Source organism: Onychomys torridus, chromosome 6 (genome assembly GCF_903995425.1).
Source record: "Onychomys torridus chromosome 6, mOncTor1.1, whole genome shotgun sequence".
Lineage (NCBI taxonomy): Eukaryota > Metazoa > Chordata > Mammalia > Rodentia > Cricetidae > Onychomys > Onychomys torridus.
The window spans coordinates 130,306,688-130,757,091 of NC_050448.1; the positions used below are offsets into that span (position 1 = coordinate 130,306,688).

Genomic DNA, 450,404 nt, shown 5'->3' on the forward strand with positions numbered 1-450,404 from the left:
TCCAGGAACTGTTAGAGACTCCTCCCAGAAGTACCACATTTAGTTTTCACTCAGATTGCACTAGTTATAAAAAGTCACATGCTGGGCCTAACTGCATCAATGGTATGGACACAGGAGAGCCTGCCCTATGTAGTGCCCAATGTAGTGCCACCTTCACAGCAATACAGCTGGGATTTTTGTTTGCATAGAAACCAAGCAGAGGAGACAGAACCTCTGACCGCTGCTTAAGTTGGTTCTGTGTAGTGAGACCCCTTGGCTACAACTAAGAAACATTTTCATGAATTACAATGTCCCATATATGTAACTACTCAAGTCTAAGTGTGAAGTCATGCTACCAAGCAAGCTGGAGGAGAAGGGGCCTTCTGAGGTCTGTACTGTCCACGTTGAATCCACCTTTCCTCCCGTTTGGGTTTCTCTTCTGTGTCATTCATCTATTCTTTTTAGATCAGGCAAGTTCCATAGTCCCCACTGTACTTTCTTTCTCTGCTGACCAACACTTCTTCACATTGCACACACAGGAGCACAAACCACTTGGCCTTTGCCCTTTGGCTCACAGCTCAGAAAACAGCCTCCATTGCTGACTGTAGAACACAGCAGAGGACAAGCACCATCAAGTCCCACACTTCCCTTCCCAGTGCTGGGAGCCTGCCTCATCAGAGCCTTTCTTGCCTGCAGCTCTGTCTGACTCTTTGGCTCATGGCTGAGAGCTTTCTGCAGCTCTGCAGCGACTGCTCCACACAGGTGCAGTGAATAAGCCGTGGAACAGCATCCCAAGCCCCGAATCTCACAGTCTGGTCTTGGATCACCTGCAATGCTGTACACAGACTTGTCCGACTCAAGGAGTCTCAGCTTTTGCTTTTGGGTGAGTGGTAGAGCTTCGGCAGATGGTATTTAGCTGTTGATTGATTTTATATTATCACCACCCTGCCCTGGGTTTCCTGCAGCTGACTTGGAGCTAGCAGAGCTGTCCTTCATTCTTGATATCTCTCAAAGCCACATTGCTTGGCTGTGTTTGGAGTTGATGGAACCCTTAATATGTGGTGTCTGGTAGGAAGACTTGGGGTGACTCAGCCCTTGCCTTCAAAGGAGACAGTAGAAGCCTTCCCTTTCTCTTCTCTTCTTTCAGTTTCTTGCTGTGGAATGAGCAGTTCTTTCCCACCACATACTCCAGAAGATGATGTGTGGCTCACACAGGCCACCTGCCCATGCCCAGATCCAGAACAAATCTACTGCAAACATTGTCTCCCCACATGCCTGGATCTCAGTGCTTGCTTTAGTGACCTGAAGCTCAGAGACAGGGACTCAGTGACAGGGTTGTCTTCACCTCCCAATCCAGAAGTGTGTTTCCCCTTTTCAGTTTCTTTGATGCCTGTTTAATAATGTCCCCTGATTTGCCTTTTGTCACCAGAGAATGTTATTAACTAAGATTTTGTGATTACTCCAATAGTGACAACATTTTCCTTACCCTTCATGCCCTCGGGGTAATAGTGTTGGCCAAGCAGTTTCTAGGCAAAACATGCTTCTTTGGAGAATATTTAAGTCTGTGAAAACATCTTAAGCTCTTTTAGGGTCACTTTTTCATAAGAAATGATGTAATAATGGGGTTGGGGATTTAACTCAGTGGTAGAGCACTTGCAAGGCCCTGGGTTCAATCCTCAGCTTCAAAAAAAAAAAAAAAAAAAGATGTGATAAATGCCTATCGTTATTATTCAGTATGTAACCTCAAAGACTCTATGGTTTAGACTTAGTGCAATCTTAATCTAGTTTGAGGGGTGATATTAATGTGAAAGTGACCAAGCTGCATTTTTATTTATTTATTTCTGAAAATTACAGTGAAGGTGTCTGTCATGTCCCTCCAGGTAACAATCCCACCAATCTTCCTCCAGGATCATGGGGCTTGTTCTAAGTTAGAGAGGTTCTCTCAACTGCCACACTGTGCAATGCCAAGAAATACTTAGCTATGAATCTGGTCTGATCACCGTCTTCATTTCTTTCCTCTGGTTGAAGCATAGAGGGTAATAGGGACCACACTCCTGCCAGACTGGTTCTGGGGTGGGAGACGAGGCAGGTGCATGGGCAGTTGGTACAAACATTGATGTTAGTGATACAGGCGGCATGAACTGGCAGAGGGGAGTGAGCCTGCGGCCACTGTGTGACACTTGAACCCTGTGAGTCAGGCTTCCTTGCTGGATTTATCATCTCTTGTCTCTCCTTTGCCTCTGATGTCTTCTACTCCAAAAAAGAACCCATTCATGTTTGGTATATAGAAGGCAGCACAGGGGCCAGAGAGGGTCACTGGGCAGACTTGACTCTTACCTGCACGCCCCATCCTCAGCCACCTCTGCACACCCTTTGAGGCTCATCTGAGCTTCTCCTTCACCTTTGAGTCCTTCTCCAGAAGTGGATGATAGTACAAATTTTGGAGGTTGTCAAACTGTTAAGAAACAGAACCTACCTGAAAGCAGCAGTCCTTCCTCTCTTAAACTCCAGGCCAAGAATGTGGTCACAGCATGAGAGAAGTAGCATGCGGGTGGGGAGTGGGCTTGTTTAAGAGACCCACAAGGAGTCTCAGTATCCTTTCCGACTTCTCCTGTCTGCTCGCATAGCCAGCATCTCCATCTACTGGTATAGAATCCTGGGAAAAGATCTTTAGAATGAACCAGGAAGTCAAAGTCCTTGGTGTATGTTTATTCATGTTCTGTTGTTAGAACCTAACCCCTGAGGCTAGTGCTGTATTTATAAAGGGAGGACATTTGTGTAGTAATGGAATTGACTAGCAGAATCATGGAATTTGGGAAGTCCTACAACCAGCCATGTATAGGTTCAAGAAGCAGCTGGCTTGGTAACACGGCTTAATTCAAGCTCAGAGCCTCAGAATGAGAGAAGCTGAATTACCTCCCCAGTCTAAGCTCAAAGACTTGACAGCTGCTGGAGAGGGGGCATACTACTGCCATCCACAAGCCAAGGAACCTGGGGTTCTGGTGACCAAGGTCAGAAGTGGAGGGATGTCCCACTCCAGGAGAGAAAGGTCGTGAGTCCTCTTCATGTGCTTTCCCATTTCCATCTAAACCCCAAGGCGACAATATGGTCTCAATCAATGCTTGTGTCATTCTCTCTGGGAACACAGACATGTCCGGAAAGAGTCTCTCACCTGTCATCTAGAAGTCTATCTAGTGCAGCTGACACCTAAGATTGACCATTACACAAGGGTAGAGAAAAGAGTGTAGTTGGGAAGTAGCAGCATTGCATGCAGAGGGTGTGCAGCTGGACTTCCTTTGTACTGCCAGCTCCCGGTAGACTTCTTATTAAATGTGAAAACTTGGCCTTAGCTTAGGCTTGTTCCCAACTAGCTCTATTACCTTAATTTAACCCATTTATATTAATCTCCATTCTGCCATGTGGCTCATAAGTTCTCCTCCATATTATCGTCACTTCCTCTGTCACTTACTGGTGAATCCCTCCACCACCACCTCGCACACTTCAGATTCATCCTAGAATTCCTATCTCTGCCTGGAAGTCCCTCTCCTGCCTAGTCATTGGCTGTTCAGCTCTTTATTAAACCAATCAGAAGGTGCCTTGGCAGAGACACATCTTCACAGTGTACAAAAAGACTATCCCACAACAAGGGTGTGTGGCTGGGGGTGATGGGTGTGGGTATGGCAGGAATGTCAGAAAGTACATCAGTATGGCACTTTATAGCATTTACCTTCTCTCTCTCTCTCTCTCTCTCTCTCTCTCTCTCTCTCTCTCTGTACTTGTGTGGCTGAGTGTGCACTTGCACATGTGTGTGGAGGCCAGCGACTGGCATCATGTCTTCCTGGATTGCTTTTCACTTTATCTTTTGAGACAGGGTCTCTCATGGAACCTGGTGCTCACCCATGGGCTGCACTGGATGGCCAGCAAGTTCTTCTGTCCCTTCTGTCTGTTTTCACTTCCTTGTCATGCCCCGGAGTTGCAGATGCAGACAGCTGTGCCCAGCTTTTTTGTGTATGCTGGCCAACAAACTTGGGTACTTATGCTTGTGTGGCAGACACTTTACCACCTCTTCAGCCAGCCTTCTGCTGTTATTCTTTGCCTGCCCAACTTTAGCCAGCAGACTTCAGGTTTGAAGACAGAAGGGAATTCTGTTCATTGCTGAAGTCTCAGGCCTGGTGAATGCCATTGATTTCCCAAGGTCACTACATAAATCCATCGACTGTCGCCATCTCTAGCTAGTCTATTTGTAGATTTGATCCAGTTCAGAAGCAGGGACAGCAGGAACAGAAGGCTGTAAAGACACTTTCTCTATCCATGTTACTCAGAAGTCTAACTTGGAGATGGCCCTACGAGTGTGCTACGCTACCTACTTATGCGCCCCCCCCCCCCCCAAGGCTGTGTTACATCTAATAACTCACATTTATTCTCTGGCTCAGTGGAGCCCACTCATCACAGAATGTGGTGTCTTAGTCTGGTGTTGCCATTAAAAAAACAAAACAAAACTGGATAATCTATAAACAAATAAGCTATTTATCACTGTTCTAGAACTGAGGAAGTCTAAGGTTTATGCACACACACACAGTCTTAATATCTTAAGGTGGATGGCTTCTAAGGTAGTGCACAGTTGCTGCATCCTCTGGGGGAGTGTCTTCATGTGGTAGAAAGGGCAAGGAGTGGGGGTGAAGCTCCTCTGTGAAGCCCTTTTATGAGGATCTTATCATTCTCATCCCATCCAGGAGGCTTTGCCCTCATACCTTAATCAATTCCTAATGACCCCATCTCTTAATCCTATCATATAAGTGACTAAGGATCAGCAGATCCATTTTAAGGGACATTCAGTCCGTAGCCATCATGAAACAATTTCATGGCAGTGCACTCCTGTCTTCGATGTTTTGGTGCTCAGTCTTGATGCATTGGCCCTCTATCTTCTGGTCCTTGATTTTATGGGCTTTGAGCAACTCAGACAATTTAGGGGGCTGTAAGGAATTAGGAAGCTGTCTTGTACATCTAGCCACCTGCAAAACTGGGTATGTCCTGATGAAATGCTGACACTTCCCACCTCCCACTGTGGCTTTGTAGGGTTGCAAGGAAGGTGGCCCTGGGAGCCATTAAATAATTGTCTCTCAAGATCCTGGCTTGTTAGGCTTATGTTGATAGTAGCAGTGTCCTCGAACTTCTGCCAACCACCACTGGGTTGTATCTTGATGAAAGTCTTGGCTGTTCAAGACAGAATCATATAGAAAGACATTTCCTTAATCTTTCTTCAATCCATTCATTCTTTCATTAACCTTTTTCTTTTTTTATATTTGGTGTGTGTGTGTGTGTGTGCGTGCGTGCGTCTGTGTAGGTGTTTATGCATGTGTATGTTAATGTGTGTGGAAGCCAGGGGACAACTTGGGTGTCATCTTCAACAATGTCATCCATCTTTTTTGAGAAATAGTATCTAACTGACCAGGCATTCACCAGTTAAGGTGAGACTAACGGGCCAGTGAGCTCCAGCAATCTTCCTGTCTCCTTCTCCTCAGTGCTGGGATTGCAAATGTGCACCACTGTGCCCAGCATTTTTTAATGTGGATTCTGTGAGCCCAGTTCAGGTCTGCTGCCTGAAAAGCAAGCACATCACTGGCTTAAGCATCCCCCTAGATGCTTCATTTGCTTCTTCAGAGCCTACTAAGGGAGGGAATCTGTGATGGGTGCTGGGAAGGAAAACAAAACAGGGAAAAATGTATCCTCTCTCAAGGCCCTTGAATAAGTTATCCTTTTGATTGTAAAGTTGATATAGGCCAGAGGCAACTTTCTTAAAAACATTCTGTGTAAATAAACAGCAAATATTTCAGGTTTTGTGCAGCATGGGCTACTGTGGGAGTGACTCCACTCTGCCCTCAGGCTCTGGTAGCCCTAAGGGGATGCTTGTGAAATGGGTATGGTTCCCTTCAGGAGAACTTCCCAGACACTATAAATTTCAAGTATCTTATATGATTATTAAGATGTCCCCAACCATTAACAAATGTAGAATCATTTTTATTTGAGGGCTGGACAAAGTCAGTCAGCCTATGGGCTAGAGTCAGCTAGAAAGTCACAGACTCTCAGTCCTCTTCTAGGAGGCCACTGAGGGGCTAGATGGGTGAGTCACCACTGAATGGAGGGGTGACTCACCGCTGTGGTGTGCTCTGCCTTCGCACTTCCCTCCTTTGTGACCCCAACTGCTAGCCCACAAATCTTCCCACAAAGCAGAAATGTCCGCATGATTCTCTGAGGTTACTGGGCACATCTGGGGGCTTGTTTTCCTGCAAGAAAATGAAAATGACTCCTGTGACTATTTGGTCTTGAAATGGTTTAATTTACTTTTTTTTTTTTTTTTTTTTTTTTTCCCTTACCCTTTCTCCACAACAGAAATTAACATAAAAATTCCTTCTGGCTAAATTCCCAATGCATTTTTCACAGTGAGCATTTTCTGAAGTGAAAATTAGGGGCTTCCTTGCAGTTTCCATCAGGAATGTGAAATGGTGCAGCTCACAGGGGTAGAGAACTCAAGCCCATTTATGAATTAATTCATGCTGGTAAGGAGGCCTCTCTGCAGCCTGCCAGAGGATCCTTTCTACAGAATTTCAAGCATCTGGGAATGTGTTTTATTTTCCTTTCTTAGTCTGTCGCTGAGATAGTATCATTCACACTGGAAGACATTAATTGGCACTAGAACCTGTAGAAGACTGCACTGTCTGGGTGATCTCTAGACTCACTAGAACCTGGGGTACAAAGTAAGGTCCTTTTCTACCCCTCCACTTCTTCATCTCCAGCCTCACTGCCCCCCCACCTTTTTATCTAGTGGAATCTAGAATCTAATGATGATGAACACTATTGGCAACCTCATAAAAACACAGCAGTCTAGTGTGGTAGGGAAGACACTAGGGAAGGAGTGGACTCCTGCCTGTCTCTAGTTCTAACCATCTGTTTCTCAAAGCAGCCTTGGGTCTTTCAGGCTGATGCTCTAAGCTGGATCTAGATAAGTCCATTTGTCTTTATTTTCCATCCATCTATCTATCTATCTATCTATCTATCTATCTATCTATCTATCTGCCATCTTGTCATCTATTATCTTAATTAGGGAAACACCATGACCAAAAGCATCTTGGAGAGGAAAAGGTTTATTTTGTTCACAGTTCCATACAACAGTTCATTATCAAAAGCAGTAAGCTCAAGAACCTGAAAGCAGGAGCTGATGCAGAGGTCATGGAGGAGTATTGCTTACTGGCTTGCTTCTCATAGCTTGCTCAGCCTGCTTTCTTTCTTTCTTTCTTTCTTTCTTTCTTTCTTTCTTTCTTTCTTTCTTTCTTTCTTTCTTCCTTCCTTCCTTCCTTCCTTCCTTCCTTCCTTCCTTCCTTCCTTCCTTCCTTCCTGCCTTTCTTTCTTTCCTTTTGCAAGTTAAAAGATTTATTGCCAGCCTAGGCTTCCAGAACCTGGGCTGTCCCAGGCTCAGGAATTTGTCATGGTGAAGCCTGACGTAGGATCCACTCTCTTCAGGGGATCCCTGTTCTGTATGGTGGCTTCTGGAAGGCCCACTCCAGTTTGAGCCCCTGGACCCTGATGGTGATGTACTCTGAGGTTGGCACAGTTCTGAGCTCTCAGAGGCCACCTAGACCTGGTACAGGCTGAGCCCTCCTTGAGGCCAGGCACCATGGACTTGACCCTGAAGAAGGAAAGAGGTGGTGCCAGGTAACTTGAGACTGAGAAAACAGCCACCTGTGAGCCAGAAATCCCCCAGACAAGTCCATGTGGCCCCTTTGGCCTGTACAGTATTAAAAAAAAAAAAAAATTGTTACCAATAGTTAAAAATTCTAAGATTTCAGCTGGGCGGTGGTGGCGCACACCTTTAATCCCAGCACTCAGGAGGCAGAGACAGGCGGATCTTTGTGAGTTCAGGTCAGCCTGGACTATCAAGTGAGTTCCAGGAAAGGCGCAAAGCTACACAGAGAAACTCTGTCTCGAAAAACCAAAAAAAAAAAAAAATAAAAATAAAAAAAAAATAAAAAATAAAAAAAATTCTAAGATTTCATATAAAAGTCTGGGTTTGGGGCCTAAGTGAGAAAAACATTGTGACTATCTGGCAACATTCTTACATGGCACTTACTGGTAACATTAGACCGCACCTCCCAGGACTAGATGCGCCATTCCAGACCCTGGCCACCTGGCACCAGAGCACATGTACTATTGGGTTTGGGGTTTTATTTCTTGTCTAGTATAAGGAATGCCATCCCATTCCTTGTATGTGTACCATGCCAAAAAAATATAGGAGCAGAAACCAAGGCACCTGACTGTGGCTTTTTCCTGCTCTCCTGCCTGCAGACACCACCCAGTCAGGGACCTAGCAGGAAGAAGCTGGGCCAGAAAGGTGTGTGTGTGTGTGTGTGTGTGTGTGTGTGTGTGTGTGTGTGTGTGTGTGTGTGTGTATGTTTTCAGGGTTCAGATGCCTGGGGAACGGTAATCCCAGAGCAACCAAGCTGGGGACGGCCGGATCTCCTCCCATATCCTTCTATATCACGGCCCAGCGAGCGGGGTGGGAGCTGGTTTCTTTTCTAGCTTGTCCAGGTTTGGTTCCAGCAGCCCAGCTGCTTCTCCGGGCCCTGGGTGTTTTCTTCTCCCTTAGCAACCGGGAGTCTGTGGACGCTACCAAGCAGCTACTGGGAGGCTGCAGGGAACCTGGGCAAGGAAGGGAGGAGCCCAGCCCAGGGGCTCCGAGTCCCACGCTGCAGCGCAAAGCCACCATTAGCTGCGTCTGCACCTGCAGCGGGGTCCAAAAGGGATTCAGCAAAAATGAGCCATTCTCACCCCGCTGGGTAAGTGACAACTGGAGCTTTGCCTTACTGAGGCAGGTGGCGGCTCCAGCCAGCGGCCCTCCTCCTCCCTCCTGCTGCGGAGCTCAGGGGCGACACAGGGAGGGAGGGTGGGCCGGGGGAGGCGGAAAACACAGATTCTAGGTTTCAAGAGGATGGCAGAAATCCCAGGCGTCCTATCTCCTCCCTGCCCCCTGCCCATCCTCGCTTCTTCGTAATGTTCGCCTCTCTTGAATTTTTCAGCCTGGGAAGACGGGAAAATGGATGTGAAAATCGCATACAATAAGCAGGGATAGATGTCAGATAGGATGAAGATCCCTCAATGTGGAACACAAGTGTTTAAATGCTGAAGTAGAAGTTACGAGAATACGCATTTGTGGGGAGATTTGAGGCAGAGATAAATTTTCTCCATGGCCTGTCTGTGGCTTGCAAACAAAGGAGAGGTTGTTTTTATGAGGGTCTCCCTGTAGGAGGGAGAGCACCTTTTGTCAGAAATATATCTTCCTAGTCACAGAAGCACCATGAGGGTTCTTTAGAACCACCTGGGCCCAGGAAAGTGGTGTGATACGGGAAAGCAAAAGATCAAGGCGTGAGGCACCCAGGCGCCCACACATGGTCTCCTGTGGGTAGAACAACTCTTCAGAGGGCCTATTAGCAACATTCAATACATCACAGACAGTGAACAGTCTTTGTTGGTTATTACACAAACAAGGTCTCCATTCTTTGTGAAAGGGAGAGTATCCAATTGCCTTCTGAATTAAGTGTGCAATACATACTACATCAATTTTTATTATCACATTTCTACTAAGTGGATCACTCCCTTCTCCTCTTTGGTTTTGCAACTAATTTGATGCTTTTCAGTTGCATTTATCACACATGTTGAAGAGCAGTGGGCTGGCAGAAGACACCCTATTTAGGATCACTTGGAGATGGTGGCGTCTAAGAGAAAGAACATAGTTATTATTGCTCTTGGATCTACAATCACACTTGAAGATTTCACTTTTTAATAAGTTCTCTGGATGAAAGGACAAGAGTCAGTAATGTTTGAATAATCCAAATCCCTGTAAGGTGTTCTGTTGGAAGTTAGTTCCAGAACATTCTGGAGAGTAGGGGCGCTGTGATAAATTGAATTTCAGAGCTTTAATGTTTTGTTGCTGAGTTCCTGAGCAAGTGTTGTTAGCCACGGTCCCGTGGGACAGGAATAATATGTTTTCTGCAGATGCAGTTGGCACTTTGTCCCAATTCAGAAAATGAATGTGTCAGTCATGGTCTCTTCCTATGTTTGTCCAGTTCTTGGCTAGGTTAGATTCTGATTAGTCCATTTACCCATTTATGTGAAAATATAGGCAAACCTGTAGCTGCTTATTAAATTCTGCCAAGATTAAGATTGCAGATACCGAACTCAAAATTTTCTGAAGCTCCAGTGGTTCTGAGCACATGGAGAAAGGGGACCTAAGGGAAGTGTGTGTTTTGTGGGACCGTTCAAGGATTACGTAGAGATGCAACACACACACACACACACACACACACACACACACACACACACACACCGGGGATGCAGCACATACTGCACTAAAATGCAAAGGTTCTTGAAATATTAGCTCCATGCTTTATATTCTTTTTCTCTCTATATCTGTTCAGGGTTAGGTGAAGCTCAACAATTGCTGGTTGGAGGAATGAGACTGGCTGATGGGCATGTAGTCACAAAAGAAAGCCATTTTAGGGCAGATATTCAGGACTTTCAGGAACCAGAGTCCTTTCTGAGGTAATGAACTATCTCTCATGACCGCCATTTCCACAGACAAGGCAGCTTACGACTGAGAAATTTCTAAGGGTGGTATGGGGTGGAAGGGTCAGGGCTGAAACATGAGGCCAGCATCTCCAGTCAGCTTGAGTCCTTCATCATCCCATTCAATGATCTAATGTGCATGACCACTAATGTATAGAAATTCCACTCAAATCAGATCAACATCTGATGGATCCCAGCCATAGTGATCAAGTATTTTGATATATGATGACAATACTTTTGTAGTAGTGCATAGTGCTTTTACATATATGTCTTGTTTAGTTCATAAAAATAAATGGATGCTGGGTGCAGGGCATACACTTTGAAATCCCAGTACTTGGAAAACAAAGGTAGGCAGATCTCTGTGATTTCAAGACCATCCTGGTCTACATTGTGAGCTCTAGGCCAGCCATAGCTACACAGTGAGGCCCTGAAACCCTGTTTCAAGACAAGGTAATAAATTAAATAAATAAATAAATAAATAAATAAATAAGCAAATAAATGGAAACAATGAGCAGAAACATATTTAGTCTACATGCCTTAAAATTCACCCAATAACAAAAGCATTTCAAATTACTAAAGTCTCCCCCTCAAATAAAGAGAGTAATTATTTCTCTCGCCTATGTTACCATTTGGAAATAATAAAAGTTTGAGTAGCAAATAAAAGTCTTCATCAACATTGAGAAGCCTTCTCCATCATTACTGAGGCACTTTGTACTTACTACATTTTGAAGATAAAATGGTAATAAAGTTAAGTTCTACAATAAAGCAGATATTGTAAGTCTGAAATTTTCTCAGTCAGTTAGCAGTGTTGATGGCTCTTTTTCACTCTGAGTTGCTTGCCTACTTAACTATACCATGAAACACTGGATATAAAAACCGTACGGGCCCAACACTGGCTTTGTTCAGATGGAGAATGGGAGTAATTAAAAATGGTCCTAAAAAGTCTTTCAAAGATAACACAGACTTTGCTAAGCTTGAGGCTCCCTACGGGACCCTGGATGGTGAGAGGCACCTTCCTTTCAGTGGAGTAGAAGGTGTTTATAATTTATAGTGGGACAAGCATGAGGGAAGGAATGAGTATGACTAGAAGACATTTTCCAGAAGGTCTGTTTTAAGGACTCAGAGGGGAAAATTGAGGAGTAGAGCAGGTTTCTATTGGAATAGCCTTCCAAAGTGTCTTCAGGAAAGTCTTCTGTGGTACCCTATGAGGGTGTGTATCCAAGTTTGGAAACTGGTTTAGAGAACAGTGCCACCATAAGGTCCAGTGGTGTCTTCTGCTCCTGTCACTTCTCCAAACCTCTGCAGGGTGTGGTGATATTATGTTCCCCAAAATATTGTGCACCCTAATAAACTTATCTGGGGTCAAAGAACAGAACAGCCACTAGATACAGAGGCTAGAAAATGGTGGCACTCACACCTTTAATCCTAGCATTCTAGAGGCAGAGATCCCTCTGGATTTCTGTGAGTTCAAGGCCACATTGGAAACAGCTAGGCAAGGTGACACACACCTTTAATCCCAAGAAGTGAGCCTTTAATCCCAGGGAGTGATGGCAGAAAGTAGAAAGATATATAAGGCGTGAAGACCAGAAACTAGAAGAATTTGGCTGGTTAAGCTTTAAGGCTTTGGAGCAGCACAGTTCAGCTGAGATCCATTTGGATGATGACACAGAGGCTTCCAGTCTGAGGAAAACAGGATCAGCTGAGGAACTGGCGAGGTGAGGAAGCTGTGGCTTGTTCTGCTTCTCTGATCTTTCAGCATTCACCCCAATACCTGGCTCCAGGATTGATTTTATTAATAAGACCTTTGAGATTCCTGCTACAGCAGGGAAAAGACAGTGTTCTCCAGGTTATTTGGCTAAGAGCAAAGTTGGAAAGTGCAGCTTCTCTGACTGGATTTTTAACTCCTAAAACAGCACCAAATAATCTAAGCCTGAGGGGATGTGGACTTTTGAGCCTTCAGATTTCCAGTAGTATTATTTCTAGTGAAAATCTCAAATTCTCTATTTAGTAGTGAGCCTTCTGTGGTTCACTTCAATGTTGACCAAGCTATGTAGTAAGTGGGGGAGAACTGTAGCTCTTCCCTTCCATAATTTCCCCCCTTCCCTACAAAGATAGTCATCATATGGTGATCTCCTAAATACCAAGTTTACAGTGGAACACTCACATTCCAGTGGCACCAAAATCAGCACAAAGGAGCAGAGTGTGCGCTCCAACATTCACACTCTTCTGTGAGTGTCTTCGTCATTTTTCTCAGATTATAAATCCCCGAATGGTATGGCTATGCACAATTTTCTAAAAATGACACAACAGTTGACTCATTGGAGTAAAACTCTTAACTAGAAAAGAGGTATGGTGAGCAGACATGTATTTGTAATTTCTGTTCAAATACATGATTTAAAGCAAATATATTTGAATATTCACTCCTTTTTTTCTTCATAAGTGACTAATTTTCCTAACTGCATTGAATAAGAAGTTTGTGTAGTGTCCCCAGGCTTGAGTCAGTCAATGCATTTTTTTTTTTTTTTGCTTTCTTCCTTCCCTTGGCTTAATCTTTTTTATTGCCCAAGCGGTGCACATGCAGAGCTACTAACTAGCTACATGTGTGTAGAACCTCATGTTGTGTTTTACAGGTTAAACAATTGTCAAGAGTCTGGACCTTCACCCAACAGTGAATCTGAGTATTCCAGCTTCCCACAGGGTATTGGCTCTTTCACTCTCTTCTTTTTTGAGTCTAGAAAGGAGACACAGCCTTCCCTAGACTATCATCAGTGCCCATAATCAGATCAAAAAATATACTTGGACCAAAGTAATTCAACAGAGAGCTTGCCTTTTTGCATTAATGTGTGTTCTGTAGAAAAGTAGGAGATGTGACAAGATGAACAGCATAGAATGAATGAATGATTGTGCTTTACTATGATTCTGTTGGTATTAGGATTTTAGGTTTGTGGAAAACTGTTGTTGAATCATTGCTTGTATGCTGAGCCACAAGGAATAAACATTAACAGTGAACAACACTGGAAAGCACACACACACACACACACACACACACACACACACACACACACTTTCCATTCTCTTATGACTCCTCTCTGGTTCTTGCTCTTCCCTCTATCTTCTTCTAACACATGGTCTGTGGGAGGTCATTATGATGTGGAATTTCATCTGCTCAAAGTCGCATGGCTTCCTTGTCATCTTCTCTTGGAGAACAGATGTGGTAAGGTCCAGAGGGTTTCTGTGCTCTTCCTAGTGGGTCATTAATGGTCACATTCTGTTTGCAAGCATAGAGAATCCAGAATCAAGCTTTCTAGGCACTCAGGAAAGACATTTTTAATTTCTGTGCATTAAGTCCATGTCGCCTACACAAACTGGTCATTATTCTGGTTATTCCACTGTTGTGGCCTGAGTCCTCCACATCTCACAGTGTGACTGTATTTAGAGACAGATCTTTAAATAAGTAATAAGGTTAAGTGATATCAAAGCAGTGGGTCCTAATCTGACCTGCCTTATGCCGTTACAACAGACAGACAGCAAGACACAGACATGAATGCACAGAGAGGGGCTAGGAACATTACAATAAGATGTTCATCTATGAACCAACGAGAGAAGCTGGCACTGATTTTTCCTGCACAGCCTTTGGGAGCAACCAACTCTGTAGACAGCTGCCTGACGTTATAGCTTTTAGCTTCCAGAACTACTAGAAGATAAATGTCTGTTGTGTAAACCACCTGCCTGTGCTGTGATATGATTTTATGGCAGTCTTAGAGGTAACCAACCTGTTTGTAGCAGCTGATAGCTTTTATTGCCTGGTCCCACAAAGCTGAAATAAGTCTTTATAAGAAATGCAGAGTCACAGAAAACAAATGATTGATTGATTGCTGGCAGTGTGGTAGTAATGGGTGTCTTAGTGCATCTAAGTAATAAAAAACAATCCCACAGACGGAGTGGCTTGAAATAACTCACATGTGTCTCACACGGTTCTGCAGGTAGGGAGTTTGGGATGGTAGGCTAAGTGAAGAAGGTGTGCTTCTTACCCACAGATGGCTGCCTCTGTCTGCCTATCAGGACTCTTCAGGCAGCCCTTTCCCTTTCCTTTGTTCATTTTATTTTATTGTTTTGGTTCTATTCTCATTTGTGAGGGCCTAACTCTCTTCTAAAACTCTTCCATAAATCTTCACATTGGAGATTAGGATTCGATTCATAAATGTGTGTTGTGGTGTGTGTGGGGGGGTGTAAGTCCATCACATGATATACAGATATCGGAAACCAAAAGTTCAAATGGGAGATAGGATCCAAACCTAGCCAACACAGGAGGAAAATCCCAGTGAGAAGAGGTTTTAGAACAACAGACCAGTAACCTCTGCTGGGATGTGTAAGTCAGTTTAGGACTCAAGTTACTCCTACCCATCAGTGCCTGGCACTGATTGGGATATAAAATCGATCATTTTAAACTGGTGATCCATTTTTCTGTGACTGTTACTATTTTTCTGCTACAGCTATAAACATTTATAAATTAATGAAAATACTTAGGGCAAAATACTGAAGCAAAGGAAGGAGCAGCAGGGAACTAAACAGGCAAAATAAATTGTACAAAGTAGTTATGAAATAGCATTACAAACTACGGTTTTCAAATTGAATCAAATCATGGTGTTTTATAGTTGCTGTTAATTTGGCATTCTCTCTATGCGATAGGCTATAATATTTCATATTTGTGGCTATTATGTGGCTTTCGTATCGAGCAGTTTCTTCTGCACATCACTTGCTTGCAGATATTTACAGGAATATTATCTCTATTGTTTAGGATCCAATAAAAAGAATCTGTGGTAAATTAGAAGAGTAGAATTGGAAAGAACTTCAAATTGCTGGATACGAGGAATACAAGTGGTTTTTAATTTTCCTCTCTCCACTTCTCAGTATTTTGAAATTTTTTTGCCCTGAGATGACAAGTGCCAGGAAGAGCCAAGCTTCTCTAAAATCCTTGCTCATAAGTGATCGCATGCATCATGGTTTTATTATTTCTACTCCATGTCCCTACGATTTACCCGTTTTGACAAAACCACACTATTTGAAAACTTGTTTCTCAATTGCTTTAAAATTATACCAGCATAGCATCTGAGAAGCCTTTCCATCCGCCGTGTGAAAGCAAGGCCTTGTGGTAAGAGTCCACATCTCTCCAGGTCTCTTGTTCAACCCTATTGCTGGTACTGTGTTTTAAACTTAGTCCAATGGTTGCTGAAAGCTGTTGTTAGTTTCTTTCTGCATTGCTGGGACAAAAGCAACCTAAGGGTTGGGGGAGAATGTATTCCGAATCACAGTTTAATGCTACAGTCCATCACGAGGGAGAAGTCATGGCTGCAGAAACAGGAAGCAGCTGGTCGCATAGCATCTTTGACAGGAAGCAGAGATCTGTGCATGCTGGTGTTCAGACGGCTTCCCCTTCTATGCAGTTCAGCACCTAGCCCCTGCTGCTGCCTACGTTTGAAGTAGAACTTCTCATCCTTGACTAACTGAATCTCAAACTCCCTCAGACATATCCTGAAGTTTGTTTCCATGGTGAGTCTAAGTCCCTTCAAGTTAGCAGTCAAGATCAACCCATTGCACAAATCAGCATTTGTTTTGGTTCCAAGAACATATTCATTCATTTAGTTATGGTCCCCAGAGTGTTTTCTATGTGGTAATGCCACATTCAGGAATTGCTGTGGTCTAGAAACAGTTTACAAGATTCATCTGAAATCCTAAAAAGGTCTAAACAAGTTTTGAACATGATTTTCAAAGCCAGTGACCCTCCCTGCCCCTTTCTATCCTCAGGCAACATAGTAATCTTGTGTTAAGAATGTCTTTGGAAACAAACAAACAAACAAACAAAAACCAACAAAGGGTTGGGGATTTAGCTCAGTGGTAGAGCGTTTGCCTAGTAAGTGCAAGGCCCTGGGTTCAATCCTCAGCTCAAAAAATAAAAAAATAAAAAAGAATGTCTTTGGCTGCAAATAAGAAAAAATAAGGCAAGCAGAGGCCCAGGCCACGACAATATCTATGACTCATTTTATCAACGGTATACATACATGATTAAATGTTTTTTATTACTAGCAAGACTTGGAGTTTTTATAAGTCCTTATCTCTGCAATTTTCTTATTTTTTATATGGTAGCAGGAATTAAAAATTAGATCCAGGCATTGTATTTTTATAAGACCACCACAAGTAGGAAGGAAACGATGGTCATGGGCTCCTTCCAGCATTCTTTTGGTCTATCTCACAGCCACGGCTGCATCAATAGACAGGCCCAGATACAAGGCAGAGCAAGGAGGAGTGTGTGTGGTATTCTACAGTCTACTGGGGAAGGCAGACAGGGAGAAAGGACAGAGAATGGCTTTTGCTAGACATGCTCACTAGGGTGCTAGCTGAGACTGGACTTAGATGTTCTGAGTTCTGGATTTTCAACCTTGCCACATAGGAATCATACGACCCTAAACAAGCTTTGTGATTGCTCTGGCTCCTGCCTGTGGGAGGTATATCTTTTTTTGCAGGTTGATTTGAGGACCAATAGCTATACATTTAGCACAGTGCCTGGATTATTGTAAATATTAATCATTGGTGCTTTGTATAACCTCAGTGCACAAGCAGACACAGGTTTCTACAGAATGTCTAGATTTATTTTCTGATCTGGACATAGCATTAAGATAATTTTAAGAACCCATCTTGAAGAAGGGTTTTGGATATGGGTGAGATGTAAGTAATATGTCTGAGAACCTTTAACAGTAGTGGACCTCTAGAGTCATGATGTTATAATTACAGCTATCAACACAGCAAACCATTGCGGCTGGGGAGTGTGAGGACAGTAACATTACTCGTTGATCTCAGTGTCCTGTTCTCCGGAGCCAGGGTGTTGTAAGCTCGTGTTACACAAGCTGACCCGTGCTGAGAAGTCAAGACTTCATCCTGTCTTAAGTTTCCAGCCACTGTCTCTTCCTCATATTTGGGAGCTTCAGTGGAAAACATTAGGGCTTTCCTTTCTTCACTAACACTTGTTTAAAACTTTAAGTCAAAACTTAAATTATGATTCCTGATCATGTTGTTAGTGTAAAAATCGGTCGTTTTCCTTTTCTTGAAATCTAATTTGGAATTTCTGTTAACTGCAGAAAATGTCAACTCCACCACAATTCTGAGATGATGTCTTTATAAAAATGTCTCTATGAATTCTTCTTTCCTGTAAGTCAAGTTTGGGTCCTCAGTCTTTGACTCAGGCCGGAACCTTCTAGAAAAAAGACAAGTTGAGGATGATGCTGGTCTCAGGCTGCTGTATGAGAAGAGGGGTCCTGAGATTTCAGGTATGGGGCAAAAGTAAATGAGAGCTCCGAAGTTTCTGGGCTCAATTTGAGAGCATGAAGCAGCAGCTGAATTCCAGAGCCCTGTGCCGGGAAGGACAGCTCCGGGAAGGACAGCTCCGGCAGGGTGTAGAGACAGTGCTCTCAGAACTCTCAAGAGGCTGGAAAATGGGTGGGAAGCTCGGACAGGCAGCCAGATCCTTCCCAGGAGGCAGAATAACGGTTCCAACTATCTGAAAGTTTTCTTTTTCTATTTGTTTTCCTTTCTTTAAATTAAAGCTTCTAAGATCTCTCTTTCTCTCTCTCTCTGCGTGTGTGTGTGTGTGTGTGTGTGTGTGTGTGTGTGTGTGTGTGTGTGATTTTTGTGTCACTGTGACAAAAATACTTGAAAGAACATCTTATGGAAGGAAAGATTTCAATAAGAAATGTGAAAAGGTGTGTGTATAGAAGGGAGCCAGGACAAGATACAGCCCCGAAAGACACATGTACTTCATGGCCTACTTCCTACAGCACTCTCCTTAATTTCATCATCTCTCTAGAAAGTCATCACAGGACAATCCCTCAGGGGACCGATCCATTGACTTGCTCAGACCTCTTGGGATCTGATTGTCTCTGGAAACATCATTACAAACACAACCAGAAGTAGACTACTAGTCTCCTAGTCTTGTATATGTCTCATGATCCAGTCAAGCTGACAATAAAAATGAACCATTGTTATATACCTGTGCACGCGTGCGCACGCACACACACACACACACACACACACACACACACACACACACAGTGAAGGAGAGGGAGAGAGAGGCAAATATTCTGTAGGATTAGTGGTTTTTTTTTTTTTTTTTTTTTTTTTTTAATCAGAAAGATGTCAGCTTGATTTCCTATTATGCCTTTTGTGAACATGGGAAAGTTCACTTTTCTGAACCCCATTTACGCTTATTTCCAGACATGGGGCTGATAAATGCCTCTCCTGAAGATGTATTGGCACGTAATTGGAATTTGATGAATGGCAGCTACAGTGTTGTTCTCTTGTTTTTTGTGGGAAGTATATATTGCTTGGGTCTTTAGATTTTAATTCTTAAAGTATGTCAACTAAAAATAAACTAAATATACTGCTCAAAACAGGAGGAGGCACAGCCTAAGTGACAGGGAAATGGTTGGGGAGGAGTTCACAGTCCACACATCATCTTTAGCAATTGGACTAAATCCTTTTCTTTATGTTCCTGTGTGTGTGTGTGTGTGTGTGTGTGTGTGTGTGTGTGTGTGTGTGTATGCACATATACATTCAAGCATCTGGGCATTTAAAAAAAAAAATGAATGTATTTTGTTTGTGTGTGGAATGTCTGCCTATGTACCATGTGTGCTAAGTTCCTGCAGAGAACAGAAGGTATCAGATACCCCAGGACTGGGGCTACAAATGGTTGTGAGCTAGCATGTGGGTGCTGGGAATTGGATGCAAGTCCTCTAGCAGAGCACCCAGTGCTCTCAATTCCTGAGCCATCTTTACAGCCCAGCCTTTGGGCTTCTTATAACCAAAAGACGACAATTTAAAAACTCCAAGCAGAGTGTTAATTTCTAAATAAATAAATCTATTTTCTAATGTGAAGTGCAAATTTCCAAACCAAGGCAACAGAGTAAGGAATATTTGACCTATTTTAACTTCCTTGATTGACAATTCATTCATACTTCAAAATTTGTCTGCTTTTATTACACTGATTGTACTGTGAAGCGCTGGTAACTCAGAATCATTGTCTCTGGTAGCTAGAGTGTTATGCTCCTCATATGGGCCCAGACAGTTTCTCTACCCCTCTTGTCCTTCACCCAAATCTTGTTTCTTCCTTTAACCCTTGATTTTCCACCTAGGACCTAGTTCAGATTTCACTTACTGAGGACTCTGAGATATTGACCAGACACAGGGTATTTTGAACATCACAAGAGACACAGACACAATAAGCACTTGATGTTGTGACTATAGTTTACCTGATCATGCCAGCATCATTTCTTTGGCTGGATTATCATTCTCTGAAGAGCAAGTGCTATGCTCACATGGTTGTGAAACCTCAAGACAACACTCCACACCAGACACTCCAGGGGCAGGCTGAATTGGTTGTGCCAGTCTCTTCCATATCTGTTAGCAGGCATACTGATGAGTGGCCACTCAGTGGTCTTTTAAACACTTATGGTGGCATGGTGGTCTCCTCAGTGATTTGATCAGGGGACTCTGGAATGGTGCTGTGCATGTACAGCAGGCAAGTCAGGAGAAAGAGGGACTATGTCAGGAGAGTTTCTGGCAAGAGGGTGGGAAGGGGATCCCACAGTACTCTCTCATCCCTAGCATTTGGATAATCATTCTCCTCCCCAAGACAAGCTTCACATGTCCCCTTCATCCCTTCACATGGCCTAGCACTTACCCCATTTCCTTTTCCTGGCTCATGTCTTGTTTAATTCCAGGTTTTAAACCATACCTTCCTCCTAAGCATCGTTGATGTACCTGACACCTGGATGATAACTATGCTGTACTTACTCCTCTCAGAGCACAGGCAGACATTTAGCTGCTTCATAAGGTTAAACTATAGCTAATGGCACCACTACCACAATGATGCCTCTGGCTGAACTGGGCTATTTGCTCATGATATAATATTTAATCCTCACTAGAAGCTCCGTGACCACAAGATAGAATTACTTACACTTCAGATGACAAAACAGAGAATAGCAATCAAACAACTTGTTGAAAGTCAAAGTGTAGAGATGGAAATAGAAGACCTAAACTAGATCTTTCTGTTTCCAAGGGGTGAAGAAACCTGAGTAATACATGTATAACCTTGTCTCCAAAAAGGTTGGAAATCCCTGACTTTAAAAGAACTCTGTCTTAAGCAGGCCATGGTGGAGCACGCCTTCATTCTAAGCACTTCCCAGCACTCAGGATGCAGCAGCAGATGGATCTCTGAACTCCAGGACAGCCTGGTCTACACAGTGAGTTCCAAGACACCTAGTGCTGTGTAGAGAGATGCTCTCAAACAACAAACAAACAAACAAACAAACAAACAAACAAAAAGAACCAGACCTGGGGAAAGAAATGCAACTTTGTTGGAAACAACAACAACAGGTGCTAGACTGAAACTTTTAGGGCAATCTTCGTTTCTCTCCTCTGACATGCTTCAAAACATGCTTAGAAACACAGCCTGCATGGCATGGTTTCTGTGGAGCACCCAGTTGCTGTAGGATCTCCCATTTGACAGTTGCTTCCGACAGGCTAAGAGCTGTGCACTAGTCTTAGGATTGTCCTGAGGCCAGAGAGGCTCAGTATTGACTGGGAACTGACTTGAAGAATGACAGCTCTCTAGAAGTATAGAAAATCAAAGTTAAAAATTATTTAATTAAATCTCTATTTTGTTTGGAAGTCAACTAATTGAGTTACCAAGGAAAAATTAAGATTGTATTATAAAAATGAAATAAAGGAAAAGGAAAGAGTTACTGTAGCTAGCTGTGACATCTGAGGACTACTTTGTGCTACTTGGTGATGCTTTCCATCTTAGCTTGGAGTGATAATGATATATGGAGGCAATCAAGTTTTTGGTGAGATGTTGTCAACTCTATAGGTGGATTTTAGAAAGTGTCTCCTGATCGCAAAAGTGACCTTTCTTATTTGGCTTCCTGATTACTAGTATTTCATCATGCTCTCCAGACTGAAGACTTTGATCATGTCTAAGTGCAACAGGGATCTTACAGCCATCATCAACACCGAAGTCACCCGAGCCTCCTTTATGGAAGCTCATGTTGCCCATTTGTCAGTTTTTATTATCTGCAGGGTCTACCTCGGCTCAAGAATAACACCTCATCCAAATTCATGTCCCTCTTGAGCAGTCCTCACTAGAGCTGAGCATGGGTGGGAGTCAGCGCCTGGTCATTTCATCCAGAGGACTTGTGGAATTGGTCAAACCTTGGCTTGGTCAATGCACAGCGTGACTTCTCTCTCTCTCTCTCTCTGCCCTTTTTTCTTTTAAACTGTTGATACCTAAGAGAGATTTTGTATCTTAAGATGCATTTCAGTGTAACATGAATCTTAAAAGGTCTTATTAATAAAAACAAACCCAGAGCCAGGTATTGGGGTGAACACTGAAAGATCAGAGAAACAGAACAAGCCACAGTTGACTTCACCTCACCTCAGTTGATACTGTTTCCTTAGACTGGAAGCCTCTGAGTCTTCATCTGAATGGATTTCAGCTGAACTGCTGCTCAAAAGCCTAAAAACTTAACAGACTCTAGTTCCTGATTTTCTTGCCTTATATTCCTTTCTGCTTCCTGCCATCACTTCCTGGGATTAAAGGCGTGTGTCACCATGCCTGGCTATTCCAGTGTGGCTTTGAACTCACAAAGATCTGGCTGGATCTCTGCCTCCTGAATGCTAGGATTAAAGGTGTGTGCTACCACTGCCTAACTTCTATGTTTAATATAGTGGCTGTTCTGTTCTCTGACCACCAGGTAAGTTTATTGGGGCGCACACTATTTCAACCACATTTCAGTATGCATTCTGCACAATTCTGAGAATATCTTTCTTGAGGATAGATAAAAATAGAAGAGAAGCAGTAGGCAGTATCACAGAAGAGAAAGAAGATGCTGGCATGCTAAGTGATCAAGAAGACTAGCATTTCGGAGAGAGAAAGAAAATGGAAAAGTACAGTTGAATGTGTGCAAGGCAAGCTTTGCCTAACTCCAGGCTAGACATCAGAACACAGAAGCAGAATAATGTGGAGGTTTTCAGGATCTCTTCGGAAGATAGAGGTCTTCCATCATGTTCTGTCAGAAAGATGTTGACAACTAGAAATAATTTGAGGTTCTACAAAGGGAACAATGTCTGGTTGCCCATCACAAAGAACTGGGCGTGTTCTTGTGTGCCTGGAACACTAGTCACTAGCGAATGAGACCAAGCCAATGCTCTCACAGAGTTCTAGAGAAAACATAACAGGGAACCTGGCTCTCTAAGCACCAGGAAACTGCATTTCATACCAGGCACCCTTACTAATGGTGTGGTGCCAAACTATCCACTCTTTGAAGGAGGAATAGGAAGAGACAGGTTTGAGGTGTAGCTTCTTCCAGGGAAGACTTTTACTGTGAATGTTGAAAGTTACACGTGGGAATTGGAGTGGGGTCCTGAGGAGGAACTTCCTTGTCAGGATGGTGTTTCCTGTCTGGATGTTAGCTTTACCTGAGCTTATCAGTGAGGGTGTGTGTTCTCACTGAGCTCCTCCAACAGCCATTGAGCATTCACCTCCTTCTGAATGTTGCTGGGTTCTGCATACACAGTCACACATTTGACACTCTGACTTTTCAAGGAAGCCAATTTTTATGGTCCTTTTCAGAGAAGGATATGAAGTATGGGGGAAGGAAGAAGCTAGTTTCTGGCCACCAACCTACTAAACAGGTAGGGTAAGATTAAACCCAGAGGTCATGCTCTGCTTCTAAGACTCAAGCAGGGGGATTTTGATTGCAAAGTGATAATAATCTGCCCATGCATTTCCTCTTTGGAACCTCTGTGCAGCTGCTACAGAAGCCCCTGGTCCCGAGAAAATGGGCCACATTATCTTATAGGGCATCGTTTAATTTTAATTCAAATTTTTTTCTTTGAGAAAATCTTTCGAGATTTATTTTTATTTTACATGTTCATACATAATTTTTTGCCTGCATGTACGTCTGTGCACCACATGCATGCAGTGCCCTCAGAGGCTAGCAAAGGCTATCAGATGACCTGGAATTGGAGTTACATATGGTTACAATCCGCTACATAGGTGCTGGCACTGAATCCTGGTCCTCTGGAAGAGCAGCCAGTTCCCTTAACCACTGAGCCATCTCTCCAGCCCTCTTGTCTGTTGTTAAATAACTTTCTTTTTATTAAGTCAATGTACCACTCCAATATTCATTGTTTTTTATGATTGTGCCTTTGCAGACTCTCTGCAGGTTAGTCACTCATTGAACTGACTTTGCAGGGTCCCTTCTCCAGACAGACCTTTACAGAACACACTTCACTTCAGTGGTTAAAGCAGAAGGGTCCTCAGTCATGGGCTGGCCATTTCAGCACATGTGGGCTGAGGACACGCTATGTGATCTTTTAGGAGAAGAAAGACAACAGTGATTTGTAGTTAGTTGTGAGAATTAAGTCATAGGATGCAAATTATCTACAGTGTTTACTGTATATGCTACAGAATTTTCAGTTCCCCATAAAGCTCCTGATAAACATGATTGCTTCCTAGAATTTCCCTTCCTTTTGTCTTTCCATTAACTGCTTCATTATCTCCTCTAACTGTGAGTTTTTTCTTTCTGTTAATGCATATTTTTCAGGGTTTGCTTTTTTTTTTTTTTTTTTTTTTAAAGATCTGGAAAATTTAAAAGCAAAGACCTCAGAGCCGAATAGCACGTCTTACTAGGAGCAAGTGTGTCCCAGGCACCTTGCCATACAAATCTTCCTGTTGCCTCATCTCTGAGCTCTGTACAACACCCTTGCTAGACTCCAGCACGGTTGGAGACCTAGTTGTTAACTAGTCATTTCAAACCACTTATTAAGGCTATAAATAAAATAATATTATGGCTCTCTTCTGGATGCATTGTTAGAATGAGCTGGGAGAACTGTAAATCAATATTTAGCATAATTGCTGAGACCTGGCAGGTTTGGATACAAATAAAAGAGAATGAGTTGGAATGTCATCAGTTCAATCACCCCACAAAGTAACAGGTTGCAGAGTTTGCCCTGATGTTATTCAGCAAAGAGTTTTCTTTCAAAAGGCTGAAAAATAATTGACCTTCGTGTCTATTGTTCTGCATTTGATCTTTCTTCAACTTTCCTCAGAAGGAAGTATTCCCCCACCCCCACTTCAGGAAGCTTTGTTTTCCAAGTGGTTGTGTATGCTTTGTAAAGGCAGTCACTTAACACTGTCACCAGGATGACCCACCTGAGCACTCTGCATGCTAATAAAACCAGAGCATAGGCATCATGACTTCAAACCTTTTTCCTTCTGCCATGATGCTGTCAGTTATTGCTCTGAAATAAAAAGCCAGGCAGTGGTGGTGCATGCCTTTAATCCCAGCACTTGGGAGGCAGAGGCAGGCAGATCTCTGTGAGTTTGAGGCCAGCCTGGTCTCCAAAGTGAATTCCAGGAAAGGTGCAAAGCTACACAGAGAAACCCTGTCTCGAAAAACCAAAAAAAAAAAAAAAAAAGGAAGACTGTGACCTTCACTTGTTGCTTTTTATAAAGGGGATGAATATGCATCTAAGCATTACACAATGTATTTTGTTGTCATTAAATAATTAACTGATTTGCTGGCTAAGAATTTACTGAGTGGTGCCAGACTTCACATAAGACAATGTGGAAAGGCTCTAGGAAGGAGACCATAGAAATCCAGTCATTGAGTATATGTGTGTCCCATACTCTGGTAGAGTAAGTCAACAAGTATTGTTCTGTGGTTACTCCTGGGACAGTCTAGCTTGTTTTATAACCCTTTGTTTTGTGTCTATCAATGGACCACACTCACTTTTAGAACTTCAGTATCCTGAATAAAATGACTGGACTAGTCAGATCCTAGGTGGCCATTTATGTATGCAAATTTTATATGCAAAACGGCATCCCAATACCTCCAAGTAAATATAACTTCAGACCTGAAGACAAATTTTCCATGGCAGGAAGTATGTATCCAGAAGCTTTTTTGTATCCCTCCCACCAGTTCCCAATCCCACAGCTGCTTGTAAATAATCATTCAGAGGCTTAAAATTAATTACACACTGGTTTATGGCTCAGTCTTCTTGCTAGCTAGCCCTTTCATCTCAAATTAACCCATTTCTATTAATCTATATATTGCCACATGGCCATGACATTACTGGTCTATTGGCATCTTGTTTCCCCTTGGGCAGCTGAATGTGTCTCCCTGACTCTGCCTTTCTCCTTCCTGTCTCTTTCTTGGATTTCCTGCCTGGCTATAGCCCAATTTGTCATAGGCCAGAGCAGCTTCTTTATTACCAATGATAACAACACATAGTCACAGCAGACAGAAGGACTATCCCATAGCAAAAGTAGGCATTGATGAGTGTCAGGGGAAGAAGACTGGCTTCCTCAGAGTCATGGGGTGAATGTGTGTGTGTGTGTGGGGGGAGTGGGATTAGAACTATGTCTCTGGTTCTTAGTCTGTATTTCATCAAATTTTGCATTAAGAAGGAAGCAATATGGATTTCTCTGCTGTAAATAATGGCAGAAAAGTTATTGTACCCCTTTGAGGTGATGTCTGGTTTCACGTTTTCTAAATTTTCTAACATTTACATCATAGTCATTAGGTTTTCAAGGCTAGAAAGCTAAATTTTCTAGAGTCGAGTTACACTTTTTCTGCTTTCTGAGGCCACTCTCAGCTATTTTGTTTGGAGATAGTGTTTCAGTTTAGATACATCTAGATACTTCTTTGTGAGGAGTCTTGATGAGATTCAAACTTTAGACTTGTCTGATTAAGAGAAACATGACATGTTTGTTCATGGATCTGGAATTCCATGTGATCTTGCAAAATTTTGAGTAGATAATGGGTGAAGAATTTGGGTCAAGAAACAGAGCCTGGGCCTGGAGAGATGGCTCAGAGGTTAAGAGCACTTCACTGCTCTTCCAGAGGTCTTGAGTTCAATTCCCAGCACCCACATGGTGGCTCACAACCATCTGTAATGAGATTTGGCACCCTCTTCTGTGTACATAATAAATAAATAAATCTTTTTTTTTTTTTTTTTTTTTTTTTTTTTTTTTAAAGAAAGAAACACAGCCTTTCTGTCATTAGCTACAAGGTGATGGACAGGCAGACAAGCCAGTATTGTCTGAGCTTTGCTGAACAAGCCTTCTTGATACAAGCACTTGATTTTTGAACTGCAGACACTTTTCACAAGCCTGACTTAGAAGCCTGTGTGGGCAACAGAGGTTTGCCACAGACCCTTCTTGAACACTGTCAAATTCTACAAATTGCAAATTTAGTGTCATCTGAAATGCAAATCACCTCTCAACCAGTTTTCATCTTTCATAATAAAACTGTGCTTATTCTCTTAAGTCTCACTTGATTCTATTCTGCTCAGCACAAAATACTGTAATCTGTTTTTCCCAGGCTGGTAGGCAGGTGAAGCTTGCCTTTTATGGTAATATAAAGAAATATCTTGCATAATATTTCTTAATGGAAATGCAGCTGAAAATGGCTCTGTACTTGGCAGAATCCTTATATTCTTGTGTGAGAGGTAGGGAACCGAAGAGATAAATGAGCCATTTGGTCAAATATTGCATGTGAAATGTCAGGCAGAGTTCCACATACAACACGTGTCATGAGTTATATGGTCATATTCTCTTGGGTGTATCTTATCACGTTTTTTTTTTCTGTTTGAACTTCTCATTTGCTGGTAATCTGGATTTTTAGGAAATAAAAAGAGCTTTGATTTATGATATTTGTCGGTTTCTGTGGTAGAAATCCACCCACAAGAGTCAGGCCACCAATATCTTGAAAAATTCTAGAACAGTCAACTTATATCTCAAGTATCATTGAAATACAACATACTCTAGGAAACTGATGTTACTAGTTTTTAAATATACTTTTTATCTTTTATAGTTGTTTTATGAATAAATGGCCTTTTAAAATTCATCAAACAAAAATTGCCTTGGTTAAGCTAATGATTCTCAGAACTCATTATTTAACCCTTAACCAAAATCAATGTTTTAAAAGTAACAATAATAGGTTGGGGATTTAGCTCAGTGGTAGAGTGTTTGCCTAGCAAGCGCAAAGCCCTGGGTTCGATCCTCAGCTCAAAAAAAAAAAAAAAAAAAAAAAGTAACAAGAACAAGTAAAGTGGGGAATGAAGTATCTAAGATAATGCCGCCCTGTCTTGACTCCATTTTTGTGTTTGTTTAGACAGTTCTCAGCCCTCTAACCTCCCACCCTCCCAACAGTCATGTCTGCCTTGGTAACACATTGGAGATCTCCATGATCTGGACTGTGGTCCAGATGTATTAACCAAAATAACTGACAAGTTATAGCTAAAATAACTACTAAACTCTGCCAGGAATGTTTCAAGGTTACTCTGACACTCATCTAACTTTGATATATCTTTGTAGTTTTGCCTTTAAAAAACTTTGTAGCCCTGTGTAGCTAGCAGTTTTCCTGTGTCCGACCCAGCTGTGCGGTCTCTCAGCTGTTTATAAAATAATCATTCAGAGTTTTATATTAATCATAACTGCTCGGCCATTAGCTCAGACCTATTACTAATTAGCTCTTACACTTAAACAACCCATAATTCTTACTTATGTTTAGCCACGTGGCTTAGTACCTTTTCTCAGTTCTGCCTTCACATCTTGCTTCCTCTGTGTCTGGCTGGTGACTCCTGACTCAGGCCTTCCTCTTCCCAGAATTCTTCTAGTCTGCTTATCCCGCCTATACTTTCTGCCTGAATACTGGCCAATCAGCATTTTATTTATCAACCAATCAGAGTAACACACATTCACAGCATACAGAACAACGTCACCCATCACCCTTGGGCTGGGTGACCAAGAGACTCTTCAGAGGCACAAGCCTGCTTTTGGTCTGGCCATCAATCAAAAGCACTCAAAACTCATAATTGGGTTAGTTGTCATTAACTGTCTTGTGTAGATCTAATGATGGTCTCCATCTAATTATGGATACACAGTTTTCTGAGAAGAATTTGTTAAGGAGGGTGTTTTTTACTCCAAAAAATGATTTTGACACATTTGTGGAATATCAGGTGTATCTGCATGGACTTGACTAGTCCCTCTGTTCTGTTCACTGATGTTTGATTTGCATCTGCTTTTGAGCCAATACCATGTGTTTTTGTTATCTTAGCTTTATAGTATTGCTTGAGATAATTTTTCTTATACACTGGGAATAGTTGTGCTTCCCACATGGTTCTTACTATCCATTTTTCAATTTCTGTGGGAAATGTAACTGGAATTCTAATGAGAATTACATAGAATCTGTTGATTATATTGAGTAATGTGGCCATTGCCACCACATTGATTCTGCCAGTCTATGACCATGGGAGGTATTTGCAGCTTCTAGTGTCTCCTCTGATTTCTTTCTTACTAAATTTAAGACACTAGTCCTAAAATTGTCATTGTAGGGGTCTTTTACTTCCTTCATCAGGTTTTTTTCTAGGTATTTTTTTGAGCTGTTGTGAATGAGATTTCAGTGACTTTTTTCATGTCAAGGTTTGTTATTGGTATATAGAAAGCTACTAGTTTTTGAACGTTGATTTTGTATCCTGCTACGTTGCTCAAAGTGATATCATTTCTAAGATTTTTCTGGTAGTATGTATGAGGTTGAATATGGATAGAATTTTATTATCTGCAAATAGGAGTAACTTGATTTCTTAATTCCCTATTTGCATTCCTTTTATTTATTTATTTTTCTTATTGCGCTAGCTAATTCTTAAAGGACTATACTAAATAAGAATGAAGAAAATGGGCCAGGTAGTGGTGGCGCACGCTTGTAATCTCAGCACTCGGGAGGCAGAGCCAGGTGGATCTCTGTGAGTTCGAGGCCAGCCTGGTCTACAGAGCTAGTCCAGGACAGGCTCCAAAGCTACAGAGAAACCCTGCCTCGAAAAACAAAACAAAACAAAATAAAACAAAAAAAAAAAATGAAGAAAATGGACATCCTTATTTTTGTCCTTGATTTTAGCAGAAATGTTTTGAGGTTTTCCCCACTTAGCATAATTTTGGTTATTGGCTTGTTGTATAGAGTATTTATTATTTTGAGTCATGTTTCTTCTAATTCTGTTCTCCACAGTGCTTTGAAGGAGTTTTAAAGTTTCTCAGGTCCCTTTTGTGCACATATTGAGATGGTTATGTGATTTCTATCCTTAACTCTATTAATGCTCTATATTGAATTTATTGATTTGCTCATGTTGTACCATCTCTGCATCCCTGGAATGATGCTCACATGGTCACTTGAATGATCTTTTTTATATGTACTTAAATTCAGTTTGGAAATATTTTGGTGAGAATTGTTATATCCATGTTCATCAGGGAAATCAGTATATAATTTATGTTTTGTTGTGCTCACATACAGTTTTACTGTTGGTAACACTGGTTTCATAAAATGAGCTTGGGGGCATTCCTTACGTTTTCATTTAAACATTAAATATTTATTTGTTTGTTTGTTTGTTTGTTTGTTGGTGTGTGCATGCCATGGTACACATGTGAAGGACAGATGCTAAATCTAGGATGTCTGTTCTCTCCTCCCACCATATGGACCTACAGCTCCGACTCAGGTGTAAGGGTCGCTGGGAGGTGTCTTTACTCACTGAGTTATCTCATGGACCTTCCCTTATATCTTATGGAATAGTCTGGGGAACACTGTTTTTACTTCTTTAAATGTCAGCAGTAAGACTATCCAGCCTTAGGTTATTTATTTATTTTATAATTAAGAGACTTCTTATTACTGCTTTAGTTACATTGATTGTTATACATCTACTTAAGTTTAAATTTTAATTTTACAATTTTTAACATTTATTTTAAATTTGGCAGGCCATCTATGTCTATGAATTTGTAAATTTCATCTAAATTTTCCAATTGATTTGCATATGGTTTGCAGAACACGCCCCAATAATCTTCTGAATTTCACTGATGTCCATTGTTGTATCTCATTTTTCATTTCTAATTGTGTTATTTTGAATCTCCTCTTTCTGGCTAGTTTGGATAAGGGTTTGTTGATCATAATTAGATTTTTGAAGAACCAGCTCATTGTTTCATATATTCTTCACGTAGATTTCCGTTTCATTAATCTCTGCCCTGACTTTTATTATTTTTTTCTAGTTATTGTTTTTATGTTCAGTTCTTGATTTCTAAGACCTCAAAATAAATTCATTGAGTTACTTATTTGAGAATTCCCTGATTTTTTTTGTTTTAGCATTTGTGAATTTTGAAAATTCATCTACCTTTCTTCAAGTTCTAACCACCTTAGAACCACTTTTATCCCACAGTAGCAGCTCTGACATGTTAATTTTCATTTTTGTTCAAAATGGGAATTCTGGAAGCTTCTCTCTGATTCTTCAATGATCTATTGTCATTCAAGAGTATCACTTTACCTCCACCAGTTTGTGAAATGTCCCAGTTTCTTTCTGTTGACTTCTAATTATAGATAATTAAATGGAATAAGATGGAAATCAATAAATTATTTTAATTGTTTTATTTTTGTTAAATCTTGCTTAGTATCTTAAAATATGTTCTGTTTCATAGAGCATAGCATAAGCCACAGAGAAGAATACATATTTTGTAGAGCTGAGGCCAAGAGGAAAGCGCTCAGTGCAGTTGATCTATAATGTCATGGGATACTGTTTCTTTTCTATTTGTCTGGATGACCTGTCTGTAGGTGATAGTGGACTGTTGAAATCACCCCTATTATTGTGTTGGGGTCAATCTGTGCCTTTATATTCAGCAGTGTTTGTGAAATTGAATGTCAATGTTTGGTACAAATATGTTTAGAAATGTAACGTTCTGTAGATGGATCAGCCCCCTTATCAATATGAGGCAACCTTCTTGATCTCATCAGATTAATTTTGGTTTGAACTTCTTCCTCTATGGCCATAAAACTTGATTTTTCTAATGAGTCCTATACTGCTTGCATGCTTTGTTCATATTTTATTACTGTTTTGTTTTTGTCATCTGAATTTTTAAAAATTCATCTACCTTTCTTCAAGTTCTGGTAGTCTTTCTTCCATTTGATCCTTTCTATTGGTAAGGCTGAATCACACCCCCACATTCCCCCTGCTTACTGAACTTTTCACTTACAGAATTTCACTTTTTTTCCCCCCAGGTTTTCTATCTCTTTACTAAATTCCTTGCTCATACTCTGTGTTTACTTTCTTCTTTCATTCAGGTGTTTGTGTTCTGAGTTCATTGATTTTCATGATCACTTTTATGTTGCTGAACATTCTCTAATCATCTTTTTGAATTCTTTGTCTGGAACATCACAAAACTTGCTCTCATTGGAGTCTATTTTTGTGAAATTGGTATGTTTTGAAGAAGTCATATTTCCTTGATTCTTGTTTTTCTTTTATTTCTCAAATGAGATCTCTGAATCTGGGATGAGGTCAAGATTGGAACTTTAAAATTGCCCCGTGTTCTCTCAGCAGAAGTTCTGCAGTATCTGAGCAGAACTCAGTTCTAGTAGAGTTGAGATTTTCTTCTTCCTGATGCTCACCTCTCACTCTCCAGACTCCAGGACAAATGCCACAGCCACAGCTGATGGATGAGACCACTAGGAAAATACCGACAGTAACTTCCTGGACTCCAACAACATTTGGGGAGTAAAGGAACAAGGACAGCTGACGTACAGTGAGGTGGCTGGTACCCGGTGATGGAAGGAGAAAGGCAGAGCAAGGCTTAGTCTGTGTAAGAGCATTGAAAGAACAGGGGAAGAAGAGACAGGAGATGTGAGAGGGAAGGATAGGAGACAGGACCAGTAGACGGAAAAGAAATGCAGCCAGGAAACCTAGAAAAGTCCCACCACTCAGGAGCCCGAGGTAGGCGTGACAAGAGCCTCTGAGTCCAGATCAGCCTACGTTCTTTGAAAAAGTGACCAAACAAATGCACAGGGGAGAACTGGACAGGTGTGCACAGCTGTGCAGTCCCTCACACAGGCATGGGTGCTTATGGCATCCACTCCAGGCCATGGTTGAGAACTGATTGTCACCTCGTGCAAACTCAACACTGAACACTGCTGGGTTCAGACTCAAAGTTTCCCCCTCTAACCAGATCATCTAGTGCTCCTTGGACCATGCATGTTACTACCACTTAAGTAGGTCTCTTTTTCGCATCCAAAGCTTCTACTCCCTGACATTTTGAATAAGGAGAATCTCCTTGGCAAAGAAAACATGACTGTTAAAGGTACCAGGGTCTTGATTCTCAAAGTAACTGAGTATTGCCCTTTTACATTGTGGCAGGGGGAATGCAGGTAGATTAGTAGATGCTGACCAGCTGGCATTTCTCTCCTAGATTTGTCTTGTGGGCTTTGTGGGAACAACAAAGCCCTCAACTGTGGAAAAGGAGACAAGAGAACAAGCATGGCAGATGGCATCTTCAGGAAGATTAGGTTATATATTGCTGATCTTGACAATGTAAGAAAAAAGAAAAGAAAAACTAGTCTCTCTCAGAGTCTGTGGAAGGAATACAGCTGTGTGGACATATTGGTTTTAGTCCAGTGAGATCCATTTTTGCACTTTTCATCTCCAGGAAGCATGAAACAATGACTGTGCTGTGTAAGCTACTAGCCTTTGGCATGTTGTTACAGTAGCAACAAGACATGAATACTAATGGCCTTAGTTCAGATGGGTTAATTATCACATTTGGTTAAAATAAAACTGCACTGGTTGTGTCAAAATCTCTTTCTCTCTGAGGAGATTGCTCTTATAGCTCTAGCTCACCTTGAACTTATCATCCTGCATTAGCCTCCTGACTGCTGGGATTACATATGTATACTGTGCCTCAGAAAAAAGAAAATTATTTTTTCCAGCCTCTTCAGACAAGTCTTCTTAAAACAGACTGAAGAAACATATGTTAAAGATATTGGCTATTTTAAAGGTTTTAACACAATGTTTTGGTGCTAAAGACATGACTGATTATAAATGAAAGTCATTTATTTCTCAATGTAATTTATATGAATTTTCATGTCGGGCTAAGAACATGGTTCAGTCCCTAAAGCATGGACCTGACTTCCATCCTCAGAATTCAGGTAAACAGCTGTGTGTGGTGGTGTGTGCAACAGTGGGGAGCCAGAGACAGGGGCTCCCCAGGGCCTGCTAACCAGTCAGTCTTGCCAAAGCAATGAGCTGCAGGATCAGTGACATACCCTGTCTCAACAAATAAGGTGGAGAGCAATAAAGATGTCAGACAATGACCTCTGTGCATTCTCTCTCTCTCTCTCTCTCTCTCTCTCTCTCTCTCTCTCTCTCTCTCTCACTCACACACACACACACACACACACACACACACACATATTGGCGAAATTATTAAGGCCACTCCACGTAGTTAAAAGGGAGGTTTATTTTGTGGGGTAACTCACAAATGAAGGGGTAGGTTGCAGGGTGTGGCAAAGGTATAGGGCGGTCCGGCGGGTCTACCTCCAGCATCCAGCGTCCCGGAACCAAGCGAGCGATCTCATCCTCATCCTCCATCTTCCGCTCCCTCCTCTGCCCCGCCTTGTGGGCGTGATCATTACTGAAGCCTCAATGGGGGTTGGAACTTCCAGGCCAATGCTGGGATGGCTGTCCACTACATCTCCCCCTTTTGTCTAAATAAGAAAGTTCTAACCTAATACAAGACTATACATAAAGAGATGGTTATCAAATATTGTCCAGGAGTAATGAGGGATAATGACTTAGATAAGTTGGAATTACAATAAGTGCAAACAATATCAAGCAAAAAACACATAGTAAAATCCAGGGAAGTCTAGAGCGTGGGTAGGTGGCATGTTACAAAGATCATTCCAAAAGGTGTCCTATCCTAAAGAACCTGAGTCTAATACATAATATATTCTATCTAAGATATTATATATGTATATATACTAAGTTGTAACTATAACTGCTAATCTCCAACCTCATCAAAGACCTGAGAAGGAATATAATAATACCTGAGAAATGGGAGAAGGACACAAGCAACTTTCGGGAGTCTTGCAAGAGTAGACAGAGACAGCTAGCAGCCTGCACAATCACCTAATGTTTCTCAGCATCGTTGGTGCATTCACATTGGCTACAGGCCTAGAGTATCTGACAGACCATTTTCAGAAGCAGGAATTCTGAAAGACCATCTTACCCTGTCTTGGCAAAGTATGGTGGTCACTTTCATTGTGTCCCGCTTGTCCAGAAAGGACAGCATTTGTACTGTCAGCAGTTGAGGCAAGGGCAGTTCTTTGCCCAGTAGGCCATTTTGTGCCAAGAAGACAAACTTCCAAATGGAAATGTCTTAGAAGCCCAACATTCTCTCGGGATCAAATTGGTGCTGCCAGGAGCAATTGTGTCTCACGTCAAAAGAATTCTAAATTATTTAAATGCCATGTTCTCTATGTCCATGAAGTGTTTGAAGATTACCTGTCCATCTGACCTATGTATTTATAAATCTGGATAACCTAACTAACATAATTATAGAGGTGACAAGCATAGGTGACAATAACTTGTAAGTCTCATCTACCTAAACAACCTAAGGACTAAGGCTTCCTATAAATAAGGCAAACAGACTGTAAGCAATTGTACAGTAAAAGGACAATGACTTCAAATTGTGACAATACACAAAATATCTTTAACAGAGGTAGGAATGTATAGTGCAATATGCAATATGATAATAATCCTAAATATATATCAGTATACAGAATATCTTAAACAGAAGTAGAACATACATACAGTATGACGGACATAAATTCACATTTGTATCAATATACAAATATTTCAAATAAGAGTAAAAATATGTGTATAATATAACAAACATAGTTCTGTATTTGTATCAATATACAAATTATCTTAAATGGGAATATAAAAAGTTTATATTTGTATCAACATATAAGAATTCATAACAGTGCAAAGGCTGCTATATTACTAAATTTGTTTACTAATGTATGTGATAGTCTACCATAATATCTTATACATATCCATTCCATTTCTTCTTTCCCCCCCCTTTTTTTTTTGAGACATATTTTCTTTCCTTAAGGAGAGTACTGAGTTTGACCATTTCTCCTACCCCCAACCCTAGAACCATTATCCATAACCCTGAGAAATATGAAACCTAAGGGATAAGGGGCATCGTTTTCTTAGATTTGCTTCCTGATGTTTAGGGGGCAATGGTATCTCTGTTGGGTATTGTGAGAAAGCTCAGATAGTTAAATCTCAGTTAGACTAACCGTAGATTCTGCAGCAACTCTTAGAGTAATGGGTAAGATTGTCTGAAATTCTGGCAAGAAGTGTAGTATGATGATGATTACCATGGCATCATTCTGGATTGGGTAGAGTTATTGTTGTTGTTGGGGCCCCATCTTCCTTCTGGAGACTTCAGAGATTGCTATTGGAAAAAAACTTATTTTTTATCAGAATGGAAGGTTTGGATTTAAAGATGTTATGACATGTAAGAAAGGATTCCAAGAAATCAAGAATAAGCATGGAGAGAATTAGAATCTTGAAGATAATGGTCCCTTATAATTGGTTTCCTTCTGTCTCACACCAGAGGGCTCTTCTGATATGGGACTGAAGAATCTCTCAACCTTTTTTTTTTTTATCAATATGCTTGGGTTTAGAGAAGGAGTGAGCCAGTTCCATCTCCAAAGCCAGCTTGGTGTAGAATTAAATTGGAACCACAACTATTCTAGATTGATAGAGATATAGATGTTAGAAAGTGATATCTTACCCTGTGTAGATTGGTACCAATAGATTCTTTCTTTCTGTTGTAAACATCCGGATATGCAAGGCCTTATGATTTCTGGAAGATGGGTATTTCCATTATCCTGGAAAGACAAAAACAGAACCCTACCCCAACCTTTGATTGTTAAATTTTTCTTACAACCTGAGGAGATGTCACATTGGTGGATGATCTTTTATTTCTCCTCATCAAGGGGTTTCTCCTGTTCGAATCGAATTTTTATTAATTTTGTTGGTATCCATAGCTTTTCTTCTCCTGTGGAAACAAAAGCAAAACCCCTTCCCCAACGTAGGACATATCCAGATTTCCATTCTGAGGTCAACACATCTTTGAAATAAACCGGTTGGTTTAGCTCAGGAGTTTTGTCTGTCGTCCAATGTCTCTCCGCAGCTGTTGTTCCTTTCTCATCAGCATTGAGAAAATTCAAGGTTAATAAAGCACTATGCAATCTATTTCTAGGAGTCATTGTTACATGTTGCTGTTTATTTAGCATATCCTTTAAAGTTCGATTGGATCTTTCTATGACTGCTTGGCCTGTGGGATTGTGTGGTATACCTGTAACATGCTTTATATTGTAATAATCAAAGAACTGTCTCATTTTATTGGAGACATATGCTGGGGCATTATCTATCTTGATTTGTGCAGGTATTCCCATGATGGCCATAACTTCTAATAGGTGTGTAATCACAGAATCAGCCTTTTCAGAACTCATAGGAGTTGCCCACTGAAATCCTGAATAGGTGTCAATGGTATGGTGTACATAACTTAATCTTCCAAATTCTGCAAAATGAAACACATGCATCTGCCAAATTTTATTTCTTTGTATACCTTTTGGATTGCTCCCTGCAGGTAATGGAGTTTGGTTATAGAGGGAACAAGTAGGACATTTTTTCACAGTATCCTTAGCTTGTTGCCAAGTAATGGAGAAATCCTTCTTCAAACCTTTGCTATTTACATGGTGTTTCTTATGAAATTCTGAGGCTTCTAGCACATTACCTATTAGTAACTGATCAATCTCATCATTACCTTGTGCTAGAGGTCCTGGCAGACCTGTATGGGATCTGATATATGTTATATATATAGGATGTTCCCTTTTTCTGATGATTTCCTGCAGTTGTATGAATAATGAAGTTAATTCTGTATTATCAGGAATAAATTCAGCAGTTTCAATGTGTAAAACAACTCTCTCTGCATATTGAGAGTCAGTGACTATATTGAGAGGTTCTGTGAAGTCCATCAGTACCATAAGAATGGCATACAGTTCTGCCTTTTGTACAGAGCTATATGGACTTTGTACCACTTTACTTAAGTCTCCTGATTTGTATCCTGATTTCCCTGATTTATTTGCATCAGTATAGAATGTGAGGACTCCAGAAATTGGCTTATGTCGTACAATGTGAGGAAGGACCCATTCAGTCTTCTTTATGAATTCTATCCTCTTGCTTTTGGGATAATGGTTGTTAATCTCTCCCAAAAAGTTACTGCAGGCTCTCTGCCAGTATTCATTATCTTTCCATAGTGATGAAATTTCCTCATTAGTTAAAGGTACTACAATTTCTGCTGGGTCCATTCCTGTCAACTGACGAAGTCTTAATTTACCTTTTTGAATCAAATCAGAGATCTTTTCTATATAAGTCTTTAATTTCTTATTTGGTTTACGTGGTAGGAATATCTATTCCAATATAATATCTTCCCTCTGCATCAAAATACCTGTGGGAGAGTGTCTGGAGGGGGATATGACAAGAATGCATTTAAGTTCTAGATCCACATGATCCACATGTGCTTCTCGAATTGCTTTTCTACTAGAGCCAATTCCTTCTCAGCTTCGGCTGATAATTCTCTAGGACTATTTAATTCTTTGTCCCCTTCTAGATTATTAGCCAAATTTTGTAGTCCATCTTTGGGTATTCCCATGATACCCAATAAGTTGGAAATGCTTCCTAACAACTTTTGAAAATCACTAAGAGTCTTTAATCGATCTCTCCTCAGTTGTACCTTTTGGGGTCTAATTTTTTGTAACTCTATCTTATATCCTAAGTAATTAATAGAATCTCCTCTTTGTATTTTTTCAGGAGCAATTTGCAATCCCCAGGGAGGCAAAACTTTTTTTACTTCTTCAAACATGCTTTCTAATGTGTCTAACTTTGGATCAGCTAATAGGATATCATCCATATAGTGATAAATTATGGATTGTGGAAACTTTACACGAATTATCTCCAATGGTTTTTGCACAAAGTATTGGCATAAGGTAGGGCTGTTTACCATTCCCTGTGGGAGGACCTTCCATTGATATCTCTTGACTGGCTGAGAATTGTTATAATTAGGAACTGTGAAGGCAAATTTTTCTCTATCATTTTCTTGTAATGGTATGGTAAAGAAACAGTCTTTTAAGTCAATAACTATTATAGGCCATTCTTTGGGTAGCAGAGAGGGCAAGGGCATCCCAGTCTGTAGGGAGCCCATTGGCTGAATTACTTTATTAATAGCTCTCAGATCTGTCAGCATTCTCCAATTACCAGACTTTTTTTTTAAAATAACAAACACAGGAGAATTCCAAGGGCTGGTAGATTCTTCAATGTGTTGAGCATTTAACTGCTCTTGAACCAGCTGTTCTAAAGCTTGTAGCTTCTCTTTTGTCAAAGGCCACTGTCCAACCCAGCCAGGTTTGTTAGTTAGCCATTTTAAAGGTAAGGCAGTTGGTACTTTTGAGAGTTCAACAGCAGTTGTGCTCTGTTTGTGTACAGCCTGAATGGTTGGTGACTGGTTTTTATAGCATGTTATGATATTATTCCTAGAAACATGCATTGGCCTGTATTCTTTTTCTGAGAGTGTAGGAATTTTAATTGGGTATTCCACTGTTGTAACAGATCATGGCCCCATAGATTTACTGCTACATTCGCTACATATGGCTTCAGGCTTCCTCTCTGTCCTTCTGGCCCTATGCATTCAACCCATCTCGAACTCTGTTTTATCTGAGATAGGGTGCCAATTCCTAAAAGCTGGACATCTACCTCTTGAAGAGGCCAATTTGGATGCCATGATTTTGGTGTAATTATTGTCACATCTGCACCTGAGTCTACCAGGCCCTCCAGAACCAAGCCATTAATTCGAATTCTAAGCTTTGGTCTTTGTTCATTTATGGAAGTCTGCCAAAATATTTGTTTTATTGTGTTCTTTGTAAACTGTGATTCATCTATCAGAGCTGTTTTATCATCCATTGCAGTATTGGTTTTTACATTAGGCATTGGTTTATTCAGTTGTCCTGGAGAGGAATGTCTTCCACAGTGGCCGGAAATGTTCTTACCACATTTGATTTGGGGGCCTACAAGAGGCCCCCTGAGGCGTTTCCCACCAGTAAAGGGTTGCCTCGTATATCTGTTTTTGATCTGCACTCACTGGTCCAGTGTCGGCCTTGGCCACATCTTCTACATAATCCAGGAGGTGGTTGGGGTCTCCTGTTTAGGCTATTCCTAGAAGGAGTATTACTTCTAGGATTACCCCATGTACAGTTTTTACTTATATGACCTGGTGTACCACATTTAAAACATTTGGTACCACGGGGCCTTCTTTCACCTCTGGGATTTGTCTCTCCTATCCAAGCCTCATTACTGTAGTTAAAAGATTCAACACCATTAGTATACTGATTCCATTCTTCCAAAGGAGCTGATCTGATCTTTAATGGTGTAAGTATTCTTTTGCATTCTGCATTAGCATTGTCAAATGCCAAGGACTCAGTTAATACTTTTCTTAATTCTTTATCTGATACAGCTTTTGTTATAGCTGTGTTCAGCCTTTGTAAAAAATCAGTGAAGGGTTCGTGCGGTCCCTGAAATATCTTTGTGTATACCTCAGTTGCTTTTCCAGGTTCTGGAATTTTTTCCCAAGCATTTAGAGCTGCTGTATGGCATAGGGATATTGTATGCTCATCATAAATGGCTTGTACATTCCTGTCAGCGAAACATCCCTCACCAAGTATTTGATCTTGGGAGATCTCAAAACCTCTGAGTTTACCTTGTTGTTCTAAATTTGTTGCCTCTTCTCTCAACCAGCTTTTCCACTGTAACTGCTGGCTATATTCTAGAACAGCTGAAATTAACTGATGCCAGTCATCTGGAATGATTCTATGTGAGGTAGACCACAAATTTAACATCTGTTTTACATATGTGGAGTGTATCCCATATGTAACTACTGCTTCCTTTATATTTTTAAAGTCCCTTGTTGAAATTGGTTGTAATGTATATGTCGTATATGGTTCGGGGTGTGTGTCATCTGCTGGCTTCTCATGGATGATAACAGGATAAGCCATTGTATGAGAGCTATTTGGAGATGTTACAACCTGTATGGTCTTGCCCTTCTGCTTATTAGGTCCCTTGTCATGTTTATTGAGAGTTTCCTCCAGGGCTTGTAAATGAGCTCCTAGGGTCTGTTCCAGGGAGTAAACCTCCTCTCTTGTAAGGGATTCCAGATTTTTCATGGAATCATGGAAGTTTTTATGTTCTTCTGAAACACATGATTCCATGGACCTTATCTTATCAAGTAATGATAATTTTTCTTCCTTATATTGTGTCTGAGTAGCTACAACTTCACTCTGGAGAGTTAGTGTTCTATCCATTAAATACTCATATTTATTATCAATAAAAGCAATTTTGGGTACAAGCTTGTTTTGTAAATTCTGGTTAGCAAATTCCAGAGAGAGAATCTTTTTCTGTAAGCCTTCATTGCTATCTTTTAAAGCCTGTATCAGTCCCAATAATGACTCATCTTTGTTCTTACTATTAAACCAGTGTTTGAACACTGTGTGAATTATTACAATGAATGTCAAAATGGTACAGGCCAGATATGTCTTAGGGAGGTCGTATATTTCCAGGAAAATGTTATTCATCATACAGGCAAAAAGGTTTTTAAATTCTTGTGAGGTAATGTTGTCAGCCATATCACAAGAATTACTCCAAATTTGTTAGTCAGTTTTAAGTTGTAAAATTATCAAGTACTTTTACTTGAAAGAAGCTTACCTTTCTGTGGTTTTGGGGGGTGCAGTAGCACTTTTCAGCCAGCAGGAGGCGTTGGTATAGCTCCAAAGCAAGGCCTGCTAGCGACCTTGGCTGGCGGCAGCTGAAGGCAGGAGCCAAGGTAGCAGGGAGCCGGCACTCAGGGAGGAGTGGGAACGCCTCACTCACAGCGGTTTTTGCTGGTCTAGGGGCTAAGCTAGGGAACTGAGACCGGACTGGCTGTTCCCTTTTTCGGGAATGGGACTGTGTAGGCGTCCCCTGGTTAAATGGAACTTTGCAGGCGGGTTTAGGTGCCCGCCAGCCGGGAGGAGGCTGAGGGAGGGAGCCGCCTAGGCCTTTGGAATTTGCCCCACATTGGGCGCCAGATATTGGCGAAATTATTAAGGCCACTCCACGTAGTTAAAAGGGAGGTTTATTTTGTGGGGTAACTTACAAATGAAGGGGTAGGTTGCAGGGTGTGGCAAAGGTATAGGGCAGTCCGGCGGTGTTCTCTGGAGAACTCTGCTCAGTCTATCTCCAGCGTCCAGCATCCTGGAACCAAGTGAGCGACCTCCTCCTCATCCTCCGTCTTCCGCTCCCTCCTCTGCCCCGCCTTGTGGGCGTGATCATTACTGAAGCCTCAATGGGGGTTGGAACTTCCAGGCCAATGCTGGGATGGCTATCCACTACACACACACACACACACACACACACACACACACACACACACACACATCAGTGGCACCTGCACATATGTGCCCACACACATTAACATGAATACACACAGTAGTTTTCTATCTTTGTTTTTGGAGAATTGGGGAAACTGCATTTCCATGTATCTTTCACAATTAACTTTTTTTCTGGATTATGCTCAGCAGCCTCCAGTCACCACCTTAGCAAGACCTGGCAAGAGGTGCTCATGCTTATTTGATGAGCATCAGAGAACAAGGCTCCTGAAGCTTATGTGGCCAGTGACATAAGCTAATGCTTGTTTCTTCACCTGTAAAATGTGATGATTGTACCTTATATTATGGGCTGAATTTGAGTTTCTCACAAGTCATGCTGAGTTTCCAATATCAAATGTGAATGGTGGTATCTAAAGTGGGCTTTGGGGAAGGAACTAAATCGTGGGTGATTATTGTCTTTATGTGACCTGAAAGCTAGGCTTTGTCAGTCCTCTGCTGTTTGAGGGCACACTGAGCAAACAGCCCCTCACCAGCATTGCCACTACACATTAGCTGGACCTCAGATTTTCAACATCCAAAGCTCTGGAGAAGTGAGAAATACATATCTGTCCTTTGAGTCTCTTAGGTTGTGGTATCCTGTGATAGCAGCCCAAGAGTATTAAAAACTGGTACAGAAAATAAGGTGTAGTTGGCATAAGTGCCTGCAGGTGCTGAGCTGCAAAGCCGGCAGAGTTGGAAGCATTTGGAGGTGTGTACTAGGTGTGTGTATTGATTACTATTATTAGTGTTGTTACAGACCAATGGGCAAAAGTGCTGTGGGTAACGTTTTTGGGTAACAGTGTAAGAGTGCAGTCCATCATGGAAGGCTGTGGGTCACATGGCATCCCCAGTCTGGAAATAGATGAATGTTGGTTCTCAGCTTGCTTCATGCTTCCACTTGATCCCACAGAATGGTGTCCACTCAGATTTAGGACAGGCTTCCCATATTACTTAATACAACCTAGAAACTCTCTTACAGACAAGCCCAGAGGTTTGTTTCTGTGGTGACCCTAGATCCCACTAGGTTGACTTCAGGATGAACACACAGAGGAAAAGCCAATATTTCATGAAAGCTGGTCGGGAAAAGGTTTCCCTCTTCTAGTGAACATGTGCTTAGATACAGAGTGCTCCAACATCACAAAGCATTTAAGCCATTCCATGCAGCCTCAAGTGAAAATGAGGAAACAGTTTGAAACTGGAGGTAAAACATTCTTTGTTACCTGGCAGAGCTCTTGGCTGAGCTGCATTTCTTCACTAGTTTTGTAGAAGCAGAAGGACTGAGGTGGAGGCAGCCAGGTTACCTGATTCTGGGACAGGGCTGGTATTGGTGGAGGTGGACCTAACTGCAGCTGGACTCTTAACAGCTATCCACCCTTCCCAAAGGGTGAGTGTGTGGGGGTGGGGGTTGTGCTGAAAAGGTGCTGCAACCTGGAGAAAGGAGCTCATTAGTATGGCTCAGGAAAGGTGTTCTTGACTTTGGAAGGAGTTCTTAGTTCTGACTGCCATTGAGTAGTCATCTTGTTAGGGAGGTTTCAATTTTAGAATTCAGAATAGCTGGCATGTTACTTGTTGCTCATCTCTCAGGTCCCTAAATGTGCTTTATAATTAATGTGTGTGTGTGTGTGTGTGTGTGTGTGTGTGTGTGTGTGTGTGTAAACAAGCCAACTGTACTGTTATGCCCAGATAGCAGGGACCCCCAAAAGACCTCCACAGAGACCGAATCCCGCATATAAAAGCAAAGAGCATTTATTTCAAGCTCCAGAGCTTGGTCCCTCTGTCTGTCTAACAAAGCAGTGAGAGCAGAGAGCCCTGAGCTCAGGTGGGGCAGTTTTTATCATAGCAGAGGTTGGGGCTATCCGTAAAACCAAAACAGATGTGTGCTAGACTCAGGGACCTCTGGCTACATTATATAATGGTTGGAATGTTTGGGATGTCAGGTACTTCCTCACCCCTGGGTGGATCCCTGGCTGGTATCAGCTTAAGGCTTTTCCTGAATCTAGGTGTTACCTGTCACAGAAGCTATGTCTAGGCCCCTAAGCCTGTCATGGCTGCTGTGTGGTCAAGCTATATGGGGACCCCTTCACAGTACATGCCATGGCACACATGTGGAGGTCAGAGGATGACTCTCAGGTGTTCTCTTCTGTCACCTCTTAAGATCTTGAATTCAGGGCTGGAGAGATGGCTCAGAGGTTAAGAACACTGGCTGTTCTTCTAGAGGTCCTGAGTTCAATTCCCAGCACCCACATAGTGGCTCACAATCATCTGTAATGAGATCTGGCAACCTCTTCTGGCCTGCAGAAATACATGCAAACAGAACATTGCATACATAATAATTAATAAATGAATCTTAAAAAAAAAATCTTGAATTCAAACTTGGTTGCCAAGCCTGTGTGTAAGCAGCGGTATCCACCAGACCACAAAGGCATTCCACAGTGCTCTTGAGTGAATTAGACTAGGATGGAGGCAGAGACCAGATGTGAGTTCACAAAAGCACATATGGTTTCTGTGTGTGTTCATCTCTAGCTGGCTTGGGACTCTTGAATACAATGTCTGTGACATCTCAGCACCACCCTCACAGAATGATCTAAAAATATCAGGAATCTCAGTAAATTTGGTGACTAATGATGATTACTGTGCCTTTCCTTTGCCTGAGATTTTTATGGGGCATACTCGCTGTTTGGGGCCAAATGGAGAAACTGTAAGGAATGGCTGAGTTTTGTTTCTGCAGATCCCAGTTTGTATATCCTGTCTGGTGGGTGGTGAGGGTTCCAGGATGTGTGCTGAAAAGCTGGAGCTGCAAAGAAAGCAGGGCTCCAGTCACTCAGCATTGGCTCTGAAGGAAGAGAGTGAGCATAGAAGGGGGAACAGGAACCAGCACAAACACAAGCAAGCTTTGTCCCCTGTAGATGTAACCGGCTTGTTAAATAAGAAACACAGAACCAATTGCAGAGTTAAAAACCACGAGGTCAGAGCAAGAGCGGAAAACCTTACCCTTCACTGCTTCTGCTGTCTTTCCTCTCCTCAAGAGAGCTACCTCTGTGCGTCCTGTCTATTGATAGACTTTCTGTTCTGTTTTCTCATTGGTTGTAAACCCAGCCATATGACCTCCTCATCATTGCCTGTTTGTACAGACCTCCAGGTCTTCTATGGTTGTTATTGAGATTAAAGGTGTGTGTCTGCCATGCTGGCTATGTCCTTGAACACACAGAGATCTACCTAGCTCTGCCTCCCAAGTGCTGGGATTAAAGGCGTGTACCACTACCGCCCAGCTTCTGCTCTGGCTTGCTCTGACCTCAAGGCAACTTTATTAACATACAAATAAAATCGCCTTTCAATACAAATAAAGTATCACTATAGTTTCCCCCCCGCCCCCCCCCCCCCCCCCAGGTACTCTTGAGGTACTGGAGGCTGGAGAGTGGACCTTCTCCACCAACCTAGGGGTTGTCCATCATATAAAAAAAATCAAGGCAGCTAGACTGGTCTGGACAGTGATTGGTTGGCTCTGTGTGAGCTGTACATAGTGGGACCAAAAGACCACAGTCTCAGCTGTGCACAGCGGGACCATCTCCCTAGAAAAGGAGGCTCGATGGTCAGGATGAGGCTGACATTTTTAACTATTGAAAACTGACCATTGCACTAGATGCACATCATTTACTTGATAAAATTTCTTCTTATCAACTAATTTATTAATTTATGGTTCTGGCTTAAATACAAACATATTCAATCATTGTCTGAAAAAAACCAATCACTGGTGTTTGGTGAACTTGGTAGATGTGATGTGTCTGTCAAGTTATCACAACTGTTTGTGTGTGATGTGATACCAGTTGTGGAAGGAGTTATTTTACACATAAAATCCCAACCAGGGACCCACATTTTCCTTTAAATCAGAATAAAGAGAAAGCAGATGAGTATAAAAGTTTCTGGCTTGCTCTCCTTCAGCCTCAGTGGGACTGCTGAGGGAAAGCATCATGCATAAGCGCTCTTCTAGCATCAGTGGTCTGGGGCAGGATATCCTGCACACATACTCCTCTGTCTTGTGGGGCACGTGATGGGGAATCCTGCACACATTCCTCTGGAAGGAGCAAGGAGAACAGAGGAGGATTATAATTGGGTGGTACAAAAGTTGACTGGGCATTGCTATTAGGACCTAAATATTTAACAAGTTACAGAGCCTGAATTAAAAGAAGGGCTGTTTTGTTCACTAATAGTAAGGCTGAGGCTCTTGTCTTCCCGATTTTTAACCTCACTTCATTTAATCAGGGTTTCAACACTCCTAGCTATTCCAAATGTATTGATTTTTTTTTTTAAGCTTGGATCTGCAAGACAGACAAAAGACTGTATATGATATTCCTGTAATGATTTATCTTAAGGATCTGTGAACTGTGCAATCGTGATTGTTAGGCCGGAGAGGCACCTGCTCACCTTTGGAAATGAAGAGCTGAAAAGAGATTCTGAGATTCAGAAAGGGTAAGGGATAGAAGGCTGACCTTTTGGAGATAGGAAACCTTTGATGAACTGTAGGACACCAAGACAATTCATTTAAAAGAAGTCTTCAAAGCAGCATCTGGGGCTGGTTTTGTGTGTGCCTCCATGAGACTCTTGGGTTGTCTTTTTACATAAACCCAGGAAAATACTAGTTTCTGCCTTTGCTCATGTCTGCAGCCTCACGTGGTGCCTTGGCTTCGTGGCTTTGTTACCGCTTTCCAGTCTTTTTTGTGGACAAAATTAAACTTTCCTGACCATTTGGCAGCATGGAACTTTCCTGCGATGGGTTGTTAAGAAGAAAAGAGACAGGAAAAGGGCACCAATTTAATCTCCACATAATTAAGGTCTTGCAAACAGCAAAATAAAATTGCTGCTAGCATTCTTTACAGACTATAAGATGAGTCCTTACTCTAGTCTGCGAAGAAGTTAAAAGTCAGCTGTTGTTATCAAGAGTTCAGGGTGCAAATCTTTTTTGTATAAAATTTTTTAGGTCTGGGCTGTGGTGAGGCTTGCTTGCTGTGTATATACATATATAAGTGTCTGCATGTATATATATATGCACATTTTCTAAGGTGCATAATAAGAAGGTTAAAAGAGCATTTTCCTGGAGGAGGAGTGGATTGGGAGTGGGAACTGGGAGGGGAAGGAGGAGGATTGGGATAAAAGGAGGGAGGGCAAACTGCAGCCAGGATATATATATATAAAAAAAGACTAGTTTCCAGTTTCCAACCCTAAATCATAGACTGAACTTAAGCATGTATTAAGGTATAATATGTAGCCCGAAATTGAGTGTTCTAAGTTGAGAGAGTCTTTTGTACAGGCCAGGCTGGTGTATAACTGCAATCCTCCTGCTTCTGTGTATCAGGTGGAGTGCTGGGATTTCAGATGTATGCCGTTACATCTTGTTTCCTTTAAGTCTTAACATAAAACATCCTAAAAATCTAAGATAATTTATGCATTAAAGTTTTGTATTAGAGATGAATGAAATTTCAAGATAAGTCAACAAGTCAAAATGGTCGGCTAAAAGCCAGGATTTTAAATCAATTGGAAATAATGTCCTAATTTTCTCAGCACATTACTGCTTGGGCTCACAACAGACATCAGGCAAGGTGTTGAGAATCACAGGGTGTGCTGGGACTCCAGAGCCAATGCTGGAGGAGGAGAACCGGGGAATAATGGAATGAGAAATGCAACCTGGGACTTCCCCGCTGTGAAGTGGGGGTCACATGGATGCACCAGGCACACCAGGGAATGCTTTCTGAGGAGGTACTGTGTGTCAGCAGTCCCCTGCTCCCTGACAGATGGAAGCATCCCGTGGGAGGTGTCTGAATTTAGGGTGCACAGGAGAGGTGTGCTGAAGAGGTTGTTGCTTCCCTGTCAGCCTCCACTCTAAGTCCTCTCTGAGGTGGCTTCGTCTCCTAAGATTGGAGGCACGTTTCTGTCTTTGGGCCTTTCACGGACATTGAACTGCTCCTGTATGGCTTTCACCTTTGTCTAACCCAAACCAAGATGTTTTACTGCTTCTTATCATAAGGAACAAACAGACTCTCAGCTGGCTGTTAAACTTGTCTACAAATGTATTGCTGGGTTAGGCTGTGTTGCCAAGAATGGCCTTGGTTATCAAGCAACCCTCATAAGACTTTAATGGCTTCTCTTCTCTGTTTCAGATTACTTGCCACCTATAACAGCCTCACAGATAAACACTTGGCTGGGTATTTTAACAATACTAGGATCAGGCGGCACCTCCTAAGATCGGGGCTGGTAAGAGTTCTTTGAGTTCTGCCCACCTTCTTGTTCAATTAAGTCTGAACATTTCCTACCTTTCTTTAGATTTCCTTTGAGTCTGTGACATGTTTTTCTTCATACTAATTTAGAAAAATTACGTCCTTTTAAACTTCTGATTTATTTATTTGGGGCTCTTTCTAAACAAAGGAAGAGAGGTTACAATGGCTGCTAAGGAAACATGAATTATTGAAGAAAGGTCCCTGTGAGATTTCACCAGTGTGGTTGATTTGCTTATTTATTCATTTATTCAGTACAGTTCTATGAACCAGACACTGTTAAAGAGCAAGGGCAGAGAAGACCTTACTATTCCAGGAAATATACTGTTTTTAATGCTCATAGAATATGGTGTGGTAAACACGAACAGTTTGCTTCCTCTTGTGTGTGTGTGTGTGTGTGTGTGTGTGTGTGTGTGTGTGTGTGTTAACTTTCATTTCCCTGTGATGTGCCTTTTCAGCCTCAAAGCCATTCTTCCCATGCAATTTCTGTTCCTTTAAATGTGAAGAAGGTGGAAAATCTATCTCAAAAAATCCTATGGTTTTACTTTGAAAGGAAAGGGGTGTGGTTCTCATCAGTGTTGGCTGTTTGCTTTCTTAAAGTACAGTGTTGTCTTGGTGTTGAAAAACCATATTGTGTTTCTAATTGTTGTTTGTGCAGTTGTGGGTGGAGCTGGAGAAAGAAATGCCTCTTGGGGCATTATTATCAGAAGGGTCAGCTGAAACCTGTCTCAGCCAGGAACAAGACAATCACTCACACCCCTTGCAGCCCAACTTCCTCAATTGTGAAATGAAGACAATGCCCCCTCAGGATGGCTATTCTGGTTAGGGGCGTTCAGTGAGTCACCCTGTAATCACTGCTGACCATGATACTAGTGGCAGAGTTTACTTAACACCACCTCCAAACACGTAAGGGACATTTGTTAAAAGCCTGGTAACTCAAATAAGGAAGACATGGCCCTTTCTCTAGATTAATGGATCCAGCAACAGCCCTGCAAACTGCAGGTTCACATTACATGGAAATTACTTAGAAATTGTAAGTAGGAAGCCCGAGGCCCCAGGCCTGTGGGATTTGCTGTATCTCAGGGTGATTCATATCCCCACCCCCCCAACTCAAGTGTAAGCACTGTGGTTCTATAGACGCTTCCTGTCTGACATAATCCCAGAGAAGAGGTGACAGAGACATATCCAGCTGCTGCCAGAAAGGGGATAGCGGTCAAGATGGCCTGACATTGGACACTTCCCAGGGACATGAGATCCTTTAGCCAGCACATTCTAGACACGGCAAATGGGTTATCTGGAGTAATATGCTGCAACAATAATATAAAAGTTACAGCTAAAAAATTAAGAAGGAAATTAAGAATATGAATGTGGCACTGGAAAGATAGGTCGATGGTTAAGAGCATGTACCTGAGTTCTACTCCCAGCACTCATATTGAGCAATTCACAACTGCCTGCAACTACAGCTCCAGGATATCAACACCTGTGGCCTCTGCAGGTGCCCACACTCACATGCACATGGGCACACACTGGCATATAATTAAAAATAAAACTTTTAAAGAGAGAGGATGTAAGGGTGGCTTGCATTTAAACGTGAGGGGAACGGGGGGGGGGGGGGGAAACGGGGGGGGGGGGACGGGGTGGGGAAGTAGAAAGCAAACAGCCAGCAGAAAGGGAAGCAGCCTCCTTTACTGGAGAGATAAGAGGACAACAGCAAATACACCCAAAGGACAAGTCAAAGAGTGATGGCAAAATCGGTGCTCCAGGAACACGGTGACTTGGCTGTGACTGTATCAAAAACTGTCTATCCCCACTCCTACATAAACCATAAAATTCTAAATCATTGCATATTAAATTACATTCTGGCCTGGAAAGTGTAGGAAGAAAAAGCAGGGAGCAAACAGAGTAATGAAACCAATTATTTCTCAAGACAAACCAAAGGCTTTCTCTACTGCTTGCCTGCCTTACCCCTGCTGGTGTTTCCAGCAAGCTGCAGTCTGCTCCACTGCTCCTGTGTGCTCCTTCCTGGCAGCACCTCCCTCCCCAGGGTGCTTTCAGAGAATGAAAAGAACACCTGGGTTCCATCACTGGGAAATTGTTACTCTAATGAAAACCTTGTTTTAAACGTCAAGTGTACCACCTGTGTGTGTCTTCACATTGACAGGTACGTGAGACTTTCTTTCTCCTATCTACCTGATGAAATATTCATTAAGAATGGAAGTTCATTAGGGACAATGGTATTCTCCTTTAGGCTTTGAAAAGACCTCTCTCTCGCTCTCTCTTTCTTCCCTTCCCTCTGTCCCTTCTCTTTTTTGGTACCTAACAACACATTAAAACTATTTTGTATTTCTGTGTGTGTTTTATTTACCCATTTGCTATTTTTATTTATTCACCACAGATCACTAGAAGTGGGAGGATACTTTCTGAAAAGGAATACAAAGTAAACACCATGAAGCAGGATCACAAAAAATACATCCGGGAGTGCTTAGCCCAGGCCATCTTCCACAAGGTCCTTGATATGGAGGTGCGGGTGTTTCTTACCCTTTATGATGGTCACTCTTCAATAGTGACTACTGTGGCTGGAGAATTCTTCCTAAACTTCATGCAAAAGGAAGTGGACCAAGAGAACTGGGGAATACTGTCTGACTTCCTAAGTAGCCAGGAGCCCAGAGACTCAAGTTTCCCTCCTTTTTAGTTCAGAAGAAATATGGACATGATTATAAAGTTTGTGATATTTAATTTTCTAAATGTAGAGTCTTTGAATCCACAATGGCTACCCAGCCCTCACCATCTGTACCTTAATTTCCATTCGCTAAAAAAAGTGACATCTGTTTAAATATCAGTAATTCCACTGCCATGAATTCTCTCGGATCTGTTATTCTTTTAAGGCCCCTAGCTCAGCCGTATGTTAAGTTTCACGGAGTAGGCATGGAAACACCTGCCTTCCCTCCTACTTTAGGACACATTGGTCAGCATGATTTACAGTCTCAGCGTCAACAAGTTTTGTGGAATCTGACATTGCACTTTTAGTGGGCTATGTAGCTAACCTGAGAAATTATTGCAGCCTTTGCTCCACAAAATTGTGGTTTCAATTGTCAGGCACCATTTTAGTCTCTGAAAAAGGGTGCCACTCTTGGCTCAACCATACAGCAGTAAATCAGAGAAGCTGGCTTGGAAAGCTCCTGACCAATGGGTGTAGTAACATTTATGAACAAATGTAGAACTATCAGTAAACCAGCAACAAGTTTAGTACCAGTGAAAATATTTATTATATTGAATGTATCATTACATCAATATTCACTTATGATGTTTATTGCACACATACAGTTTCTGCTGACTTAGGAATTTATTTTTCACTTCAGCTCATGTCCAGGAATTACACAGATTCATTGTTGACAGCCCCAAATTTGCTGATTACAAAAGTACTGGTGGGAATGGTACAATTCTGTTAAAAAATAATAGTATGGCATTAAATTAATCCCTACCTAGCTTTAACTTTAGGAGTGCTTTGTCCCATGTCGGCCTAGGTCCTGACAGTGTGGTGGTATTCTGCCCAGATCATGGGGACTCCCAAAAGACCACCACGGAGACTGAATCCTGCATGTAAAAGCAAAGAACCTTTATTTCAAGCTCCAGAGCTTGGTCCCTCTGTCTGTCCAATAAAATGGTGAGAGCAGAGAGCCCTGAGCTCAGGTGGGGCAGTTTTTATCATAGCAGAGGTTGGTCCAGGATCCTGGTTGGCTGACAATTATCTAGGGCTATCTGTAAAACAAAAAATAGGTGTGTGCTAGACTCAGGAACTTCTGGCCACCTTATCTAATGGTTGGAATGTTTGGGATGTCAGGCACTTCCTCACTCCTGTGTGGATCCCTGGCTGGTATCAGCTTAAGGCTTTTCCTGAATCTAGGTGTTGTCTGCCAGTAAGCCTTTCACAAAAGCTATGTCTAGGCCCCTAAGCCTATCATGGCTGCTGTGTGGTCAAGCTGTTTTGGGGCCCTCCACAGTGGCATGACACAGCAGAACTGTATAGATATTGTCCGTCAAGTCTCATGTATTAACCTATAAATTATGTTTAAAACAATATATAATTATAGTATGGAATTCGACCTTCTCTAATTTAAAACACAGGGCTAGGAAGACAGTTCAAAGGGTGAGAACATTTACTATACAGACCTAGTTTAAATCCTCAGCACCTATATAAAAATACCAGGTGTGGTCACACCCATGCCTCTAACTCCATCCCAGAGCAGGAGAGCTTGCTGTGTCTTGCTGGCTGCCAGCCTAGTACCATGTTGAGTGAGAGACCCTGTCCTGAGGGAATAATGTGGAGGATGATAGAGCAGGTCCCTGAGTGTCTTCCTCTGGTCTCTGCATGAACACCTAAGTCATTCAATCCATACACTACATATTCCACACACAAACCTACATGCAGTTAAAAAATCAAGAAATATGAGGTGCTCCAAACTGGAAAATATTGTAAGAATTGTGTTTATGCTTAAACATTTCAGCATTCAGAGGATACTGCTTGTGCAGATTAGGAATGTTTAATCAGTAAAGTGTTGGTTAAATTGCGGTGCTGGCCGCCCATGGTGGCCATGCTGAGGGAGGAGAGTGCTGGAGGAAAGTCATGAGCCATAGTTACCTTTTAGAACTTTGTTGAGAGAGAGAGAGAGAGAGAGAGAGAGAGAGAGAGAGAGAGAGAGAGAGAGAGAACTGGAGAGAGAGAGAGACTGCAGGGAGGGAAGAGAGGGAAAGAGAAAAGGAAGGCACAGAGGGCCTGCCCAGCTTTTTAGGCTGGGACACTGTTGCAGGCTGATGATGTAATTAAGGACATAGTCCTTACATAAAGTCTGCAGATATCTACAAATTTGAGAAACAGTGAAATCAATTCCTTTTCTGTGTTTTGGAAGACTCACCTAGACTGTTAATATACTAGAACTACCAGGATTGTCTCCAAGCTGCCATAGTGCTTCCCATTTAATTGAGACTGCTCCAGTTTTCCCTGATATTATCGTGGGTGTTCATGCATTCACCCATGCAACCTACTATGTGCCAAGATGGGACTCTGTTTTGTGGCTGCAAGACACTGTTTATTGAAATACTATACAGCAAGTGGCCACGTTCACCCTGAAAAGGAGGGGGTACCCTGAGGGCATCAGAGCAAGGTGCTGCTGCTAGGGAACACACCTTGAAGAGAAAGTCAGGAACACAGAGGAGCAATTCCAGAGAGGGAGGACAATCATATGTAGGACACCTCGAATGGAAAGACGCTCAAAGACTGTGCAGGGTCAATTTGGCAGCAGGAGGTGATACTATCTGGTAAGTTGGAGCTTTGTTTCTAGAAGTCTTGAATCCCCAAGGCAGGGTGCAGTGTAGGTGATGAGATCATGAGATGTTTTTTCAGCATGGGAGTGAAATGAATGAGCAGAGCGTTTAGAGATGCTGCTGCTGGAGACGTGGAGGATGGGTTAACGTGCTGGAAAGACTGGAGGTGAGAGGTCAGTTAGGAATCTGTTGTGAAAGGGTGCAGCTAACAGCAGCAGAGTGTGTGGGAGAGGCAGCTGTCCACAGAGACAGGAGAGAACTCTAGAGAAAAGCCACACGGTCTCAGGAGCTGGGGAGATGGAAAGAGCAGGAAGGACTGAATGAGGAGCTCAAGAGAGGAAGGGGCAGGAATGTGGGACTAGAAGCCTATCCCATGTGACAAACAGGCTGCTGGGATGCTGTCCTGGAGGCCAGGGGCTCTCAAGCTGCAGAATGGCCCCAGTGGTGACAAGACCCAGAAAACAAAGGCACTGGAGGCCTTGGGGAGGGAGTGTCAGCCATGGTGAGGAGGAGCCTGGCACCTGATGGAGAGTTGGGGACAAATGGACCTTGGAAACAGGTTGATAGTAAATATAACAAAGTTTGTTGCTGAGTAGATGAAAGATCCGAGCAGGAGGGGGAGGGATGAGAGGTGTCAGGAGATGATTGATGACTCCCAGGACAGAGGGATTGAATCAGCAGGGACCAAGACCAGAGAAAAGGGTTCCCAAAGGAACAGTGAGACAACAGCAACAAAAACCACAGACTGATTTCAAGTCTAACTGGAAGCAGATGATTTTAATAGGAGGTATATTTTTAAATCGCCAACTATTATATTAAGATAATTGGAAAACACAGAGGAAAAATAAAGCAAAATAATTGCATAAAATTTCTTTCAGAGATGACTACTATTAATGTACACTTTTTTTAGTATCTTCTAGTCATATTTACATAACAATAGAATCATGATATGGCCAAGTGTGGTAGCATATGCATGTAATGTCAGGAGGGTTGCCACAATTTTGCAGCCAAAGGGCAGTATAGCAAGTTCCAGGTCCTCCTGAGCAATATTCCAAGTCTCTCTCTCAAAAAACAAATTTCATAAAACACAGTGGGATTTCAGCTATGGCTCAGCAGCAATTAGAGCACTGGCTGTCCTTGAAGAGTACAGTTCAGTTCCCAGCATCTCTTCCAGGCAGTACAGGACTGCTCTAACTCCAGCTCCAAGAGGCCCCCATCTGCATTTCTGCATATGTCCACAGACACATAAATCAAATAAAACTATCTTTTTCAAAAAAAAAGAAAGAAAGAAAGAAAGAAAGAGAGAAAGAAAGAAAAAAAGAAAGAACATCATGATACATTGTGACAGGGACGTGAGTTTGTGGCATTCAAACAGGAAACAGGAAGTGAGACCAAGGCACAAAGCTGTGAATCTGCCTGTGTTTTTGCTATCCCTAGTCTTGGAAATTAGGGATCCATTGGAATCACCTCCTCGCTACAGGGATCCCTCCACAAACTGGCTCTATTGGTTACTAAATTTCTATGCAGTTCTGCACCTTGCTTCTTCCTGTGTTATTTTCATTTTCCATTAATAATAAATCAAAATCTTTAAGAAACTTATTTTAATGATTACATTCTGTTCTAGCACATGGATGTGGCAAACATTTTACCATCTTTTCAAATTTTATATCACTATTGCACTCTTTCTTCAAAGAAGTAAGGGGGTGGGGCCACTTTCAAATCGTGTCTTTTTGTGCAAAACACTTAAAAGTCATTACTCAGTTTTCCTCTTCAGATTAGGAACAAAGTTTCTGGTTAAAGGGCATGGATCCTTTTAGCTAAGATGTGTTTGTGATTGGCTTTCCCAGAGTGGAGGCAGTTGATATGCCCACCTGCACACTTAGGCAGGTGGTTCTTCTCCGTCTAAATAACAAGAGGGGTTATTGAAAATAAAGCTGCCTCCATTGGGATTATATTCCTCTAAGATATTCTTGGCTCTAACTAGGATGGTTCTGTCCTCCACAGCGCGATCACCAGCTGGAAATAAAAAGGAAACTGGATACCTTAGCTAGGAAAGAGCGAACTCAAAGGCTGAAGGTAAACTCCTTTACCTTTTAATAACACTTTATGATTCCAACCCCAGTCCAGAGGCACCTACTTTTGATCAGCACACATAACTGAGGTCAAGTAAATGGTTCTACTGAGCCTGGATCTCAAGGGTCATCAATATAGATGTTGATAACACAAGCCCTGCTCCCGAGAAATTCATTTTAACCACGAAAAAACTTTCCAAGACAAAATTAAAAATAGCCAAATTTGAAATCTGGCTTTTGTGTTTTTTTTTTTTTTTTTTTTTTTTTTGTGGCAGAGGCCAAAGGATATTCATGTATCTTAAGAAATAAAAAGAGATGGTAATGTTCCAGTGTGAAGGAAAATAAAACATTGGAAGAATTATACAGTCACACATTTTCACTCGAATGTCACCCTTGAAAATTATGGTGGGAATGAGCTTCCTTAGTAGAAGAAAGCGCCATCAGATCTAAGACATTCTGTGCTAGGTATTTTTAAACCCTTTGGTTGTTCTCTATTTTTGTTCTTTGCAATGAACTTACAAAATACATCAATTTGAATCAGGAGATGAGAGATTCAATTAGGCATGTTTCAGTTTAGGATGGCAGATTTATTTGATTTCTTGAGCTATTTGAAATCATGAGCTGCTTGTTCTTAAATTTCTGTGGTATTACTTACTAGTGTGGAACCTAAAACAAATTTTACAAACTAATAAGTATTTATAAAAGCATCCATAGGGCAACCTGTCCTGTAAGACTAAAATTTCCCTATCTGGGTTGATGGACTCAAACTTTTTATTAGGGTTAAAAGCTAATCTTGCTACTAATTTTTTTTTTTTTGAGACAGGGTTTCTTTGAGTAGCTTGGGTAGCTTTGTGCCTTTCCTGGAACTTACTCTGTAGCCCAGGCTGGCCTCGGACTCACAGAGATCCGCTTGGCTAAAGTTGTGAATGATAGGACATAGGTCCCTTCTCAGGCATCAGGAGAACTGGGGTGCTCCAGATGCATTCAGCTTGGCTGGCCATGCCTTGAATCATGGACTGTTACAAGTTCTGTAATTTATCTACCAAAATGTGAACACAACAGCTGGAAATACTGAGCTCCAGTGCCTGAGGCAGGGTGGGCTACACAGCTTCCATTCATTTGTTCTGCACAATAGCAGATGAGGGACACCAGGTAGACGACAGGAAGACTGGTCACTGGGAGAATGCTGTGACACTCCAGTTCCTCCCATCTGACGCCTCTATTGGGATTGTCAAAACTCACTGCATATTTGTAATTGGCAAAGACATGGTTTAGGTTCCTTCTATTTCAGAGGCAAACTTTTGCTTCAAGGCATTATTGAATTATTGTTTTTACATAAAAAATTAATCTTTTCTGGTAGTCTCTACTGGTTAGAGTAGTGAAGTACAATGGGCACTTTGTAGTGGCCCAACACGTTATCATTGAGGTAGAGAGTACTCAGAGTGGCTCCTTTGTGTGCAGCTGGAGAAGATTCTGTTTTCTGCAAGTCACTACTACACCCAGCCCCCAGCAGGGCCATAAGAGCCTTGGCTAACTTCCATGCCAGGACACAGAGTAGCATTCTTGGTGGGGAGGGTTTTGATCTCATAGTATGAATGTGTGTCAGGTGCTAAGCTAACCTGATCATGATCATCTATATATCAACTTAATACATTTCTTTTCTCATTATAGGGAGAGCACACAAGACGATTTATTGAAGATAACATGCCCATTCTGACTCCCCATCCTCCAGCTGGTCGAAAGACTAACCGTGGCTGTAGCATTCTGGCTGAGGAAGGACGTTCTAGTCCATTAACACTGGTAAGCCCTATTAAGCACTCTGTCCCAGCTAATTAATTTATGATTTCTCATTAATCTCAGAAAGAAGGCTCTCTGGGAAGCATGTCTGCACAACCCAATAGACCTGAAAACATAGTCAGAGGAACAGTTGGAAACCTCAGTCTTATAACTGCTCAAGTCTCCATTAACAGTACCCCCTCTAGCCAAAACCCCTGTTTGTGCAGCTGCCACATCAGCTTCTTGAGAGGAGATCACTCGTGCTTACATACATACCCAGATCCCTCCCCATTCCTCCACCCCTCTCTATTTTACCCATAGGAAAGAGCAAACTCCACCTTATATCTAAGATCACACATAATGAGTTCAAATGATCTATCCCAGTATTTACCTTTAGCACTCAGCAATGTGGCAGAATTGAGACTGTGGTGTGTCCTACATGTTCTGTGTTTTCTGATGTCTGGGTATTATTCTTGCTATTCTGTTATCTGCACAAATTCAGCAGTGCCATGCTGCATGCTGGTGACATTCTACCATTTCAGTTTATCAAAAGTATACACTTCTACTTTGAGATAATTAAATGTAGTGAAATCCCATCTGAAGACATCACACACTGATATTTTATCCCAGCATGATTTGTCTCTTGCCCAGAGGTGGTGTTTGCTGGAAGGAGGGCACAGTTCTTCAAAACAATACATTCAGGAAAGATTTAAAAAATGTTTGTTGGGTTGTTGGTGGTTGAAGCGGAGCTAAACTCCCCAGGATGTCTTTACTCTTGCTTTTCATGACTAGATGTTTTTCCTTGTAAGGTCTGATCATTTTTATTTGTGTTGCACAATATTTGTGGAGAAATTATAAAGCCTTCACAGACTGTTGAGGAAGTCTGTCCCATAGGGCATTAGGCTTCAACATTCTGCAAAAGGTAAACAAGTCTTGACTTGTCCTGGTTGAACAGCCCAAGTCTTGATAAGCCCCAGTTTTCTCTGGACTGTTTCCTCTCTTCCGGGTCTGATTTGAATGTTGGTGTGCACACACAAATACGTCTTTGTTGGCCAGCAGTTTACTAGCCTCTCCTAAGCTTTCCCCAGAAGAAACTAAGGAATAGTGCTGTTTTCTGTCCTCCACCTGGTTCAGAGAGGAAAACCCTTTAAGGAGATAGTCTGTGGTTCACTGTGGAAGAGTGAGGGTCCTTCAAAAACCGGAGGCTACACTGCACCAGCGGGACTCTTCCGCACTAGGCTGCCCCTTGATCACACTCTGGGGCCCAGTCCTGTGCACCTTACTGGAGAGCAGCGACTCAAGTCTCCCTTTGGTTTGTCCATCCTATCCTGGACATCATATCATATCCCTTCTCAGTGTCAGCCCTGACTACCACAAGCCTAGATGGAGTCAGGAAGCTTTATGGGAAGTCACCATTTTCCTTGAGCTTCCCTGGGTAAGGAAAGCCTTCAGCGTGTGTCCCGAACTCTGTTGCTAATTGCACTAAACTTCCCAACCCCGTGTAAGCATTTAGCTGTGCCATCTCCATTAAACCTGAGGAAAGTCATCTCGGCGACTCTGCACATCTTTGGGAAATTCACCACCTGGGATCCCTTTGAGAATTAGCAGGGCTTGGCTAAGCTGAGTAATTACCAGGTAGCCATTTTCAACTCACAGTTTGGTACAGCTTTGAGTGCGTTGATAGTGCCATATTTATTATAAGAAAATACATTCACACATTGTAAAATGTAGCGAACTTGAGGTAGCCTCTGATATGAGCTCCGAGAGATTGGGGCTCACAACTGTTAGTTAATGGGACAGATTTGTTTTTAGAGACAAATGTGATCAGTTGAGCATTTGGCTGCCACATCCATCTAACTGAAGGATATTCCTATGCAAATGCACAGCAATAACACAAAGAGCACAAGCACCAGTAGATGATGTTCTGGTCTGTAGTAACCTGCTCTCCCAGATTTCTACACAAGACTTTTCATGTTTAGGATTACTGGACAAGAGACCCTAAACAGAGTTAGTTTAGTAGAGTCTCTTATTCAGAAGTGTCTGGTTTAATTTCTGTATGTGGATTTTAAGACCTCACTATAGGTTCATCTCTTGTTTTCTCTGACTTGTCTGTTACTTCAGTTGATCCATGTATGCTTGTTGGGGTTCAGGTTTGTAGAGACTCTGTATTTATTACTTTCCTTCTTACTGAGACAAAATACCTTTGAGGAATGACTGAGGTAGGGGAACCTCGTCTGGGTTATAGCTTAAAGATGTGGAGTCCAACATGATGGAGAAGACTTCCAAGCAGGTGGCACCATGGTGGAGGAGCATACATCTGGGGCTTTTTTCCTCCTCACATCCTGTCAGAACAGGAAGCAGAGAGCAGGCTATGAGCATCAAGGGCATTCTTTGAGCATCAAGACCTGCCCTTTAGAGAGAAGCTTCTTCTGGCCAGCCATACCTACCAAAGTATTCACAAACTCCTGAAAGAGCAACTCCAGTTTTGGATCAAGTATTGAAACAGCTGGTGGGAGGCATTTCACATTCAAACCATGAGGTTCATCCTCACCGCAGCACATACCCATGAGTCTCAGGTGACTCTATGAAGTCATCAAACACCTGGATTCCTTCTGTGTTACTCATCTGCCAGCTTGGGGCACCTGCCTCATCCACACCAGCCAGGGCTGTGTATCATCATGTGGATGCTCCATCCTGAGGGAAGGGGTCAGCGGGAAAGTAAGGACAAGCTCCCCTTCTCTATAAGTGTGAACTGCGAGTGCCATGGGTCTCTTGTTCACATTTTACTGGTCTGAAGTGAGAGGCCCATCTCCGCAGAGTCATAGGGAAGTCTGGGGGACATACTCTCTTTGTGTCAGTCATGTTCCCAAATGAAAATTTTGGTTTTGGAGACATGAGGAAAGCAAATGTTAGGCAATATTCTCCCTGCTGATGTTCTCTGGTCCTGGCTCAGAGCTGGCTCTTACTTGGATTTTTCAGATCACCATCTCCCTCTTGCCTCATCATTTGGATAAAATTTTAGCTGCCTCTGTGAGAACTTAGTTTTCCTTAGCCCTTTTGGTTAACTGTAAATATTCTGAGAACACATCATTCTAAGTCCTGTTCTCTGGCATCAGTGAGCCTGATAGACTCATAGAATCTTTGGATGTTAAATGTTACTTTTTATCTCCTTACTAGGCCTAAGGTGGAGAAGCGATATGTGCCTATTGTTGAAGAATCAGAAGTGTAGCAGTGTGTGCACACATGCTTCTCAAGATGCTGTGAGAGCAAGGGCTTGGCGCTAGTCGCTGGCTGCCCAGTTTCTTAATGTGTTTATTTATACATACTTTTGCAGGATGGAATATTTGTGGCTCATCGTCCTTTAGAGTTACTGTACAAAATTCTGTTTATGAATCATTTATATACTGTCCTTCTCATACCCCTTTGCCCAAACATGCATGTCTTATACTTGGCATGTTTTCTACTGTCTTAGTATAATAAGACAACTGGGCTAAAAGCTTCATTCCTCCATACTTTTGACACGTTGTTAATCTTTATACTAAACTCATAATATTCTGTCGATGCCCCCAAAAGGCACTTACAATGTTCCACGCTGGCACTTTTCGTATTCGCTGCAGTACATTCTTGATTGGAAAGTTTCTCTGTTGGGGGCTCAGCAGGAAACAGATGGCTCATACAAATAGAGTAATTAGGAAGTTGTTTAATAAAGAAACTATTTAGAAAGATACAGCAGGGCAAAGAAAAACCAACTAGGGATGGTAAATCCACTGGGGTCAGCAACACAGGAAACCACATTCCCTAGATTGAAGGGGGCATGGGAGGAGTTAGGCTCTAGAAGCAGTAGGTAGGGCTTATGGGGGAAGAGCTTCTCTGCAGAAGCATAGCACTTAGGTGTCAAGAACCATTTCTACCCTGCAGGGATGATGGGAATAAAGGCCTCCATTTCATCCTCCCATCTTCTCTGATGTAACTCCTCTCTTTGGTAGAATCCAACTTCAGTCCTTAGGCTGGTTGGTAAATTCTTGAAGGAATCACTTCTTGGGCCCAGAACTCCACAGACAGAGAAGGCAGACAGGAGACCTAGAAGAACAAACAGAAAATACTCAGTGTGGAAATGTCCATTTTTTATACAGTGCCTCCCAATGCTGCCAGCTATAATTTTTCATTTTGTTTTCTTACATTTCTAGGAAGCAGCTGAAGACATGTAATTGGTGGTACATTATAGCCAAGCACCTGCCTTTCCTGTTGTCTGCTTTTACTTTGGGTGCCAACCTTGCAGCATAATGAATTCAGAGTAGATTGTATATTGAAAACATTGAAAGTGAAATGAGTCTGTTCCAATAATATCATTTCAGATCTCTAAAGTTGGAACATTATTCAACTTAACATTTAATTGAGCAAAGCCATTCTTTACACAAATTCAGTACTATCAAGAGTTTACAGTATGAGCAAAAATGTGGGACTATAACAGAGGCCATCTCTTTTGTCTAGAGGGCTCCATCCCTGTGATGTGTGGTGATGTAGATGACTTCAACACCATATGTTTTAACAAATACTTTGGGTCAGAAGGGTGTGTATAATGGAAGGATATAATTAAAGTTTAATCTGCTCAGTAAAAAGGCACCATTAATTACTCTGGGCAATTTGTTGGATTATTAATTGGTTCTGGAAACATGTCAAGATACTAATTTAAATGGAACTTTCCCCCTAATTGTCTAGACAGCTCCTCGACCATACACTGCCCCAGGAAATATGCAGCCTCCAATTCGATTGCAGCCTCTTCTCAGTAATCGCTCGACGAGAAATGTTTCAAAGACAACTTCAGGGTCCAAACCCAGAACCTCATTGCTGGAAAGTGAAGCTCCATTTCCTATTGGGGTAAATGCTATGTTCTTTAAGAAATATTTTTTTTAAATTATTGATAAACTCTTGTACTATCAAAGGTTTTAAGATGCCATATTCAGTTCATCCACACAGTGAAACTTATTCTGTACATTCATTAAGCCCTTACTGTGTACTTCTGATGAACTCTGTCTTTCTGTGACTGGAAGGCCTGTTTATGTAATTAAACAGAATCTGTAAGGGATGGGTTTGTGATGATACTGAGCAGTGCTAGCTCACTATGAGAAAGCTAGATGAAAAACAAAGAAATCTTTTTCACAGCCACAAATGACTGTCCTCAGAAGTAACCTCGTGTGGACTCCTTGCAGATTTAAACACAGGAGAAGCAGACAATGGGACTCTGCATGGCTGGTCTGTGTTTGCATTGGGATAAGCTTTCCTATCAGTGTGTGAAGTTAGGAAGGGGAAGTCTATCATTCAAATGTGCTGAACTCATCTTACCCAGGGGATTGCCATTGCATTCCTTTCAAGATTATATCTTGGAAAATCTTTGCCTGTTAGAGTATGAGAAGGCTAGGTGTGGCTACTATGAAACAGGATCTACCTAAATAGGGAGGAGGAATAAGCCAGACCATTCCCACACTGGGGAGAGACAGTTTGTATTTCTAACTTGTAGAAACATTTGCTAGCTTAAGAGTTTGTTGTAGGCGAATTGCTATAGTTTGTGTCACAAACATAATTGCAAATAAATGGATGAATGTGCTTCATTTCTTACTAGGCAAATACCACCCAGGAACCTAAGACACTGTCCCCTCTCATTGACAAATGCCCTTCATTCAGATAAATAGGTGCGTGTATTTCATACTAAATACACACATGCAGCTGTGGCATCCCAATCCATTGAATGTGGTTTTAGTTCATGAGAATGTTTACACACCTTATTCAGTAAATTTACTGGTAGCTTCTTAATGCTAGGAGAAAGTTAATTGGGAAATGGTGTCCTTTTGTTTGTAGAAACTGGAGTGAGGCAAGCTCCTGGGTCTTAGATCTGGGGTCCAATTGAAGGCACATACTTGCTATTTCAACCACTGTCCAGGAGTCGCCAGGTGCTATGAGATCACTTCAGGCTACTTAAAATAACACACAAGTAGGATCCTTTCACTTTATAGTAATCCAAAATAGGAGATTGGCCTGGTCAGGGGCCATTAGTTCATCAAGTATCATCAAATGGCCAAAGCTTGTAGGAGCAATGTTGTCTCCCAGGTTGACAGAGTCACTTGAGAGACAGGATCACAATCAGGAGGTTGCCTGGTGACCAGAGAATCAGAATGGGGCTGTGTCTCAAGGCATTGTTCCTGGATCAGGTTAAGGCTTCCCAGGGCACCCATCTCATCTTAGCAGTGGGCTTGTCAAAAGTACCTGAAAACTCACAGGTCTTTGCCTAAAACTCTGTGTGTCCTCCAGGGTTAGCTTTGCCATTAGGGCTGGACATACTGAAAGCCTGATGGGTAGGACTTCCTTCCTACTAGGCAATCCTCCAATGGGTACTTTCCATGTTTGCCAAGGAGATTACATTCTTCCCAAACTTATATAGTTCCGAGTTCTACTTTGGTAAATTTTCTTCCTAGACTTAAGAACACTGATAGGGAGATGACATATGGTTTTTGGCTTCCAGCAGCTGACTTTTTTTCACTTTCAATGATTTTCCCCCAGATTTACTCTGAGACACTGTATGCAAATAATAACTACATATACACTCATGGTGACATATAACTCAAGTTTTGAGAGTATGGGTTATTGAAGGAAAGGCACTGGGTAGCTCACATGTACCAATAAGATGAAGTTTGATTTTATGTTAGTTCCAGTTGCCTAAATTGGATATTTAAATATTTTGGATGCTTGTGATAGACTCGGTACTGAAGAACAAGTGTTATTGATTATCAAGGAAGAGACCACTAACTTATTGGAGCTCACTATGTAATATGCATAAGCAAATAGACTATGAAAAGAGACATGCTTTTATAAGTGGTATTGATGGTGAAAGTGTTGACCACCAGATGAACTCCTTACGACAGACAGTGGCCTGCATTGCTGTTATGTATGTACTGGGCACTGGGTTGACCCTTCTAGCTTTACTGAAGGAGTGATGGGTATACCGATGTGAGGACTGGAAGTGCCACAGATAAAACCAGGTTGAACTTGTCACAGCAATCAAGGTGAGCGTCTTTAGGAAACAGTGACTCGGTCTACAACAGGTTGGTTTTGATGCCATTAATCACTTGGCAAACACTGCCAATGTTCAGAGGGAGTCTATTCTGCCAGAAGAAATCAGCATACATGTTTTCAAAGCACTGTTTGGAAGATCTACCACTGTTTTAACATGTAGGAATCTACCCACGGACAAGGCACATATATGCAAAGGAAGAGTCAAGATTGCTTTGAACTGTCATATTTACAGTAGTGAACAAGTGGGAAAAGTTTTTCCCATAATAAAGTATAACTTAAGATGCTTAAGTACATAAAATACACTATGATTGTATGTAACAGTTTAGAAAATTGTCCAATATACCATCAGTTAAAAATAGAAAAAGATTAAAAATACTATTAAAATAATTTCCAAAACAAGACAAGCACCTGATATGTTATGCTACTTATTTTTAAAAGCAATTAAAATTATCCAAATTCCCAATGTCCTAGATTAATTAATTTTGATATTTATGTCATGTGCACTTTTATTTTGACATTGTAGGCTCAATGCAATCTATTGCAGAAAGAAATTGGAAACAAAATAAGAATGCTCAATGTAATTTAACATCCAAACAGTAGAATCCACTTACACAAAAGTGCTGGTTTAATTTAAGATTTGAGCTAGATATGCTTTGACTTACTCTGCTTTTGTTTACTTAGTAACGAGTGCCCTTTGGGGAACTTCCTTTTCTAAAAATAAAATTTTATTATTAAGCATTTCAAAATTTAGACTAAACTGGCTGGAAATTAATTAGGAATACTAAAATATAATGTGAATTTATATTGTATAAGGGTAAATAATTTTTTAACAATTTAAAAAAATTAGTGTAAAATGGATAAAAATATCTAAAGATTCCATAAAAATTGGAAATATACTTCAGATACACAAAAATAACCAATTTACAAAAATGTCTAGACTCAGATCTGTCTTGTAAAAATTATTGGTTTTACTTTAAATGATTAAAGTGAGTCATTTTGATTAAATTCTCAAGCAACATAAAGATACATCCCACAAGGATAAATTATGTATGTATGTATGTATGTATGTATGTATGTATGTACACAAATATTTAAATAGCACACACACACACACACACACACACACACACACACACACACACACACATAGGTGCATGCCCAAATGCACATTTACAGTAGAGTAATAGTACTTGTACTTAATATTAATAGTAAATCTGATATAGGATTTATTCCTGTTTGCAGGATTTCTAGGTCAAAGAGTATTCTCTTTGAAACTTGGTGAATCATTTTGTTTGCCCTTCACAAAGTCTGAAGTAATTCAAACTGTGTATAAGCTGGCATCTGACTACAGCCTTGCTTCTCCTGCCTGTTCAAATCTTGGGATGTGTGAAGTCTGAATGTGAGGGCAGTACTTACTATTGCTTAGAGCACTGGCCAGCCCAACTTCAGAGTCCAACCCTGCATACCTCCTGGCATGAAATTAACTAATTTTCCCTTGAGTGCTGTTCCTAAGTCTTCTATTAAATCTACATTTACACAAGGTTAAAAACATGTGCTTATTAAATTTGCAACAGATACAAATGTGGTTTTAATGGATACAAATGTGTATGTTGGGTTGGTCTATTGTTTTCAGCTGGGTTTGTATGCTGTGCCAATTGTCCAGGCTTGCCTTTGATTATGGGTTGCCTTGGAGCCCTGCTTGTGTGTCAATGGCTCTTACATCATGGTGTGTGATTACAGGGCAAGAAAGCAATGATGAAATTCAGGAACTACATGGACAATTCCCAGAGGCCGGATACCTATCAACTTCCAGACATTAACAGTTACCTGACACCTATCCCCCCGACACCCCAACCTCAAGCAGGGAAGATCTCCAGGGAGAATAGGTCCGAGCCTTGGAGGAGGAAGAGGCTGCGTCCCATCACGGCTCCCAATGGCTTAGAGCCCCTCTTCACCAGGGTGACTATGGGTCAAATGCTCTCTCATTACTGTAACACTGATGACTTCACACCAGCTGAGTTCTAGATCTGTAGTAGAAGAATTTTCTAGAATCAAGTACAAAACTGCATTACACAAAGAAATGCATTGTTTTTGTAAGCACAGCTATAAACACGAATAAGTCAAGCAAGACGTCTGAGTAGGTCAGCTGAGAAGCTAATTTATTGTCATTGATGACAGAAGACTCAGGAAGTTTCGTGGCCAGATTTAGTTTGACTGACTCCAGTTTTGTTTCCCTTAATTTTATCATTCAGAGCATCTTAACATTTAATTCATGAAAATTCATAGATTTAAGCATAGCTAGAATGTGTAATAGCTATAATTTAAATTAATTAATTAATTATTTTTTTTTTGAGACAGGGTTTCTCTGTAGCTTTAGAGCCTGTCCTGGACTAGCTCTGTAGACCAGGCTGGCCTCGAACTCCCAGAGATCCACCTGCCTCTGCCTCCTGAGTGCTGGGATTACAGGCGTGTGCCACCACTGCCCAGCTATAATTTTATTTTTGATGGTTTATTGCAAATTTGTGAATATTGGCTACAGTTTTTTTCAGTGTTCTTTGAAAATGCTGTGGTTTTCACACATTTTCCCCAAAGCATTGATACAGCACATGCTTGTAAGCCTAAATGAACCACATAGCAGCTTCAGTCTAGTAGGAGAGCCAAGGACCTCTTTTTCGTTTGGCAAATACACAACCACATTAACGACATGGAACTTCTCTGACTCTTAGCAGATAGTGGAATTGACATTTTCCAGAGTTAACATCAAGTAGGGAAGTATCAAAATGCACACACACTCTACATCCTGCGATTCCAAGTCAGCCTCATCTCCAACACCCTCTCCCAGCCCCTGGTCCGTATCTAGCCCTCAGCAGCTGCCCTCCCTTCGAACCTTTTCAGCCAGGGCTTTCTTTTCCCGCTGTTTCAGATTTCCTTCTTTCCGTTTGATCTCCTCTAGTCTCTCATTGATACTGTCCCTGGCAGAGACTTCACTCCCACTCCTGAAGACTCCTTTGTCCTGAGTGCCCCATCTTTGAGTGACATTGCACTCTGCAGTTTGTGTCTCCAGCCTTCTTGGTACATTTCCTCTGGTTCTTTGCAGAGAGCAGGTTTTACATAGAGTTATCAAATCCTTTCCATGTAGACTGCACCTTGGACCAGTTTTCTCTTTTCATTTACATTAAAAAAACTATTATTTGAAAATTTCACACTTAACAGTTTTTATCTTTTATACTCCCAACTATCTCTCCCCAGCTGCCCCTAAAACCACCGACTGACTCCTGCCTAACTTCATGTCTATTAATGTTATTATTATTAATTAGCTCTCCAATCCATTAGTGCTGATCATTTACAAATGATTGTGGGGCTACCATTGGGGTGTGGGTAACCTATCAGTGTCAACATCCCCAAATGAAAGTGAGTATCCCTCCCTTAACACCACCAACTGCAAAAAGCTTCTAAGTTGGGGGAGGGGCTCAGGAGCTCATCCCAACACCTGCTGAAGCATTGATTGGCTTGATCTTGGGCAGGCAACCACAGCTGTATAAGCTATCTGTGTACCAGCCCAGTCAAGTTCAGAAGTCAGCACTTCACAGCTCCTCTCTGCAACCTCTACCTCTTACACTGTTTCTGATCCCTCTCCCTCAATGTCCCCATGAACATTCCTCAATATCCCATCCCTTGGTGCTAATGCAGAATGACTCATCTTTGCTTCATTGTTTCCTGAATTTCATTGGTATCTGCCATAATGTTTCCCATTTTATTTATAGATCTATTCCCTCCCCTCCTCCCAATCTTACTTTTCTTTTTGAAGAACCAACTTTGTTTCATTGATTCTTTGTGGTTTTTTATTTTTATTTCACTGATTTTGGTTATAACTTCCTATCTACTGTTTATGGATTTGTTTTGTTCTTGTTTTCCAGGGCCTTAAAGCATGCCCATAAACTTTTAATTTGAGATCTCTCAAGCCTTTTGATGTAGGCACTTGGCACTATTGACATTTTAATCAATCAATCAATTAATTAATCAGAGACAGGATTTTTCTGTTTAACAGCACTAGCTTGCTTTGTAGACCAGGCTGGCCTTGAACTCACAAAGATACACCTACCTCTGTCTCCTGAGTGCTGTGATTAAAGGCATGCCCTACCACTCCAGTTGACTTTTTGAAGATTGTCTGACTTGTGTCTGATAGATTTTTGGTATTTTGTACTTTCATTTACTTAACTCTAGACATTTTTTTAAATTTCCTTCTTAATTTCTTCAGTAACCTGATAATCATTCAGTAGTGTGTGTTTAGTCTCTGTGTGTTTGAGTCCTCTATGTACCTTCTGTACTTTTTATTGATGTCTAGCTTTGTTCCACTGTGGCCAAATAGAATATGCTATTTTAATTTTCCTATGTTTGTTGGGACTTTCTGTGTATCCCAGTTTTGGAGAAAGTTTTCGTAGATTGCTAAGAAGAATGTGGATTATTTAGTATTTGAATGGAATGTTCTATAGATGTCTTTTAGATCCATTTGATTTATGATGTCATTTAATTCCGATGTTTCTCTGTTTAGATGACCTGTCTACTGTTGAGAGTGAGGTATTGGAATTATTATCACTGTGTTGGGGTTAATATGTGGTTTTACATCACTGAGTATTATTTTATGAAGTTGGGTATGTCTGTGTTTTGTAAACATATAGTTATAATTATGATATTTTCCCTTGTAGATAGTTCTTTATTGAATATGAAATGCCTTCTTACTGGGGAATTGAGGCAATTAATACCCAGAGTTATTATTGAAATATGTGTATTAATATCTGTCATTTTATTGATTGTATGAACTTTTCTCAGACCTCACTTGATAAACTGTTCTGGTATTATTATTAATTATCTGGGACCCCTTATGTGTGGTTTTACTTGTTTCTAAACCAAACTATTTTGTGTAGGGCTAGCTTAGTGATCATAAATTCTTAGTCTGTTTTTTACCATAAAAATTTTTATTTATCCTTCAAATTTGATAGATAGTTGTGGTGGGTAGAATAGTCTAGATTGACAATTGTGGTATTTCAGATTGTGGAATATTTTCAAGCTTTAAAAGATTGCGCTGAATAATCAGCTACTATTCTAGTTGACTTTGACTTGGCCTTTCTGGGCAGTTTTCAATAGTCAGTCTTTATTCTGTGCTCTTAATATTTTAACTATAACATTTTACGATAGTTTCTTCTCAGAGTCTATTTAGAATTCTTACGGTCTGTACCTGGGTACTCATCTCTTTTTCTCAGTTTGAAAACTTTCTGGAAAGTATTTTTTATATAATTGGTATTAAGATTTATTTTACTGTTCCCACAATCTGAAAATAGACAATTAGTATTTTTTTTCATGGTTTTCCAGATCTCTCCACTGTCCTCTTCATATGTTTGAAAACTTATTTACCATCACTGTCTGATCTAATTTCTCTACCTTGTCCTCCAGCCACGACACTCTGTTTTCTACGCAGCCTATTCTGTTGGTGATGTTTTCCACTGCGGTTTCATGTGCCTTCTTAAGTTTTTCATTTCCAGCATTGCTTCGGTTCGGCTCTCATCATGAGTTGTGTCTCTCGTGGAGTTCTGTTTTCAGGTCTTGTATGGCATCCTCATTTCATTCATCTCTGGTTTTCTTCTCTTGAAGTATACTCATTTTTTCTTTGAGTTGTGTAAATACAGTTATAGCCACACTTTTACACATGTATGCGCACATATATAATCACACACACACACACACACACACACACATGTGCACCTATATTTCTCCTTTTGGGGATTCTCTCTGATAAGGTTAGAACTACTCAACCCATCTTTTACTATTATAATAATCAACATTTCTCCCCTGCTTTCTACTACTTCTTTGTACTAATGATCTTCTTGCTGTGAGAATCTTCATTTTTATTTTCCCCAGAGTCTATTGAGATTTTTGTTCTGATTCCATATTTAAATTCTGAATTCTGATCATGTGCATTCATTAGCCATCCTTTTATAAATACTGTATTTGGTGGGTGGAGAGGTGCCTCAGTGGTTAAGAGTCCTTGTCGCTCTTGTAGAAAACACTAGTTTGATTCCCAGCACTCACAATTATTCATATACTTTTTTTTTTTTTTTACTTTGAGCATTTTGGAGTTTTAGGTATGAGGTCTGGACTTTTATTGCATCAACAAAATAGGAAGGTGATTTGTGTTTAATTCAGTTTGGATATCTGCTCCATTAATGAGTTTAGCCCCATCACACTCCTTATTGTGACATTTCTCTGGTAGCATCCTTCACTCTGTACCTCCCTATTTCCTTAAAGCTCTGCCTTTTCCCTTCAAGACACTCTGCTTGCCAGGCTCATTTCTACCTTTTTTTCTCACTCCCATTTTATTTCATTCTCATCCTTAATCTGGGTATCATCATGGCTTCAGCCTTGATGTTTGCTTCTCTGTTCTGACATCATCATTTCACATAGTTTAACGGTTTGCACATATCTTCACCAGGTCAGTACAGCCTGCGCTGCAAAATCATCATAGTAAGAAGTCAAACTTTCATTCATTGATGAACAAGAGCTCAGTTCTGCCAATCTGCCAGCCCTCTCTTCCACCTCTTCCAAGCCCAGTTGAATTATTACTTCAGCTGGCATTATTTATTTCATGGCATTAACATCTGGAAATATACTTACTTTCAAACTACTTACTGCCTTTTATTCATTAAATTGTCTATTCTTATATATGTGTTCTGTGAACTTTTAACAAAATATGAAAATTTATGTTTAATGGCAATACTAATGACATCTACTATTTAGTGATCCCTTAGAATATAGTATTTAACATACCATGTATACAACAAGCCTAAAAATGGACACACAGTTTCTTAACTTTAGAGATGAAGCAAATTAGGTTAAATAAATGGTCCATGGTCACAGAACTCATTAACATCATCTTAAGTATACAGCACAGCAAGCTGAACTGTTGTTGCTATCATCAAACTCGAAAGTGATTATAATTTATATTCTCTTAATTCTTGGAATTAGCTGTAATTGGCCAGCAGTTTTTCTTCAACAGAGAACCGATTAGACTTCTACGTGAAATCCCAGGCACTTGACATACATGATCACCTACCCTTATGAGGACCCTGGAAGGAATCATTGTATCTGTGCCCCTTTCAGATAGAATGCACCAAGAAAGGGTCTGTTGTCTTTGCTCACTTATAAAGATGAAGTGGTCACTTCAAAACTATCACTGTGTCATGATCAATGTCAATTCAAAACAAAACAACATTAGTATTTATTCAGTTCATTTGTTTGAATTTTTTTTTTTTAAAGTAGCTGGAAGTGTCAAAAATACTTCCTTTCCAGCAGAGAGAGGGAAGAAAGAGAGGAGAACTGAAAGTGGAAAATAACAATTTGCTCATATCCCTATTGTTTATAAAAATCAAAGCCAAAATCTGGATGCTGAAGTCCCTGAGAGGAATTTATTTTGTAATGTTTTTGATTCTTACACATTATGTACAATGACCCTTTATAAATATTTTGTCATGAGGTGCTTGGAGTTATATGTCTGTGTTCTTCATATTATAAAGTCAGGTGGGAACAAGAGGTCTGATGGGAAGACATGTAGTCACTTAGTCCGTATTTTGTTTATCCTAGGATCCGGGAAGGATTTATAAAACAGCACCACATAGCAATGCAGTAATCACAATGGTCTATTTCGGGAAGAATGTGCACCTATCTTACGAAGACACAGACTTTCGAGATGAAATCAAGATTTACCAACAGCACTGTGGGGGAGAGAACCTGTGTGTCTACAAAGGCAAACTACTTGAGAAAGGTACAAATCCATGTGAATTGAAAAAAATGCTCTGGTTGATGTTCCTCCAGATAAGCTGTTGTTGACATAAATCAAAATGACTTCAACCACTTTGAAATTATGCATATCCAGGGAATTATAAACCAGCCTGCCTAGAAGTAAATCTGGTTTCACAGCTCCCCAGTAGAGGCTGAAGCAACAATCACTCCTGCAGACTGTAGACGAAGGACTTTGGAGTTGTTTAACCTGGTAACAGATTCATATTGGGACACACACACACACACACACACACACACACACACACACACACATATATGTGATCATTAAAATGGTCCAGGAATATGCTGTTCCCAAAATTACAAGTTAACTATTTGGTTTGCTATAGTGAATGATATTATAGGTTACCACAATCATGGATTGGCAATTTGTTATTTAGAATATATGGTGACAAAACCCACAAATTAATAGACTCCATGATGAGTCACACCTAAGTAACTTTAAGTAAAAACATTCTAAATGTTCTTTTTAGTGCTTTTTGTTTTCCTTTGATCCTAAGTCCATCCTTGTCAGCATAAGATATTTTTATTAACACACATTCCCACACACTGTGGTCTTTCCTTCAATATTCAGCTTACCAGGGCAGCAGTGAAAGGAGACATGGTTATAAAGCCATGTTCAGTCCTGCTTATGTAGGAAACTCTCTTTACAAAGCACTGTTACTTTTCAAAACTATATGAGAAATCTTGAAACAGACTGAGGAGCTGGGAAAAGGCTGCAGTACATTTGGAATTCGTTTTTGTTTTAACTTTCTTTCACCAATTGAAAAGAGTGGCTCTAAGGAAAACAGTCCAAAACTTTTAAAGCTACAAATATAATGACATATTTGCGAGTTACACAGTTCAAGTTCCCCAAATAAACTAGAAACTAGAGTATTAGTTTTAATTTAAAGGAAAATGAAACATGCTTCTCAGCTTGCTGGGAAGTGTTACCATTTTTACAAACTTGGCAAAAATGTCTAAATTGACTTTGGTGTTTTGCAGTCACATTCCAGAGTTCATTTCCATCACTGTAGATGAGGGAGGAGACAGGCTCTCTGAGCTGGAGTGGCTTTTGAAGGCTATCTGTATAGCTCTGGCCAGGTTGGGTGGGTTCTTAATTCTATGCTACCTCAGTTGTTCCTGGTAGCCAAGCAGCAGCCTTTTTCTAAAGGGAAGGATGCAAATTCCAAGTGAGCGCTGCATAAACTGGAGCAGAATCACACACTCTTATCTTAACCTAACAGCTTAGACACAATTATTTTTTTTAAAGTATGATGTTTGGGTATTAATTTGGAAGAACTCTTGAAATTAGCTATCATCTAAAATTAGAATGTCTGTGTTTAGGTGTCTATGTGTGGTGATATATTGTGTACTCTAATAAAACTTGCCTGAAGATCAGAGAACAGGATAAGCCACTAGATTAAACAGAGGCCAGGCAGTGGTGGCACACACCTTTAATCCTAGCACTCAGGAGGCAGAGATCTGTGTGGATCTCTGTGAGTTCAAAGCCACCCTGGATCACATGAGATTGACTCAGTCTAAGAGAGAAAACAGCCAGGCTGTGGTGGCACACAGCTTTAATCCCAGTACTAGAAATCACACACATCTTTATTTCCAAGAAGTGATGGTTGGACGGAGAAAGGTACATAAGGTATGAGGAGACAGGAACTAAAGACTTTTTGGTAGAAGCCTCCCTTTCAGCTAGAGGCTTTTTTGGCTAGAGCCTTTCAGGTGAAAACTCAGGATTTTAGTCAGAGGATTCATGGAGTTGGCAATGTGAGATGTGGCAGTGGCTTGTTCCTTTGTTTCTCTGATCATCAGGCAAATTTTATTTTATTTTATTTTTTACCATGCATTAGCCAACTTTATTCCCAGCATCAGCCAATTTATACTCTGAGGGCTAAGCAGAGTCACACGAGTAAGGTGTTCAACCACAAGGACAAGCCTCATGTGGCAAAAACATATTTTTCCATCAAGGCACATGAATAACAATAATCGGATAAGTCACTCCTACCTGGGAGTGCTGTATCTGGGCAGCGCACAAGACCACACTCCAAGAACAATTCTGTGTTTTGAAGAGACTGTGGTCACAAGACTCTTATCTTGTTTTCTCGGAGTTTTCTCCCCTCAGAATTCTCCTCACAGGACTCCATTCTTGTGTTCTGACAGAGGAGTACATTAGTACTCAACAAATCCTGAGTTCAGGCAAATTTTATTAGGGTACACAATATATCACTACTTCTATGCTTAAAATGATTTCCTAGGTTCTGTATCACACTTGATTCAACAATATGTATATTAACAGCTATTTGCTGGACAATGTAACTTATACAAATGAAGTATGATCTGGGTGGCCTAGTAAACAATACACATGATGGACCAAGGGTGCAGACCCTGAAGCTGGTAGAGGAGGGTGCTGCTGGGCATGAGTTATCTTGTATATCTACTGATCCTGGGTCTTTGTGTCTTACATAGCAGCATGGAATGGGGACTTAAGTGATTCTATCCAGGCTGTAATCTGGCCTCAGCTTGCACTATCACTAGGAGAGTAATTGTTCAAAACTGAAGAGTTGGTTTGTTAGGAAGCTCTCATGAGGTCAGTAACTGGAGTGATTTAACTGGACTATCAAGAATCTGCCCTTAGTTGTGTGTGATTCTGTGAAATGTGAACAGAATTTTAGGTTTTCGTGGAGAATAAATAAAAGACTTTATTCATACTTTTGGAATTATTCACTCATTAAAATGTGGCATTTGTTAATTTTTCTTGCTTCTTGAAAATTAAGAACCATAATAAAAATAATGGAAGAATGAGGGCTAAGAGCATTTTTCTATTACCAAGTCATTCATTGTGCCTGGGATGTTTTGCTTGGAGGAAACTTCAGTCCTTATGAGTCCTTATGGGAACAAAAACATCCCAGGGACTTCACAGGTGCATAAAGAGCAAGTCACTGTGGCTCAAACTCTATAAACTTGACTCCAACAGGCACAGTCCATAATAACGCTGTCTTAGCAGTCCTGGTGTGGCACTGACAATCCTGGAAAGATGCTGGTCTTCAGTTATGTAGGAATCCTGAAGAAGATGTCTCTAACACCAGTGAAGGGAGGGATGCCTCAGCCACAGGCTAGGTAGACTTGCCTGCGGGAGGAAGGACAAACAGGCAGCAAGCAAAGCTTCCTTCTTCCACACCCTTTTCTCAGGGCTGCCAGCAGAAGGTGCTGTCCAGATTTAGACTAAGTCTTTCTGCTTTAAATAATCTGATGTAAAAAATCCCTCACAGGAGTTCCCAGCTGCTGGAATTTAGCTGATTCCAGATGTTGTCAAGATGCCAATCAAGATGAACCCTTATATCATTTCTCTTCACTAGGTTCCTAGAGTGGTTTTGATTGCCCCTTTCCCTCTGTGTGGGAACAACTTCCTGTTCTGACTTTTCTAGAGTGTGTGTTTTGGAGTCAATGTGAAGTCTCATCCCTAGAATTGTGATGGAGCTAGTGAAGTTTCAAGTTCAAGGCTGGTCTTCCTCCATGACTTGGCAGAGGCTCAGACCCTCTACTAGTTGGTGTATTTGTGCATTAGTGTCCCTGGGCTGAGAACACAGGTGTCTCTTAGTGATGGTGTAAACAACAGAAGTTTATCATCTATGTCTGGAGGCCTGAAATCCAAAATGAAGATGATGCTAGGTTGGGTTTCTTGCAGAACTCTAGGACAGAAACCTTCCTTGATTCTGCTGAACTCTGATTCTCTGTGAAACCCAGTCCTCTGCCGGTGACAACTTTGTCACTGCAGTGTGGCCTCTTGGTATGTGTGCTTCTTTTTCTATGAGAATGTCTGGCATTGGGTGCAGAGAAAGAATGACTTACTCTTATATAGCAGGAATCTTAAAAGATCTTATTAGTAAAAACAAACCCAGAGCCAGGTACTGGGGTGAACGCTGGAAGATCAGAGAAGCAGAACAAGCCACAGCTTCCTCATCTCACCAATTCCTCAGCTGATCCTGTTTCCCCAGACTGGAAGCCTTTCAGTCCTCATCCAGAATGAATCTCAGCTGAACTGCTGCTCAAAAGCCTAAAAGCTTAACTACCTAGTTCTTGGTCTTCATCCCTTTCTGCTTCCTGCCATCACTTCCTGGGATTAAAGGTTCTTGTTACCAAGCCTGTCTGTTTCCAGTATGGCCTTGAACTCACAGAGATCTGGATGGATCTCTGCCTTTGGAATGCTAGGATTAAAGGTGTATGTGCCACCATTTTCTGCCCCCTATATCTAGTGGCTGTTCTGTTCTCTGACCTCAGATAAGTTTATTAGGGTGCACAATATTTTGGGGAACACAATATCACCACACTTTTAAGCCTTCATTAGTACTATCGCTGAGAGTTAAACAGTGCCTGAACATTCACCCACAAGTTCTGAATGAGTCTGATCTCCAGTGAGTCTGGGGAAACATTCCATGCCTGTCCTATTTTCATGCCTGTCCTATTTTCATGCCTCAGCTCTGGTTTCCACAAGGCTTTCTTGTTTGGTCTGTGCCTAGGTGAAGATGCAGGTAGACTGGGATTCATGAAACAGTTGGAGTTCACTCTGACCCAGGTCGCTTCTTGAAACTGCAGGCTGCATAGCAAGCTGTGGAAGGCTGCTGTGACAGCCTCATTGCCAGTGGCTCACCATTAAGGTCTAGCCTATTGCTTTCACTAATTAAGGCTCTAGTCTTTGGGAACCTCTGACCTTCCATGTGAGCTGCACGGAGGTAGCTTCTTATTAGTGGAAATACCATAGGCCAAGAGTTTGTCATCTGCACCAAAATATGTCAGGCTCTATGGACTGAAAGCTTTTGGGTGTTTTGCCGTTCTCTGCCCACTTAGTGCACTGGTGAAAAGGCACCATTTATGGGGAGAGAGAATCCCCAGGCAGAAGCCTGCAGATTCTTCCTGCTTTCTTATGAAATCTGATTTTTACATGAATTAAATGCTGCCCACTTTAAATTGTCAGTCTATTTCCAAAGACATATTTTTAAGGAAAGAGGATTTGATGCCCTTACTTCATAATCCAGTGCATTATTCCTCTGTGGCTTAATTATAGGTTCCTAAAGGAAGAGACCTCTATATGCACAAGAGTCTCTGTCTCTGTGCCTTCTGTCTGTTTATTCATCCATCCATCCATCCTTGGTTTGTCCTTCCTTTAGTACCTCAGTGGTACCCATCGTCAGTGACCAGCAAACAGCTCGGCTTTGCCAACACTAGAACACTCTTTCTAAGATCACATATTATGGCATGGATAGGCTGGGGACCTCTCATCTCTGTCATCCCCAAGTTCATCAGTGAAGGATGGGGACAAGGACTCAAACTCCATGTTCTCTGGCCTGCATTCCTCTGACTACTCCATGAAGAAGCCACCAAGTCAGGGGTGGGGAAAGTCACAATATATAAAATTATAAAACAAACAGAGATAAAGGCAGAGGACACCAAATCCTATTCATTAAGTTTGAAAACCATGAAATAATCAAATCACGAATATCCGGGTGGATGGGGACATGGCAGGGGGCTGTCATGTTTGGCAGTTGATTTCTTGTGTCCTTTCCCTAAATTTTCCCTTAAATATTTGTTTTGTTTTTTATTTTATGTCTCCATGTCTGGGTCTCCATGTGTGTATGTGCATGTGTGTGGAGGTGCTGAGTGAGGTCAGAGGGTGCCGAATACCCTGGAGCTGGAGTCATAGATAGTTGTGACCCACCTGATTGATGTGGAAACTGAACTCTGAAACAGCAGCAAATACTCTTGACAGCTGAGTTATCTTTCCAGCCCTTCCCTGTATTTCCTTGAGTGTACCTTCTCCTGGGTACTTATAGAATTCTAAGGAACCAGCTGAGTACAGGGATTGTGGTACATGGATACAGGTTCAGTCTGTAATGAGGTTAAACTGCCTTCCCAGCCTCTGATCGAGGAATCTGTTTATTGGTAAGACTGGTACACCTTTGAGGCCATTGTGTCTTAGCTTTATCAGGTGCTCACCGTTCCCTTAGTTTAATTTCTTGTCATGAATACTAAGGTGTACAGGATGGGACTTTCTCAGGTCTAATTCTTTAAGACAAGTTGCATTTGATTTAGGAAGTTTCCAGGGCTCACAGTTGCATACTCAGAGACTTTCAATCACTGAGCAGGAAAGAGGTTAAAACAATGACTCACAAATTGATTGTTTGGGGCCTCCTTTGCCATCATGGTAGGATCTGAAGGAACCAAGATGAGTAGTCTAGCATTGCCATCACAGGTTTTACAAATACACTGCCTGGCAGGCATCTACACTGGGGCTCTAGGATGTGAGGCCCAGCAGCAACAGCACCTTGCTAGAAGAACAATTAAAAAAAAAAATCAGAATTTGCTCTCCTGCAACCTTTTTGAGTGATAAACTCTTTGAAAAGGGTTGGCACCTGTCTTTTAATTTCCCCATCCCCAGTGGTTCCACTGCACATTAAAGTTTGAAAGCCTCCAGTGTGGCCGTATTTTAACAGGTTATAGTAAGAGCTGTGATAGGAAATGCATGTGCTGCAGGAAATGCATGTGCTGCAGGAAATGCATGTGCTGCAGGGAGTCGGAACTTGTTGAAGGCCCCTGGAAGTGAATGTGCAGCAGGATACTGGGTTAGTCTGCAGTGCATCTCTTGTTTGGGATTTTATTACACAGAATCGTAAAGATCTGTAGTGATTAAAACTGCATCACAAACATCAGTTCTTAATTTCTTGGTAGGATGCTTAAGAAGGTAGGGAGAAAAAGAATCTCAAAGGCAAATAGAAATAAGTATAGCTTGGAGTCAACATAACTCTCACCAATATATGCATCATGATTAGAATGTTTAATGCCACAGTTAAAATATATACTTGTGTGTAAAGGTCTGTGGTATGTGTTGGGGGTGGGGGGAGGGAACTCATTATTGTGTGAATATGTGTGGAGGCCAGAAAATGCCCTTGGTGCCATCCCTCTGGTGCCATCCACCTTGTTTGCTTTGAGACAGGGTTTCTCACTGCCCTGAACCTCACCAAGGAAGCCAAGCCCTAGGATACACCAGTCTCTGCCTCCCCAGTGCTGAGGTTTTAAGCATGTGCCCCCACCCTTGGCTTTCGTTATTAAACAGTCTCTGGGGATCCAGTTTGGGCTCACCTGCTCACAGGGAAGCGTTTGACCAACTGAGCTTGGCAGCATAATGATGTCCAGCATATGTTACATCCTGGTTTTACCCCCGTACTGAAAAAAATCTCTCAGATAAAAAGTGTGTTCTGTAGCATAATATAGGTTTTGAAAAGAAAACTGACTTATAAAACATCAGCATGGAGCCAGTTGCTCGCTCTCAGGAATGTGTGTTTGACTTGCAGACACCTTTCAGTTTATCTCCAAACGGCACCACGGCTTCCCCTTCAGCCTTACATTCTTTTTGAATGGGATTCAAGTGAACAGGCTCAGCTCCTGCTGCGAGTTCAAGCACCGTAAGAGCTCGAGGCTCGGAGGCAAGAGAGGCTACTTTGGGATTGTGAGTGTGGAGAAGGCGTCTCCTTGCTACAGGTATGGAAGGCAGCATACACCCTTTGCTAGAGTGACCTCTTTGCCGTGTTTTCCTCACTGGTTCTTTTTATATATACAGTTCTAAAGGAAAATGAGTCAGTATATACAGTCTCAACAATCTAAGTCAAAGATTGTCAACTACAGCCATGAATGTTTGATTTTGAAATTATAAGACATAAACCAGATTTACAGAGAAGTTACAGGCTAGTGGCATTTTAAATCCTAGCTTGCTTATCATCTCTTTTTTACCTCACACTACCTTGAATTCCACGTGTGTAGGGAGAGGGGCCGTTTTATTTTCCATGTCTTTCTTGTAATTCTTGCTTATTCTTGGTTAGCCTGAGGCTAATCCCCCATGCCCATGTGGTGTGCCATCATCTGTTTCTGCATGTGGATACTCCAGGCTATGCCTACTGGAAACATGTCCACACTCCTAGATCACCCAATTTTATCTCCTTGTCCTGGTTTTAATATTAACTGTAATGACTGCTATTTTTTATCAACTTCCAAGTAGGGAAGTGTAGTTAGAGTTTTCCTGCCTGGCCCACAGTCAGGTCAAATCTCTCTCAACTGCCTGGCGACTGTCCAGGCTGCCAGCTGTCTCTATCTACCCTGCAAGACTCCCGAAAGTTGCTTGCATCCTTCTCCTGGTTCTCAGGTAATATTATATCCTTCTGAGGTCTTTGATGTGGTTGAAGACTAGATAGTTATAATTTCCTCATTTATGATAAAAGATAAGTTAGATATAAAACCTTAGACTCACAAATATAAGATAAGATATCTTCATTAATAATGTAACTCTAATTCTTGCTTGATAATTGTTTTGTTATATGTAATTTTACTATGTAAAACTTAAAACCTTCCTAAAAAAAAGAAAAGGGGAAGTGCTGTGGATATCGCTCTGTATAAATAAAGTGCTGATTGGCCAGTGGCCAGGCAGGAAGTATAGGTGGGACAAGAGAGAAGAGAATTATGGGAATAGGAAGGCTGAGAGACAGCCACTGCCAGCCACTGCTGTGACAAGATGTAAGATAATGGTAAGCCAGGAGCCACGTGGCAAAGCATAGATGAACAGAAATGGGTTAATTTAAGATAGAAGAAGTAAATAACAAGAAGCCTGCCACGGCCATACAGTTTGTAAACAATGTAAGTTTCTATGTGTTTACTTGGTTGGGTCTGAACATCTATGGGCCTGGCGGTTGAGAGAGATTTGACCTGACTGTGGGCCAGGCAGGAAAACTCTAGCTACAGGGAAGCCTGTCTGAGTCTGGACTCATACTTGGAGGCTTCTTCTTTACTTTGCCTTTTCCTCAAAATAGTGGTGAAGAATTGTCTAAATATCAAGTCAGAACACAAAATATTCATGAAACCATTTCCCAGAGAGAAACAACATACTAATAATCTGATAGAGGTCTAATAAAGATAAGCATGAAGAAAAAAATGAGGCAGGGGATTTATAGAGTGAGCAGGACCAGGTTGAGGGGGAGTGCCATTTAACGTTACATAATCAAGAAAAAAAATCCTGTGACTTCCTTAGGCAGAAACCAAAAAGACCTCTTCCTCCAAATAGCTTTTCAGTTAGAAGACCTATGGGGAGGGCAGAGGCAGCAGTGTTATTGGTGTGTTCAACTTGTATAATCAGAGCAAAGTAATGGATGGAATAATGTTAGAAGGGGTTAGAGAGGCAATGGGGTTGAGTCCTGAGAAATCCAGAAGTCATTCCAAGGCCTTTTACTTTCACTTTCAAGTTGGAGAGTCTCTAAAGTAGGTGTTGAACAATGCTCTGTGATGTTCAGTGACAGCTTCTAAGAGAACACTTCAAAAGATTGAGAAGAAGAGTTGAAGTTGCTTTGGTCCAGAGAGTAGGGAATGGCAGGAAGAACTGAATGGATTTGGTCTGCTGTGTGCTTTGATGGTAGAGTTTATCAGGCTTACTCATGGGTAGACCCGGGCAAAAATTTGAAGAGCAGAGTCAAAGATGACTCAAACATATTTGTTCTAGGGCCTGAAGAGATGGCCCAATGGCTAAGAACACTTACTGTGCAAGCTAGACAACTCAAGTTCAGAACCCCAACACCTACACAAAATTCAAACATGGACATGTATCTGTAATCCCAGTGTTAGGAAGCAGAGACAAGAGTCTGATGGTCAGCTAGCCTCTAAAACAGGCAGCCTGTAGTTCAGTGAGAGACCTTGTCTCAAGAAGGATAGAGGTGGACACACGAAGTCCTGCACTGTTCACACAACCCATACTAACTTGGTTCTGTACCCCTTTCTCACACCGAAACCAAAAAATGAACACAAAAATAAAGAAAACAGGCTACCTGAGCAACAGGAAATATGTGCATTTAGTGTGTATTTAAGATCAGCTGTGGAAGATGCAGTTGGAGAGGTGGAAGAAAGGGGTTTTGGTTTTGGACACATGCAGTTTTAATCTTCTGTGAGGTAATGCAAGTGGCAGTATTGATGATGAGTAGCAGTTGGGTACTGAACCTCAGGTGAGGTGAGGTGTCCAGATTCGAGAATAGTTTTACAGTGGTAATAAAGTCATGGGATGGGATGGGCTCTCTTAAGACCATGAGGACTCCTGACAAGTGAGCTTTGCACCAGGGAGAAGGGGACTGTAGAACAGGAAAGTCAGTTTCTGAAAGTGAAGCCTGAGGGATAATGATCTTGGAGCCAAATGTGCAGCTAGGTTACACACTAGTGCAGTGAAGTTGGATGGGTGTGCTGTGAGGGTGAAGGCCACTCTGGTCAATGAAGCACAGGATGGAGTGTGCAGAGGGACCCACAGTCAGGAAGCAGAGAGGTGAACTACGGGACAGAATCAGACCCTAGCCTGGGATGGTACTGCCTAGTTTCAAGTCTTCCCCACTAAGTTAATTCTCTCTGGAAAAGTCCACACACACACACACACACACACACACACACACACATGCACGCACGCGCACACACACACACACTCACACACTCACTCACACACACACACACTCACACACACACACGCACACGCACGCACACAAAGGTGAGTCTCACTGATATCACAGAAGCTTCTTTATCCCTTCAGGTTGACCATCTGAATTACCCATCCCAACAGGAGCCTGACCATCAACTTGGTGATGCTTATTAGTGACCTTGAGACAAATTATCCAGGCAAGGTGGCAGGGATTAGAGCTTGATCACAGTGGCTTCATATTTTCCAAAGAGGAAAATAATGTTACAGAAAATATTTTGTGAGGAATTTCCCTTTAAAAAATAGTAGTTGTATGGTCCCAGGACTATATAGGGTTTGAAAGATCTTTTTGTTTTCAGGATGGGATATTAATAGCATGAATTTATGTTACTAGATAGTATTGATACATGGAAAAATCACAAAGATACACAGAGGGAAATTGGTAGAGTTTAACCCTTTGGTAGATTTGAGAAACCAGGATTGAGGGTTCAAGTAGAATTTTCAGTCTTGATAAAAGGAGAGACAGCTGTGCAGTGGGTGTTAGGTGGTGGGTATGTTGGCCCCAGCTAGGAAGCTCTGTCCACTCTTGCCATTTTCTAGAATAAGAAATACTTTTCTTGCTGGGTGGTGGTAGCTCACACCTTTAATCCCAGCACTCGGGAGGAAGAGGCGGGTGGATCTCTGTGAGTTTGAGGCCAGCCTGGTCTACATAGGGAGTTACAGGACAGACAGGGCTGTTACACAAAGAAATACCTTTCTTACCTGAAGTTGAGGAGGGGTTGGAGGTTTTAGGGAATAGGCTAGGTGTCAAAACAAAGTCTAGGGACTAGTAGAGTGACAGGTCCAGTGCAGGAGTGTCCAGCTGGGCTTTGCACCCATTGCATTCTGTTTTCAGTTCAGATGCCCTATTTGCGTGCAAATCATTTCAGAGATTTCCACTGAACTCTATGGAAAATGAATGAGTTTATGCTCAGTCATCTGTGCGAAGACAGGGTGTTTGCATGAGAAATGTCCCGTTGGGCATCTGTGTTTGAACACACAGAGTTTGTGCATCTGTGTGGGAAGCAATTTGAACCTTTTGGGAAAGGAGACTTCCTGGAGGAAGTATGACATGGGGGAGGGCATTGAGGTTTTACATCCTGGCTCACTTCCTGTTCTCCCTCTGTGTTTCCTGTATGTGGATGAAATGGGAGGTCTCTGCTTTCTGACTGGCAGTCCTTCCTGGCCATAGGTGAACTCTATTCCTCTTTAATTGTAAGTTAAATGCACCTTCAACCCCTCTGTTGATTCTCATGGGGAGTTTCTATCTCAGTAGCAGAAAAGTAACTAATGCCTGAATAGTCTCCTTGAGTTGTGTAATTGGGAACTGAAATACCAAGCCCTGTGCAGTTTCTTTGGAGGACTAAGAACCAGCATCAACATGTGACTGTTGACATCCACTCTCCTACTCAGTGCTTTCTAGTTCCTTTGCAATTCTGTGTTTTAACATGTGGCCTGTGTATTTATTCTCTTGATCTTTCCAAGACTTTAAAAATAGTTACAAGATTAAAGAGAGAGGCCTTTCACCTTCAAGTGATTTACTTACAGTTCCTAGAGAATAGTTATTTTTTTATTAGCTCCTAAACCACTTCCTTCAGAGACATCAATGAATGCTTGAAGTAGTCTTCTTTGCTGTCTCTCTGTCACAAGTGAGGTAAAGGTCCTCTCATAGTGACAGAAGTGGGCAGGGATAGGTGGACGAGTCTAGAGTCCTGTTTACTTGACTTCTGCTCCACTGGAGATAACTTCAAATATTCTGGTAATTTATTTGAGCTTCAGTAATCAGAATCAACACTGAATTACACTCAGAAACTAAAGAGGTAGTCAGTGATGGGGGAGCCAGATGTTACTCACTTGGTCCAATTCCCTTTGGCAGATGGGCTATAAAGAGTCTGAGCTTGAAACAGGGAGGTTTCAAAGCCTTTACACAGCCACAGCACACATTCAAAGTCATGTGAATCACAGGCTTCAGGCCCTGGGTTTGCTGATGCCACCAATCAAGGAAGAAATGTTTGCACAGAAGGTGAGGCTAATAAGAACATCATGTGAAGATGTGTAGCATCTTTATCCCGAGGAAAGCCACGCACTAAACACATCATAGTGATTGGAAAAGCCCTTATCATGCTTAATTTGGATGAGACACTTGGTTCTCATACCCTCAAGTCTGGCAGCCTGATCTTTAGGTGGAGTGTAAGCACTCTGAGCTTTATCACACAGAGAAATGCTTAAATGTTTGATGGTAGAACTCAGCTCTTACTTTTTGGGGGAAATTGATTAAGAGCAGTTTCCACGCTACTTAAAGACTGAAGATGGCTGAAAATTCAGTAAAATCTTCAGTTTAAGAAATTGCACTTGGGCTTGGAGATACTTCTGTGACTGCCCAAGTATGAAGACCTTTGTACTGAAGGTATACCAAGCTGGATGAGGCTATGTACTTTTTATTTCTCTACAGTGAGATGGAAGTGACAGACTGGTAGCTCCCCAGGGAACCTTGAGGAGCTAACCTGGTGTACAGGGGCTCAGCAGGTGCCAAACCAGATGGAAGGCACAGAGCAACACCTGAGGTTTTCTCTCCACACTCATACACACAGGCCCATATGCACATCATATGCACATGATAAGTAAGAAACTGTCACCAGGTGGTGGTGCACACGCCTTTAATCCTGGCACTTGGGAGGCAGAGGCAGGTGGATCTTTGTGAATTCAAGGCCAGCCTGGACTACCAAGTGAGTTCCAGGAAAGGCACAAAGCTTCACAGAGAAACCCTGTCTCGAAAAACCCTCTACTCCCCCCACCAAAAAAAAAGAAGTTGTCCTTGGATTTGGATCAGGTTGAGGCAGAGTCCAGATTTTGTCATCATTTCTGTTGATTGGACTGGGCTGTGCTCTGACCCCTTCTCACCCATCCACCAGTGATGCAGTCCTGAGATTGTGTGGCATGGGAGAGGCACACTTGTGGTTTTGAGAGGGATAATTATACAGATGAGTGAACACAGAAATGTCTGTCATTATCTAGAATTATCTATAGGCTTTGAAGGACATTTCTCTAGACAACCCTTCCCAGTGAGAATGTGTGAGTAAGTTCTCTAGTGTACCCCACAGAGAGGCATTTGTCTGTCCCTCATCATCACAGGGCCACATGTGGTAGCAGAACTTGTAAAGTAGTGGAGTGGAGTCAGGAGGAGTGGCCACAGACTCCACCACTAACGTGCTAAATGATTTCCAGGAAACCATGGCACTTTTCCCGCCTCATTTTCTCCATTTGTACAGTGGTGATAAGTCATAATTTATTGTGATGTGGGGTACTGAACCCCCTAAGATTTGGGGCACAGTGCTAGAGAAGTGGCTTGGCGGTGTTTAAAAGCACTGCTGCTCTTGCAGAGGACCTGAGTGCTGTTCCCAGCACCACATCAGGAAGCTCATAACTCCCTGTAACTCCATCCAGGGAACCTGATACTTTCTTCTGTGCTCTGTGGACACCTGCACCCATGTGGCACATGTACATACATTTAAGCCACACACATACACACAAGCAACAGAAGAAGTCTTTAAAAATGTATCTTAAATGCACAACAAAGAGCTTGGTCCCAGGGGATTTCAGTTACCTGTTGTCAACATAATCATTTTTGTTGATGTGTTACCAGTATTAGGAGTTTTATGCTGATAACATCTTGAGAGATAGAAAAAGATATATACATATGTGGCAATGTGTTCACACTATTTGTGATATAACAGCTTAAAATCTTCACTGTAACACACTCAAGATGTCTAGGTGGCTCACCAAATTTGACTTGCAATGACTTCTACAAATTGATTCCATTTTTGAAGAACAAAAACTTACCACCAAGATTGCAGAGAAGGGCTTCAAAAGGCATTTTTAAAATCAATAATGGAAATTCTGTTGAAACAAATGCACAGACTCCCACATTACTTAAAGGGAACAACAACAGTAGACTGATTTTGCTTCTTAAAAACTAGTCACAAAACTAGTTTTGAATTGACTGTAAATGCAAGTTGTTAATATGTTCTTAGAATAATGAATTTCAAAGACAGTAACATCTTTTTTCTGATTATTTATATAAGTATTTGTTTAAAAGCTTCATCTTATTTATGTGTACATGCATGTGTATATATGAATTATGGCACATGTGTGTAGGTGCCCTCAGGGGTCAGAAGAGGGCATTGGATTCTTTGGGGTTAGAGTTAGAGATAGTTATGAGGCACCCGACTCATTTTCTGGGAACCAAACTTGTGTCTTCTAGTCCTTCTAGTTCCTCCTGAGAACAGGAGGGACTCTGAACTGCTGAGCCCTCTCTCCATCCACTTGATTATATAATACCTAAGGACAGATGATCTATTTGTCTCTCATCTATCTATCTATCTGTCTGTCTGTCTATCTATCATCTATCTACCAAGTGTATATTATCTATCTATCTGTCTGTCTGTCTGTTTATCTATCATCTATCTGCCATCTGTATATTATCTATTGAATCACTACCTATGTACCTATCTACTTACATATAAAATACTATATATGTAAATCTATAAAATGTTCTCAGAGGCTTTAAGATACAGTTTTTGTAAACATTTGATACTATAGTTCTTGGTTGATGAGAGTTTTAAAATTTTTTATTGTCTTTAAAATTAATAATTTATGTTCATATACAAGATTTTCATATTAAAAGATTATGACTTATTTTAAACTTGTGTATAAGTACACAAGTAGAATATTTCTCATAATTTTATTAGACTATTATACATGTGAGTTCTAAAGTGTGTGACTCTGATAGCGTACTATGAGCTAATAAAGCCTTCATGCTGGTGTTTCTCACAGGTGTATTATTGCCATGGGCCTTGACAGAAAACCATCTCCAACAAAACCTAGGAAGGAAAAGACTGCTGAACAGAAGGAGGAACCACTGAAGAGGAGTCAGGGGAAACTGAGGAAGGAGAGAGAGAATACACCATCGAGAAGGAGCAAGATGGAGGGGAAAGAAACCTTGGTCTCAACCACTTTTTCAGCAGAGGAAATAAAGTCAGGCATCGGAGAAGTGAGAACAGCTATGGAGGAAATGGAATGGAAGGGCGAGTCAGGACGAGATGTTTGGGAAGAGGACCAGGAAAACGCTTTTAAATACGGTAACCCAGAACAGACTTCACTCATTGTTGCTGATCTGTGGACTGTTGCTTAGCTCTAATCTGTAGGCAGCCATGCCATGCTTCTTTTACTGTTTCTTGTGGAGTTCCAAGTTCTTTTTCCAAGAGAGGTTATCTGGCTCAGAAGTGTTGATGTACTTTCCGTGTGTATGAGGATACACAGAAGTTTCTATCTTGCTAGCTAGAGTCAGAACTCATTCCTGTAAAGACCATTCAATCAAACAGAATTTTGTCTATTTCTTTAGTTTTTGACTGTGAATGTAGGAGTAACATTGACTATCACTTCAGGGTTGGTAAGTACAATATACAAGCATTTGGTGCTAGGACATTATACACTAACAGCAGCTTGTATTCATTTTGAAGTCCTAGAGCCTACCTGTCTTGTGTTTCTCTCTCACCTCTCCATCTCCCTCTGCCTCTTCCTCTCCCCCTTTCCCTCTCCCTTCTCTTTCCCCTTCCCTTACTTCTCTCTATCATTCTCCCTCCACAAAAATATGTAAATATACAAACACACAAACACACTCAGATACACACAATCCCACACCCGCACAGTGGAAGTAACAATGATAACATTGCTAGGCTCAGAGCAGTGTGCCAGGTACTTCCTCACTCTCTCCATTGTTCCTACCTCCATTTTACAGCTGGGAAGATGGGTGCCACTCATGCACAGACACCATAACTGAACCAGATCGTACCCAGGTGGATCTACTCTCAAACTATTAAGTCATTCTCTCTGTACCAGTGGTCTCAGGTACTGCATGGCTGCCTGCGATATTCCTAAGGAGTCAGGAAGGGTGACACACAGAACACAAAGGCTATCTTAGAGCAACAGTGGCCACAGGTCAGGGTTTGCTGTGGAGGGTCTGGCCTCTTAGAATCTCCTTTTTTTATGTTGCTGCACAAGGATTTCAGAAATCCTGGGGCAGGAGGCAACAAAAAACAGAGTGTTGAGCCTCATATGTTGATGACATTGATAATGGGGCTATTTGAACTGGGATTTCACTTGTAATGCTGGCACCCTGTTCACTTCTTTCTATAATCCTTCCTACTTCTTACTCTTCCCTGGACTGGGGAATTTGAAGATATCAGAGGTCACTACAGTGGTTACAGAGAGCTTCTTCCCAGTGATTCCTCCCATAAGATAGAGGCTTGAAGAGACTGGGCTGTCAAGAAGAGGCCCCTTTCCATTATTTTCCTCTTTTACAAACATGGCTGTGTTAGGACCATGCCCTTTAGCCTGAGTTCTGTCTTCTGTGTTGGTGAGTTAATGGGTTTTAATTGCCAACTCCATGAGGATTCAGAGAGAACTAGAATTATATCACAGCTCTCTGCCTGGTTGTGGCTCATCATGGAGCTAGAGCCAGGTTAGGAGAAACTGTGCCACACTTGATCACCTGGTGCTCCTCCCTCTAAGGGGGGATTCAAGATAACACTCCAGCTGAGTGCTCTAGAAGAACTTGGGAGGAGGGCAGAAGCTGGTAGAAGAAGGGCGTTCCAGCACACACCACTGTTCCAGCACACACCACTGTTCCAGCACACACCACTGTTCCAGCACACACCACTGTTCCAGCACACACCACTGTTCCAGCACACACCTCCAGCTCATTCCTAGTTAAGGCAGGAGTGGGTGACACAAGGGTGGCCTGACTTGGACTTTTATGAGAACAGAGGGCTGGAGGCTGAGGAGGGCTGAGCTTTCCTAGGGTGAAGAAAGCTGTAGCTCAGAGCTAAGGCAAGGTTCAATTTTAAGTTTTGTGGGAAAACACAGAAGCCTGTCAAAAATAGGCTGTTTCTGTTTTCCCTGAACTTTCCTTCTGTTTGCTGCCCCATTTTAAAGTATGCCTGTAACTGCCCTGACTGAGGCCACTGGACTGCTCTGATCTAAACTGGGTGCCTCCAATAATGTATGTTGCTCCCACATGACCACACTTTCATGTGATTTGTCCTGTTCAATACCAGTCCCTTCACTACACAGTGACAACCAATACCAGTCCCTTCACTACATAGTGACAACTCCCATTACTACTGACCCACACTGTTTCTAATAACCTATGAGCTCACGGACTCAGCCGAGTATCACTGCTTCTAAGAGCACCACAGCTTTGTGCTAAGCATGGTGTGAATGAAGACATTAAAGCTTAAAGATGTTAAATTGCCTGAGGTCACATGACTAGGAATTGTTCTATCTGGGTATAGGACACATGACTGTCTGATGTGCAAAACCTTTTATTTCACTGTTTTTTTTTTTTTTTTGGCTTATCTTGTGACTAGCAGCAAATATCTACAAAATAATAAATGTGTGGGACTGGGGAGATGGTTCAGTGGGTAAGGGAACTTACTACTTAAGCATGAGGATCTGAGTTCAACCTCTCAGAACCCCTGTAAAAGGCTGGGCATAGTCACTTGAACCTGTAACCCCAGCACTATGGGAGGGTGAAGCCAGAAGGATCCCTGGAGGATTGTTTGTTGCCAGCAGTCTAAGTTCAGGTTCAATGAGAGACCCTGTCTCAAAGGAGGAAGATGGAAATTATAAAGGGTGATAGAGCAGGACACCTGACGTCCACATGAAAGAATAGGGTACACACACACACACACACACACACACACACACACACACACACAACCCTAACTATGTGCATGTGTGTATGCTCTGCAGGTAAACTAAACTCTTCTTATGACGTCCTCTACAAACACTGTAAAGTGACTTCTAGGGTTTCTTTGATCTCATTCCTCTTAGATTTGCCCCAGTTTATCTATGGAGGTTTGTCCCAAGATGCTCTACTAATGCCTAAAGCCACAGATAATGCTGAACCCTGTATGTATTTTCATATATACATACATTCCCATAATAAAATGTAGTTCATAGATTAGGCACAAAAGATTAATAGCAATAACTCCTACAATGGAATAATTATGAGAATACATTGCAAGGGTAGACCTGGGGTCTAGCTCAGTGGTACAAAGCTTGCCTAGCACTCACAAGGCCTTGAATTCAGCCTCCAGAGGGTACATGGATTCTCTGGTAAAAATTAATGAAAAATCACACTTTTTAAAATTTCTGGAAATGTCCATGTAATATTTTCTGACTGCATTTGAGCATGTGTGAGTCAAACCACACAAAGTTAAAAACTATGGCTAAAGGGAGGGCTGCCCTCAATTAGTTCTAAGCAAAACCCCACAGAATGAACTCCTCAAGTGTCAGAAGTAACCACTGAGACATCTGTATTAGATGATCATCTTTTTCTTGTGTGCTGAAATCCTGTTTCCTCAGCAGGGCCTGGAGACTCCTCAGTGCAGGAGTTAGCTTACTGCTAGACCTCCTTTTTCTTCAGTTCCATACTCTTCCACATAGAAAACTTTCAGATAAAACTTACTAATGAAATGAATTAATTTATTAAATTAATTACAATTTCAGTTAAAGCTTATGAAATTGCCCCAGTGGCTGGAGTGGTGGCACAGCTTTTAAGAGCTCTTGCTGCTCTTCCAGGGTACCTGGGTTTGGTTCCCATCACCCACAGGCAGTGGCTCACATCCTCTTGACTCCACCTCCAGAAGGTCTAATGCTCTCTTGGCCTCTGTGGGCACTTGCACATATGTGGCGCGCGCGCGCGCGCACACACACACACACACACACACACACACATAAATAAAAATAACATCTTACAAATAATTGCCCTGTAAATTGCTCAGCAATATTTAAATATTAATCTCTTTATTTTCTTTCTATTTGCTCTTTGTGTGTTAAAACATGAACAAATTTCCTCACCCTGTCATTTCATCTACGACTTTGTTTTACAGACACTTACATTCCTTAGGTGTGCAAAATCTCATGTTATCTTGGTGTGCCCACTTTGCTATTATTTCTACCTCACTTTTCTCACAGAATAAACAATTGCTATGCATAGGGTACTTATTTCAGAATTAACTTTAATTGATTAGGGTGGGCAGTTCTCAAGTACATTACCCAGGAGGCCTCCCCCACCAGAAAAGCTAGAATATCTAATAACTGAAACACATAAAAATTGGGAAATCTTTATTTTCTTATATCTTTTAGATTGAAGATAATTTTTTACTTGCTTAATTGGTTCTGCATGAGAGCCTCTTGCTGTCTATCTTTGGCATGCTGTCACTTTGAGATTTTTAGTTTGGGGTGGGGAATAAAGAGCAAACAATTAAATATGAAAGGTGAAAAATTATAACCACGAGAGACAGCTGGAGTTTATGTGATGTGACAATTTGCTTTCCCTGGTACAAATTTGCTTGTTCCTGTAGGGACTGAAGTAAATTTGAGACTGTGACAGTGATGTTTTCTTTTCTAGAGTTTGTATTCTGGAGTTGTAATTATTTTGTGTGTTGTATGGGTGAACACTATACATGGCTCCTGTTGTGGCTTAGCTGTAGAATCATCTTTAAATCTTTTCTCAGTGTTCATTAGTTTCTCAACATGCTATTCTCTCAGGCCCTTTGGATGTGATTAATTGAATTTTTCCACTTCACTATTCATTAGAGTGATATCCAAATATTTTGAACAATCTTCATATGAAATATGACCTCACTAGGTCTCCAGATTAACTTCCATTATTGCAATCCTGTTTTTTTTTCATTTTTAATTTACTTCTCATTTATTCTTTCATATAAAGTCCCCTCTTTCCATTTCGGCCACTGTGGTAGTGGTATCCCTTTGTAAATGAGCCTTTATTAGCTTCCAGCCTTGTCGTTGAGGGTTTCATGTCTCTGTGCTGTTGTGTGTAGCTGATTGCCATCTTTGATCATTTGCTGTTAGTCCTCCCTATCCCCTAACTGTGTGAAGAAGCAAAGAAAGACCCAGGAAAGAGAGGACAATGGAACCGAGTTCTCATTAGAGTGAAAGGGTTGAAGCGCCCAGGGTTCTGTTCTCATTGTCACTGTGCAGTTTTTTCTTTCAGACTACGAAGAAGATTTCGAAGTAGATGAGGAAAAACAAGATGAGAGAGCCGAAGACGAGGGTCAGGCTGAAGATCAGATGAGTGTAACATCCAAGTCACCCACCGAAGGAGAAAAAGATAACTTAAGCCTTGAAAAGGAGGAGGCACCAGATGTCCACAACAGGGACAATTGTGAGGATGATGGGTGCTCGGACAGTGAAGAGGAGGATAGACAAGGCAGGTTGCAGAGTGTCTCACAGTGTGCTTGCAACTTCTCTTTCTGTAATAGTTAATAAGACAGACATTCGTATTGCCTGACCCAAGAGTCCCAGCCAGCCACCCTTAAGTGCATTTCTGAATTGAAGAGCTTTTTCTTAGTCTGTTCACTTTCCTTAGTTTGGGAAATTTTAGCAAGATGTCAGATTAGGCTTGTAGTGACCTGTGCTCTGTCTAGTTAGAAAGTTGTTATATACATTTATCTCAAACTATTTCAACACACACACACACACACACACACACACACACACACACACACACACACAGAGAGAGAGAGAGAGAGAGAGAGAGAGAGAGAGAGAGAGAGAGAGACAGAGACAGAGACAGAGGGAGACAGAGACGGAGAGAGAGACAGAGACATAGAAACAGAGACAGAGAGAGAGACAGAGAGAAACAGAGAGAAGAGAGGGGGTGAGAGAGTGAGTCCAAGTAGCTCCTTTAAGGGTATTCCAGAGGCTTACTGAGGTAGACTGTTCTTTTGGGTAAGGGGTTTATTGAAAACGTTAGAGAAATAGCAGCATGACAGGTGTCTCCATAGTTTCCAAAGGTCTTATGTAGTATTACTGATGAGTAGCCCATGATACCTGCTTGCAGCAAGACTGATGGCAGAAGACACCACAGGAGACATATCCCTTTCCTCATCCCAGAACCAAGAGAGCTCAAACTCTAGTCCGCACCCTTTCCTTCCTGTGTATCTTCTCTATCCAAACTGTTGGCTTCTCTATGGCCAATTATGGTCAGCTAGTCACTGTCTCCACATCCTGAATAAAGGTATAACTTTATTGCTAGTCTCGGGAGTGTGAGAGTGCAATCAAAATATTCCACAACAAATTTAAGCAAACTTGTTCTAATAGTTAATGTACATGAATTTAAGGCAGAATTTTATAGAGTAAAAAAGAAAATGGTTTTGTTTCAAAGCAGAAATGCATCCATGAGTATGTGAACAGCATATTTAGTACTAAACTCCCTGACAGTCAAGGTAAAGAGTGAATGAAACACAATTAGAAAAAGCAGAATGAAGTTGACTTAGAATATTTGCAAACAAGATTGACGTTCATCTATATTACAATGCTCAAACATTTAAGTATTTTAATATGTTGAAATGGATATTTTCTATAGATATTTACATTTATGTTTGTACACTAGATGTGTGTAAAATGTAATGTCTCGTCTCAGTTGAATATACATATGGAGTTTAGGTTATAGTACTATGAGTACTATGACTCAAAGCTAAATAATTCAATAGCAAATGGTGTTATCTTATAGAAAAATGTTTCATCTTAGTCAATATTTTAAAAGAAATCACCCATGTGACTTGTCTGTAGATATATTTAAAATGTGTTTGGCTATATATATAAGCAAGTCAGAACACAAACGCTTGGGTTTCCACTTCCGTTGTAATAATGTGAGATTATTAGAGCACTGTTGTCACAAAAATCTGTGAACTCCTAGACTATCTATTTGTCTGAGCTTTGTATTTTCTGGAGGCCAAACAGATTTTCCTAATACAGTACGTTTTTATGTTCACCAAGAGAAGGGTATGGGCAGGTCTTGTATCTTCTTTGTAGGGACAGCTTTGATTTTTTGTGCCATGATTACTGAATAACTGATAGAAATGGAGAGTTTGGTGCTGGCTAGCTGCTTGTGTGTCTCTGACTGGAAATGCATCCAGTAACTTGCACTGCTGTGGCTCATATGATGATTCCTGTTTATGAAGACCCTACTACATGCTGAGTTCCATATGAACATGTTGGATGAATTATCCCCATTTACCTTAAAAGCAATTACTTTCCACTTTGATCTACATTTTACAATATGAAAACTTACAAGTAGTGAAATGAAACAATTCCAAAGTCACATAGGCAGGAAGTTCTGCAATTCAGTTACAATTATTATAACCAAATTTCAAAACCTGTACTTTGGAGAAAAGATAACATTTTTTGAAATCAGAACATGTCCATCTACCTACAACTAAAGGAACTTTTTAACCCAGTGAAAAGAATTTGTTTCTTGGAGTCTCTATAGTTAAGGGTCTTTTTGATTTCTTTTGCTACCTCTGTTTTCTTGTTTAGCCTGTTTAGTTTCTATGAAGGGGAATTAAAAACAGAGTTTCTAAATTGCACTAGGTTGTCCTTCCTCTCCATGAAGAAGTGTTCCTCTCCATTCCTTGGCCTTGCAAAGTCTCCATTCAGTGGAGCAGTTTGCGCTAAGCCCTTAAACCCTATCCCATGGGAGGTCAGTCAGTTTTCAGACATGCCCCATGTATTAAATTTTGTCTCTCAAATTACACAAATGAATAGCACACAAAACCACACTTAGAAAGCCAGGATGGTGTGTTGTTTTTTGCTGTTTCTCATAAAAACATCACAAGGGATTTTGTAACTATTTTTTAAAAGGCTTACTGACATCATACCTTCTAAGGTCTTTAGCTGCTCTTGTGGTCTCTGCCTAATGTTCATGTTACATGGTTCTTAGGATATTTACTGGGAAAGTGTAGATTTGCACAGAAGCAGGATATATAATGTTTTAAACAGTTGTAGAAGGAGAGCTATCAGAACCGTCACTTCACAAATGCTGGAAAATTTTTGAGACAAAATTGAACTGGCAAGCTATTTTCTCTTGTCATTTCAATAATGGAATTATCAAAGTGTCCATGCAAAGGACCCCTTCAAGTCCTGAGTGTACAAACATTGCCACATTGCCAGTGTTCTGAGACACCATCAGCTCACCGCTTGTCTGCCTGTCCTCCCAAGAGGCCTCCCGTCTTCTGACCCTTTATTTTGATCAAATTCCTTTGTGTTACTCAAAACTGTGCCTCTTAGTATGTGATGTGTGAGAACTAATACGTAACATTTATTAAAAATGACAATATCATGCTGTGGATTTCATGGAAAATACAGCATTTTACCTACAAAAGTGTGAGAGGCATAGCTTGGGCATGGATTCCCAGACACTGGTTCATCCCTCTTATTGACATGATTAAGAATCTTGCTGTTAGTATTTGGATGTGTTTCATTTGAACCTGCCTGCACCTGTTCCCAGGGGCAAACAATTGCCCAGACTGTCACTCTCATGACAAGTCAGCCCTGTTTAAACTGCCAGCTAACACTTGCACTACACACTTTGATGAATACACTGCCGAGTGGCCCATGAGTGATGGAGGAGAGCTGACTGAGAGAGGACCCTGCTCCCGGAATGATGTGTGCAGCTTCCTGCCATTTAAAAGGAATGGCAGCTTCTGATCTCTGCATTTGTGTTTGCAACCCCAAACACTAATTTACCAGCAGAAAATGTTTTGTCAAAGATGAATGCTGTAAGTCTGATGGGGAAAACACTGTGTGAGCAGAAATGTACCTTTCATGGGCAGTTTGGGTAATAATGCCTTGAGACGAAGGGAAAGGACAAATAGTTCCTCATGAGAGAGAAGGGAGAGGCAGTGAACACAGACTAGAGATCAAGAGACAGATGGCGTTGTTTCTCAGAGTACTCAAAAAGCCAGACTTGAAGCATTTATTTGTCTTATAATAGTTCATTGTTGTATTTTTCAGTTTGATAAAGTAGATCTCATAGACCTAAAATCTCAGAGCACAAAACATTCAATTTACTTCACATTAAGATTCTTACCATTTAGGGATTTTATTTATTTAACTTAAATATATTTTTTTGAAGATTTCATATATGTATACAGTATATTTTGGTCATATTTGCTTGACTATCTATGGACTTGAAGAAAAGCATTGTTGACATTGTATTTGGTATGGCACCATGTTCTTGAGTACTGCAGTGCAGTGTGCCCACATCTTGGACAGGGAAAGCCATAAGGAGATTATACACAATGTATAGACAGACTTTATATGTTAATTTTTGCATGACTAGTCATTATTTGTTTATTTTATTTTATATGTATGAGTGTTTGCCTGCATGCGTGCAAGTACATGGTATACCTGCTTGGTACCTGTGGAGGCCATAAAAAGGCTTTGTGTGCCTTGTAACTGGAGTTTTAGATAGGTGTAAATTGCTAAGTGTGTGCTGAGAACAAAACCCAAGTCCTCTGCAAGCACAGGAAGTACTTTTAACTGCCAAGCCATCTCTCCAGCCCCTGTTAGTCAATTCTTGATAACATGGGTTCCTTAACCCATTGTTGACTGCTAAGGTAGGAAGTCACAGATTTAAGAAAGATGCTTAAATCCACCAATGCTGTTTACATGAAATATTTTCAAATGACTTCTTTCGCTATGGTTTGGTCTTTTTGATGCATGATCTCACTATGTGGCTGAGGCTGGCCTTGAACTTGAGATCCTTCTGTCTCAGCCTCCCACATGCTGGGAACAGAAGCATATGCCACCATATTAGGCTTCTCTACACTTCTGAACCCACATGATATGTGTAGTAATGATGTTACTCAGTAAACTAATAAAGGAAGCTTGACTGACTAGATCATTATACAAACACATAAAGATGTAGGCTGCACAGTATGATGTGATTTGTTCTGGTCTCAATACCAGATTCACCATACAGCTTAGCAAGTTTAATCAGTGTAAAGTATAAAGGTGGCTGCATTCTGGAGCCCTTCCTCCTGCCATTGCTCTGTTGTCAGCAGATATGTCCTTATAAGACAATGTATATGTTTAACTCACTGGTGACTTGACATATTTCAGTGAGTGATAATTACCTGTTGGAGGTTGTATGCCTGATCTTACAACAAATGATGAGCTCATATGTCAGTTTAACTTACATTTCTACATTTTAAAACATCTATTCATTCTAGAACAGAGGTTCTCAACTTATGGGTTGTGAATCCTACAGGGGTAGAATATTGGATATCCTGCATATTGGATATTTACATTATGATCCACAACAGTGGCAAAGTTACAGTTATGAAGTAGGAAAAAGATAATTTGTGGTTGGGGGTTACCACAACATGAGGAACTGTACTAAAGAGTAACAACATTAAGAATGTTGAGTTCTACTGTTTTACAATGTTCACTGAGTATCAGTTACTTGTCATTAGATATTGTATGTGAAGATTTTACCTGAACCCCAATACCTGGTATGAGATAGAAATAGTTTACAAACTCATGAATATAAGCAGGAGTCATTAGTAGTATATAAGAACTCATGTGTAAGGCTAAATCTTAAGGAAGTAAGAGTGTCATTTGTGAAGTGAAGATTTTGTTTTGAATTCTTAAACCTTAGTAATAAGAAAGATACTATTGGTAATACAGTTGGAAAGAGTTGTGGCTCCATGGGCTTGATATAAATCACTAGCCAAAATTAACCACTTTAAGCTGTATAATTAAACCAGGGTAGCTGAGGTTCTAGCTTAACAACAACAGCAAAGAAACAGAATAATGTAAAAACAAGGACTTTGAGGAACTAGCAGATGTTAAAGTATGCTGCAAGCTGAAGAGAGAGGGAATGATTAAAGAGCCAGACTTACCCTTGTCACAGACTCACGACAGTGCAGGTGCTCATGGTGAGAAGAGTGTAGTCATCCGTGAAGAGAGCTCTTCATGGCGACTACTGGAAATGAACAAACACTTCAAATAAGCAGTAGAGTTACTTATCTGTTCTGCAAAAGTGAGCAAAGAATTAGTCATTGAAGAGCATGCCATCTCTGTGGAAGCAAAGGCCATGGCTTTCTTTTCTTTGTAGATTATTTCCTGGCACATAGGATCGTCTCAGCATTAAGGGATGGGTTATTTCATGCAGACAATCTATATTGTCAGTGGCAAGAAGAAAGGAGGAAGGGTGGGGATTGAATGATTATTAAGGGGGAAACAGTCATCCTGCTTGGGACAGGAAACAGTGGGAAACAGGCAGCTGGCTCTGGCAGAGCCTCAGACACTGAGGGCAGAGTTTTTCCTGGACAAGGCCATCAACAACAGGCTCTCTCAGCAACAGAACCAGGACTTTGTGGAACAAATGGAATCAAGCAAGAGGCTGTTGCTTTATTATGTGCCTCTAATAGTCTCTCCATTCTAATGACAATTTCATATGTCCTCCAAGTTGCTTTATTTGGAAGCTTTTATATAAATATTTCCTTATTTCTAAGAGAAGAAATGTAATTCACTGTGGAAGTCCTACTGCATGAACCTGAGCATTTCCTCTAAGCCCTGTCTTACCCCAGGGTCTGTAGAAAAATGGAGCAAGAAGTGAGAGTGAGAGTAAACCACACCAGGAGATGAGGGAGGAATCTGAAAATGGAAATGAGTTTGTATTGGAGGTCAGATGCCCTTGCCTCCATGAGGCTGCTCATTTTCCCATCTTTCCTGATTGTACTCAAAATTGAACCAGGATTAGCTGTCAGCCTTTTGAAATAATATAATATACCTAAGAGAAGTCACTAAAAACTATGGAGGGGGTAGCCACTTCTTATTATCCTGTAAACAATTTACAGAGCACAAAGTGGGAATCATCCTGCTGATACTCAGATGGCCCGTGCAGTCCTGGGGTCTCTGAGCAAGCTGAATGTCATGTCCTAGCTAATAGTGCATTGGTTAGGGACATCCATGGAACCACTGAGAAGAGTGAGTTGTTTCTCTTAAAAATTTTTGGGGAACAGAGAATGAATGGCCTAAATAAGGATTCTGTTGAAGCACAGGAGTCACACTGTACTTTCCGAGGTGAAGACGGTTGCTGCTTAAAGAAACCTCTCCTCATTGGTACCTTGGTAGTCTGGGCCTCACTTGTATCTTCTTGGAAGTGTTGGTATGTCTATGTGGCTATAGACTGAGAGGATGTGTCACAGAGAGCTGGCAGAGCCAGAGGGACGGGGGAAGAGGAAGGAAAGGCTGGTATTTTTATTTAGTTAGTTTTCATCTTTAGAGCCACATTAGCTGGCACAGTGACAAAGTCCACTAAGTGAATGTGGAACACAGAGGAAATAAATCTGGAAAACTAGGAGGCACCAAAGAGTCTCATATTCTTTACTAATGTTTGGTCCCTGATACCCCAAAGATATAGTATTTTGTATAAAATAACTTTAAGTTCAGGGCAATTGTTTTATGAAGCAAACACAAACTTATGTTTCTCTTGTTGGAAGCAATATAATAAGGGACTTTGACATTGTACCTCCTCCTTACACAGATTCGACATGGAGGTCTGTTCTTGGATGCTTTCACAGCCTTTGGGGCTCATATGAAAGCCATTTTTGACTACTACATGTGTCTAGTATATATCTGTGGCTCCATCTGGGAGTGTGTCTGAGGCCTCTATTTTTGCTCTGGAGTTTGCCTCCTGGTTTCTCATCCTCGTCTTCTTCTAGGGATTGCCTTAGGTTACTGGAATTTCTTCACCCTTGGGCATAAAATGCCTGGAGAAACCATGGAGTATCTATCCCCCTAGGGTGGCCCATAGCTAATATCTGGTTCTAAGTGAGAAAATGCAGCTCCCTCTTCATTTCATTATATCTTTCTAGGACAACTCCCAACTGATTTGAGCTGATCCCTGAAAAAGCTCATTGACTGGCTGTCTCCCATCCTTGCTTGGCTTCCTAACTCCCCGAAGACGTTCTCTTGGAGCTTACACAGTGATCTTCTTCTCAGGCAGCTTCCTTTTGATATTTTGCTTTCAGGGACTACATACATACATAGCCTAAAAGCATTTACTAATGCCCACTTACTTTGTAAGTGCAAAGATGGTTCCCAGATGCCAGTGTTCTGGAGTGGTAGACTTTACAATAGATAAAAGTAATTGACATTACTGCTGTGGCTAAACAGTAGAAGTAAATATGTGTTCTTATAAAAACAAAGCAGCATTCAAAATTTTCTACTAACAAGATATTTATAGTTTTTCTAAAGTTTCTCTAAGAAAATCCAAACCTGGACTTGGTTTTCTGTTAAATGTGATCTATTAAAAACTTTCATCATTCATAAGCTGGGTTAGGGACACACGCCTGCTATACCAGCAGTTGGGAGGTAGGGTCTAAAACACCTGGAGTGTGAAGGCTGTGTGAGATGTATAGTGAAACTCTGTCTCAAAATAACAAGACAAAATAAAACAACAACAACAACAAAAAATAAAAAATAAATAAAAACCAAGCCAAAACAAAAAATCTTATTAGTTTTTATATCAGTTCTTATTTATCAGGACAATAATATAGAATATACCGAGGGAACAATTTCCCCTAAAGTATATTTATTAAAGATTTAATATTATTTTTTCCCAATATGGTTCCATATCAGCTGATAAATTTAGGATATAACAAAGATGTTATCACTTTTATTTTTGCAGATACTAAGACCCTTTCATCGATCTCATCTAGAAGTCACCTGTATTCTAGTGACAGTGAAGACGAATCTACGGAGCTGTGTGCAGAAGACCACTCTGGAAACAGTACAGGGGGAAGTTCCACAAATTCCTCTTCTCATGACCTACAGGAAAATGATGACCAAAGAAAATTCCACTTTCCAGTCGAAGAGTCCTTGGAAGCTGAGATTGAAGAGCAAGAAATGACAAAAGTAGATGTGGATAGCGGCTCTCCATTGACAGAGGTTAGATATACACATGATACTGAGGAAGAGCCAACAGAGGGAACCCAAGAGATTATAGAAGCCAAGACGTCTAGGCAGTCTGTTTCTCCAGAGGCAAAGGCTAAAAGTCACTTCCAGGTAGGAGGCACAACTGTGGTGGAGGACAGAAAAGCAGGCCTCCCTGGGCTGGAAGAAGAGGGTAAGTACAGCCAGTGAGGTGATGCGCTCACATACCTGTGCATGGAAACTGATTTGGTCATTGCGACTGCCAGAGCTGGGCAATCAGTCTGGATGATTCTGGAAGAATTCTATATTTCCCTTTCTTCTTGTCACAGAATTTCATGTGTATTTTCAGCTTGCTGTTTTCCTTCTCCTACATTTTAAAAATGACTTGATCATTCTTACATAGCCTGTTTCCTATTTTCTGTAAATTCCTTCCTATGGTAATTCTATCTCAAAAGTCAAATAAACACCATGCATGTGTGAAGTCAAAGATATGTCTGGCTTCTTAGAGGTCTATGCTAACATCGCTGTTAATTCTGAGTCATAGATACATTTGTATATGTACAGCTCATGTGGATGGTGCTTAGCATGTCTTATGCATGGTTGTATGTTGGATGTGAACTTACTGCATCATACCACTGCCATCTCATCTCTCCAGGGGAAGCAGCTATTTCTTAAGAAAATTGTGTTGCCAAGGACTGTACATCCAAGGGGCTGTCCCAGAATCGGGTCAGGAGGAGTGGCCCCAGAGTTTCTAGAGACTTCCATTGTCCTCCTGTCACTAAACAGATTTAGATGAAAATGTTGAAATTCCCCAAGATGTTTCAATCTTCACTTTGAACTATCCTCTGACACCAGCTCTCTCATGATGGCTGGGTTTCCAGGGTGTGTCCTGTTTGACAAGAGAAGTTTAGGGTGTGGGACAAGGTGCCCCAGGAGCACAGACATGTGAAAGGTCGGAGGCTTCTGTCACCTTGGAGAAACAGGAACGGACAGAGCTCAGGCTGTGGCTGGTGGATTGTGTTTCCCTGACAGCAGCTTCTCAAAGAGCACCCTGCACTCTGCCAGGCCTCCAGCCCCACCAAACTCTCGTCTGCCTCCCTGGCAGTGCAGCAGGCATTTGGCTGGGCTCCCACTTAACTTTGTTTCACATTTTAATATTATGAATTCCAACTATGTTTAAAAAACTTGGAGTGCTTTTAATCGCTATACGTGTTAGATCTCTAGAAGCTATTTTTAAACTAGTCAGGCCTATATCTAGGACTACAGGATATTGAACAAATACCTGTCTGTTGAACTGTTTATGTAACCTTGTAGTATGTCATGGCAGTATCGTCAAGACGAATGTAATGGAGCTCCTCCCAGAAAGTGTTAGACAGCTTGACAACTGGACTGATGTCACTAATTATATCTAAAATTGCAGAAGGGATGTGATGAGATGGAATTTCAAAGTAAGACAAGTCCCATGTGGCTATGATCACTTTGATATGGCTGCTAAACGTGACCTGAACTAGGATAGTAATAGTAGACAAGCTAATGTGGAGGGAGAAAGCTCTTCAGGCCTCAACCCCAGACAAAGAGCTACAGGGAATTAAGGAATGCTGGGAGTTGGGGAAATAGTTTATCTCAGGGAGGAGCATACCAATTGATTGTCCAACACCAAATGATCAGTCTTGAAGACAAATACAAGTAACATTGTATGCACTGAGCAGGCTGTATTTACATATTTAGTTATATATATATGACACACACACATACACACACACACACACACCAATTAAAAAAAAGAGGCCATAACTTTGAAGGAAAGCAAGGGAAATCCAAGGGAGGTGCTTGGAGAGAGGAAAGGGAAGGAGGGAATGATGTAATTACATTGTATTCTCAAAATTTATTTAAAAAAGAAAGCAAGCTTTCTTGAAGAATATGCTTGATAAAGATTTTAAGGCTGGATGCAAGTCTGAAGGTAGGGACCCAAGACAAAGTGCTCCAGATATTGGGTCTTCAATTTGATTCCATTGGTTCACATGTTGGTTTTTATGCCAGTACCAAGCTGTTTTTTTTATTATGGTAGCTCTATAGTAGAGCTTGAGGTTGGGGATCATGATGCCTCTAGAGGTTGTTTTATTGTACAGGATTCTTTTGGCTATCCTGGGTTTTTTGTTTTTCCATATGAAGTTGAGTATTATTCTTTCCAGGTCTGTGAAGAATTGTGTTGGTGATTTGATGGGGATTGCATTGAATCTGTAGATTGCTTTTGGTAAGATCGCCATTTTTACATTGGGAAACATTGTAGTTGATACCCCCAATTTCATATTTTTATAATATTTTTATTAATATAGGTTTGACACTAGAAGGCAAGGGATAAGACTTTAATCTTTGTCAAGCTTTAATACATGAGATAAGTTTAATTGCTAGGATGTTTATTTTTTCATTAATATCTCTATAAATACATATGGGATAACATCTATAAACTAGAGAAAGGTAGTGTAAAATTACTCATGCATTTATTACATGAAAAATCACTTTCATTTTTTGGTCAGTCTTTCAATGTTCAAACTGACATTTTACAGTTAATTGTAAATTTATAAAGCTTTTGTAAAGCATGATCTGCCTCATACTTTAATATGACCCTATAAGCATTTCTTTGTGGCCTTAAAGAGCATCCTTAATGTCCATGTATTCCATCCTGGGGTTTCCTCGGAAGCTAATCAATTCCCTACTGCTGGATGTTTATATTTTTCCATTTTCATCATGACACATTTTTTATTCTCATTATGATTAGCAGTACTTTAGAGTTTGACTACCTAACTTATTTCAAATTCACAAATTTTCCTCAAGATAGGTTATAAAAGCTATAATTACTTTGTCAAAAGTTACATATTTTTGTGGGCCTTGATAGTTTTTTTTTCTCACTTACAACAATTGGCTCAAAATTTTAATATTACAGGGAAAAGGACCGGGTGCCAGTAAAAGCTTACACTGTTCAGCTTCCTATCTTCCTCATACATGTGACCATGGCTAAACAATCATGATTCTAAACACTTTTTTTTTCTGAGACAGGGTTTCTCTGTGTAGCTTTGTGCCTTTCCTGGAACTCACTTGGTAGCCCAGGCTGGCCTTGAACTCACAGAGATCTGCCTGCCTCTGCCTCCCGAGTGCTGGGATTAAAGGTGTGTGCCATCACCACCCCCCCAGTGGTTCTAGACATTTTATAGAGATATATTTACAGTTTCTGAACATAAAATAATGGAAGAGTAGTGTTTTCTGTTAATTACAATTTAAAAGACATATAGAAGTAATTTCTGGTGTGAGTGTGTGTGTATGAGAGAGAGAGAGAGAGAGAGAGAGAGAGAGAGAGAGAGAGAGAGAGAGAAGAAGAAGAAGAAGAAGAAGAAGAAGAAGAAGAAGAAGAAGAAAGGAGAGGAGAGGAGAGGAGAGGAGAGGAGAGGAGAGGAGAGGAGAGGAGAGGAGAGGAGGAGAGGAGAAGAGAAGAGAAGAGAAAAGAGAAGCTGGGACTGAACCCAGACCTTTGAATCTGCTAGCCAAGTGCTCTACCAATGACGTGTATCTGCAACTTCATTCCATATTTTTATGTGCAATTAAGAATAGTCAATTTAGGTTTAATTTAAACCTAAGTATGGGTATATAACTAAAGTAAAATGTGATTTGTTGTTATGTGCATAGGGTAAAGCAGGTCTGAATGAGAGCAGACAAATCTGAGCTGAGCTGAGGTCTAATTACAAAGTCTGAGTGAATGTGGACTTATTTAGTTGTCTGTTCCAGTAGAGTCCTTCTGCTGCTTTATGTAGAAGTAGTCAGTTGTCTGTTCTAGTAGATTCCTTCTGCTACAGTGCATTCGGCACATGCTTTGTGTCAAACACTGTTCTTTGTGTGAATACATCAAAGTCCTTGACTATACAAAGTTTGTGATAGGGAGGAAATACATTTAACAGATGGATGGGTTACCTGGCATGATAATAAGGGGGCATAAGGATTGTTTAAGGGGTATCTTTGGGGGGCTGGCTTCTGATGGTCCATTTGAGCAGAGACATGGGGAAAGGACAGAGATCAGCCATGCTGTCACCTGCAAGAGATCTAAGGGACAGTTAGGAGCCACAGCCCTGTGCTGGGGAGGAGCTGTGAACAGAGTTTGGGAAGGAGGCTAGTAGAATGGAGTAGGGTGGAAGGGAGGGCACAGAGGAATGAGGAGGGAAACAGGGATAGGGAAAGGGGAGGAGAGGGAAGGGAGGGGAGGCAGATTTACAGACCACTGTCAAGTACTTACTCTGCTATGGGAAGTATTTCCATTGGAAATTTTAGCATGGATAGATGATATGATCTGGAAGTTTGAGAAAGATGACTCACGCTACTTTAGGGAGGAGAGAATTTGTCCTTGAACAGCTGTGGTCCTGAGCTTGTAATTGATTCTAGATTGTGTGGGCCATGCTTCAATGTCACAGGTAACACCCGGACATCTTCACTGTGGAGGCAGATGAGGTTAGCTGTGAATCTGTCATGGTGAGTTGTGGAGAAGAGAATTGATAGTCTACAAAGAATGATCAAGGCACAAAGATACTCTCAAGGTGACTGTGGGCTTAGAATGAACTTGAATATGTCTTTACTCTGTTTTCATGGGTTTTTATGGATTAGAATTTCAGACACAACCCTTGGCATCATTTACCTCTGCCACGGAGCAACTCGGCATTTGTAGCATATTAAGATGGGGTCGGTTCATTTTGTTTCAGCTCTAGCAGAGGAGAAGGGATGAACTGTCTGTCCTTGAGAAAACAGATGAAGAATGTAAAAGATGCCATGGGCTACAAGCTGAGGCACTTGCATTTTGAGTTCTGAAATTGTGGAAAGGAGAAGTAATCATGAGAACTAAAGTTAGTGTGAGATGGACAGGCTGACACTGAAGGTTTGTGGCTTCAACAGTGTTTTTAGTTTGTGTGTGAGGCATCTCACTTCGCACTGCCCAAATTCCTCCTCAGAACCTGTTGGCCACAAAATACTTGTTACTTCACAAAAGAAAACAATCAAAGTCCCTAAAAGCCCCATACTGCACAGTAAGTGGAGGCTCTTGAATGAATCCCTGTTCACTTCCTGTTTCTCTATAGATTTTTCTTTTTATCTGAGCTGGGTGATAATGAATGCAGAAAAATTTATTTTTAAAAAAAATCACAAAAGTAAACATGGCCTCCTGGATTTTTGTGTAGTTGGCAAAATTACATCCTTTATTGCATCATTCTAAATACCTTTCTTAGAATCTAAGTTTATGATAAGGAACTTACTCATTTAAGCCATATGGACAGACAGTGCTTTGAAATGATTGAAACTGTTTTTATTTGTAAGTGTTTATGACCCAGGCATCCAGGTGTGTTCTGTTTGTATACTCCTTGCAAGAGCCTGAGTCTTGGCATCTCACAGTCTGGTTTATTTCCACCAGTGCTCGGCTTTTCGCAGCATGTCCCTAGTTTCTCTGCTGGCTTCGAAGAAGAGGATAATCAGAAAAACTCGGAACACCAGTGCAATTGACGATCTGGGCTTTGGTGCTCTGTGTTTCCTCCCTTGGTCCTGTTTGGAATCAGAAATACCATAAAGGATCACACTTGGAAGGTTTTACAGAGCTGTGGGGAAACCAGAACCCTTCACAACAGCCCTGGGCGAGCAAGCATCTGAGCAAGGTTGGAGCCTGTGGAACAGGCCAGCGCCAGCACATAGGGTGGCCTCTCTGCCAAGAGGGCCAGAGCCTTGTCTCCTCTTCCTTTCCATGTAGCGCTTGGGTCCATGATTTAGAATTGATAACTACTAATCTTAACCTTCTGAGAAGGAGGCAGTTATGCAGTTCCTATGGGAAGTTAAGGGCATCAAGCTTCCACACTCTTTTAAATGAAAACACACAAATAACACACATTTTTGTATAAATAAAACTGTCATTCTTCCCCAGTAGATAATGATGTAAAAGACATCAATATGATTTAGAAGGCTGGCTCACTGAGTGCTTACGTGCCCTTTCCCTAGGAGCACAGAGTACGAGTTTTGGAGTTCAGAGCCTATGATAATGGTGACAGGATAATATGCTCTCATAATGGATAAGAAACTTAAAGGAAGTTATCAAATAGTTCTTGTATCAAAGAAAAATTTCATTCCTTAATTATTGATTATGCTATTAGAACAAGAAAATACTATTTTAAAGATGAAATATTTCAAACTGTAGCCTCACATAATGACTCCACTCAAGCAATAGTGAAAAATTGCTAAGTAATACATAACAAATACGCAAAAAAAAAAATCCTATAACACTACTTCCAGGAGTGTGTGAGAATGGAAAATACAGTGTGTCTTGACTGAATAAAAATTTGGGATAAGTAAGAAATCACTCTAAGGAAGTAAAAATTAAATAAAGGGTGCTGGAAAACTTACCAGTTTACGTCCTCAGCTTTATGTAGTATGCCTCTAAATCGTGGAGATGATAATTTGGAACTCAAAAAATTTATAGGAGCTAGTACCAAGTAATTAGAAATTATTTAGAGTATTAGCAACAGCAATGTATCAGTAATCACTCTAGCAAAGGAAACTGGAGAAAGCTTTGCCTTGTATGTTTAATAGTTGATATTTTTAAGAAGAAAACAGTTCTTTTTTTTCTTTATTATTATGTGTTTTAAATTTTATACATCAGCCATGGGTTCCCCTGTCCTCCCCACTCCCGCCCCCACCTTCCCCCTAGCCCCTCCCCTCCATTCCCATGTCCTCCAGGATCAAGGCACCCCTGGGGATTCATTTAAACCTGGTGGATTCAGTACAGGCAGGTCCTGTCACCTCCTTCCAGGCTGAGCAAAGTGTCCCTGTGTAAGCCCAAGGTTCCAAACAGCCAGCTCATGCACTAAGGACAGGTCCAGGTCCCTGGGTGCCTCCCAAACAGATCAAGCTATTCAATTATCTCACTTATCCAGAGGGCCTGATCCAGCTGGGGGCTCCACAGCCTTTGGTTCATAATTCATGTGCTTCCTTTCGTTTGGCTATTTGTCCCTGTGCTTTTTCCAATCTTGGTCTCAACAATTCATGCTCTTGCAGACCCTTCTCTTTCTCGACAGTTGGATACCTGGAGCTCCACCTGGGGTCTGGCTGAGGATCTCTGCATCCACTTCCATCAGTTATTGGATGAGAGTTCCAGCACGACTGTTAGGGTGTTTAGCCATCTGATCACCAGACTAGGTCAGATCAGGCTTTCTCTCAACCATTGCCAGCAGTCTACAGAGGATGTATCATTGTGGATTTCTGGGGACCTCTCCAGCACTCTGCCTATTCCTGTTCTCATGTGGTCTTCATTTATCATGGTCTGTTATTCCTCGTTCTCCCTTTCTGTTCTTGATCCAGCTGGGATCTCCTGCTCCCCTAAGCTTTCTTTCCCTCAAATCTTGCCCTTCATTACTCCCACTGTCATCCAGGTTGTTCATGTAGATCTTATCCATTTCTCTGTCATTGGGTGATCCTTGGGACTTTCCTAAGGTCCCGTTTTCTAGGTAGCCTCCCTGGAGTTGCATAGCAGTCTAGTCATCTTTGTTTTACATCTAGTATCCTCCTATGAGTGAGTACATACCGTGTTTGTCCTTCTGAGTCTGGGTTACCTCACTCAGGATGATTTTTTCTAGATCCATCCATTTGCCTGCAAACCTTATGATGTCATTGTTTTTCTCTGCTGAGTAGTACTCCATTGTGTATATGTACCATATATATTTTTTTTATCCATTCTTCAGTTGAAGGGCATGTAGATTGTTTCCAGGTTCTGGCTATTACAAACAAAGCTGATATGAACATAGCTGAGCAAATGCCCTTGTGGTATGATTGAGCATTCCTTGGGTATATGCCCAAGACAGAACAGTCCACCCAAACAAAAAAGAATATACCTTCTTCTCAGCACCCCATGGAACCTTCTCTAAAATCGACCACATACTTGGCCACAAAGCAAATCTCAACAGATACAAAACATTTGGAATAACCTCCTGTATTCTGTTGGACCACCATGGTTTAAAGTTAGATTTCAACAACAGAAAAAACTACAGAAATCCTACAATCTCATGGAAACTGAATAATGCTCACCTGAATCACCAATGGGTTAAGGAAGAAATAAGAAAGAAATTAAAGACTTCCTAGAGATCAAGGAAAATGAATACACCACATACCCAAACGTATGGGACACTATGAAAGCAGTGCTAAGAGGCAAATTCATAGCACTGAATGCCCACATAAAGAAGCTGGAGAAATCTCACGCTAGTGACTTGACAGCACACATGAAACCCCTTGCACAGGAAGAAGCAAAGTCTCCCAGGAGGAACAGACGCCAGGAAATTATCAAATTGAGAGCTGAAATCAATAAAATAGAAATAAAGAGAACAATACAAAGGATTAATGAAACAAAGAGTTGGTTCTTTGAGAAGATCAACAAGATAGACAAGTCCTTATCCAAACTAACCAAAAGACAGAGAGAGAGCATCCAAATTAACAAAATCAGAAATGAAAAGGGGGACATAACAACAGACAATGAGGAAATCCAGAGAATCATCAGGTCATATTTCAAAAACCTCTACTCCACAAAACTGGAAAATCTAAAAGAAATGGATAATTTTCTGCATAGGTACCACATACCTAAGTTAAATCAAGACCAGATAAACCATTTAAATAGTCCAATAACCCCTAAGGAAATAGAGTCAGTCATTAAAAGTCTCCCAACCAAAAAAAGCCCTGGACCTGATGGTTTCACTGCAGAATTCTACCAGATCTTCAAAGAAGACTTAATACCAATACTCTTTAAATTGTTCCATACAACAGAAGCAGAAAGAAAACAGTTCTTAACGAAAAAAAAAATTCTAAAAAACCAATATGACAAACCCAGTCACCATGTAGCAGGAAATTCACAATTCATTAAACAATGGTTGTAATTCATTAGCTACATAAATTAGACATTAGTCATATTAATTTTGCATATGTGGTGTGTGTGTGTGTGTGTGTGTGTGTGTGTGTGGTTGTGTGGTGCTGGGGATCTAGCCCTAGTTCTGGAACATGCTAGGCATGCATTCTATCACTGAACTACATTCTCAGCCTGAATCTTTAGTCGAAGCTTCTATATTAGTTGTTCTCAACCTGTGGGTCATGACTCCTTGGTGTTAAATGATCCTTTCAAAGGGTAGAGTATCAGACATCATATATATCAGATATTTCCATTACAATTCATAACAGTAGCAAAATTACAGTTATGAAGTTACAATGAAAATAATTTTATGGGTGGGGGGGGGTCACCACAACATGAGGAACTGTATTAAAGTGCCACAGCGTCAGGAAGGTTGAGAACCACTACTCTATAGGCACTGAAAGACCCTCTTTACCTGTTGAGTGGAGAAAAAGAATATGTTGCCAACTTGACAAAGTGAGATGTGAGAAGGTCCCTAAAATAAACACAAAGTACATGAAGCCTCTCGGGATTCACTGAAATATCAGTTAGTAGTTCAGAGTCCCAGTACTATGGGCGGTGCTTGTTTTTTTCTTACTTTCCTATCTTTTCTAGCTTTAGATGATGGCTTTATACCACTTTTATGTTTAGGGAAGTATGGCAAATGTTACTGGAAAATGCATTTGTTTTAATAATAGAAAACTAACATTGGAACACAGAGTTGTAGTATTTTGAACACTATTATGAGGTTCCCTACATCATTGGGGTGGTTTTCTAAGAAATTCCCTATATGAAACTATTCATTTTTTGTGAATCCTGGGAGAACTGACGATTCCTGTGGCCTTTTGTGTTCGCCTTTACAGAAGGCTAATGGACAGGGTAGAGGGTAGACAGTAGAAACAAGGTGGCCGGCCACATGGGTGACACAGGAGTCCGGGCAGGCACAGCCCTCTTTCACTATGGGTGGAAAACAGTAACAGATAGACCTGGCCGAGTTCTTGCTTTCAACTTTCAGCATCAGAAGGACATCTGAGGAAACTGCCTAGTGAGTCCTTCTCTGGGCAAAGATCTGCTGTGTTCTCAGCACTTTGGCCAGAAGCTCATTCTTGCTGAACTGTGACTGGCCACTCGTGACTCCAGGGACCTCCATCTGCTCCACAGCCACATCCTCCAGGGTGAATCAGCAGATGGGCTGGGTGGTGGCCACAGCCCTGGCTCACTAAAGAAGCCTTGCCATTGATTTGGAGTGAGTCATCATGGTCAGATTGACGCATGGCTGCTTAGGCTAGTGTTTCTTCAGTGGCTACTGTTTAATTATTATTATTATTATTATTGTAAGCCACATTTCTTTAAAATTTTTGGCTAACACTCACTGCAATGATTTAATTATGATAGTCATATCCATAGGTAACACATACTTTTTTCTGGATAACCCACAGCCCTCCATTCCTCTATACTCCCCTCTTCTTACTGGTCCCTTTCTTCCTCACAAAGTCATCCTTCTCTTGTGTCATGCCTCTCCCATGACCCCATCTTTTCAGCCTTTCCCATCCCTTGAGGCCCCTTCCTTCTACCCCAAGTCACCATCCACTTTCCTATCTACACACATATGTGAGTTTGCATCTAGACCCCACACGTGAGAGAAAGAACTTGTGGTATTTATCTGTTGGAGTTCTGCTTGGTTTAGTAAAGGCCTCGTTTCCTTGCAGCGTTTGGCACTTAAGACAAACCCAGATGTCTGCTGGGACTGCAGAAATGTTGCTGAGTCAATCTCTACCCCCCACCCTAACGTCCTGGTGATTGCCATTGCTCAGTCAACCAAACTGTTTTATTCACATCCCAAAACCATTGCTTGTTTAAACTTTAAATATACCACATTATGATGACATTATCATAGTAGACAAAATGATATGTGAGTTCCCTGTCCGATATTCATAAATGTCCTACACTGACTCAGTAACACATCCAACTGTAACAGAGTTGTCATGAGGTGATGTCATCTCCAAACTGTAGTGTTGTAAGTAAATGTTTCAGTTTGTGCATTGGAGGAATGAAGAAACATGATGTCACACAAAAGAATAAACCATGTATCTGAGCTATATGATGGTCCTCTTCATTTCCATGTTTGTCTCAGTATTTACCATTTTCCCCACTGAGATCCACCTGTAGAGAGCACAGTATTTCTTCCCAAACCACTAGTTACCTCTCAGAAGTTTATTAGAGATGGAGTTATAGTGGTTTTTCTCAAAGTATAGTCCTTGGATTAGCTTGGATCATAATGTCAGAAGGTGAGGAAGAAGAGGTGTGGAAGAGGTGTGGAAGCAGAGTGGGAGACAGGAGACTGATACACTGTGTCTTCACTCCTGAAGGCAGATCTCAGGCTCATGTTACTGATGGACCTTCTGTTGACTACAGGGTGATGTGTAGTTGTAGGATTATGAAGTTAGACACAGGCCATCGGATGACCAGCAGTGAGGAAGAAGGAGTTGTCAGATGCAAAGACAAATGTAATTGACTTTACAGTTTACCGCAGCTTGGATGTCAATGACAAACATGTGAAATGCTCATTATCACCCCCACCATGCAGCAGTAGCTATTCCTGTTAAGTTCACAGGCACTTGCTGGTACAGGGAAGCTCTCGTGCTCTGTATACATTACTTCATTTAATCCTCTTGATACATTTGAGTCCTTATCTCTTTTGACAGATATGTAAACTGAGGAAACAGCATGGAAGATAGGACTTGAACCTGGACCTCTGTGCCTCTGAGGTCTTTGGTAGTAGGCAGCATTATACAATAGGAATTTGTGTGAGGATGTATACTGTCAAACTGACAGGAATTCCGTGACAGCTGCTGTGCATGTGGTCACTGAGGTCAAATCATTAAATCTACTAATGGATGAATCACTCAGGGTGAGTTAGCATAAGTAGGTTATGTAAAAGAGCAGTAATGATTGGTGTCATAGAAGGAAGAATACACATTTCTAGAAAGCGAAAGGCAACTCAGCTGCTTCTCCAGTCACGCGTCCATCGCTTGCACACTTGGCAACTGCCATTGCTTCTGGCTTTTGTCTTATTTTAATGGAAATGTTTCTTTGCATGGGTCTCCTCACTTTGTCATTAACTATGGTGAGCTGTGTCTTCCTTTCAAAAATCATAGCTTGGAAGTTGTTTCATCTTTGTGTATTTTTAGAAGAAAGTCACATTTTAATGTGAATTTGTTTAAATTAAATCCACCCCTCCTTACTTGAATGGTGTGAAATGCTGATGTCTCCGTGGCCTGTCTTATGCTTTTTGATGTTTTATGTGCTCTCTAATCAGTTGGACAGGTAACAGGTGAAGCCCAATCACCTGAACACTACCGCTCCCACACAGCAGCTGGACTCAGCACCACAGAGGATGGGGTGACATCCACGAGAAAGCTGGAGGTCAGCCTGGGCAGAGGTAAGGGTGAAGAGGTAAAGTGGAGTCCTCCACCAATGCTGCCCTGTCTCTGTCTTTCATCTTCCAGTCCTTGTTTGATCCTTTAGTCCATTCTTTTTTATTTGATTCTCATGTAATGAATATGGGATATGATGGCAGGAAGTGACCCAGAGGCCTGAAGAGAAGCTTTGAAACCGATATTAGCTATAAATGCTGTTTTTAAATAAAAATACATTGGTGTGACCAAGTAGTGGTGGCGATCACTTTTAATTCCAGCACTAGGGAGGCAGAGGCAGGTAGATCTCTGTGAGCCAGCCTGGTCTACAGAGTAAGTTCCAGGACAGTTTCCAAAGCTCCACAGAAAAACCCTGTCTTGAAAAAAACAAAAGAAAAAATAATAAAAACATTGATGTTTAAGATAAAAAACAAAGCAAAACATACAAATAAAACAACAACAATAACAAAAACCTGGTGCTAATTTTCAGATTGGTCATATTACTTCAAGTTAACTGACCAAGCAGATGAATTTACCTTTGCTGACCAAGTAAGAGACATTAAGAGCCCCAGCACACCATGTTTTACAAGGGCTCATACAAACTCAACCCTTTTCATAGGAAAGAATTTACTGTTGTCAGTGTGTAATGGGACTGGTACCTCATCTTCAAGATTGCTAGCTAAACATCGAGTCAGTGAATATGACTCTCATACATCTGGTCAGTGTCAATATCTGTGATGTGGTCTTCCTCTTATGAATGCTGTTTCAAGATTGTTTTGATTTGAATGTGTGTGTGTGTGTGTGTGTGTGTGTGTGTGAGAGAGAGAGAGAGAGAGAGAGAGAGAGAGAGAGAGAGAGAGAGAGAGAGGAGTACTCATTTTGCTCATCACTTTACCCCATCTCCAGTGTTAAGAGTTATCAAGCACTATCAGAGAGCTTCACGGATGCTGTAGAAGGCACAGGAGAGACTCCTTTCCTCTTTGGGCAGCACGAAGAGGGTCAGGTGACATGTGGAGAAGCAGTGAATAGAGTCACAGCAGAGAAATACTGAACTTTTGTAGTTGACTTTTCTTTAGAGGGATTCTGGTGGACCTCCCAAACACACAATGTAGCCCTAGCTGTTCTTGAGGTCAGACTCCAGTAAGAAAGTCTAGTTCATTGTAAGCAGTGGGACAGGAGTAGAAAGTCAGGGGCTCATAGGTATGTGCAGTCCTGACCATTCACACAGCCACACCATCGATTGCTACAAGAATTCGGCCAGTCAAACATGGCTGCTACCATGTGGATAAAAACATGAAATCTTAGAGGGGTACCCTTTCCTAAATTCATATAACTAACAAACATGAGAGGTACAGGTACACCAGGTCTGTCTGAACCCCCAGGCACGTGCTTATTGCATGCGATGTAGTGGCCTTGTTCATGAATGCTGCACACTTGCTTTAGTAAAACACTTCCCCAAAGCTCATGAGGTTGCCATAAAAAATACACCTTTTACATACTGCTATTTCTGAGAAAGGCTTCAATTACCCATTCTCCCTTGTTTTGGGAATGTTCTGTTTGACTTCTCTGTGCTGTGTTCATATAACAGCTCAGCTGGGTGTCATTAACACATTTTCTCCTAGAATTTAAACATTATATCATTACATGATGACTAGGCAATTTTATTCCCCTGTTTTCGTGAATGCTCTTTAATTAATCCATAAATTTAGAGGCCAGGTTAGAAAAACAGATGTCTTTATTTAAGTGTTTTCCACAACTGACTTCTTAATAACATTTTCATGCAGGAATCTGAACAGCAACAGATAAGAAGAGGGAACTTGACATCCAGTGCTATCTCCTTGTCCCAACATAGCTGTGTTCTAAGTCAGTCACAGTTATTGTGAAGTAGAAATGGGCTACATCTTTTTTCAAGTGAATTTGCTACATGTCATCTGAGCATATAGTTTGGCTCTACATATCCTTTCCAGAGCTCTTAAGTACAATTTTGGAAATTGCTAATTGATGCCCATAAAAAGACCTATAAAAGTCAACCTTAGCCTCACTGCTGGGCCTGGATTATTAAAATTTGACTTCTTGATTGAAGACAACAGAAATCATCTTCTAAATACATGTATTAAGGGGAATGTCATGCCAGCTCTTATCACCTATTGTCCAAATAGTCTGTGGTGCTACTTGGCAGGAGACTGAGATATATACAGCAAAGGGCATGTTTGTAGTAGAGTCCTGGCATTGTAGGGCACAGAGAGCAATGGGAAAGCTAAGAACAGGTTTGGTTCTTTTAGACTGTCACTGACAGTATAAAATAGCTGGCCAAGAGTGCGGGCAAGCCTTCGTCCAGAGGGTAAAGGCTCACATTGCCGAACCTGGAGGCCTGGGTTCCATCCCTGGAGTCCACGCAGCAGAGGGACAGAACTGACTGTGGAAAGATGTCCTCTGATCGCCACGTGTTCACTGTGATAGGCAAATGACCACGCCCCACAATATAATAAATAAACGCAAAAATATTTTGAGAATGCAAGTGAGCAAAGGAAATGAGGAAAATTTATTTGCTTATTGCATAACTTTACATGATAAACTGGTAGAATAATTTGTTACAATTTATAGAGTCTACCAATGTATCCTTTTGTATGAATATATATATGCAAGTCTGTCTTGGTTACTTTTATATTGCTGTGACATGACACCATGGCCAAGTATTAGTCAGGGTTCTCTAAGTAACAGCATTTATAGAAAGCATTTATCTCTATATATAGAAAAGGGATTTATTAGAATGATTTATAGGCTGTGGTCTAGCTAATCCAACATTAGATGCCTATGAACAGAATGTCCAAGAATCCAGCAGTGGTTCAGTCTATAAATCTCAGCTGTTCTTTAGTATATGCCAGAATCCCAAAGAAGTAGGCTCTAATGCCACTGAAGGAATAAACTTGCTAGCAAAGGTGAGAACAAACAAGGAGAGAGAGAGAAAGAGAGAGAGAGAGAGAGAGAGAGAGAGATTCTTTATTTCATGTCCTTGATATAGGCTGCCAGTGGAAGGTATGACCAGACTAAAGGTAGATTTTCTCACCTCAAAAGATCTAGATTAAAGGCTTAACTTCCCACCTCCATGATCCAGATTAGAAGTGGGTCTCCCACTTCAAATGATTCAATTAAGAAAAAAAAAAAGCCCTCACAGGTGTGCCCAGTCATTCGGATTTTAGTTGATAACAGATGTAGTCAAGTTGACAGTCAAGAACAGACATCACACCAAGGAACTTATAAAAGAAAACTGTTTACCTGGGCTTGTGGTTTCAGAGGGTGGAACCCATGGTGGGACAGTTAACAGCAACAGCTAAATGGTCACATCTTGATCCTGAAGGAGGAAGCAGAGAGAGACAGATTGAGAATGATGTAAGTCTTATGAAACCTTGAAGCACATTACTAGTGGCACACCTCCTCCAACAAGGCAAGATTTTTAATCCTTCCAAAACAGTTCCTCCAACTAGAGACCAAGTTTATATAAGCCTAAGGGGGGCATTCTCATTCAAACTACCAAACCCCGCTTCCTACTCCATATCATAAATCAAAATGCATTTATTCCAAATTTTAAAGTACCCATAGTCTTTTACAGTTTCTACAATGTTCAAAAGTCCAAAGTTCAAGTCTCTTCAGAGACTCAAGGCAATCTCTTAATTGTAACCCCCATTAAAAGCAAAACCTAAAATCAATACTTCAAATATACAATGGCACAGAATATGTATTATCATTGCAAAATGGAGGAATGGGGCACAGTGAGGAAATAACAAAACCAAGACCCAAACTCCAAACTCAGCCCTTCCCGCTTTTCTGACCACAACATAGTTCCCCTTCCTACCTTCCTTGGCAGACATCCCATGGCTATGGTATCACCAGCATCATCCAGGCTTCACTTTCACAACTTCCTTCAGTGGTCTCCCCTGCCACATGCTTGAGCTCAGCAGCTCTCCCTAACTGCAGATGAAGATTCTCCAGCCTCTTTACTCTGCACCCTTTATGACTCTACAGCTCGAACCAGGTGGACAACAGTGCCAAGTTCAGGTCCTGTTTGTGATGGAGCCTGGCTTCTTCCTTGAATTCCATTTACATAAGCTTTCCTTTGTGGTTGCTTAGTGGGAGCATAGAATTCCTCAGGTATTTCTTTTTTAAAAATTAAAGGTTTGTTTGGGCAGGTCTTACCCTGATGTACCCTCCCTTTATTTCAGTTTACATCAGGACTCTTCTCTGTTTCAGCACAAGCCTTAGCTACCACACTTCATTACCTAGTCCTCCTTCCCCCCAAACTGAACATTTCTTATTTCTTTTGTCTTGCTTGCTCCTTTTAACTGTAGCTCTTCATAAGAGCAACCAGTGAGGCTGTCTTGAAATCTCCTTTGCCAATTAAACTAGTCCATTGTCTTTCAATTTTGCCTCAGCCACATTTTTAGGGCATGGGCAAAATGTAGCCACAGTTTTTGCTAATATATCACAAGAGTGGTCTCTAGCTCAGCTGCTAATATTGTTCCAACCTAGCCATGGGACCTCTTGAGTTGGGCCTCCCACATTGCTCTTGGCACAAATGTCTTCCATGTTCCTTCTATGCTGGCCTATTGAGTTCCGTTAGAGCATCCAACCACTTTCCTATTCAAAATCCCAAAGTCTTCCACATTTCTCCCGAAACCAGCACGGTTTGTCATAGCAACAGCCTACTCCCTGGTACTTAGTTACCTTTCAATTGCTGTGCAAGAGAAAACATGACCAAGGTGACTTATAAAGGAAAGCATTTACCAAGGCTGTCCTTTCAGATGGTTAGAGTGTATGGTGGCAGAGCACAGGCAGGGTGGCAAGAACAGCTGAGACCTCACATTTTGATCCTCAAGTAAGAGGCAGAGAGTGAACACTGAGATAGTGTGAATCTTTTGAAATCTCCAATCCTGTCCTCCAATGACACACCTCTTTAACAAGCCTACACCTTCTAATCCTTCCCAAGCAATTCCAATAAGTATCAAACCATATGACCACGCATTCAAATATATGAGCTTTTGGGATTCATTCTCATTCAAACTACCATAATGTCCATGTTGGTGAGTGTGGGTGCCTATATGTATGCTTGAGTGTACATGTGCATATGTAGGTCAGGGGTCATCTTTGCTTGTCATTCATAATGCATTTCTCACCCTGTTTTATTTGTTGTTGTTGTTTGTTTTGTTTTGAGACAGGATCTCTTACTGAATCTGGAGCTCACCCAGTAAGCAAGGTTGACTGGCCATCAATTCCCAGGGATTCACCTATCTCCTGATTCCTAGCACTAGTTTACAGGCATGAACTACCACACCTGAGATTTTTTTTTTTTTTTCTTATCATGGAGTCTGGAGATGGAACTCAAGTCCTTGTAGGACACAGCATGCCTCATTGACTAAGCTATATCCCTAGCCCTGACTTTTATTAATGAAAAATACTAGAGTACTTGGGGTGGAGAGATGCCTCAGTGGGTAAAGACAGTTCCTATGCAGAGTCTTGTGACTGGGTTCCACTCCTGGAACCCATGTGTAGGTAGAAGGGGAGAACTGATTCCATAGAGTTGTCCTGTGACCTCCTCAGGTGCTGTTGTGAAATGTATTCACAAGACACAAACACAATCATAAATAAAATAAAAAATATTTAATAAAACATTAAAGTAATAAACACTATTAAGATACTATTTCTGAAGTTCCTACCACTCTGAGTAGAAGCCTTCAGCTGGGAAATCTAAAGAAGTTTTGGGTATTTGTTGTCACATGCTTTCACATATTCTGCATGAATCATTCAGAAGGATGCAGGTCTTGGTAAGTCCTGAGAAGTTCAGTGGCCTTTCAAAGACATAGCGGACCTGACGACCCAGATTTTCCAGAGTCTTGTATCAGAACTTGTGAAATACTTCAGCAGTGTAGTAGGAGTGTTGTTTGTGCTAGACACTATCCCACACCAGAAGGTCCTGTCTTGCTCTGTGATCCTGTTTTGCCAAAGGCAATCAGTTTCTGAGCATAGATGGCATGCAAGCTGACATGGAATACAAATTGCTATCTTTAGTGAAGAATACCACACCTCAGCAATAAATACTTTTGATGACTGAATCTAATCAGAGTAACTTTCGTGTTTTGGGAGAGTTATATGACATGATTGGCACCTCTTGAGCCAGGCCATGTGACTAAAAGGCCACTGAAGTAGACACACACTTGATGTTGTAGGGAACAATGAGTTTTAAGAGAAACAAATACTTTTCTGTTGTAATTTTTTCAAATCTTAATAATTAAAATCAAACTAGTGTGTGTATGTGTGTGTTACATGTCAGATAATTTATTGATTGTAAAATATAAAAGGAGTGTTGTGTTTACTCATTTCAACATGCTCAACGTTCAATTTTTATATTAGCATGCCCATTAAATTTGAAAGCATTTCTTTTCATAATGAAAGAAGGGCATTTCCCAAACATGGTCCATGCTAGTTAACAACATTTTATCAACTGAAGAAAGGTTTGGCATGTAACTTTAGTGTTCCCTTGATGACATACGGAGTCTCATAAATATCCCATAAGATTCCATATTGTATTTTCTGCTTTACACACTTTGATCAAAGTCACCTTGTTTCTCATTTTATTTTTATGGGCCAAATGGAAATTCAGTGGTGGAGGAAAGAGCAGCCATCAGCTCAGATGAGCAACCAGAGCAAGCTGCACAGGAGGTGTGTACCCTGGAGAAGGAAACAGCCATGGAGGAAGATGAATGTTTCCAGTCTGAGGATGCTGACACCAATGCAGGGCTGAGGGAGAAAGCAGGAATGGAGGAAAATGAAGCCCACCATCCCCAGGATGCTGACACCAATGCAGGACTGAGGGAGAAAGCAGGAATGGAGGAAAATGAAGCCCACCATCCCCAGGATGCTGACACCAATGCAGGACTGAGGGAGAAAGCAGGAATGGAGGAAAATGAAGCCCACCATCCCCAGGATGCTGACACCAATGCAGGGCTGAGGGAGAAAGCAGGAATGGAGGAAAATGAAGCCCACCATCCCCAGGATGCTGACACCAATGCAGGACTGAGGGAGAAAGCAGGAATGGAGGAAAATGAAGCCCACCATCCCCAGGATGCTGACACCAATGCAGGGCGGAGGGAGAAAGCAGCGATTGCAGAGATCCCCTTAGGGAAGAAGAGCCCTACAGAAGAGCAGCCAGCATTATCAGAGCAGTCTATAGAGAAAGGGGAGCGCCCCCTGAGCACAACTAGTGAGGCAGAGACAGACACAGAAGGATCTAGAAGGTCTGGAGAGGAGCAGTTAAGCCCCACAGGAAAAATAGCAGTGGGCAGCTTGGCATTTCTAAATGTGGAGCAAGCACTGGAGAGTCAGAGGACTGTGGACCCTGACAGGCAGCCGTTGCTGCAGACAGTGATGGAGAAAGGAAGGGCAGTTTCTAGAAGGGAGCCAGTATTGGAGAGGGCAGTGCTCACAGAGAGCTCAGAGTTCCACTCAGAGACTCCTGGGGAATCAGCAGTTCTGAAAGAATCAGGGACTCCTGAAGTGGAGGAGGCTGAGAGCGAGGTAGGCTCCCCAGGACCAGATGGGAACCAAAGCAAAGAGGGATTTCTCACAGAGCTAGAGGACATGGAGCCTCTGGAGGACACAGCACTGGAGAGAGAGGATGGTTTTGAAGAGGAAATCCTTGGAGGGGAGAAAGCAGCTACTGAGGGGAAGGAAGTTCTCCAAGCACAAGCACTCCCCAGTTCCTCAGCAGGAGAAGAAGGGGCAAGCCCCAGAGAGGTTGTCCAGGGCAACCCTGAGGAACTCTGCAGGGCAGACGCACCAAGGGAGGGGGTTGTGGCTGACACAGAATCTATCCTGGAACAGGATCCCACAGTAGTGCTCCCTGGGGAGTTCACTGTGGCTGGAGGCAGGAAGAAAGTTGAGAGGCCCCCAACACCCCCGAGAGAAACTGGATCTGAAAGAGAAGAGGTGGCAGGGGTCAACGTGTTGAAGACAGAAGAGAAGTTAGAAGGGCAAAAAGTTAAAGGGGAAGAGGAGGGCACAGTGGAGGGAGTAAGCTCTGTGGAAGGCGCCCATGCATCCCCCAACAAGATGGAGGTTGATCCTGAGGAAATAAATCCCACAGGGGCGACCGAGTTGAGTGAGGACACAAGGCTTCTAGAAGATTCACCCAAAGAAAGAACCATCGCCTTGTTTGAAGCAAAACTTCCATTTGGGAAGTTACTGGAAGATAAGGAAGCCACAGCCACAGAGCACAAAAAAGGAGGAGAGCTGCCAGGCCAGGAGAGTGGGGCTCCATTGCAGCAGGGGAGGTGGCCTGGCCATGATGGAAAGGGGTTGTTAGGAGCCCCTGGATCTGAGCCAGTAGGCAAAGCTCGGGTGCCTGAGAGTGTTTTCACAGCCAGAGGTCAAGAGTGCACTGCCAAGGAGCTAGACAGCCTTGAGGGACCAGAGAGACTGGATGTAGAAGGGCCTTTGCAAATGCGAAGAAGGGACATTGTGATGATATGTGGGAATCTTCCCGAGGAAAAGCTCACTGCAGCAGAGGTGTTCAGTGGAGAGGCTGAGGGTGAGAAGACACAGGAAGAGGGGGGTGAGGATAGGAAGTACCCTCCAGGGACAGTGACTGACAGCCTGGCAGGGCAGGACTGGGCTGTGGGAGGAGGCACAGTCAACGATGAGGAGGATCCACATGGAAGAGGAGTTGAAGAAACAGTTTCAGAACACAGGGAGGTGTTGGCAGAGTCAATGTCAACTTCTGGGGACAGTGTGACCTCCTTTGCAGATGTCCAGAAGGAAACTTGGAGCAGAGCAGGCGAGGCTCCAGGAGGAACAGCAGCTGAGGACAGCATGACAGCCGAGGACATGACATCCCGGACAGAGAAGGTGGCCTTGGTAGAGGGAGGGGCACCTGCAGAGGCTGTGGAGACCACACAGGAACAGAACCCTCCTGAAGTGTAGGGCTCAGAGCCAGGGGAAGTGCAGACCTCTCAGCATGCAGGCATGGCTGTAGAGGAGACAGGGACTAGGAGGCAGGATGAGGGACCCCAGTCAGGAGCAGCTGAAGAGTTCAGAAGACCAGTGCCTCAAGGAGAGACAGAGCTGAGCAGTTTCTAGAGGCAGCACTTCCCAGGAAGCTGGATTTTTCTAGAACCCCAGAGAAAATGCAAAGAGAAAGTTCCCTTGAACACAATGGAGTAGGAGGTTCCATGACAGCTGGTTAGCTTCCATCTGCTGTGTCTGCAGGACACTAAAGACTTTGCATGGGTTTCCTCTCTGTGGGGCAGGCTTCACTGGTGTCCAGTGTGTTCCTTACGTGTAGCCTTCAGTTTCATTTTACTGAGCCCAAGCTAGCCTGAAGGGTCTGGTGGACATGGGGGGAGGAGCTAGAGCACACATAGGAGGCTGCTCAGCTCTCTGTGTCGCCATTTATTCAAAGAATGAAAGGATCTGTGTCTCACAAAGCTCAAAGACAAAATACACAATATGCAGAGAAGTCAGACACTGAGGAGCTGGGGGAGGGGGAAAGAATATGACCAAAATATATTGTATAATAATTAAAAATATATACAAAGAAGAATGTGCTCCCAGCTACAAAGCCCAGAAATAAAGGGTTAAACTCACTCTAGAACTCATTCCACATTAGCTTCCTTTCATTCTTTGGTCAAATCCATCTCCTCCTCTCCCCTCCAACGTCTCCCCATTCCTCACCACCACTTTTGGGTTTTGAAGGATGAAACAAAGCTTGCCTGTGGTCATTTGCTCTTGCAATGTTTCTATGCTTTTACCTCTGATGTTTTACAAAGTTTAATGAATGTATGTTTTCCATGCATAGATTATAAATATTTAATATACAATGTTGATTGTACGTATATGTAATATAATGCTTAAATACCTAAGTTTTGAATAGTGGAAGTAAACATCAAAATATATTTATTTTACATATTCTGTTGTTTCCAAGACACCATCACGTCATTAGTGCCTAATTTCTGTTACTTTGAGTGGTTTTACCCATAGTGCTGTCTTTTTCCCCAGCATGTTATGGAGAAAGACTGACACAGGTGCCTCACCTTAGGTCTCCTTGTAACCCACTATTGGCCTCCGTTGGTCTTGATCTGTAGGTGCTGGTCAGTAGGTTAGTAACCATGGTGAAATAGCTCAGGTAGATTTGCTTTCACAGGAACTGTGGTCCCAAACAGAGAATGAGGGGCGGTATTGAATATTCTACACAGCTATATTTAAATAAGTGATGATTTTCAAATATTTGGCTTTTACCAAAGATTACCAGAAGGGGATCCCTGATGACTTGAATTTGTTTAAATCACTTTTTTTTTTTTTTTTTTTTTTTTTCCGAGACAGGGTTTCTCTATGTCACCTTGCGGCTTTCTTTCCTGGAACTCGCTTTGGAGACCAGGCTGGCCTCGAACTCACAGAGATCCTCCTGGCTCTGCCTCTTGAGTGCTGGAATTAAAGGCATGTGCCACCACCGCCCAGCTAAATCACTTTTTATTTGCAGTTAAATATTAGTCCCAATTTAATGCATGGTATTGTGTCTTAATCACCTGGTCTTTGGAATGAGTTGCTTAGCCTCTTCCATGGCCACTTAAAACTGAAGATTGCCCCCAGCCTTTCCAAGTCCTTTCAGGAGAAGGATTCTATGGTATGGAAATTCACTTTTTCTTGGAAACATTAATTATTCCTATTTATACCTGGTGTGTGTGTGTGTGTGTGTGTGTGTGTGTGTGTGTGTGTGTGTAAAGTGGGGACATTCCTGAAAGTGCCCTTTGTTTGTATGTATGCCTTTGTGTCCCATTTTCTCTGGTAGATTAGCAAAGGGTGGCTACAAAATGTCAGCATTTTGTCATTGGGAGCATTATTTATCAGGTTTCTCAAATGCAAAAAACAAAAAAATACTTAGTCTAGGTAACTGTGTGAAGTGTGATTACTGTAATGGGAAAACTTGGTCCATCACACATACCCTTGTCCATCACAAGCACTCTGGGAAGATGTGGTGTGGTGGGTATTGTGTTCCCTGAAATATTGTGTGTTCCCCAAAATAAACATATCTGGGGTCAGAGAACAGACAGCCACTAGAACAAAGCCAAAAATGGTGGCTAGAAAATAGGAAGAGTAAGCCCTAACAGAAGTTGGGCGGTGGTGGTACACACCTTTAATCCCAGCACTTGGGAGTCAGAGCCAGGCGGATCTCTGAGTTCAAGGCCACTTTAGAAACAGATAAGCATGGTGATCCACGCCTTTAATCCCAGAAACCCAACCTTTAATCCCAGGGAGTGGGGGCAGAAAGAGAAAAGTATATAAGGTGTGAGGACCAGGAAGTAAGGAGTTAAGCATTTAGTTAGTTAAGCATTTGGCTGGAGAAGTATTCGGGCTTTGGAGCAACACAGTCCAGCTGAGAGCCATTGGGATGAGGACTCAGAAGCTTCCAGTCTGAGGAAACAGGATCAGCTGAGGAACTAGCAAGGTGAGGTAGCCGTGGCTTGTTCTGTGTCTCTGATCTTCCAGCATTCACCCCAATAACTGGCCTCGGGTTTGATTTTATTAATAATACTCTTTAAGATTTCTACTACAATGTGGTCCATCACAGGCACTCTGGGAAGACATGATCCATCACACACACTCTGGGAAGACATGGTCCATCACAGGCACTCTGGGAAGACATGGTCCATCACAGGCACTCTGGGAAGACATGATCCATCACACACACTCTGGGAAGACATGATCCATCACAGGCACTCTGGGAAGATGTGGTCCATCACAGGCACTCTGGGAAGATGTGGTCCACCACACACACTCTAGGAAGACATGGTCCATCACAGGCACTCTGGGAAGACATGGTCCATCACACACACTCTGGGAAGACATGGTCCATCACAGGCACTCTGGGAAGACATGGTCCATCACAGGCACTCTGGGAAGACATGGTCCATCACACACACTCTGGGAAGACATGATCCATCACACACACTCTGGGAAGACATGGTCCATCACACACACTCTGGGAAGACATGGTCCATCACAGGCACTCTGGGAAGACATGGTCCATCACAGGAACTCTGGGAAGACATGGTCCATCACAGGCACTCTGGGAAGATGTGGTCCATCACAGGCACTCTGGGAAGATGTGGTCCATCACAGGCACTCTGGGAAGATGTGCTCCACCACACACACTCTAGGAAGACATGGTCCATCATACATACCCTGTACCTGATGTCATCCTAAATATCTGCAGCCTGTGTTCCTTCTAGGGTTCTGTTCTGAGTGACCCCACAATATGTCAGCAGTCATAATCACTCTTCAGATGGTGTCCATATACAGTTTCCTAGTTGGATATCAGCATATTGTGAGGGTCTAAGTTTTCTTGAAGACATCCATACACTATGCCCCAAAGGTCACATGATTGGTAGTCTTTCTACAAGTGAGGAGATGAGAGTTTTCCCAGGCAGCAATTTCCCAACAGAAGGAGAATCAACCTTTCATGGGGCACTTTCATGACTGAATATTTTCCCCATCACAAAGCTTCAGATATATTTGGTTTTAAATGAACCTATGCATAAATATTAAAATTTTGTTCTTGATTCTACTATGTAGCCAAAGTTGAGAAACCTTTTCCCTGAGTTTTCAGACAATCATGCTGTCTGCCATCTGCTCTGTGTTGCTATTGTCAAGGTGTCCTGTTGTTACAGATGGTTTTAATTTTGATGATTGTTCAGGAGCTTTTTGATAATCAATGATATACCAGTGCAGACATATTGGAACAGAGAATGGATGGATCATTTTATCATGGACATTATCACCTAGAGCTTGCCACCTGCCCTCTTCTCATAATTAGAAACTGCAGAAGGTTTTGGGGCAGGGTGTTAAGATGGGGGGGGGGCAGAAACTGATGCTTTACCAAACCTTGGAGGTGATTCTAAAGTGTACCAAAATCTGAACACTGCTCAGATGGATCATTAGTTACACCAAGGCCTTATTGTGGTTAAAAAACAGATTGCAGGAACATTGTCAAGTTCATCTTGTCTCCTTATATTTTGTCACAAAGCACACAGCATGCCCTCCTGCCTGGTCATTCTAAAGGAGATGGTCATCACCATAATGGTGATGGACCCACCCTTCAGCTCATTCAGTATGGTTGGGGAGTGTATTTGGGATTTGCCTCTCAGTCAACTGAATCTGACAGCAGGCTCCCTACCCTGTGCTCTATTCTATGGCTGGATCTCATCTTCTCCACATCCAGATCCACAGCATTACTGTGACCAATATAGGACTTTACCCCAGCATTGTCCTCCATGCTACAGAGCACTTTGAACACAAGCACTGATGAGAAAGATTTTACAAACTTGTTAATCACATTGAAAAAATGAGTTTTGCACAATGTGCTAAATGGAAATTGCCTTGGATTATATTTATATTTATATACTAACACCTTCCATTGGCCTAGTCTGTAGCACAATTCTACAATCTGCATGTGGATTTAACTGTGGAATTCAATGTTGTGGTATTTTGATTGAGTGAATTTTATCTTTGTAAATACTATATCAATAAAATTATGTTTAGTGAAACTGATTTTTCTATAGTTTCTTCATCATTAAAAAATAAATAATACATTTACAGGCATGATAGGAGAGTTTTCTTGGGAAAGAAGATTAGACTTTTAAGATGCCTTGTGTTATTTTCTTGCAAAACTCAAATGATACATGCAGACAAAAGAGACATAGCCTTAGTGGGCTATACTTTTAAGTGTGTCTGTAGACTGCCTGCATCCATCCGTATCTTCTGTATTCCTGGGATAATACCAGAGAGGAGGATTATTCCCATCACTTTATTGACAAGTGTAAATGGAAGCTCAGTGTAAAGTGCCTGTCTAAATTCACATTCAATGTCAGGTCATCTAACTTCTTCCTTAGACTAGCTTTGAAAACACTATATATTGTATCTAGGAAGATTCTACACTAGTGTACAAATTCGAGTCTCCATGTGTTTCTGGTGAAGGAGGAAACATTTTACTAACACATCTTCTAATAGCAAGATAGAATTGTGTTTCCATCTAGTGTTCAGCAGAGAACAAAGAGGTTGACTTGATTCAGATGCCAAGGAAACTTAGGAGTTAGGCTTTGTGACTGAATTCTGAGGAAAGCCTTTCCCATCACTTTATAAACTTCCATGAGGTAAATTTACAGCATACACCTATGTTCTCTACCCTCCTTATGATCAATAATTTGCCACAGTTCTTGCCCTTGGAAAATGATTGTTTGAACAAAGAAGAGAAAAATCTCAAAGGAATTTATTTAGTGGGTGAAATATTTGAACAGGCTCAAGGACAGCCCAAGAGATGCTGCTTATGACCTTGGGTAATATTTCCTCCAATCTTTCTCTACACTCAATTTTGACATAAAAAAAGAAGAAATTCCTTGTCACCATGGTTTACAGAAGAGGTGCAAGAGAATGGGGATAAATAAAGCTGGGACTCTGTAAGAATCATTTCCAAACTAACCTTCAAAACCCATTCTAACTAATCTTTCCTTTGTTTTTTCTTTTGTTCAATTTTCTTTCTTCTTATACACCCAATGACAGGAAAACTATGCCCTCCACAATAGCTTGAGATTCATCTTAAGAGATGAAAGTGTGGGGTAGTTGGTTATCACATGACTTTGATAATTCCTTCCAGATTGTTCAGACACTTTAGCCATCTGTGTGATATTTATACTAATTTAGAATGTGCTGTATACCCATTTTATAAGGGAACGGAGGTATACAGAAGAGTCTGAGATAAGCTGCTGTCAGGCTATCTGCTTTGAAGATGTATCCTGGTCTTTATTTAGTGCATACTTACAATTAAAGGCATAGTAAGGATTCACACATTATGGGAGAAATCTCCTAGGTTATCAGAAGTCTGAGTACTGTTGTAACACAGAGACCTTCAAGTTGCTGCGAGTATACCTACAAGGGGAGATGGATGTTTTTATGGTGTACTGTCAAGGGTAAACTGAGGTGTATGACCTCCAGAGGTATGTTTTCTTAAAAAGGACCTCAGGGCCAGATTGTAGTCAAGGTCATCCACCCTCTACACTTGCTTGACCACACAGACTGACTCTTCAAACTCTTTCTATTTCACAATGGTTGGGTGGCTGTAGTATGAATCTTAAAGAGTCTTATTAATAAAATCAAACCCAAGGCCAGTTATTGGGGTGAACACTGGAAGATCAGAGAAGCAGAACAAGCCACGGCTATCTCGCCTTGCTAGTTCCTCAGGTGATCCTGTTTCCTCAGACTGGAAGCTTCTGAGTCCTCCTCCACATGAATCTCAGCTGAACTGTGTTGCTCCAAAGCCTGACCACTTAACCAACCAAATGCTTAAGTAACTACATGCTTTACTCCTTAGTTCCTGGTCCTCACGCCTTATATACCTTTCTCTTTCTGCCCCCACTCCCTAGGATTAAAGGTTGGGTTTCTGGGATTAAAGGCGTGGATCACCATGCTTAGCTGTTTCTAAAGTGGCCTTGAACTCAGAGATCCACCTGGCTCTGCCTCCCAATTGCTGGGATTAAAAGTGTGTGCCACCACCGCCCAACTTCTGCTATGGCTTACTCTTCCTATTTTCTAGCCACCATTTTTGGCTTTGCTCATAGTGGCTGTCTGTTCTCTGACCCCAGATAAGTTTATTTCGGGAAACACACAATATTTCGGGGAACACATACCACCACAGGTGGCCATCGAATGACGCAATTTAGAGAAAGGAAGAGATTAAAATGTGATGTAGGGGTTGAAAGGGGACTGACTTTAATGCTTAACAAGTCCTTCTGGAAGTGGGTTCCAGCTATTTGCTTCCCATAGAACCAAATGAGGACCAGACTGAACTTTCAGCTGATAATCTACTAAAATATTATTTTTAGTATTTTATTGTCCTGTGAATTTTGTTGAAATTCCGCTTGCCTCTGCCTCCTGAGTGCTGGGATTAAAGGCGTGCGCCACCACCGCCCAGCATATTTTTACACTTTTAAATATAAAACACAAAGTGGAATAAATCTGATGCTAAGTACGCCCATTCTAGCAGTAAATAATATTTGTTCACAGTCACATAAACAAATTAAAAATAGAAGTCACCATTTTCAGACATACATTTTTTTAAGTTTTTATGTGTGATGTTTATTAAAATTTATGATGGATATATGTGGTCTTGAGCAAATGTCAACTTCTAATAATCCCAATGGTACTCAATCTAGAAGAAATTTAATAAAAGAGCATTGTGGACATAGGGAATTTTTAAAGTTAAATTTTAACATATATATTGGTTTAGTGGCAGAAAATATGTCAGGGTGAGCAATAAAAAAACAAAATAGAAAGTTATACTCAGTAGCATAAAATTCTATTCACAAAGTGGGATGGAAATATAAGTTTAGGGAGAAATGACAACACATTTCTAATGTTAAAGGAAAGGTTAGTCATGTACCTTTGACAACAGATGTCTCAGGTCAGGATCCCTGAGATGTGCTTCAATGTTAGTGTGTTTGTTGGGACCAGCTTTGGGAACAACACTGTGGGCACTGAGGACTCTCACCAGGGCTGAGAGAAAAGTTTCCATGTGGTGTAGTTGTTGGAACATCTACATACCACTCAGGGGAGCCATGGGACATAAGGGCTGATGGAGGTCAGGAGGGACAGGGCTATTGATTCCCATAGCATCACAATGTAGATGTAACCATCTTGTTAAATAAGATACACAGAACCAATTGCAGAGTTAAAAACCACGAGGTCAGAGCAAGAGTGGGAAAACCTTACCCTTCACTGCTTCTGTAGTCCTTCCTCTCTGCAAGAGACCTACTTCTGTGTGTCCTGTCTATTTATAGACTTTCTGTTCTGTTTTCTCATTGGTTGTAAACCCAGCCACATGACCTCCTCATCACTGCCTATTTGTACAGACCTCCAGGTCTTCTATGGTTGGTATTGAGATTAAAGGTGTGTGTCTGCCATGCTGGCTGTGTCCTTGAACACACAGAGATCTACCTAGCTCTGACTCCTAAGTGCTGGGATTAAAGGCATGCACCACTACTGCCCAGCTTCTGCTCTGGCTTGCTCTGACATCAAGGCAACTTTATTAACATACAAATAAAATCACATTTCAATACAAATATATCACTATATTTCCCATTTTCTATTTTAATAAAAAGAAAAAAAGGAAAAAGTTATAACTAATATAAGAAAAACTATATACAAAAGTACAATAACTATATATACCATATATACAAACAATAAATACCTAAACAATGTCTAGTCCATTTGCATTTGACAAATTCAGAGAAAATAATTCCATTATCTATCCTATTTTGGTAAGTCCAAAATGTACCTGATTCACTTTCTATCCTAACTTATATAGCTAATGGAACTTCTTATAACGTCTTTCAAATTTATACACTTACAGCTTTTAGTGAGTTTTTCTGAAATCCTTAACAAAGATAATTATAACTATAACTAACTGATCTTCAACTCCCTCAGAGACCCAAGAAGGAAATAATACTACCTAATAAAAAGTAAAAACAGGAAGTGCATGCAAGCAGCATCCCCCCCCCCCCCCCCCCCCAAAAAAAAATGTGAGTTGACAGAAACAGCCACCTGCCTGGACAGTCACCTGAGGTTTCTCCACAGTGTTGGGGCATCATCTTCAGCCTATAGGCTTAGCATATCTGACAGACTCTTCTGTGAACTAGGATGTATACAAGGTCAACAGTTTGACCTCACATTTGGTGAGAGCAGTCCATGTACCAGAAACACCTGAATTCCATTAGTGTCATATCATGATTCAGGATTTTAAATTCTGGAAATTATTGATGTTTTTTCTTCAATTCAGCTGTCCATTTTTCTTGGCTGTGTATATGTGGCTTCATCTCAGCATCCTGTTCTTCTCTGCATCCCTCTATTAAATGCCAGTCTACTATTGAGAGGGGTGAGCTTAGTTATTCTTCAAGAATAACTGTTTCATCTGCTGTTCCATTGCATATCAGAAGCCATTGGCCCACTCTCTGTTCAGCTGACTTCAAAGAAAAGGGCACAGATTGCACATCACTTCAGGGATGGTGCCATATTGTCCTGGCTTCAGAAGATGCCTTTTGTTAAAGCCACAATCACACTTGTTTTGGCAAGAATCGGTAGTCCTTTGTTTCATGTCCTGTCTGTCCTGTTTGTCAGCAGTTGATTCAAGGATACTTTGTTGTCCAGTGGCTAACTTTTGCCACAATGAAAGTTAACTCCATATGCAGTTTCTTCAATGCCCATATTTTCTCTGAAGTAGATTGGTACTGCCAGGAGCCGACATGTCTCATAGTCATAGCAAAAAGAAAAATTCCTAAGTTATTAAAACATTTTAAATGCCATATTCTGTAGATCTCTGAAGGGTTTGAAGATGACCTGTCTATCTAAAATATATCTGTTTGATCTTGAAAACACACCTAATATGAATACAAGTTCAATTGTAATGTCTAACCACTAACTTTCATTTCTATATATCCTAATAGTTGGTAATACTAACATTCAAGGATTAGCAAATTGCATTACATTGTTAAATGAATGGTATAAATACAATATCTCGAGCAAGATTAGAAATATGTATATGGCATATTCTACTATCTCAATCTCAATAATAGTAATAATTTGTATACAATATAAAACAATCCAATCCAATGTAAAGTATTTAAAACTAGTAATTGTCTTTTTCTTTTTTCTTTCTTTCTTTTTCTTTTAAACAAGCACCTTTTGCCTAGCCCTTTTCCTAACCCTTAACAACAACTTGTAACCAACTCTCCTAAACAATGAAAACTATCCCAGATCCAAAACCCATAAAAAGACCAAAAAACTACCCACCCAACACCACCCCTTTGGGAATGTGGGCGTCGTATTCTTAAAATTGCTTCCTGCTGGGTATGGGCGAAGTTGTCTTTATTCTGAAAAGAAAAATTTTGGGTTAATTGACAAATTCTAGGAAAGGTAACCATATTCTTTGTTATCCATAATGCCAAAGTTCAGGGTTTATCTCAAGTCCTTATTCAAGTAGTCTTTGAAACTGGATCATCTCAGCTAGCCATCTCAAAATTGCTCTGAGCACTTTGTAGTCCAAAGCTGGTCTGTAGATGATGTTTGTCAGCTTAGTGATATTATTTTCCACATGGAATTGTCATTGTGGGGCCCCATCTTCTTCTTGGAGATTTCAGTTGATGTTAGGCCTGGCCATGATTTCCTGCAGAAAACTGAAAAGAGACTCGAACACAAAGACATGTATAGGCAGCTAATTGAAGCCTTTTCTCTGGAATTAATTAGTACTCTATATGTCCATTATTATCTTAACAAAGTTTAATATATATATATTTAATATATATATATATATATATATATATATATATATATATCTTGTAAATTTTGTTATAAAATTCATACTTTAAGAAAAGTTTAAAGAATCAGAATAGAATCAAAGAATTGAGATTAGTAATAGAATAGTCCCTTAATTAATTTGGTTTTTCTCCTATCCCATGTCAGAAGATGGCTCTTTCTTCTGGTATGATACAGGGAGTTTTCATTTTCCTTTTAACAACATGCTTGAGTTTAAAAGAGGAGAGAGCCATTCTCCAACTCCAAAGTCAGCTTTAAACTTTAATTGAACTGGGACTACAAGAAGACCAATAGTATTAATTTTTTAGAGAACAGCAGAAACAAACATTTAGGAAGATTTGTGAAATTTTGTAGATGATATACCAATAGGCCATTTTACTCGTTTTCCTGGGACAGATGATTTGTCCTTTTTCTTCAGTTGTCTCATTTGTCCAGTGTTCTTCAGATTCCTTAGCCTTCATTCTCCTAAAAGACAAAAACAAAAACCCTTCCCCAAGACTAATTTTGGGGAGGTTCCCTTTTGGCAAGTTACATCTGATTAAATGAAAAGGCATGTATTAATGGTATAAGTGAGTTTAAACGGGATGGTCATGTTGGTTGATGAACTATCACCTCCTTTAATTAAGAGGTCTCTCTTGTTCAAATTGAACCTTTATCAATTTTGATGGTACCCACAGCTTATCTTCTCCTGCAGAAACAAAAGCAAAACCTCGGCCCCAATGTAACACATACCCTGGTTTCCATTCTGAGGTCAGCACATCCTTGAAGTATATAGGCTGATTTAATTCTGTAGTTTTTTCTATTAACCAATGTCTCTCTGCAGCTGTTGTTCCTTTCTCATTAGCATTGAGAATATTCAAAGTTAATGGAGCATTGTGCAGTCTATTTCTGGGGGTTTTTGTTACCCCTTTCTGTTTATTTATCATGTCCTTTAGAGTTCTGTTGGATCTTTCTATAACTGCTTGGCCTGTAGGATTATGTGGTATACCTATTAATATGCTTTATTTTATAATAAGGGAAAAACTGTTTCATTTTAATAGAGACATATGCTGGAGCATTGTCAGTTTTAATTTGTGCAGGTATACCCATGATGGTCATAACTTCTAACAAATGAGTGATTACAGAATCAGCTTTTTCAGAACTCAAAGCAGTTGCCCATTGAAATCCTGAATAAGTATCGATAGTATGGTGAACATATTTCAATTTTCCAAATTCTGCAAAGTGAAACACATCCATCTGCCAGGTTTCATTCCTCTGAGTACCCTTTGGGTTACATCCTGCTGGCAATGGTGTCTGATTGTAGAAGGAACAAGTAGGACATTTCTTTAGAATTTCCTTGGCTTGTTGCCAGGTTATGGAAAAATCCTTTTTTAAACCTTTACTATTGACATGATACTTCTTATGAAATTCTGAGGCCTCCAGCACATTTCCTATCAATAATTTACCAATCTCATCATTACCTTGTGCTACAGGGCCTCGCAGACCAGTATGGGATCAGATGTGAGTTATATATAAAGGATGACTCTTTTCCCTGATTGTATCTTGTAATTGAATAAATAGTGAAGTTAATTCTGAAGCATCAGGGATAAATTCTGCAGTCTTAATATGTAATACCACTCTTTCAGCATACTGAGAGTCAGTAACTATGTTGAGAGGTTCTGAAAAATCCATTAATACCAACAGAATAGCATACAATTCCGATCTTTGATCTGAATTATAAGGACTTTGAACCACTTTACTTAAATTTTCTGATTTGTAACCTGCCTTTCCTTGTTTATTGGCATCTGTATAAAATGTCCAAACTCCAGATATGGGTTTTTCATGTACAATTCGAGGCAAGATCCAATCAGCTCTCTTTATAAGATCAATTCTATTGCTTTTAGGATATTTGCTGTTAATTTCTCCCAAAAAATTACTGCAAGCTCTTTTCCAAGGTTCACTTTCTGTCCATAATTTTTCAATGTCCTCTTTAGTTAAAGGTACAACAATTTCTGCTGGGTTTATTCCTGCTAATTGACGAAGTCTCAATTTTCCTTTCAAAATTAAGTCAGAGATTTTTTTCCACATAAGTTTTTAATTTTTTATTTGGTTTATTTGGTAAAAATATCCATTCCAATATGATATCTTCTCTCTGCATTAATATTCCTGTAGGAGAATGCCTAGAAGATAAAATAACCAAAATGCAATCCAGCTTTGGATCAATATGATCCACATGTCCTTCATGTACTTTTTTTTCTACCAAGGCCAATTCTTTCTCAGCTTCAGGTGATAATTCTCTTGGACTATTTAAGTCCTTGTCACCTTCTAAGGTTTTGAACAAGTTATTCAGTTCATCATTTTTTATCCCAACAATAGTTTGTAGATGAGAAATATCCCCAAACAATCTTTGAAAGTCATTAAGAGTCTGTAGGCGATCTCTCCTAATTTGTACCTTTTGGGGTCTAATTTTTTTGTAGCTCTATTTTATATCCTAAATAATTAATAGAATCTCCTCTTTGTATCTTTTCAGGAGCAATTTGTAATCCCTAGCAAGGCAATATTTTCTTTACTTCTTCAAACATTCTTTCTAAAGTATCTGCATTTGAGTCAGCTAATAAAATATCATCTATATAATGATAAATTATAGATTTAAGAGATTTTTTACATATCACTTCCAAGGGCTGTTGTACAAAATATTGGCACAGGGTTGGACTATTCAACATTCCCTGTGGGAAGACTCTCCATTGAAATCTTCTAACTGGTTGAGAATTATTGTAAGTAGGCACCGTGAAAGCAAATCTTTCTCTGTCTTTTTCTTGTAAGGGTATTGAAAAGAAACAGTCTTTTAAATCGATAACTATGAGAGGCTATCCTTTAGGTAACGGAGTAGGCAAAGGAATTCCAGATTGTAGAGAGCCCATTGGCTGAATTACTTTGTTAATTGCTCTAAGGTCTGTTACCATTCTCCATTTACCAGATTTCTTTTTAATAACAAATACAGGAGAATTCCATGGGCTAGTAGATTCTTCAATATGCTGAGCATTTAACTGTTCTTCTACCAGCTCTTCTAAAGGCTGGAGTTTCTCTGTTGTTAAAGGCCATTGATGAACCCATACAGGCTTGTCTGTTAACCATTTTAAAGGTAGAGCTGTTGGTGTCTTTGGAAGATCATCAGTTTTTGTGCCCTGTTCTTGTATAATATGGATGGGTGGTGACCTCTCATTAGAATAATACCTTCTAATATTTCTCTCAGAATCATGTGCTAGTTTATGATTTATTTCTGAGGTTGGAGGGATGTTAATCTGAGTATTCCATTGTTGTAACAGGTCTCAACCCCATAGGTTCATGGCTATGTTAGCCTCATATGGTTTTAATCTGCCTCTCTGTCCTTCTGGGCCTATACATTCGAGCCATCTTGCACTCTGTTTCAATTGAGATAATGTTCCAATTCCTAACAGTTGAACATTTACCTCCTGAAGAGGCCAAGATGGATGCCAAAATTCTGGTGCAATTATGGTCTCATCAGCACCTGTGTCTACCAGACCAGAGAACAAAACACCATTTATTTTTATTGTTAATTTTGGTCTTTGTTCATTTATAGAAGTTTGCCAAAAATTTTTCTTTATGGTTTCTCCTGAATTTTCTGTTCTCTCTGTCTCAGTTGTTCCATTACTCTGAGTAGCCTGGTTTATTCCAATAGGCATTTGGTCATTTAACTGCTCTGAGTAGGGGTCTCCTCTACAATTGCAGGAAAGGTCTGAACTGGATTCACTGTAGGGGCCTGCCTGAGGCCCCTCTGGGAGTTTCCCGAAGACTGAGGCAAACTATTACCTTGTCTGTCTCTTGCTGATCTACATTCATAGGTCCAGTGTCTTCCCTTACCACATCTTCTACATACTCCCAAAGGAAGGGGCATTCTGTTGCCATTGTTCCTTGAAGAAACATTGTTTCTAGAAGTGCCCTGTTTACAGCCCCTTTTCAAATGTCCTTGTTTTCCACATCCAAAACATCTGACATTCCTCAAACCTCTTGAAATTGCTTTTCCTACCCACATATTATCATGATCATGAGCCTCAACATTAACCGTGTCTCTAGTCCAATCTTCCAAGGGTGCAGATCTTGCCTTTAACAGCCTGATTATTCTCTTGCATGCTTCATTTACGTTCTCAAAAGCCAAAGATTCAATTATTATCTGGCTAGCTTCTGAATTTGGGACCATTCTCTTTACTGCTGAAGTCAATCTTTGTAAGTAATCTGTAAAAGATTCTTTTGGGCCCTGTATAACCTTAAGAGGAGGATGGCCATTAAAGACACTTCATATCTTATCTTCACCTTGGCAAAAATAGCCATTTGGGCAAGAAACTGTTCTTGCCTGGACTGCTTGATCGACTGGATATGCAGGACCCATTGGAAGGTGACCACTAAACTTTGCTTGACAAAATGGTCCTTCAGGTTCCTGCTTCGCAGAGGAAACCGCCAGACATTCTACAGGACACTGAGAGAAGTGACCAAGAGACTCTAGCCCTGTGGGCTGAAGACAGATGCCCCAACTTTACAAAGGAACATTAGGTGACTGTCCAGGCTGCCAGCTGTCTCTGTCTACCCTGCAAGACTCCTGAAAGTTGCTTGCATCCTTCTTCCTGTTCTCAGGTAATATTATATCCTTCTGAGGTCTTTGATGTGGTTGAAGACTAGATAGTTATAATTTTCTCAGCTATGATAAAAGATAAATTAGATATAAAACCTTGGACTCACAAATATAAGATAGATAGGATATCTTCTTTAATATTGTGACTGTAATTCTTGCTTGATAATTGTTTTGTTATATGTAATTTTAGTATGTAAAAGTTGAAACTTTCCTAAAAAAAAAAAAAAAAGAAAGAAAAGGGGAAGTGCTGTGGATATAGCTACAAATAAAATTCTGATTCGCCAGTGGCCAGGCAGGAAGTATAGGCGGGACAAGAAAGAAGAGAATTCTGGGAGGTGAAAGGCTGGAGAGAGACACTGCTAGCCGCTGCCATGAGAAGCAACATGTAAAGACACCGGTAAGCCACAAGCCACGTGGCAAAGTATAGACTAACAGAAATGGGTTAATTTAAGATAGAAGTAGATAACAAGAAGCCTGCCATGGCCATACAGTTTGTAAACAATATAAGTTTCTGTGTGTTTACTTGGTTGGTTCTGAGCGTCTATGGGCCTGGCGGGTGAGAGAGATTTGTCCTGACTGTGGGCCAGGCAGGCAATCACTAACTACATCACAATCCCTCTTCAATTTGGCTAGGTGCTTCCTGCATCTGAAAGCAGTTCCCATGCAGAAACTCAGATCTTACCCTTGGACCAGGCTTTGAAGGACCAAATGTGTTCACTCTGAAGGGAACTTCATGGTAGAACCCCAAAGTACACACTGTGTAGGTAAAATTAATATCAGTTTTTGTGAGATTTTGACTCCAAGACTGCATGTAGAACAGAGCCATAAGCATTTAAATCACAGAAAGTCCTGTTGTATAACCTGTATCTATGATTTCTATTTAAATGTGTGAAGTTTTGGATGTATAATGTATAAACTAATGGTTCCACAATCATTTTAGAGGTCAGTGAACAAACATGTTTGGAGAGTCCTGGAATAAAAAGATGAATAGTAGGCACTCTGTGCTTCCTATACCCCTGGCCTGTCATTTATTGTTGAATGATTTGCCCAATACTGTATAAATTCCTGGAACAGTTTTGGCTTCATAGTGTTAAAGTGATACTTGCTGCAAAATTAATGAGTGGACCATGAAGATTTTTATGTAGTGTCTGCTGGGATCTAGGGAACGAACCATGGGCTCATCCTGTGCCCATGTGACTGACAGAGCACTTTGATAGCAAATCACCACTGAGGAGCATGGCTCAGCAATGTCCCTGGAAAGGACCAGCATGTAGTCCATGTAGTCTTTCTGACACATGGCTTGCAGCACCCCATTCTTCTGTTATGGTTGAAGCAGCCTCAGGCAACAGTAGAATGAGTTGATGTGACTCTGTTGCAATAAAACTTTGTATTAAAAAATGTATGAGTTGGAAGACTTAGCTTGAGGTTTATAGTTTGACAGCCTCTGCTAAAGTCTACAGGGTGAACAGGTCTGTGCTGTAGACTAGTTTTGACTCCTCAGTTTGTTAGTGTTGCTATGACAATGTCCTTGACAGGGAGCAGCTTAATAGAAGGATTGGTTTTTGTTGCGGTTGGAAGGAGGACAGTCCATCACCGTGATGTCATGGAGGCAGAAGTATAAGGTCACACTGTGTCCACAGTCAGAAACAGAGAGAAAGGAACCTGTTTACTAAGCTTGTTTTCTCTTTTTTATTCCACTGAAGAGGTCTAGCCCATGGAATTTAGGGTGAGTCTTCCAACCACAATTGACCTAATGTAGAAAAGCTCTCACAAACATGCCCAGAGGTGGTTTCATTGGTGATTCTAGACAGGGTCAAATCCACAATCAGATTATCTACCACAGTATTAAATATATTTCTTCACACAAAAGTTTAGAGAAAAATCTACCATGAAAAAACTAACCTTCATTTTGTGGTGAAATAGATGGCGTCTAGAAACTTCTTCCCCTTTAAGAAACTGATTATAAAACTTCATCTTTGGCTGCCAGTCCTTTCCTCCCAGAAGTCTCACTTCCTATCTCCTACCAGATCCACAGGATGCAAGTGTGACATTTTTGTAAAGCATTGTAAGTACACGGTGAATGCATTTCATATATCACAGACTGACTTCCCTAGGCACCAACAGCTCCATGAGAGAATTGGCCTGTCTCCATTGACACCAGACAATCCCTGTGCCAAGAAGTGTGTGGCACATGTCATGAACTCAATAACTATGGAATAAACACGTGAGACCAAGATTCAAAATGCAGATTTTGGTAGTGTTGTTCTAGACTGTTCTGGACAGATTTTAGGATAAATTGATGTTGGTTGGATACAGGAAATATTTGTGGAAAATAAGTATTTTATAAAACATTACTGTCTGCAGGAATCCTGAAGACCCGAAGTTCCATCTGCTCCACATCAAGTATTAGACAGAGAAAGCAGTGTCCGAATGGGTTTGGGGTAGAAAATAGAGTTGAAATGCATTCATCAAGAGTTTGACAGCCATCACAGCTTTTAATAAGTCAGGCTTTGTTTTGAGAAACAGAGAATCCCAATTTCTAACAAAATCCCCTCTCAAAGCTCAGTGTTCTTGCAAACACTGACACAGTTCTCAAATGTGTCAGAAGATGATACATTCTATTGTCAGTCCCCCTGACTACCAAAGTTTATCCCTGAAGGTTTGAGAGGTTTTGTATGCTGTTCATAAACACAGAGACACATGTAGACATATAGTCATACACAGAAACAACACACACACACACACACACACACACACACACACACACACATACCCATGCATACACACACACAGATACACACAGACACATGCAGACACAAAGAGACACAGACCCCCCCCCCCCCCCACACACACACAAAGACACACACAGACAGAGATCTTTTCTATATAAGTCTTTAATTTCTTATTTGGTTTACGTGGTAGGAATATCCATTCCAATATAATATCTTCCCTCTGCATCAAAATACCTGTGGGGGAGTGTCTAGAGGGGGATATAACAAGAATGCATTTAAGTTCTGGATCCACATGATCCACATGTGCTTCTTGAATTGCTTTTCTACTAGAGATAATTCCTTCTAAGCTTTGGCTGATAATTCTCTAGGACTATTTAATTCTTTGTCCCCTTCTAGAGTATTAGCCAAATTTTGTAGTCCATCTTTGGGTATTCCCATGATACCCAATAAGTTGGAAATGCTTCCTAACAACTTTTGAAAATCATTAAGAGTCTTCAATTGATCTCTCCTCAGTTGTATCTTTTGGGCTCTAATTTTTTGTAACTCTATCTTATATCCTAAGTAATTAATAGAATCTCCTCTTTTTATTTTTTTCAGGAGGAATTTGCAGTCCCCAGCGAGGCAAAACTTTTTTTACTTCTTCAAACATGCTTTCTAATGTGTCTAACTTTGAATCAGCTAATAAGTTATCATCCATATAGTGATAAATTATGGATTGTGGAAACTTTACATGGATTATCTCCAATGGTTTTTGCACAAAGTATTGGCATAAGGTAGAGCTGTTAACCATTCCCTGTGGGAGGACCTTCCATTGATATCACTTTACAGACTGAGAATTGTTATAATTAGGAACTGTGAAGGCAAACTTTTCTCTATCATTTTCTTGTAAGGGTATGTTAAAGAAACAGTCTTTTAAGTCAATAACTATTTTAGGCCATTCTTTGGGTAGCAGAGAGGACAAGGGCATCCCAGTCTGTAGGGAGCCCATTGGCTGAATTACCTTATTAATAGCTCTCAGTTCTGTCAGCATTCTCCAATTACCAGAATTTTTTTAATAACAAATATAGGAGAATTCCAAGGGCTGGTAGATTCTTCAATGTGTTGAGCATTTAACTGCTCTTGAACCAGCTGTTCTAAAGCTTGTAGCTTCTCTTTTGTCAAAGGCCACTGTCCAACCCAGACAGCTTTATTAGTTAGCCATTTTAAAGGTAAGGCAGTTGGTACTTCTGAGCGTTCAACAGCAGTTGTGCTCTGTTTGTGTACAGCCTGAATGGTTGGTGACTGGTTTTTATAGCATGTTATAATATTATTCCTAAAAACATGCATTGGCCTGTATTCCTTTTCTGAGAGTGTAGGAATTTTAATCTGGGTATTCCACTGTTGTAACAGATCTCAGCCCCATAGATTTACTGCTACATTTGCTACATATGGCTTCAGGCTTCCTCTCTGTCCTTCTGGCCCTATGCATTCAACCCATCTCAAACTCTGTTTTATCTGAGATAGGGTGCCAATTCCTAAAAGTTGGACATTTACCTCTTGAAGAGGCCAATTTGGATGCCATGATTTTGGTGTAATTATTGTCACATCCACACCTGTGTCTACCAGGCCCTCCAGAACCAAGCCATTAATTCGAATTCTAAGCTTTGATCTTGTTCATTTATGGAAGGCTGCCAAAATATTTGTTTTATTGTGTTCTTTGTAAACTGTGATTCATCTATCAGGGCTGTTTTATCATCCATTACAGTATCAGTACATTAGGCATTGGTTTATTCAGTTCTCCTGGAGAGGAATGTCTTCCACAATGGCTGGGAATGTTGTTACCACATTTGATTTGTGGGCCTGCAAGAGGCCCCCTGAGGCATTTCCCACCAGTAAAGGGTTGCCTCATATATCTATTTTTGATCTGCACTCACTGGTCCAATGTCAGCCTTTGCCACATCTTCTACATAATCCAGGAGGTGGTTGGGGTCTCCTGTTTAGGCTATTCCTAGAAGGAGTATTACTTCTAGGTTTACCCCATGTACAGGTTTTACTTATATGACCTGGTGTACCACATTTAAAACATTTGGTACCATGGGGCCTTTTTTCACCTCTGGGATTTGTCTCTCCTATCCAAGCCTCATTACTGTAGTTAAGAGACTCAACACCATTAGTACACTGAATCCATTATTCCAAAGGAGCTGATCTGATCTTTAATGGTATAACTATTCTTTTGCATTCTGTATTAGCATTATTGAATGCCAAGGACTCAGTTAATACTTTTCTTAATTCTTTATCTGACACAGCTTTTGTGAGAGCTGTGTTCAGCCTTTGTAAAAAATCAGTGAAGGGTTCATGCGGTCCCTGAAATATCTTTGTGTATACCTCAGTTGCTTTTCCAGGTTCTGGAAATTTTTCCCAAGCATTTAGAGCTGCTGTATGGCATAGGGATATTGTATGCTCATCATAAATGGCTTGTACATTCCTGTCAGCAAAACATCCCTCACCAAGTATTTGATCTTGGGAGATCACAAAACCTCTGAGTTTACCTTGTTGTTCTAAATTTCTTGCCTCTTCTCTCAACCAGCTTTTCCACTGTAACTGCTGGCTATATTCTAGAACAGCTGAAATTAACTGATGCCAGTCATCTGGAATGATTCTATGTGAGGTAGACAATGAATTTAATATCTGTTTTATGTATGTGGAGTGTATCCCATATGTAACTACTGCTTCCTTTATATTTTTAAAGTCCCTTGTTGAAATCGGTTGTAATGTATATGCTGTATATGGCTTGGGGTATGTGTCATCTGCTGGCTTCTCATGGATGATAACACATAAGCCATTGTATGAGAGCCATTTGGAGATGTTACAACCTGTATGGTCTTGCCCTTCTGCTTATAAACGAGCACCTAGGGTCTGTTCCAGGGAGTAAACCTCTTCTCTTGTAAGGGATCCCAGATTTCTCATAGAATCATGGAAGTTTTTATGTTCTTCTGAAACACATGATTCCATGGACCTTATCTTATATATTAATGATAATTTTTCTTCCTTATATAGTGTCTGAGTAGCTACAACTTCACTCTGGAGAGTTAGTGTTCTATCCATTAAATATTCATATTTATTATCAATAAAAGCAATTTTGGGTACAAGCTTGTTTTGTAAATTCTGGTTAGCAGATTCCAGTGAGAGATTATTTTTATGTAAGTCCTGGTAAGCAGATTCCAGAGAGAGAATCTTTTTCTGTAAGCCTTCATTGCTATCTTTTAAAGCCTGTAAATCCTGGTTAGCAGATTCCAGAGAGAGAATCTTTTCCTTCATTGCTATCTTTTAAAGCCTGTATCAGTCCCAATAATGACTCATCTTTGTTTTTATTATTAAACCAGTGTTTGAACACTATGTGAATTATTACAATGAATGTCAAAATGGTACAGGCCAGATATGTCCTTGGGAGGTCATATATTTCCAGGAAAATGTCATTCATCATACAGGCAAAAAGGTTTTTAAATTCTTGTGAGGCAATGTTGTCAGCCATATTACAACTATTACTCAAATATTGTTAGACAGTTTTAAAGTGTAAAATTATCAATTACTTTTACTTGAAGTAAGCTTTCCATGGTTTTGGGGGGGTGCAGTAGCACTTTTCAGCCAGCAGGAGGCGTTGGTATAGCTCCAAAGCAGGGCCTGCTGGCGACCTTAGATGGAGGCAGCTGAAGGCATGAGCCAAGATGGCGGTGAGTTGGCCCTCAGGGAGGAGTGGGAAGGCCTCACTCACAGCGAACTAGCTGCTCCCTTTTTTGGGAATGGAACCGTGCAGGTGTTTCCTGGTTAAATGGAACTTTGAAGGCTGGTTTAAGTACCTGCCAGCCGGGGAGGAGGCTGAGGGTGGGAACTGCCTAGGCCTTTGGAATTGCCCCACATGAGCGCCAGATACTGGTGAAATTATTAAGGCCACTCTGTTAGTATTTAAGCGGCGCTAGGAACACATCCCGAACACGACAAGACCACAGAAGAGTTTTATTAAAGAAGATAGAGGTGACAGGCCTGTGTGAAACACACGTGGGTGAGGAGATAAGAGGGGCTCCTGCAAGATGGTATCGGCTTTTTAGAGGTTGGGCCGCGCATGCATACAGGAACTCCTGTGGGTACTCCACGCATGCGTGTAGATTACATGGCTGCACGCGCGCTTTACATAACCACGTAAAGCCACAGAGTCCAGGTCCTGTGAGATGTCTGACCCGGAGATGGCTATTCTGAACTGGAAATAGTTAGGCAGTCCGCTGGGCAAGCCCAACCGTGTGGACATGTAATTCTCTATCACACTCCATATAGTTAAAAGGGAGGTTTATTTTGTGGGGTAGCTTACAAATGAAGGGATAGGTTGTAAGGTCTGGGAAAGGTATGGCACAGTCCAGCAGTGTTCTCTGGAGAACTCTGCTCAGTCTACCTCCAGCATCCAGGGTCCTGGAACCAAGAGAAGCCTCTCTTCTCCATCCTGGGTCTTCAGCTTCCTCCCTCAGTTCTGCCTTGTGGGTGTGACCATTACCAAAGCCTCAATGGGGGTTGAAACTTCTAGGCCAAGTCTGGGATGACTATCCACTACATCTCCCCCTTTTGTCTAAATAAGAAGGTTCTATCCTAATACAAGACTATATACAAAGAAATGGTTATCAAATATTGTCCAGGAGTAATGAGGGATAATGACCTAGATAAGATGGAACTACAATCAATGCAAACAATATCAAGCAAGAAACACATACTAAAATCCAGGGAAGTCTAGAGTGCGGGTAGGTGGCATGTTGCAAAGATCATTCCAAAAGGTGTCCTATCTTATAGTTGTAACTATAACTGCTAGTCTTCATTGTCATCAAAGACCTGAGAAGGAATATAATGGTACCTGAGAAATGGAAGATGGATGTAAGCAACTTTTGGTAATCTTGCAAGAGTAGACAGAGACAGCTGGCAGCCTGGACAGTCACCTAATGTTTCTCAGCATTGTTGGTGCATTCAAATTGGCTACAGGCCTAGAGTATCTGACAGACCATTTTCAGAAGCAGGAATTCTGAAAGACATCTTACCCTGTCTTGGCAGAGTTCAGAAGTCACTTTTCTTTGTGTCCTGCTTGTTCAGAAGGTCAGTACCTGTATTGTCAGCAGGCAAGGGCAGGTCTTTGTCCAATAGGCCATTTTGTGCCAAGAAGACAAACTTCCAAATGGAAATGTCTTAGAAGCCCAACGTTCTCTTGGGATCAATTTGGTGTTGCCAGGAGCAATTGTGTCTTACATCAACAGAATTCTAAGTTATTTAAATGCCATATTCTCTATGTCCATGAAGTATTTGAAGATTACCTGTGCAATCCAACCTATGTATCTGTAAATCTGGATAACCTAACTAACATAATTATAGAGATGACAAGCATAGGTGACAATAAATCTATAAGTTGTATCTACCTAAGTAACCTAAGGACTAGGGCTTCATGTAAACAAGGTAAACAATCTATAAGCAAATGTATGGTAAAGGACGATGACTTCAAAATTGTGACAATATACAAGATATTTATAATGAGGTAGGAATGTATAGTGTAATGTGCAATATGACAATAATCTTAAATATATATCAGTATACAGAATATCTTAAACAGAAGTAGAACATACATGCAGTATGACAGATATAAATTTATATTTGCATCAATATACAAGTGTTTCAAAGAAGAGTAAAAATATGTGTACATTGTAACAAATATAGTTCTGTATTTGTATCAATATACAAATTATCTTAAACAGGAATATAAAAATAGCTTATATTTGTATCAGCATATAAGAATTCATAACAGTGCAAATTATCTAAGGCTGCTATTTTACTAAATTTGTTTACTAGTGTATACAATAATATACCATAATATCTTCTACCTATCCATAGAACAGAGAGGAGAATTGAGAGAACAGGAAGGCAGAGAGGGCACTGCCAGCGGCCGCCAGGACAAGGAAGATGTAAGGAACTGGTAAGCCATGAGCCATGTGGCAATGTATAGATTAATAGAAATGGGCTAAATAGAAGAATAAGAGCTAGACAATGGTAGGGCTGAGCTAATTGCCAAGCAGTTTAAATAATATAAACATCTCTGTGTTTATTTTATAAGTTGGCTGTCAGACTAACAGGCCTTGGTGGGGGCTGGAGAGAAGGTCTCCAGCTGCAAAGCTTCATTTTCAGAGGTTGTGTTTTCATGTCTGCAAGTTTAACTTACACTTTAATTGTTCCCACTTCTTTGGTTCTGTTGTTAGGCTTTCTGTTTCTTTGTTTCTGTTGATATATGGTCTTTCTGTAGCCCAGGCTGGGATGAAACTCAGTGTGTAGCCCAGGCTGGCCTTGTACTTCCCTGGCCATCCTCTTGGATCAGTACTCTGATGGCTGGGATGATTACAGGTGCTACTCACCATGCCCAGCACACATCTTTATGTTTGATGACCATATGCTGCTTGCTAAACTTTCTTACTTCTTGTCATTTTATCTAAAGCATTCCTTCAACTGTTGTAGTTACCATTAACACATGTTAATATTTTTATTATGAAATCAATGCTTCTGGTATTGGGAGTCCTCATCAGCATATGCCTGTGTAGTCTGTTACTTCAGCTGCTTCTGTTCCCTGTGGCTTCTCAGTTGTCTGAGGGAAGTGAGTTAGCTTTAGTCTGTGTGTTATCCCAAGTCCCTTACAGTCCAACAGTTAATAAACTTGTCACTGTGGGCCCAAAGCTCCATACTCAGTTTCAGTGCTTCTACTGTCTTCAGGGCAACCTTGATTGTTGTGGGATATTTGTACACTGTGTGAAGATGTAGTGATGTGATCGGTGTAATAAAAAGCTTAATGTTATTGAAACGCAGGATAGTATAGGTGGGATTTCTAGGCAGAGAGAATTCTGGGAAAAAGAAAGGCAGAGTCACGAGCCAGAGGTGGATAAAGCAGGGTGGGCAGTGTGGAGATGAGGTAGTAAGCCTTGTGGAAGAATTCATATTAAAATATTTGAGTTAATTTAAGTTACAAGAACTAGTTAAGACTAAGCCTAGGCTAAGGCTAAGCTTTCATAATTAATCAGTCTCTGTGTCATTATTTGTGGGCTGGTGGTCCTGATGAGAAAGTATAACTACACTTGATTTTCCTTTTTATTTACCTACGTTACAGATGATTCATATTCTCTCACTAATCCCTTCTCTCATTTCCTTATTTCCTACCACTTTAACAATGAGTATTTTAAAGTATTATGCATATTTTACTTTGGTTCTTTATTTAAAACCAGCAGACTCATGAATATAATCCTTATTTTAATAAAATCACTTACTTGAAAACTAAGAGAATGTTTTTAAATATTTTTTAAGTGCAAAGAATTCATAAATTCAACTTTTCCAGGAAGGAGGTTTGGATTGTACAGATGCTAACTGTGGAGATGGAATGTTTTCCACGGCTCAAGCTTAAATGAGAGTTTAACACAATTGTCTGGAAATGGTTTTGAAGAAATTTTAACATCTCAATGCTCTTGTTATTGGCATTTAACATTGTAATACTCTTTTTAGTGGCATTTAAAAATGATGCTCTTGTTAGTGGCATTTTTTTTTCCGTATTTTAACTTCAACAAAGGGTTCATAGATGGGTCAAGGAAACAATTAAGTAGTTGGAAACTTCAGAGAGCAAAGAAATTAAGTATTACAGACTCTGAGAATCCATTTTTCTCCTCCTCCCCATTTTTTATTATACCTCATCTGTTGCCTTTGTTAAGATGAGATAGGCTTATGGACTCTTGGATCCTTGGAGACAAGGGGCTGGGCTGTCTTTGTGCTGTTGTAGAAAAAATCTTAGATTTGTTAGTTATGATAGTATATGTCTATTTCTTTGACTTTTAGGTGGCTGGGCCTTCCAAGATCAAGGAATCAGCAAGTCTGGTGTCTTACGAAGGCTAGATGCTCCCAGACAGTTTTTCTCAGGGTGGGGAGCAGGAGATGGGAGGAAATGTCTGATCTGATGCCTCTTCAATGAACTTTGGCAGAGGGGCTCAAATCTCTATGGCCACATCACCTCCCAAGTGTCCTGCCTCTTCACAGGGACTTAAGCTCCAGTGTGTGAACTTTGGAGGGGGAGAATTCATTGGAATCCCCAGGGTTAGTGCCAATCTCCTTATTTTGATTCTACTACAGCTATGCAAGAAGATGTTAAATTGTGGGAACCTAGGTGAAGAACACCAGGGCTTTGCCAAATAACAATTCCTGACAATTATTATCCAAGTATAACAGTTCCATACAAAAAGAGTGGAAACGTGTGTAGGGTTTAAGGAAAGGCAATGGGAAAGAAAATTTACTTTCTGCCTAGATCTTCAAAGAGAGAGAGAGGGGGGGGGATGAGGTGACTGGCTAACAGCACAAGCATGGAATATTCTAGTTCTCAAGAGGCTTTGTGGGTAGAAGCATCATGTGACAACAAGCATTCATTTACATGTTGTGCTCTGCAATAAAATCCCCTTTCCACCCTTCAGTGTAGCAGGCAGCCCTGTGAATGTACAGAGAACCCACCATCTTCTTCTTGGAGACCTAGTCAATAGCTGCTACTTTTAAATATGTGGTGTTATCTTGATGGTTATTAATGCCATGTTTTACAAATAAACACCCTAAGTTAATATGATAAGAAAAAGGGGCACCATGGAGTCTACAAACTATGAGGAGACAGGACTTTTGAGGCTTTAAAGCAGTTCACTTGAAATTATATGGGATAAAGAAGGGTTGCCAGTTTAACAGAAAGGAACTCATGAAGGTTTGCAAGCTCTTGCAGGCTGGGCAAGGTAGCTTTGATAAGTAGTACGGTATGTTTATATCATGATTAATTACACCTACTACAGCAATGATATTTGACAGGAAAAATTGCAAACAATGAAGCTGTTCTTTATGATTCTTGAGATGTATTAATATTTAAAATCAGTTAACAGCTTAATGGATAGAGTAGGGAAAAGCAACAAACTAATTTAGCCTCCACTAGCACCCAGAAGTGTCCAGTACCTGCTATATCACATTTTGCAGAATTTCCATTTGTATTAATAACTTATTACTCCCATTAAACATGCATTTCCCTAAAGCTTAATGTTTCTTCAGTGGAGACCAATTAACAGGGACAGTCTCTGTAGTCAGCCAATTATTTTAATTACTGGAATTTTAAAAAATGTGCTTGCTTTGCATAGATTTGACCAGTTGAACTGGACCAAAGAATGCATTAATGCTGTATTTCAAGAAATGGAAGATTTTCAGTGAGTATGTGGATACCAAGACAACTTCTTTTGGCATGCCTAAGTGCACTGTGTGTGTGTGTGTTCACATTCATGTGGATGCTGATGTGGGTAGAGGTCAGAATCTGGTACTGAATGTTGTCATTGGTGCCTCTCCTCTTTGTTTATTGGGCAGGATCTCTCACTGTACCCAGAGCTAGCCTAGGTAGCCAGCTTCTCAAAGGATCCCTTGTCTCTGTCTCCTGAATTCTGGGATTACAGGATGCGGCCACATTTGTTTAGCTTTTGTGCATTCTGGGGGACTCGAGTACTCATACCTGAGTGATAAGTCCTTTATCCACTGAGCCACATCTACAGTTTCCCTGAAACATAAGAAAACTTATTATATATTTTATAGTCTGTAAAACAGTGGACAAACATCAGATGCCTCTCAAACCATTATTTGTCTTTAATTTGGAGCTTACCAATCTGGTAGCCCGTTATTCTTGGTAAAGATCCATGACATGAAGGATGGGCAGGCCTTCTATACCTGTGGTACAGCAAGTATTTGAATGTTTATTTCTTGCTCTCATGGGCTGGTATTTTAAAATGCATGCATCTCATGTTTAATGATTATAAAGGGTTAAAGGCAGGAATAACGAAAATGCATTGCACACATCAACCCTCTAAGAGGTGAGAAGTGCTATAAAAAGACGAGGAGCTCCAGGGAAAGAACTTTGGGGAGGGCTGGCTTCTCCTGACAAAGTCAAGAAGTCACTCATTTTCATGCAAATCAGAGAACTTCTGAAGGGCAGGTAAGGAGTCCTTTCCACCTGCAGAGTGACACTGGACAAGCCACTGGAGAGGAGGGATACACTGATGATGTGAGGTCTAAATACTAATATTCTAGTAGGACAGAACAGGTAGTACATTGATTTGTTGGATGAGAGACATTGCAAAACCAGAAAGAAAATCATCCTTGTGTGAGAACACAGAGCATAGATAGTACTTAGGACCTGCACTCTAGGTTTGTCAGTGACCAGAGCTTGCAAAGGGCACAATCAAGTCTAATGCTGACTATATCATGGCATTGATATGGGGAAAATCTGGAGAGTGATGGAGCTTCTCTCAGCTCTTTGGTGGGCTTTTAAGACAGGAGTTAGAGTAACCAGGTGCTCATGGACATACAAATTTCCTATGAGTTGGTGCCTTAGGATCCCTATCTGGCAAATTTTAAGAACTAAGCTTATGAAACACAAAAGGTGTGTCTGATAGAGAAGTTTATTTTAGATTTACAGGTAGAGAATAGCAGGAGTGAGTTTCCAGGGCTGGGGTATCATCAACTGTAAGTCAGAGGGCTTTTTAAAGGACATATGGCAGAAACTGGGGTAAGGAAGTGGGAAGGGTTGAGCAGATGCCTCCAGTTAGCCTAACCATCAGGTGTCCTGGAACTTCTCAGTTTCACATTCTTGTCTTTCACTTCTAGATACAGGGAGGGAAGAGAGAACAAAAGAGCCAGAACTCTTTTCCAAGTTCTTGGCTCTAGCAGGGACATTCCTAGGATAGCTGCTTTGGAGTTTCTGCCCTCCCTGAGTGCTTTCTATCCCCAGTCGTCATCAGCACCTGCAAGAGACCAAAATGTTGAAAACAGAACAGAGGGACCAGTAGGTCTGAAAGAAGCATGGCCACACAGGCTCTCAACCTTGCTCCACAATGAGCCTACTCATTCATTGGTTAGTTCACCTGAGAAGAACTGAAGTCTGGTTACTCATTTTCTTCATTCCACAAACAACATGTCACTAAAAGGAAATTCTTGTCCCAAGTCCAGTCCATTTGCATACCATCTCTCTTTGTTGTCGCCAAGAAAGCTGAGCTCAGGGCTGAACTCACTCGGGGCTTCATCTCTACCAAATGTGTAAAGAAAGGAACTCCCCTAAGCCCTTGTGTAGCCTAGGCTGGCTGCTACCTGAGCTCCAGGCACCTCATGTCATGACTGCTATCTTAGTTGGGGTTTCTATTGCTGTGAAGAGGCATCATGACCATCACAACATATAAAGGAAAACATTTTGTTGAGGCTAGCTCACAGTTCAGAAGTTCAGTCCATCATTAATTAGTATGATAGGACATGAAGGCATGCAACAGGCATGGTGCTGGAGAAGGAGATGAGAGTTCTACATCTTGGTCTGCAGGCAGTAGATGGAGAAACTACCACCCTGGGTATAGCTTGAGAAAAGGAGACCTTTAAGCCTGCCTCCATAGTGACACACTTCCTCCAAGAAGACCACACATTCTAATAGTGCCACTCCCTATGGGCCAATCATTCAAGTATATGAGTCTATGGGGAGCATGCCTATTCAAACCATCATATTTCATTCCATGTCCCCTATAGGTTGTAGCCATAACATAATACAATGTGCATTTAGTCCACATTCAAAAGTCTCCATAGTCTATCACAGTTTCAACAATATTTAAAAATCTAAATTTCAAAGTTTCTTCTGAGATTAATGCAATTTCTTAACTGTAATCCCTATAAAATCAAAATAAACAAAAACAGATCACATATTTCCAACATATAATGGCACAGGACATATATTACCATTCCAAAATGGAGGAGAGGGAGGACCTAAACGAGACCTAAAAGCTGGCCAAACTCCAAACTCTGCATCTCCATGTCAAAGTGCTCTTCAGGTTTCCAACTTCTTTTAGCTTTGTTGAATGCAATATACCTTTTTCTCTTGGGCTAGCTCCATTCCCTGTTAGCTGCTTTTCTCAACATGTATGCCACAGCTCTGGCATCACTAACATCTTGGGTCTCCAAGGTTATAAAGGCTTCACCTTCAAAACTTCACACAATAGCCTCTCTAGGCCTCCATCCAGGGACACCCCTGACACATGCTGGCCTCAGCAGCTTTCCTTAGTTGCAGAGGGAGATTTCTTAATCCCTTTCTTCTACCCTTGACTCTAATGCCAGACCCATGTGGCTTAAGCTTTCAAGCTCTGCTGCTTGCTGGAGCTGGAACATGCCCCCCTGTTCAATTATGTCTTCAGCAGTTTTCTGTTTTTGATTGTTTCCGTCCTAAAACTGGATCTGTAGACCATGATGGCCTCAAAATCAGAGATCCTCCTGCATCTGCCTCTGGAGTCCTGGGATTAAAGGCATGCGCTACCACATATGTTTCTAAGCTTTTCTTTAATTATGTTTCTTAAGTTGGAAACTTGGCTGGGTGGGATCTTGCCCTGAGGTCACCACTCCCCTTATTCTATTTCTTAATCTGTTTATCTTCTTGAACACAGGATTTAGCTCCATTCTACTTCCTGGTGCTCCTTTTCTCCTCTAATTGTACAATCTGTATTTTTCCTTATTCAGCTTGCTCCTTCACACTATAAATCTGTGTAAGAGTAACCACTAATAACTATACAACAGAGTGAATACTAAGCTGTTTTGAGTTTTTCTCTGCCAACAGAATTAATCCTAAAGTCTTCAATTTAGCCTCAAGCAAACATTTTGGACAAGGGAAAAAAGCAGCCACATTCTTTGCCAAAATATCACAAGAAAGTCTCCAGACAACATACTAATGTTCTTCTCGTCTGAAACCTCTTGAATCAGCCTCACCCCCCATTCAAATCACCCTTAGAACCAACCACTGTCTTCCATGTTTCTACTAGTATGGCCCATTAAGTCCCACTTAAAGTGTTCAATTGCTTTTCTAATCTAAACTTCCAAAGTCCACATTCCTCCAAACAAAAGCATGGTCAGAACTGTCACAATACCCCAGTCCTTGGTACCAATTTCTGTCTTAGTTTAAGGTTTCTATTACTTATAAGAGACACCATGACCATGGCAACTCTTATAAAGGATAACATTTAATTGGGGATAGCTTACAGTTTCAGAGGTTTAGTTTATTGTCTTCATGTCAGCATACAAGCAGACATGGTGCTGGAGAAGGAGCTGAGAGTTCTATATCTTGATCCACAGGTAGCAGAAGCAACTCTATACTAGGCTATTAGGTGTAGCTTGAGCATACATGAAACCTAAAAGCCTGGCCCACACAAACACACTGCCTCCAATTAGGCCACACCCACTCCAACAAGGACACACCTCCTAATAGTGCCATTCCCTATCGACCAAGATTTCAAACACATAATTCTATGGGGGCCATACCTTTTCAAACTACCACATCATCCAATTGCCATCAGAGGCTGTAAGAATGAGCATGCCCAGGGACAAGGGTGCTGTGGAGAAGAGGGGAGACCCTACTACCTGGCTTTGTCCTCCATCTGGCTTACTGCACAGGGCCACAAATACTAATTACCAGGATGGATTACCATAGCCTGTAAAATGAAACAATAGGAATATTCAAAGGCAAAGAAAGGGAGTAAGGACAAGGCCTGCCTTTGGATAGGGCAAGGGCAGGTTGTGCCATGTAAGGGTGTTTGTGGTGAAAGTAGGTTCCTTAAGGGCCAAGGGCATTCTAGGATGTGAAGGTATGAGGTGGCAAGGGGCACTACTTAATTTTCTGTTGTTGTGACCAAATGCCTGAAAAGTAGCAATTTAAAGAATAAAGGTTTATTTTGGTTCACAGTTTGATAGTACAGCCTATTATAGTGAGGCAGGCATGGCAATGAGGGTATAGCCTATCACAGTAAGGGGGCAATGTTGATGAGGGTACAGTGAGGGATACAATGAGTGGGCCATAGCAACAGCAGCTTTAAGTAGCAGGTCACATGACACCCACAGTCAGGAAGCAGAGAGAGATGAATGCGGGTGCTCAGCATTCTTCCTCCTTTTCAGTCAGAAGCCCCAGCCACATGAGGGAATTTCCTGAAAGGGTTCTGGAAATTCCCTCATAGACAGGCCCAGAATGTTTCCATGCTGAATCTAAACCTAGTCAAAAATATGATGGTTACCCATCACTGCACCGAAGAGATGTCCAATCAATTCTAATTGTTGAACATTGTGAATCTGGTTCTAATTGTGCCTAGATAAAACAATGCTTTTGTGTTATTCTCATGTCCTTTACATTAACAGCTTCTATTGCCAGACCTTAACATTCAGGGCTCATGTCCCAAACACCTACATCTTCCTAACTGCAATCATCTCATTAGCGTTCATGAATGATCAGTCTCTCAGTACTTGCATGGTTCTCACAGCAGCACTACAGCACGCAGCAGCAATTAGAATAGTTGTCACTGTGCTTGGCTGTGTGCATTGTTGTTTCACTTAGTCCTCCCTGTAAGGATCAGAGAGGCTAAGTGCCTTATGGTAAAACAGGTCACACAGCAACAGTGGCTCATTGTACACCACCGTGCAATTCAAGCTCATGCCCTCATGCTGTGCCTGTGTCTGTGGCTGAGGTCCTGGGATCAATGGCATCAGCAAATTTGTCAGCACAACCCTAGCCCCCATTCCAGAGCTTTGTATATGTAAAACAACAACTCCCATGTTAAACTGAAAAGAGTTAGTTTATTGTGGAACTAGATATGAGTGACCACAGCTTCAGGTTACCTCAAACTTCATGTTCTAATGTGGTAATGTAACAGTTTTGTGAATTTTGTTGTAACAGAACAAAGAAGGTTATATGGAAAGGCACTTTTCAGTTACACAGGTGGAAAACTTAGGTAAACAGGATACAGCAAGACAGGGAAAACCACTGTAGGTACCAGCTGCTCTGGGACAGCCACATCCTCAGGCCTTTAGTTGGATGGGGTCTATTTGTACACCCTTAAGAGTTTACCTAGTGGTCACAAAGATGTTAAGCAGATACAGAGTAGTGCAATAAATTGCCATTAAGTGGGGGAAAGGTACCACAGGATAACTTGGCCTTGGATTCATAACATTCCAATTTCTTCACATCATTGAGTACTCAGTCAGTCACCCTAGCAGAAGGTCCAGTGGAAAGTGTGATTATTTTCAGGAATTTTTATTCACAACTTGATGCCTCAGCTCTGGGAGTGATCCACAAATTGGGCTTTAATAAGCACCCCTGTTATTCAGGCATGGGCTCCAGTTTAAGAATGGGATTCCTGCTGACAAGCCTAAGTATCCATGTTCAATTCTCCAGAGCCTACACAGTGGAGAGAATTGAGTCTTAAAAGCTGTCCTCTGATCTCTACTTGTGCACTGTGCACATGCATGTCCATGCACATGCACACACACACACACACACACACACACACACACACACACACACTTATACAAAATAAACAAAGGAATGAATAAGTAAATAATGTAGTTATAAAAAGAAGTTGATATTCTCTGTTATATCCTACTTATGAAATGACATTGAGACCATGGATTTTTTTTTTAATTAAAATTAAACAAACTTAAAGCCAACCAAAATTCAAAGTGTTATTTTATTCCTCTTGTGGCCAACCTTACCCTGTCCTGATTTATTGTTTCAATCTTACTCTTTTCTTATTCATTTGGATAAAAGAAGAGATGCAGTTTTATGAAATTAATAAGCCTGAAGTCACCCCTTAAAGACGGCAGAAACACCTTTCTTCTGCATGAGAGCCCATTGCTTAAAAGACTGAAACCTAAGCTCATGTTCTTCTCATCCCCCTAATTACACATAAAGCTAGGCTGGGAATGCTTTTGCACTGTGTCCTCAACAGGCAGGCTCAGCACCTGTGGCAGTGTTTAATGCACAAAGCCTAATTTAATTAGCATCCTGCCTCTGGGCCAGCCTGCTGTGGGGTCTTGGATCTCTGGCTCAGGAAGAAATGTGTAACCCCTGCTCTTTTTATTTCTAGTTAGCCTCATAAAGGGTGGGTTTCTAAGGAGAGAGAGGAACTCTGCTTCTCCATCAAGCTCTGTGCAGTGCTAATTGAGCTGACAGTCTTGGACCACTGTCTGTGATTGCCTCAGCTGACTAGAGCAGAGACCTGGTGAAGGGATTGTAAATGTCAGATGGCTCATGTTTGCCCTCATGGCTCTTGAGTTGATCAAGGGAGCTATCTAGTCTGCACGCTTGAGTAACGCAAGTAGCAGACAAGTAGGGAGAAATGAAGTCTTCAAATCCCAGTGGGAAAGCCTGCACCAGATCCCTGCTTTCCCTCCCAGAGCTAATGAGGAGAGGAAAGGTGAAAGTGCCTGGCTGCCCAAGCGCGGGCTTTGCCTCCTGACTTTGTTCCTGCTTATCATGCTCAGGGGCTTGTTTCTGTCAGTCATTTGTCTCTTGTTCAGCCTGGAAAACAACATTGCATGTTTTAAGATTATTCCAGCTGCAGCTCTTTTGTAGCTGTAACAGAGAAAATGTATTTCTTGTTTTACTTTATAAGAATGAGCCACGGCAATTAGGAAGGATGTATTTTTCTGGCCTCTGAAACTTCTCCTGTGCTCATCCCCCAATTTTCCTTGGAGCTTTAGAAAGGCAACAGTGTTCACATTTGCCCTAGCTCTTGATTGTGAGCAGGAGCTTGCTCTGCCTTTCTCTCCATCACAGGGATGGAGAGCTGGCTCAGTGAGAAAAGCACATGTCATATGAGCTCAATCCCCAGGATACACACATATTTACTTCCACTAGGGAGTCTCCTATCTAAGCCTTCAGTCTTCCCACAGGCACAGTGGAAGTAAATATGTGTTGTCCTCTGACCTCCACCCTCATGGCATGGCATGTGTGCCCTTGTGCTCACATATACAAATGTGCTTCACACATGACCTGAAACTGGGCTCTATTCTAGTGGAACTGAATTCACAGCTTTGCCTTTCTGAACATGAATTCTCAACTTAGAAAAAAAAAAAATTCTTTCCAGAAATGTGTAGAAAATGAACTTAGTTACATTTTAACTACTAAGATACATTTCTGCTATCTTGCAGGCATCTGTCTAGTGGACATGTGCTTTCTTTTTGCTTACCATTTTTTCCCCATGGGGAATTATTTGTTGTGTTTGGAAATGACTGGAATCTTTTCTGATATTATGTCAGTTCTAGAATCACACATTACTACTCAAGGGGGACTAGACATTGGTTAAGTTTGCCCCAGGGATGTCAGTTTTGCAGCTTACTCTTTGTGATGAAAGGGTATTTTTAGAGACATTGATAGTTTTGCTACTGAGAGGAGACAATCTCTTCCTTTCTCATGCTTGCCTTGAGTTCCTCTGTGTTTGGACAGAGAACAACAGAAAGAGATGAAGGCATCTGCTGTATGCTCTCACTACTAACCACATTGTCTGGTTAATTTGAATCCTTACAAGAACTCTAAAGAGTAAATGTTAGTATTGCTAGGCTAAATAGATTTTAAAAAGGCTCCTCCATGATCACACACCTACTGCAAAAGAACCTGGTGACTTTAGAGCTGGTGCTTATTGCCGAAGGGGGAGGAAGGGGGAGGAAGGGAAAGACTGAAAGAGAAACTAAAGAAGAAGTGGAGAGGCAAGAGAAAAACAGAAGGGAGAAAAGAGGAGGAAATGAGAGGGAGAGAGGGAAAGAGAAAAGCAAGAAAGGGAGGGCAGGGAAGAAGGGAAGGGTTAAGAGAAAACCGATAAATCCTTGACTTTAGTTGAATTGTCTAGTGCTAGCCTTCCTTCTTACAAACAGCCCCACTTTTCTCTTTCCTAGGGAAATGTCAGCTTTGGAAATAATTTAACCCAAATATTCAAGCTGTTGAAATGGCTCTCCGTGTTGCTGCTGTAGTATGGCTCACAATTATAATTAATGAAACATCTTCAGAGTAAGCTCAGTGCTGTATGCACATGGAAAAATATCTAATGTTCTAAGCATATGGAAACATGAACTCAGAAGTCCATTTTTTACAAGCAGAAAGGGAAAGCAATTAGTGAGACATTTTTCAGCAAGAAGGAAAAAAAAAATACCTGAAAAATCTTGTGTTTCTGAGACATGCTTTAAGATGAGCCTCAGGCCCCATTAAGGGTGTGGTAATGAAGAGGGTTTGCGAGCCATAGGGTGACTCTGTGGAAAGGTTTTTCCTTCTCAGGAATCAAGATGCATTAGCCTCATTATTTGCAGACACTTGACAAGACAAGAGCAGAGGGAAGCAGGGACATAAGGAAAGGCAGTGAGGGGAAGGAGGAGGCCCAGGAGAGACAAGAAAGGGAGCTGAGTCTTTTCTGGACAATCTCTCTCAAAAAGATGGGCATTTCAGAAAACAATACCCTTCACCTGGTGTATGACCTCTCCAGTGGGAACCTATGAAGGCATTCCTGTGCCTACTTGTCTCTCATGTCAGTCCAACTCTGTCCATGGTACTGATCACATACATTTGTCGTTCTACATGCCGTATTAAAATCAACCTCCCCTGTCCACTATATTCCATTCAGTTTCATCTATTAAAGACTGGGCCCTAGACTAGCTTGGGCTGGATCCTGTCATGCTGCCTAGAATAGTCTATCCAAGGTAACAAGAAAGGACTTGTGGACACAGCTGCTCCCTAGCTAGGGCCCATCTTCTCTGTCAGGGTTTATGCCTGAGCAGTCATCTTTACTTCCTTGGCTGTGTTCTTTAAAAGTCTCTTGAGAACATGTCTGATGGGATTCAGTACCTGTCACTCTGGAATAATGAGTAGGAGAATAAAAAGGACAATGACTTAAAAGCGTGTACCAGGGTTTTAATTTATACTTTTGGACCTGCATTGCCAATTGGAGCTGATAGGGATTAGAGATTTTGCTACCATAGGTCATAAAAGACAGTCCAAAGGACTTTAGAGGTGGGACCTCTGTTTTCTTGATGGGAATTTCTCTCTAGAAATATAATTTCAAACTGCAGTAAGAAGCAGAGCCTATTGAGACATCCATGGGTCAAGTCCACATTAGCCCAGAAGCAGATGTCCCTGAGAGCTGCTCCTCAGGGGCAGCTCTCAATCCTCAACTTGTTCTCTCTGACTTTTGAACAGGAATGATTATGTTATCCAGGGCACATTGAGAAATATACAGAGATGTAATATATTTTTTAAATAGGGTCTTAGTATATTGTCCAAACTAGCCTTAAACTCACAGTCATCCTATCTCTTACCCAACCCCTGCATGTGTGCTGGTATTTACAAATGTATGGTCACTACTTGGAGACAGTTTTGAATTTCATGATTTGAAATAGGTGTATCAGCTGGTGGTTCCCAAGACAAACACAGCCAATGGGAGGTAGGAGATAGACATATAAGTAGATAGATTACAGAGGATTGACAGATAGACAGACAGATGATAATTGTATATATAAATAGATATCTAGATGATAGATTATTGTCAGATGGGTAAATAGAGAATAGATAGTTGAATAGATTGATGATAGGTTATTGATAAATGATGGATTATATTTATCCTTCAGTATTCAAGGTATATATATATATATATATTTCACACATATATACATTTGTACATATATGTATGAAATGTATATATTTGTGTCTTATAATGGTAGAAGTTGAAAATCCCCAGGATTTGCTGACTTGCTGCTAGGGAATTGCTAGTAATGCAAATCGAAGGCCTGAGAGCTTGAGAGCCCAGAGTTCAGATTCTAGTGTGGGTCTATGACACTGGCCACCAGGCTGAAGGCTGCCTTCCTCACTGTCTGCTCTATTCATGTCCTGGTGGACTTCACTGTACTAACTCCCATCTGGGGCAAGCCACCTTGTAGTGTATTTCAGATGCTGTTCCTTCTGGATCACCTTCACAGACAAGCCTAGAGTCAGTGTTTAACTAGGTATCTGCGTGTCCTATGATTTAGTCAAATTGACACAAGGAATTAACTCTCACAGGAGGTATTCTGGCTTAACAGAAAACTGTAAGCATTAGGCAGTGCCCAGGACAGCACCCAACAGAGAATTATACTGTCCAGAAACAGTAGAAAGCTTGAAACACCTTAATTTAGAATATGCCAATTTTCTTGGCCAATTTCATTTCTCTTGCTGTGCTCAAAGGCAGTAATTACTGTTGGAATCTCAGCATTTCCTGTGTCATGTATCCCAGTCTCCCCTTCTTAGTGGCAAAGCATCTTTATCTGGTCAGACCATTCCTAACATCCAGGCTTGAACCATGGCATGGAGGGCTGATCTCTCACTTCTTTTATTTTTAAACATTCATTTTATTTATTTATTGAGTGTGTGAATATGTGTATGCACATGCCATAGCTTGAACATGGAGTTCAAAGAACAGTTCACAGGAATTGGTTCTCTCTTCTGACACTTGGCTCCTGGGCTCAATGCACATTTTCAGGCTTGACCAAATTGCATTTACCCACTAAGCCATCTCACTATACCAGATCTTGCAACATATCCATGTGAAATATTTCATTTCATGTCTGTATGAGATTCTAGCTTGACATTAGTGTGTTGATTTCGTAAATAATGCCATTAATGACATCTTGCTCGGAAATAACACTAATGAGTTGCTCAGGTAAAGCCCAGTTGGTCAGATGCAGAAAAGAAGCTAGATAACCACACACTTTGTATTTATGTGCTTTTACCAGTCTGTTGAAAGGAGATACATCCAATGAAAGCCCTGCTGGAATTAAACACACTTCTGAACAAATGTTCTGGAGCACCAAAGGGTCTTTAATCACAGAATGAACACCAGAAGTAAAATCATGAGATAAGGCAATCAACAGCATTGTAAGAAATCTAATTGGAGATGCTCAAACACAAGCCTGCATAGTTTAGTCTAGGAATACATGAGGATCAGAACCAACCCAGACATCTACACAGATTAACCCCATTCCTAAGCAACTAAGGCACTTTATGTATCAAGCTAAGAGCAATTCTTCATGCACATTCCATATTTGCTCTTTGGCACTTTCCGCTCGGTGCAATTCAAAGCCCACCCTGGAGAAAGGAATTAAGTGAAAGCAGAATAAACAAGGCAATGTGAAGAGCCCTCAGAGGGTGGAGCACTATAATTGGAAGTGAGCTTGCCATGGATAGAATCACTGCCGTCACTCTGTGGGAAAATTCTCTTTAGGTGTACATCAGACATGTCAGATGCTGTCCTCAAAGCTGCCACTGTCCCGATGGGAGTGAAAGTGCACTGGGCTCATGGGATCAGACACATAGCCTGCATCAGAAAAGAAGTTCAGCTGTTACTTTTTGACCTTCTAGCACATCCCCCTGCTTATATCAACGAGGTTAACTCAGTTCCATACATAGCTGCCAGACAATCCTTTGGGATCCTGGGACTGAAGACTGGATCGAGTCCCTGGTGCTGCTCAGATTTAAAAGTGGAAACATGGTGCTGACACCAGATGGACGTTCATGGCAAGTGTCTGCTTTGAACACGCTGGTTGGTAGTTAATATTTTGGGTTTACAGGAAAGCAGTACATGCTTGTGGAAGGGAGCCTGTCATGATGGCTAAGAGCACAGGTTTCATGCCAGGAAAATGTGTTTTAAGTAATGGTTCCATGATTACTGTCTCTAAGCTTCAGCCCCATCATCCAAATGGGAGGATGGTTAGTTACTATTACAAGGCTGCTGTATGCAGCTGATGACTGGCAGTCAGTACCAGGGGACGAAGCAAAGGATGACCTGAAAGGGGAGATGGACGCAGTGCTTACGGAAAAAGAAGAGTGGCCTGGAAATGTTTACTTGCTTGTCTCCCTAGATGCTCACCTTTTAAGTGCTCGTCAAATGCTCAGGTCTGAAGACCAGTGGCATTTGATGCCCTCTGAAGCATTAGCATCTCCAAGAATGGATCCAGTAGCTCTAGAGTGCAGCACTGGGCAAAAGCACTCCCTGGGTCAGTGCAGGGTGCTGCTCCTGTCCACACTGGTACAGGACCACCCACTACTGCAAAATGGGTGGTTGATCAATAGCTGCTGATGGTTTTGCCCCCATAAACATCCCAGTTATCAGAGTCAATACATTACTTTTAAGCCACATATCCATATGCAGGAGTTTGGGCATATTCACTTTCAAAAGAAAGATCTCCATCAAAATCTCTTAGAAGGCATGCCATAACAAACTCTTCTGCAAGGAAATGCTGCTGACATTGCTGTTTCTGAGCATAGGCCTGTCTCACTCTCCTCTATCAGGATTGGCTCAGGTCAGGGCTGAGGGCCAGTGTGTATGCTTGTGCTTGTGTGCCTGTGCCTCTGTGTGAGTGTGTGTGTGTGTGTGTGTGTGTGTGTGTGTGTGTGTGTGTGTGTGAGAACCTATGTGAGAGTGCATGTGTGTTGGATGAGAGAAAGTCAACTCACATCATAAATCTTAACTGTTGGTCAGTAATGCAGAATCAACATTCTAGTATAAAAATATTTCATTTGTCCAGCTGAAATATAACTTCACTCTGGATATGGATAGAGCTTTACCCAGCCAGTGATGTGTTACTGCTGTCTCATCTTCAAATGCTCCACACACAATTTCACTGGCTTTGGCTGTGGCAGCACCTCTCACTGCACTGACTCCAGTGGAAACCTGACTTCAGGAATGACTGGCGAATTCACCGAGGCTGGCATTATACAGTGATGTTCTGTGGCATGCAAGACAGACACATACGGCTGGAAAGCTGAAGACTGGCTTAACCGGAATTTGACTGCATAGTGCAGGAAGAGACTGAGTCACAGCTCTGTGTTTTATTACTCAAGTCTGAAGTTAAGCCTGAACAGCAGCTCACTTTCACTTCCGTGTTCCCCTTCTGCCTATTGAGGTTAAAAACAGCTCAACCTCTGGGTCCTGGCTCAGGGAGCAGCATGGAAGAGGGGTAGAAGAGGCTCCTGGGGTCATGACAGGTCCATGGCACTTGTCTTAGTTAGGGTTACTGTTGCTGTGATAAAACACCATGAACAAAAACAGGTAAGGGAGGAAGGATTTATTTGGTTTACACTTCCAAAAGATTGTTAATCATCAAAGGAAGCCAGAACGGGAGCTAAAACAGGGCAGAAAACTGGAGGCAGGAGCTGATACAGGGAACATGGGGGAGAGCTGCCTAGTGGCTTGCTCATGATGGCTTGTTCAGTTTGTTTTCTTTTAGAACCTAGGACCACAAGCCTAGGACAGCACTACCCACAATGGACTGGTCCCTTCCCTATTAATCACTAATTTAAAAAATGTCCTATAGGTTTGCCTGCCTACAGTTTGATCTTAAGGAGGCATTTTCTCAATGAGGCTTTCTCCTCTCCAATGACTCTAGCTTGTGTCAGGTTGACATGAGGCCAGCCAGCACAGCACTCAACTCATAGTAGCTGTGGTAACACCTACAAGATCTGCATGAGATCAAGCCAGTCAATACTATGGCATAGGTGGAGATTGGCACATAAGACTACACTCCAAGCTGAGGAATATTGGCAGTTGGTGGCTCCTGGTAGGTTGGCCATGCTCCTCTAGTGGATGACCTTTCACCCATGCACATATGGATAGCACTAAATGGATTCAGAGGGTTATTTAAAAAAAAATAGCTGAAGTCAGGAGAGGGATGTATGTGTGATGGGGGGGGGTGGGTGGGACCAGAGTTGACCGCAGTGCATTATATTTGAAATTTTCTTTTTTAAAATTTTTTCTTTTATAATTTAATTTAATTTTATATATCAGCCATGGGTTCCCCTGTCCTCCCCTCTCCTGCCTCTGCCCCCGCCTTCCCTCCAGCCCACCTTGCATTCCCATCTCCTCCAGGGCCAAGACTCCCCTGGGGAGTCAGCTCAGCCTGGTAGATTCAGTTCAGGCGGGTCCAGTCCCCTCTTCCCAGGCTAAGCAGTGTCCCTACATAAGCCCCATGTTCCAAACATCCAGCTCATGCACTAAGGACAGGTCCAGGTCCCACTGCCTGGGTGCCTCCCAAACAGTTCAAGCTATTCAACTGTCTCACTTATCCAGAGGGCCTGATCCAGTTGGGGGCTCCTCAGCTTTTGGTTCATAGTTCCTGTGTTTCCATTAGTTTGGCTATTTGTCCCTGTGCTTTTTCCAATTTTGATCTCAACAATTCTCACTCACACAGTCCCTCCTGTTTCTTGACAATTGGAGTCCTGGAGCTCCACCTGGGGCCTGGCCGAGGATCTCTGCATCCACTTCCATCAGTTATTGGATGAGAGTTCCAGCATGACCATTAGGGTATTTGGCCATCTGATCACCAGACTAAGTCAGATCAGGCTTTCTCTTGACCATTGCCAGTAGTCTACAGTGGATGTATCTTTGTGGATTTCTGGGGACCTCTCTGGCACTTTGCTTCTTCCTATTCTCATGTAATCTTCATTTATCATGGTCTGTTATTCCTTGTTCTTCCTCTCTGTTCTTGATCCAGCTGGGATCTTCCGCTCCCCTGAGCCTCTTTCCCTTGAACTTTGCCCTTCATTACGCCCACTCACGCCCAGGTTGTTCATGTAGATCTCATCCATTTCTCTGTCATTGGGTGATCCCTGTGTCTTTCTTAGGGTCCAAGACTATATTTAAAATACATTAAAAATAACTAAAAGAAGAAAGCTCATGAGGTTGTTGCTGTGGGAAATGAAAGTACAGCCAGGCTGGGAACAGATGCCTAGCTAGAAAATGGAGGATTGTTGTGATTTTTGAGGGTAACCTCAGCTACATGGGGAGATACTATTTCAAAGAAGCAAATGGAAATACAGACCAAAATAAAAGAAAACAAAGGGTAATTTAAGCTGTGCAAATTGCTGTTCTTAGGGGGGAAGTACAAAATGTGTGTATCCTATCTGTTGGAATATCACTCCATCCAAACACCTAATGTTTTCTTTTGGCTCTGGTACAGAGATGTTCAGGAAAAGTAGACATTTATACTGTTATCCAACCCCTGTTTCCTATACTTCATCTTGGGTAATTCTCTGAGTGCTATTTCTTTAAGAAGAAATCCTTAAGGGGCTGGAGAGATTGCTCAGCCGTTAAGAGTTCTGGCTACTCTTGCAGAAGATCCAAGTTTGAGTCCCAGTATCAACATGGCCATTCACATCTGAAATTTCAGTTCCAGGGGACCTAATGCACTCATCTGATCTTCATGGCATCAACATGCACCTAGTACATAGACATACATGAAAGCAAGATACTCACACATAAAATAAAATGAATAAATCTAAATTTTTTTAAATTATAATTATTTTTAGAAACTAAAGAGTAGTTTCATCCTGACTCTGCCATGGAAAGCTTTACCACCAGGCCCCAAGCTCATAGGCTGCCCTGTATGTGGCTGAGAAGCCTTAAGAAAACACACTGGTATCTATTGGAAGATATGATACTGTGACACCTGGAGCACATATGCCCTCTGTGGAATCCATTCCTGGACTGGCCAATCACTCAATGCCACTGGTGCTGGAGCCCATCTGCATGTTAACACACACAGGAGAACAGAGCCCTTTCCTCTAAGGTTCTCAAGACAGCCAGAGTTCACGGCATTGCAACAAGCAGAGAAGTTTCCTTTTGTTCCTTCAAGGCTTTCCAATGCCTTCGGTAGCAGTTCTCGGAAGACAAGCTGCATGGACCCCATAATGTAGGATCTCAAGCCACTAATAACAGAGAAGCCACTTCCTTCTTCCTGAAACATAGCTCTAGAAACAAATCTGATGTGTTTAACTGATGTGGTCAGTCCTCCATGCAATCAAAGGAAGTGGCCATGGATAAACGGGCCTTAGCAATAATATTTAGATTAATATGGAACCCCTCAGACTTTAAGAGTGTAAAGGATAACATGGGCCTAGTTCTAGCTGGTGGTAGTTAAAGTTAGATGATATGATATTTCTAGTAGGAAATATTAAATATATCATACTTACCTATAGGAATCCTCAATCTATCCAAACACACTAATGTAGCTGATGGTAAAGGCTTCTGTATTTCCCTTGGTTTCTAGAGACCAGCATCAAACTTTATTAATTATTTTGTATGAATTTGTCATGGAGCCATCCTGTGAGACAGACCCAGGTGGCTGTCCTGTGCCTCCGTGCTGGCTGCTTGAGGGATTGGATGGAGTGCTTTAAACCCTGTGGTGCTCAGCTCCCAGGAAGAGCACTTGCAGGGAATGTGATTGTGGGAACTTGCCCTTCTGTTCTTCTCCTGCCCACAGTGAGGTGGGCTCAGCGGCAGCAGGTCCAGGGCAATGATGGCAAAGGGTTTACAATGCCAGGTGAGCCAGAGATGACTTACATAAAAACCTTACATTCTCTTAAAACTTCATTGCATACAAACTCCCACACACTCACAATCTCCAGAACCTGTATACACTCCCACACAGACATATGTACATGTACGTTCTGGGTATCCTTGCTTATACACATACATACCCTTGAACTCACATACACTCACACCAAATGTGTACATACATTCTCATGTATGCACATTCACACATACACGCACACCCATGCTCACACACACTCATGTACACTCACACTTATGTAGAGTCTGGCATTCTTTATTAAGTTTGAAGATAAATGAAGAGTTATAAAGACTTCAGTATCAGAGTTAGAATCTGTATAATATTTTAAAATTACCTATCATTTATGGTCATTACAAAATACAAAATTTTCTCCCTTGCTACCAAAATGAATGACAGCCACCTCCCTAGGAGTGATTTCCTTGATGTGTGCTACTTACCATATTTGTCAATGGTTGAGTACTGGGTACTTCTGTTCATTTCCTCCAAAGACAGGCCTGCATTGGAGTGTGTCCCGACACTGGAAGATGAATGGGACACTGCTTTACATGGGGGTGCTGGGCTCATAAAATATCATCTAAAACAATTCAGTCAAACAGCAGAGATCCCAAGGAATGTCGACGAGATGTCTACATAGTTTGGTTTTATTTATATCTTGTTTGGCTTCAGCTTAGAACTGTTTGAGTAAGTTAGATCTAGGTGTGAGTCTTGCCATCTTTCTTCCTCTAGGTTATAGTTGCCAGCAGCTTAGCCTTGGGTACACACTATCTCTGAGCCTCAGATTATGTATCTGCACACTAAGAGAAGACATTGGTGTTTCTATCATCTTGTTTTAATGGTTGGATATAAACAAAAAGAGTACGGAGCCAATATTGCAATCTTCACTTAAAAGCAGCTAAGGATGTTAATGTCTTAGTAGGTCTACATAAATGCAACACATCCTAAGCGCTATTACAAAATGACAACTGCACAGACCTGTAGCACAAATACTAGAAGGTCTTACTAATAAAAACAAACCTGGAGCCAGGTATTGAGGTTAAAGATGAAAGATCAGAGAAGCAGAACCAGCCACAGCCACCTCACTTTGCCAGTTCCTCAGCTGATCCTGTTTCCTTAGACTGGAAGCCTCTGAGTCCTCTTCCAGAATGAGTCTCAGCTGAACTGCTGCTCAAAAGCCTAAACGCTTAACAGACTCTAGTTCCTAGTTTTCATGCCTTATATACCTTTCTACTTCCTGCCATTACTTCCTGGGATTAAAGGCGTGAGTCACCATGCCTGGCTGTCTCCAGTGTGGCCTTGAACTCTCAGAGATCCAGATAGATTTCTGCCTCATGAATGCTAGGATTAAAGGCGTGAGTGCCACCATTTTCTGGCCTCTATATCTAGTGGCTGTTCTGTTCTCTGACCCCAGATAAATTTATTAGGGTGCACAATATATTGGAAAACACAATATCACCACACAGACCTGTGTTAGCACTTACATCCAGCCTTTTAATGTAGTCTGCATCAACGTGGCACTGTATTCTCAGTTCACACTTAAGTAAACAGTGTCCCAGGAGTGGGCCTTCAGAGGTCATGTGTAACTCATCTAAACTTGACATCTTAAAGCCGCACACTTACGTCCTCCTCAGGAATGCATTTCCCCCAGTGTTCCCTGGTCCTCCTCTTTCCCCAGTTTCGACTTCAGTATGTTTAGGAGGTGACTTCCTTCCCTGTCCTGCAGGTCACTGCACATCTGCACATCTGCAGGCTTCCTTGCATTCATTTGGTCTTTGTTGTCCTCAGAGAGGCTGCCCGGGGAGCCCAGGATCCCCATGCCCCTCCAACCCACAGCACATCTCTACACACCAAGAGCTCCCCAGTCCTTTCCCTGGCTTTGTCACTGGTGTCAATGTCAACCAGTGTGTGCTCCACAGTCCTCACTGTCTCTCCTTCCAGTCAAGAAATCTTTGCAAACACCACCAGATCTGCTATTGAGCTGATCTCTTTCTCCTCAGGACTTTGTAGTTCTCCTAATTAGTCTCTCTGCTTTCACCCCATCTCTGAATGAAACATCCAATCCATATTTCCCACAGTGTTCATTTCAAAGCAGGTCAGGACATCTGCCTGCTTAAGCCTCCCTGTGAGTTCCTGGTTCACTTGGGACACAATGCAAATGCTCTACTGTCTTCACCAGACCCTACCTGCCTCCTCTCCAACATTTCTCCCACTCTTTATTACATCCCCTTCCCCTCAAGTGCTCCTAGGAGCCTTCCCATCACTAACTCGCCCTCCAGATCTCTTCCTCAAGATCCTGATGCTAAACACCTTCCTTGCCTTCACCTATGACTGCTCTTTGTCATTCAGACTTCATTTCACTGTCCTTTTCTCAGCCAGTTCTTCTCTAATGGCTACTCCAAAGGGGCCATTCTGCTGTGGTCGCTCTATTTCATGATGGTCTTATTTATTTTAGAACTTGCTTGTTATCTGCTTCTGTATACACTGACAACTATATGTTAATGTACAGTAAGGCAGGAGACTAGTTTTTTTATTCCCTGCTGAGCCCTCAACCCTCACATTAATCATGGCCCATGTGAGAAGACCAACCAGTAGTTTTGAAAAATTGAATAAATGAATTCTTAAATGATGCCTGCCACTCCACCCTTCCTCCACTGGGTACATCTGTAACAAAAACCCTGTTTCCCTAGGCCTGAAGGTCAGAGGCCAGAGCCCACTGCTGTTCCTTTATTTGCCTTCTTTTGCTTTCTTTGGGTCTTGTGATCCCCTGTTCCTCAAACTCCCCACCCCCAACAAATACAAGTTCAGCCACACTGACAGTGGATTTTCCAAACATTCCATAATACCCTGTTCCTCTGACTGTGCCTTAGCTGATTGCCATGCTTGCATGTGTGAGCTGATGTCTCATTGCCCCTGACAGAAGGCAGCGTGTGCTACTGGCAGGAATGGGCATTTTATGTGAGGTGGCTGCAGTCGCCATGTCATGTGTCTTTTGCTTTTATCCTCTGACAATGACTGACTTAGGCCTCAGTTATGCATCTGTAAAGTGAGGAGTGTAACAAGACTTGTGTTGGGAGGTTTATTGTGAGAGTTGTTTAAAGTCTTTCGGTGTTACGGTTTAGGAACAGTAAAAATCGCTTGAGTTAAGTGTGTGTCCCAGTCAGCCAATTCTGTGAAGATGTCTCGAGAAGCCTCTCCTCTTCCACACCCGCAGGACTCCACACTATAATCACAATGCTACCGTGAGTCTGCTCTGGTGCAGAGCTGCCTGTTTTAGTGTGCTATTGAACTCAGTTACACAGAGGAGAACCAAGATCCTGTTCAATCTTGTTGGACTCTCACTGGGCTTCTTCAGTAGTTTACAATCAAAATGAAAGTGTGGTAAATAATATTAAGAGTTTCAAAACTGTTTCTTTAGAGAAGTTAGTTTTCTGTAATGTTGGCTTATATTTAATTGCCTTAAAAATAATCTCTAGCCTCACTTCCTTAAGCTACACAGAACGATGATATCTTAGAAGAAGGGAATGTTTAAAGAGGAAAAATTATTGGCTCAAAGCATGACAGAGTCATCTCAATCAACATTAGTCAACAGCACATAATGCTGGTCAGTAAACTGTTGATTCATTTTCAAAATTAAATTTCTTCTTTCAGTGTCTGTAGCTTCCTTAGGACTCTAGCTCCCTTTAAGCATTGTGTTCTCTGCGGTAGTCTTGGCAACAATACGGTAACAGGGAATAAATACTTTATCACCAAAATGGCTATCTGGTTTCCCTTGAATAAAAGCCTTTCTCCAGGATGCCCTGGGTGTTCAATAGCTGAATGCAGTTCATGCCTGGGAACTTATCCTTCCCCAGGAGATACCACACACACTGAGTCTATTCTAGGATGACAGACAGATGGGTGCCAAGCACACCCAGGTCAAACAAAAGGAGAAACTAGACCCTGGTTGATAGAGCTAGCTGTTCACACCCATGCACATTTCACCTTTAGCAAAGGTTTCAGAGATGCTCAGAGTTTAAGGCAGGTGTCACGTCTGGGGCTGAAGTTGTGACCACAAAAACAGGGCCCTTTGGTGATGCAGCACCCACAAAGCAAATGCCTGAGACTGTGAACCCATGGCAGGTAAGACAAGCACTGATTTCTGAGTGTTCCATTCGTTTCTGTTTCTTTCTGTTTTATTTGTGTTTTGAGGCAGGATCTCGGGTATCCCTGACTGACAATACAGCTGAGGATGACTTTGGATCTGGATCCTTATGTCTCCATTTTGCAAGTGTCCCAGTGATAGGCATTAATCGCCATATGCAGTTCATAGTGTTTCAATCATAACTGAAACTAGGCAGAATTCTTATGCTTAAAGGATGATTGTCTCTCTGTATACATATATCTGTGTATGTATGGCTAGGAAATTCTATGTGTATATCTTGTGAGTGTAAGGTAATTTTTTCTCTTATAAAAAGAGAACAAGATAATTTAAAAACATTTTTTGTATAATATGATATGATTGATGTATCTTAGCACTGAACAGTTTTTCACTTTGGACTAAACAATTCACTTGAATTCTGCAACTTGCACAGGCACAGTTATTGCTGTTGGCTGAAATAAATTCGACAATGATGCCCATCACAAGTACAATGGGCAAAAATTATCAACTGAAAAACAAATTGTGATAAATGTAAGGCCACAGAGCTATGGGTAACAGAAAAGTAGCTGAAGACAGAGCACACCCCAGCAAAGGCCCCAGTTCCTCAACTGAGCATCCTACAGAGTCTACTGCTTCAGCACGTGGGTGATGGACATCATCACAGCACTGTTCTAGATAGGCAGGACTAAACCCCAGTGTTTCTGTACTCCTCAGAAATTGCTTAGATTACTAGAGGCCACCAAAGTTGAATAAGAAAATTGCATAAATTTGCTGCATGGTTATAATAAAGAGGAGGGGGAGGCCCTCAGCTGGAATACACATCTTGTTTCCGGCAGAGGCTGGATAGATTTTCTCGTGATTACTTGGCCAGTAGGAAAGAGACTTGTGTCAAAGGACAAGTGATTAGAGTGAATTGTTAGTAACTGAATATTCAGGGGTAACTTGAGGTCTGCATCAGCCACTATGGGTAACTGTCCCTATAAGGTTAGACTGAGCCTTAGGCATTGCGAATAATTAGGTCAAAAGTCCGAAATCAAATTGAACTGTTCACAAAGAGGTTATAGTCATCCCACCCTGGAAATGTGAAAGCCAAGGCTAGAGTAGCTGTTGGGGCCAGGTACAAAAGGTGTCTCTGGAAGTCACAGAGTGATGTCTCTGTTGTTCTGTTCCTTACATTCTCATAGGGCTTCATGGATGATGTGGACTGATAAGAACCTGGCACATTAGAAAGTTGAGTAAGATGACAACTCTCATTTAGGCAAGAGATTTTGATCTTCTTTATCTGAGTGCCCGGACTCTCAGCCAGGGCTGACTGTCTAAGTTTCACACGCACGCACACATACACACATCACAATGTAACTGGCTATATACTGAATGTGGTATTTGTAGCTTTTGTATACACAGTTAATTTGATTTGTGTCATATGCCTGAAAGGACCATCTCCATTTCTGAGGAAGAATCACACTACCACCAAGATGCTGCTGAGCAATGTGAGGGATTTCACAGAAACCCATACTTGGGTTTGGTGTCCTGGCTATGTATGGCTGGCTCTGAGGAATGCAGGAAGACTCCATAGAGGATTGTATAGAACATTTTGTGTATATCCATGTTGCAGTACTTGAACAGTGGTGGTGAGGACCCCCTAAAACCCACATTAAGATATCTCTTTATCCAGGAAGGTTTCTGTTAAGCGAGATCCAAGAAGAAACAAGGAGACTATTGTCTGAACAGGTGGGGGACCTCTCCTGCCATCTCTCTGGAGTCTGGGGATGAGCCAGGGTCATAGTGAGTCCAAATGGCCCCATTTAGAGCTTTCAAAGCAGTCAGAGCTGTTGCTTCCAGACCACAGCCTGCCAATTGCTTTGGTATCAGAGAATAAATTCCAGGTTTGGCTTTGGGGTCTCTTGAATTCTCAGAATATTTCCTAGAGCCATAATTACTTCTGACTGTGTGACATTCCAAAAAGTCTGCTGAAAGAAATCCTTCCTTTGTTATTACCTTTTCCCTTGGGTGATACATGTAGCTTTGGGACTATGGTTTGATGAGTTATGATAAATGTATACTGTTATCTATGGCTTTGATGTAGTAATGGAATTAAAACAATGGAATAAAAGACACAGGACATCTAAGTTCAATCACAGTGACATAATAATGACAATAGCAATTGCCTATATTCCCTATACTTATCAAGGGCTCTGTTGATTGCACACACTTTTCACTGCTTAGCTTGAACATTTTGCTGAAAGTCCCCAAGACATCTGGGAAAGCACAAACTTTATGTCCACACTAGGGAGATGGAGAGTCAGCTCAAATGCTTAGATGGCTGGCACCAATGCTCAGGGTTGGCAGGAGGCTGAGCCAGGGCTTGAACAAAAGGCTTGCAGAGCTTCAGACCAGAATTTCCCTAGTGAACAGTCTATTTAACTCCAGCAGACACCAAACTATTTTATCACCTGGAAACTCACTGAAACAGTTACGAGGAGCTACAGATAATTGTATCTTTGGCAAATATAAATGTACAACAAATTCCTTATTATAAACACCCTTTGTCTTCACAGCAAAAGGAGAGTCATTTTTCTTATGTCTTGCTCTGTTTGGTTTTCTGAACACTGTTTCTTTCCTCTTAGCACACTTGTGCACCTGTTTCCTTGCATTGATGTTAAAACATGAGGTACATACATGCACACACATACATACATACATATATGCATATTCTCCTACACTCACATACATACAATGCACACATACATGCATGCACAAACACACATGTATGCACACATACACACTCATATACACACATACATACACATACAAATAAACACACATAAATGTGCATGCATACACACGTGTGTGCACATGTGTATACACACACACACACTCACACACACACACTGATCTTTTAAAATTCAGCGTTCATGACTCCCATATACTCCCCTTGTCTTGGGTAATGTTTAAGACTGCACATATGGATTCATGTTCCTGTAAACAGCCTCAGTTACATTGAACAACAACAGGAAAAATCATTAGGTGACTGATGTGATTAAACACTCCAAGCAAAATAGTATTCTATTCTAATTGGTCCAATTAGGTTTTATGTAGCTAACAACACCCTCAGGCTACCTTCATCCTGGAAGAATTAGCCATTTGGACTTCAAATAAGACAATGCCATCCAGGGCCTCACAGTTTTGAAAATGTTTTTGTGGTTTATTAAATCTTTCCACCATCTGTCAAAACTGTGTTCCTATGTGAGGCTGTTAGTACAAACTTCCTGGCCAGGGGCACCCTTATGTGTTTCCCCAAGAGGAATAACCCAAGGTAGGAGTCATGTCTTTCACTCAAAAGGAAGCCCACACAGATAACTTCTATCAGAATTTTAGTTGGTTGACACCAATATGAAAAACTGATTCAAAGAAGAGGTGGAGAAACGGGCAGCTGAAATGCTAATAAAGGTGTTTACACTCTGAAGTCAGTGCTTGCTGCAGAAAAGGCTGTGAGTGCGTTGGCTGAACCTTTTGGCATTTAGCTGGAAACAAATAGTTCTATTTAAAGTGGATCTGCCATAAGGGATAAATGCCTTGCTCTGCTCCATGGTGTCTTTTCATGAAGACCATATTTCCTCCCGAGCAAAGGGTAAGATAGCATTTCTATCACCTTTGCCTAACTTGAAACAGTCTAGTTATACTTTTACTGGTTAATTTATCCATTAAGTTTAATATTATTTATTTATTCAAGACTTTATCCTGGCTGTTTTCAAAGCATTGTTTTGTGTTTGTCAATATATTGTACTTGAGAATGTCTTAAATTAAAAGAAATTTATTGCTGCTGTTACATAGAATGGGCATTAGCCTAAGTATTTATGGAACCAATGATCAGTGCAAAATATCTCTTGCAGGAAAATCAAACCCATTAGTTCTCTTTCAGTAGCAAAACTTCCCAGTCTAGAAAGGCTTGGCGACCAACCAGGTCAGGGCTTTGCTTGAGCCATTAGGCAAATGTCCAAGGTCCCACTCAGTTCCCCATTTTTAAAGAAAAAAGTAATTAGCCAAAGAAATATGAATAACAAAAGTGCTTAAGGTATGTGCTAAATCCTTGACAGCTACTGAATCACCAATGTGCTCAACAGTGACGCCACCCCCACACACCACCTCTCAGTTTATCTCAAAATTTTATCAGGTACGAGTGAGTTAGAGATAAAACATGGTCAGGGAAGGCCTTGACTGCTAAAAATGAGAAATGTCTTTAAAATTTAGCAAAAGCTTCCCCCTGCTCTGCACCCACTGTCATTTAAAAAAGGAAAGGGAAAATTATATCGCATGCCTCAGAGATCTTGGTAGCACAGCACTCAAAAGCCAACTCCTCCCTGACCCATTTTTCCAGCACTTTTTTCTTTTACCAAGGAAGAAACTGAGGTCTTGAGAGGTGAGGTGAACTCTCCATATTCCTCCAGATTTGGATATCAATGTTATAGAGAAGTCAGAAACATGACCTGTGATGCCCAACTCCTAGCCATCTGTGGTGGGTTTGATTCTTAAATAGAAAAGGCAACTGACATTGTTGGATTATGGTTATGTATCAAACACTGCCAGATGCCTTAAAGACAGCTCAAAGTTGACCTAACAATCCATTTTACATCGAGGAAACTGAGTGTGAGAGGGCATAACTCATGTTCTGGTTACACAATATCAATTCAGACTCAGCCAGGTAACATCCAAACCTCTTGCTATTTCTGCTTCATCCTATTCTGTCTCTGTCTCTTCCCCTCCTTCCCTCCCCTTTTCACCCCTCCCTCTCTTCTTCTCTCTCTTGGTTAACACCAGCCAAAGCACAATGTTGGGGCTGGCTTCATCCTTTAGACACAGACATGGATGTGTTGGATGTGGCCTGTGACAGCTGGGGAGGGAAATGTGGGCACATCCAGCCAGACTCCATTGCAGGGGGAGGTACCCTGATGTGTGTCCTTTCTACCAAGATGGAAAGGACAGAGAGTTTGGGATGTGGAAGTAGAGCCATCTGTGGGTAGGGCAAGGTAGGTGTGTGTAGAAAGACCTAGGCATTCCATTTAAAGGAATATTTAATGTTATGCAATCTCAAACACAAGGCAAGGCTGCAGCAACAGTTTAGCTGCTTTTTTTCCCCTGAACAATGTCAATAGTAAATTGTCAATCAGATATTCATCAACAAACAAGAATTTAAGTGTACAGTACTGGTCCCTCAAACTGGTTCTGGAATGCATTTTCAGCCCACATTCATGTTTTGCTATTTATCTGAATAACAGCCCTCATCACAAAAGAATCTGACTTGATGTACACATTGCATTTAAGTGTCATTTTTCTTAATCGCTCTTGTTCCAGAACAGTTTCTTAATTTTGGCCCTGAACCTGCTCTTTCTCTAAGCCCTTGTTTCCTTCCAATGGCAGACTTTAGGAGGCAGTTTCCTGGTATTGGCTCCACATGGATGAAGGTATGAGTTTCCAACCCTCTTCTTGGTAGGTAATTCTAGGGGACAGTGAGAGTGAACACACATGTGTGAAGGTGTCTGGGATGTGTATTTCTTGTTGAGTCAGAGCTGACATATCCACTTCCACTTGCATCTAACACCCCATATCCATTCCAGTTTTCTTCTTTCCGATATTTATCTGTTCTTTCACAGGAAGAAACCTGGCTGCCAACAGCATATGTATACCGATCAATGCTCCTGAGTACATGCCTCCTTCTACTCTTTGGCACACCACACAGGTGTTTGTATCTCCCCACTCCATTTCCTTCCCGCACTCATGGAGATGCTTTCCTTGTTCTCATGATCTGATGTCCACCAGCTGGCCTCCCCTGAACTAAGTGGTTTCCTCCTCACTCTCCTCAGACCCCAACACTGAGCTATGCCCCTAGGCACTGCAATGCTGCTTTCATTTAGCCTGCATGCCAGCTCTTTGCCTCTGCCTTCACAGAACCCTCTTCCCTACACCCAGGCCCCAAAGTTCCCACATGGTACATGTTGCTGTGCAGATGTTCTTCTCATCTCATGGAGACCCACCACTGTCCATCATCCTGCATGTCCATCCTGATCTTCTTGTTGGACTCTGACCCTGTGTGTGGCTACTGCTCCCACTGCCCATCTCATGGATGCCCTGCCCACTCTTTGGCTCTGACTTCCATGTCAGCTTTCTTTCCCATAGAGATGTCTTGCTCACCCCACCTGGGATCCAGTATCATAGCTGAGAAACCCCAGTGTCCTATGGGAACTCTGCCCTGCCTGTGCCAGGCAGTGACCACCACCTCTCATACCATTCTTGTAGTCACTTCCCACAATCTTCTTAGAATGTCACCTTCCTCCTCTGATACTGAGGAAGCTGACCTAGCCTAACCCCATCCCGTGGCTTCTGGATCAAACCACTTAAGAAAGGAAGGGAAGGGAAAAGAGAGTGACAAGGACTTAAGGGCCTATGTGTGCCTGTGGATCTCTCTCTACCCACCAGAGACAGGCGGCTGATGCTGCTTCTCACACTCTCCAATGACCTGTGTACTTAACTCACAGTCCTTGGACTTTTGGGGACGTCTCTTGGACACATTTTTCCAGAGAGAAACAATTTGAGAGAACAGTCTCAGCACTAGTCAGCTACAGCAGTGAGTCAATCTTCAATGCATCTCATATTTCCTGTCCTTCCTATACATCTTAGATTACACTACACAGAAAGCAGCTTATACCAGATCCATTTTACCTCTTTCTTTTTAGACAAATGCACTCTAGGTTGGATTAGACCTTGTGACTCTCTTATCTTACCTTCCTGAATACTGGAGTTACAGGCATGCACCCCCTCACTCAGTTCATGGTCTCTGTTTAATGGAGCACAAACGAAGATGGTCAGTTTCCTCTATTGAGCAGTTAAGTTGTATGAAAGCAAGTGTGTGTATACCTTTCTGTAAGTACCTGAGTAAGATTCTCTGCACTAGCTATACAAGGGATTCAGTAAGTATGAGTTAATTAATGAATAAGTGAAAAAAGAAAACAAAATTTGAACTATTGAAAAACACAAGCGAATGAATGGTGGTTCCTTTTTCATAACTTTGCTTGTGTCTATTTTTGGTTACTTATGATTCTTTCTAATAAAGCTTGTTGTCATTGGACAATCTCCAGTTTCTTTAGCCATCACATATAAAGCTATATTGCTGTAATTAAAAGATCCAGCAGTGTGGTAATCCATGCACAGGGCACTGTCCTTTCCATTGTTCAGCCCATTCCTTTCTGAACATCATTGGCAGAGGAATCTATATACGACATCTTTATCACCACTGTGGAAATGATAGGAAAGTGGAGCTGAGGACAAAGAAAGACTTCAGCTCTTCTGTGATGGGCTGGCCTATGGAAAAAGATGGCATGGTGCCCCATCCCTATTATATGATCTCTCAGGATCACAGAGCTACCCAGAGGCCATTGGTTGTATTCACCTGTCTCTGCTGGGTCATGTGACTTCCTCACAGGGAAAAGCCCCTCTGTAGTCTTTGTTTGTTTGGTGCCTATATGGTACCAGAACTGGCTGAAGTAAACACATGGATGTGAAATTAGTCCTCAGTTTTCCACCAGGTTCTGAATTTCTTATCTCTGCAGTTTCAGGGCCATATGGCTTGAATAAACATTAGTTCTTTGAGAACAGTGAACTTATGTCTGTGAAGAACCAGGAAGGGGCTATGTTAGGTTCTAACCAGCATGGTTTGTGTCCCAGTTATCAGTGCTAGAGTATAAAGATGAACCCAGACCTCAAGGTGACAAAGATGTCGACATGTTTCAGGAATATGGTTCCCAAACAGAGAGCAGGATGGATTCTGCCTGTGGCTTTAATTTCACCAGTTTCTCCCTTACCGCAGCATTCAACCTCATCTGCATTTGCTGTTCCCCTAAACTGGACCCCAGTGTGGCCAGCCAGCACTGTCTCCATGAAAGAAGAGACATCACTTGCCTGTCATTGTCATTGCTTTTCATGGGGCAGAAGTGTTAAGGACTAAAGTGTAGGTGACCATGGAAAGACAAGAGAGACACACAGTTGCTGTGCATTATTTAGTGTTTACATTAGGAATGAACAGGTTACATCATCACATGAGTCTCACTGAAAACCTTTGATGAGAGTTTGGTTTTTGTCTTCAGCCTCGGCTACTTTTCTTGTTACTATAACAGAAGACCTGATGTGAGCAGTATTAGGGTTATTGTATCTCATGGATTGAGGGTGCCATCCATCATGCAAAGGTGGCATGGTGGAGAAAGTAGCTCTCAGTGAGGCAGTGGGAATGTAAGACTTCTTGATCATATCTGAGTAGATTATCAAAGACAGAAAAGAGAATTCTGGTGCTCAAACAGCTCTCTCTATTTCCTTTTATTATTCAGTTTAGGACCTTAGTCTATGAAATGGTGCCACCTCCTTTTGCTCCCCCCTTCCAATGTCTGGATGGGTTTTCTCTACTCAGTTAAAAATCTTCCTGAAAATAATCTCTCAGACACACACAGTCAAGGTGATGTGTCCAGTCAAGCTGGCAATGAGCACAAGCCACTACAGCTCAACACATGAGGAAGCCAGTGTTTAGAAAGCCAAACTAATTTTCCTAGGTCTCACAGCTTATGAATGACAGACCTTTTACTTGAACTCAGGCCTATCTGAACCCAAGCTGTCAGCCATTTCTTTAGACCATGGGTGGTTACATAAATAAAAATCATAAAATCAACTTCATCAATGGAAGACAAAATCAGCAAGTGGCTAGGCATGCATGGAGTGGGCATCTCTCTCCTTCTGGGTAGAGGGAAGTTAAAAGCACATCTCTGTTGAGTTTAGATCCCTGGTTTCTGTAGTGTGAATTCTGATCTCTGCAAGAAATTCCATGTTCCTTTGTTCTTTATGACAGGCTAGTCTGAACAGAAAGGGTTTGAAACTCCCTAAACTCTTTGAACAGGCAGAACATTGATCTTCACAAATCATTTGAAACACCCTAAGGGAGGTTAAAAATTACAAGCAATGTGTGTTTTTGCTTTTGTTTTAAGTGAATGTACCCCAAACCACTGGGACTGTTTGCCTGACTGTACACTACCAAAGCTTTCCTCTCTCCTCTGTGCATTCGGTGCGTCAGGCCCTGAATAACAGAGTGGCATGGCATTGCCAGGGTGCCCTGTTCTCCTGATGTCCTCCTGGGGTTATATAGGCCTGATAACCCCCTCTAGTGTGATGTGCTGTGACACATCTTTGAATCCTGAGCAACTCAGGGCTTGACACTTCCTGCAGATCCCACTGCTGCTCTGACCTTCTGTGTTGTCAGGAACATGACTAGATTTGGTAAGAAGTGCCAACTGGCCTCTGCACAGCTAGCTCTTGATGGCCACTTTCGTACTGCTATGTACAAGGCCCTGACAGGAGGCACACCAGAAAGTCTGCACTGTTAGAGCAGGGGCTGCAGTTTGTTAGCTACCTGTGCATCCTCAGCATTGGAGCCTGGCATGCAGCTCACACGCTCACAAAATAACTTTGGTTGACTGAACTTTTGGTCATTTCTCCGGGCTCCTCTCTCAGCAGAACTTCTGTGTGGATCAAGCAGTAGGTTAGGAATACAATGTCAAATCAGACTGAGCTGGGTTTTCAGTTCTAGTATCTCCACTGTCTATGGCATATCTTCCTAGGCCTCACTTTTCTCCTCCATACCACAAGAACAAAGAGATGACCTGTCTCTGTGAGGATTATACTCAATGATCTAGGTGTAACGAACTTGGAAGAACACACAGTAGGTGCTCAGGAACCACCAGCATAATGCACAGTAGGTGCTCAGTGGACACCCACAATCTTCAGGGTGAGTCCTCCCAGCCACTCTGCCTGTAATCACAAGCCATGTTTCTTTCTGTACTCTCCTACCCCACCGCTGTCATAGAACACCACACAATTCATACCACTGTCATAGAATACCACACAATTCATACCACTGTCATAGAATACTACACAATTCATACCACTGTCATAGAATACCACACAATTCATACCACTGTCATAGAATACCACACAATTCATACCACTGCCATAGAATACCACACAATTCATACCACTGTCATAGAATACCACACAATTCATACCACTGTCATAGAATACCACACAATTCATACCACTGTCATAGAATACCACACAATTCATACCACTGTCATAGAATACCACACAATTCATACCACTGTCATAGAATACCACACAATTCATACCACTGCCATAGAATACCACACAATCCATACCATTGCCATAGAATACCACACAATTCATACCACTGTCATAGAATACTACACAATTCATACCACTGTCATAGAATACCACACAATTCATACCACTGCCATAGAATACCACACAGTTCATACCACTGCCAAAGAATAGTACACAATTCATACCAGTCATAGAATACCACACAATTCATACCACTGTCATAGAATACCACACAATTCATACCACTGCCATAGAATACCACACAATTCATACCACTGTCATAGAATACTACACAATTCATACCACTGTGATAGAATACCACATAATTCATACCACTGCGATAGAATACCACACAATTCATACCACTGTCATAGAATACTACACAATTCATACCACTGCCATAGAATACCACACAGTTCATACCACTGTCATAGAATACCACACAATTCATACCACTGCCAAAGAATAATACACAATTCATACCAGTCATAGAATACCACACAATTCATTTGTCAATTTTTTTTTTGATGTTTCTGAGACAAGGTCTCGAGTATTTCAGACTGGCTCCTAACTCCTTATGTAGATGAGGATGGTCTAAATTCCTGATCCTCTTGACTCTACTTCCTAGTGTTGGGATTACAACCTTGCACCATCACACCTAGTTTATGGTCATACATGCCAGGCTGGGGATCCTGGTGCTAGGAATCAAACCCAGGGCATTGTGCATGGTAAGTACTCAATCTACCAATGTAGCTGCTTCTAGGGCCATGTAATTTATTAAAGGATTGTGTCACTTCATTCCACACTAGAATTAAGTCTTTGTGGGGGACTCAATCATTGATATATTTGATGTTACATGTGCAGTCTAGAATTATAATCCCTTGAAAAATTATTTTTTGTCAAATAAATGAATAAATGAAGGAATAGTCAGAGGCTCACAACTAAGGAAAATGGAAGGTCTTTTATGAGCTTCATCCCAAAGGATATTTTGTGGTTGTTAGCTAATAGATTTTTTTTTTTTGCATTATTTTTGAAAAAGAAAAGATTGTGTGGAGGTCTGTCTTAGTTAGGGTTTCTATTGCTATGAAAAGACACCATGACTATGGAAACTCTTACAAAGGGACACATTTCATTGGGGCTGGCTTACATTTTAGACAGTTAGTCCATTATCATCAAGGTGGGAAGCATGGCAGCATGCAGGCAGACAGGGTGCTGGAGAAGGAGCTGAGAGTTCTACATCTGGATTAGCAGGCAGCAGGAAGAGATCTGTGAGCTACTAGGCCTGGTTTGAGCTTCTGAGACCTCAAAGCCTGTCCCCAGTAACACATTTCCTTGAACAAAGCCACACCTATTTTAGCAAAGTCACACTTCCTAATAGTGCCACTTCCTATGGGCTCACGGGGCCATTTTCAGTCAAACAACATAAGGTCTGATAGAAAGTACCACGTTGGCCCAAACCCAGCAAAGCCAGTCAGACCTCAAGGCAAGGTGGAGTCCTTGGTGTGAGGACCAGAAGGCCTTCTAGTGGTCAATGAAAGAGCCAGGGCCCCTTTGCTCTAGCAGATCTGCAGAGGCTTGCTGTCTTTGGGTTGTCTGAGGTAGCACAAGCAGGCTGGGATCAGTCAGTCTCAAAGTACTCTATGTATTTACACAGTAAATGTATTTTAAAGGCTTCTCATGTATAGAACATCACTAGAGGTTTAGGAAGCAAAAAATACACAGTTGTGTGTGGCTGACCATGGTGTGTGACTGGCCACAACAAGGCTGCTTAGTGACAGGCATTCATTCACACTTATTGGTTAAATGCAGCAGGCACACCTTGTTCAGGCCTTTGTAATGAGCTGTGGCTTGTGGGATTGTGCTGTTTAGATACATGGTCTAGGGAATGTAGAAAACCACAGAAATCACATGTAGAACTCCACACCTTTGTACATCCACAGGATTCATGAACATTTCAAGTAGGATCATGCCTGCGAGGCATTTTAGAATCATAATATTGATTTTCACATGGTATTTCTTAGTTTTCCAAGCAGAAGTGGAGTGTGGTGTTGTATTCATGATTATTTTTTCCCCCATAAGGATGTAGTGATGAAAATCAAGCCATGTGCCCGAAGTCACCTGGCTGGTAACAATATGAGACAAGAAGGATACTTCAGTGTGTTTCCATTCACTGTTCATTGGCTGTTAGGCTACAGGATGCCTTGTGGTGGGTTGTGGGGAGGACTGGGGTTCTTAATCATCTGGGTCTTCAGTTTTCAGTCTGGAAGGCAGACATCAGAGCTTCTGGACACAGGCTTCTGGAATCTTTGCAGAGATATGCTTGTATTTTACACATCTGAATCTGGTCTTAAACTCTCTCCCAAAAGCCAGGGAGTTAGGCAAAGTGACCATTGGCTTGAATCTGTGGCAGTCACCAACTTTAGTCCAGACTTGAGTCATCATTACCCCAGAAGGACATGGACAGTGCTGTACTTGGATTTCTTCCTTAGTGATTACACTTAGGCACACACAGTTCAGCCACTGAGATAAGTACTTCTTGCATTGGACCATGTGGGAAAAGACAGATTCTGTCATGCAATTCATTAAGACAAAAAGCCCTCAGGATGCATTTGTACACTGTGGAGGGGAAGTCATGAATCTCTTACTACAATATCCCCCAGCCACCTCTCAGGAAGTGTGCCTCTCACTGTCTCTTAATGTGAGACCCAGATCTGAAAGGAAGTGGTATCTGGGGACCTGGTAATCGGAGATATGGCACGTTCCCATAGGAACGCAAGGCCCTTGCTTCCTTTATTTATGCAGCCTTGCAGCAGCTGCCGCCTTTGGATTCTGGCTCCAGAAAGCGAAGGCAGCAGATCCAAGTGCAGAACCATCCTGACTGTCTCTCTTTGAAGCCCTTGAGTACTCAGCCCTCGGTTTGTGTCTGGCCCCGATTCATCATGGGCCTGAATGCTTCACCTGCTATATCAAGTTTCCAATAGAGCCTGAGACAGATTTCACAAAAAGAAACAAACACTGGCCAGCAAATCTCAGCATGGGAACTTTGTAAAGAGAGAAGAGTAGGAAATGAGGCTGATGGTAATTATTTCCTGCCTTCGATCACTGGAGGATATTGATATACATATGTCCCTCATTTTATTTTATTTTTTGTTCTACCAGGATTTCAGCCACCTGCTTGGAAGATTAACAATGGTTGGATGCAGAATCACTGGGCTTTGGAGAAGTTATTATTCATAGCAGAAATGGCATTATGAATAGACTATCGTGGGTTTTAAAGAAATCCTGACTTATTCTCTGAGATCAGAGCACTTCACATTTAAGCAGAAAAAGCTAATGACATGCACTCGCTCTCTAGCTGTCTATTCCTTCAGCAGGGCCCCTGTTTTTTGGGTTTTGTTTTGTTTTGTTTTTTTTTTTTAATAAAACTCACCATGTTTGGCTGAAATGACCTGCTCACACTATGAGGCCCGGAACTGGGTCCATACTGCTGATCCCTTGGCCTGGAGAACACTGGGTTTAGCAGTTACTTTCTAGACAAAAGAAGGAATAAGGCAAGCAGAGAAGGGGTTGTGGAATGGTAGCACTTGGGAGCTGTGGGCATGGCTCAATTGGTGAAGGTTTGCCTTGCAAGCATGAGAGCCTGAGTTCCTTCCTCAGAACTTGGTATGGTATACATCTGCCGTCCCAGCATTCTGGAGGTGTAAGCAAGAGAATCAGAAGTTTAGAGTAATCCTTGGCTATAAGGAGCTTGAGGACAGCCTGGGCTACATATGACTAAAAACCAGTCAAGCAAACAAACAAAACAAAACAATAAACTAAACTGTAACTAACTGGTGAATGGAGGGAGAAGGTGCAGAAACAGCATGGATGGGAACACATGGGATGTAGCGATCCTGCAAAGTCTATATTAATGCTTAATAATTCTTCCAGCCACCATCACCAAAGATCAGACTGTCACACTTGGCAGATCCTTTTGGGTCATTCATCAATACATTCCTACTTCTCTGGCCCAGTATTCCCCCAAGGTACACTCTCCTTCTGGTTCTTCTTGCTGCAGCTGGGCCCTACTAGGTTGACTGCCCTCAGGACCTGGACACACTTTTGCCAGACTCATCTTCTAAATCCGGCACTGTAACTAATTCAGCTCCTCGGAGATCTTAATGCATAGAGTTGTTTTGGGCACTGGTTCTCAGGAGGTAATTCCTGGATTATCAGCTTTAAAATCACTTGTGAGTAGGCTGTAAATGCAATTTCTACTTCCATCACCCCACTAGGTCTGAAAGTTGGGCAGTGGGCCCAGTAATCTGTGCTTCAAGAGGCCTTCAGGTGAGTCAACTTTTCCTCATTTTGACAACTAGAAGCTTTGTCAAAGATCTTGACCTGCAGACTCAGATACTGAATCTAAGAACCCTTCTTGCCTCATGGCCTAGTCTCACACCCTCTTCCTGTACCTGGCTGTATTTCTTACATGAATCCCTTTCTAACTTCAGCTTCTTCACCAGATAGGTAAGTGAGACTTGGTTCACATTGCCTCTGAGAACTGAACACAGCACATCAAGCAGAGTGATTGATCACAGCACCTACATTTATGGAGCTTGACTCAAAGCCCACCACTACTAGCTCTCCTTACCACCCATGTACTGACACAGGAGCCTATTGTTGTAGTTAGATCCAAAGACCCACTTCCCATTTCCTGGGCAGGCCTTGGGCCCCTAATACTGGGCCTTGCTAATCTTTGGGCTCAGATACTTGATGTGTGTCAGTGAGGAGTCAATGCCAGAAAATTCTTGACAGTAATTAAGCATCTTGAGGAAGAATCTCTGTGTGAATTGGATGGGGTGAAAATTCTAATGGAAGTTAATGAGACATTGACTTACTCTCTGACCTGAGAAAATAGGATAATTCAGTTCTTTTATTCCCATCTGTAAAATGGGATTAATGTTATTAACCTCCTTTAAAGGAATTACACCTGCAGATAGAGGACACATTAAAAATTACCCACAGTATAGAAAACGGTTTCCATTACAGATAATGAGTAACACCTGCCAAACAAGTGGCAGAAGGAAGGCAGGCTATTAATAATCTCTACCATCAGAGCTGAGCTGAGCTGAGCTGATGATGTTTTTGTTTGGTTTAGAACGGCTGTAACATTTCTTTGCTGTTCCACTCATGGGAACACATGCAGCCAATATTGTCTACTACAGCTCTGTTGAATTTGGACAGAGGTTTCTGAAGAAATGGCATCTACTGTGGAGTTAAAAGTTAGCAATTCTGTTTTGGAGAACTGACAACATGGCTGCTTTATCTAAGTAGAATGCAATGACCCTGAATAAGGATGTTTTATCTACATAGAACAGGGTGTGGCCCTGAACAAGGCCACTTCAACAATGTAGAACATGCTGACCCTGAATATGGCCATTTCATCTATGTAGAACACAGTGACCCTAAATAGTCCTATAAGTAAGTTGCCTTCCCTGGTCAGGGAACAACTGAACATATTAATATATAGAGTCATCGGTAGTGGAGGAATGTAGTGTTTGAAGTATTGAGCCATACTTCCCATCATTACTAATTATTATTTCCCACCCAAGTTGCATGCAGATTTTTTTGTACTGTCCCCCAAACTACACACATCAGCTCTGGATTTAGAGAGACTGGGTAACCCCCAACTTACCTGTTTACTATCTAGGGTCTATTTCCTAACTGTTCTGACTTGCTTTCTGACCTTGAAAAGTAATAAAAATGAAACTCACCTGTACAGTGCTTGTTTAGCATGCTCAGGGCCCTGAATTTGTTCTTTGCCACTGGAGAAAGTATATATATATGTGGAGAGATAGACTGAGAGAAAGAAACAGAGATAGAGAGACAGACAGAGAGACAAACAGATAGAGACATACAGATAGAGACACAGACACAGAAGCACACATACATATAGATAGATAGGTAGATAGACAGACAGACAGAGACACAGAAGCACACATACATGCAGGTAGATAGATACACAGACAGACAGATAGACAGATAGATGATACATCGATCTTGTTTCTGTCAGGTAGCTGAGAATATTTACTAGGAGTATATGTAACACTCACTACTCCTGAGTTCTACTTAGCATTTCCATTTCTGAACAGCAGAGAGAAGAGTAACAGCTCTATTGAGTCTTTCTGCTGATGTTCCTCCTACATTCTAATTCACCCTCACAATAGTGTGCACAGTTCAGCAAGATCCATCCACACCCAGCAATTGCTTGAAGGCACCATAGGGTCCTTTCAGTGTATCTGCTTGTGAACCTCTGACAAACGCAGAGTGGTAGGGAAATGCTTTAATAATTTGCCCCTGGCATTTTGGTCAGAATGCATTTATTAGCTGGTATCTCTTCCTCAGTAGCAAAAATAAACAAGGACTTAAATGATCTGGCTGTAAACACTCTGTAAGATCTGCACTTCTATGCTCTGCTCCATGATTCATGCAGAAAGCTGCGATTTTGGTGTCTGGGTGAATTGGCCTGTATAAACGTCCAGAAACCTTTGAGAAAGCCAAGAAAACATGGTTATCCTTAGCTGCCTGACAGCCTTTCCCAGGCAGAGCAGGCAGGCATTGCTGCAGCCAGATAACTTTATTTAATTAGTTGCTGGAAGATTATTTACTCACTTCGTAAAACAATGGCCTGTCAGCGGCAGATTCTCCCAGCTTTTACAGATGTGTCTGTGGCTTCCGAAGTCTTTACACAGATGCATTTGAAATATGCTTTCAGGTGTCCTTTATGTGAGCATTTGACAGGATAATAGAATTAGATTTGCTGAATTTCACTAAACTCTGAAGTAATATGTCACCAGCTTCGCTTACTTTTCAAAAAATATTTCCCTCTGGTAATACTCATCAATCTAGCTCTTCAAAACCTAAACACGAGACTCTGAAACAAAAAGGATGACTCCATCAGTTAAGCAGCTGACAGGAAGTTAAGTAGCGAGCCATCCTGTGTGTGGTAACAACTGCTCTGGGTAAGAGCATCCTTGCTTAGATTCAGGAGACAGTAAGAGGGGTACAGAAAACATGGCTCTTTACACAGGTAGAGAATTGTTAGAAAGGTCCCCTGCACAAACACAGAGAAGAGCATCCTTTACTTTAGGCAATGGCCAATGGCCCTGTCTCTGCTTTGAAGGGACTCACTCTGATGAGAATAGTTATCTCACCAGATTCAAGGGCTTTATTCACAGAGCATTCTTCCGAGTCCTAGAGTAACTGCTCAACAAGTGTTGGATGAGTGGACAAACCAGAAACCTTTACATTTGCAATCCACCCACTCCTCCTGTGTGCCTCTGCTGCGATCTCAGGCCTGTCAGATGAGCTTGCCGGCACACACAGAGTGAGCAGAGTAGTCTGTGGATTCCAACAACTGTGGTGGTATTGTGTTACCCGAAATATTGTGTGTTCCCCGAAATAAACTTATCTGGAGTCAGAGAACAGGACAGCCACAATATTAAACATGAGGATAGGCATGGTAGCACACACCTTTAATCCCAACACTCTGGGAGGCAGAACCAGGAGGATCTCTGTGAGTTCAAGGTCACATTGGAAACAGCTAGGCGTGGTGACTCATGCCTTTAATCCCAGGGAGTGATGGCAGAAAGTAGAAAGATATATAAGGTGTGAAGACCAGAAACTAGAAGCATTTGGCTGGTTCAGCATTTGGTTGGTTAAGCTTTTAGGCTTTGGAGCAGCACAGTTCAGATGAGATCCATTTGGATGAGGACTCAGAAGCTTCCAGTCTGAGGAAACAAGACCAGCTGAGGAACTGGCGAGGTGAGGAAACTGTGGCTTGTTCTGCTTCTCTGATCTTCCAGCATTCACCCCAATAACTGGCCTCAGGTTTGAGTTAATTAATAAGACCTTTTAAGATTCCAACTACAAACAACAAAACTCTTTGATGAAGGATCTGTTAAGAGTCCAGGAGCTAGCATCAACGTTGAAGTGCCACCTGTGATTACTTCATGTGTCGTGCATGAGGAGTATCAGTGCAGTAGCAAAATGCATCATGGATTCCTGTGGTAAGCAATTTACCTGGAGGAGAGGCAGAGAAGCCAGAACTCACTTAAACTCCATCCTCAAGTTAGAAATGTTAGTGGGGAGTCAGGCATGCTACAAGGAGCACACACCTTGATGAAGAACGTGGCAGGAAGCTCTTACCAGTGAGGTGAGCTGTATGAAGACTTCCCTCTGAGCAGCAGGTGCCAGTTTCTACATTCAGTGTGCCTGGGATGAGAAGCTGCCACCTGACAGGGGTTATTCTAGGCACTAAAGGATGAAGGCAGATGGGACTGTATGGGTGGAGATGCCGTGGAGCAGAAGCACCATATGGCTGAGATGCTGGACAGTGATTTCAGCAGATCCTAGATTCACCGTGCACCTTTCACTGTGGAAATCAGCAACTGATAGACTGAAAACTGGGTAATTTATTTCCTTTCTTCTTTAAAATGGTGGATGGACCTTTTACTTCCCTTTCTTTGATATTTAAAGAGGGACATTCATTAACAGGTGGTTTTATCAGTACAATATAGGTGACAGACCAATTCCAGGCCTGCTCAATTCCAGGAGACAATGTTGCATCCAAGGTGGCTATCAGCCATACCTGAGTTAGTTACATCTCATCTGCATTGCTTCGTTCACACCCACCTGTAACTTATGACAACCTTGATCATTCACTCAGTGTTACACAAAGCTGCGAGTCATGCCACAGAGCAATTTCAATGATGACCACTGCCTGTCATATCTGGTCACATACAGATGGGTACCTGTTCCTTGCCTGGGTGGAGTGAGATCTTAGTGGCCATAAGTGAAGCTGTGGATAAGAAGAAGCTCTCATCCTTTCCTTTGTACCTGGATGCAAGGCAGCATGGTCTCCTCTTATTTCTACTTCTGCTCTTGTTAAATCCCCACCCACAGCTTCTGCCCCAACTGTACCAACTCTCCAGCTCTCCAGTCACACCCCGTGGCTTGCTATCTCTGTGCCTTCACCCCAGTGCTCCTGCCTGTCTTGTTAATTCTCCCTAGCCCTTCCTAGGCCATCATGGGATCACACCCTTGATTCAGCATGTTGCTTCTGACACCCTCAGTAAACCATGAGTCTCTCCAGGGCTGAAATGATGTATCATGTACCACTGTGTTTCCAACATCTGCTGAAGAACAGTATTTAGCCGGCACTTAAAAGGATGCAAACATGAATGCTGATGTATCAGTGAAGCAACCTCACAGAGAGAAATGAAATCAAGTAGATGAAGGGGTTAGAGCAATAAGGGAACCCACAGGTATGTTTGGGGTTTCTCATCTATAAGTAATAATAATCTAATTATTTCAATGAAGAAAATATAGCTAATACAGGAGGATATACGATAAGAATATATGCCTGGTGGTGGTGGTGCATGCCTTTAATCCCAGCACTCCGGAGGCAGAACCAGGAGTATCTCTGTGAGTTCAAGGCCAGCCTGGTCTACAGAGTGAGATCCAGGACAGGCACCAAAGCTACACGGAGAAACCCTGTCTCAAAGGAAAAAAAAAGAATATATGTAGATTGTCAAGAGGTTACAAAAGACCATCCCATCCAAACACCATGGTGTCTGATAGATACTTTGTATTTTGAAGGAGCTCAGCATATAATTGTGATAAGTGATTGAAATCCATTAACTTTCCAATTCTAGCTATATTTAAATTATACACAATGTTCTAGACAATTGTATCTTTCCTTAAGGTAAAGATGCCTCATTATTTATTTACTTATTTATTTAACCAAATGTATATAGATGGATATCACTGGTTTTGAACAAATTACAATGGAGGGTGTTGGCTTGTGTCTCAGAAATGTCTCAGTGGGTAAAGGCATTTATAATAAGCCTGACAACCTGAGTTCAGTCTCACGTGGTTGAAGGAGAGATCCTACACCAGAAGTCATCCTCTGACTTCTTCATGCATGCTCTGGTGCTCACCCATGCACACACACTCACACACAAACATGCATACAGAGACATACTCACACAATCATACATATAGACACATACACACATACACACATGTGTATGTACATCTAAATGCACACTCCACACGTATAATACACACATGCTAAATGCATGCAATTTTTAAAAAGAAAGGTGTCATCCCAATTTACTAGCCAGTAATGGAAAAGGGCTCAAAGGAGTGTTATAATCTTTCAATTATGTTTTATCCATATTATAAAATATAAATGTATGCATCAATTTATTAATTTCCCTTAATAATTATGTAAACCTGTTAAACCTTCCCTAAATTCAGAACCAGCCACCCTTTACAAAGGAAAATAGCCATGTTTATGTAGAAGCAACAAGAATTTTTCATAAACCTAAAACTCATTTGGCAGTTCCTATCCCCTGGCCACATACATACATTCCATCTAGTAATGCATGACAGGGAAAGCCAGCAACAGACATCATTTCTATTTGTTTCATATTCCTGTCATTTATTTTGCCGTGTGTTGGTTGAGCTGGATAAGACTCATTTTCCATGAATAATAAAGGGGATTTTAGAATCCAATAGAAGAGAATCATTTGCTTGAAACCAGTGTATTTAGGTGGCTGCCCTTTGAGCATCTGAAATCCTTTCCAGTTTTGTACTGGGCTCTAGCTTTCAGTAGGCTCACCCACAGAAATTAAGGTAAAAGTCTCCTCCATAGCCCTCCGGTGTTTTCTGTCATGTACTGTATCAGTTGGCATTATAGACACATGTCACATAGATGTGCTAAGTGAATGAAGATAGAAACAACCTCTGCTCAGAAGGCAGACACTTTCTACCACATGGGCACCGGGGATTGGGACCACTAAGTGGCAGTGTAACAACCTTTGGGGGAGTAAGTTATGGGGAGAGAGGAAGTTGGGGTGCATCCTAAATACAGTAGAGATTGGAGTGGCACACCTACAATTTTAATGTGCATTCACACAGCACATGTCTGATGCTTGTTAAGGTACTCACTGAGACCAGCTAGGTCTCTGAGGCTATCTATCTACAGATTCCCTCAGATGTTGTAGCTACTGCTTGGGGGCCACACTGTGAGCACCAAGTGTGTACTCACTTGCCCCATTATGGATGCAGTCACATGGAGGAATCAGTATGAGCGCAGCCCTCTGGATCTCACTACAGCAGCTCAGCAAGGGCTGAAAAGCCAGTCGGATCCAGGGTCAAACCGTGGCCCTGCTGTTACTAGCTATAAAGCCTCCAGCAGGTCTCCCATCCTTTCTGCCTTTGGCCTGCTCATTGGTGGAGTGCTGATCGATGGTTCTTACCTTGTGTAAGAGCTGTGGTTGTCAGTGTTATGACTAGCCTACAAAAAATTCACAATGTCTGAACCACGGTTAGTGATCAAAGCACACAATATATCTTCTCCTCCATGGTTTGGCCAGTTTGATATTACCATCAGTGGGCATAACATAGCTATCCTGCTTACCTCTCCTAGAGCTGAAGCGATGCCCAGCTCTACTGAGGGAGCAGTTATAACACTCACCGGGAAGGAAACACTTGATTATGATCAGGAAACAAAGCGGATTTCATTTGCTCCCTGTGTTTTTTGAAAGAGAACATCCAGCATGGAAAATATCCACCCATGAATTTTTCAGACTGATTTGCGACTGAGACCCTTCACACATCTGCTTGTTAATACAGGCATCCGGCTAATGTCACAGATATTAACAATGGATGCCATCCTTTCTCCTGTGGCTAATATAGGAACTGTTTCCTTCTTGGGCCCACAATGTTTTCTGATAGCTTTAATCACTGTTACTTAAGTAGAAAAAAAAAAAATACAGGATCGTATAGATTCTAAAGAAATAAGAAACAACACCCCTTTAAAATAAACATCTCTTTTAAATAGAAGCAAGCAAAAGGAAGGAAACTGTCACTGTTGCTATTCTACAGGGGTTAGATTCAGTCCATACAGAAGACACTAAAGGTGAAAAGAAAGAGAACCTATGGAAAATCAAAGCTGTCACTCTGTGCTGTGCCATTGTGTGAGCGACTTCAAAAATCCATTTGGAAATCATGGCTCTTGTATCATAGTCATTACCGAGACACTAGCATCACCCACTTATTACTGCAAACATAGCAACAGTTGCCATGTGAGCAAGGGATCTGCAACACAAACAGTGGAGACCGGTGGTGCTGGGCGGGGCGGCTAGAGTCAGGGCTGAGGCACAGAGCACAGTGCCACCTGTATGGGTTTAATTAGGCTGGCTGTTCTCTTTGGTCCCTGTGTTGTGCCCTGTCAGACATTTCAGAAGAACAGAAGCAGTCTCAAAAAGAGGCATTTTGGATTAAATCTTACGTCAGTGGCACACAAAACAGAACCAAGGCAGAATCTTGCTTTGATGTGCACAAGGGTAGACCTGTAGCCGGGGTTTCTCTTCTTTTATGGAATGAAACCCTCTCTCCTTCTTGTCATTAGAAAGTCAGTCCACTTGTTGCTGTCACAATATGTCACTCCATCTAATTGAAAACGGAGAAGTCTGTCACTGTTTACTTAGCAGTTCGCCTCTGGCGAATCTTCACAGGTTCCCTTCATGTGGCTGGGAATTAGTTAATTAGTATTACAAAATGCATCACGAGGAACAGGCCCTTCAGGTTACCAAGGAGGCCCTTTAGGGCTGCTAACAAGCTTGCTGTGGGACAGGAAAGAGTGGGAATGAGTGGCAGAGCAGCCCAGCTGAGGAGGCATCGCTGCTCTCTCTCAAGAGAGCTGTTGTAACCTAAATGTGTCACTTTCTCACTCTTTTCATGCAAATCTTTTATGTGTGGCAATAAATCCTGGTCCTTACAGCTTTCTTTTTAAGAGGTACCAATTTTACACACACTGGGGTTTTCTCCCATCCTCACTTTTATTAATTTCCCATTCTCCCAGCACTTCTTCTGAACAGAATATTTTGTTTGATATTCTTTCTTTGACATTTTTCACAGAGAAAGGTTGTTTCAATCTAAGGGTGGTTTTTAAAAGTCAGGGACAGGATTGACATTTTTCATACGCTTCTTAACTTTGAGCTGTATGCCATTTTTTAGGTGGGGATTCTCTAATCTCTCTAGGCTGCATGCTCTGCAGTGCACCCACTGATGACCAGATGGCACTAGTGAGCAAGCCAACCCAGAAAGGAGACTAGCAGGGCTGTTTGCGTTCTCACCAGCAGTGGGAGACAGGCCGGAGCCCTGTCTCACTGTGGCAGAGCAGAAGCACAGAGGGCCTAGGGCAGTAGTTGGCTCTTTGGGGTCTTTATTTCACTTCTGAATCTGGGAATTGTTGGCAAATGTCACTGAGGCACTTTGCAGACATGACACCCAGGACTGCGCTGAATGAAGAGTATTTATGAAAATATTAAGTGGTGCCAGGCAGTGGTGGCGCATGCCTTTAATCCCAGCACTCTGGAGGCAGAGACAGGCAGATCTCTGTGAGTTCAAAGCCAACCTTGTCTACAGAGCAAGATCTAGGACAGGCACCAAAACTACACAGAGAAACCCTTTCTCGAAAAACCAAAAAAAAAAAAAAAAAAAAAAAAAAAATTAAGTGGCTTTTACAATACAAATGAACTTCTAGGTTTTTGAACCTTCATGGAAATACTTTTAACATCTACTCTCCTTAATTTTTGTTTTGCGCTTGTGTTAATGCACAGGTGTGTCCTTTTGTGTTTGTGCCTTTCTGTGTGTGTGTGTGTCTTTGTGTGTGGAAGTGCCACTGTCCATATGTGGAGGTCAGAGGACAACCTTGAATTTGAGTCCTCATTTATACTTAGTTCGAGACAGTGTTCTTTGCTCTGTGCAGTTACCAGCTGCACACAGTAGTGGCTTAACTGCACACTTGGGAAGACTCTCCTGTCCTCACTGCTGTCGCTCCTGAAGAGCACAGGGACTACAGATACGCATTTGGCTCCTGGCTTTTATGTGGGTTTTGAGGATACAAAACCATATACTCATGTTACTGACCAGCTCTTGCCTCCCTTGTACTTTATTTGATATCAATCTCATGGCAAGGAGGCATTCAGACCTACACACAGCATGCATGGCTACAGGTTTCCTTCTTAGCCCCGTACTCCATGAAACCAGAAGCTTTTCTGCTTCTGTTAATTAGGAAAATTCACGGACAACTAAAAAATATTTGAATTTAAAAAGAAAAAGATAAAAGGGGCAGCTGATAGACATGCTGGTACCTGCTTAGATTCTGACTTCTCTGTGACATTTGTATTTTTTCACTTCAGATCCTTAATGAGCTGAGTGACTCACCTTGAGCAAGTGAGTGTCACAAAAATCATATACTCCAGAGCTGACAACTATCCAGGAAAAATTGCCTTAACCCATGGATTTAGGCGAGTAACATCTTACTCCCCTCATTATACAGCAGTGGAGCAGCAGCTCCACAGAGGCACATATCAGATAGTTCCTCCTCTTGGCACAGCGAGCCTGGCTGCAGGACTGTGAAGGCAGTAATGAGACGCTTAAATAAGCATTGCGCTTCCATGGAAAAGTTCATTAGCTGTACTTTCAATCAGCCATCTTGCAGTAAGCTAATGACCATTTGGAAAGTCAATGACACGATCTTCTTGTTTTCTCAGATTTGTAAATCTCGATGTGATTCATATGTAACATCAGTTTTGCGTCTTGAACCCCCATTGTGTCTATGAATGACAAAGGACAGTGCCTTCATTCCCAAGAGGGAAAAACTTTTGAAGCTCATTACCAGAAAGTCAGTTTTTTTTCTTGCATTAAGAGTCAGCCGAAAGATTGTCATTGTTTTTAGTCCAGAGAATGTGAGTGTTGTAGAGTGGTTGCTATAATAGAGAACATTCTAGTGAATGTGAGAAGAAGCCTACTGTGACAAAACCTCAATTCAACCAAGAAATTACATTACAGTACAGTTATCTTCTAAACTAGCCCACATGTGCCCTTCTGGTCGTCAAATTCTTAGAATTTGTACTTCTTGTTATATGTCCTGATTAGAGCTTGCTGCTTTTCCAAGTGTCCAGGGAGGCTGGCTGATTTGGAGAGAGATGATTGAGGATGATGGAGTGTCAGGGTTAGTCCTGGCATGCTGGAAAGCAAGGTTGAGAGTGTGGCTTTTTGCTCCAGTTGAGTCTACAGGCAGCAGATTACAATCTGTCCCTAGGAGGTAAAATGAAGCAAGGTGACCAGTGTCAGAATTAGTCAGTGAGGAGGGAGTAGCTCAAACCAGCAAACAATGTAAGTTTCTGTGTGCTTTCTTGGTTAGGTCTGAGCAACTGTGGGACTGGCGGGTAAGAGAGATTTGTCCTGACTGGGCCAGGCAGGAAAACTCTAACTACAGGAGGGAATTTCTCTGTCAGCAAAAGAAGTGTAGACTCAGTGCCCAAGTGCCCAATGTTACTTTGCATCTGGCAGACTCTTCTGTGGGAGTCTGTTCAGCACTTCGGACAGCTTCTTGTAGGTTCTCATGGATCCTATGCTTGGCTCTTTTGCTTTTATGTTGTTGTTGTTTTTGGTTTTTGTTTTGTGTTTTTCGAGACAGGGTTTCTCTGTAGCTTTGGAGCCAGTACTGGACTAGCTCTCTAGACCAGGCTGGCCTCGAACTCACAGAGATCCACCTGCCTCTGCCTCCCGAGTGCTGGGATTATGGGTGTGCACCACCACCCAGCTCTTTTGCTTCTTAAAAGTAGTTTGAGCCTGTTGGCCAACTTTAGTCTTTGAGACAGGCCCATGTTCCAACATTAACTTATTTTTATCTGCTGTTAATAGCTTCATATCCATTATTTAAAACTGTGTGAGTCTCAATTTGTTTTCCTTGTAGAATGGCAACTATCAGCAATACTTCACAAGATTGTGATTAGATGCCATTATCTTTATGGGAGGCAGCTGTGCTCACCCATTCCACAGTAGGTATTTAGTACTTACCTTGTGCTGTACACTATCCTAAGAATTCAGCTCAGCAACAAAAAGAGAGCTGTTTATGAATACAAAATGCTTACAATCTAGGCAGATGTGGACAGAAAAGCAGATGGTTCACTTCCTTTACCTGAAGTTCTCATATCGATTCTTACTGGCCTCAAAGCAGAATTTTTGTGGGCTTTGTGTGGCAGACACAACACTGACCCAAGCAAGGTAGGAGGTCAGATGATAAACACCTTTATAATGCTACAGTTCTGAAGCTAGAAAGATGGCTCAGAAATACTACTCTTCCAGAGGACCTGAGCTAAGTTCTCAGCACCCAGGTTGGGCAGTTTGCAACCAACTGTAACTCCATCTCCAGGGCTCCAATGCCCCTTTTTGATTTCTTTGGGAACCTGCACATCCATGTTATCCACTCAAAATGATACACACACACACACACACACACACACACACACACACAAATAAATAAATAAATAAATAAATAAATAAATAAATAAATAAATAAAATCTCTAGAATCCTCAGGAGGAAACTAAGGTTCAGAAAATTAGGAAACATAAAATCCACTGTACACAAGAGATTCAAAATCTGAGTGCTCTGTTTTGCCCTGGGCTCCAGGTAGCATGAAAAGGAAAAACAAATACAGCCCAAGGCACCATCATTACACGAACAGAAACATTAGCTCAGGCTCATGAGCAATGACCCTGGGTGCTAGTGTCCCAAGAAGACAAAAGAGTAAACCAGCTCATCTGTGAGGTGTCCCACGAGAAGCAAGAAGAGGAAGAGAGAAAAAAGCTATAAGCTTTACCACCTACAACAGAACTAAGAAGTCCAAGGCAGGAGAGACAGGGCAGGCAGGAAGGCCAAGGAACCACAGAAACAGCAATGCAGCTAGAACATAAAGACTGAAGATGGAAAGTCTGGGTAGAGAGCATAAAATACACATTTTTAAGGGAAAATGAGTAAATTTATATAGAAGGGAAAATGCCTTTCAAAAATGCCTGACAAAATTTTAAACAACACCAAATACAATAGAAAGAAGTCAGAAAGCAATTGAGTTGCAAATAGAAAGACAGACAGAGCTATTCAGAGAATTAGTAAGATTTAACGGTTAAAAAAAATTATCTATGGTATAGCAGAGAGATAAGGAATGGAAGTTACACCCTCCCACAAAGACACACAGGCACACTTGATTTACTCACAAAGATCTTAGACCTTTGTACTTGCACATCTTTCTGACACATAGGTCTCTGTGTATATATCATACTCTATTTGCATATATGTGTTCTAATTAGTGTATTTTAAATACACTTGATGATATACATCTAATGAAGGTTTTTAAAGAGCATAAAGATAAGGTAAAGCAATGTTATCTGGTAACTGAGAATCATCTAGAATTTCTGAAAGCAATGGAGACTGAGCATCTGGAACCTAGCAAATACAAGCAAGAGAAATAACACTAAACCATCACAGCATTATGAGAGAGAGATACCAAAGATGAGGAAAAGCTTCAAGGTTGGTTAGGAGAGACGAATTAGAAACAAAAGACAGATAACATGATTAATAGGAGGTAAAATGTTAATAGTAAGAGGAACCTGCCAACTCCCCAAATCCTGCATCCACAGAATATCTGTCTCTAAAGAGAGAAGGAAAGGAATTGTCCCATGTCTGGATAAATACATCCACTTCTGTTACACTAAAGCAAAGTTTAAGATGCATCCAAGGAAGGAAGACAAGACCCGAAGACAGATGTGACAGGTCAGAGCTATGAATAGTAAAAAGTAAAACTGGCTAAGTTTAAAGAAATCACAGATTCACAGAACAGTATCCAAATTTGTGGCATTCCAAAAGTTACAGTGAGACAGAAACACTGGAAAATAAATATGATGATGTGAAGGTAAGGTGGCAGAGAGATGGCTCAGCGGGTCAGGGTACACACTGCTCTTCAAGAGGACCCAGGTTCAGTTCCCAACAACTACATCAGGCAACTCACAGCCAGTAACTTCATCTCCAAGGCAGTCAGATGGCCTCTTGTGGCTACCACAGGCAATAGCACTCATGTGTGCAAACCTCCCACACTGCCCTATGTGCAAACACATAATCAATATTATATTTATATAAAACTAGATGGAATGATTCATAATCATAATCAATTTATGGATTTTTGTCTTCTATGAGGGAAGTAAAAATAGAGATCATGATATACTCCATGGATTATATTAAAGTTCATCTAAATAAATGCAAAAATGTACTATTTGGATGGTAAAGGAGGCTCACCACAGGAAGGCTGCCAGATCTGTCCATGCCAGTCTGTGAGTTCACCCACCGTACTCAAACGCTTTTCTGTGGTGGAAACATGCAAACTGTTGATAAAGTTCATTTGGAATTGTGACAGCTAGAAGCAAAGAGGTAACAAAGGAGGAACAGGTCTCAACAGGCAGAAGGACTCCTAATAACGCACTGGCTCTGAGTTATTAAGGCCATCGGCTTTGACACATGGATAGGAAAGTATTTCAAAGGAACAGAAGCCACTTCAGCTAGACCTATGTAAATGAAGGCCCCTAATGCAAGGAAAGAAGCTGCCATGGGTCATCTGGGGAAAGGGATGTCTGTTCTTACCCGAAAAGAGGGGGTGTGGAAGAGAGTGGCCAATGTATAATCAGCCGTTCTCTCATGCTTCCAGACTCTTTTTCCTGTCTCCTCAACAAAACTTTTCTTAGCCATTTCAGTGCAAGGCGATTTGTTATTTTAAAAAGTCCCATGGTATAAACACGGCAGTTTCTCTCTCACATCACCTGAGGTAGGTGGCAATTATTGTCTTACTAGGAGGGTATTGTTGATTGAATGTGAAATGCCCCTCCCCATAGGCTCACATATTTGAACATGTGGTCCACAGATGGTGGTGCTGTTTGAAGATTGTGGAACCTTCAGGAGGTAGAGCCTTGCCGGAGAAAATGAGTCACTAGGGGGAGGTCTTGGGGCTTTACAGTCTGGCCTCACTGCCTGTTCACTCTGTGTGTTCTGAGTATGGGTGGGATGTGAAAGCTAGTCACACCTTTTCTGCCTGCTCTCCCTGCCCCCCCCCCCCCACACATTAGACTGTGTTCCTCTGAAACTGGAAGACAATATCAACTATTTCAATTTTGTCACGGTATTTTATCTCAGGACCAGAATAACTAAGACAAAGGGGGCAGAGTAGAAAAATGCTGGAACACCTAGTGCTTATGTTTCAGGCAAAAACAGACTTGAACTTGACATAAATGTAGAGGCAAAACATCCTAAATGCTTTACTCACCCAGTAGTTGAAGAAATATAATCATGGCATTGAAAGTCTAATTCAGAATACTTCTAATTTATTACAAATAAAAATGTTTAATATTTTCCCCACAGAGTTAAATTGTAAATGAGATATTGTAGACATCTGAATAAAAATAGAAGAAAATAAATTTTGTGATCTCAAAGTATTCATGAACTAGTGGGGAATAAGACATATAGTTAAATAATATAAGTGCAAACCATGGCACAAAGTGGCAGAATGTGGTTATCTGTGCCACACCAGCTAAGGCAGGGATGGCCTCAGGGAAGATGTCTTCAAGTTACACTGACTAAGATTACTGAAATAGGTATGAGTGGTTTACTCATGTTTTGACAAGAATGAGAAGTGGGCAAGGTTAAAAATCAATTAGTCTGAGGGACTGGCTGACAGATTAAGCATGGTATATCTATGGAATGTAGGGTCTATTATAGGATGTTGATAGTGTGTTTTTCCAGGAAATTTTATGAAGGGTCATTTTTTTTTTTTTTTAAGACAGGGTTTCTCTGTGTAGTTTTGGTGCCTGTCCAGTATCTTGCTCTGTAGACCAGGCTGGCCTCGAACTCACAGAGATCTGCCTGGCTCTGCCTCCTGAGTGCTGGGAATAAAAGGCGTGTGCCATCACTGCCCGGCTGAAGGGTCATTTTGAAGTTGAAATTCCAACAATTTGGCCCTAGCCCGTGGTACCTTTAGTCATTAAGACTATAGTAAATGCTTCATACAATTTCTGCAAACTAGGGTGTTAATGAGAAGAGGAGAATGAGACCACTCAGTTTGGAACCACTGGGATACAGGATGAAAACAAGTTAGTTAATGACATTAGCGTCTGTTGGAGGCCAGGGAGAATCACCCGCAGTTTCAGAGCTCTGCTCCAGGAAGCAGGGCTAGTGCATGTGGTGAGAGGGACATGGAAGGTAGAGCAGGAGAGAAGCTGAAGACGTCAAAATGCTGCTGCGAGAGGTCAAGGCTGGAAGTATGGACTGAGATGCTCCCACCCAACACTGTGTGTGAAACAGAGGGGGGTGGGGGGGGGACTGGAACCAGGAACTATGTAAATGTCATACATGGTGCAGAGACAAGGAAGATATAGGGCCATTTAAAACTACCTTGGGGAGGAAGCTGAAATTAACTGAGAGTTGACAAGGAAAACGGTTGGGGTGAAGAAATGATTAGAAGGCAAGGGGATAATTGAGGGAGAGAGAGAGAGAGAGAGAGAGAGAGAGAGAGAGAGAGAGAGAGAGAGAGATATTACCGAGTGGAAGACCTGACGCATGTGTTTATTTCATAGAGCTATTATACTGCACAATTCCAGCACGCTAAGAAAATTATGTGTGAAGAGACTTTTATACATTATGTTCACATTGTATAAGTTGAAATATTGTCTCAGCATACTAGGAAAGCTATTCAGAGGAGTCCTTGGATGGGCTCTTTTGTAGTGTGAGAGATTAATCCCAAGGGTGTCTGCTTTAGAGCTTTGGATTCTGGGTCCCAGTGTCTCCCCTAGACAGCTAACTGTGTCGCAGTACTATTCTCGGAGCTCAGCCCCACACAAACACTAATTGGTTTTCGCATCTGAGAGGTTGTTCATCACTTTGTCATTTCTAAATTTAACATGATGTAATCCATGCACAATGTGGGAGATTTCAGACCCTGTGGAGGAGCAAGTGCCACATGTCGGGTTTCTAAAAATATCTGGACACAAAATATTTTAAAAGAGGCAGAACTTCAAGAACGGCTTCCTTAATCTCAGATTTTAGTCGATCTGTGATTTTGGTCAGAAATAGTGATTTCCATTAGAATTAGTGATTTCCTATTTTTCACTAAGGAAAAATACCTGAAATGACTTCCCACCTTGAATTTTTTTTTTTTTTTTTTTTTTTTTTTACTCAGGAAAAGGTGATAACAACTAGAAACAAGCATGCATGCAAACAGTGGAAACCTACACGAAACCAAGAGTTACCAAATTCTAATCTCTTGGCCATTGGCATCATAACTAGAAGTGTGTGTAAATACACTGATTAAATACATTGTTGAGAGGCCCAGGTCTATACATTAGTGGGGACCACACACCAAGTTGTACACATATTCCAGAACCACAGTGACACACACAAAATATATTATAGTTCCCTGTGTAATTGGGTTAGGTAGGAAGCCCAGGTCTGAGACTTACATGGCACAAGGACTTAATCATCTTGGTCCAATGTGGTGTTGGCAAAGTGTCCTCACCCATTTGTGCCAGCAGTTATATCTCCTTCCCACAGAGACCCAAAGGTTAGCACCACACCTCTCTCTTTGAGCTTCACCTGCTTTGCTGTGTGGAGCTACCCAGAATCTTCAGGGTTTTCTGAAGCCTAGATGTCACCATGATGGGCTTTAATTGGCCTAGGCGCTGGTCCTTTGTGAGTGTCACAGATGATTCTAACCAGCAAAGTTGAGAATCACTGTAGGCAGCTGACCCAAGGGCTCTGCTGGCCTGAGTCCACCAACTCCGGCCTCCTTGGGCTCTTTCCCTTTGAGAGCTGGCTGGTTACCCACCTTCCTTCCTCTGCCTTCATCACAAAAAGCTGGAAAAGCAGGCTTGCAGGAAGTCCTTGAATCCATTCCTGGATCAACCTCCAGAACAAACTGGGAGAAGTCCTGAAAATGCAAGCATTGGCAAAACATAACGAGCTTCTGGAACCCACTGCCTCCTGTGCCAGGGGAATTTAGAAAGCACAGCGAAGGCCCTTGTGGAAATCCAGCTCAGCCTCCTGCTTGCTTTCCATTCACTCAGGAGAGCTGCTTATATGCTCCCCAGTTTCTTCATCTGCAAAAACTGAAAGGTCTGCCTCTGAAAACTTAATTACATGGCTATTAAAAGTATTTAAAATGGCGTCCAGCATTTCACAGGTGTTTCACGACGGCAGAAATTTAAATGGAATGATGAAGAAACATTCAGTGCCTGTTCACCGATTCCACTCAAAATTCATAGCAATCACCATATATTGAGCCAGTGTATCCCATTTCCATTCTTTATCTGCTATACAAATATTTGTTACATAATGCCTTTATGTCAATCAAACTGCAAGATAGTTGGGTGTAGTAATGCATAGAAAATACACGATTCTTCTCTTGACTCCTTGTATACTTTCATTAAATGCGTCACTAGGATATTTATATCATGGACCTCAAATAATTCACTTTGCTTGCTAGGGGTGGGACAACAAATAAACTAACCTTCAGTTTACCGATGCTGCAAATGGGGAACCAAGATGTTCAGGGAGGGAAAAAGAAAGCCAAACAAGAGTCCTACCCACCACAGAGGGAAGAAAGAGGTAAAGAAGCTGCGGAGAACACGTGAGGGAGCTGCTCAAAGAAGCAGTCTGGGCTACTGGCCTGTCTCCTCATCCTGTGTGCTGCTATGCATCCCATTCTGTGTCACACTCTGAGAGACAAATTCTGACTCATCTGCAGTAACAGATCTTAATTCTGTGAATGGGTTTGCATGTATCTGCCGAGCACTCACTGCTATAGTAGTGCCCTCCTTGATTCTGCAGCTCAGCCTCCTAACTTCTGCCTCTACTGGACAATTCTCATGAGACTGTTGCAGAAATATCATGGCCTGACTGCTCAGAAGATTGCTTGAAAAAACTACAAATGGGGGATATGAAACAGAGACACAACTATAAGATGGTTATGTGTCTAAACCCAATCTAATGTGGGTTCTTATGAAACTGTACTCAAGATGGAAATCTAACAACAAACAGTATTGGATACGCCTGGTTACCCATCAAAACTGCTCATAATTAATTCCAGGACATTCTTTAAATTAGAGATGTCATGATTCAGCTGTCCATATCATCATAGCTGTTTCTGAAACTCCTTCTTCAGACCAGGAATACAAGCACAGCTGAAGAGGCACCATCAACAGTTTGTAGGCAGTGTGAGACTCTTGCTAGCTACCCTGAACCCTTTGCCACCTCGGAGCTGTGGAGACCTTTCTCAGTGGTAGAAGAGTCTGTAGTGAGTGGACATGTAACTGGATCCAAGTCCAGAAGCTCTTGGCTCCCATAGGAGAGAGGTCCTTAGATCATTCATTTCTAGAGGCAAGTTCCAGGTTCCAGGGTTTCCAATCAGGTTCACTTCTGCCTTCTTGGTTCTAATTTAGAGCATGGGCCCTGCCAACCTTGCTCATATGAGTGAGCTGTGACTTCACCCATTATTCTCCCTCATGTGCTTAGTTAGACTAATAATAGATGCTCCATTCACCAAGAGCCAGACACATTCCGTCTTACTGGTGACCATGCAGTAAACGCTGTTTTTCTAGGTAACATTATTTTCATATCTAGTAAGTAACAGCATTCTGGATCTGTGTCCTTCAGCCTGTGAATTTATAGTTCTCTCTGATGGTGGTTAAATGCATCTTGTCTCCTTGACACTGAGACTATGTTCTGTGATTAGCTGATGCCAGAGGCTGAAACATGAGCAAAGGCTTGAAGCATTCACGTGAAGCTCCTGCTTTTGTTTGTAAGGAAAGCATGGCACAGTTAGTATGTTCTAATGTGCATCCAAGGAGGCTGAGACTCACAGAGCAGATCTGGTTATAACTGAGTCCACTGCCAAGTTCACCCAGAACCACCCTATGGGCATCTGAGTTAGAAATATCTAGGTCTAGCTGTCGGTCCTGAATTTTGAGATGGACAGTTGGATAGACATCTTAAAGCAAAAGATGACTAACATAGCTCTCCTTGAATCTGCAGTGAGGCTCAGAGACAAAACACCGGCCTATAGGGAACTGAGCCATGCGAACAGGAAAGGTCACCAAGGAAAGTACTGCTCAGTGTGTTTCCTCTGATGAAGTTTAGATAACCTGAAGTTAACCATTTTAAAACGAGAATTTCAGTGGTATTTACTACATGAATACTGTTTATTTGTTTTATCTATCTATCTATCTATCTATCATCTATCTATCTATCTATCTATCTATCTATCTATCTATCTATCTATTTTGTTTTTTGAGACAGGGTTTCTCTGTGTAGCTTTGGGCCTTTCCTGGATCTCTCTCTGTAGCCCAGGCTGGCCTCGAACTCACAGAGATTCACCTGGCTCTGCCTCCCAAGTGCTGGGATTATAGGCATGTGCCACCACCGCCCGGCTAATACTGTTTTTATAAAGGGTACCTGTAACTCTCAAATTTCATTGTCTAACCAGAACTCGCACCCATTAAGAAGTCCCTCAGACTTCTCTCTCCTGCCAGTTCTTGCCAACATCAATCTATTTTTTCTTTTTTTCATAGATTTACTTGTTGATATATAATAGATAATTTCTTTCCTCAAATTTATATGTGGAAGTTCCAATATCTCAAGTGGCTGCTCTGAAAATAGGGTCTCTGAGGAGGTAATTAAGATGAACCAGATCTGGGGTGGAGCCTAGAGTCAGAAGTGATGTTCTTTACAGAGGACCAGAACCCAATCATGCTGGCTCTCTGCTATCAGATTTCCCACCTGCATGTCTGTAAGGAACCCAGCTATTGAAGCCATTCAGTATTCAAATGTGTGTGTGTGTGCCTGAGTTATTCACAAACCTATTCTATTTGGATCCTCATATTAGGGAGGTCATATAAAACAGGGACTCTGTAGATATGTTTTCAAAGTTTATCCATATTTATTTCTTTTAATGGCTGGATAATGCTATACTGCATGGTGCCTCCCAACAGATTGTCTCTCCATTCTTTGGTGAACACTTGAGTTGTTTCCACTCTTTAGTTACTGTGAAAAGGTGGTTATAAACATTTGTGTTCAAGGTTTGTTTGAACATCTGTTTCCAGTTTTGTGGGGGTAGATCCCAGGAGTGCAAAACCGTGAAGATTTGTGTGACTCTGGATATCTGATGCTCCACAACCAAGACTGTTTCCAGGTTCATACATAGGAGTCCTTTCTTGAATTCCAGTAATTTAGAATATGTCACCACTTTATAACAGACATGTTTCTTGATGCTAGAGCTCACTGCTATTACTGATACCTGTGGTGATATTTTATTTGTACTGAAATGTGATTTTATTTGAATGTTAAAAAAGTTGCCTTGGGGTCAGAGCAAGCCATATCAGAAGCTGGGTGGTGGTGGTGCATGCTTGGGAGGCAGAGCTAGGTAGATCTCTATGTGTTCAAGGATACAGCCAGCATGGCGACACATGCCTTTAATCTCAATACCAACCATGGAAGACCTGGAGGTCTGTACAGACAGGCAGTGACAAGGAGGTCATGTGGCTGGGTTTACAACCAATGAGAAGGCAGAAGAGAAAGTCTATATAAAAGACAGGACACAGAAAGTAGGTCTTTTGCAGAGAGGAAAGACAGAGCAGCAGTGAAGGGTAAGGTTTTCAGCTCTCAGCTATTGATTGCTCTGACTTCTTGGCTTCTAACTCTGCAATTGGCTCTGTGTTTCTTATTTAACAAGACGGTTACATCTACAGATACCTTACAGAAGAACCTAAACTAAAGAAGGATTAAAATTTAAGTTTGTTTTCATCATGTAAGGAAAATGAAATCAAAACTGCCCTTCAATGATTTGCAGAGGGCCGTTCAGGCTCCTCTGGACAGCCATCATCTGGGTGACTTTCTTGATCAGGAATTGAAATCTGGATTCCCAGTAAGACCCTTGATGACAATGTCACTTACCTTTGGGACCAAGCAGCATAGGACCTCGCATTTAGAGCATATTCTAACTCAAAACGGCTCCTTAGAGCTGCCACGTGGCTCCGTCCAGGCCCTCCCCGGCCCACCAGGCAATCAGAGGAAGAGGAAGGCGACAGAGAACCACTGCTGTTACTTGAGGCAGGAGACATGAGCTGGATGGAGAAAGCATGGAAGGCCTTGTTTACTCACTCCAACAGGCACCTGTACTTGAACTTTCTATTTGAGGGTTTCTTCTAGTTGAATTTCATTCATCTACATTTGTTCTGGCTTTTCCCTTCAACCTCTGGTGATAAGACCCCCTTAGCTTGATCTACTTTTTGACCCATTTCTATTTTGCTAGCTGGTATTATCCTTATTTCCATCTTCCCCAAAACATAGTAAGCCCAAATTAAATTTATAAAATGTTATTTAGATGATTATTATTTGATGACCCAAAGATTCACCACGTCCTTCACTGTAGTGATAACTCCTTTCAGTTGTAGAGAAATCTTTTCCCATGATATAACATGGGTTTACACACCTAGTTTCCTCTCTTGTTATTGTGATAAAATACTCTGTCAAAGGCAACTTAAGGGCAGAAGGTTTTGTTTGACCTCGCAGTTCAAAGTATATTCTGTCTTGGTGGGGAATCCAGGCAGCATGAGTTGAAAGCAGTTGTGAGATTGCACCCAGAATCAGGAAACAGTAATGATGCATTGTGGTGACACATTGTTTGTAATCTGGGAAATAAAGCTTGCCTGAAGATCAGAGGACAGAGCCAGCCACAGAGTTAGCCATAGATGCCAGGCAGTGGTGGCACATACCTTTAATCTTAGTACTTGAGAGGCAGAGGCAGAGATCTATCTAGATCTCTGTGAGTTCAAGGCCATGCTGGGCTACAAGAGAAACAGAGCTAGGCAGTGGTGGTACACATCTTTAATTCCAGCACTTGGGATCATGCACCTTTAATCCCAGCACTAGGAAGATTGAGACAGGAAGTGATTATGGCTGGGCAGAGAAAGGAATATAAGGAAGGAGGAGACAGGAACTCAGGCTTCTTCCTGGCTGAGAAGTTGGTGAGGTAAGAGGTGGTGTCTGTGGCTTGCTCTGCTTCTCTGATCTCACCTGTCACCCTGATATCTAGCTCCAGGTCTTTATTATAAGACCATTTAGGATTCGTGCAACAACGCACTCTGCTTGGCTCACTTTCTCCACTTTATGCCTTCTAGGATCTCAGTCCAGGGAATGGTTTCATCCACAATTGAAATGGGTTTTACTATATCAGTTAACACAATTGAGGTGATCAAGACAATCCCCCAGATACATGCCCAGACATCCATTTCCCAAGTGACTTTAGATCCTATCAAGCTGACAACAGCAACCATCACACACACTTTTGTAAGAATACATCCATTTTGTAAGATGGAGCATGATTTGATATCTGGAAAATGGACCAATCTCGGTGCTGACTGGTGGTCCTTAGGATCTTTTAAAATAGCCCTTGGGCTCATGGTAATTCTCTCAACCTCTTGGTAAAAATCCCTGATTTCTTCAAATGCTCTTCAGAATATAGAATCTCAACTTCTTCACCATTCCAAAGACCCCCACTATAATGCAAGTGGAAGTTTTCATTCTTCTTTAAAGACTGAGAGTTCAGTCGGGTCTTCTTCTGTTGGGTCATCTCAGAGCAGGGGTGGTCAGATCTTTTGTGGCTGCGTCTGGACTTATTCTAGCACTGACACAGTGGTCTGGAGGCCATGCCCCCAGTCATCCTTTTACTGTTGTTTCTATGGCTCTGGCAAGAACAGTATGCCATTCCTTTCAAATTTATTTTTGTTAGGCATGTGTATTATTTCCTTTTCCAAGATATTCTAGATTCTTTCCTTTGAATGTTTCCTAACCCTTCAACATTGTCACATTTGCCAGTGTAACCAGCAGGTCTCCTTTGACCCTAGTCTCAGCCTGACTGAAGAATTAAATCCATAGTAGGGAGGGTAGAGCCATATGGGATCCCACAAGCTTGGATCATTAATTAGTGTTTCCCATCCAGTGAACTCTCTTTGTGTAAGGTGCTTTATCTTTTCTCATGTGGGGGAGTGCCCCTGAAGTCCTGAGCAACGTGACTAAACAAGCTTGTTTTCCAGATCCTTTCATTGCCCCTGTTTGGGAGTATCTTATTTAGGGTTTCTATTGCTGTAAGGTAACATCATGATCTTAAAGAAAGTTGGGGAGGTATAGTGATATTTTATTTGTATTAAAATGTGATTTTATTTGTATGCTAATAAAGTTGCCTTGGGGTCAGAGCAAGCTATAGCAGAAGTCAGGTGGTGGTAGCACACGCCTTTAATCCCAGTACTCAGGAGGCAGAGCCAGGCGGATCTCTGTGAGTTCGAGGCCAGCCTAGGCTACCAAGTGAGTTCCAGGAAAGGTGCAAAGCTGCACAGAGAAACCCTGTCTCAAAAAACCAAAAAATAAAATAAAATAAAATAAAATAAAAGAGGTAGCTTTAGATAAGCCAAGCTGCTGTGATGAGAAACAGCTCTCTCTCTCTCTCTCTCTCTCTCTCTCTCTCTCTCTCTCTCTCTCTCTCTCAGAGAGTTAAAAGCCAAGAGGTCAGAGCAATAGCTGAGAGCTGAAAACCTTACCCTTCACTGCTGCTCTGTCTTTCCTCTCTGCAAGAGACCTACTTCTGTGTGTTTTTTCTTTTTTATAGACTTTCTGTTCTGCTTTCTCATTGGTTGTAAACCCAGCCACATGACCTCCTCGTCACTGCCTGTCTGTACAGACCTCCAGGCCTTCTATGGTTGGTATTTAGATTAAAGGTGTGTGTCGCCATGCTGGCTGTATCCTTGAACACACAGAGATCCACCTAGCTCTGTCTCCCAAGTGCTGGGATTAAAGGCGTGCACCACCACCACCCAGCTTCTGCTATGGCTTGCTCTGACCCCAAGGCAACTTTATTAACATACAAATAACATCATATTTCAATACATATAAAGTATCACTATAGGGAGGAAAGGGTGTATTTGCCTTACACTTCCATTCTGTTGTCCATCATTGTTGCTGGCTCTGCAGCTGGGGTCCTGCTGTCTCTGATCCCAGGGAGCAAGGGGTGAGCAGACACAGAGTTAATGACACAGACTCTGGGAGTTGCAAGCAAGCTCTCATTTATTAAACAAAGGGCTGAGGTTTATATATGTAGAGTTATGGCAGGCTCTGCTCCTAGCTACTGTGGTGTTTCTAGGTTGGCTCTGGGGCTGAAGGTCATCAGCATTCAGTTTGGAGTTTATGGGCCAGGTTTCTTCTGGCCAGAGTGCTCTCTGTGCATGTCACGGCTCTTTAGTTTGCTTGAGGTATGCCCCAGTGCTTTCGGCCTTACCCACCTTATATCACCCTTTTTATTTTATTTTGTGGCTGCTAGTGTCATCCTTACTCACTTCACACCACTGAAGGAATCCAGGGCAAGAACTCAAACAGGGCAGAAACCTGGAGGCAGGAGTTGATGTAGAGGCCATGGACGGTGCTGCTTATTGGCTTGCTACTCTTGGCTTGCTCAGCCTGCTTTCTTATAGAATCTAGGACCACCAGGCCAGAGATGGAACCATCCACAATAGGCTGAGCCCTCTCCAATCAATCACTAATTAAGGAAATGCCTTACAGCTGGATCTTATGGAGGCATTTTCTCAATTTAATTTCCATTCAGATAACTCTAGTTTGTGTGTCAAGTTGACATAAGATGAGCCAGCACATGGGGTAATTCCTACTCCCATTGGATGATCTATAATCCTAGGCTAGAAACAACCTTGTCTGGTTGAACTCCAAGATTCACATAATAGGATACTTGGAGCTCAGATCCTGAAGGTGTCTTGTAACAGCCAAGTCCATCTAGAATATGTAGAAGATGCTCTTGTCAGTAAGCAGTCCTGCAACACAGGCACTACTCTCCCCATATCCATGGCTTTCTGTATGTTAGGAGGACGCGTCCCTCTCAGTGAAAGGCTTCCTCTCTACAGTTTCTGTGAATAATGAGACAGAATGAAAGTGCCTGCCATCCTGGAAGTATTTCCCAGTAGACCACACTCCAGGGACGCTGAGCTGAGATGTATTGTAAGGAAGAAAATGCTTCTGGTGCTTGTCTTGATTTTGTTGTGCTGGCTTAGGCAGACATGTCTCATTGCTTTGGCCCCTCTGTCTCCATGTACATGGACCACAGTCCTGTGTGTAGTCCCTTACCTCCTCCTGTGCATCTGAAATCTATTATTTTTGAATAGGTGCTTCCATTTTAACTCTTTTACCCATTTTCAAAAGCCATTTCATGGCCAGGTTACAGCAAATTAAAGCAAGTATAGAGAAAATTAAATCAAACAGCTCCTTGATATGAAGGGAATTTTTTCCATTATCCTGATCACCAGCATCTATCACTCCATGTCCTGTTAAGGCCATGCCATCCAGTGGATTTGTGCACTGTTTTGAGATTATGTTTCCTTGCTCATTGAACACAAATGGACAATGGCATAATCTTCCAACTGGCTCATCACTTGTGTACAAATTTGTAGAAAAAAATGATTAAATATTTACCTTCCAATATGTTTGTAATAGTTATAATTTTAAAGATTTGTTTTATTTGTTTGCCTGTGTGGTCTGTGGTGTGTGTGTGTGTGTGTGTGTGTGTGTGTGTGTGTGTGTGTGTGTGTTCATGTGTGCCCATAGAGGCCAAAAATTTGTTGGATACCTTGTAGCAGGAGTTACAGAAAGTTGCAAGCTGCCCGATGTAGGTGCTGGGATCTAGATTCCGGTCCTCTGATAGAGCAGGAAGCACTCTTAGCCATTGGACTGTCTCTCTAGCCCCTACTCTTTCATTTTTTAAAATATATCTATTTTTAAACTCAGCATGGCTGTGACCGTTCTGTGGCCTGCTTATTTTTGGAAACACTAAAATTTGGTAAGAATTTCCTCTGGCCTGGAAGCAGCAGCAGAGACTGTTCTTTCTCAGCAGGTTACAGACCAATGGGCTACACAGTCGCTTTCTTTTTTTCTTTTTTTTGAGCTGAGCATCGAACCCAGGGCCTTGCACTTGCTAGGCAAGTGCTCTACCACTGAGCTAAATCCCCAACCCACACAGTTGCTTTCTTTAAGCACTAACTCCCTCTGCTCCCTGACAGCCTTTTCCTCTTCTCTAGCAGGGATGAAGTGTTACAGAGAGACTCTGATGCCACTTCCTTTGTCTACCAGACCCTTGAGACACTGTACCCCAAGAAACTTACTCAGGAATCTCATGCCATGAGGAAAACATTCTGATGCCTGGGACCAGCCAAGGGGGATCTTGGATCCCAAAAAGTGGAAAGAGAGTTCAATACAATTCTGACAAGTTGTAAGATTGCCTTGTAGGCCTACCACTGACTAGCTCTTACATTTAAACTCAGCCCATTTCTGTTAATCTATATGTTGCCATGTGTTCCATGGCTTTACCTGTGCGCCGTTGCATGCTGCTCCCTGGACTAGATAGTTATAATTATAGTTTTCCTGGGTTATGATAAAAGATAAATTAGATATGAAATTTGAGACTCACAAATACAGGACAGATAGAATGTTTTCTTTAATTTTGCCATATACAAATAGACTAGATATTATAACTGTAATTCTGGCTTGATAACTCTTCTATTACATAAAATTTTACTATGTTAAAGTTTAAACCTTCCTTTTTGACTAGACAGAAAAGGGGAGGTGCTGTGGGATGTTTTGTATGCTGTGAATGTGTTGCTCTGATTGGCTGATAAATAAAATGCTGATTGGCCAGTAGCCAGGCAGGAAGTATAGACAGGATAAGCAGACAAGGAGAATTCTGGGAAGAGGAAGGATGAGTCAGGAGATGCCAGCTCGCTGTCCATGGAGCAGCAGGTAACGGCACACAGGTGAAGCCACGGAACATGTGGCAACATATAGATTAACAGAAATGGGATGAGTTTAAATGTAAAAGCTAGTCAGTGATAAGCCTGAGCTAATGGCCGAGCAGTTTTAATTGAAAAAAAAAAAAAAAGATTGCTTGTAGGAGACTTGACTTTAGACAGTGGTGGTGGTTGGGACCACACCTTGTCCCAGGTTGGTTAGTTAGGAACACTTCCTGCCCTGCAGTTAGACCTGAGCTTCATGTTAGGAGTACCAGAAGAGCAACTAGGGTAAAGGTGTCCCTGACCTCCTTCTTCCACGTGGACAGCTGCGGGCAGTTCTCCTCCTACGCTTTCATTGTGTACTTAGCTGGTGTTAGCACCTACAATGCAGCCTCTGGCCCTAATGATGTTTCAGGCATTTTTTAAAACAGACATTTCAGCAGGTCAAATGCTTACCTCCACATTGCACAGACACTCTTCCAGCTTCCTCACAACTTCAGAAAACTCGGGTCTTCCCTGTAAAACAAGAAAAGACTATTTTTCTCCCTTAAGAACAAAATAAAGGAAACTCTTTGGGTTTGAAAATTGAGTATTTGCATTTGTGAAGAATGAGATTAGCAATAAAGTATATTTTTTATTTAAAATGTACTTGTATTGAAGGGCTAATTGAATGCACATTTACTGTTCGTGGAGGGATGTTGAGTCTTTCTGTGATAAGAGTTTCAAGTCAGAATTTGGAACTATATTCAGATAATGAAATAGTGGAAAATCTTTAATTAGCTCTGCATGTTTTTAAATGGCAGGGTTTCTTCTTCAAAATGAAAGCATAAATGTGAATGCTGAAAACTATTAACTATCTTGACGCCTTACAATGTGCTATCCACATCCCCAGGGAAAGAATCCCTGGCTCTCATTTTGTAATTAGCTTCTGGGCAGGCATCTCAGATTTACAACTAAGGCCAAGGTGGGACTCTCACGACTATGCCCTACTTTTGAGTTTGGACTTTTAGCTTCAAAAACTGCCATAGAAGATATTGACTATTATGAACTTCAAAGTCATATAAGTTTAGCTAAGTTGTTATTGTGTCTTTTTATATTTCAAGCCTTGTTCAAGTTGCAAGGGATATAAAAATGAATGAGGACATACAGGAAAAATTCTTGAAGTCTTGAGAAATGTTGGTCTCTTTTAAAGAAATAATGTTTCCTTGTGTGGGATACTAAGGGCTGTGCACCCCACCACCTCTCCCTTTATGAGAGTTTCACTGCCAGGAGGGGGAGAGGTCGATTGAATGTGTAGGCTCAGCAGCCAGCTAATTTAGAATCTTAGCAGAACAATTTCTCCCTCTCTGTCTATTCCTCCCCCGAGGACACTGTTTGCTCCAGAGCCCTCACTAGTGGGAGCTGCTCGGTATAGCAGTTCTACTCTTCTGAGTTGGCAGGATGGTGGCAGGGTGGCTGACCAGCTGTGTCTTCCTTGCTGCTGTTTCTACATTGTATCGACTTCTCCCTTCAGTGTATCATATTATCATCCCTTCCACATTGTCAGTCTCCTTTCTTTGACGTTATAATGACTGGTTTACAGTCAGGCTCTATACTCTCTGTACCCTTAAGTGTACGGGCAGAAAGTCCTCACTACCCAGGCCTTCCCAGGTGACCATTCATATGGTCACTCACTCTGAGGTCCTATCTGAGTCCGATCAAAACTGCTTTGAGTTCTTCCCTGATCTCCACTCTCCTCCATCATTACACAGTCTATGCTCCTTCCCCTCCTTTGTGTGCTTTAGAATTTCAGTTGTAGAACTTTAATTCCAACACTCTTGGACACTGTGGTTCTCCAAAGTCATCCTACCAGTAAAAACAAAACCTTTTATTGAGATGTCTTTGAATTGGTCCTCAGACCCCGAACCACCATCCATCTAATTCACACCCTTCTGTATGCTATTTTTACCCACTTTGCACATCGCTTTTGTTGTCTTATATTTTACCACAGTCATTAGTTGTTGGTCCCATCCACAAAGCTCCAACTCCCTTATTCTTTCTTGTCTTTGAATTCGCTTCAAAATGATGCCAACCTTACTTAAATCTGTACTGACTGGTCCTAACATCACAACACTTTAACCTCAGCTGGCTTCTGGTACTGCCCAGCCAGCCCCATCCTTACTTCTGTCCTATGCTCTGTCACGTCTTGCAAACTCTTCCTAACTCTCTAGCTCCCAGGATGGCATCTCCCTCCCACCTGTTACGCAGACTCCCTCCCCTTTTGTTTCCAAGGAGAGATGGACTTGCCTACTTTTAACTGTAACCAACTTGCATTTGTGTGCTCTCCCAGGAATTCTCCCTACTGTCTGTTTTACCTCACAGTGTTCTGCTGGTACTGATCACCCCACCAGCCTACAGATGTAGGGTGTTTTCTCCCACTTAGAAATAAGCAACAAAATAAGAACCACATGTGAACTCTTTCAAGGATCCACTCCATTTTATCTGCTCACTGTAGCAGTTCTTTCTCATCAGGATCCCAGCCTGCAAATAATGACACGGAGACTTCTTATTAATTATGAAAGCTTGGCCTTTAGCTTAGGCTTGTGCCCAACTAGCTCTTATGGCTTAAATTATCCTTCTTCTACATTCTACCATGTGGCTTTTTTTTTTTTTAACCTCTTCTCCATCTCTCTATGCCCCACTTGTTCTGCATCTCCTGGAGTCTCCTGCATGTCTAGATTCTTCTTCCCAGTTTCTCTCTCCCTGCCTAGAAGTCCCACCTAGAACTCCTGCTTAGCTTTTGGCCATTCAGATCTTCATTACACCAATCACAGCAATACATCTTCACGAAGTGTGCAGATATCCCACAGCAGCTCACTTACCTGCAAGATGCCCTAAGACGTGTCTTACCCTGCTGTCTTTAATACCCCACACCTTTGCCCCAATCATGCTTTCTCCTCAACAATCCTTACTAGAATTGTTCTTGGGAGAGCAAACACTTGCTTTTTGGTAAAATCAATGGTAAGTTTCAACATTTATCTTACTTGTTACAGCATTAAATATATTCGTTTGTCCCTAAAATACATCTTTTTCAGTTGACTTTGAAGCCATTGTCTCAGGCTTTGGTACCTTGGTTCTCTTCGTTTTCTCAAAATTTTGAATTTCCCCAGGACAATTCTAATTTGAGTCAGTTTTTTTGATGAATTGGCAGGCTCATGTCTGTAAAGAACAACTCCAGGCTTCCTACCTATAGATACTACACATACAGTTGAGTGCCCTTAATCTTTCCCATTTCAGTCAATGACAACTATGTCTACCTACTGAGACTCTAAAGCAGAGAATGGCCTTTGACTTCTTTCTGTACTGTGTTTGCATCCAGTACGCTGTGAAATTATATAGTTTCTCCTTCAATGTTTATCCAAAACCTCCATGATCAAGTAGCTTATGCTAGATAAACCTGCCTACAGATAATACTGTAAGCACTAGAAAAATGTAAAGAAGGTCCTGGAGCATGGGCTAACCAGGTAGGACCTAAAGGAGGTGGTCACTCAGCAGAGAGGAAGGGCACGAAGGAAGTCATACATTTTTGTTCTTTTAGTCATAGCATTTGTTTTGAGGGTAGATGCCCATCATAGGAATTCAAACTCCTATAGTTTGTTTGCATAATCAGAGGGCAGAATTCAGATCCATTGCAATATAACAAAAGGTTCTGTGAGTCTCTAGCAAAACGTATGGTTTAATTGTTGTTGTTTTTACCTTGTTTCTATGGGTCATAAGCACAGCACTGATTAGCTTGGTCTTTTCCTTGGAGTCATATCATACCAAAAATCAAGGTGCTTGATGCCACTGAGACTCTTATTTAAGGTGCAGTAGTTATATCCAAGACCATTGGTGGTTGGTAGAATGCATTTTCCTATGCTTGTGTGACTCATGTCCTTATTTTCATAATACATTGTTCAGGAATGGCCCTAAACTTTCAGAGGATGCCCACAGCTACCTGACATGGGTAGTTCACAAGATGGATGCTTGGGTTTCTCCTGGCCAGCATGAGCTCAATGTCCTCGAGTGAATCCTCTGACCTGCTATAAATAATCGCTGCACCCAAGTGGGTAGTCCCCTAAAGGACATTCCTCTAGCATATGACAGAAGAGAATCATGGATATAACATCTCATCTCTACATGTTCTGTCCACTCTCCTGGAGAGGGGTCATGTGTATGTATGTATACAACAGATGGGAAGTTTAAGGGCCATTTTGGAATCCTGCATATCAGAAGCAGGTAGTAGAGATCAAAGGAATCCTAGAGTAAGAGACTTCAGGATCCTGTGTGAACTACCTAAACCTCTGCATAAGCCCTGAACTACACACATGGACAATACTTTGTTGCCTAGTAAGGCCACAGAAATGAGCTGAGGTCACATTTATAGCTCATAAGGCCTAATTCTGGATATTTTCTCACTCTACAATTGTCTGACTTTTATGTTCAGCCTGGAGAAAACTGCCACACTCTGCAGATCCGACTAATAAACTACATCCCTCTGGTGTCCAAGTGATCCCACAAAACAGCCTTCCGTCTTTTACTACATCTGTCTCAGTTTTCCTTAGAACTAGGTGACTACACATCAATACCGCTAGCCACAAGGTATTCTGAAAGTGAGTAATGTCTTATTTATTCTTGCAGATTTAGCATTGTCTACCAGATTGATTTGAGTTTACTTTTGTCAAGTCAAATTATATCATTAAAATTCATCTTCTACCTACCTACCTCTCTACTGTCAAAGCTACATCCGGGCCTGCTGACATCACCACAATCGTCTCCTATTAGTGCAGCCTCTCCACTTGTCTAAAAGTAAGATCCAGACGCAGTCAGGTGATCACATAAGCATGCACCTCGGATCAAGCAATGCTTCCCACAAAAGCCTGTAAGCATGTCCCATTTCATTTACATAAGTGAAATATGAAGTCCTTGCTTTCTTCTCTAAGGCACACAGCAAACTGTCATGTGATCTCTGACCAATCGTTCCTCTTGCATATTCCCATCTGGTCACACTAAACCTGTGTGGGGCTCATCACATCCATCCAAAGCATTTGATCTGTGTGGTCCACCACACCCCTTGTGTGTGGCTCAGTCCTCCCTCAGGTGGATGTGGTTGACCATACCCCTCATGTGGGTCACTCTATCGTCATGTGTGGTCTACCACATCCTCACATGAAATCTACCACACCTCTCATCCACATGAAATACCTATTTTCACGTGTACTTGTTTGTTGCATTTGTCATTGCATAAGATGCAAACCCAATGAGGCAGGGCTCTGTAGTTAGAGTTTCTCTGCCTGGCCCAGTCAGGACAAATCTCTCTTACCCGCCAGTCCCACAGTCGCTCAGACCCAACCAAGAAAGCACACAGAAACTTATATTGCTTACAAACTGTATGGCCGTGGCAGGCTTCTTGTTATCTGCTTCTTCTATCTTAAATTAACCCATTTCTGTTAGTCTATACTTTGCCACATGGCTTGCGGCTTACCAGTGTCTTTACATGTTGCTTTCCATGGCAGCGGCTGGCTGTGTCTCCTCCAGCCTTCTACTTCCCAGAATTCTCTTTGTCCCGCCTATACTTCCTGCCTGGCCACTGGCCAATCAGAACTTTATTTACACAGAGCGATATCCACAGCAGGGCTCCACCTACATCTCTATTCCCAAAGAATAAAGACCATCATCTGATGCATACCCAACAAGCCAGGGCTCCACCTACATTTCCATCTACAAAATATAAGGGCCATGATCAGGGCTTTGGATCTGAAAAATTTACTAAAACTCTTATTGAAACAGTAACTGGATTAATAATGCCCACTCCAACCTCATATGGGGTCACTCCACACTTAGGGGTGGTCTACTCCACCTTCATGTGGGGTCCACCATATCCTCATGTAGGGTCCACTCCACCCTAATGTGAAGTCCACCACACCCCTCATGTGAATTCTGTCACACCCTTCATATATAGCCCACCACGTCACTCATACAGGGTCCATTCCACCCTCATGTAAAGTTCACTACACCCTTCTTGTGGGATCTACCCTACCCTTCACGTGATGCCCACCACACCCATCATGTGGAGTCTCCCCCACCACTGGGGAGTTTGTACTTGCTTTTCTCCCCAGCAGGATTTCCTGTACCTTTGCTTTCTGTAGGTTATGTTTAACTTCACTTTACCCGAGAATTCTTCCTTGTCTGCCTATTAAGAGCCCTGGGAGACAATCTTTGTTGTTGCTTTTATTCCAGGGCATCATTTATCATCAGGTGACCTGAGTCCTGTGTTCCTGTTCACATGTTTGCTGCTTATGGCACACCATAGGATGCACATCCCACAAGCCAGGGTTCCACCTACATCTCCATTCCCAAAGAATAGAGGCCATCATTTGGGCCTTGACCCTGAAATATTTGCCAAAATTCTTATTGAGCCAGTGATTGAATTAATAATTTATATTTTATTTTGTTCTCAAACTGCTACACATTTAAGACCTTCATTTCAGTCTGCTGCTTCTTTTTTTTTTTCCACCAAGAAATTCCTTTTAAGTGGCCCATTTGAAGGGTAATAATGTTTCACTGGGGAAACTTGGAAGGCAGCATCAGGACCAGCTTGAACATTCACTGTACTTAGAGCACCTCATCTAACTCTGTATGGTTGATAGACTTTTTTGTTGTTCTTGTTGTTGTTTTTTTTTATTTAATACAGGAAAAGCAGAAAGTATGAAAAATGAAGTAATTTATGAATGGCACTACCATGGGCCAGTAACTCAGCTGAATTCAATACTGGACAGAGCTATGGTCTTGATCTCCCTCCATTCACTCTCCTTAAATGGGGCATCTAGGTCTGTAGGAGACAAGATGGTTCCCCTGCAGATGTGTAAAGCTGGGAGCCTGAGACACTTCAGCATCATAGACAACATCAGACCCAGCTAATAAACCTTGGGTTCACTCCTATCTGTGTGACTCTGACCACTTGTTAACCACATTCAACTTCCATTTCTTTACCTCAGGGAAGATGTAGAATTCAGAGAAATAAGAAATAAGATGATATTTTGGGAAAAGTACTGCAAACTCTAAAGTGTTCTGCCAAGAACCTAAGTTGTTTAGTTCTCTGGATTTATGGTCAAATTTGTTAATAGTTCACTGTAAACTCAAAACATGGTTGTAGCTTTCTACTTTTGCAAGGACACATGGTGCTCTTTCAGAAGCAGTCACCACCAAAAAGCTGAAATCCAGGTGGTAGACACCAACAGTCTTATGGACACCACATTCTGATGGGTCTTGCACTCTGCTCTCTTTTCAGGTAGATGGCTCCTACCCCTTGCCTTCATGTTGCGGATGATAGTAGCCTGCCCTGAGTCCTGTCTGGTATGCACCCAGGATGTAACCCTGTGTCAACAGCTAACCTACATAGTAGGTAATAAGCTCATAGCTACACAGCAGTGAATGGTATAGCCAACAGACTCCTTGCTATGCCTGTACCATGCCTGTGCTATGCTGTACTGACTACTCTGAGGTCATCCAGAAAGAGGCACCCTCCAAAGGAGCAGGCTTTACATCACTAGGGGACTTGTACCTTTACTTTATTTTCTGTCCCTAACCAATAGGACGTTAGTACATTCCAGATCAACTGAGATGTTTTTATTATAAAAGGATATCTGTACCTCATAAAGCTACATACTTAAAAGCAAAGAGAAGAATTTAGAGTATGGAACCTGCTTTTGCCCATATTTTGTGTAGATTTGAACCTTACCACCAAATGAAGGAAATGTAAACAATTCTGAATACTGAATGGCAATTGTTCAGCATTTGTAAGATTAACCAATGTACCAGCAAAACCGATTATTATCAAAGCCCATCTCATTTTGAGAGTCTGGTCTCTCTCTTTTTCTCTCTCTCTTTTTTATCAGTCGTAAATGAGCTGTAGAAATGCTAACAGGAGTGCTGCCTGTATTCATTACATACTGCTTGCTTAAGTCAACAATTTAATAAGATACCTTATTAACAAATTTGAGGAGAATGTGATTTACATCCTGATATTCATGAGAGGGATAAACAGGCTATAAGCTCTGTCAGTGGAAAATTTTCAAAAATGAGACCGAGTGAAGGCAGAGTGGAGGAAGGGAATTTCATCTATTTCTAAAATCCCAGGACTGTCTGGGAATTTGGAGGTAGACACTCTCATCTTGTCTGAAAGTGGGGAGTTTCCTGTTAGTTGGTATCTGAACTGCTCCTGGTCAGTGCTGGAAACAAACACTATGGATGTGCTCCCATCCCACCAGCAGGCTTCTTGATCACTCTGCTTTGTGATGTGAGTGAGATGTCAGTTAGCATTGTTGCACTTTCCTGTATCTTTGCACCCAGGATGCCACCCATGTGGGGCTAGACTTCACGAACACAGAGTGAGAAAGGAACTGGACAGTGTTCGTGTCTCCTTGCAGACGAGAGAAGTCAGAACTTTCTCAGTAAGTCTGAAATCCCCAAAGCACTGGGTACTCAACAAACAGGACTCCCCCAGCTCTTCTCAGACATGATGGTGAGACAGACAAAATGCCAAACTGGCCAGAATTAATAGAATTTAAATAATCAATAGCACATGCTTTAGAAATTGCCCTGATTTAAGCGTCTGTGTGCTGCCAGGAGAGAAGCAATTCTTCCAAGAGAAGGCACTCTGAGCTGCCTTTGTCTTTTCATTTTTATCTCTTTGTTTCAACAGTGCAGTATGAATTTCCCAGGGGAACTGGGATTTGCTTCCTCCATGGCTGGTGGTTCTAATATCACCTTCAGACCTGCTAGGGACAATGGGCTCCTTCATTCTCATGATACTGTCATCTGCAGTCAAAACAACTTTAGCATGATAAAGATATGTTACAATAACTCCTGATTACAATGCATTTTTATTGAGTTAAAATGCTTTGCTTTCTAATGACAGAGCAGTGATGGCTCAGAGGTGATTATGGGAAGGGATTTAACAGTTGGAAGCCCTGAGTACCACCTGTCATCACAGGATGGACTGATATCAGACAGGAGGCCAAGATGGCCTCTACTATAATGAGGACCCTGCTGACAGATCCTCCAGCTGTCTGGAGAGACTCTAGATCTGATCAAGTTGACATCTGATCAAGTTAGCCTGAAGCAGAAAAAAGAAAAAAGGAAAAGAGAAAGAAAGAAAAAAGAAGCTGAGTTCACTGAGTTCCTTCTCACTCCCCACCCAGCCCACACCTTTTTGCTGGAGGGTAAAAGAAATAATTGACTTTTTAGCATAAATATGCATTGTTGACAAATGCTGAAATCATTTTGTATCAGGCAGCTCTGAGGTTGGGGTGGAGGTCCACAGGGACAGCAGTGCTGGCCCAGGTCAGGACGCAACCTCCGAGGAGGGAGGCCTGAAAAGCCACCTTCAAAACAACCTCGGTGTGGGTGAGCCCCCGAACAGTTAAGTCCACATACCGAGGAACACATGGGTTCCTTCAATGAGCGTATTCCAGAGACAGAGGACAGGGGTAAATCCACCATTCCTCAACCTTGCAATCGTTTCCATTTTGCTTCGTGCCCTGAAGGTGACAAATCTCCCTCTGTTCTTCACCCTTTGCTCGCACCTGTCTCTATCTTGTGTTTTCTTCCCCACAGCGGCCCCTGAAACCACCAGGGTCCTAATCCTTACTGACGGACACCTCTCCTCCATAGAGAGTGCCAACCTGACTCTCCTGGTTAACCTGGCCCTGCTCTCTCTCAGCAGAAATGCTATCTATGGAATTCAGGAAGGCTCTCTGCATGGTCTCACCAAGCTGCAGACCTTGTCACTGAGCCGCAACCGCATCCCCAGTTCTTCTCTGTCTGACCACACCTTCAGCAAGCTGCGAAGCCTGCAGATCCTGGTGCTGAGCAATAATGTCCTGCGCACCCTGAGAGCAGCCTGGTTCCGGTACACCAAGGCCCTGCGACGACTCCTGCTGGATGGAAATCAGATCACCAACCTCACACAGAGTTCTTTTAGAGGCGCGAACCTCCACGGACTCAGGCATCTGGACTTATCCAACAATTTCATTTCCTTCATTGAGAAGGATGCCTTTCGGCCCCTGCCCCAACTGCAGGAAGTGGACCTTTCTAGAAACATGCTGGCTCACATGCCGGACGCCTTCACTCCGCTGAAGCAGCTGAGCGTCCTGAGCTTGGAGGGGAACCAGTGGAGCTGCACCTGTGACCTCTACCCCCTAGCCCGCTTTTTAAGAAATTTCGTGAAGTCTCCGGTTCACATACTCTATAACACGAAGGACTTAAACTGTCAGGTATCCCCGCCGGCTGTGGCCGCTGCAAAGAGCATGCTGAGGCTGTCTGAGGCCAAATGTGACTCCAAGAGTCACAACCTCTCTCTGGCTCTAAAGGACAGGCGTGGCCTCCTTCCAGGGCAGGACGTGGCTCTGATGACGGTGCTGGGCTTTGCAGGTATACCAGGGGAACGAAGCCCCCTTCTTTACCCCTCTAGTACATGTTCTTGGCATGTGTGAGTCCTCTCTACAGCAGCTGGGGAGAGCCTCTGGCAGGTTGTGGAAGGGAGAGGTTGGTGAAGAGAGGTCAGCAGACCTAGCAGAGGCTGCAAGCACTTTGTGCTTAACCAGAGCAGTACAAGACAGAGACGGGGCCTGAGAATGAAGGACTCCGTCCGAGCCCAACGAGTATACTCTGGAATAACTAACTTAACGTGTTACTTAGACTTCCTTCTATCATGATTGTGACACAAGATTAATTTCTCTGTTTCAGTAACCACTCGCCACACAGTACTGGAGTGTTTACTAGGACCCCAAGAAAAAGTTCAAAGACCTGGTGAGCAGTAGATACTTCCCCTCACTCACATTTATGCATTTTCTCTCCCTGTAAAAGTCACCAATGAGGACAGGAGAGATAGCTCGGTGTGTAAAGACACTTACTTCCAAGTCTGATGGCCTGTCTGCAGGACCCACATAGTGCAGAGAGACAACTCTTTCTATGCCCTCTGACCTCCACATGAATGTCCATGGCATACTCACCCCAAAATCCCCCCTGTGTGTGTGTGTGTGTGTGTGTGTGTGTGTGTGTGTGTGTGTGTCTGTCTGTCTGTCTGTCTCCTCTGTGTGTGTGTGAAAAATAAGTATTTATGATTTTAAACTCAGCATTACACATGAGTATGAAATTTTCAAAGACTAAAGATGCTATATTTAAAATTTGCCAGTGGGCTTTCCCAGAACCACAAGAAGGTGTCAGCAGGATATCTGCAGGCACCTCACACACAGAGCCTGTGGGCTGCAGTCACTGAGTCACTAAGCATATGACTGCAGATTTGAACCCTGTCTCTGCTCAACAAGCTGTATGCCTCAGAGCAAGCAACTGTGCAGGATGTGCCTCTGTTTTCTCTTTTGCTGGAGGGCTTCGTATTGTTTGAGGACTTGTATTTTTCTATCTCTTTCATGTACTTGTCCCAGGCCAACAAAGGGGTAGATATCATTCAATTTTTAAGAGTAATGAGAATTTAAAATGCATTGGCCATCATATCTTGCCAGATGAATGATGTACAGTACTACCATTAATGGAAATTTCTTGAGTGATTGATCTCTCTGTGTGTTTTAGAATGATCTCACTGCACAGGGTAATGAGGAACATGTGTGTCTGTGCTTCTGATTGTGTATTTGGGCACATACACATGCATCTCTCTGTGTGTCTATATATGTGTCTGCCTCTGTGTTTCTGATTCTCTCTCTCCCTTTCTCTCTTTCCCTCTGTTTGTGTGTATGTGTCTATGTCTGTGACTGGGTGTGTGTGCATCCCTCTGAGTGTGTCTGTGTATATGTTTCTTTGTTCATTTGTGATTGCACACACACAGTGCTCTATATCTGTAGGACAGAGTCTCACCAATGGTACCCAAGACTGAGTAGTGGATTCTTTGTTATAAACCATTATTTGAGAAGAGGTTTCAGGTGGATGAACTGGACACCAGCTCTTTGGCTCCTAGTTGTGCTTCTAATGGAAACTAGCCAATACAGTGACCACCCAGGAGCCATCAAACTCCCTCAAAAGGGAACCCAAACTTCCCAGAAAAACCAATTACATTGACATCTGTGCAACAACATCAGTAATTTAAAATTCAAAGAAATTTACTACAAATGACAAAAGCATCCCAGTAGCAGCAAATTTCCTGATGTGCTCTGGTACCCAGTGGATAATTGACATGTATTCCGGAGAAAACCCAGGCAGCTGAACAGCAAAGTAACAGGCCACACAGCATGAAGCAGGCATGTTCATGGCAGCCCCTGTACAGCTTCCCACTTTCCAACGAGTGTTCTCAACCTTAAAGAGGAAGGGATCCCATGAACACTTGCCAGTCTTCTGCCTGTAATGAGTTCCAACACACCAGCTCCATAGGGCACCACTTGGGGGATATCACAACACAATATCCTTTATAACTATTTTTAGAACCAGACACTTAGAGCTGTGTTATGTAAGGGAACAGCTCTTTATCTATATAGATGGGCATAGGTTCTAAAAGATTCCAAAATCTTTTTAAAATAACAGGAAGCTTAAAATATATGGGTCATTTCTGGCTCAGAAGCCCTAAAACTCTCAAGAAAGGCATCCAAACAGAATTTGGGGTTCCTCTGTCTCTGACTGCTACTAATAATGTATTTATTGGCATCTGCCTGGTTTTTCCATGGGTTCTGGGGGATTCTAACCTCCAGTCCTCACACCTGCACGGCAGGGACTTTATCCACAGAGCTAGCTCCTGAGTCCAGTTGAAGGATTTTTGCCAGAAATTTTTATTCCTTTTTTTTTAACTTGCATATATAACAATATTCACACACGCACACACACACACACACACACACACACACACACACACCTATTCTTTCAAGTTCAAAAGTATGTGCTCATTAATAGTGTCATTGTGAAGATAATGAGGCATATGCAGCCAACTGCTTAGTCTCAGCCACAGCTTTTATCTCAGAGTGAGGAACTGGCTTGCCCAAAGTCACACAGCAAGACAGACCTCTCTGCCAGCCTTCATTGGTACCAGGTCTTCATCACCACAGTGGTTTATCAGATTAGACAATGAAGTGTCTCTGTTCTCAGAACGCTGAGAAGAATTCTTTCTATTATAGTCAATAAATGTTCCTGCAGTACTATCCTCGTGCCTGAGTTTTGGGCTTTGGGGTAGGGTGGTGAGAAAGACTGCAAATTTCCTGTTTCTGCCAATGCTTAATTCTGGCAGAGGAGCACAAATGCAGAGCAGGCAAAATGAAGGCAGCATGGAAACCATGACCTGCTGTCAGAATGTAAGGAACAAAGGAGGCCCACATGGTTGGCAGTTGGGTATGGGGCATGACTCAGAGATGGATTCACATATCTAGGTGGCTGGGAATGCCATTTGTCAAGGTGGGAAAAGTGAGGTGGAAGTCATAAGAACTTCATTCAGTGTTGCAAACATGGGCCCCTTTCACTTTTGCTCAGAGGTCAATCTATGTCTACCTCATACACAAAACGACAAGAGCAGGCCCTCTGAAACTAGAAATCATCCCTGTGGCTCACAGGAAATGCAGGATCCGTTTAAAAGATGAGGGAAAACAAAACAAAAAATGAAGTAACCAAACAAAAACCAGAACAACACTGAGGAATTAGGAGGTACTGATTTAGATTTTAAAGGACAATTAAATCAAATAAGCAGAGAGAAGATGCCAGTAGAGTCACAGTGAACACAGCAAAGGCTGAAGTGTCCTTAAGACAAGTGAATGTTGGAAGCATCAAGCCTGGAGAAGGAGGATAGAGAGAAATTCAGGTAAGGGAGGAGTCTGATCTTTCTACTGGCTGGACGCCAGTTGTGATGAGTCATCAGGACTGGGTGAAATAAGCCAAAGGCAAGTGGGGTCAATTTATCATTGAGGATTAGGGTTCTGAGACTTTCAGGGTGTCTAGCAGCTTTTACCTTCTTTTATTATTTATGACCATACAAAAAAGTAAACTGAGAATTAAAATGTCTTTTTCATAAGCTAAAAATAATCCTTTTATGTTGAATGAATTGCAGTTTCTGAAAAAGCTCCAGGTGTTGTTATAATTGTTTTAAATAATGTCTTGTGTATGTGAGTGTTGTGGTGTAGGCCTGTCATGTGTGTACAGCTGTGTGCACATGGAGGCTACAGGAGAATGTAGGATGTAGTACTCTATTAACCACCACAATATTCCCTTGAGACAGGGTTTTGCACTGAGCCTAGAGCTAGGCTGGCAGCCAGCAAGCCACAGTGATCTTTCTGTCTCTGCCTCTTAGAGCTCTGGTGTTACAGTGCACATGTGACCACACCCAGATTTTCTCCTGAGTGTTGGGGATTGAACTCAGGTCCCATTGTTTGTACAAAAAGCACCCTTACTCAGAGAACCGTCTCTCTGACCTTATAATTCTTTATATACAAACTGCAAAGTAGAATGAAGTCAATTAACACAGCCTCTGTCCGGCCTGATGGTTTTTCTGTGGTGATGGATGCCTCCTATGCTTTCATATATGTGAGACTCACATTTCTCCCATGATGCTCTTCTAATGGTCTTTCTGTTTGTCACAGGAGCTGTTGGTCTCACATGCACAGGGTTAGTGATATTTAACTGGAAACTCCAACAAGGCAGAGCAAATGAACACACATCCAAAAACCTTTGTTGCAGAACTCTCAATGAATCCTCGTGTGCTCATGAAGAAAGAAATGGCCATGCTATGGGATGCTGTAACTGCCACTTAACTCGGGAAAATGAGACAGGGGTCATGTCCTGTGTGGGCCTCAGAAAGAAAACAGCACTTAGACAGGAGAAGAGGCATCAAGCAATGCTGGCCTCCACATCCACGGCCCTGGACACATCATTCAGAAAGCTGAAGGGGAGAGACCGTGGCCCAGACGGGGCTTGCTCTCGCCTGGGTGATGCACTGCTACCAGCAGGATGCTTGGGGTCTTCTGGGAACAAGAAAGCTCTTCATGATGCAAGTTTAGTTACAAGATGTCTAAAGACAGCTGAAAAGCTAAGCAACTCAAAACATGGAGAAGTCCAGGCTCAAATCCTGATGCAACACGGAACGAGAAAAATAGGTGAGCTTGTCTGGTAGAAAAATCCCACTGTGCTTAGTTTTTCAGAAGAAGGAACTTTTTTCAGTTTCTCCAGCAGAGAAGTGCTATAAAACTCACTGTAGGCTGTTTCTTCCTTTTCTGAAGATAAAAGGTACTGGGAGTGTGTGTATGTGTGTGTGTGTGTGTGTGTGTGTGTGTGTGTGTGTGTGTGTAAACATGCACATGTTCACGTCTGAGTACCTGTGTGTGTATACATGCTCCTGTGCTAGCCAATGTGTCTCTATGGGGGGGGGGGGGTGGTTCCTGTGTATATAGTGAGTGTGAATATCTCTGTCTGAGTTTTTATCAGTATGTGCATTGGGTGAGTTGTTGATGCTGCCTCCTCATCCTTGAACTGAGCATTCCCCCCTGCCTGAAGAGTAAATTTTGAGACCTAATACCTAAGGACAGTTAAAAAAGGAAAGAGAAGAAGCCTTTTCAACAGTATTGCTAAGATTTATGAGAGGGTGGGTACCAGCTTTCATTCCAATGTCTTCTGAGCTCTGACGTCAATCTGCAGTATACAGCCTTCCCAGAGCACAGCACTTGAGAAGAACGACCTCTTAATGCCAGTGATTCATTTCAGGAATGGTGTCAAGAAACACACTTCGCTTGCTGAGCTGTCAAGGATGATAACTTCTCAGTTCTGGGAAAGTCAGGGCTTAATTCATTGTCCCATGTTGGGAGCCCAGTGAACCTGGCCGTGACACCCACCTGCTGTCCAAGGGCAATGCCAGTACTTAAGTGGAGGCAATGAATCAAGTATCTTCCTTTCCTTCCTGAATTCCAGGGCAATGCTTTTAAGCCCTGCAGTGCAAACTTACACAGCTGCTCGGAAAGGGGTTTTGCCACTTATTTCAACTGGTTTGGAAGAAGCAACGTTTGCTGTTGGAAAATGAATGACAGAGGAACCATGTGATGCACTTACTGTGGGGATCTGGCCCTAAGGCTGGATTTGGGCACCACGGGATAAGAATGAAACTATATTTTATTTCTGATGTGGCATAAGGCAGGATGTGAGTTTATCTGACTGCGTTTCTTGCTGGTTCCTTGGGGCTGATGGTTTGATTCCAGACAAAGATGGCCAAGAAAAAAACAGCTGCCACAGAAATCAGAAAAGATTGGTTTTACTTTATAAGAAGTAAGGGTTTAGCCTTTTCATTTCCTTTTAGCTTTTAGCAGTTTCCAAAGCCTCACTTTGTCTGCCTGTGGGGAAGTTCTACACACAAGGGGATGTGGCTGGTTAACCCTCTGTAGCACTGGCTTCTTGCCATGGGAACAGTGGTCTGTCATATATCAATGGTGACCTTGAGGAGACACCTGCAGTTCTGCAGCATCCTGGGGTGGGAGGGAAGAATTCAAGGAAACAGTCAAGGTCATACTTGGTCCTGAAGAAAAGTCTGGGTTTATGCCTTTAGCATGGGACTTAAGAACAGACCCCTGCAGGGCAGAAAAGGTGCTAGAAACCATCTAGTTCTTACCTTCAGTTTCTAGAACTCTCTGAGAATCTTATAAAGACCATCAACTTTTCTCCTGTACAATCTTTACACTCACATGCAGTTCCCATTTAATCCAGCCTTCTCACACCAGCATATTTCTTATGGTCACCCACAAGGTAGGCCTTAAGGTATGGTGACATTCTAGCCCCAGGGCTTACTTCACCTCCCCCTTTGCCCTAATAAATGGAAGCTTTTTTCATTTTTTTTCTCTAAATAAAACAATTTCATGAAACAAGTGGAAGTAGGCTTGTGAGGCATAATTCTATTCATTGTGGATAAAAGTTAGATAGACTGATCAAGTCCTGATGTGTGACTGGGAAAAACATCAAACATCTAAGTGCATCTCTTGCCCTTAACAGCCCTAAGAGAACAGCTCTTCTGAAGTAGACTGTGGCTCTTGTGACTATCAAATGAGATAATAAATGTATAATAGTTAGCACATTAACTAGTTCTTCTTATGAACACAACTAATATTAGGTTTTCATTGATATTATTGAATGTGTATTATTAATAGTATATTTACCTATATCATTTAAAAGTCACAGACAGATACTGCTCCCAGTCAATGTACCAAATCACCTACTTATTAATAAATCTTTAGTCGATATTGCATTAAGTTGCTGTAAGTAAAATAAGATATGGCTTTCTGCCTATAGTAAGGCAACACGTTTTTATTTTTGTGCTGTCTTTGTTACTCTGAGGCCTGAACATTGCTTCATATTTTATATAGATTTTCCAAACTTGTATTCTAAAATGGAAAATGAATAAGAGAAAACTTATTATGCCACTTGAAAAGGATTCAGATGTCATTCATCTTTAAGGTAACTGTGACTAAATCTAAATATGAGTTAATATGAATGTCATTTGTTTCCTAATACCACAATATCTAAGTCGCTGTCAGTTGACTGACAGGTGGCTACAAAGAACATCACTGCTAAGACAACAAATAGCCAAGGTCCCTCTTTTGTGTGGGCAGAAAATTAGGAAGTACTCAGGAATGATAATAATCAAAGGAATCATCTCACAATTTTCATAAGGTTTGGAGCTTCTGGTTGACTGGGATACTACAACTATGCCCAGTGGTAAATTCCTGTATTTATTGTTCAGCAGATATGAGCAGCAGTGACACATTTAGAAGCAGATATGTGACATCCACCTCAGCTTTGGCAAGAGAGAGTCTTGGGAAGCATTTAACAGACAAATCATGGCAGCCTCCAATAGGAAAAGGAGACAATGCTTCACAGCCACCTGGACAGAGACTTTTCATCACCAGCTCATCCTCCAAGCCATGGGAGCCAGAGGAATGTGCTGTGGGCAGGATCTCCCACACACATAGAGTGGGATGTGATGATCACTGTGGCCTCTTAAAGCAGAACAAGCCAATGGATTTTCATCCCAACACTTCCTTTACCTGCAAATATGTGTCCTGGGATGAATTTCAGGATTATATGAAAGAGAAGAAGCCAGATCACAGAGAGCACATGAAATCTGAGAAAGAGCAAATTCAAATTAACAGAGCAATAAAAAAATTCCTCAGGAGTCAGGAGAACAAAGACAAATTGAAGTTGCCAGCAAAAATCAAGAAGGCATATTCTACAAAGAGGGTTAAAGTCCATGATCCTGATTTAGTTGGGGAAAACAGGTTGGCAACATCAGCAAAAACACCAGCTTCTGGGAGACAGCTAGAGAGTGAAAATCACCACCCAACTTCTTTGGATCTCAAAAACTGTGCCAGCCTGCAGGAGGTCAAGGAATCAAGAGAATGGTTTCCAGAGCAACAGCTTTTAAAAAAGAAGAGACTCAAGCAATCTCATCCAAGTAAGAAAGCAAAGAGAAGGAACTTAAGGATAAAGTTAGATCTGCACCCCTTCGGAAAAGCTAGGGTCCACCCAGAAGAGTTCCCAGAAGAACTCCTCAAAATACATAAACCAACAGGATTACCTCCCAAGAAGCTAGCCAGAACTTCTGAGGGAAAATTCAAAGCAGTACCCTTGTCTTTTGTCAGTTCTCAGCTGCCAGACAGGAGCAGTCATGCTAAACTCACTTGTTCAAAGATGCCACTGGAAAGTGCCCCACAGCAGACCCCCTACCAGGAAAGAAATGGCCTCCAGAGAGCTGACAGCTTGTCTGTAGGCAATCTGGGCTCTGTGCAGAGAGGCTGCTGCCTGGTGGGCCACATTCCTAATGGAAGCTCATCAACAGTGCTCCAACCTGTAACCAGGGTTCTTGGGCAACAGTGCTCACTCCCTCTCTTCTCACAAATGGAAAATGCCACCCAGCTACAAATAGAAGCTATGGGTTCCTCCCCAGCCCATTTGGGAAATGTAGAGAATAGAGTTTTATCATCTCAACACTCTAGGGGAGCTAATGACCATGTGATAATGGTGTCGACTCAATACACAGACAAATTAAAGACCAATGAGCTTAACCAGTTTACTTTGTCCCTCAGTGACCAGGTGGCTGACACCTTCACCAGGGGTCACAGTTTAGGTAATAATCAAGCTTTACAGCAGGAAGAGCAAAAATTAAGCCATGAACAGCTTGGAAGTGAAGAAAAACCATTAGTGAGTAAATCCAAAATATCACATGAAAGTGTGCAAAGTTGTATTATGGACAGGGAAGGAACTGATGGAGGAAACAAGATTCCTCCATGCATAGAGGATTGTGACTCCTCTCCCACTGCCTGGACACAACCCCACAATAACCTGCCATTCGTGATGCCACATTCTGTTCCACACACAAAAGGAGAGGAACTTCTCAAGGAGATCTGCTCACCTCCCACTAGAAGCCAGGCCCTTGGCCATTTAGGTAACAACAGCAAAGGTGGAATCGGCACCAACAAAGCATCACTCAGAGACAATCACAGGGAAGTGCCAGGAACACAGGCAGCCAGCAAAGAACAGAAACAGGCACTTGAGGAGAGAATGGCAAATTCTAGTGCAGTGAGTTGGGAGACACTGGGTACCACAGATGAAAGGCAGCAGCCATGGGAAGGTGAGGGGAAGGAGAAACTTATATTGTGCTATCCCGGTTCTGACAAGGAGATAGTTTCCATTAAAGACTTGAGTAAAGTCAAAACCATCATGCTGCAGTGTGAAGCAGATCCTTACACTCTCAACCCTGAGTCCTATTGTAGAGACCCTGGAGACAACCGACCAGGCATGAGTGCACACAGGGACGATGCTGGAACAGTGGGCATGCCAGGAGCTTCTTACCATTCTGGGGAGTTGAATATCACTCATTTTGAGGCAGAAAATGGGGTGTCTCTAATTCCTCACAGAGAAAATGGAACTAAAAACTCTGCTCACAAACCTGCATCACACCCATCATCTACTGAGGACTCTGTTCCACCATTTATAGAAGCTGAGTAGCGAGTTAGAGACAGCAAACTATATAACATGCATTTTCTGCTTAGGCTGTCTTCTGAAGGATCAAAACTACCCCTAGCCTTTGTGTATGAACACACACTGTTTAGGGCATAAATCCTCAGTAATTCTTCATTTCTAGTGTGATAGAAGTTCATAGTCTGCTACAGGACAAAAATGGAAGCTGGAGCAGGAGTATGCTTCCTATGGTTGGATGAACAGACTCCTTCAAGGAGTGGGACGATGGAAACCTTGGCCTCCTCTTGGAAAATCAACCGGAGATTTAAAAAGCCTCAAATGAATGAAAGATTAAACATGAAAATGACATTTTGTATGTGATGTATATCTTATGGAAATTATTACGCATGTCTCAATTAGTGCTACTACAATTTTGCTTTCTACACCGATGATTATACATTCATGTGTGCCTGATCAGTGTTCCTAATTAGGTGTAATGAAAATTCAGCCATATTTGTTAATTGTACTGCATACCGGTAAATTTTACCCATTTGTAATTTCTCTGTTGATAATTTTCTTAGATCTTAAGTAGAAGTCTTTAAAAATCTGCTATTTGTCTAAGAGAAAAAAAATTGAGGATTTCCAAGCCAACTGTAAAATTTGAAAAATCCTGTAAGCCCAGAAGAGGGCAACCTTCCTTCCTTTCAGAAGGGCAAACAGGTTTCAAAAGCAACACAATGGCTCAAGAACAAAAGGAATTTTAACAAGCTTTATTGCCAATTGTTATTAATATAAGGCTTTGAAAACCAAATAACGCATTAACACGAATCTTTGGAGGTTTGATCTCCAGCTGAGCGTGCTGCTGCTGTTTGCTGAGAGCACCCTCCTTGCACAGTGGAACCAAATGTGCTTATAAATGCTGGATTTAAAAGCAATGGTGAATAAACTTCTTCACTGAAAGTCACATATACCTGAAAACTACAGATCTAGTCAGGCAATTTATATTGATACCCAGTAAGACGTTCAGCCTATGCATTCACAGAATGGAAGACAATACTTCATATTGCCTGGTGGGGGTAGGGAAGATTCCACAGAAACAAGCGTTCTCTTTCCCGTCTGCATCTGTCCCAGACTCTATGTATTTTTAGCCCTATTTGATACTTACAATATCAAATAAGCTTAACAGATTGCTTGGACACTGCAAACACTGTTTGGTGCTCCACGTCTGCTTCCTCCGTGGTGCTGACGGCAAATGATGAACCATTCTCATTTTAAAAGTCCTTCACCCCTTCCTCTGTCTTGCCAAGTGTCAGACATCTCTGCTCAGTTTTTGTCCTGTCTGTTTTCATTTGTCCTCTCTACCCGGGTTTCACTCCCATGTCACCCTCCTGATACCACCTCATTGTGGGAAGTACCTCTGAGGTGAGAGGAACGTCTGCCTTCCTGTATGGTCAGTTTCTTCTGATCTTACTGACAGATGGGGTGATGTTTTTGTTTCTCTATCTATCTTTCATTTTCTCAATGTTTAAAAGTACTGACTCTGTAATGAAGGGTCCTTTGCCTCATTCTCTCTCCTTGTCACCACCAGTATTCCAGATATGCAGGGGCTAAGCCTCCCCTTCCTCACTGGCTGCCTCTCAGAAGGCAGCAGAGATGGCCCCTCCACAAACACTGTCCTTTCTTCCTCAGGATGCTTCCTTTACAATAGACCTCAGGTTTATGTGAGTCCCCTGGGTCTCCATGGCAACCGCACAGGTACCAGTTATAATCAACTGGATCACAGTGCCAGCAGCCCCCAGGCTGTTCTGATCTGAGAACATTTCTTCAGTTTTCATTCTTTAGTTTGTCTCTACTGGGCATGTGCTGCTAGGGGGCTTACTGGATGTGCAGTTCCAGGTTCCATACCAGGGATGCTCTTTCTGCAGGGTGAGGATGGTACCCGAGAAGCTCTGCTTCCATACACACACCACGTAGAGTGAATATTATGCTGCCCACACAGTCAAAGATAATTTAAAAATTATTTCATGAACAGAGTTACACATCAAGGTTTCAGTAAATGATGAGAAATCTTTTATACTTAAGGAATTTATTTATAAAACAATTGTTCTGGTTTATATTTCTTTTACCACTCTAGAGACAAAATTAAAATTATCTACAATTTCATGTATAAATTCATATTGCCGTTTCTGAGACTTTCCAAAGTCTGACATTTATCATCTGTAAAGCCTGTTTAGTCTAGGCTAGCCATGATTACACAGACCTTGGCTTTAGGATAGGCCAAAACTACATAGAGAAACCCTGTCTTGAAACAAAACACACTTCTTTGTGTTTATGTTACCAACTAGAAATGCCTTAGTCTGGCTAGACCCTTAAGCCAGTACCACAGTGTTTGGAATATTGAGGGTTTGGTCTGTGTTATGAATTTTGAGAGAGTGTCTAGGGATGACATTGAAGAATGTTAAGAGGGGTGGGGGGCAGTGGAAATGATGTCCACACAGTACTCATGTCTGAAATTCTCAAAAAATGAATGTGAAAATCAAGAAATGGGTGGGAGAACATGGTATTTATTATTCTGTTACATCTAATGATCTTTAGCAAATGGTACCTGGCCTGGGGGTTTAACCTGTTAAACTAGCAAACACTTCATCTCTTCGCTCACTCGCAGTGAATTTGCACATTTTCTTTGCTTGGATGATTGTATTCTCTCTTCAGCCCCTCATTCAGTGAATGCTTGTCTTTGGATCTGGATCTCTGCCCACATGGTCACTTCTGGGAAGACTTCTACAGCTCACACTGTCTCTCTGCCCCTACTTTCTGGAGTTGATTTGGTGTGCGTTTTCATGGAGTCTTTTCTTCCTTAATCTTGGCTTCCCTCAGCTCCATGGACAGCCCTGATCCATTGACTCCCTACCCCCATCTTAGTTCAGAGAAAAGCAGGAAATGATACATTAATTGTTGAAGAAAAACAAAAATCAGAGTCTTGATCCCTGGTTTCCATCATCTTACCGCTCACCCTAACCATATGGTAAGGACCCTCTGGGCACTGTAAAGACAATAGGAAGAATAGACCATCATAGTCATGAGGCAGATGCCAGGGCCAAGGCAGAACCCAGCTGAGTGAAAGCCCAATATTACTAGCAAGTTGGTGTCTCTGCTGTTCTAGGACACCTTGCCTCCATCTTCCTCCATGAACCTACAACCTGTATCTTGTGCTGATAAAATGCACTCCGTAGTAATACAACTTTTCCACAAAAGCAATCACCCTTGTGCGTGCACACCACACAAAGCAAATAGATCCCTTTATTAACCTTTTGTGTGAAAACTTAGCACAACTCTCTTCCTACAGAGAGAAGGGAACGTTGGATAAGGCACTCTGTACATTTATCTCCAGATAATGCTCTCAAGGATCACATTGCAAAACCAGGAAAGGTCTCCTCAAACTATTTTAAGTTATGTGATTTTAATAGAAAACTTTCTAGATACCAGAATCTAGACACGGAATGGGAGGTGCTAACATGAAGAATTCCTTCATTTACTCTACAGCTACTGTGTTTTTGAGCATTTCCAACCTGTGGTTCTGAGGGCTGGGGATATAACAATGAACAAAACAAGACTGAACAAACAAAACAAACTCTGCTTTTACAGTGTTAACCTGCCAGTATGAGATGATTCTAAATTCAGTACAACACACATCAGATTGAATGGTCAGAAGAGGCTGTTCTCTGACACACACAAACCACATCCTGTGTGAATTTTCACTTTTCTTCTAGAAGCTTCTATGGACATAGTGGGTTGGGCAATGACTTTTTGGGTGTTGCCTTAAAAAAAAGGGCAAATCATATCTTTTCTTGCAAATCTCTAAAGCGGGGCTTACTCTATCTGTCCTTTGGGGGTACTTTCTAGAATAGTAACAGACTCACTTTGTCTGTTTTCTTGGGGAGAGGTTTAGGGAAAATGGCCAATCAAGGTTGTTGAAGAAAAGACAAGACCAGATGGGCTGTCCTGAACAATGAGAGTCTTCTAGCATTTACATATGAAGAGCTCAGAACAAGGCCCACTGCCCTCTCAGGGAGACCCATGGTGTCTTGACCAAATTTGAGCAAATGGGAGAATGCAATAGCAGAGAAATCCATAGATACTGCTGTTTCCCAGTGCAAGAAGGACAGTGAAGACACACCTTATCCTCTGAGAACACAGGGAACAACTGTGGCTGGTGCTGCCAGATTCAGGCAGCAGCTGAAGGCCTTGTCCCTGGGCTCTCCTGCAGGCTTGCTTCATCATGTGAAAAGCCAGCTTGAGTTCATCTTGTGCCAAAGTTCTTTCTCTAGAAAAGGACTCAGTGTGGCTCAAGCTAATTAAACTGCAGCTGACATGGCTGTGTGTCACCTCTCAATCCCAGGTCTCTCTTTTATAAACAACTGTGAAGAATAGCTCAAAACCAGAGAGTAGCAACAAAGAAATCCAAACTGCTCAGGTCTCCTGGGTCATTAGAGACACAGAAGGCATGTACATCTTCCTACCATGTTGTTTCAACATACACTGGACACAGCTATTAGAGCCACAGTATAGTGATATTTTATTTGTTCTGAAGTGTGATTTTATTTGTATATTAATAAAGTTGCCTTGGGGTCAGAGCAAGCCATAGCAGAAGCTAGGTGGTGGTAGTGGTGCACTCCTTTAATCCCAGCACTTGGGAGGCAGAGCTAGGCAGGATCTCTGTGTGTTCAAGGATACAGCCAGCATGATGACACATGCTTTTAATCTCAATACCAACAATAGAAGACCTGGAGGTCTGTACAGACAGGCAGTGACGAGGAGGTCATGTGGCTGGGTTTACAACCAATGAAAAGGCAGAACAGAAAGTCTATATAAAAGAAAAAACACACAGAAGTAGGCCTCTTACAGAGAGGAAAGACAGAGCAGCAGTGAAGGGTAAGTTTTTCAGCTCTCAGCTATTGCTCTGACCTCTTGGCTTCTAACTCTGCAATTGGCTCTGTGTTTCTTATTTAACAAGACAGTTACATCTACACCACAGTCTGCGATGGGCTTTGGAACATCACACATTTTATAAGAGGAAACAAGTCACTCACTTCAGGACATGCATTCCAGCCCCGCATCAGCAGAGATGAGATGGGCTTGGGGATGGAGTAGCCAATGGGAGGTCTGATGTGGTGGTATGCCATGTCTGCTGCTGCAGCTGCTGCAAAACAAGGTTGTAAACTTTACTTTCTTATTCAAGAAATATTGAAAGAGACAAGACACATCTAAAGGCAATGTGCATGGGATTCCACAGGACCTCTCCTCTGAGCTGACTTCCTTCTTGACCTATGAAGGAGAGAAGATAACTCACACTAAGTTTACCTTTCTTATTTCCCATCCATTCGACAGTTGGGGCTATCTAGTGAGCAGACAAGATTCATGGAGAAACAAGGGAGTAAGCAGTTCAGGCTACCCGAAGCACACAGATGTACACAACACTATAGGAAGTAGACTGGAGGCCAGACTGGACAAAACTCCACAGCGTCAGGTCAACAAGATGACTGGGTGGGTGGGTAACGGTGTTTGCACCAACCCTGACAACTGAGTTTGGTTCCTGAGACCCATGGGGTGGAAAGAGAGAACTGCCTCCTGCAAGTTGCCCTATGAACTTCATGTGTGCTCCATCACATGCTCAAATGCACATTTGTTCACCCAAATAAGTGTAATAACAGTTTTCAAGGCTTCACAATGTCTTAAATACAAGGTTGATGCATTTATGTTATGCACCATGATACATAGATTACCACTGGACTTTACATATCTGGAGACATCTGTATTGCTTTAGAAAAATGTGTATTAAGTTTATATTTTTGTTTTTGCTTTGTTTTTCTTTTTTATTAAGAAATTATTTATTTTATATACCAGTCACAGATCCTCCTCTTCCCTCCTCCCACCCCTCCAGCCTTACCCCACTCCAATCCACCCCCCATTCCCTCCTACAAGAAGGTAAGGCCTTCCATGTGGAGTTGTCAGAGCTTGGTACATTCAGTAGAGACAGGTCCAAGCCCCTCCCCTGCCTCAGGGCTGTGCAAGGTGTCCCATTAGAGGTAGTGGGCTCCAAGAAGCTAGCTCATACTCCAGGGATGAATCCTGATCCTACTGCTGGGGGGGGTGCCTTTAAGCAGATCAAGCTACACAACTGTCTCGCTTATGCAGAGGGCCTAGTCCAGTCCCATGGAGGCTCCACAGGTGTTGATCTAAATTTCATGAGTTGCCACTAGTTTGGTTTGGTTGTCTCTGTAGGTTTCCCCATCATGATCTTGATGCTCCTTGCCATAGAATCTCTCTTCTCTCTCATCCATAGGACTCCTGGAACTTGACTGTGGATCTCTGCATCTGCTTCCCTCAGTTACTGGATGGAAGCTCTGTGATGATAGTTGTGGTACTCACTGATCTGATTACTGGGGTAATTCAGCCCAGGCACCATCTCCTCTGTTGCCAGTAGTCTAAGGAGGGGGGTCCTTGTGGATTCCTGGGAACTTCCCTAGCACCCAGTTTCTCTATCCCCATGATGTCTCCCACTATCATGTTTTGTTTTTCAAAACAAGGTTTCTCTTTGTAGCCTGGCTATCCTGGAACTTGCTTTGTAGACCAAGCTGGCCTGGAACTCAGAGAGATCCAACTCCTTATGCCTTCTAAGTGCTGGGATTAAAGGCATGTGTCACCACTGCCTGTTCAAATTTAAATATTATTATCAATATAGGATCATTGAGATGTTGCATTTTAATCCTGAAAAACTACTTGTTGGTTAACTGCATGAGGGCAGATCTCACAACTCTTAGAGCTGGAGTTGCTCATTGATGGAAGCCCCTTGTTCTTCCTGGAAGCATGGCTTTCTAACTCCTGCTCATCGAAGACCCTGCATCATGGCTTGTAGATTCCTGGTTGCTCTGTATTTCTCTGTTTGTAGAATATTATTTTAAGGTGTGTTACATTTGTTTATGTTGCATTTGTTTAACTTTGTTAAGCTGTGTTACTTTCCCTGTCTAAAACACCTGATTGTGTAATAAAGAGCTGAACAGTCAATGGCGAGGCAGGAGAAAGGATAGGTGGTTCTGTCAGGCATAGAGAATAAATAGAAGGAAAATTCTGGGAAGAAGAAGGAGCAAGAGAATGAGGTGAGGAGGAGGCCAGGGCCCAGCCACCAAGTCACACAGCCAGCCATGGAGTAGGAGTGAAAGTAAGAACAGGAGAAGCCCAGAGGCAAAAGGTAGATGGGATAATTTAAGAAAAGCTAGCAACAAACAAGCCAAGGTAAGGCAGGACATTATAATTAAGAATAAGCCTCTATGTGTGATTTATTTGGGAGCTGAGTGGCAGGCCCCCAAAAGACTAAAAGAGAAAAAACAACCAACAACACTTCTCTCCTTTCAAGCACTGATTCCCATACCCCCTGGAGGGAAAGTGATTGGCCTTTTTCATTAAGTGTTTTTTGTATCAAGCATCATGGTAGATGTAGGTGTAAATTCAAGGTCTCTCAACAGTCATTCAAAGCAGGTACTAATGTCTGAGCCCAGGATGAATTTGTAATTCTTATCTTTAAGTAATAGCTCACAGTTATTTAGAGCTTTTAATTTGGAGTACATCCTTTTTCTATACACATGATAATAGAAATGACAAATAATACAGGCTGCTCTGTTAGAGGCTTAAAGGTGCTGCACCCAGAGGCAGGAGGAACGTCCATATCACTCTGCACTATGGTTCTATGGTAATGCAACATTGACTTGTATCTTACTGGCTTTGAGATAGAACTCTCAACAATGACATCTTCTATACCAAACATCCACTGAATCCTGTTTATCCATCTAATTCCAGTAAAGTTACCCTCAGAGTAACTTAAATTAGTTATTTTTTGGATTTTTCTGGATCAAGACCCAATTTTACCAATTTAAAATCAATATTTACTCTTTGTAGAAACTGAAAAAATTAAGGGAATTAGAAAATATGAAATGTTATTATTAAGGAAAAAAAATATTCTATCCATACAATGAGTTAAACTGACCATAGTCATCTCATGCTGAACCTTTTTTTTTTCTTTAAGATTCTGATATCAGTTACAGAGAGCTATTGTCTGCTTCTTTGCTGTGAATCTGAAAAAATCAATTACAGGTGAATGATCTTTGTCAAAATATTTGTTAAAATATTTTGAGAATTTTTCCTCTTTTCCATCTATGATTGAGCCTATGTTGACATATGATTATGTAGTTCCTTTTTTATAAATTAAAGCATTAAGCAATTAAGCATTTTCCATGTTATTAGAACTGTGTGTTAACACATTTTAATGACTACATTTACTGTGATTTACTCAATCACTTCTCAATTTTGGGTTATTTGAAATTATTCAAAGAATATTTTTAACGGGAATTTCTATATATTATAGATTAGACATTTATGGTATATTAAGGGGTGAAAATAACTTGTCAGATGACATGAATACTTTTGAGACAAGCTCATATTAATAAGCTATTTTCTAAACAGTTGTATTAACTAATGCTCTCACTAGTGAGTGTAAGAGATTGTTATCACCACCACTGTACCAGGGAAAAATCTTTTCAAAAGGCAGCTCTACAGGTCCTTGTTGTTTAGAGTATTCTTATTTATCAAAGCATCTTTCCTAGCTCCAGAGGTAGGGTACTGGGAACCCCTTATTGGTTATTCTGGACTGTTTTCAGTTCTCTCAAGGATCAAGTAAGTCAGAACCTCCAGATCAACATATTCTTACCACTAATTTTATGACTGCAATCTGAGATCAAGCATGAGAGTAATTTATTTGCATCTGGTAGTGTGTCTGAAGAGGCCATTTTGATGAGTGATTTTTGTTTCTTCACTGTGGAAAGCAGATTCCGCAAGCCTTTGGAGTTCCCTCTGCTCTACTCTTGGTAGAGTACTCATTATCACATCCACTTGAATGTCCGCACTGTAGCTCCAGGGAGGTTGCAGAAGTGCAAGTTGCCACTTTTAGATGGCTGGTCAGTCTTGCCTGTGGTCAGATTGCTCTGACAGCTGGGAAGTCTCCTGGTACTCAGATCCAGGAAGTGACTGTCAGCCTATTCATTAAATTCATTTTTTAGTTACAGAAAATATGTTAAATGATTTATGAAAATGTTGTTTTCTGCTTTTGAAAAGAAAACTTTGCCATTTAAAGAGAATAAGCCCAAATTTAAAAACAAAAGCAATTAACTGTGCAATTATTTTTAAAATTCTACTCTCAGTAAATGAATTTATTGAAATATAACTAGCATGCACTGTATAGAGCTGGCTCCCAGACCTCTCTGCAGTGATGAGATATCCTTCTGCACTGTACAAAGATGCCTTCTGGATATCTCTGCAGTCATGGGGCTATCCTTCAATATGTAAGCAGTAGACTGTTGGGCACTTACAATATGGAAATGTAAACTGAGAAACTGAATTTTTAATTTGTATAGTTTTAATTAATACAGTTTTTAAATAGCCATGCTCAGTGGTCTCCATATTGAACAGCACTATTCTAGAAAATAGTTTTTCTGACTCACATTATCTTGAGCAATGAGACTTAAACCTATTTTTATAAGTCAGCCCTAAGAGTCTCTTCTACTAAAGAGCCAATTAGAGGTCTTGAATTGTTCTATGTCTATCAACACCTGCTCAAGACAGAAAAGACGTTCATTAGTGTCATCTCTGAAAAACAGGTCACATACAACCAGTGACAACCCTCTTCCATAATTCCTATATCAAAAGTACTTAGGGCCTGTTGAGATCACTCAGGTGGTAAAAGCTCTTGCCACACAAGCCTGGTGACAAGTTCAAATGCCAAAACCTAGAATGGAAAGAAAACTGGTTCCACAAAGTTGTCCCCTATTCTCCACACAACTGCTAGTGTTACCCTCTTGCCCCCACATGTGTACACAGGATCGTAGTAAATTAAAAAGTCAAAGGCATTGAATAGTCTATGCAAGTGTAAGTCTAAGTGGAAATCTGGTGTATTATTTTCAATAAAATGTGGTGAGCGAATGGGTCATTATAATCACAGAAATCTCCATTGCCTTCATGTTTAAGTTCTACAACATGCCTTGTCTTGCTGACCTCCTTCTCCTTTGTGGAATCTGTTGTTCTGGATGTTGGCATAGATGTACTCTGTCTTGCATCCTTCCTGGACACTACTGCAGCTCCCACTACTGAGCTGCCTAGTTATTTACCTGCCTTTGCACTGCAGTCACAAACTTTTTGAGGTCAGGGTGTGTCAGCAGAGCATAGTGTAGTAACTGGGAAAAAAAACCATTCAAAAAGATACGGACTGAGCAGACAGAGATGTGATGAGCCAGAATGACACCAGGAGTGCTTAGTTCAGCTTTACTGGACTCCTCAACATCCCATGAACGAGTGGAAGGGTGGACTAATGTTAACTGTTACTAAACTCATTATGCTTCAGAAGAAAACCCAATGCCCAGAGGCATTGTGGGATGAATATTTTGTCCAGTGGGCTATTAAATTACAGCATAGTCAAATTAATTGTTGAGATCTTGTGGCAAATTCATTCAATAATTTTTTGGTGAAGGCATCTGCAAACAAGCATCATGGCCTGTGAAGAAATGCCCTTTGTGGGGAATTGGAGGCCAGACTCTGAGGCTGGCTTTGTTCTAAACTCCCTGGGAGAGCCAATTAAGCAGTTTGTCTCAGCAAGTAATAATTTTCCTAAGCATGAGTTTCAGCAGGAAGAGCCAGTTTGATGGTGACAATTATGGGCTCAGGGCCTTGGCTGTGTCCTCATTACAATGGGACATCAATGCCTGACCTAACAGAACCCAAAGCACAGGTTTCAGTCCTCGCTGACACATATCTAAAACACCCAGCATGATGTTGACTCCAGATAAGTGTTAACAGCCGCTGTTATTGAGAACAACAAATCTAAGAGTTCAGCAATCCTTTGTAATCTGAACCTGGAAGGCAAGATGTTAAAACACCACTGATTGTTTATTGCTTTATTTGATCATCAGGGGTCTGAGGTCTTTTTAAGGTTGTCTTTGGGTAGAGAAAGTCAAGCATTACAGTGAGTTGCTGCAAATTTGAAGGCTACCAATTGCCTTCTCTGCATCAGTTCCAGCTCATGATGTAGCGTGATCCTGGGACAAGAGTGGCGTCACAGCTCTCCACAATAAATGAATCATCTAGTTCTTACACATGCTTAATTATGTACTAGATTCTGAACTCCTAAGTAATCCCTCACTGGCTTATTTTGTAAAATCAAAACAAATTCCTGTTGTAACAAGAAAAAGGGGATCTAGGGAAGGATTGCTTGTGTGAACACAGTGGACCTTAGTTCAAATCCCAGCACCATGTAGAAGCTACACATACTCACATATGCTTGCAGCTCCAGGATTGGGTGGGACAGGGAGATCTCAGGAACTTGCCTGTCACCCAGTCTAGTAAAATGGTGAGCTTTAGTTGCAGTGCGAAAGATCTTGTATCAAAAACAAGATGGGAGAATGGTCAAGGAAGACACCCAGTGTCTTCTGTTCTCCATGCACTTGTATAAAACACATAAATACACATACCACACATACACACTCCACACACAACACATATACACACATACCACACATACACACTACACACACACCACACACCACACCATACACACACACATGCATGCCACATACATACCACCCCCCATATACACATGCATACACACACCACACATAAACCACATACCACATACATACCACACACACACCACACATACACACATGCACACACATACTATACATACCATACACATACACACACATGAATGCACACACACACCACACACATACACATACATGCAAATACCACACACTGTACACACAGCACACACACACACACCACACATACACACACAGATGCATGCACACACCACACACACATGTATGCACTCATCTCATACACACCACACACACACACATACACACATCACACACAGTGTGGAATAGGAGAAAAAATAAAGTAAAAGTAAGTATCTGTCAGCACTAGCCAAGACAAAGTTTATAGAACATTTTTAATTTTGATTGTGTGCATGTGCTCTCCAAAGTGCAGCTCATTGCACACCATTGATTCTAAGGCTATTGTCAAAGCAATAGTGTCCTGTAGTCCCAGGAAGAGCCAGGACACACTCTGTGTTAAAGTTGCACTGTCCAGTGACCTTTGGCTGGAGTGTACGTCTGAGTCAGAGTTTGCTGTGAAGAGACACCATGACTACAGCAACTTTCATAAAGAAAACATTTAACGGGGGCTGGCTTTCATCATGGTGGGACATGGTGTTATGTAGGCAGATGTAGTGTTGGAGAAGGAGCTGAGAGTTCTTACATCTTGATTCACAGGCAACAGAAGGAGACTGTGAGCCACACTGAGCACAGCTTGAGCATATGAGACCTCAAGCCTGCACCCACAGTGACACACTTCCTTCAAAGTGCCACACAATCATTTAAATACACAATTCTTTGGGGCTATTCTATTCAAACCACAACAGGCACTAAGCATGCAATAATTTGTTTGATTGTTTATTTATTTATTATGTATACAGTGTTGTGCCTGCATGTATACCTGTGTGTCAGGAGAGGGCATCAGATAAACATTATAGATGGCTGTGAGCCACCATGTGGGTGCTGGGAATTGAAACCAGACCTCTGGAAGAGCAGCCGGTGCTCTTAACCGCTGAGCCATCTCTCTAGCCCCGCATGCCTTAATTTAAAACATTAAGCATTGCCTGTCTTTGGTGTAGTCTCTATCAGCACAATGGAAGCAGTGGAGTATTGGCATCAGCCACAGTCACACAAAGATCAGCATCTATTGGACCAATAGATTCTTCCCAGGGTGCAAGTGGTGATCAGTTGGCTCACCTGATTTCAGCGATACACTGATAAGGATTAGCACAGCAAACACGGGATTGACCCCACTCTATTTCCCCCGTTACTTGTCCATATTATTAGTGTGCTTATCCAGTCTGAGATTATTATATTCAGGATGTGTTAGGATCCAGATCATGTAGGAGGTGGACACAATTAGTCACTATTTAAAGAGGAGTGGGGAACTCAGTGCCTATACCTATGCAGCCTGTGGCATAAGCATGTCTCTAAGCAGAGTATGCTGTCATTCATTAAAGACTGTGTGCGGTACTGCCCCCACCTCCCAGGCCACAGGCTGTGTTTGGTTCTGGGATTTCCAGCTCATGGCTCTGAACTAAACGTTCACTATCAAGTTTCTCTCTCCCTAAACGTGGCTACAGTGACTTGTCAGATGATCTTCATTTGCAGATGCCTCCCAGACTTAGCAAGAGCTCAGCATGGAGGAATCCAGGGCAGAGTCACACTTCCTAGTGAACCAGCTGGCACCATTCTGGAGAAAGCAAAGCAAAAGAGACTGTTCTTTGGACTCAAGCTGAGATTTCAGGGTGATCTGCATGACTGGGTAGTTGGGGACAACATAGGATTAGGTAAAGTATGTGTTGCTGGGCTAACTGATCTGGCATCCTTCTTTCGTTGCCTGTGACGTGTTAGAGAAATCAAATCTGGGAAGCAAGTGTTGATTTCTTTCTCCAAATCACATCCAGGGCAGCTCTTATTTGCCAGGTGAACAAGCTCCTTCATCATGCTTAGGTCACTCTCTGCTCGTCTCAGAATCTCGGCTCTTTCTTTTTCTAGTGGTATCTTTCTCACGGATCTGTTCTTTTCCTATATCCATCAGGCATCTTTGACGTTTTACTCCCCACTGTATTTCTACTTCAATCCATTGGAAAGTTTTTGTTCACATCTTCCAGTCTTCTAACCAACCTTCCCGTTTCCATCCAAGCTAACACTCCAGGTAGAGTGGTCCAGATTTCTAAAGAAGAGCTGGTATCCTGATCTGAACTCCAATCCAGCCTTTGCCAAGTAAGAATAAAGAACATTCTAAATTCTCTTAAAATCCTACGGTGGCTTCCACTGTTGATATGCATAAGACTTATGGCACTATTGGCGTGCTCAAGGGATGACAGATAGGTGACAAAATGCTGTATTGTCACCTTGTTTCCAGATGAGACTAGCAATGTGACAAATAGATGCAGCAAAGGCAATCTGCTCTTAGTTTAGGCAGGTGCCATACGATCTGCTCAGGGCCCAAGAGAGTGAAAGGCTGAGGAGGGCAAGAGAGTTAGCTTTCCCTTCTGAAGTGAGGACATCCGTGCTGTCCTGCCCCTGACATCAGGACTCAGCTTCTTGGACACACATATCCCAGTAGATATAGTTTCCCCTGTGCTTCTCAGTGGTTTGGACTTAGATTGAAGGATACACTTGCTTCACAGATGGCAAATGGCAGACTGCAGGACTTTGCAGAATTCAAAATCATGTGACCAAAGTTCCAATCATAACTTTTCTCATCTCTGTTTATCTCCACTATGAATATATCACCAATCAATCATATATATTATTACTTTCAATCAATCAAACAATAATCTATAATCTATTAGTCTATATTTATCAATCATCTGTGGCGATATTTAATTTGTTCTTTAATAAAGTTTGTCTGGAGAATCAGAGGAAATAGCAAGCTGTTTTAAGTAAACACAAAAGTCAGGCAGTGGTAGAACATGCCCTTAATCTGATCACTTGGTAGGCAGGGTCTCTGTGTGTTCAAGCCATACTAGGGAACATGTCCTTAATCCCAATACTAACCATAGAGACCTGGAGGTCTGTACAGACAGGCAGTAACAAGAAAGTGAGGTAGCTGGGCTAAGAGCCAATGAGAAGGCAGAACAGCAAGGCAATAAAGGCACAGGTTAGACAGGAAGTAGCTCATTTTGGAATCTGCGACATGGTGAGGTAAGGTTGGCTGGTAGCTATTCCTATTTCCCTGATCTCTAAGGCTTTCACCCCTCTATTTGGCTTCATGTTTTTTATTTAATAAGAAATTTGTCTACAATCATATATCATCTATTTATCATCTATCTATCTACCTGTTATTATCTACTTTTCTTTCTACCAACTTGTGGATATCTCCTATTGATTCTGTGTCTATAGAGCCCTGACTTACACAGGGGCTTCACCATCTGTTTCCAGTTTTATTTAGACAGCATGAACTTTGTGACTACTTTCTTGTATCCCCTGCTTCCTCCCTAGTTAATTACTGATGGCTTCGTCACATGTCTGAACCGTGTTAACTGCTTTCTGTTGGAATACCTGCCTCTTACCATTCTATTATTTATTTATTTGATGAGAAGTAATTTTGAAAGATAAAATTCAGGTGGGATATGGTCTAACAATCCTTTCCACTCTTTCCTACTATCAGCCTGGCCAGGAAACCCCTCTGGGAACATCTTTAGTTCTTCAGGAGTTATTGTTTGAATCTGAAGCATCCCTCACTGACTCATGTTTTGAAGCTTGTTCTGCAGTTGGTGGTGCAATTAGGGAGGGCCTGAAAACTTTAGGATATGGAAGAACTGGGGGAACCAGAAGGTCTCATTACGAGTATCTTTACATATTATAGACTGGCTCTTGGCTCTGGCCTTGTTCTCTGCTTTTGGTTTTCAACCAAGTAAACTAACCCTGACACATACTCTTGCTGCCCAGCACAGAGCCACTGTCCACGCTGTTCCCAGTATGCATGCAGAGAGCCATTGTCCATGCCTTCCCCATGACAGCCTAAAGTCCTCCAAAACCATGAGCTGAAATAAATCTTACTTTCTAACATGTTTTGGTCAGGCTTTTTTTTTTTTTTTTTTTTTTTTTTTTTTTTGGTAGTACAAAAAATTTGCTGATATTATTTGCTGCTCTCACTCTGGGCTACTTCAGAGCCTCCCTCCTCATTGTGCGTAGTTTGAAGGCAAGAGAAATATTTGGTTACTCATTAGGAAATGTTCAGTGAGTGCCTGTCCAGTGAGTACTGACTATTGTCAGCCACTGCTCCACTCCAGCCCTCAACTTGTTGAAGGTTATAAGCCATGTGCCCATGGGTTTGGGATTTAGCTCAGTGGTAGAGCGCTTGCCTAGCAAGCGTAAGGCCCTGGGTTTGGTCCTCAGCTACAGCAAACAAACAAACAAACAAACAAACAAACAAAAAAAGTGGGTCAGAGTAGCACAGGTCCTTTTTAAAAAAATTAATTGATTAAAAAAAAATAAGCCATGTGTCCATGTGGATTCCTTCACACTTCTGCAGCATCAGTGAGAAATGCTTTCTTTTAGAAAACTAAATTGGTACGAGCATTTAAAAACCTTTTGATAGCTAAAGAAACAAATGAACCAAAGTCAGTTATAATAACAGCGAGCAAGCACACCTGCGCTGCCTGACACTCAGCAAGATCAGACAGCATCTGTGAGGTGGCTGCCCTTGGGGCCAGAGCATGTAGTCCCATAGACATCACACCCTGTGACTGAGCTTGTGTACATGTCCCCTGGCCCTGAAGACACTTGTTGTTTTGACTCTCCACGTGTTTGAAGTGATGGGTTTTCAATTCTGATTAAAACTTGGATTAAAAGCTTAATTTGAACATGTGCTACTGAAAGAGACCCTTCCTAGTTTTGAATTCCTGGGTGTGTGTATCTATCACAGTGTTAGAGTCAATGCTAATAATGGAGTTCTACTTTTAGGTTTCCAGGGGTTTAGCATGCTGCATAGTACAGAAGGATGAGCCCCACGCATAATTGACAAGGCTATCCCCAGCTGTGTCAGAATGTGTTGCTTCTCATAAGTGGCTGAGGTATAGTCACATTGAGTCAGATACTTTATACAACTCATTGCTGAGCATATGCTAGATTGCCTAACCACCATGATGATATTAGAGTCCTGTTTCTTAATGCACCGTCACTGTCCAACTCTTAAAAAATTCAGCATCCATCATACATGGATTCTCTTTCCAATAAAGTACTATACATTTTAATATCTGAAACACTAGAATCAGGTTGGTCATAAGCAAGACTTCTTTTATATTAAATAATGTTTTTCCCCTAAAACGAGTAATTATTTCTGGAGGAAGGGTCTTCAGCTCCTTCAGCTGATCATTTCAGGAGGTTTATGCAAGAGAGAAAATGACAAGACTGAGGAGGATCGAACAATAACTACAACAATCATGGTGACACAGGGTGCAGCAAGGAACATAACTCGATAGTAGAGAATTAGAGACCACTGTGAGGAAGAACCTTTAGTTGTGCTGGAGAGATCTAACAATACAAAATGTCAGTATAAACGAAGTGGGGAGAATTCATCAAGAAGGAACCCACGCATCCACAGCCTGTGGGAAAGGGAAAACAGAGGCAGAGTGATGGCCAGTGAAGGTAGGAGGAGGGTAGTGGGAGGACCTGGTGGGGAAGTGGGGGCGTCACATGAGGGTCTGGATGGTTTACTGTGTGAATTTTGTTCCTGACCAGCATGTATTAACTGTGCATGTTAATGAAGTGTGACTGGAAACACATGTGCATGTCGGATCATGAACCAACTGAACGAGGGTAGCTAGCACTGCCCTCTCCTTGCTTTTCTTCATTTTCAGAGGCTTCAAAGATCTCTCTTTTGTGTCTTCATAAAATATATAATAGCTTATTGTGAATTATCATCACTTGGTGTGCTTTGGAAAACCACAACTTCTTCCTCCTGTTTCTGTACTCATTACCAAATTTTCTTTGCTTTTCTCCTTTTCTGCCTTCCTAAATCTGTCTTATTTCACAGGACATGATGCCCTCCAGTTCCATCCATTTTTCTGGAATGAAAGAATTTCATTCTTCTTTGTCACTGAGTGATATTTCACTCTGTCTGTGGGGTAATCCCATTCCCTTTATCCATTTGTCTGCACAGTGGTGCTAGCTCCATATCTCAGCATTTTGAATGTTGCTGCCACAACACAGGGGTGCTGGTGTCTCTTTAGCATGCTAATTTCACTTCCTCCTAGATATATGCCCAATGCAGGAAATACAGAATATAATATGGTGGCTGTTTTTAGTTTATCAAGGCATTTCCACAATGACTGTACTAATTTATATTCCTACTGAAAAGGTATCTAAGCTGCCTCTAGAACCCCAACAACATTTGTTACTATTTGAATTATGGGTAAAGCCATTCTAACCACAATTGGGTTATTCTCTTTATAGTATTTTTTTTTTTTTGATGGCTAAGGGTGTTGGGAATTTGTTTCATGTAGTTGTTGGACACTTGTGGAGATGATTTTATGAATTTTGTTATTTTTGGAACAGGGATTTCAAGTGAGGGACACCATTCAATTAAACAAGAAAATTTAGAATGCTGAAACTAACAATTGGTAAAGAAAAGATGGCAGTCAAAACTGGTGACAAGTATAGCAATGATCTGTCCTAGGTGGGTAAGCTCAGTGGCAGTCCACTTGCCAAGCATGTTGAGGACCCATGATTAGTCCTAGCAATGCAAACCAACCAACAAACCAACAACTAACCAACTGACAACCAATTAACTATCCAGCCAACCAGTCAACAACCAATCAACCAACTTAACAATCAACCAACAACCAGCCAACCAACCAACCAATAACCAACCAACCAACAAGCAACCAGAAGACAACTGTAGCAGGAATCTTAAATGGTCTTATTAATAAAATCAAACCTGAGGCCAGTTATTGGGGTGAATCTGGAAGATCAGAGAAGCAGAACAAGCTACAACTACCTCATCTCGCCAGTTCCTCTGCTGATCCTCTTTTCTCAGGCTGGAAGCCTCTGATTCCTCATCTGAATGGGTCTCAGCTGAACTGTTGTTCAAAAGCCTAAAAGCTTAACCAACCAAAAGCTTCTAGTTTCTGGTCCTCATGTCTTATATATCTTCTGCTTTCTCCCATCACTTCCTGGGATTAAAGGCATGAGTCACCATGCCTGGCTGTTTCCAGTGTGGCTTTAAATTCACAGAGATCTGGATGGATCTCTGCCTTAGGAATGCTAGGATTAAAGGTGTGTGTGCCACCATTTTATGGCCTCTGAAACTAGTGGCTACAGTTGGAGAGCTTCTCTCCAGGTGCCACCAAGCCCCCATGGTCCCATAACCCACGTATAAAATAATCATATGGACATTTATATTATTTAAATTTCTTGGCCATTAGCTCAGGCCTACCATTGTCTAGCTCTTACTCTTATATTCAGCCCATTTCTATTAATCTATACTTTGCCACGTGGCTCGTGGCTTACCAGTACCTTACATCTTGTCATGGCTATGGCTGGCAGTCTATCCCCTCAGCCTTCCTTTTCCCAGCCTTCTCCTCTTCCTTGTCCCACCTACCTTATCCTTCCTGCCTGGCTACTGGCCAATCAGTACTTTATTTATTTTAACCAATCAGAGTAACACATTTGACATACAGAACATCCCACAGCAAGTGGCTGTTCTGTTCTCTGACCTCAGATAAGTTTATTAGGGTGCACAATATTTTGGGGAACACAATATTACCACAAACAACTACCAACTAGAAAACCACAACCAACCAACTACCAACCAAACAACAAACAACTAACAACCAAACAGCAACCAACTAATCAATGCCAACCAAATAACAAAAAGCCAAACAACAATCACCCAACCAATACTGTGTGGTATTCTGTATGTGAAAAGGAGGACTACACTATGTAGAGGAGATGGGAGTGAGTTTCAGGGATATTTGGAAAATTTTATTAAAAAGACAAAGTAATTACATAAATAGATACATACACACTTATATGTGTACATGTTCCTTTTGTATATGAAATAATAATTAAAGAAGGAGTCATGTATTTGAGATGGAATGGGGGACAAAGGAGTCATTGAAGGGGGAATGAGGGGTGGGAATCAGGTGATATCAACTAAAGAGTAACAAAATGGCATGCAAAAATAAAAACTCCATAGTGAAATCTAAAAATTATGTAAGATTTGTGTAACATTTTAAGTTTATTGAAAGAAATTAAAGTGGATCTAAACACAAGGAGAGACAGATTGTTTCTGAGAACAATGTGACTGAAACATGAATTCAGCCTGAACTAGAGTGCACGAAGTCTAAGGACCAAACGCATGGTGCCTCATTTTCCAAGCTTCCTTTACTGAATGGACAAGCCACTTCTAAAATTTATAGTGAAAATAAAAAAGCCCACATAACTAACGCAACTTTTACAAAGAAGAAACACAGCTGGAACACTAACGTTGACTGAGTGCTAGTGGTGCATGTATGGAAGAAGGTCTGTTTTGATGTGGATAAAAAGTGTCAGAAATACATATGAATATTTTTGGCTGATTCTTGACATAGCACTAAAATAATTTACTGGAAAATTGTAGTTTAGTTTAACAAATCATACTGAAAGAAATGAATGATGATATTAAAAAACAACTAAACAAAAAAGAGCAAATTCATCCCACACTGTAGACCATAGACATACAAAGCTGATATCATAGCTATGAAACCTGAGCCTTCCAGATCTTCATGTAACATGTCATAGGAAGAGAAGATATCTCTGTGACTATTTTAAGACCAGGTATTAAAATGATCTAGAAGTTTGATAAGAGGAATTTTATAAGTGAAAAATCTTTGGTCTTCTTTAGAGGCACTGATGAGCAGATCACAGATGAATGTCACTGCAACCTCACATTAGATTCATCTAGAGTCAAAACACTCTTACAGCTAAATACTAAGACCATATTAAGACACTTCAGGAAGGAAAGAGCAATGGATGCCAAATATGCATATCAGTAGGTTATCAAAGCCAGTAATCATACAGTGATATTAATCATGCCAAAAAGCTCCAAGTATATCCAAACTTTAATGGTCAATAAGCTTTGTATTTCAGCATATGTTCTCAGACACTGCTGGAGGACTCCATGATGATATTCAGAATATGGAAAAGTTTATCATTACATCCAGGAGTCAGTCTCTTATATTTGAACAAATGTGTAAGAAAAATAAAAACAAGTACATAGGCTCCTAAACAGTTTTGGTAATTCTCATCACCACAGGCCTAAACTAGAGTAGCTCAAAAAGTCACCAGCTGGCCTCTGAACAGTCAAATTTATTACACAGAAGTGAGAAAGAATGGGTTATGGATAAGCAGGGCAATGTGATTCCCTTTCTGAGATGTTCTGGGAGAAGTCCACCTCTAGACATAGAAACCAGTTCAGCAACAGCAGGTGCTGGAGCTGGGGAAAGGCATTGCTTCACGGAAGTACAGAGAACATCCTGGAGTGTGCAGAGGTGCTGTAAGTGAGGAGGCTGTGGTTCTGCAGCTATACATGTTTGCCAAAATTCACTGACTGTTATCCTAAAAGACAATTTTCTGTTAGGTCTCAATAAATTTTACTCCGAGGATACTATAGCAACAATTTAAATGAAATCTTGTAGCTTGAGCCAGGCAGGTGATGGAGAATGGTAAATGGTAGATAATTCCAAGATAGAAATTAGCAGTACCAGGTGAATGAACTGACACATGGAATTAGGAAAAGGCAGCTGTGTCTTTCTATAAAAGAGCACATTACATGCACCTGAAATTAGAATTGAATTGTCAAATACCCAAATGACTTTACAGCATGCACCCTCAGGTAACAAGACAGCCACAAACCATAACAACATCCTCCAAAGGGTATTGTTGGTCCAGTTCACAAGAAAGTTTGCTTCCTCAGCATAACATCATTAGTTGAGTCATAAAACACGTACATGAAAAGCACTGGAACATTCTGGGCAATAAACACCGTGAGAAGAGTCCAAGACTTGCACTCCCTCTGTACATCAACGTTGATAAATGGTGATCTTGGTTCAGCTTTTAACACATTCTGATTTTCTCTGTGTTATATTGTTACAGGGTGACCACCACAGCAAGGGGAAGTGTGATTCACTCAAGATTCATGTCAAATTTTACTCCACAGCTGTACCTGAAACAGGTTTAGTTCTGGGAACATAGGGTCTTTAAATGGCTTCAGATCCAGTGTGAGAAGACAGAAGAACATTGTAAACAAAGAGATAAGCAAATCAAGTTGCTCTGGGGACAAAAGAAGTGGCTCAGATGTTAAGAGCTTTTGTTCTGCAATCCTGAGGCCTAGAGTTCAAATTCCAGCAGCCCTATAACAAGTCCAGTATCCCTGTGCATGCCTGTAATTGTAACTCCCTGAAGGGCAGAAAAAGGAGGGCTGATGGAGCTCATTTGCCTCCAGCCAAGTGGAGATAAAAGCCCCCATTCAGGGAAAGACCCTGCCTCAGGGAATAGGCAGAATAGATGGGGCCACATAATGCCCTCTTCTGACCTATGAGTGTGTGCTTGCATACACATGTTTATGCAGTTAACCTTGAGTTTCTTCTGTGCACACTTTGCCTCTGATAAGATGCCTCTCTCCACATTCTACATGCAAATTGAGTATAATTTATACCATCAGTGATAATTAGACTCACTCAAAAAGCTTGATTTTTTTTTAGAACATAGCCACACCTAATACAAAATTATTAGAAAATGTGTTTTCAGCCTTGACAGGTTATTTTGGCACTGATACTTCCTCATCTCAAGATACAGATTTGAAAGACACCTTTAAAATCTAAACTCAAAGAGTGGACACATTGGTCACTTTGCCTGTCAGCTTATACTCAGGGCAATTTGCTTATTTTATTAGAAATAGATATATCAAAGCTCTAAACTTGAATAAAGCACTCTGTACATCTAGATATCTATGTCTAAATCCAGAGTGAGGCCCTAACATTTTCAGAATGGGATGCTCACTTTCAAACAATGCAATATCTCTTGCTACCCACTAGAAATAATTATCTCTGTAGGGAGGGATGCTGTCCAAACATTCTGTGAATTGCACTGGGAAATAGAGATGCTCTGGTGCAGCAGGTCCTACCTGGCTTGAGATGCGCGAAGGGAATTTCTCCAGTGAGGAGCTCCCACAAACACAGGGCATAGCTGAAGACATCTGCCTTGATGGTGTAGCGTGTGCACTGCGTGAATACCTCAGGGGCCATCCAGCGCAGGTTCTGCACAGACCAAAGGTGACCAGAGTCAGCTTCTGAGCCTGCACTGGAGAAGGTTCTCCAGTGCTCTCAGATGGCATGGGCAGGAAGTGACTGCATCTCTGCTCTTCACCAATGCAGTGGAGGAGGTGCTTCTTCTCATGTGTGTCAGTTTCTCAAGAAAACACAAAATCATTGGAAAATCATAAAATCTGTACACTACAAGAAACCTCCAACATTAATGACCAACAACCACCTCACAGTGGTAGCTGTGCTTTCCTTTCTTCCTGCTCCCAACCACCATTTTTTCCCTAGACACCCTGCAGGTTTCCGAATCAGCCACCAAGGGGTCATCCCCGGTAATTCTCTTGGCTAGAATCACACTGTGGGAGACATCTTCCCTCGTTTCAGTCTCCAGGTTCCAATTAAGTGAGTGACTAAACGAGGCTCTAACTGTGTTCTCATGACAGAAGACAGAGCGAGACATGGGGAAGTCACCCAGCATGCCTGTGATAGAGATTTCTCCCTGATAGGATCAAAGCTCTGGAACTTCTTGAGTTTGCCCTGGGGTGAATTTCATGAATTCAATGTCTACAATATTCCAGAAAGCAAGCTAATAAACATGTTAGAAAGCACACCTCCAGCCTCATCTACGTAGTGGCGTGAGTTACACTCTATATTAGTAATCAGAAATGCGAAGCCCAGAGCATCAGACTCTGCTTTATGAAGTGAATGTTGCACCAGTGAGTGGGCAGTTTCTCCCACCTCAGAGTTCCAGGTCTCCCAGGTCTACCTTCCTACGGGCACGTTGGGAAGTGGTATTCTTTTATTATCCCTGAAAGCCCTGTGTGTGACGCTGCTTTGGATAATTCTTCTGACTATTCTGCATTATGTTAAATACAGAATAAAACCCCACAGAATTAATCCCAAGAAGACCTTTATCCTTGGCATTATTACACTTGGCTCCCCTGCATGAGCTTCTACATTTGGAAGAACCTGAACTCATACAGCAAGCTAGACATATGCCACAACAGTGCATGCCTGAGAGCACTTTTATGGTATGTGTTTAAAGTGGGGAGGAGAGTACAAAATAATTAAGCAACTTAGAGACAGCCTTATAACTAGTGAGAAATAAAACAACACCAGAATAATTTGAAGGAAGTGTTATACTTAAAAACTATGCTGCGAAGCAAAATAATCAATGTCATTTGCTGAGGGTGAGATTCGGTTTAATTCTATTCATCGGAATGGCTTAGTTAGAGGGAAGCAACAATTTACAGTGGAATTCCTCAGTCAGAACAACAAGATGCAGGTGCCCAAGACCCATGAGTCACAGCTTTTAGGGGCCACATCCAGGCATTGCTTATTAGTATTTTTTAATTGAAGATGACTTCAATTAGTGCATCCATGGCTAGGATCTGTTGATCAAGCTTCCTCTCAGCCTCAGAGTTTAGATGAGAGGAGTATATCCCTCCCACAGTGCATACACTCCACCCCTCCATCATTCCCTTACCACTTGTCCACCCTCCCTCATACACTCCAGTCACTAGCTTTGAACACTCCACGAGCCCTGTTACTTCAGAGCCACTGGACCCACAATCATCTCTGCCTCCATGATCACCAACAATGAGGATGTTCTCCCCACTAAGTCTCTTATAAGACACTAGCATTTCACTCCTGCCCACTGCCGACCTAACTTACTCCCTGAATATTTCCACTTCTTTGGTTTTTCATTCACTGTCACTTGCTTGCTATCTGTTCATTGCCTGTTGGGTATGAACAAGAATTGACTTAGTACCTATGTGTGGAGTCAGAGGTTGATGACAGACATCTGCCTCAGTCTCTCTGCACCCTACCTGCTGAGATGCGGCCTCTCTCTGCATCTGGAGCTCACCATTTTGGCTAAACTGGCCTGGCCAGCCAGTGAGCCTCAGGGATCTTCCTGTCTCTACTCTGCACATTGGGGGTCTGTCTTTTTATGTGAGTGCTGAGGATCTAAACAGGTCCTCATGCTTGGTATGTGGGGGCATCTCTGCAGCCCCCAACTTGGATCATTGCAAATCCGCAGGGGTTCAACTGTGTGGGTTGAGATGTTACACATATTTGTTGAGAGAATATGTGAAATCTAAGGGGTTGAATGTTCAGATGTGGATTGAGTCTAGCACCCAAGGACTCACTCACTTGTCAGTATGTTGACACTGGAGAGTAGCAAAAGCCTTAAGAAGCAGGGCTCATGAAGATTATTATAGGACACCCGGGGTCCTGACAACTAATTAGAAGATATTGAACATTCCTGTAGCCCTTCCACTAGTTCTTGCAAGAGCAAGGTTAGACCTTCCCTCTTTTCTGGCTTTCTATTTGGCCATTTGAGTTCCGCACACACTTGCTTATACTGTCTGTTGTACATGTTTAGGATTGGTGCAGACTGTGATGGTCCTCACTGGAAGGCAGCATGTTTTCTAAGCTTCTGGCCTCCCAAATTGTGAGATAGTTTGTTTTTCTTTATAATAATGACTAAACTTGAGTGTTTTGATATAGCAATGGAAAATTGCATACTACGGTGTGGAACTGAAGGCATCAGCACACTTACATGTTCATGATGAGATTCCTTTCTCCCTCCCTCCATCCTTCCCTCTGGCCTATAGGACATGTCCATGATGTCAAGCTATTTGAAGTTTTCCAGTACAGCTTGGTTCCTCATTTATCCCTTGCCCTTGTTTATGCTGTTCCCCCTGTCTCCATGCTCTTCCAGCTCCTCCATCTCTTGATGAATGCCTGTTCACCCTGCTGAGCTCTCCTGGTGCTCTGTGAAACTTCCAGGGTATTTTAAATCTGTTCTTCCCTGTGCTGGCCACACTGACAAATGGGCTCCTTGCAATCAAGAAGGAAACTCATTCATGTTTTGCATTTCTGTCCTTTGAGCAACTCCAGACACAAGGTAAATGCTTGTTGAATGAATAAGTGTGCACACAAAACATGGAGGAAGAGGTGGTGGGGGGTGCTACAAGAGGGAATGTGCCCAGTGGGGTCAAGTCTCCCTGAGCCTCACAAGGTGAGACATTTTCACCCCAGCATGGTGTGGGGAGGGCCCCAGACAGGGCTCACTATACCCAGAGTGTCCCAGGGATGTGCAGGTGCCAAGGATGGGGAAATGGATGGATGGCTCCTATGCTGATGCAGGAAGCATCTTCTGGTGGAAAAAGAAAGCTGCAGAGTAGCCCTGGGATCAGAAACGAATGAGATGGCAGAGAGTTGCCAGGAAGGAGATTTGGATTGCATTTTGTGGGCACTGCTGAGAGCGCATCTGCCCAGCAACATTACCAGGTGCATTCGGATCTGAGGTGATAGACGCGCACACTGAAAGTGTAAAAGAAGCAAAGCCACAGATAGAGGTGGTTGAGTAATGAGTGAGGCAGGCCAGGTAAGGGGCGGGGTTTCCTCAAGAGGAGTCCAGGGAGAAGCCAGGCTGCTTGTTTAGGGGAGTGAAGTTGGGGTAATGGGGGAGCCAGGGATGAATTGGGTGAGTTAAGGCAATCTGGGAACAAGTATCACTGTCTTACATTATAACTTATGTTTTGATTAGGCATCAATGCTCACTTATAGGACCTGTTACCTGATAACTCTGATGGGGAGACCCATGAATCCTGAGTGGATGCTGCTGAGCCATTGGTCACCTGTTAGCTCTCCCACTCCACATGTTCATTACCTGTGACAGTCAATGACCAGTGCCTGATGGTGCTTACAGGTTACAATTGGAACACGTTCACTGAGAGTTTATCTACAACATTTTCTAAATAAGGACTTCTCAAATAGTAATTTTGGAGTTTTATGAAAATGAAACCCTAAAACTTATCCTGCCACCTATAAGAACATTTCCTGGCTAAGGCTACTCCTGCCTTCCTTCCTCCCACACTGACTTCACACATTTTAATTGTTTAACAAGGAACAAGAAAGCCACACACCCCAGGCTGTTTTGTCATGTTGTCCTCATCCAGCGACTGCAGAAATCTTGATTCTAAAGGGAAGAAAAAAACAAGTCCACGTCAAAGGAAGTGTCCCAAGTCCTTGGTCCAAGATCATAGCAAAACTATGAAGACCCAGGAAGCCTTTGTCTTATTCAAATTTTCACTTCCCTGTTTTCAGCCTTGATAGCAAAGAAGAAAATATAAGTGCAAATGGCATGCATTCCAAGTGCAAGGTCAAACTGAAATTTAAATAGAAATACAAAAGGTGTGAAATCTGTTTCCAGATTATTGCAACGGGTATGAATGAAGAAAGGATGGTGTTTGGGGCTGTGTTTCTGGGAGTCTTACCTCCAAAATCTGCCACCACAGCATGGCCGTCCTCGTAGAGAAGAATGTTGTGACTGGGAAAGAAGTACACTTTGCATAAGCTTCATTGAGTCTTTTTCTCAGGCCATCACTTTCTTACCACAAAGATGAAATGTACTAACTCTGATGCTCTTGGTTGTTGTTGATTCAGAAAAGGGATTTGCAAAATGTGGTCATGTTCTAATTCCTATTGACAGGGTGAAGAATTTCTGCTTCCAGCCCGGTGGTGGTGGTGCACACCTTTAATCCCAGCACTCAGGAATCCCAGCACTCAGGAGGCAGACCCAGGCGGATCTCTGTGAGTTTGAGGCCAGCCTGGTCTACAGAACAAGATCCAAGACAGGCACGAAAACTACACAGAGAAACCAAACAAACAAACAAAAAATTCTGCTTCTAAGAACCCTCTAAGCTTGTCAACAGGCCTTGTTAGTTGATATACAGTTCCTCAGCTCACAAAGCCCTGTTTAAAAATGCAGCTCTGGGTAGACAAGGCATGGAATGTGCTAGATTTGTAACTGGCATGCAGTTAATGTGCTCTTAAGAGCAGTCATCTGAGCTAGAACCTTGGGATCCACGTGATGGAAGAACATTAAACCCTGCACATTATCCTCTGACCTTCACATGTGCTTTGTGACCTTGTATGTGCTCACCCCCAGACCCCCTCACTAAATACATGTAAAGTAGCTTTTTTTATATATAAGAAGGAAAGATATGGAAGATATCCTGGACCCGAGATACCATTTTAATACAACAGACTACAGCTAAGGCTTGTTAAATGATGTCAGCTACACTACAGTTTAAAAAGTGAGCAAGGCACTAAAACCACTCTTACAGAAGAACTCCATAAGATCAGGAGACTATCAGAGAATATTTGAAATGTTTTTAGTGTAAGATAAAAGGGAACCATGTGAGGATGATGCACATGCCAATCAATCAGCTTGGCTGTTGTCATCATTTCCATGTCTGTCAGTAAGTATCACATGATACTCTGTAAATAAGAACATCTGGGGTTTTGTCAACCTTGTCTCCATAGTTCTGAGAAAAGTATCCCTTTTGTGAGATAGATCAAAGTTAGGGCAGTCCAGGGAGGTCATCCCTCCCACACACAGAGATCTGGCTTGTGGAACAACTTATGGAAAAGCCCATAGTGATTGACATACACTGTTCTTGAGGACCATACTTGCCTTTTAACTTTTAATCAGTGATCATGTGGTGCTCAATCCAACAGATACATCTACAACATCCCCCCCCCCACACACACACACCTAAGGCTCAGGTGTCATAGCAGAAGAGGAGACAGAGGATCCTGAAACTGCTTCTCCTAGAAATGCCAGAGAGGCTCCATTCATATTCATAAAGTCTCATTAACATGGCTGCCTAATCAAGACCTGAACAAGGACTACAATTTTGGTGTAGGAACTGAATGTTGAGTCTGTGTTTGGCTCATGCAGGAGGATTTCCAAGTCAGGAGGTAGATATCTTGGGTTTGATACTCAGTAAGAACAGGATGATCCTCGTTGACATACGGGATGCTTCCTGAGGCTCCCTTGGCTTTGCAAGATTACTCTAGAAGGCCTTTTTTTGTTTGTTTGTTTGTTTGTTTTTGTTTTTGTTTTTGTTTTTGTTTTTCGAGACAGGGTTTCTCTGTGTAGCTTTGCACCTTTCCTGGAACTCGTTTTGGAGACCAGGCTGGCCTTGAACTCACAAAGATCCGCCTGCCTCTGCCTCCCGAGTGCTGGAATTGATTAAAGGTATGCACCACCACTGCCCAGCTAGAAAGCTTTTGGTATTGTGAATGATCTTGGAGAATACATAATACATTTTATAAATGCCAAAATTTAATGTGTGTTCAAAGTGACTTCAGCTGAGATGGCAGAGCATAGGAGTATTTGAGCATGTCAAAGCAGGCAACTCTGGGATGCTATTTTCAGCTCCAAATTACACATTGGTAGGTGTAATGAGGACAATGCTGTTATAACCAAGAAATCTCAGACCAATAGGAAGATCCCATTTAGATATAGGCTCATTCGAAGAGCTGCACAGCCCACGGCCTGTCAAGGGAGTGTGGGTGTTAGATTTCACCTAGAACACTTAAATATATGTTGAACAAAGTTGTACCAGCCACAGTAAAATCATGGTTAGCCCCTGCCAATTATTTTATTGTTAATTCCAATTAGTGAGCAAGAATAACAATTGAAGCCTTGTCTTTAATAGCACAAACTTTCCTGGAAAGTTTTACAGATGGAGCTATTCTAGGCAACTGCATGGAAAGACCATGGAACCTTAGTATGTCTCTCCAATATAAGCCTTGACACAGTACTTCAGACCCCAAGCCAAGGCTCTCAAGCACTGGATCCTCACAATTTATTTGTCTCTACTTCTTGTTGGGTAAATATATGTTACTAAGAATAATTACACCAGCTACCTAGACTTGTGGTGGAATGGTTAAAAACCTTCTCTATGAAAGAAACATAATGCCTGACTGATAACACCAGCCTCAGTGTTGTGTATGCCCAGAGAAGAATTTGGCCTCTAATCTGCTTGGTGGATTGTGGTGTGTGTGGGGGGGCATGGGTCTGAAGGCAATGATTAAATCTTGGTCACTGATGATCTTTTAGCATCTTCACTATGCTGTTTTACATACAAACATGCTTAATACATGTTTATTGAATGAATAAGCTTGTGGAATAATTTTTTGTACACTGTGAAGATGTGTCACTTGGATTGGTTTAATAAAAAGCTGAATGGTCAATAGCTAGGCAGGATTTTTGGGACAGAAGGAGGAGGAGGTTGCCAGCCAGACATAGAGGAAGTAGGATGTTTAGAAGGAGAGGTAACAGCCATGAGCCACATGGAAGGATATAAATAAGTAGAAATGGGTTAATTTAAGTTATAAGAACTATTTAGAAACAAGCCTAAGTTATTGGTCAAGCTTTCCTAATGAATAAGAAGTCTCTGTGTCATTATTTGGGAGCTGTATGGTGGGAAAGAGAAAAATCTACAATAAGTGCAGTCATTGACACCAAAGATAGACTTTGCCACTACAGAGGATAACCACCACAATGTGATAGCATAAAGGTCTACCCTGGGATAATTCAGTACTTGCTAAATAATGCTTATCACTCTGCAAATGAATACTTCAGACCCAGAGAATAGGGATGATCGAGTTTAGTTCTTACAGAAAGGGTGGAAAGCTCAGAATTTTAGTGTATCAACACAGCCTGGAGAGCTGCAGAGTGTGAACCTAGATTTCATTTTCTTTAGGTTATCATCTCAGATGTTAGAATAGTCCCTGAAAAATAGTAAATGGTCAATGAGTCATGCCTATGTGCTTTTCCCCACGGCATGCTTTCTGTTAGCATGCCACTCTAGAAGATGCAAAGTGTACATATTATGGATTTCATCTTCATGGAATTTATAATCTGCTAGTGAAAATAAAGATGAATGTTTTCAAAGAAAATAGTATGGGTTAAGAAAAGGTTTAGCTTTGAAGGAGGCTTTGAAGAGCAGTCAGCTATTACATCTACAGATATGTGGTGAGATTTTGTCACAGGCAGCCTGAGGCTGGGTGCATACTGCAGTGAGGACACAAGGCAGGAAGAGCCTCAGAGAGGACACTGAATCTTGGGAAGATCTTGGCAAAGGCAAGAGTTGTGTGTGAGAGAGGAATTATAAAAGTAAACATTCCAAACCAAAGAAAACATACTACAAAAAAGGGAATATTTGCATAAAAATAGGATTGAATTGTGAGGATCAGAGAGGACTTCTGAATGGCCAATAACAGCAGCTCTCGGGTTGAGTATGCCCAGAGAAGAATATGCATTAAAACCTGAAGCCAGCCAGGGCCTCAGAGTTGCCATCACTGTCAGTAAGAGGCTGACTTCATCTGCAAGGTGCAATAAACTGTCAGGTTTTAGTAATTTGTACACTGTAGGAATCAGAGGCAGTAAGAGAGAGGAAGGCAATACAGTGAGAAATGGTCAAGTGCTACCTGAAGGGATTTAGCAGGCCCAAGGATGGCAAACATGGTGCCAGCAGTTTTCTTTGCTTTACTCTTCTCCCGTGTTCCCTCTGCCTTCCTAAATCATTGGATTAGATTCCTAAAGCTAGCTGCTAAGGTCTATTCTCTTATTTGGGCACTTCCTCCTCCTGAGGCTGACCATGAAGGTCCTGCTGCCAAAGTATTGAAGTCCAGCAATCAAAGCTCCTTTTTGGATACCATAATTAACATGCCCAAGCAAAATTAACCAATTCTTCCTAACACAGGGTCCCCCCTTTCTCTTCATAAACTGCCATTTGTCTAAGGGTCATGTCTGTCTCCTCTCCATCCAGAGGCAGTCCCATGTCCCTCTGGGGCAAATATCCCTCCCTCCCTTCTTCCTTTGCCCTCCTCCTCGGTCTCCCATCTTTGCTTCTCATTCCCTGCCCTTTGTCCCTCTGGAGCAAATAAATCTCCCTTGTGCTGAGAACTTGGTCTTGGGGTGTGTTGTTAGGACTTTGAGGTCCTTTCACTAGAAAAGAGCTCCTGTGGGAAAGCATCTATTGTTTTCAATAGTCACACTGGAGTCTATTAGGAATCTTTGCTGCAGGTGAGAAACAGACAGAGGACCAAATCAGATGCCCCACATCTCTGCTGCTTAGAGGTGGAACTAGCAGTTAAAATTCAGGTTTCAAAGTCAATCAGACCCCAAGGAAGACCCACAAACACCCAATTTCAGTAATGAGATGAAGAGTCAATGTGAACCAAGCCCTCCTCCTCCCCAGAGCTGTGCCGAAGTCAAGGCTCTGTAAGGAGTATGCAGATGGACAAAGACCAGTGGCTACAGACAAAGGCCTGGGAAGTTAGTCTAACATGGCGTCAGAGCCTGCAAGCTATCGGCAGCATTTGGAGCTAGAAATACAAGACAAAGCTGGGAATTATGGCCTTTCTTCCTCCCCACCCTTATAGACCACTCATTGAGTCTTGAACACAAAAGCACTTTATCCAGGAAAAAGCCTCATGTGTGCTAGGTAACGGGTGTCTTTGGAAGTGGGGTGGCATTTACAATAGAACCAATTTTATTGTGGGATATTTTCATCCCCTCTTAGCCCTAGAGACTCTCTCCCCATCTCCACTGTCTGATCTTGCAAAGCTGTTGCTTTTTTTAACAAGAAGCATGGTTTCAGCTCACCTAAAACCGTCTTTGTTCACCCAGCTACACTGATGCTGCCGTGTCTGGACTTGGCACCAGCTTCGTCCTCAACCGTGAAGTTCAGCAAGAGTCGGTTGTTTACGCAACATAAGTATTTGTCTCTTTGAAGTGCCTGTTCCTCACAGATTACCCACCCCCCAAAGCTCTTTAACCTCAACAAGGCATACACTTTACAGAATATAAAGTATAACCCAGGGCAAGATTTATTCCATCCAACTAAGCCGAGAGAGTAGAATCCATGTTCTGACCTTCACAGCTTTCTAGCTAGGAAAATAGTCTCAGAAAAGAGTAAGCTATCTGCAATTGTTTTGTGTGTGTGTGTGTGTGTGTGTGTGTGTGTGTGTGTGTGTGTGTGGAGAGAGAGAGAGAGAGAGAGAGAGAGAGAGAGAGAGAGAGATCTTTTAGTAGTTTTCTCTTTGCCAAGAGTGAATAGAAGCTAAATTTTACTAGTTTCTTTTCCATAAAGGAAAATTTTCTTCAACCTCAGAACTGAATTAATTTAATGAAGCCATTATGTGAGGATCAGGAGTCTTTTCATTATAATTGCCTGTATTGAAAATTTATCTAAAGTGCTCAAATGATTCATAATCAGTTGGATATGTGCTGTAGCCCAATGCTAATTGTCACTATTAATCAGACTGGCCTGATTATTAGGCCATTTCCCGATTCTGATTTCCTCCCAGATCTGGACTGAAGTTCATGGCTAGACCTAGAAGGAGAGAGGTGACTACTCTCACTCCACTACCACTAAGTGTTTTTACAAAAGTCATTAAAATGCATAAATATTAATTTAGTTTTTTTTTTTTTTCCTGAGTTACAAAGCCATGTAATTGCCTGTGTCAGTCACTACTAACAAACACTGGTTTAAGGGATAACCTCTCAGTGTCCTTATTTGGAGAGATGACTGCCCGGCTGAGTAAATCTAATGACAGTGCAGAGCTTCCCAGACATGCTGCAGGCCAGCTTTCCGAGGTATCCCTCAAGGTGATTAACTCATGATTAAAGAACTGGCAACCAGCAGGCCTGGAAGCATTCCAAGGGTTAAGTCAGTGGAAGCAATTAGGCTTCAATTTCAATCTCATCTCGCTGTGAAAGTCATTAGTTTACAAACACATCTTCCTGACAAGCCATCATTCACACTCTAAGCCGAGGAATCCTGGATCTGCCACCAGCCTGCCTGCCTGCCACACCTCTCCTGCAGTGTGTGGAGATGGCTGGGTTTCCTCCAAGTGCAGGCTTCTTACTGGGGCATCCTACCTCCTCGACCTTCAACACAGTGACACTGTTCCCTACTGAGCATGGGTCCTGTTGAGCTGAATGTCATCTCAGACTGGGACCCAAACATCCTGAACCTCTGTCTGGGGCTCAAATGTGATGCAGACACTGACTCAGCCTTTAATATGAACTCACAACTACTTCCTTTGTAATTCCACGTCTTTTCTAAAACTTACTTTGGAGTCATCTAGATAAGTTCTTGGCAGCTACATGTGTGTTCTTTTATGGGTTCGTTTTGATCCCTTTGTGTCTCCAATTTGTGGCTCTGATTCCATTTGTCCCTATCTTTGCTTCCCTGTTCCTGTGTTTCACCAGCATGTGCATACACATGCGTGCGCGTGTGTGCACGCGCGCGCGCGCACACACACACACACACACACACACATAGACACAGACACACATACACACACAAAAACACACACATAGACACACACACATAGACACATACAAACACATGCACATAGACACACAGATACACACATACAAACACATAGACACACACACAAACACACACATAGACACACACACATAGACATACACACACACATGCACACAAACACACATAGACACACACAGACACACAGACACACACACATACACACACAAAAGCACACACATAGACACACACACAAACACACACATAGACACACACACATAGACACACACACACACACACACACACACACACATAGACACACACAGACACACAGACACACATACACACACACATACACACACAAAAGCACACACATAGACACACACACAAACACACACATAGACACACACATGCACACACACACATAGACACACACAGAGACACAGACACACATACACACACAAAAACACACACATAGACACACACAAACACACACATAGACACACACACATAGACATACACACACACGCACACACACACATAGACACACACACAGACACAGACACACATACACACACAAAAACACACACAGACACACAGACATACACACATAGACACACACACAATGCACATACATAGACACACACACACAGACACACACAAAAGCACACACATAGACACACACAAACACATGCACATAGACACACAGATACACACATACAAACACATAGACACACACACAAACACACACATAGACACACACACAGACATACACACACACGCGCACACACACACATAGACACACACACATAGACATACACACACACGCGCACACACACAGACACACATACACACACACATACACACACAAAAGCACACACATAGACACACACACATAGACATATACACACACACACGCACACACACACATAGACACACACAGAGACACAGACACACATACACACACAAAACACACACATAGACACACACAGACATACACACATAGACACACACACACATGCACATACATAGACACACACACACACACACATACACACACACACACACACACCACACTTTTGTCCTTTAATCCCTTAGGCCTTTTAGCTATTTGGACAGTAACTAATGATCCAAACCATTCCCTTCAGGGTAGAAGTCCTGGGGTTATTATCCAGAGCAACATAGAAACACATTTAGATTGGGAACTTTCCTGGCAAGTATTCATAGATGCTGTAAGGTAACTGGGCCATTGGAAGCCCCCTTGATTTGGGCTGTGTGGTGGTTGAATAAGAAGTGTCCTCTACAGTATCATGTGTTTGAAAACTTGTTTCCCAGATGAGGGCTGTCTGAAGAGGTCATGGGGAGGGATAGCACTGCACTGGGGAAGTACACTATAGGAGGGGGTATTTCTGAGAGTTCACACCTCTCCTCCTTCCAGTTCAGTCCTTCTGCTTCAGGTTTGTGGTTGAAGATGTGAGCACTCAGCTTCTTGCTCCAGCTGCCTGCTCTCACACCTCCTGCACCATTATGGACTATCCCTTTAAAACCAGAAGCCCAGATAAAGTCTCCCTTCATGTGCCTTGTTCGTGACATTTTATCATAGTGACAGAAAAGTAACTAATACAGGCTGTTCACAGGAACCAAAAAACCTTGAGCTCTGCTTTAGAACCCAACAGGGACCTTGTTCCCATTCTTGAATCCTTCCTTTTTCATTCTTTGGATCTCACCGTTATCTACCCAGTGGCTCTTACTGTATCTACAAAGTACCCCAGGATTTCTACTTTGTACCCCCATATTCCAGGACTCCTACTGTGTACAAATAATTCTTTGTTGTTCTTTCGCAAGATAAGTAAAGTTTGTGGAAATCCCTTACGATTTTATTTCACCAGAGTCCTCTGTTCTTGTCAAGCTCCAGAGAACCAGAGCTTAGGTTTCCCTATCAGTCCCTTAAAGACATAGAATGTTACCCTTGCACAGAACATCACTCTGCAACTTTGTGTGAGGATAGAGCTGACTTAGTCTGGGTTTTGTATAGAACTGACTTAGTCTGGTTTCTGTGAGGGTAGAGCTGACTTAGTCTGGCTTCATGCAGACTGACTTTGTTATTTCCCACAGGTTTGCAGGAAGAGCTTATTCACAGTGTGGCAGCCCACAGGTAATCAGGGATGGCAATGCATAGGTCCCAACAGTGAAAGAGAAGCAGCTTTCCCAATGCTCAGAATTATGAACTTCTAAATGCCAAAAGCCTAATTTCACTCAACTCTTGGAAACCATAGAAACAGAACACTCCAATAAATGCAAAGGATTGCAGAGCCTTGGCTCCTCCTAAAACAAACTTCTGTCTGTAGGTAGAATTATATTTGAAAGCTTACCCCAAAGGCTCTGGATTTGTCCCAGTGCCAGTGGGATTGAAGATATAGATTATGAGATCAGTATCGTGCTTCAACCTGCTTTTTGAGGGCAATGTGCAAAAAAGCTTCACTCAACATTTGCTCAGAATATGGAATGCAAGTGGTAGAATGTGCGCTCTGAGGTAATCTAAGCACCCACACGTGACCTTACTGAGAGGAGTCTGCGAGTAAGTACCCTAGAAGAAGCAAACGCTTATTTCCATCTTTTAACAAGTGCAGTTATTTGTCATTTTAATAGAAATTAGTCTTATGGGGATTTTTAGGAAAAAAGCTATAAAGTGAGACATTCTTAAATGCTGAAGTAACAGGGAATTTCACAAATGACAGCTGAGAGTTTCTCACACAAGGTTTCTCTTACTTCCATCTGAAATTAAGTCTGGAAGAAGGGATGTTAGAAGACATCACCTTGTCTGCATCTTCTTCATGGTATTCAGCATACTTCAGTGCATTGGGATCATGGATGAACAGGGACTTCTGATTTCAGGTACAAGTCTAGGAAACCTAAATTTGTGAGTCATGAGCGGCCAATGAAAGAATCTTTTTGCACAAAGTACATGGGCCACTTTGAAGAATAAAGAAAATGGCTAATAATCAATGGTATCCATTTATGTATAATGAAAGGTTAGCTAGTCTGGTTGCTAAAAGAAAGTTACTATTCCAAAATAATCAAAGAAACTTCTAAATGTGCTCTGTCACTGTGACAAGAACACAATTTCCTCATTTCCTTTCGAACACTTAGCTGCAGAAATGTTAAAGACATCAACTTTCCTAGAGAAGAAACACATCTCCAAATTTGAAAGAGAGCCAATGTGTTCTAGAACAACACACTGGTGGGAAAACTGTGTCAAGGTCTCTGCAGCAGAAGTGTGACTTAGACAAGCATGTAACACATGCCACAGGTGCTATTCAAGAATTAGAAGTTGTCCTAGTTAGCCTTAATTGACCATTTGGCATGGACTGGAGACATTTCTACAGGGAGTCCCATTTAAGGGTCAAGTTGGTCAGTGGTCTTGACTGAGAGAGTGCCTTGATTAGCAATAGCTGTACAAGGAAGGGCCGAACCCACTGTAGGAGACACAAGTTCTTAGGCAGGCAGTCTGGAGTGTACAAAAAGTAAGCATGAGCTCAAGGAATCTATCAAACTCCCTCCATAGGTAGTTCTTGCTGTGCTTCCTTGGTTATGATGAGCTATCTTCTGATTTCAAGTAATGCTTCATTAAATAGCAAACCTATCTACCTTCGGGTTCCTGCCCTGAATTTCTTACCTCAACAATGGACTGTGGCCTGGAAATAAAAGCTAAATAACCATTTTCTTCCCTTATGCTGCTTTTGATCTTATGATTCCCTTATGCTGTTTTATTACAGCAACAGAACAAAGCCAGAAGAGGAGGTATATTAGAGGTTCTGAGATGATCGTTTGTTCTGAAAAGAAAAACTCTTAATATCTTCTCCCTAAGCCCCTAGCAAAGCAATGGACCTTCCCCCTGCTCAGCTGATATTTCCCAAACCTCATGGACCATAGCACCTCCACCCTATGCTAAGAAGAAACACAGATGCTCAAAAGATAATTCCTTGACTTTGTCTTGTCACAAGAGTCCTCTCAAACATAGCTCAGAATCCAGATCCAAGACAATTCCTTGGCAACTTGCCAAGGACCTTTTGAGTACTTACTTGGTGCTTAGGCATAAAGAAGTCTGTCTGTTATATTAAAATTCAGTCTCAAATAGCAATAGGAAAATGAGGGGTGGGTGTGGGTAAACAAGGTCACAGGAAAGAAATGACAACCTATGGGAAAGACAGTCTTGAGAAAGGAAACTATGTAAGTGTGGCATGGCAGACACCATTGATATTATGTCTACCATATTATCTGCTGAAGGTCCTTGAAATCTTGACGTTAGTGTACCAGAGAGAGAAGGAGCCCTTCAGATCCCAGAAGGCAGACCAATGGGAAAGAAGCTTTGGTTAGATCACTGTACTTTTCTCATTACGATGGCCAGCTTTCTGATATCCCTTCTGCCAAAGGGAAGTATTGTGGTGGGGGACACTCAAACTCTCGTAGAAGGTAGACTAGTGTGGTGGGAACCAAGCAGCTTTTCCTTCTCTGTCTGGATTATTTGATGCTCTTCATAGCCCCATTGGTCAATTCTGAGGGAAAAAGGAAGCCAATTTACCCCTAAATATATGAAAGTTTGGGCTCTGACAGACAAACTCAGATTCTTGGTCCAGATTCCTTCCCTCTGTCTCTATGTGCTTTTGATTTAAATAAAATCTGGATGAATGTTGAACCTCTAATTCTCCTTTTTTGTATATTCTTTAAATTAGCAGAGAAAAATAATCCATCCCTGGGATCCTGGGTGACCACACCATAATAGCGTCATGCTTGCACTAAGCAGAATGTGGCAATACTTAGAGTAGCAGTTGGGAAGTAGCAGGGTTTTATCAACAAATTCAGCTTCCTGTGCTGAGTGAAGCAGGCCTAGACTTGGGCAAGTCACTGTAAGTATGCAGTCACAGCCACACCATGCCATGTACAGGCCTTGCTCCTGTACAGTTCACCCTCCAAGGAGTGTCCTCTCACCTCTCAGAAGGCTCCACAGTAAAGGTTTTAAGATGTTTTGGTTTCAGGGGATTTTGTATGCAGCTCTTTAAGAACAGGGATTAGGATTTGGGAGGAAATACCATTTGCCTATTGGAGTATTTGACCTGGATGCTTCCCCTTGGTACCTTTATCCCTGCTCAGCAAACACAGAGAAGCTTAAAGCTTCATTTCTACAAGAACATAGGTTAGAAATGTGCTTATTCTCATAGGCTTTCCATCAAGGGCACTTTGAAAATTCAAAAAGAACAGACAAATGTATGTTTTAAAGACTCACTGAGCCACTCAGTGTCTCTGTGACTGTCAGGAAGATGTACTGTGGATTTCTTCTCAGACACAAGGCAGTCTCTTCCCGGGGCAGAGGTATTAGTCACAGGGATGTAAGCTGAGGGCTGTGGTGGCTGAAGAATGGACTGTGTGACTGTCCTCTGAATAACACAGGCTCCTTCTTGCTTTATTCTTCTCCTTGCTTACACTGCCTCCTCCAAGTTGGATGGATCCACATCTATCTTTCCCTCTAAATGAATATTCCCACTTTTCAGAATTCTGCTCAGTGTTTGAGTCTCTTCCTGGCTCTGAGATCATGTCATTTACTACCAGTAAGATGATAAGACCCCAGAAGCTAGAGTTAGGAGCTGGGGAAGTTACTGGTGACAAATATATTATTTAAAATTTCTTATCTGGGGGTGGTGAGATATGATCTTATTTAGCTCAGGATGCCCTCAGATTTGCTATTTACACAAGGATGATCATAAACTCCTGATCCTCCTGCCTGAACATCTGAAGAGTTGGGGTTAAATGCATGTTCCACCATTCCTGCCTCAAAACTTCTTCCTGATGCTGGAGGAATATGGGATAAGAAAGAGCGAGAGCCAGGGAAGTTTTTTTTTTTTTTTTTTTTTTTTTTTTTTTTTTTTTTTTTTTTTTTTTGTGGTGATTGCATGCTGGGCAGCTATCTATAAACTCTTTACAATGGAATTCTGACATTTATTCATACCAAATTGTTGTTGTGTATTTTCTATAAATGTTCACATTTGTGATTTAAACCTTCTAGGGTTTAAAACCGTAATCCCCCTTCTTTAGTTTTATCTGTATGCTTTCTGTGTGGTCAACATTTCTTCAACAAATATTTGAAGGATAGTTATTTGGCTTTAGTCTATGGTTACATATTGTACAAGAGCCAGCTTTCCAAACAATTCACCTTTACAGTAAAGATAAAAAAATTAGTTAACTTCTCTCCACTGTTCTGTGTTAGCCAGATCTCCCATGCCTTTCTTGACCAGCTAATTCCTAGCCTTGTCTTAGGAGCAAGCTTAGGGATGGCCTGCTTTTGACAACCTTCTTCAAACAATATAATTTCCACCAGTGGATCTGAATTGAATACATGTCACTGTGTTCAATTTTATGTTCAGCAATTATTACACTTTTTTTTCTGGATCATTTTGTTTTTGTAGATACTATTGGATAGACATACAAATAATGTAGGACTTATAACCTATTTCCCCAGTGTATTAAAAACATTTGTAAGCCACTTCGTACCTTTTTTTGTTTTGTCTTGGTTTTAGTCTTGATATTTGAAGATAGGGTCTCTCTGTGTAGCCTTGGCTGTTCTGAATCTCGTTCTATAGAACAGGCTGGCCTTGAACTCAGAGATCTGCCTGCCTCTGCCTCCAGAGTGGAGTGCCGGGATTGGCCACCACCACTTGTACCTTTTATCTCCAAGGATTAGAGAATTTATAGTAGCTCAAGAGGCTTTTAGGATGTGACCAATAGAAAGTCTTTGTTGTCTTTTTGCGTTATTGTAAGGTTTTCTGCTTTGGCATCTTTTACAAGCTACTCTCTTCACCCTGTTACAGTGGCTCCTTTCCCCCATTGCACCCTTAAATCCTTCTGGTAAACACTAAGTCTCACCAGGTGTTTTGGTCTTTGTGCCACAAAACACTGTTGGGCTGTTCCCCTTGGTTGAAGCTAGCTCCTGATCTCTTGGTGCCTGACATCAGCACAAATTAAGCCACAAAATAAAATATAGGAACATCCTTGCTTCTCCTTCCTCTTAAACCACCTCACCAAGTGTTCATATATCCTGTTATGTTTATGGAACATGTTCTCATCTATCTCTTGTGTTTTCTGTGTCTTTCCCAATTCAATAGAGGGTAATCATTCCCCTTTTACAGGTGATTTAGAATTTGCATATTAGTAGAAAAGAGCATTACAGATCATCCCCATTCAGAAGGAGGCATGGTCTTTATGTACCACATGACTTCAGAAGCTTTCGGAAGCCAGAACAGGGTATTGGATCTCTTGGCACTGGAGCTGTCAATGATTGTGAGCCACTAGGTGGGTGCCAGGAACTCAGGTCCTCTGCAAGAGCAGGGCTCTTTCTGCTGAGTTAGTTCCCAGAGCCTCCATGGCTATCTTACACAGTAGTGCTGATACTTCACTTGAAAATTGAGGAACTGATGCTGAAAATGCTTTTCTTAAGGCCACATACTTGGTAAAGGGGTCAGATTCCCAATCAGAATTCCCATTGAGTTGGCTTCTTCCAAATTCATTTGCTTTCCTTCACATGTTTTCACAGGTCAACGTAGAGTTTCTTGTAGTTAGAGTTTTCCTGCCTGGCCCAGTCAGGACAAATCTCTCTTACCCGCCAGTCCTACAGTCGCTCAGACCCAACCAAGAAAGCACACAGAAACTTACATTGTTTACAAACTGTATGGCCGTGGCAGGCTTCTTGTTATCTGCTTCTTCTATCTTAAATTAACCCGTTTCTGTTAGTCTATACTTTGTCACATGGCCTGTGGCTTACCGGTGTCTTTACATGTTACTTCTCATGGCAGTGGCGGCAGTGTCTCTCCCCAGCATTCTACTTCCCAGAATTCTCTTCTCTCTTGTCCTGCCTATACTTCCTGCCTGGCCACTGGCCAATCAGAACTTTATTTACACAGAGCGATATCCACAACAGTTTCTTGAAATAAAGTTGAATTATAAACTATGACCTAATCTGCTGTATTAGCTCAGGAATGTTTGCTTTAAACAGTTTCAGTGGAGGTATCGATGACATTAACACAATGAGAATTACAAGTCAAAGAATTACAGCAAAAACATTAGACATAGTGCCTAGGAGAAAAATCTGGATTACAGAGGATAAAAATGAAGACGTAGCAAATGGAAGGGAATAAAAGAAAGGAGTGGAGGGCAAAGAGAGGTGGAGGTCATGATGCTGGAAGGGACTTGTGGGATGTGAACAGAGAAGCTGAGTTGATGCAAGGCCAGGTAAATTGCCCAGATAGTGTTTACAAAAATGGAGAGAACAAAGTAAGCGGAACTGGACAGAGGATTTAGAGGGTAAGTGTGTTTGCTGTGTAAGCACTAGGATCTGCATTTGGATCCCTTTGCTCATGTAAAAAGCCTGGCATTAGCCAGTAGGGCATGCCAGTTACTCCAAGTGCTGTGGGAAGCAGAAACAGGAGGGTTGCTTCTGAGAGCTTGTTCCTCCAGCCCAGCTCCAGGCTTAACAAGAGATCCCATCTCAAACAAATATAGCCAAGAATGATAGAACAGGACCCCCAATACCCTCCTCTCACTTCTGTGAGCATGTGTACACAACTGCATACATATGGGCACACACCACACTGACACACACACACACACACACACACACACACACACAAATACATAACTGATGTGACTGAGCAGTTCAGCCACACATTCCTCTCACAATGGTTTCCTAATATAATCTGCTGCTTACAAAGCTTCCAGATGAAATGAAGTCAGAAGATACTTGTCATTTACTCATGAACAGCTCCTGAGGCCTCATTGTATCACACACAGAGAGAAATGATTAGCTTTCTAATGAAGTCCACAGGCCATGCAGCAGGTGGTAGATATGTGGAATTCCACACTTTCCAGCTCTGCAGAACACTGTGCTCTGAAAGCATTTGTATTTCTTTCTTTTCTTTTTGGATTTAGTTTTGGCTTGTTCATGGTAAGTCTGTTTACCTCCATGGCAATGGTAACAATAATCTGTAAAGATTGTGTCCATTTCCCCTTCACCGAAGGGCCACTGAAGACTCTGGGGTCTAGTCTCTAGTGCTGAGGGGCTGGGATGCCCTGCCCCAGACACCTGAAGTTCAGTTAGAGTGTTGTGACATGCTGTGTGTGTCTGGGACCATATTGGAATACTTGGGCTCAAATGCCAGCTCTATTTATTTATTTGTTTTAGCAGATTTGGGGAAAGAAATTAATGTATCAAGTTTCAGATTCTTCTTCTTTAGCATGGTGAGTTTTAAGTAAAGAATAAACGAAATAATCCCTGAGAACAATATTAATGAGCACAGCTGGAAGCGTGGTGTTCCTCAGTGAAGAGATAAGCCATGGGAATGAACACCAGCACTGGGAATTAAACAGCTGGCTCCTCATAGACAGACGAAAGATGGCAAGCCAAACAGTGAGTGAGTCTTCAAGGGATGATGAGGGAAATAAGCACTGTAGCTGGAGAGCTTCTCTCCAGGTCCCGCCAAGCCCCAGCAGTCCCACAGCCTACATATAAAATAATCACTCAGATACATATATTACTTATAAACTGTATGGCTGTGGCAGGCTTCTTGTTATCTACTTCTTCTATCTTAAATTAAACCATTTCTATTAACATATAAGTTGCCACATGGCTTGTGGCTTATCAGTACCTTATACATCTCACTTGTCATGGTGGCAGCTGGCAGTGTTTCTCTGCCTCAGCCTTCCACTTCCTCCAATTCTCTTCTCTTTGTCCTGCCTATACTTCCTGCCTGGCTACTGGCCCATCAGTGTTTTATTTATTACCCAATCAGAGCAATACACGTAACATACAGAACATCCCACAGTAAAGCACGTTCCTGATCTTGCACACAGAAGACGATTGCTTGAACAGCTGTATACAGTGAGCAGAGAATGAATGATCTGAGGTAGAAATCACCTTCACAGGTGGAGTCTTCCAGCAAGTGTGCCTACACTTCTGGGTTCCAAACACTAGACAGTTCCCTCTCTTCACAGGGTTCAGGCAGTGCTCCCCTTTCCAATTTTAAAAGCTCTTTCTTGGTTCTTAATTAAGGACTGCATCGGCTCCCTTGGAAAGAAAGCACAACTCCTTTAGGACAAAGGCTCTTGTTTCCATTTCTACTTCCAGGTTACTGCCCATTTCCAAGCTTTTGTCAGCATAGACAGAAGCCGATAGAATGCTGGACTTGGTGAAAGACTGAGAAAGCGTTCCATGTAGGAGTGCCTGGGGTGAAGGATATAGTGTGACTCCAAATGCCCAGCACAAGTCCCCTTTGAGTACGTGTCCTGTGTCCTTATTCCTGCCAGCTGACCAGTCAATGTCCTTATTATCGCCCTTAGCAATAGGCTGTAACTTCTTCTGCTGTCTTCCTGAATCTTAACTGTGAAGTCATGATTCTCTCTAGTTTAAATTATGGCTCTTAGCATTCTGGCTTGTACTAGAAAGGGAAGAGCATTTAGAAAACCATGATTTAGACTATGGTCCAGTTCTATTAATAAATATTTTAAGAAGCATTTTTGCCTCAAACTGCTCTTTTCCCAGTATGTTATTTCAATTTCTCTTATATGTGAGAGCCATCTTATCAGGTTATTGCAAGGACTGAACAAGAAGTTGTACCCCCAAGATTCTGAAGCACTAGGTAACATGACTGCTGCATATTTCACACCACTCTCCACATTCAGCTAGGAGCATCTCAATGGTGGTAATCAACCATTTTTTTTTAACTACTTAAAGATTTAACTACTTAAATCTTCTGGGAGTCAGGGCTGATGACGGTTTGATCCTCTTCTTTTGCATGCTGTCTGCATTGCCTATGCTATAGGGCACAACAGATGGCGGAGCCCTTAAATGTCACAGAGACCCCAAAGAAAGATCCAGCAATTGCCCTTCCACTTAGAAGCAAATACATGACTAGCTCACTATGGGTGGAAGTCAAGTTTATTCAAAATAATAAGAAGCAGATGGAGCTGGTGAGGTGGCTCAGCAGGTAAAGGCAATTGCTGCCAAGCCCGGCCCAGGACCTACATGGTGGGGAGAAAAAAACTGACTCCTACAAGTTGTCCTCTGATAGCCATGTGTGCTATAGCATGCAAGCATTCACACACACACACACACACACACACACACACACACACACACACACACACACATATGAACCAAGATGTAATACATTTTTAAAAGAAAAAGCAAAATGATTTTTAAAGATTTATTTTTATTTTAAATTTTTGTGTGCATATGTGCTTATGAAGAGAGTTGATTGCAACAGCCAGAAGGTGGTGTGGAGTCCTTTCAGCTTGAACTATAAGTGGTTTTGAATTATCAGACTTGAGTACTAGGAATTGAACTCAGGTCGTCTGTCTCCAGTTTCACACACTGCATTTCAGCCTTTTAAGGTGGCAAGTATATTTGAAGCCAAATAATTACTTTTTAAACACTGATAAAAAACACATAGCCAACCTCTAAGTGCTACCCTACATATCGTCTCTGACCCTTATCACACCATCCCTGCAAATGACATGTGCAGGAGACTGTCTCAAAGCTGACCTTCCCTTGCAAGTGGGCACTGAGGCTTGTTGAAGCTGTTTTGTGACATGGTCTCAAATTCTGGAGGCCATGAGGCTGTTGAGGTGGCCCATCATTGTGTTGTCATTATGTGGGTAACATAGCTTGTGTGTTAATGCTGAGGGCTCTGAGAGCTTGGCAGGCAGAAAGTGGCTGGAGAACCTATTGGAAGACTCTCCCAGGTCCTGTCTGTCTTCCGGGCAAAGCAAATGTCAAAGAAGACATGGTACGCAAGGAAGGAAAGTCAGCACTTACCCAGGATCCTTCCAGAACCCTCAGTATTAATTCCTGCCTTTTGTTGAGCAATTGGATGCTTAGGATGGATTGCATGAAAGTTTTTGAACATTTTTTATTACATCAATTTAAGTATCACATTCTTGAGGTTTTATGCCTCCAAATACACAGGAGTTACTCTACATCATGCTAATTTAATCTAGCTGCAGAGAACTCTACTTTGCTAGTAGTCATGCACACATTTTATTCATCCATTTGCCCTGTCTATAGGAAATAACTGAAATGCCTGGCTACTCTAGTTTCTTCCTTTCCTCGTTCTTCCTAAGCCCCTCTCTATTTTACCTTATCCTCTTGTGGTGGCTTGAGTGAGAAGTCTTCATAGGCTTATGTGTTTGAGTACTTGGTCCCTTCCCAGCTGGTGGAATTGTTTGGAAGGGATTAGGAGGTACAGTAGTTTAAATGAAAATGGCCCCCATAGGTTCATAGATTTTAATAATTGGTCATCAAGAAGTGGCACTATTTGAAAGGATAAGGAGATTTGGCCTTGTTGAAGGAAGTGTGTCAAAGTGGGATTTGAGGTTTCAAAAGCCCACTCCAAGTCCAGTGTCTCTTTCTGCTGCCTGCAGATCCTGATGTGGAACTCTCAGTAACTTCTCCAGCATCATGTCTGCCTGCTTGCCACCATGCTCCCCGCTATGATGACAATGGACGAAACCTCTGAAACTGCAAGCAAGTGCCAATTAAATATTTCCCTTTGTAAGAGCTGCTGTGGTCAAGGTGTCTCTTCACAGCAACAGAACAGTGAGTAAGAGAGGAGGAGTGACATTTCTAGAGGGGTGTGTCGCTGAGGCCAGGCTTTGGAGTCCGCACAGTTCCTGTCATTCCTAGTGTGCCCTCGGCTTCCTGCTTGTGTATGAAGATGTGAGCTCTCAGCTGCAGCCACTTTTCTCCATCCCTTCCCTCTGTGCTCATAGACTCTAACCCTCCGGAACTGTAAGCCAACTAAATGCTTTCCTTTAGAAGTCGCCTTGGTCATGGCAACTTCTTAGATGGTTTTAGTATAGAAATTAAAAAAAAAACAAAACCTAATGATCTCTCTTTGGATACCTCTTACCTTCTATTTGGAAAGATAGTAGCTTACTTTAGTTATTCTCTTCTAAGATGTGAACTCTTCAAGAATGTGAATGTGCCTTAATCATTTAATTATCAGTATTGTGTTCTTTCCAGAAATGTGACTGTAGGAAGCAGATGGATTAATATTTTGCTTTTCTCATCCATTTCCATTTGATATGCTACTTTACTAATAGGCTATCAAAGTCTTCTGACAGAGGGAAGAAAATGTCAGCCTAAAATGCAATGAATTATAGCATCTTGTCCACATACCAAATATATAAATTGTAGACACAGATACAGACTCCTTTTTGAAGTATCAGAGAATAGCACAACAAAAGTATATGTATCCAAAAAGCTACAACAGCATAGTGATTTGCACTAATTTAAAATAGCACAAGTCAGGACTTTCTCATCTGTTAACACAAACATGCCAATTAAAGCATGGATAGCATAGAGTATAAAATGATGGCAGGAATCTCTATACCTGGTGGATGTCCTATTATTTTTATAATTATCTTTGCAGATATAACTAAGTTGCTCAGTCATCTTCAGGTATCTATCTAAAACCAAGCACAAGCCTTCCTGTGTAGGACAGAGGGGAGGACACAGAGTGGGGTGGTGAAGGATGTAAGAAGAGCACCATGACTCACCACAGACACTAGAGGAGGCCAACAAGAGAGCTTTGCAGATCTTCAGGACAGAGGGCATGTCTAAGTATGCCCTGCATTTGGTTTGACTCCAGAAATACACTGAATGGAAGATCCTACTACTATTATTTTGCCAAATAGACATAGTATCAAACTGTCTTCAAATAAATATCTGTCTACTCACATATTAGTGCAGATCTCAGTCCTCGTCAGAACAGCTGATTTTTAAAATGGTCAGCAAGCAGCTAATACAGAGACTCACAACCAGTCAAAGCACAGACAAGTGTCTAAGGAGAGTTCAGCCATAAATGGAGTAACTATACCCACTCCCCACCCCCCCCCCCCACTCCCCACCCCCACCCCCCACCCTCACCCCCCACCCCCCACACACTCCCCACACACACCCCACACACACCCCACACACACCACACACACACACCCCACACACCCTACACGCATGCACAGCTCAGGGGACGTCTTGGAAGAGGGAGCAGAGGTTTAAAGAGCAGCAGTCTGGGGAGAACTGCCATGCAACAGTGTCCCCTGAACATGTCCGGATCGCTGCAGTCAGCACTCAGAGGGGCTGCAGTTGCCTGCTCTAGACCTGCGCAGGATCAAGTCAGGCTACATTCCAGCATGCATGGAGATTGGTTCGTGGGTCCCCACTCCTGGCTGGGGAGCTATGGACAGTGGATGACAGCTGCATTGAGGGAGAGTCAGTCTTCTTCAGAGCTGAGCTGGACTTGCTGGTGGTCAGCCATACTCCAGGGTGGGGACTAGCAACCATGTGAACACAGGCAATGCTAACTGGACTTTGTGTATTATAAAGAAAAAAGTGGAAAGGAGATGCAGGGATCAAGGAAGATTTGGAGGATGTAGTGGGGGGATGGTGAATACAATGAAAACTTGTTGTTCATATGTAATATATGAAATTTCCAAAGAATTAATGAGAAAGGTTATATTAAAAAATTAACCATTGCAGTTTTTTTTTTTTTTTTTTCATTTTTAAACCACAGAATTTACACAGTTTGTTGTGGTGACCACAGAAACAAACATGTATGTATTGGGACACAATTCTAATCCCCTGGAACTCAAGCAGAAGATGTTGTAAAACAGCTACAGAAACAAGAAAGGACTAGGAGAAGTCATCCAGTGCCCCATTCTCAACACCAGCCACTGAGCGCAGGCAGTCACTGCACTACATGCTCTCTAAGGAAGTCTAAACACAACAAGGATTAAAGATGGCCTATAATCACCCACAGAGAACTGAATTACACATAAAGGTGTTCATGGTAATTTTCTGTAGAGCTGAAGTACCTATAAGAATAGAGTAAGGTTAAGCACTGATAGAGCACGTCTTTACTCCCAGCATTTGGGAGGCAGAGGCAGGTGGACCTCTGTGAGTTTGAGGTTATCTTGATCTACAGATCTAGTTCCAAGGCTACACAGAGAAGCCCCGTCTTGAAAATAAAAAAGGAAAATAAGAAAAAAGAGAAGCATTTGGAGGATTGTGTGTCGGGCAGAACTGTGCACTGCAACTTTCCTGTGACTGTGACTACACGGCTTGTCAAAACAATGCAAGGAAGGGAGACTTCACTCTGACTTTCGTGGCTTTGTGAGGAATGGCCGTAATACCAGGGAAGAAATGGTGGTGGGAGTAACTTCCCAGCTGTGTTAACAGGGTTGCCATCAGGAATAAGAGACCCAACAGGAAATAAAATAAAGCCAGGCCACAAGCCTCATGGACACACCTTTTCAACCTGCATCCTCTAGCTAGGATCTACACCCTAAGATTTCAAACCTTCCCAAATAATGTCACCAGCTGAGGACAGTGTCATGAACTTCTTGTGGACAAGCATGTGAACCTTTGGAGGATATTTTCTATAAAAATCATGACAGGATGGAAGGCAAGTCCTTAGAATTACACCCTTTTTCAGTGAAGGATTAACTCAAGCCATGAAATTCACACTTCTGTTTACATTTTAAGGCTATAAGCAATGTTCTTTGCTTTGAAAAATTGCCAGTTTCATAATATTTAACATTCAAATAAAGATAGGTGATGTACACTATACCATAATAAACTTTTCCTGAAAATGCTCCTGGAATCCAATATCTCTTCAAATAACTTATTGAAGATTCATGTTAGCACTGAGAATGCTAAAATAAACTGCCACAAAGGAGGAAGAAGATTGAGTGGTACTCCCTAAATAAATTCAGGACAGTGAATAGCTAGGTGGGACTTTGCCTCTTACTCTTAATAGTCCTGGAGGTGGGAATCCACTTCTGGGTCCACATCCGAACCAAGGCTCCTTCACTCTTGCTGCCTTATTCTCCTGGGTACCTTGGCTCATGGCCTAGAATGGCCAACTGAGACTGTGGAAGCAGAAGCACAGTTCAGAGAGCCTTGCAGGGTGCAGGGAGTGGGAGTGTATGAGGAAACATCTCATGTCTGTTTGCACATCCTCTTTCAGAACTGAGGGGAAAGGTGATATGTTAAGCAGAATGAGAATTGGGCCAAGTGCAATATGGCAGAAATAAAATGCCGCCACAGGAGGCTGGACACTGATACGGGACCAACTGTCTTCTTGATACATGTATTGAGCTTTTTGTATCTTTTCTGATAGCTTTTTTAAAAAATTTTTTACTTTTTATTTTACTCTCAACTACAGAACTACAGTTTTTGCTTTGGAGACTTTGAAAGTATTTAAATACTTTCAAAGAATAGTACATAAATGACTCATAGTATTCTACCAGATTTGTCATTTAATTTTGAGACATTTACACTTCTGATTCCTTCCCTTCTTCTATCTTTTCTCTTCTTCCATCTCCTCTACACACACACACACACACACACACACACACACACACACACAGTTTTCTTGAGCTACTTGAAGACATCATTATATCTTATCTTCTGTAAAGTAGAAGACAAAAAAGTATTAGACATATGTGAGATACACCGGGAGAGGAGAGCTGTGAGAAAAATTGTGGGGGATGTCACGGTTCAGATGTGAATGTCTATTAAAGACTCATATTGTGAAGACATAATTGATAGTAGTGTCTGAAACATTTAGGCTGCAGGTCACTGGGGACATGCTCTTATAGAGGACTGTGGAAGCCTAAGATCCTCCTCTTTCTTGCTTTCATGTCTCAGCAAGAAATTGTATGACTTCAACATGCTTCATGTTCTAGAAGTGATATGCAGACATCCCAATCCATCCAGAGGCTGACCGCAGTGGAGTCTAGCCATCAACCTGCAAATGTGAGCCAAAACAATCTTCTTTATGAGGAGACTTCCCTTAGACACTTGCTCCAGCAATGGTAGGCTCATGAACACCACAAAGCAGAAGGGAAATGCTAGAGAGATAGTTGAGAAGCCAGTGAAGAAGGAGAAGCTGGGGACAGAATACCAGAAGAAGATGGCTTCCCCAGGCCAGGCCAGGGCTCTTGAGTACCTGTCTCTATCCTCATAGTATTATATCATATGGTAATAGTTAACAATTAGTGCATGAGGTCAAAGGGTACTAGAACATGTACAGAGAGAGTGGGAAGAAAACAGAAAAAGCCAAAGGGGGCAGTATTGTTACACAACCTGGAGTGCCTGAGGCCTCAATATGATGTCCTTTGTGTGAGGTGGGAAAGAAGAAGCTGGACAATGGATAGAGAATGGAGTTTTATGAAGAAGTAGTAGCAATTACAAAGGCCTAATGTATGTAGGGATAGAAGGGAGGCCATGTGGCTGCAGTAGAATGAATCAGAAGGACCCCAGAGTTCCCACCTGGTCAGCCTGAGCAAGGACCTGCTGACATACAGCTTTGAGGCAAACTGTGTCGCAACCTTTACTGCAAGTGACCTAGGCAACAACTGGAAACATGAGCATAGGAACATGATCTGGCTTTTTAAAAAAGTTGATTTTTTTTTTTTTGTATTTTTTGTTTAGGTTAGAATAAATGATTAGAAGGAATCAAAAGAGTGACAGGGAGATGGATGAAGGAATCACTCTGTCCACATGAAAGACAGAGTGATTTAGGTCAGGATGGATCTGATGGAGACAGTGAAAACTAATCCAGCTCTGTACAGGAATTCAGAAGGGTTCATGGAGCTTCTGAGAAGCCAATGGCTTATGTATCCACTGATATGCTTGTTTATTTCGTGATGACAGTTATGTTGTCCAGATTAGATGCTTCATACAATCCAGAGCACTTGTCCTGTAACAAGCAGTGGGTTGTATGTACTTGCGTGTGCCTCAGTGTAATTCTAGGTACATGTAGTGCCCAAGGAGGCCAGAAGAGGGAGTCAGATCCCCTGGAACTGGAGTTAGCCACTGGGCCTAGGTGCTGGGAACCAAACCCTGGTCATCTTAACCACCAAGTCATCTCTCCAGTCCTGTTTTTATTTTCTTTATTAATTTTTTATTACATTTATTCATTGATTTGTGTGTGTGTGATGAGGGGTGCATATGCCACAGTGGATGTGGAGGTCATTGGACAATTCATGGGTGTTCATTCTCTCCTTTTACTAAGCTGAGTCCCAGAGAAGTGAACTCAGTCAAACTTGCCTGCAAAGTACCTTTGCCTGGTGAGCAGTCTCCCAGACATGAAAATCTTATTTTTAAAATAGATGCTCCTCCACATGAGAGTATCTAAATACAAATTTTAGAGAAAGTACATAATATCTTTCTTTTGGTATAATGGAAATTATTGTTGTGAAAACTGCAATAGGTTATTACATATGGTCAAAATATTTTCAAGAACAAATTTCAAAGGACTTTAAGTGTGTGATTAATTCAGTTTCTCTGAGTACAACACTAATAAGCACACAGCCCAATTATAAGACCATTACTCTATGTGCCTGATGAATAAGCCATGTTTGCAGTGGATTTTGATGCAGCACACAGTTCCAAAATGCTGCATTCTACAACTACACAGCAAACACCCCTGGGAGAGACAGGGCTGATCCCTGGGAATGCCAGAGTGTGCCTGGATCTGAAGGCCTGCACAGAACAGAGCACTCTGATGCAGGTCACCTGCCACCATGCGTCTGTATATGTCTGACAGAGTCTAAGCCAAGCAAATGGAAGGCAAGCTGCCTGCCACCATGCCCCTAATTGTAACTGAAGTCACTAAAACTACACAATATTCTCCTTGAAAATGCCCTGGACACTTTTGGGACTCAACACTAAACAGTAAAATAATTTGGTGCAGACTAAAACACCAAATGGGACATTGGAATCTAGAATAAATTCAGTATTTGGTTTTTGTTTGTATTTATATAAGGTATAATGTTCAGTTTTCTATTTATCATTTTAAGCATATGAATGCACATACTTGACATTGAATACACTTTATTATCTTGATTATTAACAAATCATACTTCTAACATTTTTGAACATTTCTCAGTCTTGGTGATTGACCAAGGCTTTGCACATGCTAGGCTAGCACCCTCCTACCTCACTGTTTGTAGTCCAAATTCAGGAAGATTGTGTGGCCTCACTCTAACAATTTCATTTCCCTATTTCAGAAACCCTTGCTTCCTTAACATTGCTCAGAATCACCTGAGATGAGGCATGAAGCACATTCTGTATGTGAAATGCACAGGGTGACTGTATGCAGAAAAGGCAAGAAAACACATCCTCTCCTGACTTAGTGCTAAGACTCAGTCCTTTGCACTGTATTAGACAATAGACATGCAATCAGCAGAGCCACTCATTCGGACATGCTTTTCAGAAGAGCCCATTTTTATCCTTTTTTGGCTGCTATAGAACACAACACATTAAACACTCAGGAAATGTTAGGGTAAATAGCACCTCAGAGAGAATAAACAGGTGGATGAATGAATGTTATTGACTCTTGAATTCATGAAGAAGTATTGCTAACCCATTGTCACTCTTATTACACCAGTATTAAACTGTCTTCTATCCGTGATGACTATTTTCCTGGGTTACCTATATTTGGTTACTTACAATGAAGACTCATGGGTCTTCAGCTGGTAGTTCTATTTTGTGAGTGCAGAACTTTTAGGAGGTGGGGCATTTCTGGCAGAAGGAGCCCAATAAGGTAAGGCCTATTAAGGTAGGGTCCAACATTGGTTACTGCCTACTTTCTCTGCTTCCTACTCTGCCATGATGTGAGAGGTCTCTTATTTCTGCTTTCATAAACAGAATTATTGCCACCATGCCTTCTTCATTATGATGGACATATGTCTTTCTAAAGCTGTGACCAAAATACATTCTTCATTCTATATATTGTTGTGTCAGGTCACTGTGACACAATGACCTGAAACATATGAGCAAAAATGTCAACTAGGTAGTTGGATGAGGAGGTCTAGAACTCAGAAGCAAAACTGTGCCAAAGATGAACAACTGAGATTTGAATCAAAGCCAAGATATCATTTTGCAAAAACCATTTAAATGGACAAACAAGGTGGAAGCGCCAGTATCTGGGCACAGCATAGACACAAGGAATAAGAGATGACCTGTGGGAGTGAGCTGAACCCAGTGAGCAGAAGGGAGAGTACAGACAGTGGGTTTTTCCATGTTTGCTTGTTTATTCCTTAAAGACAGCACATATTTAAATAAAAAAAATTTACAGATAGAAACTTGAAAAGAGAAAGGATGCAGATACAAATGCTACCAGCTGTCCAGAACTCACAGAGAGCTGCTGTCAATCAACAGGGATGCTGTCAGAAGTTTTGGTCAGGAATGGAAAACAACACTCTAAGTTATCCAGCCCCATTATCTGGAGTGTGCCTCCCCTTTATTTTATGTCTCTGGGTGAATAAACTCTACCCATCCTTCAGGGCCAAATTCAAATCCACTTTCTGTATTGTGGCTTTTCTCACTGCCACCACCAAGTGCTTGAGGAAACGCCTTAAAGAAGGAAGGGAACCGGTCACATTGTGTCTGCAGGCAGGAAGTAGAAAGAGATGACTGATGGTTTCATTTCTTCTCCTACTCATCCAATTCACTTTCTCTTATTTACCTAGATCAAGACTCCACTTCCAGAGTTGATGTTAGCCATTTTCAGGGGGAGCCTTTCCTGTTAACCCTAGAAACACCTTATAAGTTTAATGTTCCTGTGTTGGTTTGATGTCCAGCTGACAGTGAAGATTATCCAACACTGTTGTTTCCATTTCTTCCTTAATGACTACTTCCTTGTTTTAGTGTTATCCTTTAATTCTTTCTTTTGAGTAACCATTTACTTCTGCTCTTAACCTACTGCATTAATTCCTTTTCTGTAGTTGTGATAAAATATCAGGACTAAAAGTAACTTAAAAAATAAAGTATATCTTTCTTTATAGTTCAGTATCAGTGGGAGAGGAATGGCAGCAGGCAGCTTGATCCAGGACCTGAGAGATCACATCTCAACCACAGAGAGGAAGCTGAGAGCCTGGACTGAACTGAGGCAAGGTTGTAAACCTTCAAATTCCTCCCAACCCCAGCAAGGCTCCACATCCTAAAAGTTTCACAACCTTCTCTAATAGTGTCATTGTCTGGGAAACAAGAGTTCAAATACATGAGCCTGTGTGGGACATGTCTCATTCCAACCACCATAGCTACTTTCTAGTTTCTAGAGGGAAATAATTGATTTTCACCTACATTATTTCCCTTTAGGGCAAAGATACATATGGATTATAAGGAACATTTCATAAGTAATTGAACTGGAAGAATTTTTTATTTTGAAATGAGAAGTGTTCATGTGCATGATGGGGAAATCTTTCTTCAATGCATATAATACATTTGTTTGCTATTTGACCTACTAGTAAGACATCTTTTGGCTACATTTCTACCAGGACTTTTTATTGAAAATTTTCTCAGGCTGATGCCTACAAAAACCAATGAGTTTCACCCTCGTTATTATCCTTTCTTTAAAATAAAAGGTTTTTTTTTTTTAAAAAAAAATCAGGTTGTCCACCCTTAGCTGCATTCCAAATGCTTTGAAATTATGACAATTAGCATTTAAATAGAACCTCACATGCTCAGGAGTTATAGCCACACTTATTACCTAACAGAATGGTCACACTATTATCTTCCATTGGAAAAAAACTTCAAATATACTATGCTACAACATATGAAGATCACAAAAGCCTGGGGGTGATAGCATCACAGATGGTCCCCATTTGCCAGCAACTCAATTTTATGGTATGAAATTGAAGTATGGGCAGCTACTTGTACTTTTACAGCCCCAAAACTTAGCATGCAATGTACAACTCAAGGCACAGCTACACAGACAGAAATCCCTTCCACAAGAACTGCCATTTGTCAAGGAGAAAAATCTTTTCTTTTCAAAAGTGTCTTAATCACCACAGGACAGGAGTGAACACTAAAGAGAATCAGTCTGTTTGAAACTCAGTGAGATCATTCACAGCCAGTCTCAGGCTGTGTTCGCTCATAAAACACTCCTGATTTTTGAGAGCACCATAAGAGAACAGTTAGGCCTTCAAAGAATAAATCTCAATTCAAGATCCCCATTGGCTCCTGACAGCTAGCTCATCATCTTCCCATTACACTGCTGCATCTTGAAGGAATGCCAGCATTTTCCCTTCTATTCTCTTCATAGATGCCAGCTTTATATTCCTAGTCTTCCATGGTTTAATTTTGCAGCTGATGAGGTCATAGAGAAATAGTAGATGAGTGCTGAAGCAAGGTTGATAAAGGAATTATGCTACAACTTGAGGTATATGGTAGAATATAGACTTAAACTAGCATTTTTAATTCTGCTAAAAAACAAATATACTTTAGTTCTCAAGAGAAAAAACTTTATTTTCTCATCTTAATTTCTAGATTAACATACAGAGAAAATGCAGTAATATAGGGAGTTGAGGTCGAGTGCTGGGCAGTATGGGTTCTCAGCTCAGTTTACCACTAACTAGCTGTATAATTTGGGGGAAATTAACAAACCTCTCTGGGAAGATGTTAGCTCTACAGTATTAAAATAAGAAATTGAGTGCTAATAGTTACTTAAGTTTGATATTTTGACATCAGATTCTGTAAGTGGATATACAAAATTATAAAGTAGAAAGTCCCTGTATTGATGTGATTAGGAACCTAGGCTTTTATATATTGGCAGAATTAGCTCATATGGAGTCCTGTTACTCAATTAATCAGTCAAGAATTATTTTAAACACATCTGCTTTCTCATTTTTCCTTTAAATTAATCCTGTCCAGTCCAACTACTTTTAGAATTCTCTTTGTGCCTTTTTATTTTTATTTATTTTTGAGATAGAGTGTTATGATGTAGCCTGGACATCACTAGGTAAAACAGGCTCTCTTCCAGTTTGTAGTGGTCCTCTTGCTTCTGACTTTTGAGTTTTGAGATTAGTCATACCATCATACTTGGCCTCAACTGCTGTTTCAGCCTTAGCTTATTTAGGTCAAAGTCCAAGCATTTATGAAAACAGCGTGTGTTTCTTAGCATTTCCACAAGTGCTCATTGAATCAGTTGGGATCTTGAAACAGTGTCTATGGATTTCACAGAGAGGTTACTAAAATATCCAAATACCAAGAAAAGAATAATTTTAAAGTACTATAAAAATATCTGAATAAAACTTGTATGTAGATGAGAAATATGCACTAATGCAGCCAGAAATAGGAATTAAAATAATCAATGTAATTTATAGTAGTCAAGTATTATGTACAGAACTTCAAGAAAGACTCAAACAATAAAGACTCCTTTTGCATATTTTTTTCGCATTAAAAAGATGATTTAGGAAACTTGGTTACACAAATTAGAGTGAGAAGCATGTCACTGGAGCACAAAGACATGACTGTCTCCCTGTCGTTAGAGTGAGGATCTGAGCATCTCTCTTTAGTCAACTTGGCTTCCAGTAGTGATCAGTGTGGGGTTGTGTATGTAGAGATATGTGGGTGCCTTCAGTGCACACACCTGCACAGAAGTGTATGCATGTGGTGGCAAGAAGGTGCCATTCTTCAGGAGCCATGCACTTTATGTTTTGAGGCAGGGTCTGAGAGACCTGGGGCTAACCAATTAGCTAGGGTGGCTGAATGGCCAGCCACAAGTCTACCTGTCTCCCTAGCTGTGCATTATAAACTTGCACCATTATATTTGGTCTTCTTGCTTGAAAGGCAGACAATTTATCAGTTAAGCCATCTCCACAGCCCTCATGGTTGTTTTCCTTTAGTGTTTACTCAAGTCTTGTAGCAATTAGGAGTCAAGTATAAACTAACTCATTCATGATCTTAAACAATTAATATGAATTTTCTTAGTCTTATTTTCTATACATATGAAGCCATGATGATCTACTTCTTAGCCTTGACATCATTCTGTTCAAATTAGTGACAAATGAGTCATTCAAATCTCAGAAGAGGAGGTGGTGACTCATAGCAAAGTATATGAATTACAAACTATGTCATCACAGTTTTATTTGCTAAATCAGCTCTCTGGTAGCACTTGGTGCTGTCTTTCTTAAAGATGTCCATAGCGATATATTTGAGAAGTTGGTGGTTTTTTTCCTAATCAAACACAAGGCCATAACATGTTTTATGAAGGCTTTGTTATCAGTCATTAAGTTGAATGTTGTAATGTGGATGTCAAGCATGCTTGTTGGAGATTTGGTTAGAGTTCTTCACAGGAGGATTTAACATCTCTGGCCTTTGACTTGTGACTAACTTGTATGATTGATGATCAACAGGGAATGGGGTTCTAATAAGTGTTCTCTGTGGTGTGTGTGTGTGTGTGTGTGTGTGTGTGTGTGTGTGTGTCTGTGTTTGTGTGTGTGTGTGTGTGTGTGTGTGTGTGTGTGTGTGTGTGTTGTGATTGTGTTATCAATGCTTGCAATTGAGGTGACTATCTTTGGGGGGACTTGACCTTTGGGAAGGCATAAGACAGGTCACACACTGGGTTGTCTAGAGAGAATGGATGATTGGGAAATTCAGGACAAAAACCTGATATAGCCAAGAAAGAGGAAACTGTGGTCAGAAAACTAATTTTTTTAATATATCTGTCACACATATGGCATTCAAGAAGGTGGTTTAGAACTATATCTTTATTTGTTTTTTTTATAGGAGTTTGTTTTATAGAGTAAGAAACAGTAAAATGAACAGAATGCCCTGATCTATTTCACAGGTTAATGGCACAAGTGAGTTCTAATTTTTGTTCTACAGACAAAACTCCATAAACATATATATGTACACATGCACACACACACACACTCACACACACACACACATAAATGTATATGAAACATTCTTAATTTTCAAGTAGTTAAGGAGAGTTTTCTAGGAGTCTAGATATTTCTAAAGGAAAGGGGGCCATGAACAAGGGTTGTAGTTTTATGACAAGTGATGTGTCCAATTTGTGAATCTGATCATGTGAGGACAAGGACTTCCTGAAGCTGAAATATGACAAGTTCGAAATGAGCATGGACATATGGAACAACAGAAGCCGGTGGCTGTAATAACACCAACATTACACCTGTACCTATTCAGACATCATAAGTAATGCCTCCTTGCATTGTATGATAAAGGCCTACTGTAGCATGAATTGTTAGGAGTCTTATTAACAAAATCAAACCTTGGAGCCAGGTATTGGGGTGAATGCTGGAAGATCAGTGATGTAGAACTAGCCACAGCTTCCTCACCTTGCCAGCTCCTCAGCTGATCCTGTTTCCTCAGACTGGAAGCCTCTCAGTCCTCATCCAGAATGAATCTCAACTGAAATGCTTCTAAAAGCCTAAAAGCTTAACCAGCCAAATGCTGCTAGTTTCTGGTCTTCACACCTTATATATCTTTGTTTTCTGCCATCACTCCCTGGGATTAAAGGTGTGTGTCATCATGCCTGGCTGTTTCTAATGTGGCCTTGAACTCACAGAGATTCACAGGGATTTCTGTCTCTGGAATGCTAGGATTAAAGGCATAAGTGCCACCATTTTCTAGTCTCTGTATCTAGTGGCTGTTCTGTTCTCTGACCCCAGATAAGTTTATTAGGGTACACAATATTTTGGGGAATACAATACCACCACAGCCTACAGGAGGCATAAGGGAAGAAAGCTGCATGCCAGGCCCTTCTCCTTTCTGGAAGCCAGGCTTCGATGGCTGCATGCTGGAGAACACCATCTCCTCTTGGATGTCCCTCATCCTCCATACTCAGAGTGCAATGCTGTTTTGCTCTGAGTACAGAGAACTTCCTATCCCCTGCCATTCTTAGGATTTCCCCTGCCTTTGACACCATATGGTATAGGCTTTGTGGAGGGGGGGGGGACCTCTTTCTCCCTAGAAATTAAAATAAAAGTACAGAAAAGACAACTATCAAAAACAGCATAAACTTTGCCTTGCTAGATTGTCCTAAATTGTCCTAAATTATGGCCTGGGCCTCCAGTATTTTTTACCCTAACATAAAAGGAAAAGCATACATGCAATCCAAGTCCTTTAAGTGAAGAACACAGATAATTCTGGAGGAGACAGAGTGGCATAGTCCGATTCACTCAAATTTCTAGTTTTAGATATACACATCAACAAAAGTTTCAGCTGCATTGCAAACAGAAATGTGAGATTTTAATTGTGTTGTCCCCATTGGGTCCCTGAACAAAAGTTTGAGAAACATAATATTACTTGAATTTTTCTTAATATTAGTCAAAACTATTCACTGTATTGAGTAGGTATCTAATTCATTATTCTATTCATCCATTATCATAATTCCCTGATAGAAAGCAGAGAGACCTAAGTACTACAACAAAAGGATCCCACCCGCATAGTTACATCTCCCAAGTTCCGAGTTCACAGTGTTTGTCTCAGAAGCCTCTGACACATTCTCTACATCATCAGTGGTTACATTATCTGCATATAATGTTCAATTCCAGTGGGAAGGAGAGGGGATGGCAACACTATAAGGGCCCCTTCAACTGTCTGATATCCCTCTATGCATGGCTTTCATTGAATATCATGAATGTCCGATATATGTGCTAAACCTGAGCCATCATTAGCTTAAAATGAGCTCAGACTGACAACTGTTTATTACCTGAAGGCTTTGATAGAAATGTGTTCATACCCAGACCTAACTTTGGTAAACAGAGGCAGGAGAGTTTCAGAGGATCAAAGGTTCTGTGACTAAATTGGTTTAGTTCTTACAGGGCAGCAGATAATGATGGAAAGAGTGTGAGAAAGATGTTCACATCTATAAGCAGAGGAGAGAAGACATGAAGAAAATGACTTAATCCTTTATGAAGGTGCACCCAGTGACCAACAGGCTCTACTAGAACCTGCCTCTTCTGCCTCTTACTTAGGAAGGGACTAATTTGGTTTATACCTCCAGGTCATGGTTCATCATTGAGGCAGGACAGAGAGGGAACTCCAGCAGAGATGTCAAGACAGAAACCATAAGGAATCCTTGCTGCCTTGCCTCCAGGCTCATGCTCATGCTCAGCATTTTTTTTTTTAGTCATCCTAGCCAGGACTACCTTCCTGGGGGTGTCACAACCGACAGTGGGCTGAGACCCTCACATCAGTTAACAAGATAATCTTCCCTGAATATCCCAAAAGGACAATCTGATCTGGGCAATTGAGAATCCCTTTTCAGGTGACTCTAGGCATGTCAAGTTGACAGTGAGATGACTAGGAAAACATCCTAAAGAATTGAAAGCAGCTATCTGTACATCAGTCTTGTTAACTAGGCACATAACCAAGTGACAAAGAGAATGTTAAACTATGAAGCCATGTGGGACTGCACAGGCATGGAGGGGCAGAGCAACTGCAAGGGCCACATGCAAGTAGCTGCTTAACATTAAGTTCCTGCTCCCTACAGTGATGAGTCTGGACAGCTATCCTAGCTGTGAGAAGTACTGATCCTGACATAGCCTCAGCGGAGCTAAGGGAGTTGGGTTCTTCACAGCCTTACTCTTAGGTGAGACATGCAGTCCTTCTCAAGTTCTTTGTCTATTTCCTGACTTCAGAAGCCTGAAGCAGTCAGTGTAACTCAAGTGGGATGATGCTGGGGAGGGAGCCAGGCTGTTAACAGACACACAGTACTAAATAGATAGGACATAAAAAGACAGGGGAAGACTCTGTTCCCCACTCAAATGGTAATGAGCATAGGATGTAGGCAACCCACAGCATGAGGGAGGGAGCTTCAAAACCAACTACTCTTCATTATCCACAGGAATGTGATTAGCATGGAGCTCAGCCAAGTCTTTCAATGATGTTTCTCACTGGATGAATACAAGAGGGCTTGTAGGAGCACAATTCCCACAGTGTGCCTGTGTGCTTGCTGGGATTCACATAGGAATGAGCATCCAAATATCTGCCACTGCAAAAGGTGTTTGCTCACCAATTTACTTAGATCTTGTTTGTATGGGTGTCTTGGAACCCACACCTAGCACAATACCTCCGCCCTCTAATAACTTGCTTCTTTGAATCTGTAGATCGAGTGACTTGAAATCCCCTTTATGTCAACGGTGTCTAATTAAGTTAGTAATGAGATGCTCAAAGTTTGGCAGCTGTGCACAAGAGAAACAAATGTTATTCCAGAACTAAGAAAATTCAGAACAAGGTCTAACCCAGTTTGCTGTATAGAATTGAACTCGAAGTGTAGTGTTGACAGGTTTCAAGGGTTTTAACTGTGCCTGTGAGTCCCACTTTAGGTAGTTACTGAGAACACCTCCTTCCAAAAGGAAATACACTACACAGGTCTTGAATATGAATCTACTTGGGAATACAAGAGTCGTGATTGGAGCCTGCTGATACAGGGGTCAGATCACTTGATTCCAAGCTGCTTTCAATAATCGTACTTGGAGAATTCTTTATGATGGGGCAAATTTAGTTATTATAAACAAAGAAATAAGCCATAGAATATGAAGGATGAGACCTCTGAATGATTCAAATTGAAGTGTATTATTTCTTGTTCAATCTATACACCTAAACCTTGTATTACTATTATGGTACCGTCTATGGTAGAAATAGTAAGAATGGAAGTAAAATTGTACTATGTGCAGTGTGTGTGAACAGAAGCCTAGCATAACAGAGACTCCTGTTGAAGAATTTCCTATAAAAACAACATCAGAAGGGTTACAAAGTAATTACATAAAATTTCCTTGTTTGATTTTATGTGGGAAAGATGAAACCTGTCATATCTGATGCCTTATTTCCTTAGCCACGTCCTCTGGGTTAACTGTTATTACCTTTCAACCTCCTGATAAGAGAGCTGTATCTGAGTTATTGCCATTCCAGAACCTTTGTGGAAATGAGTGCAGCACTCTGAAAATACCCCCTGTGCAGCTCATTAACTGCTCTTTTCAAAGGTGTTCACCTAGAGTACAGAATGTTTGGCCTTCCTCTAACTGAATGGTGGGGGTTGCCAGATGATTGAGGAGCTGTTTATATACATTTTCCTTTGTATCAAAACCAGAAAGGGCACATACTTTCCCACTAATTGTGGTTAAAGAATCACCACTCCTGTGAATAACAGTGGGCCAGGGAATAGAGTTAAGTATCAAAACCAATAAGTAAAAAACACTTAAAACATCTTACTTTTGGCTATGAATGCATTTAAAAAAATCTTTTCTTTAGTTCAATACAAAATAAAAAGCATGTTAGGACATAAAAAAATATGGCATTTGTTGTTGCATAATGTGTACGTGCGAGCATGTGTCTCTGTGTGTGCGCACATGCAACAGGATTGATTTACACAAGGATGTCTTTCTACCACTCCATTCAAGCTACATTTGGATGGAAGAGGGTCCCCATGCTCACTTTCTCCCAGTAAGAGAGTTACCTCAACTGTGCCTTTCAGTATTACATTTATCAAAAACTGCTAGGCATTAGGAAAAAAGTGAATCTCGAATTTAGAACTCCTAAACTTCCTTATTCCTTTGACCTCCCTTAGCTAAGGGACAGCAAAATCCCCTCCTCTTAGATGTTAAAGTCCCTGGGACCATCTCATGTTTTCTCCTCTTGTGTCAGGAAATTGAAAGGGTCCAGTTCTGGGCTCCCTAAGATGTCTTGGCAATGAGCTGAGTTTCTTCCCTTTCTTTCTCTCACCAGAAGGTGTTAGTGGGTCCACTCCACACTTTAATCAGGTCATCTCCTGTTTATGGGCCCTGAGAACATTCATCTGAGTGATCTGGGATGCCAGTGAGGATCTCTGTATGCATCCCCCCACTGCTCCATACTCTGGGCCTCCCTCTGCCCAGCAGGGCTGATGCCTGCCATGTCACCTTTTGCTTCTCACCTCCTGTCGTCCTGTGCTTCCTGCCTAAGCTAAGCAGGGAGAGCTGACGTGTCCTAACATGTGATTGAATTGGCCTGTTTTAGTCACTGGTGTGGTCAGCTTTAGTTTCCTAGTCATGCAGTCTTACTTCTTGAAGTTCCACCTGACACACCATGTGCCTATGAACCCCTCCCCACTCTCTGCATGAAGACAGTTATGTCCTCCGCATCTTCACCATGCCTGGCTCATTACTACCCAATTTTGTCTTTCTGTAGATTCAGGGCTCCTTATGGACAAGTCCCCCATCTTAATCATGTGGGAATCTCTTGCCATAGAGCATAAGAAATTCACAATTAATTCTTACTGAATTGTGGATAACCCATTATGCCCAGGAAATATCTGTCTTCCTACAACTTTTCTTGGACTGATGTCCAATCCACCTGCCACAATTCCCCAGGGGCTGCTGGAGTTACTGCCTGGGTTGTACATTTGGAACTCTGTTTTTATTGTTGTTTGATTTTTTTCTGTTTAGCATGCATGCATAGATTTTTAGTTTCACTTGGATATTCTCCCTCCTCACTTGTAGTTCCTGAAATTCGGGTATATCTTAGATTTCACAGTGGTTCACAAATTGTCTGAATATTCATAACTTCATGATTTTCTGCCTCTCAGGACTGAATTAAGAATGAGTATGTACCACAGCTCTGCCAACGAGAGCCACAGATGTTATCTGCAAGGCATATGCTGGTATGTATAAACAGAAGTCTTGGTTCTACCATAAGATCAGCTTCATGGTGGACTTGTTTATGAAGCCAATGGCAGTAAAGAGATGAGGCAAGAAAGCTAAGAGTGGGCAGCAGGCTTCACAGTGATATTTGGAATTCTAGGTCTTGATGTACTCTCACAACATTTACTTCTGAATTTCTGAGTCACGTTAAATGAGAACTATTTCTTGTTTTGCTTAAACTGCTCTGACTGAATTTCTGCCATTTACAGCTTTAAAAGTGCATCTAGTTACTCAATATGGACTCACATTCAGCTTTCTTCAGATTGCAGATTAGATATATATGAGCTATGTATATTTATACCTTTTTCAAATATATGGAAAATACTATAATGAAATATATAGTAGAATTATTTATTAAATTTTTACCAGTTTGCATCTGCACCCTCTTACTGGATGGACCTCAGAGTCCAGCAATTTTACTGAGGACTGTAACACTAAAGACACTGTCTGCTTTGCTAGCACTCATCTGGACATCTGTGTTCAGTAAGCACATATTGATTGAGCTACATTTGAAAGTTTCTTTTGTGCTTTATTTTTTTCTTTTTGGTTTTTTGAGACAGGGTTTATCTGTGTAGTTTTGGTTCCTGTCCTGGATCTCACTCTGTGGACCAGGCTAGCCTTGAACTCACAGAGATCCGCCTGGATCTGCCTCCTGAGTGCTGGGATTAAAGGTGTCAATGTACAGTTGTGGAGAACCAGGTATGGGCAGACCACTGCTACATAATGATTCAAATGGGGGAAAGAGGTGTCTAAAGATTCATTTCAGCAAATGAAAACTCTGTAGTGTTAGGCTAACTACCATAGAAGATCACAGGGAGGCTATAGGAAACCAAGATGGGTCTTATTGAGTCTACCTATTGACACGAGATGTAAAATCCTTATTAACATGCATTAATACAGAAACTAATGAGGTTAAGCGTGACATTTCCATTCATGAACACAGTCTATATACACTGATCATATCTGATTGTCATTTCCATGCCTGGTCTCTAGTAATCTCTCTTTCTCTTTCAGAATGTTATTTTTAGTTTCCATATGTTGAGACAGAAAGCAGAAATAGACTTATCTTTTGTGTTTGGTTCATTTTACTCCATATGATGACTTCCAGTTCCATCTATCTTGCTTCTATATGGGTGAACAATGCTCTGTTGTGTGCATGGCATGCCTTCTTTATTCATTGTTGATAGGTAATTCGACTGATCCAATAGTTCTCTTTTGAATAATGTTGGACATGTGGATACTTGTATGTCCTCAGTATCTCATTTGATTTCTACTGCATATAGATCTAGGAATCCTGAATCATGAGGTAGGCCTAGTTTTAGTTTTTGGAAGGCCCACTGTGTTGTTATTGATAATGGCTATCCAAGAAAGGGCCACTTAGGAGAAAGCCAGAACCAACATAATATGAGATGATGAAGGCCTAAGTGTATTTTCTTGTAAGGCCAGGAGTAAGACAGGAGCTCCCTTGCCACCACTCCTATTCAGCATTGCACAGAAGGTTGTAACAAGAGGAATTTTACACACACACACACACACACACACACACACACACACACACACCAAATAAAGGAACTATAAATAGCAAGAGAAGATGTCCAGTTATCATTGTTTGCAGATGAAATGATTCTATGAACAGGAAAACTTAAAGATCTTGAGAAAGACAACTAGATCTGATGAATTCAGTAAACCAGCAGGATGTAGATTCAATATACAGAGCATTAGTAGCTTTTCTGGACTCCAATGATGAATGCCAGTGAATGAATCTAACAAAGGAAATGAAAGTCTTTTGTGGTAACTTGTGAAAGACACTGAGAAAACACAAATGTGGTTTGGCTTGGAAGAATTAGTGCCAAATTACTGAAATCAATTTAAAGACTCAATGCCACCCCCATCAAGGTACCAATGACATTACTGAATGAACTATAAAAACAATCTAAAATTCATATAGAACTATTTTTTAATAGCCAAAGAAATCTTGATCCCAAAAATAAAGCTGTAAGCATTAAAATATTTAATTTTCATGCATATTAGAGAGTCATAGTAGCTCCCCAAAGCATGGCATTGGCATCAAAACAGACATGTGGACCAATGGGATAGAACAAAGACTGCAGAAATAAGCTCAGGATTCTACAGTCAATAGGCTCTCACCAAAGACTTTCACCACAGGAAGGGCAGTGCCTGATAACTGGGGAACTGGAGATCCACACCTATGAGACTGGGCCTCTGACTCTCACCATAACTTAACATGATTTATGCCCTGAGTACCTATGCCCTGAGCACAGATCTTGGACTCTGAAGCAGTTAGCTGAATACAGAGTGGAAGCAGCTCACTGTGTCAGCAGATTACATGAAAGTTTTTCCATTAGCTTAAGAGATCTTTGTCTCTAGTTACATGACACCATTGATGGACCACCATTTGACTAAAGGCCACATTTGACCACAGACTGCTTCACACAGCCCGGCCTGGTCAAACAGCACTTTGATGGTTTGAATAAGAATGTTCCACACTTGGCTCCTTGTTAGTGGTGCTGTTGGGAAGGTTTAAGAGGTGCGGATTTGCTAGAGGAAGTGTTCCACTGGGGGTGGGCTTTGGAAGTTTTAAGCCACACACCACTTCAGGTTCAACCTCTCTGCTTTTCTGCTTGCATTTGAAGAAGTCTGCTCTCAGCTTCCCATGTCTGAACCTGGCTTCCATGCTTTCCTGCCAAGGTGGATTCATACTTCCCAAACTACAAGTACAAATGCACCCTTCATTGTATAGGCTGCCTTGGCATAGTATTTCATCACGGCAATAGAAAAGTAGCTAATACTGTTAATAAATAAATCAGTTTTTGTTTATTATTTCTGTTATCTATTTAAAAACAAGTAGACATGGAGGCTTTGTAAAAACATCCCAGTTTACCTGCTTCAGGTCATTTGCTTAGACATGACCTAAGAGACAAAAACTCCCATATTTAGGTTACTCATCAGCTGCTAACAGCAGCCATTCTCTGTGCATGAGCACAGGTGGGTCTTTCCCCACTACCTCTTGCAAAGTTACTTTCTTTTATTTCCAACTTGATGGGACCAGCAGCAGGTCTGGTCTGTGTAATTGCTTCTATTTTCACACAAAAAAAATTCAGTTTTCTTGATTCAGACACAATGCTTGTAAACAATTTGGTTTTTATTTTAAGCTTTTTTGTCCCTCTCTATGCCCATCTAACCCATTATACCTTTCTTTCCTTACAGTTTTAATTATCCCTGATATCATCTCCAATGTAATTGAAGAAAATTGTCTGGCAATTATGAGAATAAAAGAAATATCAAGCCAGTGTCCACTCCCTCTCACCTGTGTCTGGATGCCCATTGTGCATTGTTTGCTGCTAATTGGTGTGATGAGAGTTATGTGATTACTTATTTGCTGTCTCGGTGAGGACTGTGTTCGTGTCTTTACAATGCCCACTGGAAGACAGGGAAATAGCTATGAACGGTCTGTGTCTACACACAAGTACTCCCTAAACTTAGCTGTGATCAGTCTATTTAATTCCAGGAGGCAGCTGTATATTGTTTAAACCTTAATCATGTTTCCAAGCTTTGAAAATTAAATCTTCAAATTAAACATTACCCTGACGAGCTCCTCTGCAATCCTTTCATTTGTTTTAAAAAATGATAAGAGGTGAAAATCACACATTTCAAGTGGTGCTAGGTCATGATGTCAACTCACATTTATTGGGGTGTCTCAGAAAATAGAAATGAAGAAACCTGCTGTAGGAAGAATGAGGAAAGCAGGAAGGCAAGTGAGTGAGTCAACCAGAGAGGGAGGATTGTTCTCATTTGTAGAGAGTCCATTCCAGAAAGATATTGAAGCAGCAAAGGATGGATGAATTTTCCAGAATAGACCTGTTGGGTGGGGAATAGACTGAGGGCTTTGAGGATGACCATTCTGCTGACCTTCAAATAACCAAGGACTCAGCAATGAGGGTGTGCCATCGGGTCCCAGGTCTAAGTGATCCACTATCATTCAGCACCTTCCCTCTGCCAGCTCCCCTTCTAACTCCAAGGACACCATATGTATGGTTGAGTTCTTCTCTGCCATGTAGCTCACTAGCTACGTGGGATCCAACACCCCTATCTTGCATATCCCTTCCCAAAATGCAGCACTCCAACTGCACCCTCATTTCTCAGTTGCCTAAGACTTCAAAGCTTCCTTTAAACATTTTGCTTGCTAGATTATCTGTTCTACCAACATTCTTGAGTTGAATTGGAAAGCAGTAGCAGTGCAGTGATACTCAAAAGGACCTCAAGGCTGCAATTGGTTTGACTATATCCCAATACCAGAACAGTCACCTAGCAACTATACAGCAGATGGATGTGAAGATGGCTGTTTTTTCAGAAGGAAAATGGAATAACTGTACTGCATGGGTTTTAGTTACAATTAGTATGGAATATTTAAGGCATGCAGATAAAGACTGAGAGGCACTTTCTAAGTGATAATGTTGGCTGTGAGAGGTGCCAACCATGCACTGGGAACTTCTAGTTCAGGTGTGTAGGTGATTTTTTGTCTTTACAGTTTCAGAGGACACTGTTTTTGTCTTTATTAGTTCTCCATTGTTTTCAGTGAGGAGCTCTTGGCTAATTAAAGCATGCTTTCTTAACTCCCTAGACCCTGTTTCCCTGTGCTTTTCTCCCTACTGCTTTTCAGGGCTTCTTGGTCTCTCTGATGGTGCTGATTTCTATCTTAGGTCTTCTCTCACGATTGACTATCTCCTTCACTCCACAGATTGTAAAACTGTCTCTGTTGGAACCCTCAGACCTGAGATAACCCCCTGTGCTTAAGACTCACATTGAACAGCCTTCCTGAGGCCTCTTCTCAGATGTCAGGAGCTTCAAGTTCAAAATAGCTGTAGCACATCCAGCTTCTTTCAAAAACATTTTCCCGACTAACATCACACCAACGCTGTCTTCATTTGTTGTGCTCTTATCTTCCCAGAATCATCTACATGCATCTACCAGCAACCTGATGGAGTCTACATGGAAGTCATTGCCAAATCTGTTGACTTCTCTGTCTGCACTGCTATGACCTTAGGCCAGTCCTGGCTCATGTCTCATGTGTAATGGCACTAGAGACTCCATAGTTGGCTGTATTAATATGTTTTCAACAATACTTCAGCATGTTCTTTGTTAAAATCATCAATCTTCTAAGACTGCAACTTCCCATTGAGACAAGACCTGTTTTGCATTCCCAGTGTTTGTATTGGCAACAGAGGAGCTGGCACACAGTATATTCTGAGCAAATACACAAGCAAATGTGTTTCTCTGCATCATGGGGTTCCTTGGGAGCTATGCAAAATTTTTGTTATTGTTTTGGTTTGTTTGTTTGTTTTGGGACAAGTCACTGAACTCACCAAGTAGGCTAGCATGGCTGACTAGTGAGTCTCATGGATCTGCTTTTCTAACTCTCCAGATATGTGATTACAAGTATGTGTAGCCATACCCATCTTTTTTACCTGGGTTCTAGGTATTGAACTCAGGTCCTCAGGTGTTTATGGCAAACATTTTATCCACTGAGACATCTTCTCCCTAACCCTCATTGTGTTTATTTTGTAGATAATTTCCCTCTGTGAACTAATTTTGAATTGTCCCATCATACTATCTTAATTTGGGTTAAACAGACCTTAAAGATCAGGGTGGAAATGGAAGTATTTTCCATAGTGATTACTTTGATGTACATCCTTTCACTTTCTGAAGTGTTTCTTACACCTGAGCTATATTGTCTATTTGTCCTCACTTCTATCATTTAGATTATAAACTATTTGCTGTATCAGTTTTGATTAGATCTCACAGATGTGTTCTCTCATCAATGTTCTGTAACAAGGGAAACCTTTTCAGCCATTTTAGTGTGGCACACTGAACACCACACACTTGATGAATGAAATGCTTTAGGGATACCTCAGTTCATTCTCAGATATTATATTTACTATGCAGCAACAGTTACGAGGTCACAGATCTTTAATCCACCAGTTTTTGTAGTGGGACATAGACACTCTATGCCTTTTTGCTTGGTCAATGTATGTATTTGGATAATCAATAGAAGCTAGCACTAAACATCCCCAACATCATATCAGAGCCTACGAAAGTGGACAGAGGGTAGATGCATTTTTCAAGGAAGTGCTCACTCTTCCTTTCTGTCCCCGTTCACAGTCTTGATGCTAAACACATTATCAGACATCTACCTGAGTGTGTGACATGTGTATAAATTCATTGATGGCCTTTGAGAAAACTTTTGGTTCTCCAATTATCTATGTTCACCATTCTTTAGCTGGAATTTGCTTTAATATACAAAGTGAGATTATCAAATGACTCTTCCTCTTCCTTAAGGTTATGAATAGGTCATATATGTTTTGTTCACAACTGGAACAGTTCTAATTCCTATAACTTTGCATATCTCCTTTTAGAGAGTTTGTATTCTGTATTCTACATTAGATAATTAATCTTTTACTCATGTTAGAAGGAGGAACTCCATCTATTTAAAGGCTGTAATTTAATGAATTTAAGCAGATATATAATCTTGTGAAACTATTAAAATTATGGTCTCAAGACAGATGGCACCATTTCCAGCCCAGAAATATTCCTTGACCCTCTAGCAACTCATCCAGCTCTCAGCCTTCAGTCCCAGCAAACCATTAATCTTGTCTACTATAGGTTAATCAGCAGCTTCTCAAAAAGCACTGAGGCTGTTACTGTGCATGCAGCATAGTGTCTGAGTGCTTGCTTATCATATGCTATCTAGGGTTGATTCTCCAAGACTATAACACACATACATGAACACATATATGCACATGTGTGTGCGTATATGAGCATATACATGTGCATATGTATATTTGTATATGTGTACACATGTGTAAATGTATCTGTATCTCTCTCTATATATATATGTATGCATATATGCATTATGTATCTTATTCTAGGCAATTTTTGTTTCACATGTCTAAAGTAACATTTAGTCAGAGAATTGTGGCCACACTTGAATATATAATTTAGATAATTCTGGTCAATTTGTAAGAGTGAAGAGTGACTGAGAAAATGAATACTTTTATCTGTGCTTAGAAGGCATCATACATGTGTGTTGTTGAAACCACAGGCATATTTTATAAGGACACAAAAATGCTTCTTTAAGAGTCACTTCATAGTAAAAATAATTAAAACTTTTCCATTAAAAACATTCAATAATCCCTTTGCTCAAGCAACCAAGCATCATCATAAGACACATTCTGAACTGATTAAAATAGAGGTAAAAACGTAACAAGTGGGGGAAGCATTGCTACTGTTTCTGCAGGTTCACACGAACCTGATTTGGGTTCCCACACTCTTTTCACAGGAATATTTAAATAATTTGACTGTGACAAGCCAAACTGTTTTGAGACCTCATTGAAAGTCAAATGAAAACATTAATCACATGCAAAAATATTCCAGTCAGGCATAGAAATGCTGCAGGTTAGAAAATAAGTATGTTGCCTATGAGAAGAAAAATCAATTGACTTAGAAAAAGCAAGTGTTGGCTCAAGCGTACATGGTCAGCATTGACTGGAAATCACTAGGGTTTCAAGGTCTTGCTTTTGGCTTATGAATTAACAGATAGCCTTGAGCCATATCCACACTATACAATAAGTTTGTTTGACTAACTTTCACCTGAGAAAATTAGGAAATCAGATCAGTGGAACTACTAATCACTCTTCCTTTGTTTCTCACTGTTGGGTGTTTGTTTTATTCAACCTTAGTTTTTATGGAGGGTAGTTTAGTGACTAATAGGTATATAGTTATCCTTAACACAAAATATCTAGTCTAGTGATTTATACAATACCAATAGTAATTAAGCAAAAGAATGACTTTCATATCATGAAATACCACATTTACATTGAGTGAGAATTACTTTCTCGTGATTGTTGCGAATTCTGCAATGTGAGGCCCATACAGTGGGGCGCACTGTATGTACATTGTATTGTTATTCTGTCATGGTTGTTCTGGTTAACTGGGACTAGTATCAATCTATACCTATGTTTTGGACTGTATAACTATACAGCATGGGTAACAAATTTAGCCCATTACAAGCTTTATTGCCTTAGTCATTCTGCAAATCTCCTTAAGTCTTCCATCCATTTCCTGCTTAAAAGCACCCTCAAAGTTAGGAACACTTAACTAGATAGGACATGAGAAACACTGAATTTGACAGTTGGGGCACAGCCACATTAGTGGATATTACTCTATGACCCTTGAGTCTTTATAATTAATTCCTTACTGCATTTGACAAGTATTAACTGAATGCCTACTAAGGTACTCAGGATAGAACAGTATAACATACACAGTGCCTGGCCTAACAGAGAATCTCCTGTCCAGTAGGCAATATGCTGGTGTCCAGAGTGACTTTAACTGGGATGTGTTAACCCAAGATTCACATCAGCATGAGGGATATACACCATTGGGGTGGGATTCCTAGAGGAGGCACTAGGGGTACACCAGAATCAGTCAGGAACAAACAGCCCAGGGTAAGATCTATGCCAGGTATGTTTTCAGATGGATTCTAGAGATGTAGCCAAGCAAAAAAGACAAAAATTGAGGCCACAAGGAAATTCTTAGTTTGTCTCCCTGCTGCTCCAGAGTGAGAGAAGTTTTCTAATTAACAGCTCATTAGCTTCATATTTAGAATACAAAAGGAACTTTGTCAAGGTTAATAAGAGTTCAGTGGGAAATGTTTGCCTGCAAGGCCACCCACATCCAACAGGAAGATCAGTGTATCTTTCTTATTCTTTATGTGAAATGAGAAAAAAGAAATTAAAGAAAGTGGAAGAATTAGAAGATGTCTGTGATCATTAGTTTCCTTCAAAAGCCCTGTTGGGTCGGAAGGCCTCTGGAGGACAAGCCTTCCTGAGACCGCACACAGTAGAAGTCTATTAAAATGTGCTCCAATCTCAAAGAAAGGGGTCACCCAAGAACCCTGACCCTTTGCTCTGAATGGACTAATGAAAGCAAGCTGTTACTCTAAGAATTCAGACATAGTATTTCCTTCCCCATTGTAGAGAAGGCCAACTTCATCAGAGTCCTGGCTGTTTCATCCATAGCACTGGGTGCCTTTCACCAACTTCTGTAGGGTTTCAAAGCCCTTATATGAGGAGGGTCTAGTGACTGAGAGTACAGTTCTTCATGGAAAAGTGTTAAATATAATTGATACGAAGACTGCCACTGCAGCATTCAAGAGCTGTGAGCACTATGTGAGGCTGCCCCGATCTTCTCCCCAGCTGCTGCAGGTAACAATAAACCTTTTAAAAAAGGAGTGTGATGTCCCTGAACTGTCTGGTCACCTCAACACCTTCCACCTTCAGCATGAAGGTGACCCCAGGTGTTCTACAAATAACCAGCCATACTGAGAGACTCTCCATCTGCTTGCAATGAACAGAACATAAACGGACGGACATCCCTGTGTCAGGTGGAATGGAGGAGCCTTACCTGTGTAACACCTCCCAGGCTGTCTGGTTGATTTGATCTGCTGTGATTGTGCAGAGCTGCTGTGTTGTAGGTACAGCCAGACTATCTGGAGCTAGCACACATGCCTGAACAGATATGCATTGCCCATTCCTTTGTGTAACTCATGACTATAAGGAAAAATTTATTCAGGAAGATCGAAGCAGAACTCTAGCTTCTACTAACTGGAAGCCATGATGTCTTAACACCCAAGGCTGATGGCAGAGACTTACCCCTTTGGCTGTACGTAGTTGAATTGCTGTTTCCACCAATGACTTAAAAATATCTTGATTTATGACTTTACCTTGTTACTATAAAAATGTCATGAATCTGTTATCATCTCAGAAATTAGAATTTGGGAGCTTTAAATCTGTATTTCTAGGCCATGGCCACTCATATTTTGGTTCTACAAGAAACTGTCTCATCCTTTTAAGATGAATGCTTTCTGATTTGATGATTAAAAGCAAACTTCTTTTCTGGAAACGTTCTCTAATGTATTTATGACCCGACTCTACCACTCACCCCAAGGGTGTTTCTGTGAACAGGGATACACATAGCCTACACTGTCTCTGTTTTGTTCATGAAGAACTTGAATTGGAGAGAGAAAAGTGAAGTGAGTCACGTGATGCAACAAGGGTGAACCAATTGGAGGAGTGAGAAAGCTTGTCACATGATGTAGCAAAAATGAACCAATGGGAGGAGAGACCTAGCTAGTTAAGTGATGTAACAAAGATGAACCAATAGGAGGAGTGAGAAAGCTAGTTGTCTCTCGGGAATCAGGAAGCTGGGACTGGGTGGAATTCTTCTTTCCTGTCACTATTAAATGAAGGGCAGAATAGCCTTCTTCACATTAATTTGGACGTTCACTGAACTGTAATGTTAAGTGAGCTGGTTGGCCCCTGGGAAAAAAAGCTGTATATCAATGCTGATGTCCCACACAGTCTCCAAAACAACACAGCTTAGTCTTGTTGACTTCCAGAATGTACTTCTGATGACTCTTATTCACCGTGAAATTTGTTACCCAGCTGCTGAGTAAGGAAAAGGTAGGCATCACCATTGTGTGAATGAGCTCTGTGGAAAGTCACTGAGGAGGACCCTAGACACATATAACTCAAATTCTGCCCCAGCTACTAGTCTATATAACTGGATTGTCAATGTAATCCATACTGGAAAGCTCAACTGAAGGGTTCTATGGAAGAAGGAATGTGATCTGGGCCCTTTTCCCATTCTTCACAGAAAAGATCCATATGCAGTCCACATGTTCCCCACAACCCTACAGAGAGTTATCCATCTTCAATATGATAAGCAAAACCATAGCCATACAATCAGAAAGGAGACAAACAACCAGAAGCACACTCCACCCTGAAGAGTACTAAGTAGTACCAGAGATGGCTCAGTAGGTTCACGTACCTGCCACCAAGGTTAACAACCCGAGTGTCATCTCAGGGTACACATGGTGGAAAGAGAACTGATTCCTGAAACTTGTACTCTGATATCTACATATGCATTGCATCATGTGCACAGCTCTCATGCAAAATTAAAGTGTAATAATTAAAAAACCTTATTAAATAGTAAAATATTCTTTCAGAAAGATGATAATAATTGCTAATATATTCTTTCACTTAAATCCAAGATCATATAATTGTTACCTGAAAGTTCTGTTAAGGAAATTTTCATTGACACAGGTTAGAGAAGGTGAGATTATTTACACATTCACTGACTGATGTCTGTCTGTCTCACTGTGTCAAATTCATGCTATACTAGCTACTGGAAATGTGATCAGTAGGAAAGAATTACTCCATTATCAAGCATAATGCCTGCTTTTAACTATTAATTCTGACTGGGTCCTTTCACACATTGTGCTGAGACTTTAGCATCTTCAGAATCCAACATTAATGCATTTCAGTGTGTGCAGGTTGAAAATGATGAAGTGGGAAAGGCAGAGATGCCAGAGGCAGCATTAATATCATTACTGAAAGGTTAGCTGCCCGGGAAATCGACAAGGCACCAAGGAGGCATCTGCCGAGTCTCCTAAGAAACAAGAGCAGAGAGAAATGAGGCCAGACAGAGAGAAGCTTTTGTTGACATTTTCAAAAGCCTTTGTACAGGCTGGGTCTCTGGAGAGTGGAAGACAGCCAAATAGGAAGCAAGCAAGAGTAGAAAACTGCAGGTCAGTGAGCTCAGCAGCAGCCTCAGGGAAGCATGCCAGAGAGAGGCACCCTTTCCACTCCTCCACACTTGGCTCTTCAGTGAGGGAAGGAGAGGAGGTTCCAAGAAGGGAAAGTACCCTACACCCTGGCCTGGAAGTCCCTGGGGGTATGGCTGTGTTGTGTTCAGGAAAAGGAGCAAAACAAACTACTTAGAAAAAAAACACTGAAATTTCTGTCAAACACAATGTGGATTTTTGCATCACAGAATTCCTGCTCAGAAGTTTCAGTGCTCTATGAAAGACACAATAATCTCACATGTGGCTTAAAACCTACCTTTGAGTGCGGGAGTGAGGATCTAAGTGGGGCAGATGAACTAAGGTTCTGATGTCACTTACCCAAGAGATCCACTGGGGCAGATCTGACAACACCACACCAGTGGGACAGAGGATGAACACTGACATCAAGATGACCCCTCAGATTTAAAGGTGTTTAGTGTTGAAGGGAAGGTACTTAATGAGGTGTTGCATAAGAGAACTATTTTTAGAACCAGTGAGCGCAGTCAAAATTAAATGAATCATTCTAATGGGGGCAGGTAAGAAAGGAAGGAATTTAAGTGGCCCTCAGAGGACATTTCAGCTATTTCTGTAGATGCACAGAGAGCTAACAATTCAGGCCTTATGGCATGATGACAGTGCAGGGAATCAGGTTGCAAAGTTGCTCCTAGTTGTGGAAGCTTAAGCCTATGCAATGTGTTGAGGGTACTTGTGACATAACCGGCCTCTGGTTCTGGGCAGTGAGGACTGTGGTGGGGCTGGGACATCCACATAAAGTCAGGATGAGGCAGGTGGAGAAGCTCTGTTTAGGTAATGGGCAGGGAATGCAGAATCATAGGAAAATCATGGTTTCTTCTGCAAGTTCTGGGAGCTGAGAACAAATCCATAGGTTTCCAAAGTCAGAAGTGTGTGTTGGAGTGGAGGCCAGACATTGAAATATGAGCGAGTTCACACAGAAGAGAGAGTGACTTGTGCAGAGTGGCTGAGGTACCCTTCTACTGCGTGACACAGTGAGGCTCTCTAAATGCTGCAGTCATAGCCTGTGTTTCAACTTCCTCTCTTAAAGATGAAGAGTGTGTGTATACTTTGTCTAATGTGGGCTGCATGGATGTGTGACTGAGTCTTTTAGACTGAACAACCCAACTCATGTTCTGGCACTCAGCCAGTCACATGCTTTGCTACTTGGACCATGTTCTGGTGCAGGAACATATGTCCCCACTTTCCCAAAGGCATTTCTATGTTTCAAATCTAACTAATATTTGAATTAGAAGATGAGTAATAAAAGTATGTTACCTATATGCAATGGAATTTTGTTCAGTCATTAAGACAAATGATACGACATTTACAGGAAAATGCAAAACCACAGTTACTAAGCACTGGAATCATCACAGCAAACAGGACTATATATGTTTACTGTTAATTGATATATAACACATATGTATACATATATGGGTCTTTATATATATGAATCCACTGCATATTGAGCATCCCCAAGCCAGAAATCTGAAATCCCAAATACTCCAAAATCACTAAGCCTTGGACCCAGTGACTCTCAAGGAAGGTAGTTTGGGCACTTTTGTGCTTGGGTTTCCAAGCAAAGACTCCTAAACTGGCAAACTCTCAGCTATGGCTCCAAGCTCTGGAACATCAGAAGCCTGAAACACTTCTGTCCTATGCATAGATATATTCAGTCATCATAAAATTCTGCACTCTTCTGTAGTCTGTGACCCTGAATATATCCATGAATTATGTCTAATATGGAAGCATTTCCTCTGTTTTGGCTGCTTTTCAAGAATATGTATTCTTTGGAAATTTCTACTGTCACTCAGGGACTGTACCTCAGCATCCATAATATAGGCTATGAACCTTTAGAAACTGATGAGTCTTGGCACTTACTCTCTGGCACATGTACCAAGGATTTACACATCTCTGACTTCTGCATTATTCCTTGATGGGATGAACAAATAACCATATTTTATTTAGTATAATAATTTTCAAAGCCCCATATCACAGTGGTTGTGTGATCATGGAAATGAGTCACAGTCTTGTTCAAATCTGCACAGCCTCAAATGTGGTGATATTTTATTTGTGCTCTAATAAATAAAGCTTATTTGGAGATCAAAGGAAAAATCCAGTCACTGTATTAAACATAGAAGTCAGGCAATGGTAGCACACATCTTTAATCCTAGCATCCGGGAGGCAGAGATTCATCCTGATCTCTGTGAGTTCAAGGCCACACTGGGAACAGAGCCAGGCATGGTAGTACACACCTTTATTCCCAGCACTAGTTAACCATAATGGTCTGGAGGTCTGTACAGACAGACAGGAAGTGACAGAGCTGGGCAGAAAGAGGAAGTGATGTAGCTGGGTAGAGAGAAGAAGTGGGATGGCAGGGCACAGAAAGGATATAGGCGTGGGGATACAGGAAGTGGCTCTCTCTTGGGCTGAGGATTTTTGAGCAGTGAGAACATGGCTGGCTTCTTTCTGCTTCTCTGATCTCTCAGTTGCCACCTCAATATCTGGCTCTGCATTGTTTATTGTTATTATTATTATTATTATTATTATTATTAATAAGACTGTTTAACAATTCATCTTACCCTCAAGCTCAACCTGAGGCATTCAGAATCAGCCCTTCTATGATTGAAATCTCCAAGTCTGTCCTAAAGTATGGGACTCCATATGATACTCAAAAGTTTGGGATATATTCCTTTATGTTCTAAACTCTGCTAGAAAAGTCCTAGTGTCTATCATTTTCACACACAACCATAGCATAGCAGAAGCTCTAGATAATCTCAAACATTCAAGAAACATTTGATATGCAGTTCAAAAGTGGAAAGAATTAGAAAAAGACATTGCTTGGAAAATCTCAAAGACCTTCTTGTGGTGATGGATTTAAACTAGATATCTATGAAGCCAGAGCTGCCAGCAGCTTTATAAGTGTTCACAGGGTCCTGTGGACTTCAGATACCTGCAGCTGGATCATTTCTTTGGTCTGTATTTGGGCATTAGAATTCTCAAGACAGCATTGTCCACAAATGCTAATATCCTTCTGTATCACCACATATTATAATGGACAGTCATCAGACTCCATCCCTGCAAACAGGGACCATGCCTGATGGATAACCAGAAAAACCATAAATTACTTTGTTTGACTGTTGAGTGTTTTAATTGCAGTTTTGTATTTTGTATTCAATTGAAAGGCAAATGCACATGTCAAGTTAAAAACAACTATTAAATTTTTCTCCTTTTTTTCTTTGTTATTTCCTAAAATCTTCACAAACTTATTTAAATGTCATCTTCAAAATTAAAATCCATTTAGCCCTTACCAGGCTTGTCTTTTTAAATGACCTGTCACTCATCACCAAAAAGTTTTCTGTTTTTAAATTATCTGTAATTTTTTCCTTTATATTTACTGGAATAAGATGGTTCTCAAAATGCCAGCAGAGTCCTCAGAATTACGCTGAAGACAATTTGGTTTTACTCTATAAAAAGAAATATTTGTTAAACATGATGTGGAGGTTTCTGTTTTGTTTCATTTTGTTTCAGTTGAGACAGGCTCTCAATATGCAGCCAAATCTGGTCTCAAACTATACAGCCCAGACCTCTTAACATAATCCAACAGCTACCTCCTAGGATCTGAGATTACAGGTATTTACCTCCATATCCAGCTTAATGGAGTGCTTTTATAAGCCCCTTCCTATATAAGGGAATAAATGAGGTTATAAGAACAGGATGCATATCTGTGTGCTTAGTAGTATACAAAATACACACACACACACACACACACACACACACACACACACACACACACATTCATACGGCCACTGTGAAGCAGGTGCCACTATTTAGTTCCTATGGTGCTGTGAAATGATAAAGTAGACTTATCTGGAGAGAAGACCACCCATTTAATCCACATCTATTTGCAATGGTGTCACCATTTTCTAACAGTTTGGAAATATGCTTGTCCAAGAGAACAGACAAGCACAAAGTTTTAAAGCCCTTAGCTGTAACTGTGACCTTAAGAACCAACTTCATGAAATGAATATGTAAATTGGGTTAAGGTTTAAGTTGATCCTTAAGAAATCAGAGCACTCCTGAATAAAACTGTGAATAGTTTAAAAATATTTAAACTATATGGACCGCTCATAGAGGGCTGCATCTTCAATATGAGTTTACTAAAACAATTCCCAGAGATATACCCCACAGGCCAAAGAACATAGACATCTCCTCAGCTGATTTTAAGTGATGCCATTTGATAATTAAAGTTAATCATGACAAATACCATCACTACCAACTGTTCTCTCTCTGTCTTCTGAAAAGACTCTATGTTCCATTACAGTGTAGAGTGAGGATTGTTCTAAGAAGTGAGTCTAGATTGGTCTCTTTCCTCAGCTCATTGTCTATACAATGGGGATATGCAACACTACAGACCCCGGAGAGCACAGCCACCTCTTAAGCAGAGCTCTCCTGTTCACTGCAGGTATTAAAAACATGGCAGCTCACCCCTCCCTCATTCTTGTGTTTAATTTATCCCTTGAACCTTCCCTTTAGTATATATTGAAGACTGAAATTAATGTTAGGGATATAATAAAAAGCCGCAGAGAGATCTTTTTTTGCTACGAGAAAAGTAGTTTTCTATTTTCTTTTGCTGAACTAACAACCTTCATCCTCAATACAGAAGTGTCCCCTTTCTGCAGGTTGGTCAGCCATCTCCTACAGCCACTTCCTTTATAATTAGGAAAGCCATTGAGTGTTTCCTCAAAACTCTATTGGGAAATAGGCATAAGTATATAAATTAAGCCCCTCCACTTTTTAAAAAAACTTTTTTTTATTACTACAGTGTCATCCCTAATGTTCCAAGAATTTATCTAAATATACATTGATTGAGAAATCTCCACATATGAATACAAGGCTCTGATCTCAGCAGGTCAGAGGACAGAGAGCAGCCTCTCTGACCCTGAAGCCCTCTGATGTATGGAGCAGTTAGGGAGATAAAACCATAAGCAATCAACAATCACATCAATCCAAAGGCAAGCTGGCATCTGAGCGTCTCTGCCTGTTCTAGGTAGACTTTTGAATACAGAGGAATTGCAAAGTGTGTATCCTTAGAAAAGATCCAGGCCTATTTTTCCAGCATTGCATCCTAAGCAAGCTTTTTACTACACTTGGATCTTTTGTGTGCTTGGATTCTCTTGAAAGCTGATTTCAAGTCATTTCAATCCTCAGTCACGCCCTATTCAATGTGGAGACTTAGTGGCTTCCTTAGTTTATGACTTATTGTATATATAAATAAATTGTAGTAAGCCCCCATGGTATATGAAGCATGTGACTTTGAGTCATGTACAATGTCATATCTACATAAATATAAAATATGAAAGTTTTCTTGTTGTTGGTTGAAGATGGATAGAAAAGACTGAAAAATAGATACAATAGTTAGGTCCCTATGCATGTTTCATAAAATTTGAAGAGTTTTGGAAAATTTAAGCTCTATGGTTAGATTATAGTCCAGAAAAGTAAGGTAAAATAAGCTTGCTTTTGTTATCTAATAAATGTTTTATTTTCATATCTAATCAATATTTATATGTTTGGTCCTGATGAGTAACTGATGCTAACAACTTACACGGCAATATGCTACACTTTGGGAATGAACGCTGGAGGACATTGGTAGCAGCCACTTGTGCTTTGCTTCCACACAAGATGATGGGAACAGACAGTGAGAACCTCCATGCCCAAAGTCCCCAGTTCATTAACTATCAGTTCCACATTGAAATAATTTCCCTAAATATTGTTACTAAAGGTCAAAGAATAAGTAAGTTTGAAAAGGCAAAGGAAAGAACTAATAACCAACAGTGAAGACATGATTTCTAGTTTAAAACTAAGAAACTATAAGTCTCGTACTATTTACTTCCAACATTAGAACCTACCAACTCCACTCAGATCATTTTCTCTTTCTTGCTTTTCACGCCTATCTTTTCCTTTTGTTTCACTTCCTACCACTGCTACCCTGTTTGTAATTAACTTCTTGTCTAGACTGCTGCAGCTATCTCATCAGGTTCTTGACTGGATCCTCGCAGAGAATCCACCGGACAGTTTGGTCTTTCCATAACAAAACCTCTGGTCTGTGATTGCAGCAGAAACATCCTCAGGGCTCCTTCTTGCTCACAGAAGAGCATTGAACCAGCCTTCCTTGTCCAAAATGCACTGATTTATTTCTAGCTCTACCTTTCTCTACTTCTTTTCCAGTGTTCACACGCATGTGCACCTTTTTATCTTGTACATTAAAACGGAGTGCCTTATAGTTCCTATACATATGTTTAACCTTTCAATCTCTATTTGATAAGTTTCTCCCTACCCTTGGGATGCTCTTCCAAATTTATCCATCCCTAGGGAATGATTAATATGTCACTTCATCCATGGAGCTAGCTCTAAACTCCTCTGAACTGATTAACATTCTTTCTTGAATTTTATAGAAAATTTCAATTCTTATATTTTTAGAGCTTGATGTTAAATATATTTAACTTGCTTAAAATATATTTGGCTAAGTATTTTTTAATCTTTGTTTTGATGTGAAATCTCCTGGGAAGTTTGAGAGTAGGATGTGTGTAAGTTTCATTTTTTACATGGAAATGCACCAAATGTAACTGGCTGTAAGCATAGCCCATACCCATGTAGTTGTTGACCAAGTGATTAAATAAAGCAATTTCTTAATATTTGAAAATTTTAATGATATCCACGATTTATATGACTCTTCCTCACAGTCAAGAAGTGGGGGCTGTTGGAATGGCACAGACCAGTGACTGTCTACTTGTCTGTACAGCAGACTGGGGTTCCCACCAACATTGCTGTGGGTCTGACTCCTCAGCAGTGGAAAATGGGTAAGTGAAGGAAGTTTTCCACTTTAACAATCAGCCTTCACTCAAAACTGCTCTATTTTGTATACTGGCCATGGTTTGTACCAAGACTTTATTCAGAGAAAGTTTTCACTGTTTAAGTAAAGCACTGAAACCTCTTGGGGTCCCAGCTTTGTGCATAACTTTGATTTTATATTTGTCTTAGGCTCAATTCAACATGAAAGCATTTGGCATGAAAACTATGTAACTATCCTGCTGTGGTTTGGCTGAATTTACTAGCACTAAAATACAAAATGGCAGCACCAAGGAGCATGTCAGCTAAGACCCTCTAATCCCCAGCTTTGTGAGACAGGGGGGCATCCTTTATAGTCACCGAGGTTACTCACTGACCCAACCACTAGCATGATAATTCCAGTCACATATCCACCTGACAGCAGGCACTGCTGTCAATGTGTTTAGGACATTTTGTCACAGTGTGACATGCACAAATCTTGGTGGTGTTGGTTAGACCATACATGTGGCCTGATGATACAACCAAGAGATGCAGTTGATACAAGGCACATGAGGCTACTGACAGCATAACATGCTGTATTGTTTTACAATAAGTATGATAAAATTCTAAAATATGGCAGAAATTATAGTGCATTAAGTAAATAAATCTGCAATTTATTTTTTAATTATCATTATCAAATTCCAAGTGCTGTAGATAACCATGGGTGCTGGGTTTTTGTCTGGTTGGCAGCCTAAAGTATTTTGTCAGCAAGGCCAGAAAGTATCTTTTGTGAGGCACAGTTATCCTTGATGGAAACATTATCATGTCCCACATCTTATGCACAGTGCCATCTTTCTGAACATTCCACAGATTAGGACAGTCCCTGAGAAAGCAGTTATACAGCTTTATATTTCTGGGACACAATGGCAGTGACCCATTCCCTTTCAGAGAGTATGCAGAAAACTCTAACCTAAGATAAATCTAAAACATGTCCTTATCATGTCATGTTGGGCTCCTTGTTAATCACAGAGTTCATCATTTAGGAAAGCCAAATACCTGTTCAGGTCTCGGTGGATGATTGGTTGGGTCAAGCTGTGCAGGTACTCCATACCCTTGGCAACATCTACAGCAATAATTAATTTAGACTGCAGGTCAAGAATTCTAGAATAGAAAAATAGATTGAATGGATATGAATTGGTTGAAGCCAACACTCAGCATGTCTTGTGAAAGAAAACAGCCCATGATTGTTATTTTCTGTAACTCTATCTAGTTTTTCATTCATTGAAGATGGAGCTAAAAATTCAGCCTGGCAAATGGCTTGCACAGTTGGGAACTGTCATTTCAGATATTTGTTTAAAAATATGGTTCTTGATTTTCTAATTTATTTGTGTCATACAAAAATTCATGATAATAAGACACAAATGGAATGTTCTGGAGCCACTGAGGCAAACCACTTCCTAGTTTCTATCAATACAGCTCTAGAACATGAACTCGGGTTAGACATGGACAAGAGCGTTCTTTTTGAAGGCTTTCTCTGAAAAAGTATTGTGACCCTGGATGGTTATTTTATTCTGAGCTTCCATACATCCACTTTGTTGGTATGTCAAGGTCAGTCTATTTATAAACTTCCATTAGCAACTTAAATTCCTTGAATCTGTCACCTTTGACTTCCTGTTGAGAAATTACTTGATTTCATTTCTTGAAATATAACAATTATTCATAAATCATCAGCTGTGTTTAAAATGCCACACATGTTAACACTCAGAGCTGTCAGAAGGCCAAAGACCACTGATCAGACAGCCCAGGCAATACGGCAAAGATGATTCTTGTGCGGACAGAGCCAATACCTCTTCTGTTCATGAAGGAGGGAGAACAGAGAGCCTCCTGATATGTACTGAGTGACAATGGCAAACTGGCTGGGGTCCTCCAGGCAGGCTCCCACAAACTGAACCACACAAGGGTGGTTGAGCTGGCAGAGGATGGACACCTCTCGGCAAAACATATCCACATCTGACTTAGAGCAGTAGGTGTTGGCTCGGTATCTAGAAGAGTGGAGAAACGTTCTTGTCAACAGCATTTTTCAGGAGTCTGCCTCTGCCCTTCCCAGCCCACGAGGCAGATTTCTTTCATCTACTTGCTTACCGTTTGATCGCCACTATTTTATTCCTGCATCGCCCTTTATAGACTTTCCCAAAAGAACCTACAATTATTTAAGAGAAGTTGGTAAATGTTCGCTACAGTGAGTTAGAGATTGTTACGCTGTAGCAGAGCTCTGGTTTCTTAGCTTACCTGAGCCGATAATCTCGTGGAACTCAATTTCAGAGAGCTGGAGATGGAAACGGGAGGGCAATCCAGCCCTCAGGAGGAGGACATCAGCTTTCTCTGCAAACAGTAATTGCCTTTTTACTTGGGGGATGTGCACATGTGGATGTGAATACACAATGGGCTTGCTTGGCGACAGGTGCTTCTCCACAACCACTTCCTCCCAACTGCACCAGCTCACTTGGAGATGCTAAGAACTAAGCATGCATGCTCCCAGGGCCTCCTATCACCAGAACCACCTTCTTCTGTCTCAGACAATCTCTGTGATCAAGGCTGAGCTTATTGCTCATCTGATCTTCAGCTAACAGGGCTGGATACACAGCCACTCTCCAATATGGCTTGCTTCACAGCCTGAGAAACCCAGCCAATCCCTTCAACCTACATCAATAAGGAAGTCAAGTATCTATTATTGATAAACTGGGCCTTTAGGGGATACCCATTCAATGGTAGGTAATAAACACGGGAAACAATCTGAGGAAATACCACACACCACAAAGGACTTTGAAAAGTACAAATTCCAAGTGGTTAAATATTAATTTGTCATGGAATTGTGTTTTATACTTGCCTGGTTTAGTGAAGGTAATTTCAACATTCTGCATGCTTTCAAAAAAAAGTACCTGAGTGTCCCTTTTTTGAGATATTTAAAAAATAATAATTTATTAATCTGATTATTTTCTAAAGCAAATATATTTTCAATTCTTCTAAAATACTAGTATTTGTAATTAATATTTTGTTCAAAATATAAATATATGAATAGTACTTTATAACCGTTGACTGAAGAGCATGAAGACAAGACTAATTATGAGAAGAGAGTGGACTGCAGCCAGTATTGCTTAGACTAGTGAAGTTGTCATCACTCACAACAAAACAAAGCATGTGCTCGTCACATACAAACAATAATGACCCTCAGCAACAAAACAACAGCCACCTATTGATAAGTACCTTTTGTCATGCTTTTGATCTTCCCCAGGGGGGATGGAACAGACACATAGGAGCCATCTAGAATCAAATTATACAGTGGAGTTGAAGGCAGCATCATTTCTTTCTCCATAAAGTTCAGCATGACAAATTTGAAGCAGACAGTGAAGTTGAAGTGAACAAGCTTAAGGTCTGAATCTCCTTCTGGATAGGAAGCTGCACTGTGCACAGTTGTCTAGAGTCTGAGTAAAACGTTTCTAATTCTGTTTTAGAAGACTCCAGCAGATGTAATTTGTATCTCTTTTCTCATTTTAGTAAATTGTTGATGTGTGAAATGACTGTTCTCTGCTTCCCCAGGCCTCCCCAGCATTGCACAAGCTGCATGCCTTTCAGTCCAAGGAATGCTAAGCTTGAAGGAACCACAGTTGGTGGTGGTGGCTATTCTTTGTGTAGTCTCACCACCTGGATATAAACTTTCCAGAAACAAGTCTCATCACTTAGCTGCATCTTCCTTCCTCAACACTCAGGGATAGTAACAGCAACACGTGTTTACCATTGGATTCAATATTGTACAGCAATGAAACACACTAGCAAAGAGGGGTACCTCCTCCAGGTTGGGAATATTCATTACATGGCAGTTCATCCTGGGGTCTCTTATAGTGCTTCAGAAGTGTGACAATGGCATCATGTCCTTAATGAAAGAAAAAAGAATGAACTTTACTTTTGTCTTGGCTTATTCAGCAACACCCCTGCCCCCCCCCCAAAAAAAAAACAAACAAACCTGGAGAACATTTGTAACATAGGTTACTCCTGAGGAGATAATATATTACAATATGGATTTAATACTTCATTAATTTAAAATAACCTGCTGAGAGTCTCCTGGTAGTTTATGTGGGCAGCAGTGATACAATGGACACATGACTCTGCTCCTATTTGTAAGAGGACTACAAGCAAGTAATTAATAGAAATTGTGAGATGAATGAAAACATCCAAGTAACCATATGTGGTGTAAGTGGATGTGGTCAGGACATGATTGAATGTCTGAAAGACACACAGGGCAACTGAAAGAAAAGGGCACAGGCTGTGACTGGGCACGTGGTCGGCAATGCCAGTAACACAGCACTAAGGCTTCTGTGGTGGAGACAGCATGCTGCACACAGATACCTTTGTTCCTCTTTCACGGTGAATCTGTCATTGGGAATGGCTGCTTTCCCTGGGATCTTTCTATCTGTCTTCCATCCAACCGTGGCTTTGTGACATGCTAACTGGGAACAGAGGGACAATGCCACTACCACATCTATGCGTTAAGATACAGGAAGCCGTTACTCTCCAAGCTGCCAGCTGCATGCCAGGGCTCTAAGGTGTAAGGGGTTGGAAAGCTTCTCCCTCACCCTTGTTACCAGTCCTGGAATGTCACAAGGTTGAGGGACACATTTCAGTTATAAGCCACCACTTCTAGAATTCTGGACTTATTAAATGTGCCAACACTTACTCTTGCAAAAGATGAAAAATGTTAAATGCTTTTCAGAGAAAACCATTGATTTTCAATAGAATTAAACCTTGACACTATTGTATGCTTTCACTATGAAAATAATCTACTGCAGCTAATTTGTAAAAGAGGAAAATAGTCGACCTTAGAGATCTTGCCCAGAGCCATGTGAAATTCAATCGAACCCACTGTAAAAATGGCCAACTTTAGAAACTGAAAAGCATAAATGTTTTCCTATCACAGATTCCTGAAAGTTAGCATTGGCTGAACACACCAGTTTACATGTAGAGTGCTCACAGTAGATCTCACTTACCAAGTTTTCCTATTAAAAGAACCCAAGGAATAGTGAAGGATGTGCAAGAACACAGAATGGAGAAGTCAGCACATGTACTAATACTGTTTCTGAAGGTAATATTCTAGATCCAGACTCCTTAAGGAAACAAACAATACTGCATACAAATAATGAAAATTGTAAGCAAATGTATATATTAGCTATCAAGATGTTAACAACTAGGGTCTACTGTTTAAAATTACCTTTTGTTCTCTGTTTGTAAATAATGAGTTTTCTGTTTTCCCAAACCACGGATACAGGCTGTGTTGAAATGGTGAGGACAAGCCCACTTATTATTACTTGTTTGCTTGGATTTGAGTAACAAGAATCAGAGAAACCTCAGAGGCTGAATGATGTTAGCCAAGAGGCACATTTCTAGTGAGAGTCAAATAGTAAGGGATAGTACATAACATAAAAGTTCTGAGTTGGGAGCAAACATGACATGACCATGACCTGTTCACAACTAAAGAAGGCATGTGTGAAGCAGAGCAGAAGTGCATGAGGATGGTACAACTAGGCAGGTGAGGAGAGACAAGAACAATGGGTGAACAGGGCCTCCCAGGCTATCAGAATGTGTCACACACAACATGAAGTGAGCACAGATTCCCCAGAGACTATGAGTGGAAAGCTGTGTGGTAGGACATGACTGGTAGCTTCCTAATGAGCTACTTGGTGGTGCTGATGTGAGGCCTGCACTTAGTGGACCACCTAATGCAGAGCTTACAAAGACAGGATCAGTGTAGGCCATTTTTAGAGCTACTAGTTCCTATGGTTCTGTGCCTGTGGAAGAATATGCCTTACTTCATTTAAAATTAAAAAAAAAAAAAAGACAAGCTGTAGCAGGAAGTTTTCCTGTGTCCTGCACCCACTCAGTCCCAATTAAACACACAGGGGCTTTTATTAATTACAAAATGTTTGGTCTATGGCTCAGGCTTATTGCTAACTAGCTCTTTCATCTTAAATTAATCCATTTATATTAATCTATGTATTACCACGTGTCTTGTGGCTTTACCTGTGTTTCATTACATCTTCTTCCCTCAGCAGCCTGCAGCATCTTCCCTGATTCATCTTTCTTCTCTATGTATCTTTGTCTGGATTTCCTGCCTGGCTCTAACCTGTCTTGCCATAGGCTTCTTTATTAACTAATGGTAGCAACACATATTCACTGCATACAGAAAGCAACCAGCCTGTCAGAAAATCCCACAGCAACCAGCCTGTCAGAAAATCAAGTAGGCCATCCACAGACCCTCTCCTGTCTCTCTGTCTCCTCAGACCCAACCTACAGTCTAGTCCCAGTCCTGCAGACCCCCTCCCAAACTCCCCATGCTCACTCATCAACTGTACCCCCACCCCCAACTCCAGCAGGCATCCTTGCTAAAACACAAGCCATACTGGCCAGAAAACCAGGTAGGCTCCCCACAGACCTTCTGTCTCTCTGTTGCTCCAGCCCCAATACCCCAGTCTCATCTGTATCACTGCAACAGAACACCTGCTGCAGCCTTCCCTCCCTCCTGCCTACATCTCCTCTGGATCTTACTGATCATCCCCACCTAGCCTCCATTTCCCTACTCATCACTGTATCCCAGACCCCAACTCCAGCAGGCACCCCTTGCTACCTAAGGGCTGCTCCTCCCAGGGAAACTAGACCCACACCACTCCTGCTGCTCCTGAGATCCAATATCCCCAGTCTCATCTTCAGCTCTGTGGATAGAAACCTCCTGTGGACTCCCTTTCCCCTCTAACCTTATCCCCAAGGAATCACAAATATCTTCTTCTCCAACATTCCTTCTCCCAATCCACCCCAGTATCGCAGGCTCCAACACCATTATGCACTCCCTGTGAACACACCAGTTGAACAGGTCAGGAAAACAGGCAACACATAGCTATCACCTCTCCAGAATGCAGAGGAGAAACAGAAACCAAGCAACAAGACACTCACCCAATGAAGACAAATCCAGAAACTAGCACTTAGACCTTTAATCATTCCAAAGCCAGGTGTGGAGAAGCCAGCATAAAACCACTATCAACAACAGCAAGGACAGTATGTCTCTACTAGAACCTAGGTGTTTTGCAACAACAGGCCCTGAATATTCCACCATAGCTGAAGCACAAGATAAATATCTTAAAGCAACATTTAAGATATGATGGAAGTCCTTAAAGGGGAAACTAATAAATAAGAAATCCAGGAAAACAAACTAGTGTAAGGAAATATATAAAATAGTTCGAGACCTGAAATTAGAAATATGATCAATAAAGAAAACCCAAACTGAGGGAATTAGGGAAATGAAAAATTAGTAACTCAAACTGGAACTGCAGAGGCAAGCTTCACCAGCAGATTACAAGAGATGGAAGAGAGAATCTCTGGCCTAGAAGATATGATAGAAAAAGTAGATACATCAGTTAAAGAAAAAGCGAAATCTAAAAGGTTCATGACACAAAACATCCAGGGAATCTGGGACACTATGAAAAGACTAAATCTAAGAATAATCAAATTATTATTAAGAGGAAAGAGAAGAAACTCAGCTCAAAGAATCAGAAAATGCTTTCAACAAAATCATAGACAAAAAATTTTCCTAGCCAAAAGAAGGAGATGCCTATAAAGATATAAGAACCACAGAACACCAAACATATTGGACCAGAAAAGAAAGACCCCTTGCTACATAATAATTGAAATAATAAACATACAGAATAAAGAGTAAGAATATTAAAAGCAACAAGAGAAAAGACCAAGTATCACATAAATGCAGACCTATCAGAATTAACACCAGACTTCTCAAGGAAGATGCTCAATCCAGAGGGCCTGGACAAATTTGCTCCATACCAAAGATGCCAGCCCAGACTACCATATTCAGCAAAACTTTCAATCATGATAGATGGAGAGAATAAGATATTTCATGATAAATTCAGATTAAAACAATATCTATCTATATATCCAGCCCTACAAAAAAGTGCTAGAAAGAAAACTCCAACTGAAGGTTAGCTACACACATGAAATCATTATAAATAATTATAATTATTTATAATCAAATATAATTTGACCTTGATAAGGTAAAAAAAATCAGCAAAATCAAAAGAAGGGAAACACACACATACACACACCACCACCACCACCACCACTACCACCACCATCACTATCATCACCACCACCAAAACAACAGAATTCAATGATCATTGGTCATTCATATCTCTCAATATATATATGGTTTTATTCCTCCAATTTAAAGAGACAGACTAACAAAATGGATATGAAAACAGGATCCATCTTTCTGCTGCATCCAAGAGACATACCTCTAAATCAAGAATAGACATAATCTCAGAAGGGGTGAAGGGGTGAGAAAGATACTCAAGAAAATGGACCTAATATGCAAGCTGGTGTAGCCATTTTACTATCTAACAAATTAGACTTCAAACCAAAACTAATCAAAAGAGATGGGGAGGGGCACTGCATATTCATCAAAGGAAAAATCCACTGAGAGGACATTTAAATTCTTAACATCTCTGCCCCAAACACAAGGGCACCCAAGTTTGGAAAATAAGCACTAGTGCAGCTTAAATCATGTATCAACCCCCACACACTAATAATGGGAGACTTCAAACCCACACTCATCAGTGGACAGATTATCCAGACAAAAACTAGACAGAAATACTGAAGCTAACAGATATTATAAACCAAAATGATCTAACAGGCATTTAAAGATCATTTCACCCAAATACAAAGGCATCTACCTTTGACTCTGCACTTCATGGAACTTTCTCCAAAATTGGTCACATACTTGGTCACAAAGCCAGCATCAACAGATACAAGAAAACTGAAATAACTCCCTCTATCCCATTATACCACAATGGATTAAAACCTGATGTCATCAACAACAAAAACAGCAGAAAGCTTACAAACTCATGGACACTGAACAACTTCATGCTGTATGAAAAATGGGTCAAGACAGAAATAAGAAAGAAATTAAAGACTTTCTAGAACTCAATGAAAATGAATACACTACATACCAAAACTTATGGGACACAATGAAAGCAGTGTTAATAAGAAAGTTCATAGCACTAAGAAAGTTAGAATTAGAGATCTCATATTAGCAACTTAGCAATGAAAAGCTCTAGTACAACAAGTAGTAATCACACCTAAGAGGAGTAGATAGCAAGAAACAACCAAACTAAGGGTTGTAACCAATAAAATCAAAACTAAGAGATCTATACTAAGAATCAATGAAACAAAGAGTTGGTCTTTAAGAAAATCAAGAAGATAAACCCTTTAACAAACTAACTAAAAGGCAGAGAGAGAGAGAAAATCCAAATGAACAAAGTCAGAAATGAAAGGGGGCATAACAATGGGCACTGAGGAAATCTGGAGAATTGTAAGGACATATTTAAAAAACCTGTATATCACCAAGTTGAAAAACATAAGAGAAATGGATATGTTCTTAATAGGTACTCCCTAACAGAGTTAAATCAAGACCAGATAGACAATATAAATATACCTGTAGTGCCCAGTAAAATAGAAGCAGTAATTAAAATACTCCCAACAAAAGAACCCCAGGGCCAGATAGTTTTAGTGCAGAATTTTACCAGACTTTCAAAGAAGAGTTAACATCAATACTCCTCAAATTATCCCACAAAACATGAATAGAAGGAACATTGCCCAATACATTTTATGAGGACACTGTTACAATAATACCCAAGCCATATAAACATTACATAAAGAAAGATAATTACAGACCAGTTTCCCTTATGAATTGTATCTTTATGCAAAATACTAACAAACCAAATCCAAGAACACATCAAAAGGATCATTCACCACAATTAAGTAGGCATTATCCCAGAGACGCAAGTATGGTTCAGTGTATAAAATCAGTAAATGTAATCTACTGTATACACAAACTAAAAGAAAAAAAGATACATGGTCATCTTATTAAATGCAGAAAAGGTCTTTGTCTAAAATCCAATACCCATTCATGATAAAATATCTGGAGAGATTAGGGATACAAAGGAAATATCTAAATATAATAAAGGCTATTTACAGCAAGCTGAAAGCCAACATCAAATTTAATGGAGAGAAACTCAAAGCAAGTCTACTAAAATCAGGAATAAGACAAGGTTTTCCACTCTCTTCATATCTATTCAATATAGTACTTGAAGTTTTAGCTAGCACAATAAGACAACTGTATGAAGGGGAATTAGGAAGCAAGAAGTCAAGTATTATTTTCAGATGATATGATAGTATATATAAATGATCCTAGAAATTTCACCAGAGAACTCTTACAGGTGATAAACACTTTCAGAAAACTGTCTGTATACAAGATTAACTAAAAACAAAACAAAACAAAATAAAAATTTAAAAAAACTCACAAAAAACAATAGCCCTCCTATACACAAATGACAAACACTGAGAAAGAAATTAGGGAAACAACACCTTTCAGAATAGCCTCAAATAATATAAGACATCTTGGGGATAGTTCTAACCAACAAAGCAAAAGACTTATATAATTAAAAACAAACTTTAAGTATTTGAAGAAAGAAAGTGAAGAAGTAGCAGATAATAGATCTCCCTTGTTTGCATATTGATAGGATTAACATAGTAAAAATGGCCATCCTACCAATAGCAACCTATAGATCTAATGAAATCCTCATAAAAATTCCAGTACAGTTTTTCATGGACTTAATAGGACAGTTATCAATTTCATATGGAAAAACAAAAAAACCAAGAATAGTTAAACAATTTTGAAGAATACAAGGACTTTTAGAGGTTTCACTATTCCCAATTTCAAGTTGTACTACATTGTTATAGCAATAAAACTTGCATGGCATTGGCATAAAAACAGATACACTGTCCAATGGAATAAAATTGAGGACCTAGACATAAATCTACACACATATGAACACCTGATTTTTGAAGAATCCAGAAGTAAACACTGGAAAAAATACAGCATCTTCAACAGACACTGCTGTTCAAACTGAGTGTCTGCATGTAGAAGAATACAAACATATCCATACTTATCACCCTGCACAAAACTCAAGTCCAAGAGACTCAAAGGTCTCAACATAAAGCCAGATCTACTGAATGTAATAAAAAAGAAAGTGAGGAATAGCCTTGAATTCATTGGTACAGGAGACAACTTCCTGAACAGAACACCAATAGCACAGGCACTAAGATCAACAATAATAAATGGCATCACATGAAACTGAAAAGCTCCTGTAAGGTAAATGACACCATCTCTTGGACAAAGTGGCATCATATAGAATGGGAAAAGATTTTTTTTTATCAATTATATGTATGATACAGGACTAATATCCAAAATATGTAAAGAACTCAATAAACTAGATATAAAAATCAATTAAAAATCAGGTACAGTTCTAAACATATAATTCTCTATAGATGAAACTCAAATGGCTGAGAAACACTTAAGAGTCCAGTCAAAGAGAGAGAAGAGGGATTCTATGAGCAAGGGACATCAAGATCATGATAGGGAAACCTACAGAGACAACCAAACCAAACTAGTGGGAACTCATGAAATTTAGATCAACACCTGTGGAGCCTACACAGTGTAGCATGAATCTTAAAGGTTCTTATAATTAAAATCAAACCCGAGGCCAGTTATTGGGGTGAATGCTGGAAGATCAGAGACACAGAACAAGCCACCTCACCTCGCCAGTTCCTCAGCTGGTCTTGTTTCCTCAGACTGGATACCTCTGAGTCCTCATCCAGAATGCATCTCAGCTGAACTACTGCTAGAAGCCTAAAAGCTTAACCAGCCAAATGCTTAACTAGCTCTGGGCTCCATTCCTTATATGTCTTTCTCTTTCTGCCATCACTCCCTGGGATTAAAGGCTTGTTTTCTGGGATTAAAGGCATGTGTCGCCACGCTGGCTGTATCCTTGAACACACAGAGATCTTCCTAGGTCTGCCTCCCAAGTGCTGGGATTAAAGGTGTGCACCACCACCACCCAACTTCTCCTATGGCTTACTCTTCCCATTTTCTAGCCACCATTTGTGGCTCTGTATCTAGTGGCTGTCTGTTCTCTGACCCCAGATAAGTTTATTAGGGTGCACAATATTGTGGGGAACACAATACCACACAACACAGGACTGGACTAGGCCCTCTTCATATGAGAGACAATTGTATAGCTTGATCTGCTTAAGTGGTCCCCTGGCAGTAGGATCAGGAGCCATCCCTGGTGCATGATCTGGCCTTTTGGAGACCACTACCTATGGTGGGACACCTTAACAGCCTTGGTTCAGGGGGAGGGGCTTGGACCTGCCTCAGCTGAATGTATCAGTCTCTGCTGACTCCTCATGGGAGTCCTTATCTTGTCAGAGGGAATTCAGGGATAGATTGGAGAGGAAGGCTGGGAGGCAAGAGGAGGGAAGAGAGGGGGATCTGTGGTTGGTATGTAAAATATTTCTTAAAAAAATAAATTGAAATTCTACCCCCTCCAAAATGTTCAACATCCTTAGCTATCAGGGTCAAATAAAAACTATTTTGAGATTCCATCTTTCACCTGTCAGAATGGCTAAGATCAATAATATAATTGAGAGGCAATGCCACTGAGGGTATGAATAAATGAAATGCTCACCCATTGTTGGTGGAAGTGCAGACTTGTGCAGATACTATGGAAATCAGGGAGGTGGTCCCTCTGAAAGACAAGAATCAATCTATCTCAAGACCCAACAATACCACTATTGGGCATAGACCCAAAGGTCCTTCAGGCCTACCACAAGGACACTTGCTTAACCATGTTTATTGTGGCTTTATTCATAATAGCCAGAAACTACAAACAACTACATGTCCCTCAACTGAAGAATGAATAAAGAAAAACTGGTACATTTGCACATTGGAGTACTATTCAGCTAAAAGACATCATGAAATTTGCAGGCAAATGGGTGGAACTAGAAACAATCATCTTGAGTGAGGTAACTCAGATCCAGAAAGATAAATATGATATGTGTTTACTTATAAGTGGATATTAGCCATTAAATAAATGATAAACAAGCTACATTTTGTAAACCTAAAGAGGTTAGGTGAAGAGGAGGGGTCAAAGGAGCATGCAGGGATCTCCTTGGAAGGGGGAAATAAAATAGATTTTATGGACAGACTTGTGGTAGGTGGAGACAGGAAAGGAAAATCATGTAGGAGGAGATATGGTGAAGGAAGAAAATGTGTTAGAATTGGGGCCATTTTGGGGGCTAGTGTGGAAACCTAGGACAATGGACACTTTCTGAAATCTATGAAGGTGATCCAAATGAGGACTCCTAGTAATGGGGGCACAGAGTCTCAACTGGCCATTCTTGTAGCCAAGTGAAGCTATCAGTGGCAGGACTAGGTTACATTCAGTTAAGTTGTTGACTAATAGGGTCCCATAGATATTCCCAAACAACCCAGACAGTTACTAAGATGAAAGATTGCTCTCAGCAACCTGACAGCAGAGCACCATTACTGAGGACAACACTCATAGGACTTATTGAACATGGAGATGTTAAGCTGGTGCCTATATTGAGCCCTCATCCCTATGGCCTAGTCCCTTTGATGTGGGAAGGTACTTTGCATTCTGCTGTAAGAAAAACATGGATACCAACCCATCTACAAAGCCTTTGACCTACAACCTGTCCTGCCTATAAAATACGCTAGGGCAATGCTGACACAGAACTTGTGTGAGTAGCAAACCAATGACTGATTTGATTTAACACCCACTCTATGAGCAGGAACTTATACCCAACCCAGAACTGATTGGGTAACCAAAAACCAGAGACTAAACATCACAGAGACATAGGGTAAAAACAAACACTGCTGGTAAAATAAAATCAGTGACAAGATTCCTAATGATATTCTGCTATGCTCATAGATAAGTGCCTTGTCCAGTCATCATCAAAGAGGCTCCCTCTGGCAGCAGATGAGAGCAGATGCAGAGACCCACAGCCAGACATTATTCACAGAGAGAGACTAAATCAGAGGTCCCCATCAAATTCCTTCCCTCTCAGCTCACAGAATGCAGGATAAGAGGGCGTGGAAAGATTGTAAGAGCCAGAGGGGATGGAGGACACCAGGAGAACAAGGCCCTCTGAATCAGCTTTGTAAGGCACATATGAGCTAACAGACAGAAGCAGCAAGTATAGGGCCTATCGAGGTCTTTACCAGGTCCTCTGCATATATATTATAGTTACCAGGTTAGGTTTTTGTGGAGTCCTGATTGTGAGAACAAGTGGGTCTCTGACTCTTGGACCTGCTCTTTGGACTCTTCCTTCTGTTGGTTTGCTATGCCCAACTTCAATATAATAGTTTTTTTCTTCACCTTATTATATTTTCTTCATCTTAATATATTATATCATCTTATTTATATTATATATTGATATATTACTTGAAATGTATATTATTAATATATACTTGAAAATATAGCCAAGTAGTAGTGGTGCACACCTTTAATCCCAGCACTTAGAAAGGCAGAGACAGGCAGATCTCTGAATTCAAGGCCAGCCTGGCAGCCTGGTCTACAGAGTGAGTTCCAGGACTGTCAGGAATGCTCAGTGAAACTGTATCTCAAAACAGCAGAAAAAAAGAGAGAAATAAAATGTATAAGATTTATTTTTGAAATTCTGTAATTGCACTTTCAGTATAGTTCTGTAATTTACTTCATCTTGGCCTGCCAAAATTAGCTTTGATAGGAGTTTTATTTTTAAATGGATGGCTATATATTATGTATCAGTATAGAATAAAATATAAGTGTGATTTGGCAGGGGAAAAAAAGGAGTTTTCACTTGTTGCAGTCCCATTTGTCCAAACTTCCTTTGTTCTCTGTACATTCAGTCAGTGACCTATCCAAAAAGATACTTTGCAGACCAAGGCAAGGAAATCCTTTCCTCCTGTTTTCTTCTAATAGTTTTACAGCTTTGTGTCTTGAGCTTGTGTTGAGTTGCATTTTGTTCATGGCATGAAATTAAGGTCCATTTTAATTTATCCACATGTTAAAGAAAAAGATCTTAATGTTTAGCTTGGAAATAAGAAAACGTCTTTGTAAGATTGACATAAAGATTAGGTAATGGTGTGGGGTCAGGGGGTGGCTTGGCCCATACGTTGTTTGTTTCACCACCATGGAAACCTGAGTTTGAATGATGAGTACCTGGGTAAAGAGCCATTTGTGCATCAGTACTGCCAGGTCTGGGAAAAGGAGACAGGTGGATCCTTGGTGCTCATGGTGTTCATTGATAACGTAATCAGTTTCCCCACCTTTCCTTTCTCGCTTTCAGGGTGTACCCGTGATTCTTGCTTGAAGCCTGCTTCCCAGAGCCTCAGAGCTAGCAGTGTAGCCAAGTCCTCCTCATACTCCTGTGAGCCCACGTCTGTACACTTAAACCATCCTGGGGCAGTGGCTCAGTGGGTAACACAGGGCAAACTTCTCTGTCAAAGTTGTCTAATAGCAAGTGTCATTCTCCTTTGCCCTGTAAGACAGCCTGCATGCAGTCCAGGCATGTATCCTCACCTGTCCCTGAGGAATTTTCTTCTTCCACATTAATATGATAGTTTCTGAGCTGCAGTGTCCAGCACAAGTGTCCCTTTCTCTTTATCATCCCTTTAGCCTCAGGGTATAAGAAGGATCATGACAGCAAAATACTGTGGTAGTTTAAATGAGAATGTCCTCCATAGGCTTACTTTTGAATGCTCCGTCCCTGGTTAGTGAAAATGTTTGGGCAGAATTATGGTATGTGGCCTTGCTGGGGAAGATATGCCACTAGGGGTGGGCTTTGAGGTTTCAAAGGCCTCTGCCTGGAACTTCCCAATCAGATGTGAGCTATCAGCTACTGCTCCAGGACCGCTCCTGCCTGCCCACTGCCACATTCCTTGCCATGATAATAATGGACTAACTCTCTGAAACTATAAACAAACCCCCAGTTAAATGCTTTCCCTTGAAAGTTGCCTTGGTCATATCTCTTCACAGCAATTGAACAGTAACTAAGACAATAAATTTGAAATTAAATTATCCTGTCAACTGTCTCTCACTACATTCATAGGTTCTGAGCTTTGTCCTTGACCCTGTGACCCTGTATGAATTTGGAAACCTTCCTTTTAATAACTTTATCATTATGGATTTGGATCCAGAAAATACAACAACAGAACCAAATCAAAATATTTTTCATTATTTCTGTTTCTCTTAGGAGATACTACACACACACACACACACACACACACACACACACACACACACACACACACACACCAGCACTTAACCAGGCATAACAGAACCTAGTTCACACATTTCCTTCCCCATCCTTCTGGCACCTCTGTGAACTAACTCTGCTGATGGCAGAGGGCCTAGATGCTCCCCCCAGTGGAGCAAGATGCAGCATTGTGAATCCTAACTGCCTGTGAGAGCAGCTGATCACACCCTTCATGTCCCTCTCATTGTAAAAGCTCTCTTGGCTCCACTTGCTCTGAGCAGTTTTAATTTCCTGCCAGTGTGGTGGCACGATTTGCTGGCATTTTCTTTGTAATACTTTTCATCAAGAGCCTAATGAGTGCCTAGGTTCTGGCTGGTGATAAGCCAGAGGCTGCCAGGGAGGTGCCAAGAGGCCCCTTTGCTCTGCAGGACATCTCTACCTCATTTCCTTCCTTCTGCTGACAGTCTTGAAGGCACACGTGTAGGAAGAGTTCCTTTGCTGGAAGCCCTCAACAGACAAAGGAAGGAACCCTGAATATCAGGGTTTTTCCCCAACCCTGATCTGAAGGAGCGAAGCAGAAACATTCCCTTTGGAGCACCACCAATCAATTCACCAACCAAACCCCTGACAGTGGGCAGGCAGATACTCAAGTTACACTAAGCCAACATGTCCATATATAACCCAACTTCCAACAATTAAATAAGATATTTTCCTATGGCTAAGAACTTAGTACTCAAATGTCGTAAACAGATGTCAGGTTGCTGTGCCACCAGCTCAGTTATAACAGCAGGCTGTACTTTTGGAGCTTCAGTGCTGGGGGGCGGGGGCACCTGTCAATCTTCACAACTTTCACCTTGTTGAGTAGTTTACTCTCCAGGTTTGTGAGAGTCTAAATCAGTCTCCAGAGATGTTAGGGCAATGGCCCAATAATGCATCATGATCATGGACACAGCTGAGGTTTCAAGTGGCTCTTGAGGAAGAAAATTTTATCTTCTCATAACATCTCTCCATCCTTGCTAATTCAACTAAGAGTTAAATGAATGATGTTTACACTCCTTGCCTGAGAACTATTTTAAGAACTAGCTGTGGCCAGCTCTCCCAGACTTTATGTTTTCTTGGCCAGTTCACCCTCACCCCACCAACAGGGTCAGTTCTACTGTGCTGCCCAGGTGAGGTACAGAGCCCAATTTTTCAAGTGTCACAGCTGGTAAGGGGGAGGATCAGTACCCTCGCCCATCACAGTTGGTAAGGGCAAGGGGGGAAGGGCATCTTTCCCTTGCCCTCACCATCATATGGCAGATGAGGGGGTGTGGCCACCTATCCCATTCTCACACCCCCAGAGCCAACTTACTACTGTGATGCCCAGGTGAGGTGCAGGGCCTGCTCTCCTGAGTGCTTCAGCTGGTGCAGGGCAGGGGCAGCTCTCCCACTGACTCAGGCATAGAAGAGTGTGGGGGTGGGATAGGCAGCATCTCCCTTACCCATGCTGCATATGACAGATGAAAGGTGGGGCCAGATCTTCCACCCTCATATTCTCAGGCAGGCTTACCCTACCACCCCGCCCTGCCCCCCTCAACAGGGTCAACTCTCATCTACCTGCCCCTCATCTGCTATATAATGGTGGGGGTAGAGAAGGGATGCCCTACCTTGTCCCTCATCACCTGTGGCAGGTAGAGAGCTGGCTCCAAAGTCATCAGAGTGGGAGAGCTGTCCCTGTCCATCACCAGATGCAGCATTCAGGAGAGTGGCTCTTGCACCTCATCTGGGCAACCCAGAAGAGCTAGCACTGATGGGGTAGGTGTGGGAGAGCCACTCTCGAGGGTATAAAAGCAGGAGAACTGGCTCCATCCCCTGCCCATTGACCAAGGGGGTCAACTAGCCAGGGCAATGCTAGAGAGCTCACCCTGGTGGTAAGGACAAGGCAGAGAGATGCAGGCTGACTAACCCTGCAACTACTCAGGCCCAGAACCAGGATTATGATTTGGCCCACCCCAACATCCACCCCATCTATGATCTGCTGGAACACATGAGGAGGCCGGTCATCAAATCCAAACCTGCAGGATTTTCATAACACAGGGTAACAACAGGATATCCAAAGGAGTACCAGTGAGGGCCCAGTATCAACAGTGTAGCAAAAGCCAGAGGCCTTGCACCAGACCAATGACTCTTTGCAATGAACACTTGCACATTAAGATATATGGCTACAAGGGTTACTGCATGACTCACAGTGTCGCACTACACCTTCCACAATGAGATTTTTCCTTTTTTTCCCTCTTAAATTTTATTTTATTTTATTTTTGGGGAGAGGTTGCAAGGACAGCAGGTGTATATGAAGGGACAGAGAAAGGAAAGGGATTGAGATGCATGATGAAAAACACATGAAGAACAAATAAAAAGAAAGTTGAAAAAAAAAAGAATTAGTTGTGGAGATCAGTAAAATGACAGCAGTGATGACACTATCAGCCGGAGTCTGGGACAAGGAGCTCTTCTGTGTACAAGGATTAGAAAAGTCATAAGAATTTGATTACAGAAAGCAGAGAAGTGTGTGTGTGTGTGCACATGTGTGTGTATGCATGTGTGTGTATGTATGTGCACATGTGTGTATGCATGTGTGTGTATGTATGTGCACATGTGTGTATGTATGTATGTGCACATGTGTGTGTATGTGCACATGTGTGTATATGTATGTATGTGCACGTGTGTGTGTGTGTGTGTGTGTGTGTGTGTGTGTGTGTGTGTATGTATGTGCACGTGTGGGGGAGCATGGGGGGAAGGTAAATGTTGGCTGTCATTCCTCAGACGCTATCCTCCTTGATTTTTCAAGACAGGGTTGCTCACGTGCCTGGAGCTCACCAAGTATAATAGTTGTCTTCATCTTCCAGTGATGGGATCACAGGTGCACACCACTATGCTTGACTTAATAATTAGGTTCTGGGAATTGAATGGAAGTCCTTGTGCTTATACAGCAAGCACTTTACCCACTGATCCATCTCTTACCCCGTCTCCAGGGAAGTTTTACTGACTTTGTATTGTTTCAGTTGCCCAGATCACTAAAGGCACAGCCATAGCTCTGTAACACCGACTCAGAGGGATCCAATTTCCAGCAGTGTCGCATGCAAGATTCAGCCCAGTGTCTCAGCTGCACTCTTATCATATAAAATCTCATTTCCCAGAAGCACTGAGAAGTGGAGTCAGACAGTTACTTCTGAAGTTTGTCCTTCCACAGTTTGGTTTCCAGCAGAGAGTCTTGAACTCAGACTCTCAATAAGACCAGAGGCAAAAAGAATTCCTGGCTTACTCTGTCTTCACATGAGTCAACTCTGTCAAGTGCCACAGCTTTGAAACCCACCTGCCCTTTCACCTACTGCTCCTCCATCACAAAGCCAAGTGAAAATGCCACCAGCCCTTCAGCACTACTAGAGATTGGCAAGCATAACTGTTTACCATGAGACTGACAGCTAAGATCTTCCACTCTCCTTCCTCTGTTCTTCCCTCCCATCTCACCTGCCATCCCCATTTCCTCTCCTTCTTTGATGATTTTTTATGCACCTGCCAGAGGCCAGCTTCAGGTTCTTTCTTCCCAGTGAAGCCTTTCTGACTACTCACTTTGAGATAATGCCCTTGAACATTTTACTCATTACTACATTTTTATTCTTACTTTGCTGACAGCACTTATGTCATTATGATATATGATGTTTTCCATTCATTTTCTTGATTTCAGCCTGTATGTTCATGCTAAAACTATGGCCTTTCTCACAGCTTGAAGATGCTGTTGGTATTGCTCATTGCTTCACCTCAGTTCTTGGCACGGCACATGGCAGACTAGCTGCCAATGCATTTCTGTGGAAGGAATAAAGTAATAGGTATGGTAGACACATTGTTGAAATGCAGCTCTCCCTCACTGTTATAGCAATGCTAGCTAGCTGCAAAGGAAAATAATTATATCTCTTGTTTGCACCATATGCTTTATCTTGATTTTATTTAGCCAAGTTTTAGGGAGAAAAGCAGAAGATCCTGTGAATGGGTATCCCAGCAATGTCCTGCCATGCCTGCGAGCTAGGGAAGGGCTATGTGATGAGTTACAAGCTGAACTTGAGTTGATTAAGCAAAGAGAGAAAAAGATTCTGGCCAATAAAAATTTCCAGTCAACTGTTTGTTTACTTGACCATGAGGACTGTCCTAGTAAGCTGTCAACCTGGCACAGCTTAGCGTTTTCCTTGATTGAAGAATTGCCTAGCTCAGATTGATCTAAAGGTGTATCTGTAGGGGATTGTCTTGATTATTGTCTGATGCAGAAGGACCCAAGTCATTGTAAGTAGCATCATTCTTAATGCAATAGTCCTGGGCTGAATAAGAAAATTAGCTAATCATGAGCCCAGAAGCAAGGCAGAGAGAAAGCCAGCCAACTGTTTTACCTCCTGGCTTCTGCTCCGACTCTCTTATGAAAAATTCACAAGGAAGACTTCCTCTCAACATTCTTATCCTTCAAGCTCTCATGGCAGAAGCTCACTGAGCACTGAACATTAAATGGCTTTCCCAGGCCAGAGTTGCAAATATTTCCACAGTCTTTCAGTGAAACAGCAGGGTCCACCACATCAACACTCCATGCCTGGAACTGATTTCTAGTCTAGTGTCCTTTCTGTGATAAAGCACTCTAACAAAAAGCAATGTGTGGAGAACTTTGTTTGGCTTGCACTTCTAGGCCACAATCCATCAGTGAGGGTTGCTCTTAGACGTGCCCACAGGCCTATCTGATCTAGGCAATTCCTCAATTGAGACTTTCCTCTCAGATGACTTGAGACTGTCAAGTTGAAAATTAAAACTAACATTGATAGGGACTCTGCAATTAAGTCAGCTCTCCTACTTTCAGACATAGCTACAAAGGCAACAGAATAGTGGTAATTAGTATTCCTGAAAACATCTCTCATGAGAAGCCCTGTGATGGTACAAACTGTCATGTCTAATGGCTCCTTCTTTCTTGATTTCATCTCAGCAAAGTTGCCCTGAACTTCTGTTTGGAGTTAGCCATTGAATTTAACTTGTTTTGGAAGACTAAGACTAACAGCCCCAAAGGCTTGTTGTACAAAAGCTGGCAATTTACTAGGCATGAGGTGTTTCAGGATGAAATGGAAAGCAGAGAGACAGTATACAGCTAATAAAAGCATTAAAAGAAACATTTATGAGTCTGGGATGCCAGGCCAGGCTTTCTGTTAGAGATTATTTGTGTGCTTATCATGAAGGTTAAGTGGGAATCAGAAATTTTTTATAGTATAGAGGTGTGGGAAGAACATTGGAAAGGAAGATGGGATGACAGGTGTGCCTAGGGATAAAATGGGAGATTTTATTACCATTGTATTCATAGATGCTGCTCCTTGGTGTCATTACATAGAACAGTGAGTCAGGTTTGGAATATGCATGACACAGAGTAGACACTGAGAAAATACTGATGACCTGGTAAATATGGTAATAGTTATCACTTGTGGGAACATCCCTATGAAAGAGTGACTGCCAATGATGATTTTGAAGCAGGGAGTGCCTTGGGCATAGTGGCAAGCACAGCCTTTTCCTGTAGATGCTTGTGTGTCACTGGAAGCTTTTACATTTTGAATGCTCCCATCAGACTATAACTGGAGACAGAGATCAAAAAAATATTAAAAGAAAAAATGAGTTAATGGTGTTAAAACTAATCAGGCAAAATATAAGAAGGGTTTGAACTACAACAACGGTGATAAAATAAAGAGGAAAGGGTATACTCAAACACCCTAAAATAGAGTATGGGGACTTCTCGTTTGAATGGCATGTGTGCTAGGGGAGGGGAGCTGGAGGAGGAAAGGGTCAAGGAGTATCCTTGCTTCTGGATTAAGTGACACTGTGGATGGTAGTGAATGGTACCACCAAAAAAACAGATGAATGAGGGATACACAGTAGAGGGGTGTTGAGGAAGCCAATGACATTTGATCTCAAGTTTCACGTGTTGTTTAGACAGTGAAGTCTAGGGATTAAGTCACCTGTTAGTGTGGTGGTCTGGGACCCGATGGGGAGCTCAATGAGGGATCTTCCTTTACTAAGCCTGAAAACCCTCTTTTCTCTGTTTTGCTAAGCAAACTCTTAAGTCTTGAAGCTTTTAGTTGTTGTTTTTGGTTTTTTGAGACAGGGTTTCTTTGTGTAGACTTCACAAAGATCCATTTGCTTCTGCCTCCCAAGTGCCTGGAGGAAAGGTTTAGGCCACCACTGCTCTTTTAATGCGTTTTGAACCACCAAGCAGTTATGTGACTTGGCATATAGTTTTCGATTTTCCAAGTTTTGAATAATGAGCTTGGCTTGGACAAAACCCTTTAGTAGAGGCTCCAAAGGCCTTCTCACATCCTATATATGTATATATATATATAATTGAAGCATACTGTGAATAAGGAAATATTACATTCCACTTAATAATAGCAAAGATCACAATTTCCACTCAGAGCCTCTTACATTCTAAACGTATCTGATTCTCAGCTCCTGTCAGAATTTGGCAAAGTCAATGCTAAGTTGTTCATCTTACATTTTATGATGAAGGTAAAGAGAGATTAAAGGATGCGCTTGGGGTCATTTGGTAACAGAGTGGTGTTTGTGCTTCCTGCTGCCTCCTTTCTCACTGTGTGGTCAAAAATTTGACCTGTGCATTAGGCAGAGTTCTGTCCGCACCTGCTCTCTGTGAGCACCTGTGTGTCTCAGGCAGGAGGGACTTAGCAGATAATTCCCCAGTTCTTCATAGTGGGAAGATAACACCTGTTTCAAGAGTCTTTCAGCAAGGCCTGGTGGCTCACCTCCAGAGTGCAGACTTGGGGAGCTGTAGTTAATAGAATTGTTTTGAGTACTGGGCCAGCCTGGGATACGTACTGAGTTCCAGAGAGGCTTGGGCTATAGAATGAGACTTTACTTAAAGAATCAAAGGAAGAAAAATTAATTTACTTTGAGTGTTGGACCATATACTTATATAAACATATGCTACATAGATGTAACAAATATAAGTTATGGTCTGCCCATTTAAGTATGCCAACACTTATAGCAATTGCACTTCAGAAAATGTTTATATATTACCTTCTCATAATAACAATAAATTCCATTTAAGTGAAGGCTAGTGCTTTTATTTATATTTAAAAGAGTAATTAAATATGTGGAAAGAGAGCTAATATAGAAATACTCATACACAGATTTAAAAATACCACCTCAAGTTTCTGTTAGTCCTTCCTTTCTGTTTCTCTTGTTTCCAGTCCACTCTAACATGCTACACCAGGCTTGTTAACTACATGCCTGCACTCCAGCTGGCTCAGAATTCAGTTGAAAGCTGCTTGAGGATTTCACTATGCATTGGTGAAAGTTTGCAGAATGGCTCATGAATCCATCATTTCTTACTTCTATTTCTCCCTAACTTCCATCCTTTGGCTACTTTTTATGGGCTAGAATCTGTAGGCACTCATGACTACAAGATTTCATTACTGTTAGCGAGTACACCATAGCACATTTACTATAAATAATTCACACCATACTCCACTTGTCAGAAGGAATAAACAAAGCATGTATCTCAGGGCAGGAGCCTCAGTTTTTATTGTTTTACTCACTTACTTCTAATTCTCTAACCCCAGCTTCCTGTCACTGGGAATTATGGCACCTCTGCTGTATGTAAATATTGCATTGTGGATAATTAAATATTGGGAAGGAACCTCTATAAATTACTTTAACTGGTGTCAGCACCAAAGCAATCAGAAGTTTTTAGTTCTGTTTCTATTTTGGGTTATTTTCTGACCCTACACAGTCTGACATAAAGCAGTGCTTTTCGTTGTCAAAGGAAGCCTTTTCAAATCTAACTGCCAGACAAGCCATTGAGCTGTGGGTTCAATTCTAATTGGCTGAGATCTTTCCATTTAGCAGTTTCATCTTTAATGCAATGGATGTAGGATTACGTGCAGATCTTTTCAATGGGTTTTCCATACTGGTGCTTAGGGCAGAGATTTGAACGTAAGCAGGCTGCTGGCTACTTCTTCTGGACAATTTAAATTGAATCATACAGCACTTTGTACCTTAGAGAAAGGGCAGAACAAATCCAAGAAAAACTGCTATCGCTTCACTTTGGGGCAGAATTACAGAAAAAGAGGAGGGGTCCTGGGAAAGAGGAACATTCGAAATACTGTTAAATTGGAGCTTGATGCAGTCTAGCCAAACATGGTTAATTCTCAACAGTAGATCTGAAAAACTGAGGTAACTAGGGGATTGATTTTGGTCTCCATGAGTTAAAAGGTTCATCTATATATACAACATTCATTCTATATGGCCCCACATAAGCAGGGTGAATAAACTCTTCAGAATGTATTCTAAAAGAACAAATGAATTTTCTCAAATATTAAAGCACCCCTGGAGTCACTGTATCAGACTATCACAGTGAAGGTTAACTAAAATTTAGTTCATGTCAGATGAGGCAGCTTAGAGCCATTAAGTCACAAGGGATATTGAGAAAGATGAAACACTGTTCTATTCTGAGTATAGTCTTGGATGAGATATTCAGAACAGGGCCCAACCTTTTATCATTACCACATGATGTTGTCATCTACAAAGTCCATGCTTGGGAATTGCACAACCAAGTGACAGAAATATCACAAAATCATGTCTTATATTGTCTTAAGTAAGCTTGGGGTTTTGTGTGGGTCCATATCCATAAACATCCTAGGTCTGACTCCCCTAAAAGAAGTATCCTTTCAGAGAAACTCTGCTTTTGGAGCCCCTGCCTAGGCCTGGGGTAGGGTAGGGTCCCTGACAAACAGAATGTAGCCATTTCGAATCCTTTCTGTCCTGTGGGAATTCTGCATGACCTACAGAAGAGTCCTTTTTGAAAGCCATAATTAATTTGGTGAACCCCTCTGCAAAGGACAGAAGTGGCACATCTTCATTGGAAACAAACAGAACCTGCCCGGCTGACAGCGCTAACAAGGGCATTTCAGTCTTCACAGAGCACATGAAAACAATGCTGAGGAAAACAGCAACAATGTCATCTTGCTGGTCTGACTTGCTCTGCCCCAACATACGCAAACCATCCATCTGTCTCCTGGGTACTAACAGTCAGTTTGCTAAAGTTCACAGTAATTATGGGAATCCATGCTGGTTCCTGGCACATTAGTTGGACAAATAGAGGTGACATATACGACCAGTTCTGGAGAGATGAGTGGGCAGGCACTCTGAACTACGGTGTGTGCTGTAAGAGGTCTCAGGAGCTGTGCAATGATCCATCGTTTTGTAAGGAGTTGATTCAAACAAAATATAAAATAAATAAAGTCAGATTTCGACTATCACTCTCAATCAACTGAAAACTAACAAAATCAGGCCCAGTGAAGACAAATGTGAAACAGCAATTCCAGAGCAGCTTTCTGGAAGACTAATGCTTGGTAAACACTGTTGCTCTGAATCTCACAGCCCTTGAGAAAAACCGTCTGAGAATTCATGAACAAACATGGTATGCTGAGCAAAAGGAATCAGTGAGGCCTCCCAAGCTTCAAACTGTGGAAGATTCACCAGTTGATGCTTAAATATAGAACTACTTAGAGTTTCATAATTCAAAGCAGAAGGCCATAATACCTTACAGCAGTGTGTTCATAGCCACCAAAACACATACACTGTACACTCATAAGTGAGTTCCATGACACAGTATTCTTTAAAGCTCTAACCAAATGTCCATTGTTGGTAGAATGAGTTTAAATGAGTTGCAATTCTGCCTCAAAACATTACATTATGCAGTGATATAAATGGACAGTATACAACTGCCTGTAAAGAGATGGGTTGATCTTGCAAATTGTTGGCCAACAGAAGCCAGATACGGTGGAATATACCATAATATTCCAATCCATAAATTAGAAAAAGAAGCTGTGGCACACTCTTTCGAGAGGGATTGGAAGAGAAGTTCATTAGTGTTTCTGGGCTTGAGTGCTGATACATTTTTTCATTTGGGTTAGGTAAGAACTCACTGAGCGATACAGACGGGATTTGTGCAAGGACCTACAGTGTTCACTGTTTTGTCTCTACTTTACTTACCCACCCTTGTAAAAGTAATCCTGCATAATTTTTCACTAGCAATCTCCAGACCTGTGTATTTTCCTGTCTTTTTTAAAATAAATAAATTATATTTTAATAATTTTTCCCTTTTTTATTATAATTGTGTTTTAATTTTACACATTAGCCATGGGTTCCCCCGTCCCCTCCCTCCCGCCTCCACCCCCACCTCCACCTTCTGCCCATCCCCCCCACTTCACTCCCATCTCCTCCAGGGCCAAGACTCCCCTGGGGATTCATTTAAACCTGGTGGATTCAGTACAAGCAGGTCCAGTCCCCTCCTTCCAGGCTGAGCAAAGTGTCCCTGTGAAAGCCCAAGGTTCCAAACAGCCAGCTCATGCACTAAGGACAAGTCCAGGTCCCACAGACTGGATGCCTTCCAAACATGGCACAATCGTGTTACAAATGTCATAGGAGTGATCAGTCACTTTTTGATTGGATTTAAAGCACATTCCATGACAGGGAACCCATGCCTGACACTGCTTATGTGGTCTACAACCTGATGCTAGATTGGTCATGGGCCTACAAGAATGCCTGCTACTGTCATTCTGCTAAAGCAACAAGGTGGAAATTTCTCCTAATGACATATGGCTATCCACATAGATCAGTGCCTTTGAATGCACACCAGAGAAGCTTCTTGATGTGGAAGATTGAAATTAACATACACCCACAACTGGACATTGTGCTGAGAGTGAGAGATTTGAGCACTCAGCCCTACGTGGAATGTTTTCATCAAACCTCTCCCCTCAGACCCCAGGGATCAGTACAGAAGAGGGAACAGAATGATTGTAAGATCCAGAGGTGATGGGTGATTATAAGGAAACAGTGTCTTCCAGACACAACAGGACAGACACACATATGAACTCAGAGATTATGGCAGCTCACACAGACCTGCACAGGTTCAAGCTCAACAAGTTCCCAGCACTGAGAGGAGGAAGTGGCCACGGAGTTACATCCCTAACCAAGAAGTGATTTACAATCTGTACACAGTAGTAAAGGGGAAATAGGTTTTTCTCCAATTGAGAAATTGGGTATATCAACCATACTCCAGGACAGACCCCATACTTACTACCCACTTCTGTGTGTGACCTCAAATCCTTTTAATGATGAGATAAACCCTTTTGATGAATATGAACAGCCCCATTGGCTTCCACCACCCCAAAGGCTGGGAGTGGTATTGCATCACATTGGAGACCTAGAGAAGTCCTTGTATGGTTGTAACCAGCCTAACCAATGTTCCCATCAATACATTTGGAAAATGTTTCCACTGTGACTTTATTTTGTCCTGCTTCTACAAAAACTTGATGAGACTATTAGCACATTGGAATTTGGTATTTGGAATAACCTAAATCTGTGTTTCTGGGTCATAACAACTCAATTTGGCTCTGGAATAAACTCTTCTTGTTCTTTTTAAGGTGAGAGCTGTGTGTTTTGTGTATTTTCTTCCTTGCTTTATTGTAACATAGATGTTTTTAATAGGGTTTTAATAGATATTTCTGCCCTCCCCCATATATATTCTGAAAATTTAGATCTACTTCAATATTTCCTCTAAGATACAGAAACCAGCTGTAAGACCACTCTGCTATGGTCATCTATCTTAGTCCTGTTTATCTAGAGCCTAGAATTGCAGCAGCCCAGTCCCTTTTCATTGTCAATGCTGAGAATACATTAGCTCATTTGCAGCCCCGAAGTTGCTTTCTCTAATAATGGTCTGTTAGACTCTTTGATCCAGGTTCCCAGAGATTTACACACAATCTACAGAGAAAGTGGGAGGGTAAGACATGTAAGCAAAGGGATTATTGATGCATTGGCATAATGTATGCACACAGTTCAATGTGTCACTGCAGAGATGCAATGATTAAAAACATACCTTTTTCATAAGCCCACATCAAACATGTCTGCTCATCCTTTTCACCACTAGACCTGCTGGGATCACAGGCAACTAGATTCATATCAGCACCATTATCCAGTAGGAATTGAACCAGGCGAATGTGGCCATGGTAGCAAGCAGAGTGCAATCCTGTGATGCAAAAGGAGGAAAAGAAGAAAGAAGAAAAGGTGCTTTGATGTCAAAAGAGTGATCCTTACAAACAAGATTGTTTCTAGAAATATAAAGCCATATTTGATATGTGATGAGAAATTATTTTTTATTATTGAGAAAACAAGTGATATGTTCAGCAACAGAGGTATCATGATTCCAGCTACACAGGTTGCAAAGACTGTATGTAGGTTTTTTTTTTTAATTTGTAACATTAGACTTCCCTTTTTTAAAGACTTTTTCTAAATTTTATTTTATAATTTAATTTTACATATCATAAATTTTTAAACCAACAGTGGAACTGAACTAAAATCAATCTGGTTTTTGTTATTGGCATTTACCATTAATTCTAAATTATTCTAGTTGATACAATATCTTGGCCTCTGGGGCTTGGCCATTCTCAATATGCTGTTCCCCTTGGATCAACACTGTTCTTGATGACTGACAGGTCTTTGTGTACATGATGTTCTCGGTGCAGTCTTACCTGTGTGCCCATCTCTTCCTCGGTGATTAATGTTCACAGCATTCTGATCAAGAAGAAATTTGACCAGATCAATGTTCTTGCCATAGGTACAAGCACTACAGAAGTACAAATGAGAAAGATAGAGGGTCCTTATATGTTGAGTCATGTCCCCAAGGAACTCCTAATTTCCAGGCTTTCAGTGTGGACTGTACTTAGAGGTATTGTCTCCAAGATGTAGTTGAAGCCCAGTGGGATCATTACAGTAGATTCTAATAAGATTGGTGTCCTTATGGGAAATGGAACTTGGAACAAAGATTACACAAGCAGAAGGTTGGGCACAGGAAAGTAGAAAGAAGTTGACCATCTTCAATCCAAAAAGAACATCTGCATTGGAGGTCAGAGCAGTCAGTACATGGATCTTATAGATCTGAAAGTGTGAAATGATCCATCACTCTTGTTTAGGTCACACAGGGTGCTATATGCTAATATGAGAACCATAACAAATGATATAAACTTGGTTAATTCTGGCTAATCTAGATACTGGTATGTGTAGAAAAGTAACAGAGAGATAGGCTAGGAAGAGAGAGGAGAAAAGAGAAGGAAAAAGCAACAGAGCCCCTGTAAGCACTGCTTAACAGCTAGAGCAAAGCAAAGGAGTGCATGAGATTCCTAGGATTGGTCAATCAACCCCACAGCTCCCCAGAGTTTTCTTAAGTGTGAGCAGCAGGAAATATTAGGTAGATGGATTTAGATTGTAGAGATAAACAGATAGAAAATAAAGGATAACCTCGAGAGGGCCCTGACTGTCTCTGCCTCAGGTATTTATAGAGACACCAAGGGGTGGAGCAAAAGACCTCCTCTCCCAGCACAGCCAAGTGCAGACTATTTCAGACACCTGCACTCAGGCCCTAACCATCCTCTATGTGGACCTGCTGGGTAAAGCCATGAGGAGCCTGAAAACGGGCTCCCATACCCACTGTTAGGAATCTCACAAGAACACCAAGCTACAGAGTCATAACATATGTGGAGAACTTAGGTCAAATCCCTACTGGCTTTCTGATCTCTGAGAGCCTCCCTGAGTTCTGGTCAGTCTATTCTGTGGGTCCTGTTCTTTTGGTGTCCCTGACTCCTATGGTTCCTCTGATCCTTCCTTCTCCTCCTATGTAGGACTTCCCAAGCTCTGCCTAATGTTTGGCTGTGGGGTTCTGCATCTGCCCTCATCAGATTCTGGATGAAGTCTCTCTGGTCTCTTTGATGATTATTCTGCTAGGCTCCAATCCCAGAACACTTTGCAGGCAGGACAAACTGTAGGTCAAAGGTTTTGTGGCTGAGTTGGTGTCTTAATCCCTCCACTCGAGTCCTTGCCTGGTTGCAGAAGATGACCCATTCAGGCTCTGTGTCACCCGTTACTAGGAGGCTTTGCTAGGGATAAGCTCATAGAGTCTATGGAGTTTCCATTGCACTAGGTTTCCACCTCACCCTTGAAATGCCCCCCAGTTCCAGGCATTTCTCCATGGCCACTTGATCTCTCCTGTTCCCAAACCCACCTGCGCCCAGTCTATCCACAAAACCTACTATTTTTACCCTTCTTAGGGAGATCCTTGCATTCTCCTTTAAGCCTTTCTTGTTACATAGACTTTTGCTCTGTGGACCATAGTATGATTGTCTTATACTCCACAGCTAATAGCATACTGTGGTTGTCTTTTTGGGTCTAGGTTATCTCATTCAGGATGACTTTTTTTCTAGTTCCATATATTTGCCTGGAAATTTCATGAAGTCATGGTTTTAACATGTGAGTAATACTCCATTGTGCAAATATATCACATTTACTTTATCCATTCATTGGATGAGAGACATCTAGGTTGCTTCCAGTTTCTAGACATTGTGAATAAAGTTCCTATGAACACAGATGAGCAAGTGTCCTTATGAGGAGATGGAGCATCCTTTGGTTATATACCCAAGAGTAGTACAGTTGGGTCTTGAGGTAGATAGATTCCCAATTTTCTGAGAAAACACCATATTGATTTCACATCAAATTAAATGAAGAGAAACTCACAGCAATTCCACTAAAATCAGGAACAAGACAAGGCTGTCTGCTATGGGATGTTCTCTATGCTGTGAATGTGTTGCTCTGATTGGTTAATAAATAACGTGCTGATTGGCCAGTAGCCAGGCAGGAAATATAGGCAGGACAAAGAGAGATGAGAATTCTGGGAACAAGAAGGCTGAGTCAGGAGATGCTTCCAGCCACTGCCATAAAAAACAGATATTAAGATACCAGTAAACCACAAGCCACATGGCAACTTATAGATTAATAGAAATGGGTTAATTTAAGACAAAAGAACAGATAGCAAGAAGCCTGCTACAGCCATACAGTTTATAAATAATGTATGCATTTCTGTGTTTATTTGAGTCTGAGTGGCTGCTGGCCCAGACAGGACTGGAGATAACTCCAGCTACAGCTGTCTGTTCTCCCCATATTTATTCAATATAGTACTTGAAGTTCTAGATAGTGCAATAAGACAACTAAAGGAGATCAAGGGGATACAAATAGGAAAGGAAGAAATGAAAGTATCATTATTAGCAGATGATAAGATATTATACATAAGCAATTCCAAAAATTCCACCAAAACTGCTCCATCTGATGAACACCTTCAGCAAAGTGGCTAGATATAAGATCAACTAAAAAAATCAGTAGCCCTCTTATATACTAATGACAAATGGGCTGAGAAACAAATCAGGGAAACATTATCCTTCACAATAGGCACAAATAATAGAAAATATCTTAGGGTAACCTTAACCAAGCAAGTGAAAGACATGCCTGATAAAAACTTCAAGTCTTTGAAAAAGGAAATTGAAGAAGATATCAGAAAATGGAAAGGTCTCCTAGATCATAGATAAGTAGGATTAACATAGTAAAAATGGCCATTCTACTGAAAGCAATCTATAGATTCAACTCAATTCCCATCAATATTCCAACACAATTCTTTAGGACTCAACTTCCCATGGAAAAACAAAAATACCCACGACATCTAAAAACAATCCTATACATTAAAAAAGAACTTCTGGAGTTATCATCATCCTTGATTTCAAGCTGTACTACAGAGCTGTAGTAATAAGAAACCACATGGTACTGGCATAAAAACAGACACATTGATCAACAGAATTGAATTGAAGAACCAGACGTAAATCTCACACCTATGGACACCTGAGTTCTGATAATGAAATCAGAAATATACAATGGAAAAAAAAGAAAACATTTTCAACAAATGGTGGTGACATAATTGGATGTTGCCAGGTAAAAGAATACATATAGATCGATATATATTGCCCTGCACAAAACTCAAGTACAAGTGCATCAAAGACCTCAACATCAAACCAGATACACTGAACCTGAAGAGAAAGCAGAAAATAATTGCCTTGAATTAATTGGCCTACAACTCAACTTCCTGAAGTAAACACCAATAATGCAGACCATAAGATCAATAATTAGTAAAGGGGACCACATGAAACTTAAAAATTTCTGTAAGGCAAAAAACACCATAAATAAGACAAAGTGGCAGCCTACAGAATGGAAACAGATTTTCACTAACTCCACATCTCACAGAGGGCTGATTGCCAAAATATATAAGGAACTCAATAAACTAGATATCAACAAACTAAGTGTACCACAATTAAAAAGTGGGGTACAGATCTAAATTGAGAATTCTCAACAGAAGAATGTCAAGAACTAAGATTTTTACAGATGAATTTTGCAATATATCTGTTGAACAACTTAAATGGAACTTTGACAACCAGTGCTTACTGTGGAAGCTGAGATACAAGGAGGAAGGGTTTGTGTGAGATAAACATAGTGTGTGCCTAATACTTTCCATATGGTTATGGGAGGGAGGGTTCCTTTTGGCTCACAGTTAAAGAGGGGACAGTTGATTGTACAGAAGGCAAGCAGCAGTGCCTGGAGCAGCAGAGCAGCCAGAGCTGCAATCAGAAAGCAGAAGGAGAGTTCCCCTTGCTGCACATCCTCTCCAGCATAAGCTGTCTTCTGTGTTTTTGATCTTAGCCATTCTGACAGGTGTAAGGTGGTATCTCAGAGTCATTTTGATTTGCATTTCCCAGATAATTAGGGATGTTGGGCAATTCCTTAAATGTCTTTCAGCCATTTGAACTTCCTCTGTTGAGAATTCTCTGTTTAGTTCTATAGCCCATTTCTTAATTGGACTGTTGGGCATTTTGATGTCTAATTTCTTGGGTTCCTTATATATTCTAGATATCAGCCCTCTGTCAGATGTGGGGTTGGTGAAGACCTTTTCCCATTCTGTAGGCTGTCGCTTTGTCTTGTTGATCATGTCCTTTGCTCTACAAAAGCTTCTCAGTTTCAACAGATCCCATTGATTGATTGTTTCTCTCAGTGTCTGTGCTACTGGTGTTATATTTAGAAAGTGATCTCTGGTGCCAATGTGTTCAAGAGTACTTCCTACTTTCTCTTCTATCAGGTTCAGAGTAGCTGGATTTATGTTGAGGTCTTTGATCCACTTGGACTTAAGTTTTGTGCACGGTGACAGATATGGATCTATTTGCAGCCTTCTACCTGTTGACATCCAGTTATGCCAGCACCATTTTTTGACGATGCTTTCTTTTTTTCCACTGTACATTTTTGGCTTCTTTGTCAAAAATTATATGTTCATAGGTGTGCTGGTTAATGTCAGGGTCTTCAATTCGATTCCATTGGTCCACATGTCAGTTTTTATGCCAATACCAACCTTTTTTATTACAGTAGCTCTATAGTAGAGCTTGAGATCAGGGATTGTGATGTCTCCAGAGGTTGTTTCATTATACAGGATTCTTTTGGCTATCCTGGGTTTTTTTCTGTTTCTCCATATGAAGTTGAGTATTATTCTTTCCAGATCTGTGAAGAATTGTGTTGGTAATTTGATGAGGATTGCATTGAATCTGTAGATTGCTTTTGGTAAGATTGCCATTTCTACTATGTTAATCCTGCCTATCCATGAGCATGGGAGATCTTTCCATTTTCTGACATCTTCTTCAATTTATTTTTTCAGGGACTTAAAGTTCTTGTCATATAGGTCCTTCACATGCTTAGTTAGAGTAACCCCCAGGTATTTTATATCATTTGTGGCTATTGTAAAGGGTGATGTATCTCTGATTTCCTTCCCAGCCTGTTTGTCTATTGTATATAGGAGGGCTACTGATTTTTTTTGAGTTGATCTTGTATACTGCTATGTTGCTGAAGGTTTTTATTAGCTGTATCAGTTCCTTGGTTGAATTTTTGGGGTCACTCATGTATACTATAATGTCATCTGCAAATAGGAGATGCTTGACTTCTTCCTTTCCAATTTGAATCCCCTTAATCTCCTTATGTTTTCTTTTAGCTCTGGCTAGAACATCAAGTACTATATTCAATAATCTCCTCCACTGCTGGTGGGAATGCAAGCTGGTACAGCCACTTTGGAAATCAATATGGCTCTTCCTTAGAAAATTGGGAATCCATCTCCCCCAAGACCCAGCTGTAGCACTCTTGGGCATATACCCAAGGAATGCTCAATCATACCACAAGGGCATTTGCTCAGCTATGTTCATATCAGCATTGTTTGTAATAGCCAGAACCTGGAAATAACCCAGATGCCCTTCAACTGAAGAATGGATAAAGAAAATATGGTACATATACACAATGGAATACTACTCAGCAGAGAAAAACAATGACATCATGAGGTTTGCAGGCAAATGGATGGATCTAGAAAAAATCATCCTGAGTGAGGTAACCCAGACTCAGAAGGACAAACATGGTATGTACTCACTCATAGGAGGATACTAGATGTAAAACAAAGATGACTAGACTGCTACACAACTCCAGGGAGGCTACCTAGAAAATGGGACCCTAGGAAAGACACAGGAATCGCCTAATGACAGAGAAATGGATGAGATCTACATGAAAAACCTGGATGACAGTAGGAGTAATGAAGGGCAAAGTTTGAGGGAAAGAGAGCTTAGGGGAGCAGGAGATCCCAGCTGGATCTAGAAAAGAAAGGGAGAATGAGGAATAACAGACCATGATAAATGATGACCACAAGAGAACAGAAATAGGCAGAGTGCTGGAGAGGTCCCCAGAAATCTACAATGATACATCCTCTGTATACTGCTGGCAATGGTTGAGAGAAAGCCTGATCTGACCTAGTCTGGTGATCAGATGGCCAAACACCCTAATGGTCGTGCTGGAACTCTCATACAATAACTGATGGAAGTAGATGCAGAGATCCTCAGCCAGGCCCCAGGTGGAGCTACAGAAGTCCAATTGTCGAGAAAGAGGAGGGACTGTAAGAACGTGAATTGTTGAGACCAAGATTGGAAAAGCACAGGGAAAAATAGCCAAACAAATGGAAGTACATGAATTATGAACCAAAGGCTGTGGAGCCCCCAGCTGGATCAGGCCCTCTGGATAAATGAGACAATTGAGTGGCTTGGACTGTTTGGGAGGCACCCAGGCTGTGGGACCAGGACCTGTCCTTAGTGCATGAGCTGGCTGTTGGGAACCTTGGGCTTACACAGGGACACTTTGCTCAGCCTGGAAGGAGGGGACTGGACTTGCATGTACTGAATCCACCAGGTTTAAATGAATCCCCAGGGGAGTCTTGGCCCTGGAGGAGATGGGAATGGAGGGGAGGGGCTGGGGAGAAGTTGGGGATGGGGTCGGGAGGGGGGAGGACAGGGGAACCCATGGCTGATGTATAAAATTAAAGCACAAATATAATACATTTTTAAAAAGGAAAATAAAAACAACAACAACAACAACAAAGAAACAAAGCAGAAGGAGACACAGACTGGTGCTCACCTAGCTTCTTTCTTTTGTGTGTTTTATTTAGATTGGGAAGGTTTCACTCACATTCAAGATGGGTCTTCCCTTCCCCCAGTTAAACCCTTCTCGAAATGTCCCCACATCCAGGGGTGATTTTACACCACACTTTTGAACGATAATTGTCTTTTGTTTTTAACTAGCAAGTGTCAGAAATGTCCCCTCTCCTGTATTTTCTCTTTATAGAAAATGATCACTCTATCCATCCTCCCAAACCCTGGGAAACTAGGTTTCCTCATCTAGCACAGGGAACAGCTACATATAACTATGTCTAGAGGAAGGGGACAGGCACTCAGTTTAGCAGTTTCCTGGGTCTCACTACTTCCTCCTCCTGGATGGCCTTGAGGAAGTCATTCTTAACAAAACTGTCCCTGCATTGTACACCTAAATCATTTTCCCCTGTGTTATGCCTTCTCATGAAAAAAGGCAGAGCTCACTGTCTCCTAGTCTCCTTCATTTCAGAAGGATGGAACACACACCATTGTGCCTGGTGGTGGAAAAACTTCTGACTGCCTTCACATCTTACAAAGGGGCTCCTTTAAGGAAAGAAAGGATCTTATAATGGTAATGTTCCTACTCCAGTCAATACAGAGCAGGTTTGTAGTAATTCTTCTTTGAATGACTGGGTGAATAAATCATCACTATCTTGGTACAATATATCATATTATTTTCAACTATTTATATCACAAATAGGGCCAGCAGCACTACACACTTCATAGTTCATTGTTCAAGCTGTTTTATTAGTCCTATCAAAGCAATTAGTTACAGGACATGGCATGTTAAAAAATATGTCTGTGTATTCACATGCATGTGTTTATATATATATATATCCATATATGTGTGGACTCACACACATTCTATCATGGTTAATTTATATTGTTGAGTTGATTGTATTAATAGACCCTTGGGATGTTAATGAAGAACACCTTTGCATGTGTCTGTGAAGACTTTCACAGAGAGATTTAATTGAGACCTCTCCTGACTATAGGTACCACAACCCCATGGGCTGGGGTCCTAGACTGAATACAGAGGGAGAAAGGGGGGCAGCTGAGTAGCAGCACTCACTTCTGCTCCCTGGCTTCAGAGGCAAGGCAAGCAGCCACCTCAGAATCCTGCCATCCTGCCTTTCATACAATGACGAACTGTGTCACCTCAAACTGAGACAAAATAGGTCCTTCCTCATTTAGCTGCTCCATTTATTTATTTGGCCATAGAAATACAAAGAGCAACTGATAGATACTTAGATTTTCTTTAACTTTAAAAGAATTTATAAAAATTAAATGAGATAACAGATACAATAACCTGGAGTGTAAACATTGCTTCCTCCTTAAGTGATAATTTTTCTTTGCAACTTGTTAGGTTGTGAAAAAGCAAATCTTTGATTTCATGCTATATTTGAAGGATTGATGCCTGATATAGAAGCACAAGGTTAATGTTATTTTAGGATTAATGAATTTTTTTTCCTTTCTATTATTTACCAACATAAACCAAACGATATGGGGACAACAAATAAGTCTGGATTACCAGTTTTAGAGGTTGCAAATTAGCTGAGAAATACATAATGTTTAAGTAAATGATCTTTCTATTCAAGGTTTATTAAATTCAAAGCATTATTTTTACAGTAAAATGACAACCTTTTAGGGATCCTAATGTTGTGAAGCACCCATCTTCCCCCTAGATGGCCCAGAAGCTGCTGTGGTCTGGGTTACCAGCAGCCCCTTGCTTTGTTCTCTTGCCGAGTTCAGATGCATCTTTCCCAATTCCAGCTGACCCTGCAGGATGCTTTCCTAAGCACACTGGCAAGAAAAGAGCTACATCCTAGGCATCCCAACACCATCCTGACTAGGCTTTTAGCAGCTGACAGATGGATATCCTGGGTAGACACATTTGCACATAAGGTTTAGAAAGTGAGGGAGAAAGTGTCATATTTGATGCTGATGAATCCTAGTAATGAGATTCTTGTCAGAGGAGGATTATGGGTACAGCCCCTTTTGGCAGCTTTTCACAGAGTGAGGAGCAATATGCTTACAGATGTTGATAGGCCTGTTGCCTTGGCAACATCAGTTCCTGTCTTTGTGGCTCCAGCTGGAAATGCAGCATCTGGCTCTAGCCCCATCTGCTATACTGATGGCAGTGTCTGCCTCCACCTTTTCTTCCTGCACCCAGCCAGGCTTCTTGTCCTTTGCCTGCCTCTGCACTCACTCACTAATAGCAACATCTGCCACTATTTGTTATGGCTTTGTGTACGTGACTTTAGGGGCTGCATGGTGTCAGCCAAGCTCAGTGGCTAGTGCAGAGATATTTTTTACCTGTGAAAAGCTGTCTCACTGAAGATGTTTTCCTTAGTCAGACTTTCAGTTCCTGTTATATGGATGATTTCCTTTGCAACTTCAAAATTTCCATTATAGCATGCCCTGGATGGGAAGAAAATATTTTGATTTTTTGACAACTAAGAGGACATGAGCTGGACATGAGAAATGCTAGGTCATACTCACAGGTGCAAAGGAGTGTCACCATAGATGTTAACAACGTGAGGCTGAACCTCCAAGTCACTTTGGAGCAAGTAGTTCACGATGTTGTGGTGTCCAAAGCGAGAACAGAAGTGCAGGGGGACATGGTCCTCATTGTCCTGAGCATTCACTGCCATTGGTGAGAAAGCACAGATATGTCATCTGGAGTTCATTCTTTCTCATCCTTTATATGCACAGTGCCATGCGCTTTGCCTAAGTGCCTAAGATACTCTTGGAAATTGCCAATTACTGTTTATAATAGAGGAAATTAAGTGCAGCCAATTAAAAACATTATAATTCTATTCTATTGCCTATTGCCACATCAGATAGGCTTTTCTCTAGTGCTCATAAATTCTATGGAACACAACTAATCAAATTTGTCTTGCACTGGAGAAACCTACAAACATCCAAAGCACCTGTGGCCTCATTCCGGTCAGTATCCCTTCCAATTAACCCCCATTTTCCTCTGAAGGATTTTAACTTTGATAGTTCTGGACTGTTGAGATAACTCATTGTATAAAGGCATCTGCAGCTAAGCCTGTAGACCTGAGTTCTATTGCCAGGCCCCATATGGTTGAAAGACAAAACTAACTCTTATAAGTTGTTCTCTGGCATCCTCACAGAAGCTGTGGTTCATGTCCCCCACCCTACCCCGGCCAATCCCTGTAACTTAAAATCTTTAAGATCCCATCCAGATCACTAAATTCAGTAGTGCTGGTTCAGTGTGTGGAGGCAAAAGCCAGCTGTCTGGATGTTTGGGGCACTGGATGGGAGGTGCTGTACTCCCTAGCTGGGAATCACAACACTACACAAAGGGAGAAGCATTTAGATGAGGGTACTCAAAGGCAGATCTCTGGTTTCTCCTTGAATGGTACAGTGGAAAGCACAGTGAAGTTACTCATGCTGCCTTGGGGTAATTCTAAGCAATGGTCCTTCACTCTCCACACTTCTCCAGCTCAGACACCTGTGTATGGCATCTTCAAATCAACTCACCACATTAGACTCTGACTTTGACACAGGAGTGTAGGCCTAGTCTATCCTGTCAATATGGTCATTAGTGACAATAATGCCACCCAGTTTCTATTGGTAGCAATTACATTCACAGGATCAGGGTCATGACTGGTTGTTTCTAGAAGCCCAATGTCTGCATGTGTCCCCATGGGCCCCTTTTGGGGTGTGACACTGGAGATGCTTCTTTGCTGTGAGAGCTCTGGGCCTGATTTTTTTCTTTGCTCTGGAGTAGACACTGGGTGCTATTTGATATTTGCTCTAGTTTCCTTTCAGAAAACACAATGACAAAATGCAGCCTGGGGAGGAAAGGCTTTATATTATAGTTCCAAGTCAAAATCTACTACTGAGGAAACAGGACAGGAACTCAAGTAGGAAATTAAATAGAAACTGTGGGAAGATGGTTCTTACTGGCTTGATTCTGGCTCATGCTTAGATAGCTTTCTTTGACATCCCCAGGACCATTGTCTCCAGGCTAGTGCTGCCTATGGTGGGCTGTGTCCTCCTGCATCCATCATCAATCAAGACAGTCTCTCCCAGTCATGGCCAGAGGCATTTCTTCAACTGATGGCCTTTCTTTCTAGGTGTTTCTAGGTTGTATGTAGTTTACAGTGAAAACTAACCAGGTGATAATGTGAGAAATCCACTGAGTCTATTTAAAGCAAAGGAATTTATTAGGGGATAACTCAATACAGTGTGAGTATTTATCATATGTTCCAGGAAAGTAGAGCTATGTCCTATGCTGATCTTTTTCCAAGATCTACCTGGTCAGTCCCAGCATGGGAACCATGAGGGAGCAAAGAGAGTGCCCCATAGGTACATCCCAGGTCTTAATGGTCCTGGAGCAGCCATGCCCCAGGGGCATGTACTTCAAGGTTATAGGCAAGTGTGGAAGTTTCCTGCTGCCTGACTAGTGGCAGTGCTTCAAGGTCATACCTAGAACAGCTACCCACTACAAGGTATGTAACCTTTAATATATTCCTTTCATGCTGAAATCAACACTAATTAGCTTTGGATGCTTGGGAAAACCCAACTGCAGTGTCTCATCCCTTAAATGGCCACTATAGGTCCATCTCTGGAGCAGTGTTAAATTACTCCTGTCTTCTCAGACATTGTGACTATAACAGAACGTTTGTAAGGCATTTAGTGTTATACTTTTGTTTTGTTTTGGTTTTGTTTTGTTTTTTGAGATAGGGTTTCTCTATGTAGCTTTGTGCCTTTCCTCAGTATATTTTTTGTGCACACATTTAATGAAGATCATTCCACCTATTTCATAATTTCTCTTATAATTTTTTGTTAAAACAAATGAACTATAAACTCATAATATATATCTTCAAATAACATAAAATCTCATTGCAAGACAGGCTTAATAATAACTAAACATGAAACTGCTCAATTCTAGGTCTGACTTTAACTCAGTATCTGAAGAATAAAATAGTTGATCAGCTGTTCTAGACACATTTTTATTGTTTTTGGTGATTTTCTTGTCCAAATTCACGTATTATTTGATGACATTGTACAAGCAGAAGAAATATAAGGATACGTTTTTAAATGAAGAATCTCAAGGGAAGTGAGGCCTCAAAAGTGCACATAGCTTGTTCAGACTGTTGGCACATTATATGTAGCACTTAGGGAAGGAGGATTGTGAATACAGATTTGCCTTATAGCTGCTAAAGTTGTTGGTAGCCTCTCTCCTTTATTGCCCTGCAAGGTCTTAAGCAAATAGAGAAACTAGCTGAGTCCTGCAAAGCCTGTGAGGAGGAGTGCCTCAGGAGAACACCCTTCCCTCAGGAGAACACCCTTACCTCAGGAGAACACCCTTCCCTCAGGAGAACACCCTTACCTCAGGAGAATACCCTTCCTTCAGGAGAACACCCTTCCTTCAGGAGAACACCCTTCCCTCAGGAGAACACCCTTCCATCAGGAGAACACCCTTCCCTCAGGATATCACCCTTCCCTCAGGAGATCACCCTTCCTTCAGGAGAACACCCTTCCCTCAGGAGAACACCCTTCCCTCAGGAGAACACCCTTCCCTCAGGAGAACACCCTTCCTTCAGGAGAACACCCTTCCCTCAGGAGAACACCCTTCCCTCAGGAGAACACCCTTCCCTCAGGATATCACCCTTCCCTCAGGAGAACACCCTTCCCTCAGGAGAACACCCTTCCCTCAGGAGAACACCCTTCCCTCAGGAGAACACCCTTCCCTCAGGAGACCACCCTTCCCTCAGAACACCCTTCCCTCAGGAGAACACCCTTCCCTCAGGAGAACACCCTTCCTTCAGGAGAATACCCTTCCTTCAGGAGAACACCCTTCCCTCAGGAAAACACCCTTCCCTCAGGAGAACACCCTTCCTTCAGGAGAATACCCTTCCTTCAGGAGAACACCCTTCCCTCAGGAGAACACCCTTCCCTCAGGAGAACACCCTTCCCTCAGGAGAACACCCTTCCTTCAGGAGAATACCCTTCCTTCAGGAGAACACCCTTCCCTCAGAACACCCTTCCCTCAGGAGAACACCCTTCCCACAGGAGAACACCCTTCCCTCAGGAGAACACCCTTCCCTCAGAACACCCTTCCCTCAGGAGAACACCCTTCCCTCAGGAGAACACCCTTCCCTCAGAACACCCTTCCCTCAGGAGAACACCCTTCCCTCAGGAGAACACCCTTCCCTCAGGAGAACACCCTTCCCTCAGGAGAATACCCTTCCCTCAGGAGAACACCCTTCCTTCAGGAGAACACCCTTCCCTCAGGAGAATACCCTTCCCACAGGAGATCACCCTTCCCACAGGAGATCACCCTTCCCTCAGGAGAACACCCTTCCCTCAGGAGAACACCCTTCCCACAGGAGAACACCCTTCCCTCAGGAGAACACCCTTCCTTCTGGAGATCACCCTTCCCTCAGGAGAACACCCTTCCCTCAGGAGAACACCCTTCCCTCAGAACACCCTTCCCTCAGAACACCCTTCCTTCAGGAGAACACCCTTCCCTCAGGAGAATACCCTTCCCTCAGAACATGCTGACTCTTTTCATTATCTGCTTGTCTATAACCATTTGATTTTTTTTTCATGTTCTCTGAGGATCCAGGTAAATTCAATGGCATGGGTCTGTTCTGGTAAATTCAATGCACAGGGTATCAGGAGCCTCCTCTGAGGTTTCCCAAATCCCTACTAAATAAAGAATAGTGGAAAACAGTCTTATGTAAGCTTGTGAAGGGCCACCTGGCCAAACTCAGCCCTCTCAGTGTGACTCCTCTCCAACAGAACCAAGGGAACTTCAAGGTCCCTACCTATTGGACACTGCTCTGTGCTGCAGACATTTCTCCTTCCACTATACACCAAGGGGGGTGGCATCAGACACAGGGATCACATAGCTTTATTGCAGTCATTGTGAGATGCTTGTTTTTATCTTTGACTGATTTAGAGACTAAAATCTACAAATTAGCGTTTTATCTTAGGAACAATGAGACATGATGATATGCATCAATTCTGTTTTGAGTAGCTTTGTATTTTTCTAAAGCCAGGTCTGGTAGTGCAGGTAGGTCTCTGATCCCAGACAGAGCTGAGACATTAGCAATATAACTTTAAGATAAGCCTGGGCTATAGAGTGAGTTCAAAGTCAGCATGGTAATTTAATGAGACCCTATCTAAAAAATAATGTGAAGCCTAGGGTTATTGTTCAGTGGTGGGTAGTTTATGCAGTATGTACAAAGCCCTGAGGCTCAATCCCTAGCAAAGCAAGAAAAATCTCTAATCACAATATTTAAATAAAGGAGACTTCTAAACAAAAGAATATATGTAATTCATTATCAGGAAAATATTTCATGCTCTCCTTCATTTCATAAAAGACTGAGTGCCAGTGGTTTTTGAAAGATTGTTGGATGGTAGGTTATTTGGAACCTACTTCTTCTTTATTCATGATTACTGATCTTAAAAATAAAACAAAAACTCCCAGACTAAGTCAGCAATACTTCTAAGACTAGCCAGTGTTTAAATAAATTCCACATGTGTCTTCAATAAACTTTCAGTAATAGATCTGTATAATTCCAATGAGATATGTTTAAAAAATAAAGCGGTCTTGCTAACCACGATCTTACTTGATCTTTTTAGATTTATTTTTACTTTTATATGTGTGTGTGTGTATGTGTGTGTGTGTGTGAGTGTGTGTGTGTGTGTGTGTGTGTGTGTGTGTGTGTGAGAGAGAGAGAGAGAGAGAGAGAGAGAGAGTCATATGTGTGCATATGTATTTGTGGGTATGTGGATTTAGTGTGTTTCTGTGTATTGTGTGTTGTGTGTATGTGTATGTATATTTGTGTGTGTTTCTGTGTAAGTGTGTATGTATCTGTGTGTGTGTGTGTGTGTGTGTGTTCACATACAAGTGCAGGTGTTCAAAGAGGTGAGAGTACCAGCAGACCACTTAAATCCAGGAAACAGGTGGTTGGAGTCATGTGATGTGGCTGCTGGCAGTTGAACTCAGGTCCTCTGAATGAGCAGTACATGCTTTTAGTAACTGAGCCATGTCTCCAGCCTCCAGCCTGGCAGATTTTTATAGAGTTCTGCAGTAGCCTGTGGCATATCAAAGAAGGGCCTTTATTAAAGAGCTTACGTGTTTAACAGTGAGTTAGAAAATATTAGTGAATGTAAAATAAAAAATTCTCATTTTCATCTTTGTTGAGAAGATTCATTTTAAAGACTATCTCAGTATTTTCAACATCATTTCATGAGGATTTTTTTCTTTCTCCTTACCCAAAAAGACATACTAAAGCAAACCAGGAACTTGAAAACATCTGACTGAATAGGCTAGCCACTTAAATACAGTGAACTGACAATCTTGCCTTCTGAATTACATTTGGGGCAATATTGTAACTTGAATATATTCTCATTTATGCCATTCCATTTCCATGGAAACATATTGTAAATACTAGACTGCAAATTGTTCTTCTTTTAGGGCCATTCATTTAATCTTTCTCGTATGTTCATTTACTGCAAGAAAAGTCTAGGGTTTAAGTAAATCATCTTGAGGGTCAGCTACATTTTTGAAAGGGTGAGTTTGCTGATGGTGAGTCTTATGCTATCCCTCACATGGGGAAGGGTGTGCTGTGTTTTCTGCAAGCACTGGGGTGCAAGGAGGGCTTAATATCAAGTATACTAGAAGGAAATAAGAATACTTAAGCATCTGAGTCATGCTGCTTTTTATTTTAGATGATAGGAAGAATGTGGTACTTGTGTGTGTCAGAAAGAAAACTCTAGAAATTATACGGAGCAGCTGAGGTGTATGAGGGAGTATGGGGTGGCACAGATTTCAATGCCTTTGCAGAAGAGTCCTTTGATCCTGGAGACGTGCTGATCATAACCCTCTCATTTGACACTGCCAGGCTTTGGAGTTGTGCAGAAGAACAAAAAGCTGAGGCTGGCATGAACAGTAAGAGTGAAGAGTGATGCACTTCCTGATCCCACAGAAAAGCAAAGCAGTTTCAAAAATGCAATGATGTTGCAGAGCTCCCTACAGGTGCACCTCTGCCTTGTCTGTGCTGAGAGAATGAATGACTGCCCAAGACTGCATACATGAGATCCACACCTTGCTTTTCTCCTGACAGTCATGTTGGTTGTCATGACTATCATGTAGATGCCAGGATTGATGCATAAAGGCAATAGAAAACAATGCAGAAGGTCTTCCCCAATTTCTACAATCTAAAGTAGCTGATTCTGACATGATCTACAAGCTGTAGCAGGTTCTTGTCCACGTGTCTGTGAGTCACTGGACTCCTTATCACTGTTGCAGGTGTGTGTGTGTGTGTGTGTGTGTGTGTGTGTGTGTGTGTCTGTGTGTCTGTGAGTCACTGGACTCCTTATCACTGTTGCAGGTGTGTGTGTGTGTGTGTGTGTGTGTGTGTGTCACTGGACTCCTTATCACTGTTGCAGGTGTCTGTGAGTCATTGGACTTCCTTATCACTGTTGCAGGTGTGTGTGTGTGTGTGTGTGTGTGTGTGTGTCACTGGACTCCTTATCACTGTTGCAGGTGTGTGTGAGTCACTGGACTCCTTATCACTGTTGCAGGTGTGTGTGTGTGTGTGTGTGTGTGTGTGTGTGTGTGTGTGTGTGTCTGTGAGTCACTGGACTTCCTTATCACTGTTGCAGGTGTCTGTGAGTCACTGGACTTCCTTATCACTGTTGCAGGTGTGTGTGTGTGTGTGTGTGTCTGTGAGTCACTAGACTCCTTATCACTGTTGCAGGTGTCTGTGAGTCACTGGACTCCTTATCACTGTTGCAGGTGTGTGTGTGTGTGTGTGTGTGTGTGTGTGTGTGTGTGTGTGTGTTTGTGAGTCACTGGACTTCCTTATCACTGTTGCAGGTGTTTGTGAGTCACTGGACTTCTTATCACTGTTGCAGGTGTCTCTGAGTCACTGGACTCCTTATCACTGTTGCAGGGGTGTGTGTGTGTGTGTGTGTGTGTGTGTGTGTGTGTGTGTGTGTGTCTCACTGGACTCCTTATCACTGTTGCAGGTGTGTGTGTGTATGTGTGTGTGTGTGTGTGTGTGTGTGTGTGTCTGTGAGTCACTGGACTTCCTAACTACTAGATGAAAGCATCAGTAGTAGCTTCAGTAAGTGATTACCAATTTGAATTTTGGACCCAAGGATCTAGCAGCTCTATGGGCCTGACAACGATGTCCTTTTAGAGCTGTGCATCTTTCCTGCTGCAAAGGCCAGTAGCTCTCAGTGATAGGCATTTAATTAGGTCTCTAGGGGGGCAGGCAGAGGAGGCTGGATATGCCTGAGAGAATTTTATGGCCAGCTGTAGCTCTGGGTGAATCTGTGTCAAAAATAAAAGTCTAGGAGGGAGTCCTTCCTCTTTAATGCTAGTTTCAGTCAACTTTCCAACGTTTATTTAATAATTTTATATGGCGATATTTTATTTGTACTGAAATATGATTTTATTTGTATGTTAATAAATAAAGTTGCCTTGGTGTCAGAGCCAATACCATAGCAGAAGCTGGGCGGTGGTGGGGCACGCCTTTAATCCCAGCACTTGGGAGGCAGAGCCAGGCTGATCTCTGTGAGTTCAAGGACACAGCCAGCATGGAGACACACACCTTTAATCTCAGTAGCAATCATAGAAGACCTGGAGGTCTGTACAGACAGGCAGTGATGAGAAAGTCATGTGTTTGGGTTTACAAACAATGAGAAGGCAGAAAAGAAAGTCAATAAAAGGACAGACACACAGGAAGTAGGTCTCTTGCTGAAGGGAAGGACAGCAGCGGCAGTGAAGGATAAGAAAGGGTTTTTAGCTCTTAGCTATTGCTCTAACCTCTCGGGCTTTTAACTCTGCAATTGGCTCTGTGTTTCTTATATAATAAGACTGTTCATCTACAATTTTAAGAATTACAAAAAATCCCACAAAGCTGATGACCGTAAGAGTTTATGCCTATCAAGTTACAGTGTAACAATAGAGCATCACTTGTTGGGCAGGCTGTCAGAAGGACATGGAATACATTGGCATGGGATTGCACAAAAGTACAAATGCCTTGGGAGTTGTCCAGAAATCCCTTAACAGTTAAAAATGTGAACCCGTGGGTTCAGCAATTCTACACTTATGTATGTATCAAAGAGATAAGTGCATCTGCTAACAAAAGTAATTATATAATAGCAAGATGGCAGAAATATTAAATTACAGTCAGGAGGAAATTGGACATGCAGGTGGTAGCATATTTGGAGTCTTCTACAGTTTAAAAGGTAAGACTCTGTGTGCGGCAGGAATATGGGTAATCACAAGATTACCCTTGTGAGCAAAGTGTGGAGCAGGGAGATGGCTCATTGAGTAAAAGCACTTGCTGAGCTGGATGGTGGTAGCACATGCCTTCCCAGCACTCAGGAGGCAGACCCAGGCGGATCTCTGTGAGTTCGAGGCCAGCTGAATCTACAGAGTGAGATCCAGGACAGGCACCAAAACTATGCAGAGGAACCCTGTCTCGAAAAACAAAAAAAGAAAAAAGAGAGGAAAAAGGCACTTTCTGAGCAAGCAGGAGGACCTGAGTTCAAATTCCAGTATCCATGTAAGAAGCTTGTGTTACTCAGGAGTGCCTGTAACCCCACTGCCATTGGAAGCCAAAACAGGATGATTGCTGGTATATTCTGGCTCTTAGCTGTGTGCTCTGGGTTCATAGAGAGACCTTATATCAAAGGACTACATCAAAGTAATAGAACAGGATATCAAATGTTTCTCCAGTCTCTACAAGTGCCTGTGAGGACCTGAACACACACAGACAGGCATATACTATATACATGCATCACACACATATACACAGAGAGCGAAAATTAAAAACAATCATGGAATAGAACAACATTATTGTGGCATTTAAGTAGAGATAAAGGGACCTGACCTGAACCAGGAAAGCCTGGGAGATCAGTTACCTTTGGAGCTAATGACTCCAAATTTACTGAATTTTCTGTATGTTAACTATACCTCAGCTGAAGGAAAAGCTCAGTGAATAACAACTGACAGACCAATCTATCTGGAGCATTGCTTCCTAACACCAGGGTATTGGGTGTTTGGGAAACTGAACTGAGGGGAATAAAGAAATACTCTCATTGGAATTTAAGAAATAAACTTTTGAAATAAATTATGACTTGTGGCACACATTTGTTAGCACACATCTGCAGGAATAGCCAACTCCAAGCTTGTTCCTAGGAGAGCAAGGGAAAGACACACCCACGTGACGTGGAGGTGGCAGACTCAGCCTTACCATCTGCTTTGCTCCCCTCTTCTATCAGGAGTTTCACAATGTTGAAGAACCCTTTGACAGAGGCCAGGTGCAGAGGCCTGTCTCCAACTTCACCACTTACATTGACATCAGCGCCAAACTTCAAAAGGACGCTGGTTACCTGAAAGAGCCCATCATTTGAAATTAGTTTGGGGAAAAAATTGTGTGTTCCTTGGGGCATTGGAAGGTAGAGGCAGGAGGATTCAGAGTTCAAGGTCATCCTCAGCTTCAGAGTGAGTGCTTCTTTGCTGGCCTGTGCTACATTAAGCCCCAAATCCCCAAAAACACAGTGCACAACTTTTACCATCTAAAACACCTACACTACCTCTTGGTCTAACTTTTATCCCAAAATAACAGAAAATCCTAAACCAACTAGTTAAAAATAGTAAAGAATTTATTTTATCACTGAAAAGGAGTCCAATGGTAAAGCAATTTCATTATAGAGTTCCTCCCTAGGGAATGCTGCCACCCACAGTGGCAATATCACATTTCAATTAACAATTAGACATTCTTCCATAGACAGGGCCACAGGCAAACTTTTAATAGACAATCCCTTATTGATGTGCTCTTCTCAGGTGATTCTAGAGTGTGCCAAGTTGACACTTAGAACTAACCAGCATAGTGTCACACACAGACTGGAAGACCCAGGGGACAGGGTTGGTAGCTGGGATCACAGTCTGACCTACATAGGCTCTGGACCCTCAGATGAGTAATTAAGTTACCACTGTCTGATGTTTTCAGTGTTAGGATTGGAACCCAGGACCTCACACGTTCTAGGCAAATGTCTTATCAATGACCACCCTGACACACACACACACACACACACACACACACACACACACACACACACATACACTAACCAGTTTTACTAATTTCATGCCAAGTGCCTCTGACATGAAGTGGAAATTATGGTCAGACTTAAGTTACAGGTGTGGTGAGGACCAGAGGAGATGATATGTTTAATGTGCCAAGCACAGTGGCTAACATATAGCAATAGTGCAATAGACATTTGATAGAAGTCCTCAACCAAGCACTATCTGGTGGCAGATGGTGAAGTGTGCCAGCAGAAGCGTGGATCTGGAGGCCCAGCTCATGCATACTAGATGTCACTGTGATCCAATGAGCTAATCGTTTGAGATCTCAGTTTCTTCACTGTTAAAATGGGAGCAGAAATGCTCTATCTCTTCATGCTGCTGTGAGGATTAAGTTAGTGCTCGTAAGGTACGCAGAATAGTGCTTAGCCCTAAACATCCATCCACAGAAATGGCAACATGCCCGATAACTGTGTGCATTTTACCCTTCTGTTGGCTAATGAGCAGATCTACACTCACTTTGGCCATCAAAACCTTGCCAGCTCAGCAGATCTTCCTACTCCTGCCATCTCTATGACTTCATAACAGACAGCTTAAGCTCTCCAGGAAGTCAATTGTCTATTAAGTGCTATTATTACATATGCAGGAAATACTGCTCTTGCTATAAGAACCTGTTCCTCCACTTACAATTAAGTGAAAAGACAAGAAGCAGGGTGCACCCGCACACCCATAGGCTACATTTGCCCCTCTCCGCATCAGTGTATTGCAACAAATGACAATAGTTTCCATAAATTACTGGTGTGCTGCCTTCACTCAGAAAGTGAGTCCCTTATCATAAAAGGGCCATCCATATTTTAGCATAATTTGTATGTCTGTGACTATATTTTCAGGAAAAGTAAACAAATTTAGCTCTTCACTAACATGTATAGAGGCTCTTTATCTCTCTGCTGGGTGATGAGGTTAATCAGCAAAGTTGATGACTCTGCAAACAGTGTGTACATTACACATCCTCCTCCCGCCTAGTTCCAGAACATGTGGGGTTTTCTTGCCATCCAACTTTTGGAGCGTACACACATACTATGGCCAGTGCCTGGCTCCCCAAGCACCTGGGTATACTCTGAGTAGCACATTAATGGACTGCCAAGTTTCGTACTATGCAGGTCATGCTTCAGAGGTTCAAGAGTGTGAAAGCATATGCCAGCTAGCAGGGACACAAAGGCATGGATGGACCTTTCAGGGAGCACTGGAATGGGACTGCTGTAGCTGAAGTTTTCCTGGTCCTGCTGGCCCATGCTCAGGACAAATCTCTCTTACCCACCAGTCCCACAACCACTAAGACCCAACTAAACACACTGAGACTTATATTACTTATAAACTGTATGGCCGTGGCAGGCTTCTTGTTAGCTAGATCTTATATCTTAAATTAATCCATTTCTTTAAATCTATAAATTGCCACATGGCTTGTGGCTTACCCATATCATACATCTTGCTTCTCATGGCTGCGGCTGGCAGCGTCTCCTGACTCAGCCTTCCCCCTCCTAGAATTCTCTTCTCTGCTTGTCCCACCTATACTTCCTGTCTGGCTACTGGCCAAGCAGCATTTTATTTATCAATTAATCAGAGCATCCCCAGCAGATTGCTGTGGAAGAATTCACAGGAAGATAAAGACTACACAGATGAAGGGGAGTTTTGTTTGGTTTTCTACTTACTTTTGCATTTCTGAGTTTATTTGGTTCTTTTTAGTTGTTTTTTTGTTTTTTTGTTTTTGTTTTTTTTCAAAATAGCTAAGGGATAGTGTTTGAAATCAGCACAGGAAGTGTTTGTCTTTCACTATGCAGAGATGGGAAATCAATAGACTTTGGAGCTAGAACACACTGTTTTGAATTCTGACTTTACTATTTAGTTAAATTGCCTGGTTGTGATGGTTTTCTGCATGGGCTCACAGTGAAGGGGCTTGTAGCCTGATAGAGACGGCACAGGGCTGAACGCTAGCCAGCCTGGGTGAACACTCCAGCTCTTCTTTTCTGAGCCGTCTGACTGGAATGCTACCTGCTCTGCTGGGCTGTGGATGTCATGTTGTCAACTGGGGGCAAGTGACACCCAAATTTTAAAATATTTCTGGAGATCTGAACCCCCTGATACCACAGGATCTTATTTGCAAGGCTGCTGGGCAGCTCTGGCATTCTCAGTTCTTCACCATGTGACTCTCCTCTCACTCCCATTTCCTTTTCCATAGCTGGCTCTCATTTCCTCCCCTCTCATACAGACAGACCCTGGGGAACCATCAGGCCTGACAGTAAACCTGAGTCAATCTCCTGAAAATTTTGAACCTGATCACAAACTCAAGTTTTTTTTGTTTTTTTTTTTTAAGGAAAGTCACAGGCTCAGAGCCAGAGCAGGCACTGATTTCAGGAGAGATTTTTCATCCTCCAACATCCCCTGAGAGCAGAAAAGAGGAACTACATTTCTGCAAGACACCTGCTTCAGAGAACTGCTGGCAGGGTCTTTGTGGTATGTTTTGTGCCTACTCTATTAGCATCTCAACAGTGGTATGCACTGTGCGGCTCCCATTTCTATGTAAAGGCATCCCTGGAAAGTCCATATCATAAATATTTTCCCATTAAGAAATGAATATCAGAGGTACTATATAGATTACAGACAGCCATAAAACTGGAAAACATTTGTTTTTCTAAATTCAGGCTGCCTGATTCCCATTTCTGCAATCCACATTGCATACCCTTGTGACTGCTTCCTGTGCTAAGACAGGAACAATGATTGGCATAGCACTGTAATGTCGGTGTGATCTACAAGCTCCTATGCCTGAAGCTGATGAGAATATTGTACAAATTACCCATGTACTCTGAGCATATGAGACAAAGTCTCTATCTATCACTGAGTTATGCTGATGTTTGGAGAACACCTTAAACATCCTTTCATTGCAGCCAGCCCTGTGGCAGCCCACCAGCCATTGTAGCTCTCAGTATAGACCTACCTGCTCATGCCCATAGTAGGCTGAGATGTGCAGTGGGGTGAAGAAGACTGCATCTTGAACATTAATGTTGGCTCCATGTTTCAGCAATACTTCAGCAGCCTAGATGAGAAAGAGGTACTTGTTAGGGACCTCTCCTAGGGAGGCCAAACATCTGAGTTTAGTTTGTCAGTAACTGTGCACAGATCCCAATCAGGAAGTTTGTTCTGAAACATCTTTCTTCCACCTCCTTTCCCTCTTGCCTTTGACTAGAAAACAAACATCAACACTTTATATATGGCATTTAAAGGCCCTCTCAGTCTGATAGTATCACTGTTTGCTTTATTGATTGTATGCATATGTGTTTTTGTATTCATGCATGCTATGTGCAGGTCAGAGGACAACATCTACAATGTGGGTCTCTGGGATTAAACTGAGGTCATCAGGCTTAGCAGTAAGTGACTATTTGTGGGCCCACCCTGAAAGCCTTGATGGTATCCTTCCCAACATGTCTCTCAACCCTCTCTTCTATGCAATGAAAGAGCATCTGGTTTCCTCCTTTTTAAAGCTTTGTTCTCATATTGCCATCAGTCAGAATTTCCTTCCTGTCTACAGAGCTTTAAACCCCAACCAAAATGCCACCTCTTCTCAGGTTTCCTCAGTTTCTTTCTCTTCGTTGCAATCTCTTTGGCTGAAACTAGATCTCCTCTGCTTGTCTAGGAAAGGTTGATTTCACAGGTTCTGCTGTGTTGAGGTCTGAACACAGACGTCCTGCTTGGACTCATGATTGCAAAGATGATCCCCAGAAGGAGGTGCTGTTTGGGGAGGTAGGGATGAATGAAGTAATGGGGGCAGGCCCTTGGGGTTATATTATCCCAGATCTCTTTCTGTTTTGCTTTATTCTTCCTAGTTGGTGGTAAAGATAAGAGTCCTTTCACTTGCTCTAGACTCTACAAGGTCCTTCCCAATCATGTGAACCCTTAAAAGGCATAGACTGGACCCTTTGGAATCAAGAGCCTGAAGAAACGATAACCCACCCTTCCTTCCTTTATGTTTTTCTTTTGTTGTTGTTGTTTTTGCTTGGGTATTTTGTTACAATGACACAAAAGTACCTCTTACATGTCAATCTTGTCTGGGTTGTTATGAGTGGGCAAAAACTGTTATCCACACATGTAGAGGAGGAAGAAAGGAGATTTTGTCTTCTTCACAGGAGAACAGAAAGAGAACAGAGCTTTGCTTTTTGTTGCTTTTCCCTGTTCTCTGTCATTTCTTGATGTGCCCAGGTAGCTCGATTTAGAGTACCCTGTTCTGCTGTCTTTCATATGAAGCCTGATGACTCTCTAGGTTGTTTTCACCAAAGAATGACCTCAGATACTTTTTTTCTGCATAGTGTTATATTCATTCCTCAAAGTATATGTGGTTTCAGTGAGGACTTTCCTAATTTATAGGCTAGTCTTCAGCTGATACACAATGGAGAAAATTTTCCAAAGTCTGTTAGATGGGAAACAGACGTTCAGGAGACATAGGCTCCTAACTCTACTTGTGTCCCAATAAGCCAGAATCCTCATGTGAGCCAGGGATTGTCAGAGCTGGAGAAGGCTGGGCATTTCCAACCACAGCCCAAGATTTTAAAATGGTAGCCATTGAGGAATGGAGAAATCAAGAAATGTCTGAAGGTCAGAGGTCAGGCCAGTATTGGGAGGACGGTGACTCTCTAGTCTCATTCCCTTATTTGTTATATGAGCTTCGGGGGTGACATGGTCCCTGGCCATATCTGTCTCCTGCTCTGCATCCTGACTGGTGATGAGGTAGATTACCCCTTTGCCACTGTTGTTACACTTTTATTGTCATAACAGAACTAAATCTGAGTGTCACACACCAAAGATAAGGGACTGACTTTGGACTTACAGAGTTCTGGGTAGCTCCAAAAATATAAGCAGGTGCTTCATTTTCTGTTTTTAGACATTTCCTGGATTGAGCATTAGTTTATGTTTGGATACTTCAAGTTGATGATCAGTAGAACATATGGTATATGCAGTAAGTTGTTCTTCTAATAAAAGTTGAAGTTATAATTTTTATTGGCAGAATGTTGGTTATATATCAGGCACTGAACTTTTTCAGCAGAGTTTAGAGTCTTCTGTGTTTTATACAGAAAGACAGACACTGCTCTCCCATTTTAAATGGAGCCTTGGGGTGGCCAAGTAACACACTTATGGTCAACCAGCCAGTAGTATGGCAGGCAAAATACAAATTAAGGTCTGCCCACTCCAAATTTTGCTTCCATCAGGCTGCTTCTGTGAGCATGATTTGATCACCATTAAGTAAAGGGAACAATGCACAATCCAGACTGGAAGAAGTCACCTATTGGCAAGACTCTGTAGACCAGCAGGAAATGAATGCCAGGGTCATTAGTATGACATGTCTGGTATCTGAGACTTCCTATAATTGCAAGTCCAGTCTCAGGCACTCTGAAATGAGGCTGTTAATCAGCCAGTGAGGCGAGGCTCTTTATAATTTCTGTTATTTTAAATATTGCATAAAACAAAGTGGATATCATGAATTTTTACTATAAAAAGAACTCTCAAATATTAATATGCAGAGCCAATTTCTTGGACTTGGCTCCATAATTTACTTTCCTTCCAGAAAGATAAATAGTCAAAAGCAGATTTCTACTCCACTAAGTTTGCACTCATCCATCCACCAAGCAGGTCGTCCTTGGGCTAGGCATCCATTAATTGTGGGCCTTCTGAGAATCTGTCAAAATGTAAGTTTTAATGAAACCACATGGAGTCATTATTGAACTGTAGGCTTTTAATAGCTTATTTTTAAATTTAAGGAAATACTTATCCATCGAGAGCACTGTCTGTGGGAATTCTGTGTTTTCAGTTATATGAAATTATTCCATGTTGCAATTTTCAGTGCCATTCTAGACAGACTTCCTTCCAGGACTCAGGGGACTATGGAATATTTGATGTGTGATCATGTCTGCCAATCAGGCTAACACAAAGGTATTTATGTATACATTTAAATAAAAAAGCTATACAATCACTTTACCCAAGCTTCTTCTACCCAGAACAGGAAAGCATTGATAAATCTACTTTATACTCTTCCTATTACAGTCCCAGGGAGTCACATATTGACTCCATTCTATTTGCTGCTATAGAAGATGCCTGTAGGTATACAATAATTGTGGATATTGACTCTTTTTAATCAAAGAGAAAAATAGGAAGGTATATCTGCTATCATGTACAGGTGAATTTAAAGGTAGATAATGACAATCTGCTTTTATGATAAGAATGTTAAACAATGCAATGTATTAAATGCTACTGAACTTTTATTTCAAATCTTCCGCAATTCCTAAGTGTTTGATTCATGGCAGGATGTATAACTGGGCTTTTAAATATTATTCAAATCATCTCACAAAGATTTTTTTGGATAATCTGGGTGTGGTGGTGTATACCAGCCATCCCAACCCTGAGAAGTGTGAAGCAGAATGATCACCACAAATTCAAGGGCCCCTGGCCAACAGGATGAGACTCAATCTCAAAAAAGTAATCACATGACATATATTCTGCTATTTCAAATTATTGTGGAAAATGCTGTCTTCATATTTTTCCTCAAAATGCTATAATAAAATTTCTTAGAAAATAGTAAAGTGGAAACAAGTGTTATCTCATAAGCTCTGAGCAGACTACAGATACTTTCAGGCTGTGAATTGTATCAGATTTAGATTTGTATAGCTGACAGACATATAATTGCAGTGGGAACCTAGTAGTCATTGTATCTGAGGTAAACATAAGAATGTAAGAGTTGTTTCTTACTGTATCTAGGGTAACAGTAGACCATATTAGTGTTTGTTGAAGGTTCCTAGGCCTTGAAGAAATCACAGTAAAGAAAGGTGGTTGTTTTCTATGATTTGTAGAGTTGTTTTTCTGAGGAAGTTTTCCATCCATTGCATGACTTTGGTCACAAGACTATCCAGGCACACTAGGAGGTCTTGAGTTATTGGGTACTGCAAACAGTTCACAATAAGAGTTAAAGTTGCAGGGATGTGATAATTTCAATCAGAGTACATATAGAATAGATCAAAGGGGTTTTGGTGTGAAGAATTCACTGTACCCCAAACACAACCTTTATGTACAATCAATAAATATGCTTCTGAATGGAGGCTAGAGGTTCAGTTAACAGAAACTGTTCTTCCCTGTTGTCAGAGTCTAAAATTACATTCTGGGGTGACTCTCCTTCTTTGAACAGCCCACACAACACAGAATACCCAGCAATAATTATTGAAGTATAAACTGGTAATAGTACCTCGAAGTAACAGGAAGAAAAGGACCACAAAGTGCTTTCCGTTAAGGGTTGGTTCATTAGCACAGAAATTGGATCAGTACTCCTTATTCTGAGAGTGGAACAATCATGATATGAACTACCCATTTTAGATACTTCAATTCTCGAGGTTATCCCTGGAGAGGTCTAAGGAAGCCTTTCCTTCTTCAGCTTGTAGTTTTAATGCTCATGGGCACATTCTGCCTCTTCATTCTAGAATACTATTCAGCAACTTTTTTATCATTTGTTTTATGGTAGTCACTTGGTGGGTATAATGGAAGGAAAATATAATAACACAAAGAGGAACTAGATGCTCCAGGAAAGAGAAACAAAACAAGGTAATTCTTGATTATATAAAATATCAATTAGTGTAAGCTGCAATGACCAAAATGTAATTTAGTGTCATACATCAACAAATATCTACATTTGAAATTATGACTTCCTAACTTAAGTGATAATTCATTTCCAATTTCTTCTTTGGAGTCCTCTTTAAACTCATGTTTATATTTGTGGTTTCCTTAAAATTTGTAGTTAGTACAAAGCCATAGTTTTATGGCCTACACCTGACCATTACTACTGAGATGAAGAAGAAGGACCAGAAAATGGATCTTTGATGGGGAATCCTTATCTTCAAGGCTTTCAAGAGAAAACATGTTTCAAAGTATATGCCTCATTAGTTCAAAATGATGTCAAAGGCATCAATAAAGCAGTTGAATACTGAGATGTCTCAAATCAAATTGGAGAATATTATATGCTATCCATTGCAATGTTTTCCTTTTATATACTAGAAACATATTTTTAACACCAAACAGGATGTTTAATATTTATCTATCATTCCCAACATATAAGTATCAAATTATTATATCTTTCAATCATATCTAAGTTAAACAAGCATGTTTACTTCATTAGTATGCAAATGTGCCTGTCTTCAATAAATGGTAAAGTTATATGTATGCCAAATAATTGTTATGGAATAAATCTCTTCATGATTTCTTATGAATATATGTCTTATTTGTACACTGATTTTATATAACTGTATACTCAGGCTTGCATGAAAATCTCTTGGGTGGAAACAGTTCATGGATGAGAAAGGTCAGGAAGCCACGCTCTATATTCTGTAGAGTTTTCCACATAGGTCATTGCTGAACATTTCTGTAATAACCTTTGAAAACCCGGTACAGCTCTAATTAAGTGTTTGACTACAGAATCCTACTGGAAAATCATTTCTCCAGGCTGTCACAGAAACAAGGTTCCCTTTCTCCAATCTTTCCTTATGACTTCGCATTAAAATTAAATTTGATTTTAAAATTATCCAGAAGGTGATTTCATGGGTAATTATTATCAAAGACACTAAAAAAGTCATCATTTTTTAAGTTGTGAAATAAAGCTTAAAAACACAGTTGTATGTGTTTGTGTGTTTGTGTTTATATGTGTGTGTTAAACAGATTCTACTAAGTATATTAATATACTGTCATTTTTCAGGAAGTGATGTGAACCTGAGAAGAAGAGCGCGGCTGAGGAGTGAAAGACCACATGGATGAGAGCAGTGAGGCTGATGACTCCTTGTCCTTACTAACAACAGAATCATAGCAAGGCTGAAGATTCTTCTGTTATGTTTCCATGGAGGTGGAAACTGAAAACCCATGCATCCCAACACACACACACACACACACACACACACACACACACACACACACACACGCACGCACGCACAAGGGGACCAGCAGGATAAGATGAAGGGCCTAGGAGAGTTTTAATGAGGTGAATATGCCAGGGTACGATGATATATGTACAAAGGTGAACTGGTAAGACCCTTTGTTTTTTATGTGGCCAAATATCAGAATAAATTAAGAGTATAATGTAATTACAGCAGAGTGAGAGGAGATATATGTAGGATATTTATGGTTAAAAACTTGAGAGGAAGGGACCCTGAAAGGGAATAAGAAGTAGAAGTTAGGAAGGCAGAGCAGCCCAAGGAGTAGCTCCCAGAAAAAGAGCCTGTGAAAGGTTTGTAAGTGGAGGGCTCACACCTGCTGCAGCCGCTCTTCAGCCATCGTGGTGTTGAACCATTGGCTCCCTGAGACACAGGCCTTTTGGATCGCATCTTCGTGTGAGAGTCTTATTTTAGTAGCCCTGGATGATAACCCAGGCTTTCAGCATCTGCTGTTAGGAACACACAGTGTTTTGTGTATTTCTAAAGCCTCAATCTTTTCTTATGAGATGTATTTACATAGCTTGCCACAGGCCCCACATATTCCACTGAATTACAATTGCTAAGACTTGGAAGTTGGAGTAAGAATTACAGTTCTTCTTTTCATTGATGTCCCCCAAATCCTTGGCGTGCAGCCTGGACATCACACGGGAGAGGAATTCATACCTGGCAAGCAATTTCCTCTGGACTTTTTTTTTTTTTTCAAACCAACCCTCCCATTCCTTTATCTACTCAAAGAAAGCTCCTTTGGAGAAGTATTTTGGAAACAAAAGTGATATGCCTCGGTGTGAGACTTCATAATTATGTTCTGCAGCTGACTCAACTGAGGGGCACAGAAAGAGAGCACCTCTCAGACAAGACGAAGTGGTACGAGCCTCTCCAAGGAATTACGGCAGTAATTAATGGGTCCTAGCAGCTGGGTTTAAAAACAAAAGAGATGACATGAACAGTGAAGTTTCAGGGTCAGTACAATTGTAAGCACACATCTAGGGTACCCAATAATTCCTTTTCTGAGCTTCCCCATTAATTAATGCCAGAAAACTGACTACCTGATGAACTGCAGGATACCGTGCTAATTTGCTGCAGGACAACAGATGTTAGTCTTCCATTGTTCCTTAAGGGTTCCTTATTTAATAGCAATGTTGGAAATATTGGCTACAATTCCGCAGAATAAGTGGCACAAGGAGACCAGCATGCCCACAGTGGTAGAGGCACTCCAAGTACCTGGAACACCACAGTTTGACAGGTACAGAAACCACAGTAGAATGGATCATGTGCTTTTTAGACTAAGGCCTGTGACAATAAACACCTTCTGTGCCTTGACCAGGGATCTATAACAGGACAGAAGACACATGGGAATAAACTCACTAATCCTCCCAATCCCTGTTCACACAAATGCAGGCATATAAACCAAAACCCCAGTGACAAAACTCAGATCCAGTTTTTGCTTCAGAAAGGTATAAAATATACCCATGGCTTGGACTCAGTCTTGGTCTTTCCAAACTCACCACGTGGCTAGCCCATGATAGAACTTGGGCACAAATAACCCTTGGCAGTCTTGTCCCAGTATTCTCATGCCTAATCTGCACACTGTGTCATGCTGCTGCAGAGCAGCAACAATCAAGAGTCCAAAGCAGCACCAGAAATGTGAGTTTTCTCATTGTAAATCTTTCCTTTTTAAGTATGTAATCAGCTCAGAACTCACCATAAATTCTGTGATAGAATTGGGTTTTATGTCATGTGCATAGGTTTAGCAAACTCTCCAAATGACTCCTAAACACTACAGGCACCAGAGAAACCCAGGTGACACACAGAGGGAATCACAATTCCAAGCAGAAGCACTATTAGCTCAGAAAAATAGAATTGCCAGAGTAGCTTCTCTCATGGTCCTCCCTGCTTCTTTTTAGGAAAAGATGGTGTTAAGCATGCAGCTAGCGCCATGTAAGTATCCTCAGGTAGTGATCCCTCATTATTTAGATATAGCAAGCCCTCTATGCATCCATCCCTGCATCTGTCTGCTAGAGTCACTGAGCGATATTACATATTTATATAATAAAAATGGTATTGGTCATCCATGAGGCTGATTCCTTTGAGTGTGGTCTTACATAATGACTTATCTCTACTGACTAAGATGAGGCGAAATGTATGGAATGCCATTGATAGTACTAGGAAGATCTGATTGTGACTTCACTTGACACTCTTTTTGATCTGTGCCTTTCCTTTTTTTTCTAAAGGAAACAGTATACTTGGTTGTGTGAGCTACAGGGCACTGGATGATGTCAGAACACTGCAAACCTGTCAGCATCTACAGGAGTGTGGAGGCAGAGCCTCTTCCCATCAGTTACTGAGATAGGCACAGTCTTGCCTAATATGCTGCAGCTTTGTAAGACCAGTCAATTCAGGGGCCCCAGATAGCTCACCCTTATCTTCGAGACATGAAAGACCTGCAAGATAATAAATGTTCATTTACAAGTCACAAAATATCAGTGCTATCTTTAATGTAATCACAGGTAGATCAAGCTTTGGTACAATCCCTGACATAACCTAGATAGTTCAAAGTTTTGGCAAATCTCTAATGTAATCATAGATAGCTCAAAGGTTTGGTGACTTAATAGAACTGGTTGGGCATCAGCATTGAATAACAAAGTTCACTGAGATAGGATATTCAGGGAGCCTTGCAACGGCCCATCCCTGTCAAGATCTCCAGGCTGTAGCATACCAGGGAACACTCAGATGGTTGCTAGACACTTCCTGGAGATGAAAGGGCATTTAGTTCAGAGGCTGGAGGAGCTGGAGGGGTAGAGAATTGTAGTTCATACAAAAGTACCAGTGATCTGAGAGCTCCACAAAGATAAACTCCCTCTCATGCACAAGATGCCCCAGAGAACCACTGCTGACTAGGATGTGAACCATGAAGAGGTTAGTGATAACATTGTCCAGAACCCAACAGGTATAATGCAAGGCTGCTTCTGCACCCAAAATGGAAAACCCTTATGATTCATGGGCATTAGGTGAAGTGTTCAGCAGAGATGGCTACAGTAGTGGGTGACAAACTCCACCTATGGTTTCCTTCAGTCCTGCCATATAATTTTTCAAAGTTAGGCCTGAAAGAATCACAGAGTATCCACGTACATTATTTGTGAGTTAGTGAGGGTGTTGACAATACGCATAGAAAATTCCTTGCTATAGGAATTCAAAACATCCAGTACATTGTCTCATAGTATTCTCAGTGTATAGAATATGTAAGGAATTACTAGGAATGCACAGACAGGAAACATGGCATACAGTGAAAGGAGTAAGCAATCAAGTCTTACCTAGAACTGAGAATAGTCAGAATTGCCAAGAGGGATAAGAAAATAGATACTGAAATATTTCTTTGTGGTTAGACAGATCAGAAGAGTCATGAACATATAATAGAGACCTATCTCCAACTTAGAAAGATAAAACTATTATATATAAAATTAAAATATTTTAGATGGTATAGATAATATACATTCTATAGAAAAATATATGAGTAACTTTGATAGCATAGTTATCAATATGTAAAGGAAATATGGAGAGGAAAGAGAACTCCTTAAAAATGAGAAGCACTGTTGAGACTTCAGCCAATGTATGCAGTGTCATCCACATTTTTGCATGTGTGTTGGCCTTTTCTGTATCCTCTTCCATTATCTCCTTTTATGGAATGCTTGTTCAGATCTTTGGATCACAATAATATTTGATTGAAAGAACTTTATTTCATTATTGTATTTACAAGATATTTCACTGGGATTAGAATTTTAAATTATGCATTCTTTAATTTCAGTCCATTAAAACTGTTATTCTGTCTCCTCATTTATTTCCATGTGTTCAGACAGAAATTTTGCTGGCCTCATTACTTTTGCCCCTGAGGACATGTGTGCTTTCATTGCCTCAGCTTTTGACTTCTACAGCTTTTTCTCCTTATCATCTTCTTGAGCAGTTTACTGACCATAATAATATCTGGATGTCTTTCAACCTCCACTGTTCTGAGGCTATTGAGTTCCCTGTACAGGAGAGCTTACACATTTTATTAATTTGGGAAAATGTTCTCATTGTTTAAATACTGTTTTATCTTCTTCCAATACACACATATTGGACAATTGAATGTGTGACTATCCTCCATATCTTCTTTGGGTCCTGGTTCCAGCAAATTTCTCATGAAAGACAGACAGACTGAAGACCTGGAAAGATTCCTTAGGCAGCAGCATGCCTGGCACAGATGGAGAACTTCAGGTAGAAGAGGGATCAAGAAAGAGTGAGTACTGAGGTTAGAGCAGACATGGACGTGCTTGTTCCAAATAATGCATGAAGGCTTTGAAACAGGGTGGAGAACATGCGCTGTGGCACCCATCACCACAGGCTAAACAGGGGAAAAGAGAGGGGACACCAAGACACTCCCTTCCAGCACAGCACAGGGCCACCATCATTTTTCCACCTTGGTGACTTTTGTTGTGACTGCAATGCCTGTCTCTTCCCCTAGGAGGAGCTCTGCAATTCGGCAACCGTAAGTAATTTTTTTTTTTTTTTTTCAAGCCTTGAATCATATGCACGAAGTAAAGAAAAGACGTTGCAATCTCTTAGCTGTTCGAAAGCCATCTGTTTAGTAATCGGGTGAAGGGAGGAATGAATAGTCCACAATTGAAGCTGTATTTTACACTTCTTTACTTTCCCACAACTGCCCCATCTCCTTGTGGATCTGCATTCAGTAAATCTCACTGACATTACTTGCTGCTCCTACCCAACCTTTTCACAGTCTATGTGAATGTCTCTGAAGAAGATTTGTAGAATAGAAAAAATAACTTCTAGAACATTAAGGTTAGCTCTGTGAAGTCTAAGTAGTGGACACAGACTCTCAAGGTTTACATACTGCCAAAAACTAAACTCACACAAGGGAGAGCATGTGATGAATTTCTCTGTCCTCTGGGAAATAAAACTTGATAATAGAAGTCTATTTATAGTCAGAGCTATAACATGCCTTTAGGAAAGCAATAATATTGGGACAAGCTATCTTGTTTCCTTAAAAATCTAATTAAAAAAAAAAAAAGAAAGAAATCTCAGTTATAGCTGCCATCCACCAATGGAAAGAAAGAATCAAGTCTACAGAATTCACCAAATTTGACTCCAGTCGGGTTTCCTGACCTCATGGGACCACAGTACACAAACATGGTATGGCTGGAGGATGGGAAATCACAACAGTGATGCATTACAATTGCTTGTCAACACCCAGTATGTTTTAAATATAGTTGACTTTATTCTCTAGGGATTGTTCCCTGGGATGAAATTTGGATTTATTATTATATACTAACATCAAGAAAAGAATTTAAAATAGAGCCACAATGGAGTGCCACCCTTTCGGTCATCTCTCCTCTCAAGATATCTTTACCTGGAAAATTGAAGTGTTTCCTTTTTTCTGTCCAGCAAATTGCCATGGCTAAGTTTTTTTGTTTTTGTTTGTTTGTTTTTAAAACCCTATTTCTCTCCTGAACAATTTGTATATAATTTGCATGTTTATAGAAAATTTACATAGCACTGAGGCTCCAAGGTGCTGCAGTTTTTAAAATGACACCTGCAGTACGTGTGTTCTCAGCCAGTGTTCATGAAGGCTCAGAAGAAGGCATTCTGTGCTTCTTCCTGGACAGAACAAACTGCAAGTGAGATGGAGATTTAAAACTAAGTCAAAGTTTTTCCTTTCCTAAGTCTATTTTTTTAGGTAAAACAATCTATGAATGCTCAAAATCATTTTGCTAAGTTCTAGAAAAAAATAATGATGTTACTACTTCATATAACCAAGTGTTTGTTTTCCTCCAAACAATAGTCAAATTATAATCTATTTTAATTCATCTACTGTTATGGTTAATCTTGTTTGTCATTTGGAATCAGCATGGAAACAAACCTATGACATTTATCTAGGTTAGGTCCATTGAGAAGGGGAGACTCAAATTAAATGTGGTGATTCCATCCTGTGGGCTGCTGTCCTGGACTGAATAAAATGGAGAAGGCAGGCTGAGTGCCAGCATGGGTCTCTGCTGCCTCAAACTCCTACCAGGATGCCTTCAGGACCAGGACGGAATGCGAAACCAAACTGTGAACTAAAGTAAATCCTCTGACTTTAAGTTGTGTTCTTAGTGTTTTGTTTTAAAAGGAGTAACTAATGCATATATTATGTCACCTCTCAATATGGCCTTGGCCATCATCTTAGTATTACTATTGCTGTGATAAGACACCGTGACCAAAAGACACTTGAGGAGAAAAAAGTTTATTTTACTTGCAGTTCCACATCAAAGCTCATCATTAAAAGCATTCAGGGCAGGAACTCAAGCAGGCAGGAACCTAGAGGCAGGAGCTGATGCAGAAGCCATGCAGAGGTGTTGCTTACTGGCTTATTCCCCATGACTTACTGAGCCTGCTTTTTTATAGAACTCAGGACCACATGCCCTGGGTGGCCCCACCCAAAATTGACTTGTCCTCCCCTATCAATTACTAATTTTAAAAAAGTCTTACAGTCTTGCCAACAGCCCAATCTTATGGAGTCATTTTCTCCATGAGGTTGCTGAGGCTCCCATCTCTCCAGTGACATTAGCGTGTGTGAAGTTGACTTAAAACTAGACATCTGGTACTGTCACGCTGAGGGAGTTTAAGGACTGCTCTCCTTGGAGAGCATCTTAGAGCCACACACCTCATGTCTGTGGTGATCATGGGCTTCTTTTGGGGTTTGGTTGTCATTGCCTTGAAATTATTCCTCTTTATCTTTCTTAATTTGTAAATATTTCTTTGAAATTTTAAAAAATAAAGTATGCCTACTCATCAACAATGATACATTTTAGAGTTATAGTATAGAGTGAAATAGCAAGTTTCTTGGAGCTTTCAAATTCCTAAGATGTTGTTCTTTGAGATTTGGGGATAATAAATCAGTATTCTCAGGAATTCTCAGAATTTTCAAAATTGTGATTATTTGAAACATACTTATAACAATCACAACACTCTATACCAAATACCTGCAACTCTTGTTTGGAGACTACAACATACTGTTCAGTGCCACTCACGAAGGAATACATCTTTTCCCAGGAAGAGAATGGGTAGCATGTGGCCAAGGCTATTTTAATAGTGACTAACTAATCCATATTGGCCCCAAAGCATCCTTCTCAGAAGAGGGCAGGTAGCCTAGAGGGACAGTGAAAACACCGACGACATTTAAAATGAGGGCAAAGGAACTGAAAACAAATGGAGACAGTAGCAGGCATGTGGGAAAGCCACAAACACCCCTAACTCTCCCTTGAAGATTTCCCTCCCTCCATATGGGGCTTTTTAATCACTAACCAGTGAATAGGCAACATGTCAGGTCTCTCTTTTCCTTTCATTAAGGTCATGAGAAAAGAAAGAAGGTCAAAGTTTAGCTTGGAAATTGCCAATAGGAAATAGTTTGAATCAACATTCTGTTCTAGTCTGTCCTCATTAAATAATAGATTTATATGTACATATACATACATATATGCACATACTTTGTGTGCATATACACACATACGTATGTATTGGAGAGAGGGGAAGCTTCATTGTATAAATAATGCTGGTCTCCTTCCACCTCCTTCTAAATTCTAGGATTAAGACATAAGTCAACACACTCATTTTTTCTAACATAAATTTGTTTAAATGGTAATATATAAGACCTTGTGTCTCCCAGGAAAGTCAAAAGAACAAAAATAAGACCTAAATAACTTTGATGAACATTATCCACTTTTATTTTCTTCATTTTAGTTCATTTGTAATTCTATTAACATGTTCTATCTTGTGTCCTCTACCTTGTACAAATGCACTGCCATGGACCCACACTGGCACACACCAAACATTCCCAGGCAAAATGCAGGAGAACATCGCTGAGAAGTCAGAAGCCAGAAGGACTTCCAGTCACTGACTACATGTGATTTGAAGTGGTGGCTTCTGAACTTGCATTCCAAAGCCAGGCAATCTGTCACATGGTTTTCCTAGATTTTGACATTCCTCTTCCCTTTTGATTGCCATGTGTTTCACAAAATTAAAGAAGTGAATGGATGAGCACACCAGCACACACAGCTTGTAGCATAGGAAGTCTAGCATCAGACATGCTCCAAAGCTCTGCTTATTTATGCAAAGAGCCAGGAGCAGAACACAGAGATTCTAAATGCATGCAAGAATAAAGAAAGCATGGAGGCTATCATATTTAAATGCTATAATTTCACCAAGTCAGAGAAGCATAATACAACGCTCTCTAGTCTCTGTTAATTATTATCAAACCACAATGCTTGGGACACTTGGATATTCCTTCATGGGACACTTATACTTCTCAAGACTTCTCATGACGAAGGTAGGATTTTCTGCATACGATATCTGATACATTCAGAGAAGAGACTCAAACCAAGAGACTGGAGGTGGAAGCTCTGCCTTGTCCTGTACTATAGAGCAAGAGTCTTCAAGTCAGTCCACAGAACAAACATTTCCCAATTACATGGAACACTATTTCCTGTTATTTATACTTTCAGAGAATATATACCCTGTGAGCTTGTGAAATAAAGGACTCATATATATTTTTTGCCAAGTTTCAGGCTTCATACTGTTGTGTGTTAATACATTTCTAGCTGTCTTCATTTGAAAAACAAAAGTCCCAGTTCACTAGAACCAGGGGAACTTATAATTGGACTAATGACTTTTTTCAATAAGGGAAAGCTAATTAAGCAATAATCAGTTTTAGAAGCCTCCATTGCATGACAGATTTTTTTCCTTGACAGCTAGAAGCCTACAAGTTCTGAATTAATTTGTCTAGTTATAAGAATGGCAAACTTATTAGTGTATCTCACTCTAGCTCCTAAATTGTTTCACACTTGAGAAATAATAGTAATGATTAAAAGTTCTATTTTCAAATGTTCAGCAGCTCTAAGTTTGGAATACATTGTAATTCAAAGGCAATGATCTTTGCTTTTGGAGACTGCAAAAAAATAAAAATAATAAAATGAACCTGTCTAACATGAAGCAGAATATCCCTGTTTGGGCCAAAACTATGTTTCACTGGGGACCAGGTAACTCAGAGTTGTCTAAAAGCCAGCCTTGTTTGGGCTGTAAACAGTTATGGGAGGCATCCTGAGGTGTCAGGAGTTGCTGAATTTGGCTATATGCCATGTAAAAGGGGAAAGCACCAAGTGGACAAACACTACAAAAGAAGTCGTGCTGGATGCTGTGATGGACAGGAGGAGCTGATTTCCTAGGATGTTCTTTGAAGTCATTCTTTCAAAGGCATATTACAATCCACATACCTCTGAGCACTGGGGAATGCAGCAGGGGCTGACCTACTTAGTCCCCAAAGCACTTGCCATTTGTGCAGCAAAACTGAGTCTGGTCTCTGCCTCACACAAGCATTTCAGCTGTGATCAATTTCTTGAATATCCTTTTTCTCTGATGTGGGTGGGTTCTAGACCTTTAAGGAATGATCATATTAAATTAAACAAATAAATAAACAGATGAGCATATCAAACCATTCTCAACATAGGAAATCTCATCAGACATCCTTAGAAAGATTTATCTATAAAAAGAGTTTCAAGGGAGAATGCAGAGATTCTAAATACATCCAAGAGGAATCTTAAATCTGACAACACCTTATTCATTTAATTTCCAAGTATTAAAGGAAACAAATGAAGTGTGAGCAGAAAATAGCAGTGCCTCTTGATCTAAGATTTGGGGGAAACAAAATGCCTGAAAGATGAGCGACAGTGAGAAGCTATCTGTGAAGATCACGTGAGCAGGCGGCTTTGCACATCTGCTTAATTCAACAACAATGAAACGATTAACTGTAGCTGATGTTGTGTGTTGTTTATGACACAAAGGAATACTGTCATCTAGATACTTACATTTAAAGCAAACCTTTTATCTCCATGACAGTGTGTAGGTGTATGCTAAGTTAAAATATCGAACTAATGTATTTTTAATATAAGTTCTCTACTCTTAATATCTTTTTCAAATAATCAAGGAAATCTCAGTTCTGATCCTCAAGAGAAGTGTCTTTGTGTTTGGTGGAGTTAGTCCTCACTCTGTTGGGAGGACTTCTGAGCAGAACAGGTAGCAAAGTCCTTACCCACCTGCCTTCTCTGCATGAGACCCGACTGAAGGGGGCTGCCTTGTCTAGTCACGTGATCCCCTCAGAGACCAGCCAACATCTACTGGGTAGTGAAGTCCCACATATAAGCTTGACTGATTCATTCTGTGTTGAGAAATCATGAGGAGTCACTCCAAATCCAGTTCCTGTCATGGGACTGACTGAGATGAACCCTTCCCCATGCTTCCTTCCTCTCTTCCTCTCGTTCTTGTTATCCTCAGAGCTTGGTGCAATGAGCTCTCTGGTTCTGAAGGATCTGTGTTGCTGGAACCCAGAAGTCTATAGTATTTCTCTATTAACTCATTTCTTAGACTACCAATTTGCAGTCTGCCTGAGAATCACTGTCAAACCTGACCACTGCACCACCACAGGTCATTCTCCACCCTCTCTCCATTGCCCTGGTTCCCATGAAAGTGCTATCTCTAAGACACAGGAGTGGTTATCAGGTTTTTCTCCCTCAGCTTTTGCTGTATTCCTTACTAGATCACTATAATTAGTATCTTTGCAGGACAGCACCAGCTACTACAACCCAGCAGACTACCAAAGTGGTATATGAAACCCAATAGAAGTAATATACCTTGTCCATTTATCAGTAATCACTAGGAAAACAGGCTTTCTGATCACCTTTCCTTCATACCACCCTGTGCAAGACTTCACTAAATGGTTTCCATGAGAGCTAGTTTCATTTCAGTAGAACAAGTGCATGAACATCAGTTGCACACATTTTCAGAGGCCATAAGTAAAAACACTGGGTCTTCTTTTCACACATGAAGTGACACATGAAATTCATTTTTTTTTTCTGAAAGTCCAAGGAAAAGGTGAGAGTATTACTGTGTCATGTCAGAATCATTCCAAGGCCTTACCTCATAAAACATAGTAGATCAGTTCTCTGTAACCAAGTGTCTTTGAGGGACCTGTGACTTACCTATTGATTTGATTACTATCCATCGAAACTTCTGTGTATTGTGCTCTCTGTGTGAGTAATTGAAGAGAGGTCTGTTGCTGATATCTCCTCTGTTCTTGCCTTTCTTAGAATGACCTGGTTTACCCCTAATCTTCTATGTCCTATCTTCTTGCTTATATAGGTAAGGAAGAAATGAGCATATATATCTTACAGGTAGTCATAAGTTCAGCAAATTCTTTGTGTACATTGCTGTTAAAATGCACATACACACTTTCTCAGCATGTTTATGCTTCAGAAAGAAAACATAACCATGTTGATTTAAGCTCTTCATGGCTCTGGAACCTTAGTTATATTCACTACTTACAACTTCAGAAGAAATCAGTCTTATTAGTACAGTGTAAGAGACTTTTGGTGATAAATCAATGAACTAGCCATTTTGTCAGGATAGCAAAACAACAACAAAAGACAGAGTTGGGATTTAGGCTTGTATTAATTTGCCTCAGCAGAATGTTGACACTTATAGCTAGTCATCCTGTGTTATATCTGGCATCTATGGGACAAACACAAATGTGAGGAATGTTCTGGCTAGAAATAGAGAGTTTGAGAACTACACTACAGCATGTTCCAGTACACCAGGGAAAGCACAGTCTTTATTGAGGTTTGGGCCTGAAATCTGGCACTCAAAGCTCCTCCAGGCATTCTCCTGACATACTTTGCCCTCTGTGAAATCACTTTTACCCATCTGTCTACAACTCTAATGCAGACATAGAAGTTCCATAGCTCCACTCTGCCAGCAACTGTAAGTAAACCAAGCTGGTGTCAGGCAAGGGCAGTGTTTAATCTCATAGAAAGCTGAGATTCTGGCCCACCAAGAAACACTTGTTAAATGAGTGTTTAATATGTTTGGAGTTAGATCCTCACACTTAGAAAAGTCTCATGGTCAACAACCCCTCTCTGAAAGTTCTTCAGAAATATTGGTTTTTTAAACTATGTCCCTGGGTTCCCAATACATTGCTTAGAGTTCTTCTTCTCATAACTTATGACAAATTGCATTTGTCTTCAAAATTACTTGGCCAAAAAGATAGTTATACAGTGAAGAAATTCAAAATAGACAAAAATGTCTAAAATCCTAAGTCAAAATGAGAAAGGTTAGAAAATAAATATGAAGGAAAATGGAATTTTTACTTACATCTTGTCTAATTCTTAATATATTTACTGTAATGTTAAGATCAGCAAATAATTCCATTTTCAGTTAATATGATATAGCAAACCTCATGTTCCCCCTCCTTAGGCTGTATGGAGAAAGACCTCTGCCTGCCTTCCAATATCCAATGTCTCCAAGATACCTTAAGGTAAACCTTAGAGCCCAGCCACATAGACCTGCCAACAGTTGCCCTATGCCACAAGGCCTATGAGATTTTGAATAGGCTGTTTGCTCCACTTTGAATGTGCCCATATCCAGCAGGGTGACATCATTTTCCCAACTGTAACATGAGGACAATGGGAAAAATAAAGAGATATTCAATAAAAACTGTTTAGAAAATGCTGGCATATTTGAGAAATAATTTCCCAATAACAGGTGACCTAGTATGTATTATATTTTACTTTACAATATACTATGACCAAATCTAACAGAAAATGCTTTTCCAGATTGCCAAAGTCTACTTGATATCCAAGTTTACGAGAGATTGGACTCCTATTAACAACAGGACAAAATAGCAAAGAGAAGCAGAATCATGCTGATATATTGGTAAATCATGTAACTAAAAATAAACCTCCTAGAATACTCATTTTATCATAAAGACACAAAAAGCAGTTGGCACGGGCAGGAAACATGGGCACCTCTGCTGTTGGCACACTTCAGTCAAGGACTGCTATATTTACAGTGGGAAGAAATTTGACATATTTCATTAAGTCCATGATTCAGGAGAGTTTTTTCTTGCTGTATTTCCTCCTCTGAAGAGCAGGACCTCTCTCTGTCTCTTTCCACTTCTGATATAACTCAGAAAGAATAATATCACATCTTAATTTAAAATGAGTGATGTGGTGTTGAGTTCCAGGCCATCCATCTTTTCGGGGCTGGCAGCCTCCTTTCACCACGTATCTTATATTCTAAAACACTTTTAAATTAAACACATATCAACAGTAAATCTGTCAATGGCTGCCTTATTTATGACACTATTAGAAGAAACATTGATGCCCTTTTGTTAACTGGACAGACATGTTCTTATTCCTTCAGAACTGAAATGAGAACAGTTGAAATATGTAATGGACTCTGATTAGTCTCTAAGTTCTATTGTTTTTATGACCTTCAGAGTGGTTTTCTAAAAGTATGCTTACACTCATCAATACAGGACCAATATAGCATGGTCAACATTGTATGTTAGAGAAAGACCTCCATTTTTGTGTACCAAACTTGGAAAATACAAAACTATAATATGCCTTGAAGATTTGAAGGAGGGGAAAAACTGCATGCAGTATAAGATTGTTTAATCAGATGTCTAGGATATGACCTAGTCTAGATTTATGATACCTATAAAGTTTAGATGATTTAATCTCCAAAGATGAAAGAGTAGAAACAATACACAGCATGCTAAAGTGTTTAATCACCAGCCAACAATAGTGCAAGCATGCATATAACCACACTGTAATAGTGCAAGAATGCACACCATCATCCTGCAGTAGTGTAAACACATACACCACCAGCCTGCAACAGTTCAAGCATGCACAACAGTCTGCAGTAGTACATGCATGTAAAACACAAACCTGTGGTAGTGCAAGCATGCACCCCACCAGCCAGCAATGGTGCAAGCATACACACCACAAGTCTCCATTATTGCAAGCATACATACCACCAGCCTACAGAAGTCCAAGCACATACATCGCCAGCCTGCAATGTTGCAAGCAGGCACATGACAGCCTGAAGCAGTGCAAGCATGCACACCACCAGTCTGCAATGGTACACACACACACACACACACACACACACACACACACACACACATACACACACCATGTTCAAACATGTACACCACCAGCCTGCAATAGTGCAAGCATCCATACAACCAGTCCGCAGTAGTGGAAGCATGCACAGTGACAGCCTACTTAAATCAGATGTGCACTCACATATACAGATGTGTAGTTGATGATTCTGTAATTCCTAATCCCAAAGTTTGAAAGTGATCAGGAGGCCTGTCTCCTAGCACTCCTCATTCCCATCTGTTCTGTCTGACTGAGTCTTGGTGTCAGCAGGGGTGGGTCTGCCTTTAGAATGAGCATTGCATTGTTGGTTCTGTGCCTGTTCTGCCTCGTGTGCTGCGTGAGTTAGAGACAGGCAGTTCGTCTCTTTAATACATTCAGAATCAGGCTAAGAAACGACATCATGGAGGACTGAAGCTCTGGGGTCCTCACCTTCCTTGGACCTGACAAGAGCCTGAATTGGCATTAGGCTCTTGGATGAGTCTGGAATGGGTAAGTAGATTTCCTTTGGGGAGTAAACAATTTATAGTTAAACAGCAGAGAATAGAGACGTTTAAAATATGGTAACAACTTGTTTGACACCACTGAGAAGTAGAGAAAATTTCTCCTCCCTTTGAAATCAAGTGGTTTTGATTGCCTTGATTAATAGGCTTCAGAGGGGGTGTTTTGTAGCTCTTGAGGTCATAAAAGGCCATGAAACTTCTAACTTATTTATTGAAATAGAAACACTTGTAGCCCCGTGGCACTTCATAAGAAATATGACTACTCTTGCTTGTTGTGAGAAAAACCAATCCAAAATAAATGAAAGTAATATATTGAAAACATTCTGCACCCTATGCCTAGTGTACTGTTGTTCTCAATAGTTAATATATGAAACAACCTAGCTGTCTATCCACAGATGAATATGGATAAAGATAATCACACACACACACACACACACACACACACACACACACACACACACACACACACAGTGGGTCTAGGAGCCCCAGCATCAAGGCGCCAACATGGTCAGGTTCTGGTAGGGATCTTCTTCATGTACCATGATGATTCCTTCATGATGACTCCTTCAGGTGACCTAATTGCCTTCATAGTCTCCTTCTCCAACACTATCAAGCTAAGGATCTATGTTCCCTATAGGACTGTGGGAAACATCTGCGGCAGTGCATTCAGGTAAATTGTCCAGCTTGTAGCATTGAGGTCCCAGGGATTTGATGCCCCCTCTGGCCTGTATGGGCACTGCAAGTACTTGGTGCATATGCAAATATACAGGCAAATACTCATATACATACAATAAATTTAAAAATCTGGTGGTAAAAATTGTCATTTTTCTAACAAGAACAGAAAGTGTATGTTTAGCATATGAGCACACAAGGAAATTATTTTAAAGCATTTTATTTATTTTTATTTTGTATGCATGAGCATGTATATATGTGCATTACGTGTGTATTTTGTGCCTGTGGAAGCTGACAAGGGCGTCAGATCCTGTATGGGTGCTGAGAACCAACCTGAGGCCTTTGGCGAGAGCAGCAAGTGTTCTTCAGCACTAAGCCATCTCTGAAGCTCCAGAGAGAAAATATTTAAGGGTATATTAGAGGAAATTCTTCAGGCACACACAAAATGATACCAAAGAACCACAGAGACATAGGAACAAACAGAAAATATTGAGCACACATTTAACCGAAAGAACATTGACTGCATTTGAAAATAGTAATAACTTGAAGCATTTTAAATTCCTAAAGAATTAAAATATAATAAATTTTAAAAGTAAGAAATAACAAATAATATGCTCAAAATGCAAGAGATGAACCTTAATCAAAAACAAACAAACAAACAAAACCACGGAAATGTGGGAACAAAAGCATCAAACAGAAATGTCTAACATGTCATGACCCTGCTGGGAGAAAAAGGAGACTTTCAGGCAAGGGGTACTAGCAATAAAGAGGACCATTTTATAATGCCTAAGAGCTAATGTCACTGGAAAGGCACAACAATTCTGTAATATATCATGTACACCTCATTAACATGAGCTGCAAAACAGAAACAAAGTGATGAGGACCCAAAGGGAACACAGACATCCATTTCTCCAGTGGGAGGGCCTAAGCAACTGCCTCATTAACAGATGGAAGAAATGTGTGGAACAGAACCCCATCAACATGCTCAGAAAAACGGGCACTGGTGGCAAGTGCAGAACTACGGAGGGACACCTGCCAAACTGACCATAGCTGAGTCCAGATGCAAGCCATTCTGAAATTCAAATTCAGGCTGAAATCTCTGCCCATAGAGGAGTCACACTACAGATAAGTTGTATATATATATATATATATAAACTCCAAAACTGTTTGGTATTTAAGCAGTACAAATTCAGGATCCACTGACAAAGAAAGAAATCACAGGGAAAACAGAAACTGTTCTGAGTGTGAGGATTCATCCAAGCTTCTGGTGACAGCACTAGCAGCATGTGGGAGATGAACACAGAGGCCAGAGGAGGTTATCAGGTCATCCAAGAACTAGAGTTTTACAAGAGGTTGTGAATTGACTGATGTGGGTGGGTGCTGGGCACCAAAATCAGGCCTCTCCTCTGGAAAAGCAGCAAGTGCTCCTAACTACTGGGCTATCTCTGCGACTCCCTCCTTTTCTCAATGACTGCTGTTTGGACTGGGGTGAGATAGGCTCTCAATGTCTAAATGTGCATTTCTCTGATGAATAAGGACGTTAAACACTGTTTTATGTGTTTATTGGTGGTTTGTATTTCATCTCTTGAGAACTGTTTGTTTGATTAGTGCATTTATCAGCAGGATTGCTTGGTTTCTTAATGTTTAAGTTCTTTGAATAGGCTAGATATTAGTCCTCTGTCAGATGTGTAGCTAGCAAAATTATCCTCTTGCCCTGTAGGCTGCCCTTTCCCTCTACAACTTCCTTTGTTACACAGTAACTTTTTAATTTTATGTAATCCCACCTGTCAATTGTTGGTCTTATTTCCTAAAGTATTATATTCCTTGCAGGAAAATCCTTGCCTACTCCTGTGCCTTGAAGTGTTTTTCTTGAGTACTTTTAAAGTTTCTGGACTTAAAGACTTTCATTAATTTTGAATCACTTTTTCATTTAGGATGAGAGAGAAGAGGCTTCATTTCATCCTGTTCATGTGGAAATGTGTTTTGTCAGCACTATTTGTTAGAAGGGGCCTTTTCTCCCATGGCGTTTAAGACAATTGTGTCACAAGTCCGATGTCTATAGCTATAGCGGCTGAATGTAGAGCCCTCTCTTCATGTGACTGTTCTTGCGCCCATGGCCCGCTGGTTTTGTTATTAGGGCTGCGACGCTGCTTGAGACCAGTGTAGGAACCTCTAGCAATTCTTGTTTTCCTTGGGATCACATTGGCTAACACATATTGACTCATGTGGGGAAGCTAAAAGAATAAAAGAACACAACCTTTCCTGAAGATTGACAGAGTTGTTAGATTTTTGTCTAATTTAGTTAACTAAGCATTTTAAGTCTTACTGACCTTACTTCACATTTGTAATTAAATAAATCCCAGTATCAGTGTCTTAATAATGTCTACATTAACATGTTTCCACCATTGATTCCAGAGTCATAAATCTAACACTTCAGCAAGATAAGAAGTGTAAAATGCCATACTGTGTCAGGTAAAAACTGGACCATTAACATACCCCTGAGTCTCCTGTGTATCAGGTGCTCAGAGTGTGCAGCCTGTTCTGGGTGGCTGCCACATGAGAAGGTCTTACTTTCTGGGAATGCCTAGAAAAGTTTAAAGGCATTACCTGGGGGAAAATGAGACATCAAACTGAAGAGAAAATCTGGGGGCTTTCACTATAACCTTTTATAATCTCAGAACTGTGCTTTAGATTTCAGAAGGCTGTGTTATTTTGGTGTACCCTCTTCTCTACAGCAGTGACTCTTCCTTGCTGGAACAGCAAACGCATTTACAACTTTCCCAGTATCACTAATCTGAAGGTTATGTATTTAGTTGAGCAACTTATTCATTGAAAAGATATAAAGTTTGAAGAGAGACCAGATTGATTTAATGTTGTTCTGTAAGTGTGGGGACATTGAAGAACGGAATATGTATAAATAATCTCAAGATCTTTATCTCCACTGACAGTTTCTAGTGGATACCAGGCTGCTCGTGAGGAGGCTGCATGGCAGAACAGATTTTGTGCCAGGGAGAGTGATTCTCATGTTAGAGACAACATTATTGATTAGAATAGAGGTGAGAAAAGTTCTGTCAAGTCACAGAGAGATGTGTGCACACCTACAAGATGAACCATGCTCCCCGTGGTGTGGCAGACTTGTGACTGCCAGGTCATCAATTCAAACCCAGTTATGCTGTCTTTCCAGGGGAAAATCTATCATCAGATGACGTCAAGTTTCCTCCTATTTTAAATAGGTGAAAAGTATGTTAGAGGAGGGGCGGACAATGGGGTAGATTTTAAACAGACAATTTCAGGGCATCCTTGGGCCATACTTCAAAACTTCAGAATTCTCTACAAAGTCAATTGTAAAAATTAGATTTTCTAGGCCCCTTTTCTATTTCTTTACCCCAAAGATATCCACTTAACTATTTGACTACTTCTTTGAGGGCTTATATTCAATATTCATATATATGAATTCATATTATATATGAATATAATGTATATAGTTATTAAAAATGTATTGCTGTGTTCTTCTTAAAAACATGCTATGTGTCAGATGATGCCATGAGCTTCCCTCTTGCTTTTCCTACCACTCACATATACCTTTTTGTTATCTTGCAGAAGATAAATTCTTGTTAAAAATAGTTTATGGCTTTATTATGGTGTAGTAACAAACAAAATGTAACTATTTGTTCAATGTGATATAATGACATTGTAATTGAGCTAATTTATATATTTGTCATTAGTTTCACATATGTATTGGTCATCTATATTTCTTCTTTTAAAAAATAACTATTTGGGTGTTTGACTTATTTTTAAATTGGTATATCTATAGGCTCTTTGAGGAGTTAAGTTCCTTATGAATTTTGGCCATTAGCCTCTAGCTTCTCATCAGGTAGATGGCTAGCAAATATCTTCTTTTGTGACAAAGAATTTCTTTCTCTTGACTATTTTAATTAGGTGTGATTTCATTTTCTAATTTTGATTCTGTTCTCTCTACATTGAGATTATATCAAAAGTATAACATAAAGTTTTTAACTATATATTCTTCTAGTGGTTTTTCAGTTCTTGGTTGGTCTTAAAGTTTAAGTCTAGTCTACTTTGAGTTGATTTTTACTATTTGTGTGTATGCTTTGTTTTGTTTTGTTGTTGTTGTTTTGTTTTTCAAGACAAGGTTTCTCTGTGTAGTCCTGGCTGTCCTAAAACTGGCCCCATAGACCAGGCTGGCCTCCAACTCAGAGATCCACCTGCCTCTGTCTCCAAAGTGCTGGTATTAAGGGCATCCGTCACCACTGCCCAGTTCTTTTTTTTTAAATTACATTTGCTATATTATTTTTAACTTATGTAGGTGGTGTGTCTGTATTCTGATATGTACACAGGAATGCAGGTGCCTGCAGAGCCAGAGATGCCGTATTCCCTGGAGCTGGAGTTTACGTGACTATGAGCCTCTACCTGATGTGATGAAAATGTAGCTTGTTTCTGGAAGATGCTCTCAGCCATGGAGCCACCTCTCCAGCATACATGTTGGGTGTTTCTGAGGGTCCAGTCTTATCCTTCCACATGTAGATAGTTTTCTCAACATCATATATTGACAGGGCAGCTTTCCCCAGTGTGTGTGGGACCTGTATATGGGCAGTGCTGTCTTTGGCAGCCCCTCATATGTGAAATATTCTTTCCTGCTGGTGTTATCCACATCTATACATTTGATTTCTGAGAGGTTGGTCTTAAATTATCTGAGTTAGCAGCTCTTCCTGTTTAATATGCTTTTTTTTTTTTTTTTTTTTTTTTTTTTTTTTTTGCCGGGATGAGGGGTAGGGATTTTCTTTTTCCTTTCCAGATTAGGAAGTTTCCTGCCATTATTCCTGTAAATAGGCTGTTTTTCTCCTTCTCTTTGGATTTCTACTGTGCATGTCTGGGTGTACACATAGAAAACTAGCTTTTCTTCTCTTTTCCATTGTTTTTTCTTTTCTTTTCCCCTCCGACTAGGTGGTTCCAAATGACTTGACTGAACTTGAAGAGTCTTTTGCCTCAGCTTCTGAAGCTCTCTGTGAAGTTGCTTATTTCAGTCACTGTGTTCCTTGAGTTCTTTTATTTCTATTTGGCTCCTGGGTTTCTGGGATGAACTTTTTGTACTTCAAGTTTGCTTGTGTTTCACTGTTCTGTTTGGTAGTTCAACCCTCTTCTCATGTGACCCTCAGCTTCATTAAGGTGATTATTTTGAGGTCCTCATTAGGGAGTGTGTAGGTGTTCATTTCATTAGTGCCTGGTATGGGGATTTTATCTTGTTGCTTTTCTAGCATCACAGTCTATGACCATCTGTGGTCCTTGTGACTTCATGTTGATACTTGTACATTTGTAGACAGAGCATCTCTTCTAGGATTTAAGATTGATTTACATGTGTGAAGTCCTTTACTAGTCAGTCTGCCCAAGGATTCTAGGATGGCCAGCTATCTGGTTAGATCACAAAGAGTGTTTCTGCAAGTCTTTAGACAGGCATGCTGATCTTAGGTCAGTAGATAGACAGACTTGGTGCCTGGGTTCCCAAGTGTCCATATTGTGTCTCGTTCTTAGGGCCAGATCTGAAACTCAAGTCAACTGGTGTAGGATTAGACCTTGAGTTTCCATGAGCATTCCTGATGTCCTGATCGATAATAGGATAAGAGATGTTAGAATTTGGATCTCCAAAATCAGCCTGGAATCTTGGCTTACAATATCTGACCTACATCTTCAGTTAGTTTAGAAGGTTAGTATGTAGGCTCAACTTGGAAATTCAGTTATGGAGACAGCTTGGCTTTAGGTTTGGACTAAAATATGTATTGTTAGGAGTAGGACTAGAAACCGTGGTAATGACGGAGCCTCAGTCTCTGAAGCCTCATCTGCCCCTTAGATTTGAGCCTAAAGTTTGGAGAAGACAGCCTGGCACTGGGGCAGGACGAGAACCTGTGACCACAGGGGCTTGCCACACCACAAGGTCACTGAGGTCTATTGTGAAGAGGATGTTCCCTCCATATGTTCCACCTCTACATGGAGTGTCTCTGTCCTGTGTTGTACTAACTGTGACTGGGCTTTGGAGTGGGGTAATTCTCTCCACTCTATGAAATTGTCTCCCTAACTTCTTCACCATACTTTCCTTTATTGCGGCACTCCACTCTGTTGTGGTAACAGCTCTTCTGGAGTTCTAAGATTTTGAGAAGGTATTTTTTAGTATGGAATGGTTGTTCAAATTGATAATTGTGTGAGGGAACTATCATATGGAATTGCAATTGTTCCATCCTGAATATCATTTGAGTATTTTCTTTGTACACGCTGTGATATTCACTTGCATTTTGTGTTTTTTAAAAGACTAATATGTATGAAGGTATTTATGAAAATTGCTTATGATTTCATACACTCCTTTCTTCATGAACAGTGTTATTATAATCTATCTCTTGTGCCTTTAAGGAAGAGACAACTAATTTTCCCCATCCTATATAATTTCTGAAACACTTCAATAATCATAAGTTAAGTCACTTAGCAGACACTTATTAAAATCTACTGCAGAGCTAGACATAGTAGTACATGCCTATAATCACAGCACCCAGGAGGCCGAGATAAGAAGATCATGAGTTCAAAGCTGGCCTCAGTTACCTGGCATGGCTCCTGTCTCAGAGCAGAAAAACAAACAAACAAACAAAACAATCTAATATATACAAAGAATCTAATATATTCCAAGAACCTGTGAAGTCTATGAAGACTTTTTAAACATACCATTCACATACTCAAAAACATATGTAATAAGGGACCAAATCAAGCTATGCTTCTGAGACAGGTGAACTTAAATGCTATGCAGAAAGGTATCTAGAATGCTCTGGTTGATTAGAAGACAGAGATACTTCAGGCTAGAGGGACTTAATAATGTGATAAATATATCTTTTCTTCTAGTATTTGAGGATTCTTAGAAGGCACAGCATAAAGAGACTACAGTATGATAAAAAGCAGGGAACAGTTAAAACAGGAAGAGTTAATTCCATTCACAGCAAGTCTTGCAAACTAAATAATATGATGGCTCTTAGCTACAAAGGAAGAGGAGTTCTGAACAACGTTTCCAGTTATTATTTTTATGTTGCTAAATTTCCCAGATAGCTCTACGTATATCTTTTCAGAGAGGACTTACATTAGTGAATTAAAGTGTGTAAATATAATAATTATTACACTGCTTGGTTTGGAGCTAAGAGAGTTAGAATCCAGCAATCTTGAATGCACAGGGAAAAGGAAAAGGTATCAACATTTTATATGCTACAAAGTTCCCATTGAGCTGCTTGTCAGGGTAGCTCCAGAAGGTTTTGGGAACCTCCAGAAGTGAGAGCCTGCATGTTTTATGGTGGCTATACTTGGCTGATATACAACTGTGTAAGAACAAATATGAAGTAAAGGTAACACATGCTTTTGAGGAACACCTTAGAAGAGAGAAGCCATGAGAGATAACTGCATCTGTCTCGATCTCAGAGCTTTTCTTAAGGCTGGCTAGACATTCTCCCAGAGTGAGCTATGGATGACAAGTCACATGGTATTCTTAAGAGGTCCAAATGTTTCATCACTAATTCCCTGGAACCCCTGCCCCCAAGAATCAGTCATTCCTCATAGGAGGGAGATAGATCTCACTGTCTACTACAGCATTCAAAAGTCTGTTAGAGAATACTGGCCTTTCCACCACTTCATGATCAGCAAGGATTATTTCCACTTTGCTGATGTATCACATACTGTGTGAGTATGTGTACATCTGTGTATGTATGTACAGAGGTATATGTGTAGGTGCATGTTTATGTTGGTGTGCATATATGTGTATATAAGTACATGTGCACATGTGTATGTTTGTGTTCATTTGTATGTATGCATGTGTGTGTATGTATGTATATGTGTGTGTGATATGTTTGTTTGTAGGATGTATAGAAGACTGAGAATGTATGAATTAATCTTCACACCTAGAAAATTGGGATAGAAGCAGATTTTCAGAAAACATTAACTGGTTACAAAGGATGTCTCATTAGGGGTTGATTTGATTAGCAATAATCTTTGAATCTAATTTCTCAGGTAATGCTTTTCGTCACTTTCCAGGGTAGCAAGCTGATTATCATCTCATTTACATTTTTATTAGCCCATAAAGCTTTGCTGGCATGTATCATTCTATCTCACGCCCAAAGCTATACTTACCATCTAATAGTAGCTAATGCAGGCTATGTCAAAGGTCTCTCTTAACACTAGGGCTCTCTTAATTCATGTCTTACAAATCTTACATGCTTGAAGCTTTGCCTGTAAGACTGTAAAATAAGCTGATTATAAGGAATAACCTATTATCCTACTCAGTCTCCAGATCAAAAGCTTAGACAGCAAGACATGGCCTCTACCTTTAAAAAAGAAGATGCTGCAGCATGAGACACAAGAATTGGGAACACAGACTCTCTACTTTAACTTATGAGAAAACCACTTTTGAATAACACAGAAGATATAATGTTCCTCAATTAGGTTTTTGCTATTTAAGTCTGTATGTTTGTTCAATAAAGGTTCAGCTACATAAACTAACCATGTGACATAATGGATGTCAGCTTTGTCATCAGTGAGTGGTGGCTTAAAGAACACATGGAAATATGTACAACTAATTCTGGTTTATGGGAATTAGATCATTGATGAGATTCACTAGTGTGATATTTAAGCAATAACTTGTATGCTGGACTAGAGTTCATTGCTCACATTGGTCTCTATCTGAATTATTGTGGTCTGGAGGGCTCAAATTTTATGGAAAAAATGTAGGATTTATTTCTTGATATGAAAAATTTCAAACTCTTCTTAAAATACCCATGTGAGATGTATTCTGGAATTTGACAGGGGTAATTGCTGGGGGCTGACCTGTGGTGACCTCAAACTTGTATCTTGAAGCCCTACCTCTCATACTCTAAAAATGGGACTTACTTATAAATTATATATTAAACAAGTGATTGAGTTAAAATGTGATTAAGTGAGCTCTGATCCACTGACTATTGTTATTATGAGATGAGAAAACAGGGACAGAGATAGAGCTCACAGAGGCAAATGTGGAGGCGTGACTATAACAACAGTGAGAAAGTCCCCACCTGCAGACCAAGGAACAGGTCCATGAGAAAAACAAACTTTCCTAGCCCATGGTTTGACAATTAAAGGTACTCTTCCAAATATTCATTCAGCAGATGTCTCTTTTTAATCTCACTGATCCTAATAAAGTCTAGGGCAATATATCATACATTAGAATGTTTGGTAGTACCCAGGCTGGGAGGGTCAGTAAGATAAATTGGCAGATAAAGACTATAGGTCTTACTTCCAGAGGAATGAACATGTTCTGAAATTAGATTGTCAAGACATCTATCCAGCTCTGTGACCATCCTAAAGCGGCATTGACTTGTGCAGTATGGTTTTGCACAACAGAGGTGTTAAATCTGTAACCCATACTGGTTCAGCAATGGCCTTTAACAACAGAGAAATTCCAGGCTTTAAAAGAGCTGGATATGAGCAGTTAAATGCTCAGCATACTGAAGAATCAACCAGCCTTTGGAATTCTTCTGTATTTGTTATTAAAAAGAAATCTGGTACATGGAGAATGGTAACAGATCTAAAAGCACTTAACAAAGTAATCCAGCCAAGGGCTCTCTGCAATCTGGAATTCCTTTGCCTACTTTGCCACCATTTTCTGGCCTCTATGTCTGTCTATGGCTGTTCTGTTCTCTGACTCCTGATAAGTTTATTAGGGTACACAATATATTGGGAAACACAGTATCACCACAGGACAGAATACCTTCAGTGTGAATGTGATGCACTTACCTTCACAGGGTCTCTCCAGACCTATGCCTGTCTTTGAAAAATGAATCCCTCCACCCTCTTCATCATGTATGAGATCTTGGTTGCTGTCTTGTTTTCCTTTGCTGTTGGAAAGTAACTTACTGCTACTGGTGATTGATTAATCTACTGGTAGATGCAGAAAGAACTGCAGGGAAAACAGTTTGACAACGTTCTACAGAGCTAAATGATTAGGAACAGAGCACTGTGTGTGTGTGTGTGTGTGTGTGTGTGTGTGTGTGTGTGTGTGTGTGTGTGTTTGTATCTGTATATGTATGCATGTTATTGTGTATATATGCATGTGCGTTTTTCAGAGTGGGTGTATCTCTGTATGTGTATATGAGTCTCTTTATCTTCTATCCATCCATCCATCCATCCATCCATTTATCTATCTATCTATCTATCTATCTATCTATCTATATCTATTTATCCATCTACCTAAATATCTATATGTATGTATGTATGTACACACACACACACACACACACACACACACACACACACATATATATGTGCGTGAGTGTGTGTGTATTTGTATGTATGTATGCATTATATCTTACTGAGTCCTTGCCATAAGATAGTAAGGACCAAGTAAATTTCTCTTTGAATCAATCAATGATGCTTTAATTGTTGGTGTAGTGATTCCTGAACTTTGTTTATGGCTACATGAATATTTTCTTTGTGTTTTGTGAAGATAAGTCCTGCTTTAGTAATAAGTATGAGTCACTGTGAAATACTGTCCCATTATTTATAAAATTGTGTCTTTGAATTTGGATTATGTGATGAAAATTCCTGAAAAAGAAGCTCTGTCCAGCTGTGTCCAAAACACTCCTGGCAGGAGTCTGTGTCTGCAGAGACTGATGGACAATTGGGATTTCAGGACTATGGAGAGGTTGGAATGTTGCATCTTCAGAGTGTAATTACTTTATCCTCAGCTAGTACTAGCCTTCTGGAAAGTTGTTTCTTGCCCTACTCTGCACTAACATCTATGAATAATAAATAAAAACCCTTTTGGAAGCTATTAACTCTGCAGAACACTAAGAATGTCATCAGATAGTATCTTAGACTTACAGAATTGCTTCCCCAATCTCAGTGTGCATGTGTCTCTGGTGTAACCACCAATGTATTTTAAACTTGACTTGATCTATGAATTTCTAAAAACTTCATGAAGCTGCTTCTATTTCAGAATGTAGAATTTGGGGTAGCTTAAATGTGTGTTCCCAGGCCACAGTCACACAAAATGACTCCAGAATAAATTGTTTCTCAATCTTCCTTAAGATGAGAGCTCTGTTTTGACAGTGATCAGGTAAAATCCTGCCTTGCTAATTTTTTCATTATCTGAATGCCCTACACAGTGATCATCATTCAACTTTCCAATCCTTAGTTTCTTCATTGTATAAGCTGAGATTAATATTAGCTAGTCTCAGAGGACACCAAACAGCACATTACAGCAGCAACAGAGAAATAGAAAACCTAAGCCATTGTCTTCTATTTTCCATGCTCAAGAGATTTTATGATGTATGTCCATGCCTGTACCCCAAGAGAAGAGGGTTCAGTGCATGTTTATTGATTGTTTGGGCCTTGTATGAATCAATATATGCATATGAATTGATAAATGGATTAATCAGAGAAACATTGGAGCCATAGATAACTGATATTTTCCTCCCTTTTACAGCATAGTAAATTCACGTCTGAGCCTCAGCTTGCAATCCACATGTCTGAAAACCTGCAGCCTGTGCGGTCTTCCATTATTGAAGTAGACAGCTGACTAAGTCAATGGAGATTTCACTGTAAAATTGTTTAACAGAATCCACTGTAATTACAGGAGGACAGACATTAATAGAAGGTCTGAATTTGATATGTGGAGACAAAGGGTCCTGTCAGACCCAGCATCACACATTGTTTCACAGAGAAGGTGGGCGATAAAGGCCTTCACTACTGATGAAAGGCAGCTCCCCCTCATCCAATGGCATCACACCACCCACTGTCTCAAGAGTAAAATAGAGCAGTGTGTACCACCTGTGCTTGGCTCAGTAAGGAAACGGTACATGTTGACCATGTCATACCCAGATGCTTCACCCCACTGGCTTTCTTCAGTGCTGGAACAGCAGTCTCTCTCAGCTCCCTTGAACATCAGGGGCCCCCTGATTTGAAGATTCTCTTTGAACTCATTTTTCCATTCTTCAGCCTAATTCAACTGTTGTTATGATTTCTACTTCCATTTTTACACATACAACTTTAAAGGATATATAGTAAAAGGAAACTTCTCCATTAGTTAATTACCAGTTTAAATGTTAGCATCCCTTATTCACAGAATGTGAGTTCTGTGATACCTATGGGCTATAGTGATATTTTATTTGTACTGAAATGTGATTTTATTTGTATATTAATAAAGTTGCCTTGGGGTCAGAGCAAGCCAGAACAGAAGCTGGGCAGTCGTGGTGCACGCCTTTAATCCCAGCACTTGGAAGGCAGAGCTAGGCAGGATCTCTGTGTGTTCAAGGAGACAGCCAGCATGACGACACACACCTTTAATCTCAACACCAACCCTAGAAGACCTGGAGGTCTGTACAGACAGGCAGTGATGAGGAGGTCATGTGGCTGGTTTACAACCAATGAGAAGGCAGAACAGAAAGTCTATATAAAAGACAGGACACAGGAAGTAGCTCTCTTGCAGAGAGGAAAGACAGAGCAGCAGTGAAGGGTAAGGTTTTCAGCTCTCAGCTATTGCTCTGACCTCTTGGCTTTTAACTCTGCAATTGGCTCTGTTTCTTATTTAATAAGATGGTTACATCTACAATGGGCAGCACTGACATTTTTGCACATGGCTTTCCTAGATATCCATGCTTATGGTGAGGTTTGGTTTACTTCATAAGCTAAGTGCAGTGAGTAATTAGAGAATAAGATAGAACTGTTACAGCAACATACTACAATAAAACTTAATCTAACCTTAACAATTACTTCTACAATTTCTCATGTAATGTTTCCAGACAGCAGTTGACTCTGGCTGACTAAAAACTCAGGAAGGGAAACCACACTGAAGGAGAGGCCATGACATGAATACTGTATAGCTACACTGGAAACTCATTCCCAAACCAACATGCTGAGGTGGCTGACTCCTTCTTATGTGGACTGAGAGAAGAATATATTGAAAATATTCACTCCAACTGATAGTTCTGAAATGAATAAGCCACAAACTCTACATTTTTAAACATACTTTTAAAATTTGTATTTGTTTGTCTATGTGAGTAAATGGCACATTTGTCCAGTTGTCCATGTCAAATTTGTGTGGCCTTTGGTGGCCAGAAAAGGGTATCAGATCCCCTGGAGCTGGAGTTACAAGTGTTGTGAGCTACTTGATGTGGTTGCTGGGAACAGAACTCAGCTCCTTTCTAAGAGGATTGCTGAGCCATCTTTCCAGCTTAAAAATTTATAATTGAATATGGTGATTTCAGGGTTGTTTTTGTTTGTAGGTAGCATTTCACTCATTACTTTTATCTGATCAATAACTTAATTAGTAAGGTATAAGAAGAGAACAAAGATGCTCTGTCTAAACCCGTTTCACAAATAGTCAGTTATTTACCATAGAAGTCATTAAGCTTTGTCCACTGTGTAAGGAGGGAAACTGGGTAACACACCAAGAAATTAAAACTGGTAGAAACCTTATTGAAATAATTTCAGTAGAGTTTGCCCTGATCAGGTGACATCAGTGTGATGTTCTGTCTGTGTCCGAGTTATAACCCAAGAACACAGCCATTTGAAGATGCCGTGAAGAGACCAGCTTGCTAAAGACCCCTTGTAAATACATGGTCTCATGCTGTGGATATTGCTCTGTGTAAATAAAGTTCTGATTGGCCAGTGGCCAGGCCGGAAGTATAGGTGGGACAAGGAAGAGGAAGAGGCAGGGAAAAGGAAGGCTGGGAGGAGACACCGCCAGCAGCCACCATGAAAAGCAACATGTAAAGACACTGGTAAGCCACAAGCCATGTGGCAAAGTATAGACTAACAGAAATGGGTTAATTTAAGGTAGAAGAAGCAGATAACAAGAAGCCTGCCATGGCCATACAGTTTCTAAACAATGTAAGTTTCTGTGTGCTTTCTTGGTTGGGTCTGAGCAACTGTGGGACTGGCAGGTAAGAGAGATTTGTCCTGACTGGGCAAGGCAGGAAAACTCTAACTACAAATGGCGCCCAACATGGGGCAAGAGTTTCCACCTAAAACCTGAGAAAAAAGATTCTAAGACAGAGCTAAAAACAGCTTCCTAGTTGTCTCCCTCAAGTTAGTGACAGCCTGCCAGTTTGAGCTACTATGGCGGGTTCCTGGCGTGTATGTCTGACCTGCAGTGTGGCGGGAATGAGGAGTCTACAAGTGGCACTTTACTCTGCTGCATGGTGGATTTAACCTTTGCTAGTTAAAAAAAAAAAAAAAAAAAAAAAAAAAAAAAAAGGGTTTCTGGGCTATGCGCTGCTTTGATAGAACTGCTTCTGATTGTTGATGGTACACATGGCTCCAGACCCAGAGCTGTAGGTAAACTGTACCACCGCCATGTTGGGAAGCTGAGGTGGGCGGAGCCAGCAGCCACAGAGGTGTTTCAGTCTTACAAAGATGGATATTACACAGAGAACCTGGTTTGTCTTGTCTCTGGGATTTTTAACTGCAGAAAAAGATTTGATCTTAAAAGCTGTTGAGTTAAACAAATATGTAAATTTTAAAGGTACCTTGACTTCAAAATTTGGATATAAGGATATGTTGCTTTGGAAAAGAGTCTCTGCTTTTGTTTCCACAGAAAGCCAGAGGCTATGGATTTGTTCCAGATTAAGACACATCAGGTTTGATCAGCCAAGACCACCTGAAAAGTCTCTGATGACACAATGGCCCAGATGATCCGACATCCACAATGGTTTCAAGGCAACTGGCTCAGAGGTTTACCCTCACGGACTACTCCATAATCCTAAAATTTTCTTTGTGTCCCCATAAGATACAGTGCCCCCCTCCAGCAGGAAGTAGTAAGAGAAACTACGCCCACATTCCCAAAATTATCAAGCTGGCTTTGGAGATGGAATTGGCTCACTCCTTCTCTAAACCCAGACATATTGCTAAAAGAAAAGGTTAAGAGATTCTTGTGTCCCAAATCAAAAGAGCCCTCTGGTGTGGGACAGAGAAAAACCAATATTTTTCTTTAAAGAAGAAAAGGGGATATGATATAGATATAATGGATAAAAGGGTAGATTAAGGAACTTACTTCTAAAGCGCAACAACTTGTTTAAAATGTTTTACATTGGTATAGATTTTAGTCTATTGATACAAACTTAAAGTTGTGTTATACTGTGTGTATATTTCTACTCTTGTTTAAGGTATTATGTTTGTACAGCTCATTCAAAATTATAATAGATAATTAAAAATAGATTAATAATTAGTCATCTATGATAATCATACTTGTAGCCATGTTAGTTAAGTCTTCTAGGTATACACAGAGGTATTTCAGATAGATAGGTAATCTTCAAATACTTCAAAGACCTACAGAATATAGCATTTAAAATATTTTTAAAATTTAGACTTTCTGGACAGTGAGACATGTCTGCTCCTGGCAGCACCAATTTACTTCAGAGAGGAGGATGGGCATTGAAGACACTTCATATGGAGTTTATCTTCACCTCGGCAAAAAATAGCCATTTGGGTAAGAAACTGTTCTTGCCTGGACTGCTTGATCACCTGGACATGCAGGACCCATAGAAAGGTGACCACTGAACTTTGCTTGACAAAATGGTCCTTCAGGTTCCTGCTTTGCAGAGGAAACTGCCAGACATTCTACAGGACACTGAGAGAAGCGACCAAGAGACTTTAGCCCTGTGGGCTGAAGATAAATGCCCCAACTTTACAAAGAAACATTAGGTGGCTGTCTAGGCTGCCAGCTGTCTCTGTCTACTCTGCAAGACTCCCAAAAGTTGCTTGCATCCTTCTCCCGTTTCTCAGGTAATATTATATCCTTCTGAGGTCTTTGATGTGGTTGAAGACAAGATAGTTATAATTTCCTCAGTTATGATACAAGATAAGTTAGATATAAAACTTTAGACTCACAAATATAAGATAGATAGGATATCTTCTTTAATATTGTAACTATAATTCTTGCTTGATAATTGTTTTGTTATATGTAATTGTACTATGTAAAAGTTAAAACCTTCCTTAAAAATAAAAGAAAAGGGGAAGTGCTGTGGATATTGCTCTGTGTAAATAAAGTTCTGATTGGCCAGTGGCCAGGCCAGAAGTATAGGCGGGACAAGGAAGAGAAGGCAGGGAACAGGAAGGCTGGGAGGAGACACCGCAACATGTAAAGACACTGGTAAGCCACAAGCCATGTGGCAAAGTATAGACTAACAGAAATGGGTTAATTTAAGATAGAAAAGGTAGATAACAAGAAGCCTGCCACGGCCATACAGTTTCTAAACAATGTAATATTCTGTGTGCTTTCTTGGTTGGGTCTGAGCGACTGTGGGACTGGCGGGTAAGAGAGATTTGTCCTGACTGGGCCAGGCAGGAAAACTCTAACTACAGTCTCACTAAAGGTTGGACTTTCAGGGGAGTGCAGCCTCCATTCCCCAATTCTCCTACTCAGATTTCTTAATGTTTATGGCTTTAGTTGAACTTTTTTATGAAGGAGAAGAATGCATTTAAGTGAATTTATTGAGATTTTTCTCTCTCCCTGTAAGTAGTGCAAAATGACTCTGTATATTTACAATATATCTGGATCCCTGGATTACTTTTGTAGTGAGTAAGGTTTTATAGTATCAAGAAAGAATAACATAAAGGAAATTCTTTTGTTCTCAACAAGAGACTGTTAAATGTGAGGACGTATAGAGTGGCATTGGAGATATGGCTCAAATATATTCCATAGATGTTATATATGGTTTTATTTGTGTCTCTGTTCATACTTGGTTAACGGATTGTGTGTCCCTGGAAAAAGGTAAAGTTTAATGTGGAAGGTGATAATTTTAAGTATTTAATAAGGAGGTGGAAAGCATCTTTATTACTTCAATGAGTTTCCCAGCCTGGCATGTCTTAGCAGACTAAGAAAGCAGTGGGTCCTTGAAAACAATGGCCATGATTCCAGACAGATCTTCACCCAGAGGGTCTGTGATGTAAGACAATTTCTCTCAGGAGACATGATATGATATCTAATTTAGCAGAGACAATAAAAACTACTCATGAGTATTTGTAAAGTTAACCAATATTGTCACAGTAGTCTGTTTAAAATTTAATACTTTGACAAAGTTAAGACAAGATCTGGATGTGTTCTCATGACTTTATCTGGTGCAGCATCTAGAACAACCCCTGTGGTTCCTGTGGTTCCTGTGGTTCCTGTGGTTCCTGTGGTTCCTGTGGTTCCTCCTGTTCCTCTGAGCCTTGTGTGTATTAGCTCTCCAGCTGGTGCTCTTCTACTGTTAAGGCTGCCTCTGGCCTCTGGCTCAGTATTACCATCCTTCAGACTCTGTGACATTGAGCTTATGTAAATGATGCCTACTTCCCATTTTATCATTCTATAATACTCACTGGTAATTCAAGTTATATAATATTTTCTTTTCTTCATTGTCTGACTTCTTGTTTACAACTCTGCAGCACAGAAATGGAGAATTTTGTCTGCTGTCATAGCGCTGCCAACCCAGCACTCAGACAGTCTGGGGTATAATTTGTGTTAATAAATGTTTCTTCAAGGGATATAGAAGTGAATAGACTAGAAAGAGACTTGCATCTCTCTTCGCTCTGTAGGAAGCAATCCTCAGAGTGTTGTGTGGAAAATTTAATTAAACATTGTAATAAGCCTACAGTCATTTTTCAGGAGTTGAACCCAGGACCTTGCATGTGTAAGGCAATATTTAACCACTGAGCTATCTCCCAGTCCTTCTATTACTCTTTTCCAAATAAAGAAAGCAGATCATGAGAGTCAGTAACTTCCTCAAAGTTAGAAGAGAAAGCTGTGGAGGCTGAGCTGCCTGAATCCAAAGCATTTGCTCTCAATCACTACACAACACCTCTTATATCCAGACATCTTAATATTAATTGATGGTTCAGAACATTGTTATATAATGAGCTGAACTCAGTATAAAATCACATTTATATAGTAGCTAAATTTTACTGTCAGAGTAAATGAGCATGTCCAGTAGTTAAATAAAATATAAAACAGTTCCTAGGATCTGAAAAGCCAGTGTTTCAAAAAACCAAGAACAATTAGAAAAGACAGGCAGGCTGCATTTTTTCTTCTCAAATGAGAGAGGCAAGACTCACCTCTGGGTGACCAGCTATTGCAGCAATGTGGAGGGCTGTGAGGCCACCATACCCCACTTGCTGGACATCTGCTCCACTGTGCAACAGGGAAGTGATGAGTTCTGGGCTATCCTGTAATGAGAGACAACTTGAGTGTTTTTTCCCTCTAATACCAGGTGGGGAAGCTGTGCACGAACTGTTGATTCTTTGCTTGGGTGAGGCTCAGATGCTCAAAGAAAGCCCAAGTGTGACTTCTGGCCCACGCTTGTATTAGCAAGCAGAGTGGCTCAGGTGGCTTCGATATAGGAAAAAATGGCAGGATGGAGCAGCAGCACCAACCCTTACCACACAACTGTGAAAGGTGGAAAGAGCACCTGCCTAGGGCAAGGCTCTAGCAATAATATAAATCTTGCAAGTAGGTCATGCCAACAAATATAATTTCCCAGTAACTAAGATTAACCCCCAAAGAGGTTAAAAAAAACTTACAGGAAGAGTATAAAGGTTTAATTTTTTTAAGAATGAAGATGAAATATTTCTTCTAAGATAAAAATATAACCAATATAAAACAAATCACTACTCCCTGGGCTTTCATGGTAGTTACACTTTGCTTCTTCCTAATACAATGGCATCATGGGATACATACAGAACAGATCAGTATTTGTCTTAACTTGGTTCAGAACATACAAGGGTGATGTGATAGGTCATGTATTCACAAACCTCCCAGATGTTGGTAGAAACACAAAGTTCTCTGTGTTCAAGCCTTAAAGTAAGAACTGAAATAAAGCATGGTGGTATGTGCTTGTAATGTCAGTATTTAGAATGCTGAGGGCAGTCTGTTTCAATAAATAAATGAATCATGAATAAATAAATGAGTACATAGTCTCAATGTCTGTAGTACTTGGCATATGGATACATAGAATGGCAGAAAAGAGGAATCTTTATAAGATGGATCATTTATGGACTACAACTCATAATTTCAAATTACATAATATAATAAAATTCCATAGCTAAAAACTAAGTTAATGTCTTAATATTGTCATGTACATACAAGTAAAAGTTTACAAAAAAGTTATTTCAAAGTTTAAGACTTAGGAAAAGATCTTCAAATAGCAAAATTATGCTGCAAATCTTTGCCTCTACCTACTTGCTCTACCAAGAAAGTTAAAGACCATGGAGAGTGAAGCATGCTTGTCTAGTTTGCTTTTCTATTGTCTTGACCAACGTAACTGGAAGGAGAGGGTTTCATTTTACTTTTCCTGGTTATAGTCTATTGTTGCAGGTTGCCCTATCTAGACACTCCTTGGGGGAGGGGGTGAGAAGTCATGGCATCAACAACACAGACACTAGAAGCCAGATGAGAAGTAAGCAGTGAACTCATTTATTGCAGATATAGGGCTAACCTATATACCCACTTCCAATTCCCCATTGGCTGCCAGAGACTCTCTTAACTGGGCTGTCTCTTTCTCATTGGCCCCCAGCATTCTGATAGTCCTGTATCACTAATCACCAGGAGCAGGCAGCAGACTCCAAGTTGGCTCAGCAGGAAGTAACCAGCACTCATGCCTATGCACACTTCCTGGCAGAGCAGCTGTGGTTTTATCAGGCTAGCTGTTTGCACTCCTCCAAAGTCCATCTTTGAGGAAACCTACTCAGGAACTCATGGCAGGAACCTGGAAGCAGGAACTAGGGAGGGATGCTGCTTGTTGGCTTGCTAGGCTTCCTTTCTTATAACCTCGAAGCCCAACTGCCTAGGGATGGTGCTGCTCATAGTGAGCTAGGCCTTCTCACATCAAACATCAATCAAGACAATTTCTCACAGATATGACCACAGGCCACTCTGATGGAAGCAGTTCTTCAGTGGAGGTTCCCTCTTCCCAAATGACCCTAAACTGTGTTAACAACAAAAAGTAACTTGGAAACCTGGGCTCTTTCTGTTTCACCTAAAAACAAACAAATAAATAGAAGGTGGGGTACCCTGCACTTAAGGTTGCAGTCCACCATGTCTGGACAGGTCTCTGAGGACTCCCTTTCTAGCAGGGCTCCCTCACAACCTTGATAGTGCCTCTAGGTCTGAAGGCTTGACCTTATCAAGAAGCTGTGCCTAAGCCCAGATGCCTGACTTATCTCAAGCATGACCTTTGACACAGATCCCAGCAGATGCTCTCTCCCTGGCACCCATAAAGTAATTAAGTTTTGTGTTCCCAGCTGTGTGATAAGACCATGCTGCCCAAAGCCAATTAGGTGATGCCCCAGCTGCTGTTCCCATCCTAAATATCTCCCCTCACTCTGGAACAACACCAAAGCAGACTCCCTGCAGGCTATTTCCATTGTATTCACAGGCCTCACAAAGACCTGCATGCCACCTCTGCTCCTTTGTCCTTGTAGCCTGGTGGTCAATGAACCACAAGGAAAAGACAGACTCAACAAACACAGGAACACACAAACCCTGCCTTTCTCCATTCAGAAAGCACGGCAACTTTCTTTGATCAGAGCACTTCCTCTCAGTCCTTGCCTTCATTTTCTGATCTTCTGGGGTGTGTTACAGTGCTAAAGAGCCAGCCCTCCTCATGCAGTGGGTAGGTCTGCTGTGCACTCCCTCAAGGGTAGTGCAGATCTGATCAGGTCTGCATTGTGATCGGCCCCTCCCCGGTCTTGTTTCTGCCTTCTACTTCAGAAGGTGTCACCTGAAGTCATTTTTTTACAGGTTTCAGTCCCTAGACACTGCTTTTCAGCCATCCTTATGGGCATTTCAGATCACAAAGACAACTCCTTTCTTAGAAGTTTAGATTGAGCCAGAGATGGGGTTTGAACTTATGTCTACTAACTCCAGATGCTTTTCTGAACACAACCAGCTACCCCCAGCCCCTGACTCCCATTTCATGGTCAGGCCCTTGTTGTGAGCTTTTCACTGTAACACACAAAGGAGGGATGCAACCCTTGCCACAGTTGCCAGATGGTGGTGCAGTACAATGGGGACTGCACCGAAGGCTGAGGCGGGACAGGCCGGGGAGTGCCCCTGTCACACAGTGTGCCTGTCTCATTAACATCTTGGAAGCACAGAGTCTCAGTGTCGGTCTCCACTCATTTATTTACTCGTCTGTCTTATCACTGAACACACAGAGATTGGAGATTGTGAGGCCCAACATAAAATGAGTGCAGAGATAAACCCATGATCCATACTGTGATTATGGGAGAATGTACTGTACACAGCTAACTCAGGCTTGGGAGAGTAGGTTCTCCAGGAAATAAAGCTGTCTCATGTGAGAGCTGAAGGAAGACAGTACTTGTATGTTAGTGATTACTACAGTTTGTGAATGTAAATGTTTAGTTAAAGGGTCCATTATTAAACACTGTTTTAAAAAGTCATCATTGCTTGGAAATTATAGTTAAGTATGCCAAAAAATAGGATTTTCTTCTCTTGGATAGTCTTTCCTTCTTCTTCAGAGAATCTCTGACTACTTTCTTGACAAACTCCCATTTGGGAAAAATGCAATACTTAGTCAACTCATTTGTACAAATAGAAAGACAACTTGTATTAAAAAATTAATTTAGTTAATGAATCTTTTAATCTCCTCTCTAAATCATTGGCTCTTAATTTTCATCTTGGGATAGTATTGTTTATTTTGGTTGTCAGAACTGTTAATGTGGGCAGTAGCGAGGGCCATATTTAGAGAGGAGGTAGAGATGCCACAGAGTGCTTTACCTTGAGTGGAATATACCCTCACCACAGGCTTATTTGACCTTCAATGTTACATGCCATGAGGCTGAATAACTCTGGTAGAAGAGCCTTTCGAAGTTGTGAGACACTTGTTCTGGGCTGTGTACCTTGGGATTACTGAAACAAAGCTCTCCATTTTTTAATAAAATACATGTGCTAGGAAGGAAGACTGGATCAGGATGCTGAGTGCAGTGATCACCAGTTTAAGACCCACTGTGGAAACCTCAGAGGTCACTGAAAGGTCTGGCTTTGTAGAAAAAACCCAGGGCCCTCCTTCCTCTTTGTAATAAATATTTAAAATGATTTAGGATGTGATCGTGGTAGAAATGTACAGAATGGAGTAAAAAATAAAAACCATTATCTTTCAATATCAACTTTAAAAAAAATTTTTTTTCGAGACAGGATTCTCTGTGTAGCTTTGCACCTTTCCTGGAACTCACTCTGTAGCCTAGGCTGGCCTCCCAGAGAACCGCCTGCCTCTGCCTCCTGAGTGCTGGGATTAAAGGCATGCGCCACCACCGTCCAGGTCCAATATCAACGTTTAAGTTATGAAATGCTGAAAAAAGACTTGAATTAAAAACTCCTACCTTTGAACCACTAATGAACTGCCATGGAATGATTTTTCTATGCATTGTGTGTGAGGCAGGTTTGGGTCTAAGTTAGAGTGTCTAAGTCAGTGTTTTGTTCATCTGAACTCCCACTTAACCTCTTCCAAACCATATCAAGGTTCAATGTTTTCTCTCCAACATCTGTATTTCATTTTAGGGGTGCACAGTATCAAAATATAAAAACTGAATATTCAGAGCCCTAGGGAAGGGTTTGAAGAAGAAACCTCACTTTTCCCTTTGCAGTTTAGCACAGGGAGATGTGTGTTGCAGCTGGGTGAGCCAATTTAATCACTAAACAACTAAGTTTCAGGAAATCAAACCTCACAGAAAGACAAATGGCTTCAAAAGATTCCTGTGGAGATAACATACAACACACACTGTTAACTTAAGCAGCACAGAGACATGTCAGAAGTTGGAGTGGCTTTGTTTGTTTTGCTTTGTGAGACAGGATCTGTCTCCATGACCACACTTCTGGCTCCCAGTTGGAGGAAGGAGAAGGATAAATTTACTGCTGCTCTCATGAAATGACTCTTTTCTTTATCCTGAGTTTTTGTATATCAAATTTGCAATCAAACAGGATCTGAAGTAAACTTGTCAAAATAGTTGCATATGGATTTGTTTCCAAAGAGTATATCTTATCTGCTATTAACTGATTGTTTTGCTTAATATGTATGTGAGCAAATGCCTGCACAAGGGGATGTTATTTTTATAGAACATGAGAGGAAATATAAGTACAGGCTGAAACCTTTGATGTACTTCTCATCTCTTTCAACTTAAAAGCCATAGAACAAGACCCATTTCTTCATGCTTTCTGTGTAAAATGGATAATACACAGTGTCTAGTAATTGTTTCTTGAAATTAAATTGCACAATATTGGTTAATTGATTTACTATTTTCCATGTAATCACTATTTTGCTAGGACTAAATACGATTGTCCTTTTTAAAACCCCAAATAGCCTAAAAAACCAGATAATTATGTTACTCCAGTTTTTCTTTACTTTTTGTGGAAGAGGTGTCACTGGGAGCAGATCTAAGTACCTATGAGCATGCTGGGCAAGGACTCCATCAGTGAGCCATACCTACAGCCCTCCTGCTGTGCTCATCTGCTCTGGAGAAAAGAGAACTGAAGGGCAGAGGAAAAGATCTCTGAAGACAGAGCCACAGTTACAAGTCTTAACGCAGGTGGATGAACACAACTAGTTTTGCTGCTGGGCTGAGAGCAGTTTTAAATCGGTGCCACACCAATGAGCATCAAGGACTGCACACGGTAATCCAGGATACTTGTCAGGTCCTGGACACTCTTCATCAAGTATCGAGGTTCTGGATTTGGTGAAGAATTGAAGGAAAATCCTCAGTTCTGTTGTTGATAGTTCACAGAGCAATGTGCAAACTGCACAAATGACCCAGTAATTGTGAGTGCTGCTACAAAAGATAATATAAAGTTTAAGTTGGAATCCAAAATTGAGTGCAATAAAATCTGAGAGATCAAGGGAGCTTAAGAAGGCTCAGTTCGAATTGATTTAAAGTAACTAATAATGATACAATGAGAAAAAAACCGAAAAAATACTTTAGCTGGAAAATTACAAAGAGAAACAGAGATATGTGAGAGTGTTTGGCTTCAAGAGAGAAGCATTGTAAAGCAGTGCTCCCCAAACTTTAGCCTGAAAATACCTGTGTGGGATTATAAAAAAAAAAAAGTGTACACTCGGCTGTGAAGGTTAATGTTTTAACCTGACTGAGTTTATTGCAGGTAGGTATTAGTCAGCTGATGTGAAGACTTGTGGTAAGCATGGGGACTTCACATGAGCTACTTTGCTTGCTTTTAGGTACGCACAGAATCCAGGTTTTCTATGGATGCTGTAAAGGGAGGTTTGTCTACTTTGTATCCACAGAGCCTCCCTCCTAACCTTCTGTGAAGAAGCACAGTGGATGCACTCCTTCCTAACAGATAATGTAAGGAACAATAGAAAAAATCTAAAATGGAAATTCGGTTTCTACAAACAGGTGGGAGAAATGCAGTAAAAAATGAGCATGCCCCACAGCATTCAGAAACCACTATGTGGCAGTGTTATAGTGACTCGCATAGTTGACATTGCAGAAAGAATCTCCAGACCTAGACCGAGTCCAGTGTCTCATGGACTGCATGAGCTGTCAATCACCTTCTTCCTACTCTTTGTAGCTCCTTTATTGTTCCTTCCTTGCCTTTCATGAAAGAAAAATGTCTGTCAGATATTATCCGAACCTGTGTTTGAGTTTAGAAGAATGAATAGCAGATATTAAAGAGAATTCAACACTTAGCTGCCCTTTCTCCTACAAGCTATCTGCAATGACCAGATACTGACTGCAGGTGCAGAGATCAGCTTTAAGGCATCTTCATGATGAAGTAAGAGTAATAAAATCTGAATCATGAGCGATGGTGAATTTTGACTGTGGATTCCACACAATGTGGTAGACAGTCCCAATGAGAAATTGTTAGACCATGTTGGCCTTTGGAAGTGTCTGTGGGGAATTATCCTGACCACAGTAACTGGAGTAGGAAGACTGCCTACTGTGGGTATCACCATTCCCTTGGCAGGAGATACTGGGCTACTTATGACTGGGAAAAGCAAGCTAAGCACAAGCAAGCTCTCTGCTCTTGACTGAGGATGCAATGTAACCAGCTCCTCCTGGCTCCTGCCAATTCAAGACTCCCTGTAATGGTGAACTGTAACCTTAAATTATGAGCCAAACACACTCTTCCTCTCTGAAGTTGCTTTTGTCCTAATATTTAACCACAAAATTAAAAAAGAAAATAGTAGAGTGGGAAAATGTGGTCCTCTTTCCTCATGATGTAAACTCTGAAGATGTTTAGAGTGTGTAGAGGGATTTTATACAAGTGAACAACTGCTTCTTCCCAGACCTGCCCACAAAACCTCAAATAAAAGTCTGCTATAGACATTCATGAAATTGAGAAGGAACAAATATTCAACACTGCTATGAGAATCTGGGGCTGCGATCAGCTGTGGTAGAGTATAACTTTTCTATGATTGACTAGGTATCTCACTCCGATCTTCATTTTTTCCTCTGTAAAACAAATACTAGCATTTGTGTCTTATGAAATTCTTCAGTGACTAATGAAACAATACATGTCCAACATCTGAAATTAGAGCAGCAGAAGCGAGTGGGAATTGCTGAGACTAGAGTGACTTATGATTTACACATTTTATAAATGCACATTTATGGCAGTCTTGAGGGTCACTTCCAACACCAAATATCCCAAGGTGCCCATCTCATTTTATACCAGTTCTGTCTGGTTGGGGTGGAGTAGAAATTAGGACCCATGCTGTCCTTGACAAATGCTGCCCTTAACAAAGTATGTATAGGAATGAAAATGGCAGACCTTGTAGACTGCCAAATGCAGCGCTGGAAAACCATTTCTTGTCAGTCTGGACGGACGGAGCCCTTTTAACATAAGGGCACGGACATGTGACTTGTTGCCTAGAGAGAAATAATAAAGGTTGATTTATTGCAAGGGTGGCCTAAAGGACTTCACTGTCTCCCTTTGACATAAGGATAAATGCCATTCTGACATGTGAAAATGTCAGCCCACCACTCAAGCCCATTCCTAAGCAATTCTGTTCACTGGCAGTATTGCTTCACACACATATTTTTATCACACTTATGCTGCTTTGCATAAATGCTGTGCATTGTGATAGACTTGGCTCACAGGCTTTGTTTAAGTCAACACCATACTGCTTTAAACTATAGGATGTAACTAGCATGGCAAATAATATGTGTAATCGCAGCACCTGGGAAGTTGAGACAGGAGGACTACCACAAATTTGGGGCTAGCCTGGACTATAGAGTAGAACTTATCTCAACAATGCCAAGCAAAATAAAACAGAAGGCCATGCAGTTACAAGTAAATCCATCTAGTAAACCTCTATAAGAGAGCTGAGGTGACAATCCAGGGACAAGGGATTCTGCAGGGGGTCATTAGCAGTAGAAACTACTCAGATGAGGGCGCTCTGGAGGAGGCTAGGCAGCCAGCTCCCAGAAGGATGGAGAAGAAATGAAGGGGAGTCTGTTCCAAGGGCTTGGAAAAGTCAAGGGAACATCGGCCCACTGGTAATGCAACTCCATTCCTGCTTCCAAATGCTTTGCTCAGCTTGGTCAATATATACCAACTTCCATTTGACAATTTATTGATGCTACTACACACTGAGACTCAGCTTAAGTGGTTGGGATACTTTTAAAATCAAATGAAATACAAACAGATTAAGAATTGTGTTCATCACTTTGCGCAATCTCCCGTTGGAGTCTATGTTTAATATTTCTTCCTCTTCACATGACCACTTATTTCTTATAGTAAAGCAGCTGCCTGATCATATATTAAGGAACACTTTAAGGGCTCCTCAATTAAACCCAATTCCTGACTGGCAGCCTAGTATTAAAAAGTGTTTGCTGCCTGGCGGTGGTGGTGCACGCCTTTAATCCCAGCACTCAGGAGGCAGAGCCAGGCGGATCTTTGTGAGTTCGAGGCCAGCCTGGTCTCCAAAGCGAGTTCCAGGAAAGGCGCAAAGTTACACAGAGAAACCCTGTCTCAAAAAAACAAAACAAAACAAAAAGTGTTTGCTGATTTCTAGGCAAAGTGAGTTACTTAGTTTAAGAAGGAAAAAAATAGAAATTCAGAGGTGCAGAGCAAGGATCTGCATGGGGCACCACTCTAAATGTCAGCAAGGAGTGAAGCCAAAGAGAAATTGAGTCTGATAGGGTCTTTCTGCTGGCCACTTGACACTTCATGTCCTCTACCATGTAGGCATAGATCTGGCTTAAAGAGATTTCAGGCACTTACCCCCACAAACACAGCACAGGTGTAGCAGAGACAACCCACTCTCTGTGCGGTAGTTTAAACTGACTTCACCGAAGGCTTCATCAGAGCTGAAAACGCACATGACAGGCGATCAGAAACTCGTCTCTTAGTATGTTACCATTTGTTTGAGAAATAAATGTTGGTCTATAAATTTATAACTGTATTTTGCTATACAATGTTGGGGCTAGAAGAATTTTGAATCCTCTATATGAAGACAATTGAAGTGTAGTCAAATTTCCTGTGTCCCAGCCTGCCAGTGGTCGACAAATCTCTCCCACTCCCATCCCTCAAGTAAACATACAGAGGCTTATAATAATTATAAATGCATGGCCATGGCTCAAGACTTTTGTTAGCTAGCTCTTATATCTTAAATTAGCCCATAACTATTAATCTATGTATTGCCACATGTTCCATGGCTTTATCTGCGTCTTATTATATGTTGCTGCTTGGGTGGCTCACTGGCATCTCTCCCTGCCTTCTTCTTGCCTCTCTCTTTGAATTTGCTGCCTGCCTCTAAGCTGCCTTGTCATAGGCCAAACGGCTTTATTTATAAACCAATCAAAGTAATACAAATTTGCAGCATACAGAAAGACATTTCTTCATCAGTTGAATGGCTCAAGTTAAGGTAAAGACTCACATATACACTCTGTGCTCCAATATAATATAATTATATAAACATATAATTTAATTTTGTAAAGCTCCTTATAAAGAAAACACAGACATCTTAAAGTAAAATTATTTCTTTCACATTCAAACATTCTTATTATATTTGTAGACAAATTAAGATATTCACAAAAGGAAGGGAGGAGAGGGAAAGAGAAAAGGTTGTGCTGTGTTTGATAAGAGGGTGGGAAAAAGATTATAATCCAAATATTTGACAATTCCTGCTTGCAGCCAACTTTCCTTGTGCTCTGACTGGGTCAGCTTCCTCAGATCAGGGAGGTTTGATGCCTGGAGAGGTGCTGTGATATGGTAGCTGTTGAGGGGAGGAAGATCCCATTAATGAATTCCTTGCTTTTATACTATCCAAGAATTTGTCCCCAAGAGGGCCCTGGGAGCCACAGGTAGCCTTTCAACAGGAAGTTAGAGCTAAAATTCTTGACCTCTTCGGGTCCTTGGCACTCCCAGGACATTTTTCTGTAGAAATGAGATCATGTCCTTGGCCTCTGGGTCAGCTTCAAGGGGCCTGGGGCCTATTTTAATCTTGGCAGCTCTAGAGAGATGACTGTTCTCTAGTGGGGGAGCCAGGGATTCCCATCACCTTTAAAGCACTTACACTTGAAAGACTTAATAAACTTGGGCCATTTGCATCAAGGCTCCCAGTTAAGAACTTCAAAGGCTATTGGAATTTTGAAATAGAAAAAATTCCATTCTCTAGAGTGCTGCTAAAAAGAGAAGGCCTTTAAATCCAGGGACTTTGAGAGGCCCTAAGAAAGGCTTTAATTAGCAACTCTAAGCCCTGTGGTCTGTTTTCATAGACATGGGGATATTCTTCCAAAGAGAAAAGCAGGCTCAGCTGCCCACACTAGAAATGTATTCAAGTTGCATGAGTTTGTCCTTGCTCAGAAGGAGCAGGAGATGGTTTGTTCTGAGCCAAGTTGAGTGGTCACAGCCTGGGAATGAAGGTCTAGGTCACTCTACATTTCATATTCCAAAGCAAAAGTCAGATGGGAGCTTTTGTAATCTCAAAACAAAACAAAGGTCATAGATAAGATCACTTAATAAAATATTTTAGCTTTACTTTTTAAAGTTTGTGTTTTGTGTTTCTGTGTGTGGGTATGTATGTGCACATATATCTAGAAGGGGCCTCAAATCTCCTGGAGCTATCGTAGTTATAGGTGGTTATCAGTGGCCTGTACTGATCCCTGGTAAGAGCAGTATGTGCAGTTAAACTCTTAAGTCATCAAACCAAGTTTACTCAGTAAGCCACCATTTTCAAACCAAATGCCTATAAGGGGTCCAGGATCCCTTCCGAGCCTCTGACCCTCTCTGCTAGAGACTTCTGGAGCACCTGTCAAGGTTGTTGCTATGCCAGTTAGCTCCTTCCAGTGCCGAAGCAGGAATGGCCCCTGCTCCTTGATATTCTCCTGTCTGGAAGACCATCCCTCAGAGACAGTTCTACATACTATTCCCCAGCCACTGGCTTATAAAATTGGACGTGATTTTTGTAGCATATGGCTTGTGAGCAGTTGCCTCTGAGTCAAATTTGATCCACTATTATTATGAAATGTATCTAAATTAGCCCCTCATCCAGGTTTGAGAGCATTGCATTCCTATCCCTTTCCCCTGGAGCTGTTTGTCTGCATCCTTGCCCCTCCTCCCTGCTCTCTGCTCCTGATACCACTGGCTCCATGCCCAAAACATAGCTGCTTGCTCCCCCTCCACCAACAGCCTGGGAGATGCACAGCTTAATCTGCAGCTGACTGTGTTCTCCACATGGTCTTATCCCTCCACCAACTGCTCGCCTGGATTCCCATGTTTTCCCTCCACATCCCCTCTGTACAGTGCTGCCCTTGGGTTGGTTCATTCCATGCTCTTCCCTGCTCTCCAGGCTCTGGTGTACTGCCATTAGGGAAGTGTCTTTTACTCCTATATTTTCTTATGTGCTAGCTACTTTATACTGTAAACTCTTATTTCAGGATTTTTAGGTTGGTCTTGACATGGCTTCTCAGGAAAAGTTTTGCACATCTTTCTGTTAAAAAGTCCCATCTACTTTAAGTGTATGAATGGAAATGTAGCCACAGAATGCTTGCTTTTGACCGGTTTTGAATGCCTGAGTTGATGTGGTCTGTAAGTCTTGATAACAGCTCATCTATGCTCACAACTAGGTGCTTGGGCTCAGATTTTGCCTCTGGGATTTTCTGGCCCTGAATCTGATGTAATGACAGACAAAATTATTTTATACTGTGCTACCTTATTTTAAAGAAAAAATGGGTATGGTTTAAAATCTGTAAAACTTGTAACTCCAGATTAAAACTGCTCTGGAAATCACTACATAGTCTGCCAATACCTTACAACAGGTGGGCAGTAGCCATTTTGGCTAATATTAGAGAGGATGTTTTATAGACACCTACGTGTTCCTGGGAGAGACTTCTGCTGCTGTATAAAGGAATCTGGCCTGGTGGATTAGTCCCTAGACAAGTCTACCCCTTCTGCCAGGCTTGTGCCAAGGAAAACTGGCAGGAAGCCCTCCAGATATGCCAGCCCCTGCACTAACCAAGGACACCAACCAGAGTAGTACTGACAGGTTGATTTCACCCACAGATCCACTCATGAAAAGCTCTGTTGTCTCTTAACTCTTATTGACACTTTTACAGGGTGGATAGAGGCATTTCCCACCTCCAGGGAAACAGCAGATGTGATGGGTCAGGTACTCCTGAACACAGCATCCCCCAATTTGGCATGCCATCCCCCCAAGCTCCTGGAACATCTGGTACCACCTCTCCAAACTCAAGTGCATATCTACTCTTTCATCTGGCTTATTCACCTATGCCTCTTCTGTACAACCAGAAAACATTACCTTTCTGTTCTTTTTTCCCATGGCTAGCTCCATTCATAGGGTTGGTATTAGTGATCTATTTTTTTCCTAGCAATCTGCCTTCTCCCCCCTCCTCAAGAAACAGGTTCCTGAGATCTCCAGTATGGCAGCTAATTGAATGCTTCTTCACCCACACCTTCCTGTTGAGCATGACCCCACTGACTCCCAACTTCCCTCTCCCCATGTTGTTCATTGCCAGCAGGAAGTAGCCAGACTTGAACCAGTGTCCATATATACCCAAATAGGTTAGGATGTTGGGGAACTGCCCTCCCCAAATGCTGCCCTCTCCAAATGCTGCCCTCTCCAAATGCTGCCCTCTCCAAATGCTGCCCTCAGGTGCCCTTTCCAGACCCCACCCCCGAGAAAGCCTGCCAAACATTGGCTTCGACCAGGGAAGGGAGGGTATTTAAGGTCTGGTCCATGGGCTTCGCCTCATGGTTTTTCCTAGTGGTTTCTCCTCTACTTCTGCAACCACTCAGGGATGATCTGCTCAGATTAAACCTGGACCTATTAATCTGTCCTGATCAGCAGTTACTCACTACCAGGAGAGACTTTTTTTTCATCAGTCATTGTAGAATCCTTATGGTAGATATGGCTTTTTATTTTCTGTTTATTTCAGCTCTCAGTAACTATGATGTTCTCACCCTTTAAAGGTTCCCTATACCAAGGAAATGAGTTTTCCCACTTTGTAAACATCAACAACTAGTATGTTTGCTATTATATTTCTTTCAAAAGTTTAAATTACAAATTACCTCTCTATTTGTGATTGTGTATGTGTGTACTTGTTTGTGATAGAATGTGTGTGGAAGTGCAGGCAGGAAAACACACATGCTATTTTCAAGGGGATGTTATTGGAGCAAATGTGAAAGAGAAACAAAGATTTAGGTCAGGCCAAATTTCCATGCTACAGTGTGAAAGCCATTTGATAAAGTTTTTATAGTAACAGAAGAAAACCAAAACCTGAAGGCACTTTTCCAATTGGTGGAAATAGATGGGCAGGTTACAGCATCAGGGTGGGGAGAGAGTGAGATTACTCAGAAGATATCTGACAACTTTCCTACCCCTTTGGTTTTAACCAACCAAACTAGAGGATTTACCTAGTGATTGCAACGATGTTCTGTCACATACAAAGGAGGGTAATAAATGGCTTTTTTAGGGAACTGATTATACCTCAAGATATGGCTCTGGACTTGCAACATTCTAACATGTCACATTACTGGGAATCTAATCATCAGAAGCTTCAGTGAATATGTTTTTCACAAACTTTTGTTCACAGAGTTCAAAAGGCAGCACAGAGCCCTATGTCCCCACTTTTAGCTTGTGGGTCCCCGGGATGCAACCAGAGTGTCAGGCTTGGTGGCAAGTGCCAATACCGTCTGGCCACCTTGCCAAGCCCATTGCTATATAATCTTCACAATATACACTGAAAGTTAACGTTTAGCCAGGAATTCCAAAGCTGACTCTGTGAGTTCAAGGCCACACTGGAAACAGACAGGCATGGTGACTCACGCCTTTAATCCCAGGAAGTGATGGCGGGAAGCAGAAAGGTATAAAATACATGAAAACCAGGAACTAGAGCCGGTTAAGCTTGAGGCTTTTGGGCAGCAGTTCAGCTGAGACTCATTCAGATGAGGATACAGAGGTTTCCAGTCTTAGGAACTGAGGAATTAGCAAGGTGAAGTAGCTGTGGCTTGTTCTGCATCTCTCATCTTCCATTGTTGACCCCAGTACCTGGCTCCAGGTTTGTTTTTATTAATAAGACTCTTTAAGATCCCTGCTACAATGATGGATGTAGGAGGGTCTAACCAAATGTGGGTAGTACCACTCATGGGCCATGGTCCTGGGGTCTATAAGAAAGCAGGCTGAGCAAGCCATGCAGAGCAAACCAGTAAAGAGCACCTCTCCATGGTCTATGTATCAGCTTCTGCTGCCAGGATCCTGCCTCAAATTCCTACCTTGGTCTGTGTCTGCCACCAAGATTATTTAAGACAAATAACTCTTCCCTCTCCATGTTGCTTTCAGTCTGTGTTTATCAGAGCAATAGAAACCCTCACTAAGACACTTGCTTTCGGTATGTTTTTGCGTCATGAGAAACTTTAACGCTGTGCCAATGTTCCTGCAAGAACACCTTATAATCAGCTTAAACTTTAATATGAAATTTAAAGTGCTGTAATACTACTTGAGGTACATTGTAATTTTCAAATGCCAATGACGTATAAAACAAAGACTTATTTTTTCTCTCTCTCAACTTTAGTCTATTTTGGTATGAAATAGACATACACCAGCTCATAATGATGCTATTTGTGGTGATATTTTGTATATGCTCTAACAAATAAATCTTGTCTGAAGATCAGAGGGCAGAGTCAGTCACACAGTTAGCCACAGAGGCCAGGCAGTGGTGTCACACACCTTTAATGCTAACACTCGGGACACAGGCAGAAAGATCTCTGTGAGTTCAAGGCCACCCTGGACTAGAGAAGATTAATCCAGTCTAAAAGAGAAATAGAGCCAGGTGATGATGACTCATACCTTTGATCCCAGTACTTGGGAGCCACACATATTTAATCCCAGCACTAGGAAGGTTGAGACAGGCAGTGATATGGCTGGACAGAGAAAGGTCTATAAACCAACTAAGGACTCAGGGGCATTCAGTCTGAGGATTCTTGGAGACAGGACCTTTCCTTTTCCACTGAGGAGTTGGGGAGGTGAGAAGTGGCTCTGGCTTGTCTCCTCTGTCTTTCAGCGTTTACCCTGATCTCTGGCTCTGGGATTCTATCAGAAGACGAGTTGGAATTTGTGCAACAGCTATTGAATTTTGAAAAGTGTTCAGGTACGAAACATTCAAAGTAATGCTTTGTTCAGTGAGAAGGCACAATGTGTGTGAGGAATTACAAGGAGGAATAATGAAGGCAGCCTCCAGAGAGGCATCTTTGACTCACCCTTCTGAAAAGTCCCTCTGGGCCCAGAGCTCCACTCCTCTCAAGGCATATTTCAAACCTACATCAACCTGCAATGTAGCCATTACATGAGCAGCCCTGAACCCAGGCAGCCAACACTACTGAGGAAGAGGGAAGCAGATTTCTTAAGGTGTTAAGAATCCCTGGGGAGCCATGTGGTCTTCCAAACAGACTAAAGTATTGTCTGAAATGTAAGGTTTGTGCCAATTATCAGTGAAATAGAAAAACAAAACAAAACAAAAAACAAAACAAAAGCAAACACTGCCAACAACAGAGACTGGGAACCAAATTCATGGTTGAACAGATTTGCATCTCAAATTCTCTGTGTGTTGGTTGAGGGAGCCTCCCTACCCTGCCCCTCTTCTTCTCCCTCCCCCTCTCCTGCAGCCTCTTTCTCTGCCATAGCTTATTACCTTACATGCCCAACTTGTACCTCCTCTTCTCCTCATCTCTTTCTCTTTCCTAGCCAATACCATCTCTAACATATCTTTTCCCATCTTTCTCCTCAAGAGCAATACTCAATAATGGAATTAAAACTAACCCAAATCACCGGGCGGTGGTGGCACTCACCTTTAATTCCAGCGCTTGGGAGGCAGAGCCAGGCAGATCTCTGTGAGTTTGAGACCAGCCTGGGCTATAGAGTGAGATCCAAGAAAGGCACCAAAGCTACAGAGAAAAACAACCCTGTCTCAAAAAACAAACAAACAAAACCTAACCCAAATCAACACTTTAATAAAATTATGCTGTTAATAGCTCCTGGTAAAATTCCTACAATGTCTAACCCATTTGAAACTCATAAAACAGTACATCAAGATAATTATCTGAAATATCTAATGTTTAGCTACTTTCCACCACCTACCCTCTATCTTAGTCAATGTTTATGTTTCCTAAGAGCCTAAATTCATTTCTACTTTCTCTTAAAAAGTTACTGCCAATGCACAAATAACCCAAGAAGCAGAGTAAGGGAACACTAAAAATGAAAATCCATTTTCCATAAACAGAGGGAGGAGAAACAGGTGGGATGAATGGAAATAATTTCTATTATAAGTTTCATCAAGCATGTTTGTAGATATTCATGTGGATACTCATTGAGAAAGACCTGATTGTTGATTTCTGCTTCTACTGCTCCATGGGACTCTGAAAGCAATGCATGAGAAGGAACAGCCAGACTTGAGAAACAGGGAGAAAGATGGTCACCTTCTCTCTGCTCTTCTTGTATTTTCTCTACTTTTGAGAAGATGAATTAACTTTTAAAATGTATACACCTCACTCAATGTTTTGTACATCAGAATATTATTTTGGCCAGCTTTTCAAACATTTCACTTTAATAATTTCCCACTTGTGGTTGTGTCACATTTCCTCTGAAGAGATGAGGTCATGGGTAAGATATTTAATTGGATCACACAACTGCACTCTTCTCTAGGTAAAAGATAAAGGCTAAAAAAGAGTCCCTATGCTTCAAGGCAGAAAGTAACCTTTAGGTACAGAGCTACCCTATTTAATAGTTAAGGAAATCATTTACTATTAGAAAAATATTCGTGAGGGTGACTTAATCTTAATTAGGAATTTCATCCAAGCTCCAGGGAGCACTATGAGCCCTTTAGAATGTACTGTTGGTGAGGGGCATGACAGCTTATAAAAAATGCAAGCAGAAATTAGAGAATACATGGAGCCCAAGACATTAGGACATTCAAGCAATATCCTGTTGTCACAGAATGTGACACATGCAACTGTCTTAGAGAAATTGTCAGGAGAGAAAACAGGTGGTTTACGGAGGTCTTGAATGTTTTGATTACGTGTATCAAAACAGAAACATTTGACTAGAAGTTGATGGGAAGTGAGAATTATGACTGAAATTTAGGATGTAAATTTTTTTAAAAATTGCATCCCCATTATTAATTTAAGTCCATAATTGTGTTATTAGAATTGCACTTGACTTCCAAATATTGCAGCCATCTACTCCCTAGTAGTTCCTTTATTTTGCTGCCCTTAATCAGAGATGTCAGAGTCCCAGGAGGATGGAATTCAAGAGTACAAAGGTGCCTTAGTGGCATGCCTGGTGGACACTAACATCAGTTTGTTTGTCTTTCTAGAGCTAAGCTACTAGTATCATTCATAAATATAAATATAAAAAGCCCACACAAGAAGGAGAAGCATCTTTAGTGATCACATATACCATGGAGGAGAGGAGTGTGACCCAGAAATGGATGTATGATATCCTGAAGAACTCACTATTGTACTGATACCTGTGTGTGTTAGGAAACACACTGTACATGAATGCACCAGTCTGCCTTTCCCATTATTCTGCCTCATATATTCATCTCTTTTTTGCCTCTTACTCATGTCTTCAACACATGTCCAATGCTATAAGTGAATGTGACTTTGCATTGGAGGAAAGAACATTTCTATTTCCATTTCCTTCCTCTCCGACATAAAGTTCTCATGGCAAAGCCACTATAAATTACCACAGACACAAGAACAATGCAGCTCTTTTTTAAAAAACCGAATTAGCTTTAGTACTGTGTGTCTTTACTATATTCTGGGTAAAAGCTAGGGATATTGTGTACTTGAGCTGATGAGGATAGTGACTCATGTAGTTTACATTCTCTAAATGAATGGAATAGCACCTACTGATAATTCCATAAACAAATCTTTCAGCAAATGGACAAAGGAACAAAACTGATCAGAGAACTTCACCCATGACTGTGTTATCTGCACCTCTGTGGACAGGGAACCTCCTCTTCTTGCAATCTGCATCTTTAGAGAAAGGCATATGGCAGGCACCTGGTATGGCTGTCACAGCAGCATTCTGTTACACAAACCAGAGGTAGGGATGGAGAATGAAGACACTATGTGTTCATCTTGGAGGTCCTCAAAGGTGATTCTGTGTAATAATGCATCTTGTTTCCCCAACCACCCTTAACACTTTTGTTGATGAGCCAACAGTAAGACAATTTATATTCACGGCACTGCCTCCTTTTTCTTCCCTGTCATCCATCATTTTGATCCAAACAGAAGAAAGTTCTCAGAGCTCAGCCCTGAAAACAATTGACTTTCCAGATGGAATCATGCACATTGACAGACACAGACAGCACCCTCACTCTCTTTTGTCTGTGGTTTTCTTGACTGGATGGAGCCAGCTACTGACTTCCTGCAACCTGTCGCTCATCACAGGCAAAGAGCTTTCATTGCAACTTTGTCTGAGGACGATATTCAGATTCTTGGAAGTGATCTTTACAGACTCGGATTCTCGGATGAGAAATAGACCCATTAAACCCATAACATTATCAGGTGCTGAACACTACTTTAAAACAAAAGGTCTTCACAATCCTCTCCTCAATCTCACATCCGTCCATCCTTCTGACTGACAGGACATTCCTATAGATAGATGTATTCAACCATCAGCACAAAGCTACTGGACACTCTGTCTAAAAGACACACAATTGTTATTCTCAAGAAATTTGACATCCATTTTGAAGAGCCTTCTAATACTCATAATAATCAAAGAATATATTTCAAAATTTACTATCATCAGGAATTGTTCTAACATTATATATTTTAATTTTGAAAATATTTTCTTATATTAAAATAAAGTGAGGTCATTTTATTTTAGCTATCATATCTCCTAACTTTTACTAAATTTACCATTTTGTTGTTTGTACTGCATAAGGAAGTTGTCTGTCTTTCACACTTTCTTATTTAACAAATCAGTCACAATAGCACAAGGCCTGAGATGTACTTGATCCCTGGCTCAGTATCTAGTTTATGTCACTGTCTGCCTCTTCTGTGAGGCTATATTAGACTGAGGTTCATTACACTCACCTCAGTTTGCAATTCCAGTGAGGCTTAGTGAGACCGAGAACCATATCTAGGACATGAGGACTGCATGGAAGAGTCTGGATTTAAGATTGTAGGTCGCTGCAAAACCCTTATGCTAATGAGATGTTTCTTTGCTCAACTCAAGTAACTTGCTAAGCCACTTTCTCTTATCTCTCCTACACTTTCATGGACCGTATCCACTTTTGCTACACATCATTAAGAAAGTTTGCATTTTAACCCATGTATTTTTGGAAGTTAATGAATAATCAATACCTAAATCTTAATGTTTTATGTACGTATGTGTATATAGTGTGTGTGTGTGTTTATGTGGAGATACATGCACCACATTGTGTGTGTGAAGGTCATAAAATAACTGTGAGAGTTGTTCTTCTCCTCACATTATAGGGGTCTTGGGCTTGAACTCTGGTGTTCAAGCTTAAAGTCAAGTGCATCTATTTGTTAAACCCTCACACCAGTTGTCATAAATCTTTACTTTTATTTTTTTGTTTTTTTTGAGACAGGGTTTTTCTGTGTCGCTTTTGGAGCCTGTCCAGCAAAAATCTTAGTTTTATAATTAAAAATCACCTTGTTTTCTTTTTCCTTTCCACTTAGCTAATTAAGTGTCAATATCCTGTCATGTATCTGAGGTTTTCCCCCAACTACAGTAGAAATTACTAGAACAAGAGGCAGGTCTCTGTCTGTGAATAAGGCAAATCTTAGAAGTCACATTCCAGCATTTGCTCTACATAGGATTTGACAGGTCACAAAGTAGTGTTACTCACCTATTATTCACCAAAATTAATATTATCTATCACATAAACTATGATGAAGACTAAGTTATTTGTTGTATATGAGGTATTGGCACCAACTTCTGCACCTCACATTCAGCACTGATTAGTCAAAAGGTCACATTTGTAGCACTTACTGGAAAGCTTAAAAAAAAAAAGGCAGCCCTACCAGGAGTTGGAAAAACAGCTGATACAGCCTGAGAAAAATCTTCAAGTCCATTTGTTAAGTAAAATCCTTAAAAGATACATATTGTTTCTGCTAGATAGCCTTGGCATAAGCAAAATAGTTCCTTAACTAAAATTAAATGATATTTTTGAATTCATAACCTTGAAAAAATTTTTCCCATATGATCCCATTTTAGTCAGTATACTTTTTGGAATTAATAAGTGGGGAATGACTTATGACTAAGTTGTACTGTCACATTCCTTCTCTAATGAAATAAAACATGGATATATGAATATGCTATTTTGAATTTCTCATCACATCTCCAAGAGAATTTCATATGCTTCCTAGTACCTGAGCATGAGGTGATGTTGTGTGAGGAAGTGGTGCCTCAGTGGCTTCTCATCCCAAGTACCAACTTCCCAACTGCAACTGAAGCCCTGTCAAAGCCCTGAATGTTCTGTGAGTGAAGTTCAGATAAAATACAGGACAAGCGCAGGAAATCATTTTCCAGTCATGGTGCATGTATACACTTACTATATCTGAAATTTCTTTTGAGAAACTTGCCATTTTGGCATTGCTAAACTCTGGTTTTCTAAATAAAACCGAGGATGTTATTTGTTAGGAGTGTAATACGTGAATGATAGCCAAAGTGGACAAACAATTGTCCCAGGTCTAACTTCTCTTTGGCTGGTGTGCTGACTGGCTATACATCAACTTGACACAAGCTAGAGCCACAGGATAGGAGAGCCTCAGATGAGAAAATACCTCGGTAAGAGTGGCCTATGGGCAGGCCTATGGGGCGTTTTCTTAATGAGAGATTGATGGGGGAGGGCTCAGACTATTGTTAGTGGTGCTATTCCAGGGCAAGAGGTCCTGGGTTCTATAAGACAGTAGGCTGAGCAAGTCATGGGACTCAAGCCAGTAAGCAGCACCCCTCTATGGCCTTCTGCATCAGGTCCTGCCTCCAGGTCCCTGTCCTACTTGATTTTCTGTCTGCACTGTTTTTTGATGATGAAAGTTTAAATGGAACTATGAGTGAAATAATCCCTTTGTTTCCCAAGTTGCCTTGGTCATGATGTTTCATCACAGCAATCGCAACCCTAACTAAGCCAGCTGGAGAGCTAGCTATATTGAAATTCACCTAGTTCCTCAGTATCAGATTCATTTTCACTAGGAGGTTGTTGGTACAAATTAGGGTCCTAAATACCATGTATCTTTCAGTGTTGTGACACTGTCCCAGACCAGGAAATGTTTTTTTTCTTTTTATTATGATCACACACTATAAGAGCATGAGGGCAAAACAATACTCAGTCCCACTGGAAGATAGCGTCCCACGTCTACAATCCAAGGAGCAATAATCAATCTCACTCAGAGACATCCTCCAATGTCTACAGTCCGAGGGGGAATAATCAGAGCCCCAGGAGACAGCCTTCAATGTCTACAGACTGAGGAGTTTGGTAAAACTTATCCTAGCCCTCTGAGGAGACTCATGATGCACGTCAACCTCCCCAGGAAATTAGCAGCATTGCTTCTTGGTGACACAAACTAAAGAGTGTAGTTATTAGTTTCAGAGCAGGTTACTTGGAAGAGTGACAGTTTGTATTCAATGGCTGGCCCCAAAGCTCCTTTTCCTCAACTTTTTTTTTGGGGGGTGGGGTAGGAATTTAATATCATTTATTTTTAGACTTGTGGTCAGTTAACTGACTTGTTTTCTGTCGTTTTCATTTTTTTCCTTTCTTCTTTTTAACTTTTCTCTTTTTTCTGTTTTGTTTTTGAGATTTGTTTCTTTTTTTTCTCTATTATTTTAAATTTTATACATCAGCCATGGGTTCCCCTGTCCTCCCCCCAGCAATTGAACAGCTTGATCTGCTTGGGAGGCACCCAGTCTGTGGGACCAGGACCTGTCCTTAGTGCATGAGCTGGCTGTTTGAAACCTTGGGCTTACACAGGGACACTTTGCTCAGTCTGGAAGGAGGTGACAGGACCTGCCTGTACTGAATCCACCAGGTTTAAATGAATCCCCAGGGGTGCCTTTTCCTCAACTTTTACATTTCACGGAGATGTGAGCTTTCCATTTTGGGAGCCATATGAATACTTATGAATGGATAACTTAGCATTGTGAAGCTTAGTCTGTTCATATCTAAGACTACCCTTAGACTGTTTATACCTAAGGCTTTATATCTGCATGTCAACATTTCTAAAAACAAGATAAATAATGAAGACACATATTCAAAGAAGTAAAAACTCTGACAACTTTACCCAAAGATGTGACTTAGCTCTGTAAATTCATTTTCTTTAATCTGCAGGTCATCTTCCAATCTTTCTATTATAATAGCATAAGATTCACTAACTTTCTTCTTCCATTCATCTGGAAAGGAAAAACAAATGGGATTGATTCATAATTGCGTTTTGCAAAATGTAGACACAGATCATAACATACAAGTAATCAAAACTGTTTTTTCCAGTTTCAATTCTACAATACTTAATTTAAATGACTGATTGTCAGTTTAATGCAGATGTTTATGTTTATAATGCAATCACTTCGGGATTGTAGTAATTAAGAACCCATTTGATATTGTACAATATATTTACATAAAAGAATATATTTGACTTATTTCATTTGATTTTATTGCATTTTAATTACAGCAATCTCTAGATGGTAGACAGTGTCTTTTAACTTTTAAATACTAGATACTTAAGATATAATTCTAAAATATCTATATTCAGCAGTACTCCAAAGCTTTCTACCATGTTATACCAAGGGATTAAGCTAATATCTTTACAAGACATTTTGTGTTTTCTGCCAATAATCTTTCAGAGAAAAAGAGTAAATTCAGATCATCTAAACACTTAATATTCTCTGCATTGAAATAAGCATAAATCTCAGTGAGCTATTGCTCATTTATACTTACAATTAAATCATGTTGCATGTAAGAAAGTGAAGATAGGCCCCAGGTTCCAAACAGCCAGCTCATGCATCAAGGACAGGTCCTGGTCCCACTGTCTGGGGGCCTTCCAAACAGTTCAAGCTAATCAACTGTCTCACTTATCCAGAGGGCCTGATCCAGTTGGGGGCTCCTCAACTATTGGTTCATAGTTCATGTGTTTCTACTAGTTTGGCTATTTGTCCCTGTGCTTTTCCCAATCATGGTCCTATGCAGGGACACTTTGCTCAGCCTGGGAGGAGGGCACTGGACCTGCCTGGACTGAGTCTACTAGGTTGAGCTGAATCCCCAGGGGAGTCCTTGCCCTGGAGGAGATGGGAATGGGGGGTGGGCTGGGGAGAGGGTGGAGGGAGCGGGAGGAGGGAGGACAGGGGAATCTGTGGCTGATATGTAAAATTAAATTTTAAAAAAAGAAAGTGAAGATAGTTAGCAAAACATGAAGAAAGTAAAACAGTTACCAGAGCAACTCTGTGTAGGTCTGGACTTGTAATTCCCCATTTTTAAGAAGTATTTGCTTCTCTTCTGTGCGGCCCTGCAGGATACAAGATTCCAAGTTCTAGTGCTGCAACAGACCAGCTGAAAAATATTTTGATAGCCTGGCTAAAAATAAGCCAAGTGCCTAATGGAATGCCATGCAAGGATGACAAAGAACAAGACAGAGTGTCCTTTCAAGAGTGAACTAGCGAGGGGCGGCTAGATGTGTTTTGTGGACGCCGCAACAATGACAACCAGCGAATGTTTCGCTTGTGTTGTTCGCGTCAGTTGATTACCTGTCTGTCCCCACATCCCTTCCATGTAGGCCACTTCCTTAACAAATTAATCTAGAAAGTGATTGGTGACTTCTGAGCTCCACTGAATGAGATTGAATCCAGACAGCCAGTGTTCAGGAACTTTTTCTTCTGGGTCAAATAAGGTACCTGGGAAACAATTATTACGGTGTAAATTCCCCATGTAAAGAATCAGCAGAAATTCCTATCAAATAGCGCTATGACTGAGAGACTGGGGCGTGAGTTTTTATCTGCAGGGAATGGGGCCTCACCTACAATGTGAACATCTCAGTTGTTTGCTCCAATTTGAATAGTCGCGGGTAAGAAAAAAGACACAGAACTTTATAAACACCAATTTACAGTAAGAATGCTGTGATCAAGAGAAAGCCTCTTGGGCTTACATTTCAGTATTATTGTTTCATCCATTCCTAGGCAATAAGCAGTGCTCACATACTATGATGTTTTGGTGTCTATTCCAAACAGTGGAGTCTTAAGTCTGGGACCATGCGACACCACCATGCCACACCACCAAGCCTGCCGTTATTATCAATGTGAGTGTGCTGTGTTCTTCTTGCACCTGCACTTTACCTCACGCCACTGCTTTTTCTATGCACATTTCTATGGAAACAAATGAACCCAGTGTGTGGTGAAAAATAAATGAAAATAACATAGAAGATTTATTTGCTATTTTCTGAATTTTTCTTCTAGGTGATCTGACTGTATATAAAAGATATAAATTCCAATCTTGAAAACAACACATAGCTTTAATATATCAGGTGTAGATTTCACATTTACTATGGAAAAATATTCAAATGACACTTTCTTCATAAATGCTTGGATGAGTTACGAAGTTCCCATTCCTCTTCTTTGCAAAGTAAATGAATGGCCCAGGAGTTGGACGGCCCGACTGATAAAATCCAGCTGGAAGACTCAGTACCTGGTTTTGTACATGTGTCTACCATTAGTGATTATGACTCTCTCTTTGTCAGTCCTTGCATGTGTGAATAATTTATACAATGCAAGGTCTTCTGTTCACCTTGGTCTACAGTTTTTTTTTTTTTTCCATTTCTTAGTTTCAAATCCAGACACCATTGTTCCTACCAACTTGTTTCTAGTACTGTGCAACCCCCATCTAGCTTGTTCTCAGTCCCCTTTCCATCTGTTTGGAGAGTTTAGCTTCCCTCAGATAAGCTATTCTCTGATTCATCAGTTCAGAAAATTGACTTCTTTGTACTTCTCAGTCTTAAACCACACACTGTGCACTAGGAATGATTCTCCAGGGAGATAATGACAATATAACATGTATGTATATGGTTTATATTACTTATTTGGAGTTATTGTGTTAGCTCACAGGAAATGAAAATGTCATAGTTATTGGAAATATTCTTTCTTTTTCAGATACTTGCTTCATTATTTTTATTAATTTTTATTAGCATATATTCACTGTATAAAATAATGAGGTTCATTATAATTTGTTCCACACAATAGAAACAGAAGGAACATTACCAAACTCTTTTTATGAGGCTACAGTTACTCTGATACCCAAACCACACAAAGATGCATCAAACAAAGAATTACAGACCAATCTCCTTCATGAATATTGATGCAAAAATACTCAATAAAATACTGGTAAACTGAATCCAATAACACATCAAAAAATTATTCACCATGCCCAAGTAAGCTTCATCCCAGAGATGCAAGGATGGTTCAACATACGAAAATCTCTCAATGTAATTCACCATATAAACAAACTGAAAGAAAAAAATCACATGATAATCTCATTAGATGTTGAAAAAGCCTTTGACAAAATCCAACACCCCTTCATGCTTAAGGTCTTGGAGAGATCAGGAATACAAGGAACATACCTAAACACAATAAAGGCAATTTACAGCAAGCCAAACAGCCAACATCAAATTAAATGGAGAGAAACTCAAAGAGATTCCACTAAAATCAGGAACAAGACAAGGCTGTCCACTCTCCCCATATCTATCCCATATAGTATTGGAAGTCTTAGCTAGAGCAATAAGATAACAAAAGGAGATCAAGGGGATACAAATTGCAAAGGAAGAAGTCAAACTTTCACTATTTGCAGATGATATGATAGTATACATAAGTGACCCCCAAAATTCTACTAGGGAATCCTACAGTTGATAAACTCCTTCAGTAATGTGGCAGGATACAAGATTAAGTTAAAAAAAATCAGTAGCTCTCCTATATATAAATGATAAATGGGCTGAGAAAGGAATCAGAGAAACATCCCACTTTATAATAGCAACAAATAATACAAAATACCTTGGGATAACTAAATAACTAAGCAAGTGAAAGACCTGTATGACAAGAACTTTAAGTCTCTGAAGAAAAAAAAATTGAAGAAGATATCAGAAAATGGAAGGATCTCCCATGCTCATGGATAGGTAGGATTAACATAGTAAAAATGGCAAAATAACAACACTCAACATTATATGGAAAAACAAAAGACTCAAGATAGCTAAAACAATCCTGTACAATAAAACAACCTCTGGAGGTATCATCATCCCTGACCTCAAGCTCTACTATAGAGCTATAGTAATAAAAACAGCTTGGTATTGGCATAAAAATGGACATATGGACCAATGGAATTGAATTGAAGACTGAGGAAACATTTAACAGAGTAAAGGAACAACCTATAGAATGGGAGAAAATACTTATCAGCTATTTATCCAACAAAGTATTTCTATTCAAGTGTGTAAATAAATCAAAATATTAAACAGCTCAGAATGCAAATAATTCAATCAATAAAATGGCCAAACAAATTGAACCTATGTTTCTCAAAGAACTGGACAATATACGTATGAAAACCGTTCAACATCCTTAGCAATCAGAAACTGCAAACAAAAATGACACAGGTTCCACTTCACAGTAGTCAGAATGACTTGCATCAAAAAGACAACAACAAATTCTGGTAAGATCTCAAGATAAAAAGACTACTTATACACTGATGTTGAGGATTGCATATATCATTAAGCAAGACAGTTGTGTAGCTTGATCTGCTTTAAGAGCCCCCAGGCAGTAGGATCAGGATCCATCCCTGGTGCATAAGCTGGTATTTTGAAGCCCACTACCTATGGTGAGACACCTTGCATAGCCTTGAGGCAGGGAGAGGAGTGCTGTGGATATCACTCTGTATTAATAAAGTGCTGATTGGCTAGTAGCCAGGCAGGAAAGATAGGGTAGGCAGGACAGGGAAGAGGAGGAGGCGGGGAACAGGAAGGCCTAGGAGACACTGCCAGCCCAACGCCATGACAAGCAACATGTAAAGACACAGGTAAGCCACAAGCCACGTGGCAAAGTATAGATTAATAGAAATGGGCTAAATATAAGAGTAAGAGCTAGATAATGGTAGGCCTGAGCTAATGACCAAGCAGTTTAAATAATATGAATGTCTGTGTGTTTACTTTATAAATAGGTTGTTGGACTAATAGGGCTTGGCGGGGGCTGGAGAGAAGCTCTCCAACTACAAATGGCGCCTGACGTATTGGCAAGAGTTTCCACCTAAAACCTCTAAAACAGAGCTAAAAACAGCTTCCTAGTTGTCTCTCTCAAGTTAGCGGCAGCCTGCTGGTTTGAGCTACTATGGCGGGTTCCTGGCATTTGGGTCTGACCTGCAGTGTGGCGGGAATGAGGAGTCTACAAGTGGCACTTTACTCTGCTGCATGGTGGATTTAGCCTTCGTGAATTTAAAAAAAAAAGGGGGGGGTCGGTTTCTGGGCTATGTGCTGCTTTGATAGAACTGCTTCTGATAGTTGATGGTACACATGGCTCCAGACACAGAGCTGGCAGTAAACTGTACCACCGCCATGTTGGGAAGCTGAGGTGGGCAGAGCCAGCAGCCACAGAGGCGTTTCAGTCTTACAAAGATGGATATTACACAGAGAATCTGGTTTGTGTTGTCTCTGGGATTTTTAACTGCAGAAAAAGATTTGATCTTAAAAGCTGTTGAGTTAAACAAATATGTAAATTTTAAAGGTACCTTGACTTCAAAATTTGGATATAAGGATATGTTGCTTTGGAAAAGAGTCTCTGCTTTTGTTTCCACAGAAAGCCAGAGGCTATGGATTTGTTCCAGATTAAGACACATCAGGTTTGATCATCCAAGACCACCTAAAAGGTCTCTGATGACACCATGGCCCAGATGATCCGACATCCAAAATGGTTTCAAGGCAACTGACTCAGAGGTTTACCCTCACGGACTACTCCATAATCCTAAAATTTTCTTTGTGTCCCCATAAGATACAGTGCCCCCCTCCAGCAGGAAGTAGTAAGAAAAACTATGCCCAAATTCCCAGCTAGCTTTGGAGATAGAATTGGCTCACTCCTTCTCTAAACCCAAGCACATTGTTAAAAGAAAAGGTTAAGAGATTCCTGTGTCCCAAATCAGAAGAGCCCTCTGGTGTGGGACAGAGAAAAACCAATATTTTGTTTAAAACAGGTTGATTATAAATACAATCTCTTTCTAAAGATAAAAAGGGGATATGATATAGTATGATAGGATGAAAGGGTAGATTAATGAACTTACTTCTAAATAGCAACAACTCATTTAAAATGTTTTACATTGGTATAGATTTTAGTCTATTGATACAAACTCAAAGTTAATTTTGTTATACTGTGTGTATATTTCTACTCTTGTTTAAGGTGTTATGTTTATATAGCTCATTTTAAATTGTAATGGATAATTAAAAATAGATTAATAACTGGTCATCTATGATAATCATACTCATAGCCATGTTAGTTAAATCTTCTAGGTATACACAGAGATATTTCAGATAGACAGGTATTCTTCAAACACTTCAAAGGTCTACAGAATATGGCATTTAAAATATTTTTAAAATTTAGACTTTCTGGACAGTGAGACATGTCTACTCCTGGCAGCACCAATTTACTTCAGAGAGGAGGATGGGCATTAAAGACATTTCATATGGAGTTTATCTTCACCTTGGCAAAAATAGCCATTTGGGCAAGAAACTATGTTTGCCTGGACTGCTTGATCCACTGGACATACAGGACCCATAGAAAGGTGACCACTAAACTTTGCTTGACAAAATGTTCCTTCAGGTTCCTGCTTCACAGAGGAAACTGCCAGACATTCTACAGGACACTGAGAGAAGTGACCGAGAGACTCTAGCCCTGTGGGCTAAAGACAAATGCTCCAACTTTACAAAGGAGCATTAGGTGACTGTCCAGGCTGCCAGCTGTCTCTGTCTACCCTGCAAGGCTCCTGAAAGTTGCTTGCATCCTTCTCCCGGTTCTCAGGTAATATTATATCCTTCTGAGGTCTTTGATATGGTTGAAGACTAGATAGTTATAATTTCCTCAGTTATGATAAAAGATAAGTTAGATATAAAAACCTTAGACTCACAAATATTAGATATGATATCTTCTTTAATATTGTAACTATAATTCTTGCTTGATAATTGTTTTGTTATATATAATTTTATTATGTAAAAGTTAAAACCTTCCTTTTTTAACAAAAAAGAAAAGGGGAAGTGCTGTGGATATCACTCTGTATAAATAAAGTGCTGATTGGCTAGTAGCCAGGCAGGAAAGATAGGGTAGGCAGGACAAGGAAGAGGAGGAGGCGGGGAACAGGAAGGCCTAGGAGACACTGCCAGCCCAATGCCATGACAAGCAACATGTAAAGACACAGGTAAGCCACAAGCCACGTGGCAAAGTATAGATTAATAGAAATGGGCTAAATATAAGAGTAAGAGCTAGATAATGGTAGGCCTGAGCTAATGACCAAGCAGTTTAAATAATATGAATGTCTGTGTGTTTACTTTATAAATGGGTTGTTGGACTAATAGGGCTTGGCGGGGGCTGGAGAGAAGCTCTCCAACTACAGAGGGGCTTAGACCTGCCTCTACTGAATGTACTAGGCTCTGCTGACTCCCCACGGGAGGCTATACCCTGTTGGAGGAGGGAATAGAGGGTGGATTGGGGGTGAAAGTTGAAAGGGCAGGAGGAGGAAAGAGAGGGGGATCTATTGTTGGTATGAAAAATGAATAAAACATTCCTTAATTAAAGAATGTTTTCTTTATGTAAAGTCTCCAGATAAATGCAATTCCACGTGCTATTCCTTATTGCTGAGGTACTGGCATACTATTCAGAAAGTCCTTCCCTGGACAGTGCACTGAAGAGTATTTCCTGTGTGTCCTCTAGCACATTCAAAATTTCAGGTCATTATTTTTTCAGATCCTTGATCTACTTCAAATTGAATTTTTTTATGCAGAAGGAATGAAAATATTCAGTTTCACTGTACTGCATGTGGATACCCAGAGTCCCCAGAACCAGATCTAAGAATAATGCATAGTGGCAGTCCTGGGAAGAAGATAAATGGATAACATAGTCTAGAGCTGCTGTTCTCAACCTGTGGGTTGTGACCCCTTGGGGTTTGAATCACCCTTTCACAGGAATCTCTAAGACCTGGGAAAACACATATATTCTCTGAATTCAGCAGTAAAAGGCGGGTGTGATTCTAATGCTGATGGTATGCTTCCGTTGTTTATTTCCCTCGATTTAAAATCACCAAGGAGGAGCACTTACAGGTGTGTCTGTGGTAATGTTTCCCGAGAGGTTTAAGTAAGGGGGGAAGACCCACCCTAAATGAGGGTCCAACACCCCTCCTCTCTGTCTCTATCTCTATGTCTCTCATGCTCTCTCTGTCTCTCTGCCTCCCTCTCCTACTTTCCATATGCTTCCTGATTGCAGATGCAATGCAACCTGCTACCTCATGACACCCATAAGCCATGAATCCCTACTCCGTGGTCTAAAATACCCTCACAGACCATAGACCAAAACCAACTGTTCTTCCTTGTATTGCTCTTCCCAGGCATTTGGTCACAGCAACAAGAAGAGTATTACTTTCTGGCTATAAAACTTTATGGCAGAACTTTTATTTTAATTGAAAATATTTTAATACAGTATTCTGATCACAATTTCCCCTCCCCCAACTCATCCCAGATTCACCCCTCCTCCCCACCCACTAGACATCATGTCTTCTTTCTGAAAACAAACAAGTAAACACAAAAGTCAAACCAGAATAAAACAAATAACAAAGAGAAAGCACAAGAAACAAACAAAACCCATAAAAATACAAAATCAGAAAGGTTAAAATACAAGCAAAAGATCAAAAGATCACCAAGGCAAAAAAAAAAGGCCAAACAAAGCAAAGAGACAAAAAGGCACCAAAACCACTATTGAGTTCATCTCTTGTTGGCCATCTACTGATGGGTATGGGGCCTGCCCTTGAGTGTGATTTTTACCCAGGGAAACTCCATTAGAGAAAGCTGATCTTTCCTTTGCAAGCAGTCAAACAGCAGATAGTTTCTTGGCTAGGGATGGGAAACCATGTCCAGTTCATGGGGGAAATTCACATGTTACAAGGGAAAGAAGTCAACTTAACTCAGCTACACAGTTCACCAGCCCAACTCCATGACGTTCTGGAGAAAGGCAAATCAGTAGATCAGCAAGGTGTTGCTGAGAAAAGGGAGGAAAGAATATGAGACGGAGGCTTAAGGAGGGACAGAACTCTAACGACACTATGACATGCACAGCACTCTCACTAAAATCCTTTGAACTACAAAGATGCCAACTGTGGGCTTTGGTTAGTCATAACATACCAGTACTCAGTGAATAATGCTCCATTAATGATAACAAATGAGCTTCGAAGATATGAATTCTTCATAAGGAAAATCATGAACGGGTAAGCAGGAACTTATGTTATGGATCAAATTTTCTGAGAACAAAACCATTATAACAAAAACATGTATCAATCTCAAAAATTAAGAAAAATGATACAAATAAATATTGCTAAGCAGGTGAAGGCACTTGCTGCCAAGGCTCAGGACCTGAGTGCTCTCTGTAAAATGACGTGGTTGGAGGCAAAAATCAGAACCAGCCCACACAAATTGTCCTCTGAGATTCTTATGTGCACAGTGGCATGGATGTACCCCTGCACACATACAGAAGCACATGCGTACACATGGACATACATGTATACACACACACACACACACACACACACACACACACACACACACACACAAAGATACCCACATATATACACTTATAAACACACATACATACATACATACATATACTTGTAGCAGGAATTGTTAGAAGGTGTTATTAATAAAATCAAATCAGTTATTGAGGTGAATGCTGGAAGATCAGAGAAGCAACACAAGCCACAGCTACCTCACCTTGCCAGTTCCTCGGCTGATGCTGTTTCCTCAGACTGGAAGCTTCTGTGTCCTCATTCCAATGGGTCTCAGCTGAACTGTGCTGCTCAAAAGGCTAACAGCTTAACCAGCCAAATGCTTCTAGTTTCTGGTGGTCACGCCTTATATATCTTTCTACTTTCTACCATCTCTCCCTGGGATTAAAGGCTTGATTTCTGGGATTAAAGGTGTGAGTCACTACGCTTGGCTATATCCTTGAACAGAAATCCAGGTAAATCGCTGCCTCTGGAATGCTAGAATTAAAGGCGTGTGCTACCACTGCCTATCCTCTATGTATAATATTGTGGCTGTTCTGTCTCTGACCCCAAATAAGTTTATTAGGGTACACAATATTTTGGGGAATACAATACCACCACACATACTACATAATTAAATGTAAAAAAGATGTGATTTCTTAATAAGATAATTTGATTCTTCATGGACAGTCTATAACACAAGTAAAATTGAGAAAATTTATGATTGCTAGTGTTTCCTCTCAGTCCGACTTGTCCTTTCATTTTAAAATGCCAGAGGGATTTAGTTAGCATCTTATTTTTCCAAGTCTCCCCTTCCTGACTAAACTTCATGGCCTATTGACACAAATGCACTGCCTTCACCTTATTTATCTGCACAGAAATGGAGCCACTCTAATACCCCAATGAGCCAATTTACATTCTCCCCCAATTCCTTCATTTTGAGTTCATATGATTTATTTATCCCAATCTCCTCTTATGTGCATGCTATTTATATTTTATACTGCTTTCTTCATACATATTTAAGAGGATGCTTTCAAGATGAAATGACAAATATTAACCTTGGCTCTTCTTTTACCTTTATCTTTTCATAGAGAAATTATAAAAACATGTATTCTATGAAATAAATCTAGTGTACCTGAAACAATTTTTGTCACATTTAAAATATGAATTAATTTAGACTTAAAAACCTAGATCATTCTTTCATTGTGTGAGTGCTTACTAATAAATTCACAGTGTCAGAGGGGTCAAGAAGTTTGACATGTTCATCTGGTTAGTTGGTAAGACAACAGTTGCCACAAAAACAAGAAACAAGAACTTCTAACATTTTATGGTGTGTTTTCTTTTTGTTTCTTTTGTGTAGCATAAAGTTGTCCAGTTATCAAGCAGTAGGCTTGTAATGATGAGTCTCAATTGAAACACAGTCATTTCAAAAGTGAAATTGGTACTGGATGTGGTGGTGCACGCCTTTAATCCAAGTACTCAGGAGGCAGAGACAGGCAGATTAATGTGTTCAGTGCCAACCTGATCCACATGGTGAGTTCCAGAAGTTTATCATTGCCTAAGAGAGCTGAAACTATTCTAGCTTATACAAGTTATTTGATTATAAACTAAATATTTCTGTGCATTGGTAAGCATAATCAATAATGTTCTTACTTGTCAATGCTCTTACCTCTAGAATATCTGCACTTAAGTTGCCTTCATGTGCAAACATTGTTGAGGTGATAGATTAATCCTCAAAATAAACAGGACTTGAGAAGCCCTGTGCTACATACCAGTTTGAGCAGTCCCTAACTGGGAGAGCATACCAAAAAAGGTAATAAGAACACCATATTTCTTGGTAGATGAGTATGCAGTAAAGTTTATGAAGAATATAAATTCAATGGTGTCAGGGTCCCATTTGTCTAAGGGGTAATACTCTCAGCTATCAGTTGACTGATTTGTCTACTCTGCGAACATGCACTGTGCCCATGTTCCTCCAATGAGCTCTTGAGATGCAGGAAATCAGGCAGATGAAGCATGTAAGGATTCTGTGACGAGGACTCAGGACTAGAAAGGAGAAACACCACATTCTGAAGTTTAGATCCAACCAAAAAATGTCTCTCAAGCACCTCACTTTTATAATACAAACTTCACAACTCTTCCCCCTTGAGACTTCATTTTTCCTTCCTCAGAGATGGATTGCTAAGGAAATGACACTGGTTCATAATTACAATTCAATAAGTAACTAGTATTGTTCTGGGCAATCATTTCCATGCCTAAGTTCTCTGTCATAGAACAAACAAACAGAAGATAAAAACAAAATGAATTAGTTTTACTTATATTGAGTTCTTGTTTTCTATACCAATTACTCATTCAAGGCTGTGCCTCAGACTGCAAAGAATACTAATCTCATTCAAGAACAACAAATTATTTCAAAGTTCAGAAAGGTTTTCCACATTATATTGGTTGCTAGGGAATCCGTGGACATGTAGCTAACTACAGTGTAGGTAGTTTAGACAAGTTTGGGAGGCTTGCAGGGGGCTGATTCAGTAGCTGTTTCCCTGTTCTTTCAAATTGATGACACCAGAGCTAGAAAAAAGCACAGGTTGCTAAATCTGCTGAGGTGTCCTGTGGCCTCAAAAGATGGGGAAGTCAATTGTGGCAGTCCTTAAGTTTGTGGGAATTCCAAACCTACCCCTTCACATATTCCAGGCCCTGGGATGGAAGAGCATCATAAAGTGCTGAGTCTGGTTTGTGGTCTCAGTAACCAGTTGCTCCACCACTACTCTGACCTGTCTCCTTGGAACTGTCCACATGGAAAGTTGGTAGCCATGACTTTGCATTCACTCTCTAGTCTCAGCTTGTGCATCAGCCTTTTGCATTTGCCCGAAGGTATCCTCAGAGCAGGGCAAGCATCTCAGTGCTCCACCACTCAGAACTGCCCCCACTAGTTTTCCACTTCACACTTCAGTTGTAGGTCTAGGCTCAGTGGCTAACAGCGGAACTTCCACACATATGTTCTTGGAATCCCAAATCAAAAATGGAAAGGACAAAGAGGAGTTAGGATTAGTATGGCTGGTACTGTCAAAGACAACCATGACCCTGTGATCAGGTCACTGCATTTGACTCAGGGAGTCAACAGAAAGTACATTTCATGGCCACAGGATTTTCTGACCATTAGGCAGAGACCCCCACCTTTAAAGCCAAATACTTAGAATATTTGATACAGCAACTATTTACATACTCAATCAGTACTCCTGAAAAATTTGCACATGCTTTCTATATAACAATATTAGTCTTCTCTGGTACACATTATCAAGGAAAATCTAGAATAATACTATGCCCTTCAGGATCTTTCTTTTCTTTTTTTTTTTAATTTATGAAAAGACTTAAGTTAGCACTGAGCCAGGGAATGAGCCTCTATTGTACTCTCCTAGTCCCGAGTGTGAAGAGCAAAGGTCTCTGCTGTATTTGCTCTTGTGGAAAATCATGCTGCTATTTCAGGATGCAATACATGTCAGCATTGCTGGGGCATCCTAACCAATGCTACAAACTATTTTGGCCAGACTCTCCTGTGGTTCTCATGATATGTCTCTCCCAAGCACAGGCCTAAGTCTGACTACGTGAGTGTAACAAGCTTTCTTGTTGGACTGTTTTTAGACAGCCAGCCTGTAAATAATGACATGCAGACTTATTATTAATTATGAAAACTTGGCCTTAGCTTAGGTTTTTTTCCCAACTAGCTCTTATAACTTAATTAAGCCATGTTTTTAAAATCTATGTTCTTCCAAGTGGCTGGGTTACTTCTTAGTATGGCACATCCAACTTGATCTGAGTCTGCTGGAAAAATCCCACACCTAAATTCCTCCTCCCAGTCCTCTCTCTCTCTCTCTCTCTCTCTCTCTCTCTCTCTCTCTCTCTCTCTCTTTCTTCCCCCCTCTCCTCCTATTCTCTCCTGCCTAGTTATTGGCTGTTTAGCTTTTTATTAAACCAAATAGAAAGTGCCTTAGGCAGAGACACATATTTACAGTGTAAGCAGATATTTTGCAACATTCCCCCTCTTGTCTAATTAAAAGGGAAAAGTTTTAATTCTTGCTTGTAAACAAATATTCTGCAACACATAAGTAGTTACTTTAATCCATTTTTAATGTTTTGCTACCTTACATATGAATCCATAGGAAAAAACATCTTTCTGAAACTGAATACCTTTCATGATTCTTGAAGCAACCATTTCATGTAGCTAAAAAAAGAGCTGGCCTACTGGAAAAGCAGAACACTTACCTGTGGATCCCCCAAAGGCCACGCTTCTCTTTGCACTACACATAGTACTCATTTCTTCTGCAGAATCTGAACTAGTTAATGCATGGAATCCTCTTGACCCAAAACTAGCTTCACTAAGGGTGGTGTCTTAGGGTTTCTATTGCTGTGAAGAGACACCATGACCACTGAAACTCTTATAAAGGAAAACATTTAACTGAGTGGCTTGCAGTTTCAGAGGTTTAGTCCATTATCATCATGGTGGGACATGGCAGCATGCAGGCAGACATGGTGCTGGACAAGGAGTTAATACATCTTGATCCATAGGCAACAGGAAGTGGTCTGAAACACTAGGTGTGGCTTGAGCATATATGAGCCCTCAAAGCCCTCCTCTACAGAGACACCCTTTTTCCAACAAGGCCATACATACTTCAACAAAGCCATACCTCCTAATAGTGCCACTCCCTATGAGATTATGGGGGTCAATTCTATTCAAACTACCACATTCTGTGGCCCCCATATATTAAGAATGTAAGAATATTATAATGCAAAATGCATTTTTAGTCCAACTTCAAAAGTCCCCATAGTCGACCACAGTCTGAACAAAGCTTTAAAATCCAAAGGTCAAAGTCTCTTCTGAGATTCATACAATCTCTTCACTGTATTCCTCTATAAAATCAAAATAAAAAAACATATAGCATACTTCCAACATGTAATGGCACAGGAAATACATTACTGTTCCAAAATGCAGGGAAGGGAGCATAGTGAGGAAATGCTGGACCGAAATGAGACTGAAAACCAGCCACGAAAACTCCAAACTCTGCATCTTCATGTCTAATGTCAAAACACTCTTCAGATCTCTAACTTCTTTCAGTTTTGTTGACTACAACACATTTATTTATTTATTTTTAGGCTAGTTCCACTCCCTGTTAGTAACTTTCCATGGCAGGTATCCCATGATTCTGGCAGCCCTAACATCTTGCATTCTCTAAGGCAATCCAGACTTCTCCTTCACAGCTTCACCAACCACTGAGGACAGGCATGAATCAGGGGTGTGAAGGGACACCATGACTACAGCAACTCTTATAAAGGAAAATGTTTAATTGGGTAGTTTTCAGTTCAGAAGTTAAGTCCATTATTATCATGGCAAGACATGACTGCATGCAGGCAGACATGGTGTGCAGAAGGAGCTGAGAGTTAATATATCTTGAGCCACAAACAGCAGGAAGTGGTCTGAGATACTGGCCCTGGCTTGAGCATATATGAGGCTTCAGAGCCTGCCTCAACAGTGACACTCTTCCTCCAACAAGGCCGTGTCTTGTTGTACTCCAATAAAACCACACCTCCTAATAGTACCTCTTCCTATGTGCTTATGAGGGTCAATTATATACAAACTAGCACAGGTGGCTTTTAGGAACTATAAGTTTTCTTTTTATTCTTTAGACAGGGCCTTAGGTATCCCAAGTTTGCTTGAAGTCATAAGGTAGCCAAGGCTGGCCTTGAATTTGTGATCCTGATGCCTTCACCTTCCTGTACTGGAATTGCAACATATGAGTGACACCATACTCAGCCTTCAGTAACTATTTCCATTAGCTTGCCAATAATGTTTATTTATGCATATGATATAATATATACATGATATGCACACATATACATACATGTAAATATGCACATGCTATACACCTTATATATAATATAAAGACTAGGCATATATAAGAGTATGTGATACACACACACACACACACACACACACACACATATACACACATACACATACACACACACACACAAACACAAACACACACACAGAGATGTTCCAAGGGCAAACAAAAACAAAACTGACATTCCTAAAGACTTTCTAAGCTGAGTCTCCAGATGCAGGTTATAACATAACATAACATAAAATCAGTTTTTTTTTCCTTCTCTTGCTAGGCTGTGAGATATTTTAGAAAAGTAACCTTAACATTCAAAACAGCCTAGCTAAGTGCCTGACAGATTTGTATATGAATTTTACTGTTTTATACTAAACTGGACTAAACTGAACCACAGAGAAGATGAAGCAATGAGACTGACTGGAATTAGTTCCCCCCAGGTGAAGAGATATAGCTGGGTCTGCACAGTGTACGGTGATTACAGAGGGGCCACGTCCATCTCACAGACAGTGTTGTAAACCTCCAACATGTCCATCCCACAGACTAAATATGGCAGTATTGTCAACCTCCAACATGTCCATCCCACAGACTAAACATGACAGTGTTGTAAGCCTCCAACATGTCCATCCCACAGACTAAACACAACAGTGTTGTAAGCCTCCAACACGTCCATCCCACAGACTAAATACAATAGTGTTGTCAACTTCCAATTTTTTATTTTTTCATTAAATATTTCACTATCCATTAAGATCCTGTAAAGTTTGGAGTTGCTGGCTTTATTTACACATCATACTTTTCAGAGAAATGTTTAAAAGATATACTACCAGAACCTAATAATTAATTTTTAATGTACTATTTACTTTCCAAATAAAAACTTAGGTGTACATGTGTGTCTATATGTAGTTATGTGCACTTGTGAGAGCAGGTGCCAGAAGAATCTAGAAAAGGGCATCAAATCCCTGGAGCTGGACTTCTAGGCAGTGGTAAAAGTTCTGAAAAAGCAACACATACTCATTATCACTGAGCCATCTCTCCCACCTCCTAAATTTATGTTTAAATCAAATTACTTATGTGTGGGTACACACACATGTGTTTATGTTTATATGTCTGTAGGCAAGTGTGTACTATGGTGTGTGAGTGCTACAGCACATGTGCAGAAGTCAGAAGATGAAGTTTGGGAGTTGGTTCTTATGGTGATATTTTATCTTTGTCCCTCAATAAAGTTTATCTGAGGATCAGAGGAAAAGCCAGCCACTATAGTAAACATAGAGATCAGGCAGTGGTAGTACACACCTTTAATCCTATCACTTGGAGGGCTGAGATCTGTCTGGATCTCTGGGAGTTCAAGGCCATACTAGGAACAGAGCCAGGTATGGTGGTACATACATCTAATCCCAGCATTAACCATAAAGGACTGGAGGTCTGTTCAAACAGACAGGAAGTGACAGAGCTGGGCAGGAAGAGGAAGTGATATAGCTGGGCCAACAGAGGAAATGAGTTGGCAGAACAGAAAAGCATATAGAAGTGGGTATACAGGAAGTAGGTCTCTTTGGAAGCTGTGGAGTTGGTGAGGTGAGATTAGCTGTGGCTTTTCCTATTCCTCTGATGTCTCAAGTTTTAACCCTGATATCTGGCTCTGGGTTTTTCATTAATAAGACCATTTAGCATTTCGTCTACAGGTTCTCTCTTTCCACCTTGTTGAACCTGAGAATCAAACTCAGATAGTCAGGACTGTTGGCAAGTATCTTTTATTGTGGAGCTATACCACAGGTCTTTTATTTAACTTAAAATTTCATTCATCTCTCTCTCTCTCTCTCTCTCTCTCTCTCTCTCTCTCTCTCTCCCTCCCTCTCCCTCCCCCCCTCTCATCTATCCATTCACCTATCAATCATCAATACATCATCTATCTACCTGCCTTTCTGTCGTCATCTACCTCTCAATCATCTTTGCATCTGTCATCTATTTATCATATTTAGTTTGTGTGTGCTCACCTGTCCATATGTGACATGCTATGGGCATGGAATTTAGAGAACAGCTGTCCGGAGTCAGCTTTCCTCTTCCGCTACCTTGGGAAAGGTCACTCTTACTCCTTCAGATGCACTGCGTGTCCAGGCTGGTCCACGGCCAGTTTTCACTGACCCAGAGCTCCAGACCAACTGCACTATGAGCGTCACAACTGGTCTCTTTTCAAACCCAGATTTGGGGTTTGTGAGGGTCAAATGCAAATTATCAGATTTGTATGGCAAGTGTTTTTACCTGCTGAGCTATGTCACCAGAACCTCCAGGACATAACATTAGAAATTTTGTACTTAGAATGCATTGAATTAAGATTAAACAAAGCCAAGCTCCAAACAAAGTGCTGTGTGTATTGCTTGCCCATAAGAGACATGACAAAAACATATCCACTGCTATGTAGAGCTCATAACATGGTTTGAGCATCTTCCTTCCTGTACAGTGATTAGTAACGAGTGGTGACGAAACTTGCATGCTCTATATTTAAGAAGGGAGGAACTGAGCTGGGCTGGTAACAGAATAAGAATCACAGAAATGCCTCTTGTTGTTTCTGAAGTTTAGAAATCTTAGAGGAAAAAGATCTTTAAAAAAGCAATACTAGTTAATCTCCAACATATGATAAATTGAGAGCTTGGACACTATTTAGATCATTATATCACTTTAGAGGATTCAGAGAAATTATTAAGATGATGTTCATTAAAATCTCCATTATTGCTTTACACAGTAAAACAAATTAAACAAAACTGATGGGACCAAAGCAATTTAAATTTCATCTTGGATTTTTTCTTGAGAGTAAAAATTGATGAGGCTAAGTTAGACAAAGTCATAAATACCAAATGACAGAGGAATTATACATAAAATGGCAGCAATGGTGTGAAATATGAGCATAAAAGATAATAAGTTTTGAGAGGAAAAACCATTAAGCCAAGACAGCCCAGAAAAGCAAAGAAGACCAGGGCTATGGGGAGAGAGAAGAACTGGGGAAGGCAAGAGCCAGTTCTGATGAATGGGAGGAACATGTAAATTACATGCAAATTTATGGTACATTGAGGAAGATGGGTGATTTAAACAGAGACATCATAATTTTAAAAGGAGAAAATGAAACGAAGAGTTTTCTTACTTAAATATGTAGAGCTTATCTTTGAGATGTAGTTTTTGATGCTGGACATCCATTTCATTATCATGAAAGAGAGAACATTTTTATTAGAAATAAGGATATGGTTCATGAGATACCTATTCTAGCCACATGGGGTATTGTCCTGTCTTTTAGATGTGTTTTAAATAATTTCATTAGAAGTTCCTAGACAGCATGGCTGAAAGACAACATGTTTCACACTTTTGGAAGGATTATTTTCTTTCACTTTCAAAAATATGTCTTAACAACTCTGATGGAACCACCTCAGAGCATATTACCAGGTAAGGTCTGAGTTCATTCTCTTGACGTTGAGTCTCACTGGGTAGCAGTGAGCTCACGGTGAGGCTGAGGTCAGAGTGAGATTGTGTCCAGTTTGGACAATTTCCTCCGCTGAGCATTTGCTTAGCCTGAAGTATTATATTTTACTTTTATTCACTCAACAACTTCGAAGACAATGTCAGCATTTTAACTAATTTTTGATGCACTATAAAATACAGATTTATATAAATACTTTGATTGTTGAGATGTTATTTCTGAGAGCTATGGCAGAAGACATTTGTGCAGAGAAGCTAAGTACACAAACACAGATGGGCACTACAGTAGCCCCTGCAGTGGCATTTCTGTATCAAAGGGATCACCTTCATAGGGAACCTTTACTTCCATATGCATGATGAGTTCTTGTAAAGAGTGGAGGTGACATTTACATCTAAACAATAGAAATTGTTCTTAAAAGAGAATATAAAATACACTTTTGAAAACTTAAGTTTTAAAATTTAACTTTTCAGGTGAGAGTAAATTTTCAAGCTACTAGTCAATATTTATTATGTCCTTGTGAAATTTTTTGAATGCTGCCTACATTCAGTTCTACATAGTTCAATATACAGTTTATGGTGACCCAATGTTACCCTCTATTTTCAATTTTCCCACCCAAAGACAAAATCAAAACTATTCTTAACTTTCCTTTAGGTCAGTTCTGTGGCAGCTTCCCCAGGGAATGTAGCCTTTGCTAATAACTTTGGCTGGCTGCTCTGATGACACCCTTTATTTTTGTATAGTTCTAGTTACACATTGGTGGGACAGTTTTCTGTCTTATAATCAATAATGTGGAATATTGATGCAAGATCCCTCATGTCTATCAAAAAACTGACACATAATATTTGAAATATGTTTGATTTTTGAAGTCAGAATCTGTATCATTGTCTATCTAATTTATCTATTTCATATGACCTTGTTTTTGAAGAAATTCTATAAATTCATTTTCTAGGCCCCAAACTTTACATTGAAAATAACTTTGTCTTTGTATGCCGCTTTGACTTCCTCTGAAAAAGATTTAAAGTGATGTATTCTCACTCTCTCAGGCTTCATGTAGATGGGCTCTCTAAACCCTGGTAGATTTAATTTTACATGGACTGAGAAAGGTAGGGTCTACATCTCTACCTTGGTCCTTTTCTTCATTCCCTTCATAAATGTAACACTTTTAGGTCATTATACTCCACAGTAATAATATTCTTATAAATCTATCATTTATTGTTACTATCCCCTTTACTAAGCCCTCTCTACTAACAAAAATATTCTATCACTAGGGAAAAAATAAGTAGCTAGTCAACAAGGCAATAGTTGATATTTAAAAGAATGGGAATGGATCATTTATTTAACACTATGTGAACTGTGAAATTCATCATGTTCACAGAACACTGAAAACTGAAATAATCAGGTTTTATGTGCAAACAAACCATTTTAGGATGAAGCTCAAAACCTGGAATGTGGGCAGAAAACAGACTAGGTCTTTCCTCTAAGGTATTTGCCAAAAACGACTTTGGGACTTCCATTCTGAG

General features: G+C 41.2%; 3 protein-coding genes across 6 annotated transcripts; 2 read left to right on the plus strand and 1 right to left on the minus strand.

Moving 5' to 3' along the window:
• Positions 1-8,429: 8,429 nt before the first annotated feature.
• On the plus strand, positions 8,430-124,416 carry Erich3 (glutamate rich 3). 4 transcript variants are annotated; one of them, XM_036190973.1, is made up of 16 exons: positions 8,430-8,810; positions 10,449-10,572; positions 48,194-48,287; positions 50,703-50,828; positions 55,634-55,705; positions 57,373-57,501; positions 62,197-62,355; positions 66,286-66,504; positions 72,181-72,361; positions 79,734-79,920; positions 87,746-88,050; positions 92,994-93,209; positions 101,484-101,921; positions 113,992-114,114; positions 120,744-120,896; positions 120,966-124,416. In XM_036190973.1, the coding sequence occupies exons 2-16, from the start codon at positions 10,484-10,486 to the stop codon at positions 123,059-123,061; spliced, it is 4,587 nt and encodes a 1,528-aa protein (XP_036046866.1). In that variant the 5' UTR covers positions 8,430-8,810; positions 10,449-10,483; the 3' UTR covers positions 123,062-124,416. The 4 variants fall into 4 exon arrangements, with proteins under 4 accessions (XP_036046866.1, XP_036046864.1, XP_036046867.1 ...); XM_036190971.1 differs by having other exon boundaries at positions 120,744-124,416; XM_036190974.1 differs by lacking the exon at positions 66,286-66,504 and having other exon boundaries at positions 120,744-124,416.
• A 37,133-nt stretch (positions 124,417-161,549) lies between these two features.
• LOC118585633 (serine/threonine-protein kinase TNNI3K) lies at positions 161,550-431,347 on the minus strand. Its single transcript, XM_036190397.1, has 25 exons — positions 431,214-431,347; positions 430,070-430,178; positions 416,525-416,610; positions 415,070-415,167; positions 407,386-407,496; positions 368,075-368,173; positions 364,253-364,391; positions 354,495-354,639; positions 354,309-354,413; positions 345,153-345,247; positions 344,501-344,650; positions 320,183-320,269; positions 319,603-319,659; positions 318,628-318,720; positions 318,481-318,538; positions 318,186-318,380; positions 317,395-317,499; positions 260,394-260,446; positions 260,043-260,095; positions 255,972-256,104; positions 238,247-238,356; positions 213,675-213,734; positions 207,334-207,503; positions 167,539-167,618; positions 161,550-162,069 (listed from the first exon to the last, which is right to left on the minus strand). Exons 1-25 carry the CDS (start codon positions 431,251-431,253, stop codon positions 161,993-161,995), a joined length of 2,508 nt encoding a protein of 835 aa, XP_036046290.1. The 5' UTR covers positions 431,254-431,347; the 3' UTR covers positions 161,550-161,992.
• Positions 220,554-233,204, plus strand: Lrrc53 (leucine rich repeat containing 53). The gene is made up of 4 exons (XM_036190167.1): positions 220,554-220,641; positions 222,855-223,670; positions 227,804-228,316; positions 230,944-233,204. Exons 1-4 carry the CDS (start codon positions 220,554-220,556, stop codon positions 233,202-233,204), a joined length of 3,678 nt encoding a protein of 1,225 aa, XP_036046060.1.
• Positions 431,348-450,404: the final 19,057 nt, after the last annotated feature.

Excerpts from the sequence above, each read along its gene's own strand:
- Erich3 (XM_036190971.1), top strand. The coding sequence starts at position 10,484 with ATGAGACTGGCTGATGGGCATGTAGTCACAAAAGAAAGCCATTTTAGG. Across the intron at positions 50,829-55,633 it reads ACAAGGTCCTTGATATGGAG|CGCGATCACCAGCTGGAAAT; the intron begins GTGCGGGTGTTT and ends TGTCCTCCACAG. Across the intron at positions 62,356-66,285 it reads AAGCTCCATTTCCTATTGGG|GGCAAGAAAGCAATGATGAA; the intron begins GTAAATGCTATG and ends GTGTGATTACAG.
- Lrrc53 (XM_036190167.1), top strand. The coding sequence starts at position 220,554 with ATGTTGCGGATGATAGTAGCCTGCCCTGAGTCCTGTCTGGTATGCACC. Across the intron at positions 223,671-227,803 it reads GACGGTGCTGGGCTTTGCAG|GAGCTGTTGGTCTCACATGC; the intron begins GTATACCAGGGG and ends TGTTTGTCACAG. Across the intron at positions 228,317-230,943 it reads ACACGGAACGAGAAAAATAG|ATATGAGCAGCAGTGACACA; the intron begins GTGAGCTTGTCT and ends ATTGTTCAGCAG.
- LOC118585633 (XM_036190397.1), bottom strand. The coding sequence starts at position 431,253 with ATGGGGAATTACAAGTCCAGACCTACACAGAGTTGCTCTG. Across the intron at positions 318,721-319,602 it reads GATCAAAAGCATGACAAAAG|AGAAAGCTGATGTCCTCCTC; the intron begins GTACTTATCAAT and ends TACTGTTTGCAG. Across the intron at positions 260,096-260,393 it reads TGTGGTGGCAGATTTTGGAG|AATCAAGATTTCTGCAGTCG; the intron begins GTAAGACTCCCA and ends TCTTCCCTTTAG.